The following is a 512,439-nucleotide window of genomic DNA, read 5'->3' on the forward strand; positions in this document are numbered from 1 at the left end:
TTCGACAAGAGCTGACGAGGTTATTGAACGTCGATGCAGTCGGAGGATACGTCCAACGGTGCCTACAACCTATCGTATCACTATATGCATCACCAATCTGGTCTTCTGCCCCGACGTCGTACATAAACAGATTCCTGGCTGTCGAATACTGGGCAATGCGATGGATGAACAGGGTCACGGGCATCGCATTCACCATCTCCAGGGCTGTTTTATATACCAACTTAAATATCACTCCCTGGAGAGTTCACATTGCATCCAGGAAATTCACATTGCATCGAGGACTTATTTCTATTCCACGTGCTGGACGCAGTAATGACAACCCCTACCTACCGTTGCATTCTATACTGTGCAACCTGTGCTGTCTGAAGAATTTCTTCCCAAACAACTCAGTCAACCTTTTAAATTCATTGACAAGAGACCCTGTGAAATACTTCGAAAGCAAGCAGTACAGAATGAAGAGCCTCTCTGAAGCATAAAGCTTACTTCAACTATAATCTTGTCAATAATTGAATTTTGTAAACAATATTGTAAATATACGCACTTCTGTAAATATTGTAAATAACTGTAGTCGTGCATTTTTGTACACCATTATACCCTACTGGGTATAAGGGCTTTCACCCCTTATGCCCAGTCGGCTGTGTATAAGGGGTGAAAGCAAACACTTGCTACTTTAATAAACGGATTTAATAATAATAATAACAATAATAATAATAATAATAAAACCACGTTTAGAAATAAACTTAACTTGGAACCAGACCTTCGGGTGGCTGTGTCTAAAAATATGAAACCAAGATATACAGCAATAATGAAAATTATTCAAGCCCATTGTTCCCACTAAAAAGTGCTGTTCATTTAATTTTTATCACTTTGTACTTTAATTTCAATTTCGTTTTGTATTTTTGCATCGAATTAGATTGTGATCTTTTCAAATTCTTTGTGAGTTTAGATATAATGCCTTCCATGTAAATGATTTATAAATAAAATATATATATTAAACTTATATATTTAATTTTTTATTCCGGGGTGAGCGCTATTCCTTTTAAGAAAAATAAGGGTGCGCGACCAAAACAGTTTGGAGACCACTGGTCTAGATTATCCCATAAAAGCTCTATTCGGTTTAAGTCAGACGATTCCGGCGGCCATACCATAGTTTCCAATACCCCTCCCGTTATTTAATTTTGCTGGAAAGTTCCTGCACAACTTACAGCAGTGCTTTGGGTCATTGTCTTGTAATATAAAATTTCTTCTACAAAGTCGAAGTCCAGAGAATATTGCATTACGTTCAAGAAAGTTTTTACAGCATTCTCTTCTAATAATTCCTTCAATTCTGACGATGTTACTCACTCCAGAAAAACAGAAGTAACCGCAAATCATGATGGAACCATGAACGTAATTGATGTAGGCACAAAACGATGTGGCACCATTTTTATTTCAGTTGAATGTCTCACATAAACTGTACGCTTGGATCCAAAAACTTCAAATTTGAAATTCATCCGTACACAGTACGTTTCTCAACTCTTTGGTTGTCCAATTTTGATGGCTCTTAGCCCAAGTCAACCGTTTATTTCGATTTTCCGTTTCAATAAGGATTTTCGGACCGATACACGACCATGAAGTCCTGCTTGCTTAAGACGAAGCTTTACAGTGGATTTAGACATGGTAGTTTCTCTGTTCCTATTGAACTCAGCTCAGATTGCAAGTGCAGTATGACGTCGATTGCGTTTAAAAATCAGTTCTAAAGAAGTGTGATCATAACTCAGCATAAGGAAAATTATCCCATGCAATGTGATAATTTTCCTAGAAATTTTCCTTATGCAGAGTTATAATAACACTTCTTTTTCAGCACTCAGTTCCTTATTTCTTGCCATCTTTCTCAAGAAATGCACAAAATTCCAGTCAATATCTGGGAAATTAAAATCCCCCATTATAAGACTCTCTGATTTACTGGCCCACTCTATTTCCCTGTACAGTTTCTTATTATACTCATCAGAGTCATTAGGCCTATAGCATATTCCTACTCTCAATTTTGATCACCCAATGCTTATGTCACACCAAACTGATTCGACACTGCACTGTCCAGCGATGTTGACTGGCTTCATTTCCTTGGATTTTATGTGTTTCTTAATAGCATAACCCCTCCTCCCTTCCTATCCTTTCTGTAGACGTTGTACTCCTCAAATTCCAGTTCTGCATTCCTTATTTGTGTGTGACACCACGTCTCTGATATCCCAACAATATCTGCCTTTGATGTTTTGAGCAATACCTCAAATTCATCAAATTTATTTACTAAACTCCTAGCATTGGTTTACACGCAAGTATACATGCACCTGTTTCTATTCTTAGCTACCCTAACATAACCCATGTGTTTACTTGTACCGCAATGACTCCAGGCAGTCTCTGAAATATCCTGCATCTTCAGGCTTCTGCTCATTCCAATAGAAGCAGTGCAAGAATCACTCTCACCTCCGCCAGTGGCTATTGTTAATCTATTAGTCTTTGTCTCCCCCCAAGCTAGCAGTTTTCCGACCCATCTAACACTGCCGAAAGTGTTAGATCACTAAGAAAACGTAAGATCACTCATCGGTGAAGACAGGATATTAGAGCTGGAAAAAGAATTAGAAAATGTGAATTGGAATATCATCGGTTTGGTTGAAACAAGAAGAAATTAATCACTAATAAGTCTATCAAGTGGAAATCTGCTGTATACTAATGGAAACAGTGAAAAGAGTGAAGGTAGAGTTGAGTTTCTGGTCCATAAAGATTTAAAAAACAACATTTTGGAATTCAAAAGTATATCACCCAGGGTGTCAAGACTAATACTCAAGATTTCTAAGGCGTACAAGCTAAAGGTTATAATAATTTATGCACCAACATTGAGCCATGATGATGAAGAGGTTGAAGAAATGTACACCGAAATTCAGAGTCTTCTAGATGAGCAGAAAACCCACTACACTATTATTATGGGGGACTTCAATGCTAAGTTTGGAAAAAGACAAAACAGCGCAGAAAGGGGATCTATAGGATATTTTGGAATTGGTGAAAGAAATGAAAGAGGCGAAAGACTTGTGGAATTTGCAGAATCTCAAGGACTGTCAGTAATGAACACTTTTTTCAAGAAAAGGGTGAACAGAAAGTGGACATGGAAGAGTCCAAATGGATTAACAACTAATGAAATCGACCTCATCCTCACTAACAGAAGATATATTGTGAATGATGTTACCGTCCTGAATAAGGTAAATGTTGAAAGTGATCACAGAATGGTAAGATGTACACTTGATATAGATGTAGGAAAGGAAAAAACTGACTCGAGTAAATAATACAAAGGTCTTTGAGATAACAGAAGAAGAGAAAAAGCAGTATGTACTGGAACTTAAGAACAAGTTTGAGCTTCTGCAGACTGCTCAGGACCAAGATATCGACGAGGAATATTACAACTTTCTGAAAGTTATAAAGCCCAAGAACCCTATAAGGAAAAAGAAATCCAAAGAAGAAAAATTAGTCAAGAAATATTTGTTATGATGAACCGAAGGCGAAAAATGAAGAGCAAGATAAACACTGACAAGGAGAAAATTGAGTATACTGAGTTATGCAACGCTATTAGAAAGAGACTCAGAGAGGACATAAGATTTAACACAAGAAAAGTAGAACAAGCATTAAGGGAAAACAAAGGATTTAAATCAGCAGCCATAGCAGTAATACGGAAAGACAAATGATACTGAAACTGAAAAATAGCGATGGTGTACTTATAAACAGCAGAGAAGGCATAATTCAAATAGCAGAAGACTACTATAGAGAATTACACAAGGAGCGAGGGAATGATGCCAGCAGTGGGGAAGATGGATTGCAAATTAGCAACACATACGACATACCCGATATTCTTCCTGATGAGGTAGACCATGCATTGAAGAAAATGAAGAATTAGAAAACCCTGGGAGAAGATGAAGTTACTGTAGAGTTGTTAAAATTGGGAGAAAAGACATAACACAAAAACTGGCAAGGCTCTTCACAAAGTGCATTAGAAAAGGTGTGACACCCAAGCAGTGGAATAAAGCAATCATAGTTTTGCTGCATAAGAAAGGAGATAAATCAGAAATTGGAAATTATAAAAATAAAATTAGCTTGTTATCCCACATCTACAAGTTGCTCACAAGGGTCATTACTAACGGATTAGAAAGAATACTTGATGAGAATCAACCGAAAGAGCAAGCTGGCTTTAAGACAGGATTCTCAACTATGGATCACCTTCCATAATATCACAGCTAGTGGAGAAAGCAAATGAATATAAAACACCATTATGCCTGGCATTTGTCGATTATGAAAAGGCATTTGACTCCATACAGCATAAGGCAATGTTTCGGGCACTGGAAAGACAAGGCATAGATACCCCATATATTATGATTTTTAAGAAAATATATGAGAATGCTACCTCCTTTTATTAGACTAGACAAAGACAGTAGGAAATTTAAAATCGAGAAAGGAGTTCGACAAGGAGACAATATCTCCGAAGCTGTTTACTGCTGCACTTGAGGAAGCTTTCAGAAGATTAGACTGGTCGCAGAAAGGAGTCAATGTGAGCACAGAGTACCTAAACCATTTACGATTTGCAGATGACATTGTGGTCATAAGCCACGATCCCAAAGAATTAGAGGAAAATCTTAATCAGTTATGCACAGTTAGTAAGGATTTTGGACTAAAGATGAATATGGCTAAAACAAAAGTAATGATGAACAAGTATGCCACAGAAAGGGACACAATGTTTGAAGGAGCAGTAATTGAAAAGGTGGAGCCATACACTTATCTGGGACAAGTTATTAGCTGTAATAATAATAATAAATGGCTGGAAGTCAAGAGAAGAATAAATTTTGGATGGATAGCATTCAGGAAATATAGTCACATACTGAAGAGCAATATCCCAGTTTGTCTGAAACGTAAAATAATGAACCAATGTATACTCCCCACCATGACTTATGGAAGTAAAACTTGGGCACTCACCAAAATAATGGAAGAGAAGCTGAGAACTACACAGCGAAGAATGGAAAGAATTGTATTGGGAATCAGACTGTTAGATAAGAAGAGAAACATGTGGATTAGGCAGCAAATTCAAGTAAAGGACATTCTTATCAAAACTAAAGAACTAAAATTGTCTTGGGCAGGACACATAGCTCGAAGACATGACAGATGGACTAAAAAAAAAATAACAGAATGGTACCGAAGAGGAGCTAGAAGAAAACCTGGAAGACAAAGGCGGAGATGGATAGATGAAATTCATGAGTTTGTGGGTAGTAAATGGATGGCCAGTGCTCAAAACAGAAGGAACTGGAAAGTTGCTGGAGAAGCCTTCATCCTGCAGTGGATTGAAAATGGCTGATGATGATCCTTTTTTTAAAAAGGAGAATCATGGTTAATAGTAAATAATGGTTAAGAACGACTAACCGGATGTAAAGTGTCCAGTTAGAAATTAACCTTATTCCAACATAAAAAGAAAAGGTGATTAGCAGGGTGGGGTGAGTAGGTAGGCAGGCAGGCTGGGTAGCTAAGAATCATGAAAAGCCAAATGAGGAAAAGTTGGTGCTAATGCAGATTTTTCTGTTTATAGCATACCGACTGATGTGGATGATTGTAAGGTCTCATGGTAGTATCCTTTTTATATCATAAATTTATGCAAGTCGCAATAAGGCAGCAACTGCAGAGTAAGAGATTTCCCAGAAAGAACCCTATTTGCATTTGTGTTGTGCATTATAGTCACTTAAGATCTCAAATAGCTGCTGAGGATTACCCATGACCATACATGCAGAATTTAGAGATTCGGTTGAAGAACATTTTCATCGTCGTATTTATCCTTCAATCTTTTATAAAGTCAGGAAGTATAACAATGCCTATTTCTGAACTGTTTGCAGTTGCATGAGATGCAATTCAAACTGCCCAATTCAGAAGTCATTAACTCGGGTTGAATATTTTTTAAAAGAGATATGTCAACGCACAAATTCAGACATGTAAGACAATTGGAGATATTGGCATAATGAATTTAACGACGTGGTTTCAGTTTCCAGTTAATAGTTGTTTTGAAAGAAATGGTGATGATTGCATAATAATTGGGGGGGTTCAACGTATTTTAGCACCAAATAGCCAAGTTGTTGGCATTTCTCCAATTCAAAGGAATCGCTCCAAGTCCAAAGGTGCCCTCATAATTAACCTCAATGTTAATACACTGTCTGGCCACCTCCCTAAAAATTATTGGGTATATGCTATCAACTCCAGGAGCCATATTTGCCTTTAGGTTTGTGTTTTCTTCTGGATTAACCAAGTCAAAAAGAGGGCAAAAAGCCAACTACACCTGGTATTAGGTGGTCACCCTCCCAAGTACTAACCAGGTCTAGCAGTCATCTGTAGTTTCAAAATCACTAATTTCATATGGCTCCGTTTCTCCTTACATAAAAGCATCTTGGCAGTCAGAAACAGATGCCAAGTACATATTCAATTTGTCAGTTGGCTTATGTAACTCTCCCCATGCCCAGTACACAACGGTTCGATCCCATTCGTTTTATTCTAGTTTGTATTCATATGCACAAAAATTTCCTTGCCCCATTCTTCGGTCTCTTAGCCAGTACTCTCTCAGGTAGCCTTGGCTTCCCTAACCTTATCGATGGTATTATTACAGATAAACTTGCTGTTGTAAGCGTCGGTACTTTTCATTGCCCTGTAACTTTATCATGCTATCTTTTTTGTCTGTTCTTTTAGAGTGGCCAGCACCATATTCATCCATTTCGACATCCACCTCATGCAATATTTTCTTTAAGATCTTTCTTCTCGATGAAGGGCGGGCACGCTTTTATCGAGCAAGACAGAAGACATTCCGTCCATTGTTCTTAAAAACAGGCAAGTGAAACTGCACAAATAGTGAACATGAGTAAGTCGACTGTTCACAATGTCCTTGGCTTTCAAAAGGTGTGCTGCCACTTGGTGCAGCGTTAATTGTCAGAGGACAAAGCAAAAAGCATGGGGATGTCTGAAGAACCAGTTGCGATACAGCAATGGAGCTGATTTTCTCACTCACACAGTCACAGGAGGGAAAACGAGGGTTCATCACTTTACCCGGGAGAGCAAACAAGACTCCCTGACTTGGAAACAGACACAATCTCCTGTGCATAAAAAATTCAAAACTATTCCCAGTGTCTGAAAAGTCATGCCCAGTGTTCCAGGATTGCCAAGGCATTCTGTTGGATTTTTTGCTGAAGGGAGGAACAATCAATGCACAGCTTTACTGTGCAACATTGAAAAAACTGAAAGCCAACATTCGACACAAACGTCTAGGACTCCTGACAGGCGTCATGCTTTTGTTGCATGACAACTCCATACACTGCCCACACCACTCTTGAGTGGTTCACCATATTCGTTGGGAAACTGTCACATCTCTCCCCCTATAGCCCAAACTTAGCACCTTCAGACTTCATTTGTTTAGCCCTCTGAAAAAACACCTTTCAGGAAAGCATTTCACGACTGATGAGGAAGTTCATCAAGCAGTGCAATGTTTGTTACTGCATGTGGGCACGGACTTCTTCAGTACTAGTATTGATAAACTGATCCATCGTTGGGACACGTGCATCAAAAAAAAAAAACTGGAGACTTTGGGGAGTAGTGCATGTTCACTTATTTCTTGGTGTGTAATTTCAATTTCACATTATTAAACATCAAGAGTGGAAAAAAAAAAAAGTTACCTTACTTTTCAGAAAACCCTCCTATCTTTACTTTTATAGCCTGTGGATAATATACCTATTTTTGCTTATTAAAATCTTCGTTAATAGAATTAAAATTCAATTCATGTGACCGGCATTTACATATCATATAGCGAATAGTATTTTATTATTGAGTGTCCATCATACAGTGAACCAATAGTAAAGTGGGAGTCCATTGTAGTGAGCGTTTTAAGGCATACAGTGCAAAAACTCTCCCACCATCATTGTACCAGGCACGAGCGACACATGACTCAATCAGTACCATTACTGATTGTATCATACTATTTCTTTCTTCTGCACCTTATTTAATAATTTGATAGAAAACTATAACTCATGTGGAAGACGGATAATAAGCATCGTAGGGAATATAGAGCAGATATACATGCAATGCAACCACCATTGAGTACAAAGCAGAGATCTAAGCTATTTCTAGAGCAGAAAAAAATTACAGCGTGCAATGGAGTTGAATGAAGAATCCGAAAAGGTCCAATCGTCTCCAGAGCCTTACATCTCCGCAGAAATGTTAGACGTGATTTGGAAGGAGTCATGGAAGTTCATACTGCAAATGAAGAAGTCCTCTAAGCCCAGTCCTAAACGGAAAGCAAAGAAGCCAAAACTGACTTCCAGAAGTACTCCAAATCTTTCAACACGTAATAACACAGCAGTAACAGGATTTTAAGAAACACCGAAACATTCACGAACAGTTTAAATGTACATTCCTGAATTCGCGTGTGATCGTATTTGGTTCAAGAATGAGGTGAAGATTGCAGCAGCTTGAGAACCCTTTTCTTCAAATAGCATTTCCAAATGAGGATGCTATTCAAATGTCTGCCCACAAAAGCTGTCATGGCTCTCTCAAGAACGGCAATTCCAGCTCTATCAAAGTCAAATGGTTTTAAATATCATCTGATGCCACAGGACTTGCCGATACTAGATTTGGTAATGGAACATTTCATATCTCCGATGCTCTCATTCATGCAGATTCGTTGCCTGTGGCATTCATACGGTCAATACGGGATCCTCGATCAAGTGATAAATGCTCACCTAAAGTTTTACTTAACTTCCACTATGCGCACTCAGCACAATGTTTTTAGCAGTTTCCTGCTGGACCGGCTATTGAAAATCCAACACTTTTGTAGTGAGCCATTCAAGCAATGCTTCCTCAGCATTTGTAACCTTGCACTTTATTTTTTTTTTCGGTTGTTCTTTTCCAGTGCCAATATAAATATTCTGTTTATACTCTGGGACGACCAAACAGTCAGAGAAGTTGTAAACACGTTTATTCTTCCAGTGTTATTACTGTTGATTGATGAGAACAAAAACTTTTCACACTTCAACATTTTTGCACCACTTTCTAACTCACGAATAATTCGAGTTTTTTGCAATTCGAGACTTGTTAGTAGACATGTTTCTGAAGGAAGGGTTCGTTTCTGATTTTATTTAAAATGACAGTAAAGTGATCTGCATACCAAGTTCTTAGAAGTCCCAAAATGCATACAAAGTTCTTAGACATTCCACTTGACAAAATTCTTACAAGTCCCAAAAAAAGAAAAAAATGAATACAAGACAATCTGTAAATAGAAATGCAACAGCAGAACACCAATGCATTATTGTATAGACCCAGTCTCCAAAACAAGGTCATAAACCAACTGCTAAATCCAATGCAATGTGGGTGGTCATAAAAGCTAAGCCACTGTTTTTATTTTTGTCTATTCCAAGAATTGGGTTTTTCAGACCCTGAGCAATTAAGAATTGTCTGCATAGTTACCAAAATTTGTTCAGTATAGTACACTCGTTATAACAGTGAGCATTTGTATGAGAATACACATAAGTTAAAATCATTATGGCTTTTTGCTCGTTACAGCCGTATCTCATTTCCATGCTCGTTATAACCAAGTTCAACTGTATGTAGTATATTTAATATTAGTAAAATAATAAGAGGGGTTTACCTCAATATAGTGCGTAGAACACTTCCGTATGATACCCTCCAGAAATTAACGGAAAAAACTAAAAAACCGACAACTTACCGGTACATTAGAGTAAAATATAAATAATTTAAATAATCAATTTAACACAAAATCAATTTAAAACAATTAAAAATCAAATTAACACAATTAAACGAATCTAACGAAAATATTCAAAACGATTTTGAATAGAACTCTGTAGTGTATTTAAAAATTTAGTTCCCATGGACAGTTTCCCCTCCCACCAATTCCAATCAATTAGGGGCAGATTGAAGGCACCCATAAGACATCACAATTGCCAGCCCATTCCAACAAGGTGTAGAGACTCATACTCTTCACAATCATCTGCTCTGTAGATTATTCCATCATATCTTTGCTTCCAACTCACACCAGACTCAGCTGGCAGAAGAAACTTATCTTCCCTAAATACATTAGGTATACCATATTGGAACTCTCCCCAACATTTCTGTTACCCCTATTATGTCAGCATTAGTTATCTTGAGTTCAAACTCAACCATTTTATTGATAACACTCTAGATACAGTTAAGGTCAAGTTTCTTCTATAGTTTACTACACAGACATCCCTTAAAGTTATTCAGGCATTTTCCCAGCTTTATCTTCATGCTCATTTGAAATGAGACTACCCTCACTTCTTGTCAATGTTGGCAGTTGCCTCAACATAATTCTTGATGCAAGTGCAAGCATTACATTTTGACCCATATCAGATAAACTTTTATCTTATCACCTTTCTGTCCAGTGGCATGTCCATCTGAGTCATGATATGCTTGGACTTTGTATTGTAAGCAGATCTGGTAACAATCACCATTTTTGTAAAACTGAACTTGCGAAACATGCACTGAGCCTTGGGGAACTGTCTTATACATATGTCAAGTGAGCAAAGAATGGAAGATGTAAAAGGATGTTACTCAGAAATGACCTTAAGGGAATGAAGAATCCCATTATCACCAAGTTATATTAAATGCTTTTTTTATGTCAATATATCATGACTAAGTAATTTGTGATAACTGTTCCTAATATTTGCTGTTGCTTTGATAATGAAATCAAACATCAATCTGCTTCTCCATAAACCACAAATACTCAGTCTTGAATCTTAAATAGGAATCGCACCAGTCTGCCATTAACTTTTTTTTTTCTCCAAGACAATTGGATAGAGGAATATGGTGGTAATTTGTTGGATTGGTGTAGTCTTTTCCTGGTTTCAGGAAGGCTAGCACATAAGAAATGTCACCAACTAGCAGGTTAATATCCCTCTGAGAAAATTCTGTTATGCAGTTGTAAAAAAAGTAGTTGGCAATTCCCCACTTAAACATTGTATAATAAATCCCATTAGATCCAGGAGCACTGGTCTTCAGTTGCGAAAGCACACTGCACAAGTCATAGTCCGTGGTAGATTATATGAATGTTGGAGAGCAGTATTGAAATACCATTTGTACTTTTCTATTCAGGTTTTTAGCAATCAAAAGGCTGGTTTCTATGCAAGTGCTTGTGGTCACTAAACACAAAAAGTGGTACCTGATAGGTGCCCCCTCCACCTTATTTTTTGAAGTACCAATGCTTGATATCTTACTAATGGATTGCAATACATTAGTAAATGGAACTTTTTTTTTTAAAGAAAAACTTAATTTTTCAAATTTAATATTATCTTCAACCAAAAATACTTATTAACTTTACAAAAAATGAAAAGCATTACAATCAAATTATAAACATGAAACTTAGTAATTTCTGTTTTCCAGTTTTAAAATTGCTATGTATGCAAAAATTTAAAGATGTGCCCATATTAATGCTTTGTGAATTAAGGAATAAACATTAATTTTGGACAAAACATTTTACATCAATTATTAGAAACAACGACACCACACATTTTGTACAATAATTAAACTTAAAAAAAGTATTTCTGTAGAAGGATCATAGACCAACAGGTGAGAAACTTTTTTTACAATAAGCTGAAACAAAGTAGTACAAATAAAAGCAAATTTAGTAACAAAAATTGCCACAATGTTTACATTCAAAACTTTTTACAACTGCATAACCTTCCTAAATAAATGTAAATAAAACAATGGTCTATATTTAGGAAAGTACCAACTGTTTCATCATTAACCTTGAAAAAAAAAGTTGTTTTGTAAAAACCTTTTAGATCCTACATGACCACTGCTGGCTTAAGAATGGTATAAGAAATGCTGGCTGCCACATCTGATAACTAGTAATTGTAAAGTTATAGTTATGGATAATCACAGGCCTGGAACAAGATTAAATTTTCTTGTACCAGCTTATCTGTAACTATTCAGAAGTTTTCTTCTGATTTATGGTAGGTCATTCCTTCTGATATTACTAACAATAGTCACCACAGTTCAGCAACAGTGAATTTCTCCATAAAAAAAAAAATATATATATATAAAATCCATGCAGTTTTTGAAACAGATTTTTTGTTTAGTGAAATGGACACATTAGTGAACTACAGTAGACTTTCAGAATAACAGCACCTCTGGGGATTCAAGATGCCATTTTGATTTCTGTCATCTAGAAAGTTTTATTTTTAATATAATTAATGAGAAATGAGACTAAATAAGAAATAGATTAAGAATGCAATTTTATTAACTGCACATAAATAAAATAAACATGTTGACAATCCAATGTTATATTCCTTTAATACTCCTACTTATACCCATTCTATTTTCTATTATTAGATCAAGTTTGTCACTAAGCTTTAACATTTTTTTTTTTTTTTTTAAATTAAAAGAACAAACAGCAGTATAATTCACGATATCAGTACAGAGTTTACCTTCAAAATGCCGAACTTAAAGAAATATGGTAATCACATGACTTCTTTTTTTCAGTACTGCAAGACATCTATGCTTATGTTTTTTTTGGGTAGTCGTTGGTGCATCAGCTTCTGTGGCCATAATGCACCTCCCAAGGTTTTTGCAGTACTTTGATTAAAGCCCGAGGCAGGATTCGAACCCGTGACCTTTGGGTTGCCAGGCAGGCATTTTATCCACCTGGCTAGCCCGGTTGGCTCTATGCTTATGTAATCATCCGTTAGTTTGAATATTCTGTTACCTGGGGTGTTTGTTATTTCAACAGTCTACTGTATAAATGTTCAGTTTCAGAATGATTCTGGTGTAAACTCATTTGTATGCACTCAGGTTGATTTTGAAGTGTTACTACATCCTGCTCATAAAGCAAACTCAATTTTATATTTCATTTATAGATGTATATTTACTTTGACAAGCAATAATACTAATGACATTCACACAAGTTGTACATATGAATTTGTTTATTGGACAAATCACAAGGAAAAATAAATCAATACAGTGAATCCAAAATCCCAAACATTCTTAAAATATCTTAAAAGTTATTCAAAAAACATCTATAACAGCATTTAAGCTGAGATTGTGTTAACATTTAATGAGCTATCTGGATGAAGTGGTGAAAGGCAAATACACAAATACTCATACAATCTAGCTAAAAAATACTACAATTAGGAATGACTTGAACATGTCTAGCCACAAACACAGAGTACCTATCTCCAGAGGACAGAGGCTTTTTATATTGACACATTTAGACAGGAAATGTTTGTCCTGAATAAACACATTTGGTCCCTGTAAGAAATTGTGTACAGACAAAAAGATCAAAGTTCTATTTTTTTTTTTGTGTGTGTGATGGAACAACATCAGACTGATAAAAGATTGATGATTTTACTTTTTATTAACTCAAACAGCATCCGCCAACATGTCAGATTAAGCCAAAGTACTTTGGAGAAATATGCAGTGCGGAGAAACCACGTCCAACAGTTCAGGCAAGCAGTCAACTGACCTTGAAGTTTCATATGCAGGTATAGCAATCAATTTTAATATGGAGAGAACAGGCAATTGTTCAAAAGCTGTATGCCATGTAGATGAAATCTTCATTTGCATTACTGGGAGCAAGTTGATGTCCTGGTATCAGGCTGACAAAACCCAAGAACATGAATGTGCGAATCAGTGCAGCTGTTAATAAAAGCAAAAAACAGTTGTATGTAGAGCAAAATCTAAACTATTTCAATCTCATAACTGAATATACTTATTCATGGATAACAATTATTTTAAAGACTAAGAAGATTCATGCTTTGAATTTATTACACATTATTAAAAACCATTTTTGTACTTTTTTGGTGCAAGGGCTGCTTAGGCCACATTGCACTGTAGAGATCTCCATGATTTTGCCAATATATGTTTTGCATCTGAGAAGGTGGATTATACTATTTGAATTGCCTTAAGATATTCATTTCTAGGTGATGCACATGTGTTAAGTGGTCTCTAATCCACACGCTCTTTGAGTAGACCGGGGTTCAAGCCCCTGACTGCTGAATACGGTCGATCTGCCAACCCGCACTGGACCAGCGTGGCAGATTATGGTCCATTTCCCTCAGCATGAATTGTTGAGGAGGCTTCCACCCTGCAGTGGGTTGATAATGGCTGCACTTTACTTTTTTTTTTTACTTTAATCCATGTGGATGAAAAACTGACTTTAAGAATCACTCTTCCAATTTCTGGAAGAAAAACAAATTCTTTTTGCCAAGCAACATTCATCAGTGGCTAATTCTGCCAAAGTGAGAAGAAAACCCACAAAAATGTCTGTCACCCCAATCCAGATTAATTCAAACCAGTGATTCTGAATTCAGTTCACTAAGGTTACAGGTCAAGCTGGCAGCAAATGTGTTAAGAAGAACAAGGGTAAGATTTTAACCAGAACTAACGACTAATCTTTAATTATGAGATTAAGTAATTGAATAATCACTTTCTTGCCAAACTGTACAATTTAAGATCCACTGTCATGGCTGCATATTTAAGCCAGTGTGCTTTGAGCTCTTGAGCAACCAGTACTTGAGTATGACAATGTCAGGTGTAGTAGAGGGAAATTCCATAGACAGTTTAAGGTTATTCATTAGCCACCTACTCTCTCATTCCACATTGTTATTTGGTTTTTAGGAGCATTAGCAACTAAGGCCATATTGCTCCGGGGATATGCGGTGGTCATTTCCTGGCCTTTCCGCATTTGGTGGTCACAGGCTCGACCCTGGTCTGATCAAGCAACATGTGATACACACTGTTGCTCCTGCCCACCTGGCTACGGAGGTGCCCATTCCACATACCTTTCATTTATATAAATTTGTGGTACCAAATGCTTCCATAAGCAGGTTTCAAAATTTGTTGAAGGAAGGAAGGAGAGAAATTGTAGCAGGAATGATCTGTTGAATAACTAGGGAACAACCTTGTCATGCCTATAGATTTTCTACCAAATCCAGATCAGACTTGACTGAACAGCAGTCTCATAAGGATCAAGTCCTACAGCAGAAATTTGTTGATAATGAAATCTCAGAGCTGATATCAAAGCAATTTCATTCAGTGAAACTGAACATACCTTAGTATAAAATCTATTCCACCTATGGAATTAATGATCCATTTAATTTTCCTAATATACAATTTTTTTTCTCTCCATTTGAAATTCATTAATTCTTACACTTCATTTCATAACATATCTGCACAATTGTTTGACTTGGCATACAAATTGAATCAGCAGAATACAGTACAGTAGCCAATTATCAGCATACAGCAGAATCAATCTTCTGGGATTAATTATGGTGCTATTAACATTTATGTGGCTGCATTTATTTATGCAGCCACACTCACTATTCTACCCAATCACATGCTTATATACAAGACAGAGTCCAGACAGCATTGTTAGTACCAGCTCCAAATTTACCCCTTATGAGCAGCAATTTGGGATTTCAGTAACAGGAAGAGTTCATAAATGGGTCATCCAAGCTAACACAATACACTAGTTTCTTATAGCAGAGGCTGTCGAGAAGAAACTCACTGGCACATGGAGAGGTGCATGTTGAAAATTGTACATAATGTTCAGAAGTGCATGAATGGACAAGTTTATTGTGAAGGAAGGAAAATTCTGGTGGCAACCCTGCCCAGTCACCAAATAAAATATCTTGGCAGATAACAGGTTGGTTTAGTGTACAATAGATGTGACCAGAGAGCTGGATATCAGTGATGAGTCTGTTAACATCATTACTCACAAAAGATTGTAGAAAGGTCTAACATTAAGTGAGTTCTGTCTCACTGTATAACAAATAAAAAAACTGTCTGCAGCACCTGATGAATTTTATAAAGAGGAAGGGAAAACTTCTTGGTTCACAGCAATTGTAGATGAGACATGCAGACATTTTGAACCAGAAACAAGTGATGAAGGATGCAGCAGAAAGTCATTATACCCAAAGAAAGATTCAAAAGTCATTGGGAAGGTAAAGCTCATTCTGTTCTTAAACCCCATGGGGAGATCTTTGGCCAATTTTCAGTACAGGAATACCTTGCATAGCGTGGTTTTGAACAGCACGGGTTTTGCTATAGCGTGGTTTACAAATAAAAAAAATTAACTGCATTACGCACCAATACATTTGATATGTATGTATTTATTATAATGCCAGCACGTAGGCCAATGTGTTGTGGATTCAAGGCCACGCTGGCTGTTGTCGCAACTATTATATATGGACTCTGCTAGCTTTGATAGATCATTAAACAGTCTAGACTCCGAGCAGCGAGGTTGTTGATTGTGCGTAAGCTGTACAAATATTTTTTTGCTGTGTATTTTTATTAAAGATTTTTTTAAAAAATGTTACACCTTTATACGCAAATATGAGTAGAAAGAAGAAATGTAATGCCACTGAGTATTCTTCTAGATCCAAACATCAAACGAGGGATGAAAGTAAGGCAGCTGCTGCAAAACATTCTATGTTATAAAGAGATGTATGCAGATAAAAAGAATAAAAAAACTGCAAACTAAGCTGATCAGTTATTTTTCAAAATAAAAAATACAGTACATATTTCGCTTATATTCTTTTGGTATGTACATACTTCAATAAAAATCATTTGTACTGTACTTACTAGTATTTCTCATTTTTATCATTGTAGTTTTATTTTTGCAAGAATCATGTGCTGTGGGGTTTCAATGTTTCCATGTATCAATTGAGTTGATTGTGGTGCCACGTTCAAAGAAGTCCACAAGCAGGTCCCGTCTCCTTCACTCTCTTAGCACTGGAAAGTGCTGTATAGATGACTTTGAGCTTCTTCGTGCTCTTGTGTCAGCAATTTTGGGGTCTGCCAGGTGCAAACTTTGTAGCCTAGTTCCTTTATGATAGTTATCACAGCAGGTTTCCCTATACCTACTGCTTCTCACAATTTGCATGTTGTGATGCAGCAGTCCTCTTTGATCAGACCCTTGTCTGTTGTTGCTGACTGGCCACTTCAAGGCTTGTCAACAATGTCACTTTCAATGCATCTTACCCAACATCTAACTGAACTCACATCTACAGTATTGTCACCATAAACATTTTTGAGATGCATATGGATTTCAATAGGAGCCTCTTCCTTGGTAAGAAATTCAAATCACCATTCTTTGCTTGCTATGTATATCTATAACATCCATTTTGAACCATCTGTGTGCTGCACTCAAGACCGATCACATTGCCACTCAGTACGGTGAAACTAGACCACTAGTGGCAACTCAGTGACATGATCTAAGGCACCACATTTGAAAGAAAAAATTAGGAGGCATTAATTTTGTACTGGTCCTTGTATGTTCATAGTCCACAGAATAAATGTGCACACTCAATCAATTTTTGGCAGCAGGATCTTTCTTATTAAGTTAAAATGATTTGTTGTCTAGCCCTCTGTTGTACCCGGACTGAAATTAGTTGTTACAATTATATTAATTTACTGCTTGGGTTTTACAATTTCTAAATTTATCCTAATCAACTGATTTCCCCCCCCCCCTTCTATTAGGAAAGTTATATTCCAAATTCTGCTTAGCCTAAAAACTTCAGCATACTTTGGAAGCAAGATGTAAAAAGATTTCAGCTGCAAAAAAAGTAACAAATTTGTACAAATTGCTTAATTTTTTGCATGTGTGCTGCCATATCTTCTATTACCAACTAACAGCATATTTTGTTTTAATAGGTGGCAGTATGAAAGTACCTCTGAAAGTCAGACAATGACACCACTGTCAGCCATGATGTTAAAAATCTAAGTTTTTCCACATTATATACACTAGGCAAAAAACATTGATTCAATCCTCATGTAGATAAGTGCCTATTTTAATTTCCCAAAGCTGTCAGCCTCAAGTACCAATGGCAAAAACTTATTTCAGTAATCAACAATTTGTTGGCTAAAAGAAATTAGCATGCCTGCTTGCTCTGTAATTTGATTTTTTAGCCCCTAGTTCTGAAATTGTTTATAACAGTTAATTTCATCATCTTCATTCATATTACTCCCTCCTTTCAGACCTCACATAGGCTCTGTTTAAGATTAAGTTTCTAGGCCATATAAAGCCCACATATTTAAGTCTTTCCTCATGTGAATGCATCTTTGCTATTTGCATCATTTGCCCATTTTGAGAGGCCTTTCAATAAGCTTAATGCTTTCTTAAGGTTGTGTTCATTACCTTATACAGTCAGATTATGATTTTATCACTACAATCAAATGTTGTATAAATCATTGATAAGACACCATGGGTCCTTGCTGCCTGTTTGCACTGTACAAATTCTGTCCACCCACCTCTTAAACCCCTCCATATACTTGAAATCCAGTCCACTGAGATAAATTACTTTGGGATTGCTATTCCCAAGTAGCAGACTTAACAGCAATTTGATGGATTAAAACACAGCCACTTCTGACCAACACTGAAGCCTATCAATCTCCTGAAGCAGCACTGCTTGGTATTGATCATTAACTGCACTCCTGACCTTGACAGGTTCTGGATCCCTTCAAATCCCATCTAAGAAAATTAAAAACAGTCCCATTAACAGTCCTTGGAAAACCTTACTTGAAGAGTAACCATTAATTGAGCCTCAGCCTACCTACAATCCAGGTTGTCCATGAGATCTAAGGATGTTCCCTGTAATCCCATGTTTTCCAACTTATACAGTAATAATGTGCAGTACCAAGTCAAATGCTTTGTTAAAATCCAAATAATGTGGAAAATTATTTTCCACATCCAGTCTGTTGCAAAAGACTTTTAGGAACAGTGAATTAAGTCATCTGACATAATACAGTGACCATGTCTGTTTATAGGCTGAGAAAAAAAAAAAAAAAAAATATATATATGAATAACCTATTGGGAGAAAACTACTTTCCCCAGTAGAGTGGCTAATTACATCTTTGATTAAAGAAGGCATTTTAGAAATTCCTAAAGACAGATGGGAACGGAACCCAGACTTGGAAGTGAGAGGGTAGCAACAAAATCACTACACTGTCAACAGGAAACCAACTCACGAGTTTCAGGATATTTTAAAAGTAGCTAGCCAAGTTGATTAAACAATTTTTCTTCACAAACTGTCCCTCTTTTTACATGAATTCCATTTCTATCTAGATGGACTTTTACTGCACTCAATTGTTGTTTTAGTGATTTTCTCTACTGCTGAGGTCAGATTGAGTGGATGGTAATTACTCACTTAGTTCTTTTACATATTGAAAAAAAAATGTTGGCAATCCTCCAGCACACAGGACTCTCCCAGTTCAATGCATTCTTATTACACCCTAAAAATTACTCTGTATATGCCATCAATAAAATTGATAACATACTACAAGAGCCTTAACTTGTCTTAAAGGGCTCAACTTCATTAGGAAGTCACTTCACAGACCCACTAATATTGACACACATACACATGATCTGGTGAAATGGCTATCTGAATCTGCACTGGGAAGTAACTTAATATTCTATACAGTCTGTACTTATTGCTTTGCAATTTATTTTTGCAAGATAAGAAATTTAAGATAAAGTCTGGTGCCCATGAAGAGTTAACAGTAATCAACTGTGGGTAAAATCATGTACCAGTTATTGGAAAAAATAACCAATTTAATTCTCCCCTTTAATATTGGGAGGAAGAAGCCAAGTAAGCTACAAGGATCCTAACCATTTGTTGATTGATTTATTAAAAATATCTGGCAGGCCACCATAAGTAAATTGTGAGAAAGGTTATTACTGAAAATTTGATGCAAAAGAACTTTTCATGCAATTAAAACATTCAAATTTTAAGTTACATAAAAAAAAAAACCTCACTGAATTGCTACCAAAGTAATCCTATTACATTAAACCAGTGTTTCTCAACCTTTAGTTGAGTATAGAGCACAACAGAATACTCCCTAATTTATGCAGAATGTCAGAAAACACATTTAAAATTTATTCCTCAATACAGAATCCAAGTGATGAGTTACTCATGGAGTACCAGCTCAGAAATAGTGCCCATTTTTAAGTGCAATTTTCTAGTAAAAGCTAGAAGTTTTCTTCTTCCTGTTTACAGAAAAGCTTTTAGGGGTGTTTCTACTGAAATGAATGGTAGATGAAAGGAGAATCAGCAGTGGAGATAAAATCCACTGCTGTTGCCCTTCTTTCAACATTCAAGAAGACTCATGTATATAATTAATTTTTTTTGGGAGTAGAGAATGCAGGTTAAATGAACCTTCTTGCCACATGATGCACATTTCCAGCATTCTGTTCCAATGCTATTTCAGTATTAAACTATGTTATAAATTAAATGACCAATTCCTTTTTATTGAACAGAAAAGAATATTGTAATCTGTAACACTGATTAATCCCACGAATAATTATGGATTTATCCAAGGGATAAATTCACACATCTGGGATTGTCAAAAGCCTATACCCAACAAAATATGAGAGAGGAATTAATACAAGGCTGGTATCCTGTTTTTTTTAAAAAACACAGGAAAAAATTCATACCAGCTTTATATTCTATATACTGGAAACGACATTCACTTAAAAAAATACAAACAACACAATACAGATGATATACACTGAATAAAACCTTAAAAAATTGAAGGCTTTATTCAGTGTTTATTAAGGGAATCACTTATAAAAGAAGTATCAGCTAATCTGACATGTCAGGCAACTAACCATGGACAATCTTATTAATGAGGATTGACAACTTACCTCTATCTGAACGGCTCTTGCTGAAGCACACTACAACATTAGTGCACTGAAGTTCTTCCTCTGAAAATTCCAGTAGGGTGACAAACCTAAAAAAACAAAAATGTCAAAACACAATATAATATCTTCTCATACACACCCCTCCAAATAATGAGGAAGTCTTGGAAGAGACTAAATATATTTGAGAAGAATATTTAGTCTTAAAATATATAATACATTATCAAGTTAATGAATTGACTGAAACTGACAAAATGCAACTGAATTAAATATCTCAAGCTGAGACTTATTACTCTCATCTATAAGAATCAGCATGTTTAATATCATCTCTCAGTATTTTAGATATCTTAAATACATGATCTTGAATTATTATATAATTCATATTATGTTAAACATGGCAGAATTTTCTTTCCACAATCTGTTTTAACTGTTCCACTTGTATGCCTAGTAATAAACTAATTTCCTTTTCATTCTTAATAAAATAGGAGGTCACATGGAACTAGCACAAGGAATGTGCTGAGAATGTAAAGCATATGGTGCTGCAAACAGACACCATGGGACAGTAATATTGCTAACTGATTTTTAATACTTGGATGGCAGGAATGAGTATGCAAACAAGACTTTCTACATGAAGTTGGCCAAAACATTGCCTAAAACAATTGATTCCTTTTAGTTTATCAATCTTTAGGGTGGTGGCTTATAATCCTTGTCTTTAGCATATGCCCAAACTAAGAAGCCACAAAGATTCTTAACAAAGAAATCAATTGGCATGTACCACCTTAATTTCTTACCACAGAAGTATTAAGATAGGCAGAGATAGTGAAGGATGCAAAAGGGTTGTTCATACAATAGAATCTTATTGTAGTCATTGTTCATTTGGTTTGGCATACACCAAACCTACAGACTAAACCTGAACTGCATTGTCATACTTTGTAACTGATTACAACATTTATATACTTATAGATGTCTGAGTGGTTAGTCTATCTGAGAGGTGATTGGGGGAAGCAACATTAAGAAGCTTGAAATTAGTGCATATAACCCTTGTTTCAGCAGTAATAAAGATAAAAATAGGGAGTTATCTATCAGATACAACACAGGGTATATGGTATTTGAGAAACCCAAGCTGTTACCAGTTGGTGGTTTTAACTACTATGTTTTCAGGCAATACTTGAAATTGTTTTTAATACCAAGTGAAGGAAACTGACCATGCAAGGGTTGAGATTGTCTTATGAATAGATGTTAACAAACTTGATGGAGATTTGCATACAGTAAGTTGCAAATATGCTACACTATAGCAGTTATTTTAGTACATGGTTGACAGGTATTTTTTTTAATTACATTTGTCAATTTGGGTTTATCATTAGTAAATGCAACATACTGCATATGGGCAGCAGTAATACCAGAATAACATACCAATTAGGTCATATAATACTCAAAGGTGTGGAAGAATGAGACCTGGAGTAATTGTAAAATCCCACACAGTTTGAGCAGCACAGACAAGATGCTAGAACAGCTATTTGTTATTTGGTTTTTAGGAGCATTAGCAACTAAGGCCATATTGCTCCAGGGATATGCAGTGGTCATTCACTGACCTTTCCACATCCTCCATATTTGGTGGTCACGGGCTCTAACCTCTGCCTAATCAAGAAGTGTGTGCTACGCACTGCTGCTCCTGCCCATCTGACTACAGAGGCGCCACTAGAACAGCTCATGGGGTTCTGTCAATTACATGCAGGAACTTTGCTAGCAGGGACAAGGTGATTAAACTACTGTATAATGCAGTGGTTAACCCACATCTTGAGTACTACATATGGTACTGGAAACCATTAAGAAATATAGATCTCTGAACAAGTACACAGAAGAGCTACTAGATCAAAAGGTAGTATTCTTATTATAAAAGACTGCCATTCTGCAAACAGCACTGCTTGCAAACTAGGCACTTATAAGGAGACCACCAGGTTTAAGGGTTTAAATGGATTGAGTAAACTTGGTGGTATTCTTACTTTTTATGAGAGCACACATACAAGGGGATAAATTCAAGAAGGATGGCTGCAAGATAGATATACAAAAGCTGCTTTCAGCCAGCAAATAGCCTACCATCTGGTGTAGTGGAAATGGGTAGCTTTTTTTTTTGGCAGATGCTGGCTGTATATGCTTGCATCATTTGCCACTAGTATTGCTAATAATAGTATAGCTGTGAACATATTCAAGATATTCCTGGCTGGAGCAATAAAGTTTAGAACAAAAACTGCTGAATTGAGTTCAAGCTTTACAGCACAGTCTTTCCAAACTAAATATAATATAACATTGCATTTATAAAATGGCTTACAAAAAAAAAGCAAAGGATTGCAACTGAATCCACTTAATTTTGTGGACAGAGGCAATTGTGACTATTATTCAATTTTTAATTAAGTGTTGAAGTAGCACATTACTATTTAATGAAATTCACAAGCAAATTATTCAATTACTTTTCTAATGGTTGCAAATTTTTATCCCCGTTTATTAAACTGCAAAAGAATTGAGACTCCAATGAGATTATGCAAATTTTATAAAGAATTGCCATAATTTTTTTGTTCCCTCCATCAAAAATGAGCTACTTGAAATGCAGAAAAAGAAAAACTTACGCTTCTTTGGACCCATCTGGCAAAATTCCATCTGGCACCTGCACATAGAGCATATTCTGCCACAGTACTGTATCCCACTTCACATTAATGTTTTCTGTCAGGTGGAAGGTGAAAGTCAAGAGAACGGCATCCTGGTTGGACTGCTTGGTAAGCTCACCCCACTAAATCAAGATAAAGAAAAAATAATTCAAAACTTATGAGTATATCTATAGTAAAGACTTGAAATCATATGCATAAAACTACTAAGAAAGAAGCTTACAAGAGGTGAAATACTGCACAAACAACCAAATACCATCCAAGTATTGTTTCCATAAGGCTAGCAATTTGCTTAATGCAAGACATTTTTCTATGAGTAGAGTTTAGATTCCAATTCTCCCCCTTTCCAACTACCCTAAATTGTGGTGATTTTCATTATATTCAAATACAGCCATATGACAAATTTATAGTTCTGAGTTTGACATGTTTATTGTACCTGCAGATACAAAAGAATATCTGGGTGAAAATTTCCTGAAGCCTCTCAGGACAAAGGTTTTGCAAGACACTGGTCAAAACTAATTTTATAAAGCCCTCTTAAAAACAGCTTGAGAGGCTATTTTAAACACCTTCATGGCAGAAAAACTGTTAATTAGGTAACCATTTATAACTTTCAAATGTCAGAATACTGTGGATACAAACAATGTTGATGTCATATCATAATTGGCACCTCCGTAGCCAGGTGGGCAGGAGCAGCAGTGCGTAGCACACGCTTCTTGATTAGACTGGGGTTCGAGCCCGTGACCACCAAATACGGAGGATGCCGGAAGGTCAGGGAATGACCACCGCATATCCCAGGAGCAATATGGCCTTAGTCGCTAATGCTCCTAAAAACCAAATAACAAACATATCATACTCTAGACTAAATTATCTTTCATAGTTTAATATATTATAGCTATTTAATTATATTGATGTGTAGAAGCCAATACACTTCAGTATATTAATAGTACTATGTTGACATGATTTGAGGAACTTGATTTTATTAGAAATGAGAAGGGGAATTGAAGCTTAAAAAAAAAAAAAGGGGGCACACAGGGGCTAATAGGATTAATTTTCCTGTTTCGTTTAACATAGCTAAAAGATGGATTAGTTATCTTAAAGATAATTTAGCTATATTTGGCCCTTGGACAAATGAGAGAATCTGGATTCAGGGGAGCTTCCTATAGATCAGAGGTATACAATTGTCTCAATCACTAAGAGGTCAAAGGGCAACACGAGTAGTTAGACCTATAAGCTTGACTTCTATTGTAAAAAAGCATGGTAGGGGTTCTCATAAGAATCTAATTATATGGAAATCAGAGCACAAGTTTGTTGTGGGGTACAATACTGACTAGTCTGAAGCAGTTGCTGTTGTATTTAAGGGTTTTTGGTACAAAGGGCCTCCTAGTCACATTGTGGCTGTTCATGACTTAGAAAATTTTCCATATTATGATTATCAGAGACTAAGATAAATTTATGCATTTCAAATATTGAAAGAGTTCTTCAAAAGTTATCATTGTCAAGAATGTGTAATAAAGTTAAATGGTTCCTGCAAGTTGGAAAGAGCTAAAGCTAGATTTCTAGATTCTTGGCTGTTCAGGACATTTGATAAGGATATGCTTGATTGTTAGCTGGATAGGAATGACCAGAGCAAAGTCTAGCCAGAATTGCTTCTCTGAAAGTAGATGTCCACAGCTGCAGTTATTTTATTTATTTATTATTATTTTTTTTTTTATCTGTAGGAGATTTGAGTTTTCCACAGTTGAAGGCAGTGATTCATATATTCTATTATTTTATATTTTTTTTTATAATGGATGTGAAGACAGTGTAAGGCACTTTCAGGTGACAGGAAGATTCTGTATCAGGATGTTCAGCAGCATGATCCACATGTTCACTACCTGGGATGCCAAAATGTCCATGGATCCAGCAGAAAGTGGCCATCTGGTTGGATCTTTGATAGTGCAACAATCTAGATTATTTCAGGATCAGATGAAAATGTGGAAAGTATGGCAGTGATAGAATGTAAGGAGTTTGTATATATCAGAACTTACTTGAAATGGCGATTCTTTATGTTATCTATGGCTAATTTTATTGCACACAATTCTGTAGCATATATATATATACACACACACACACACACACACACTACATTCCATAAGCAAAACAGCTAGTGAGAAAGCGAAAAACTGCTGCAGAATCTACAACTGTTTTGGAGTAAACAAGTATAGATATGTAGCTTGAGATGTGCTTCACATAACTGCTATTTGCTAGGGAGCATTTTCCCAATTGTAGAAATAAATTGTCACACAGGTAAGGAAGATCCAAGGAGGTTCAGGAGTAGCAAGGTCTTGGATGATGTCCCAACTGAGCAAGAGCTCTTCCAATCAATCTCACAGGAAAGTTTATTTTATTGTTGAACAGCATCACATATTGAGAATCAAACAGGTATTCCCAGCTGGAGTGAGATGGAATACTTTTAATTTTTGCCACAGTTAAACAGCAAAAATTTGCTCCTTAAGTGCCAAAGGGGGCTCATGTGCCTCAATAGAAGCTGTGGATCAGATGTTCTGAAAGCTCACTGTTATCCTAAGGGCAATATGCTAGGTGGTATTCAAATATAGAGAACTAGTCCTTGCAGAGTCAGACTGCTGATCCATAATCCAAGCAAGACCAAATTAACATTCTATAGAGAGATAAGGGGGTGCTTCTATCAGCACCCCAAGAGTGGAGACTGCTCTTAGGATGTTCAATTTTTTTTTTTAGATAAGCCATCCAAAGGTAAGCTATGAATAGCAAAATTAAGTTTATTCTTTAAGAGTAAGCCCAATAAACAAGTCAGATGCTGTAACAAAGGACACAAACTGACACCATATTTAGATTTCAGTAAAATACTTTTACTGAAATCTAAATATGGTGTCAGTTTGTAAAAAAGGGATGGTTAAGTGACAGAAGACAGAGGGTGGTTATAAATGGGCACTACTCTCCTTGAACTCATGTTATTAGTAGAGTCCCTCAGGATTCAGTGCCAGGCCCATTACTGTTAAAAAATGGTTTATTTTACAGTAGAACTTCTGGCTAGCAAAAATACAAAACCAATGTTGCTGTGTCATTGACTGCTTTACATAAAACAGACTTAATTTGCATTTTCAACAAAGTAATGATATAAAGTAACTGGCAATAGTACACAATTGTGCTTATGAATGGTAAATGCACAAAATTTCTAACAGCAAATATTTGAACAATTTAAACAAGTTTTTTCCCTAACAGTTCCTGTATACTTTCTGTATACATACATTTTACAGTGCACATTTCTGTAGTTTTGTTTGCCTTGCATCACCTAATTTGGTACTGATGCCTTTAAAGGTTTGACAAGGCCACTATTGTTACTGGTTTCAGTTGCCGCAAATCTATATATTCTTTTCTCGAGTTCTTCAGCTAGATTCAATGTAAAATCTCTTCTCTTCATAACTTTCCCTGTCACTTCTTTATAAATAACCCAAGCATCAATTACCACAAAATCTAATATATTATAAAAGATGAGAACTGGGCATTTACATAAAGCCTAATTTTGTTGAACATTTTTTTAGCCATTTGGTCTAAAATATCAATCCAGTACTTTTGTTTCATTGTAATATAATACCATATCAGGCTTCTTTGTACCATTACTTATCAATACTTGCATGAAGTGTACTCTAGATTATGACATTTTTATTTACCTTGGCCTGATAATTCTGAGTACAATCATCAAGTTTGAAAACTGAAGTGGAATATAATTCTGCTTTTTTTTTATGGATATTGTAACTTCTTTACAAGCACTGTTCAGTTCCCACTATAGTAGTATTTTTTGGACTAATTTCTTTGCTAATTCAAGACCAGTAAGGAAGTCAGTGATTACATATATTTCTATCTTGATTCAAATATGGTTCCATTAGTTTTAGGACATTCAGAAAGTGATTGAGTAGCTGGGTGCATTATTTTCCCAAATAAGGAAAGCCATTCAATGGATATTTAAGTTGTCAGCTGCTAACCAAAACTTTATACCAATTTTTTTTTTTTTTTGGTCACATAATGGGGTTAATTAGCATCTAGCTTTAGTTGAAAATAGCTGCTCATTTATTGTAATGTTTACTCTAGGTATATAGCTAGCCTTACAGTCAGAAATAAGTTTGCACTATATTTCTGAAGCTAAGCAAAATGTATTTATTTCCCAGATGCTCCTTCCTTGAAGGATGTACATCAAATCTTATGAACCAAAATTTCCCAAAAGTTGTTACATGACATTGTATTATGAAAAATAAAAACTGAGGCCACATACAACTGACCACAAGTTATCCAGTTCTAAATTTCTAGCCGCATATGCTCCATGAGCTTAAAGTATAGTGATAAAAGCATCATGTTCTTCAATGGATGAAGACCAATTATTATCCTTCAACTGTCTTTGCACTTTGATTTCAGTGCAGTTCTGCATGTATTTGATCATTATTTGTACACAAACAAAGTGCACATACCACAGAATCCATACACACATTTGTCTTGCATAAGGAGTTGGTCCAGGGTTATCATGAATTACATAAATTTGTAGTGCACACCCAGCTGAAAGACCACCAGCTTTTATAACTCCCCATATGTACCCAGATTTAAGTACATTTGCTGTCCAACAGTTTTTACAATTATGATGGCATGTATTATCATCTATGGTATCACTTGATGTACAAGGATACAGAGTATTATTTTCACTATTACTAGATTCCTTGCCTTTTTCATTAGACATCTATGTCACTTTTTTCTTCTCTAAATTCATTTCCACTCTGCTCTCTAGACTCTTTAAGTCTTTTCTAATTCCTGTAGATATTTTTGAATTTGTTCTTGGGCAAGACCACAAGATCACCACATTTTAGTAACAATCAAACTAGCACTAAAAATTGCTGAAATATCTATCCATGTACAAAGTTTCACCCAGACAAAACTAGAACTGCATGGCACAGCAATACATAGTAGTAACACCAAAACACTAAGCCCTGAACGTGTCATGCCAGAAGTGCAGACATACACATCCAGGCATATACTTGCACAAACCATAGGGTGATTCAAATTGCAAATGTTTGCCACAAGGTAAATAAATATGAAAACTTGATTAACTGAATAAAAATTAGCTTATTTATTGAAATTTGCAAATAGTCAAATCTGTTAATTTGCCAATTTTAGGTACAGAGCTAAAATTTAAAAGAAAAGAAAAATGTGTGCAGAAGTATTTGCAATTGTGCATGATACAAGCATCATTTAAAGTAGGCAAACTGTCAAATTGGCCATTGCAGTCATTCTAAATGTTAACGCTACTGATGAAGGCATATCACAAACTTATTGTCTAAGCTTGCAGATACAAAAGTTGGCAGGGTGGTTAATGACAGGAATCAAACATGCTACTGCAGCAAGACCTAGAAATGTTAGGCAGATGGGCTGAGAAGTGGAACTAGGGGTGTAGCATTGGTAAATGCAAGTACTGCATATGGACAGCAGTAATTCCAGAATAACATACCAACCAGGTGGTAACAAAGTAAAGGTGTGGCAGAAAAAATAAAAAAAATCCTAGGGATAATTTTAGTCTTACATGACTTCTCCGGGAAGCAGACAGGCTACTAGAACAGTTCACAGGTTTTGTCAATGACATAGAAACTATACCAGCAGGGACAAGGTGATTATCTCATCATAAAGCAATGGTTAAGCCTAGGGTTCATACAAAACTCTTGAAAAACTGGCTTTCAAATTTTTACAAAAAAAAATAAAATATATAATTAAAACAGTAAAAAATATTTATACTTATTTTAAAATTTCAGTTTAATATTTATGGAACTACAAAAATAACAAAAAATAAAACAAACAAAACCAAATAAAAAAAAAAAAACTGAAATAACTCAAATCTGTACAAAATATAAAAATTTATTTCATTTAGTATTTTTCTTCAGGAAATAAGATTTCAAAAAACAAAAATTCCACTGAACAATTACTTAATCTTGTTCTTATTCTAGATACAAAAATTGTATGAAATAGAAAATACTCTCACTGGCTACTGAACTTAATTTGATCATTTTCAGGGCATCAAATAATAAATCTAAATTTTGTTCTTTTATTGGTTGCCTCAAATACCGAAAATTCAGCCTTCAGTGTCTTCGGATTTGATATTTCTTTAGGTTCTTCAAGAAACCTATGAATTGATTTTTCCATGGCTTCTTTTAGAGCATTGCCCTGATTAATAGTTTCTCCATCTCCAATATATTCATCATTGGAATCGGTTTCCATACAAGAATTTGAATATATTCTAGACAATATTTTTCCAGATAACTTAATAATATCAAGTTTTGGAACTAGTGGAAATTCACTAATTTCTTTGTTGAAATGTTTTGTGAATTTTGCAAATATAGCAAAAGGGTTACCAATCCAACTTTTGTACTTCTAAAGCATTTAATAATTTGGAAATAATTTCAGTCTAATTTTTTTTTAGTTCATTTAACAGAAATTCAAATATACCTTCACTTGTTAATAAATTGGCATCTTGCCACCCTAAGGTCTCAGCTGCTAGAAGCAATGGTTCCAACACTAAGAAACTCCATGATTTTAGGATATTAAGCTTCATTCCACATATGAGAAGTACCAATATCATTCAAAGCTAAAACATTCTTTTAATGTCATATATCTTTCAACCATGGCCTCTAAATTATTCCAACTCATTTGGCAGTCAAGAATCAGACTTAATTCCTTTCCTTTTTCTTGTTTTACATAATTCTGAAGGATGCTATCTCTTACGGGAGATTTTCTAAAATATTTGCAAATTTCTAATTTGGGAAATTCATTTTCTGTAATTGTCAGACAACATAGGGAATCCACAGTCGTTATCTAGATCAAGAGAATTTTAAAAATCCTCACCACAGTCATCTTCACACTCTATCATCTTCTGATTCCTCACTTGTAACATACATCGGTTTCAGCAATTTCTTTATTTTTATATAAAACATCAGTAACTGCTAAGTGTATGGTGAGTGAATAGCATAGTTGATTTCTAATTATAGGTGATGATTGGCCAAATTTTCATAACAGCGGCACCATCATTTGTTGCTGCAACTATGTCAGTTGCTAGATCCAAGTTAAAAATTTGTAGCCTCTCAAACTAATTCTAATGTTTTCTTAGCATTGCAGGAACTAGCTATTGGAACTAAGCCCAAATTAAAATCTTCCACAAAATGGTGTACGTTGATATTCAAATATCTGCAATTTCTTTTGCTAGTCCACTCATCTAAAGTTTTAGAAAACTTTTCCATTCTTAATACAATCCAATTCATTTATAGTTTCACGTTTGCCATTGTCAAAATGTATGAATGAGATCCATTACTCAAGTGTTGTTTTTTGGTAATGAATATCCCCTGTTGTTGCAAAGACTCCTATGAACAAGTTTGTTGTAATGTTATTGATGGACAATCCATCCACTGCAAGTTTTGCTATAATTTCTTCTAAACTGCTCCTTTTTATGAAATTAAAAATACTGGCTTGTTTGTGGGCAGAAGGAAGGTCCAGGTGTTTCTTGCTTGTTGATTTGTTTCTGTTTTCTTGTCAATTATTTTATGAACTGCTTTCAGATGATTATGGAGATTGCTCGTAGATGATTCTTTGCAGCTCAACATTTTATTACAATGATTGCAGCATGCCTTGTCTTTTCCAACCTTTCTGAAATTATCCCAAACCTCTGACTTATTTGCAACATTCATTTTGGTCTAAAACTCAAATGAAACATTTTAAATATTTTTATCCATGACATTAATATTTAATAATGAAAGAATGTTATATTATTAGAACAGACATTAATTTTTAATTCTGTTGTTTTTACCAACTAAAACAAGAATCATCATCATCAGCCATTTTCAATCCACTGCAGGATGAAGGCCTCTCCAGCAACTTTCCAGTTCCTTCTGTTTTGAGCACTGGCCATCCATTTACTACTCAAAAACTCATGAATTTCATCTATCCATCTCCGCCTTTGTCTTCCAGGTTTTCTTCTAGTTCCTCTTGGGTACCATTCTGTTATTTTCTTAGTCCATCTGTCATCATGTCTTCGAGCTATGTGTCCTGCCCAAGACCATTTTAGTTCTTTAGTTTTGATAAGAATGTCCTTTACTTGAGTTTGCTGCCTAATCCATGTGTTTCTCTTCTTATCTAACAGTCTGATTCCCAATATAATTCGTTCCATTCTTCGCTGTGTAGTTCTTAGCTTCTCTTCCATTCTTTTGGTGAGTGCCCAAGTTTCACTTCCATAAGTCATGGTGGGGAGTATACATTGATTCATTATTTTACGTTTCAGACAAACTGGGATATTGCTCTTCAGTATGTGACTATATTTCCTGAATGCTATCCATCCAAAATTTATTCTTCTCTTGACTTCCAGCCATTTATTATTACAGCTAATAACTTGTCCCAGATAAGTATGACTCCACCTTTTCAATTACTGCTCCTTCAATCATTATTTCCCTTTCCGTGGCATACTTGTTCATCATTACTTTTGTTTTAGCCATATTCATCTTTAGTCCAAAATCCTTACTAACTGTGCATAACTGATTAAGATTTTCCTCTAATTCTTTGGGATCGTGGCTTATGACCACAATGTCATCTGCAAATCGTAAATGGTTTAGGTATTCTCCGTTCACATTGACTCCTTTCTGCGACCAGTCTAATCTTCTGAAAGCTTCCTCAAGGGCAGCAGTAAACAGCTTCGGAGATATTGTGTCTCCTTGTCGAATTCCTTTCTCGATTTTAAATTTGCTACCGTCTTTGTCTAGTCTAATAAAGGATGTAGCACTCTCATATATTTTCTTCAAAATCATAATATATGGAGTATCTATGCCTTGTCTTTCCAGTGCCCGAAACATTGCCTTATGCTGTATGGAGTCAAATGCCTTTTCATAATCCACAAATGCCAGGCATAATGGTGTTTTATATTCATTTGCTTTCTCCATTAGCTGTGATATTACGTGAAGGTGATCCATAGTTGACAATCCTGTCCTAAAGCCAGCTTGCTCTTTCGGTTGATTCTCATCAAGTATTCTTTCTAATCTGTTAGTATGACCCTTGTGAACAACTTGTAGATATGGGATAACAAGCTAATTGGTCTATAATTTCCAATTTCTGATTTATCTCCTTTCTTATGCAGCAAAACTATGATTGCATTATTCCACTGCTTAGGCATCACACCTTTACTAATGCACTTTGTGAAGAGCCTTGCCAGTTTTTGTGTTATGTCTCTTCCTCCCAATTTTAACAACTCTACAGTAACTTCATCTTCCCCCGGGGCTTTCCGATTCTTCATTTTCTTCAATGCATGTTCTACCTCATCAGGAAGAATATCGGGTATGTTGTATGTGTTGCTACTTTGCAATCCATGTTCCCCACTGCTGGTATCATTCCCTCGCTCCTTGTATAATTCTCTATAGTAGTCTTCTGCTATTTGAATTATGCCTTCTCTGCTGTTTATAAGTACACCATCGCTATTCTTCAGTTTCAGTATCATTTGTCTTTCTGTATTACTGCTCATGGCTGCTGATTTAAATCCTTTGTTTTCCCTTAATGCTTGTTCTACTTTTCTTGTGTTAAATCTTCTTATGTCCTCTCTGAGTCTCTTTCTAATGGCTTTGCATAACTCAGTATACTCAATTTTCTCCCTGTCAGTGTTTTTCTTGCTCTTCATTTGTCGTCTTTGGTTCATCATGAGAAGTGTTTCTTGACTAATTTTTTCTTCTTTGGATTTTTGTTTCCCTATAGGTTTCTTGGGCTTTATCACTTTCAGAAAGTTGTAATATTCCTCGTCGATATCTTGGTCCTGAGCAGTCTGTAGAAGCTCAAACTTGTTCTTAAGTTCCAGTACATACTGCTTTTTCTCCTCCTCTGTTATTTCAAAGACCTTTGTATTATTTACTCGAGTCAGTTTTTTCCTTTCCTTTCCTACATCTATATCAAGTGTACATCTTACCATTCTGTGATCACTTCCAACATTTACCTTATTCAGTACGGTAACATCATTCACAATATATCTTCTGTTAGTGAGAATGAAGTCTATTTCATTAGTTGTTATTCCATTTGGACTCTTCCATGTCCACTTTCTGTTCACCCTTTTCTTGAAAAAAGTGTTCATTACTGACAGTCCTTGAGATTCTGCAAATTCCACAAGTCTTTCACCTCTTTTATTTCTTTCACCAATTCCAAAATTTCCTATAGTTCCTCTTTCTGCACTGTTTTGCCTTTTTCCAACCTTAGCATTGAAGTCCCCCATAATAATAGTGTAGTGGGTTTTCTGCTCATCTGGAAGACTCAATTTCGATGTACATTTCTTCAACCTCTTCATCATCATGGCTCGATGTTGGTGCATAAATCATTATAATCTTTAGCTTGTACCTCTTATAAATCTTGAATATTAGTCTTGACACCCTTGGTGATGTACTTTTGCAATATAACAAGCAATAACAAAATAATAACAAGCAATAACAAAATTCCTATTCCTGCTTGTAATCAAACTCAAGTGAACAGAGCTGTCGCAGTGCATTGTGTACTGCATAGTACACAGGACTAAACTGGTCTGGTGCACGTGAGCAACACAGCTGATGTCATTGATCAGTCTGTGTGTGATGCCACATAGAATAGCATAATAGAATGAATTTGCAGGTCAAACATTTGCCTGACTCATGAAGATTAGTTTTACTACAATATGCCTGTGCCCAAGGCAATTAAGTCAAAATGTTAATGTTTTTTATTAATTAATTTACATTAATTCTAGTATCTAAAACTAGTTTTTTGAATTTAGAAACTGGCTTTCGAATTTTACAAATTTATCCAAAAAAAAAACCGGCAAACTAGTTAAGCCAGATGAAGTACCATATACAGGTACAGAATCCTCATTTTAAGAGGTGAATTTTAGGATGAATAAGGAGAAGAGCAACCAGATCATTCCAAAACACCAAGGAATCCTCTTACTGAAAAAAAAAAAAAAAAACTAGCTCTGCTAATTGCAGTGCTTGAAAACTAGGCACTTATAAGGAGATCTAACTGAAGTGTTTAAGGCTTCAAATAGATTGAGTAAACTTAATGATGGTATTTAACTCTTTTGGACAAGACACAAAAGGGAAAATATATATATATACACACACACACACACACACACACACACACACACACACACACACACACACACTTATTGAAAGGGATGTCTGTAGGAGAGATGCACAAAAATTCTTTCAGCTAGAATAACTGATTGCTGGAACAAACTACCACTCTTGTCGTGGAAGTGAGTAGTATAAATAAATTTATGGAAAATTACATATTGGAGGGGAGAGAGTTTTTTACATTATATAAGCTTTCTTCTTTGCACCATTTGACACTACTAGTTATAATAATATAACTGACATTTTAAATGTATTCAGACTATGAAAATAGTTTCAGTTTAATAGTTAAGGTGAAAACTAGAGTTGAAACTGCATTATCTTTATGATACATTGACAATCCTCTGCATGGGTTCCAAGGTATAAATAAATAAAAAAAAAAAAAAATTTTCCAGGTCATGCTATTAAGACTATACTTCACTCACCATGCACCTGGTGACTCTTGAAAGGCTTTGAGAAGGAAAAAATTGGAAAGTATTCAACAAGAATGCTCTTGCTTATCATGCAACATTTTCTAAATATCCTCCTAAACATTGTTTTATGACATCCTCATTGATGTGACCTTGCAAGTTTTTTTTTTTTTGGGGGGGGGGGGAATTCAATTATGGCATAGTTGCCATAATTTGGAGAAACTTTCATAATTGCTATCAATCAAGGAATTTAAATTAAGATTTTCAAAAACTTAGTGAAAGTCACCAGCAAAAATCAATTCCAAAATCACTATAGATATTCCTGTTTATATTAGAGAAAGAAAAAAAAAAATTCTCAAGAAGGCATTTCATTTTTTATTTAAAATTAGTATATAAAAAAATAACTTAATATGAATGAATACAACTTACTTTTATAGTAACATTCTCTGCAACAGGGGGCACTTTCAGTTTCCCCACACCGCTGCCCTCTGCTATAAGTAGCGACACGTTGGCGGCATGGGGCACATCAGGAACACCACCGAGGCCCTGTGCCCAGGGATATAGAATAGTGGAGCAAGGTACTGATAAATAAGTAAAAAGAATAAGTCTCACCATGTAAAGGTTACAGACAATAAGAACTTCACTCAAATGCTTTAATAATATTAAGTGCAACAGATCATCCTATTTAATACTTGATTTAATGCATTTAGTAGGGGTGCCAGAAACAAACGTGAACATGTATTTTCTGGGAGGGATGGGGGAACAGAACTTCATTTTTTACTAAAGATCTATGGAGGAAGAAGTTTTCCAACTCAGTACAATAGTACTACCCAACTTTTTCATTCTGGAATGAGGGATTACACACACTGGCCAAAATGATACTTAATATTAAGTATTTTATATTAATATATTCATCATCATCAGCCCTTTGATCCCCACAAAGGGGGATCAAAGGCTGACACAAGTAATTATAGACCTGTGAGTTTAACTTCTGTTCCCGGAAAATTAATGGAGGCACTGGTGAAAGAAGCACTGCAGGATCATCTAGACAAGACTTCAGTTATAGCTAGGACACAGCATGGTTTTGTTAAGGGGAAGTCTTGCCTGACCAATTTGATTGGATACTATGATGCAGTCACAAAAGAACTGGATGCAGGGAATAACTTTGATATTATATACTTGGATCTTAGAAAGGCTTTTGATACTGTTGCACATGGAAGACTGCTGCACAAATTGGAGCAGTGTGGCATTGGAGGCAAGTTGCTGCTATGGATAAAGGGGTGGTTGAGGGGGAGAAGACAGAGAGTGGTAATCAATGGACACTGCTCATCGTGGACTAATGTTATTAGTGGAGTCCCTCAGGGTTCAGTATTGGGGCCTTTATTGTTTTCTGTATTTATAAATGATATTGATGATGGTATATCAGGCTTAATGTCCAAGTTTGCAGACGATACGAAGGTTGGCAGGGTTGTCAAGGACACTACTGACACTATGCTGCTGCAACAGGATTTGGAAAGGTTGAGCAGATGGGCTTCGAGGTGGCAAATGAAGTTTAACATTGACAAATGTAAAGTACTACATATGGGAAACAGCAACCCCAGAGCAGCATATCAACTCTGTGGTACTACACTGACAGTGGTAGAGAATGAAAGGGACCTGGGGGTGGTGGTGCAGGCAGATATGAAGTTCTCTGAGCAGTGCAGACGAGCTGCAAGAGTAGCTCATGGTGTATTGTCAATGATATATAGGAATTTTTCTAGGAGGGATAAGGAGGTGATTATTCCCTTGTATAAGGCAATGGTCAGGCCACACCTAGAGTACTGTATACAGGCCTGGAGGCCTCATTTCAGGAAGGATGTAGAGCTGCTGGAAAGAGTACAGAGAAGGGCAACTAGATTGGTGAATGGGACAAAGGGGTTCTCTTACGAAGAAAGGCTTAAGTTTTGCAAATTACAGTGTCTGGAAACTAGGCACCAGCGGGGTGATCTGATAGAGGTGTACAAAGCCTTGAATGGTTTGAGCATGCTCAATGCTGATGGGATTCTTCCTCTAGCTCAGAAAAATCACCTGAGAGGGCATAAATTCAAATTGAGGAAAGACAGATGTAGGATAGATGTGCGGAAATTTGCCTTTAGCCAGCGGGTGGTTGGTGGGTGGAACAGACTTCCATCCCTTGTCGTGGAAGTTGATAGCCTAAATAAGTTTAAGGCTCAGCTGGACAGGTATTTCGAACGAACAGAGGGGTGAAGTGGAAGTGGTTATTTTTATTTATTTATGTTACTTTTTTTTTTTTTTTTTGGCTGATGCTGCATAAGCTTGCTTTCTTGCATCAAATGCCTCTACTAATGCTAATGCTAATTTTCAATCCACTGCAGGATGAAGGCCTCTCCAGCAACTTTCCAGTTCCTTCTGTTTTCAGCACTGGCCATCCATTTACTACTCAAACTCATGAACTTCATCTATCCATCTCCACCTTTGTCTTCCAGGTTTTCTTCTAGCTCCTCTTGGGTACCATTCTGTTATTTTCTTAGTCCATCTGTCATCATGTCTTCGAGCTATGTGTCCTGCCCAAGACCATTTTAGTTCTTTAGTTTTGATAAGAATGTCCTTTACTTGAGTTTGCTGCCTAATCCATGTGTTTCTCTTCTTATCTAACAGTCTGATTCCCAATATAATTCGTTCCATTCTTCACTGTGTAGTTCTTAGCTTCTCTTCCATTCTTTTGGTGAGTGCCCAAGTTTCACTTCCATAAATCATGGTGGGGAGTATACATTGGTTCGTTATTTTACGTTTCAGACAAACTGGGATATTGCTCTTCAGTATGTGACTATATTTCCTGAATGCTATCCATCCAAAATTTATTCTTCTCTTGACTTCCAGCCATTTATTATTATTATTACAGCTAATAACTTGTCCCAGATAAGTATATGACTCCACCTTTTCAATTACTGCTCCTTCAATCATTATTTCCCTTTCCGTGGCATACTTGTTCATCATTACTTTTGTTTTAGCCATATTCATCTTTAGTCCAAAATCCTTACTAACTGTGCATAACTGATTAAGATTTTCCTCTAATTCTTTGGGATCGTGGCTTATGACCACAATGTCATCTGCAAATCGTAAATGGTTTAGGTACTCTCCGTTAACACTGACTCCTTTCTGCGACCAGTCTAATCTTCTGAAAGCTTCCTCAAGGGCAGCAGTAAACAGCTTCGGAGATATTGTGTCTCCTTGTCGAACTCCTTTCTTGATTTTAAATTTGCTACCGTCTTTGTCTAGTCTAATAAAGGATGTAGCACTCATATATATTTTCTTCAAAATCATAATATATGGAGTATCTATGCCTTGTCTTTCCAGTGCCCGAAACATTGCCTTATGCTGTATGGAGTCAAATGCCTTTTCATAATCCACAAATGCCAGGCATAATGGTGTTTTATATTCATTTGCTTTCTCCATTAGCTGTGATATTACGTGAAGGTGATCCATAGTTGAGAATCCTGTCCTAAAGCCAGCTTGCTCTTTGGGTTGATTCTCATCAAGTATTCTTTCTAATCTGTTAGTAATGACCCTTGTGAACAACTTGTAGATATGGGATAACAAGCTAATTGGTCTATAATTTCCAATTTCTGATTTATCTCCTTTCTTATGCAGCAAAACTATGATTGCATTATTCCACTGCTTATTAATATATTAAGTATATATTAATAATACTTTATATTAAGAGGCAGAAAAAAATTCAAATAGATGCAAAGGAAACTGATGTGGGGTGATGTCTTGCCTTGTGAGTATAAAGACTATACAGGCTGTTCAATTGTAGTAATCTAAAGCCAGAACATGGAAAATGAGTGAGCTAACAGACTTTGAAAGAGGCCTGATCGTGGGTGCACATTTAGCAGGAGCCACAGTTCAAGAAATGAACTGGTTTCTCAAAAGCATCCACCTCAAAAGGTTTTTAATGACTAGAAAGCAGTTTATGGACATCTCTAAGGTATAAATGTAAGTGAATCTGTCACGCTCTAAGTATGGAAAAATAGGGCATCAGTGTGCAGCAAATAACATGCTGAATTCAACCAAGCCCAGAACTGCCTTAGTTCAACCTTCACAATGCCCAAGGAATTGAAGAAATTAGTATTGGCAGTCTCCTGTCTATTCAAAAGACAGCTTGTTTCAGAGAAAAACCCACTTGTAATGGTGCCAAGAATGTCTTGATTGGACAGTAACAATAGAAAGTCATGTGGTCAGACAAATCAAGACTGTTTTGCACTGATGATATGCAGAGTGGTGAGAACCTCACAAAGTAATGGACCCAGATTGCCTTCTTAAGACAACCCAAGCATCTGGAGGTGATATCATGGTATGGGGAATGTTTTGTTAGCACAATCTGGGTCCACTGATACTGGTGGAAGATCAGATGTCATCCAGGGAGCACCTAAATTTTGTATCAGGTCTACTGCACCCTGCAATGTTACACTTTGATCCCAAAGTGTGATGGCTACTTTATGGATGCCAATGCAAGTGTATCAAGTAAGAATGGTTCTGAGAACATGACATGCATTTCCACCATTTCAGAGAGAGATTCTGCAAAGAAGTCCTTTTTTTTCAACTGTCAACAGCAATGCAATATTTTGCTGGAAGAATGGTTACAATTAGACCAAACCCTTAAAGAATCCAGGCCATGCTGCACACTTATTTGAAACAAAGGCAACCCAAGTCAATATTAAATAAATTGTTTGCTTTTTTGGCCTGTGTGTAATATCATGATATGTTACTATGATAAAAAGGTATTTACTAAGGGTTGTAACTGAAAGTAATGAGAACATTTTGAACAAAGGAAGATACTAAAGTTGCAGAAATACTTGAATATACATCTACCACAGTCACCAGAAATGAGACTATGGTAGATGTAAGTATATATAGCTTCTTTAACTGTCATCATTCTCATAGCACCTGCTCCTTTTTTTCTTTAGCAAGACTAAAGAAAGTAGGGAATTCTTCCCAACTAAATTTTGCAATTGTCGGCATTATTTGATGGATTACATATGGCCATGGTATATGATTGTCTTGATGCCTGTCATGAAATAAATTACAAAATTCAATGAAAGTGAGGTGCAGGGATTTGTTTTGTGGCAGAAAGTCAATAAATATTCCCTCTGCATCCAAGAAGGCCATCCCTCAAATTTTATTACTGACAGTGCTGTTCTCAGATCACTTGCACTAACTGGCCTTTAAAAGAGGGCACTGCATTTAACATAACTGATAATGGAGTTGAGAAACCACTGGTGCCACTTTGTCTTAGGTGTTGTAGTACTGTTTTCTGTTTTTTTTAGGAATGTGGTATAATGCTTTTTCACACTTTCTTTTCTGGATTGAAGGGAAAGCTTATTCCTAGTGATTATGCTTAAGAGGAGGCCAGGGCTTTCAGCAGCATAACATTGAAGAAACAGCTGTGCCATTTCTGCCATCTAAATCTGAACTCCAAACTAATATAGCCACCTAGTAGACAATTCTAAAATATTTTTCTCCAACTTAATTTCTATACATCACAACAGAAAAGAAATCATGCATTATGAAACTTGAAATTAACCATTGTGGTTAATTTCAAAATTAAATATTTAAGCATTAATTGGAAACATTTAATTACAATTTACAGATAAAAACTAAAAAATATTTTAATAGCATTTCTTAGAATTTAAAGGTTGTTCATCCCAAATTAAAGACACTCAGATGGCACAACTGTTTGAATTTTGTTTCTGCAGAGCTGGAGAAACAGTGAGTTAAGTACAAGAAACATTGAATTGCTTATGTGGCATTATTTAAATACCAGACAACTATTTGTGGTTTTAAATGAAAGCAGAAAATAGATAACTGTCATGCAAACTGGAATCAGTCCACTTAAACACATGTGAATTACCATACCCTTGCACTGACCATTTTAATGCATGTTTTGATATATCCTTTGTATACCACTGTTGTACTGAGCTGCCGAATGACTGACTTTTTTTTTGTCCTATTACAAAAAAAGGTATCACACTAGTCATTGAACTAGCCACTGGCTTAATATTTTTTGTGGGACCATTTTTAGTGCACTCTGGCCATTGATACAAATACACACAAGTTGGGCTGTGGTTCCAATTCGTGTCTGGCAAATTATTATACTGTGCCTTAAGTTATTTAAGCCATGCTTAAACAATTTAGTTGAGCCATTTCTTGATGAACTGCACAGGATGCTCCTGATATTCTTTCCATTGGATTTGAAGATCAAGGCATTTAAAAAAGGTTCAGAGACTAAAAAACCTTAAAACAGAAAGTTAACTGAATAATCTTCGAAAGCAAAGTTCTTGGTGTTGATCTATTTGAATAAACTTCTAGCAGTACCATGGTTTCACTCATGATTTGTATAGTGAATACTGATTCAATCATGGGTTATTTCAATTTTTTGTTGGTAAACAGTGAGCTGATTTTAATAGTTCAAACTAAATAGGTGAGGTGTGGAGAGGGATTATCATTTCGGGTGTATTACAATTGCTTTAATGAGCATTTCTGTTTAGTTAAGTAACAGGTGACTCAACTAGCTACCTGGTTTCCAATAATTTCTAAAAATAGTGGGATTTGCAAAACAAATTTTGCTGCAAAAAGAACCGAATTCTTGTAATAGTTGGTTTCAATTTGCAATGGCTGCAAAAAATTTCATTTGGGATGCAATACAAATCAACAGTATTTAGATAATGCGTAATGAGTATTGAAAAATAGGTAGCTCTTATGTGAATACTGGCTACCTAATGTGATGTCAAGGTAATTCTTGGCTATACCACTGCAGCTTCTGAAGATACAAGTCCCTATTGTTCAGCTGTTACTCACCACCCTCACTTTTCTCCCAGCTCTTCACTATTCCCACAGCACTCCTTTCCAATGGCTGGGTGTGTATGTCCCTGAGAAGCTCAGGCAACCCAGGGATGGCCTAACAGAGTAACAATTTTGGACTCCTTGGCCCAATTCTATGCAATCAATAGAAACTAGGAGTCCATGGGCTCCCTAGGCTAAGAGGCCATAAAAATGAAAGAACCCTACATTACATGAAATAAACAAAACATCACTTGCACTTTCTGGCCTTTACAGGAAATCATCTCAACACAACAGAACTGAGAGAAGAGTTGAGAAACCACTTGACCCTCAACACTATGTCCACCAATATCTCAACTACATAACCATCCTCTTATCTGGCCCAAGATTTCAGATGTTTCTCATTTTTTTTTTTATTGAAAATAAAAATGCAAACTGATAATACAAGATGGTTCAGGTCTGATCGTTTTTAAAAATGAAGTAAAAAAAGTGGAACACTGCAGAAAAAGTTTGTGCACACACATTATTTGTAATGTAGACTTTCTTATTTATCAATTACAGTAAACAAGTTGGCATTTAAAAGCATTGTGTGCCATGTTGGTCTATAACTAAGAGTAAGAAAGATGTTGACCCATGAAAAATGTTAAAAGAGGTGGCATAAACCTCAGTGAATATGGGATTTCAGGGAATACAAAGTAACATAAAATGAACAGTATTATGTCTTGCACCACAAGGCTAATACACTGTTTTAACAAATTCTATAACCAAGAGTGAGTAGAGGAATCTGATAAACATTTGAGGCTAACTGGGAAAATTTCTGATAATCATCTTCTAAATTTTGCATGGAACAGATCTTATACTAATTACACAATGTTTTTATAGTATAGACTTGTGGAAATGGTAAGATCAAAGTGACACTTCCAAACAGTACACAATATAATAGAAACATTCTCACTTTATAAGGAAAGAGTGTTGCTGGAACTATATATGCTGGTCCACTTTAGTATTAGCCTTATAGTGGAAGAAAGCCCTAGCCTTTTACTGTACAAGTAAAAAATAATGATATAAAAAAAATGGAATAACTTTTTTTCACTTAAAAACCGAGTTCCATTAGATTATGTACATATATAAAAAAATTTATTTTGTCATCATTTAATTTTTAAAAATTCAGGAAACTAATGCTGGAATGAGTACAGAGAAGGACAACGAGATTGGTGAGTGGAACAAAGGGTTGATGTTACCAAGAAGAGCGTAAGTTCTGCAAATTGCAGCTTCTCGAGACTAGGCACCTGCGAAGTGATCTAATAGAGATGTAAGGCCTTGAATGGTTTGAGCAAGCTCAATGCTGGCGGGATTCTTCCTCTTGCTCAGATTACTCACCTGAGGGGACAAATTCAAATTGAGGAAAGACATCTGTAGATTTTCAAAACACAAAATGCCAAAAGAAGACATTCCTTGAGGAGTGATTGTCCACGTTCATGACAAAGGTTGGATGGATCAGGATGGGATGAAGATCTGGTTTGAGAAAGTTTGGAGCAGGAGACCAGGTGGACTCTTATGCAAACCTGCCCTATTGTTGCTTGATCAGTTCAGGGCACACATAACAAAAAATACAAAGATTGCTGCAGAGCAAAAAACAAAACTTGCCGTCATACCTTGACATCCCAGCTCCAACCACTTGATGTCAGCATTAAATCCTTCAAAGCTGACATGAGACGAATGGAACCAATGGATGAAGTCTCCTGGGGACAATTTGACACCAGCAGGAAGAGTGAAGAAACCAACTATAGGAGAAGCTTGTACCTGGGTGAAAGGATCCTATCAAGATTGAGATAGTTGTCAAGTCATTTAAGAAGTGTGGCATTTTAAATGCCATAGATGGAACTGAGGATGAGGCAATATATGAAGACAGTGATTCGCCAGACACAGATGAGGACAAGCTAATGATGGGAGTTTTGACAGTGATGAGTTGTATGAATTTCATGATGAATAAAACTAAAGTTCAATAACTTTATGTAATAAATTTTTTTTCAAATTTCAGGCTCCAAAATTAAGGTGCATCTTATACATGGGGAAATACGGTATATAAAAAAAAAAAAAAAAAACACTTGTCAGAAATAAAGAAATAGGCTGCCAAGCCTATTTCTATGCATCATGGTTGAAGAACACTGCTGCTGGGTTAAAAATTGATTATAAACCAACATTCAAATTGAAAGTTTTGAATGTTTGAAAATTCAAAAAAATTACTTTGAATACATGCTTTCATTAAAAATGCTATTTTTAAGTCATCTGCAATAAAATAAATCTATTGTATGAATGTTAATTTTTTTCTTGGTTGCAATTGTTATTAACTATTGCAATAGTAGTTGATAGGCTGGCTTTCCCAAGGTCAGATTTAGTAAACAATAACCAATATCTGTAAGAAAGTGATTCCTCCCCCCCCCCCCAATCCAGTCCAGGAACTTAACGAGTGCACCAATTTGTTGCAGTTTTAAAAAACTTTATAAAAGAAAAAGTAAAAACAATTTCCAACTATATTTAAATTATGGGCCCAATGAATGGACTTCCTCAAAGTACTAAGAAAGTGACTGGCCACAAAACTATTTGCAAATATGTGTGCACATTTATGTATGAATTGTCTAGAAATCATTAAATAAGATATTACAACAAATGATACAAGATATGGCATCAGCCAAAAAAAAAAAAAAAAAAAAACCAAATTTATTTTCCCTCATGCATGTTGCCTGAGCAAGAGTAAGGATGCTCAATGTTTAGCTTATTCAAGTCATTCACTCAAAGTTAAAAAACACCTCAGATCTCAGACGAAATTTGCAGAATTGAAGTCTTTCTTAGTATGGGTACCCTTTTTCTCCCCTCACTAACCTTGTTGCTCTTCTCTGCACTCATTCCAACATATCCACATTCTTCTTAAAATTAAGCTTCCAGATCTATATGTAGTTTGGTTTTTAGGAGCATTAGCAACTGAGGCCATATGCTCCGGGATATGCGGTGGTCATTCCCTGACCTTTCCGCATTCTGTATTTGGTGGTGACGGGCTCGAACCCCGGTCTAATCAAGAAGCGTGTGCTACGCACTGCTGGTCCTGCCCACAGAGGCGCCTCTATATGTAGTACTTCAAGATGTGGACTTGCCCATTGTCTTATACAATAGTTTTTTCCTGCTGGCAAAATTTCTGTATATCACTGTTCAGAGACGTTCACATATGACTGCACAATTATTCGCAGGTCTTTTTTTTTGTTCTCTACTATCTTGAGTGTGGTACCACAGAGTAATGTTACTCGGGGATTACTGTTACCCAAACAGTACACATTTGTCAATGTTAAACATGAATTTCCAATTTAGTCCATAAGCCTAATTTTTCTGAATCTTGTTGCAGGAGCATACACCAATTACTGCAATTAATCATTCCTGCATTTTAGTAATCTACTTACTTTATAATATATGACAGTAAAAAGATGTGCGTTAAAAATCTGAACGTAAGAGTAGTCTATATATAGTGTTGTCTGATTTTGGCACATAAAATGCAAAACAGTACATTCCCTGCAATTGAGATCTATAATATGATGACACAGAATCACATGATATATACATAGATGAAGAGGATATTATCTACATAAAAAAAATGAAGTAGCAAGCTTATTTTTTACTATATTTTTTTAATAGCTCTGATTTGAGTTTTGACGAAAAATTAACATATAGATCTCCAATATTTCAGGGATTCATGCTCATCACCTACTCCATCCAAATAACCGAAACTGCATTAGTGGCTGATTTTGAAAATTCTCTCCACTGAAAATTCCTGAAGTCTAATTATTGCATAAATAGGAAAAAACTCAGGAATTAGGTTTCTAATCATATGCACTTGGCAGTCTAATTTTATAACAATCCAATTATATGCAGTGGCATCTGTTAATGTATAATTGATAGCAAACTGGCTTTACTAACACCCTCTTTCCCACAATCAGTAACTGGAGGAAATTAAAGAGTTATAATAAAAATTAATAAAAACATTGAACTATATTTTAATATAAAAAACTGATGTGTTCAGATGATCGAAAAGAAAAGTGGCATAAATAAAGGGCTTCATTCCAATTTTTCAAATGCATGCACATGGGCTGAAGTGACCTCAGCACTTGGCAAAGTAATTTCTTGCACTACCAATGACAGGTTAATATTTAGAAAGTTTCAGTCTTCATTCTTACAAAAACTTAAAATTCCACAAAATTCACTGCCATTGAAACTTCCTACCTATATAGCTCAGTTGCATTTGGAAAAAATTCACTGCTGCAGGCCCACACATTCCACAAACTCATAAAAGAAAAAGTAAGGTTTCTTCATTTTATGGTGTCAAATGCTGGAAATTATAATCTTACGTTAGCCTAATGACAAAATTACAAAACCCAAAGTACACGGGGAGAACTAATTTCAGTAAGGGTAGGTAAAAAAAAAAAAAACCTTTGTGTGACCACTGTTGGTCACAGAGCAAATAATGTTCACAATATCTTCACTGATATTTAATATTTGAAGTCCTTTCCTGCTTCTAATTAATATTTAGATGAAGAGAAAAGTCAGCAACTGAACTGCACAGTTCAGTTGCTGACTAATATTGTGATTATGTGATGCACTCAACTAGAATTAAAGGGGTTTGCCAACCATAGCACTTTGACACATGTTCTGATATTATACAGTTACTTTTATAAAACATCTGTCTTAGTGTCACATGTTTAGTATTAGTAAAGGCTGCTGGGAAGACCCTTTTGCAACATCACCCTCTCACAAAAACTGCTTATATGTACACTATTCCACCAAAAGTTGATTTGTCTCTGGGCATTATTTAAATTAACTGGAAAAAAGTAGTCAAATTCTTTACGATTGTTACAATTTATGAAGTGCACTTTGCACCTGCCCCTCTCCAATAGTTTTGGTCCCCCTTTAATTTTGCATGCTTCATGACCCAAACATTTTTCCTCAAGGTTCTCCACAGCAGTATAATGGTTTTACTACATGTCTGGAGAAATCTGGGTTTGATTCTCATCTATGACTGGGTGGTTGGAGGTTATGGCACATCAGCATCCAAGGCTAAAATGCACAAAGTTAAAAAAAAGTACAAACAATTAATATTATGAAAGAACTGTTGTTGGAAGTTATGGCACAATGGCAGCTAAAGGCCATTATGCATGAAACTATGGTAGGAGACATCAGATGTTATTAACTGAGGTCTATATCTGTATTATGTGGGATTTAAGCATTATATTCTGTCATAGCAATTTCTTTTTTAGGAAAGATAACTGCATTAATTTCAGATCTGCTGTCTAAAATTTGTTGCAAAGTAGTTGTTGTTAGGTTTGTTGGTGCATCAGCAACTGTGGCTATAATGCACTGAATTCTAACTAGTATATCTTTGTTGCTGAGGCTGGTTCTGATAAAAATTTAAACAAGGTGATATTTATCAATCAATTTTAGGAAAATAAAAACGTCATCCATATCTTGACGATCTTCTAGAACATTACGTAGTGTTAATTGATTGCAATTTTTGAAAAGTAAGGAGAAAGCAGTTTTTCGTTCTCTTATATATAGTGGGCATTCAATAACGATATGCTTTACAGTGAGCGGACATGAACAGTTACTGCATTGTGGGGCATCTTCCTTTCTCAATAAATAACTGTGAGTGAGGTATGTGTGACCAATGCGCAGTCGCGCTAGTACAGTTTCTTCTTTTCTATTTTGCCTTGGACTGGATCGCCACTGTTTGGGTTCTTTCTTTATTTCAAAAAGTTTATTATTTATTTCTTTTTCCCATATATGTTTCCACTGTTCTTTAGAGGTCTGGTGTATAATGGATTTGAAGTCAACATAAGGTGTCCTGAAATTGGAAGAAATAGGATTGGAAGCATTTTTGGCAGCTAAATCTGCCTGTTCATTTCCTGGGATTCCAGAGTGTCCAGGAATCCAACAAAAAATTATGCGGTGACCACGTGCATGAATTGCCATTAACTGAGTCCAGATTTGTTGTACCAGAGGATGACTGTTGGGGCGTTTACATTGCATACAATTCACGGCACTTAATGAATCGGTATATATTATGGATTGAGTATATGAGGCTTCTTTTATTTTCTCCAGGGCTAGTAAAATACCATACAACTCAGCAGTATAATTACTACATTCTGAGGGGAGCTGTTTGGCGATGATAGCATCTGGCAGGACTACAGCTGTACCAACTTTACTAGCAGTCTTGGATCCATCTGTATATAGCTGCACGTAACTGCTATACTGAATTGAGTGGGCCAGATGTAATTGTCTGATGTTAATATCTGGAAGATTATTCTTTCCCCATTTCTGATAGTATTTTTCAATATCTATCGTTGGTATTTGCCATGGCTGGATTTGCATGCTAGTATCCTGCATTATGTTATTCATGTTGAGTCCCCAGCTAGTGTTTAGAGCTTGAAGCCTAATGCCAGATGGTTTGTTGAGACGTGATTTAGTACGATAGAGGTTTTCCCATTTTGGTCTGAAGAGATATTGCCATATAGGGTGATGTGGAAAGCTGCTGATTTTTGCGGCATAATTTAGGAGAAGAATTTGTCGGCGAAGGTCTAGCGGTGGTTCATTGGCTTCCGTATATAGACTTAAAATGGGAGATGTACGAAAGGCACCCAGTGCTATTCGAAGTGCACTATGATGAATGGGATCGAGCCATTTCAGTACACTTGGCCTGGCTGAGGCGTATGCAGGAGATGCATAGTCTAAGCGGGATCTAATTAATGAGCGGTATAAATGTAGTAACATGTACCGATCTGCACCCCGTGACATAGAGGAGATTACTCTAAGAATATTTAGTTTCTTAAGACAGCTGGTACAAATATATTTTATATGTTCAAGGAAGTTTAATTTTTTATCAAGTATTATACCAAGAAAACGAGTGCTTGGTTGAAATGTAATACAATGGGAGTCTAACTGAAGGTTTGGATCAGGATGCAATGTACGTTTACGACAGAAGTGTACTGCAGTTGTTTTCGGTTTAGAAATTCTGTAGCCATTGTTTTTGGCCCAAGAGACTATTCTATTAATGGTGACTTGTAGTTGTCTCTCAATAAGTCGCATATTTTGAGAATGACATGAGATGGCAAGGTCATCAGCATACAGGTATGCATCAACGGTGTTAGGTATACTATTAGTTATAGAATCGATCCTGATAGCAAAGTGTTGCACTCAGCACTGAGCCCTGGGGAACTCCCTCTTCTTGAACATACGTGCTAGAAAGTGACGAGTGGTAGAGGACTTGGAAGGATCTGTTAGATAGGAAGTTCTGAATGAATTTCGGGAGATGACCCCGAAGACCAGATTTATGTAAGTCCCGAAGAATCCCATAACGCCAAGTTGTATCAAATGCTTTCTCGATGTCAATGCATATCATAACAAAGTGCTCATTTCTTAGAAAGGCGTTCCGAATATTTGCTTCTGCTTTGATAATGAGATCGAGCGTCGATCTACTTCTCCGAAAACCATACTGGCTTGGACTCAGAATGTTTTGAGTCTCCAAATACCACGTTAGTCGGGTGTTAAGTATTTTTTCCATTGTTTTTCCCAAGCAACTTGTTAAGGAGATAGGTCGATAGTTTGTTGGGTCTGTGTGGTCTTTTCCTGGTTTCGGGAAGGCTAGCACATAAGAATGGCACCAGCTGGTGGGGTAATATTCCTCTAAGAAAATTCTATTATAGAGTAAGAGAGCACTTAATGATCTTTCACTTAAATGGGAAATCATTGAGTAATAAATTCCATCAGGGCCTGGAGCACTGTTTTTCACTTTTGTGAGCGCATTAAGCAATTCAGTCATGGTCAACGGCAGATTGTATGAATGTTGGAGAGCGGTATTAAAATTCAGTTTATACTTTTCTGTATCACGTTTTAGCAACTGAAAGGCTGGTTCATAGGCGGAGACAGCTGAGAGTGATTCAAAAGACGAGCCAAATGCATTAGCAAGTTCTTCAGGTTCAGAAATTTCCTTTCAGAAATAGAATTGGAGAAGTAACAAGTGGGTATTTGCCACTGATACGTTTGATTTTTTTCCAGACTGTAGCAGTATCTGTGAATCTGTTTATTGTGGCAGCATAGCGTGCCCATGCTTCTTTTTTACTTATCTGTCTTATATAACGAGCCTTAGCCTTTGCTCTTTTAAACTGTAGGAGGTTGGCTGTGGTTGGATGTTTTCTAAACTGATTCCAGGATTTATTTCTTTCTCTTTTAGCAATGCTACATGCTTCGTTCCACCACATTTTTGGATGGAGTCTGATTTTAAATGATGATTTCGGGATAGCGGATTCAGCTGCTGTCATTATTCGTTCTGTGATATAGCTTACTGCAGAATCGATCTTGTCAGTAGCAATGGTAGTGGAATCTAAATGAGCTATTTCTTGATATTTAGCCCAGTTGGCCTTGTCAAATTTCCAGATTGTTCTAATTCTGTTGATCGGAGGAGAACTTGTACAGAAATTACAGATGATCGGAAAGTGATCACTACCAAGAGGGTTGTTAGTAACTGTCCAGTCTATGAGAGGAAATATTGTTGGAGAACATACTGTTAAGTCAATGGCAGAGCTTGAGCCAGATGGTACATGAACATATGTGTAATCACCTGTGTTTAAAATAGTTAGATTGTGTTTATCCAAGAATTTCTCAATTATTTTCCCTCTGCAGTCAAGTTGTTGAGTACCCCATAGAGGGTTATGGCCATTCCAGTCACCCAGAATACAGAAAGGAGCGGGTATTTGTCCTACTAGGTCATCTAAATCAGCAAGGGTGAAAGCATGGTTTGGTGACAGATACAATGAGACTAATGTAATCGTTATGCCAATGGTGATACGGGCTGCAACTGCCTCCAACGGTGTTTGCAAGGGAACAGGTCTGAAGGGAACTGAAGAGTTTACTAACAGCGCTACTCCTCCGTGTGATGCATTAGAGCAGTTTCTATCTTTTCTATACATGGTGAAGCGTTTAACTGTTATAGATACTGCATTCGTCAGGTTTGTTTCTTGTAAGCATGCTGCGACGGGCTTATATTGACTTAGCAGATCGTAGATGTCATCTAAATTAGCACGAAATCCGCGACAATTCCATTGAATCACTGTCTGCATTGTTTGGTTTAAAAGGAGGGTTTGGTTTCTTACAGCGGATTTTTTGTTTGCGCTTGTCTACTTTTGCTTTTTCTGGGAAGACTGGCCTACCCGTGTCAATGTCATCCTCTGGATGAATCTCAAGAATTGAGTCATCTTCATCTATCTTTTCATCAATATCCATGGTATCAGATTTAAATTTAGTAGTGTTGCTTCTTTCAGGGGTCTTGGCTCGTTCATTTGGTTTCTCATTAGGCTTCTTGTCCGGAGGTATTGTTACAGGAGTATTTGCTTCTCGAGTAGCATATTTAGGAGTAGGTTTTTCCTTTGAGGAGGAGAGGAGCGATTTAGCCCAACCAGATATTGAGATATTTGGAGGGACTGAGCAGTCTGTCTGAGTTTCTACTGAGCGTAGCCGTTGGGTAACTGAAGCATATGTATGTGACTTAGCAGGTACTGCAAAATGTTTTTTAGCTTCTTGATAGGATACTTTCTGCTCTATCTTATATTTTTGAATATTCTTTTCTCTTTTCCATTGAGGGCATTCCTTAGAGAAGGCAGAGTGGTTACCATGGCAGTTAGGACAAATTTGCACTTCAGTGTTACAGTTATGCTCTTTTGATCCGCAGTTAGCACAAGTGGCTACACTTCTGCAGCCAGCTTGGGAATGACCAAATTTTTGGCACTTAAAGCACCGGACTGGATTTGGAATGTATGGTCTTACTTGGCATCTAAGATAACCAGCTTTAATATAAGTAGGTAGATTTGGTGTTTCGAATGTTAGAATCACCGTCCGTGTGGGAGCAGGTTCTCCATCTCTTTTAATAACAATTCTTTTGGCTTGTACCACGTTTTGATCTCTTAGTTCATGCACAAGTTCATCCTCTGATACGTTTAATAGATCCCACTCTGATATTACCCCTTTAGAGGAGTTTAAGGTGGCATGTGGGGTAACCTTCGTGGGAATTCCACCGAAAGTAGATATTTTCAATAGCCTCTCAGCATGTCTATGTTCCGTCATTTCGATCAATAAATCTCCGGATCTTAATCGCCGAACCATTTTTGGAGGGCCAGCCACATTTTCGAGAGATTTCTGTATCAAAAATGGGGACAGCTTACTCAATGGTTGGTCTGTGGAGGAGTGTAGTATAAGAAAGAGTGGAGTGGTCTTCTCCATTCCTTCTTTTTTTTGTCTCTTCGCATGGGATACATTTGTGTCGTCATGATCTGGATTATGTTTGTCCAGTTCTGAATCATAAGATCCACACGTGGACTGTTTATTTTTGTCCATCGTTGCTCCTTTTAGCCCTGGGAGAGTGGATTTCTTCTCCCAGACTTCCAGCCCCGCCACGTGGAGGCAGGAGCGGTGCCATCTAGTGGCCAAGCGGTTGGAGAGGTTAGTTTGTTAGTGCGAAAATTAATAAATATACTAGGAAAAGAAAGGTAATTTTCCTTTCTGGGTTTTTACTTAGGATCTGTTAAGTACAAAACCACTTATAAAGAAATAAGGATGAGAAAAGCACTGGAAAGAAAATATAACGAAATCACTTAGAAAGGGCACTATATATCACTTAGGAAAATCGCTTGGACACTATCGCTTGGCACTCGGGGCTGTTGCAAAGTAGTAGTTTTGGCTGCATGCTTTGATAAGTGGTTTGTTGTACTCCATTATATAAAGGGTAGTCAACTACAATATGCTGGACAGTGACTTGAGCATGGCAGTTTGGACAGAAAGGCAGATCTGATGTATGAAAGAATATAAGGGTTATAATATATTAAACAGTAACACTAAAATCATAAATTAATAAGATGTAAAAAAAACTAATAACTGACATTGAGCTTTATGCAATGATTTTATCAGGCAGACAGATGAGTAAAACACAGTACCAATTTTAAACACACACACACCAACCGTTTATGACTGATTGAATAATGAAATAAAATAAAATGATAGAAAAGACTAAAATAATATTTACAAAAACTAAACTATAACAAAAATAAAATAAGTAAATAAGTTAAAATGCATTAAAATATAAATATAAAGCAGGAGGGGACACCATCAGTTAATGTGGCTTAGGGGCACCATATACCCTTGGGTCTGCCCTGCAGTTGAGATGATGAAACGATAGAACTATTGCTACACCAAAGCTATCAGGGTCTTGGAACCCTGTGTATACCTGAACAAAATTGCTACACTGGACTATACATAATTGACTAATGTTGATATCTAGGACATTCCTTCTCCATTGCTGAAAAGGACTATCAATATTTAGTGGAGGCATCCACTATTGCAGAAGTTTTATTCTGTTTGTCAGAAACTTTTGTATACGATCATTGATATCAAATGATCCTATGTGCCTCATTCCTTTCTTATGTTAAGATAATCAGAGCATTCTCTATTACTGTCCTCTTAGCCAAATACATCTCAATTTGTCTCATCATGCCTAAATCCCTGAGTAACTGAATTTGGTCTAAATTTTAAAAAATTTTAATTATTTAAAAAAAATAACCCAGTATCCATTATTATTTACCATTTGGGAAATAATGGATACTAGGTTATTTTTTAGAATTTCAGACATCCTGTAGTACAGAATGTACTGCAGGATGTCCAAAAAGTCTGGAACCAATGGCAAAAGAGTTTTTCTTATAGGTGAAAAATGGCATTAACACTGGATGAAAGAGTGGAGAGTCCTTAGTGGTCATCAGGGATGAATCCAGAGGGAAGTGGCAGATGAGTTTAATGATAGACATCCTGAAAGGAATCCAACAATGTACAGCACAGTTGGGAAACTGGTGCAGAAATTTAGAGACCGTATCTGTTGCCGATAAGCCTCGATGTGGTTGCCCTTCTGCGAGTGAAGCCACTTGAATTGGAGTGACTGCCAAATTTCATGCCAGCCCACATAAATCTGAGTGCATGACATTCTAAAAAAAAAAAAAAAAAGTTTTATCCATACAAACTTCAAATTCTGCATCATCTGACTGAGGATGATCCTGATTGACAACTAAATGTGCGAGGTATTTTTGGACCAAATTGAAGAAGACAAGAGTTTCTTGGAAGGCATTATGTTTGCTGATGAGGTGAACTTATGTAAATAGAGAACTGAATAAGCAGAATTTCAGATACAGGTCAACTGAAAACCCTCTAATTCAAGGAACAAGGGGCAGACAGATTAATGATATGATGTATGGGACACACTTCATCTGCCCATTCTTCGAAAAAACATTGAATGGCAAAAAATACCCGAAAATGTTGTGTGATGAAATGGTACCAAACTTGATTTAATTGGGAAATGACCCAAATGATTCATGTAAGACTGAGCTTCTTCACATTACACAATTGGAGTGCATCTTTGGCTCTATGACATTTCCTCATCAATGGATTGGGAGGAGAGGACCAGTGGAGTGGGCACCACGATCACCTGACCTTAACTAGTTAGACTTCGCATTTTGGGGATTCCTGAAGGCACAGGTGAATGCTGTAAAAATCTGAGATCTGAGTTATCATAGGAGAGAATTACCAAGGATTGTGCTGCTGTCAATCCCAATATGCTGAGAAGAATCCAAAACAAACATGACACACCAGCTGAGAAAAGGCATGAAGAGACAGGGTGGACACATTGAATACATATTGTAAATGAGTAAGCAGATGAAGATCCCATTGGTTCCAGACTCTTCTGACACCTTTACTTCAAATAATTTAAGTTTAAGATCATTACAATCGCCTTTCTGATAACAAAATCCCTTCTCTTTACTCTTGACAGTAATTATATCAAGAATCATTGTTGATAATCAGATCAAATTCTCTTGTTATGGGAGTTTGATGGCACATAAGCTACTTTGGTTTTATACTGCATCTCTTGTTGTCTCTAATGTGTTAGTGCAGAAGACAGTCAAACAAATCCAAGAAGCTTCCCACTGAGTGAACTGCCAATCTGCAGGTTCTAATCAGAATCTGTAAAGTTAGAAGTCTCAATACATTTGATTTTCTATTCTACTATATAGCTGTTCATTACACTCCTCACTGTCATTTGTCCTATAACATCTCCTTGCATTTGTTTTCTCAACATTTATATATACCAAACTGACTTAATACATTGGCAATTAGCATTACTGGTTATTGCCATTTTAAAATTGGCACTTTTTGACCAAATATAACTATCCTCTCCTTATGTTGTCTTTTCTGTACACATTGTACTTACAATATTCAAATACTGCAACCCCTATACAGTTCAAAAATGCTATTGACACAGTTAGGTGGATTGGAAAACTGCTAGCTTGGAGGGGCAGGATTCAGACAAAGATTAACAGTAACTGCAGGCAGAGGCAAAAGTGATTCTGTACTGCTTCTATTGTAATGAGCAGCAGCCTAGAGAGCAAGTTGCTAGGGACTTCAAGAGCTGCTGGGAGTCATCATGGAACAAGTAAATACATGGGCTATGTTAGGGTTAGATTAGATTTGATTTTATTGGTGCATTAGCAACTAAGGCTATTGTGCACTGCTGTGTTAGGGTAACTAAGTAAGAACAGGTGCATGTATACCAATGCTAGCATCACAGTAAATAAATTTTTCTTGCATCACTGTAAATAAATTTGAAGTGGTGATAAAGACAAAGGTAGATATTGTTGGGATATCAGAGATGTGGTATCACACAGATATAAGCAGTGCAGAATTGGAATTTGGGGAGTACAATGTGTACAGAAAGGATACACAGGGTAGGATGGGAGGAGGGGGTTATGCTGTTAGTTAAGAAAGTAAATCTAAGGAAGTGCATCCAGTTGACATGGGTAGACAGTGCAATGTTAAGAGTTTTGTGTGACAAACACTGGGAAAGGGAAAATGAGATTAGGAGTGCGTTATAGGCCAAATTACTCTGACGAGTACAACGAACAATTGTACAGAGAAATAGTTGGTAAGTAAATTAGAATGTCTTGTAATAGGGGATTTAACTTTCCAGATATTGACTGGAACTTTTGGGTTGGTCACTCAGTTATAGGATAGATTTGCAGAAGTTGGCCTTTAGCCAGCGGGTAGCTGATTGCTAGAGCAGACTTATCTGTTGTGGAAGTTGATAGCTTAAATAAATTTAAGGCTGAACTAGACAAACATTTGGAGTGGCCAGATGGGTGAAATGGGAAGTTTTTTTTTGGCTGATGCTATATATTCTTGCTTTCTTGCATCATATGCCTTAACTAATGCTAATATTCAAATACTGCAAACCCTATACAGTACCAAAACTACCATGTAACCAAGTCAGCCACTCACTGTGGTGTGTGTGAGTGAGCAAAGTCAGGGGACCCAGATGTTTAGTCCATACAGTTGAACAAGAGCCCCTATTCATAGGAGGACCACCCTCTGGTCCTCCTATGAATAGGAGGACCTGGTGGTCCTAAATTCTGGACCACCCTCCTATGTATATCACATAGGAGGGTGGTCCAGAATTTAGTTTTTCTGCTCCTAATCAGAATGACAGCATGTTTGACATTCCTATAATTTCAAATTTTAACAAGTAAAAATTTTGCTCCCAGCATGCATGCAAGCACCCACATGTACACACACACAAACTTAATTTCATGTGAGATTATCCACAAGCAAGCCTTACATTTCAAGAGAAAGCAATACAAGAATCAATTCCACTTTTGCTTACAGCTACAGATAAGCTATTAGTCTGCAGAAACAAGACAGCTACAGATAAGCTATTAGTCTGCAGTCAGCCTAATAACTTTAAACACAGTAATACTTCGTAAATTAAAAAAAAAAAAAAAAAAAAAAAACAGTAAACCATGTGTACAAACTGGTCATAGTAAATATTTTCAATAACTACATCAGCATAATCAGGGACAAATCTTCCATCAAGATTTTATTAAAGAATGTTCAACCCCTGGGAACACCCTACAAAGACTAAAATCCACTGACTAAAAACAAATCATTGCAAGCTACCCTGATGAAACTCGAGTCAAATTAGTTAACCAGTTAAACAACATCAACTGAAAGTGCTTCCAAATCTATCTGCCATCTCCCAGAACTAACAGGTTAAGCAGTGAAGCTAAATATACCTTCACTGCTAAACAAAGACTAATGTAATTGTCAGAAGATAAGAAACCAAGCTGACTACCAGAATTACACAAAAAGATTTTCCCATGCATCTGGAAGAAATCACAGAATGACTATCTTCCACAGAATGAAGAACTGAAAAAACCTACACTAACAAGAATCAACTCCTTCCCAGTACAACTAGCATCTTCCTGGAGTGAACTAAGTCACTCAAAGACTGGCCTTTCCCTATTCCTCTTCCCACCATAATTATAGGTTAAGCCACTAGCAAACCAAATATGTACTATAAAAATAGCACATTGAGGGAACACCTTATTAAAGTCATCAACAGGCTGCTAATAAGACCACCACTGGCATAATGAGTTTCCCATCTTTATAAACTAAGGGTTATATTATGTACATCACTGATATTATTCTAAGCCTTAAACTCCATCCTCTAAACTGGATCATACATAACCATCTTCAACATATTACATATCTCCCCTTCTCACAAAACAGTAACTATAATCACACAGCAATTATAGACCAATGCTGTAAGCAGTACATTTCTAAAAAATAATGGAAAAACAATATTCTATTCTTTCTCATATGTTCAGCCATAATCCACATACCTCCCCATATAGTGTATTAACAATGTCACCAACCTTAGGAAGTGCTATTCAGAATAGCAAGTGCCTTCAGCAACAATACATTGTGTTCCTCTACCTAAAAGCAGCTTTTTCTCATCTGTCCATTCCTGCCCTCAGCTCCATACTATGTGATTACTTCAGAATCTCTAAACACCTAGTCTTCTTAAGTAGACTGTAGTCAAGAACCTTGTCACTAAAAAATTAGTATCACTATCATTGAATTATCTACTAGACAGGTAAAGAGAATACTGAGGGGGAGTTCTCTTCACCACCCTTCTTTGCTGATAATTTAAAATCACTGTTGTGATGAAAGGCTGCAATCACTTTGGTCAACCACACAGATGTGCAACCAACAGTTATAACTATCTCCATAGTTTTGGGCTCTCCATAAACAATCAGAAAACTGCTCAACTTATCTTTACAAAAAGAAAAAAGCATCAATGATGTGACCATCATTGATGGGAACTCTCCAATAAAAAGTCACCTAGCATAATGATCTAGCCTTCACCTAGGACAAACATTTAAACATTTGCCCATTTTACAGCTCATATTACAGATTACATAAACAGCAGCTATAAGCACCCTCAAGCATGATGGCTCTAACTTCCATAATCCACATCTTATCAGCTATATTCTCCACTGCATAGTCCCAATATGCCTCAGTATTGTAGTTTTCTGCACCATCAGCTTATCAATCCAGATTCTCATCCTTTGAATACTGGCTCTAAAATGGAAGAACAGGACCATCAGCCTAACAATTTACTTTCTTGAAATCCATCCTGCTTACTAATTTAAGTATGCTACCACGTAAAATTTCCAACAATTTACAAATTTCCAGGAACCTTTTCATACTTGCTCAGCTTCTGCCCAGGAGTACTGACTCACCAAACATCTGGAATATCATTTACAGACCTCTACCATGCAGCAAAAGCCATACCATCTTACTCCCCATCACAACAAAACTAGCATGACCTCCCTGGATCACACTTCCATTAAATTATTCAACAGAATCACCATTACCCTTTAAAGCTGAGTAAAGTACCGATCAAGTCAAATGCCATCATTATAGGGATAATTGGAGATGTGGTGCCACTCATAAGGGTTTGAACATGGGAGTAAGTGTACAGAAAGGACAGGAGGTTATGAGAGAGAGCGAGTGCAAGCAAGGAAGCAGTATTCTTGATCTGATTATCAGCAGCAATTCTTCATTCATTAAGAATCAAAAGATAAAAGGTTCACTGGGTTGTAGTGATCACAGTGAACTGAAGTGCGATTTACTTAAAGATAAATACTATCAGGATAAAGGAAAGGACTTTCTCAAGGATGAATATAGTGGTCTCAGACAGTTTAAAATTCTATGCAGTTGGATCAACTGATGTTACCAATAGCAAATTCTAAATGGGAAGTAACTGTAGAAGCTACTAGGCTTTTTTACACCAACTAAGAAATATTGTTCAAGGCTTAGATCTAAATGTGTATCAGATGAATCGAAGAGACTTGCAGCAGAGAAAAAAATACGTGGAATGCATTTAAAGTGTCAGGTGATTCAGAAGCTTATGATAAACATAAATCAGTTTGCAATAAAGTCACAAACATACACAATCCTTTGTAACAGCAAAAAATGAAGTTTTGCTTTAAACTGGGAAAAGTCTGCAAAAATTTATAAATTTGCAAAAATTTCCAGATATTAGCATTAGTAGAGGCATTTGATGTAAGAAAGCAAGCTTATGCAGCATCAGCCAAAAAAAAAAAAAAAAAAACCACTTCCACTTCACCCCTCTGTTCATTCAAAATACCTGTCCAGCTGAGCCTTCAACTTATTTAGGCTATCAACTTCCACAACAAGGGATGGAAGTCTGTTCCACCAACCAACCACCCGCTGGCTAAAGGCAAATTTCCACACGTCTATCCTACATCTGTCTTTCCTCAATTTGAATTTACGCCCTCAGGTGATTATTCTGTGCAAGAGGAAGAATCCCGTCAGCGCTGAGCATGCTCAAACCATTCAAGGCTTTATACACCTCTATCAGATCACCTCGCTGGTGCCTAGTCTCCAGACACTGTAATTTGCAAAACTTAAGCCTTTCGCCGCAAGAGCACCCCTTTGTTCCATTCACTAATCTTGTTGCCCTTCTCTGTACACGTTCCAGCAGCTCTACATCCTTCTTGAAATGAGGCCTCCAGACCTGTATACAGTACTCTAGGTGTGGCCTGACCATTGCCTTATACAAGGGAATAATCACCTCCATATCTCTGCTAGAAAAATTCCTATATATCATTGACAATACACCATGAGCAACTCTTGCAGCCCATCTGCACTGCTCAGAGAACTTCATACCTGCCTGCCCAACCACCCCCAGGTCCCTTTCATTCTCTACCACTGTCAGTGTAGTACCACAGAGTTGATACGTTGCTCTGGGATTGCTGTTTCCCATCTGTAGTACTTTACATTTGTCAATGTTAAACTTCATTTGCCACCTCTCAGCCCATCTGCTCAACCTTTCCAGATCCTGTTGCAGCAGCATAGTGTCAGTAGTGTCCTTGACAACCCTGCCTGCCTTTGTATTGTCTGCAAACTTAGACATTAAGCTTGATATACCATCATCAATATCATTTATGAACACAGAAAACAATGATCCCAACACTGAGCCCTGAGGGACTCCACTAATAACATTAGTGGAGTCCCTCAGGGCTCCCCCTCAGCCACCCCTTTATCCACAGCAGCAATTTGCCTCCAATGTCACACTGCTCCAATTTGTGCAGCAGTCTTCCATGTGCAACAGTATCAAAAGCCTTTCTAAGATCCAAGTATATAATATCAAAGTTATTCCCTGCATCCAGTTCTTTTGTGGCTGCATCATAGTATCCAATCAAATTGGTCAGGCAAGACTTCCCCTTAACAAAACCATGCTGTGTCCGAGCTATAACTGAAGTCTTGTTTAAATGATCCTGCAGTGCTTCTTTAACTAGTGCCTCCATTAATTTTCCTGGAACAGAAGTTAAACTCACAGGTCTATAATTACTTGTCAGCCTTTGATCCTCCTTTGTGAATTGAGGTCACATTTGCACATCTCCAGTCTGTGGGTACCTTCCCTGAGTCCAAGGAAGCTCTCATAATTATGGCTAAGGATTTGCTTACTTCCTCTGCTGCCTCCTTTAATATAACTGGATAAATCCCATCCACCCCAGGTGCCTTTCTTGTGTTTATCTTCAACAATTTATCCTCCACTTTACTCAGTTATTAGAAGATTCTCTAGCTTACTGCCAGAGTTGAATACACCTCTGGCTTTCCCCTTGCTAAATAACTCCTCATGTGTGAATGTCGATGCAAAATATTCATTTAGTTTGTTAGCTACCTGAGCAGGATCATCGACAGTTGACTCATCAATATCAAGTGGACCAATCTGATTCATCCCCTTCCTTCTACAGTTTACATAAGTAAAGAATTCTTTGCTGTTTTTCTTTGCATCCCTTGCCAAAGATCTCTTGTAATCTGCCTTCGCCTGCCTAACCTCCTTTGTAACTTGGTTACAGATCAAGTTGTATCTATCATAGGCTTCTGTGTCATGTGTTAATTTGTATGTATCCCATGCATGTTTCTTCTCTGCCATATGCCTCATCAGTTCATCCAACATCCATTTAGGCCTAAACCCTGAACAATATTTCTTAGTTGGTATGTAAAGCCTAGTAGCTTCCAAGATAAGTTCTTTGAATGCTTCCCATTTTGCATTTGCTGTTGGTAACATCAGTTGGTCCCACTGTATAGAATTTAAATACAGTCTCAGTCCATCGTAGTTGCCTTTACGAAAGCAATAACCCTTCCCTTTACCCCTAATGGTAGTTACCTCTTTGAGTAAATCCCACTTCAGCACACTGATCACTGCCACCTAGTGGTTCATTTATCTGCAGATTCTTAATGCATGAAGAATCACTGCTGATAATCAAATCAAGAGTATTCCTCCCTCTAGTTGCCTCCCAAACATGCTGATGTAGAAAACAATCATCCAATAAATCCACAAAAGCCTTGCTAGTGTGTGAGTGACCAGCCCCCAAATTCCAGTCAATATCTGGGAAATTAAAATCTCCCATTATAAGACTCTCTGATTTACTGGCCCACTATTTCCCTGTACAGTTTCTTATTATACTCAGAGTCATTAGGCCTATAGCACACTCCTACTCTCAATTTTGATCTCCCAATGCTTATGTCACACCAAACTGACTTGACACTGCACTGTCCAGTGATGTCCACTGGCTTCACTTCCTTGGATTTTATGTATTTCTTAACTAATAGCATAACCCCTCCTCCCTTCCTATCCAGTCTATCCTTTCTGTAGACATTGTACTCCCCAAATTCCAGTTCTGCATTCCTTATCTGTGTGACACCACATCTCTGATATCCCAACAATATCTGCCTTTGATGTTTTGAGCAATACCTCAAATTCAAATTTATTTACTAAACTCCTAGCATTGGTGTACACGCAAGTATATATGCACCTATTTCTATTCTTAGCTACCCTAACACAACCCATGTGTTTACTTGTACCGCAATGACTCCCAGCAGTCTGAAATATCCTGCATCTTGTTTTTCAGGCTTCTGCTCATTCCAATAGAAGCAGTGCAAGAATCTTTCACCTCTGCCAGTGGCTACTGGCAATCTATTCGTCTTTGTCTCCCCCCAAGCTAGCAGTTTTCCGACCCACCTAACACTGCCTCAATAGCATCAGCAAATATTCTTGCACCCTTTCTATTTAAGTGTATCCCATCCCTGTAGAAGCAATCTCTCCTGTTAACAAGTACAGTCCAGGCTGAAAAAAAATTCTACCCCTTGAGCCTTGTACAATCTTTCCAGGGCCAAATTGATCGACAAGGCTCTCATCATATACTCCCTCCTATCGTGTCTGGGCAGAATTGCAGACACTTTCAAATTCAATCCTATTTCACGGCTTTTTTTCAACAGTGACCTGTACTTGTTAAGCAATTCTGCCGGTCTCCTACTCTTGATATCATTAGTGCCAACGTGTACAACTATATCACCTTTTGTGCCCTTAAAAGATGATATTAAGTTATACCAGTGTGTTTTAATGGTATAAGCAGTTCAAAGACAGATGCAAAGATGTTTACAATGACCAAGAAGTGGGTGTCCAGCACCTCTCAAAATAAAGGAATTACAAAAGTTTGGGACATTGTGATCTCTTGCTACAATAGCAAGAGATTTTTTTACCATCTGAACAATTGCTGAAGATTTGGATATAAATGAGGACAATGACAAATTCTACATGAAGGTTTGTGCAAAATTTGTCACAGAGCCCCACAGAAGCAAGGAAGACTGTCATTGTGCACACTTCATAAGCCTCCTTCAATATTATTATTTATTATTAATATCCATATGATGCAAGGAAGCCTGGGGCTTATGCTGCACCAGGAAAAGAAAAAAATAAAAAGTTCAAGTAACCCTGAGAGAGAGAGAGAGAGAGAGAGAGAGAGAGAGAGAGAGAGAGAGAGAGAGAGAGAGAGAGAGAGAGAGAGAGAGAGAGACAAAAGTAGAAGGGAATCACCAAGAAAGAGAAGAATGATGATATCCAGCTCAGGACCCTGGGTGTGCCAAGCCCATACTCACCAGATGTGAGCCCCCGGGATTAAATATAACTGGAGAGATTCCATCTGTCCCAGGTGCCTTTTTTATGTTTAATTTCAACAACTTCTCCTCCAATTTGATCTCCATTATTACAAAATCATTTAGCTCCCTGTTAGTTTAACAAACTTCTATCCTCCTGTTCCTTACAGAATTCCTCATGTGTGAATGTAGATGCAAATTATTTATTCAGTTTATCAGCTATCTGAGCAGGATCATCAAAAGTCAAACCACCAACATCAAGTGGACCAATCTGATTCATCCCCTTTCTTCTAGAGTTTACATAAGTTTTTGTTGATTTTTCTTTACATCCTTTGCCAAGGATTTCTCACAATCAGCCTTTGCTTGCCTAACCTCCTTTGTGACTTCATTACAGGCTAGCTTATATCTGCCATAGGCTTCTGTGTCAACTGAATTTATAAGCATTCTACACATTTTTCTTCTCTGCCACAAGCCTCATTAGTTCAAATTCTAAAGGCTTCCCCTTTAGAATTTGCTGTTTTGAACATCAACAGTTGATCCCACTGTATAGAATTTAAAAACTGTCTGAGACCACTAGTCACCTTTACAAAAACCCTTCCCTTTACCATTGATGGTAGTTACAACTTGTTACAAGTAAATCCTGCATCAGTAGACTGATCACTGACACCAGTGGTTCCTTTATCTACAAATTCCTAATGCACAAATCATCACTGCTGATAATCAGTTCAAGTGTATTGCTCCCTCTGGTTGCCCCTCTAACATGCTGCTGTAGAAAACAATCCTCCAATAATCCACAAAACAATCCACAAAAGTCTTTCTAGGGTGTGACTGACCAACCCACAAGTTCCAGTCAATATCTGGAAAGTTAAAATCCTCATTACAAGACATTCTGATTTACTGACCCACTATTTCTCTGCACAATTGTTTGTTGTACTCAGTCATTATGCCTATAACACTCCTATTGTCATTCCCTTTCTAGTGTTTATGTCACACCAAACTGACTCAACATTGCACTGTCCACAGATGTCAACTTTTTTTTTTTTTTTTTATGAAAACCCCAAACGAGGTATTAGAACCTATAGTACTGTACTCGGGTTGGAAGACTAAAGAAGATATTTGTTGACATTAGACTAACTGCTGTAGTATTTTCAGGAAATATGTATGAAGAAAGGTTGTTCCAGAAAATGGCAGTTGAATGAATAAACAAAGGTGAAAAGTTGGTTCTGCGAGTTAAGTTGGACATTACGTGGATGTTGGCAGCACGTGTTCGGACTGTTTTGAAAGAGAGAAGGAATTATAAAAGCCAATTCAGAAGAATTGTGCGCATGGAAGTATCTGTAGAAAAGGCATGCAGCAGAAACAATATCTATGAGACAGTGAGTGGAGAGACTGTTAGAGATGAGTCATAAATTAACCTAACTGCCCTCTTCTGAATGGAATCTAGAAGCCTGAGAGAGGTTTTTGGGACACCACCCCAGATGTAGGAGCAATATTCCATGGTAGGGCAGATTTGTACAGAGTGAACAGCTGTTTGGAAGAAAGGTAATGCCAAGAGCAAAAGAGAAAACCAAGTTTTTTAGATGCAGAGGAAGCAATATTTGTAATATGCTTGTGCCAAGAGATTAGAAATCAGGGTAATTCCCAAAAGAGATAACATATTGCCTAGAAATCAGAGTGTCACCAAAGATAAGCATAGGAGCAGACAAATCCTTTCTGTAAGATATTAGACAAGACTGAGTTTTAGAAGGATTGAAATCAACTAAGTTGTCTTTGCCACACTGGAGATTGGCATTTAAGGAATTGGTAGCAGATATTAGAGAAGTTGAAGCTGATTGAGGAGGGCAAGGTTTCTCAAAATGGAAAGCAATGTGCTATCATTGGCAAAACTATGGATAGGATTTCTAGTCAATAGAAGAAGGTCATTGATATACAAGAGGAAAAGAACTGAACCTTGGGGGACACCAGCATTAGTGGAGAAGTTAGAAGACAGAGCCATCTACCATCATCCTCAGTGAGCGATCAGAGAGAAAACTGGATAACCAATTGCAAAAAACATTTGGCAAGCCATAAGATGGAAGCTTGTTTAGATATTTATGCCAAACACGATTAAAAGCCTTTGAGATGTCAAGTACTTGTGTTTCACCGAACTTTTCCATTGAATTTGACCATAAATGGGTAACATAAGCCAGAATATCACCAGTGGATAGATACTGACAGAATTCATAGAGGTGATTGTTGATCAGACAGAAGGTTTCTAGGTAGTTTAAGAGTTGGTGGTTAATTATTTCTGCATTACTTTGGAAAGAGTAGAAGTAATTGCAATGGGATGATAACTGGATGGGAGGCATTTGTCACCCTTTTTAGAAACTGGCTGGATATGAGCAAATTTCCAAGCAGAAGGAAAAAACACTTTTGGAATAAGAAAATGAAAAAAAAAGGCAGCAAAGAACAGGAGTAAGTTCAGGAGCACAGGTTTTGAGAACAAGTGGAGAAATATCATCAGGACAAGAAGCTTTCTTAGCATCAAGATTCGTCAAAATTCTTCTGACATACTTTTGATGGAAAGCCACATGTGGCATTGAATGGAGTGTGTTGGGAATGGTGGGAGGTGTTTTACCAAGATCATTATAATACATGAGTTAGAAGAAAAATGGGATGCTAGCAGGTCAGCTTTATCCTTGGCTGAAGTGACAACAGAACCATCTGGTTTTGACAGAGGTGGGAGCAGAGATGGACAAAACTTGCAGCCAATAGCTTTGGCAAGAGACAAGAATGCTCAGCTAACATTAGGGCAAGAAGCAAGTTTTCTACCCTTAGCCTGTTCAAAATCTAGTTTGGACTGATTAATAACTGCTTTACAATTGTTGCAAGCTTTGGTGTTTTTTTTTGGTAGTTGTTGGCACATAGGCTTCTGTGACCATAATGCACCTCCCAAGGTTTTTGCAGTACTTTGATCCAAGCCCGAGGTGGGAATCTAACCTGCAACCTTTAGGTTGCCAGGTAGGCACTTTATCCACCTGGCAAGCTTTGGTGTTGGCAGAAAATGAAACTGAAGAATTTGAATCAAGCCAATAATGATACGCAACATTCTCTTGAACAGCCTTAGCACATTTATTGAAAACCAAGGTTTAGATAAAGGATGAGATTTTAAAGTGGAGTGTAGGATAACAGATTCTGCATTCCTACAAGAATAATTTCACTAACACAATCTGAACAAACGTTGACATCAGGAGTTTTGAAACAGTAATCCAACCAAGGAAAAGAAATCTCTCAGGTCATCCCGTTTTACATTCTTGTAATGCCAAACAAGAAGAGGCTGGGAATAGCCATGAGTTAAAGGCTCCATTGGAGAAGAGAATCACCAAGTTGTGATCTGAGGTGCCTAAAGGACCACTTAACTTTGACCGTATACTTGGGTTGTTTGTGAGAAAAAAACGTATTGACTGAATGGTTAGGAGTGTCCGGTATTCTTGTAGGTAAATGAACAATCTGTGCAAGGTCATTAGTAATTGCAAAAGCCTCAGCATCTTGACCATCTGGGTTGATGCGACTAGAAAATGGAAGCCAGCTGGATTTACTGAGTTGTGAACATTAAAATCATCAAGGAAAATTACCTCACTGTTAGGAAAGTTGGACAGCAGAAAATCAAGCTGCAAAGAGAGGAAGTCAAAGAGCTCCAAGTGATTAGTAGAGACATAAATTTGACAGAATGAGGTAGAGAGTTTAAGACAGAGAAGATTCCAAATTACCAAATTTCTGACATGGAATATTGGAACAGACATATGCACAAGTACCCCCTTTGAGGCGAAAGGAATCATACAGCGAATAATTCGGGCAACCTAGATGAGCAGTAGTCGAATCAACCGATAACTGAGATTCTGTCAGAAAAAGTATATGGGGTTTGGCAGACTGAAAGTGAAAATGGACATTGTTGAGATTAGAATTGAGACCACATTTGTGAAATGAACTAGGATTGTACTTCCTTAATTTCATGTTTACTTAGAGCATAACCCCTCCTCCCTTCCTGTATACACTGTACTCTCCAAAATCCCAATTCTGCACTGCTTATATCTGTGTGACACCATGTTTCTGATATCCCAACAATATCTGCCTTGATACCTTGATCAGCACTTCAAATTCAATTACTATACTTCTAGCATTGGTGTATATGCACTTGTTCTTACTCTTAGTTACCCTAACACAGCCCATGTATTTACTTGTTCCATGATGACTCCCAGCAGCTCTTGAAGTCCCCAGCAACTTTCTCTCTAGGCAGCTGCTCATTACAGTAGAAGCAGTGCAAGAATCTTTCACCTCTGCCTGCAGCTACTGTTAATCTTTTAAGTCTGAATCGCCGAAGCTCACAGTTTTCTGACCCAACTAACACTGCCTCGACAGCATCAGCAAATATTTTTGCACCCTTTTTATTTAAGAGGGTCCCATCCCTGTAGAAGCAGTCTCTCCTGTTAGCAAGCACAGACCATGCTGAAAAAAAAAAAAAAAAAAAAAAAATTCTACCCCATAAGCTTTGCACAACCTCTCCAGGGCTGAATTAGTTCACAAAGCTCTTATCATATACTCCTTCCTGTCATGTCTGGGGAGAATTGCAGACACTCAAATTCAACCCTAGCTTGCAACTTTGACCTGTGCTTGTTAATTAAATCTGCAAATTTTATTCTTAAGGTCATTAGTGCAACATATACAATATCACTTTTTGTGTCCTTAAAAGATATCTGCTCTACAATATCATCTTTTGCCCCTGGAAGATATACCCTGGTCCTGTTCCACCTATTCCTTCTTTTCAGCAACAAATCAAGTCACTTCCAGAAACTGTCAATCTTTCACTATGATGTAACTCATGAGTTATAATGATAAAGTAATAACACAAACCAGAGTTTGTGTTAAAATTCAGTTATGTAGTAATGATACAATTGTTCTAAATGGCATCTTAGTTTGAATTTCACAGTGTAAGACTTAAAATCTGTCCAAAAATTTTTTATAAGACTTAAGTGCTTAGGAGTGAGTGCTTTAGCACACTTTGAATGGACTGTGGTTCAAGCCCATGACTGCCAAGTATGATTAATGATTGTATTCATGATTTATTGTAAGCTCCTGACCTTGTGGTTGTGCCAGAGTATAAACTAGATTTTTTTTTTTCTATAAATATAATTGATATAAATAGTATAAGTATACATAACTGGAATTGAAATCTGGCTTGCTCTTTTTTCAGCCCTATTGTATCTATCATGGAAAAGTGGTTAAAAACACTATTTTTAAAAGGGTGAACATTGTGATGGAAATGCAAGTACTAGTGATGATTTTGGGAAAAAAAAAAAACACAAATTAGTACTCAAATAGGTACAAGCAAAATTAATGAATCACCTGCACAGAAATATCAGATAAAATGAAAATTAGTTAAAATTTGGATTTTCATGGACTGGTGATGAAGCGTGATGTTGTTGGTATTAGGTTTAACGACACAAGGACTTGCATGCAGCATATCATTAGAAATATTAAGTTTATGCTCTTATACAGCCAATGTTTCAAATATATTAAAAGTTCTATATTTGCTTCATTTCCTAATGAAGTGAGATAAATTATATTAGATGTAAAACATAGTGAATGAAGTATTTGACTGGATGGCTGAATATAAGGGACAATCAACCAGAAAATGACAGACCACAAGTTGTCTGTGACAAGATGAGCACTGAGGTGGGTTTTCTCCCAATAACAGGAAGAGATGAGCATGTCCAATTTTTTTGTTTAGCCAATACCATTTCCTGTCTTCTGAAAGGAGAGCCACAGCTCTGGACCTTGTTTTATCTAGTAAAGTTTATTGCAGGTATTACTTTTCCAGATTTGACTAGCTGTCATAGCATGCTTTACAAAAGATTAACTGCAAGCCTATGTAAGGAACCCAGGGATGTTGTGTCAGAGCAGGTTGAGGAAAAGGGTGGCACTTTCATTTCCCAGAAAGACTAGGGATCCAGCAAAAACTGATTGAACACACTGCAGGAGAATAGCTGAGAATTAATGTATTTCAAGATAGGATGAGAAATTGTTCCTTATGGCAGAGACAGTGCTGGGGGAGTTTGTCAATTATGACAGGTGAGATGGAAAGCTCAATAATCTTACTAAGTGTTAACTTGATGGCATAAGTCAGCAGTAAAGACTTTGCAGGCTAACGGTAATGAAAAACCACATACCATACTAGAGTTTGATCCATCGGTATAGATTTTACAGGCATGGGAGTTCAGAATAGTGCAAGCCAAATGCAACTACCTGGTATTGCAGGGAAGTATGATATTCTTCCCTCACTGAAGAAAATGTAAATTGTAAGAGGCAGAAATATACATCAAGGTAGAACAGGCATACTTGTATCCTGAAAAATCACTTAAATCAATATTCCAACTCAGAACAAGCTTTTTAATCCTGAGTGAGGCAGGTAGATTTTCATTTGGCTTATACTCATAGAAGGAATCCCACTGAGTATTATAAAGATATATCCCAACTGGGGTGCAATAAAATACTTTGGATCTTATCAGCATAGCAGAACAGTAATATTTTTCTACAAATGTGTAATGGGATTTATGCACTGATGAAGTGTGACTATTCCATAAGCATATTTGGATACACTATGTTCTGGTACAAAACCATCATTCTGAAATAATGATTCAATTTTTCAGATTAAAGTGTCTTGGAATACCAATGTGCAGTGGTAAGGGGTATCCAACTGCAAAGCTGTGGGAGCCTTGTTTATGATGTCATAACTGCAAAAGTAAGAACTGCTGAAGTAAGACAATTATCAAACCTTCTGCCAAAGAAGTGGCGAGTGTGATGATCAGGGATAATACAAGCAAAATAACTGAAGTGCCTCTATCAAATAACATAGCATATCACAGACACTAAGTGCACAGAAATCATGGAATACCTACCTAGTAACAGGCAGGTACCACCTTTTGCTGAGATAGGGGCAGTCATACAGCAAGGCATTGAGTCCACTAGTTCACAAAAGCATTCCACAGGCATTTCCACCCATGCTTGCTGCACTGCTGTCCATAATTCCATTGTTCCTAGGTGGAGTATCCAAAGCTTGAACAGACCTTTCCACAGCATCCCAAAGATGCTCCACAGGGTTCATGTCTGGTGAACAGGGAGGCCATTCCACGGTAGTAAAATCTGTAGAATGCTCTTCAAGCCATTTTAGTCACCACTGCTCTGTGGGGAGGTGCATTGTCCTGCTGGAAGAGTCCATTGCCCTGTGGGTGCAAGATGACCATGAAGGGATGCAGATAGCCTGCAAGGATGGACATGTAACCTGGACCGTTCAGAGATGCGTCCAGACGTACCAGAGGACCCAACATACAACAGTTGAACATGCCACAGATCAATACCGGCCATCCACCTCCCTAAACAGTTCCTCGTTGACATGACAGGTGCAGTTTCTGCCAGATACACACCCTCCCATCAGCTCAAAATAACTGGAAACTAAACTCAGACCATGAGACAAGTCTCCAATCATCCAAGGTCCAGTGCAGATGTTCTTTCAGCTAGCTGAGTCAGTGTGTCGTGGTGTTAGCAATGGGACTCTAGTGGCTCCCATAACCTGCTGTGGCTAATGATCACCCGATGGTCTTGGTGGAGACTTTCTGGCCCTTCCCTCATTAATGTCTGCAATGATTTGTGCAACTGTCACTCTCCAGTTGACTGAAACAATGCAAGACATGTTGATGGCCATGATCATCCACCACTTTTCTCCACCCATAGCACTGTCCGTGATGAGATGTTATTCTGGAAATGGCATATTCCCGATACTCTTGATACTGTTGAACAGGGATAGTGCAATTTCTGTACGACTCCGTGATAGTGACCCATGCATCGGACACCCACTATCATCCTTCTTTCAGTCTGTTAACTGACAACTTCTAGCCATACTGACATTGAATTACCATCTACATGAATGCAGTGAAGATATACCTGCCAAGCTGTGGGTTTGTCCACTAGTGAGAGGAGTGACAGTGTCACGTTGCCAAGGAACCAGGTATCCCACGAATTCTGTCCTTTCAGTATGTCTGAAAACAAAGCAGTAATTATTATCCGAAGTTTTGGTCACTACTATTCATGGCACACTGATGAATCCACCAATATCGTGAACTCTGCTGAATATTTGGCGTTTGTCAGATATGAGCTGAATAAAGAAGTCCAAAGACATTTTTTTCTATCAACCTTTGCAAACTGATACAACTGCAGAAGAGATTAACTTATTGACAACTTCATGACAAACAGTAGACTAGAAGCAACATGCTGGAACAGGCACAGATGGTACTAAAGCCATGGTTGTTCCAATAAGATAATTGGTTCCACATATTCAAGCTGTTGATCAGGAAGTAAAGTTACTCACTGTTATATACACAGGGAAACCCTCACTACCCAAGATAGGCACTAGGATTTAAGTACTTATAGTGAAACTTACAATCAATCAAGCCTTCACCTTCAGAAAAATAAATATGATAAATTACCACCAGCCTCAGTGAATGGAATTAAAAATATGGTTCTGAATATTATAAAACTAAGAAAGAACTCATTCAGCATTTCAAAAATTCATTAGTTTTGGGTGCACAGTATTCATTGACTCTAGACAAATATACATCTATACAAAATAAAAGGTATATGAATATAAATGTGCATTCAAAAGACAATCATTGGTCGTTAGGTCTTATTGAGATTAATGGTTCACTTGATAGCAGAACTGAGCAAATTGTAAATGGGCACTTGAAGGAATTTGGTTTGAACTTGGATGAGGATATTGTTGCCTGCACCACCAATGGAGCAGCAATGATGATTAAGTTTGGCAAGCAAATTACGCCTAATCATCAACAATGTATAGCCCATTGTATACATCTGTCAGTTATAGATGTACTTTATGAAAAAGCAATCAATTATGGTGCCACAGTCTGAGTCTCCCAAAGACAATGAAGAAAATGAAAATAATGAAGAAAGTTGTGATGATGAAGTTTAAGACAGCAAGGCATGCTTTATCAAACCGACTTTACTGATGAGCTCATTTATTTCTTCAATCTAATGGCCAATATTGCAAACTATTAACAAAGTCTGAAAAATTTGCAAGCTTTTTCGAAAATCGCCTACCAAAAATGACATATTACAAAATTTTGTTAAAGCAAAATTTAATGGGAAAGAATAAACTTCGATTGCAAGACTAGATGGGATAGCACATTCTATATGATTGAGAGATTTTTGAAATTGAAAAATTGCATTCCAAATGCTCTATGTGCAGTACTGTCAACTGAAGCTGTATCTGACGATGACTGGAAAACACTTGAATTGCTAAGTGAAACTATGCAACCAGTTGAAATGATTCTGAAGGCTATAACCTCAGAAGATACAGACTTACTTAAAGCAATCTTCAATATAATTTCTGCTTGCTAAGCTTGATACAGCAGAAAACCCATTTGCTTTAAGGTTTCACCAAAGCCTTTTGCAGCATTACAATGCAAGACAAAATTGCCAAACTGTGGCTTTGCTGAGCTATCTACACAACCCCAAAAAGTTTAAGAAAGAAGATTCACGTTCAAGAACTTTTGATTTTCCAAGTAAGCAAGTTTGGAAAAAAGCATACTGAAGAGATTTATCGATTTGCAAAACATTCCAAAGGAGTCTTAGCGTTGAATGAAGAAACTGAAAATATACGAACTGTTCTTTTAGAAGAAAACAAAGACTTGTCTAGTTCCAATGTTGGAGATACACTCATGCGAGAGTATGGTAGTATAATAAAGAGATTAACTGAAGAGCCTTCAAAATATCCGAGTGAATTGGAAATCAGCAAAGAATTTAAAATTTTGGAGGCAACTAGCAGTAGAAGTGAAAAGCTGGAGAAAGTTTATAGAGCACTGCTGACCATTAAACCAACAAGTGTCCAATCTGAGAGTGTTTTCGATCACTGGTCTCTTTAACACAAAAAAAAGGTCAAGTCTATCAGGAAAAATGCTTAATATACTGTGTTTTTTAAAGGATCGTTTTCAGAAAAAAGCTGAGCAATAAATAGTAAAGTAATTTCCCCAAGCTGTTTTTTTTTTTTCACATTATTATAGGGCTTATTATTTTTTTGTTTACTATACAAGATAGTTTTTATTCAAAGGATTTGAATACAATTTGTAATTTTGTATAATATCAAGCTGGTTACTTTTTTGGAGCATTAATTTTTATTTTTTTCACTATAAGAGGTGATAGATTTTGTTTAAACGATTTGATTACGATTTGTACAACCTACCCAAGATAAAACAAATACCTGTGTTATAAGCTTTTAATTATTTTCCCTATGTATGAGAAAATCTGTTTTAAAACCAGTTTTAAGAGTAAACTTTGGTTAAACTCAGTTTTATGCAAGGCCTACTTTAAACTGAAATCACAACTTCAAAAGTACAGAAAGCAAACATGTTACTTTTTCCAGATTTCATAATATAATGAAAATCTTATTTCTTTTTAAGCACTATATAGTATTCAACATTACAGTTTAATGTTATGATACATCTAACAGTGATTCCTGTCCAGTGATGTAACACAGAACATCTGTACACACATTTTATACAATATAAGAGTAGACTAGCAATTTTTTTATAGCCAATTTTTTTTTTTTTAACTAAAAAAGGAAATGAATATATATTTTCTTAAATTCAGAATTTAAATGGAAAATCTATAATTTATCTATTTTTTTATTCTTAGGGAAAACAAACCATTAAGATAGTAAGCATAAGGAATCAAGCAGTCTCCTATGTCAGGAGCACTGAAAACTATCGATAATGCATTGTCTGAGGAGTAACTAGCATCCTGCTTTTGAGTCATCAGTGGAAACAGCAACTGTTATTAGAAGTTTAGTCAGGGAAGTTTTTTTTTTTGCTCCATGCTTAGTTCTTTACAGGCTTTATCATAAAAGGGCAAAAAGGCCATAATGCACCTATGGTAAAGTTAAATGCGCAGGTTCATCAATATGAACTGTAGCTGGAGTTTGGACTGCATCACAGATTTGTATCTATTTGAGGATTATAAAAATTTTTGCCATGTGGTACATCATGCTAGGGGTAGCAACAGATTTATTCTCCATGGAAAATGAAGCAAAGATAGTTTGTTGGTCACTATGATATGTAGCAATCAACAAGCACACACTGGACAGAAAGCAGGATATTGCAGTTTGTGTATACTGTGGTGACCATACAGATAAAGATGAGTTGTTCCAGGGCCTAATCTTAGGCCCAGGAAAGTGCCTAGGGCCCATACTTGGAGTGCACCTGTAAATGGCAATGGACACAGCCAAAAATAAGCAATATCCAGTGGAGTAATAACAAGCATGATTGCTAATCTCCTTATAAAATTTGCAAATATAATTTCAAATTGTAATGTAGCTTCTAGTCAAAATGCACATGCTGCTGATATGTTCATGCAGACTTTACATTTTTATATTGATTGTGTAATCCTAATTTTCAAAGGCTCCTATGCCCTATTTTTTTTACTATTAAAACATGGTGTAGGGTCCCCCAAAACTATTTTGCCCAAGGACCAAATATTCCAAACAGCTTTTTTGGGGGCCCTGTATGTTTATTATGAAACAGGGATTACCTTTATTTTAGATATGGGAAGCTTCTTTTCCAACCAACTCTCCTAGTCCAACGCACTAATAATTCTTTGGGAAGGCAATATCAATTTTACAAAACATGTGGGATATCTTCCCCACTGTCACAATTGTAGTGTTTAGATCCCTCGGTCTCAACATTGAGTGCTCAAGACTGTCTTCAAACACCATACCTCTGGCAGCAAGGAAACCATTACGTGGATTGACATAAAATTAAATTTTAAAGGGCTAAACCACTTAATAAATATGGACCAATTTTCTTTGGTCCTGTAGCTTGACATGAGTTTAATTTAGGGGTCTAGTAAAGGATAGTGAATGCTTAGAAATTTAGGGGTCTAAAAAGTTTAATGGATATGGAGGGGGGGATTACTTTCCACATTCCTACAGAGGAATGTAGAGAATTGTAAGACTTCAAGGGATCAAACTGACCAAAGCATGACATAATGGAAGTACCAGATGACAGGATGCCCTGACCCCATCATGATATTGAGAAGACATGAGGAAGGCCTGACATAACAGAGTGGTCAGGAGTAAGAGTGCAGTAGCACACTCACTTTGAGTGGACCGGGGTTCAAGCCCGTGACTGCTAAATATGATTAATGTTTGTATTGATTGATTTATCGTAAACTCCAGTGACCTGGTGGTCAGTTGTTCTTAACTGTTTGTTCAGGAAAAGTTGTTTTTTTTTGTAAATTAAAATTAAGCTTTAACTACATGCTTTGTTAATAAAGGCAATTATCATGGCATATTTTCAATAGTAGTTAACTTTAAACATCTGGGGAAGGCACTTGAATGATAACAACTAGTTTAGTTCGGGGTTCAGATTTTTCCAATTCGACAAAAAAAACCTTTAATTTTAGAAAAGCATATTCTAGTTATACATTATAAACTTCATTTACACAGAATCAATTACAAAATTATTAATTGTACATGGCTATAGCCTATTTTCATTCATACAATTCTAAGCTGTACTGATGCAAACCTTTAATGCTCATATGCTCCAATTTTTTTTGTTTGGTAAAAATTCCTCATGGCTAGTTCAATGATTTAGCTTTGACTGTAATGATACAACCAGCAACAAAACTAAGGGAAATATTGTAATTTCTCTATAATATTCAAAACATTTGTCCCCACCCTTTCAGTAGCTAGAGCAATTTGTTAACGTCCACATCAAATTATGATTTATATCCAAAAGCACATTCTCCAGTATCCTAATTTACTGCCAATTAACACGATGCATATTCCTGCAATTCAATCATTACCAACTGCCAATTTACTGCATTAATTTGCTGAAGTTATACTGGTTATTACCAATTTTATTATTTAATACCATCTCGGCTCTGACTATACATGCTAAAGCTTACATCATTCTAAATTATCTGCTGCTGCACTTAGCAGCTTTGAGAATGGGCATTATCTATAACTTTAGTATATTCTACTTATTTTTATTTATTAAAGTAGAACCTAGAAAATCCAGCATCTTCGGGACCACCACACCCCAGTTTTTTTGCAAGTTATACACATTGCACGAATATTCGGGTTTAATTCGTTATTTTTAGGTAAACAGTAGCTCTGATCCCTCACTACATTCCTCACAGAACGACGGCCGTCAGCATTAAGCCAAAATGTTAACCCATTCTGCCGGATCGGTCAAGTGGGCAACATACTTGCCTAAGAAATAAAGGTCATGGTTCGAATGGGGCAAACTGTATGGTGTGGTGCGATTGTCCAATATTTTCTAACGCTGGTTATAAACAGTGATGTGATTTCGGCAATCGAATCGCCTTAAACTAAATGGTTACTAAGTACTATATTGCAAACTAATATTGAATGTCCCAAAAAATTAATGCCTTTAAACGTTTTTTTTTTTTTTTTTTTTTATTAGAAGTCCGGCCTGCCTATTTCAAACTTTTCCGTTATAGCCAACTACTCTCAGAGAAATATTCAAAAAGAGGAGAATTTTAAGTTCTACTGTTCTTTAGTATTTCATTTTATGCATTTAATTTTTGACGCTAGACATAACTACGTGTAACAGGTCCTACACGAATTTGACATATGAAATAATATTTATTCACTTCGTTTTGTCTTATACGCAACCTTTCTTTAATATATATATATAGCGTGTATACACTCACAAATTAATTTATGTTACAAGACAAGATAAAAAATGCTTGACTAATCTGTCCGTCTTTGAATTACTCATAAAAAAAATTAATAGCCTAAGGAAAAAGGGGAAAGAAAAAAGTAAAAAAATTCGGTCAACGTACGTACGCGTACATGGACACTAAGGCGTCATTTCTTTTCCACCAATAGGGTCTCTCGATATTCACTTAACTGTGAAACACATTAACAGTAACATCAACTTCCTTACAGGCGACCTCTTCAGCATCATTGTAGGTAGCCATTTTTCTATATGTTGAAAGATGTTTAATATTTTGATCTAGTTATTCGCCATTTTATATTAAGCAATTTCACAACCACTGCCTGCACTATCAGTAACATGCCGAAATTACAACCACAATATGTTTGGGGAAGGCAATAATCATGAGTAAATAGCATGAAACTGATGTTGCACCACGTTATTTTGTCTTTGTAGTATACATGCACTGCATTATTATTAAACTGATATACTTACGTTGAAGGAAAAAAAAAAAAAACATTTTGTGGTATACTCACAACATCCCAAACCTGCTTCAAAAATAACAGTTAATACCAACGTTTGAGTAACCAAGTAATGGCTGGTGGGTATTTAAATCAGAACCCAAGGGTTTACAAAACAAACAAATAAAGACCATCGAGTACCAACGCGCATGTGATAACACTATTAGAACTGCACTTGATAAAACATATTACCTCATGCTACTACTTGGAGTACTACTTATGGCTGGCATACTGTTTAAAAGTTCAGTTAAATTTTCAGGACTACGTAAACTCAAATCGGGTTCTTGCAATATCATACTCATTACGCCCGAAACGATCGGACGATACTCACTATAAATGATAGGACAATTCACATACGAGCGAGTATATATCAACAAATTAGGTCAGCTATGACGTCAAATAATGATGCGCCATCTATCGTGTAAAAACATTATTAGTCACTAAGTGGCGTCGTTTATGAGAAAACTTTAACTTCCCATTGCTGGCGCAACAAATAAATTAGTTCCCCCTTCCAGAGGCTCATTATAGAACAAATTCTTTATTCTATAATGAGCCTCTGGAAGGGGGAAAACGAAATATTCAAGCAATTTTGAATGTGTCATGGTAAACAGCTTCCGATGCGCCGATATGAATATGTTGAACACTGTAATCCTGCTGGGTTTTCATGTAGGACTGTGTCGGAGGTCTTTGGTATGATAACGGAAAAATATCCAGCCTAAAGTGATCCTGTGATCGTAAATAGCTCGTTGATGTGGGATAACAGAAAGGATACACCAGTCCATTCTTACCATTGTTTTACTAGACCTAGTACAACACGTCGTATCTTGTCACAGACATCACTTGGTTCAACTGCTGTCAGCAAAAACAGTAAGTTGTGTTTATAGTGGACTCAGAAACACGACTACTGAACAGTGGAGGAGGAAAAACGTTGATTGCTCTGAAAAATTCTGGTTGTTGTTGTTGTTTCACACCGACAGGAAGGTCAGTGCCGGTGGAGCAATATTTGGATGCCACAGGATATCTGAATATTGTTTCCACAGCACATCCCTTCATGACTACAGTTTATCCATCTGTGAGTGGATTTTTCCAACTATATAATGTCACACTTAATATTTATTTATTTAGTTTGAACAGTACACAGTCTGCGCGTGTAGCACAGTGGTATTGCCACCGTCCTCTCCACACCAAGTGGAAAAGGCCCTGGTTCGAATCCTGTCGATGAAGCGAGGAACTTTAGTGGGCTTTTTTCACTCCGTGGCTGAGTTAGTCGGTCTAAGGCGTAGATAGCAAGTTTCCCCCCCTCCAGAGACCGGGGAGTTTTCGTCCAGCAAACAGGGGCTCCTCCGTAGCCAGGTGGGAAGGAGCAGCAGTGTGTAGCACATGCTTCTTGATTAGACCGGGGTTCGAGCCCGTCACCACCAAATACGGAGGATGCGGAAAGGTCAGGGAATGACCACCGCATATTCCCCCGGAGCAATATGGCCTTAGTTGCTAATGCTCCTAAAAACCAAATAACAACAACAACAATCCAGCAAACAGGCAAATCGACCAGAGAACACACGCAATTTACAGACAAAATAAATATATGGGTAGATGTAATCATTTACGGGGTACCCTAATATCATGATTTCTTTCTTTTTTAATTTGAACAGTACACACATTACAATGCTTAACAACTACTTCACCACGTATGCAGAAATACAAAATAAGAATTAATATGAACATACAGTAATAATATGCAATAATTTACAGCTTTGAACAACATATAATGACATGTGAATAATAACGCAAAGACTGAGAGGTTAAATACTCTTAGACTCAATAGTTCTCATGACAGTAAGATTGACAGTTGTCTCGTATAGGTATTTAATCATGATGTAATGAATCTGGTCTGGCTGAAATGTTTGGTGATCTGTTCAGAGGTTCTTTGAGTTCAACCAAAGTTTAGTTAAACTTTGAAGAAGGAACTAAAGGAGAAGGGGTACGAGGTTATTACGACATTCACCAAACTTTTTGCAGCTCTGGCGAACGCTAAGTTTTCATTTATATTTAGTCGTTTTATTGACTTAATCGTTACACTAATTATTTTCTATAAGTAGCTTTATAGTTCTAGCCAAGCTTCGTCGTTTATTTTTGAATTTATATAGCGATTTTTAAAGTTAATACTTAGTGTCCGTAGATTCTACGTTCGTAACTTGCCGTGATTATTATACGATACGGAATAGCCTAAGGTTTAACGTAAAACTAGATAGCGAAAAACGTAGCACTGTATTAGAAATATGTTAGATTAGTATAGTATTATCAATTAATCAGTAAAATTTATTAATCTTATTAAAGTTCATTGTTAATTAAATTATACTTAACGGAATCATGACCCAGACTAGAGCAGCAATGCAGCGTTCACAGAATAGCCAGAGTGCTGTGGCTCGCTGAAGAACCGAAGGAGGCGATTCCCAAACGCATCACAGTCTATAACAATGCGCGAAATGTGAAGTGTTTGCAGATCGGTCTAGAATAGCACATGATCTAGCCAAGGAGGATGTCTTTGTGTGTGCTAGGTGCAGAGACTGAGAAGAAATTAGGCGCCAACTCAGCGTTCTGATGGGCGTCTATGCGAGATTGAGGTGTAGGGTAAATGCCCTCGAAGAAATTAATATGAGGGGCCCATCAAGCTCTCAGCTGCCCAACTCAACGCCAAAGCTCACTACTGTGCATCAGACAACACAGCGGCAATCTCCAAGGCAGAATGCTATGGTCCCACAGGAACTAGTTATTGTCAAGGAGACGGGGAATATATTATGCAAAAAAGGATAGGTGGAAAAGGACCAGGGGCAATAGTTGATGACGTTGGCGCTAATGACCCAAAGAGAGAGAGATCCACAGATTTACTTAAACAGTAAATGTGAATGCTGGAAAAAAGTCGCGAGTTAGGTTGAAATTTGAAACTGTCTGCAATCCAGCCCAGACACAATCGGACGAAGTATATGATGAGAGCCTTGTCAAGCAATTCGGCCCTGGAGAGATTGCGCAAGGCTCAAGGGGTAGAATATTTTTCAGCGTGGTCTGTGCTTGCTAACAGGAGAGGCTGCTTCTACACGGATGGGATACGCTTAAAGGGAAAGGGTGCAAGAATATTTGCTGATTCTATCGAGGCAGTGTTAGTTGGGTTGGAAAACTGCTAGATTACGGGATTCACAGACTAAAAGATTAACGGCAGCCGCAGGCAGGCGAAAGTGATTCTTGCACTGTTTTTCTATTGTAATGAGCAGCAACCTAGAGAGCAATTTGCTGGGACTTCGAGAGCTGCTGGGAGTCATCATAGAACAAGTAAATACATGGGCTGTGTTAGGGTAACTAAGAGTAAGAACAAGTGTATGCATACTGGCATGTACACCAATGTTAGGAGTATAGTTAATAAATTTGATCAGCTTGAAGTTAGTCAAGACATCCAAGGCAGATATGTTGGGATATCAGAGACGTGGTGCCAATCAGGTATAAGGGATGCTGAATTGGAATTTGGGGAGTACAATGTGTACAGAAAGGATAGACAGGATAGGAAGGGAGTAAGGGTTATTATGTTAGTTAAGAAACATTTAAAATCCAAGGAAGTGCATCCAGTTGACACGGGTGAACAATATAATGTTGAAGCTGTTTGGTGTGGCCTAAACACTGGGAAAGGAAAAATGAGAGTAGGAGTATGTTATAGGCCTAATGACTCTGATGAATACAATGAACGGTTGTGCAGAGAAATAGAATGGGCCAGTAAATCAGAATGTCTTGTAATGGGGAATTTTAACTTTCCATATATTGACTGGAACTTGTGGTTTGGTCACTCGCACGCTAGCAATACTTTTGTGGATTTATTGAGGGATTGTTTTCTACAGCCACATGTTTGAGGGAGTAATACCTTTGATTTGATGATCAGTAGTGATTATGCATGCATTAAGAATTTGCAGATAAAGGAATCACTAGGTGACAGTGATCACAGTGTACTGATGTGGGATTTACTTAAAGATGTAACTACCATTAAGAGTAAAGGGAAGAGTTTTTGTTTTCACAAAGGTGACTACAGTGGTCTCAGACCATTATAAATTCTATAAAGTGGGATCAACTGATTATGTTACCAACGGTGAATTCTAAATGGTAGGTTTTGAGCAACTTAATCTTGGAGGCTACTAGGCTTTTCATACCAACTAAGAAATACTGTTCAAGGTTCAAGCCTAAATGGTCGTCGGTGAATTAATGAGGCTCGTGGCAGAGAAGAAAAATGCAGAATGCATAAAAATTATCAGGCGACACAGAAGCCTGTGGCATTATCAGGCGACACAGAAGCCTATGGCAGATATAAGATAGTCTGTAATAAAGTCACCAAGGAGGTTAGGCAGGCGATAAATTATCCATATAATTGAAATACATTATCCGTATAACTGAAAGAAAGGTTTCAACTAGGAACAATATACACTTGTTGAAAAGAGGTTCAAACGAAAGCAATATTATAGTTATTTACATGTAGAGAGAAAATACATATGTATAAACACTTAGAATAACATTAACTCTAATCAGAGTCCATCTTAAAAATGCAATCCTGCATTTGGGTTTCTTTCCTGGAGCGAATGATCGACTTGCACTATACATAGTTCTGTTATTCATCCTTGATATTAGAAATAACAGTTTTATATTCGCCCTCTAAAAAGTTGTACTCACTTAGTTAGGCAGCTTTCTAACGTCATGTGTGCAGCGTTTTCGTAAACTTGTATCCTGCAAGTGATTTCTTGCCTTCTGTCTTATTTTAAAGACTTTGGTCAAGAAATCCTGGAGCAAAGCAAAGATGTCCTGGTTCTGAACAGATAGGTAAATTTTTCTCAGTTATGTTTGGTAACTTATTTAGTAATTCCTGCATGTCTAAGTCACACAGTCTGCAGTCAAAAATGACGTTTCCAAGATTCAACCTCATTGCAGGAACAATAGGAATCGGATTCTAGTCCTCTTTCAAATAGTTTGGCCCTTAAACATTGTCCAGTGATTAAGTAACTCGTGGTCATAGTGAGAGAAAACCAAGAAGTCATCCTCTTGTTCATTGCAAAGCCTACAGCTGGAATGAACCCTCTTGTAACAGTTCCACTCTCACTCACATCCCAACATTGCTGCCAGAAATTCACTAGCTCACAACAAATTCTTCGTTTTTCCTCCTAAATGTTGCTGTTTGGATTAGAGGTGATATTCGGTATATGTGAAGATCCCCTCTTTAAGTTATATACAATACCTCGGAAAAGAACGTATAAATCCAAGGGGATGGTACCTGCAACAATCTGCAGGGCGTTGTGGACACTATTGTAGGAGCATGTATAATTGTAAGCAACATTGTACGTTGCAGGGGCAGAATCTTAGCTTTAGTTGCAACCTTGGTAGCAGCCGCAGACCAAATACCAGCACCATAAACAACAGTTGGAAGAAATATCGTCTTGTACTATAATACCAGAATTTTTTTGGATGAACCCCATTCCTTCCGGGAAATTCTAACTATTGCAGCTACAAACCTTTTGATTTTTTCATTGATTTTTGTGACATGTACATGAACACTGAGACGACCATCCAAAGTTAAGCCCAAATACTTGCTGTTGTGTACATATGGAATTTGAGTACCATATAGTTTTACTTTTGGTGGCCTTCCATAATCGAAGTGAATAGCAGTAGTAGCAGGTGGCGATTTAAACCGGCAGTGAGTCATGGAGAAAAATTTCTAGCCCGTGCTGTTGCTGGGCGCCATTTTGTTTTTATTTTTTTCTCCCTAGATGGCGTTAGTTGTATTTCCTTAATTTTATTTTCAACTTAATTTTTATGTTTACCTTGAGCTGGTCTTGAACTTGGATCGGGACGCATGGTGGTGTATCCTCGAGGCTGACGGGTCTCCCGTTAGTGGAAGGTTAGAGGTAGCCTTTGAATGTATCAGTTTTGACGTCAAAAGTGAGACTTGTAATTTTTTGAAAGTTAATTTTGTGTGCAACGCATTCTTAATTAGGAAGATGCGTTTTGGGAAACTTATTTTTGGAAGGGGAGCATTGTATTCTTGGATGGAAGGTTCGTTGCTATGTTTGTGGTTAGAGGAAGGGTCGCCACTGCCATGCCTCTGCTTTGCAGATGCAACCCCATCATCTTGTTTGTAGACATTGGGCAGGATTAAAAGCTGAAAAAAAATCTGACTTGTGATCCTTAAACTTAGAATTTATGTCCAAACAATTTACATGTTAGTAGCTGACATGAACAAAATCCTCAAGTGACCTGCAAATAAAGTGTTTTTTCCTTAAAGTTTGAAAATTAGGCTGTTTATTTTTGTCAATCTCTTTAAAACCTGTTAAGATTATTTTAGATTTGCCAAGCAGTTAAGCTCTTTAGTAGTTAATTTTAAAAGTTTTATGCGGGATGAAAAGCTGACTTGTACAAAATACTTCTTAAGTGACCAGTAAATAAGTCTTTTCTCAACAACTTAAAAATTACCAATGTAAATGTAATCTAACTTGTGCAAATCATAACCAAGAATAAGGGATATATCAACAAATAAGTGTGTGTTTTTTTAAGTTCCAAAGTTTTAAAATTAGGCTTAGTTTGTTTTTGTCAACCTCTTTAAACCAGTTAAGTTTTGTTGGCATTAATTTCAGTTAATTTTAAAGTTTGCTGATGTGTGTATTTTTTCCAAAACAAATAAAAGTGTTCTCCGATACTGAAAAAATTACAATGTTTGAAAATCAGACTAAGTTTATTTGTAAACCTCATTAAAAATAGTCAAGTTTATTTTTAGTTTTCATCAGCATTAATCTCAGTAAATTTTTAAATTAATTTCTCAATAGTACTTAGCCAAAGTAACCACAGACAGATGAAAATGAACAAAAAACAATTTATTGTTGGCAACCAGCATGCAAAATTATTTACAAGCTAGCAGTAAGCATACAAAAATTATTTTCTAAGCTAGCAAACAGAATGTAAATTTCATGTCACAATAGTTACTCATAGTGATTCTGAGAAGAACACACACACCCTGTCCTTTTCACTTTTGGAAAAATACAATCGATTTTCCATGCTTTCAATCCTAACATCACAGCGCGATTATTCCCCTACGTGTCGAGATTTTGTCCTTTTCAGTTTAATGAATGAAAATGAGCTTATTTACATGTTAACAGCAGAATGTAAATTCAAATTGTCACAGGGAAAACACCAAAACGAGTCGAACCCTGAATCTTCACCGGTTATATTACACTTTGCTTAAAAATTCATGACCACATTAAACGGAATACCAATGGGCACATGATAACACCAAGAGAAATGCATATTCATATTGTCACAAAGAGTCACTCACCTAGTAAGAAAAAGCACATATGTCCTTCTGCACTCATTTCAAGGGAAGCGGTTTAAGCCGGAGATCACATGTGGTGCAACTAACATTCAAAGGGGTAGAATTTTTTCAGCCTGGACTGTACTTGTTAACAGGAGAGATTGCTTCTACAGGGATGGGATACACTTAAATAGAAAGGGTGCAAGAATATTTGCTGATGCTATCGAGGCAGTGTTAGGTGGGTCGGAAAACTGCTAGCTTGGGGGGCAGACAAAGACCAATAGATTGACAGTAGCCACTGGCAGAGGTGAAAGAGATTCTTGCACTGCTTCTATTAGAATGAGCAGAAGCCTGAAAAACAAGATGCATGGTATTTCAGAAACTGCTGGGAGCCATTGCGGTACAAGTAAACACATGGGTTGTGTTAGGGTAGCTAAGAATAGAAACAGGTGCAGGTATACTTGCGTGTACACCAATGCTAGGAGTTTAGTAAATAAATTTGATGAATTTGAGGTATTGCTCAAAACATCGAAGGCAGATATTGTTGGGATATCAGAGACGTGGTGTCACACAGATATAAGGGATGCAGAACTGCAATTTGGGGAGTACAACGTCTACAGAAAGGATAGACAGGATAGGAAGGGGGGGAGGGGTTATGCTATTAGTTAAGAAACACATAAAAACCAAGGAAGTGAAGCCAGTCGACATCGCTGGACAGTGCAGTGTTGAGTCAGTTTGGTGTGACATAAGCATTGGGAGATCAAAATTGAGAGTAGGAGTGTGCTATAGGCCTAATGACTCTGATGAGTATAATAAGGAACTGTACAGGGAAATAGAGTGGGCCAGTAAATCAGAGAGTCTTATAATGGGAGATTTTAATTTCCCAGATATTGACTGGAATTTGGGGGCTGGTTACTCACACACTAGCAGGGCTTTTGTGGATTTATTGGATGATTGTTTTCTACATCAGCATGTTCGGGAGGCAACTAGAGGGAGTAATACTCTTGATTTGATTATCAGCAGTGATTCTTCATGCATTAAGAATCTGCAGATAAATGAACCACTAGGTGGCAGTGATCACAGTGTGCTGAAGTGGGATTTACTCAAAGAGGTAACTACCATTAGGGGTAAAGGGAAGGGTTATTGCTTCCGTAAAGGCGACTACGATGGACTGAGACAGTATTTAAATTCTATACAGTGGGACCAACTGATGATGTTACCAACAGCAAATTCAAAATGGGCAGCATTCAAAGAACTTATCTTGGAAGCTACTAGGCTTTACATACCAACTAAGAAATATTGTTCAAGGTTTAGGCCTAAATGGATGTCAGATGAACTGATGAGGCATATGGCAGAGAAGAAAAATGCATGGGATACATACAAATTAACACATGACACAGAAGCCTATGATAGATACAAGTTGATATGCAACCAAGTTACAAAGGAGGTTAGGCAGGCGAAGGCAGATTACGAGAAATCCTTGGCAAGGGATGCAAAGAAAAACAGCAAAGAGTTCTTTACTTATGTAAACTCTAGAAGGAAGGGGATGAATCAGTTTGGTCCACTTGATATTGATGGGTGAACTGTTGATGATCCTGCTCAGGTAGCTAACAAACTAAATGAATATTTTGCATCGACATTCACACATGAGGAGTTATTCAGCGAGGGGAATGCCAGAGGTGTATTCAACTCTAGCAGTAAGCTACAGAATCTTGAAATAACTGGGAGTAAAGTGGAGGAGAAACTGTTGAAGATAAACACAAGAAAGGCACCCGGGGTGGATGGGATCTATCCAGTTATATTAAAGGAGGCAGCAAAGGAAGTAAGCAAATCCTTAGCCATAATTATGAGAGCTTCCTTGGACTCAGGGGAGGTACCCATAGATTGGAAATGTGCAAATGTGACCCCAATTCACAAAGGAGGATCAAAGGCTGACACAAGTAATTATAGACCTGTGAGCTTAACTTCTGTTCCAGGAAAATTAATGGAGGCACTGGTTAAAGAAGCACTGCAGGATCATTTAGACAAGACTTCAGTTATAGCTCAGACACAGCATGGTTTTGTTAAGGGGAAGTCTTGCCTGACCAACTTGATTGGATACTATGATGCAGTCACAAAAGAACTGGATGCAGGGAATAACTTTGATATTATATACTTGGATCTTAGAAAGGCTTTTGATACTGTTGCACATGGAAGACTGCTACACAAATTGGAGCAGTGTGACATTGGAGGCAAATTGCTGCTATGGATAAAGGGGTGGTTGAGGGGGAGAAGACAGAGAGTGGTAATCAATGGACACTGCTCATCGTGGACTGATGCTATTAGTGGAGTCCCTCAGGGTGTATTCAACACCTCAGGGTGTTGGGTCCATTATTGTTTTCTGTATTTATAAATGATATTGATGATGGTATATCGGGCTTAATGTCCAAGTTTGCAGACGATACAAAGGTTGGCAGGGTTGTCAAGGACACTATGCTGCTGCAACAGGATTTGGAAAGGTTGAGCAGATGGGCTTCGAGGTGGCAAATGAAGTTTAACATTGACAAATGTAAAGTACTACATATGGGAAACAGCAACCCCAGAGCAGCGTATCAACTCTGTGGTACTACACTGACAGTGGTAGAGAATGAAAGGGACCTGGGGGTGGTGGTGCAGGCAGATATGAAGTTCTCTGAGCAGTGCAGACGGGCTGTTAGAGTAGCTCATGAAGTATTGTCAATGATATATAGGAATTTTTCCAGCAGGGATAAAAAGGTGATTATTCCATTGTATAAGGCGATGGTCAGGCCACACCTAGAGTACTGTATACAGGTCTGGAGGCCTCATTTCAAGAAGGATGTAGAGCTGCTGGAACGAGTACAGAGAAGGGCAACAAGATTAGTGAATGGAACAAAGGGGTGCTCTTACGAAGAAAGGCTTAAGTTTTGCAAATTACAGTGTCTGGAGACTAGGCACCAGCGAGGTGATCTGATAGAGGTGTATAAAGCCTTGAATGGTTTAAGCATGCTCAATGCTGATAGGATTCTTCCTCTAGCTCAGAAAAATCACCTGAGAGGGCATAAATTCAAATTGAGGAAAGACAGATGTAGGATAGACGTGCGGAAATTTGCCTTTAGCCAGCGGGGGGTTGGTTGGTGGAACAGACTGCCATCCCTTGTGGTGGAGGTTGATAGCCTAAATAAGTTTAAGGCTCAGCTGGACAGGTATTTTGAACGAACAGAGGGGTGAAGTGGAAGTGGGTTTTTTTTTTTTTTTTGGCTGATGCTGCATAAGCTTGCTTTCTTGCATCAAATGCCTCTACTAATGCTAATGCTAATGCTAATGCTAATACCACCATCACAGATATTGTCTGTGATGGTATTATTGTTCAAATCTGTAACCGGAAGTCACAGCTGAAATTTCACTAAGACTTAAAATGATATTGACGTTTAGCTGGGCGGTAGATAACTGCACGTTGTTGACAGCTCTGAATTCACAATGTATCTTAGGTGGGGTTACGGGCAGTGGCGTAGCTAGGGGCGTAGTCCGCCCGGGCGTCGTCCGCCCGGGCGTCACTTTTGCGGGGGCGGCACTTTTCACGTGATACACAATTTTATTTTTCGACGATTCTTTTATTTATGTTAACTTAGTAATTTTTATTACTTAACTTTTTTTTTAATTTTTAAAAAAAATTTATTACTTAGTTGTGAGAGGAGATTTTCTAAATTAAAATTGATTAAGAATTACCTAAGATCTACAATGAGTACTTTGCGTTTAAGAAATCTTGCCATACTGTCTATAGAACAGCAAGTGAGTGATGAAATAGGCTTCGACAATGTCATCGACGATTTTGTTAACAGAAAAGCAAGAAAAATAACATTTTAGAATGTTGGAATTAAAGTTTTACTTCAAAAATAAACATAGTGTTTTAATTTATTTCCCTATACGTCGTTTTGACTTTTTGTAGTATTTTTGGTGTGTATTGAGAGGGGTGGAAAACTCAGGGATCGCCCCGGCCGAGAAAAGCTCTAGTTACAGTACAGTGATGGGCCACGACAGAATGATGTCAGTTTGTGATTAAATGATAATTTTATAGTTAATTTTAGCACATTGAGATAATTTTTCCCATATTCAATGGAATTTTTCTTGTTTCAATTGCAACCAACGATATTGATTCGAATTTAGATTTTAAATTTACTTGGCGTGGCCATGAGTATTTTGTTCAATATAGCGATTAAAAGCGGTTCAGTTTATCGATTACAAGCACATTGGGGGTGGTATGTGTTTTCGTTAGCTGCTAAAACTAATATTAACATCAAGAATTGTATGAACTTATTTTCATGCGCACAAGGCTATGCACACAGTTAAGCCGAGAAGAACACACATTTCTCCAGTCAGTTGAAGTAGAAACAACGAGGTAAGAGCGCAATTGAAAACACAGCCAAATTCAATCCATTTTTAAAGCTTAACGGCTGTTTTAAATGACCGGGGTCCCCGGCCAATGAGAAGGCTAGAATTGTCTGTTCAAACTGACCAATCACGTTGCGTTTTTTCAAAACACAAACTTTGCTGACCGCAAAGCTGTATCTTATGCGCGGTGAGATAGTTTCTCTCATTGGCCGGGGACCCTGGTCATTTCAATCAGCCGTTAAGGCTAAGGATTGAATTTGGCTGTATGTTTTCAATTGCGCTCTTACCTCGTTGTCTCTACTTATGATCACCCGGCCTTGGAAATTTGCCGTTTTCGAATCGGAATTTCTTTGACTTTTTTTGTGCGTATTTCCTGAAAGTACGATTCTAAGTCTGTTGAAAAGTACGATTCTAACGACGGGGAAAGGAATTTCGTTTCGATCGGAGCTTCCGTTTAATACAGAATACGAAGATTATACGTCCGAGTCCCTCAATACCATAAGGAGGACATTTCTTTGTTTGATACTAAAAACGCTTCTTTTGCCATTAGATTTGAACGTAAATTTACCGATTTCACAAGTTCCAAGGCGTTGATCGATTTGTACTTCTTACTATGAGAGAGAAATTCATTGTGACAATACGAATATGCATTTCTGCTGGGGTTATCACGTGAACAGTGGTATTCCTTTTAATGTGGTCATAAATTTTTAAGCAGAGTGTAAGATGACCGGTGAAGATCCAATGTTAAACTCGTTGTTTATTGTTATTATTATTATTATTATTAAAATCAGTTTATTTCCCAAGAAACCTTGGGTCACCCCGGGACGGCTCTATGCCAGAAGAGTGTGAATATTTACAGACTAATGTGCGAGGAACACATGTACAATAAACAAGAGTACATGCGTGCTCGACCCGAGACATTTACAGGATTAAATATACAAAATATACAATCGCATGAAGACAAAACAAAGTCTTTGTCAGATACAAATAGGCAAGTTAAAAAAAAAAAACAGTCAGTCATGTCCAGGAGCAGATGAATATCATAGATTATCTGGTAGCAGTTCTTGAGGATTTCCTTCCTGTAGAGCTTGTCTTTACAGAACCTAACAGGGTGGATCCTAAATTTATTGAAGGTCTGAAGACAATTGGCTGGGCACGAGATTAATGTGGATACCGATGAAGCATCAATTCGCCCCGTTAGAAGCCGTGCAAGCGTGAGGACATTTTTTGCATGATGATATATCTCCAGGGAGTGATGCCCAGATTTGCTTGTAGGATCGATTTGGTGATTGTTAGGGGGTGGCCTACCACCCTGTTCATCCATTTAAGCAACCAGTACTCTAAACTGAGGTACTTAATATACGTAATATACTACTTAATATACGTAAAACCTTTGTTTCGTTCGAATCTTGCAGCCATTGTTTTTGTATAGAGAGTAGTAGGGAATTCAATTTAATTGTGGTAACTAGGTAGCTCTAACGTAAAAATATATAGCGTAATACGCATCACTGCATTTAGGATTCTATTAGAAAGTGCAGTACTGACAATTAATTAATTAAATTAATTAATCAAAGCAACGAGCACAAAGTGGCAGGTGTGCTGTGTGCTGTGACTCGGGACAGAACTGAGTAGGGCGATTCTCCAACGCATCACAGCCTCAAAAAATGTGCAACTTGTGAAATGTTTGCCGAACTCTCTGGAACAGAACATGATCTAGTCAAGGAGGATGTCTTTGTGTGTGCCAGGTGCAGAGAGTGTCTAGAAATTAGGCGTCAATTCAGCGTTCTAATGGGGGTCTATGAGAGCTTGAGGTGTAGGGTGGATGCCCTCGAATAAATTAATAGGAGGGCCCCGTCAAGCTCTCGGCTGCCCAACTCAACGCCAGAGCTCACTCCTGGACATCAGACAACACAGCGGCAATCTCCAAGGCAGAATGCGCTGGTCTCAACGGAACTAGTTATTGTTGGTGACTCTATTGTCAGGAAGACGGGGAATATATTGTGTAAAAAGGATAGATGGAATAGGATCAGGGTATGTCTGCCAGGAGCACAAGTGGATGACGTTGTGAAGCATATATCATCTTTTAAGGGCACAAAAGGTGATGTTGTTGTACACGTTGGAACTAATGACATTAAGAGTAGGAGATCTGTAGATTTACTTAACAAGTACAGGTTAATGTTGCAAAAACGTCGTGAGTTAGGGTTAAATTTGAAAGTGTCTGCAATTCTGCCGAGACATGATAGGAGGGAGTACAAGATGAGAGCCTCGTCAATCAATTCGGCCCTTTTTTTTTTTTTTTTTTTTATGAAAACCCCAAACACAAAAGGTATCAAAACCTATAATACTTAGTACCGTGCATGGGTTGAAGGAGAAGTATGGGGGGATGGGGGGGGCGTGCCGGAAACTTTGCTCTAGAGACAAAACATGGGTTTCACCATTTCAAGCCTCCAATAGGCAAAGTGGTGGTATTTCACCGGTTGATGAAAGTCATCTACCACCTACAGGGAATGTGCAAGGCACAAGGGGTAGAATTTTTTCAGCGTGGTCTGTGCTTGTGTTAACAGGAGAGACTGCTTCTACAGGGATGGGATACACTTAAATAGAAAGGGTGCAAGAATATTTGATGATGCTATTTAGGTGGGTCGGAAAACTGCTAGCTTGGGGGGCTTCACAGACTAAAAAGCTAAAAGTAACTGCAGGCAGAGGTGAAGGTGATTCTTACACTACTTCTATTAGAATAAACAGCGGCCTGGAGCGAGGGGTGCTGGGGGTTTCAGGGACTGATGGCAGTCATCGTGAAACAGGTGGGTATATGGAATGTGTTAGGGTAATTAAGAATAAGAATAGGTGCATGTATACTTATTTGTATACCAATGCTAGAAGTATAGAAAATAAATTTGATGAATTTGAAGTGTTGGTCAAGATATCAAAGGCGGATATTGTCGAGATATCAGAGACGTGGTGTCACACAGATATTAGGAATGCAGAATTGGAATTTGGTGAGTACAATATGTACAGAAAGGATGGACAGGATAGGAAGGGAGGAGGTGTCATGCTGTTAATTAAGAAAAACATAAAATCAAAAGAAGTGCACCCAGTTGATATAGATGAACAGTGCACTGTTCAATCAGTTTGGTGTGACATAAGCACTGCGAAAGTAAAAATAAGAGTAGGAGTGTGTTATAGGCCTAATGACTCGAATGAGTACAATGGACAATTCTACAGAGAAATAGAATGGGCTAGTAAATCAGAATGTCTTATAATGGCGGATTTTAACTTCCCAGATATTGACTGGAACTTGTGTGTTGGTCACTTGCATACTAGTAATACTTTTGTGGATTTACTGGATGATTGTTTTCTGCAGCAGCATGTTCGAGAAGCAACCAGAGAGAGTAATACTCTTGATTTGGTTATCAGCAATGATCATTCGTGTATTAAGAATTTGCAGATAAAGGAACCACTAGGTGGCAATGATCACAGTGTACATATGTGGGATTTACTTAAAGATTTAATTACCATCAGGGGTTAAGGAAAGGGTTTTTTGCTTCCGTAAAGGTGAGTACAGTGATCTCAGACAATTTTTAAATTCTGTACAGTGGGATCGACTGATGATGTTACCAACAGCAAATTCTAAGTGGAAAGCATTCAAGGAATTAATCGTGGAACCTCTAAAAGTTTCATACCTATATTAAGAAATATTGTTTAAGGTTTAGGCCTAAATGGTTATCAAATGAACTAATGAGACTCGTGACAGAGAAGAAAAATGCATGAGATGCATATCAATTATCAGGCGACACAGAAGCCTATGGCAGATATAAGCTGGTCTGTAATCAAGTCATAAAGGAGGTTAGGCAGGCAAAGGCAGATTACGAGAAATGTTTGGCAAAAGATGCTAAGAAAAACAGCAAGGATTTCTTTACTTATATAAACTCTAAAAGGAAGGGGATGAATCTGATTGCCCACTTGATATCGATAGTTCGACTGTTGATGATCCTCCTCAGATAGCAAACAAACTGAATGAGTATTTTGCATCTACATTCACACATGAGGAGTTATTAAGGAAGGAAAATGCCAGAAGGTTATCAAATTGTAGCAGGGTGCTTAATGATTTTGTAATAACTGAGAGCAAAGTGGAGGAGAAATTGTTGAAGTTAAACATTAGAAAGGCCCCTGAGGTGGATGGGATCTATCCAGTTATATTAAAGGAGGCGGCAAAGGAAGTAAGCAAACCCTTAGCTATAATTATGAGGGCATCCTTGGACTCAGGGGAGGTCCCCACGGACTGCAGATGTGCAAATGTATCCCCAATTCACAAAGGGGATCGAAGGGCGACAAAGGTAATTACAGACCAGTTAGTTTAACTTCTGTTACGGGTAAAATAATGGAGTCATTGGTTAAAGATGCATTGCAGGATTATCTAAACACGATTGCAGCAATAATTGAGACACAGCATGGGTTTGTTAAGGGAAAGTCTTGTCTAGCAAATTTGATTGGTTATTATGATGTTTTGACAAAGGAACTGGATGCAAAAAATAATTTTGATATCATATACTTGGATTTCAGGAAAGCTTTTGACACTGTTGCGCATGGAAGACTACTGTACAAATTGGAGCAGAATGGTATTAAGGGTAAGTTGCTACAATGGATAAAAGGATGGTTAAGTGGGAGAAGACAGAGGGTGGTAATCAATGGGTGTTGCTCTTCGTGGACTAATGTTATTAGTGAAGTCCCACAGGGTTCGGTGTTGGGTTCACTGTTGTTTTGTATATTTATCAATGATATTGATGAAGGTATATCAGGCTTAGTGTCGAAGTTTTCAGATGATACAAAGGTTGGCAAGGTTGTTAATGACAGTAATGGCAGTGTGCTACTGCAACAGAATCTAGAAAATTTGGGCAGATGAGCTGAGAAGTGGCAACTAACGTTTAACGTTGACAAATGCAAAGTACTGCATATGGGTAGAAGTAATCCTAGAGAAACGTACCGACTGTGTGGTACTACGCTTAAGGTGGTAGAAAATGAAAAAGACCTGGGAGTAATTGTGCAATCAGATATGAAATTTTCTGAGCAATGCAGACAGGCTGCCAGGGCAGGTCATGGGGTTTTTGTCAATGATATACAGGAATTTTGCTAGCAGGGAAAAGGAGGTGATTGTCCCTCTGTATAAGGCAATGGTCAAGCCACGTCTTGAGTACTGCGTCCAGGTCTGGAGGTCTCATTTTAAGAAGGATGTAGATTTGCTTGAACGAGTACAGAGGAGGGCAACAAGATTGGTGAGGGGAATGAAAGGATCTTCTTACGAAGAGAGGCTTAAGTTCTGCAAATTGCAGCTGTTGGAGACTAGGCACCTGCGAGGTGATCTGATTGAGGTGTATAAGGTCTTGAATGGGTTGAGTACGCTGAATTCTGATTGGATTCTTCCACTTGTTCAGATTACGAACCTAAGGGGGCATAAATTCAAATTGAGGAAAGACAGATGTAGAATAGATGTGCGGAAATTTTCCTTTAGCCAGCGGGTGGTTAATTGCTGGAACAAACTTCTATCTGTCGTTGTGGAAGTCGATAGGGTAAATAAATTTAAGGCGGAACTGGACAAACATTTAAAGGGAATTGTTGTGTAATTTTCTTTTAATTTTTATTTTATTATTATTATTTTTTTTTAATTTTTTTTTTTTCGGCTGATTTTGCATAATTTCATAGACTTGCTTTCTTGAATCACATGCCACTACTACTACTACTACTACTACTACTTCTACTTGTGGTGGTATGAGGCAGCGGCAGATGACCAAATTTCTGATGCATAGAGAGGGATCGGCGTAATACACCTCAGGATGTGTCGAACAAGCAGCGCTGGCTGATGCACACCAACGAGTTCCTGACGCACTGCCTAAAGAGCCGCGTACGTCTTCTACCTCATCCTGACAAAGTTTTGTTTTTAAAGTGCCAATTTGAATTTGCGTTCTGTAGTTAACATGTAAACAAGTTCATTCCCATTCAACAAAATGAAAAGAACAAACACAAGATGGAGCGTGCATACGATGACAAACACAATTCATTTCCATTCAACTGGCAGGAAAAATTAGTATTTTTCTCAGCTTCATTATGCGCGTAGCCTTGTGTCGATATGAATCCCTATTCTGTTGCTAAACTGAAGGGCAAAATGCGCGTTTTTCTGCTTACTGTTAGTATCTTTTGTGACAATGTGAATTTTTGCATTCTACTAACTTTCGTAAATGACATGTAAAATTGTTGCTTTGAAGATAAATTGCGTTTTTAGGCCTTCGCATCACTTCAAAGGACAAAAATGTAAATTTTCTGCTAAATATGAGTACCCATATTTTCCATTCTGCTTACATTCAGTTTTTCTGCAAGGAACAGTTGATGTCTTATGATCAACTAATGTTTAACTCCGAGAACATGTTTAGAAAATTTTATATATATGCAGTGACAATAATATAATATAATATAATATAATATAATATAATAAATACTTACTAGTACTAATACTAACACTAGGTGTTAGATGACTCTTATCAACCGGTTCAATACCACCACCATTCTTATTGGAGGCTTGAAGTGGTGAAACCCATGTTTAGTTTCTAGTGCAAAGTTTCCTGCATCCCCCTCACTTCTCCCTCAACTTATGCACGGTACTACTAGTACTAATACTAATATGAAATAGCATTAATAATACAATACTATAATATAATGCTAATATGTTCTAATACCAACGCTAGGTGGTAGATGACTCTCAACAACCAGTGCAATACCACCACTTTGCTTATTGGGGGCTTAAAGTGGTGAAACTCATGTTTAGTCACCAGTGCAAAGTTTACGGCATCTCCTCCATCCCCCATCTCCTTCTAATCATGTACGGTACTGAGTACTGCAGGTTTTGATACCTTTCGTGTTTGGGGTTTTCATAAAAAAAAAAAAAAAAATCGTACTTAATGACTTGAATACGCAAACTGTGCCAAATTTGTGCAATCTGTTTTCTTCCTTTTGTTTACACTTCTCTAGCCAGTTGTTTGTGGGGGTGCAGAGAATATCTATAAAAATTGAAAATAAATATAATATAATTATTAACGAAAATGGATGTCACTCATCGATATATTATACTGTATAATTGTCTTTTTCAAGGTATTCTCCCTTTAAAGGCAGCTTCAGTGGAGGTTTCGAAGTAATGACGTAAAGCGCCATTTTACATGAGGGGTTTGGGGGAAGTACTCGACATCTGTCCCACTCAGTTTTCTTCTTCTAGAATTTCTTAGTTTCCTAAGTAAGGAGAAACAGATGTTTTCTTTGTGTGTGGGTCTTTTTTTTTTTTCATAACTAATTGGTAAGTCAGTTTTCAAATGGGACCCACACTTTCGCTGTCACCACTTCCAAAGTTTCAGTTGCGTGTTACTTCATTAAAACTGCTAGGGACCCCCAACGTGATTTTCTCTTGAAAAGAGTGAACAACAGCAGTTACACAGCATACTTGGATATCATAAATTTTTATAAAGTTGGTTCAAGGCTTCTATAAAGACCTTAATAGAGCTGAGTCAAAAGAAAACCAGTATAGTGTATGGTGTTTGCCACCGTTTGCGGCCATAATGGCATTGAGACGATTTGACAGAGAATCCACAAGAATCTGTAATTGTTTTACAGGGATCTGACCCATTCGTCTACAAAAAAAAAAAAAAGTCTACGCTGTATGGTGCTGAAAATCTATGTTGTTGGCGACCTTCAGAAAGTCCTGCCTGTGAATGTTCTGTGGAATTGATATCGGTTTAGTGGAGGACATGAAGAATCAGCAGCTTCATTCACGTGATCTTCCATTCGCTGTTCTACTGTACAGGGTCCAAGAGGTGAATGCCTAGGAGACTGTCATAGTCTGGCATAGGATATCAAGGTAGCCATAATCTTCGCAAGACATAAATACACTTTTTTTTTTCAAGACTTGATAACGAACTCCAAACCTGAGTTCAAAACATCGTTATTTATTTTTAGAGCAAGACGGAAAGGTTGAGTGTAGAGCCTACGTCATTTACTCATATAAGGAGAATGGATAGCTGTGTATTGCATTGTTTCATTAGTGTAAGCAATGTAAAAGTTGCTTCGTTCAACGGCGAACTGTAAGTGCGAGCTGCAGGTGCTATGAGCTATGTGAACGAAACACGATTAGCGCTTTAAATAGATCGAACTTTCACGGATGCGAAAAAATATTTCCACGTTTTAAAGAAAGTATGTGGGCACGATGCATTGCCCTACTGTACCGTAGGCAGGTGGGTAAAGTCGTTTCGACTTTGACAGGAAAGCATGGAAGACAAACTACACGTTCATCTTCCATGCTTTGCAAACTGCAGTGGTAGCAATGATGCTCGGCCATGTGCTAGACATCACTCTTGCGACTTTCATTTTATCCACGAGATGAAGGAGCCGCTTTGAAGTCAACGCTTTCAGGCTATGGAAAGTATACTGGGAGCCATATATCGTTACTCTTCAACGATAACAGGCTGATGCTAACAGATGTATTTCCCATGTTGCTAATCGAGAGACCGCAAGTTTCTTTGAGGTGTATTACACGCAGAAGCAACTAAAGCAATGTGCAGCTAGTCTACTTTTCTGTAATTGGGTGTAGCATTCTGTCGCTTTGTGTTTGCTGGACGAAAAACTGGACTTTCGAGTTTTTCGTCCGAGGGAAAAAAAATTACGCAGTCCTCGTCTGAGATCGACTAATTCAGCTACTTGCGAAAGAAAGCCCATAAAAATTCATCATGTAAAATCCTTTCGCTGCTACTTTTTAAGCAAGTACTTCTAGATAATCGCAGAATTTTTTAAGTCTAACAATACATGACAAGCTGGGCACATTTATGAATATTTTGCAAAGGGACCAACAAGCACAATAAAGTAGCTGACATAAAAGAAATGGAAGGAATTTGCAAATACCAAACTTCATCAACCCTATATTAAAAGTGTGTCAGAATAACGTTGAAGCATTGTGTGATGGCAACTTTTAGCTCTAAAATCTACATCTTAAAAAAAACGGCCGTGGCGTATTTTTTTCATACACCCACACAAATACATTTATCATCGGATAGGCAATCTTGTACTACGTTAATCCGAAATTGAACCACCTCTAAATAGGAGGAATGAGTGAGCGAGATTAAGTAAAGGTCCTATTTTGATGATAATTTTTAAAAATTAATACTAAAAATGAAGTCCTATGGAAAAATATGGTTTTCACATACAATCTTTGTCGAGTAATAATCTTTTGAGGATTTCTTTAAGCGAAAAAAGGAGTTACAAATCTCTCTACCAAGGTGGTTTTTATTTATCAAATTCAGCACACGTATTGGAATTTTAAAAGGTTTAATGTGTGTCTATCATTTTAGTCTGCAAGTGTAAGAAGAGAGTACATGACATTGACTAGTAATGTACCAATGTTTTTTTTTTTTTCCTTTGAGGAGGGCAAAGGCCAGAGCCGCTGCTTTGAGCTGGAAAATATTACCGAATTTTTCTTTTTCTGGTAAAGTACTTTTCGGTGAGGATGGGGGACCTGAAGCCCGGTAGCAACCTGCGTAGATAAGCTCCTGTCATTGAAACTTGCTAGCGGACATGTTAAAAGATACGGCATCAACATTTCGTTGAACGGAGACTTCAGGGAATGCAAAGAAACATGGTTATCTCCATAAATGTACCCTTAAGTCTGCAAAACAGTCATGTCAGGTGAACGCAGGAACTGGGAAAATTCCTGGTGATTTTCTTTGCTTCTGTGAATGTTCCACAGAAGAACTGGACACGAATGACACTATGATTGTTTTCATATTAGAGACGATTTAGCAATGCGCTGTCCTTTGGGAACATATAAACATTATTATGCGGAAAATAACGAGATTGCAACTATATATATTTTTTTCACTATAAAAAAAATCATTACAGAGACATTAAACACATTACAGATTACATTGGTATGGGCTTCATTTCCCATTTTTAACTAACCGTATCTTAGAGATGTGCACGTTTCCTGTTCAGCTCAATACAACGCAATTCTGGTCTTTCTGGATAAAAAGAAACTACAGTATTTAGAAATGAGCCGCAAAACATCATTACTCAGTGTTGTAATATTATGTAGCTTAAAAAAGCGATTCTAAAAATAAATGTACGCTCTTCAATTTTTCAATCATTCTGTTACATTTTTGAGGATCCGATATTTTCTCCTTACCTTGAAAAATAAAATACATTTTATTTACAAACACATTTGTAAATACACGATACGCTTTATTTTTACACGTGCACCATGGAGACAGACCGACAGATACACACACATACATAGAGAGAGAGAGAGAGAGAGAGAGAGAGAGAGAGAGAGAGAGAGAGAGAGAAAATAATGCAGGCGAAGTGAGAGGTACGAAGTCAAAACATTTTAGATCTCTAATCTAACAGCAGAAGAGACTTTATTAAGAATTACAGATTGCACTAACGTATCTGATATTTTTAGTCCCCTTTGGCTGACTGTTAAGCAAAATGCTAAGAATAAAACTAGATGATGTGCCAAAAGCAGGACAACAGCAAAACAATTAATCCTGTTTGTGTGTAGGTTTGGCTGCACGCATCTTTTAACTTTACCCGTGGAGTATTAGCATTCTCTAATGAAGAGCTTTGTCTCCGTACAGACTAGTTAAATACGTGTCTGTAATGAGTGATGTAATCCTTCGTCTATCTATTCCGGATCTTGTGTTATTCTTAACACAAGAACCGGGAGAGATGACAAAAATACATATGACGCTTTCTTTTAATGGATTCGTGATCGAAAATGGTCTTTCTATTTTTGCGATTTTTGCAGGTGTTTCGAATATGGTTAAGTCCATTATGCCGAGTACAACTTATAAATACTATTTCTTATTTTATCGTAAATTTAAGATTATAAAATGCTTGAGAAATTCTACGTTAAAAACAATTGAACCATCCGAAACTTTTCTCTAACGAGTGCATTAAAGCACCAAAGTATTGTACTTACTGTACTGCAAAAATTTAACTAAAAATCTCATTTTTAGTTAAATTAAATGCTCTGTTTATATTCAGGAACTACCAAATAAGTCAGAAAAGTTAACAACTAATTATTTTTGATGAATAAAATTATTAACCGCATTTAGCGAACACATGGGCTCGAACCACAGTCAACTCAAACGTGACGTGTTTATCAACGTCTTAGATTATAGGCACACATGAGTATTACGTCATTACATTAACTAGAAATTACAGGTTTATATCAAACTCCTGGTCTGTGTCAGTATTTTATATTAAGATGTGCTATCATGAATTAAATTTGATGAAATTATTATTTGTTTTCATATTTATATAGACGTAGAACAGCTATAAACAAGGCATACATAAGACACCAATTTTATTTAGGGGACATAATTGATATAGAACTTGATCAGAAAAATTAGGGCAAGGGGGAGAACAGATCTGCTAGGAATATTACATTATAATGGACATATATTTTAGAGTGATTTGTCTAATCGATGCCAACAGGGAAAAAATCATACGTAAAACCCGGAAAGAGTGTCAACTCACTGTAAGTTGGCGCATCTAAGCAATTTCCAGTTATATCACACCCTTATCCCCATCGACACTCCTATAAAAAAGCCAACGTTGAAGCGCATCTTACCCCCTCGCGACAATCCTGTTCCTTGAGTATTCCCAATTTGGTTCTGGATTACTTGGGACAGTGAAAATATAAGAATGGTTGTTGTTGTATGGTCTTAAGAGCATCAGCGACTTATACTCCCTGCTCCAAAATCCCTCTGGAGGGTCTGTAAGGACCCAGCCTTACAATAATTTAATAAAGTTTGTTAAATATTGGAAGAATTAATTGTGGCGTATATAGTTAGTTTCAGACAAGTATCATTTGTTAAGAAACACTGAAATTCGAAGGTTAGTCCAAACACACCCAGTTAGTTAAATCTCGGTTGTAAAGAATTCCTTAAGCGAGTCAGTAAAAGTAATTATAATGAACCGAAACAAATCTCACTTAAGACAGGAGCATATACACTATAGAAAGGGTGCTGAGTGCGGAAGTGGCCCTATTAATAAATTTCACGGTTCGACCTCTAGCAGGTGTGGGCGACGTAGTAATGGGGGTGAGGTCACAAAGAAAGCCTGAAACTCTCTTAGCTGACCGGAACTTACGTTTAATTTCGAGAAATTACCAGTATTTTCCAGATTATCGGAAGTTCGGTCACACTAGGAAAAAGAAAGCACGCCCACGGAAATGAAGGGAGACGAATAGGAGCACGAATGAAAGGATGTGGAAGTCAACGATTGGCCAGTAAGAAAGCGGTGGGAAATTTGAGAGAAAGGAGAGAAGGGAAGAAAAAATTGATACTGATCATTCGGAGAGGAGTTTTTGTGGTGGATGCAGTCCTGGGGAGATGGAAGCTGTAGTGGGAGAATTTGTTATAAGAATTGTGAAAGTCTAGAGTCGGAAGGAATGTTCCCTTGAAGAAGTTAATGCAGTCTATGGAGGAAGAATGGTGAAACGCCCTAGAAGCAAATTTCTCGTTTGAGCAGTTGAGTGACTAGTCGACCCGAAAGGTATCCCAGTCCTCGGACGCAACGCAGATGGAAGAAGAAAGGAGATAAGATCCGGTATTATCTTCAGCCGTGCAGTACCCGGTAGAGAAACCCAGGATAGATTACTGTGTTCCCCGGATGAGCAACCTTTCGCTTTCCAGTCCTCACCCCGAGCAGATAGGAAGAGAGACCGAGCAGGGAGGAATACCAGACCATTGCGTAAGTTCTAGAATAAGTACTGAGAATACAAGAAAAAAGGGGAACTAATTTAATAATGAAAAGGACTCTAGGAGGACGCTATAAGTTTTAAGAGAGAATGTCAAAGTACTAACTATATATATATATATTTGTACGAGTGTAATACTTAAGGAGTGATAATTTAAATTAGTATAGAGATCAGAGTAAGGCAATTTAAGAGTAAGTTAATCTGTAGTAGGAAGTAAAAATTTTGTCCTTGAATTATTGTGAATGTTAAATTGCTGTGAGTATGACTTATTTGGGGTAGAAAATGATTAAACAAGTAAACAATTAAATGAGCATCTAGCCCTAATTATGAAATAGTGGATTAATTGAACGGAAAGGTAACTAAGTAAATTGGTTGGATATTGTTAACTATTGACATGTTCGAAGGAAGGATTCTTGAATGAATATATATGTATTTCCTAATAAGTTGGGAAACGAGCACTTATGAAATTATAATTTTGTCTGTTCATTGGCTGATGGTGGTTTATTGACTTACATGGACTGTTAAGGAGCAAAGAGACAGATTGTGCGTTGTGAGGGGTAATAAATGCCCGGACCTACTGAAATCTTTGTAGAGCAACATGAAGAGACACAGTGATATATATATATATATATATATATGTAGATATATATAAGTATTAGGATTTAGTAGTTCTTTTGATAACAAGGTTGACTGTAAATTACAAGATATATACACATTTAAAAATTAGTAAAATAATAAGTGTCAAACTAAATACTGTATTCTGTTAAAGGTTATTGTAATTTTCTTATATATAATATGACAATAAAAAACAAATTTGTATATTCTACATTCTTGTGTGTGTGTCTGTCATTTCTAAACTCAGCCAGTCCAGTGGAAGAATACCTAAATATATTAGGGGTCCCCGTGAGTCTGGGAATTTTCTGAAATCAATCAAGTCAGGTGTTAAAGTGGGAGGGGTTAAAATAAGGGGATATAAAAAAAATATAACATAAAATAATATAATTGTAGGCCTCTTTGAGGAATAGGATTTTCAGAATAAATAAAAAATAAATCCCCCCCCCCCACAATTGGCGAGCCAGCCAGGATAATTCTGCACAACGGAAGGCTGAGTTCAGAACGACAGAAAAAAATATATATATATATGTATATATATATGTAATCCAGTTGCTGAAACTGATAGAAAAAAATTCAGCTGGCGAGCCAGAAAGTGAAAAGTGAAAAAAAGTAAGTAGTTAAAGTGGGTACTGAATTAGAATTTGTGTTTTAGAATTAGATGAAATAAGTTATAGAATAAGAAAGGTATTGATAGAAAATAGCTAGTTAATTAGAATAAACCCCACCTCGAAAGATAAGTCATGGCTACAAGGAGAGCGAACAGCATTAGGGATAGAGAAAGGGAGGAAAATATCAACGGGCAGGAGACATCAGGAAAAACAATTGTTAGTATAGGGAATGATAATAGGGGCCCAATTAAGTTAAGCAAATTTTTAAAAGTATTTAAAGGGGAACCATCAGAAAATGTGGAACATTTTCTGAGAAAACTAAAAATGATTAAGGAAAAGGAGGAATTAACGGAACTAGAAATAGTCATGATGGCGGAATTCAAACTGGAAGGCAGGGCCCAGACTAGGTATTTAGAGGAAACCCAAGGGATGGAAATAGAAACATTAGATAAATTTGAAAAGATATTAAGGAAGTTATTTTCCCCAAAGATCACGTTCCTAGAAGGAATCGGGATATTAAATAATTATAGTCAAAATAATCGCGAAAGCATAGAGGAATATTACAAGAGATTTTTAACGGTAAAATTAAATACAGAAGTATCGGAAAAAGAAAATAGTGCCTTTGACAAAATCCTGATGGGACAGTTTTTGATGGGGGTCAGGGATAAATATAAGAGAGAGATTCTAAGGCGAAAACCCAATTCATTAGCAGAGGCCATGAAACTAGCCACTGATGAGGAAAAGCTAGACCTTCAAGGTCGGGGGGGCTATAAGGGGGGACATAAATGTATTAGCCACAGGAGAAGGGACAAAACCGAAAGGTAATGAAGAAAGGGAAGGCGAAATTAAGTTTGAAGGGCTAGAGAAACAGATAGCGGGAATGGAAATAAAGTTAAATAAATTATTAGAGCAATTAAACACAAAAAAGAATGCACTAGATGAAAATAATAGGCAGGGGGGCGAAAGACCGCAAATAGGGCAGAGCACAAGAGGCAAGTATAACGACACAGAGGGGTGGAAAGGGGAAGTCAGAGAAGATAGGCGAAATGGACAGAGGAGGTGTTACATATGTGGGGGCAAGGAACATCTCGCAAGATATTGCCCACACAGGAATAGCCAAAGGGGATACCGGGGAGGTAGTAACTACAGCCAGGAGCAAAACCCTGGGAGGCGTGAACAAGCATTACACATAAACACAGCCAAAAGAAAAAACATATCTTTAGGCGCTGTAAGTGATAACAGAAGGGGGAACGACCTGTTATATGTAAAGGGGAGCTTAGGAGGGGTACCAGGTAAATTTCTTGTAGACACAGGAGCCTCGAGGTCAATATTAATGTGGGATTACCTCATCAGATACTGCAAAGGGTCAAATAAGGGAGATGTGAGATGTTGCCGCGAATTTCTTGTGAAAGGGGTAGGTGCTGAAGAAATTCACACCAACTATATAGTCAGAGACAAGATAAGATTACAGGGATGTGAAAACATGGTGCCCCATTCATATTTAGTGGCAAATAGAGTAAACAGTCGTCGACATGACGCAATACTAGGCACGGACCTACTAAAGAAATTAAGAGCCAAGGTAGATGTGGGAAATGGCAGCATTAACTTCGGTAGTGATACCCAGGTGAGGCCTAAAGTAGACAGAAGGCAAAATGCTGGCAGCAGAGCCCAGTACGAGCCAGAGCGAGGGGAACCTTCAAAGGGAACGAGTGTGAAAGAATTAGAAGGGTATAAGGCAAACACTGTTAATAAAGTTCTGGTTGCACAAGAAGAATTTAGGGAATTGAAGAAGAACAACAAAACTAATAAGAATAATGAGAGAAAGTGTCGAGAAAGCGGAAGGATGTTACACGTGGGAGTTTTGGAAATGAGAGAAAGAGTCAATAGAAAGTCTGGAAAGAAAACTTCTCGAAGGGAAGAGAAACATGAAGTTAGCGAACTGTTAAATAAAGTGGAAGAAAGTGGAGGTGAAAAGAATGACAACTTGGTAAATGAATCAACAGAGCCGAAAAGAATCGAATGGCCATGGAACCACAGAGCTGAAACTTCCTATGGGGAAAGGGCCCTCAAGTTGAAGGAGATAAACAGGATACAGCAGATGTATTTAGGAGCAGTATTCGATGAAAATATAGGATGGGAGTAGTTTAATGAAGCTTAATATACGTTAAGTAATGTCATGTATATAATTGTATATAGAAAATTTAGGAGGGATAGATTGTAGTTAATAAGAAGGCACATCCGCCTGAGGACCTGTATAAAATTTATATATATGGGATATAAATTTTTAGGGGGAGAGAGATGCAATGTAAGGACCCAGCCTTACAATAATTTAATAAAGTTTGTTAAATATTGGAAGAATTAATTGTGGCGTATATAGTTAGTTTCAGACAAGTATCATTTGTTAAGAAACACTGAAATTCGAAGGTTAGTCCAAACACACCCAGTTAGTTAAATCTCGGTTGTAAAGAATTCCTTAAGCGAGTCAGTAAAAGTAATTATAATGAACCGAAACAAATCTCACTTAAGACAGGAGCATATACACTATAGAAAGGGCGCTGAGTGCGGAAGTGGCCCTATTAATAAATTTCACGGTTCGACCTCTAGCAGGTGTGGGCGACGTAGTAATGGGGGTGAGGTCACAAAGAAAGCCTGAAACTCTCTTAGCTGACCGGAACTTACGTTTAATTTCGAGAAATTACCAGTATTTTCCAGATTATCGGAAGTTCGGTCACACTAGGAAAAAGAAAGCACGCCCACGGAAATGAAGGGAGACGAATAGGAGCACGAATGAAAGGATGTGGAAGTCAACGATTGGCCAGTAAGAAAGCGGTGGGAAATTTGAGAGAAAGGAGAGAAGGGAAGAAAAAATTGATACTGATCATTCGGAGAGGAGTTTTTGTGGTGGATGCAGTCCTGGGGAGATGGAAGCTGTAGTGGGAGAATTTGTTATAAGAATTGTGAAAGTCTAGAGTCGGAAGGAATGTTCCCTTGAAGAAGTTAATGCAGTCTATGGAGGAAGAATGGTGAAACGCCCTAGAAGCAAATTTCTCGTTTGAGCAGTTGAGTGACTAGTCGACCCGAAAGGTATCCCAGTCCTCGGACGCAACGCAGATGGAAGAAGAAAGGAGATAAGATCCGGTATTATCTTCAGCCGTGCAGTACCCGGTAGAGAAACCCAGGATAGATTACTGTGTTCCCCGGATGAGCAACCTTTCGCTTTCCAGTCCTCACCCCGAGCAGATAGGAAGAGAGACCGAGCAGGGAGGAATACCAGACCATTGCGTAAGTTCTAGAATAAGTACTGAGAATACAAGAAAAAAGGGGAACTAATTTAATAATGAAAAGGACTCTAGGAGGACGCTATAAGTTTTAAGAGAGAATGTCAAAGTACTAACTATATATATATATATTTGTACGAGTGTAATACTTAAGGAGTGATAATTTAAATTAGTATAGAGATCAGAGTAAGGCAATTTAAGAGTAAGTTAATCTGTAGTAGGAAGTAAAAATTTTGTCCTTGAATTATTGTGAATGTTAAATTGCTGTGAGTATGACTTATTTGGGGTAGAAAATGATTAAACAAGTAAACAATTAAATGAGCATCTAGCCCTAATTATGAAATAGTGGATTAATTGAACGGAAAGGTAACTAAGTAAATTGGTTGGATATTGTTAACTATTGACATGTTCGAAGGAAGGATTCTTGAATGAATATATATGTATTTCCTAATAAGTTGGGAAACGAGCACTTATGAAATTATAATTTTGTCTGTTCATTGGCTGATGGTGGTTTATTGACTTACATGGACTGTTAAGGAGCAAAGAGACAGATTGTGCGTTGTGAGGGGTAATAAATGCCCGGACCTACTGAAATCTTTGTAGAGCAACATGAAGAGACACAGTGATATATATATATATATATATATATATATGTAGATATATATAAGTATTAGGATTTAGTAGTTCTTTTGATAACAAGGTTGACTGTAAATTACAAGATATATACACATTTAAAAATTAGTAAAATAATAAGTGTCAAACTAAATACTGTATTCTGTTAAAGGTTATTGTAATTTTCTTATATATAATATGACAATAAAAAACAAATTTGTATATTCTACATTCTTGTGTGTGTGTCTGTCATTTCTAAACTCAGCCAGTCCAGTGGAAGAATACCTAAATATATTAGGGGTCCCCGTGAGTCTGGGAATTTTCTGAAATCAATCAAGTCAGGTGTTAAAGTGGGAGGGGTTAAAATAAGGGGATATAAAAAAAATATAACATAAAATAATATAATTGTAGGCCTCTTTGAGGAATAGGATTTTCAGAATAAATAAAAAATAAATCCCCCCCCCCACAGGTCTAAGTCGCTGATGCGCCGTTGTATATTATGTCTGTACAAATGAGTGTGTTCATGGATTGATTTGCATGTTGTGCGTGAGGAACAACCCGGAATAACTTACGGGAAAACACCCTATCTGAGATCGGCTAAATATATAGCCTCGATTGAAGAGGACTTCAGCAATTCCTTCACTTACATATAGGAATTTAACCCAGACCTCTCAAGACCCAAAGAACGTCTATAAATAAAAAGCATGTACCATAAACAAAATCTTGTAGTAGCGACATTTCACTCCGGCTAATAGCTGGAACGAACTGCCACTAATATTGGTGATATTTAACTGTTTAAAAATGATTTTTAATCCTTTCCGTTTTATGTCGTATGCTTTTATTCCACTATCCTTCGTCCTTCTGCATTCCTATTATGTAATCACACAGTCTTGTAAATTCATTATTACCAGTTAACTTGTTATTCATCATATATAATTCTTGTTTTATAATCCTGTAAAATCCCTACCGTCTCGATGTCATGGTAATTAGACTTTACTTGCACAGTAATGTACACGAAAAGTACAATAACCCATTGTACGAGTTTAATTTTTATTTTGCCTTTTGTACAAAAAAAAAAAGAAGAAGAGATATATTGAACTCGTGTATCTTTGAAGTTTTATTTATATTACACTCTGACTTTTGCAAAGGAATTCAGTTTTAAATCTTGCTCCACGATAAAGCATCTCTGCTATATTATTAACCCCATGGCTTACTAAAGAAATGACTTCCTTCTTGCTTATCGTGTGCATGCGAGTAACTTTACAAGCACACGATTGCCTGAAGCTTTTACCACTTCCCCGCAAAGACAGTCAAGCAGACTGGTCGGCTGCCTACAAACTAAAAGACAGTGAGAGAAAGAATAGTCGAAGCGGGCTATGAACTGTCTGAAATCTTCGCACAATGCGTTCCATGAGTTCCAAGGACTGTTTATAGCAGACTCCCCCACCCGAAGAGCTGGAAACACTACATGACTGTTTTCTAATCTTGAACCTTCAGCATCATTGTGTAGCGTGAGGATGTCAGCTATAGATGGAATATCCTCGATCACCTAATGGTTCCTGGCAAGGAGCCAACTGCTTTTGGCTACATCTCCCAATAAACAGCTAACCGGTATTAACTACCCCCTTTAACATCACGTGGAAAGCTGTCACCTTCATTCATAATGCCGGCTGACGTCAGAAGTTGTGTCATCCAAGTGCCAACAATCAAAAACACCGCGTGTGGTCGTCCTTAATCGGATCCGGATAACCTGCTAGAATGGCACGTGCTTGCTGGGAGATACTGGCAGCTGAGCGGGCTTTGCTGGATTGTGTCTAATTTTAGCTGGCACAAGGAAAGCAAGAATATAGTTACACAACGTCTGTCACTGGTTAAACCCGCTCGAAAAGTTAAAGAATAACTTTATTCAATAATCAAATGGGAGATAAATGCCATTCAGCCAAAATAGAGGGATCGTACTGAGGTGGAGAAGGTCTCTTTATTCGAAGAGATAAAGTGAAGATCAACAGTTACCATCTCACTTTGTTTAGTGGAACAAAAGTGGCAGTATAATATAAATATGCTAAATCTTCTTAAAAGAAGGATAATGACGGTGATGACATAGCAGGGGTTTGTAATACTAAATAAGAACAGAACGATGTTATTCTCAGTGCCAGTATTAAGACAATATCAAAATCGTAATTCGAATATTAAAATGAGTTCGGAGGAATCAGCATTCAATTTGAACCGTTCTTCTTGAACGTCTTAGTTCATAATTCCATTCCCATTCTTAAGAATTATGTAGTACTAGCTGTACCCGTTGCGAAAATTTCGCAATTGGTAGCAGAGTTTTTCTCTAGCTGTCCTAAAGAAATATAGTCCGTGTTTTGTCGTGAGCAGGTAAGCCAGTACGCGTCGAATCCTTTCTCATTTCTTGTATATGGGGAAACCAATAAATTTTCTTTCGTTTCACCATTTTCCGATTATTCAAAATGTGCACGTTGCGTAACAATTTCACACGTATAAAATATAGTACAGTCTCTATAATACTTCTTTGAAAACGACATTTTTGATACTCTTGTGCCCTTCTGGTAATCTTATCTTAACATGCTGGAATGATCTGATCCAAGACATTGCTACACACAATTGGCCATGACTAAATACAGGATTAGTAAGCGAAAATCCGACTCTATCAAACGTTTGCCCTTAATTTTTTTTTTTTTTTTTTTTTAATGGTCATCGCAAAAGCCAGCCGAATAGGAAACTGCCGTCTCTTACATGAGAATGGCAAAGTCGATTCGGATGGAGTCAAATCTACACGCGGTAAGAGTACCTGTTTTCCTTTAGCTTCTCCTGTTATTATTTCTAGATCCAAACAGTTCTGATGCATAACTTTGACTATAAGTCTCGCACCATTGATCAATCCTTCTGAAATTGCCATATTCCGCAGTAAAATAAAATGTACAATTCTCTATTTTTTTACACTTAAAATGTAAGGCTTGACAATGAACACACCTTTCAGTAAGTAAGGCAATACTGTGACATATTAAATCTTTCGGATCCTTAAATGTACATTTTAGACCGATCCTGGATGCATTTGCAGGAGCACGAAAACGCGTGTTTCTTCTTTGCCGCAAAGTGCGTACATGACTAGTCAGAGTAGTACGGCGGCATAGCGGGGCTATGGTAGGCAGCGCTAGTAAACAAAAATGGCCCGTTCCGTAAAATAAAACTATTCGGAATTTTTATATTTTCTTATTTTTCTGCACACCTAGGAAGAGATATCTTCAATTTGAGACCACTTTCAGAACGATTGGTTAAGCCTATCGTTTACAATGGTCGTCTCAAGAAAATGGCTTCCGTATTAATATATTGTATAGATAATTGGCCGTAAGCCGGGGTTTCATGTTGCCTTGGAAATAAGGAACCGAAAACCCAAAATGACCAGACAGTAGTTTCACATTTGCTCCGAAAGAAACAAAAGAGAAAAGCATCATTGTATCGCCTGATATTTTCACGAAAATTTTGGACAGTTCATTGCCATCTGTATATTTTTTTTTTTTTTATGAAAACCCCAACACGAAAGGTATCAAAACCTATAGTACTTAGTACCGTGCATGGGTTGAAGGAGAAGTATGGGGGGAGGGGGGTACCGGAAACTTTGCTCTAGAGACTAAACATGGGTTTCACCACTTCAAGCCTCCAATAAGCAAAGTGGTGGTATTTCACCGGTTGATGAAAGTCATCTACCACCTACTAAATCTGTATATAAAGGATTTGGATCTGATTTAGGTTTTATTGGCGCATCAGCAACTGAGGCTATAATGCGCCGTATATAAAGGACTTATGTAAGCAAGCATTCCGGTTGCTGGCAATGAAACTTTACCGTTTTGACAACATGTAGAATAATGATCCCCTTTGATGCTTTTCACACTTAAAATGTAAGGCTTGACAATGAACACATCTTTCACTAAGAAAGCCAATACTGACATATTAAATCTTTCCTTAAATGCACATTTCAAACCGATCCTGAATACATTTGTAAAACACGAAAACGCGTGGTTCTTCTTTGCCGCAAGGTACATTCAACACGACTAGTCAAAGTAATGGCGGTGGACACGTTTTGCGCGTTCTAACTGTGACATACTTCTAAATCCTTAAATTACTTACCTTAAATAACCTCAAAACAAAAAACAAATAACTCGAAGCTGATAACGATAAAATGATAAGTTCTAAACGTACACTGGTGTGCAAAACTTAAGGACCAACACTATTTCTAAAGATTACAAGAGGTTGGCACACGGTATCACTCAGTAAATATCGCTGAAAGGGATCGATATGGCTGTCGAGGTGTTCTCGTCTGGAGAGGCATTATCTTGGATGGCCGTACACAACTCCAGATACTGGAAGGCGGTGCTGTAACCGGTGCACGCTACTGTACTGAGGTAATTCTTCCCCATGTGCGTCTGTTCCGAGGTGCCATTGACTCCGAGTTCGTGTTTATGGATGATAACGCCACACCCTATCGCACTGCAGCTGTTGATATACTTTTGGAAAGTGAGGACATTGTTCGTATGGATTGGCCTGCCCGTTCCACCGATCTAAATCCCATCGAATACATATGGGACGCTCTGGGGGAGAACATATAAATGATGAGATAGTTCAACGGGTGGTCTTTATGAAAAGTACAAATAAACAATGTGTAACGGGAACATACATGCGAAAATCGGGTGAAACGCATAAACCTGCAGATGGGTCAATATCGTTTAGGCCCTAAAAATGACAGTGGCAAAAAGGTGATTAAACTCTGAAAAAACAAAACAAAAAAAAACCTAATTATTACAAATACGAATGTGACGAAAATGTTCTCAGATCATATTTGTATATATGAAAAAATGTTGTCAGTTACTTCCAGGCTATTCCAAAGGTTTCTCCAGATGTATACAGCGATTCCAGAGATTCTGATCCTTTCGAAGCATTTCCATAACTCCTGCGCTTTTACCTGGATCTCAGAAATGCCATAAAATGTCCGCTCTTTGAGTACAAAAGTTTAATTTCGAGAACAAGAAAAGCTTGAATACCTGAAGGTTGAAGGACGGTGGAGAGGGGAACTTCCAGCCATACTGGATATTAATATGCTATTGACGTGTTATTACTAATTAGGAAGCACAGTTACAATTGCTGTCCGTCCATACCATGTTGATCTAGTCTCAATTCCGTATCTTTTGATCTAGCAAACAGGCAAGCTGGGACGAAAGTGTTGTTGTTGTGAAGTAGAGCTTAAATGGTGCAAGCTTTAAGCTACGTTTACAAGGTGTCTGTTTTGATGCAACGACACATTAAGGCAGAGGAAACACATGCACTTCTCATGTTACTCGTCTGGTTTAATCCAGAAAAATGATCGCATATTTTTCATCTTATTTTTAACTGTTTTTAATGAATTACAAGCTTCTTCAACACCTGGGTCATTTTTCCATTTTTGGCCTGTTCTGTAATGCACAGGCTGTGGGTCCACGAAATGAGAGGTATTTTTAATATCCTGTTGTTTCTTCGTATCAGTCGTGACAGTCATATCTTCAGTCGTCCGAAAAATGACATATAAAATTATAAGAGTTCCTAATGCAAGTTTTATACATAATAAACACTAATATTTTCAGGGGTGTTTTTTTTTTTTTTTTTTTTTTAAGCTCTCACGTGTGGGGAAACATGGCTTCAAATTGCCTAAGATTTCAATGACAAATGGAATTTTCCTCATCGTCTGGAGGCGCTGACGAGAAACATGTCGTACCACAGTGCCCGAAAAACAGTGGGGCTCCTTTTATAACTTTAAAGGAACATATAGTATTATTTTGCTAGCTGTTATAGTTGCGAATTACTTTATTCCAATATACCTCACTTTTCAATGCACTTGGCAATAGGAAATTGCATTTACCAGAGCCGATTGAGCTTCCAGGGACTGATTTTTTAACTCATTACCGATTAACGAATAGGTGCCAGTGGCCAACGACTCACATCATGAAAACATTTTCATTATCGGTTGTCAAGAGCACGCCGTATTGCGGAAAATGCATTTGGTCTGTTGGCGTCAGTGTTCAGAATATATTATTATTATTATCTTTATTTTCTCCTAAGAGACACCCGCTTACAGCTATTAACCAGGGGGTTAGTTTCTACAGCCGAAGATATTGTGCTTAATTGCGTATACCTACACAACTTTTTAAGAATAAACTCCGTTTCAAGACAACCGTACAGTCCACTGGGAACATTAGACCAGGAAAACACCGACGAGGGCTCACCAATAAAAGGTGCTTGAAAAAAAATTATTGAGAATGACACCGGGATGAAAAATCTACAGAGAACACCGAGAAATCATGCTAAAATGATTCGAAATAATTTCATGAATTATTTTATTTTAAGTCAATGAAGGGCGTGCTTTACCACACTGTCATCATGTGCTGCTTTTTTCTGGTCTTTAGCTCATCTCTCTTTAGTATAAACGGAAGACATTTATAAGTGAACCAGTTGGATTTGTAAGTATCGTCTGCAGAAGACCCACTTTTTTTTCTTAATCACTTTGGTATGTTCTCGATGAAAACAAGACCTTATGCTTTTAATTTATTTAGAACCAATTTTAAATCCATAGAGCACTTAGACCCTAACTGCTGGAGAGCATCTCGTTTCATTTCCCTGTTTTTATAATTTTTTAAGCAGAAAGATAGAGTATGGAATTTTCTGTAGTCTTCCACAAAATTTACAATTTGTTCTGCACGCCCTCCCTCCATCATATCGGAACTCCTGAATAGATACAACAAAGACTAGCGTCGTACAACTTGCAAGAAGATTCCCATCCGCGCTGGAAAGCACGTGCGCATGGCTAAGCGCAAGCCTAACCATGCGCACAGGATTTTATGCATGTGACGTTGCAGGCATAACCGTGCCTCTAGTTGCATGTCCAATGTTGTATGCAACGAGGCACTGTCTAAATGAGCCATTACTATGAGCAAATTGCACCTGCCACTTTGAAATGGTAAAGAAAAGAATTTTTACGTAGTTATATAGACTGACCAGAAATACTTTTAGATAGGTGAATAGCTCGTTTAAATTGGGGAAATAAAGTGTTAATCACAAATTAGTTTGAGCGTGTATGGCTAACTTGAGTAACACTTCCCATGTAGAAACGTCTGTTGTTATTTATTCTCTGATCCCCAGACGGCACTGTTTCAGGGACAATTGTCCTTCCATCAGTGAATGCTTTCTTGGAACGCATGCTCAATCACAACTGATTGAGTCCCGACATTCAGGTGCAGGGTTGTTAATGACAGTGTGCTACTGCAACAGGATCTGAAAAATTTGGGCAGATGGGCTGAAAAGTGGCAACTGAAATTTAACATTGACAAATGCAAAGTACTGCATATGGGTAGAAGTAACCCTAGAGAAACGTACCGACTGTGTGGTACTATGCTTAAGGTGGTAGAAAATGAAAAAGACCTGGGAGTAATTGTGCAGTCAGATATGAAGTTTTCTGAGCAATGCAGACAGGCTGCAAGAGCAAGTCATGGGGTTTTGTCAATGATATACAGGAATTTTGCTAGCAGAGAAAAGGAGGTGATTATCTCTTTGTATAAGGCAATGGTCAGGCCGCACCTTGAGTATTGCGTACAGTTCTGGAGGCCCCATTTTAAGAAGGATGTAGATTTGTTTGAGCGTGTACAGAGAAGGTCAACAAGATTGGTGAGGGGAATGAAGGGGTCTTCTTACCAAGACAGGCTTAAGTTCTGCAAACTGCAGCGGCTGGAGACTAGGCACCTGCGAGGTGATCTGATTGAGGCCTATAAAGGCCTTGAATGGGTTCAGCACGCTGAATTCTGATGTGATTCTTCCACTCGCTCAGGGGTATAAATTCAAATTTAGGAAAGACTGTTGTAGAATAGATGTGCGGAAATTTGCCTTTAGCCAGCGGGTGGTTATTAATTGTTGGATCAAACTTCCATCTGTAGTTGTGGAAGTTGATAGTTTAAATAAATTCAAGCTCATACGCTTGCTTTCTTGCATCACATGCCTCTATTATTATTACTACTATTATTACTGAGAGAAAATATATAGATACGTATAATTATAACCCAGTTTAATGTAATAATAAAATATACTAATAAGTAACAGGCATTAGCTTTAAAGACTAATGAGTCTCTTTTTCAACTGAATTCAAATACAAATACAACGGATAAGTGCAATAAGCTGAGTGAGGCACGTTATTCATTTGCTATTGTTGTTGCACGGACGTGCGCTGTTTTACTCCACTGATCATGCTAGATGATTTTAATGCTAGATCATTAAAACGGTTGTCTCTAGGATGGGGTGTAGACGTATGCCTTTGTGGCGGTTTTTTGCCTTTGGAATGTTTAATATTCCAAATGTTACGTGACTCTAGCCATAGGCGGTGGCGAAAGTGTCGTGAGTGGTCTACTATTTCAAAGTCACGTTTGGGATCAAGATTATTCGTATCTATATTTTTTCTCTCAACCATGGCCCCCAGTACACCAGGCCCATTCGTTACTATTATTATTACTATGAATATCGTAAACTTCAATAAACATTTCTGAAGAAACAACTGAGTAATAACGGTGTTGTTAAGAGAAAGCAAAAACACAAGTGAAATAATTTTTGAAAAGGCTTTGGTTGCAAACTAACACATTTTTAGAATCTAACTACCAGTCAGCGCAGTGAACTTGTCCGTTACTACCTGCATGCAAACTGAGTTGATTCAGTCGATTTTTTTTTTTTTATTGTTTTTTTTTAAATAAAAAGAAGCTTTCCTCCACCTTTCATGATGGTCCTGAAGTCTTACATCAGCATAGGTACGCCATTAGTTGTGGATAAATGATCGTGAATCGCATTTACAGCCGAGCGCTATGCTATCACTAGAAAGCGGTTTGATATCAGATCTTGTGTCGATAGTAAAGTCTAAAACAAAAACTGATTTGTGGGCGTGTTATAATTAGAAAATTATGGCTTGTTTATTGATATATTCCTTTACAGCCCATAATATCTTAATGCTGCAATGGTTATTATTCTTAAAACCATCGTGATTCCAACTTTCCTGAAAGTTGATAATGGTAATGCAATGGTAACCGATAACAAATCTGTTTTGTCTTTCCGTGAATGCAATTCTCAGATACGTCCTTGAGCAATTCTACTTATTAAGTTAACACGAAACACCCATTTTAAGAAGCGCAGTTAAATATCTGTATGTCTTCACCCTGTAATTACATGGGTCGGGACAGTTTTCCGCCACGTGTCAATTCATGTAGTTTCAGTCCTAGCACTTATCGGTTCTTGTTCCTGGAATTGCAATAAATCATCCACGTGCAGATAGCGAAGACTATTTTACCTTCACTCACTGTTATATCCAGTGGCGTATCGCCGTGTGCTATCTTAAGGTAGACAGAAGATGTCGAGTCATGCACGTAAACTCCAGAACACGCACACACAGAAGTGGGTGCGGGGGGGGGGTTTCTTTAATTACGGTATCTTTGCAGGTAAATATGTGTTGTGCAGATTAATTTCATTGCCTACTATAAGCTGGCTGCAGAAAGCAATACGAAAGGGGAGGAATTTCCGTGACCGAATCAAACATTAGTTTTTAAATTGATATTTACAAACTTATTAATAAAATTTTGATATATGAAGGTCTTGGAACAGAGACTTGAGAATGACTAGATAGGATTAAGTTTCAACGACCAAAAATATTAAATTTCGAAATGCAATTGAGACAAATGCCTAACACCGCGGTTCGCGTGATTCGTGAGATCACGGAAAATCGTTTCAGGTCTCATTTCGTTAACAACTCGGTACGGCCCTTCGCTGAACGTTCTGGTAGGCTAAATTATAAGTAGAGCTCGGCCATACAAAAAATTTGCAGGAAATAATTCTCAGAGTTCAGTACCCTTTTCGAATGAATCATACCTAAAAAACGTAGTTTAAATATGTACGCAATCGCCCGTTATTGCATTAATCATCATTGCTTATTATTTCAAACCGTTTCCTTGCGTTATCTATACCTAGTATACTGGCAATACAAAAACATTTCTTTGAAAAATTTTTCTGCCTATTTTCGATACATACTACCCACGCAGTACAACACGAAATGAAGTCTAGGTTGGCACACAGTGATGTAAGATCAGAAGAACAAGTTGATTTTTATCCTACGCACGTAAATCGTTGGGCCCTGTTATTGAGATGGGAATTAAAATCACACTGTACCCAAGTAAAATTGTTTTTACTATTTACTTCATCGTGCAGTAATTATTTTCTGATTTTTGCTGGCTTCACTTTTCGAGCTATTAAAGCCCTGGAGAGTAAGAAAAACATTCATTCCCTCCTGACCTCTGTTATCTTTCGCCTCAGCTTGGGAATGCAATTAACCTAATAATCAAACTTCCCTCCCCTCGAGACATCCCCATTTCAATATAATTTAATATTTTGTGCAAACGTTTTTGAGGAAAACATTTAAAAACCATATAAAACATGTTCCGTTTGTTTTTCATACATTTTTTACCTGCGATTTTCGAGATTTCTACTGTTCAGAAAACATTTATCATTTTTGCGTTTTTTTATGATTTCTTATCGTATTTTAATTGATATGCAGGATGTTATTACTGAATTACTGCATAACTTGTGAAGATTGGAAGGCAATTTTGAAGCGAAATTCCTCGGCCGATTGTTATAGAAAACTTGCTTTTAGGGACAATAGCACTTATGTTTTTTGACATTACTGTAGTGCAGGAGTCCCCAACCTGCGGCCCACGAGCCGGATCCGGCTCGCCAGATGTTTTCACCCGATTCGAAAGACTATTTCATCCGCCTCGTCGAAATTTATTTTATAGAAATCTCTTTTGGTTGCTACATATCGTATATAAGGATATTTATAATCAAAATATAATGTAAATGCGTCTAAATATAATTTTGCAATATTGTTGCAACTCTGTGCGCTTCCACTTGGCAGCAGAGTTTCTTGCGATGTCGGAAATCCCAACAGTGCGAGTGCCCAAGACTATAAGTTTACAGCCTCGAGTATTTCCGGTGAACACGAGCGTTGTGTCAAAAAGTGAAATAGTAAAGTTAAAATAAGCGCCTGTTAAAACAGTTGCTAAACACTAATCTAAATATTAATCAAGTAAGTATTAGTGAAAGAATTGTATGCAATGCGTTCTTTGCAGTTTGCAATGTAAAGACGAGTACGCGTATTAATCTTTCTCCTGGTCAGCTGTTCTCATTCAGACCGTAGTCCTCGGGCCGCTGCACCGATTATCATGCGCAACAATTTATTAGTGCTATTTGTATAAATGCATATTATTTTTAATTTTATTTAACTTTGAATTTTTAATTTTAGCGAATCAAGATGTCGAGAAAAAAAATTTATTCCGAATGTCGTGTCTTCAATGAACTTGGGTCGATTAATTATTTTTTATAAGGGACAATAACCGATGTACTTGCCTTATATGTAAGGAAGCAGTTTCTGTGTTGAAAGAATATAATTTGAAACGGCATTATACGACAAAACATGCCTCAACTTACGATAAACTTCAAGGAGAGTTGCGAAACAAGAAATTACAAGAGCTGAGCTTTGATTTCAAGAGGCAACAACAGATGACACGTTTCATTAATCAGAATTTAAATTTAATTAGAGCTAGTTTGCGAGCATCTCGAATCATTGCTGAAGAAGGGAGGGCTTTTACTGATGGCGAGTTTGTGAAACGAGTGTGCCTATCAATTGCAGAAGAAATATGCCCTGATCAAGTTAAGCACTTTGCTGCTATAAGTTTATCAGCGTCAATTTTAGCAAGAAGAATCGAAGACTTGTCTGTTAATGTTAAAAATCAGCTGAAACAAAAGGTTCCAGATTTTATAAATTTTTCGATTGCAATTGATGAAAGTGAAGATATTACCAACACAGCACAGTTACTCATTTACGTACGCGGTATAAATCAAAATATTGAAGTAACAGAAGAACTGGCTGCACTTGAAAGCTTGAAGAATAGAACTTCTGGTGAAAAGATATTTTATAACGTATCAAAAGTGTTTGAAGATCTGCAGCTTGATTGAGAATTGTTGACAGCAATTACGACCGATGGTGCAAAGAATATAGTTGGAAAAAATAGTAGTTTCATCGGCCATGTTAATAAATATTTTGATTCCAAAAACATCGAAAAACCTATGCAATTTCGTTGTGTTATTCACCAGCAATCGTTGTGCGGTAAATTTTTGTCTTCGAATTCAATCATGTCGACTATAATTAATATTGCGAATTTTATACGCAAAAATGGCCTGAGCCATCGTCAGTTTAAAATTTTCTTGGAGGAAAGCGAATATGGTGATTTGTTGAATCACACGGAGGTACGATGGTTGAGTCGCGGCAATGTGTTAAAAAGATTTTTTTCGACTTAGAACCGAAATAGACATATTCATGAACGAAAAATTAAGACCAGTCCCAGAATTAACAGACTCTAAATGGTTATGGGAACTTGCATTTTTAACGGATATTTGTGAACATTTGAATACATTTAATAAAAAACTCCAAAGTAAATGACTTGTTCTACAATATTAAAGCATTTCAGACAAAATTAGAATTATTTAAAAATCAAATTGAACAAAATATTTTTTCCCATTTGTTGTGTTGTTAAGGTTTATATAATAATATGCTCAATTGTGATTTTTCTACCGACAATTTTGTCCAAAATCTTGAATTATTGATGGAAGCATTTGTTGATCGATTTGTTGATTTCGAAAACAATAGAAAATTATTTACATTATTTCAGAATCCATTTGATATAAATGTTTCACAAATAGATAAAGATCTACAATTAGAAATCATAGATCTTCAAAGTAACGATTAGCTGAAAACATTATTGAAAAATGACACATTAACTTTTATAAAACTTTGACAGAAAATGAATTTCCAGAATTAAAAAAATTAGCAAGAAGAATAATTTCTGATATATAATAATTCCTTTGTGGTAGCACCGCTGGTAGAATCGCTGCCCTTTCCACACCGCGTGGAAAAGACCTGAGTTCGAGTCCCGTCGATGACCTAAGGAATTATTATAAGCCTTTTTCACAACTTAGCTGAGTTAGACCGTCTTAGGTGAGGGTAGCACGTTTTTTTTTGTTACTAAAACTCCGTTCTTTCATCCAGCAAACAGAAAATCGACCACAGAACACACGCAATTTATAGATAGTATACACGGAGCAATATGGCCTTAGTCGCTGATGCTGCTAAAATCCTACTCCAACAACAACAGTATCATCGCAAAGTGCCTTTAATCTATAACCTCTTCAACCAATCTCTAACTTTTTTCGTGTGATGAAGAAAATGAACAAATTGTTGAGTTTTAAAACGGTTAACAACAATGTCTATTCTGTAAAAATATGTATGTAAAGAAACTGTAAATATATTGGTAATACTTCATGTCTTTCTAACTCTAAGCCGTGCCTTTAATTCAAGTTTAGAATTTTACACTCTGCGTAGTCAACCTTAAACTTTGACAAAAATTTTAAAGTGGAATAAAACAATACAATGGTAAATTTACAATGATCTAAAAATGGCAATTATACTTTATTACCAGTATAAAAAGTATATAATTTTAATATAAATATATCAATTTTTATATTTTAGTTTACTATAATTTTAGAAAAAAGTTCGACTTATACTCCGAAATATACTGTAAGTTAGTTCAGAGGTTATAAGGTTCTTTCAACTTCGTGCTCTGAGTTCTCTGGGACTAATCTAACTAATCAAGGAAGCCCAAGGGCCGTTGACAATGTTCGTTATCTGAGGAAGGGTAATCAATAGCTGAAAAGATGGCGAAACGAGCTTAAACAACGTGAGAATTTTTAGACTTTATAATGTTACAAATAAAGATAAATATCTTACATATGCTACTTATTTTACTGCCAATCAGTATGACGACTGTTCCGTCTAAAGATATATTTAATTGTATTATGGTGGGGGAAAACCCTTGTTATTGACCTCGATATACTATTCTCAGTTATCGCATTTAAAGAAACATCCGCAGAGATATGGCTGACATTTTAAGTAGAGGTCACGGCGCAATATATGCACTCATGAATGTCTCGATAAATGTTGCCAGAAAAGTGTCGGTACACAACCCATACAACAACTCTTATCATAAACAAACCATTGCTTGAAATGTTAAGGGGATTCAATTCAGAGACTGACATAAATAAGACTGATTCAAGAGGTGCATTTTTCATACCATAATCTAATCAACTATGTCTATAAACTTTCTGTTTCTTCACAAAATTTAACCATAAATTTGTGAAGAATCTGACTTAGGTCACAAATTTAAATGTGATGTACCTTCGGGGATTAATGTTCCCTTCCCTCCCCTCCTCATTAAACCATCCTTGTCTGCCACACAGAGAAGTTGTATTTGATAGCTTTTTATTTTATTTTATTTTTATTATTTTTTATTTTTTTTTGTTTTCATTTCGATGTTTTTTTTTTAACCTTCTCTCCTGCGTCATTCACAAAGAAATCGTTTCTTGTTGATTTTCAGATGTGAACGAAAACTGCCAGTCTTTGCGGATGACTCTATGAAAATGTAAATGATGCACCGATTCCTTGTTACTTACGCTTCAGCAGACAATGCTTTCTAGCATTGTAAATGTGATTTGCAACGATTAGGGACAATAATTAGCTGATTTAATTTGAAATGTTAAGAGTTCAATTAAATAAAATTAAATAGGACAGAGTTATTAACAATAAGATCCAGGGGATGTTGCTGCATCAAACCCCAGGTAAATAATGGTCTAAAAATGGCAATTATACTTTATTGCTAGTAAATCCAAGGTTCTTCATCTATACCACAGTAATCCTTAGGAAAATTGTCCAGTAGGTCAGAGTTTCGGATTTATGATTTTATTGATACAATAGCGACCAAGGAAATTGTGCGCCAAGACTTATTTTAAATACGATATACGTCATACGATAAAATGTTAAAAATAAGTAATGGTAACCTTTGAAACAGGTTACCTCGTCAAAAAGTTATAAATGCATGCATATATATATATATTTAAATGAATAAGTGACTGAGTGTCTTTCAAATAGTTAAAAGCGGGTTTAAAAAGTGTATCACTGAAATGTGTACAATCGATTAAAATACAGTATGTGTAACAGATATTTTTCAATGATAGGCTTTATCAAAGTAATTTATTTTAATTTTAATTAATTTAATTTAATTAATTTTTTTTTGTTCATTCCATAAACCCTGCTATTGGGAGTATATCTTATTGTTTATTAATTTGACTGTGGTCTGAACAAGGATCTGAGTGGCCAAGGTTATTCGTAGAGATTGCTGATTTGGCTGCGGTAACAGCAAACCATTTTCTCATAATCCCAACGTGGTTAGGCGATCCGACAGAAAAGAACATCAAATTTATGTTTACAAAGAGCGTCACCTGCTGAATCCGAGACAGGACTGGATGAGTAGTGTGATATAGGCTGTAATACGTTCAAAGAATAGGCATAATAAACCGTTGGTATTGGCGAGTTCTTGTGATCCAAGACTAACTGTACAGTGTGCAGTCTGCAGTATATGTGGTGCATTCAGGGAGAATCTGCTCGGATATAGTAGTGCCGGTAAGACAGCAGTAGATCCCACACGTGATTCCGACTTTGAGCCATCTAAGAAAACTGGCAAGAAGTCAGAATGTTCAGCTCAGTGTGCTGAATATACTGCAGGTACACAGCAGAAGGTGTATCGGACCACCCAGTACTTAAGGGAGAAGTTACATGGTGGAACAAGTGTATGCCAAGGTGGAAGGGTTCCCTTGGTGATTGGGCACCCTTGTCTACTGTAATATGTAAACATCAGAGTAGCTCTTGGGCACATATTTCTAAGGGACATATTCAAAAAAGGGTGACCACATTAGTGATGAGTGCAAATCGATGCACATATGCAAAACGACTTAGAACATGTGGACTGTAAAGTTTAACAACTACACATCTAAAGGGGAGATCTGATTGAGTTTATAAGGCGCTGAAGGGGTTTAGTAAAATGAATAAGGTCTATTCTCAAGACAAGGACCAGGAGGCACCAATACAGAATCTTAGAGAAAAACAAAAGACAAGATCTCATGAAGTTCACCTAGGAGCAACAGGTTGTTGAACACTGAGAATTTGTATTTGACAAGTACACATTTGCACTTGCGAAATTGGGAACAGTATGACTATTTTCATTTATTATTTTTTATTTTATTATTATTTTTTTACTGATGCAAAAAAAGCTGCTTCCTTGCAGGATTCGACCTATACCAACTAAAATATAAACATTGGGAGACACTATTTTTTAATTATTTAAATAGTTTTTAACTGAATATTCTACATAAGCTTTACTCTCTTGCATCGTTTTGCAATTTAACCATATTCCCGTAATAATACTAAAATCACTCGGAAATACCGCTTAGCATTAAGTGAAAGCAAATTTTGTTGTAATTAGTTTTATCACTGACGATTTACACTGTTATAAGAGTGTAGGAATTTCTCATTCAGTGTGGTAATAATAAAAGCTTCTTACTTTTCACTGAATGTACGATACGGAATCAGCCCTGGCAAAGATAAGATTGCTGTAATCACGAATAATTTATTTCTGGGTTAAAGGGTAGGTAGTCTACTCACAATAACAGAAATTTACTACGCTTCCTCTTTTCGGAATTTTAAAGTAAAAGATATTTGAAAGTTGACCATTTGAAAGTTGTGCAACTTTAATTTACAAAATGCAATTAGAAAATATAGTTCTCGACAACGAACGAGAAGTATATCTTCGAATTGTTGGTCTTTGTGTTGTTTTGCTTCAGCTTGAAGATGGTTGGTTACATTACAGTACAGGAGTGCCGACCGGGCTAGCCAGGTGGGTAAAGTGCCGGCCTGGTAACCCAAAGGTCGCCGATTCGAATCTCGCCTTGGGCTTGGATCAGGCTGTGGCCATAATGCACCTCCCAAAAACTTTGGGAGGTGCATTATTGCCACAGAAGCTGATGCGCCAACAACTAAAAAAAGTACAGGCATTACTTAGCAAACTCGTTAAGTAACATCTAGACTTTCTAGTGAACTCAGGTCATATGATTTAGGTAGCTGCAACCCTTTGAAGTAAGGCATCTTAAAAAAACTGTTTTTTTTTTTTTTTTTTTTATAAAATTTGTTTGTGTGAACTGATCTGTGCGATGTACCGCTAAATGCATACATACAAACTAATGTATTATCATTATTCTTACATAATGATATAAATATATATGCGCATTAACTCATATATATTCTCAGCTGACTTTGCATTAGAACACCCCCCTCTTGTGTAAGAATGGACTGATTCTCACGCTGATGAAGGCTCAAAGTCGAAATTGTAGTAGTAGTAGTAATGGCATGTGATGCAAGAAAGCAAGTGTATAAGCTTATGCAGAGCATCAGCCAAAAAAAAAAAAAAAAAAAAAAAAAATCACACCATTCCCTCCAAAACCTTGTCTTATATATCAGACTGTAGTTCGCACACGCACATGACGATCAGTTTTTGAGTGTCTGTTTTTGAGGAAGAATGGGTCAGCGTCGAGACCTTTCCGACTTCGAACGTGGAATGATTGTGGGGAAAAGGCAGGGGGGAGCCAGTATCTCGACAACAGCCAACATGGTTAAGTGCTCCTGTTGTGTGGTGTCACGATTCTACTGTAACTGGTTGTTCAACAACAGTCGAATAACCAGCCAAAAGTCATACGTGGTAGCTACGTGTAGTCGATGTCCGTGGTGAGCATTGGGTTCGATTTACGGTTTTTTTTTTGACGCACTAGTGACAAAAGCTATTATGCGCCAAGACAAAGTTATAAAATGTTACTAAAACGTTCTGGTAAACGTACATAAGTATAAGGGTAAAAAGGCGGTATATGGGTTAAAAATATATGCAGCATTTTACATATGCATATGAATTAATAATTGTAAAAACAGCTGACACGTTGTTATTGTTGGATAAAATCTGACTGAGTATATAAGGCTCAGTTACATAGTTAAAAGCAGTAAAACGTGCGTCATTAAAATCTTTACACTGAATTAAAATATGTCTGAGAGATAAAAAGGTGTCAGGGGCTTCACACGTAGGAGAGTCATCAGCCCTCAGCAAAAAGGATTGTGTCGGATTACTGTTCTATGCGGAGCCGAGCAAGAACAACTTCCTCTTTACAATTCCTGCGCAGACTAGATACTGCCATGGTTCAATTAACACCTTTATCTGATGTAATGAATTTTGCCATTGAGAATATATTTTGTCGTGTATTATTTGCCTGTAGCCATATAGGGAACTGTGGGGCAATAATTATAATTAGCGGGAATAGCTGATTTGGCTGCGGTATCAGTCAACTCATTTCCTCTAATCTCGATAGGGTTGGGTGAGGGTATACCTTACCAATAATAAAGTCTGTAGTACGCTAAAAAGAACCGAAATATATAATAAACCGTTGGTTCCGACAAGTGTTGATGTGATTCAAGGCTAAGTCTATAGTGCGCAGCTCTGAAGTGTATATGCTGCATTCAGGGAGAATCTGCTCTGAGATAGTGGTGTCTGGAACGGCAGCAGCAGATCCTACACAATTCCGACTTCGAGCCGTCTATGTAAACTGACAACGTTGTTATTGGGTTTTAGGAGCATCAGCGACCAAGGCCACTTTGTTCCGTATATACTGTCTTTAAATTGTCTGTGTTCTTTAGTCGATTTTCTGTTTGCTGGACAAAAAACTCGAGCTTCCGGGAAAAAAACCATGCTACCCTCACCTGAGACCGACTAACTCAGCAGTTGTGATAAAGGCCCATAAAAATTCATCACGTTATCGACGGGACACGAACTCAGGTCTTTTCCACCCGGTGTGGGGGAGGAAAGCGATTCTACCAACTGTGCTGCCGGAGAGGGCGTAAACTGCCAAGAATATTCAGCTCGGTGTGCTGCTGACCAGAGCTGAAAGTAGACATATGATGGAGTATCAGATTTTATCCAATTCTTAAAGGAAAAGTCGCATGTGGAACTTAACAAACACCAAAGGTTTGCTTTGGTGTTTGTGCAACCTTGTGTAATATGATATGCAAATATTGAAGTAGCCCAGGGTATGAATATTAAAAGCCCGATTGGCAGTTAGACGGGATTGTGCAAATTTAGAGACAACTGTTATGTCGAAGCGATACATGTGTCCATTTTCTTCAACGTATAGGCTCTGGATAGGAGGCTCCAGTAGCAATACAAGCCCGTTACTGCTAAATACGATTAACGTTTGTATTGATGATTTATTGTAAACTCCACTGAGTTGGTGGTCGTGCCGGAATATAAACAAGAACGTTAACAATACGGATAGTCTGATGGTGGATGGAGTCCAGCCATCGAAGTACGCCGTTTTTGCCAATGCGTATACCAGGGACGATAATACACTGGTGTGCAAAACTTAAGGACCAACACTATTTCTAAAGGTTACAACCACAAAATCTTTACTTAAGATACTCTTTAGTGATGACAGCAGATTCAGTCTCCGCAGCGATTCTAGACGTCAGCTAATCTGGCGAGAGGTTGGCACACGGTATCACCCCGCAAACATCACTGAAAGGGATCGATATGGCGGTCGAGTTTTCTCGTCTGGGGAGGCGTTACCTTGGATGGACGTACACAACTCCAGATACTGGAAGGCGGTACTGTAACCGGTGCACGTTGCTGTACTGAGGTAATCATTCCCCAAGTGCGCCTGTTCCGAGGTGCCATTGGCCCAGAGTTCGTGTTTGTTGATGATAACGCAAGACCCCATCGCACTGCAGCTATTGATATGCTTTTGGAAAGTGAAGACATTGTTCGTATGAATCCCATCGAACGCATATGGAACGCTCTGGGGAGATGCCTAGCGGCACGTCCACACCCACCAGAAAATGTTCACCAGCTGAAGATGGCGCTGACAGAGGAATGGACGATGTTACCACAAGAACTTATCAACAACGTTGTTCTAAGTATGGCCAGACGGTGCAAAGCCTGCATCGACATTAGGGGTGGCCATATCTCCTACTGAGGACCACCTCTTCCCTTTGTTCCATCTTTGGCAGTGATGCATCTGTATCATGGCAGCCAGTGCTATGTTGCCATTTTTGAATAAAATCCCTCTGTACCGTTTTGTTTCCTTCATCATTACCTGTACCTCACAAGGTTTCTTTGGTATGTTTTCCCCATATCCAGGCCACTCCTATGAGAAGCTACAGATGAAAACCTGACTGGTCCTTAAATTTTGCACACCAGTGTACAGTGAGATCGCACAAGTGCCCGGCAGATGCGTAGTAAAGTGCGAAAAAAGCAAATGCGAACAAAGAAAATATTCAGTCCTCTCGTGCACTTTATACGGAGTTGATAGTTGTGATCGAGAAAAGGCAACTTTTTATCAAAGACGAGTTCTAAGATTTTGTGTCTAACACTACTGAAACAGCACTTTGTCCAAGCACCAGTTCAGGTTCAGAATGAAGATTACTCTTATGGCAAAAATGTACGCAAATATAGGCTTGTAGCGAAAACCTGAATCCAATAGCCAGTGGCCAGGAGTTAAGGTGATCAATGGCTTCTTTCGTTGTCTTTCAATAACCCTCATGTTGCATGACTGATGATGCAATTTCCAGGCATTCGGAAACTGCTCTTCTATAAAGATTCTGTTATATGGAAAGCGCAGGTGATGTACAGATTTTTGAGAAAGGTGCTTAATCATTTCATAATGAATGCCATCTGGTCCAACAGCATTTGTTTTAGAAAGGTTTAGAGCTCTTTTTAGCTCCTGAATGGCGAACGGCCCGTGGTAAGGATAAAGGCCCTTTGATATGAAATTAAGTGCTTGTTTTTCATTTTTATGTTTCAAGACCAGAAACTCTGTGGAATAGGATGATGTAGAGATGTTGGAAAAAAATTCCCCAAGAGCATTAGCTATTGCAGTTACTCTGTAATGAAGGGTGAGATGTATATTTTTCCTTCGTTTTCTGGATTTAATCCCACACCACCTGAGTGCTGCTGGACTAATTAATAGATGATGTGAAACGGATCTATGAGTGCGTTTGATTCTGACAGCGAATATGGCGTGTTTGGATCGTGCACATTTAAAGGATATTAGATTGGCCATGGTAGGACATCGACCAAGCTTTATTTGAGCCTTTTTTGCTGCTGTGTAATCTGCATTCCACCATGGTTTGGGAAACGGTGGAAAGCGGGTATATGTTTTTGGAAAAGCAGTTGCAGATGCATGAACAATATTTTCTGTGATGTGTGTCACTACATCATTCATAGGCTCCCGACTCACTGTAATGTTGTCAAACTCTGCTAGCTGTTATTATTACTAGCCATATGGTGCAAGAAAGTCTTAGGCTTATGGTGAACAAGCCAAAAAAAAAATTTTCTGAATTATACCGAGAGAGAGAAGTAGAAGGGAATCACCAAGAAAAAGAAGATTTTGAAAGACATTACAATAAGCCAGATCAACTTTCCATTGTGGTAACCTAAAAGGAAGACACGGTCTTCCGTTAATTAGGGTGGTCATTACAGGGAAGTAATCACTTCCATACGGGTTCTCCAACTCCCAAATAAGTGAAGAGAAGAGGGAAGCGGAGAGATTGAAAGATGAATGGCAGAAAACTTACTGGTAATGAAGAAAAAGCTTGCCATTATAATACTAATACAAGCCAGGATGAATTAAGCTGCTTGCACAGATATTCTGGTTGATCAGGTTTTTGCCTTTTGCTAGACATTTGAGGGGCACTCATGATCTCCATAACCCTATATTCCAGGATGATAACTGTTTAGTTCATAGGATCCCTACTGTGTTAAACTGGCACGAGGGAATGATAGGGAATTTAAAATGGCCAGTGAAATCACAGATTTATATCCTGTAGATAACGTATGGGACTATCTCGAAAGGAATGTGCAAATGCAAACCACAACTTCCATAAACCTGAATGAATTACGACCTTAAATGTATTCACAATGGGTAATATTTTAAAAACAGCTGAATTCCAACCAACCAAAATTCGTGACGTGAGTCGCACTAAAGGAGGGCTTACACAATACTAACTGAAAAATTATAGAACTGACTAATTTTTTGTCTGGTATCTATATGTCACTCCTCAGAAGCGCCATCTCTTGACTTTGTTCAGCATACTAATTTTATTTAACATATTCTACATTATATTATTAGAGCCTTTAATGAATATGTTTGTCCCATATCTTATCCTCGAGTTCTGAAACTATAAACACGTATTGTACAACGTACCACTCTTATGATTAGTGCCGTGGTTATGGCCAGTGTTTTTCTGTCCTACTTGATATGACTTTAGTTGTAATCCTATTGAAACAGGAGGGATTTTTATAGGCTATATTTTCCGATGGTGCTTCAGTTAGCGGGATGATAGTTGTACAATTTTTTTTTTTACTCGGGAAATCTCAGGTTTTTCATCCTGCTAACTAGCTATAGTATTTTCGCAATTTACAAACACGGTACACTGACATCTCATTAATGCCTGGGCGAAATTACTAAACAAATGAACAAATAGTATCACGTATAATTCAAAAGGATGGCTGGTTATTTAAGAATTAGCAGTAAGGCATTTTAGGCGTCGATATAATCTGCGCGTGTAGCACAGTTGTATCGTCACCGTCCTCCCCACACCGGGTGGAAAAAGCTTGGGTTAGAATCCCGTCGATGACGCGACGAACTTTAATGGGCTTTTTTCATTCCGTGGCTGAGTTAGTCGGTCTCAGGCGCAGATAGTAAGGTTTCCCCCTAGAAACTGGGTGTTTTCAGCCCAGACAAATCGACCACAGAACATACGCAATTAACAGATATAAGACACACAGCACGGCAGATGAATTTAAATATTCGGGTGGCCTAAAAAATAATAGTTTTGTTTTAGGCGTCGATATATTGCTCGTGTTTTGTGGCCGATTTGCTTGTTTTATTTGATGACCAATAGTTGAACCCAATAAGGTTAATTAAAAGCAGTTAAATAACAATCTCGTTATTTACCACAGGGTAAATGAGGTAAATGTTTGGTCCACTGTTGTTTTGTATATTTATCATTGATATTGATGAAGGTATATCAGGCTTAGTGTAGAAATTTGCAGATGATACAAAGGTTGGCAGGGTTGTTAATGACAATAATGGCAGTGTGTTACTGCAACAGAATCTATAAAATTTGGGAAGATGAGCTGAGAAGTGGCAACTGAAGTTTAACTTTGACAAATGCAAAGTACTGCATATGGGTAGAAGCAACCCCAGAGGAATGAACCAACTGCGTAGTACTACACTTAGGGTTGTAGAAAATGAAAAAGACTTGGGAGTAATTGTGCAGTCAGATATGAAGTTTTCTGAGCAATGCAGACAGGCTGCAAGAACAGGTCATGGGGTTTTGTCAATGATATACAGGAATTTTGCTAGCAGGGAAAAGGAGGTGATTGTCCCTCTGTATAAGGCAATGGTCAGGCCACACGTTGAGTACTGCATACAGGACTGGAGGCCTCATTTTAGGAAGGATGTAGATTTGCTTGAGCGTGTACAAAGAAGTGAAAAAAGATTCGTGTAGGGATCCTCTAACCAAGAGAGGCTTAAGTTCTGCAAATTGCAGCGACTGGAAACTAGGCACCTGCGATGTGATCTGATTGGGGTGCATAAGGCCTTTAATGGGTTGAGCACGCTGAATTCTGATGGGATTCTTCCACTTGTTCAGATTACGAACCTAAGGGGGCTAAATTCAAATTAAGGAAAGAGATATAGAATAGATGTGCGGAAATTTGCCTTTAGCCAGCGGGTGGTTAATTGATGGAACAAACTTCCATCTGTCGTTGTGGAAGTTGATAGGTTAAATAAATTTAAGGAGGAACTGGACAAACATTTAGAGGGAATGCTTGTGTGAATTTTTTTTTTTTTTTTTTTGGCTGATGCTACATAAGCTCATACGCTTGCTTTCTTGCATCACATGTCACTATTACTGGTGAGGAGGAAAGCCGATTTATAAAGCTGCTACTGTGACCTACAAAAAAATACTAGTTTTCTTTGTTTATTCCTCTTGATCGGTCTCTTTAGGGGAAAGTTAGTTGATTCCCGATAGCTCCCTGTCCCCGGGTAAGCTCCTGATGAAATATAACTGTAGGTTTTTCATGAAGTAATTCTTCTGTTTAAAAAAAAAAGCCATATATGAGAAAACTGTGCACCAGCAACAGAGTTCACAGATTAAATAAAACAATCTGAACATTAAACATTCCTTGCAGTCTTGTGTTATGCTGAATTATTTCGGATGTGGCTCCTAGGATACGTTTATAAAAAATAACGGCGTAAGTGCAATGGTAGTGAAGCTACATCACTATTGGGAGGACTCGACATACTTAAGACCAGATAATAGTTTCTTTTGTTGTATATGTGATTGGAACTAGAAATTCAGAAAGTATTATCCTATGAGATACTTTCTGAATTTCCGTTCAAATGATCCATATCGTCACTTGAACTATCTAAATTTTGGACTAAGATAAGTGCTGCTTACGAGTTAACCAAAAGCATGATTTGGTGCAGTTTTCTAAATCGAATTTAAGTTTTAGGAAATAAATTCATGCAGAGTCTAAATTTGATTAGCGAAGCACTGTACAGCTGTGTCGGTTGTATTTATCGGCTACGCTTATAAACATACTTGTTCCCAATAGGACTTACATCGAAAATGTGATTTATGTCAGGAAATAATTTAGACTCAAGCGTTTAGGGCATAAGCCTCAAGCTATGAAGGAGTCTAGACTATGTATAAATATAGTGCAAATGCATCAGGAATACATAGCTATATCTAAATAAATCAGATTATTAATAAAACGGCATCGTTTTAAGTTATATCTCATATTGTGAATACCTTCACAACGAGTTGCCATGATATTGCACTACTTCGAATAAGTAACGCTTCACCTAAGGAGAAGACTAATGTTACTTATTCTCAGATGGATACCACCACCCAGGAGGGCCAAATAGGCCAAATAGCCCTGAAACGGTGCCGTCTGGGTGGTGGTATCCATCTGAGAATAAGTAACATTAGTCTTCTCCTTAGGTGAAGCGTTACTTATTCGAAGTAGTGCAATATCATGGCAACTCGTTGTGAAGGTATTCACAATATGAGATATAACTTAAAACGATGCCGTTTTATTAATAATCTGATTTATTTAGATATAGCTATGTATTCCTGATGCATTTGCACTATATTTATACATAGTCAGGAAATAATATAATTAAAATACTTTAGCCGATTTGTTCGATTGTATATCTGTACAATCACCAAGTTCTAATTAACTATAAATGGAATGGGGCTTTAAAATTATATAATTAAAACTATTTTTAAAAAAAAGACCTTTATTTAAAGGATAATAATGACTGAAACACTTTAAGGGCTTAAGCCTCAGGCTGTGAGAGAATTAGTCTGTAGTTTCTTTTCTTGCAAGTACAAGTTAGTGCAAATGCATCATATTAGTACGCAGCAAACTGAATTAGCAAAAACGGCATCGGTTTAGTTAAATCTCATATTGTGAATACCTTCACAACGAGTTGCCATGATATTGCACTCCTTCGAATAAGTAACGCTTCACCAAAGCCACAGACAGTCCTTTGGTGAAGAGATTATTGTTACTTATTGTTACAAACAGATTATTGTTACTTATTCTCAGCGGGTAAAACCACGACCACTTAGACAGACCGTTTCGAGGATATTTGACCCTTCTTCGGTGGGTGGGTAGGTACCCTGGTGATGCAATGAGGACAAAACAGTTGTGAAGTATAACTCCACAATATGAGAGATGCGTTAAAGTGTTTCAGTCTAAATTCACTTTATACACCATCAGGCATGTGGAGTTATACTTCACAACTATTTTGTCATCATTGCATCACCAGGGAACTTACCCACCCACCGAAGAAGGGCCAAATAGACCCGACACGGTCACCAGGGGGAGCCTGATACTGCTCGGAGTTTCCAAGAATTGGTAACAACAGTCTTCTCTACTGGGGAAGCGTTGCTTATTCGAGGAGTTTATTGGGTAGTGTGAGTTGAAAGAGCTACTGTCCCTTTCATTTTTCTACACCGTTTCTTTCCCTCTTCCACTCCTACTATTACTTTCCCTCTACTTTTTTTGCTTTTCTAAGTCTAATAGGGACAAGCGGATAGTAGAGTTATTATCCGACACATATACAAATAGCCGCGAAACGATGCAGTCTAGGTGGTGGTATCCGCTGAGAATAAGTAACAATACTCTTCTCCTTTGGTGAAGCGTTACTTATTCGAGGTAGTGCAATACATGGCAACTCGTTGTGAAGTTATTCACAATATGAGATTTAACTAAAACGGTACCGTTTTTTCTAATTCAGAGTTTGCTGTGTACTAATATGATGCGTTTGCACTAAAAATAATAAAGATTATTGTATTTTGTATTCTTGCTGTTGATAAACATGGAAAGAAAGACGAAGAAAAAAATAATTAATCCAACTCTTGGAAGTTTTTAAAACATTATCGTAGCTAATTTAGCTAATCGTAGTTATTTTGGATGAAGTAAGTCGCATACGGATAATACAATTTCTCTTGGATTTCAGTTTCAGTCGGATAACGATTCAACCCACTTCATTTAATTTTTATACTGGCCGATTTATTCTTTTTGTGCAATAGTGGAATAGAAGGGGAAGGAGGAAGTTTCCTATCGAAGAACGACCTTGACCTCTAACAGATATATTGGTAGAAATAGGTAGAAACGTGGGGGACTGACGTCAGAAGAATCGATTTATTGACGACTTCCATCAGTTAGCTCTTCAATTTCCTATCAAGACACAAGAAAAGAAACCAAGTTTCTGTTAAAAGGTAACAGAACTCAGCAGTGTAATGTGGGGCGAATATTTCCTGTTGATCGATCTATTTTCTCACAGTACCTTCGAAGCAAGGTTTACAAGATTCATTATTAATGCAGAGTTTCAAAGTTTCTCAAGAACAACTGAGAAATAACCGATATTGTTATTCATTTTATTTTATTTCTTAAATTAATTATATTTAAAGTTTAATTTTGTCTTTTATTTCTGTTTAAAATTAATTTATTGATTTTACGTAATTTATTGAAATATACCGTAATTAGAACGACAATAACTGTCGTTCTAATTACGGTATATTTCAGTTGTTGCTCATTTTACATATTCAGTTTGCTAGTTCCTCCTTGAATTTATTTAGGCTATCAATTTCCACAACGACCGATGGTAGTTTGTTCCAGCAACCAACCGCCCGCTGGTTAAAGGCAACTTCCGCACATTTATTTTGCAACCATCAATTCCTCAATTTGAATTTGTGCCCTCGTGTGTGTTCTGGGCAAGAGGAAGACTCCCATCAGCATTGAGCTTGCTCAAACCATTAAAATCCTTAAATATCTCAATCAGATCATTTCGCAGGTCGCTGCAATTTGCAGAACTGAAGCCTTTCCAATTTTGGTGCCCTTCTCCGTATCCATTCCAACAACTATACATCCGTCCTAAAATGAGGACTCCAGACTTGTATGCAGTATTGAACATGTGGCCTGACCATTGTTTCATACAATGAACTCCTTATCCCTGCTAGCAAAATTCCTGTATACCATTCAAAAACCCCACTAGCTATCCTGGCAGCCTCTCTGTGCTGGTCAGAGAGTACACCGATGAGCCAAAACATTACGACCCGCGAGTCGTTATGCAAATCGAAGCAACTGCGGGTGAACTACGACGCGTTCGCGGATCGGGACACGGTATAAAAAACACCTGATACTGCACTCCGTTAATCAGTGTCACTTTGTTCGCGAGTTTGACAAAGGCCAAATTTTAATGGCCAGACGACTGGGTCAGAGCATATCCAAAAAAAAAAAAAAAAACCAAGGTGTATCTTATGTCTGTTAATTGCGTGTGTTCTATGGTCGATTTGTCTGTTTTGCTGGATTAAAAACCCCAGTTTCTGGGGGAAAAACCTTGCCATCTACGCCTGAGACCGATTAACGCAGCCACGGAGTGAAAAGAGCCCATTAAAGTTCCTCGCGTCATCGACGGGATTAGAACCCGGGTCTCTTCCACCCGGTGTGGGGAGGACAGTGACGATACCACTGTGCTACACACACACGCATCCCCCCATACTTCTCCTTCAACTCATGTACGGTAGGTTGAAAGGTATCGAAACACTATAGGTTTCGATACCTTTCATGTTTGGTGTTTTCATAAAAAAAAAAAAAAAAAAAAAAAAAGACTAGAGCATATCCAAATCGGCATGGCTAATGGGCTGCTCACTGTCAGCCGTGGTACCTACCGAAAGTGGTCTGAGGAGAAGAACCCACGAATCGTCGGCGAGAAGTTGGACAACCATGGCTCATCGATGCTGGAGGTCAGCGAAGGTTCTCCCGGATGGTATGTGGCAACAGAAGGACGACTGTGGCGCAACTCGATGGTAATTGGAATGTTGGTGGCAAGAGTAATGTGCCACAACATACGGTACATCGAACCCTGCTGAAAATGGGGCTGCGTAGCTGCAGGCCGCTCCGAGTGCCCATGTTACCCACAGTTCACCGGCAACAGCACCTACAATGGGCACGAGATTTGAAACTGGACCTTGAGTGATTGGAAGAAGGTGAATCACGTTTCCTTTTGCACAATGTGGACAGCCGGGTACGTGTGCATCGTTTATCTGTGGAAGTGATGGCAACCACCTGGATGCACCGTGGGACGAAAACAAGCTGGTGGTGGCAGTGTCATGCTTTGAGCAATGTTCTGCTGGGATACCCTGGGTCCAGTCATCCATGTACTGGCCACTCTGACGTCTACTACCTATGGCTTAAACCTCTTTGCGAGAAGAGGAACCCGATACGCGCTGACAAACTAGCAAGTGACTGGAACCAGTTGCACTCTCCACGCCACTGGTCCTCTAATAGAAAATGACTATTAACCAGAATGGGACATTCTTCAAAGAATGATTGCAGCTCTGGACAATGCCTACAACCCAGACTTGAACCCAAAACCAAAGAAAATCAGACCTAACTCTTGTAAGGAGTTCTCTCCTTTTTATTAAAATATGTTTTCATTTGTATAATTACCTTCTTTTTGTAAATAATTGTTCGATTATCATGGAAGTATTGGGAGGCTGTAAACCTCTGGCTTTATGGCCATGAAGGGCAATAAAGATTATCTCTCTCTCTCTCTAAAACCAAACTTAACCCAATCACCAACCTGTATGGGAGATTCTCCGAAAAGAAAGACGGAATCCCTTGACAAGACTACAACTCGGAATTGACCCTGAACTCCTAAAAAGAAAAGCTTTACCCAACTACTGGATTCCTACAACAGACTCTGACTCAGATAGCAGCTCTGCTGCACATGCCACATTGGAGATCCATCATAGCGACCACTATCTGGGACTTATCTGTGGAAAGGGAACAGACTGGCCTTCTGGACAGAACATTGTCCTACCGTTGGCCAGACCATGATACTGATGTCACCTGACTTAAAGGAAACGCATCGGATTCGACCAACTGCAGCCTTGCTGCCTATGCGCTTTTTGGTGATCAGTACCCTGCTCCCTTGCTCGGTACCTTTATACCCCTTTTCTGGTAGGGGGGAGAGCCACACTCCTGCCCCCTTCCCTCTTGCCGCCCTCTTTTCTTTCTGGTGGAGCATGGGCATGCTCCACTGTCACTAACTGGAAGCATCTTCTCTATCGCACTCATTCTTCTGACTTTCCTCCCCCCAGCCTTCAGTCTCCCTCCCCCCACTCTGCCTATACACTAGCGTACACCCTACACGTTAAAATTTAACCGTGCAAATTGAACCTCGCCCATTGACATTTGGCCTCCAACCTAGCGGCCTTTTTTTTTTTTTTTTTTCTTTTTATAGGTCCTAGCCCACTGAAATCTCAGGAAATTAAGTGCCAGGACCTGCTAGAGCATATATAAGCTATTGGATTCCTGGTCTGCTTCCACGGGGCGTAAGTGAGGAAACGTTGGGACCCAACAGGGGTCCAGCGGCTAAATGACCAGAAGAACAACGGTACATGACACTAAATGATCCAAGACCCACACACTTTTAAATCTCTGGCATTTACAGCATACTGTAATACGCCACAACGTAAACAACGCGGAGATGGGGGGAACCCCTGGTGCCACTTGACCCTATATACACTTACACTTACAGCTAGGGTGCCCTCTTAAGGCTGCCGTAAGGCTTTGGCAGCTAGGCTGCGGTTTGTTGTCTCTATTCCTGTCCACTTGATTCAGGTTGGCACACTCAAGGGGTAAGCCCCATCTTTTTTTTTCCTTCTTCTTTTCTTTATCTCTTTTTCCCTTTCTTTTCCGTTCATTTTCTTTTCTTCCACAGTTTTCTTTTCCAGGAGTTGTCTCTGTCTTATGCGATTTGTTTATGATATTGTACTATCAGTCTCGATGTACGGCAATAAACACATTTCTCCTCGTGAAGAGGTCCTTGTGCGTACTGCGAAAGCGCTCGGTACTCCTCTTCCGCGTCAATGAAGTGATGTTCACTTTACTGGAAGAGGAGTACCGAGCGCTTTACCAGTACGCATCTTCCAATGAAGTGAACGTCATTTCTTCGACCAAACCAACCAAGTCTGACATACGACATGACTTCATTTCTTGGATAGGACTGAACCGACCATGACTCTGCACAGCTCTGCTGCCAATGCCATATTGGCGATATTGAACCTGTGCTCCCTTTTGTACTACTTCCCTGGGGGAACAAACTTTTTTTTTGTCCTCGCCTTTATTCGGGTGAGGACAAAACCCTCACCCTTTATTCGGGCTGAGGATATGCGGTGGTCATTTCCTGACCTTCCGCATCCACCGTATTTGGTGGTCATAGGCGCGAACCCTGGTCTAATTGAGAAGCATGTGCTATGCACTACTGCTCCTGCCCACCTGGCTATGGAGGCGCATTCTGGGGGAACAAACTATTAAAACTATTATTTTTAGGCCACCCGAATAATTAAATTCATCTGCTGTGCTGTGTGTTTCATGTTTGTTAATTGTGTATTCTACGGTCGATTTCTCTGTTTTGCTGGATGAAATCCCCCATTTTCTGGGGGGGGGTTTGGTTTTTGTTTTTTTTTAGGAGCACTAGCAGCTAAGGCCATATTGCTCCGGGATATGCGGTGGTCATTTCCTGACCTTTCCGCATCCTCCGTATTTGGTGGTGACGGGCTCGAACCCCGGTCTGGGGGGGGGGAGATGAAACCTTGGTGTCTATGACTGAGACTGACTAACTCAGCCAGGAAGTGAAAAAAGCCCATTAAACTTCCTCGCGTCATTGACGGAATTCAAACCTGGGCCTTTTCTACCCCGTGTGGGGAGGACGGTGACGATATTATTATTTTTAGGTCACCCGGATACTTAAATTTATCTGCCGTGCCGTTTTATGTCTGTTAATTGCGCATTCTACTGTAGATATGTCTGTTTTGCTGGTTGAAACCCCATTTTTTGGGGGAGGGGAAGAGATGGCCTTCTGGCTTCTCCCCTCCCCTGCGCCCTTTCTTCGCCTGGTGGGACATGGGCTTGCCTCACTGACTTTTAAGATCGACTTACCTATCGTCCCCTTATTTCTGCCTTTTACACCCGAGTTTTCAGGCTTGCTCACACTCTACCTGTATCATCAGCGAAAAGTGCCACAACGGAAAATTTAAAATGTCTAAATTTATACATATTTGTAGACCTCTTTCGGCCTAACTAGATTCTAGCGTTTTCACTTTTTTTATAGGCCCTAGCCACTCAAATTTCAAGAAATTAGCTGGCAGGGCCTGGCAGATTAAAAATATAAATACTGGGTACCTTGTCTGCCTTCACAGGTCTAAGTGTGGGTCCCAAGGACTAAACGGCCAGAAGAATAATGATACACAGCATTACACCTATACACTGGTATGTAAAATTTAAGGACCAGTCAGGTTTTCACCAGTAGCTTCTCATAGGAGTGGCCTGGATATGGAAAAAGCACACCAAAGGAATCTCGTGAGGTACAGAAATGATGAAGGAAACAAAACGGTACAGAGGGACTTTATTCAAAAATGTCAACATAGCACTGGCTGCCATGATACAGATGCATCACTGCCAAAGATGGAACAAAGGGAAGAGGTGGTGCTCGGTAGGAGATATGGCCATCCCTAATGTCGTTGCAGGCTTTGCACCGCCTGTCCATACTTAGAACAACATTGTTGATAAGTTCTTGCGGTAATGTCGTCCATTCCTCTGTCAGCGCCATCTTCGACTGGTGAACATTTTCTGGTGGGTGTGGCCGTGCAACTAGGTATCTCCCCAGAGCGTCCAATATGTGTTCGATGGGATTTCGATCAGTGGAAAGGGCAGGCCAATCCATACGAACAATGCCCTCACTTTCCAAAAGCATATCAATAGCTGCAGTGTGATGGGGTGTGGCGTTATCATCAACAAACACGAACTCGGGGTCAATGGCACCTCGGAACAGACGCACATGGGGAAAGGATTACCTCAGTACAGTAGCCTGCACCAGTTACAATACCACCTTCCAGTATCTGGAGTTGTGTACGTCCATTCAAGATAATGCCTCCCCAAATGAGAACAGCTGGACCGCCATATCGTTCCCTTTCAGTGATATTTGCAAGGTGATACCGTGTGCCAACCTCTCGCCAGATTAGCTGACGTACAGAATTGCTGCTGAGACTGAATCTGCTGTCATCACTAAAGAGTATCTTAAGTAAAGATTTTGTGGTTGTAACCTGTAGAAATAGTGTTGGTCCTTAAATTTTGTACACCAGGGTACAATATTCATACACTTTTAAATCTCGCCTCAACTGTGTTCAGTTCTGTTTCCCACAACATTGTATACTACACAGAGATCGGGAAATCCCTGGTGCCATTAGGCACACTAAATACAGTCTACACTGTAGACATAGTAAAAATCATGCAGACTGCAATAACACACACACACACACACACACACACACACTGTAAAGACAGCTAAAAAGGATAAACAAACAAGCAATTACATTAGGGTAACCCAGAAATTACATGTTTTTGCTGGGTGAAAAACCCGTTTCTGGGAAAAAAACCTTGCTACTTACTCCTGAGAACAACTAATTCAGCCACGAAGACAAAAAAGGCCATCAAAGTTGCTCACGTCACCGATGGGATTCGAACCTGGGCCTAAAACGCTAAAATGGACAGCTACTGTAAAAACAGCTGTCAAGTTAATCCTAAAGAATCGGATCATGCCACCAGAACTGCCGGACTTCCATAGGCAGATAGCCCTCCAATCAGTTCTGACGGAGGATCCTTGAATGCTTGCTGTACAATATAATTCAACATCAGTATTCAAATGTCAACCTTCCTTCATCGAAGTAATATGGTTTCAAGTTGGGGGCTCCACAGTTGATGCTCTCCAAAACCTCCTTATGGATGCCGAAGCAACGAATAAATCCTTTCTGGTTATGTCTGTTGACTTCGCCAGGGCGTTCGACTCACTCTGATTGCCGAGCGTGGAAAGCAAACCTACAAACAAACCTCTATAGCATAATTAAAACCTATCTCTCCAACAGATCTGTCTCTATCAATGCATCATTCCAGAAACATACAATGCAGGTTTACAGTGGCTGCTCCCAGGGTTCTCTACTGGGACCGCTCCTGTAGAATATTGTTCTTGGATGATTTTCTCCACGTTGATGTGGGTGAGGTTGGTTTGCAAGCTTTTGTGGATGACCTCACACTCACTGTCGCTGCCAACACTAGAGCACAGCTTGAGAACCTGGTACAGTACTCTCTAAAACTTATTCAACACTGGGCAAGATTGCACATTCCTATCTCCGCAATAAAAACAAGCTCTATCCCTCTAAATGTCCGACGGCCGCCACAAATAAAAATTGAAGGTAAAACAGTTAAACTAACAACACAGCTAAAATATCTCGGAAACATCCTTGATCAAACCTGTTATTTCAAACAAATATCTGAGAGAAAAGATCAGAAATTATGTCGCAGTGGTAGTCTCGCGACTGGGGGACTGAAACGATGCACTCTGTCATTGTTTTTCAAGGCCATATTTATCCCAGCTATTACCTATGCTTCTGACATCTGATTCACGAAGGCCACAACTGCAACAAACAGGAAGACTGTCGAAACCATTCAGCGTTCAATCCTCTTAACAGTCTCCTGGGCCTGCTGCACAGCTAGCATGGATGCACTACAGACCCTGGTGGGTGCCTTTCCACTTGATTTGGAGATCATCCACTCTGGGCTTCTGCACCAACTATCCAAAGGGATATCTTATACTTTCCTAGGTTTCTCAGTGGACTCTGCAAACAGCCACAGAGCAGAAAAGAAATGCCTCGTTACCCACCTGCAGTAGGTATGGCAAGAAAGATGGACAAACTCACCTAAAGGGAAAATCACGTGAAAATGTATCCCTGACACTGGCAGAGTGTACTCGAGATCTTCCCCTGCTTTAAAAAGAGTACCCAACTTTTCTCTTGACCGGACACGGCTCTATTAAAGTCAAACTCTCCTTGCTGGGCACTGCAGAGGACCCGACATGTTCCAGTGGGGGGCTGGAGAGCTGGCAACACGTTATGTATGGCTGTCCATTATACGAAGACCTAGGATGCATCTTCATTACTAGGACAACATACCTACAAAGAAACCGAGAGAACCGTTTGTTAGACTCTGAAGAGAATTACAAAGCCTTCACATGCTTCGTGCAGGACCTCTTCACACGAGGAAAACCCAGCAAGCGGCCAACAGAAGAAATAACATCAACAATCAATTGTGACAAAGTATCTAAATTACTCTTGTGCACATCTGACTGGACCAAACAACCCAACCTTGGTGAACCTATACAGCATTTGTCCAACTTGGAGATTGCCTTGGCGATCTGTACTGAGTTCCCATGCTCAGTATGCTTTGATTCCTGATCCCTTGCAAACTCTTCAACCCTCATTTTTTTAACTTGGCCTCCGTCCAAGAAGCTCAGGCGACCCTGGCGGAGACCAGCCAGAGAAGCAATCTCTAATGCTTGGCTAACCTCCTAGTGATGTATATGGGCAACGTGAGGTCTCATCAGGGACCCCGCAGCCAGATGATCAATAGAACGTGACATAAATCTACTTAAACCCACACTACACACAATTCTGGCATTTACAAATTACTGTTTTCCTCACAAGAGTACTAAAGGCACAGTTGTAGGAAACAAGTGGCACTCCCCCCAAACACTGTGTGCAATGTAAAGATAATTGATTACGACGAAACGATAACGATGGTTCATCAGCTTCAACATAGACACTCTGTACAGATGTTCTAAATGCTCCAGTGGCAATATGAATTGCTTGATGGTGTGATTTTCAAATAAATTTTTAGACGTATATTTATTCTTTTTACATAAAACAAAAGTATTTGTAATGTGCTAGAGATGTTATTATAATTTTCAATGTTTTCTTTTCAGACCCATAATTCCTGATGAATGTTCAAGAGCGAATTTTTGTTGTAATATCCCGCATCAAAGGAATGAAGTTTTGTGAAATTGGGGATTTTCAATATGTCATAGTCCCGTTTCTACAGACAATGCGATTCGTGCAGTGGTGAATAAGTTTGAAAGAAGTGGGTCTGTGCGTGACAAGGAGAAATGTGGACGCCCAGGGACAGCTGGCTTTAGGAAGTCCAGATACAATTGGGGCGATTGATTCTACTACAAAGGTGAAGTCGCCTCATCACTGAACAAGATGTGGTCCATTAAGCTGCTAGCTTGGGGGGTTTCACAAACTAAAAGATTAACAGGTGCAGCAGGCAGATACGAAAGTGATTCTTGCACTGCTTCTATTAGAATGAGCAGCAGCCTGGAAAACAAGATGCTGGAGATTTCCAGGACTGTTGGGAGTCATCGAGGAACAAATAAATAAATGGGCTGTGTTAGGGTAACTAAGGGTAGGAACAGGTGCATGTATCCTTGCATGAACACCTATGCTAGAAGTATAGTTAATAAATTTTATGAATCTGAAGTGCTCGTCAAGACATCAAAGGTAGATATTGTTGGGATATCAAAGACGTGATGTCACACAGATATAAGCAGTGCAGAATTGGAATTTGTGGAGTATAATGTATACAGAGGGGATAGGCAGGACAGGAAGGGAAGAGGGATTATGCTGTTAGTTAAAAAACACAAAAAATCTATGGAAGTGCATCCGGTTGATATTGGTGGACAATGCAATGTTGAGTTAATGTGGTGCAACATATGCACTGGGAAAGTGAAAATGAGAGTAGGTATGTGTTATAGGCCTATTGACTCTGATGAGTATAATGAACAATTGTGAAGAGAAATAGGTTGGGCCAGTAAATCAGAATGTCTTATAATGGGGGATTTTAACTTTCCAGATACTGACTGGAATTTTATGCTTTGGTCACTCGCACACTATCAAGTTTTGTGGATTTATTGGATGATTGTTTTCTACAGCAACATGTTCGAGAGCAAACAGAGGGAGTAATGTTCTTGATCTAATTATCAGCAGTGATTATTTATGCATTACGAATTTGCGATAAAGGAACAACTGGGTGAGAGTGATCACAGTGTTGTGATGTGGGATTCACTTAAAGATGTAACTACCATCAAGGGTAAACGGAAGGGTTTTTGCTTTCGTAAAGGTGACTACAGTGGGATCAAATTATTATGTTACCAACGGTGATTTCTATATGGGAAGCATTCAGGGACTTAATCTTGGAGCATACTAGGCTTTTCATACCAACTAAGAAATACTGTTCAAGCCTAAATGGATGTCAGATGAATTAATGAGGCTTGTGACAGAGGAGAAAAATGCAGCTATTATCAACCCACTGAAGGATTCATGCTAAGGGAAATGGACCATAATCTGCCACACTGGTCCAGTGCGGGTTGGCAGATCGACTGTATTTAGCAGTCAGGGGCTTGAACCCCGGTCTACTCAAGGAGCATGTGCTACTTAACTCCCACTCCTGACTACTCGGCTACGGTACAGAAAAATACATGGGATGCATAAATATTTTCAGGCAACACAAAAGAGTATGGCAGATATAAGCTAGTCTGTAATCAAGTCACAAAGCAGGTTAGGTAAGCGAAGGCAGATTATGAGAAATATTTAGCAAAAGATGCAAAGAAAGACAGCAAAGTTCTTTACTTACGTAAACTCCAGAGCAAAGGGATGAATCAGATTGGTCCACTTAACATAGATGGTTTGAGTATTGATGATCCTGCTCAGGTAGCTAATAAACTGAATGAGTATTCTGCATCTACATTCACACATGGAGGTATTCAAGGAGGGGAATGCCAGAAGTCTATCACACTCGAACAGGGAGCTAAGTGATTTTGTAACAACTGAGAGAAAAGTAGAGGAGAAACTGTTGACGTTAAACATAAGGAAAGCACCTGGGGTGGATGGGTTCTTTCCAGTTATATTAAAGGAGGCAGCAAAGGAAGTAAGCAAACTCTTAGCCATAATTATGAGAGCTTCCTTGGACTCAGGGGAGGTCCCCATGGACTGGAGGTGTGCAAATGTATTCCCAATTCACAAAGGGATTTAAAAGGGTGACACAAGTAACTATAGAACTGTTAGTTTAACTTGTGTTCTGGGGAAAATAATGGAGTCACTGGTTAAAGAAGCATTGCAGGATTATCTAGAGAAGACTGCAATAATAGATAAGACAGCGCGGTTTTGTTAAAGGGAAGTCTTGTCTGACCAATTAGGTTGGATATTATGATGTGGCCACAAAGGAACTGAATGCAAAAAATAGTTTTGATTTCATATACTTGGATTTCAAGAAAGCTTTTGATACTTTGCACATGGAAGAGTGCTGTACAAATTGGAGTCGTATGGCATTAAGGGCAAGTTGCTACAATGGATAAAGGGATGGTTGAATGGGAGACGACAGAGTGGTAATCAATGGACACTGCTTTTCGTGGAATAACATTATTAGTGGAGTTCCGTACGGTTCGGTGGTGGGCTTATTATTGTTTTGTGTATTCATCAATGATATTGATGAAGGTATATCAGGCTTAATGACCAAGTTTGCAGATGATACAAAGGTTGGCAGGGTTGTTAATGACAGTAAAGACAGTATACTACCACAACAAGATCTAGACAGTTTGGAAAAATGGGCTGAGAAATGGCAACTGAAGTTTAATATTGACAAATGCAAAGTACTGTGTATGGGTAGCAGTAACCAAAGAGAAACGTACCAACTGTGTGGTACTATACACAGGGAAGTGGAAAATGAAAAAGACATGGGGGTAATCGTGCAGTCAGATATAAAATTTTTTGAGAAGTGCAGATAGGTTGCCAGAGTAGGGCAAGGAGTCTTGTCAGTGGTATATAGGAATTCTGTGAGCAGGGAACAAAGGGGTGCTCTTACCAAAGCTTGGTATTTGCAGCGTCTGGAGACTAGGCACCTGCGAGGTGACGTTATTGAGGTGTATAAGGCCTTGAATGGGTTGAGCAAGCTCAATGCTGATGGTATTCTTCCTCTTACTCAGATTACTAACCTGAGTGGGCACAGATTCAAAATGAGGAAAGACAGTTGTAGAACAGATGCGCGGAAATTTGCCTTTAACCAGCAGTTAGTTGATTGCTGGAACAGACTTCCTTCTCTTGTTGTGGAAGTTGATAGTTTAAAGAAATTAATGGCTGAGCTGGACAGGCATTTTGAGTGAATGGATGGGTGAAATGGCAAGTTTTTTTTTGGCTGATGCTGCATAAGCTTGCTTTCTTGCATCGTATGCTTCAACTAATGCTAAAAGCTGTTATTTTGGATTTGATCAATGCTTTCTCTTGCTGTCCTTCAGCATCCACATCTTTCCTCGTCACGCACAGACCCAGGACTACGACATCCCCTTTGAAATCTTTTCATAATTTTACAAAACTTTATTCCTTTGATGTAGGGTGTTACAACAAAAATTTTCTCTTAAACATTCATCATGAATAATGGGTCTGAAAAGAAAACACTAAAAAATTAATAAAAATTATAACATCTCTAACACATTAAAAATATTTGTTTTATGTAAAAAAGAGTAAATATACTTGTCGTAATGAAATTAATTTTAAAATTGCAGTTTCACCAAAATATGCAGTGACTTTTGGGAAACCCTGTGTATCATCTAAATTTGCTAGGAGTCCAGGACAGTTCCACTGAGTTCACATTATTGGAAATATCAGGCATGTCTGATTGCTTATGGGATGTTGGTCATTTGCACCTGTCTTATTCTTGCTTTTATTCTTTTTGGGAAAAGGGGTCTGCCAATGTCCATGTCTGCATGAATTTCGAGAACTGGTTCATCTTTGTGTGATTTTCCATCTATACCAATCTCTTTCAGAGTGTTTTTATCTGGCAGTATATTGTCAATGCTGTATCTAATGAATGAATTGCATGCTGTTTGATAGGCTGTTCATTCAGTATATGTAGAGAGAAGTAATCAGATATTGAGATTTTCACAGAACTAAACAGTCAGTTGTACTGTTATAGAGCATTGCTTTTGTACAGCTGAAGAATAACGGGGCAATTTATTAGAAACTAAAAACTGTCTGTTTTGCTCTTTTCATATTCTTTTCTCTCTGCCACTGTATGCACTCCTTTGAATATGCTGCTGAATGATTTCCCTTATAGTTTGGGCAACATTGCATTTCAGTAATAATGCAGTCCGTGCGACATGTTCTTTTGAACCACTGGTGATTACACCCCTGTAGACTGCTTGCGAGGGTTCAAATTTTTGTTCCTTAAAACACTAGCCTGTTTCAAGAATGTAAGGTCGAATTTTGCACCTTAAATATCCAGCTTTAACAGTTAATAGCAGTTTTAAATATAAGAATTACTGTCCGAGTAGGAGTAAATATTCCATCTTTATTAATGACTATCCTTCTAGCATTTATTACATTTTGTTCGCTTAATTCCTGAACGATCTCTTCTTCGCATACACTAAGATTCCACCCTGCTATACATCTTTGGAGGAGTTTAGGATGGCATGTGGGGTAACCATTGTGGAATTCCACCAAAATGTGATGTTTTTAAGTCTTTCTGAGTGTTATACTCACTCACTCATCTGCACTACATCTTCAGATTTTAACATTCAAACCATTTTGGAAGGGCCCGCCACATGTTCTAGGCACCCTTAATTAAGAATGGAGAGAGTTTACTCAAAGGAAGGTCAGTCAAAGAAAAAAAAAAGAGGAGCAGACAGATGATATGTCTATTTATGTCCATCTTTGGTCCATTTGGCCCAGGGAGAGTGATTTTATTCTTCCAAGTTACTGACCCCACCATATTTGCTTTGAGCTTTACTGGGGCATTAGCAACTGATTTGATGTGCCAAAACCAGGTCATAAAAGTACCTAATTAATTAGGTCACTATGTCAAAATAGTGCAATGATAAAGGCATAAAAATGCATAAAATAACAAGAAAAGCTACAACTATAAAAAGGTAAATTTTAGATACGAGTAAAAACGTTAATCGATTTCAAATAACTAAAAATAGGAGACATGGCCATTATCAGATAAAATCTGACTGAGTGTATAAAACTCAGCCAGATGGATGTTTTATATTTTACCATGTTTGTGGCAATATATAAAACATGTTCGTATCTATGAAGTGGACACTTAAGTTAAAATTTGAAAAGTAAAAACGGTGCCACAATTTTCACATAGGAGAGTCATCTGCCCTCAGCAAAAATGCATGTGTAAGATAACTGTCCTATGCAAAGGTGAGCTAGAACTTCCTCTCTGCGGTTCCTGCGCAGACTAGACTGCCAGTGTCGGATTACAGGCTTTATACGATACATGCCAAGATTCTTGCCATTGGGAGAGTAATGTAAGGTGTACAGACTACAAGTACTTGCCTGGAGTCTGTACAGAGGCAATGAGGTGGGGGATTCTGATTGGGCCACAGTATCTGCCAGTTCATTCCCCCTTGATCTCAATGTGTCTTGGAATCCATCAGAAATGAATGTCAAATGAACACTCAGAAAGAGAATGTAGCGTCTGCTGGATCTGAGTCAAGAATGGATGACGTTGCCTGGGGATGTTGTTTCCAGCTGACAAATAGATGGAACAAACAGTTAAGAGGAACCCTACTGTAAATTGAACTGCTGTAGCCTCTAAGTTCGTGTAGTTGGAAAAGGGTTGTGGTTGCCCCCAAGGATGACGACTCCTCCATGGGCAGGTACATCCCCAGCTGTCTTTTCAAATAACTGAAGGTTAATGCAAGTAAGGATTGCCTTTAAATGTTTCATATAAGCAAAAGTATGGTGGGCCTTGATGTTGTCACTATTTCAACAGAATCCACGACAGTTCCAACGTAGAAATTTCAATGCACCCATTATTTAGATTTGTTCGGTCAATTTGGTGGCTTCCAAAGGGCTTGGTTTTCACTCCTGGCTTTATCTTTCTTTGGAAAGAAAGGGCGTTTATCTGTGTCCATATCTTCTTCTGAAAAGAGTTCCAAGATTGAGTCACACAGTACCTCCTTATGCTCTACACCCATTGTTTCCTGTATTGCAGGTGGCTATTCTGATCGTTGTAGCTTTTCTTTACCACTTGGTTTTAGTAGTGGTGGAGCACTAGAAGGTACAGATATAGGAATGGTAGCTGTTTTTTTGGCGGGCTGTTATGATCACAATAAATAGCGGGCAATCGGTGTGAATGACTTCTGTTGGTGGTAGTCATGTTTGTGTACCAATAGTTCGCTTTGAAGAAACCTAGGTGTATGAAGGCTATGGCCTATTTATTGGTTGGAAGCGTTTTCTGGCCTCTTGGTAGGTCTTAAGCTGTTTTTAGTTTTTGGATTTTTTTTCATCCTTCCATTGCTGGCATGTAATAGTATATGTAGGTTGCTCTCCTTGGCAATTCATAGAGATAGGTTTGGAAGATGAACATTCCTTGTTCTCATGGCCTGTTGCACTGCATTGAGCACAGACAAGGTTACCACAAGTTTTTGAGTGGCCGTATTTTTGACATCTAAAACATTTATGGGGTTTGGAATGTAAATCCTCACTGGGCAGTGAGGCTGACGTGATGGAACTTGGAGGCCATGGGGTGTTGAATGTTAGGATGAGAACTTGGATAAGAATGAGATTCTCACTTTTTTGCATCAATAACCCCAGGGGCTCACATCTGGTGAGTATGGGCTTGGCACACCCAGGGTCCTGAGCTGGATACATCATAATTCTTCTCTTTCTTGGCGATTCCTTTCTACTTCTGACTCTCTCTCAGTGTAACTCGGGAATTTTTTCTTTTGGCTGGTGCAGCATAAGTCTTAGGCTTCCTTGCACTATATGGCTAATAATAATAATATGCTCTTGACAGCTCACTCCTTGGTCTCAATTCAGAGCAGATCTCTTATTCAGAAACATCAAGATCCCACTCTGATATGACACCTCATGAAGTTGTTTTGTGGGGGATTACAGCGATAGGCATTCTCATTTCTATGTGGTTTTCAGGATTTTTTTCAGCTTGTTTTGTGCTTTGAGGCTTCAATCAAAATGCCGCCAAAACACACCCATTTTACGGATTTGTGGAGAGGGATTCAAATTACTCATAGGAGTAAAATAAAAATTTCAGAGGCCCAAAGTACCTCACCCACCACAGAGCTCTACAAGGGGATGCTCACTCAGGAAATAGCAGGTACTGTGTGCACGAACCCACGAGCATCATACCCACATTTCCAATGTCTTCACCCTATCCCAGGAATAAGACATCGGTCCTGGGACAATGCATATGACCCTAGCAGTAAGAATCACCCACAGACTAATCCCATTTGTTCTGGTCCTGGGCTTCTTGCCTCGTCAAAGCAGTGGCCCAAGTGGTGTATTAGGGTTGGGTCCCTCACCTACCAAGATTCCCCCCCCCCTTTATGAGTTTCCACGTGTAACTGCACATGGCTGGGCACACTGGATTCCAATGATATATAATCCTGGAACCAAGGCATGGATGTTGGATCCCAGTGATGCTAATCTGGATGGCGAGCAGGGCCACTCGGAGGTCCCCTCACCACACAGTTGCCCATAGGGATGCCACCAATGACCAAGCAGTTGAGAAAGTTAGTTGGGTTAGTAAGGTTTATGTAAATATAAATACAAGGAAAGGTGAATTTGTTTTCTGGATTCCTACTTGAAACCTTTTAAGTAAAGAATCTCGAGAAAAATCAGGAAAAAAAGATATAACTAATCTGCTGAGAGAAAGAGAGAGAGAGAGAGAGAGAGAGAGAGAGAGAGAGAGAGAGAGAGAGAAAGCACTCTATATATTGCACAAAAGATCGTTTAGCACTCGTGGCCTTGCATGGAAATAGGGTGGTGTTTTGAGAGTACAGATTGTGCTCATTCTGCAATGGGTGTACCAGGCAGGATTGACAGATCTCTGTGAGCTACAACAGGTTGGCAATTTTCGGTAGTAGAAGCATAGGCGGGCTCTGGCAAAGCTGACTTGCATCTTTGTATTTTTCTTTCGATTTTCCACAGATTTCATGATTTCGAACATCTTGGATGACGTTAGACCGAGAATTTTCACATCTCCCCATAAACGGGCAGTACTAATTAATGGTTAAATGTTAATACGGATATTTAGGATATTTGGGATATTTAGGAGGAACTACAAAACCATATTCATTGGGAACCTACGGGATTAATTAATGAAGCGAAGAAAATCTTATTTTTCAGGGAGAAAGTGTGGGTGTACGGGATATTACACAACTTCTCGCTCTAATGCAATCCCGCATGCCTCTCAACAGCGTAGTTGGAAGGAGAGCAAGGGTTCATGAGTTCACGCCCATGGAGGCACTGAAAGGGTTTTTATTGCCACAGTGGAGACGGGATGGAAAGATGTTTCGGGGGACGATTATCAAAAAAGGTAACGTTTGGAGCAAATGTGCATTCTTGGGTGACTATCTGTGACGTGGAACAAGAGAACAAGCGTATTTAAAGGGTTCAGAAAGCCCTCAAGGAGAGGAAGGAGAAGGGAGAAATGTTTTTGCGATGTGTAGGGCAGCAGCTCGAGGTTGGTATCGTTCCAGTGGGTTCCAGTAGCTGAAGCCACAAGAAAGATTGCGAAGCTGAAATGGTCTGGTCCATCTGTTAGCCTTGAGGCTAACAGATGGACCAGACCCAGTTTCCACCAGAGAGGAGGTGGTTTGATAATCTGCTCTGGAGAAAGTGGTCTAACCGGTAAGCAAACTATTCTATTTGTGTGAATGAAAATGTTGGAAATAACATTAATACAACTCATTGCTCCATTCCTATTTATTTGAACTTCTTGTTAATTTGATTATGTGTGGAATGGCTATAATGCTCTTAAGTACCTAAGAATCTTACCTAATAAATCATCCAAAGGAGCTAAAAAAATCAAACGTGAACCAATGTTAGTCCTTTAATTATGATGAGAACAGGTTGTGAGAGATGACAGGCCACCTAATAATATGACCACCCTATATTTTCCTTTTTAACGAATAGATGCAAAGGTGCTTATGAAGATTATGGTTTCAGCCTAGAGTGATATAGTAAAAGTAATAAAGTTAATGAATGAATGGTATCAGAACTCTATGAAGAGTTAACTTATGATTTTATAACTTTAATTCATAATCAAAATACTATTATTTTGAGCTCTGATAGGATTTAAACCAGATAGGATGCAGGGTCAGTATACATGTTTTCTTTTGTTTTAATAAATGTTATGTGTTATTACATGGCTCGTTCTCACTGCCAATATTCTAATACACCGGAAGAAACAAGTACGAACCAGTAAAGAGTTACAGCGGGAGGTTGTGCGACATCCAGTGATCGCCCAATCTCAAAATTCACATTGCGACCCAATTGCTGCAGCAGCCAGGTGTTACAACCCTTGGTTGCCAAGGGCACGAGTTTTTTTTTTTTTTTTGTCCTAGCCTGACGATCAATACAATTATCATAGGAAAACTCACACGGCCAAAAGTAAAGGGGGAATAACCAAGAGACACCACAAGGACCCCTGACTATGATCACTTACAATTTTGATCAATCTGGAGATTTTGTAATTTGCAAAACTTAAGTCTTTCTTCCTAAGAGCAACCCTCTGTTCTATTCACTAATCTTGTTGCCCTTCTTTTGTGTTGCCACAAATACGAATGTGTCAAATGACTATGTCCTATGCAGGTCCGGGCAAGGACAACTTTCTCCTTACGATTCCTGCACAGACTAGACTGCCACGGTTCAATTACAGACTTTATATGATATAATTTGTTCGTAGTCTGTCTATTCCACGAATCGTGCCATTGAGAGTATATCTTTTGGTGTATTATTTGCCTGTAGTCTGTATAGGGGACTGACAGGCGGTGATTATTATTGGGAATTGCTGATTTGGCTGCAGTGTCAGCCAAATCATTTCCCCTAATTCCAATGTGGCTGGTGTTGCAGGACTACTCCCAGCAGTCCTTGAAATCCCTAACACCTCGCTTTCCAGGCTTCTGCTTATTCCAATAGAAGCAGTGCAAGAATCACTTTCATCTCTGCTCCCAGCAGTCCTTGAAATCCCTAACACCTCGCTTTCCACGCTTCTGCTTATTCCAATAGAAGCAGTGCAAGAATCACTTTCATCTCTGCTTGGGGGTAGTGTTAATCTATTAATCCCCTACAAGCTTGCAGTTTTCCGACCTACCTAACACTGCCTCAATAGCATCAGCAAATATTCTTGCACCCTTTCTATTTAAGCGTATCCCTTCTCTGTAGAAACAATCTCTCCTGTTAACAAACACTGACCATACTGAGAAAAATTCTACCCCATGAGCCTTGCACAATCTCTCCAGGGCTGAAATGATTGACAAGGCTCTCGACACATACTCCCTCCTATCGTGTCTGGGCAGAATTGCAGACACTTTCAAATTTAACCCTAACTCACAACTTTTTTTCAACATTTTCCTGTACTTGTTAAGTAAGTCCGCCGATCTCCTACTCTTAATGTCATTAGTGTCAACGTGTACAACAACACCCTTTGTGCCCTTAAACGATGATATCTGCTTTTGCCCCTGGCAGACATATCCTTTTCCTACTGTACCTATCCTTTTTTTCACAATATAATTCCCGTTTCCCCTGACAATACAGTCACCAACAAGAACTAGCTCCTGTGAGAGCAGCGCATTCTGCCCTGAAGGTTGCCGTTGTGTTGCCTGGTGCATAAGAGCGTAATCTGGCGTTGAGTTGGGCAGCTGAGAACTTGATGCCCCCCCATTTTAATTCCTTCGAAGGCATCCACCCGACTCTAAGTTCTCATAGATGCCCATCAAAACACTGAGTTGTCACCTAATTCCTTTACATTCTGTGCACCTGGCACACACAAAGACATCCTCCATGGCTAGAGCATGTCCTGTTCAAGAGAAATTCACAAACATGTTGCATTTTGCACATTTTTTTTAGGCTGTGATGCGTTGGAGAATCGTCCCCTATGGTTCTCACACGAAGCACAGCACTTTCGCTAATTTTCACAAGTTGCTTTGCTGCTCTAGTCTGGGGCATGATTTCCATTTAAATACAATTTAGTTAACAATAAAAATTAAAAGGATTTATAAATTTAATTGATTAAATATCAATCCTATACTAAGCTAACAGATTCCTACTACAGCGCTACATATTGCGCTATCTAGTTTTACATTATGCCTTACGCCATAAAGTTCAAGATATAAATAATGCTATTCCATATCGATACTACACAATGGCAACAAAATTGAACGGTACAAGTTTTACCGATACTAAGTAATAACCCACAAAATCTCTATCTAAGTTCAAAATAAATTAAGTATTGTAACTAGGAACTACTTCTAGAAAATAAATTAATATGGCAATTTAATCAATAAAATGGTAAAAATTTAAGAAAAACTTCTGTATTTGCTGGAGCTGTAAAAAGTTCACCCGTACTGCTGACCTTTCGAACCATTATTCATCTTGTTACTTTTTTTTTTTCTTGCGATTCCACGACTATTTCTTCTTCAGTGATGTTCAATCGACTGCAATCACTTATAACTCCTTTTGAAGAGTTCAGTGTGTTATGTTGTGCGATTGTAATTGGGATTCTGTTTATGAAGCACAATTTCAATAACAGTTCAGAACGTCTTGCTTGCATGGGTTCAATCAACAAATCTGACTGACTGGAGTAGTTTTACTAATTTCGGTGAACCTGCTGCATTTTTGAGACATCCCTGGACGATGAAAGGAGAAAGTTTACTTACTGGCTATGTTGACAATGAAAGTAAAATCAGAAATGCTGCTCTTCTAGTTTGTTCAAGTCCATTTTCAGTCTTCTGGGAAAAGAGGTCATGTTCTCTTTTGGAGGTTTCACTATGCTGAGAATATGTTAGCTCTAGTGGTGGACATGTATTGCAATCCATTGTTGCTCTTTTTAGCACTGGGAGAGGGACTCTCTTCTACCAGGATTCCGGTCCAACCATGTGGAATTAGGATCGGTGCCACAAAATGGTTGATAAAGTTAGTTGTTCTAGTACAATTAATACATATATAATAAGAAAACAAAGGTGTATTTCCTTTCTGGATTCCTACTTGAAATCTTTTAAGTAAAGAATCACTTGAAACAATATAGGGGAGAAAAGCAAATGAAATGAAATATAATTAATTCGCTTAGAAAAGGAATTCTATAAATTGCCCAAGAAAATCGCATAGAATTAATCGACAAAACAGTTGGATGGGCAGATGTGGACCAACAGAGAGGCAAATAGGTGTCTCAGTTTCAATCCTAATGACTTCTTTGGGGCTGGGAAAAGAAATACATTAACAGCTGAAAATGGTCACTGGTTGATGAACTGGAGAACAATTATTTGGAAAGTGATTTTCCCTATTTCTACAACTTTTCACTCTAGAGAATGAAGCCATCATACAATAATCATATCACTTTTTGAAAACTGCTAAGCAGAATTTTTTTATTATTTAAAAATTATTGGTCTATCTGTTGTTTAGAATTAGTAGTACAGATATTACTTGTTTATTTGATAGGATTCGTGAATTTATTCTTTATTGGCCTTCAAAATACTTAAAAACAAAAGTCGAATTCTGCTGCCATTATTATTTCAACATGAGAATAATATAAAATTACTGTATTTTTTTTATGTAATTCTGTTGTTGTTGTTGTTGTTTGTTTGTTTGGTTTTTAGGAGCATTAGCAACTAAGGCCATATTGCTCCGGGAATATGCGGTGGTCATTCCCTTGACCTTTCGGCATCCTCCGTATTTGGTGGTGACGGGCTCGAACCCCGGTCTAATCAAGAAGCGTGTGCTACGCACTGCTGCTCCTTCCCACCTGGCTACGGAGACTCCATGTAATTCTGTGGGAGTATATTAATATTAGAAGCGTGTTTGTTAACCCTGCAGCAATAGTGGTAGACCTGTGAAGTGTAACTCGGAAATAACAAGCTCGTGTTAACTATTGATTAAAGATAAAAATCTGATTTTCTGCACCTTCCTAAATATAAGCGAGTTTTTACTTTGTATGGTTTTGAATTTTTTAATGTATTTGCATTTGTTTCAGTTCTGTTTAGATGGCTGGAAATATCCAGCCATAAAAAATAATACAAAAGATATATTATTTTTGAATGATCTCTTCAATCACAATGTAAGAATACATATTAGTAAAGATAAAGGAAATATATCATAATGGAAGAAGTTAGATAATAAATCAGTTATACACATACTCTACGTATAACTATTTCAAATAAACAGTGAAAAAAATTATTCTTTGCAATATCCGGTGTTGCAAAAATTTTAATTTTATTTTTTTCCAAGCACTACGATAACACATAGGGTGATATTCACTTGGGCTGAAGAGTTAGCCCGATTTTTTTTTTTTTTTAAAACAAGTATGTTAATGTATGCAGTGCATTACATTTCAGGCAATTTAGCAAATAGTATTAATCCAATCTAAGAAAAGATGAATCCTTTGTATACTCTAAAAACCCATAACCTCTTTCAGAAATTGAAAAGAAAATTTAGACCTGTCAGGATATGTACTACCATTTTTTATTACAACCAGGGGTGCTGCTAATGTAGGGTTAAGTCATAACATATAAACTGATAACAATACAAACGTTATTTTACATTGACACTGTATCACACAGGATGTAATGTAACTTAAAATAGAGTAACTCATGCTACTGTCAAATAAACTAGAATTTGTGCAGTATTAGTTGTATCTCTTAAGCTTTGTGTGTTATTTTTAAATTAAATATTAACAAAAATCATGCTTGTGATCAGAACTGTTGTTAATAAAGTTTAATGGCACAAGGACTGCAGCTGTCATATTGCTCCTGTTCCTTATATCCTGGTAGGACCTGATATATCGAGTTAATTAAAACAACCAATCATTGGTCCTTGAGGCTGTTGCAGACATTTTCTCGGATATACAAAACTATGCTTGCTATAAGGGAGTCTAAAACACTGATGGAACCGATATTTGGATGACAAGTCAAGTGGCCCTAATTTCGGCAAAGTCTGGTCAGTCTATGAAGGTAAAATCCACTGCTTGAACCTTCATGATGGTGGCACTGTAGTAACCCTAGGTATAACCCCCATATTTAAGTCCTGAAATATGGCACCTAACACACTGTAGATTACCACCTATGTGCAAACCAACACAAGCAGGGATCAAGGTGTGTGCCCACGCCACACAGAGGAATACCGCCCCTCTGCATCACCAGCCTATATATAGTAGGTGGGTACACAACTCTCATCAACTGGTCCAATATCGGCACTTTGCTTATTGTAGGCTTTAGTGGTAGAGCCCATTTAGTCTCCAGAGTAAAGCTGTGGAAAACCCTCTCTCACCTCTTCCATTATGCAGTATAATTGTTGTTGTCTGAGGTTATAATGGGCATCATGGCAAGATCCAACCATCCTTACATTTCGAGGGTACAAGCTCTAAAACTGTGTTCGCAGGCCAACTGCTAGATAGTCCACTGGACCGAAGCTATTCGTAACTCTCTAGGAGGCTTCCAGATCAGCTAGTGTAGTAGTAGTGGCATGTGATGCAAGAAAGCAAGCGTATGAGATTATGTAGCATCAGCCAAAAAAAAAAAAAAAAAAAATTCACACAAGCATTCCCTCTAAATGTTTGTCCAGTTCCTCCTTAAATTTATTTAACCTGTCAACTTCCACAATGACAGATGGAAGTTTGTTCCAGCAATTAACCACCCACTGGCTAAAGGCAAATTTCCGCACATCTATTTTACATCTGTCTTTTCTTAATTTGAATTTATGCCTCCTTAGGTTCGTAATCTGAACAAGTGGAAGGATCCCATCAGAATTCAGCGTGCTCAACCCATTCAAGGCCTTATACACCTCAATCAGATCACCGTGCAGGTGCCTAGTCTCCAGCCACTGCAATTTGCAGAACTTAAGCCTCTCTTGGTAAGAGGATCCCTTCATCATTCCCCTCACCAATCTTGTTGTCCTTCTCTGTACACGCTCAAGTAAATATACATCCTTCCTAAAATGAGGCCTCCAGACCTGTACGTAGTACTCAAGGCGTGGCCTGACAATTGCCTTATACAGAGGGACAATCACCTCCTTCTCCCTGCTAGCAAAATTCTTATATATCATCGACAAAACCCCATGACCTGCCCTGGCAGCCTATCTGCATTGCTCAGAAAACTTCATATCTGACTGCACAATTACTCCCAGGTCTTTTTCATTTTCTACCACCTTACGTGTTGTACCACACAGTTGGTACGTTTCTCTGGGGTTACTTCTACCCATATGCAGTACTTTGCATTTGTCAAGGTTAAACTTCAGTTGCCATTTCTTAGCCCATCTGCCCAAATTATCTAGATCCTGTTTCAGTAGCACACTGTCATTACTGTCATTAACAACCCTGCCAACCTTTGTATCATCTGCAAACTTTGACATTAAGCCTGATATACCTTCATCAATATCACTGATAAATATACAAAACAACAGTGGACCTAACACCAAACCCTGTGGGACTCCACTAATAACATTAGTCCACGAAGAGCAGCATCCATTGATTACCACCCTCTGTCTTCTCCCACTTAACCATCCTTTTATCCATTGTAGCAACTTGCCCTTAATTCCATTCTGCTCCAATTTGTACAATAGTCTTCCATGCGCAACAGTGTCAAAAGCTTTCCTGAAATCCAAATATATGATATCAAAATTATTTTTTGCATCCAGTTCCTTTGCAACCACATCATAATATCCTATCAAATTTGTCAGACAAGACTTTCCCTTAACAAACATATGCTGTGTCTGAATTATTGCTGCAGCCTTGTCGAGATGATCCTGCAATGCATCTTTAACCAGTGACTCCATTATTTTACCCGGAACAGAAGTTAAACTAACTGGTCTGTAATTACTCGTGTCACCCTTCGATCCCCCTTTGTGAATTGGGGATACATTTGCACATCTCCAGTCCGTGGGAACCTCCCCTGAGTCCAAGGATGATCTCGTAATTATGGCTAAGGGTTTGCTTAGTTGCTTTGCCGCTTCATTTAATATAACTGGAAAGATCCCATCCACCCCAGGTGCTTTTCTTATGTTTAACTTCAACAATTTCTCCTCCACTTTGCTTTCAGTTATTACAAAATCATTAAGTATCCTGCTACAATTTGATAACCTTCTGCCATTTTCAAACCTTAATAATTCCTCATGTGTGAATGTAGATGCAAAATACTCATTCAGTTTGTTTACTATCTGAGCAGGATCATCAACAGTCGTACCATCGATGTCAAGTGGACCAATCAGATTCATCCCCTTCCTTTTAGAGTTTATATAAGTAAAGAAATCCTTGCTGTTTTTCTTAGCACCTTTTGCCAAGGATTTCTCGTAATCTGCCTTCGCCTGCCTAACCTCCTTTGTGACCTGATTACAGACTAGCTTATATCTGTCATAGGCTTCTGAGTCGCTTGATAATTTATATGCATCCCATGCATTTTTCTTCTCCGTTACGAGCCTCATTTGTTCTTTAGATAACTATTTAGGCCTAAACCTTGAACGATATTTCTTAATAGGTATGAAACTTTTAGTAGCATCCACGATTAATTCCTTGAATGCTTCCCACTTAGAATTTACTGTTGGTAACATCATCAGTTGATCCCACTGTACAGAATTTAAAAACTGTCAGAGACCACTGTACTCACCTTTACGGAAGCAAAAACCCTTCCCTTTACCCCTGATGGTAATTAAATCTTTAAGTAAATCCCACATCAGTACACTGTGATCACTGCCATCTAGTGGTTCCTTTATCTGCAAATTCTTAATACACGAATGATCACTGCTGATAACCAGATCAAGAGTATTACTTTCTCTGGTTGCCTCTCAAACATGCTGCTGCAGAAAACAATCATCCAATAAATCCACAAATGTCTGACTAGTGTGTGAGTGACCAACCCACAAGTTCCAGTCAATATCTGGGAAGTTAAAATCCCCCATTATAAGACATTCCGATTTACTAGCCCACTCTATTTCTCCGTACAATTGTTCATTGTACTCATTCAAGTCATCAGGCCTATAACACGCTCCTACTCTTATTTTTCTTTCACAGCGCTTATGTCACACCAAACTGACTCAACAGTGCACTGTTCATCTATATCAACTGGGTGAACTTCTTTTGATTTTATGTTTTTCTTAATTAACAGCATAACACCTCCTCCCTTTCTATCCTGTCTATCCTTTCTGTACACATTGTACTCCCCAAATTCCAGTTCAGCATTCCTTATATCTGTGTGACACCACGTCTCTGCTATCCCAACAATATCTGCCTTTGATGTCTTGACCAACACTTCAAATTCATCAAATTTATTTACTATACTTCTAGCATTGGTATACATGCAAGCATACATGCTCCTACTCCTATTCCTAGTTACCCTAACACATCCCATATACCCACCTATTTCAGGATGACTGCCATCCGTCCCTGAAACCCCCAATACCCCACGCTCCAGGTCGCTACTTATTCTAATAGAAGTTGTGCAAGAATCACCTTCACCTCTGCCTACGGCTACTGTTAAACTATTAGTCCTTGTATCCCCCCACGCTATCAGTTTTCCAACCCACCTAACACTGCCTCGATAGCATCAGCAAATATTTTTGCACCCTTTCTATTTAAGTGTATCCCATTCCTATAGAAGCAGTCTCTCCTGTTAACAAGTAGAGTCCAGGCTGAAAAAAATTCTACCCCTTGAGCCTTGCACATTCTTTCTAGGGCCGAATTGATCGACAAGGCTCTCATCATATACTCCCTTCTGTCGTGTCTGGGCAGAATTGCAGACACTTTCAAATTCAACCCTAATTCTTGGCCTTTGTTCAACAGTGACCTGTACTTGTTAAGTAATTCTGCCGGTCTCCTGCTCCTAACATCATTAGTGCCAACGTGTACAACTATATCACCTTTTGTACCCTTAAAAGATGATATTCGCTCTACAATGTCATGAACCTTTGCCCCTGGCAGACATACTCTGGTCCTGTTCCACCTATCCTTTTTACAAAGCGATATTATACACATTTAAAAATGTGTATAATACTGCTGACTCAACTGTGCTAGATAGTGACTGGAGGGAGTCCAAGTAGCATGTGTGCAGGGGGCATTGTCAAGGCCACATTATGTTAAGGAGAGCTGGGTATATTTTTACAATGTGTACATCATATCCAAAAATTTCATTACTTCATATAGCATGCCACCCCACCCTTTCTTACTACTGAATAAGGGGCGTATACTACATATAAGGGACCCGGCGATGACATTAAATAAATTTAATTAATAAACATAAGCCATTCACAACTCGGTAGTGAGATATTTGAGTGTGTAGTTCACGTGGAAACTATATACTTAGCACATATGTAGTTTAGACATGAATATTTCCATTGGCTTTGGGAAAATACAGTGCTCACTGATGGCTTAATGGAATAGTTTACAAATGTCAAAAAAAGCACACCTTAATAAAACTTGCAAAATAATGTAAATGTCTATTCTGTGCATATCAATTTTAATAAACAAATCATACAAAGAACAAGTTTGATTTATTTTTTTGATAATCTTTGACTATCACTGGAATGATCAAAATTTCAGTTACATACACCACCTAATGTCTTGTAAATTTAAAAGGGTAAATAAAAGTTACAAAAACATACACAAGACTGGCAAAAAAAAAAAAAACAATGTATATGTATTTATAGAAAATAATATTGTAAACAGTAATTTATACCTGTCCTCTAATTAACAGGTGAGTGGATTAATACAAAGTTCATACATCACCATACATCCACATGTAGTGAGATGCCACATCAGCATAACCTATTAGCAATTTAAATATATCACTATTCAAGAAATAAATACTGTTTTGCTTAAAACGCATATTAACACAATGCTCTATATTAAAGTTGAAATTTTGTTCTGTTAAAGATATATAGGACAATGAAATAAAAATGAATCAAAATTTATTGAGTAAGCAATATTTTGGAAAATAGATACTTTTTATAAATTTTAGCCCTATCTGGAATTATCACAGGATCGATTTTATACAAATTCTATTCAATAAGATGTTTGTAAGCTATAATTTAGTTATATATATAGTTATTGGAATTATAAAAACAAAGCTCAAAAAATTCATTGTTTGTTATATATGATAATGCAAATGATGTCACAATAAATGAAACAGTGAACATAATTTAAAGTAAACTCAGTAATAATGAGGTAAATGCTTGACTGGTTCAAATATACCCAAATGTTCTTTGTAATAAAAAGATAAGTGGTGGCCTTATTGAATGGTATGCTTTGCAAAAAAAAAAAAAAACTTCTTATCACACTAGATTTAAACCAAAACACTAATCAGTAACTACTCTAATAACTGGTCATCTTGTAAAACCAATTATTATCCTTTCAATATAAATTGAAAACCATTAATAAATGCAATGAGAGAATTATTTCATTCATAAATACAACTGACCATTTCAGAACTCAATCTACCTGCAAAAAAAAAAAAAACAAAAAAAAATTCAAATGAATTTTGAAATATATAAATACTATTTTCAATAAATTTGTATTTAGTTAGTTAAGTTTTTTTTTTTTTTTTTTTGCAGTTTACACAAAAAATATGAGATACAATTAAATCAATGCCATTCATACTACTTTCGTAGTTTTATTATAGATAAATTATGGCGATTTCACTGCTATTTTTATAGTGTATTATCAATCCGTAACATATTATGGCTTACAGAGTTTAGTTAATCAGTATTACTACTATATACACCAACTGGCATCTCTCATATGTGGAATTGTACTTCACAACTAGGATGGCATGATTGCAAAACTGGGGTACCTGCCTCCCCACCGATGATAGGCCAACTAGCCTTGAAACAGTGACATTTGGGTGGTGATATCCCCTGAGAATAAGTAAAAATAGTCTTCTCCATTGGTGAAGCATTACTTATTCAAAGTAGTGTAATACATGGTAACGCGTCGTGAAGTCACAATATAAGATACAATTAAATTGGTGCCATTTATATTATTTTCAGTTTTATTACGGATAAATTATGATTTCACTGTATTTTTACAGCGTATTACCAATCTGTAACATATGCCCTGTAGCGTTTAGTTTATCAGTATTACAAAAAAAAAAAAAAAAAAATATATATATATATATATATATGTTAACCTCAGGGTCTCACATCTGGTGAGTATGGGCTTGGCACACCCAGGGTCCTGAGCTGGATATCATCATTCTTCTTTTTATTGGTAACCCCCCCCCCCCACATCTCTCTCTACGGGGTAATTTAGGATTTTTTTTTTTTTTTTTTTTTTTGCTGGTGCAGCATAAGCCTCAGGCTTTCTTGCACCATATGGCTAATAATAATAATAATAATAATAATACATATATATGTTTATGTGTGTAAATAAATAAAATAAAATAATGAAACTAAAATTACTTCTAAAACTACTTTTTAAAATAAGTTCAAAAACTTAAGGAAATTAAAAGAAAATTCTCTTTGCAATGAGAAAAATTTTTATACTTGCAAGAGAAGAACATGCAAGATCTTAATAAATTTCCACACAGAAATGATACAATTTAAAGGCATCATTATCTCTTTATATTGATAGTGGTACATATCAATATTAAAACATTTGGTTTTATGAAATATATTAATTACTGCATATATCAATATCTATAATTTGACTAAGTAAATAGAAACTTATTAAATGCAAATTTAATAAAATTATCTTACAGAAAAATATTCAAAAATACAGCACATCACTATATACACAGTAATATACAACAACAAACCTATCTTAACATATAATGCAAATGTGCCCTCACATACCAAAATGTCAATATATTTGTTATGAAATATATGCCAAGCTTATGTATTAATTGCATTAATGCAAGACTAATAATAATATAGCGGACTCCTGATTACCTGGGATTGCTGAGAGATAAACTCAGCAATCAAGGGAAGCAACAGGCATAATACTTCTCAAAAAAGGAAGTAACACATCATAATGGTAATGAGATTATATTTTAATGCAGTGACTGAAATAATCTTAAAACTGTATACCCTGCATTCAATTTCATTTTTGGAGATACTTTGGTCCTCTCCTCCCCCAATGATGGCAGACATCTTTTGCTTTTTAAGGCTTGGTTTATATGCCATCTCTAATACATACACAGTACTGCCATAAATACTGTCACAAAAGTAAGACTCGCATAAAAATAGAAAATGATATCACAGGTTTTGCATCATATGTAGTACTAATGTATGGTTTTCTTTAACAGGTATCATCAACTAATAAAGGAAGCCAGTGAAAATGGAATGGGGAGATAAAGAAAACAGGACTTAAGACTGTCATTGGTCTTCATAAGGCAGGACATGATGCACCTACAATTTTCAAACTTCTGAAACCGCTTGGAATAAGCTGAAGATTTGTTTACAGGGCAATTGATAGGTACAATGAACAACAGAGAATTGATGACAGGCCCCTGTCTGGCCGCCCAAGAACTGTGAGTATCCCTGCAGCTATCAAGGTGGTGGAGAACAGAATTCGCAGGAATCCCCTAAAAAAACAGAATATTATGTCCAGAGAAATGGGAATATCACAAAGCTCAATGTCACCCATAATCAAAAGTGATCTAGGAAACTGCCTACTGAAGAAGAATAGGACAGTTCCTAACTCCAGCTCTGAAGGAACAAAGGTGCAAAAGATCAGAGGCACTGTAGCATCAGTATGTGAATGGTAAGCATCGACAGATACTCTTCATAGATGAAAAGACTTTTACTACTGAGGAGAGTTACAATGGTCAAAATGACAAGGTGTATGCCCATAGCTCTGCAGAGGCATGTCAAGCCTTTAAAAGGGGTCATCATCCAGCATTAGTGAAGATTTTGTGGGAAGATTCCCCCTACAAATATGTAACAAAGATGCATTTTATGTTCAGGGGGTGAAAACCAGCACAAGGGTGGTACCTGAATGATATTGTGGAGCCACATGTGAGACCCCCCCCCCTCAATCAGACTCTTTCACGATCAGCAATGGATCTTCCAACAGGACTCAGTGCCTGCCTACAAGGCAAAGATCATCCAAACATGGCTGACTGAGAACGTGCCAGAGTTCATCAATCATGACAAATGACCTCCAGCCAGCCCAGATCTTAATCCACTTGATTATAGTTAGTGGGCTATTTTGGAAGGGATGGTCTGTGGTAAAAGGCATGTCACATTGGAGAGCCTGAAGGGATCACTGGAGCATGCTGTGGCTAATTTCCTGTTGGATGTTGTGTGTACTTCTATTTATGAATGGCAGGAACGTTTGAGGTCTTGTGTAAAATGCAAAGGAGGGAGGGGGCATTTTGAATGAGTGTTATGTTGCTTCATTTGTTGGGTGTTCAAGAACAAACCCACAGAGTTTTGAGTTCCTATGTCTTTTTACTATGTGGCTACATGCAGTAACACATAACCGTATTTATGGCAGTACTGTGTATATTGGTGCCATCTCTAATATAGGCTTATAGTAGAGATGGCAGCTTTATTTACAGGTCAACCTAAATTTCTAATATTATTTTATACAAATGGCTTCAATAAAAGTATGTCTGCTAGATACAAGATTGATAGATTAGCATATGTTAATATTAGTAATATTAATTATTAATAGTTGCAGATAATGCAAGAAAGCAAGCTTAATACATCATCCGAATCACTAGTGGGAGAATGATCAAAATGTCATAAAATGGTTAGTATTCAAAGAAATTTCAGTGGTCAGATGAAAAGATCAGGGCTTTAATTACACAAAGGACTACAGTGGATGCATGTGTTGCTTGAGTTCTATGGCTCTAATGAGTACAACAAACAATTGTACAGAGAAACAGAGTGGGTCAGTAAATCAGAATATCTAATAATGGAGGATTTTAACTTCCCAGATATTGACTGGAACTTGTGGATTGGTCACTTGTACACTAGCAAGACTTTTTAAAATATAAGCGAGATTATCATACCTATTTGTAGGAAATTTCTTCACCCAGCGTTCACATCAAACTGATCTGGTTAATATAATATAATATAAACAATCTAAGTTTATAACACGGAAATATCTTTATTAAAAGATTGTAAAATTATGCGGTTTTCTTTGAAACTAATCTTGTCATCAATTCCCATTGTCTACTTACTGCTACCAAGGAAGAGCAAAACATAGCTGATGTACATCAATCAACCCCAAACTAAACCCAACAGCAATGATAGACTAGAAACGGAAGACAATTGTCAAACTATATTAAAATATTTTTGACTAGACTTCTTTATACATGACAAGGTATTTCGGTTATGAACCGTGCTCACAAGAAGTAAAGTGATAATTTAAACAATATCCACTCTCTTATACTCTAAAATTAGTGCAGCGCTACAAGATTATTTTTGTTAACCAATGTGAATCGTGCTATTCACACATGCGCATAAAGATCCACGAGTCTGAAATAGTGTATGGTCTCTGCACATTTATAGAATTACAGTTTAGTTTCATTTCAAGTGTTTCAGCTATTAACAGTTTTATTATTCATTTTGTGTATTAATTACTTTAGCCTCATTAAAAAGAAAAGCATGGTTCTCCTGGATGGTGTGAAAGGAAAGTTCAGATGCACCTGTCCTTTTCACCCTCACAGATGTCTGGTGTTGTTGTAAACACATCGAAAGATAATTCTGGGTAGAAGCGATGTAAAAGGAGTTGCATTCCCCACAAGCAATGTTACAGACTATATTGGTTTGCTCCATGTTAGAGACTGAGATTGGTTTGCTCCATGTTAGAGACTGAGATTGGTTTCCTCACCCTAAATATTGTCTGGAGTTTACTTGTCGGTTGTGCAACTATTTTAAATTCTGTATTTTTAAAAATGTTAATGAACTGTTCATACTATTGTTGTACATAAGGAACTTTAATAAAATATTTATGTGTAGTCATAAAAATCTTGTTCTAAGTTCCCCGAGTTCATCATTGAGAGTTTCTTGTGTAGAACTATATCTGTACACATTATAAAATTGGTTAAAAATGATACTTCTTTTATAAAAGGGTGGTTTTTGTCTGTTATTTGGTTTCTAGGAGCATTAGCAACTAAGGCCATATTGCTCCGGGGATATGCGGTGGTCATTCCCTGACCTTTCCATGTCCTCCGTATTTGGTGGTCACGGGCTCGAACCCCGATCTAATCAAGAAGCGTATGCTACGTACTGCTGCTCCTGCCCACCTGGCTACGGAGGCACAAAAGGGTGGTAGCTCGAATAATGCAAAAATTTCCCTGTATTAGTAGGTTTACGGTATATTTTAAAGTGTATGTCATCATTGACCCTTGTTAATGTAAAGTTAAGAAAATTTATAGAGTTCTCACCGGAACTCTATAAATTTATAGAGTTCTCACTCTTCATTTATAGAGTTTTTTCCCTTTTCCAAAGTGAATTTAAGTCTTGTGTGTATATTATTAAAAGAACACGTAAGATTATTTACGTTATCTTCATGTGAAATAACAAGGATATTATCTAAGTACCTACCATAAAATGTTAACCTGGGAATACACGGATTTAAGTGTAATTGCTCAATAGAGTTAAGATAAATTTCGGCTACTAAACCACTCAAGCTAAGTCCCATCGGAAGGCCAAAAATTTGTCTATAAATATCCGATTGAAAATCAATGTAATTAGCCTCTATAAGAAATCTGATTAAATGAAATATTTCAGCAATAGGTAGCTTGGTTTTATTTAGCATTATGACATTACTGTTAATCAAATCCATTGAAGTGTCGAGTGAATATTTAACATCTACATTAGTATACAACGAGACATCAAGGGAAAACAATTTATCATCATCTAACTCTTTATCTTGAAATATATTAAAAAGTGAATTGGAATTTTTTATACTGAATTTTAATGCAAGATTAACGGTTTTATGACTTCATATAAATAAGACGCTGGAGATGCAAAAGCCGAATTTTTGTAGGAGACAATCGGTCTAATCGGATACCTCATTTTATGTCAACTTTACTTTTCCAAACAAGTTTTGTATATTGTTAGTTCTTGCTTTAAGATTCTTTAGTGTTGCCATTGTAATATAATCTTTTCTTCTATATTCCTTTAAAACATTATTGAACTGTTTTATCATATAATAAAAGTTTTTAGTATAGTTTGACTGTTTCATCTGTTTCTAGTCTATCATTGCTGTTGGGTTTAGTTTGGTGTAGATTGATATACGTCGGCTATGCTTTGCTCTACCTTGGTAGCAGTAAGTAGACAATGGGGATTGAAGACAAGATTAGTTTTATAAAAAAACAGCATAATTTTCCAATCTTTTATTTTATATTATATTAACTGGATCAGTTTGATGTGGGTGTCGGGTGAAGAAATTTCAGACAAAGAGGTATGATAATCTATCTTATATTTTAACAATATTACTTAAAGTAGGAAGAATTGGGCATCATCGCTCTTATATTTTGAAAACTAGCAAGACTTTTGATTTATTGGATGATTGTTTTCTGCATCAGCAGCAGCATGTTCGAGAGGCAACTAGAGAGGGTCATACTCTTGATCTGGTTATCAGCAGTGTACTGATGTGGGATTTACTTAAAGATATAACTACCATCAGGGCACTTAGAAGTTATAGTATGTCTTAAATCTTAAAGATATAAGTATGTCTTAAAGATATATGTACCATCAGGGATAAAGGGAAGGTTTTTGATTTTGGAAGAGGTGACTACAGTGGTCACAGACAGTTTGTAAATTCTATATAGTGGGACCAACTGATGATATTACAAACAGCAAATTTTAAATGGAAAGCATTCAAGGAATTAATCTTGGAAGCTGCCAGGCTTTTCATACTGATTAAGAAATATTCTTCAAGGTTAGGCCTAAATGGATGTCAGATGAACTAATGAGACTCGAGTCAGAGAATAAAAATGCATGGGTTGCATATAAATTATCAGGTAACACAGAAGCCTATAGCAGACATAAGCTAGTCTGTAATCAAGTCACAAAGAAGGTTAGACAAGCAAAGGCAGATTACAAGAAATCTGCCTAAGAAAAACAGCAAGGCCTTCTTTACTTACATAAACTCTAGAAGGAAGGGGATGAATCAGATTGGTACAATTGATATCAATGGTTCGACTATTGATGATCCTGCTCAGATAGCTGAAAAATTGAATGAGTATTTTGCACCTACATTCACACATGAGGAATTCTGTAGGGAATTGGAGGACAGAAGTTTATTAAACTCTAACAGGGAGTTAAATTATTTTGTAATAACTGAGAGCAAAGTGGAGGAGAAATTGTTGAAGTAAAACATAAGATAGGCACCTGGGGTGGATGGGATCTATCCAGTTATATTAAAGGAGGTGGCAAATCAAGTATGCAAACCTTCAGCCATAATTATGAGAGCATCCTGGGACTCAGAAGTCCCAACATATGGCTTACGCCCGGCACCTTCCATGCACGCCGCTGCGACCCTCCTACTCACTGCCGCATAAGAGTCAGGCTTATCTGCGGCAGCGGCCAGGTATGGGCTCGACGCTGGAGCACCATCCATTTTCAGGGCTAGTTGCTTCGGCAGGTGAGTTGTTACACACTCCTTAGAGGATTCCGACTTCCATGGCCACCGTCCTGCTGTCTATAGCAACCAACACCTTTCATGGGGTCTCATGAGCGTCTCACATCGGGCGCCGTAACCTGGCTTTCGGTTCATCCCACAGCGCCAGTTTTGCTCACCAAAAGTGGCCCACTGGGCACTCACATCCTTTCGTCCGGGCTTCGAGTCAAGCAAGCCGGACTTCTCACCCATTAAAAGTTTGAGAATAGGTTGAGATCGTTTCGGGTCCCAAGGCCTCTAATCATTCGCTTTACCGGATGAGACCGATTCCCTCAAGCGCCAGTTATCCTGAGGGAAACTTCGGAGGGAACCAGCTACTAGATGGCGTGCAAATGTATCTCCAATTCACAAAGGAGGATCAAAGGGTGACACACAAGTAATTAAGACCTGTTTAGTTTAACTTCTGTTCCGGGGAAAATAAGGGAGTCACTGGTTATAGAAGTATTGCATGATCATCTAGACAAGACTGGAGTAATAATTCAGACACAGCTTGGGTTTGTTAAAGGAAAGTCTTGTCTGACAAATTTGATTGGATACTATGATATGGTAACAAAGGAACTGGATGCAAAAAATAATTTTGATATCATATACAGTCAGTCCTTGTATAGCACAATAGTTGTGTTCCAAGAAACCCTCATGCAATGCAAAATTGTGCAATATAAATAACAGGCTCTATGGGAAAAATAGGGTTAGGTGCTGACCACCCAAGATTGAACACACATTTGTAACCAAAACATTATCAAACACAAATAATCGTAATAAAATACTTACGTATTTTATTACGACTATTACGCAATAAAATATTGCTAATGCTTTTTCTTCTATCTTAAGCAAACTTGTTCTTTGTTTGATTTCTATCCAAACAGATGACAGCCATTCCATCTCTTCCAATTCTTTGTGTCTAGATCTGTTGTTTAAGGACTTTACAACACAAGGACAGCAAGGCCATAATGCGCCTAACTATGGTGAGTGTCTTGATCTAATGGATTTTGTTACACTTTGAGTTGTTACTGCTATGAAAGCGTTTTTATTTTCTCTGCATTCTTTCTTATTCTCGGCGTTGTCTCATTTAGGCCTGTAGCATGTGCAATATCACATGTTCTTTCATTTCACTCAGTGGATCACAATTTCATATTTTTTCTCTATCGACAGAGATGGACTGGCCATAAGCCTTCCCGGGGAACCCCAGTGGGGCAGAGGCCAGAAGACGATGGAGGCCGAAGTGATTTTGGCCATAAACGCTAGTGTGAGGGCCGATACAAATTTTCCTGGGTAAGAATTTTTGATCCAGTCTACCTCTGTCTATCGATATTGCTTTTCTTTTTCTCTCTGAATCTGTAGTGTCTTCACCAGGACACTTCCTTTTCACACCTTTTATGTATTTTACTCATTTTTAGGAAATAAAGCATAATTTCAAAATGAAGAGGCACACTTGATACAAAAACAAAGTGCGCATGTGTAGCAACTGAATAAACAACACCGTAAAGGTAGAGACACACTATTAACACCTCACTAGCTCACATTTTACTAAATCACATTTCTGGAGGTCACTACCGCAAAACAATAAAAACAATTTCCAGTTGCATTTCTTCTAGTGGAATCTGTTATAAACTGGTAGTAAACACGATCTAATGGCATTTGCAATAATACTGATAGCGGAAACTGTGTGGGTTTTTGTGTTATTATGATGAAATGTGTTTCTCCTTCACTGATATAAAAAACAAATACATTTTCAGAATCTTCTCTTCATTCCTATCATGTTAAGTTCAGTTGGGGTGATTCTGCATTCGACTGCCATTTCGTGTAAACACAAAGGCGAATCATGCATAAGCAAATTCGGTTCATGTTATATACAATATCGTTCCCCTATTTATGAATCATGTAGTGTAAACACGTGTTATACGAGGACTGGCTGTACTTGGATTTTGGGAAAGCATTTGATACTGTTACACATGGAAGGCTACTGTAAAAATTGGAGCAGTATGGTATTAAGGGCAAATTGCAACAATGGGCACTGCTCTTAGTGGACTAATGTTATTAGTGGAGTCGACCAGGGTTCAGTGTTGGGTCCACTGTTGTTTTGTATATTTATTAATGATATTGATGAAGGTATATCAGGCTTAATGTCCAAGTTTGCAGATGACACAAAGGTTAGCAGAGTTGTTAACGACAATAATGGCAGTGTGCTACTGCAACAGGATCTAGAAAAGTTCGGCAGATGGGCTGAGAAGTAGCAACTGAAGTTTAACATTGGCAAATGCAAAATACTGCATATGGGTAGAAGTAACCCCAGAGAAATGTACCAACTGTGTGGTACTACACTTATGGTGGTAGAGAATAAAAAAGATCTGGGAGTAATTGTGCAGTCAGATATAAAGTTTTCTGAACAGTGCAGACAGGCTGCCAGAGCAGGTCATGCGGTATTGTAAATGATATACAGGAATTTTTCTAGTGGGGAAAAGGAGGTGATTGTATAAGGCAATGGTCAGGCCATGCCTTGAGTACTGCATACAGGTCTGGAGGCCTCATTTTAGTAAGTACAGAGAAGAGCAACAAGATTGGTGAGGGGAACGAAAAGGCGCTTTTACCAAGAAAGGCTTAAGTTCTGCAAATTGCAGTGTGTGGAGACTAGGCACTTACGAGGAGGTATATAAGGTCTTGAATGGTTTGAGCAGGCTCAATTCTGATGGGATTCTTCCTTTTGTTCAGATTACAAACCTGAGGGGTCATAAATTCAAATTGAGGAAAGACAGTTGTACAATAGATGTGCAGAAATTTGCCTTTAGCCAGCAGGTAGATGATTGCTGGAACAAACTTCCATCTGTCGTTGAGGAAATTGACAGCTTAAATAAATTCAAGGGAGATGTGTACAAACGTTTGGAGCAAATGGATGGGTGAAATGGGAAGGATTTTTTTTTTTTTTTTGGCTGATGCTGTTTAAGCCTGCTTTTTTGCATCATATGCCTCTGCTAATGCTAATATATATACACTGTGCTTGAAGTGAGGCAGGATGCGATCCCACCACCTCTTTTAAGAATTTTAAAACCATTCCACTAATTCATATTAACCTTAAAACCATAGTGGAACTTTACAATCCAGATAAGACTTCTGAACAAAGAACAGAATGAGCAATTTCTGTTAAAAATTATTTTCATTTTCACAATGCTAAGTCCATTTTGTGAAAAAAAAAAAAAATATTCAGATGCGAGTCATGAGATGTTGCCATATTTAAAAAGAATGACATAATATTTTTATAATTATACAAAAGAAAGTCATAAAAAAAATGCTGAACAAATCATCAGCCTGTCCCTTTAAATTTATATACTGGGCTATTTGCCACTTGAGTTTGCTGCTTTTTAAGATTATTGTGTGGTTTTGATTATAAAAAATTTGGCAATCCCTTCACCCTGCATTATCCAGTGAAGTTGGCCAGCACGCAACAGTTGTTTTGATTTTCTGAGTGGCAGAGCACTGTGAGAGTGGTATTCCGAATATCAGTGTTTTATCTGAGATATTAATTTTTATTTAAAAAAAAACTAAATTACCTTTTATAAATATGGATAAGTGGCTTATGAAAACAGCAAAAAGAAAACTGATTCTGATGTGGAAAAAAAAAAAGTGAGCAGTGGAGACAGTGTAGGAGATGTATGTTTAGTTATAAGTTCTTGATAAGTAAAATGTCTTCCAATGGAAACTGAAAGTGATATTAGTGAAATGGAAATGCTGAAGAACATTTTCCTAGTTACTGGACCAAAAAATCAATGGTATGAAAAATTAAAAATGTATGATTGGTTGGAAATTACAAAAAATAGCCTAGTATGTACTGTATGCAAGTGTAGGAAACTTAGGCACAATGACAGCACAAGGCCTAACATTATCGTGAGAGTGGGTTAATGGTACAATTAAAGAGTATGGTGATACAATGGAGAAGAAACAACAATCAACAAGGAAAAACTTTCAAACCATAAACTATCAACTACTCATTTAAAAGCTTGTGAAATAAACTCCTTAGCAAAAAAGAAATCTATAGAAAATTTGAATGCTACATTGCAGTCAAAACAGAATGAAAAATGAAATAACATGCAAAGTTTTGAGAACAATCTATTACACTGCTAAGGAGAATTGCCCTTTTTGCGATTTTTCAAACATTAATTGATCTCCAAGTTGCAAATGGCTTACACGTGGGAAAAATACTACAATCTGATCATTCTTGTACAGATATTATACATCACACTGCAAGTGAAATGCACAAGAAACTGGTGAAACATATTCTGGACAATGCCTAAGAATAGGTTTTTTTTTAAATTTTTTTTTTTTTTTTTTTTCATTGTTGAATCTACCAACGTAAGCAAAAAGATTGTTTTAGTTGTATGCTTACATGTAAAATTTCCTGAATCAACAAATGCAAGTAACTATTCAGACATAGTACACTTGCAGACGATTAACGCTGCCATTATATTATTTTGGAGACATTTCTGAATATTCTTCATACACATGGGTTTGAAAATAATTTTTTGATAAAAATTTTTTATCATTTGCCACAATGGATCTTCAAATATGCTTGGTAAACATGCTGGCATAGCTAATAAACTTTGAGACCAATTCCCTGACATTATACTTTGGCATTGCAGCAAGCATCGATTGGAATTATCTGTTAATGATGTGGTGTGTGAAATTTCAGTTGTCATATGAGAATGCTTTTTGACAAACTTGACACCATATATAGTGCATCTCCAAAAAATAGGGACGAACTTAAATCTATTGCACATGAATTAGGTTTTACACTAAGCTCAATAGGACACATTCTTGGAACAACATGGGTATCTTCAGGTCCAAAGTCTATAAAATTGTTTGTAATAACTATAAAGCTCTGAACCAACACTTTCAAAAAGCCTCTCTTGATAACGAGCATACAAAAAGAGATCAATGTCAATATGCAGGACTTAAGAAAAAATTAAATGATACAAATTTTGTCTTAATATGGAACTAATGTTTGATGCATTAATGGAACTTGAACATCTTTCAAAAAATTACAAGACAGACAAGTTACATTATCGGAAACACATTATGTTATCAACTTAAAGTCCCATGTTTTTAAGTCAATGGCATATACTTCAGGTGAATTTTATTAACTAGCACAAAATGCATGTAGAAAATTTGGAATTCTATGAAATCAAGTTAGAGCAAGGTACCTTAAATTAATCAAGAGCAATTTTTTCTGAAATTGAGTGATAAAATAAATAACCAAATGGTTACAACAAGAGCTTCATGCATTTCATCTTTAAATGAAATGGATTAACGATTAACAAGTGAATAGAAATAAATATAATGAATTAATCAACAGTTTCGAAATTTTCAATAATTCGAAATAGCCCAACAAAGACTCTGATCCCTGTTTTGGGGACAAGCAAGTTCGGGAGCTTTCTAAGGTATTCAAATCTGTGAAAGTAATTTAGTACAGGGGTTTAAGGAAATTTTAACATTGACAAATGTGAAGTACTGCATATGGGTGACAGTAACCCCAGTGAAACATACCATCTGTGTGGTACTACACTCAGGATAAAGGAGAATGAAAAGGAAAAAAAAAAAAAAAAAAAGACCTGGGGATAATTGTGCCATCAAATATGAAGTTTTCTGAGCAGTGCAGAGAGGCTTCAAGAGTAGCTCATGGTGTTTTGTCAATAATATACAGGAATTTTTGTTAGCAGGGATAAGAAGGTGATTATCCCCTTGTATAAGGCAATGGTTAGGCCACAACTGAGTACTGCATTACAGGTCTGGAGGCTTCATTTTAGGAAGGATCTAGAGCTGCTGGAACGAGTACAAAGAAGTGCAACGAGATTGGTGAATGGAATAAAGAGCTGCTGTTACCAAGAAAGGCTTAAGTTCTGCAAATTGCAGCATCTGGAGACTAGGCACCTGCGAGATGATCTGATTGAGGTGTATAAGGCCTCGAATGGTTTGAACAAGTTCAATATTGATGGGATTCTTCCTCTTGCTCAGATTACTCACCTGAGGGGACATAAATTCAAATTGAGGAAAGACAGTTTTAAAATAGATGTGTGGAACACATCTATTTTACAGTAAAATTAGTATCCACTAATAAATAGGTTGCCTATTTTTTCACCAAAAGTTTTGTTTATTACTTGTGTGTCAAAAATGTGTGTAAAAATGTGTCAAAATAGGCATAACAAATTAATGATATCAAGTAAATCCTTCAAATATTAGAAGGGCTATATAAAATTATAAATAAAGATTATGTGAAGTAAGCAAAAAAAAGGTTTCTGCTCACCTTTTTCTTTAAAATATGTTCACGTTCCATAACAATAAAGAACATACAGATATTTAATGAACTAAATTTTAAACATACTTCTTGTAGAATTTAATAATAAATCATGATACAAACAAATAGAAAATTGAAAAGTGTTGAATTTAATAAAAAGCATCCTATAATACAAAATCTTTTAAAATACATCTCTTTTCTGGACATGTTATTAATCAATATACATATCTATGGGTGGGGGTATGAAGTCAGTTTCGAACTCAAGAACAAATGGACAGACACACTTCAACTGACTCCCTCCAGTTGTGAAATTTTGTAAATATACATGGTTTTTTTGTTCCAGGAAAATCTCTTAATATACTGTATGTGGATGGTTCTGAGTCTTACTGACTTATTTCTAGACAGTGTGATTGCCAAAGTGAAAGCATGTCTACATTATTATTAGCATGTTGAGCTTGGTGTAAACAAAACTAATGAAGCTATACAGTTTCATTGAGTATATATGTTGCAGTTGTTAACAGTTGGCACTTCCTTATGTTTAGGTTGCAAAAAGTTTTTAGTCTGGTTTGTGATGCTGTATCTATCCTTTTTTCTAATAAAAAAAAAATTACATAAGTATAAAAGTAAGTAAATAAAATAAAGTCTGAGAGCCTAATCCACAATGTAACTCTAATCTATTACACTATTTTTTATGGAAAATGATTCTGCAGACGTTAGTTTTTGCCTATGCAACAATTTACAGGAATATTTTAATTGTGTAACTCAAGGGTATCTGTTAGGGTAAAAAGAAGCTTTTTTTTTTCTTTCTGCAATGGCATGGGAAGGTGCACTTCTTTCTTCCAAAGTTAAACCTTACATTGTGATTGCTAAATTTTACATTATTCTACATTCCTGAGTTTTGAAAGGGATTTCAGAGGGCACAACTGCTCAACTCTGCTTAGTGTTAATCTATGCATACACGTTTATGCCATGCAATGTGCTTGTTGAAAGAAGTTTAAAATAATAATCTTTGGAAAAGAACTGGAGAATAGAATGTTGCTATATTTTATTCTAATTAAACTATTAAACATAAACAACTAATTGCAGCATAAAGTTAGAACGTCACTCTTCGTAAAAGAGTAGCACATGTAATGAAGCTCATGAAACCCAAAGCTCACAGGTTGTACATGACATTGCTCTAATGATGTTGAACATGCAGGTGTAAAGTTACAATTATGTTCCGCCGACCGGGCTAGCCAGGTAGGTAAAGTGCATGCCTGGCAACCCAAAGGTTGCGGGTTCAATTCCCGCCTTGGGCTTGGATCACAGTAAAATGCAAAAACTTTGGGAGGTGCATTATGGCCATAGAAGCGGATGCACTAACAACTAACAAGAAAAAAAAAAAAAAAAAAATTATGTTCCTTATTATATTATTATGTTCCTTGAATCATTCCATTTTTCTCATTTATATGCTATGCTGTAAATTGTAAACCTTGCAAACATGCCTTGTTTGGAAGTGGTGTCATTAAAAGAAATTGACAATATTGAAATTTTATTTTTTAATTGAATATGAAGTATTTTTGCTGTTTAGTATTTTTATTTTAAAGTGTAGCACTATTAAAAAAAAAAGGAAAAAAAAAAAAAAACAGTAATAGTGCATTTAGTATAGTATTTAAAATTTTTAAACCATTTTGTCCACTATGGCAAAATAGTAAAACTGAAAAAAAAAAAAAAAAGAAAAAAAAAAAAAAAGTGAATTTAAATTTTCTTATTTGGTGTTCATATTTGAAAAGGTTCAAATAGCCATCTCTTAATATTTAGATATTATTCAGCTGCATGAATTGAGGGATTATTATTAATGATCTGATTTTTAATGCCACATGCACCTTGGGGCATAATGCACCAAGTCTGTTAGTGATGTGTGATAATCTCTCAGCTAACACTGATCTGTGTGATTTCTCAAAAATAATCAGTCTACCCAAACACTGGATAAACTGATTATCATTTTTGATCCAGCATCCCTCATTACTTATTTGAATTTTTTCCAAATTAATACAAGAAATGGATGCTCAAGATAAATTAAATTAAGCATTAAAGAATTCTGGGAAAATTTGAACATCACAATATAGTTAACACCATTAGCAAGCAATGGGCAAAAATTGCTGAATTACTGGTGGATGGCGTGTGGAAGAAAACTTGGCCTTGACTTTCATGCAGAAGAAATGCAAACCCAAAACTGCAATGAGTGTCCAGATAAGTTGGATTTGAAGAGGTTAAGTAGCAAGATATAGAAGAATTGGTTGAATTTTGCAAGGGGAAGAATCATCCAATGAGAAGTTGATGCATTTGGTTGAACAAAGGCAATCCAATTCAAGAGAGAGAGAAAAAAGAGAGACTTGAAACTTCACAAAGAGATAATGAATACCAAGAATCAGCCATGTTTAAATGTCATTTCTTTAAATGTTTTCACTTTTAAATGACCAAAAAAACATCACAATCATCAAGTTCACTGAAAAATATTTGCAGAGGAATGCAACTCCTATTTTTAACACTGCATCACATTTTTGCAGTATGTGATTTACCAGGTGCTACCATGTAAATTAGGATATACTTGCTCTTTTTCCAATATATGTGTATGCATGAGTACACAGAGTTCCAATATTCAACAGATAGGATAAAAAAAGTAAAAGTTGTGACTATTTGATTTCTAAAGATTCAGTATAATAAAAAATCTAGAGTATTTATCACAGCTTATTATAACAAAGGTATTGAAAAACACATAAATTAAATATTCAAATAAGCTTTTAGCTATATCACAATTGCAGACATACATTTGTATATAATATATATCCAAAAATATATAAATGCTTTCTGATTGAATATGAAACATTTATTTCAATTTTTCAGCTATGCTTTTTAAGGTGGAATGTATTTCACAAAAGTGAGGTCTTTTTTCTGGACTGTATTCCCAACACCTCATCATTAGTTCAAAAACAGGAAGTGGAGTATTATCTGGTGAAGGCAATCGGTAACCTGAAATAAGAGCTGAATTTAAGTTTACACTTAATTTTCGAGTTATTTTGTATTTTAATCTCTTCAAGAAACTTTAATATTTGCCTATTTTTTTACTATTAATAAAGAATAAAATGTTTTTTAATTAAATATTATCTATTAAAAGAAAATTTCTACAAGCAGAATAGTTACCTTACTTCACCATGATGAATAGGGGCTAACCAATTAATCTACATATGAGTGCATGTATATACAAGTAAACAAACCTTGCAGATTTACCACTTGATTTGAGGATTAAGCTTCTCAGAACAAAGTTTTGGACATCACAGGTAGCTGTTTTGACTATTTGTAGTTTTCAATTGATTGTTTAACAAAACTAAGTTGTAAAATAAATTTTTGGAACTGCTGCATAGAATGCTAAAGGAATAAATGCATGAAAATTGGATTTATTAACAATCAACCTGCATAATGCTGAACTCTGATGACTACTGTCAATCAAATTAAATGTCATGGAAAAGGATGGTTGAAAGATAGATGTGTGGAAAAGATTCTAAACTTTACACATACAACAGCTTTAATTTAAATTATTTAAAAAATGACCTGTGCAAAATGCCATTCATGAAGCCACCACAATATTATATTATTGTGGTGGCTTCATCATAATAAGCACTGAAAAACTTTGACATCATTCAGAGGCAGAGCAGCTTTGGAAGAAGTGTACTACGAACATTTGTCATTCATACAGGAAGAAGGAGCAGATATAAATGGTCAATGGGTTTTAGGTGAAGGTGCAAACATGCTAATACTTCTTGTCTGTTTCGGCAGGAGCTAGAACTCCATTTTTGTGGTTCAACTTTAATTTGACAGAGTTTTTTTAAAAGTGTGTTCTTTCCAAATCTGTGCCCAATCAAGATTGCATGCTTTATGGATTATGCTCTTAAAATCCACATAGGGAACTAGAGAAAAAGACTAAGGTGAATGGTCAGTTCATTCAGCAGCATACCTGCTGCTTCATTTCCCAGAATATCAGAGTGTCCTGGTATCCAGCATTATTTTTTTATTGTGTTCTTGAAAGGGATTAAAGTGACTTGTGATGTCTACAAAACCAGAATGAGAAGAGGGCACATTATTTTGAATATCTGATAATGCACTGGGGGAATCTATTTGAATGATGGCAGGCCATGAGGAAAGACAGAATTTTTCTCAAGATTAGCTGAATTGCACACAGCTTAGCCATTGCATAGTACATTCAGAGGTAATGAAATACTACATGTGAAGGAAAGAAAAATGGTTGCTGCATTGAGAGATTTTGTGCTGTCCATGTATACTGAAAATTTAGATGAATTTTCTGAAGTATGGGGGTGTGCAAATGTTGAGAACTAAGGACTGGAAAGCTGTTCTTACCCCATTGTGTGAAGAAGTCATTGCAGTTAGGAGTAAGAGTCCTCTAGGATGGATCAGACATGTTAGTATCCTGATGGATGCTACTTAAATCCAAATTATAGTTACACAGTTGTTCTTTCAAGTTGTTGTTATTTAAAAGCTATTGGCGCAAGGGCAGCTTAGGCTATAATGCACCTAGCCTAGGTAGGAGAGTTTCATATATCAGCATTTTTAGAGCCAAGGTTCTGCTTTATATTCGTGTAGCTTCTCTATAAATGGTATACTATTAATTTTATGTTTTGAAAGTATCCAGTTAACTTAAGGAAGAAGACAACTTCGGTAATATTTGGCCAGTCATCTAAAATTGTTTTAAGCATTAGGTTGTTTTGTGTATTCATTATTGTGGGAAAGGCTCTTTGACATTCTCTATGAAATTATGGACAGTTCACTATGAAGTGATGGAATTTGACAATTTTGGCATTGAGGGAGGGGGGGGGTCTTCACCTCTGAGTAGGTAAGAGTGAGTCATATGTGTATGCCTGATTCGCAATTGAGCGAGGATCACTTCTTCCTGTCTATTTGATTGTAAGCTAGTAGTCCACGGTCGAAGTGTTTCTTTAATTAGATGAAGTTTGTTGTTAGTCTGATGTAGCCAGTGTTGTTGCCATTGTTTTACACTGCTTTGGTGGATCAAGGACTTGTAATCTGTATTGGTATTGTGTGAAAGGCATAATCAGAGGTGGAAGCTTCCTTTGCTGCTTTGTCTGCTTTTTTGCTTCCAGTCATTCCTGTGTGGCCTCGGATCCAACAGAATCTGATATTGCGATTTCTTTGTAATAGCTTTGACACTGAATATTGGATATGTTGTAGGATTGGGTGTCTTGTGGTATTTGCATTCTGCAAAGCAATAACAGAGCTAAGCAAGTCCGTGAAAATTATGCTGTTTGCTATCTGTTTGTGTTTGATTTCATTTACGGCCATCGAAATGGCTTGTAATTTGGCAGTAAAAATACTGCATTCTTTTGGGAGTTGTTGGATGAGGGTACTATCCACTATCCTCAAAATGAATCACAGCTCCTACACAAGTCTGTTTTAGACCAATCTGTATATACGAAAGTGTGATGTGGATATTGTTCTTTGTATGCTGCATGTAACTGTTATTGCTTTCCTAGTTTATTCTTGATAGAGTAATTTTCCTCCAGCTTTGAAAATACATGTCATATATGGGTAGAACTACACAACATGGTGGAATTGTCTGTGCAATCGTAGTATCTACGGTGTCATAATTAAGCTCTCGGCTTAGTAGTAAATCTTTCAGATGGATGTTGGCAGATCGATTAATTCATGGATGGGCTTGGTATATGTTTTCCCAGTTATATGAAAACAGAACCTCTCTATTTGGATGATCGGTGATGGATTTTATCTTGATGGCATAGTGTAATAACAAGTTCTGTCGTCTATGTTGTAGTGAAGGTTCACGAGCTTCTGCATAAAGGCTTTGTATAGGTGAAGTTCGAAAAGCTCCAAGTGCTATACGGAGAGCAGTGTGGTGTATGAGGTCTAACCATCTCGGTGCACTTGGCTTCGCTGAGTCGTAAACAGCTGCTGCATAATCTAGTTTGGAACGAATTATTGCTCGATAAAGACTGAGAAGTGTATATGGATCTGCTCCCCATGTTGTTGTGGAAAGAACTTTGAGTATGTTTAATTTCTTGAGGCACAAAAGTCTGAGTTGTTTAATGTGTTCAAGGAATGTTAGTTTCTTATCTAAGAGATGTCCTAAGAATCTTATACTTGGTACCACTGGAATCATATGTCCTTCAAATTTCAATTCAGGATCAGGGTGTAGGTTTCATTTTCTACAGAAGTGTACACATGCTGTTTTTTGTGTGGAAATCCAGAAGCCATTTGTTTGAGCCCATTTGCTTATTTTGTTTATTGTTCCTTGTAGCTGCCATTCTATACTTCACATATTCTGAGAGTGATAGGAAATACTGAAATCATCAACATGCAAAGCTGAATCAACGGTTCTTGGAATATGCTCTGTTATGGTATTTATTCTAATAGCAAAAAGGGTAGTGCTAAACGCCGACCCTTGAGGCACCCCTTCTTCTTGGATGAAAACCTTTGAAAGGGTAGTCTGCAGTCTAACTTGAAATGTCCTGTGTTGCAAGAAATTTTGGATTAGGAAGATGCCCACGTAATCCAAGGAGGTATAGGTTTTGAAGGATTCCATAACGCCATGCCATATCGTAAGCCTTTTCTATATCAAAGCAGATCATGACGTGATGTTCCTTTCGGATGAAGGCATTCTGTATACTGTTTTCTAATTTTATAAGTAGGTCTAGTGTTGAGCGATTTTTCCTAAAACCATGTTGTGCCAGGTTGAGAAGATTATTCCTGTTTTGATGATTTTTTCCATAACTTTACCTAGGCAACTTGTTAAAGTAATTGGACGGTAGTTGCGTGGATTAGAAAGATCCTTTCCCAGTTTTGGGAAAGCCAAAATTATTGCACGATGCTAACTATCTGGAAATTGGTTTTTAGGAAGACTTTGTTATACAAATCAAGTAATGCCATTTGTGATTGGTCGTAAAGTTCCTTTAACCTCGTGTAGTGAATTTTGTCAGATCCTACAGCTTTGTCAGGGATAAGGCAGTTTTCAATTCATGGAAAGATAATGGAAGGTTGTACTGTTCATCTTTTCTTGTGGAAAAATTCAGTTTGTGTCTTTCTATTCTTGCCTTGTATGTTTGAAAACTGGGAGTATATGAGATGATTGCCGATGTTTTGGCAAAGGTTTCGCCCTGTGCATCGGCTATTTCTGAAGGCTGTGCAGTGACTTGTCCGTTGCATTTTAGGATTGGAGGTGGATTAATCTGGTTTCTGCCATTCATTTTCCTTATTTTTTCCAGACATTTTGAGATGGTGTGGAACTTGTTAAAGTGGATGCAAATTTTATCCAAGATGCTTTCCTACTGGCCCTTCTAACATATCTAGCTCTGGCTCGTGACTTTTTGAATGATATGAGGTTTTGAAGATGCCCCACAACGGTTCTCCGTTGTGGGACATCTTCAAAAAATATTACAGGTTTTATTTCTTTCTCTTTTAGCTTGTAAACATTCATCATTCCATCATGATTTTGTGTGTTGGGAGGTGCGATGATGTTTTTGGAATACTTTGTTCAGCAGCTTTGATTAGTTTATTTGTTACATATTGTACTAATGCCTCTAATGGATTTTTCTTGATAATATCTGCATCCAGTTTTGCAAAATATTTATACATTTTCCAATCCCCTTCATTTATTTTCTATCCGGGATTTTCATCAGGAACCACATTGACATGTGGTTCAAAGTTATTCCCTGCATCCAGTTCTTTTGTGACTGCATCATAGTATCCAATCAAATTGTTCAGGCAAGACTTTCCCTTAACAAAACCATGCTGTGTCCGAGCTATAACTGAAGTCTTGTCTAGATGATCCTGCAGTGTTTCTTTAACCAGTGCCTCCATTAATTTTCCTGGAACAGAAGTTAAACTCACAGGTCTATAATTACGTGTCAGCCTTTGATCCTCCTTTGTGAATTGTGGTCACATTTGCATATCTCCAGTCTATGGGTACCTCTCCTGAGTCCAAGGAAGCTCTCATAATTATGGCTAAGGGTTTGCTTACTTCCCTTGCTGCCTCCTTTAATATAACTGGATAGATTCTGGTAAATTTGCACATTCCTTTCCAGTTTCTTCCGATAAACACAACCCTCGAAGCAGTTGCAAATTCTTATAATAGTTATGAGAGTTTTAATGGCTATGCGTACTGCATAGCCATTAAAACCATTAGCCATAATTATGAGAGCTTCCTTGGACTCAGGGGAGGTACCCATAGACTGGAGATATGCAAATGTGACCCCAATTCACAAAGGAGCATCAAAGGCTGACACGTAATTATAGACCTGTGAGTTTAACTTCTGTTCCAGGAAAATTAATGGAGGCACTGGTTAAAGAAGCACTGCAGGATCATCTAGACAAGACTTCAGTTATAGCTCGGACACAGCATGGTTTTGTTAAGGGAAAGTCTTGCCTGACCAATCTGATTGGATATTATGATGCAGTCACAAAAGAACTGGATGCAGGGAATATCTTTGATATTATATACTTGGATCTTAGAAAGGCTTTTGATACTGTTGCACATGGAAGACTGCTGCACAAATCGGAGCAGTGTGGCATTGGAGGCAAACTGCTGCTATGGATAAAGGGGTGGTTGAGGGGAGAAGACAGAGAGTGGTAATCAATGGACACTGCTCATCGTGGACTAATGTTATTAATGGAGTCCCTCAGGGTTCAGTGTTGGATCCATTATTGCTTTCTGTATTTATAAATAATATTGATGATGGTATATCAAGCTTAATGTCCAAGTTTGCAGACGATACAAAGGTTGGCAGGGTTGTTAAGGACACTACTGATGCTATGCTGCTGCAACAGGATCTGGAAAGGTTGAGCAGATGGGCTGAGAGGTGGCAAATGAAGTTTAACATTGACAAATGTAAAGTACTACATATGGGAAACAGCAACCCCAGAGCAACGTATCAACTTTGTGGTACTACACTGACAGTGGTAGAGAATGAAAAGGACCTGGGGGTAATTGTGCAGGCAGATATAAAGTTCTCTGAGCAGTGCAGACGGGCTGCAAGAGTAGCTCATGGTGTCTTGTCAATGATATACAGGAATTTTTCTAGCAGGGATAAGGAGGTGATTATTCCCTTGTATAACGCAATGGTCAGGCCACACCTAGAGTACTGTATACAGGTCTAGAGGCCTCATTTCAAGAAGGATGTAGAGCTGCTGGAACGAGTACAGAGAAGGGCAACAAGATTAGTGAATGGAACAAAGGGTTGCTCTTACGAAGAAAGGCTTAAGTTTTGCAAATTACAGTGTCTGGAGACTAGGCACCAGTAAGCAGTAAGGTGATCTGATAGAGGTGTATAAAGCCTTGAATGGTTTGAGCATGCTCAATGCTGGTGGGATCCTTCCTCTTGCTCAGAATAATCACCTGAGAGGGCATAAATTCAGATTGAGGAAAGACAGATGTAGGATAGATGTGCGGAAATTTGCCTTTAGCCAGCGGGTAGTTGGTTGTCGGAACAGACTTCCATCCCTTGTTGTGGAAGTTGATAGCCTAAATAAATTTGAATGTATGGTCTGATGTTACAATTTACAGGTTGATATCCTGTGCAGTTCCATTGGATTATAGTTCCCATTATTTGGTTTTGGAGAATGTGTCAGACTGTTTTCTAGATGCTGCTTTAAGGTTTTATAACTTAAATTTTTCCTTTTGAAAATATGGTATACCGGTATCCCTATCTTCTTCCGCAAAGATCTCTAGTATTGATTCGTCTGCTTGATTGGTCGCTTCTGTGTCCATTTTTTCCGTTGACTTTTGGTTTATAGCATTTTGTTTTTCTTGAAGGGCTTTCATTTCTGAATGTTTTGCATCGGGCGGTACAGATAGTGGTGTGTTTGTGAGTTTCTCTTTTTGTTTTGGCTGCTATGTTATAAGTAGTGCTCGTGCCCAGTCTGAAATGGACTTCTGTGGAGGAATCGTGAAATCTGTTTGAGTCTCTATTGTATGGTGATTTTTTATTACATGTGCATAGGAAGGTCTGTTTATGGTAGTCGGGAGTACGGTGCTCTTGGCTTCTTGGCATGCCACACAGTGTTTTACTTTATATTTTTCTATCTGTTTTTCTCTTTTCCAATATTCACAGTTTCTCGAATAGGCGGAATGGTCCCCGCCTTAAAATTTGGACACTTTGGTTGCTCAACTAGACAGTTCTGATTGGTGTGATCCTGAGATCCACAGTTTGAAAAGATAGCACTCCATGGCATGCCATTTGTGAATGACCATACTTTTGGCATTTAAAGCAGCAGAGAGGATTCGGAATGTATGGTCTGATGTTACAATTTAGATATCCGGCCTTCACCGATGTAGGTGGTTTGGGAGTGTTAAAGGTCAGTATCAGATTTCTGGTTGGAGCAAGTATACCATCTCTAGTAACTTTAATCCTTCTCACAGCTATGACACCTTGATCTTCCAGCTCATTTTTAATTTCTTCTTCTGAGTTGCTAATAATTCCCATTCAGAAATTACTCCTTTTCATGTATTTAGGCTATTATGGGGAGAGACCGCTACTGGGATCCCACCAAAAGTTCTCATCTGAATCAGTCTTTCTGCATGTTTTGCATTGGCTGTCTCGACTAAAATGTTGCCAGATTTCAGTTGCTTGACATTTTTTGGTGTTCCAGCCATACTTTCTAGACATTTTTGGATGATAAATGGCAAAAGTTTTCCCAGTGGCTGTTCTGATGTTGAATGAAGGACTAGAAAAGTAGGTGCATGAAGTGATGTCATGTCCTTTTTTTGTCTTTTGGTTACATTTGTCTCATTATCCTCATTTTTCTGACTCAAAGGATTTGGATCTTTGGGATCTGTATTGTGATATTTAGATCATTCATGTTTGCTCCTTTTAGTCCTGGGAGTGAGAGCTTTTCCTCCCAGGTTTCCGGCTCCGCCACAAGGAGGCAGGAGCGATGCCACCTAGTGACCAAGCAGAAGTTGATTAGTAGTTAGTGGAACTAGAAAATAAATAAAAGAAAGGTGTCTTTCCTTTCTTAGGATCCTTTGTGCTGATACCTTTCAGCAACTGTATATATACAATACAGAATTTGCTTTGAACTCTATAAATGTGTTATCACTATCACTTTAGAAATCGCTTTATAACCGCAGAGAAATTGCCTGATCACTAGAAATGCTTGGCACTCAGGGCCGTTCTTTCAAGTGAAGTTCCACAGGTTGAGGCTCTCTAGGCTTTGCCTCACAAAAAAAAAACAAAACAAAAAACACTGCTGTTATTTGGTTTTTAGGCCATATTGCTCCGGGGACATGCGGCGGCCATTCCTTGACCTTTCCGCATCCTCCGTATTTGGTGGTCATTGGCTCGAACCCCAGTCTACCCAAGAAGCGTGTGCTACGCACTGCTGCTCACACCTGGCTACGAAGGCGCCAAAAAAAAAAAAAAAAACCACTAGAGAGTTTTAATTTGGATGAGTAGAAAAGCTTTGTATATTAGCAGCATATAGACATAGGAGGGCTTGTCTTCTAAGAGATAATGGGGTTAATTAGGTTCACTATACAAACTTTGCACTGGCAAAGTTCAAAAGGCTTCGAGATCTATTGTTGTTGTTACTTTGTTTTTAGGAGCATTAGCAACTAAGGCCATATTGCTCCAGGGATATGCGGTGGTCGTTCCCTGACCTTTCCGCATCCTCCATATTTGGTGGTCACGGGCTCGAACCCCAGCCTAATCAAGAAGCATGTGCTACGCACTGCTGCTCCTGCCCACCTGGCTATGGAGGCGCCATGACCAAAGGAAAGGAGACTAACTGGAATGCAGTTGTCCCCAACACTAAGGACCACCAGCCAATTGTTCCCAGTCAGTGTGGTCTGGGGCCTCCCATCTTATCAAAGCAGGGTAGAAAGGGGGATATTAGGGCTAGGCCCTCACCCACAAGGTTCCCCCTTTCTGACTTTCTGTGGGTCGCAGTGCATGGCTGCACACACACCAGATTCCAAGGATGTAACCCTGGAACCAAGATATGGGCATTGGATCCCCGTGATGCTAATCTGGAATCCCAACAGCATCATTGGGGGTCCTCTCAACACAAAAGAGTTCCCATGTTGAGGGATCAATGAGACAAATTATCTTCACTGGCATTCTGGGGTTTTCACTTCTGAAAATTTTTCTTCTATGCAATCTAGTTTTGGTGCTTTTTTCCTTTTCCTGATATTCTCTCTTTCTTAGGCAGGCTATTTTATTATTTTACTTTTTAAAATTTTTTCTGCTATGTTTCCTGTCTGGTTTTTATCAACAAAAATATTTATTGTATGCTCTGCTGAATTATCTATTTTTGTTTGAGGAACTACTAAATTCCTCAAACAAAATTTTCCCTTCAGTGGTAGGAGAAAATCATGCAATCAATGATCAAAAATGTAGTACACAATTACAGGGATAGAAATGGAATTCTGAATAAAATATAGCATACAAGAAAAAATGTATTTAACCAGAGTCACTCATGAGCTGGATGTAGGAAATAATTTTGACATTATTTACTTGGATTTCTGCAAAACATTTTTTATTCAGTCCTGCATGAGAGGTTACAGTATAAGCTTGAACATGTTGGAATCACTGAAAAATGTTTAGATGGATCATAGGGTGGCTGCTGTGTAGGAGGTACAGGGTTGTGATTAACTGTTACTCTTCAGACTGGCTAACATAAGAAGTGGGATTCCCAAGGGATTGGTACTGATACCACTGTTTTTGATTTTTTAACACAACAGTTGTGCTGGTGGTAATTTTTCACCAAAAAAATTGTAAACATAAAAAGTAAAACGCATAGAATGATGTCAATGAAAATTTTTGCAATCCTTCATTATGGATTTGACTTTTGATTTGTATCACTGATTATGTTAGAAATGAAGAAGTGTAGCAGTAATAATAATCAATCTTTTCATACTGGTGAACAGAATTCACCAAGAACTGCTCCTGAATCAGAATTTTTAAGGAAAAGCTATGTGACAAAGCTACCCATCACAAGCAAAGCATGCAATGGGTAGCTTTGTCACATTGGTATTTATTTATATCAAATCACCTTTTCAGAGATTATTTGATATAAATAAATGTACAGATGCACAAGTGGATATAAACATCCAGCAGGGGGCTAGAAAAAGATTTTATGCAACTAAATGTAAACAAAATTAATGTAACTAAAACAGTCTTTATGTAACTAAAAACACTTATAAAAATTTTTGTAATAAAGTTTGTGCAAAAAGTTTTCTGTAGGTGTTACATAAAACTTCTTTAAAAGTTGAAGTTGTAAAATAATTTTTGAAAAGGAATTTTTTGTGAAAGTTATGAAAACATATATACCATATTTCATATGAAAATATGTTTAAACTTGTTTTGAAAGTAAATATATTTTTTTAAAAATGCATTTTGTGTTATTATAATACTAAATGAAGACTGACATCAAAAAATATACATTTATAAACAATTTTTTTTCCCCCAAAAAATACACGACTGGTAATTTGAAAGTTTTGCATGACTAATCAGGGGTTAAATGGCACTGACAAAGCAATACAGGGTGTGATGTTGAAATTTACAGATGATGTCAAGATCAATAGAGTAGTTATTAAACAGTGTCAAGCAGATAGATTTCAGAGAATGTCAGAAAAGTAGCAGTTACATCTTAATGCAGAAAATGCAACATCTTACACTTACAGAATAGCAACTCCAAATAATTTATATACTTGGTGAGGTTGAATTCGAAAATAGTAAAGGAAGTAGTAAAAGTCAGACAAGAAGTTCTCTGAGCAGTATACACAGGCAGCAAAGAAGGCCCATGGTGTTCTTCTATTGATGAATTAATGAATATTTGATCGTAGAGATGGGATGTCATAATCTTATTGTGACAATTATAACCAATTGCACTTGGAATACTTTGCCAATTCAGTTATTCCAATTGCACCTGGAATACTTTCAACAAAAAAGAAAGATGAAGTAATTTTTTTTTTATTACCTATGAATCCATTTGTTTTGTTACTTACGAATAAAAATATGTAAGTACTGTATTACATATTAATGTTTGTTTAAATGATATAACATTTATAATAATCCATTTTTAATAAACAAAAAAAGTTCACAATGAGAATTATAGCATATGCAGTTAATCAAAGTGCATATAACATGCACTTATTTCATTTTTTAAGCACCATGTAATAAATCCTGAGAGATCTGAAAAATTAAGTATTCATGAAGTTCTAAAAAATTTCATGGACCATATTTCAAAGCAATTTCATTTGGCCAGCCACACAAAGGTTGACCACACCTGGTCCAGGCACTTATATTGCAATCTCATATATATATCATTTCTGGGTGATTCATGACACTTGGCACCTATAGGCAATCAAAGCAAATACACTAACTTATCCATACTATCATCTATGCTGATCAGGCATCTATGCTGATCAGGCACTTTCTTTTACAATCTCCTTGACTGAAAGATTCTGTTTCTATGAAGCATAAATAATGACTCCATCCATCAAAGGGAAGTCTGTTATCAAAAGGTGGTTCTCTATAGTTTATGTAGTATACAATTTATACAGTGCTCCTTCAACTAGCTCCAGGTTGCTCAATGAGAGCAAGTGACACAACCTTACCCAAATCAAACCCAAGTTTAGGTGTACATCTGTCTCATTCAGAATATCCGGGTCTGAAATTGTAGCCTTTTTCCTCCAAACTGACAGTTATTCTGTAGAGCTTCCTGGAATGGCAGCATGTTCCAATCATGTAAACACAAATTATATCAGTACTGCAGAAATACCTGCCTATTGTGGTAAATGGGCACTTGTCTCGTAAATGGATTTGTTTATGACTGCAACAGCAGGGAAAAATTCATGCAGCCTCAGAAGGAAACAGCTCGGTCAACATAAACAAGAGGAAAACACAAATTTATACTCAACTTTCTAAGTCCTCCCCCCTCTCCCTTCCCAGATAATACTGGCTTACTGTTAGTGTGCAGAAAGAAATCTGATGTCTAAATAAGATGTTGAGTTACTTTTTGCATTAATTTAATGTACAGACCTTATCTAGTCCCGAGCTGTAGGAGCACTGCAACAAACAAAGACATAGTATGAAAATACAAAGTGGGCCATATGCCAGTTTACTGAGGAAAAGTTGTAATTTACACAATTTAAATCTTGAAATCAATTTAATGCCCATATAACTTTATTATTATTATATTTACATGATGTTATATAACATTTAAAGGAATTGTTCAAATTTTTTAAGGTAACACACCATCCTATATATTAACTCTAAGACATAATACATGCATGATATACTATATTCATGCAAGTTATTTATGAAGCCTATAGGAAGCACATGCCTATTCTAAATGATAATTACTGAAACAAATAATAGGACAATTCCACTTACCGTTATCAATTAATTCTCTGGCTCTGTTATTGGTCAAACCACAATAAGGTGTACTACCCAATGAAAATATCTCCCACATAAGGATACCAAAGCTCCATACATCACAGAGAGAGTTGTACTTCCCTAAATCCATGACACACACACACATATATGTAGGCAAAAAACTTATAATTTTTGGATACTAAGTTAATACTAAATTATTATACTTTGACATTCACTATGGGAGAATTGATTTCACAAAAGCTACACAAGAATGCTCATTCTTGTGAGTTCTACTTTGTAACTGTTGAATAACTCTGATCAAAAAATACTGATTAAAGAATTATAGTGAAATATGAATAGCTAATTATTTTTACCATGTAAATTATTATCAAGTGAATTTTAATGTCTATGAAGTGTTAAAATTTATAGTAAGCAAGTTAAAATCCTACACAATGCAAAGTGCTTAAGATTTGGTGACATTTTTGGATTCCCTGCTGAATTCCATAATCATGCCTTAAGTATACATTGTGAAGTTAGGTTAGGTGTGTGTAGTAAGTGCCAAAGCAACTAAGGCTATGATGCATTGGTACATTGTACCAGTAATTAAATGTATTTTTCAGTCAGTTTGCTCTTTTGCTGGATGTAAAAAATCCAAGTTTCTGCAGAAGAGGGGGGGGGAATGCAAACCTCTCTCAAGACTGATTATGATTAACTCAGCCATGAAAAACCCCATAAATATTCCTAACATCACTGACAAGATCAAACTAAGGCCTTTTCAACCTTGTGTTGGAGGACAGGGCATATACATGAAGCATCCAGAGATTGTTTTGCAATTTTTGAAGAAGATGAAATGGAAAATTGTAACTGCATTTCCACATGCAAACATTAGGAATGGAATCAAACAGTAACTGAACACAGGAACTCCATTTTTGCCAAGGGATGGCTCCTTTTTTCATAGACAAAATGTATATGTAATGAAATATACAAAAAAATAAATAAAAAATAAATAAATACTATGTGAATCTGTCTACATACACATACAAACCCACACATGCATTTAACTAATATATTAGGCAGCTGTTAATTCCGCTGTTAAACAAATTAGCATGGAATGGACTAGCTCATTCTCTCATTTTCTTGAGAACCACTCAATCTTCAATTGCTGACCATATAGGAACTTGCTAGCTATTAGAAAACTTGAAGATGTATTTGTATCAGATAAATTGCTGGATGTATCAGATAAATTTAATCTCTAAATTAAACATTAATATTCACCATTTCTAATCCTTTTATTGTTGCTATGTTAAAACTATGCACTTACTTTTGTTCACATTTTACCATTAAAAATTGAGAAATATAATAAATTGCACAGTTTTAGGCCGATATTATTCTTACCGAATCTGGAGCTAAACTAATCTGAAATTCGCTCGTGGTTTCCGAGAAAACCCAGATCTGTGTGATATTTTTCTAAAGCACATTTCTGAAGGTCACAACCATAAACCAATAAAAACAATTTGCAGTTTTTGGTTTATTGGGCTTTTTGTTTGTACAATCTGTTATAAACAGGTAGTAAACTCGATCTTTCTCTTATTATAAACAAAATTCAATTTTCAAACGTTACCACTATAACCGGAGCTTACTGTACTACCGTAAAAAAAAGATCAGCCTTTCAAATTATTCCGGATAACCGACGTTCTACTGTACTTCTAAAAGGTAATTTGGGCATAAGAAGACATCCACAAATCAAAATTAACACAACCACTATAAAAATAATAACAGAACTAAAATATCTTGCAGTAGTCATCGATTCAAAATTAACTTTTTATTCCCATTTGACCTACTTGGCAAAGAAAGTGAGAAATTATGCAGGTATGATTGCCAGGATCACTTGGATAGGCTGGGGGGCTCAAAAGAAAGACCCCGGCAATCATATACTGTGCAATGTTCCTACCTGTTATCATCTACGGAGTCAGTGTGTGGTTCACCTGCTCGGTTATAGTAAGAAACAGGAATAAATTAGAATCGATTAATTGTATCTCATATTGTGAGATACAATTAAACGATGCCTTCTATACTACTTACGTAATTCAAATTTATGGGTTAACTATGGTGTATTTACACTGATACTATATTGTTAATTACCAAAACCCATAAGAATTATGTCTTGTGCATTTCATTTTCAAATTACATTTTTACCAACACCCTTTGGCATCTCTCATATTTTGAATATAACTTCGCAACTGTGATGGAATGTTGCATTACCAGGGTACCTGCCCGCCACTGATGATGAAGCCCAATAGCTTCGAAACGATCGTCTAGAGGCTAGTTTGTGAATTGTTTCGTTCAGATATGTTCTACTCGTTCTGAAGGGTGAGGAAAGTGTCCGATCGTATCAAGAGATTAGCAGCGGCCCTTTCAGCTGAGGTTACCCCTTTGTGGGGAACCTCCTTTAGGAGGGTAGTAAGTGATAGATTTTCTTTTGTTTTACATTTCTTTGAAATTTATTTCTGCCAAGTTAAGTATTTTCTTTTTTCGTTTTTGCTGTTGTCAGGCAGAACATGGGATTTTTATCTATTCATTTTCCTTAAGGAACCGAGATTAATTATGGCACAGTTCTTTTTTAGAGAAAGAACAGTGGAGTTTCGAGACTACAGAGGTTTGTCCAATTAGAGAGGTAATGCGGGGAGTGACTCAGGTTGTTTCGGTTCACGAGATAAAAGAATTAACTCCATTACCGAGGCAAAATATCAGTTGGTCTTGAAAACAGTAGAGGCAAGAGAAAAGGTTTTGGAAGGGTTTTCTATTAGAAATGTAATGATCAAACCTGTGCAAATTGGTAACATACGCAAAGTGGTTACTACTGACAGGTTTCCGGTAGAAATGTCTAATAGTCCTGTCGAGAGCTTTTTCAACAAGTTTGGTAAGGTTGTTAAGATTCACAGGAAAGAATATGAGGAATGGACAGGCATAGAAACAGGTACGGTGCAAATTCATATTGACATGAAAACACCCGTGCCAAACATCGTTGATTTGATGGGTCATAGGTTATTAATAAATTACCCAGGAGTTCAGAAAGTTTGTTTGAGGTGTGGAGGTAAAGACCATTTGGGAGCAGAATGCCAAAAATCACGTTGTTTTAATTGTAATGGCACATGTCATATTACGGCCAACTGCCTTAATAATTGTAAAAAACGCGGAGCTTCCACGCATAAATTCATTCAATGCCTGGAACACATGTTTGCTGAAAGAGTTGCTGGTGGGGGAGGCCAGCAGAAAGCGAGCGAGCTGCCAAAAGATATGCCTAACGCTGAGAGCGTGGAATTAATTGAGGTTTGTACTAAATGGGACTTGGAAAAAAATCCAGGGAAACGAGCAGCCACCAGAATAGCCAATAATATAGGAACTAGGATAGATCGCACTTATGCAACGAGTCAGTTGAAGGATAAGATGACAATGATACGGCATGTGAAATTTGCGGGAGGTCGACAAGTTTCAGATCACATGGCAGTAATGTGGAAGGGAGATTTATTTATGAATGTTAGTCTGGGAAAAGGCTATTCGAAGCTCAACCCAACAGTTCCAGAGAGAGGGGATTGGGACTTTACAACAGTTTTTAAAAAGATAGTAGAGCAAGGTGGAAATGAGTGGGAAATGTGGACGAAAATTAAAGAAAAAGTGCTAAATCAATTTATTACTCAAAAATAAAGGAATGAAACGAACAATGCAGAAATAGACTGAAAGATCTCTTACAAGAAAAAAGAATTTACCAACGGTGCGGGGATGAAAGGGAAACAGCAGAAGTACAAGCGATTATTGACGGTATAATATTGGAAGAAGAGAAAGAAAAGGCGTGAAAAATACAGCTGAAATTTAGGGAGGCTGATAGTCCTTCAGCTGCATTTTACCAAAGAAGACTAAGGCTAAATAATTTAGCCAAAACGGTTCAGGAAATTAAAGACTATGACAACACACATTCAACAACGCTAACTATTATGAATAGATTTGTAAATTACTATGAAAAAGAGCTTGCTTTGCAGAAAAAAGAGAGAGACAACTCCATTTGGACAATTGGACAATTCACACCCGAGCAAAAAGCATTACAGGACAGGGAAATAATTATGGGAGATCTAACTGTGGCTCTAAAATCATGTAAATTACGATGCGTGCCAGGACTGGATGGTTTGGAGGTTGAATTTTACAAGAATTTTGGAACTTGTTAGTGCCTATTCTTCTGGCCGTCTTTAACAAATTTTTTCAGGAAGGGGTTGTGCCTGAAGGCTTTTTAAATGCCTATACTACTTTCATTCCGAAGCATGGACGGGATTTAACGAAAATTGGTAACTGGAGACCTATAACGTTGGCTAATTGTGACTACAAAATATTTGCAAAGATTTTGACAGCTAAGTTAAAACGCAACGTAACCCAGGTAATTTAGAAGCACACAGTGCTACGGTATACCGGGGAGGCGGATAGAATATAACCTTTGGCTATTAAAAGATATATTAGAATATCGGAAACGAAAGAGTTACAATTTAGCGTTAGTGGCAATCGACCTAGTAAAGGCTTTCAATAGAATTGACCATGACTACCTTTTCTCTATAATTAAAGATACGAACATAGGAGCTCAGTTGTTTACAGTCCTGAGAAATCTATGTACACGTAGTAGCACACGACTTTTGATAAATGGAGAAATTTCGAAAAACATTAAAATTGATAGGGGAGTAAAACAAGGATGTCCGCTTAGTCCTTTGTTATTTACGTTAACACTAGAACCACTACTGGGAAGAATAGACAGAACTGATGCCATTCAGGGGATACCGTTGCCAAAGCCGACAGAGCAGTGTAAATGTATAGTGTATGTGGATGATGTTACCGCCACTCTCACTACGAGTTATGCGGTGGAAGAATTTATGTCACTCGTCACTTCTTTTGGTAAAAAGTCGGGATTAAACATAAACGAAGATAAAACTAGGATCAAATTGTTAGGGGAATGGGTACATCGGCCTTTACCACAACGAGAAGTGGAGTCGGATAAATCGATTCAAATATTGGGAGTTCCGTTTAGAGAGAGTCCCATGCTACCTGTAGGAGGGCTCACCACTAAAATATGGGAAAGTTTAAAAGAGTGGGAAGTGGGACAATTTTCTTTTGAGAACAAATCCATTATTGTTAGAACCGTAATTCTTCCTAAAATCTTATACACGGTGTTTATAATGGGAATCAGAGCTAGGACAATGAGACGATTTTACGTTCCAACATTTCAGTTTCTATGGGGAGGAAAACGGCAAGAGATAGCGCAGAAATTTTTATTTTTACCATGGGAAGATGGGGAAATAAGTATTCCAAAAATTAATTGGACGTGGCTAATATGGTGCAATATAACCATTTAGTAGCGATACTGATAAAATATTTTATGGGATTTAATACAGCCTTAATTAAAGGCAGCAATTATCTAGGGCCAAAAGCAGAGACAATTCCTATATATTACAAAAAAATTCGGGATATAGTAGTAGTAGTAGTAGTGGCACATGATGCAAGAAAGCAAGTGTAGGAGCTTATGCAGCATCAGCCAAAAAAAAAAAAAAAAAAAAAAAAAATCACACCATTCCCTCCAAATGCATGTCCAGTTCCTCCTTAAATTTATTTAACCTATCAACTTCCACAACAACAGATGGAAGTTTGTTCCAGCAATTAACCACCCACTGGCTAAAGGAAAATTTCCGCACATCTATTCTACATCTGTCCTTTCTTAATTTGAACTTATGTCCCCGTAGGTTCGTAATCTGAACAAGTGAAAGGATCCCATCAGAATTCAGCGTGCTCAACCCATTCAAGGCCTTATACACCTCAATCAGATCACCGCGCAGGTGCCTAGTCTCCAGCCACTGCAATTTGCAGAACTTAAGCCTCTCTTGGTAAGAGAATCCCTTCATTCCCCTCACCAATCGTGTTGCTCTTCTCTGTACACGCTCAAGCAAATCTACATCCTTCCTAAAATGAGGCCTCCAGACCTGTACGCAGTACTCAAGGCGTGGCCTGACCATTGCCTTATACAGAGGGACAATCACCTCCTTTTCCCTGCTAGCAAAATTCCTATATATCATTGACAAAACCCCATGACCTCCCCTAGCAGCCTGTCTGCTTTGCTCAGAAAACTTCATATCTGACTGCACAATTACTCCCAGGTCTTTTTCATTTTCTACCACCTTAAGTGTAGTACCACACAGTTGGTACGTTTCTCTGGGGTTACTTCTACCCATATGCAGTACTTTGCATTTGTCAAGGTTGAACTTCAGTTGCCACTTCTTAGCCCATCTGCCCAAATTATCTAGATCCTGTTGCAGTAGCACACTGCCATTACTGTCATTAACAACCCTGCCAACCTTTGTGTCATCTGCAAACTTCGACATTAAGCCTGATATACCTTCATCAATATCATTGATAAATACACAAAACAACAGTGGACCCAACACCGAACCCCGTGGGACTCCACTAATAACATTAGTCCACGAAGAGCAGCACCCATTGATTACCACCCTCTGTCTTCTCCCACTTAACCATCCTTTTATCCATTGTAGCAACTTACCCTTAATACCATTCTGCTCCAATTTGTACAGTAGTCTTCCATGCGCAACAGTGTCAAAAGCTTTCCTGAAATCCAAGTATATGATATCAAAATTATTTTTTGCATCCAGTTCCTTTGTGACCACATCATAATAACCAATCAAATTTGTCAGACAAGACTTTCCCTTAACAAACCCATGCTGTGTTTGAATTATTGCTGCAGTCTTGTCTAGATGATCCTGTAATGCATCTTTAACCAGTGACTCCATTATTTTACCCGGAACAGAAGTTAAACTAACTGGTCTGTGCATGAAGTTAAGGGAGAAAGATATAGATCCTTTTAAGGGTGGTTTAAAACGACTCTACTGGGCACTGTTTAACTCAGAAAATCCAGGAAAGCCAAATTTAGGAACCATAATGCGCAGTTGTTTTTTAAAAATCTAAAAATTGGTGGAAACTACCCATCGCGTATTGATTTTTTGTGGAGGGTTGGTTACTGAAACATACCAGTGAACGATATCACATATAGATTTAGTCAGACAGGCAACAGATTATGCGAATTTTGTACCGAAATTGAAACAGTGTACCATTTATTTTATTACTGTTGATTCACGCAGGAAGTTTGGAAGAGAATTTGTAGATTTTTGAGGATAAGACAGTTCACACTGGAGGAGGCAATTTACTTGCAATTCGATCATCCCTTGGGCAAGAAAAAAATGTTCACGATATTTTTAATTACAGAGGCAAAATATCGTGTGTGGAAGCTTCGAAAACGGAAAAGGTTTGGGACCTTTAGGGGATCTCTTTGGGACTTTAAACAAACAATGTCTGCATCTATGCAAAGGTTTTTACAGTTGGAAAAATGGCATTTAAAAATGGCACCTACTCTGAAAAGGTGCGGAGAGCCACCTCTTCTGTGCAGTTTGGTTGGAGATGAGGTTCATCTTAAGTCCTGGTTTTAGTTATTTGGAGGGGGAAAAAAAAGCACCTGGGTTTTTTTTTTCGTTTATTACAAAATTCAGTTTTCTTGATAAAAATCTAGATCTCTTAGGCTCCCATCAAAACAGTTCCATGATATAGGTTTAAATTTTATAACTCATTTGTTTGGTTTAATAGATCTGGTCCAATGGGTTATTTTTCACATTAAATTCACAAATAGCTTTGAAATGATCATCTGAATTAAGATTTTTCATGATTTAGGTTTGGATTTTATAATTCATTTGTTTGGTTTAATAGATATGGTCCAATGGGTTTTTTTTCACATTAAATTCACAATAGCCTCGTGAAACGATCATCTGGGTGGTGGTGGTGCCCTCTGAAAATAAATAACAGTAGTCTTCTCTACTAGAGAAGCATTATTTATTTGAAGTAGGGCAATACTGCTATCTCGTTGTTGTTGTTATTTGGTTTTTAGGAGCATTAGCAACTAAGGCCATATTGCTCCGGGGATATGCGGTGGTCATTCCCTGACCATTCCGCATCCTCCGTATCTGGTGGTCAAGGGCTCGAACCCCGGTCTAATCAAGAAGCGTGTGCTATCCGCATCCTCCGTATCTGGTGGTCAAGGGCTCGAACCCCGGTCTAATCAAGAAGCGTGTGCTATGCACTACTGTTCCTGTCCACCTTATCTCATTGTGAAGGCAACCACAATATGAGATGCAATTAAAACGATGCCTTCTACACTACTTACGTAGTTCAAATTTATGGGTTAACTATGGTGTATTTACACCGATACTATATAGTTAATTACCAAAACCCATAAGAATTATGCCTTGTGCATTTCGTTTTCAAATTCTATATGAATGTATAATTTATGGCATCCCCAGAACACAGCTAATAGCACAGAGTGGCCCCCTTCCAAGGAGAGAAGAACATCCATTCATTATAGAAGAAGAAAATTATAAAGCCTTTACAACTTTCAAACAGAAAGTATTCGAAATGCACAGACCTATCCAAAGAATGACAATTCAGCCCCCCAACAATTAAACAATAATCAATAGTTAAAATTGCCCACGTCTCCCACCACGCCCAGACAATGACCTAATAACTGTGAGGACAGCAGTATTCTGCATCCTGACATGACAAAACCAGATTGACCTGGGTACCCCCCAAGAACTACCCTGCCATGTGTAGGAATCTGGGACCCCACACCAAATAAGTAACCATGTGGGGGAAGGAGATGTACAGGCAGCCGGTAGCAAAGGGATGCAATGTAGAATGAAAGAAGAAAGAAAGAATAGGCTGGTCATCGAGTGAAAGAGTGAATTAGGAATTATGGTAAGAGGGAATAATTGTCAGTTTTAGTGAAAGAAAGAGTGACCCAGCACGAGGGAAAGAGAGTCAATGAGTGGAAGAGCAAATGTAATTGGCTGAAAGAATACAAAGTTAATAATAACTTACACTACTTTATATATACTAACAAACATCTACTAACAACACAAACACTATCACTGCATTCTTCCCTGGCCTGCACCCCAACTGAAGAATAACGAATAACAGTAAGTTGAGATGCCCAGAGAGTGCAGTGCAGAAAGCAAGAGTCGAACAAATGAAATGAAAGCCAGAAGAATGAATGAGAGTGTGTGCGAGAAAAAGAATACAAACTATAAATGTTACAGTTAAGTAAACACTAACCCTAGTTTTAATCTTTTATATTCTTTCTTATTTAGCTTAATTATTAAAGCATTAGTATTTAAATTACATTACACACCACTGCATCACCCCCTTCATCAATATCATTGAAAATATACAAAACAACAGTGGACCTAACTCCGAATCCTGTGGGACTCCACTAATAACATTAGTCCACGATGAGCAGCACCCATTGATTACCACCCTCTGTCTTCTCCCACTCAACCATCCTTTTATCCAATGGTTCATCCCACAGCGCCAGTTCTGCTTACCAAAAGTGGCTCACTGGGCACTCACATCCTTTCGTCCGGGCTTCGAGTCAAGCAAGCCAGACTTCTCACCCATTTAAAGTTTGAGAATAGGTTGAGGTCGTTTTGGCCCCAAGGCCTCAAGGTGGTGTCAGCGAGAGAGAAGAAAACACACACACACACACACACACACACACACACACACACACACACACACACACACACACACACACACACATAGTGATCACTGAATTATGACCACCCCTAAGAAAACTGAATGCAACCCGCTGACCACGTGAGGTATAAGAGTGCGAAGTTAGTCGACCTACGTAGCACAGATAAGGTGTCAGTGGTTCAGTAGGTAGGAAAATTCTGAGTGTGATAGTAAAAAGGAAGGATTTATCGGACTTTGATAAAGGACAGATTGTGGGAGCTCAATGAGCTGGTGCCTCGATTTCCCAAACGGTTGAACTGGTGGGGTGTTCGAGAGCCGCCGCAGTTAAAGTGTACCAGGACTGATGTCAAAATGGTCAAACAATAGCAAAACTGCAAAGGTAAGTGAAAAGTTGATGTTAGAGGTGAGCGCCAGGTCCGACAACTCGTACAGGTGCAGTACTGTTGAAGAGTTGAATACCCAATACAAATGGGCCAATCTGGAACAATATCTGGCATGACCATGTGTTACACGCTCACACGTACGGGCTATAACAGCAGACGGCCCCCATGGCATCATCTCCTAACCAAGGTTCATTGGCGTAAAAATGCGCCTGGTGCAGAGCATGCAAGTTGGATGTTAGAAGACTGGAAGGTGTGCTGGTCTGATGAGTTATGCTATATACTCCACACAGTGGATCAACAATGTTGGCATCAACAACACGAGGCTTTTGATCCATCATGTATAGTATCAAAAGTGCAGGCCGGTGAAGGCGGTTGTATGGTGTCCATACGTCCTGGTTTTCCGGGATTCGTCCAGGTGTCCCGAAATTTTTTTCGGAACGGTTAAATGTCCCTGTTTCTTATCACGAACAATTTTGCACAAATTGATTTGTGCACAATAAAAAATTAGTAGCAGATTTCGGAGCATTGCGGCCACCTCACTATAAACTTTATAACGGTCAAAAAACTTAATCCATATAATTGAGGAGGTGGTGTCTCGCCTTGATTGGTAGGCCTTCATTTCTCGTGTATGCACGTGCGATGTTACGTGTTCAGTTTCACTTCATGCAACTTTTAATTTAAGTTCAGTGATTTGGATGTTCAGACGTGTCTTTTCTTCCTTTATTTTCAGTGCACGTGGCTCGCTCGATCAGTTTATAGATAAAGATAAGCAAGTTTTTGTGTAAGTTTTTTAAATTAGTTTAAGCTGCATAATAAAAAAATATGCCTAAACGTAAACGTATTTTCAAAGAGGACTTCCAGAAAGAATGGAGTTTTATAAAAAAGGGAAGACACGAAAATGAGGCTGAATGTGCTCATGTCTTATCAACATAAGTCACGGTGGGAGATGTGATATCAAAGATCATGTTAATTCGAAAAAACATGCAATGAAATTTCAAGCAACTGCATCATCATCTTAAATTGGAACACTTTTTTGTCAAAGAAAATTCAAATGAACATGACAAGGTTGCCATCGCTGAACTTACAATGGTGTATCATTTAATTAAACATAACCAGTCGTTTAGAAGTGCTGACTGCTTCTAAAGCCTTTTTGGTCAACTTTTTGATGACTCAAAAATAAATCGCAAAAATTTTTTTCTAGTGCACGAATGAAAAAAAAATTGCACTAATAAAGAATATACTGGCTCCTTATTCACTTAATGAAGTTTTAAAAGATGTCAGTAGTACTGAATTCTTTGGAATTTCCATCAATGCAAGCAACCATAAATCGGAGAAAGTATTTCCATTGTTATTGCATTATTTCAACGAGAAAAATGGTATCGAGTTAAGCTTCTTAAAATGAATTGTTTATCCGATGAGACATCAGAAACTATCGCCAACTACATCCTTACTTCTCTGAAGGAAAATAATATCCCCAAAGAAAAGTGTATTGCGTTCGGAGCTGGCAATATGAATGTTAATTTTGGAGGGATCAACAGAAGAGGCCAAGGCAATGTATTTTCTCGACTCCAAAATTTAGTTAATTCCAATATCAAAGATGTTGGATGTATAGCGCACATATTTCATAATTCTGATTAATCGGGAGCAGGAAGACTAGCCGTTGACATGGAATTGGTAGTTATAAAAATATTTTCTTACTTTCATACTTATACTCCCCCCCCCCCATAACAACGCCATAAGATAAGTGTCCCAGTTTCGTGTTCTTCCAAAATGGATACCCTAGGTGGGTGTGGGGCATGTTTCACTGGCAGGAACTTGGACCCCTGGTGTATGTGGAACAACATATCAGTGGTCTCCGCTATTGTCAACTGCTTGTTGACTGTGTATACCCTGCCATGTTACACTTTTTCCTGAATGGAGTTGGTGTCTTCCAAGATGACAATGTGCTGCGCCATCGGGCACTTGTTGTGCAGGAATGGTTTGAGGAACACAGTTGACTTCCAGCATATCGATTGGCCTCCAAACTCCTTTGATATCAATCCCATAGAGCACTTGTGAGACACTATGGAGAGGCATATTAGGCACCTGGATACACCAATCACCTCCATACCTGCATTACTAGCCACATTACACACAGCTTGGTTGGCCATACCTCCCGAACGTTTCCGACATCCTGTTGAATCAATACCACGTCGGATAGCTGCTGTACTGAGGGCAAAAGGAGGACCTACGAAGTATTAAGTAGGTGGTCATAATTCAGTGATCACTCAGTGTGTATATATGTAACCTAAAAGGAAAAAAATATATAATAAACTATAAGAAAAAAATATAAAAATAGAATGCAAGTAGAGTAAGAATGTGGATCATGAATGAAGTAAATGTCTCTCCCACACCCCCCCTTGCCTGGTGGGTTATTATTATTATTATTATTATTATTATTATTATTATTATTAGCCATAAGGTGCAAGGAAGCCTGAGGCTTATGCTGCACCAGCCAAAAAAAAAAAAAAAAAATTCTGAATTACCCAAATAGAGAGAGAAGTAGAAGGGAATCACCAAGAAAGAGAAGAATGATGATATCCAGCTTGGGACCCTGGGTGTGCCAAGCCCATACTCACCAGATGTGAGCCCCTGGGGTTCCCCACTGCCAGCTAACATATCCCACCCCTGGAGTGGAATGGGCAGTTTGACCTTTCTACCGGATTCGACAAGACATGGACCTGACAACCACCACTGACGAAGACACTGCAGCTTTGCTGCCAACATGCCATTTGGTGATCTGAACTGGGTACTCTAACCTGGATCCCTTTAAAACTCCATCCCCAAGCAGGGGTGGGAGGAGACGTCTCTGCCCCCTCCCCCCATACTTTGCCTGGTGGGGCTTGTCCCCACTGACCTCTTGGGGTGCCTACTCCATCGTCCCCATCCTTCTACCTGTTCCTCCAGTCTCCACCCCCCCCCTACTCTGACTAAACCAGCGGAATATGCCCCTAACAATATTGTCAAATTCTAATCAATGTCTAAAAATTCAACCGCTTTCTCTTAAACCTCTTTGGGCTTTTCCAAATTCTAGTGTTCATCCCCCCCCCTTTTATATAGGTCCTACCACCGAAAACAGAATATAGATGGCAAGGCCTGCCAGAGTACTTAAATAATCTACTGGGTGCCTGACCTGCCTTCTCATGGCAAAGTATGGACAACAGTGGGTGCCAATAGGGCCCCAATGGCTAAATGGTCAGAGAAACAACAGAACATAACACTACACAACAACCCACTCCCCACACTTTTTAAATCTTTGGCCTCCACACAGAAATAATCATAGTAATCAAAGCTATGGGGAATCTCCTTGAATTAAATCTTACATCTGAATATATGGAAATATTCTGCGACTGCTTTCAATTATCTTTGATGGATTTACAGACAAAAATATCATTGTTAAAAGCCACTAATCATCTAAACTGCAAAAATCTTTTAACCTGGAGCAAGTGGCTTAATGATGCCGATCGATATAAATTATATCCAAATTTCACAAAAGTGACACACATCAGGTTTTAGGTGTTACAAGTTGCACTCCTGAACGAACTTTTTCCATAATGAATCATATAAAAACAAAATTAAGAAGCATCACATCGCAAGAACTGTTGAACTACTTATTGCTTTCATAAGTGAAACAGGATTGGTGCAGTCACTGTAGAAGTAATCGACGAATTCGTCGCCTTTGTTCCTTTTGAACATAGAATATTATTATAATAAATAAATAAATAGACCCAAAAGCATTGTAAACCTAGCATTGTAAACCTAAAAAGTTTGAATATTTATTGGTTACGAACTATTATAATGTGTTTTAATGTATATGCTTTTTAAATAAATTATTATATAAATTTATTTTTTAAATAAATAGAAGTTTTAATACATATACAAAATTGTATTTATAAAAATATATTTATTTAAAAATAAAATATTTTATTTATAATGGGGGGCCAAAATGTGGTTGGCCTCCCTTCTTGTTTTAGGCTGCGCACACCTATGACAGCAAGGATTGTAATCAGCACAGGGCAAACAATCACAATTCATAACAAAAGTATTGTTTTTCCTCTCTCTCTCATAACTGGAGAAATAACTGGGTGTCTGACACCAATTCCAAAAGCTTATGGCTGTTACTAATATTATTCCTTCATTTTTTTTAAAATCCTGGCTAATAATATTACAGTGATATTCATAAATAAGTTTTACATCTTTTTATATCTGTAATTTCAGAAGTGATTCTTAAAATATTACACTATAACCTAAATGGTTAGAGGGGCTGATTTTTGCACCTTAACCTTTAGAACTTTATAAGGTGGCCACACTGCATATCAAAAATGAATTTATTTTTATCAGTAGACTCTTGTGTACCATAAATATAAATTATAATCCCCCCAAAAAATCTTTCAAAATACCCATTTCTTCTTAGGTTTGTTTTGCAAACTGTGCATAAATGCTCTCATTAATATACATATATTTTATAGTTAATGAATTAATTAGCATTAGCATTAGTAGAGGCATTTAATGCAAGAAAGCAAGCTTATGCAGCATCAGCCAAAAAAAAAAAAAAACCCACTTCCACTTCACCCCTCTGTTCGTTCAAAATACCTGTCCAGCTGAGCCTTAAACTTATTTAGGCTATCAACTTCTACCACAAGGGATGGAAGTCTGTTCCACCAACCAACCACCCGCTGGCTAAAGGCAAATTTCCGCACGTCTATCCTACATCTGTCCTTCCTCAATTTGAATTTATGCCCTCTCAGGTGATTTTTCTGAGCTAGAGGAAGAATCCCATCAGCATTGAGCATGCTCAAACCATTCAAGGCTTTATACACCTCTATCAGATCACCTCGCCGGTGCCAAATCTCCAGACACTGTAATTTGCAAAACTTAAGCCTTTCTTCGTAAGAGCACCCCTTTGTTCCATTCACTAATCTTGTTGCCCTTCTCTGTACTCGTTCCAGCAGCTCTACATCCCTCTTGAAATGAGGCCTCCAGACCTGTATACAGTACTCTAGGTGTGGTCTGACCATCGCCTTATACAATGGAATAATCACCTCCTTATCCCTGCTGGAAAAATTCCTGTATATCATTGACAATACTCCATGAGCTACTCTTGCAGCCCGTCTGCACTGCTCAGAGAACTTCATATCTGCCTGCACAACCACCCCCAAGTCCCTTTCATTCTCTACCACTGTCAGTGTAGTACCACAGAGTTGATACATTGCCCTGGGGTTGCTGTTTCCCATGTGTAGTACTTTACATTTGTCAATGTTAAACTTCATTTGCCACCTCTCAGCCCATCTGCTCAACCTTTCCAGATCCTGTTGCAGCAGCATAGTGTCAGTAGTGTCCTTGACAACCCTGCCAACCTTTGTATCGTCTGCAAACTTGGACATTAAGCCCGATATACCATCATCAATATCATTTATAAATACAGAAAACAATAATGGACTGAGCCCTGAGGGACTCCACTAATAACATCAGTCCATGATGAGCAGTGTCCATTGATTACCACTCTCTGTCTTCTCCCCCTCAACCACCCCTTTATCCATAGCAGCAATTTGCCTCCAATGTCACACTGCTCCAATTTGTGTAGCAGTCTTCCATGTGCAACAGTATCAAAAGCCTTTCTAAGATCCAAGTATATAATATCAAAGTTATTCCCTGCATCCAGTTCTTTTGTGACTGCATCATAGTATCCAATCAAGTTGGTCAGGCAAGACTTCCCCTTAACAAAACCATGCTGTGTCTGAGCTATAACTGAAGTCTTGTCTAAATGATCCTGCAGTGCTTCTATAACCAGTGCCTCCATTAATTTTCCTGGAACAGAAGTTAAGCTCACAGGTCTATAATTACTTGTGTCAGCCTTTGATCCTCATTTGTGAATTGGGGTCACATTTGCACATTTCCAGTCTATGGGTACCTCCCCTGAGTCCAAGGAAGCTCTCATAATTATGGCTAAGGGTTTGCTTACTTCCTTTGCTGCCTCCTTTAATATAACTGGATAGATCCCATCCACCCCGGGTGCCTTTCTTGTGTTTATCTTCAACAGTTTCTCCTCCACTTTACTCCCAGTTATTTCCAGGTTCTGTAGCTTACTGCTAGAGTTGAATACACCTCTGGCATTCTCCTCGCTGAATAACTCCTCATGTGTGAATGTCGATGCAAAATATTCATTTAGTTTGTTAGCTACCTGAGCAGGATCATCAACAGTTGACCCATCAATATCAAGTGGACCAATCTGATTCATCCCCTTCCTTCTAGAGTTTACATAAGTAAAGAACTGTTTGCTGTTTTTCTTTGCATCCCTTGCCAAGGATTTCTCGTAATCTGCCTTCACCTGCCTAACCTCCTTTGTAACTTGGTTGCATATCAACTTGTATCTATCATAGGCTTCTGTGTCATGTGTTAATTTGTATGTATCCCATGCATTTTTCTTTTCTGCCATATGCCTCATTAGTTCATCTGACATCCATTTTGGCCTAAACCCTGAACAATATTTCTTAGTTGGTATGTAAAGCCTAGTAGCTTCCAAGATAAGTTCTTGAAATTAATACATATTTATAATATTTCTTAATGCCAGTAAATTCAAAAAGTTTGGCTTATTAACCTAAGAATCTTCAAAGTACCTTTCTTCTGCACACACCCACTTGCTCCATCGGTTTTCCAAAGCTTTAAAATATTCTTTAAAATAGTGTTTTTTTAGCACACATAGGACCACTTTGGCATTTTCTTTCATGTCATCTACTGTAACCATATGATGATCCTGAAGCCCCATTTTCAGTTAAGGAAACAGCCAGAAGTAAGACAGTGCAGGGTCATGAGAGTAGGGAGGCTTCTGCATTACGGTGATTTTTTTTTGCAGCCAAGAACAGCTGAACTGCTTACAGTCTATTTGATCTTCCAACAGCAATCATGGAACAAATCCTTTCACAAAAACATGATGCATCCCTAAAACTTGCATCAGGATTATGTGTACTAAGTCTAAAGACAGTCCAATTTTGCAAGCAATCTCAATAAGCCATTCAGTTATCATTTCACATGAGTTCCTCCACTTTCATTATGCTGAAGGGCATCCACTATGATGCTCATCTTCTGGTCTTTCGTGTCTTTTAAACCAATTTAATCCCCTTGTAAATTGTTGTTTTCTTCAAAGCATTATCTCTGCAGCAGCACGTTTCCCAAGTTTAAAGAACTTGATGCGAACACTGTTCAAAATGCAACATTCTGCAATCAGTCAGATGTGATACAAGTGAATTGTTGTTGCGCTTGGATTTTTCTGGTGCAAAGGCTACTTAGGCCATATTGCACCTATCATAGTAGTTAATACTAATTTTATTGGCTTCTATGGAAACAGTTAGAAACTGTTATATAAACCTATTCGTTTCAGAAAGAAGAAAAATTCTGTAAGGTTTGAATTTTTGCCTATGATATGGCTGAGTGACAATTCCTGTAAGTTTGAGAGAGAAGTGAATGAAATTAGATGGGAATTGTTATACAAGGTGCTTCCAGGAGTATGTGTTTTATTGTGAGTGGCCTGTGGCAATGCGAACACTGTGGAGGGTCATTACTTGATAACAGGAATAGATGGGTTAAATGAGTGTGGCCTATTCAGGCTCTGGCCAGGACAACCTCGTCTTGTCTGTTTGTGTGGAAATTGGAGGCCCATAATTGCAGTACAGGTTTAATTTCAAGGAGTTTGTTATGAATATGCATTTGCCACTGTAGTGTCCATCGTTCCTTACATATATTTCGTATATGTATTTGGTAATCACTGAACAGGACCAGAAAATTCATTGGGGCTGTGCTGGATGGATGCTTGGCAGCATCATCTGCAATTTCATTTCCTGGTATTCCAGTATGGCCTAGGATCTAGCAGAAGACAACCTTTTGCCGATGATCTCAGAGACAAATCAACTTTGATCTGATGAGCTGCAGTAATGGATGAGTAGGTGGGGAAATCTTTTGCATTGCTAATAGGGCACTTTGCGAGTCTGTGTAGATTATGCTCTTTTTGATTAAGAGATGGAAAATGTTTTCCAGAGCAAGCTTTATGGCATATAATTCAGTGGTGTAACTACTGCATTCTGTCGGAATTGATACAGAAATGATAGTGTCATGGAATACCACTACTGCACCTGATCCACTCTCGGACTTCAATCCATCACTATATAGAGAATTCAGGATAACATTGTAAATGTGCAATGTGCAGCTGTTGGATATTAATACCCATTAAAGAGTGTTTTCCCCATTGTGGAAATAACTGTCACAACATGGCATGATGACAGACCATGGAGGAACATGATCTATAGGTTCTTGGCGGACTTTGAGTTGTATATTCCAGTTTTCTGCTAGTTCCATTAACCTAATACCTGCAGGCCTAGTTGCTTGTGGTTTGTTTCTATAAATGGTCGTAAGTTGCGGATCATTAAATATTGACCAATTAGGATGGGTCGACTGGCTTTGGATCTTGGTTGCATAGTTCAGTAATAACATCTTTTTTCTGATGTTTAGAGGAGCGTCATAGGCTTCTACATAGACTTTTCACTGGACATGTTCTAAATGCACCTAGAGCTATTCTTAGAGCTGAATGTTGAATAGGGTTGATGCGAGATAAAGCATTTTCCCTAGCAGAATCGAAAACAGGCGCGCTATAATCCAGACAAGATCTAATTATGGATCTATATAAGTGAAGCAAGGTGTAACGATCTGCTCCCCAGGTTGTTGCTGATAAGACTCTGAGTATGTTCATTTTTTTTTAACAAGCTGTCCAGAGATGTTCAATGTATTTTTGATAGTTTAACTTACAGTCAAAAATTAAGCCAAGCAGACGAATACTATTTGTTATTGGAATAAGATGGTTATCTAATTGGAGTTCAGGATCAGGATGCATTTTACGTATGGTACAGAAGTGAATGGCAGTAGATTTCTGGCTGGATAGTCTGTAACCATTTTGTGTCATCCAAATCTGGATCTGATTTACTGATATCTGCAATTGTCTCTCAATATAGTTCATCTTTTGGGAGTGGCAGGAGATTGTGAGATCATCGGCATAAAGATATGAGTCCACTGTTTTCGGAATGAGTTCAGTCAAGTGATTAATTCTAATTGCGAATAGAGTGGCGCTGAGAATGGACCCTTGAGGATTCCTTCTTCCTGGACAAAGTTTTTAGAGAGAATTTCCCGATAACGAACTTGAAAGGATCTTTATTGTAGGAAATTTTGGATGAAATATGGAATTTCCTCTCAGGCCAAGAGAATGTAGATCCTTTAAAATTCCGAAACAGCATGTGGTGTCAAAGACTTTCTCAATATCCGGACAGACCATAATGAGATGCTCCTTTTGGATGAATGCATTTCTGATATTTCCTTTGGCTTTAATCATAAGGTCCAATGATGATCAAATTTTTCTGAATCCAAATTGATTGTTATTGATTAAATTTTGAAACTCAAGATACCAAGTCAGACAGCAATGAATCATTTTTTCAAGGGTTTTGCTCAGACAGCTGGTAAGTGAAATTGGTCTGGAGTTAAGAGAAACAGAATAGCCTGTACCAGGAGCTTGGGAATATATGTTCAGTGAAGATTCGATTGAAGAAGATCAGAAGTGATGAGTGTGACTTTGGATCTAAATTTTTGAGCATTACATAAAATATCTCATCAGAGCCAGCAGAACTGTTTCTTTTGTTGGTAAGAGCATGCTGCAGTTCAACCATGGTGAATGGTTGAACTGCAGCATGCTCTTACCATGGTGAATGGTTGAACATACAAGAAATTGTGGAAGAATCTAGAGGACAATGATATACTAGCACCGAACATTTCTTTAAAGAAAATTGCATTCATTTGGAATATTATATCAATTTACTTCGAGCTGGTATTACACGGCCAAAAGTCTTTTTGAAACAAGAACCTCATCAAAAATGGCATAACCCCTTCAATCCTTTTGTGTTTGGCATTTTAAAGTCTAACATGGACATTCAATTCATCACAGAAGTATATTCTTGTGCTGCTTATTTCGTCGAATATGTAAATAAGACCAATTGCTGGATTAGCAATTTACAATGCAAAATTATTGAAATTATGAACGAGTATACTGAATTTGACATCACTGAAATTACAAGAAAATTAAGCATCAACAAGTTCAACTATGTAGAAATTACTAGTCAAGAGGCTGCTTGGTATTTGCTTTGTCAACCAATGTCTAAGAGTTCAGTTGTTGTAGTAGTAGTAGTGGCATGTGATGCAAGAAAGCAAGTGCATGAGCTTATGCAGAATCAACCAATAAAAAAAAAAAAAAAAAAAAAATCACACCATTCCCTCCAAATGCCTGTCCAGTTCCTCCTTAAATTTATTTAACCTATCAACTTCCACAACGACAGATGGAAGTTTGTTCCAGCAATTAACCACCCGCTGGCTAAAGGCAAATTCCCGCATATCTATTCTACATCTGTCCTTCCTCAATTTCAATTTATGCCCCTTAGGTTCGTAATCTGAACAAGTGGAAGGATCCCATCAGAATTCAGCGTGCTCAACCCATTCAAGGCCTTATACACCTCAATCAGATTACCGTGCAGGTGCCTAGTGTTCAGCCACTGCAATTTGCAGAACTTAAGCCTCTCTTGGTAAGAGGATCGCTTCATTTCCCTCACCGATCTTGTTGCCCTTCTCTGTACACGCTCAAGCAAATTCACATCATTCCTAAAATGAGGCCTCCAGAACTGTACGCAGTACTCAAGGCGTGGCCTGACCATTGCCTTATACAGAGGGACAATCACCTCCTTTTCGCTGTTCATTGACAAAACCCCATGACTTGCCATGGCAGCCTGTCTGCACTGCTCAGAAAACTTCATATCTGACTGCACAATTACTCCCAGGTCTTTTTCATTTTCTACCACCTTAAGTATGGTACCACACAGTTGGTACGTTTCTCTGAGGTTACTTCTACCCATATGCAGTACTTTGCATTTGTTAAGGTTAAACTTCAGTTGCCACTTCTTAGCCCATCTGCCCAAATTTTCTAGATCCTGTTGCAGTAGCACACTGCCATTACTGTCATTAACAACCCTGCCAACCTTTGTATCATCTGCAAACTTAGACACTAAGCCTGATATACTTTCATCAATATCATTGATAAATATACAAAACAACAGTGGACCCAACACCGAACCCTGTGGGACTCCACTAATAACATTAGTCCACGAAGAGCAGCACCCATTGATTACCACCCTCTGTCTTCTCCCACTCAACCATCCTTTTATCCATTGTAGCAACTTACCCTTAATACCATTCTGCTCCAATTTGTATAATAGCCTTCCATGTGCAACAGTGTCCAAAGCTTTCCTGAAATCCAAATATATGATTTTTTGCATCCAGTTCCTTTGTAACCACATCATAACATCCTATAAAATTTGTCAGACAAGACTTTCCCTTAACAAACCCATGCTGTGTCTGAATTATTGCTGCAGTCTGGTCTAGATGATCCTGCAATGCATCTTTAACCAGTGACTCCATTATTTTACCCGGAACAGAAGTTAAACTAACTGGTCTGTAATTACTCGTGTCACCCTTTGATCCCCCTTTGTGAATTGGGGATACATTTGCACATCTCCAGTCCATGGGGACCTCCCTTGAGTTCAAGGATGCTCTCATAATTATGGCTAAGGGTTTGCTTAGTTCCTTTGCCGCCTCCTTTAACAGAACTGGATAGATCCCATCCACTCCAGGTGCCTTTCTTATGTTTAAATTCAACAATTTTTCCTCCACTTTGCTCTCAGTTATTACAAAATCATTAAGCACCTTGCTACAATTTGATAACATTCTGCCATTTTCAAAGCTTAATAACCCCTCATGTGTGAATGTAGATTCAAAATAATTCTAATAATAATAAGAATGTAGAGGAAAAATGGTCAAGACATCAAAGGCGGATATTGTTGGGATATCAGAGACGTGGTGTCACACTGATATTAGGAATGCAGAATTGGAATTTGGGGAGTACAATGTGTTAAAAAAAATGATAGAGAGGATAGGAAGGGAGCAGGTGTCATACTGTTAATTAAGAAAAACATAAAATCAAAAAAAGTGCATCCATGTAGATTTAATAATAAGAAGAATGTAGATGCAAAAATCATTCAGTTTGTTTGCTATCTGAGCAGGATCATCAACAGTCAAACCATCAATATCAAGTGGACCAATCAGATTCATCCCCTTCCTTTTAGAGTTTATATAAGTAAAGAAATCCTTGCTGTTTTTCTTAGCATCATTTGCCAAAGATTTCTCGTAATCTGCCTTCGCCTGCCTAACCTCCTTTGTGACCTGATTACAGACTAGCTTATATCTGCCATAGGTTTCTGAGTTGCTTGATAATTTATATGCATCCCATGCATTTTTCTTCTCTGTCACGAGTCGCATTAGTTCATTTGATAACCATTTAGGCCTAAACCTTGAACAATATTTCTTAATAGGTATGAAACTTTTAGTAGCTTCCACGATTAATTCCTTGAATGCTTCCCACAGAATTTACTGTTGGTAACATCGTCAGTTGATCCCACTGTACAGAATTTAAAAACTGTCTGAGACCACTGTACTCATCTTCACGGAAGCAAAAACCCTTTCCTTTACCCCTGATGGTAATTATATCTTTAAGTAGATCCCACATCAGTATACTGTGATCACTGCCACCTAGTGGTTCCTTTGTCTGCAAATTCTTAATACACGAATGATCACTGCTGATAACCAGATCAAGAGTATTACCCTCTCTGCCTCTCGAACATGCTGCTGCTGCAGAAAACAATCATCCAATAAATTCACAAAAGTCTTACTAGTGTGTGAGTGACCAACCCACAAGGTCCAGTCAATATCTGGAAAGTTAAATCACCCATTATAAGACATTCTGATTTACTAGCCCACTCTATTTCTCTGTACAATTGCTCATTGTACTCATTCGAGTCATTAGGCCTATAACACACTCCTACTCTTATTTTTGCTTTCGCAGTGCTTATGTCACACCAAACTGACTCAACAGTGCACTGTTCATCTATATCAACTGGGTGCACTTCTTTTGATTTTATGTTTTTCTTAATTAACAGCATAACACCTCCTCCCTTTCTATCCTGTCTATCCTTTCTGTACACATTGTACTCCCCAAATTCCAATTCTGCATTCCTAATATCAGTGTGACACCATGTCTCTGATATCCCAACAATATCTGCCTTTGATGTCTTGACCATCATTTCGAATTCAAATTTATTTACTATACTTCTAGCATTGGTATACATGCAAGCATATACCAATGCTTGAATATATGTTACAATGTTGTAACATATACCTACCATGTGGCCAATCGAGAGACAGCGTAATAGAAAATGTAACAAAGAAATGGAATGAGAAAACATGGGCGAAGATTCTACTGCTGACATTTGGAAAGAGAATTGGTTTAATAAGTATGACAAAAGACCTCCAGAACTAGAAAATGTTACTTTAGCTGACTTTGTTGCCAATTATACTTACACCTCGGGAGATCAATATCGTCTTCGTCAATATCCAAAAATACTTCGATATTGAAACTATGATATGGCCAACAACCTGAATGAATATAAAAGAGAGATGGTTACTTTTCATTTACCTTTTCAAAGTGAAGAAGAGGAAATATTTTCATCTTTTTTAATCATTATGCGCTTCACACTGATTACCTTCTGATTACTAATTTCATGGACTAATTCCTCCTCAGACACTGAAAACAGGTCCCACTCTGTGATGACGCCTTTCGATGAATTTAAAGTACTGTGGGGAGTAACGGATACTGGCAACCAGCCAAATGTTTTTGTCTTTAGTAGCCACTCGGAATGTTTGGTGGTGGCTGATTCAACCAGGTCTCCTGATTGTAGTCTCTTCACCATTTTTGGTGATCCTGTAATTGATTCTAAATATTTTTGGATCATAAATGGTGATAGCTTGTCCACAGGCTGAGTAGACAGAGAGAGTGTACCATCAGAAAGTTTGGGAGGTTATGACACTCTACTTCTCTTCAAAGTCTTTTAGGTTGGTTTCAGCCATTTTCATTGGACATTTCTGACCTTGAGCTTGATGGCTCTAAAGAAGGAAAATTATTAAAGTCCATCTTTGCTCCTTTCAGCCCCGGGAGAGTAACTTTCTTCTCCCAGGTTACCAGCCCAACTACGTGGAGGCAGCAGCTGTTTAGGAAGTTAGTTGGGTTAGTATAGATTAACAAACATATATGTATAAGGAAAGAAAGGTGAATTTCTTTTCTGGATTCTTACTTGAAAGCTTTTAAGTAAAGAATCACTTGAGTAAAACAGGAAGGAAAGACACTAAAATAAATATAACTTATTCAGTGAGTAAGAGCACTCTATATATATGGCACAAAAAATTGCCAGGTCACTATCGCTTGGCACTCGGTGCCATATCAAATAGACAGACATTTAAAAAAAATGTCAAAAGAGGTGTTGCTGGAAGAAGCTGTATTAATTAAGTAGTATTCACAGCAACGATCAAATGGCATTGGTGTGCACCGCCAGTGCCACCTGATAAATGTATAGACTCCACAGTGATATTTTTTAAATTTATTTTCATCAGCACTAGCGATATCATTAAATTTTCCATTTATTTGTATTCTAAATTTTTTTGTCTTTTAGGGCTATCTTTTGCTTCACTAATCCAGATTATTGCTTAATCAGGATGACCTCTCCTCCCAATTACTCCGGATTAGCGAGGGTTTACTGTATATTATTATGACACTTAAACTGAATGTTGGGTGTTAAGATAATAATCTGCCAACAAAAGATTTGATAGAATTTCATCAAATACAGATTTTTCATGATATATCAGATTTTTTTTTGTAACTTAATCACCAGTCTTTGATAAAACAGAAAGGTAGAATTTTTCAAAAGAAAGCTTTAATTTATTTTTTTTTAAATTTAAGGCTTACCAAAATTTAGAGCTTCTGGAGCTGTCCATTTAATTGGTATTTGTTTCATACCATCTGAAACAATATATTCTTCCTCTTCTCTTGACATTCCAAAATCTGATATTTTAACAGTATTATTATATCCCACAAGACAGTTTCTAGCAGCAAGATCTCTGGAAAATAAATAATGAATATGGATAAGGGCACACACACACACACACACACACAATACATATATACATTAAACTTTATCTGGCTGCTACGGTACTTTTAGGGTAGATTTTTGGGTTTTATCTGATTTGACCTAATTCTAATAAAAGATTAACACATTCACTGCCACTTATATTTAAGAGGGCCTATTCGCTTGACCAACATAAGGTTGGTTGGTTATTAGGAGTTTTATGGCGCATCAGCATCTAAGGCTATTGTGTGCCAAGTCTAAAGGTATAAAATATAAATATGTAAAAATATACAATAAAATAACATATGGCATAAATGCAGTTATAGTGAATTAAATATTGAAGAAATCTAAATAAAACTATATAGATTAATTGGTTGCAAAAACTTGAGTACATCTGACACATTGTCGGCATCCAATAAAATCTTCCTGGTGTATTAGGCTCAGACAAATGGGTAAAACATAAACAGCGTTCATTATTAAAATATGTACATTCTACTAAAATATGATGAATAGTTAAAAATACGCTACAATATCTACACACAGGATTATCATCAGACCTCAGCAAATACAAATGTATCAGGGGGGAATGTCCTATGCGTAGCCGAACAAGAACTACTTCCTCCCGGCGAACCCTGCGCTGACTAGAATGCCAATGCATTATTACAGGCTTAATTTCATTTAGCTTGTTGGTAGGGCACCCATTCCAAGCTTCTTGCCAATGTGCGCATAACTTTTTGTGGATTAATTGCTTGCAGTCTGTATAGGGGACTGACAAGCGGATACTACTTTGTGACATTGCTGATTTGGCTGCTGCCTCTGCCAAATCATTGCATTTAATACCAACATACCTAGGGATCCAGCAAAAGTGAACATTGAAGTTTAACTTTAAAAGGGAATGTAATACGGTGGATTCCGATTATTTGGGCCACCTGTTAATCGGGGCAGCTGTTTATTTGGGGCAAATCTTAAAAAACAGAACAAAATCAAGAAAATACTCAAGGTTTACTTCACTTAATTGGGACAACTTGCCGTTTCATTGGGGCAGGAGACCGCAGCACTGGAGATTACCCTACGATTGTCTTCAACCGTACCATCTGGTTTGGTCAGATTTCTGGAGGTCACAACCAAATAAACAATAAGCAGTCACCTGTTTATTGGGCTTTTCTGTTAGTGCAATCTATCATAAACGGATAGTAAACCCGATCTTATTGAATTTGTGATAATACCGACAGCTGGAATTCTGTGGGTTATTATGGTGAAATGTGTTTACACTTCCATGAAATCTTCAATCACATAAAAAAAAAATTTTTTTTTCAGAATCTTCTCTTCATTCCTATTTTTAAAGCTTTGTAATTTGTTACTCCGTTCTCACTTGCACATATCGTGTTACTTGCAATTTGTGTATCGTGTTCTTTGTTATTGATTGCTTGTCTTTTTACTTTTTTTAATTTTAACTCCTACCCACAAATGTCGGTAAACAGAAATGTCAACTAGTTAGTATGTACATATTACAGTACGTATTAATTATTCCGATTATCACGTATATTCTTCTGATTTTCACATATCATTTAATTTTTTTAATTGGTAAGGTAATAAAGGGTAAATTTGTGCTTAATATATCTTTATTTATATAGCCTGTGGATAATATTTCTCCTATAAATGTTTTTGCTAATTACAATCGCTGTTTAATAGAATTAAAATTCAATTCAAAAACATGATCACAATGACCAGCGCTTACTACACATCGTATAGTGAATGGTACTTGACTATGGTGAGTCCATCATAACGTGATTTGATTGTACAGTGAACCAATTGTAAAGTGGGGGTCCATTGTATTTTTAACTATTTACATGAAACTTCGGATAATTGGGCCAGCTGCTTAATCGGGCCAAAATGCACTAGTCCCGATATGTCCCAAATAACCGGAATTGACTGTATTTGCTGCACCCGACACAATACTGGGTGAGTGCTTCTCACATTGGATAAGGACTGTAACATGCTTAGGGAGCTAGTATATAACATGCACCTTTGGTACTGGTGGGATTTTATATGATCCAAGGCTAGTTCTATTGCGTGTAGCTCTGCAGTGTATATGCTACATTCATACGGAATACGATTGCAGATTGTTTTGGTTGGGAAAACACAAGCAGATCCAGCAAACTCTTTGGACTTCGAGCCATGTGTATATACCGGCAAGAACTCTGGATATTTGGTGTGGCGTGCTGCAAAGAGTTGCCGATATATACATAGCAATGTATCAACTTTCAACCAGCTCCTAAGACTGAAATCACAAGATGGAAATTGCATAGGTAGGAACTGATTGCCTGGCTGACATGGATATATTATCCAATGTAAAGTTAATATCATGAACCAGCTCTTGAATCCTGATACCAAAGGGCCTACTGACAGTTTTATGTGTATTATATAGATTTTCCCACCGTGGCATATAAATGTAGGATGATCAGGCAGGGATTTTATTTTTGTGGCATATTGTAATGACAACTGCTGATGTCGAAGCAGTAATGGTGGTTCATTCGCTTCCACGTACAAACTTTGAACCAGTGAAATACGAAATGCCCATGTGGCAATCCAGATGGCTTTATGGTGTACAGTAATACCCCGAAGTTACGCGATAGGTGGGTCCGACGAAAATCGCGTAAGTCGAATTCGCGTAAGTCGGGGTACAACTTTGCATATAAATACATATAAATTTTGCTTAATTGGGACCAAGGACTAACAAAAACACTAGTTTAGAAGAAAAATATTAATAAAATTGCAGTTCTTTATACATATTAATACAAAATATGTATTAAAAAAACAAATGACTTACGTAAAAAAGTTATTTCGATGTCGATGGCTTCATAAAATCTAACAAATTCGTCTGACGACACAGCGCCTTCTTTTTTTCACGCAGAATTTCTTCGTAGCAAGCTAATAATTTTTTTATTCCTTGCTTTGTAGCTATAACGCGTTCTTCGTTGGAGTCTATGTTTTCTAAAATTTTTAAGCCCTTTTCAATTGAGCTAAGTTTGCAATTCAATAACTTTTCAATTCAAGTTTGCAATTGTCATATGCTTTTCGCCGTTGCCTCATTTACGCCTGTAGCACGTGCAATATCACATGGTCTTTCATTTCGCTCAAAGCGTTTCACAATTTCATATTTTTTTCTCTATCGACAGAGGCGGACTGGCCATAAGCCTTACCGGGGAAACCCCGGTGCGCCGGTGTGATTTTGGCCATAAACCATAGTATGAGGCCACTATAAATTTTCCCGGGTAAGAATTTTTGATCCAGTCCGCCTCTGTTTATCGATAATTGCTTTTCTTTTTCTCTCTGAATCTGCAGTGTCTTCACCAGGACGCTTATTTTTCACACCTTTTAATTAAGTATTTTACTCATTTGTAGGGAATAAAGCACAATTACAAAACGAGGAGGCACGCTTGATACGCATAAACAAAGCTGCGCGCATGTAGCAACTGAATAAACAACACCATAAAAGCAGAGATACACTATTAACACCTCACATTTCTAGGGGTTACTACCATAAAACAATAAAAATCCAGTTGCGTTTCTGCTAGTGAAATCTGTTATAAACTGGTAGTAAACTCGATCTAATTGCATTTGCGATTATACCCATAGCTGGAATTGTGTTGGTTTTTACGTTATTATGGTGAAATGTGTTTCCCCTTCACTGATATAAAAAACATAAAAGCAGCAAGTTGAATTTTGTTCATCTTTCGCTCTCATTCTCCGCCGTCGCACCGTATATCGATAACATATGAAAAACGACCTTGAAGATAGTGGGCGGCAGCGTTGCCAAACGAAAAAATCAAGAACCGCGTAACTCCGAGTTCGCGTAAGTCGGGGTATTACTGTATTGGATTGAGCCATCGAAGTGCAGAAGTTCTAGCTGAAGAATAGGCCTGGGAACCATAATCAAGTTTAGAGTAGACAAGTGCTCGATACAGATGTAATAATGTGTTTATATCTGCTCCCCAAAAGTTGGAGATAGCACTGAGCATCTTCAAATCTCTCGTACATTTTGTTCTGAGCTGAAGGATATGGTGGAGGAATGTTAGCTTTTGATCAAAGATGAGTCCCAAAAATTTTGTTTCTGCAACCACAGGAATTGGATTCTGTCCAAGTTTGAGTTCCAGGTCAGGATGTAGATTCCGTTTGCAGCAGAAATGCACACAAACGGCCATCTGAGCAGAAAATCTAACCCCAATGGCTAATGTCCAGGAACTAAGATGGTTGATTGCTTGTTGCAATTGTTGTTCAATTACTCTCATGCTGCAGGAGTGACAAAAAATACTAAAATCATCTACATACAAGGCAATATTTACTGAAGGAGGAAGCTGTTTTGTAATGGAATTAATTTTGACTGCAAACAGTGTAACACTGAGGACAGGCTTAGGGGACTCCTTCCTCTTGACAAAAAAAGCGGGACACACTGGATCTAAGCCTGGAAGTGTCTTTTTGATAAAAAATTCTTAACGAAAATAGGAAGGTGACCTTTAAGACCAAATAAATAGAGGTCTTTTAAAACACCATACCTCCAGGTTGTGTCATACGCTTTCTCCATGTCAAAGAAAACTGATACCAAGTGCTCACACTTTACAAATGCATCGCTAATTGCTGTTTCCAATCAGATTAAATGGTCCAAAGTGGACCGATTTCTTCAGAAGCCATACTGAATCTTATTCAAATAGTCATTTGCCTCAAGGTAATATATAAGGCGGGCATTCACCATTTTTTCCAAAACTTCATAAGCAACTGGTCAGAGCAATAGGACGATAGTTATTAGAAATTTTGAGGTCCTTTCCTGGCTTTGGAATGCGAGAACGATTGCCCTATGCCAAGAATTAAGAAACTGATCCTCCAAATAAATTCGGTTGTAAAGATATAGCAACAGCTCTAGAGAGTGAGATGGAAGGTGTTTTATCATCTCATACTGAATATCATCTGGTCCTGCAATGCTGACCTTTGAAGTAGCAAGTGCAATGGTTAATTCAACTTGACTGAAAGGCAGGTTATAAGGCTGGACTTTGCTTGAAGAAAAGTTGAGTTTTTGCTTCTCCAATTTCTTCTTTAAAACTAGGAACTCTGCAGTGTATGAGGTCTCAACAGATATGCTGGAGAATACCTCTCCTAGAGCGTTGGCAATATCAGTTGGCTCTGCTAATGTACACCCATTGTGTTCCAACATTAATAAGGGAAGTGATGTATATTTATCCTTCATTTTCCTAATTTTGTCCCAGATGACTTTAGCACTGGTCTTATGGTTAATTGAGGATGTAAAATTGACCCAGAATTCCTTTTGGCTCTGTCGGCGTATAAATTGTGCTTTGGCACGGGCATGTTTAAAGGTTATAAGATGTTCTGTGGTGGAGTAACATTGAAATTTTCCCCCCATGCCCAATTTTGTGACTTCCTTGCTTCTTTAGTCTTGGTTCCACCATGGTTTTGGAAAACGTGGAAATTGGGAGGATGTTTTTGGAATTGCAATTTCCGCTGCATGGATAATATATTCTGTGATGTACTTTACTGCTTCATCAATTGATTCCTGTTGAATTTGCACAGGATAAAATTTTGTAAGCTGCGAGAAAATACTCCAGTCTGCTTGATCATACTTCCACTGTGGGATTCTAAATGGATGGCAGTGTTGTCCATCCACTATGGTAGATATTAAGGGAAAGTGATCGCTTCCATAAGGATTCTGTTTCACTTCCCAGAAAAGCATAGTAGGGAAAGTGAGCAGATGGAGAGATCAATGGCAGAGAAAGTACGGGTAGGCATTTGAAATTAGGTGTTGATTCCCATATTCAGTAACAAAAGACCGTTATTGTTGAGCACACGTTCAATAGTACGACCTCATTCATTAGTTTCTGCACTACCCCAGAGGGTACTATGTCCATTAAAGTCTCCAAGCAGTAATAAAGGAGAGGGCAATTGCGTAATAAGATTGTCAAGATCTGCCTTGGAGATGTGTCCCCCAGGAGGCAAATATATAGAACATTACGGGAAGTCTGCTGTGGCAGAACATTTTTGGGAGGAGCACGATCAAATCTCCCCAGACGAAGCTGTTATCGTCGACCGGGCACATAGATTTTGGGACTGCAAATGGCTTGAGAGCTTGCGGATTTGTTCCACTGAGAGAAATACCATTAACAGAGACAGGGGAATCCGCATCCATCCCCTCTTCGAGGCAGTGGTTCTTGGACGGGAAGAGCGGTACCACCTGGCATGCTCCTGAGACATTTCTGGTTCCAATCCATATGAGGAGAATACTGCCCATGCTCCTGTAGAAACGCATGCTGATATTTAAGGATGTGCCGTACGATAAACCTCACTGTTGAAAAAGGAGGCGGATGCCTCTGAAAGCTATGGTGTTTTAGTGCTTTTATCATCCTGTGTTTTATCTACATTGTTTTATTGTAAATAATTCTTTGCAGTTTAAAATTTCATATTTTATTGTACAGACAGTTACCTTTTTATCAGTTTTATCCGGGGGAATTATATCATTCTATTTATTTCATTTATCTACATCATTATTTTAATATAACATAACACTATTTACATTTTTAATAACAGTTGGTGTATGATTGTGCAGTTATTATGAATAATTCCCAACCCCAGAGGCCTATTTGAAGATATAGAACATATTGTGAGAAAAGAGCCTATTGCTAAGCGAATGGCTTTTATTTTGTTTTTATGTGAAAACCACAAACACGAGAGGTATTAGAACCTATAGTACTTAGCACCGTGCTTGGGTGGGAGGTTGAGAAGACGAAAGAAGATATCTGTTGACATTGGACTTGAACTTCTGTAGACTGTAATTTTCAGGAAATACGTATGAAGGAAGGTTGTTCCAGAATGAAACAATGAGGAAGATGAAAAGTTGGTTCTGTGAGTTTGAAGTTGGACAGTAAATGGATGTTGGCTGGTGGTGGCGTGCATTATAGCCTTAGTTGCTAATGCCCCAATAAAACCCAAGCAAAAAAAAAAAAAAAAAAAAAAAAAAAAAAAGCTGGCGACGGCACGTGTTGGGACTGTTTTGAAAGAAAGAGCAGGAATTATAGAAACCAATTCAGAAGAAAAGTGCCCATGGAAGTATCTGTAGAAGAGGCATGCAGCAGAAACAGTATGACTATGAGACAGCGAGTGGAGAGACTCTGTTAGAGGTAAATCATAAATTAACCTAACTGCCGTCTTCTGAATGGAATCAAGAAGCCTGAGAGAGGTTTTGGGGCACCACCCCAGATGTGGGAACAATATTCCATGGCAGGGCGGATTTGCAATTTATACAGAGTGAGCAGCTGTTTGGAAGAAAAGTAACGCTGAGAGCGAAAGAGAAAACCAAGTTTTTTAGATGCAGAGGAAGCAATATTTGTAATGTGCTTGTGCCTAGAAAGATTAGAAGTCAGAGTAATCCCCTAAAGAGATATATCATTTTGACTAGAAATTGGAGTGTCACTCCGATTTCTAGAGTGATCGGAACGTTCAGAGAGAAAACTGGATAACCAAATAAGCATAGGAGCAGAAGAATCCGTTTTGCGAGATATAAGACAAGACTGAGTTTTAGAAGGGTTGAAATCAACTAAGTTGTCTTTGCCCCACTGGAGAATTACCTGAAGATCGGCATTTAAGGAATTGGTAGTGGATATTTGAGAAGTTGAAGGTGATTGAGCAGGGCAAGGTTTCTCAAAATGGAAAGTAGAATGCAATGTGCTATCATCAGCAAAACTATGGATAGGATTTCCAGTCAATGGAAGAAGGTCATTAATATACAAGAAGAAATGAGTGAGGGAAAGAACTGAACCTTGGGGGACACCGGCATTAGTGGAGAAGTTAGAAGACAGAGAGCCATCTACCATTTATTTTCCAGTTTTCCAGTTTTCTCTCTGATCGCTCTCAGTGAGCGATCAGAGAGAAAACTGGATAATCAATTACTAAACACAGTTGGCAAACCATAAGATGGAAGCTTGTCTGGAAGACCTTTATGCTAAACACGATTGAAAGCCTTTGAGATGTCAAGAGCAACTACTTGTGTTTCACCGAACCTTTCCATTGAATTAGTCCACAAATGGGTAACATAAGCCAGAATATCACCAGTGGATCGACACTGACGGAATCCATACTGGCGATCGTTGATCAGATGGAAGGTTTCTAGGTAGTTTAAGAGTTGGCGGTTAATTGATTTCTCCACTACTTTTTAGAAAGAGTAGAAGTAATTGCAATGGGACGATAATTGGATGGGAGGGATTTGTCACTCTTTTTAGGAACTGGCTGGATATGAGCAAATTTCCAAGCAGAAGGAAAACACCTTTGGAATAAGAAAGTGAAAAAAAAAAGGCGGCAAAGAATATGAGTAAATTCAGGAGCACAGGTTTTGAGAACAAGTGGAGAAATACCATCGGGACCTGGAGCTTTCTTAGCATCAAGATTCGTCAAAATCCTTCTGAGATCCTTTTGACGGAAGACCACAGGAGGCATTGAATGGAACATGTTGGGAATGGTGGAGGTGTTTTACCAAGATCATTAATAATGAGTTGGAAGAAAAATGGGATAGGCAAAAGTTGGGGCCAATAGCTTTGGCAAGAGACTAGAATGCTCGGCTACCATTAGGGAAAGAAGCAAGTTTTCTACTCTTAGCCTGTTCAAAATCTAGTTTGGACTGATTAATAACTGCTTTACAATTGCTGCGAGCTTTGGTGTAGGCAGAAAATGAAACTGAAGAATTAGAAACAAGCCAGTTACGATATGCAACATTCTTCTCTTGAACACCCTTAGCACATTTATTGGAAAACCAAGATTTAGATAAAGGACAAGATTTAAAAGTGGAGTGTGGGATAAAGGATTCCATTCCTGCAAGAATAATTTCACTGACACGATCTGAGCAAACGTTGACATCAGAAGTTTTGAAACAGTAATCCGACCAAGGAAAAGAAGAAAAGAAGTCTCGCAGGTCATCCCATTTTGCATTCTTGTAATTTCAAACAACACAAGGTTGGGAATAGCCATGAGATAAAGGTTCCATTGGAGAAGAGACAATCACCAAGTTGTGATATGAAGTGCCCAAAGGACCTCTCACTTCGACCGTGTACTTAGAAAGGTTGTTTGTGAGAAAAAGATCAAGCGTATTGGCTGTATGATTAGGATTGTCAGGTATTCTTGTAGGTAAATGAACAATCTGTGCTACGTCATTAGTAATTGCAAAAGCTTCAGCATCTCAACCTGCTGGGTCGGTGTGACTAGAAAACGGAAGCCAGCTAGAATTGTGAATATTAAAATCACCAAGGAAAATTACCTTGCTGTTGGGAAAGTTGGACTGGAGAAAGTCAAGTTGCAAAGAGAGGAAGTCAAAGAGCTCCAAGTGATTAGTGGAGTTGGGAGAACGGTAGAGACAACAGATGAATTTGACACAATGAGGTAGAGAGATTTTAAGCCAGAGAAGATCAAAGAGAGGAGATTCCAAATTGCCACGTCTCTCACAGGGAATATCAGAATGGACATATGCACAAGTAACACCTTTAAGGCGAAAGGAATCATACAGCAAATAATTTAGGCATCTGAGATGAGCAGTAGTTGAATCAATCGATAACTGAGATTCTGTCAGAAAAAGTACATGGGGTTTGGCAGACTGCAAGTGGAAATGGACATTGTTGAGATTAGAATTGAGACCACGTATATTTGTGAAATGAATTAGGAAGTGCTTGGTAGGTTTAGATCTTTTCGCAGATAAGCTTGCTCTATTAGTTTGACAATTCATGGTGTATTCAATAGTAAGAAAAAGTGAGTGGGACATGCTGTACATGAAGTAATGAAATTTTTGGATATGGCATCACAAGGTAAGAATATGCCCAGATCCTTGACATAACGTGGCCTCGACAATGCTCCCCGCATACACACTACTCGGACTCCCTCCATCTGGCAGAGTAGAGGTAGCAAGATTATACACTAGCTGATCCGGAAGCCTCGTAGAGAGTTACCAATAGGTTCGGTCTGGTGTACTAACTAGCAGCTGGTCTGCGAACACCGAATGGCTGCTGCTTCTAAGTTAGTGTTTAATTGAACTTGTGAGAAAGGGGTATGGTTGTCCACGAGGATTGCGACTCCTCCATGGGCTGGGCCCTCTCCATTTCTGTCTTTACAGATAGCAGTAAAATTTCGAAAGATGGAGTCATCACTTGCCTTTAGGTACGTTTCTTGCAGACAAAAGCAAACAGGTTCGTATTTGCACATTAGCAGTTTGACATCCTCCATATTTCGTCAGAATCCACAACAATTCCATTGCAATAATTTTGCCAATTACTTGGAGTTAGTGGAACCATTGGCTAGCTTCCGAAGTGATGTGGGTTTCGATTGGCCCGCTTTAGATTTTACTCTGATTTTGGAAAATTGTGGACGTCCAGTATCCATTTCTTCTTCAGGGTGAAGTTTCAGAAATGATTCTTCCACACTTTCCTCTTCTTCATTTACCTCCATTTCCTCCTGTTACCTCACTAATAACAGGCTGGGATTTAGTTGGAGGAGGTTTTCCTTTAGGTGCAATTTCCTTGGTTGGTATAGAGATGGGAGTAGTGACTGTTTTATCTTGCTGTGCTTGTGTCAACAAGTATCGGGCTTGTGGTGTAAAAGAGTCATATGGTGAGACTGAAATATCAGTTTGTATTGAAATAGAAATCTTCATCAGAACTGCTTGTTCATAATATTTTCCACTATTTACTGATGTTATCTGTTGCCTTGCTTCTGCATATGGAACGTTTTGTTCCGTCTTGGTTGTTTGAATTTGTTTTTCCTAATTCCATTTTTGGCATGCTCTTGAATATGCAGGGTGTTCACCGGCCCAGTTCAAGCATGCTGGTTTCGAGGTAGAACATTCCTTAGTGTCATGTTCCTTGTCTCCACAGCGGGCACAAGCAGGCGATCCAACACATGCCATCTGAGAGTGGCCATATTTTTGGCATCTGAAACTTCGCAACGGGTTCGGAATGTACAGCCTTACAGGACAGTTCAGAAAACCAGTCTTGTGTGGAAGTAGGCGGTTTAGGAGTGTTAAATGTAAGGATAAGAACCCTAGTTGGAACTAGTTTTCCCTCCTTACGCATAAATATTCTCTTAAAGGCTGTCACACCTTGATCTCTCAGTTTGGTGCATATCTCCTTGGATCGGACCCCGCCAGCCTTCAAGACTCTTCTGAATGAAGAAGGGCAACATTTTACCTATTTCCATTTTACCAATAGAATGTACGATAAGGAATCGAGGTACAGGAGGTGGTGCAGCTTCTGTTCGGTGTTTCTTTTTTGATGTTACGTTATCTTCATCACTTTCAGGTAGGGACCTTGTGGAGGCCCCAGAGGTGTTCGAAAGATTTAAATTACTCACAGGAGTAAAGAGAAAATTTCTGATGCCCTAAGTTCCTCACCCACTACAGAGCCCAATGAGGGGACGCCCACTCGTGAACTAGCAGGTACTGCGTACACGAATGGGATGCCAAGTTCACTTGGGAGTACCATACCCACATTACCAATAAGTCTTGATCCCATCCCAGGACCAAAGGGAGGGAGACTTATTGGATGCAGTTTACCCTAGCAGTAAAACCCACCAGCCGATTGATCCAAGTTGGGCTGGTCCGGGACCACCCGTCTTGTTGAAGCAGGGGCCAAAGTGGTATTTAGGGCTGGGCCCCTCACTCGCCAGGATCCCCCTTTTCGAGTTTCCACAGGTCGCGGCACACAACCGCACATGCCTGATTCCAACGATGTAACCCTGGAACCAGGGTATGGGCGTTAGATCCCAGTAATGCTAATCTGGAAGACCAGCAGTATCATTGGGTGGTCCCCTCACCACGTACAGGTGCCCACATCGAGGAGGACCAATATAACACTTGGCACTTAGGACAAATCCTATTTGTGGGATGTAAGACAGGACTGAATTGTAGATGGTTTGAAATCAACTGAGTTATCTTTGTCCCACTGGAGAATTACACGGATACAAGCATTTAGGGAATATTAGAAGTTGAAGCTAATTGTGCAGGGCATGGTTTGCACAAACCACTGTAAGTGGAATGTAATATGCTCTCATCAGCTAACTGGAAGTGGAATGTAATGTGCTATCACCAGCAAAAGTATGCATAGGATTACTTGTCAATGGAAGAAGGTCATTAATATACAAGAGGAAAAGTATGGAAGAAAGAACTGAATATTGGTGAACACCTGCATTAATGAAGAAATTAGAAGACAGAGAGCTGTCTACCATCACATGTAGTGAGAGGTAAGAAGACTGGATCTCCCTGAGATTTCCATCATAACCTCAAAAGACATTAATCATACTGCATGATGGAAGAGATAGGGAGGGTTGCTGGAGCCCTGCTCTGGTGACTAAACATGGTTCCACCACTTCAAGCCTCCAATAAGCAGGGTGGTGCTACTGCAGTGGTTAATGAGAGTCATTTACCACCTAGAAATGCAGTCACTACCTGTTTTTTCAAGATATCAAAAATTAATCAATTTATTAACAAATCTTTCTGCACACAATTAACAAATAAAAATTACATCTCTTCCAATGGAACAAACTTGTTTCAGTAATAATAATAATTGGGTATAATCAGAACTTACCTATGAATACAGTTCTTGCTCTCTAGGTATTCCATTCCAAAGGCAGCATCAACAGACATTGATAATAACTCATTCACTGTTAGAATATTACATTTTGTTCTCAAGAAATTTAACAATGATCCACCTACAAAGGAAAAAAAGGCTTTAATACATTTAATAATGTTTAAACATTATGACTTTTAAATGAAACACACAGTGACATGATTATCAAAACACAAAACCAATGCAAGCATGGGCTGATGGTGATGACTTTTGAAGTTATGATGGGCTTCATGGTGAGATCTGATATTCTTTACATTTTGAGGGTACAGCTTAAAATGATGTTCACAGACCAGCCAATAAATATTTCAATGAAACAAATCTATTATAACTATTTAGGAGGCTGGTTTCTGAATTAGCTGGTATATAACACTGAACAACAAATTTTGGATCATATCTTGTGACCAAAGCTTGGTCATATCTTTGGGTCATATCGTGTTTTGGGGTGCTATACACAGAAATAGTGGTTAAAATGGCAGATTGGCTCTTGTTTTCGAAAAAAGTAGTTTTTTTTATATTTATACAAAGTATTTTTTATTTATATGGCAGTAAGATGTAGCTACAAAAATACCTGTATCAAACATGGGACCTTTTTTGCCTTTTGCTTGTATTCAGCTTTGGTAGCATCCCTTTTCACCATCAAATAATAATCAGCTAACATGGCAGCACTCCATTTGCTTCTGTATCTTTGTTGCATCGCTGTGGTGTCTAGATGGAACCACTCACCATGTTTGTTGGTGACAGCACCACAGTTTGGTGGGAATAAATACAGGTGTGAGTGCAAGAAATGCATCTTCAATGACATGTTACATCCCAGTCTTTCATAAAATGTAAGGTGTAAGGTGTATTTAGTGTCAGACGGCACCAGGGGTTTCCCCCATCTCCGTGTTGCTTTCATTGTGGGTGTACCAGTTCACTGGGAAATGCCAGAGATTTAAAAGTGTGTGGGCTTTGTATCTGTGTGATGTCGTGTACCGTTGTTCATCTGGTCGTTTAGCCGCTGGAACCCTGCTGAGGCCCAACGTTGCCCCACCTTCGCCCCGTGGAGGCAGACCAGGAACCCAGTAGTTTTAGTTTCACTCTGGCAGGTCCTGCCACCTAATTTCCTGAGATTTCAGAGGCTAGGACCTAAAAAAAAAAAAAAAAAAAACGCGCGCGCTCTTTTATATGCACGTATGTACAGACAGAGACATATATCCATCATCGTCGGTTTGATGATCGTTAGGTGAGGGGGATAATGCTTGCATAATAAAGGCCGAAAGAATGGGCGAACGGGAATTTTGACATAATTACGTTTTTGTGTGTGGGACATTCACTAGCATAAAGATAGTGGGTGGGAGACTGAAGGCTGGGGGGGTTAAGGCAGAAATATGGGGATGATAGAGTAGGCAACCCCAGAAGTCAGTGAGGCATGCCCATGCCTCACCAGGAGAAAGTAGGGGGCGCCGGGGGGACCGTCCCACCACCGGCGCAGGGGAGGGGGTGGAAAGGCACCAGGCAAGGGAGCCCGGTGAGCTGAAGAACAGATGTTCTTTGGTTATAATGGTAGTGGGTTGTGGGCTGCGGCCATTTGGTTTCTCCTCGTCGTCCTCCTCGTGAACAGTGCCTGTGCATAATCCGAAAAGGCTTGATACTCCTCCTTCGTGTCTAGGAGGTGATGTTCTTGTCCCTGTGGTAAGTAGTGGATTCTGGTGAGGAAAACACCACGTAGGTCTTCATAGAGCCTGCAGTCATACATTAGGTGCTGCCAGCTCTCCAGCCCCCCGCAAGTGCAAGTTGGATCAACCTGAATCCCAAGTAGAGACAGTTTGGCATTTATAGCTCCGTGTCCAGTTAAGAGGTACGTTGCTTGTAGACCTGGGGAGAACCAGTTGGGTGAGGTTGGGTAGTTTTGTTCAATATTGGGTAGAAATTTCTTTGTGATCTCTCCCTTTTGAGAGTTGCTCCACCTTTCCTGCCATGCCTGCTGCAGGTGAGTTTGTATCCTCTTCTTTTCCACATTTCTGTTGCTGGCTAGGTCAATAGTGAACCCCAGAAAAGTCTGTGGGGTGCCTTTGTCTAGGTAGTATAGTAGGCCGCATTGTATGATTTCTAGGTCCAGCGGGAGAGTGCCTGCGAGCACTTGCAGGGCGTGGGTGCTCACCGTGCGGCAAGCGCGAGTGATGGTTAGGAGGATGGATCTGTGAATTTGGTCCGTGATACGTCTGTTTACTGCTGTTGTAGTTTTTTGAAACCATGCACCGGATGCGTAGGTGACGATCGGAGTGAAGATAGCTTTGTAGAACAGTTTGAGGACTCGCTTTTTCAAGCCCCATTCTTTACGCGTGACCCTGGCAACCATGGCTGCGTAGCGTCTTATTTTTTTACGGAGATATTTCAGATGGTCCTGAAATGACAGGTTTTGGTCCAATATCACGCCTAGGTATTTCAGTTGGTTAGAGAATTTGATTGTTTCCTGCCCAATTTTTATTTGCGGAGGCCGCCTAAGATCAAGGCGTCCCTTTAGTAGGATGGAGTTTGTTTTTGTGGAGGATATTTTGAGTTGATTTCGGTTTGCCCATTCTTGGAGAGTGGTCAGGGCCCGATTTGCGAGGACCTCTAACGCAGCTCTTGAGTTTGCCTGTATCGTGAGAATGAGGTCGTCCGCAAATGCCTGAGATTGTACTTCATTGAGATCGATGTTAAGAAAGGTGTCCAAGACAATATTCCACAGTAGTGGGCCAAGGACCGAACCTTGAGGACAGCCCCGATGGACATGCCTGGAGAGTGTGCCATAGGGGGCGGTGACTTTGATGGTTCTGTTGCTTAGGTAACTTTTGATGGTGTTATAGAGGTTTTCCGGCATGTTGGCTTCGCGCAACCTCGCCAGGACGCTCGGCCACCAAAGTGAGTCGAACGCCCCAGCGAAGTCGACGGCTATCACTAGGAAGTACTTTGTATTACATCTGTTTACCTTGGTCAGGAGGTGAGTTAAGGCATCCAAGGCGGAGGTTCCCCGTCTGAAGCCGAATTGGTTTGCTGAGGCCAGGCCTGCCTCATCATAGTAATGTTGGATCCGTGTGTAAAGTAGTCGTTCAAATAGCTTACTGATAACTGTCAAAAGTGCAATGGGCCGATAGGAGTCTGGAAGGTGTGGTGGCTTTGTTGGATTCTTTAGGATGAGTTTAACGTTTGCCATCTTCCAGGAATTCGGGAAGATACCTTCTCTGAGACAGAGGTTATATAGGTTTAGTATTAAGTTCGGAGCGTACTCTACCGTTTTTTTGATAATTTCGGGTTCCAGAAGGTCCGGTCCAGGGCATCTATTTCCCTTTATTAGGTCTGCTGCATTGCTGATCTCTTCCATGGTGAAAGGGTGCTCTTTTGTTGCCGTTTGATGAGTCTCGTTGGCTTGGCAAACTCGGCTCTGTTCTGTTGTCATTGTTTGTATCTCTGGATGAAAGGCAGCGTCAAGGATATTGTTGATGGTGTGTTCCCAAGTGATAGTCAAGTTTCCTTCAGGTGTTTTAGTGGCTTCAACTACTTCCCCTCTGGGAAGTTTGTTGGTGACGATCTTGTATACAAGTCCCCAAGGGTCCTTGTTTCCAGTGGTGGAGACCAGGCGCTCCCAGGATTGGTTTTTGCTTTCTCTAATTTGTGCTGTATAGGCGTTTCTTGCCTCTTTGTAGCTCTGTTGTAGGGTTTCAATTTCCGCCATCGGCCAGGAGCGTCTGGCTCGCTGGAAGGCCTTTCTTCTTTCCTGTGCCTCCTTCCTGAGTCGCTGGAGGTTTTGATTCCACCAGGGCACTTTCCCTGGTGTTGGATTTTTCTTCCTGATGGCTGTGTCGCTGGCTTGTTTTATGATTTCAGTTGTTTTAGTTTGGAGGATTCTTGGGTCCTCGATACGTTGGAGTTCTCTCTGTCGTTGTTGTATGCTATTCCGTAGGGTGGTCTGGAAGAGTTCCCAGTCTGCCTTTGCTATGGCATATCTATGGGCAGTTTGTCTGTTCACAGGTACTGTGGCCAGTGATTTGTTTAGACTGAACGTAATGGCGCGATGATCAGACGTTGTCCAAGCCTCACGGACGGTCCATTTGGAAATGTTGTTGGCAGCATTCCTCGTTGCCATGGTAACGTCTATAGTGGCCTCCCATAATGTGTTGCAGAATGTAGGCAGATTGTTGGGTAAGTTTAGTACAGTTAGTGTTGAGGTTGCCAGGAACTCTTCCAACTTGGTCCCGTTTCTGGTACCCTGTCTATCTGGAGTATGGCTGTGCCACATTGGCGACCGGCAGTTAACGTCTGCTCCCACGATGATTTTTGCATTTGGGAGCATCTTTTACAAGCTGCCTGTAGTTGGCGGTTTTAACATTTCCTAGAAAACCAGTCAAAATATTTCAAAAAACTCTCCACGCTGATTTCTCACTATCACTAAGGGCATATTCGAACTGATTATCTTTGAAAAGTTCTTTATTTATGGACCAATGAAAATGCCTGCCTTAAATCTTCTCTGTATTAAGTCCTGGGAATTTCTCTTGCAAGAATGTGAATGTAGGACTGTTCACTTCCAAAGCCTTCACAAAATTTTTCATGGGCCCCAGTTTGATGTGGAGTGGTGGAAGTCAAATTTTATTTTAAACCAGAGGTTCAAATGCTGCGTTCTTCATTCTAGGTGTTAATGATTTTCATCGAGGCCAACTCCTCTTCTCATAGTGCATATCCTTCACACAACCATTCCGCTCGCAGAGATAGCAACAATATTTAGTGTAACCATTTTGTAGTCTTAATAAAATGGCGATTACCTTTAAATTGCCACATATCTGCCACTCATAATTCTGATAGTATACACCTAAGAGGATGATGTCCATGTTTGCGTATGTTTCTTTTTTGTGGATGGCATATGGTATTGAAGAGGTACAGAGTATTTTTGGGTCTAACGGCACCAGGGGAGAGTTGTTGGGTTTTTAGGAGCATTAGCAACTAAGGCCATATTGCTCCGGGAATATGCGGTGGTCATTCCATTGACCTTTCCGCATCCTCCGTATTTGGTGGTGACGGGCTCGAACCCCGGTCTAATCAAGAAGCGAACGGCACCAGGGATTTACCCCATCTCCGCATATGTTATTTGTATCGAGGACAGTACGCTGTCAAGGATTAAAAGTGTGTGGGTCATGTGTTGTGCCCCTTGTTCCTCTGGCTTGTTAGCCGCCAGGCCCCAGATGGGAACTGTCGTTTACGTACTCCGCCACGTGGAGGCCAGCCAGGTGTTCCCTTAATGTTTGCTCTGGCAGGTCCTACCACCTATTTTCCTGAGATTTCAGTGGCTAGGACCTAAAAAAAATATAATAAAATAAAAAAATAAATAAATAAAAAAATAATAAAAAAATAAAAATAAATAAATAAAAAAAAAATAAAAATAAATAAAAAATAATTAAAATAAAAATTCTTCTTTTCTTTTGGGCACAGATGGTACATTATACGCTGCTTAGAGGGGCTATAAGGGATAACCACTGGAGGTGATAAGATTTCCTAATAGGTCGGGCATGAATTTTGGTGTTTTAAATTTGTACATGTGGGGCAGGCGCTGTTGTAAGGGGAAAGAGATGGGAGGGGAGGTGGAAGACTGGGAGGGTTGGAAATTTGAAGTAAAGGATCTATAGGGAAGATGACCTCTGTTGAAATAGTGGGGCATGCCCATGCCCCACCAGAGGAGAAAGAGGGGTGGCAGGAGGAGGAGAAGACAGCAGGCCGTCCCCTCCCCCACTGCTAGGGAAAGAGGAGTAAAAAGCAGGCTAGACAGAGCCGGGGTGCTATATGGCTGTATGGCATCATAAGATGCAATCTTCGAGGTCCGAGTCCAAATTGCAATCTTCGTCTTTGCATTGGTCTGGTGGAGGTCCAAGTCCAGAAGTCAGGTCCAGTTTGTTACGTTCATGTGTTGTATCTGCTTCAGGTGGTCACTAGTTCAGAGTGTTGCAGTCATCTCAGGTAGTTACGTCTGTGTTTTCATAGGTTAGTGATGATGTGGCAGGGATCTTTGTCTTTCAAAGAGTTTGCAGGCAAAGACAGTGAAAGCCCGGTAATTATCTTCTTCTTGCAACATTATTTCTTCTTGGTTTCTTAGCAAGGAGTTGATGCGTGTATATAGCTGACATCTGAGGTCCTCATAGTTGTCACAGTCATGGATAAGATGTTCCCAGGTTTCCTCCTGACCGCAGTTACAGCTCGGGTTGTCCGAGATTCCCAGCTCGTGGAGTTTCCCTCTGAAGGAGATGTGTCCTGTAAGAAGGAAGGTGGTGTGCAAGCCAGGGGAAAACCAGGATGGGGAAATAGGATATACCCTGCTGACATCTGGTATAAATTTTTTGGTGACTTGGCCTTTTGTGGTAAGATTCCATCTATTTTGCCAGATAGATTGCAGGTGTTCCGTTAACCTCTTATTTTCTGAGGATTTGCTTTTCTGTGGATCTGTTGTGTAGCCTTGATAAGTTGTGGTTCTTCCTTTCGAATGTTGGTGTAGCAGCCCACAATCTCCAGGTCCAGGGGAAGGAAGCCCGCCAGGACCTGAAGCGCATGGGTGCTCACCGTGCAGCAGGCTCTAGTTGTATTGGCAAGAGGTATTGAAGGCAGCACACTTCCATTGTGTAATAACACAGCCTTAAGGCTAACATTAGAAGAATCTATAAATAGTTGCCATTCTTCGGGAATGTGCCTCATGTTCATTGCTGCCATTAGATCATCATCTTTACAAACAGTGGGTTCACATTCTATTTGATAGAATTTATCTTACTCTTTATTTCGAGTACGAAATGTTGTCGCTTTCACAGAACGATCTAGAACAGGAATGGCCAACTTAATTTGTGATGCGATCTACTTTTTTCCTTCAAAATGTGCCCTGATCTACCATCTCAAAAATTTCATTGCACAAGGTGCACAAATCTAACGATGACTGTATATTTAAAATTTGTTGTGATCGACCGAAATTAAATCCGCGATTGACTGGTAGATCGCGATTGACTCGTTGGCCACTCCTGATCTAGAAGATTCCTGATGGAGCCTTGAAGCTAAAAGCTCTGCCTCATTCTTCAAAAATTTGAGATCCCTGATGAGGTCATTAAGCTCACTTTTTGTGATTTTATGTGGTTCAGAAGAACAAAGGTTTGAGAAGAAGGGCGGATCCCTTGACATAGACGGCTGTTGTACCTCTTTGTGTATATCAAGTTGATGTTCATTAGTGTAATCATCTTCATCAGCGTGTACAGAAAAATGGTTGGATGGTTCAGGAACAGGTAGCACTTCACCGTGAGGCACAGAACAAATTGCAGATGGTATATTTGGGTATGTCACTGTTCACTTTTTCTTCATTATCATCCTTTTTCTAATAGGAGGCACCATACAGAAGTAACACTCTGTGACGTGATTTGGCACTGCGAGAGGCATAAAACATCACTTTCGATTCACCCACATGTTGGGTTTTGATGAACAGGCAATGCAGCATATGTGTGGAGCTCAGTTCTTGTCTGGTAGCCTACTTTACACCCAAAAGTTCAAGAAGTAGGCCTTTTTATGGCTTGAGTTAAGAGACGCTTTCTTGAAGCTAACGTGACTTCTCCAAATATGTAGCAGAAGTTATCTGGACTATTCACACAATTATGAGGCATATTAATCTTACATGACACAAATACTGCACAAAAAGTAGGAATCTCATAGAGAACAACCATTAACTGAGAACAAATCAACCAGTACCTAGATGCGTTTGAGGTGACAACAACTTATCACGTGATGCAGAGAAAGGTGATAAATGCCGATCACGTGATAAGAGCGTGGGAGTAATGAAACTATAGTGTTGCCATGCATTTTGCCGAGAGCCGCAGTTGATAATACAGGGTAACTCACTAATATGGGGAGGTGCCTCTGTAGCCAGGTGGGCAGGAGCAGCAGTGCATAGCACATGTTTCTTAATTAGACCGGGGTTCGAGCCCATGACCACCAAATATGGAGGATGCGGAAAGGTCAGGGAATGACCACCGCATATACCCAGAGCAATATGGTCTTAGTTGCTAATGCTCCTAAAAACCAAATAACAACAACACTAATATGAAATCCCAACTGTAATTCGAAAACAAGAGGCAATCGACAAATTTTAATGTGATTTTCATGTTCAGCAGCATAAAATGAGTCAAGATTGAGTATTTTCATTTTCGTAACATTTTACGTGTTAACCAGTGTAATCTTATTGCATCTACTCTGCCAGTTGGCAAGTAGTAGTAGTAGTAGTAGTAGTAGTGGCATGTGAGAGTATAGGAAGTCTAAGCTGTATGTGTGAGCAGGGGTGTGTGTGTGTGTGTGTGTAGGGGGGGTATTGTATAAGCCACATGATGTCAAGGAGCTGGGTTTGGCCCAATATATACCAAATCCTTTGGTATATATTGGGCAATTAAGATAACTAGCTTTGATGCAATTAGGAAACACTGGTCAATTAATGGTAATGATTAGGTTTCTAGTGGATACTAGATTCCCATCCCCACATTTTTATATTCATATTGCAGTTAGTCCTAGTTCAGAACAGGTTGCCTCCTGGGACACTGCTAGAAGATCCCATTCTGAGATTACACCTCAGGATGATTTCAGCACCTTGTGTGTCACTACAGTTGTATTTCCTCAATGGATGTAGTTCAGAGGAACTGTTCTTTGTGTTTTTCATTTCTGGTATCAAGAAGGATTTGAGAGAATGAAGCCATTTCACTGATTTTGGGGAACTTGCCAACACTTCCATATGAAGGGAGACATTATCAACGGGCTTCTCACCAGTGGAATGTAATATTAGGTATCAAGGCACTGGATTGATATTATGTCTTTGGTTCTGGGCCTCTTTACTCAGTTGATATTATCAGCATCACTGACATAATTTTCTGGTAGGGACCTTTCTGAAGAGTCAGAAAGAATTATTTACATTATCTTGATTGATGCAAGCTTTTATCTGCTTCAGTGCCTTGGCCTCTCATCCACCATGGATACAGAAAGGGATGACCATTACCCAACAAGCAATAAATGCATATGGGAGTGGGATGCCAGTGCTACCCAAACAGCATACTCACAGATCTATCAGTCCAATCTGTCTCATGGATCATAAGGGTAGGGACTTAGTTTCACCACAGCTGACACATCTCAGGACCTCTAGTCTTGTTGAACCAGGGGCCCCTTCAGCCACCATGATTGCCCTTTACAAATTTCCATGGGTGGCAGTGCAAGGCAAGGATCCTGGATCCCTGTTGTTAGCGTGGTACATTGGTTGTGGGTATTGGATCCCAGTGATGACAGTCTAGAGCAGTAGTTCCCAATCTGTGCTGCGACCCTTTTCAAGTGTGCTGTGAGATTAGGATAAACATCATCAAGTTCAGTGCCAATTACTATTTAGGTGTGCTGTGAATATGCACCTTTTAATTTCAGGTGACTCGAGTGTCAAAATATAGGGAACCACTGGTCTAAAGCAGCGATTCCCAACCAGTAGTTCGCAAACCCCTGGGGATTCGCAAAAGTGTTCCAGGAGGTTCGCACTAAAAATTCTGTAGTGGCGTCTGCTTAGATTTACATAGGTATATTACTGTAAACTACAAAATATAATCAATAATAAACAATAAAGTAAAATAAAATTAAATAAAAGTAAAGAATTGCCAAAGAAAGAAACTACATCTCCCACAATTCCTTATAATTAGTTTACTATCTTACAGTATATCATGTTAAATAAATCTGTTTTCCATACTAGATTTTTTTTCATTCTCAAGGATCATTGTTATGTATAGGTACTTTTTTTTTTTTTTTTTTTTTTAGAACCTGTAGTACTTAGTACCGTGCATGGGTTTAAGGTTGAAAAGATGAAAGAAGATACTTGTTGACATTAGACTTGAACTTCTGTAGATTGTAATTTTCAGGAAATACTTATGAAGGAAGGTTGTTCCAGAAAACTGAAGATAAATGAGGAAGAAGAAAAATTGGTTCTGTGAGTTTGAACTTGGACAGTAAAAGGACGTTGACTGGTTGCAGCACATGTTCGGACTGCTTTGAAAGAAAGAGTGGGAATTGTAGAAGCCAATTCAGAAGAACAGTGTCCATGCAAGTATCAATAGAAAATGCATGCAACAAAAACAGAAAGTCTATGGAGACAGAGAGTGGAGAGACTCTGTTAGAGATGAGTCATTAATTTACCTAACTACCCTCTTCTGAATGGAATCTAGAAGCCTGAGAGAGGTTTTGGGGAGCACCATCCCAGGTGTGGGAACAATATTCCATGGTAGGGCTGATTTGCGATTTGTACACAGTGAGCAGCTGTTTGGAAGAAAAGTAATGCCGAGAGTGAAAGAGAAAACCCAGTTTATTAGATGCAGAGGAATCAATATTTGTAATGTGCTTTATGCCAAGAGAGATTAGAAGTCAGAGTAATCCCCAAGATCTTGCCTAGAAATCAGAGCATCGTCGAAGATAAGCATAAGAGCAGAAGAATCCTTTTTGCAAGATATAAAACATGACTGAGTTTTAGAAGGATTGAAATTAAGTTATCTTTGCCCCATTGCAGAATTACCTGAAGATCAGCATTTAAGGATTTGGCAGTGGATACTTGAGAAGCTGAAGCTGTTTGAGCAAGGCAAGGTTTCGCAAACTGTGCTATCATTAGCAAATCCTCTGCTTGCACCTTCACAATGGTGGGACTGTTAGTAATCTTGGGTGTAACCCCCATACACAAGCACACTATGGGTGACCACCCAGGCGTGAACCAACGTAAGCATGGGTCAAGGTGTGGCGCCCACACCACATGGAGAAATGCCATCCCCTCTATGTTACCAGGCCATACTAGGCGGTAGATGACTCATCAACCAGTGCGATACCACCGCTTTGCTTATTAGTGGCTTGAAGTGGTGGGACCCATGTTTAGTCTCCAGAGCTAAGTTCCGGTCAACCCTTCCCCACCTCTTCCATCATGCAGTATGACTGATGGCTTTTGAGGTTATGATGGGCATCATGGCGAGATCCAATCTTCCTTACATTTCGAGAGTACAGCTCTAAAAACGGTGTTCGCAGGATGGCCGCTAGTTAGCACACTGAACAGAACCTGTTGGTAACTCTTTAGGAGGCTTCTGGATCAGCTAGTGTATAATCTTGCTAACTCTACTCTGCCAGTTAGTGACTGGAGGGAGTCCGAGTAGTATGTATGGGGGGTGCATTGTCGGGGCCACATTATGTCAAGGATGAAGGCTCTTCCATAGCCAGGTGGGAAGCAGCAGCAGTGCGTGGCATGCTTCTTGATTAGAACGGGGTTCGAGCCCGTGACCACCAAATACGGAGGATGCGGAAAGGTCAGGGAATGACCACCGCATATCCTGGAGCAATATGGCCTTAGTTGCTAATGCTCCTAAAAACCAAATAACAACATGTCAAGGATCTGGGTATATCTTTACCATGTGAGGTATTGCTCAAAACATCAAAGGCAGATATTGTTGGGATATCAGAGACGTGGTGTCACACAGATATAAGGGATGCAGAACTGCAATTTGGGGAGTACAACGTCTACAGAAAGGATAGACAGGATAGGAAGGGGGGAGGGGTTATGCTATTAGTTAAGAAACACATAAAAACCAAGGAAGTGAAGCCAGTCGACATCGCTGGACAGTGCAGTGTTGAGTCAGTTTGGTGTGACATAAGCATTGGGAGATCAAAATTGAGAGTAGGAGTGTGCTATAGGCCTAATGACTCTGATGAGTATAATAAGGAACTGTACAGGGAAATAGAGTGGGCCAGTAAATCAGAGAGTCTTATAATGGGAGATTTTAATTTCCCAGATATTGACTGGAATTTGGGGGCTGGTTACTCACGCACTAGCAGGGCTTTTGTGGATTTATTGGATGATTGTTTTCTACATCAGCATGTTCGGGAGGCAACTAGAGGGAGTAATACTCTTAATTTGATTATCAGCAGTGATTCTTCATGCATTAAGAATCTGCAGATAAATGAACCACTAGGTGGCAGTGATCACAGTGTGCTGAAGTGGGATTTACTCAAAGAGGTAACTACCATTAGGGATAAAGGGAAGGGTTATTGCTTCCGTAAAGGCGACTACGATGGACTGAGACAGTATTTAAATTCTATACAGTGGGACCAACTGATGATGTTACCAACAGCAAATTCAAAATGGGAAGCATTCAAAGAACTTATCTTGGAAGCTACCAGGCTTTACATACCAACTAAGAAATATTGTTCAAGGTTTAGGCCAAAATGGATGGCAGATGAACTAATGAGGCATATGGCAGAGAAGAAAAATGCACGGGATACTTACAAATTAACACATGACACAGAAGCCTATGATAGATACAAGTTGATATGCAACCAAGTTACAAACGAGGTTAGGCAGGCGAAGGCAGATTACGAGAAATCCTTGGCAAGGGATGCAAAGAAAAACAGCAAACAGTTCTTTACTTATGTAAACTCTAGAAGGAAGGGGATGAATCAGATTGGTCCACTTGATATTGATGGGTCAACTGTTGATGATCCTGCTCAGGTAGCTAACAAACTAAATGAATATTTTGCATCGACATTCACACATGAGGAGTTATTCAGCAAGGGGAATGCCAGATGTGTATTCAACTCTAGCAGTACGTTACAGAATCTTGAAATAACTGTGAGTAAAGTGGAGGAGAAACTATTGAAGATAAACACAAGAAAGGCACCCGGGGTGGATGGGATCTATCCAGTTATATTAAAGGAGGCAGCAAAGGAAGTAAGCAAACCCCTAGCCATAATTATGAGAGCTTCCTTGGACTCAAGGGAAGTACCCATAGACTGGAGATGTGCAGATGTGACCTCAATTCACAAAGGAGGATCAAAGGCTGACACAAGTAATTATAGACCTGTGAGCTTAACTTCTGTTCCAGGAAAATTAATGGAGGCACTGGTTAAAGAAGCACTGCAGCATCATTTAGACAAGACTTCAGTTATAGCTCAGACACAGCATGGTTTTGTTAAGGGGAAGTCTTGCCTGACCAACTTGATTGGATACTATGATGCAGTCACAAAAGAACTGGATGCAGGGAATAACTTTGATATTATATACTTGGATCTTAGAAAGGCTTTTGATACTGTTGCACATGGAAGACTGCTACACAAATTGGAGCAGTGTGACATTGGAGGCAAATTGCTGCTATGGATAAAGGAGTGGTTGAGGGGGAGAAGACAGAGAGTGGTAATCAATGGACACTGCTCATCGTGGACTAATGTTATTAGTTGAGTCCCTCAGGGCTCAGTGTTGGGTCCATTATTGTTTTCTGTATTTATAAATGATATTGATGATGGTATATCAAGCTTAATGTCCAAGTTTGCAGACGATACAAAGGTTGGCAGGGTTGTCAAGGACACTACTGACACTATGCTGCTGCAACAGGATCTGGAAAGGTTGAGCAGATGGGCTGAGAGGTGGCAAATAAAGTTTAACATTGACAAATGTAAAGCACCACACATGGGAAACAGCAACCCTAGTGCAACGTATCCACTCTGTGGTACTACACTGACAGTGGTAGAGAATGAAAGGGACTTGGGGGTGGTTGTGCAGGCAGATATGAAGTTCTCTGAGCAGTGCAGACGGGCTGCAAGAGTAGCTCATGGGGTATTGTCAATGATATACAGGAATTTTTCCAGCAGGGATAAGGAGGTGATTATTCCATTGTATAAGGCAATGGTCAGGCCACACTTAGAGTACTGTATACAGGTCTGGAGGCCTCATTTCAAGAAGGATGTAGAGCTGCTGGAACGAGTACAGAGAAGGGCAACAAGATTAGTGAATGGAAAAAAGGGGTGCTCTTATGAAGAAAGGCTTAAGTTTTGCAAATTACAGTGTCTGGAGACTAGGCACCAGCGAGGTGATCTGATAGAGGTGTATAAAGCCTTGAATGGTTTAAGCATGCTCAATGCTGATGGGATTCTTCCTCTAGCTCAGAAAAATCACCTGAGAGGGCATAAATTCAAATTGAGGAAAGACAGATGTAGGATAGACGTGCGGAAATTTGCCTTTAGCCAGCGGGTGGTTGGTTGGTGGAACAGAATTCCATCCCTTGTGGTGGAAGTTGATAGCCTAAATAAGTTTAAGGCTCAGCTGGACAGGTATTTTGAACGAACAGAGGGGTGAAGTGGAAGTGGGTTTTTTTTTTTTTTTTTTTTTTTGGCTGATGCTGCATAAGCTTGCTTTCTTGCATCAAATGCCTCTACTAATGCTAATGCTAAAACTATGTATAGAATTTCCAGTCAATAGAAGAAGGTCATTAATATACAAGAGGAAAAGAGTGGGAGAAAGAACTGAACCTTGCGGAACACGAGAATTAGTGGAGAAGTTAGAAGACAGAGTGCTGTCTACCAACACCCGCAGTGAGCGGTCAGAGAGAAAACTGCATATCCAGTTACAAAGAACAGCTAGCAAACCATAGGATGGAAGCTTATTTAGAAGGCTTTTATGCCAAGCATGATCAAGCCTTTGAAATGATAAGAGCAATGCCTTGAGTTTCATTAAACTTTTCCATTGAATTTGTCCATAGATGGGTAACATAAGCCAGAATATCTGCAGTGGAACGGCACTGATGGAATCTATACTGGCAATCGTTGATCAGATGAAAGATTTCCAGATAGCTTAAGAGTTGGCTGTTAATTGATTTCTCCATTACTTTGGAAAGAGTAGAAGTAATTGCAATGGGATGATAATTGGATGGAAGGGATTAGTCACCCTTTTTAGGAACTAGCTGGATATGAGCAAATTTCCAAGCAGAAGGAAAAACACCTTTGGAATAAGAAAATGAAAAAAGACAACACAAAACAGGAGTAAGTTCAGGGGCACAGGTTTTGAGAACAAGTGGAGAAATACCACTGGGACCTGCAGCTTTCTTAGCATCATATTCATCAAAATGCTGCTGACAGCCTTTTGACCGAAGACCAAGGGAGGTATTGAATGGAGAATGTTGGAAATGGTGGGAGGTGATTTACCAAGATGATCAATTTATGAGTTGGAAGAAATATAGGATGCTAGCAGGTCAGCTTTATCTTTGGCTGATGGCAACAGAACCGTCTGGTTTTGTCAGAGGTGGGAACAGAGATGGGCAAAAATTACGGCCAATAACTTTGGCAAGAGACCAGAATGCTCAGCTACCATTTGGACAAGAAGCAAGTTTTCTACTCTTAGCCTGTTCGAAACCTGTGGACTGATTAATAACTACATTACAAAGTACAGTATAAATAATACTTTATACTTAAAAATTAATAATAATTTTTATTATTATGCAATGTCGCTTATAAAAATGTAGTGCTGGAAATATTTTATGATAAAAATTCAGAAATATTATATGATTTCTGAGCATATAGGCTTAGTGGTTCGCAATAAAAAATATTACGTTGAAAAGGGTTCATGAGTCAAAATGGTTGGGAACCGCTAGAGGATTAGCAGCAACAATGGAAGGCCCTCTTATCATATATAGATGCCCACATAGAGGGGTGAATACGTTTTGCAAATGTGGCCAACTACCAGTGGAATCTAGACACACAAAATTAACGACAACAAATGAACGAAAAACGCTAACCTAAATATAATGCATTAGCACCCTCTATAGCAAAAACAAACAAAGTTAAATAAAAAATTACATGTCTATGTATATGCTAAATCTTTTTAGTGTAAGTTTTAGTTTTAGTTTAAGTTTTAGTGTAATTTCTATCTTTTGTTTTTCTGTTATTATTGATTTTATTTACATTATTCATGTTCCTTCTTGTTATTATAATTTCTTCAACATTAATTTTCTTATCATTTTGGCTGAGCCAATTCATCACGTAAGCTGTATGAGTAATTTTAGTTTGTTTATTTTTGCTATAAAGGGTGCTAACCATGTTATATTTAGTTGAGCATTTTTCCCTTCATTTCAGTTCATTTTGTGTCTAGGTTGCATTACTAGTTACAGATAACATACAACACTGTGCTATCATGCAGGTGATGCTTCCCAGTGATATGATCTTTGCATACTCCCATTTATCCTTTGTCTTTTGGTTACTTTTGCTTATTTTCTATATTTGCGGTGAGTGTTTAACCCTTCTATTTTATAGCCCATTAATTATATATAAATTATACTTCTCTGTCATTTTCTCAAATAAAACATACCTGGCACAAGTTCCATAACTATCATTATTGGCTGTTTCTGAACGCATATACCTATAAACTTTACAATGTTTGGATGATCATATTGTTTGAGGATCCTGCCTTCTTGAAGAAATTTCTTTTTCTGATCATCAGGAAGTGTAATCCGACAAGTTTTAACAGCTACTTCTAATTTTTTAGGATGCAGAATGGCTTGATATACATCTCCGAAGTTACCCTTCATGAAGAAATAAAACAGAGTTAAAATACTAAAAATACAACTATCAAAATTTCACAATGAAAGAATTCTTATAATTATTTTTTCTTTATTTATTTTTACTTCTTTCAAATTGATACAGCCCAAAAGAGCCATGCAGCCAGAATAACGACTAAATATCGTAAAATCAACAGACAAACTGCTCAATTACGTATAATGTTTCAACAATTAGCATTGGTATTAGCACAATAATGCAAGGAAGCAAGGCTTATACAGCACTAGCCGAAAAGTACAATTGATTTCCCAATTCCTTCCAAAAATTTGTCCAACTCTTCCTTAAATTTATTCAATCTACCCAGCTCCACAAAACTTGGTGAAAGTTAATTCCAACAACTGAATTTAGCTGAATGCAAATTTCCACACATCTATTATTATTATTATTATTAGTCATATGGTGCAAAAAAGCCTGAGGCTTATGCTGCACCAGCCAAAAAATTTTTCTGAATTACCCCGAGAGAGAGAGAGAGAGAGAGAGAGAGAGAGAGAGAGAGAAGTAGAAGGGAATCACCAAGAAAAAGGAAGATTCTACAACAATCTTTTTACAATTAAAATTTATAAATTTTATGTGATTAAGAGAAAAGATGACACCAGCATTTAGTTTACTTAACCCCTTTTAAAGCCTTCTACACTTCAATTAGGTCACTACAGAGATGTCTAGTTGGCAGCATAGCTGACTGACCATTGCCACAGTATCAATAATGAGAAATGACCCTGTTACAAAAAGGTGATAAACTCCTACAATCTAGGACTATTTGTTGTTTTGTTATTTGGTTTTTAGGAGCATTAGCAACTAAGCCATATTGCTCCGGGATATGCGGTGGTCATTCACTGACCTTTCCGCATCCTCCGTATTTGGTGGTGACAGGCTCAAACCCCGGTCTAATCAAGAAGCGTGTGCTACGCACTGCTGCTCCTTCCCACCTGGCTACGGAGGCGCCATCTAGGACTAATTATGGGCCAGATTGAAAATATGTGACTAGGGCTCTAAACGCTGTCCAACTGAATGCTCAATGAGCAAAAACAGTTGTTGATCAGATCAGACTCAAACGGGTGACTCCTTGCAGGTTAGCCGATTGATCCTAGCTGGGTCTTCCAGAACCACCTGTCTTTTTTTTTTTTTTTTTTTGGCTAGCAAAGCAGATTGATATCAATGGCAGAGAACATACAGATAGAAAGATAGAGAACATACATGTGTAAAAAGGTATTAGTTCCCACATTTAGAAGGGAAAGGTGTGGGATTGTCATCGAGCATGTGTCACTGACACATGCTCGATGACACATCCCCCTTTCATTAACATCACCACTACCCCCACAGGATGTTATATCCACTGAAGTTACCCAGGAGTAAACAGGTGAACAATGAGAGCATCAAGGGCTTTCTGGGATATGTCACCCCTAGTTATTAAATAAACCAAAGAGACTGTTAACATGAAACCTACCTTAAAGCAAAACCTACCGGTTCTATGTTGGTGGAGAGTGGAATGGGCTGAAATGGGGTATGGTTGCCCAGAAGAATAGCAGCACCCCCATTAGCAGGTCCAGCTTATGAACAATAGTAGCATTACAAAAGGAAGGGTTTTCATTTACCTTCAAGTATGTCGTCTGTAAGCAAAAGCAAACTGGATTACGCTTTTGCAGGAGGGCCTTGATGTCATCATTGTTTTGCTAGAATCCACAAGAGTTCTATTGTAGGAATTTAGTCATTATTTTGGCTTGGTGGGTCCGTCAAGCAGCTTCCGAGGTGCTGAGGGCTTACTTTTCTCAGTCTTGGATTCATCTCTTTTGGGGAAGTATGGATGCTGTCCTGTGCCCATTTCCTCCTCAGCAAAGAGTTTCCGACTGAATCATCTTGTACCTCCTTTTCCTTGACATCCATATTTTCTTGGGTACTAGGTGGTACTTCAACTTGCTTTTGCTACCTGTGGAGCATTAGAAGGTACCGGTATGGGAGTGGCAACCAATTGATCTTTCTGTGAAGGTTTTTGTGAGCTTAAGGATTTCTGGTTATTTCTGTCTGAAGTTCCAATGGAACGTCTCCATGCTACCTTCTGGGTTTAGGTGGATTTAGTGATATTTATAGGTTTCACCACTTTTTTTGCCTCCTGATATGATAAGATAAGATCAGCTCTGCCTTAAGTCTGACTCTTTTTCTTTTTTCCACCTCTGGCAAGCTTGTGAGTAGGGTGGGCAATTAATATAGGTGAGTTTTGTAGCTGAACATGATGTTGTTTCATGGTCATTTGCACCATATCGAACACATGCAAGGACTCCATGGCAAGCCATTTGCGAATACATATTTCTGGCACCTAAAGCATCGTAAAGGATTTGGCACATATGGATGCACTGGAAAGTTAATGTAGCAGAAATTTAATTTCATTAGAAGACGTTGGTGAACACATGAATGATATTTCTAGTGTCCCATCCCTACGTGCAGAAACTCTTAACTGCAATCACTACAAAATTATCCACGCTGTTTTTCCCAGTTAGGGGTCAGCGACATGGATGGAACGCTTGTTGTTCCTCATGCGCATGCCAATTGCACTCTCGCTCCCAACCACTCGGCTACATCATAGTCTTTTTAACTGCAATCACTCCCTGTGGTTTTTTCAGAGCAGATTTTCCCCTCAGTAACCTCGAAAAAGTCCCACTCTGAAATGACACCTCTCAATAAATCAGTGTTCCATGTGGTGTCACGGTTATCAGTATTCCTCTGAATGCTACTCCTGCAAAGTCACCCTGAACAACATCCTCTGATGTTACTCGGGGTACCTGCTCAGAATGCCCGTCATTTTTTGTTTCATGGTCATTTGCACCACATCAAACACATGCAAAGATTCCAGAATGGAACCTCTTAACTGATTTAGGGGAACCTGCTAACCCCCTGTAAATCTTTCTGTATAAAAAAGAGCAACATTTTTTCAATAGGCTTTTCTCTGTTGGAATGGATGATTAAAAATCTCTTTGGAGCAATACAGCTGTCTGTTTCTTCAATTATATTTAGAGGTAAGGACCATGTTGGGGGCCCCTGAAGAAATATGTTTATCAGGATTCACGGGGTTTTAATTTTGGTTCAGTTCCTGAACTCCGCACCTACAACAGAGCCCAAATAGGACACTCACTACCTGGCAAACAATAAATGCGCTTGGGAGTGCATTTATTGTTTGCACCACTAAGACACCATATCTGCATCATCACCAGCCTGAATCTTGTCCTTCAGATCACGAGGGTAGGGGCACGTTGTTGTTGTTGTTATTTGGTTTTTAAGAGCATTGGCAACTAAGGCCATATTGCTCCGGAGATATGCGGTGGTCATTCCCTGACCTTTTCGCATCCTCCGTATTTGGTGGTCACGGGCTCGAACCCGGTCTAATCAAGAAGCATGTACTACGCACTGCCACTCCTGCCCACCTGGCTACGGAGGCACCTTAGGGGAGTGACAATGACACGGGTGACCCCTTGCAGGTTAGCCGATTGATCTTAGCTGGGCCTTCCAGGACCACCTGGCTTTTTTTTTTTTTTGGCTAGCAAAGCAGAAAAATCTTATTTTGGATTCTGACATTTACAGTATGCCTTTTTGAACTGAAGCATATTATATACTTTTATATTATTATATTGAAAGTATATACATATTATATACTTTCATTCACTTTTATAGTGAACTTCTTTCTTCTGTAAAATAAATAATTATACATTCCTTTAACAGCAAAAAATTTTAACATTGCAATCATTAGTTGGAAGGTAAGTAATCGTGAATCCCATTACAAAAGTACATGGAATAGAGAGAAGAGTATCTTTACCGAAGGTTTTCTGCAATGTTCTGTTACAAGAAATAATGTCTCAAACATTAAGTTCTTTTTATATTTATTAACTGAAGTTTAAAAACACTAAATTTAAATCTATTCTATTTTCTTATTTGGATAAACACAAAATCTAATTAATTTTGGACATCCCTGTTGGAAAAAACTGATTAATAAGAAAATATTGTTTAGTTCTAGCATACGTATCCTGTGTCAGTCCCTTATAAACTTAGAATGAGTTTTCTTGCCACTATGCCACATCAAATGGGGATTAATGAAAAATTTTAAAGCTATAAATGCAATGGATTTTTTTACCTAAGAAAAAAATTTTTGAGAATGTGATGCAAAAGAGCAAAAGGAATTTTTTTGAGCCACAAAGTCATGGAGGATAGTCACTTCAAAGTGAAACCATCTTAACAAAGAAGCACGATGAGATTTTAAAGCAGTGACTGCCAATTTCCAAAGGCAGCATTAATGCCAACCCCCCCCCCCCCATCTTATTGAAAGAGATGCTGAAAGCTTACAATGCATGTAAGCTTATAGGATAAGAAATAAGTCATTAAAACTATATTTTTATTCACTTTCACCTAAACTTTTTCATATCAAACATGGGTGCCATTAGAAAAGAACAAGAGGAAAGGTTCTAAGTATATCAGATATGGAAAAGCATTACCAGATAAAAAATCCAAGAATCCAAATCCAAGGTCTGGCTGAGAACTGGTGACTCTTATATAGAAAGGTCCATAATTAGATATTGGCTATAAATGCAAATCATCAGCAAAATAATTTTTTCAATGAATTCAAATGGAAATTTTGCACTTTAGGATAGTGAACAAAACTTGATAAAACGAATAAGTTTTGTTTGCTTGTTTCCAACAAAATTGTGGTAATACAGAATTTAACTGTATTTTAAATTAAATTCGTTGCATTAAAATACAGTAGAATCATATATTCTCATTTAAAGGAGTGAAAGAATTTTTTTTTTTTTTTTTTTTGCCCTGAAAAGTGCCAGAAGCGATAAATTAATGCCTATAACATAATGTGTAATTATTTTATTATTTAAACATTTTCAATTCACAAATAAATTAAGAACAGCATGCACATTCATTTCTGTGTCAAAGACCAAGAAGCTTTAACCTGGGAGGCAAATAGAAATGGGTAAAAACTATTTTAAACACCCCTGTAATATTTTCTGTCCCAAACAGGAACAGAAAAGTTCTAGTGTAAATGTAATTCTGCCAAGGTTAAAGAAGCCTACAAGTTCAAGGATAGCATTGAGAAAGGCCAATTTCAAGGCTCCTTTGGTTGCTAACTCTAAGTTTGTTTTCAAACTACTAAAAAAGAACCACTACAATAAAAGCTATGCAAGGAAGAGAAGAGAATAAAAAAAAAGTATTATATTATATTCTATTCTTAGCTGTTGGCAGCATTATGACAACAGAACTATTTGCCAGGAATTCTTAACTGCAATTTAATTAACGGCAGGTGGGCATTCCTGAAAATTTTCTATATATTTTAGTTGGCATTTATCCAGAATAGTTGCTATAGAACACAGAGAAGGCTTGATTGTTACCAAAAATATGAATTTGTTCATTTTAAGGTTGGAAGTATTTCAGATTTATACCTTACTGTGTGTTCAATTAAATCTAAAACTAAACATGTAGATTACAATGCTGAAAAGACAACAGAAATAAAAGGTGCCTTCCTTCCTTTAAATCAGTAAATTAACTTTCTTTAATGTACTGCAAATAAATTTTTATAATATACTGCAAGTATATATGGATATACACACTTAAAAATTCAAACAGAACAAAAGAACATACACAAGATATAATATCACTGATTTATTGCTTTTAGAATGCTTGTATCAGTAACTGCTGGGCACTTAGGGGTGGTGAATGGCATCTCAGAGCAAATATGAATTGAGTGATTTTGAACTTCCTGTAAAGATAATGTTTGCAGATGAGGAGCAAGAATAGAAATATATGGAAATAGTACTTCATGTGGATACTACAAAGAAATTGAGCGTGTTTGAAAAATCTCTAGTAGGGTTAGAAAAGTACTAGGTTTGGCAGAGTCATATGAGCCTATATCCGATCATGGCTGGATTATGGAACACAGGTGCTCCATAACTGAGCTGTGACTGGATACTCACCTGGTATAATCAGAGTTGAGTCTAAATGTAGTCTCTAATAGCTTGACAAATTTCATGAGTAATGTTTTAAAATGATTTTAAAGCCTACTTTTATTAAATTTCAGAAAGTGCATCCATTTATCTAAGTCTCTAATGCTCTCATTGCTGGAATAGCATGAAAATTTATTTATTTATTTAAATACTAAAATCATCTACATAAAGCATATTAGGTAGTTGTTCTATAATTGCATTTATTTATATTAAGAATAATTCATTTGTGAACACCTTGTTGATGGAAAATTTGGGACTGGTAGATCTCACACTAATGGATAAGAAGTTCCTTTAATGATCCTTTATGATTCCATATCTCCATTTTGTGTCATAAGCCTTTCTGTTAGAATGTTGTTATTGTTTGGAATTTAATAGCACAAGGGCCTCTTGCACCAAATTATGCCTTTTTAATACAGAATAGCTTATCAAAATTAGCATTATTTCCAGAATATGTAACAGATTTAATTGTTCCTGCAAGTTAGATAGCAAAATGAGTGTAGTTTTTCGAATAATGAAATAATCTGGTAAGTCAACAAAGATCTGCTTAATTGTTAGTTAGGGCTGACAGTAGCACTGAGGAGGACTTCTCCCAAAAGTAAGAAAAGATGTATTAGGTATGAATGATTTCTTAGCACTATTTCTTACCTTCTTCCATAGTTGTGACCAATGATCTCTGCTTTCAGTTTGTATATATATTTTTTGATATGTGACTGTATGTTCTATTTTGTATTTTCTTTCCTGTTTTCCACATTTCACATGATTTAAAAAAGGTAGAGTGGCTTCCTTTGCAATTGGGGCAAACAGGAGTTGTGTGGCTGAACAATTTGCTTATGCATGTGCCTTGGAACCATAAATATGACAAATGGCATCACCTCTGTGAATGGGATTCAGGATGTAAGGCCAAATTTGGCAGTTTAAATAGTTAGCTTTTACTGAGGAGGACAAATCTGGAGTTAAAATAAAATAAAAGAAAGTTAAAAATAAATGTGGAAAGTTATTTGAATCCATAGTTGCTCCTTTTTGGCCTTGGGAGAGGGACTTTCTTCTCCTAGGTTACTGGCCCTGCCATGTAACCCATGACAGGAGTGGTGCCAACCAGTGACCAAGCAAAATCAGAAGAGTAGTGAAGCAGTATGCTGTTAGCGGGTGTAGCAGCGATGTTGCAAGCAAAGGAGGGTTTATGAAAGAAGCTAGTACTCACTGTAGGATAAAAAAAAAAAAAAAAAAAAAAAAAACATTAGATAATCGCACTAGAAACTGCTTGGCACTCGGGGCCTCAGGCATATGTGGCCTATCCGTAGTTGGGTTAGTGAAACTTCTTTGTGTCTGTTCTAATGTACACTGGATTTCCACGGTTTGACATCTTTCTTTACATGGAGTAGCTTTTTACCAACTTGACTCTGCCATGTGCCTTAATGTTGCCATTAAGGATCCAAAAAACTAAAGGATTGGTCATATAGACCAGTCCTTTGGTCCACACTTGTAGTCTGATACCAGTGTACTAAAGGATTGGTATGATCTGTTGCAGTTTTGGTAGCTAGGTCGGCACGTTCGTTTCAAGCAATTCCAGCATGACCAGAGATCCAACAAAAGAGAACTTGTTTCTTCTGATTTAACTTAGCCAGATCTGTCTAAGTAAGGGTATTCTACTGTATAGCTTGGATAGTGCTAAAGGAGTCTATGTATATAACACTGTACTGTATGTTTGTTAAGAGCGTGTAATTCAAGGCTATGTGGAGAGCACAAAGTTCCACAGTATAGCTGCTAGATTAGTAGGGAGTCCTTGGCTATGGTAATGTTGGGAAATAATGCTGCTACACCAACATGACTGTCAGTTTAGATCCATCCGTGTAGATTGGTGTGTACTCGGCATGCTGAGTTCTTAATGCGACATGAATTTGCAGTACACTCTGTTCTGATAAGGTGTGTTTTCCACAAGCAGTGAATATAAGGTTGCACGCCAGTACGACAAGGGACACTGTTATGTACAGGATCAAGCCAATGAAAAGTGCTTGGTTTAGCTGAGCTACAGAACAGTAGTCCAGACATGAATGTATTAATGCATGGTACAAATATGTAGTGTGTAGCTGTCATCTCCCCATGTTATGCCTGATAGCACTCTTAAGATGTTTAGCTTCTTAAGAAAAGTAATCTGGAGCACTTTTATGTGTAAAAGGAAGGTAAGTTTTTGGTCAAATACCATACCAAGAAAGTGGACAATAAGAACAAGGGTTGATTTGATTTTCTGTCAAAGTCTGGATGTGGATGAAGATTATGCTTCCTACAGAAGTGTATCCCAATCGTCTTTAGGTGTGAAAACCATTTAACTATTTTGTTGATGGCACCTTGGAATTGTCTTTCTACCATTCCCATATTAGGGGAATGGTAGGAGATAATAAGGTCTCACCAGTGTACAGTGTAGTGGATACTGTTTGTGATAGGTCCTGAGTTACTGAATTCATTATTATGTTAAATAGAGTGGCACTTAGCACTGAACCTTGTGGGACCCCACTTTCATAGATAAAATGAGAAGATAAGTGGTTGAGGACTATAACTTGAAATGAGCAGTGGTGTAGGAAGTTTCTCATAAACTGCGGCACGTGTCCACGTAATCCAAATCGTATAGGTTTCTCCTTATGATATCTGTTCTAAAACATTAACTTTTGTCCTGGCACATGTACTCTGGTCCTATTTGTATTACCTTTTTTGCAGGATATATTTCTCACTTCCTTTGACAGAATTATCTCCCACAATAGCTACAATCTGCGATTCTAGTTATTTCTGCCTTTGGGACTGTCACTGTGCTGTAGGATGCATGGGTGTAAGCTCCAGTGTTGTTGTGAGCAGTCGAGAGCTTGATGGATCCCCATTCTAATAATTCCTTTGAAGCTGTTCTTCAAGCTTTCATGTGTCCATCAGAACACCAAATTCATGCTTAATTTCCTTACATTCTTTGCATGCACATGTGTTTGTGAATGCGCACTTGCACCTCACCCCCTTTTGGCTGTATCATATCCAGTTATAGATAAATCTGAAAACATTGAATAAGTAGCATATTTTATAAAGCTGTGATTTTAAGAGAACTGCCCGCTTCATTTCTCCCAAGCCACAGCACTCCTGTTATTTTGAGCTCTTTGCTACTCTAGTATGAGTCATTATTTTCTTTTAAATTAAATTTAATTTGAAAATATCTCCTAAACTAAGGGATATTTAAGTACAATAATAACACTACACTATATTCATAGGGTATGTTATATATTATGCTATACAGTTACTGGTTTATAGCCTAAGTAAAAACATTTCTAATATTAATTGTGATCCTATAAAATTACAAAAAGTAACATGAAATATCAATGTAATTAACTGATTAGTGCTGGACATACTCGTATAGAAACGCTAATTCAAAATTTCATTATTCTGAAACTGTTGCAATTCCATGAAATATATCTCTATATTGTTTATCTATAAATATCAAAAAATGATTCATATACTGCCGCCAGGGGTCTTCAGTACTGCTCTTGTAACCATTGCAAGAGGCCGATTTATTTTTCTAGTGACTCATGAAAGTTATCAATTTTTTTTTTTTTAAATACAGGGTGTTTTTTAACTGTCTTTGTTTTGTGTATTTTAGTGCAATTGCATCATTTATACACAGCTAATTATAGATTAGCAAATTTGCAATAGAGGCATCGTTTAAGTTACATCTCATATTGTGAATACCTTCACGATGAGTTGCCATGAAATTGCACTACTTCGAATAAGTAACGCTTCACCCGAAGGAGAAGACTGTTTTTACTTATTCTCAGTGGATACCACCACCCAGACGGCACCGTTTCAGGGCTATTTGCCCCTTCTTCGGTGGGTGGGTAGGTACCCAAGTGATGTAATGTTTACAAAACAGTTGTGAAGTATATTTACTTACAACTGAATGTGAGGGTCCCCTGATGATGTCCGGAGTTTGCACTAAAATACACATAGTCTAATCTCTTTCGCAGCTTGAGGCTTAAGCCCGTAATGCATTAGAGTCTTAACTTATATCATACACCATCAGGCATCTCTCATATTGTGGAAATATACTTCACAACTGTTTTGTCGTCATTACATCACTTGGGTACCCTACCCACCCACCGAAGAAGGGCCAAATAGCCCTGAAACGGCACCAGGGGGACCCTGATGATGTCCGGGGTTTCCAAAAATAGGTAACAACAGCCTTCTCCACTGGGGAAGCGTTGCCTATTCGAGGAGTTTATGAGTTTTTGAGTGGTGTGAGTTGAAGGAGTTACTGTCCCTTTCATTCTTCTACACCGTTTCTTTTCCTCTTCCACTCCCACTATTACTTTCCCTGTACCTTTTTGCTTTTCTAAGTCTAACAGGGACAAGTGGATAGTCGAGTTATTATCCCACACAAAATAGCCCTGAAACAATGATGTCTGGGTGGTGGTATCCACTGAGAATAAGTAAAAACAGTCTTCTCCTTTGGGTGAAGCGTTACTTATTTGAAGTAGTGCAATGTCATGGCAACTTGTCGTGAAGGTATTCACAATATGAGATGTAACTTAAACGATGCTGCTATTGCAAATTTGCTAATCTATAATTAGCTGTGTATAAATGATGCAATTGCACTAAAATACACAGTCTAATCTCTTTCGCAGCTTGAGGCTTAAGCACTTAATGCATTAGAGTCTGTCTTTGTTTTACAATCAAATTTAGAGACACAATATATGCTGTAAGTATGAACAAAATTTCATGTACAGGTGACCCCCGCTTAACGTTGATAATGCGTTCAGGAAAAACAGAGCGCTAAGTGAATCTGCGCTAAGGGAGCGCCGCATTCCCATAAAGTAACATATGTATTTGTGAGTTGCGGTCGGTGCCATAGGATATTTCCTAATCAATAATAAACGGTAGTGAAAAGATGCGCAAATGTCGGTCAAAATATTTAATATTCAAATATTTGTACATATAAAATATTCCGCATTACATACGTATATAATTATGTGGTAACTACTTATGTATCAAAATTAAACTTAAAATTCCAATTAAAATCATGAATTTAATTGATCTAAATTGATTTAATTTAATTGATGAATTTAATTATGAAAAATGTGTTGATTTTGGGTTGAACTTTGGCCCTCTTCCAAATAAACTAAAAGGGGTATTAATTTTAAATCCCCCACAGTTTAATTACCATCCAACAATAAAGTCAACCGATCCTTCGCCGCTTTGAAACCTGGCATGTTTTTTTCTTCTTTCAATATGAAACTTCTTTTAGGCATTCGTTTCCACAAAAGTCCTGCTTCATCTATGTTATAAACTTGTTGAGAAGTATAACACACAATACCCGTCTTCAATAATTTTAACAAGTTCTTTTTTGAAAGTTTCGGCTCTTTGATCTGCACTTGCGGCTTCTCCCTGTATTTTAAATCTATTCAACCAGCCCTTACTAGTTTTAAATGGTTCCAATTTTTTTTTTTAGGTGAGTTTTCTTCAGATCATCATATAGGCTAATCTCTCTCTCTTTTTTATTATTTATAATATTTAACTTAACTGAATTCTGCATTGGATATTATCTTCAATAAAATTAGTTAGTCTTTCCATTTCAATCCTAATAGCCGGCCTAGCCCTAGTTGCTTGCAGTGGAACAGCTATCTTTCCCGCTGCTAAAATTAATTCTTTATTTTTTTTTTTTATAATTGTTCTTACAGTTAAACTTGCAAGTCCTAAATTTTGGCACACATCCGCTTGTTTTTGACCGGATCGATTCACTTCAAAACGTCTAATTTGATTTTCAAATTCAGTCTTTTTCCTTACATTTATAGTCTTCGTATTGCGCTCAGATGTTGTTGCTTTTTCATTCTTATCGGCCATTATTAACTCTTTGAAAATGTAACTGTGTTGGTTGCATTAATTATGATACAATGTTCAAGTAAACTGTCCGTTTCGCACGATGTCTAATACGGTACTGAGTGATCACTAGACTTCGGATAAATGCATATAACACAAATATTACAAGCAATATACATGATCATTTATTAAAATGTTGATCTCCGAACTACATAACAAGTCACTGTACTGCAATTAAATTAGCGCGCGAGAGAATTTCACTGAGCGTGGGAATATTTCTCAGGTCGGCGTGGGAAACGTTTTAACCGTATTTTTATATTCATTTTCAAGCTATCAACTCCATCAAATGAAATGAATTTTGTTTATATCTTACTTTCCTCATTAAATATGCCAAAAATGCAATCTGTAAAAGAGCGTTATAGTGATCTATAACAACGTTATAGTCAGATACGGGTTATAATATAAGAACAGCATTATAGCGAATCAGCGTAAAGCGAACAGCGTTACAACGGGGGCCTGCTGTATTACATTTTTCTAGTTTTTTTTGTTTATATCTTACTGTCCTCAAACGGGGAAGTTAGATGTTACTGTATATAAGTTTTATTTTTGTTTATAATGAATCATAAACCGGATGATAATGGAACTGAAGATTTTTTATGGAAAGAAGAAATACACCACACTTGAGGAAGCTATCGAAGACATTGCAAATCAAGAATCTAATGATAATGAGGTTTTTGAAATTTGCATATTACCTCCAAATTTTTTATGAAGATGTTTTACAGGACCTTAATTCATTTCCAAAAGAAATTCCTGGTTCTATGGAAATTTCATTTGAAAATACCATTGAAAGAAGATGATGTTCCAGAAGATAAAAGTGGTAGTGATTCAACAGTATATCTTGATTTTGAAAAAGCAAAATGGCTGAAGAGACATCCAGAATATGCACCTTTCGGAACAAATGTACATTGTTTTACAATGTGAGTTAGATGCTGTGAAAAATGACTTAAAAGATTTGTCCCCACCCAAAATATTTGAAAAACTTTAGTGATGAAATTGTAGACTATATATGCGAACAAACAATATATGCTCGACAAAAAAACAATCATGAATTTACTATCGCCAACAAAGAAATGCGAAGTTTTATTGCAATATTGCTTTTGACAGGATATCACAACCTTCCTCAAGAAAATGTATTGGTTATTGGGCGAGGACTTGGGTGTCTCATGCATTTATAATGCCATGTCAAGAGATCAATATCTAGAAATAGAGATTTGTACATCTGGCCAATAATGATGAAACTGGAAATTGTCAAGGTCGAATGTACAAAATTAGGCCAATAATGAATATGCTCATAAAACAATTTTGCCTGTGGTTTTTTTTTCACAGGGATCTGTCAATAGATGAGTCAATGGCGAAGTATTTTGGACATAATACAGCCAAACAATTTATCAAGAGGAAACCAGCCAGGTTCAGTTACAAAATTTTGACGGTAAGTAGTTCTTATGGGTATTGCTACTCTTTTGACATCTGTTGTGGAAAAACCAACTAAAGAAAACAAAAACGTGAAGAGTATAGCTGTAGATCAAGCGTGGTTATTGATTTATTGGAACACGTGCCAGATCCATTAAACCATGTAGTTTTCTTCGACAATTATTTTACACTGTACTTATTGATGATATTTTTGAAAAAGGAGAAAAGAGTTGCAGGAACTGTAATGAATCATGTTCAACACTGTCCTATTATGGCATCTAAAGAAATGAAAAAAAAAAAAAAAAAAATGGAAAGAGGTACTTATGACTATAGGTTTGATGTCATCAATGGCATGTTATGTATAAAATGGAAATAACGTATGTTCTATTCTGCCAATTTTGATTTTGCTGAACCATTACAATACGTAAAACATTGGCCAAAAACTGCAAAAGCTAAAGTCAATGCATTACTTGCATCGTACAATAATGGAATGGGTGGTGTAGATACCCATGACCAATGTATATATAAGCCGACCGGGTAAAGTATCTGCCTAGCAACCCAAAAGGTCGTGGGTTCGAATCCCGCCTCGGGCTTGGATCAAAGTACTGCAAAAACCTTGGGAGGTGCATTATGGCCACAGAAGCCGATGCGCCAACAACTACCAAAAAAAAAAAAAAAAAAAAAAAAGACCAATGTATATCTTTGTCCAGGATAGCGATAAGAGGAAAGAAATGGTGGTGGGTCCTGTTTACATACATGTTAGATATGACGACCACTAATGCATGGAGGTTGCACAAATGACAGCAGAGGTAAAAATGAATCAATTAGATTTTTGTCGAAACATTGTACGAAGTTATTTGAAAGATGCTGCATCAACAAGAAGCAAAAAGCTGGAAGTTCCAAGAAAATTAGTGAAGGCCATCACTTTCCAGAAAAACTTGATAGACAATTAAAATTTTGTGTTTATCATATGAAAGCTAGAAATTCATGTAAGAATTTTTAGAAAACAATGTGTATTGAAAAAGGCTGTTTCAAAAAATACCACTTATCTGACTAAAGTCCCGATTTGAGGATGCCTGTTTTTCTAGAAAAATAAATATATTTTCTTTTAAATTTTGGTATTGTTTGTTTCCTTGACTTATAATCTCACCATAATATTGAGCGAAATGAGTTTTGATAGGTAGATTTTTTCATAGGCATTAATGGGTTAACTGGTAAGAGTAGCCAGAATTCCCTCTTATTCTGACTTATTTTTAAAACACAAATAAAAAACCCACAAATAATAACGACACTGCCATTTTAAACAAAAATAAAATTTTTACATAATAAAACATCTATTTAGTGGAGTTCATTAAATGTTTACTCTCACCCAGGGGTGCTGCAACCCTATGTGCCGCCAGTAAACAAAATCAAATTTGCCGTCGCAAAATATTTAGATTAAAAAATAAAATAAGGAGTAAATAAAATAGTATTTATTTATTGAAAAAGAAAAGAATTACAACATATCTCACACATAATATAATGAAACAACAAACAAAAATAACAAAATTATTCTGAAATTCTGGAAATAAACTTTGGTCGAGATTCAGTATCGGGTACCCCTTCCAAACTGCTAGCGATATGGCCGTGATTGATAGGTGCTGACTCCGCACAGTGTCATGTGATCTCCTGAACACAGGGAAGCATCTGGCATGGGTGCCAGATGTTACCACGCGGTGCCTGACTGGAAACACAAGGCACGGTGATCTCCAGGCCAAGCCAGAACCACGTGGTGAGTTATGAACTTCGCTGTTCGATATGTCACATGGTGTTAATATTTGATTAGCCGATTATTTAATTTTTTGGATGCGTAATTAAAAACACAAAAAGAAAATACTGGAAGTGTGGGGGCAGGAGGCCCCACAGGATCGGGGTCTTGGGGCAGCAGCGCCTAGAAAAAAAAAATTCTCCCATTTGCGTATTCGATTGCTTGTGATTTACTTTTTGGTTTCCCTTGGTTGAGTGCAGGTGTCTGTTGTACTGGATGATTTATTCCTGCGAAATATTAGTGCGAAAATGTTGGATTGTTTAGAAAACATAATTCGATTGATTAGGTAGTGGTTTCTGTCTTTTTAGCAATTCTGTTGATGTGTATCGGAAATTTTCAGTGTTCATGCACGTGAAATCATCTGGTAACCAGTGGTTGCACATGATGCTAAGTTTTTATAAATCATGTGGTAATTACTTGTTTTTTAATGTTCAGGCAGAAAATCAGGGAATAGGGTTTGGCAGTCCTATCCCCCATCTAGTAATGTACAGGCGAGAAGAATCAGTGGTTGCACGAGGGTGTGAATTTTTTTTTCTTGTTTTTAAAAAAAAATTGCCATATCGCCTTTTCTTCATTTCAGCTCCAATTTTGTGGAAAAAAAACAGCGGGGTTAGGGGGTGACAACCGCCACCAAAAAAATTTGTGTTCACTCGCATCAGCAATTCTCGTGAAATAGTCTAGTCATGTACGGGAGAGAAGAATCAGAGGTTGCATTTCGTGTAAATTTTTGTTATTCTGTTTACATAATAACGTGCATTTTTGTTACTTTCTTTTTAAAAAATTTGCCATTTCCCACTCTATTTTTCTTTATTTTCAGCTCTACCGTAACTGCATGTTACATCTGCCTGTAACATGTGGTCGAGGAGAAGAGGGGGAATTTTTGTTTGTTTTATTTTTAAAAATTGTTGATCTGCTGTTCCATTTCTTTCACGAAATTTCCTTTTAAATTACTTTTTCTCCTTTTCAGCTTTATCTGACTTATTAAAATGTCACATGACATTTTGCAATCCCTGAAAAAGTGCATTTTTGTAACTTGAATTTTTAAATTTATTGGATTTATCCTTTGTTTTCAGCTGGCATATTTGTTGCTGTGCCACGTGCCATCTGTGTGTCACTTGACATCTACCGGGCAAGGAAAGGAGGGGGAACACAGTGAGTGGGCAGAGTCATAAACCCATCATTCATTGCTTTCCCCCTTCTCTCCTTGCCACCATTTTGAAAGGGATACTCATTTCTGAATCTCTACCTAAACTTTAAATTCTAAATCACAGTAATTGTACTCCATCACAATAATAAAATAAAAGGAAAAGTATAATGTTAAAAAAATTATACAAATTTGTTTCCTTGCTTTAAGAGATGCAAATTTATTAATTATTTCATTTATATTTATTTGTTCCAAATGATCATTTTCCATTGAAATTACTGCCAAATTAGAGATTCGTTGTTGAGACACCGTCGATCATAAATAATTTTTGATTAATTTTAATTTTGGAAAACTCTGTTCAAAGTTAGAAAAATTCTTAGTGCAACTGCTACATTTGGAAAAGTATCTGTAAAATCATTTTTAAAAATATATTGTGACACTTAAAATGGAGTAATATCTTCTTTAATATAAACTTGAAGTACTCTGAGTTCTTCAAATAATGCTGAACCATCAATATCAAACTCGTTACATTCAATGTCACTTAATTTAATATGCAAATCATTGCAATGATTTAATAAATCATCATCTGACAATTTTTTTAAATTCAGAAATATAAAAGATTTTAAATATTTCTAGGTGTTCTTTCATATTTGTAAACCTTTCAGTTAACGAGAAAATTATTGTGTCCATAATTTGAAAGAAAAAATTAATTTTGAAATTTTGTTGCGGATCCTGAATAGCTTCATCTCTACTTTCCTAATCGAAATGATGTTTTTGCAATCTTTTCCTTACAGTGCTTACTTTTGGAAACGAAGCTTCAATGCCAATGATAGTAGCCATATTATTAGCTGAATTGAGAATTTTTTTGGAATGTTTCCTCTGTTCTATTTAATTTAAAATATTCTGTGATATTTTGTAGACATTCAAGAGCTTCATGTACATCAGAATTCATTTTTTGGAGCATTTTACTTACCGGATTAATTGTATTTAAAATATCATGCCAAATTATAATTAAACAAAGAAATTTATAAGATGTTATTTTTAAGGCTATTGATTTAGCATGATTCCCTAATGCATTGGTAGTATTATCGCCAAATTTGGATCCACTAAAACTGAAAATAACAGAGCTTATATTACCAAACCAGCCTTCATGCTACTTATTCAGCCACAGAACTCAGTCAACATTTGCATTCACAAATTTATAACACTCAAACAGATTCTGCAATAATATTAACAAAACTGAATTCCAGTTATAAACTATTATTAATACATGAAACTTTAGCCATTGAATGATTTTCTGACTGAACCTCGCAGGATAACATCCTTAAAACAGGTAAAATTTTCGGCACACGCACACTAACCATGCACCACGGGAGCTACAGTTAACCTTTATAACACTCAGAATTTCTTTCCTAATTAAATGAACCAACTGATGATGGAACTGCTAAAGTCCAACGTTAGGACTCTTGGTTCTTCTATTTCTTCCACTCAGGGAATTTAATTTCCCATTTTAATTTCTTCATTATATTTTAACCATACAGATTAGGAGGTAAGTTTTATGATATTTATAAGCAATGCAAAAAAATTGAAATCGTATAAAGAATAGAAGCTATAAGCATATGCTAACAAATAAGTTGCACATGGTAACACAAAGAATACTTACCCTGAGAAAAAATTAAAATACAGTATACAGTACAGTCAGTCCCTGTATATCACGTGTTTACACTACACGAATTCGATCATGCACAATTTATAAATAGGAGAACAATGTTGTATATAACATGAACCGAATTCGCTTATGCACGATTCGCCTTGTGTTTACAAGAAATGGCAGGCGAACTCGGGAATCACCCGAACTGAATGAACAAAAGTTTCTGAAAATGTATATTTATGTTTTTCATATGATTGAAGATTTCAGTGAAGGAGAAACACATTTCACCATAATAACATAAACACCCACAATTGCAGCTATCGATATTATCGCAAATGCAATTAGATCAAGTTTACAACCTGTTTGTAACAGATTCCACTAGCAGGAATGCAACTGAAAATTGTTTTTTTTGTTTTATGATAGTGACCTCCAGAAATGTGTTTTAGTAAAATGTGAGCTAGCATGAGGAGATAACAGTGTGTTTCTGTCTTTACTGCTTTATTTATTCAGTTGCTATATGCGGGCAGCTTTGTTTATGTATCAAGCGTGCCTCCTCATTTTTTTGTCCTTTTTATACTGTAATTGTGTTTTATTCCCTAAAAATGAGTAAAATACTAGAGAAATGTGTGAAAAGGAGGTGTGCTGGTGAAGATACTACAGATTCAGAGAGAAAAAGAAAAGCAATATCAACAGACTGTCAAAAATTCTTACCGGGGAAAACATGTAGCGGCCTCATACTAGTGTTAATGGCCATAATCGCACCAGCCTTTGGCCCACCAGGATTTCTCCAGTAAGGCTTATGGCCAGTCCGCCTCTGTCAATAGAGGAAAAAAACTAAACTGTGAAACGCTTTGAGCGAACTGAAAGAACATGTGATATTGCATGTATCGCTAAATAGAAAATTTCACTATAAAGAAGTTCGTTAATTAAACATAAGTCCAGCTTGTATATGTCAAAAGTTTTTTTGGCGCCCTTTTGAACTGTCGCCCGTAAGTGACGCTTATCTCACCTACCCACTTGCGGTGGCTCTGCTCTTACCTGAGTAAACACTTGTAAATCAGATGCATGCGGGTCATTTATTTTATAGTTATCTACACATCATTACATTTTATAAAACAAGAAGAGCAACTTGATTTGTCATTTTTTTTAATGCTTAACAGAAAAACAATTTAAAAAATGAAGAGTAACCTATTCACTTACCCTTCCAATTTTTTCTACCAATTCAATATCATCATTATTCAGTTCCCATCTCTCTCTCAAAATGGAAGTTTTAAGAACAGCTCCAGATTTATTTGTTACAGGTAGACCAGACTGATACTGGTAGAGAATTAGTTCTCTGACACTGGAGAATGCAGGTCCTTCAAATCGAAACTTATTCTAATAGAGTACATAAAATAACAGTATTTATTGTTCAACCATTTTTCTTTTTTTTAAAAAGCCACATAATATAATAACAAATAAAGAAACTGTCTTAAATAAATCAATGTTAAATCACTGAATGACTGAGATTCATGCCCACTGCTACTCAATTCAGGAAAGCCACCCCTAACGGATACCAATCCTAAGAGTTGCACAGAATAGTCTTTGAAGGCGTGAGAGACAAATGATCTGCAAATTGATGTGCAACTTTTATTAATTACAATGTACACAATAAAAATTAACTTTTCACATAGTCATTTCAAAATCAAGACTAAAAACGGAGTTTGAATTTTTATAGTAATTTTCATACCTCAGGGTCTGTAGATGGTATTGGTGGTTAAACTACACAAGAGTTTCCCAAGAGTGAAATGGTATATGAATAAAGGCACAATAATTTTTTTTGGGAATTTCTGATATTTTTTTTATAAGACAAGCTCAGGGATGCACTTGTGGGAAGAGCAGGAAAAAAAAAAAAAAGAATTCCATAGTAAAACCCACACATACACATACTAATTAATCAAAATATGAAGTACACTGTTTGAAAAAACCAAGCATGCACCTCCATATACCCTTCACACAGTGCTAGTAAAGACAGAGATGTCTATATATTTATCTTCGAATAAAATGTAGTACAAACAGTATGAGAATTTCTTGAAAAATGGCAAACAGTATTAAAATCCTCAGATATTTAGCTCTTACTTGCAAGTTTCTTATTCTTTTTTTAAAATTTCATGAAATGAATGTCTCCCAACATTCATTTCTCCAGAGGCTACAGTTCAAGTGTCAAATGGCTACTGTTTGGCCACATCTGTATATCAGTTGCAACTCTAATTTATATTTTGGACTGAACTTATATCTTAAAATTAAGCAATGGATCACTCTTCTGTTAAGTATGGTTACATTTACACCAAATACAATCCCCATAGTGAAACCTTGGGATCATGGAATGAAAGGTTTTCAAAATATTGTACAGGAATGCAATGCAATGAAAAATTATTTCAGAAATTGAAGAAAACAAGGTAAGGACATAGCCGAAGGTAAGGACATAGCAAAAAGAATTAACTTATTGGATGTAGTACCATATGACGGCTAGTGCTTGGGATTTAATTTTCAACAAACAATCAAAAACTGTTTTTATAAATCAGATTTATTCAGCCATATGCTGTGATAAATAAATGAAGAAAGTAACACAGTGCCAACAGAATATACAAACAGTAATTCATTTAATATTACACAAAATTTTGGTGTGGGTAAAAATTCATGAAAATCTTTCGATAGCAAGTGATCTGTCAGTAAAGGATATAGTCACTGGATTATACCAGATAAACCTGACAGTGAGTAAAATGAAAATTCTGATAATAAAGATATCAAGGTTCAGAGTCATTCCAACAACCAGAGAAATGAGGATATCCTTTGAAGTGTTACTGAGTGCATTAGAACTTAAGGGAGCGAAAAGTGAAGACTACAAATTGCTGTAGAGCAGCGATTCCCAACCTTTTTGACCCGCAGAGCCCTTTTTAGAATCAATTTCTATGGAGGAGCCCCTTAGGCTTACCCTATGTTTTCAAGCTAATGGTATTTAAGAGTAGCGTTACGGGGGGGGGAAGAGGGGATAGATAATAAGGGAGTGTAAAGTAAAGAGATATCTAAACAATTGTACAATGTCCATGCAATAAAATTATATTTTAACAGTAAGCCTAAATTAAGACATAACATAAAATAACATATAAATATTTAATGAGACACCTGTGGTTGTATTTTTTTGCACAGTTTTCTTATTTCAGGTTCAATTGATGATAATTGCAGGCGAATTTCTGGTTCTGCATTTAAGCGACTTCTGTATTTTGTTTTGGTACGCATATAGGCAGAAAATCCCACCTTCACAGAGATATGTAGTTGAGAAAGGCAGCAATACTAATTTTGCTTTCTCAGGCAAGATTTTGAATTCATCTTGCAAATGCAACCAAAACTCTGGTAGACTTCGATTCTGAAATGCATCTCATACTACAATAATTTTGAAGCTAATGGCAGCAAAATGACCGAATGTAGTCTGCTAGAGAATTCGTAAAATTCAACTTGGCAAATTTTTATTCAGAATGTGATTTCTAGTTTTCTAATTTATGTTTCTAATTCTTTAATTTCATTCAATTTTTAGCTATTTTATTTTCCTGGAGCGGCCACAGAGCCCCTGGGAAGTGTACGCAGAGCCCTTAGGGTTCCATTGAGCACAGCTTGGGAACTACTGCTAAAGAGGTTACAAGAACATACTGAAAATTTAATTGCTAAGGATTTAAAACAACAAACATGGAAATAATTTTTTAAATAGGTCAGAATGGTTATAATGTGTTTTTGAATTTTTTTTTTTTTTAATTTATATTTTATTTATTATTTATTTTGACAATGACATCAGTTGATATGTGTTCATATTGTGGCTATGTATGTAGAGTACTGGGGCTTAGAGGGGAACAGGTATTCTGTGTGTTATCAGACACTCGGTCTAAAACACTGATAGATCCAATATCTTTCTATTACATGAGATTTAGGAGAAGTCCGGTTGGCCTGCCTCCATAAAATCCACTCATGAACACCTTCTCGATGGTAAGCCCTGTTACGTCACTTAGGTGGTAACGAACATGTAGAGTGGTTCTCTTCAAGATGCCTGGTCAGCGTGAAGAGGAAAAGACCAAACCCTCCAGGATATGACAGCACGACGAAACAAATGGCCCTCAGTCCCCAGCGGCTTTCACTCCCCCTCTTACGGCAGCGAGAGAATCAGACTGGAAGGAGAGGGTGCTAAGAATCTCTGGGTACAACCAGACTGCCATGCACGGAAATTGAACTTGGCCTGTTACAACGTAAGATCGCTCATCGGTGAAGACAGGATATTACAGCTGGAAAAGGAATTAGAAATTGTGAATTGGAATATAATCAGTTTGGGTGAAATAAGAAGAAGAAATTAATCATAAGTTTATCAAGAGGAAATCTGCTGTACATCAATGGAAACGGTGAAAGGAGTGAAGGTGGAATTGGGTTTCTGGTCCATAAATATTTAAAAAACAACATCGCCACAGGTGTTAAGAATAATACTCAAGATTTCTAAGAGGTACAAGCTAAAGGTTATAATGATTTATGCACCAACATCGAGCCATGATGATGAAAAGGTTGAAGAAATATACACAAAAATTCAGAGTCTTCTAGATGAGCAGAAAACCCACTACACTATTATTATGGGGGACTTCAATGCTAAGGTTGGAAAATGACAAAATAGTGCAGAAAGGGGAACTATAGGAAATTTTGGAATTGGTGAAAGAAATGAAAGAGGTGAAAGACTTGTGGAATTTGCAGAATCTCAAGGACTGTCAGTAATGAACACTTTTTTCAAGGAAAGGGTGAACAGAAAGTGGACATGGAAGAGTCCAAATGGATTAACAACTAATGAAATTGACTTCATCCTCACTAACAGAAGATATATTGTGAATGATGTTACCGTCCTGAATAAGGCAAATGTTGGAAGTGATCACAGAATGGTAAGATGTACAATTGATATAAATGTAGGAAAGGTTATTTTGTTATTTGGTTTTTAGGAGCATTAGCAACTAAGGCCATATTGCTCTGGGATATGCGGTGGTCATTCCTTGACCTTTCCGCATCCTCCGGTATTTGGTGGTGACGGGCTCGAACCCCAGTCTAATCAAGAAGCGTGTGCTACGCACTGCTGCTCCTTCCCACCTGGCTACGGAGGCGCCCTGTAGGAAAGGAAAGAAAAAAACTGACTCAAGTAAATAATACAAAGGTCTTTGAGATAACAGACAAGGAGAAAAAGCAGTATGTACTGGAACTTAAGAACAAGTTTGAGCTTCTGCAGATTGCCCAGGACCAAAATATCGACAAGGAATATTACAACTTCCTGAAAGTGATAAAGCCAAAGAAACCTATACGGAAAAATAAATCCAAAAAAGAAAAAAATTAGTCAAGAAACACTTATGATGAACTGAAGGCAACAAATGAAGAGCAAGATAAACACTGACAAGGAGAAAATTGAGTATACTGAGTTATGCAAAGCCATTAGAAAGAGACTCAGAGAGGACATAAGAAGATTTAACACAAGAAAAGTAGAACAAGCATTAAGGGAAAACAAAGGACTTAAATCAACAGCCATGAGCAGTAATACAGAAAGACAAATGATACTGAAACTGAAGAATAGTGATGGTGTAGTTATAAATAGCAGAGAAGGCCTAGCCAGGTGGGTAAAGCGCCTGCCTGGCAACCCAAAGGTCGCGGGATCAAATCCCGCCTTGGGCTTGGATCAAAGTACTGCAAAAACCTTTGGAGGTGCATTATGGCCACAGAAGTCGATGTGCCAATAACTACCAAAGAAAAAAAAAAAAAAAAAAAAAGGAGACGGGGCAATTCAAATACTACAAGACTACTATAGAGATTTATACAAGGAGCAAGGGAATGATGCCAGCAGTGGGGGAGATGGATCGCAAATTAGCAACACATAAGACATACCCAATATTCTTCCTGATGAGGTAGAACATGCATTGAAGAAAATGAAGAATTAGAAAGCCCCGGGGGAAGATGAAGTTACTGTAAAAGTTGTAAAAATTGGGAGGAAGAGACATAACACAAAAACTTGCAAGGCTCTTCACAAAGCACATTAGAAAAGGTGTGATGCCTAACCAGTGGAATAATTCAATCATAGTTTTGCTGCATAAGAAAGGAGATAAATCAAAAATTATAGACCAATTAGCTTGTTATCCCACATCCAAGTTGTTCACAAGGGTTATTACTAACAGATTAGAAAGAATACTTGATGAGAATCAACTGAAAGAGCAAGCTGGCCTTAGGACAGGATTCTCAACTATGGATCACCTTCATGTAATATCACAGCTAATGGAGAAAGCAAATGAATATAAAACACCATTATGCCTGGCATTTGTGGATTATGAAAAGGCATTTGACTCCATACAGCATAAGGCTATGTTTCGGGCACTGGAAAGACAAGGCATAGATACCCCATATACAGTCAGTCCTCGTATAGCACGATAGTTGTGTTCCTAGAAACCCTCGTGCAATGCAAAATCGCGCAATATAAACTACAGGCCCTATGGGAAAAATAGGGTTAGGTGCGAACCACCCAATATTGAAGACACATTTTTAACCAAAACATTACCAAACACAATAAATAATCGTAATAAAATAATTAAGTATTTTATTACGACTATTACGTAATAAAATATTGCTAATTCTTTTACTTCTATTGTAAGCAAACTTGTTTTTTGTTTGATTTTCTATCCAAATAGTTGACAGCCGTTGCATCTCTTCCAATTCTTTGTGTCTTAATCTAATGGATTTTAATTACACTTTGAGCTGTTCCTGCTATGAAAGTTGTTTTTATTTTCTCTGCATTCTTTATAATTCTCAGCATTGCCTCATTTTGGTCTGTAGCACGTGCAATATCACATGGTCTTTCATTTTGCTCAAAGCGTTTCACAGTTTCATATTTTTTCGCTATCGACAGTGGCGGACTGGCCATAAGCCTTACTGGGGGAAACCCCGGTGGGCGGAGGCCGGTGTGATTTTGGCCATAAACCATAGTATGAGGCCACTACAAATTTTCCCAGGTAAGAATTTTTGACCCAGTCCGCCTCTGTTTATCGATATTGCTTTTCTTTTTCTCTCTGAATCTGCAGTGTCTTCACCAGGACGCTTTCTTTTCACACCTTTTAAGTATTTTACTCATTTTTAGGGAATAAAACACAATTACCAAACGAGGAGGCACGCTTGATACACAAACAAAGCTGCGTGCATGTAGCAACTGAATAAACAACACCGTAAAGGCAGAGATACACTATTAACACTTCACATTTTAGTAAAGCACATTTCTAGGGGGTTACTACCATAAAACAATAAAAACAATTTCCAGTTGCGTTTCTGCTAGTGGAATCTGTTATAAACTGGTAGTAAACTCGATCTAATTGTATTTGCGATTATACCGATAGCTGGAATTGTGTTGGTTTTTACGTTATTATGGTGAAATGTGTTTCCCCTTCACTGATAAAAAAAAAAAAAAACACTGATAAATTTTCAGAATCTTCTCTTCATTCCTATCGTGTTGCGTTTGGTTGGGGTGATTCTGCGTTCAACTGCCATTTCTTGTAAACACAACGGTGAATCGTGCATAAGTGAATTCGGTTCTATAAGATATCGTTCCCCTATTTATAAATCATGTATGCTCGAATTTGTGTAATGTAAACACGTGTTATACGAGGACTGACTGTACTATGATTTTGAAGAAAATATATGAGAATGCTACCTCCTTTATTAGACTAGACAAACACAGTAGCAAATTTAAAATCGAGAAAGAAGTTCGACAAGGAGATGCAATATCTCCGAAGCTGTTCACTGCTGCCCTTGAGGAAGCTTTCAGAAGATTAGACTGGTCGCAGAAAGGAGTCAATGTGAATGGAGAGTGCCTAAACCACTTAAGATTTGCAGATGACACTGTGGTCATAAGCCACGATCCCAAAGAATTAGAGGAAAATCTCAATCAGTTATGCACAGTTAGTAAGGATTTTGGACTAAAGATGAATATGGCTAAAACAAAAGTAATGATGAAGAAGTATGCCACAGAAAGGGACATAATGATCGATGGAGCAGTAATTGAAAAGGTGGAGTCATATACTTATCTGGGACAAGTTATTAGCTGTAATAATGATAAATGGCTGGAAGTCGAGAGAAGAATAAATTTTGGATGGATAGCATTCAGGAAATAGTCACATACTGAAGAGCAATATCCCAGTTTGTCTGAAACGTAAAATAATGAACCAATGTATACTCCCCACCATGGCTTACAGAAGTGAAACTTGGGCACTCACCAAAAGAATGGAAGAGAAGCTGAGAACTACACAGCGAAGAATGGAATCAGACAATTAGATAAAAGGAGAAACACATGGATTAGGCTGCAAACTCAAGAAATGGACGTTCTTATCAAAACTTAAAAACTAAAATGGTCTTGGGCAGGACACATAGCTCGAAGACATGATAACTGATGGACTAAGAAAATAATAGAATGGTACCCAAGAGGAGCTAGAAAAAAACCTGGAAGACCACGGCGGAGATGGATAGATGAAACTCATGAGTTTGTGGGTAGAAAATGGATGCCCATTGCACAAAACAGAAGGAACTGGAAAGTTGCTGGAGAGGCCTTCATCCTGCAGTGGATTGAAAATGGCTGATGATGATGTAGAGTACTATACACTGGTGTTCAAAGAAAGTGCATCACCGAGGAATTTCACATTTTTAATTCTTTTTTGCGATGGTATGTTACATTAATGACTAGCATCACAAATAGAAATATAAACAAAAGATATTTATTAATAGTTAAGGCACAGCTAAGTAATATTTGACAGGTGCTCTCAAAATATTCCAAAATGAGCATTTACAACCTTTATACCACAGTTTTGGTAAACACGACAATTATGGCTGAAATGTTATCAGAAGCTCTCAGTTTGCTTCGGTTTATCATTTTAAATGGAAAAGAAATGAAAAGTTCGCCAGGTACAAACTAATATTTAGTTGAACTGCCTCTGGCCCTGATGACAGCATCACACCATCGAGGCATTGACAAGATCAATTTCTGAAGATAATTAACTAATAGTTTGTGGTTCAAAACACGAATTATGCCTTCCTAAAGTTCACGAAGGGTCTTTGGTCTCTTTCTGGCAACTGCAGATTCCACACGATGCCGACAGGACAGTTCTATATAGTATTCAGGTTCGAGCTGTTTCCTAGTCAGCTAACAGTTGTAATGGACTGTTAGCTGACCAGGTTAAACAGTTAAACACATTACTGTCTAATCTCTAATGCAGAAATGAAGCTAAACTAACTATAGAAGTGCCTACTTACACTTTTCGCCTGATGACAAGGAGCAGAGTCATCCTGAAAGATGCAGTTACTTGGCAGGCTGAAATAGTCTCTAATGGTTGGCAGCAATTTGCCTTCCAATATAGCCAGGTATCCATTGGCATTTATGGAACTTTTTATAAACTGCAGGTGACCTACTCTGCAATAGGAAATGCACCCCCATATCATTTGGCTGGTAGAGAATTTCACTGTACACACCATACAGTCTGGATGGTATTCTTACCAAGTCTACGGCAAATCGTTTGTGTCCCATCAGAGCCATGCAAATTAGCATTAGCATTAGTAGAGGCATTTTTTTTTTTTTTTGGTAGTTGTTGGCGCATAGGCTTCTGTGGCCATAATGCATCTCCCAAGGTTTTTGCAGTACTTTGATCCAAGCCCGAGGCGGGAATCGAACCCGCGACCTGTGGGTTGCCAGGCAAGCACTTTACCTATCCGGCTGGCCCGGTCGGCTTAGTAGAGGCATATGATGCAAAAAAGCAAGCTTATGCAACATCAGCCAAAAAAAAAAAAAAAAAAAAAAACCCACTTCCACTTCACCCCTCCGTTCGTTCGAAATACCTGTCCAGCTGAGCCTTAAATTTATTTAGGCTATCAACTTCCACGACAAGGGATGGAAGTCTGTTCCACCAACCAACTACCCGCTGGCTAAAGGCAAATTTCTGCACGTCTATCCTACATCTGTCTTTCTTCAATTTGAATTTATGGCCTCTCAGGTGATTATTCTGAGCAAGAGGAAGAATCCCATCAGCACTGAGCATGCTCAAACCATTCAAGGTTTTATACACCTCTATCAGATCACATCGCTGGTGCCTAGTCTCCAGACGCTGTAATTTGCAAAACTTAAGCCTTTCTTCGTAAGAGCAACCCTTTGTTCCATTCACTAATCTTGTTGCCCTTCTCTGTACTCATTCCAGCAGCTCTACATCCTTCTTCAAATGAGGCCTCCACACTTGTATACAGTACTCAAGGTATGGCCTGACCATTGCCTTATACAAGGGAATAATCACCTCCTTATCCCTACTAGAAAAATTCGTGTATATCATTGACAAGACACCATGAGCTACTCTTGCTGCCCATCTGCACTGCTCAGAGAACTTCATATCTGCCTGCACATTACCCCCAGGTCCTTTTCATTCTCTACCACTGTCAGTGTAGTACCACAGATTGATACGTTGCTCTGGGGTTGCTGTTTCCCATATGCAGTACTTTACATTTGTCAATGTAAAGTACTCCTCTCAGCCACCTCACAGATCATCTGCTCAACCTTTCCAGATTCTCTTTCAGCAGCATAGTGTCAGTAGTGTCCTTGACAACCCTGCCAACCTTTGTATCGTCTGCAAACTTGGACATTACGCTTGATATACCATCATCAACATCATTTATAAATACAGAAAACAATAATGAACCCAACACTTAACCCTGATGGACTCCACTAATAACATTAGTCCTCGATGAGCAGTGTCCATTGATTACCACTCTGTCTTCTCCCCCTCAACCACCCCTTTATCCATAGCAGCAATTTGCCTCCAATGCCACACTGCTCCAATTTGTGCAGCAGTCTTCCATGTGCAACAGTATCAAAAGCTTTTCTAAGATCCAAGTATATAATATCAAAGTTATTACCTGCATCCAGTTCTTTTGTGACTGCATCATAGTATCCAATCAAATTTGTCAGGCAAGACTTCCCCTTAACAAAACCATGCTGTGTCCGAGCTATAACTGAAGTCTTGTCTAGATGATCCTGCAGTGCTTCTTTAACCAGTGCCTCCATTAATTTTCTTGGAACAGAAGTTAAACTCATAGGTCTATAATTACTTGTGTCGGCCTTTGATCCTCCTTTGTGAATTGGGGTCACATTTGCACATCTCCAGTCTGTGGGTACCTCCCCTGAGTCCAAGGAAGCACTCATAATTATGGCTAAGGGTTTGCTTACTTCCTTTGCTGCCTCCTTTAATATAACTGGATAGATCCCATCCACCCCAGGTGCCTTTCTTGTGTTTATCTTCAACAATTTCTCCTCCACTTTACTCTCAGTTATTACAAGATTCTCTAGCTTACTGCCAGAGTTGAATACACCTCTGGAATTGAATTTATTCCATGAAGATTCAATTTATTCTCATCCGAGAAAATAACTGACTTCCACCAAATTAATCGGACCTTTTTCATTTTTTGTGAGAGGAGGCGCTTCTTCTTAGGACGATGGGCTACAAGTTCATTTTTGAAGAGGCATCTTCTGACTGTTACTGCACTTGCTACCACTCCTGTATGTTCTTCCTATTCTCTTTTCGGCTCAGATCAAGAAGCTTTAAGGTTTTTAAGGCATAAGCACTTCAAAATCTGGTCCTGTTTTGGCGACTCGTTTGCATCCGGTTCCTTTTTTTTTTTTTATGAGCAGAACCAGTATTTTTGAGTTTGAAAAGAAATCTACTCACTGTCGACTGATTGCAAGACACTCTTATAAGCAATATGATGGGAAGAACATCCTTCCTCACGTAAAGCAACAATAGCACTCTTTCTTCGTGGCGTCAACTGCACATTACTTGCCATCCTGACACAAGCAAGGAATGACCAGAAATCTTGCAGGGCTTGCTTATGCAGCTGAAAGTAACAGCTGATGCATTATTATGTCATCACATATGCATGCCAATCTTATCTGATGCAATCCATAAGAAATATTGTCATATATTTGCGTTATTCTGACAACAATCGCAAATTTAAGGGGTGATGTACTTTCTTTGAACACCAGTGTATATACTGTATTGGATAATAAAAGATTTGTACTGTAAACAACTTTTTATTTCATCAAAAATAAAAAAAATATTCCATCTAATATTATCAGCTGCTTATTGTTATCAATTTTCATACACCAAACATGATCAAAAAAAAGTGGCACCAACTGTATAAAATGGGGTAATTTTCACAGCATCCAATGGCATGAAAGTCTTCAAGCATGCGAAATCCACAGTGTCAAAAGTTTTTTTCACATCAAGATATGCCATTACTAGATGTTCCTTGCAAATGAATGCATTATGGCTATCTGACTCAGTTTCGATCATTACATTAAGTGTATATTTGTTTTAGATGAAAGAATTTTTAGAATTTCTAATTTCAAGAAATTGAGCTGCTTATGTATAAATTTTTCTAATACTTTGCCTGGGCATCTTGAGAGAGAGAGAGAGAGAGATCAGTCTATAATTATGTACAGCTGATTGATCTTTTCCAGGCAGGCTTCGGGAAAGCTAAAACAATTGACAGCTGCCAAGATTGTGGATATGAGATTTCCTGACACTATTCGATTATAAAAAAAAAAAAAAACAACAAACAATTCAGTGCTTGTTTCATTCAACTGTTTTAGCACAAGATTCTAAATTTCATCATGAAATTATTAAGGCTAATGAAAGGCTAATTGCACAAAAAGTAAACATTGGTTTATTACATTTCATTCTGCTAAGGTTTTGGTGTTTTGAAAAGATAGTTCATATGCCTTCTCTGCTTAAACTTTATAGGTTCCTGTAATGACATTTGCTATACCTACTGTGGATATGTTGGAATGGGCCGATATGTCCAGCCCATTCCAACTGAAAATTGGAGAGGATGTCTGTGGCTATTTACCATTTAATTTCTGGATTGTTTTCCATATTAATCTGGTATCTGTATCCTTAGTAATACTTAGGATACAGATACCAGATAGCATACCCATGAGTCCTGTTTTTCACTATTTCATCTTATTTGTCTTGCTTTAGCCTTAAGTTTTTGTAATTAATTAGGTTTTGGGCTGTCAGATACTTCATTCATTTCTTGTTCTGCTTTATTACACAAATCATTCCACCAATAGTAATAGTTAGTTTGAGTGCATTTTTGATTAGACAAATGCAGTATTACCATTGGCAGCTGCTGTTAGTATTTGCTTGGTAATATGTTCAGTGTGACACTAGTGGAGAAAGTTCTCCAATCTGCTTCAGGGAACTTCCACCTTTTCCTTTGTTCTGTATGTGCTGATACTGTCATTGGAATTTACAAATGATTAGTCATACAAGTATGTTATCCCATGTTTAATAAGTTCAGGTTGTGTCGACCTAGAGATTAATGCACAGAATTCATTATGGTAAATCCTCATAATGAATGGGGTGCAATTAAAGTCACCTAATAAACAGAAAGGAGCTGCAATTTGTGCTATAAAATACCAAAAACTTGGTCACAAAATACTTCAAATTTGAAAATAATGTAATGCCAATTGATGAAATTTTTCTATCTTGGCATTTATTAGAATATCATTTTTCAATGGGAATCAAGCACCATGCAGTCACACTCTACCATAAAGAACTTCCTCACTGAGCAAAAGAACAAAATCCCTTTTTTAGACTCTCCTGACCTTGGCAGCAGAAATGCCTATGATTAAGTCAACAAACTTACAAAAATGGAAGTGGAAAATTTAAAAACTTTTGGTATAATAAATTTGAACATAACATTCTTAAAATCACCCAGCAGTAACGACCTAATAAACAGATCTAAGGTTTGGTCTATAGAGCTATTTTTGGATTTTGAAACATTGGCATAACATTTAAAAGAAACAAGAAAATTGATTTATTCAAACCAAAAGAGAGAAATGTGAACAGGACTTCTGCACAAGTGAGGAAAACGTGCACAGTATTAGCAGCATGATCAACTTGTTTAGGACTACTTTTGCCAGACATCTGCAATTTAGAAGTTCTTTCTGTTGAGGAGTTCATCAGTTTGTCTTAAAAATTTTGGATCATGAACTGGAGTCAGTGACTTTCACTAGTGATCACTTGTTATACTTTTCAATTTGATAGCTTTGAAAAGTGCTCTTACTGTTTTTCTCACCACTTCTAACCTCTTCTTTAAACAGACTGGTGAGAGGTTGTCATTACTCTGCCAGTCTAGTTACACATTTAACCAAAGACAGAAAACATGTACACATAATTCAAAATCCTTTTTACTTTATTGGCATGGCATCAGTTGAACCTGTTTAAATTTATCTTCCCTTTTATCACTTTCTAGACAATAATACATTTTTACCAATTATTCATCCACTTTCACAGGAAGGCATGCAGCATCCTTTTCAGTATACAGATTAATACAGCTTATTACCATTAAGTGCTGAATTGGCTTTTTTAATACCCTTGCCATTCCAGTTTTCTGGCGCATAACAAGCTTATTAATCAACACTAATATACAGATAGTTTTTTGAAGGAATTCTACATCTTAATTTGTTGAGAAGATGTCCAACGTTGTGAGTCACTTTAATTACTGTCATCTGCAGCGATTGAAATTGAAATGACCCATTTTTCAGAACCATCCCTACCTCTTCTTTCCCTATCCATGCAGTTTTACTAACAATACCTTTTGTTTCTGTTGTTCCATAATTTTATTTTATTTTTTGTTATTTTGTTATTGGGAAACATATTTCTGAACAATGCATCTGCATGATCAGCACACTTCAGAAGGATTATGTTCTATGAAGATAAGAAGATCATGTTCCGTGACAAAAGATGCAGATAAACATTCTGCACAAATGACATCATTACAGTGAAATGCAACATCCATTTTAGTATTTCTTTCCATACGTTGCACACTGTTGTTTTACTCATCTGTTTGAAAATGTCTGCCATTAATAGTAGAAGGTGAAAATGTTATCTTTCCCAGATTTTAAAATACATATAAAATCTTGCATCCATTTCTTTTGAAATTTGTCATATATTTTTTGGCATTTCACTGAAAGATAATATTAATTAGCTTCATGCTACATAAGTACTATGAATTTATTTCACATTTCTATTTTCCAATGTAGATTATCATAGCAATGGTTTTTTTTTTTTAATTTGCAAAATTATATATATAAAAAAAAAATCCAATTTTAATGTAGCTTTACTTTTTGTGAAAAGAGTCTGAGAAAAGCTGAGTTCTTTCAACAATAATGGAGAAACTCTTTTTCACCAACCATATTACAACAGTGAGATGGATGGAGAAAGGTCAAACTGAGTAAAAGAGACTCGGTCAAAAATCTGGAGAATTGGCACCTATGCATCCTCTCTTGTAGTTATAGGAGTAGCAGTATTTACCTATTGATCCAAGTGGAATTTTTAAAACAAAGTTTACTTCTTTTGAACAAACCAAAATATGTTACTTTTCTATTTGTTTTGAAGTCACTGTTTCTCTCACCTACTGCATTAAAAGAGAAGACTTAAGTATTTTTTTCCCTTATCCATGATTCAAACAACCAAAAAGGATAAAATATTTCATCAAAATATTCAATGTTTCAAACAAACAGCAGTTTTTGTTTCACTTTCTTCAAAAAAATGAAATCAGATCATTGCCAATCATAGATATCAAAATGATATCTGTATGATCGACACAATTCAAATGAGACCTGTCTCTCCAGTAGATGATTTGTGAACAATTTATTCCTCTCCTCCATAGGAAAGGTTTTGAAATATATGCAGTGCTGCATTTCTGTTTACACTTTCAAAATCAAAATTACACTTTTATAAACAAAACACGTATTGCACATACATTCAAACCACATGTTCAATGCATATTTTAAACACTCTCATATATAAATAATTACTACTTACATCATATGTTGTTTGCACAATAAAATGTTTATATCCTTGCCAACAAACTGAAAGAACTAGTTGTTTTTCCTCATTTCTAAGTGTCTCTCTAACCAGAAAATCTCCCTCATTTACCAGTAGGCGGACAACTTCTTCACGAGGAAGGACACCATGAAACCATTCTTCTTCTTGTATACTTTTGTTGGTATTGATGAATACCTAAATTGAATATTTGCATGTTATAATATATACATATATAAACACACACACACACCACTAGAAGTGAGGCTCCTTTTTAGAGGATATTTTTCATCAATACTTTGGTATATAATATAGATTTTTTTTTTTTAGCTATTCTGCAGTGTTTAATAAAGTAATGCTTTATATGTAAGTTGAAAACTTGTACACAATGTACTATGCTTGCTTTTTTTGGCACATTTAATCTTACTTTGCATGCTGTTAAAAAGAATAAAAATTTTTTAACAATTTTATTAAATTAAATTAAATATATCTTGAGTATTGTTGTATAAATGCAATAAAAGTAGTACAAACATTAAAATAATAATGCTGTCTTTAATGAAATTTATTAATGCTATGTTAAATATACAAATATAAAGGATGCTAATTACTATACCAGTGATGGAAAGCAAACAATCAATTTGAATTAATAAAAAATAAAATAAAACAGAGTGCATGCACTGATAAATGGGAAGGCACTCAGTTGTAAAGTGCTGACTTCCTACCTTCAAAGCTTTGGGTCTAATATGAAATAAGAGAATGTCACTGTTAGAAACCATTCATATGAATACTTGATAGTGACCTTTTAGAAACCATTTATATGAATGGTTTCTAACAGTTGAATACTTGATAGGTTGCTATCATCCATTTCCCAAAACTGAAGAGGAAGGAGGTCTATATCCAGATTCATTCCTTCTTGAAACCTTAAAGAAAAGTGGCATAAGCAGGAAAGCATTTTAAATGGGACCAGAGGATAAGAGCACTAAAGGCAGGATAGCACTATAAGCAGGAGTATTATAATAGGAGTTTACTGTGTGCATGTGTGTGTATTTATTTTTTTAACTAACAAACATAAGACTATTAAAGACATAGCTGCTAACTTTTGACTCTCAAACAGCTGGAAATCAGATAACTGTTAAATAGGAGGAAAAAATTTTTGGCCAAAACAGTTGGGAAAAAAAAGAAAAGAAAAAAAAGGAAAATAGGATGATTTTTTTTTTTTTTTGGAAACAGGCAGAGATTTCTTAAAGTCCTGTTAGCCTGAGAGTTTTTACCTTCCCTGCAATTCCAACCAATCCAAACTAATACTTAGTTATCAATATTGTAACAGAACAACATCATGACTGAGTTGCATAACTATTGGGAACCTATTGCCAGTTGAAAGAATAGAGAATTTTCCCAAAGTAGCCAGAAGAAGTTTGTATTCCAGGGATCGTGAAAACCTTTCGCTCTAACTAGGCTATACGAATTTCTCTCCATATCTAATAAGAAGCAAGGCAAAGTCTCCCTATTTCCCTACCAGATCTAGAAATGAATTAATTAATGTGCAAAGGGAAAGGAATGCAGGAGCCTGGCTTCTCACGATACATAAGGGATTTTATGGCCAGGGTAACAGAACGGAAGGCGTGGGAAGTTGGCAGAAAGGTAAGGCAGCCATGGGAGAGTAGGTGGGCATTTTTATTAATGTCTCCGACACCATGACGCCAAATAAAACAACCAGAGATGAGGGGACCTATTTGGGGGCATGAGTCGTTCCTGGACCGTCTTGGACAGGAAACTTGTGACTTCAGTGGCCAATGAGAGAGTTTTGATCTAGAAGACAAAGGAGAGCACAGAATATAAAAAGGGCCCAAAATGAGACCAAAGGTTCGTCACCGCCAGAGGCTCTGCTAGTTTTGGTCGCCATCGTTCCTATGGTTGCTGAAAGATCATCATCTTAGTTGCTGTAGATTCCGGCAAACCTACAGCAACTAATAGTGGATCCCTGCAGTCACTGATGTTGGTCACCATCACTGCCTAAGTCACCATCGGTGTCTCACCCAAGCCTCTTCAGTAGCTGTCCACACCATCCGTTCTGGCTGAAGAGATGGAATTGTGATGGCCAGAGAAGACCACAGTCCACTCCACTATAGAAGGAAGCCTTGTAACAGACTCCAGGACAAACCAACTTAAACTGGTAAGCAGACCGTTCTTATGCGTGAATGAAAATGTGTGAAACAGCCAAATTTACATTGAACTAAATGCTTTCTTTCTTATTCTTTCTTTTATGCAGAAATTAGTATTAATTCAATAAGGTATATCACAGTTTATATTCTAGGGCTATTTAGAGGATGCCAAAAGTCAAAGACCGGACTTGTTTTAAAAAGATAGTGTAGAACTGTGTGAAATCACTAGACCATTGTATTTTATAACTCTATGTCCTGTTGTTAGCATATGGTTGTACTTGGAAGCAATGCATACTTTACTTATTGTATTATTATTGTATGAAAGTATATTCCTATGGTTGCTGAAAGATCATCACCTTAGTTGCTGTAGATTCCAGCGAATCTACAGCAACTAATAGTGGATCCCTGCAGTCACTGATGTTGGTCGCCGTCACTGCCTAAGTCACCATCGGTGTCTCATTATACATGACCCTTTCATTTATAATAAATGTTATGTGTTATTAGAATGTCGCATTTTCTCTGTCAGCATCTTGAAACATGCCAGGTAAATAAATAAAGAAAATGGATTCTTGTGGGTGGAATGACACTAAGTGATTTTTCATTACAAAACGCAATGCGATCCGTTGCTGCAGAGATCAGGGGTCATTAAAATCCTTGATTTCCGAGGGCTCGGATTTTTGTCATAACCGATTGAACAGTTGAAGCAGGATAGACATCACAGGCACACCCAGAAGGAAGGGGATGAACAGTCCACACTACACTACAAATTAAATATCACTGACAACACAATGATAAGATGCAGCCGTTGGATTATTCTCCTTTGATGCCAAACATCAAATGATTAAGATTGTTTCAAGAAAGATACTGTTGTAGACCTTACAATTTTCAGAAATGTTCAGTTAAACTTTTGTTCATAACAGTGACCCTGCTGTCTAGACTTGGCTGTCAACAGCATTTTCTAAGTTTCACCAGAAAGTGCGGATCTGCACTAAGTTTTTCTTTTCTCACCTAACTGAATATCCCTTCACCCTTAGCACTGGTATGAGAAATTAGTAAAATGCCATGGCCCAGGATCAAAGACCACTGTACATCCTTTTCTTCCATAAATGAAACTGACAGAACTAATACTGCAAACATTTATTGCTATATATATTTGTTTATCTTTAACAACACCAAGATGTATTGGAAACTTGCCCAAAAAAAATTAACTTGAAAATTATGCACTGCCAATTAGTGAAATTTCTGCTACCTCAACACTTACAATAACATTGTTTTTCAATGGATTTGTGTACCACATAGTCACATGAAACCAAGCAGTATTGCCTCACTGAACAGAATATTCACCTTTTGTTTTTCTCTTTACAATCTTGACTTTGGAAATGCCTGTGACTAAGACAGAATCATATATTTGGCTTAGTCTATGGCAATCAACTTCCAAAATAGAAAAATGGTTAGTATAAAAAATTTGCATATAACAATTTTCGACACATCTAGGAGTAATGACCTCAATACAAGGATGTCATGTATACTCGTTGAAATGTTATGTTTGAATTTTTAAATTCTTGCATAACATTCAAAAAAACCCAGCAAATTATTTTATTCAAGCCAGAAGAGAGGAACATGAAAAGACTTTCTGCACAAGTGAGGATAACATGCCCAGAATTATAGCCAAGTTATCTGCTTATTCTTTTAGCAGAGGTTTGCAATTCAGAAGTTCTTTTTCCTGAGAAGTTCATTAATTTGTCTTCTTTGAAACCTTTAGGATCATGAACTGGATTTAGAGATGAATCAGTGGCATTCACTGATCACTGCTTGTTGTACTTTTCAATTTGGTAACTCTGGAAAGTGCTCATACAGTTTTTCCTCACCACTTTTAACCTCTTCTTTAAATAGACTTGTCAGAAGTCACCAGTGTTCTACCAATCTAGTAGAGAAAGGTTGCCACTTTTCTACTGTTTTTTCTAGAGTTTTTTTAAGAAAAATTGCCAGTATTCTACCAGTTACATTTAAGAAAAGATGCCCATTGTGCAAACACATGCTTCAAAATATTTTTTTAGACCTATTTTTCCTTTTAGTCTTTCTTTCTAGATAGAAGTAAATGTCCACAAGATATTCATCCATTTTCACAGGAGGTATACAGTTCCCACTTCAGCATACAAATTAATGAGATTACAAGGTCAACCTATTACCAACAAGTGCTTATTCAATTCTTTAAATCTAATCCACTGCCATTTCAATATAATTTGGAAATGACACTCTTTTATGCACATGGTAAAAGAGCAGCTCATTTCAAAATTAATCCATTGCTAATCCAGATTTCAGGCATATCATAACAGGGACATTATTTTATTATTAGCCATATGGTACAATAACGCCTGAGGCTTATGCGCTCTCTCTCTCTCTCAGAGGCAAAAGAGAGAGAGAAAGAGAGAGAGAGAGAGAAGTAAAAGGAAATCACCAAGAAAGAGAAGAATGATGATATCCAGCTGAAAACTAAGCGCAAGACAAGTTTTTTAAAGGAATCCTACATGATTTTAGGTTTTCAGTTCATGCCCAATATCATATCCTGTAGTCATATTTCAATGTTGAGGTGAGAAAAAACTCTTTTCAATTTGACATTTTTTTTTTTTTTTTTTTTTTTTTAACAAAAGGTTGCCCCAAGAGCATATAGCTTGGAATCACCTTGATTATTATATGTAGCAATCAAAAATCACTCAATTTTCAAACCCATCATTACTGCTTCTATCCGTATATATGCAATTCCACTAACAATGTATGCTGTTTTTGTTGTTCCAGAACTGCTTTTTTTTTTTTTTTTTTTTTTTGCTATGTTTACTATCAGAAAACCTTTCTGAACAGCATACCTACACAATTTTCACAACTCAGAGGAAGATTATGTTCTACAATAAACAATCATTCGACACATAAGTTAACATCATCATCGCTATGAAATGCCATATTTTTGCATTTCTTTCTTTGTGCAAGATGTTTTCCTAATGCTTATTTAATATTAGTAGTCACAAATGATGCAAGAAAACAAGCTTACACAAGCATCACCCAAAAAAAATTCTGTTTCACCTATCCATCCCTCCAAAAGTGTGTCTAGTTCTTCCATGAATTTATTCAAACTACCCACTTCCACAACAACAGATGGAAGTTTTTTCGAAGACCAACAACCTCCTGGCTGAAGGCAAACTTCTGCACATCTATCCTGCAATCAACCTTCCTCAATTTGCATTTATCCCCAAGTGTGTCATCTGAGCAAGAGGAAGAATGACATCAGCACTGAGCTTGCTCAATCCATTCTAAGCATTAAAATACCTCTAACAGATCAACACGCAGTTGCCTAGTCTCCAGATGCCGCAATTTGCAGAACTGAAGCCTTTCATGGTAAGAACACCCTTTGGTTCCCCTCCCCAATCTCAATGCCCTTCTCTGCACCCATTCCAGCAGATCCACATTCTTCCTAAAATGAAGCCTCAGATCTGAATGTAGCACTCAAGGTGTGGCTTTACCATTGTTTTTTACAATGGCATAATCATCTTATCCCTGCTAGCAAACTTCTTGTATACCACTGACAAAACCCTGTGAACTATCTTGACAGCTTGTCTACACTGATCGGAGAACATTAATTGGTGCATTAATCTGGGATTACTACTACCCATATGCAGTACCTTGAATATGTCAAGTTTAAACTTCAACTGCCATTTCTCAGATCATCTACCTAACATTTCTAGATCATGGTACAGTAGCATATAGTCATTACTGTCATTAACCACCATTGTCAACCTTTGTATCATCTGCAAACTTGAACTTTAAGTCTGACATGCCTTCATCAATATCATTGATAAATATAGAAAATAACAACAGACTCAACACTGAATCCCGGGGAACTCCACTAATAACATTAGTCCACGAAGAGCAGAGTCCACTGATTACCACTCTGTCTTCTCCCACTCGATCATTCATTTATCCAATGCAGCAATGTGCCCTTAATGCCACACTGCTCCAATCTGTACTGCAGTCTTATGTGCAATAGTATCAAAAGCTTTCCAAAATCCAAGTAAAGTCACTCCTCATATAACACGTGTTTACATTACACAAATTCGATCATAGACGATTTATAAATAAGGAAACAATATCATATATAACACGACCGAATTCGCTTATGCACGATTTGCCTTTGTGTTTACAAGAAATGGCAGTCGAATACGGAATCACCCCAACTGAATGCAACACAATAGGGATGAAGAGAAGGTTCTGAAAATGTATTTATGTTTTTTGTATCGGTGAAGGGGAAACACATTTTGCCATAATAACGTAAAAACCCACACAATTCCAGCTATCGGTATTATTGCAAATGCAATTAGATCAAGTTTATTACCAGTAATAAACAGATTCCACAAGCAGAAATGCAACTGGAAATTGTTTTTATTGTTTTATGGTAGTAACCTCCAGAAATGTGCTTTAGTAAAATGTGAGTTAGTGATGTGTTAATAGTGTGTCTCTGCCTTTATGGTGTTGTTTATTCAGTTGCTACACGTGTGTAGCTTTGTTTATGTTTTTGTAATTGTGCTTTATTCCCTAAAAATGAGTAAAATACTTAAAAGGTATGAAAAGGAAGCGTCCTGATGAAGAAACTACAGATTCAGAGAGAAAAAGAAAAGCAATATGGATAGAAAGAGGCAGACTGGGTCAAAAATTCTTACCTGGGAAAATTTGTAGCTGCCTGATACTAGCGTTTATGGCCATACCGACTTCCATCCTCTTCTGGCCTCTGGCCCACCGGGGTTTCCCCGGTAAGGCATATCGCCAGTCCACCTCTATCAATAGAGAAAAAAATATGAAATTGTGAAACACTGAGCGAAATGAAAGACCATGTGAGATTGCATGTGCTACAGGCCTAAATGAGGCAATGCCGAGGAATTAGAAAGAATACAGAGAAAATAAAAACAACTTTCATAGCAGGAACAACTCAAAGTGTAACAAAATCCATTAGATCAAGACACAAAGAATTGGAAGAGATATAACGTCTGTTTGGATAGAAGATCAAACAAAGAACAAGTTTGCTTACAATAGAAGCAAAAGCATTAGCAATATTTTATTATGTAATAGTAGTAACTCTTGATTTTTAAGGAGTCCTTATGTGCTGTAATGTAATAACTAGATCGTATGTATAGCTTAGCTTAATTTTTCAGCACTCACCTCATAGTAATCCGCTTAGTTGGTGGAAAGTTTTACCACATACATAGTGGTTATAGGATTCTAATAACTTACGGGGATTATGGATTTAAGAACTAAGTTATGGGTTTTAAAAATTTTGCTAAGAAAGGAAAGTGCACCTTCCATTCTATGGTTGCCTAATTAAATTAAATTAAATGAAGAAAGATAAAAGCTAATAGCCGCGCATGAGCGACTTTCGAAATCGTCTTCAGTTAGTTATAGTGAAGCTGAAGCTAACTGAAGACGATTTCGAAAGTCGCTCATGCGCGGCTATTAGCTTTTATCTTTCTTCATTTAATTTAATTAGGCAACCATAGAATGGAAGGTACACTTTCCTTTCTTAGCAAAATTTTTAAAACCCATAACTTAGTTCTTAAATCCATAATCCCCGTAATTATTAGAATCCTATAACCACTATGTATGTGGTAAAACTTTCCACCAACTAAGCAGATTACTATGAGGTGAGTGCTGAAAAATTAAGCTAAGCTATACATACGATCTAGTAATAGTAGTAATAAAATATGTAAGATTTTATTACGATTATTTATTGTGTTTGGTAATGTTTTGGTTACAAATGTGTGTTCAATCTTGGGGGGTGGTCGGTACCTAACCCTACTTTTCCCATAGGGCCTGTTATTTATATTGCACGATTTTGCACTGCATGAGGGTTTCTAGGAACACAACTATCGTGCTATACGAGGACCGACTGTATATGATATCAATATTATTTTTTGCATTGTTCCTTTGTGCCCGCATCACAGTATCCGATCAAACTGGACAGACAAAGTTTCCAGTTAACAAATCCATGCTGTGTCTGAAGTATAACTGCAGTCTTGCATAGATGGTCCTGCATTACTTCTTTAACCAGTGACTCCATTATCTGACCTAGAACAGAAGTTAAACTAATAAGCCTTTAACCACTTGTGTCACACTGTGATCCCCTTATGCGCATTGAGGATACATTCGCACTGCTCCAGTCCACCGGAATAGAAATTTGATAAACTTCCGGCATCCCTTCCGTAAAAAATTCCTCATGTGTGAATGTAGATACAAAATACTCATTCAGTTTGTCAACAGCAAGAGAAGAATCAACAGCCCAATAAACTGGACAAATTTGATCTACCTTTGGATCAAAGTAATCAAGTAATCTACCTTTACTTGTCTTTTGTTGTTATGTTTCTGGCACGAAGGCTACCCAGCGTTAGGTGGGTCAGAAAACTGCCAGCTTGGGAGGTTTTTTTTTTTTTTTTTTTTTAACGAAAACCCCAAACAAGAGAGGTATTAGAACCTATAGTACTTAGTAATGTGCTTGGGTTGGAGATTGAGAAGACGAATGAAGATATTTGTTGACATTAGACTTGAACTTCTGTAGACAAATTTTTAAGAAATACATATGGCTTGTTATTTGTTTGTTTGTTATTTGGTTTTTAGGAGCATTAGCAACTAAGGCCATATTGGTCCTGGATATGCGGTGGTCATTTCCTGACATTTCTGCATCCTCCGTATTTGGTGGTGACGGGCTCGAACCCCGGTCTAATCAAGAAGCGTGTGCTACGCACTGCTGCTCCTTCCCACCTGGCTACTGAGGCGCCTACATATGGCAGTTGAATGAATAAACGAAGAAGATGATAAGTTGGTTCTGTGAGTTTGAACTTGGACAGTAAATGGATTTTGGCTGGTGGCAGCAAGTGTTCGGACTGTTTTGAGAGAGAGAGAGCAGGAATTATAGAAGCCAATTCAGAAGAATTGTGCCCATGGAAGCATCTGTAGAAAAGGCATGCAGTAGAAAAAGTACGTCTATGAGACAGCGAGTGGAGAGACTCTGTTAGAGAGGAGTCATTAAATTAACCCAACTGCCCTCTTCTAAATGGAATCTAGAAGCCAGAGAGAGGTTCTGGGGGCACCGCCCCAGATGTGGGAACACTATTCCATGATAGGGCAATTTGTACAGAGTGAACAGCTGTTTGGAAGAAAAGTAATGCCGAGAGCGAAAGAGAAAACCAAGTTTTTTAGATGCAGAGGAAGAAATATTTTTAATGTGCTTGTGCCAAGAGAGATTAATAGTCAGTTTAATCCCCAAAAGAGATATATCATTTTGCCTCGAAATTGGAGTGTCACCAAAGATAAGCATAGGAGTAGAAGAATCCTTTTTGCGAGATATAAGACAAGACTGAGTTTCAGAAAGATTGAAATCAACTAAGTTATCTTTGCCCCACGTGGAATTACCTGGAGATCGGCATTTAAGGAATTGGTAGCGGGTATTTGAGAAGTGGAAGCTGATTGAGCAGAACAAGGTTTCTGAAAATGGAAAGTGGAATGCAATGTGCTATCGTCGGCAAAACTGTGGATAGGATTTCCTGTCAATGGAAGAAGGTCATTAATGTACAAGAGGAAAAGAACTGAACCTTGGGGGACACCAGCATTAGTGGAGAAGTTAAAAGACAGAGAGCCATCTACCATCACCCTCAGTGAGCGATCAGAGAGAAAACTGGATAACAAAAAAAAAAAAAAAAACAGTTGGCAAACCATAAGATGGAAGCTTGCTAGGAGACCTTTATGCCAAACACGATCGAAAGCCTTTTTCGATGTCAAGAGCAACTGCTTGTGTTTCACCAAACTTTTCCATTGAATTTGTCCATAAATGAATAACATAAGCCAGAATATCACCAGTGTATCCACACTGGTGGAATCCATACTGGCAATCGTTGATCAGATGGAAGGTTTCTAGGTAGTTTAAGAGTTGGTCGTTAATTGATTTCTCTATTACTTTAGAGAGAGTAAAAGTAATTGCAATGGAACGATAATTGGATGGGAGGGGTTTGTTACCATTTTTAGGAACTGGCTGGATATGAGCAAATTTCCAAGCAGAAGGAAAAACACCTTTGGAATAAGAAAGTGAAAAAAGGCAGCAAAAGACAGGAGTAAGTTAAGGAGCACAGGTTTTGAGAACAAGGAGAATAGCATCAGGACTTGGAGCTTTCTTAGCATCAAGATTCATCAAAATCCTTCTGACATCCTTTTGACGGAAGACCACAGGAGGCATTGAATGGAGCATGTTCGGAATGGTGGAAGGTGTTTTACCAAGATCATTAATACATGAGTTGAAAGAAAAATGGGATGCCAACAGGTCAGCTTTATCCTTGGCCAAAGTGATAACAGAACCATCTGGTTTTGACAGAGATGGAAGCAGAGATGGGCAAAAGTTGCAGCCAATAGCTTTGGCAAGAGACCAGAATATTTGGCTACCATTAGAGCAAGAAGCAAGTTTTCTACCCTTAGCCTGTTCAAATTCTAGTTTGGACTGATTAATAACTGCTTTACAATTGTTGCAAGCTTCGGCGTAGGCAGAAAATGAAACTGAAGAATTGGAAACAGGCCAATTACAATAGGCAACATTCTTTTCCTGAACGGCCTTAGCACATTTATTGGAAAACCAAGGTTTAGTTAAAGGACGAAATTTTAAAGTGGAGTGTGGGATAAAGGATTCCATTCCTACAAGAATAATTTCACTGACACGATCTGAGCAAAAGTTGACATCAAAAGTTTTGAAACAGTAGTCCGACCAAGGAAAAGAAGAAAAGAAATATCGCAGGTCATCCCGTTTTGCATTCTTGTAATGCCAAACAACATAAGGTTGGGAATAGCCATGAGATAAAGGTTCCATTGGAGAAGAAACAATCACCAAGTTGTGATCTGAGGTGCCTAAAGGGCACCTCAATTCGACCGTGTACTTAGGTTTGTTTTTGAGAAAAAGATCAAGCGTGTTGACTGTATGGTTAGGATTGTCCGGTATTCTTGTAGGTAAATGAACAATTTGTGCAAGGTCTTTAGTAATTGCAAAAGAATCAGCATCTCGACCAGTTGGGTTGGTGTGACGGAACCCGGTGGAGTTGTGAACATTAAAATCACCAATTATTCTTATTCACCTTATTCTTATGTGCAAACACATAAGAATAAGGACAGCATGTAATTGAAATGAAATTGAAAAATCACACACCAATAATGAAACAACAGTATTGCCAGGTCTGCCACCTGGGGGGGGGGGAGTTCAGAATTTTTAGTTTTGCATGCAGATATGTTACCTTTTCCAGATTTTATAATACATGGATTTTCTTGTAATATGTGTTATAAAATTATGTTGTACTTCTTTGGCATCTTACTGGTTCTTCTTTGGCATCTTACATCTTACTGACATTGTTTCTTAGCTTTGTGCCACACAAGGAAATATGCAATCATTTCATAGCTCAGACAAAAACGCTATTATACTGCATTTCTATTTTGCAATGTACGCTAGCACACCTGTGCTAGCGTACATTGCCAAATAGTAGTAAACTGTAGTAATTAGCATAATAATTTAATATAGTAAAACTAATATGTTTAACATAAAGAAATAATAAAATATTTTTTGCAAAAAGAAAATGTCAGAGGAAAAACTCAGTTTTTTTTTCAAAAAAGATAGAGAAACTCTTTGTGACCAACTATTAAAACAGTTAGATGAAAGAAGGGGACAAAAATTGAGTAAAAAGACCAATTGTTGTTGTTGTTGGTGGATTAACAGCACAACAGCAGCTAAAGGCCTTTATGTTTTTTTTTTTTTTTTTTTTTTTATGAAAACCCCAAACACGAAAGGTATCAAAACCTATAGTACTTAGTACCGTGCATGGGTTGAAGGAGAAGTATTGAGGGGGGATGCCGGAAACTTTGCTCTAGAGACTAAACATGGGTTTCACCACTTCAAAATGTGCCAAACAATGGTACGAGATTCAGGTGTTATTAAATGTGAGGTATATGTAATATGTGGGATTTAAACATTATATTCTATCATAGCATTTTATCCTTTTTAGGAAAGTATAAACTGCATTAATGTCAGATCTGTTGTCTAGCATTTGTTGCAAAGTAGGTATGATTTGGGCTGCATGGTTTGATAAGAAGGTGGTTTGCCATACTCCATTATAGAGAGGGCAGTCAATTATGACATGCTGGACTGCGATTTGTGCTTGGCAGTTCGGACAGAAAGGTGGATCTGAAGAAGAAAGAAGATAAAAATGAGTAAGGTGTATGTCCTATTTGTAGTCTTACAAGTGTGACTTCTTCCTTTTGGTTCAAAGCGGAAACTAGATGAGCAAGACTGGAGCACCTGTTTAATCCATAGAAGTTTGTTGCCTTCTTGGGTTTGCCAATGATTCATACTTTACCTTATTATAACACTTTTATAGTCGGTGAAAGGGTTTTTAAAAGAAGCATCAACTGGTTCCACAGTAGATTTGGCTGCACGGTCGGTACTCTCATTGCCAGGTACACTAACATGGCTAGTGACCCAACAAAATTTTACTACTTTTGTGTTCTTAGCTAGATGAGTCAGCAAGTTTTGAATATTACCAAGTAGGTAGTTGTGATGCTTTCTTGGTTGCTGTAAAGCGAGAAGGGCACTGAGAGAGTCATTAAAAATATTACTACAGGTAAACTAGTGCAATTTTATAGTTTCTAAGACCATTTGTATGGCATATAGTTCAGCAGTAAAGATACTGCATTCTAATGGTAACTGTTTAGAGATTATGGATGATGGAAGAATGACAGCAGCACCAACATGATGGTCAGTTTTGGAGCCGTCAGTGTAAAAGATTCATATTTTTCAATTAGAGATTTGTTAAGCTGTTTTATATTCTGTGGAGAAAGTTTGCTTTTCCCCCATTTTTCAGGGACAGATCACATGCTGCAGGACAGAGAGCCCATGGAGGAGCACTGGAACTAGTGGTGGCTATTTTAGAAAGGTCCAGCTGTCAATTATCAAGTAATGAGTGAAGACATATGCCAGCAGGTCAATTTATTGATCGATAAATGGCATACCAGTTCTCCCAATTTGGAGTAAATAGATGTTTCCACACTGGATGCAGGGGTTGGCTCTTGAGTTTGACAGCATAATTAAGCAGTAAAATTTGTCTTTGTAGAGAGAGAGTGGAGGATCATGAGCTTCAGCATACAGGTTTTGCACAGGAGATGTGCGGTAGGCTCCAAGAGCAATGCATAGGCCACTGTGATGAATAGGGTCCAAAAACCTCCAGGTGCTGGATCTAGCAGAGTTGTAAACTGGTGATCCATAGTCTAACCTTGATCTTATGACTGCATGATATAAATGAAAGAGTGTATGACGGTCAGCACTACATGATGTAGCTGATAATACCATCAAAATGTTTAATTTCTTGAAACGGGTGGTTCTAAGTTGTTCGATATGGTCAAGAAAGGTCAATTTTTTATCTAAAGTTAACACAGATATCAGATAGTAGGCACAACAGGCATGTCGTAGTTGCCTAGCTTTAGAATTGGGTCGGGATGGAGATTACGTCTTTTACAGAAATGAAATGTGACAGTTATTTTTCAGATGATATGCAAAAACCGTTATCTGCAGCCCAAGTTGTAATCCTATTAATAGCACCTTGAAGCTGTCTCTCAATCATTCTCATGCTCTGGCAGCGACAAAATAAACTAAAATCATCTGCACATAAAGTAGTAAAGTTGTATCAACATGTCAGGGAAAGTACTAGAGAAAAGAATATCCTAGACCTCATCATCACACATGAATCAGATGACATAACAGGGCTGACAAGTAGAGGAACCAGTAGCAGGAAGTGATCACGGAGTTCTACGGTGGATGATGACGAGAGAGGTAGCATAAGTAAAAGGCAAAGGAATGGGTTTTAATTTCAGAAAAGGAAATTACGATGCCTTAAGGTACTACATGGCCTCTATTAACTGGGTAGATATCGCGCTGAGAATGAATACAATTGAACTGTGGTACGCTTTTAAAACATTAATCACAGATGCCTTGAATGCGTATATACCATTTAAAAAATACTTCACGAGAAGGGTTCCAAGTTGGATGAATAGTGAAGTTGCCACATTACTTGAGCAGAAAAAGGTGGCATGGAAAGGTTACAGAGCAATAAAAAGTACTGAAGCCTATAACAGCTACAAGGTGATCTGTAATAGAGCCACAGAAAAGGTTCGACAGGCAAAGGCAGTTTATGAGAAATCACTAGCAAACAGAACAAAGAGGGTGATAAAAAATTCTTCACATATATAAATGCCAAGAAGAGCAGGACAAACCAGATCGGACCTTTACGTAAGGGAAAGGGGATAGTAATAAATACACCAGCTGCCGTTGTAGATGAACTCAACGGTTATTTTGCATCGATATTTACAAATGAAAAGCCTTTTGTGGCAATGGGAAATTGTGGGAGTGAAGTTAAAAAATATGTAATTAATGATATTGAAATTTCGCAAGATTATTTAATGAAAAAACTTTCGAGCCTACAGACCAGTAAGGCTCCTGGAGTTGATGGAATATACCCTATAATCTTAAGAGAGGCGGCAAACGAGTGCATTGAACCATTGAGGCTAATTATGCGAGCATCACTAGACTCTGGGGAGATTCCCTTGGATTGGAAAAGTGCAAATGTATCTCCCATACATAAGGGTGGCTCTAAAAGTGAAGTTGGAAATTATCGACCTGTCAGTCTGACTTCAGTAGTAGGGAAAATCATGGAGGCAATGATCAAGGGTGGAATTCAGGATCATTTGGATCGAATTGAAATTCTCAAGGATACTCAGCATGGTTTTGTAAAGGGAAAATCATGTTTAACAAATCTGGTTCGCTATTTTGAAAGGGTCACTCACGAGCTGGATTTAGGGAATAATTTCGACATTGTTTATTTAGATTTCAGCAAAGCTTTTGACTCAGTCCCACATGAGCGGTTGCTTTATAAGCTGGAACAGGTTGGAATCACTGGGAAAATCCTTAGATGGATAGAAGGATGGCTTCAGGGCAGGAGGCAGAGGGTTGTGATAAATGGCTATTCCTCAGATTGGGTTGATGTAAGAAGTGGGGTTCCCCAAGGATCAGTATTAGGACCACTGTTGTTTTTAATTTTCATAAACGACATTGATGAAGGGATAGAGGGCGTGATGTCTAAATTTGCAGATGATGTTAAAATTGGTAGAGTAGTTAATGATCACTGTCAAGCTGAGCTTCTTCAGAGAGACCTAGATAGACTTCAAGAATGGTCAGAAAAATGGCAGCTGTGCTTTAATCCAACAAAGTGTAAGGTATTACACCTGGGAAACAGTAATCCCAAAAAAACTTATTCACTTGGTGGAGTTCAACTAAAGCCAGTACTGGAGGAAAGGGACTTGGGTGTTACGATACGGTCAGACATGAAATTCTCTGAGCATTGTAAACAGGTTGCAAGGAATGCCCATGGTGTCCTATCGATGATCTATCGAACTTTTGCAAGTAGAGATAGGGACATGATAATCCCATTATATAAGGCTTATGTTAGACCACACTTGGAATACTGTGTTCAAGTATGGAGACCGCACCTAAAGAAAGACATAGAGCTTCTTGAAAGGGTGCAAAGAAGGGTAACTCGCCTGGTGAGATCGGCAAAAGGGCGTCCTTATGAAGAAAGACTTCGAATATGTGGGTTGCAGAGTTTGGAAACTAGACACCTTAGAGGAGATTTGATTGAGGTGTTTAAGGCTCTGAGAGGCATCAGTAAAATGAATGAGGACAAAATTTTCAAGATTATAAATGATGCTAGAACTAGGGGACATAAATTCAAGTTACGGGGGGGGGGGGGGGGAAATGTTTAGATTGGACTGCAGGAAGTTTTATTTTAGCCAGCGAGTTATAAATTACTGGAATAAGTTGCCTTCATGGGTGGTAGAGGCCGACAGTTTGGGGAAATTCAAAGGTCATCTGGATAGTACTTTCAGGTAAGGGAAGCGCATAGGATGATAGGTTTAATTTCCTTTTTATTTATATTTTATTTTATTTTTATTTATTAATTATTATTATTTAGTTATTTATTTTATTTATTTATTTATTTTTTGTTTTTATCATTGTTTTGTTCGGATTTTTTTTTTTTTTTTTTGGCTGGTGCAGCATAAGCCATAGGCTTTCTTGCACCATGCGGCCGTTACTAATACTAATACTAAAATACAGTGGCTGGAATGAACTTAGTTACTGAGTTTATTTTTATAATGAATAATGTGGCACTTAAAACTGTGCTGTGGAACACTTTCTTCTTAGAAGAAGTTATGGGAGAGAGTGGATTGAATGCGGACCTGGAAAGACTGCTGCTTTAGAAAGTTCTGTATAAAGTTCAGCATATTACCCCTGAAGCCAAATGAATATAGATCGCGGAGAATTCCGTATTGCCAAGCTGTAAAATATTCCTTCCTTACGAAAGCATTTTGAATCTGGTTTTCCATTTGTATCAAGAGGTCTAAAGTTGATCTACCTGTATGAAATCCACATTGCGATGAATTGATAAGGTTGTAGTTGCTCAGCAACCAGATAAGACGAGAGTTTACCATTTTTTCCATTATTTTGCCCATACAGCTGGCTGATAGTGACGTGGATTCGTCGAGTCCTTGCCAGGTTTTAATAATACTATGACATGAGTGTTGCCAGGTATCAGGGAAAGCATTTTTTGTAAAAATCCGGTTATATAGCAGGAGTAAGACATGAAGCAACCCCTCGCTCAGCTCTTTTAACATGGAATAGTGAATTCCATCGGGTCCAGCAGCACTAGGTCTTGAGCTGTTAAGAGCAAGCCGTAGTTCAATTATGGCGAAGGGACAGTTGCATGATTCATAGTGGTGTGCCAAAATTTAACGTGTTTTTCAGCAACGGACTTTGATTTCTGGAATTCTGGTGAGTATGAGGATATGGCAGAGGGTTGAGTAAAAGACTCTCCAAGAGTGTTGGCTATGTCCTGAGGCAGTGAAACGTCATTACCATTTATATTCAGTATTGATAGATGTGAAGGAGGATATTTGTTATACATTTTTCTAATATTTTTCCAGATGGTTTGTGTTTTGGTGGTCCTTGTAATCATGGAAGCGAAACATTTCCTTGATTCTCTTTTGCTTGACCACTGAATGCACTTAGCATTGGCTCTGGCTTTTTTAAGCAGGACTAGATTAGCAGTGGTAGGATCCTTGCAAAAGTTATTCCATGCTTTATTTTTCTCTTGTTTGGCTTGGTTGCATTCATTCTTTCACCAGGATTTTGGTCTTATTCGCTAACTTATGGAAACTCTTGGTATTGCTGCTTCTGTGGCCTGCAATAGCTGGTTTGTTTTATAATCAACAGCGTCATTTTTTGACACACTTGAAACAACTGTTTTTTCTAGGATTGCTAGCTGCCTATATTTTTCACGATCAGCTTTTGCAAAGTTCCATATGGCTGTGATTATGGCAGGGTGGTAAATTTGCTTCTATATGACAGACTATCGGGTAGTGGTTATACCCAGTAAATTATCATGAACAGACCAGTCAAACAGTGGAAAAAGGGCTGGTGAGCCATAGGGAGAGGTCAATTGCTGAGCATGACTCAGAAGGCAGGTGAAAATAAGTGGGTGGTCCAGTATTCAGTAGTGTCAGATTTAATTTATCAAGAAACTTTTCTAACATTTTTCCCCGTTTATCATGTATCAGGATAAACGGGGAAAAATTGGCTCATGGAGGAGTTGCAATGGTAAGAGCAAAATGAAAGGATATTTGAGCGGCTACTGCTTCAAGATTTGTTTGTAGCATTAATGGTCGGGAAGGGATATTGGAGCTGACTACAATTGCAACTCCTCCATGAGCCAAATTGGTTATATGAGAAACTCGATCTTTTCTGTAGGTAACATGATGTTTAAATGAGATAGTAACAGAAGCAGTTAAGTTAGTTTCTTGAAGGCAAAAGGCAACTAGGTTATACTGAAGGAGATCCCGACTGTCATCAAGGTTGCTGTGGTATCCTCTACAATTCCATTGAAGGAAACTGGGCATTATTTGGATGAAGTGGGGGTCCTCAGTTTCTGTCCGAGGAGCTTAACATTAGCATGGGCACATGATGCAAAAAAGCAAGCCTATATAGTATCAGCCAAAAAAAAAAAAAAACACACCCCCTTCTCTCATTTCACCCATCCACTCGTCCCAAATGTTTGTCTAGTTCCGCCTTGAATCTATTTAAGCTATCAACTACAACAACAGATGGAAGTTTGTTCCAGCAATCAACCACCTGCTGGCTAAAAGCAAACTTCCACACATCTATCCTACAACTGTCTTTCCTCAATTTGAATTTATGCCCTCTCAGGCGGTTATTCTAAGCAAGAGGAAGAATCCCATCGCATTGAGCATGCTCAAACCATTCAAGCCTTTATACACCTCAATCAGATCACCTCGCAGGTGCCTAGTCTCCAGACACTGCAATTTGCAAAACTTAAGCTTTTCTTCGTAAGAGCAACCCTTTGTTCCATTCACTAATCTTGTTGCCCTTCTCTGTACTTGTTCCAACAGCTCTACATCCTTTTTAAAATGAGGCCTCCAGACCAGTATACAGTACAGAGCTGTTGGCTTATGGTGAACAGATTTTCTTTTCAGAAAGTATGGTCTTCCTGTTTCCATCTCTTCCTCTTGAAAGAGGTCGAGAACTGGTTCTTCATGGTCAGTGTTCCTTCCATTTCTGTTGAGTCAGTTTTAGTAGAATCATCAATTGTGGGTTATTATTAGTATGTGGAAAAGTGATTGGTGTATTAATAGCCCTGCTTGTCTTAGATGGTTTTATTTTATTTTTAACATATAATATACACAACAGGCATGTGCCCAGTTAAAGTGTATAACAGAGCCGAAAAAAAGATAACAGAAAAAAGAAGGTACAAAACATAAAAATAAATAGTAAAAAACAAAAACACACTTTGTACAATGAAAGTTCATTCAAATGGGAAAAGTCCAATTCACAGAAATAAAAAAGGTATTCATGATGTCAAGTCCAGTTCCATGAAAAATCACAGAGAGCAGGAGATAACACGCATGCACACACGAATTAATGAGGACAACTTTGGCCCAGAACTTGTTCATCAATCAGTCAACCTACCCCAAAAAGTTCTGTGAAACTTTCTTGTTCACAGCCATATCCAAGTCAAACTTGTTCATGAGTGCCAATATTCTTTTGAAGGAGTTTTTGGATATCTCTAATCTAGAGTTACCGATGTGGAATGTAGTCTTCTGTCTAGTAGCCACCGCTGGAGCATGAAGGATAAATATGGCATAGAAGATCCGGCAGGTAGGTTGAACCAGCAAAGATATGGTACAACAGTTTAAAATCAAGAACAGTTTGCAGAGTTTCCAGAGATTGAAGCTTGAAGTAGGAACAGAGATTCTGGTAGAAGATTCTGTGGTAAAACATGGGGTTACATCTGGAAAGATAGTGGATAAATTTCCTCTGGAGCGATTCTATTTGCTGTATCAAGTATGCATAGTGTAGGTTCCATAATGTTTGCTAGATAAGGGCACAGCTGCCAAAACTAACCGAGCCCAGTCTGACACTGATGTGTTTGGGGCAAATGTAACTTCTGTTTGAGTACCAATCGTCGATACTCCTTGCACAGTACTGGTTTCTGCAGTTGGCTTTTGAACTAGTTGGGCAAAAGTGGGTCGCATGTTAAATTGAGCCTATACCGATTTTTTGCTTCTTGGTATGTGATGCTTTGTTTGGCTTTGACCTGTTGATTGTTTTCTTTTTTCCAAAGAGGACAATCTCTGGAATAAGCAGTATGTGGGCCATTACAATTTGAGCACTTGTGCTGTTCTGATTTACATTCTGAGTGAATGTGCTCGCGTGAACTGCAATTAGCACAAGTGGCTAAACCTCTGCACACGTTTTGGGAATGCCCAAATTTTTGTTAACCCAGAATATTGGGTTAGGAATGTACATTTTATTTGAAAATTGACATACCCTGCTTTGATGGATGTTGGAGGTTTGGTGCTATCAAATCTTAATATTATGTTCTGAGTCAGAACTAGAGAATTGTCTCGTTTGGTATATATGAGCTTTGCATGCACAATTCCTTGGTCTTGTAATTCATTTTTCAGCTCTTCTTCTGAGAGATTTACGAGGTCCCATCAGCTGTCACACCCCTAGAGATGTTTAGAGTAGCATGAGGGGAAACAGTGATGGATAATCCTCCAAAGGATGTTAGTTTTTGGAGCCATTGTGATTGCTGTTCGTCTGAGACCTCAATAAGCAGGTCGCCAGATCTAAGACGCCGGATTATTTTTGGTGATCCTATTAGATTTTCTAAGTGTTTCTGTATTTTAAAAGGCAAGAAACTACTTAGAGACTGTTCTTGAATAGAGTGCAATACAAGATGCATTGGAGCTCTTCTCTTAACAGTGTCAGATATTTGTCTTTTGGCACTGCATGAGTAGAGTCTTCTATTTCACGAGTACCCATGTTAGGATCCTTAGGTCCTGTAGGGGAGATCATTTTGCTCCTTTTAGCCCTGGAAAGATAACTTTTCTTTCCAGGTTACTGGCCCCGACACGAGGAAGGAGCAGTGCCACAAGGGTAACGAAGCGGCTGAGTTAGTTTGGTTAGTACTATAAAAGAAACAGAAAGGCAAGTTTCCTTTCTGGAACTCTGCCTAGTTCTTGTAGTGCAAGTTACACAATACAACTAAATAATGTAAAAACTATTTAAAACCAAAAGAAAACTATTTGCTTTGCACACGCAATATAGAGCTCACTTGGTTTGGTTTTTTTTTTTTTTTTTTTTTTTTTAGGAGCATTAGCAACCAAGGCCATATTGCTCCGGGGATATGCGGTGGTCATTCACTGACCTTTCCGCATTCTCCGTATTTGGTGGTGACGGGCTCGAACCCCGGTCTAATCAAGAAACGTGTGCTACGCACTGCTGTTCCTTCCCACCTGGCTACGGAGGCGCCAAAGCTCACTTGGAATCGCTTGGTTACACTAATAATCACTAATTTGGCACCCGGTGCCAAAAGACCAATTCTCCATAGTAAATCTGGAGAGTCCCCCCCCATGTGCAGCTATGCACATAAGAAAATAAAAAAAAAAAAAAAAAAAACGTTCCCAAATGCAGATATTTAATGCGTTTATTTCAATTATATTATCTTGCAACGATTATCTTGCATTTGAAAATTATAGGAAAAACAGGACATTATATACATTGATATTTATTAGTTAAAGCAGTCCCAGCCATCCAATGGCAACCCCACTGTCAGTTACATATAATTTAGCAGTACTCTTATATATTCCCTCTCCTGTTTGCCCAAGTACAGGATTGGTTGGTTGATTTGGGATTTTTTTGGCACATCAGCATCTATGGCCATAGTGCACCAGCCCAAGTACAGGGAGGGAAAAAAAACCTGCCATGACCAAATAAAAAAGATTGATATGAACAAACTGAAAAATCAATGACTGAACAAACTGGATCAATTTTGGGTCCCTTGATTTGGAACCTAGTTCTCGATGATTGGCTGCTTAGGACAACTGAATTTCAAAATGTGCAACAACCTGCGTATGCAGATGACATTATCATTCTAGTGAATGGAAACTCAAGATCTGAATTAGAACTCTATGCCAATAAAGTACTCTTTGAACTATCGTCCTGGTCCTCTAAGAACAAATTAAATTATCCCCAACCAAATCGAAGATCATGATTTTTAAACACAAATTAGACTATCGCAGACTACCAGTTGTAAAACTTGACAAGAAATCACTTCCACTCGTCCGAAGCACCAAATTTTTAGGAGTCATCATCAACGACCGCTTTTCCTTTACTGAGCATATTCAACATCTGTCCATCAAAGTTAAGAGTTTTACCGCAATGCTGCTCCAAATTACCAGACAAGACTGGGGATTGAACACTAAAATTTCTCCTTAGCCTACTTCACGTTCGCCGAACAGTATCAACTCCAGCTTTACAGACTCTTGCAGGCACTATACCACTTGACCTGCATGTTGTGTTTAGAGGGCTTTGCTTTTACATCCGCAAAGGCATTTCTACGGAATTTCAGGGAATCATTGTTAACCCTCAGGCTGATCCCAAAACTGAGCGAACCAGATGCTGGAATTTGTTAGTGAACACCTGGCAGAATAGATGGAATTCTACCAAAAAAGGAGCTATCAGCAAAAACTTCGTTCCCGACATAACTGCACTGCTCTCATCATCCACCAGAAAATGGTTTTCACCCTCACTGTTTACCTCCTACATACTAACTGGGCACGGTTCGCTTAACGCAAAACTCTACCAATTCAGACTTTCCAATACAGTCTCCTGTCAATGTGGGCTACCGGAAGACTCTCCTCACGTACTTTTTGAATGCTCCATTTACGAGGACCTAAGATTGGCTCTTAAGACAAAAGTACCAAACTTGTGTCCCGGAGGTGAGAAGATACTCATTTTTGTCAACAATTTCCAGGCCCTTCAAACCTTTTGCAATGCTGCTTTTAATCGCAGAAGGCTCTCAACCTCAATGTTAATTCAAGAAATCAAACTGAAAACACATCATAAATCATAATACAACTGTGCACTGCCTCGTCATCCTGATGACTTCATATACAAAATTGTTGTGGTTTTCAAGAACACGCAAAGATTTTAACAGATGCTGCACTTTTCTGACTCATCCTTTATCAAGACTCTCTTCAACTAAACCTCTGCTCAGTGATACCGTCATCGACCAGAGACTTCTGACACCACTCCAGATTAACAGAATTCAGAATTATATCTAGAACTTGTTCCTGCCGATCATGATTGAATGACATTACTACTTCTGTTTGACAATACACCTTTTTCTCTTTGTGGACCACTTTTGGCAGCACTGCATAAAGATGTAGGCAAGAAACGGATAAAGATTTTTTTTATTATATATATTTTTTTATTTTTTCTTCTTATTTTTTCTTTTTATTATTATTATTATTTTTTTACTTTATGCTATTCTCATCCTTATTTCTTCATCTTCTGCTGTCCTGTCTCCTGGGAATGAGTGTGTGTGCGCGCATGTGCGCTCTGTTGCCGGCTTGCTGGCATGGGGTTCTTTTGAATGGCTCCAAACCCTCTTTGGACATTCAGTACATGACTGTTGAGGTTGGCCATGGTTCTTGCGCAGTTATGGCCTACCTCCCCGCGGTGTAGACGGACACTGGGCAGGCTTTCCAGGTGATCACCTGCCTGGTGACAAAATGGCCAGAAACAACACACACACGCACTGCACGAACATAACGTTACACACATTTCTGGCCTGTTACAGTGCTCTGTAACCATCACAGTGTACAAAGACGGAGTTGAACTTTCGTTCAGGTGCCGTCCTACATAAGATACTATACATACATACATGAACAAACTGAAAATAATCAAATTACATAAAAAATAAATATACATATAATTAAATTTCAGACAAAGTCCAGTCCAAACTTCATTGGAAAGAGCTACATCTGTTCACAGTCTGTTGGAAAGCCAGGAGCTGCCAAGAATAGAAATGCCAGCACAAGGAGCTGCCGAGAACAGAAATGCCAGCACAAGGAGCTGGAGTTGCAGTGGATGTCACTCAAGCCTCCACGATTTCACAGAACTTTAGGTAATTCGGCACTACACCATACCACATTACAAATCCAAGGCTTCCAGAAGCAGAAGGGTCTTCTGCCTAAGAAATATTGCAGTTGCAAAAGCTTGGAAAGCTAAGAAGTTCTTCTGTTTATCAACTAGAATTGTCTCACAGCCTTCTGCCATAAGATTTAGATTACTAACCCGCGATACCAATTCAATTTGTAGATCGCTGTATTCCTCACAGTTGTACATAATGTTTCCATGATTCTCTTTTGCCACAATGGCAACTAAATCTTTCAGTAATTCCTAATCGTGCAACTTTCCATTAATCAAACCATGACCAGTCAATAAGAACACAGCTTGTAAGTTTGGGGCAAACCATTTGAATTTTATTGAGGCTGCATTTCTTAAATCTGGGAAAAATTTGTGTAATCTGCCCTTTATCACAAACACTCCAACGCTCTTGCCAGACTTTTACTAAAGCATCCCAGATTCTTGCCCTTTCCTTCCTTGGATCTGCCAACATGTCTACCTCTATATTCAGAAAAGAACAGGGAATTCCACAGCAGATGAAGTAAGCCAATGCACGATACACCAAATGCAGATCAATAGGCAATTTTCCAGTTGCAACCTGCAAAGCTGGGGTCGACACAGCTCTGCATACCATGCACATCCTAAGGAGCATTACTCTTTGAATGGAACTGAGCTTTTTAGTAAATACCTTTCCACTTACATGCTCAAACCAAATTGGTGCACCATACGTTACCATGGGGATAAATACACATTCGTATAGCAAGTTCAGCGCCTTACCTTTTATTCCCCAGCCAACTCTAGTGATTCGAGTAATCATCCCAATAAAATTTCTCACCTTTTCTGATAAATAACATGCGAGTTGAAAGTCAAAGATCCGTCAAACATAATGCCTAGATATCTTAATTGCCTTGCCAATTTTAGGCTTGACTCATTCATTCTCACAACTGGGGGGGGGGGGTCTTCTACTCGAAAAATGACCCTTGAAGACCATTATCCTTGTTTTGGTTCCTGATACAGTCAGTTTATGTAACCTACACCAGTTATTAAGTTCAAGCAAAACCTGCTGTGACCTGGTTTCTAGTTGCATCCGTGAATTTCCTTCAATAAGCAGCACAATATCATCGGCATATGCCACCATCTCTGTATGCGCAAAGTCCCTACGCAACCAGTCCTCCAAAAGTAGGTTCCACATTAGTGATCCAAATACTGATCCTTGTGGGCATCCCCTTATCACTGCTCATACAATTGAACTAACTGATGACTTAACAGTCACTGTACGGTGCATGAAGTAGTCCCTTACCACCCTAAAGATCTTAGGTGAACAGCCTGCAAGTCTCAACATCATAAGAATGCTGCCCCATTAAATGGAGTCAAAAGCTCCCTCAAAGTCAATAAAGATTCCAAGGACATACTTACTGTTTGAGCCTAATACAGTAAAAGTCTAAAAATCTGGACCACCTGGGAAATAGGACTTTTTGAAAACTCAGGCTTTTTAAATTTAGCGGACTTTTGTGTGCATGCACCCATGCATGAGTGCCACGGATAACCAGCAACAACAAGTGAGCTCGCAGTCGCCATTTTTAAACGAGTAATCAAATCGTGGCAACGCTATAATTTTTGTCCTACTCTTTCCATTTACCATATACAGCATACGTATTTACAAGCCCATAATAATGGCTCCCAAAATAGATAAACTTCATGGTGTGAAGAGAAAGAAGAACACGTTTAAATTGAGTGGCAAACTTGAAATAATTAAGAAACTAGAAAGTGGTGTGAACAATGCTGTTCTAATAGAAACATACAACATTGGAAAGTCTACAATTTACAATATTAAAAAGGCAAAAAATAAAATTCTCGAATTCACAGCCTTGTCTGAGCCTTACAATAAAATTGCTGAGAGAAAAATTTACATCACCCAAAATTAGAGAATCTTGATAAAGTGTTGTACGAATTGTTTTTGCTAAAACGATCGGAAGGTATGGCAATTTCTGGACTGATGCTTATTGCCAAAGCAAGGTCTTTTAAGGAGCAAATGAACATTGAATCAGAGTGCACATTTAGTGATGAATGGCTTAGGAATTTCAAGACTCGTCATAGTACAGTCGGTCCTCGTATAACACATGTTTACATTACACGAATTCGATCATACACAATTTATAAATAGGGGAACGTTATCTTATATAACACAAACCGAATTCGCTTATGCACGATTCGCCTTTGTGTTTACAAGAAATGGCAGTCGAACGCGGAATCACCCCAACAGAACGCAACACGATAGGAATGAAGAAGATTCTGAAAATGTATTTATGTGTTTTATATCAGTGAAGGGGAAACACATTTCACCATAATAACGTAAAAACCAACACAATTCCAGCTATCGGTATAATCGCAAATGCAATTAGATGGAGTTTACTACCAGTTTATAACAGATTCCACTAGCAGAAACAAAACTGGAAATTGTTTTTATTGTTTTATGGTAGTAACCCCCAGAAATGTGCTTTAGTAAAATGTGGGGTGTTAATAGTGTATCTCGGCCTTTACGGTGTTGTTTATTCAGTTGCTACCCGCGCGCAGCTTTGTTTATGTGTATCAAGCGTGCCTCCTCATTTTGTAATTGTGCTTTATTCCCTAAAAATTAGTAAAATACTTAAAAGGTGTGAAAAGGAAGCGTCCTGGTGAAGACACTGCAGATTCAGAGAAAAAAAAAAAAAAAAAAGCAATATCGATAAACAAAGGCGGACTGGATCAAAAATTCTTACCCGGGAAAATTTATAGTGTTGCACGTGCTGCAGACCTAAATGAGGCAACGCTGAGAATTACAAAGAATGCGGAGAAAATAAAAACAACTTTCATAGCGGGAACAACTCAAAGTGTAATTAAAATCCATTAGATTAAGACACAAGAATTGGAAGGGATGGAACGGCTGTCATCTGTTTGGATAGAAAATCAAACAAAAAACAAGTTTTCTTACGATAGAAGCAAAAGCATTAGCAATATTTTATTACGTAATAGTCGTAATAAAATACGTAAGTATTTTATTACGACTTTACGTATTTTATTACGAATAAAATACGTATTTTATTCGTAAAAAATACTTTTTTAGTATTAAAAAATACTAAAAATACTTTATTATAATATAATAAAAAATATTTATTTTTTTATTATTTATTATATTATAATAAAAAATATATTATATTTTTTATTACGTATTTTAATACGAATAAAATACGTATTTTATTCGTAAAAAATACTTTTTAGTATTAAAAAATACTAAAAATACTTTATTATAATATAATAAAAAATATTTATTTTTTTATTATTTATTATATTATAATAAAAAATATATTATATTTTTTATTACGTATTTTAATCGTTATAAAATACGTAAGTATTTTATAACGATTAAAATTACCCGATTATTTATTGTGTTTGGTAATGTTTTGGTTCCAAATGTGTGTTCAATCTTGGGTGGTCGGCACCTAACCTAATCACACCATAGGGCCTGTTGTTTATATTGCACGATTTTGCATTGCACAAGAGTTTCTAGGAACACAACTATCGTGCTATACGAGGACAGACTGTATTAGACAGTTAGATATTGATGGAGAAAGACAGTTGGCTGATACACAAGCAGCAGAATATAGTGCAACATTTGAAGAAACTGTATCTGACTATGACCTTACAGCCGATCAAATTTATAATGCTGATAAAACAGCGGTTTACTGAAAGTGTTTGGACAAAAACTTTGGCTGGAAACCAAGAATGAAATGCAACAGGGTTTAAGCTTAATAAGAAAAGAGTAACTGTTTTTATGTGTGCTAATGCTTCCGGTCAGCATAAAATTAAGCTTTTGGTGATTAGTAAATTTCGGTGGCCACGGGCCTTTAAAGGAATTGTGCACTTACCTATGACCTATAAAGCCCAAAAGAATGCTTGGATGGACAAAGATACATTTCGTGATTGGTTTGTTCACGATTTTGTTCCATCAGTTTGTCAGAACTTGAGAAAATTGGGGAAGCCTACAAATACAAAGTGCCTGCTACTTCTCGACTACTATAGGGCCCACCCACACAAATCAGAATTAGTGTCTGCTTGCAGAAATACTTGCCACCAAATGTAACACCATTAATTCAACCCATGGATCAAGGAGTCATTAGGAACTTTAAATGCCACTATAAAAATGATGCATAAGAATGTCGACCCTTCAGAATTTCAATGCAGTTTTACAATCAAAGATGCAACATTTTCACTCGCAACTGCATGGAATGCAGTCAAGCCTGTAACTCTTTTAAGAGCATGGTGACTACAATTTACAATATAAAAAAGGCAAAACATCACGTTCTGCAGATTGTAGATCTGCAGAACGTGATGTTTGCAGATCTACAATCTAATCGAAGCAAAGATTTTGAGGGATTTCACATAAAGTTTAAGGCATCTGAAGTGAAAGAACTGATGGAAACTGATCAAGAAATTATTCAAAGCATTATAACTCCTGATAAGACAGAAGAGAGTTATTCAGAAGAATCTGGTGAAGAAAACGACAGGATGAAAAGATATCTTGGGCTACTGCAGAAAAGTCCATTGAAACAGTTATTAAATTTATGGAACAGAACCATAGCTTCAGTCTTCAGGACGTCATGCATGCGCACATGGTGCATAATAATTTTATCACAAAGAAATTAAAGTCATAAACAAGATGATATACAAAAAGTATTTAAAGAAAACAATAGAAGTGTCAAGCAGTGCAGCAAATAGAGTAGAAGCTGCAAGTGTTCCATCCACAAGCAGTGCAACAGACGCAGCAGTAATTACAGAAAAGAACGAATAAATATTTGTTTGTTTTTCGAACTTTGTATTTTACATGAAAATGTTTTGTTAATAAACTGAAACAAATAATTAATTGATATAAAATATGTATCTTCTGCTTTCATTTATATATGGGGTCTTTCCATGGTGATGGAAAGGTCCATCCCTGGGCATTTATTGTTCCTTATGCGCTGTACTGCATCAGAGTTCAATCAGGCTAAACAGATCCTCGTCATGTACCCCAGAGTAAGCATGATAAAGTCTTTTCATCAATATCTGTTCCTCATCATCTTGCTCAGAGATAGTATCTCCAATCAGATGATCCAAAATCAGAGACATACTTTCTCTCCAACTCGTACTGTCCTCGTCAACACCTCCAATAGAGTATGTATCTCCATTATATATTTTAGTCTTACCAGTACATAGCTTATACAGGGTGTCTCAAAAATATTGGTACAAACGTTTAGGGAAAGTAGGTAACATCTAAAGGAATGTGAATCGCATAGGAACCCCACAACCGGAAACGTCACGGGAAAGTAGTAGCAGAGGCACAAGAAGCAGAAATGACACAAGACAGTAATTAGTGGGAAACATTTATTTGACATAATATTAACAATGGAGTACGAGATGGATGGATGCATTTCATGATGTTACAACAGATGCTCGAAGGTTCCACCATGAGACGCGATGCATGCATGACCGATGCAGCATGGATTGGCAAACATGGTCGAACACACCTGGAGTTTCTTTGACAGTAGCAGCAGCGCAGATGAGTCTTGCCACAAGATCCATTTCAGTCTCTGCAGGTGATTCATACACGATAGATTTGAGGGCACCCACAGAAAGAAATCAAGGCTCAATAAATCAGGTGAACGTGGGGGCCAGGCAATGAGTCCACCACGGCCAATCCATTGACGCCCAAAACGCCTGTTCAAATGGTCACGACACACCTTCCATAATGGGCAGATGCCCCGTCATGTTGAAACCAAATGTTGCGTCTCACATTTGCTGGAACATCGTCAAGTAACCCTGGTAGAACTTGTGCAAGAAAGATCCAATATTTAGCGGAGTTCATGCGGGATGGTAACAGGTACGGGCTGACTAAGCAGTCACCGACCATACCTGCCCACACATTTATTGCGAAGCGATGTTGTGCCGCATGGGGACGCACACCATGTGGGTTGTCGTGAGCCCACACATGAGCATTGTGCTGATTGAATAAGCCTTCCCAAGTGAAATTAGCCTCATCCGTGAACAAAACATAGGCTGGAAAATTCAAGTCTTGTTGAATACTTTCTTGGAGAAACCACTGCGCAAAAGCCACATGTGCAGGATGATCTTGGGGGAGCAGTAACTGAACACTTTGGAGATGAAAGGGGTGTAAGGAATCGTCGTGCCAGACACGCTGTACACTGCAACGAGACACTCCTAAGGCAGAGGCAACAGCACGTGTGCTGGTAGTAGGATTATTCTGGACGGCATTCAACACACTTTCTTCCATGGTGTGAGTTTGCATTGAACGTGGTCTGCCCGCACTACTCCTGTTACCTCTAAATGACCCATAATCGCACAAATTTTGATGCACACGTGCAAACAAACAGTGGTCCGGTACATGTCTGTCTGGGAAGCATTCTCTATAAATTCGTTGAGTGGCTCGTCTATTGCCCTCTGCTAATCCATACACTAGGTGCATGTCTACCAGCTCATAGTTTGTATATCGATGCATGCTCTTCGTGCAGCAACTACTGCTTGAATGAATAAACCAGAAATTTTCCCTCTCACGAACTGATGAACAGCGCCGTCTACCGACTTATGGTGATGTTTCCGGTTATGGGTTCCTATGCGATTCACATTCCTTTAGATGTTACCTACCTCCCCTAAATGTTTGTACCAATATTTTTGAGACACCCTGTATACAATTCCCCATGGGTTCTTATTGTCCACTGTTCTCCAGGCAGTTAATTTTGATTTAGATATCATACGCACGTATGTACTCCATATCCTCAGATACTCTACTTTAAGTACATTAACTTTCTCCTCCCCATTGTTACTCCGACTTCTTTGGTTGAAAGAACTGCTTCCGAAATTGGCTTAACTCACCAGACCACCACTGAACTGGAATCCTATTACAGTTCTTTTGCTTCAAAGATGTGCTGGAAGCCCCAAAGAGAGAGTGCTGAAGTAACTCCACTGCATTCTCTCCAGACATCTGACTGAATGCCCAAATACCCAGATTCCCAAGTCGGACATGAATATGTTTATCAGACCTATTCCACTTTGCATTTTTGATAGCATATCTTCGTAACTGTTCCTGAGATGTAGCTAGTTTTGTTGTGTCCCTGACAGAAAATACAATGGCCCGATGATCAGAGCAGATCCAATCTGCTCTTAATCGCCAATCGTTCACGATACCAGCTGTCCTTACGTTACAGATTGTCAAGTCAATATTTGATTCTCCATTAACAGTGAAGAAAGTACTATCTGAACTTGGTAAATTTTGTATAAGCAATCCACAACAGGCCAAGAATTCATCTAGTTGATGAACGTGATCATTTGTAAATCTATCAAACCACGATGCTGATTTTGCACTAGAATCCATCGCAAATATTACTCAATTACTACCCAAGTGATTTTGAACCAGTTCCATGTACCTGATGTAGATATTAATGTCTGTTGAATGATGACAATACAGTAAACCCCGCTATTCGTGGTATCTGTATTCATGGTTTCGCGTATTCGCATTCGCTGATTTAATATAAAACGAAACCTAAAAAAATGTGAATTTTAAAGCGCCATGAACATTTTCCGCCATAAAAAAACATGGGAGTGGCTAAAATTATCTTTCCCGGTCAAAACAGTGCTCAGTGGGTGGGCGGAGAGGGGTGGCAAAATCCCAGCATGCATGTTTTCTCGCTAATCCTTGTTCAGCGTGTGTTATGCGCTTGCCATGGAAGGTTTCGTCGTTTGCTTTTAATTTATATGCTTCTAAATTGAATAAATTTATCAATTTATAAATTGATATGCTTACAAAAGTGATAAATTTACCATTTTGCAGTGTAAAACAGACTTTTTCGAGCATGTTAACGGAAGAAAATGACTTTATTGTGGACAAGTTCTTTCTAACCCGTACAAAAATATGGCTACGAATAACAAGGGAAATGTGAAAAGATCAAAGAAGGTGATGACATTAGCGAATAAAATTGAGTTATTAGACAAAATTTGTAATGGTGGAAGTGTCTCCTCAGTGGCAAAACATTATAAAATCAATGAAACGATCAATCAAGAAATCGGAAGAAAAAATCCGCCGTAATGTCCGTGAAAACGTGCTAATTGCTTCAAAAATTTGCCCTGTAACTCGTGATGTTAAATTAGAAAAAATGGAAAAAACTTTAAATCTGTGGATAGAAGACCGAACTCAAAATAAAATTCCGTTAAGTTCACTCACCATTCGTGAAAAGGCAAAACTCCTTTTCAACACTTTAGCGAAACTGGTGATAGCACTGGCGGGATAAGGTTTATAGCTAGCAAAGGCTCTGGTTTGAAAGATTTGTTTGAAATTTCTAATAAATATTACATTTAATATTAAATTGTTTCTTATTTTCATTTCGATGCCATATGCTTGCATTTCACTATGTACTGTCTATGTACATAGTCATATTATGAAGGTACATATAATACATACATAGACAAAATTTTAGACTAGTTTTTCTTATATATTTCCCACTTTGGAATGGAAGCCCTTTATTACTATGGGAGCCATAACTCAGTATTCACATTTTCGGTATTCGCGGCATTTCTCAGGAATGTAATCCCCGCGAATAGTGGGGGTTTACTATACATACAACATAGATAGAATGATGCAAAATCTGACTCCACCCCCATGCACACCATCTGTGAAGAGCACAACGAATTTATAACAGTAATAACTATGTCCTTATTAAACAGTACAATTGCAGCTCTTAAGTCTTGTTCATCTGCACAGAGTGCACGTGATGAAGGTGGATTTTTTTTTTTTTGTTGTCGGTATTTGGCTTAACGACACAAGGGCTACTGAGGCCAAATTGTGTCTGCTCATAGTTTATTCAGTCAAAATATACTGTTGTAGATGTTAAATTAAATACTCCAGTAGAGGCCAATACATTTAAAAAAGATTATAAGTTTTTCTATGTTTGCATAATTTCCAAACATATGAGTTAAATCATGCGAGACATTCAGGCTAGAGAGCGACTGAAAAGTGTTTGAACATACAGTTGAATAAAGGGGGCAATCAAACAGAAAATGCCTAACAGTAAGTTGACTGCCACAGGATGGGTGGACCTTCTCCCAGTAGTAGGAACAGATGGATATGATGAGTGTGTCCAATTCTGAGTCTTGCCAGTACTACTTCCTCTCATCTGTTTCATCGAAAGCCTGAGAGCCACAGCTTTGGTTTTTGCTTTATCTGGTAAAGTTTATTGTTGGTGTTAATTTTCCAGATCTGTGACCAGTTGTAACTTGCTTTGCAAATAACGGGCTTATAATAAGTGTAAGGAACCTGAGGATGTTCTGGGACAGCTGGTTGAGGATATTTAGCTGCGAGGTCCACACTTTCATTTCCCAGAATGGCCAGGGATCCAGCAAAAACTGATTGGACATGCTGCAGGAAAATAGCTGAGAATGAATGTGTTTCAAGGTAGGATGAGAAGATAAGAAATTCTTCCTTATGCCAGACACAACACTGAGGGAGTCAGTGTAAATTATGGCAGGTGAGACAAAAAGTTCGATAATTTCACTAAGTGATAATTTGGCTGTGAAAACACTGCAGGCTAAATGGTATGAGGCTGTAACCTTATGAGAAGGTAAAACCGCAGCAGCACAAACCGTACTGGCTGTTTTTGATCAGTCAGTATAGATTTTACAGCCACGGGAGTTCAGAGTAGTGTGAGCTAAGTGCAATTGCCTGATATTAAAGGAAGGTATAGTATTCTTCCCCCACTCCAGAAAATGTGTATCATGTGAGGCAGAAACAAATGTCCAAGGTGGAACAGGTGCAGTTGTGTCCTGAAAAATATCACTTAAATTGATATTCCAACTCTGAGAAAGCTCTTTAATCCTGAGTGAAGCAGGTCTGTTTTCATTTGGCTTGCTGTCATATAACAAATCCCACCGAGTATTATAAAGATACTCCCAATTGGGATGCGATGGAAGACTGGATCTTAGCAGCATAGTGGAGCAGTAATGATTTCCTACGAAGATGTAATGGAGGATCATGTGCTTCGATATAGACTCTGGATTGGAGAAGTCTTAAAAGCACCCAACGCAGTCCTGAGAGCACTGTGCTGGATAACATTTAGACATTGTAAAGTAGTGCTCCTGGCAGAGTCATAGACTGGACAACAATAATCTAGCCATGGATGGATTAAAGTTTTATAAAGATGCAGTAGAATATACAGATAAGCACCCCATGACATAGCCGAGACTGATCGCAGTATATTCAGATGCTTTTAGATATGTATTTCTTAAATGAGAGATGCGAGCTTGGAAGTTCAGCTTGCTGTCTAATATCAGTCCAAGAAATTTAACGGTACTTACAAGCGGGATTGGAATATAATTTATTTGTAGTTCTGGATCGGGATGGATAGCCTGCTTCTATGAAAAGTGAGTGACAGTGCATTTCTTTTCTGACAGTCGGTAGCTATTCTGTGAAGTCCAGGATTGTATTTTGGTAATGGCAAGTTGGAGCTGTCGTTCAATGGCATTTATACTTTGAGACTGACAGGAAATGGTAAGGTCATCTGCATGCACGTATGTTTCAACAGTTTTTGGGATATCTCGTGTTATGCTGCTAACTCGGATTGAAAATAGTGTTGGACTAAGTATCGATCCCTGAGGGGCTCCTTCTTCCTGAATGCGAGATGCAGAGAGTACATTTTTATATCGGACCTGAAAAGAACACAATTGCAGAAAATTTTGAATTATTTTTGGCAAATGGCCCGAGTCCCAGATGGTAAAGGTCCATAATAATCCCATGATGACATGTTGTATTAAATGCCTTTTCAAGATCTAGGTTGACCATGACTAGATGTTGTTTCATGACAGAGGCATTGTGAATATGAGATGTGGCTTTGATAAGCAAGTCCAGCATTGATCTATTCTTCCGAAAGCCGTACTGATGATCTGGAAGGAGATTCTGTGACTCCAGGAATGTAAATGAGCTTAGTATGAATCATCCTTTCGAAAGTTTTTCCCATGCAGCTTGTAAGAGATAATGGCCTATAATTTTCAGCACAAGAATGATCTTTTCTTGGTTTTGGTAAGGCAATAATGAAAGAATGATGCCAGGAAAAAGGATAGGTATTTTCGGAGAATATTCAGTTAGCAAAGATTAACATGGTAGTAGTAGTAGTGGCATGTGATGCAAGAAAGCAAGTGTATGAGCTTATGCAGCATCAGCAAAAAAAAAAAAAAAAAAAAAAAACACGCACCATTCCCTCCAAATGCCTGTCCAGTTCCTCCTTAAATTTATTCAACCTATCAACTTCCACAACAACAGATGGAAGTTTGTTCCAGCAATTAACCACCTGCTGTCTAAAGGCAAATTTCCACACATCTATTCTACATCTGTCTTTTCTTAATTTGAATTTATGCCCCCTTAGGTTCATAATCTGAACAAGTGGAAGGATCCCACCAGAATTCAGCGTGCTCAATCCATTCAAGGCCTTATATACCTCAATCAGATCACTGCGCAAATTGCAGTTTGCAAATTGCAGGTGCCTAGTCTCCAGCCACTGCAATTTGCAGAACTTAAGCCTCTCTTGGTAAGAGGATCCCTTCATTCCCCTCACCAATCTTGTTGCCCTTCTCTGTACACGCTCAAGTAAATCTACATCCTTCCTAAAATGAGGCCTCCAGACCTGTACGCAGTACTCAAGGTGTGGCCTGACCATTGCCTTATACAGAGGTATAAGGTAATGCCTTATACAGAGGTACTCAAATCCTCTTCAAGTAAATGCTTCAGCATAATGTAATGAACCCCATCTGGGCCTGTGGCACTATTTGAAGATCTGTTTAACAATTCTTGAAGTTCTATGAGTGTAAAGGGTTGGTTGTACAGGAAAGAGCAGTGAGTGAAAAAGTTGATTTTATGTCGTTCTGCATCAGCTTTGATGTTCTGAAAAGTGGACGCATAGAAGGCAAAAGCAGAGATTGTAGCAAATGATTCTGTAAGTGCATCAGCAACTTCTTCAGCTGCAGATAGGTCTTTCCTTTCCAATGAAGTATTGGAGAGGGCAGATGAGCGAATTTCCCATTTAGTGCCTGTATTCTTTTCCAGATTAGGCATGTGTCAGTGTCTTTTGTGATTGTTGAGGCAAAAGCAATCCACGAGTCTCGTTTCACTTCCCTTCTAATTTGCCTTGCTTTTGCTTTAAGCCTTTTATAAGCAATAAGGTTATTAGTGGTGGGATTCTTATGGAAATTTTTCCAAGCTCGGTTTTCTCCGTTTGGTAATGAAGCAATCTACATTCCACCAGTGATTTCGGTGATTGCGATACGTCTTGGATTTTGGAATGTAGGTATTAGCTGCAGTCAGAATCTGATTGGTGATGTAGGTATTTACATCATCAATAGATCAATAGATTCTATTTGAACATAAAGTCTGTCTAGAAATATTTGAGCAGAATAGCCATCCCAGTTCGCCTTTTTAAACTTCCAAATGGACCTTTGATTAGGATCTGGAGTTACCCCTGTTTGTAAGGAGCAAATAATTGGAAAGTGATCACTGTTAAAAGGATCTGTTAATACAGACCATGTCATGTCACGTTTGGAAAATTGGATGGTGAGCAGATTGACAAGTAAATTTCAGAAGTAGATCCTGTAGGTAGGAGATCCAGAGTTTAATAAATTCATATCATTATTATTTATAAATTCCTCAATCAACTAGCCTCTTCTGTCCATTGTAGGTGTTCCCCACAACGGATGGTGTCCATTAAAGTCACCGAAAACACACATTGGAGTTGGGAGTTGTGTAATGAGGTTGTCAAGTTCTGAATGGGGAAGTGGTAGAGATGGTGGAATATAAATGGAAACAATGGTAACTGAAATACCAACTGCAATCCGAGCTGCCACAGCTTATAGGGTGGTTCTTAATTGGATCGGTCTGGATGGTGTTAGAATTTACAAGAATGGCTACTCCACCACGGGCAGGAGACTCTAGGCTCCTATCTTGTCTATATACCATATAATTTGAAAATTTCGGTGAAACTTGGGGTGACAAGAATATTTCCTGTAGGCATATAACTATAGGACTGAATTGAGAGATTAAATCCCTTAAGTCATCAGAATGGGTGCTTAGTCCACTACAGTTCCACTGTATGATATTAGGCATTATTTTGGTTTGGCTGAGGATGATTCATCTGACTGTTTTTGTATGCAGGGAATTTTTTTTCCTTTTTTTTCGGAATAAGGGGCGTCCAGTATCCATAGTGTCATTGGCATGGAGTTCTAGGATAGGTTCTTCATAATTTGAGTGTATATCCACTTCCATAGTGTTGGTGGGTGGATCGGTTTCCTTACAGTCTTTAGTAGGTTTAAATTTTTCTGTGTCATTCAAGACTGTCAGAGTATCAGTTTGGATACTAATTAGGGTGTTGCTGGCATTGCTAGTTTTAGTTTTATCTTTTCCAGTGGTTGATAAAGTTGCTTTTACCCAATTAGATAGCAAGACGTTGGGCAGACACATCTGTTTGAATTGCAGTTGTATGAAAACTTCAGGTGCGAGAGGCGTAAGATGGACTAGGCATGTTCAACATTATTTGTCTGCATGCCTCAGGATATGTGACTATGTCCTACTTTGTATTTTTGGATTTTCCTACCTGTTTTCCACATTTCACATATTTTAAAAAAGGCAGGGCGACTGTCTTTGCAGTTGGGGTAATTGAGAACTGCTGCTGGGCTCCTATCTTGTCCGTATATCACATAATTTGAAAATTTCGGTGAAACTTGGGGTGACAAGAATGTTTCCTGTAGGCATATAACTATAGGATTGAATTGGGAGATTAAATCCCTTAAGTCATCAGAATGGCTGCTTAGTTCTCTACAGTTCCGCTGTATGATGTTAGGCACAATCTGCTTGTGTATGATCTTTTGATCCACAAATAGGACAGATGGAGTCATCTCTGCATGCTTGCTGTGAATGGCGACAGCGAAGAGGATTCGGGATGTATGGGCAAATTCGGCAGTTTAAACATCCAGCTTTTACCGAGGATGGCAAATCAGGAGTGCTAAAAGTTAAAATGATGAAACGAGTTGGAATGTGATTTCCATCTTTTTTTTGTCAGAATTCTTTTAGCACTGATTACCCTTTGATGGCTAAGTTCTTGAACTAATTCCTCCTCAGGCACTGTAATTAAGTCCCATTCTGTGATGACTCCTTTAGATGAATTTAATGTATTGTGGGGTGTAACAGACACTGGCAATCCACCAAATGTCATTGTCTTTAATAGCCACTCAGAATGTTTGGATGTGGTTGTTCAACCAGGAGATCTCCTGATTGTAGTCGCTTCACCATTTTTGGTGATCCTGCAATAGATTCTAGATGTCATTGAATCATAAATGGTGATAACTTGCCCACGGGCTGGGTTGTTTGGGGATTTATTAGGCACGTCGGCAACTAATAAATCATGTAATAATCATGTAAATTGGGATAGCCTATGGCCATAGTGCGCCACACGGGATGGGCAGACAGAGAGTGTATCACCAGAAAATTAGGGATGTCTGTACACTGTGCTTCTGTTCGAAGCCTTTTTGGTTGACTAGTATTTTCATGACAGGATTCTTGTCTTGAGCTTGAAGGCTCTAAGGGTGGAAAATTGTTATAATCCATGACAGCTCCTTTTGGCTCTTGGGGTTTATCTTTACCACCCAGGTTACCGGCTCCGACACAGGGAGGCAGGACTTTGTAAGTTGGTACTAATTGAAAAAGAAACAGAAAGATGGTTTTTCTTTCAGGGCTTCTGCCTACTTCTTGTAGTGCCAGAGAGCTACTATGCTATAGAAATTAAGAAAACGGCATTTGAAACTAAAAATAGAAACTGTTCGCTTATATGCTCTTTGTAGAAAATGCTTTGAAAAATGCACTAGAATCGCTTGGCACCCGGGCCCTGAAGGTGGATATCCTGTAGGCTAACCTTTCACTAAGTATGGTTCCTGTATGCAGGCTATATCAATATTCTCTCTGCTGCACACTAGTTTAACTTCATCGGCCACCAACCTTGGATCTCTGAGCATTAATCTGTAGTATACATAGGTTACCGTTGAATTTTGCATTGTACTGATTAAGAATTAAGTGATTATCAATATCTGCCATTAATGCTATCAAATTGCCGTGCTCTTTCTTTGACCAACTTAACTGCATTCAAGTATTCTGGACACTGTTTACTCTTTACAGAATGATTTGCGGCTCAATTTTTTTGCCCTACAATTAAAATAGATCGGTTGTTCTCGCTGATGAGTACAGAATGTGTAGGAGTGTCCTATAACTGCACAGTGACTGCAAACAGAGTCTGTATGGTAACATGTTCTAGCTGTATGACCAAATCCATGACAACTGTAGCACAAGGTAACTAAACGAAAGTCACTGAACTTACACGACATGAAGCCAATGAAAATCCTACCATGCAGTAACAAATGACTTCTAATATGCCTTGACACCTGGAGGACCAAATTGTTTTCTGCTTTTGCTTTATTAATACTACAAAAACAGACAAATATCTTCGTCTCCACTTCCTCCCTGGAAATGTTCATATTTAGAAAATTTTTGTTGTATAAGTCTTCTAACAAGTCTTCCTTGTTGATTGTTTTTTTCCACATCATACAATATTATTTTTTGCCCTGGCTCTTTTGGAGTTGAGAGAATCATGCCTAATCATTTAATGCTCTCGCATTCCTTTACCTCTAGTTAATGTTCCATCGGTTTTATTCTTAACGTTCTTCGGCCTACCCATTCCAGAACTTCTTTGCATTGTTCCAGCGGATATTGCATCTATTATTTTCTTATGACTCCCCACAGACATGTAGATTTCACTATATTCATCCTCTCCATTATCAACTTCCTCATTCCCAAATCCAGTCATATCTCTTACCCTATTTACAACTCCACAAATTGTGGAGGCGACGTTATGTCAAGGATCTGGGTTTATTCTTACCATATGCACACCATATCCAAAAATTTCATTACGTCATACAGCATGTCCCACCCCCTTTTTCCTACTATTGAATACACCACGAATTGTCAAACTAATAGAGCAAGTTTATCTGCGAAAAGATCTAAACCTCCCAAGCACTTCCTAATTCATTTCACAAATATACGTGGTCTCAATTTTAATCTCAACGATGTCCATTTCCACTTGCAGTCTGCCAAACCCCATGTACTTTTTCTGACAGAATCTCAGTTATCAGTTGATTGAACTACTGCTCATCTCAGATGCCCAAATTATTCGCTGTATGATTCCTTTCGCCTCAAAGGTGGTACTTGTGCATATGTCTGTTCTGATATTCCCTGTCACAGACTTGGCAATTTGGAATCTCCTCTTTGATCTTCTTTGGCTTAAAATCTCTCTACCTCATTGTATCAAATTCATCTGTTGTCTCTACCGTTCTCTCAATTCCACTAATCACTTGGAGCTCTTTGACTTCCTCTCTTTGAAACTTGACTTTCTCCAGTCAAACTTACCTAACAGTGAGGTAATTTTCCTTGGTGATTTTGTTGTTCACAACTCCAGCTGCCTTCCGTTTTCTAGTCACACCGACCCAGCTGGTCGAGATGCTGAGGCTTCTGCAATTACTAATGACCTTGCACATATTGTTCATTTACCTACAAGGATACTGGACAATCCTAATCATACAGCCAATACGCTTGATCTTTTTCTCACAAACAACCCTTCTAAGTACATGGTCGAAGTGAGAGGTCCTTTAGGCACTTCAGATCACAATTTGATGATTGTCTCTTCTCCAATGAACGACCTGCGAGACTTCCTTTCTTCTTTTCCTTGTTCGGATTACTGTTTCAAAACTTATGATGTCAACGTTTGCTCAGATGTGAAATTATTCTTGCAGGAATGGAATCCTTTATCCCACACTCCACTTTAAAATCACATCCTTTATCTAAACCTTGGTTTTCCAATAAATGTGCTAAGGCTGTTAAAGAGAAGAATGTTGCATATCGTAATTGGCTTGTTTCTAATTCTCCAGTTTCATTTTCTGCCTACACCAAAGCTCGCAACAATTGTAAAGCAGTTATTATTCAGTCCAAACTAGAGTTTGAACAGGCTAAGAGTAGAAAACTTGCTTCTTGCCCTAATGGTAGCCGAGCATTCTGGTCTCTTTCCAAAGCTATTGGCCGCAACTTTTGCCCATCTCTCCTCCCACCTCTGTCCAGACCAGATGGTTCTGTTATCACTTCAGCCAAGGATAAAGCAGACCTGCTAGCATCCCATTTTTCTTCCAACTCATGTATTAATGATCTTGGTAAAACACCTCCCACCATTCCCAAAACGTTCCATTCAATGCCTCCTGTGGTCTTCCGTCAAAAGGATGTCAGAAGGATTTTGACGAATCTTGATGCTAAGAAAGCTCCAGGTCCCGATGGTATTTCTCCACTTGTTCTCAAAACCTGTGTTCCTGAACTTACTCCTATTCTTTGCCACTTTTTTTATTTTCTTATTCCAAAGGTGTTTTTCCTTCTGCTTGGAAATTTTCTCATATCCAGCCAGTTCCTAAAAAGGGTGACAAATCCCTCCCATCCAATTATCGTCCCATTGCAATTACTTCTACTCTTTCTAAAGTAATGGAGAAATCAATTAACTGCCAACTCTTAAACTACCTAGAAACCTTCCATCTGATCAACGATCGCCAGTATGGATTCCACCAGTGTCGATCCACTGGTGATATTCTGGCTTATGTTACCCATTTATGGACCAATTCAATGAAAAGGTTCGGTGAAACACAAGTTGCTCTTGACATCTCAAAGGCTTTAGATCGTGTTTAGCATAAAGGTCTTCTAAACAAGCTTCCGTCTTATGGTTTGCCAACTGTTTTTAGTAATTGGTTATCCAGTTTTCTCACTGATTGCTCACTGAAGGTGATGGTAGATGGCTCTCTGTCTTCTAACTTCTCCACTAATGCCGTTGTCCCCCAAGGTTCAGTTCTTTCCTCCACTCTTTCCTCTTGTATATTGATGACCTTCTTCCATTGACTGGAAATCCTATCCATAGTTTTGCCAATGATAGCACATTGCATTCCACTTTCCATTTTGATAAACCTTGTTCTGCTCAATCAGCTTCAATTTCTCGAAATTCTGCTACCAATTCCTTTAACACCGATCTTCAGGTAATTCTCCAGTGGGGCAAAGACAACTTAGTTGATTTCAACCCTTCTAAAACTGAGTCTTGTCTTATATCTCGCAAAAAGGATCTTCTGCTCCTATGCTTATCTTTAGTGACACTCCGATTTCTAGGAAAAATGATATATCTGTTTTGGGGATTACCCTGACTTCTAATCTCTCTTGGCACAAGCACATTACAAATATTGCTTCCTCTGCATCTAAAAAACTTGGTTTTCTCTTTCGCTCTCGGCGTTACTTTTCTTCCAAACAGCTGCTCACTCTGTATAAATCGCAAATCCGCCCTGCCATGGGATATTGTTCCCACATCTGGGGTGGTGCCCCCAAAACCTCCCTCAAGCTTCTTGATTCCATTCAGAAGAGTTAGGTTAATTAATGGTTTATCTCTAACAGAGTCTCTCCACTCGCTCTCTCATAGACGTACTGTTTCTGCTGCATGCCTCTTCTACAGATACTTCCATGGGCACTTTTCTTCTGAATTGGCTTCTATAATTCCCTCTCTCTCTTTCAAAACAGTCCGAATACGTGCCACCACCAGCCAACATCTATTTACTGTCCAAATTCAAACTCACAGAACCACATTTTCATCTTCCTCGTTTATTCATTCAACTGCCGTTTTCTGGAACAACCTTCCTTCATACGTATTTCCTGAAAATTAGTCTACAGAAGTTCAAGTCCAATGTCAACAAATATCTTCTTTCGTCTTCACAACCTCCAACCCAACCTCCTTCGTCTTCTCAACCTCCATTAGAACCTATAGTACTAAGTACTATAAGTTCTAATACTTCTCGTGTTTGGGGGTTTACATAAAAAAAAAAAAAAAAAAATTTTCTCCAAGATTATTCAATTTGTCTGAACAGACTGTATCTAGAGCAACCTTGTTATTCGAGTGTCCTTCACACAAGCAATTGTTACTTCCCTTCATTATGTTTTGATTATTTCCTGCTGTGAGAAAGCAAAACTCATTCACTTATGTTCCATTGTCATCAAAATCACACTTTTCCACCCAACAATATTTTATTGTCCTTTGTTTCCATAACTACTGTATTTTCCTGTGTTTCCATATCTTCAACTAAACCCATACATCTACCTCTGTCCCCTAAGTTATCACCCAATTGTCTTTCCCTAATCTTACCTTTGTCCTTTGCTCCTTCTTTACCCTTAGCCATTATCCTTTCGTCCATGGTAGGAATCCGCAAATGTAAACTTTATGAGTAAAGTAAACGGTAGTACAGCTTATGCTACCTAAAGCTTATTGAATCCTCCTTTACAGTTTACATTTATGACCAATTTAAGAGATGGCACAACAGTTCTTCTTTCACGACTAATGTAGATTATTGTTAACAGCTACCTGACTTAAAATCGTTGGGCCTAGAATACTATCAATAATTCAAATACTAGCCACCTCTACAAATCTTTTTACCTCAACAAATGTAATCCTGAGCTAGAGGTTTGAATGCCATGACCTAAGATAAGACTGTCAGTAAGAAACAGTCCCAGAATTTTGAATCATATTAGTTCTCTTTTCAAAACTTGAAAACCCTGTAAAGCAGGGGTGGGCAACAGCCTGCCCGCGGGCCACATCCGGCCCGCGACGATGTTGAATCCGGCCCCCTCGGTAAATGCATAAATATAGAAAATCCATACCTGACTACACTCGCCATAAACGTCCAGCTTTTACCGAGGATGGCAAATCAGGAGTGTTAAAAGTTAAAATGATGAAACGGCTTAATTCGGTTCAATCGGGAATCACGGCCAGTACAACAGTAACCAAGTGATTCTACGCAGCGTCAAAGAGTTATTTCCTAATTATTATTGTAGCATCGATCGAACGAAGTTCCTTTGGGTTTGACTTCTTATTGAAATAAATAATATTGGTGCGAGATATTTTATGTTTTATGCCTTTTCTAATTATTACAATTTTTAATTTAATATAATTTATAGCCCATAAAATGAGCCAATTAAAAAAAAAAGAAAAATTGATGCCGAATGCCGCATTTTCAATGATAATTGGACATTCAGATATTTTTTTTAAAAATACATTAATAATTTGGTAATTCAAGTAATATAACATTTTTTAGGTTCTGATTTTTTTTATTAAATCGTTCAATCTATTCCGGCCCGCATCATGATGCGAAAATTTCATTCGGCCCGCTGACGAAAAAAGTTGCCCACCCCTGCTGTAAAGCATAGGAAGCCATTAAAAGGCAGTTATGTTCTGGGAACATTCAACTGCAGCAACCTAAATTTGTATCTATATTCTATATATTTACCAATTCTTGACTAAAAATATTCAAACCAGAAAGCCAACAGCTTCCTCTACCAAATTCATGTATTTCTTTAACCTAGACTTGCTAATATTACTGTTTATTAAAGAAAATATTAGAGCAGTAAAAAACCAGAAGTGTACAATGATACACCAGTGCCACAGGAAATATAGTAAAAATAGGAGAGTAAAACAAAACTGTGTAACCTCACAATAAACAATGTTGCCCATTTCAGAGAGATGTGTAAAAAAAAAAAAAAAAAATAATAATAAATCAAAATATTAATTACATTAATTTTGAAAAACATACTACCTATTACAAAATGTCTAATGCCAATAAACTGTTATAAAACAGTAACAGAGTAGATATTTTAAAAGGATAAAACATAAGCATTATTTTAATTGAACCATCTTTTTTCCAAATATTACTTCTAAATGTATTTGAATTCCTGAAGTTAATATGGTAAAGTTCTTGTTTATACTCCAGCATAACCATCAGGTCAGTGGAGTTTACAATAAATCAATCATTTAAAATAACTAAATGCACAAGGCATAATACATTAAGAGTTTAATATCTATATAATATCGGTGTGTAGATACACCATAGACAACTCTTAAGAAACTACAAAGTAGTTGTTGTAGGCATCATTTGCTCTTTCTCATATTGTGCTCTGCCTTCATGACGAGTTGCCATGATATTGCACTACCTCGAATAAGTAACGCTTCACTAATAGAGAAGACTATTGTTACTAATTCTCAGTGAGTACCATCACCCAGCATATTTAAAGGCTGTTGTGAATTTAATGTGAAAAAAAAAAACCCATTGGACCAGATCTATCAAACAAGTGTGGAAGAGGAAAAGAAACATGTCGAAGAATGAAAGGGACAGTAACTCTTCAACTCACACCACTCAAAACTCAAATTCCTCCAATAGGTAACGCTTCCCCAGTAGAGAAGACTGTTGTTACCGATTCTCGGAAACTCCGTGAATATCAGGCACCCCAGACATGTTTCAAGGCTATTGGCCTATCATCAGTGGGTGGGCAGGTATCCTGGTATTGCAGACATGACAACCCAGTTGTGAAGATAATCACACAATATGAGAGATGCCAAAAGGTGTATATGACAATATTTAAAATAACTAAATGCACAAGGCATAATACATTAAGAGTTTAATATCTACATAATATCGGTGTGTAGACACACCATAGACAACTCTTAAGAAACTACAATATTGTGTAGTTTCTTAATCTCTCATATTGTGTGATTATCTTCACAACTGGGTCGTCATGTCTGCAATACCAGGATACCTGCCCACCCATTGATGATAGGCCAACAACCTTGAAACATGTCTGGGTGGTGGTACTCACTGAGAATAAGTAACAATAGTCTCTATTAGTGAAGTGTTACTTATTCGAGGTAGTGCAATATCATGGCAACTCGTCGTGAAGGCAGAGCACAATATGAGAAAGAGCAAATGATGCCTGCAACAACTACTTTGCAGTTTCTTAAGAGTTGTCTATGGTGTATCTATACACCGATATTATATAGATATTAAACTCTTAATGTATTATGCCTTGTGCATTTAGTTATTTTAAATATTGTCATATACACCTTTTGGCATCTCTCATATTGTGTGATTATCTTCACAACTGGGTCATCATGTCTGCAATACTAGGATACCTGCCCACCCACTGATGATAAGCCAACAGCCTTGAAACATGTCTGGGTGGTGGTACTCACTGAGAATAAGTAACAATAGTCTTCTCTATTAGTGAAGCGTTACTTATTCGAGGTAGTGCAATATCATGGCAACTCATCGTGAAGGCAGAGCACAATATGAGAAAGAGCAAATGATGCCTACAACAACTACTTTGTAGTTTCTTAAGAGTTGTCTATGGTGTATCTACACACCGATATTATATAAATAAATCAATCAATACGTTAATCGTATTTAGCAGTGACGGGCTCGAATCCCAGTCCACTCAAAGAGTATGTGCTACTGCACTAGTGCTCCTGACCACTCGGCTACATCAGGCCTGTCTATAAGGCAAGTCTATAATCTAGTAAACATGTTCTCAATTATTTAATAACCAGAAGTTTATAACAAGTCCTTGCAGAAAGTATGTGTTACAGATTATATATGCTGCAGTTTGCATAACTCAAAATAGTAGTTAACCTTTAACTCAGTGATAATTTAGTCTCGCAAATAGCAGTATGTCATTCAGTTCAAACCTATCCCCTCCTGCACTCCCAAACATTATATTGTTCAAATAAAATAATGAACAGAAATGTAAAGAAATAAAAACAGCAGAAAATGAGATGGGAACGTAACTTCCTAGAAAATGAAGTCAATACTAAATATAAAAGCAAGATTGAAATTGTAAAAGAATTTGGATCCATAACAGGCATGTACTGCTAGGCTCCTACAGGCAGTTTGTGATTGGCAATATTTTTGGCATCTGAAAAATCTTACAGGATTTAGAATTACATTTGTACTGGGCAGTTTAGATATTCTGCTTTAAGATTTGATGGCAGTTGAAGAGCAGTAAAATATCAGAATTAGATTTCTAGTTGGAACTACATCTCCCACTCTTCTAACTGAAATATGCTTTACTGCAATTACTCCTTTCTGTTTCACTTCTGAACAAATTTCCACCATGGAAACATGCAATAGATCTCACTCAGATATAATTCCTCATGATGTATTGTTACATGTAACGTTACTGTTACAGATATTCTGCCAAACTTCTTAGTCCTTAAAAGTTTGGCTGAGGCTGTTTCTAAAAGAACATCTCCAGATCTCTTTACTGATAATGGGGATCCTATCAACCTTTCTAATTATTTCTGGAAAAAGAAGGGTACATTTTCCCAAGACAGTGTTTCTCCGTTGACTGGATGATCAGAAATAAGGGACTTTTGTATGAACCATTTCTGTGTTTTGCATTTTCACTGAGTTAAATTTTGTGGTACCAATTTTTCAGTTAGGTTTAAGAAGACCCAGAAGGAGCAAGGCTTGCCTTATGCATTTGTGCTCTTTTTAGCCCAGGTGGAGACAACAGCAGTGCTACTTGGTGAACAGAGATATATATAAGTGAGTTAATACAAACAAAAAAGAAAATAAAGGAAAACAAACAATATTAGTCCTTTAGAAGTTATTTTTGTATTTTTAGTATCTTTTTACACAGAAAAAGATATGAAAACAAAAAACAATTATATGCAGGAATAATAGCAAATCACTCAAAGTAACTGTGATCACAATTATAATGCTTGGCACTTGGGCCACATACAGATCCACACACACAAAGTAATACTGTATTATAAAAAGAGCCTCACTTCATCTGATGAACATGGACTGTTTACAGAATTTTCAGGTGAAGAATATTCTTCTCCTTCTTGAAAAGGCATTGACACTGAGTCTGGAGTTACCTGTTGAGAAAGAAAAAAAAACAAAAAACATTGCAAGTTTTCATCCCCTCCCCCTTTTTTTTTACTTGTTTCATAGTTTTATTAAAATTACACTAAATATAAGTTAATGCATTATCATAATTTCTATACATAGCAAAAATAAAATTGTTTGCAGGAAATGAAGTATGCATAAACCATCATTTCAATAAATCTCATTGTGAATTTCCACACAAGTTGCACACTTATTCTTATGCTTCAAATAAGTAATACTTCTCAAAAAGAAAATACATTGTTATATCATTGTTACTTATTCTCAGTTGAGAAAATTTCTTGCAAACAGAAATTATGATAATACACAAATTTATAATTACTTTAAATTTTAGTAGTTTGAGGCATTATATAAAACCCTACAATTCTGAGTTTAAAAGATGTATAAATGATCAAATATCAAATCTATTTCATTAAAAAATTTAAAATATTGAAAAGCAATCTGTTTAATATTCCTTCCTATTTTTTTTCCTAAAAATCTGAAAGGCATCATGCAGGAATCAATTAAAAGTAAATCAAAACACTACTTTGAAATTAAAATAGTATTTAATAACTTTAAAACACATAGTATATGCAATGTATGTCGCACATACATTACATGTACTAAGCCATACACATTGTGCATATTTCAGTTCTCATTGAGGGAGTATGGAGTGATATCCATATGAAATGGGAGGCAATCAAATTGTTGAAAGTCAAACCTATGAAATCAAAATGTCAACACTCAAAACACTGAAAGGATAAAAACTGCCAACAAATTAAACAGCAGACAGTTCATAACAGATTAATCCATTTGTGAGTGAGTTTCCTGATGGCATGTAGATCATCTGGAGCAAGTTTCTGAGGAATTTGTCAGTTTTTTTGTAAAAATTGAAAAACTACATAAATAAATATTTTTTCTGTTCTGGGTCCTTTAGCAGTGCTGAAATTATCTGATCCCAAGTATTTAAGGTTGATTTAGTGCAGGGTTTCTCCATCCACCACAGTTCCCCAGACACTCACTACTCAGTAAACAATAAATGTTCTGAACCAGAGAGCAAGAATACCCAATCGCTATATCTACACCTGAATCAGTCTGAATCCCGTTCTTTAAACCAAAGAGAGTAGGGGCAAGCTGTCAGCACTGCCAACCCTTGTAGGTTGACAGCTGAATGGTCCTGAGCAAGTCATCCCATATTTTCCTGATTTCTTGAAGGGCCAGAGTTGCAAATTGGAGCTGGCTCCCTCAACCACCAGGATCTGCCCTTATGAGATTACATGGGTTGCTGCATATTTAGGGATTTAATTGTACAAAAGCAGCTGGGGCTACATGGTATATACTCATAGTTTAAGTACTGATGCCTGTTATGGTTCAAGTATTATTCACGACAGTATGCTTATTATTTATATAGCAAAGACTTATAGTATCATTGCTTTCATCATTATGTTTTAGCTAGAGATTATGCTGTTTATGGTACTCACCTCTTAATCCGTATAGTTTGAAGACATTGGAATTTAAAGTGAAAGTGAAATTAAATTTAAAAAATGCCCCAAGGAATTTCAGAGGAAGGCTATTAGCCACTCTCTTGTAAAATATGGACAGTCTCAAGCAGCATGTGATGTATGTAGAGTGACACTTGGCAAATGGTGTACAGTGGTGAATCTTCTGATTTCATCATATAGGATGAAGTCAAGCATAACTCACAAATTTTTTTTTTTTTGGCTGGTGCAGCATAAGCCTCAGGCTTCCTTGCACCATATAGCTAATAATATGTGATTCACAGTTGGGCAAGAGTTACTTTTTTGTACCTATCTGATTGAATAAATACTTGATATCCAGGGTTGGAGGAGTTGTTTAATTTGAAATAATTTGTTGAGGGTTTAACACTGTCATATACACTGTTCTTTGCAACTGTTTTCTATAATGAGCTGGTAATCAGCACATAACTCTGAAAGTTGAAAGAATATTAGCTGCATCCTTTGCTGCATGATCAGCTGGCTCATTCCCCATGATTCCTACATGCTGAGGAATACAGTATAATCTAACAATTTGGTTTCTCTTGACTACGAACTTTTTGTTATAGAGCATGGATCAGCGTGAGTGCATATTAAACTTATTGGTACAGATCCAAGCTGTATTTGGCTTATGGCCATTTGTACTGCGTGGAGTTCTGCAGTATAGATACTGCATTCTATTGGAAGTTAATGAGAAAACTGCTGATTTTCTGATATCAGTTATATAGACACCTATACATATACACAGTATGGCAACTGGAAAATGACACAAGTGCTGGTGCTGCCATGTACTAGAAATAAACATGAAATGAAAGAGTGATTGTTCCTCAAACACTGCAGTCAAAGTCAGCGAAAAATGCTGCCATTTCAGAACACAGTGTGAGCTGAAACTGCCCATCTCTCCTGTGTCGTGGAGGGACAATGGAACGAAGATCAAAAATCAAGTTTTGTGTTTAACCGGCCAAAAGTGCTATGGAAATGTTTCAAATGATGAAGCACGTATATGGAGAGAATTGTTTGTCTCATGCTCAAGTGGCATAGCTGTTTCACCCATGGAAGAGAATCACTGGAAAACGATGAACATTCGGGCCCAGCAAAAACGGTTCAAACGTCAGACTTGATTGAAAAGGTGCAGGAAATTATTACCAATGTGAAATGCTCCAAATGATTTCAGAAATTCTGTGTATTAATAAGGAAACTGTTTGACAAATAATAATCCAGGATTTGAAGAAAATGAAGGTCTGTGTGCAGTTTGTTCCACATTATTAACAGACAGTCAACAACAGGCACAAGTTGAATACTGCAAAGAACTTATTGAAGCTGCTGAAAACAAACCCAACTTCCTGAATTCAATCATTCCGGGTGACGAGACATGGTGATTTTAGTATCATCGCACAACAAAGCGAAAAAGTGCAAAGTGGAAGTCAGCAAATTCTCTCAAAGCCAAAAAAGTTCATCAAAAATTAAAACCATGCTCATCACTTTCTATGATAGCAAGGGAATTGTGCACAAAGAGTTCATGCCCAATGGTCAAAGTATTAGTGCTACCTACTATCTGGACATTTTGAAATGTTTGTTGCACAGAATCCATCATGTGTGACCTTAGTGTGGAGAGGATGGCAGTTGATTCCTCTTGCACGATAATACACCATGTCACAAGGCTCTCAATGTTTGGGAGTTTTTGGATAGCAAAAAGTCTGCATACTGTTACACCCACCATATTCACCAGACTTAGCCCCCATGCAACTTCTTTTTATTCCAGAAACTCAAGGCACTATTGAAAGGCTGTTATAAAGACCTGTGATGAGAACACTGGAGAGTATACCAGTCACGGTCTTCCACCAGTCACTTTGTAATTGTTGCATGCAGTGTGTGTGTGTGCATGTGGGAGGAAGTCTTCCCACCCTAAACCAGATTTGAAACTTTAGGTTACAAGATGGAAAAGTTTGTGCTCCAAAGCAGCCACATGGTGGTAGGAGAAAGAGCTGAGATAGCTTGGTAAAATCCAAGTAGCAAAGAGGGAGAAGTTCTTGAAGGTGTATACCTATTGGCTGATCAATTGGTGAGCAATTTCCACACAGATTTTTTCATTTTTGTACATAAAATGCTTCCCATATCGTATGGCTGGGAATACATTTAAGTTTGGTAACATAACTCAGTAATAATGACTGTCCAAAGGTGCGATGGAGATTCATGCACCTCTGCATAAAAATTCAGCACCGCTGAAGTGCAAATGCTAATGAGTCAATACATAGCAGATGTATCAGATTAAGCCATTTCAGCGCACTCTGTCTTGCAGAGTTTAAACAGGTGTTCAATAACTGAGTCGAGGTCTTACCAGGCCTCTATACAAAAGTAGCATCGTGTATCAATCAACTCTCCATGTAGAGTAAGAGATGACCCTTAATATGATTAGCTTTTGAAGGTGTGTTTGTTTATGCACTCAAGAAAGGAAATTCATATCCACATCCAACTGTAGCTAAGCTATTACCCGCACAGCAATTTGCTCCATATTTTGCTGGCATTTTACCTTTATTTATTTCAAAGACGAAAAAATCTTGTTCCGTGTCAGACAAATCTTTCTCAATTGGTATGCTAACAGAAGTAATTCTTGCCCAAGATCCTGGAGGGTCACTGCCATTTGTCAACATTTATTACCAGTATTTCTAGGAGGAATGAAAGATGAGGATGAAGAAGTGAGGAGCAATTCTGTGTATGGACTAGGTTTACTGGTCCAGAATGCTGGAGAAGTGTTATTTCCACAATATCCCATGTTTCTTCAGGCTCTTTCTACAATGCTTTCCCATGAAGATAATCCTCGAGCTAAAGACAATATATGTGCTGAAATAGCTAGGCTTATAATGACAAATGCCTCTGGTATTCCTTTAAAACAGGTCTTTCCGGTGTATATAGAATGTTTACCATTGCAGGAGGACTTTCAAGAAAATGAAACTGTGTATAAATGCATTTATAGATATAAGTTTCTCTTTTCATAAAGATTAATACCAACAGTTTTGGATGTAGAGATCCAGAGGCCATTATTTTGGGGCTATGCAACAATCTTACAGATTGCACTTTGTAACTAACACACTATGATATGAATGTTCCAGGAGGGGCAAGAGATACTGATTATTTCTTTATTTGCAGATTTTTTTTAGAGCATCAGTATCTGTGGTCACAGTGCAGCATATGATAAGTAGTAGGTTATTTGTTTATGGATAGAAATAAAAGTGCAAAGCTATTGTCAGAAACAGTTCTTTTTTTACCAGCTTAAGTTTGATTCTCATGCTTAAGTTCAGTTAAGGTATTCAAGAAGGTGATATACAGTGATCATTTTCAGAAAAGTGAAAATATTTAGCATTAGCATTAGTAGAGGCATTTGATGCAAGAAAGCAAGCTTATGCAGAATCAGCCAAAAAAATAAAAAAATAAAAATAAATAAATAAATAAAAGATAACCACTTCCACTTCACCGCTCTGTTCGTTCAAATACCTGTCCAGCTGAGCCTTAAACTTATTTAGGCTATCAACTTCCACGACAAGGGATGGAAGTCTATTCCACCAACCAACCACCATTGCAGGAGGCTAAAGGCAAATTTACTCAAGTCTATCCTACATCTGTCTTTTCTCAATTTGAATTTATGCCCTCTCAGGTGATTATTCTGAGCAAGAGGAAGAATCCCATCAGCATTGAGCATGCTCAAACCATTCAAGGCTTTATACACCTCTATCAGATCACCTCGCCGGTGCCAAATCTCCAGACACTGTAATTTGCAAAACTTAAGCCTTTCTTCGTAAGAGCACCCCTTTGTTCCATTCATTAATCTTGTTGCCCTTCTCTGTACTCGTTCCAGCATCTCTACATCCTTCTTGAAATGAGGCCTCCAGACCTGTATACAGTATTCTAGGTGTGGTCTGACCATTGCCTTATACAAGGGAATAATCACCTCCTTATCCCTGCTAGAAAAATTTCTATATATCATCGACAATACACCATGATCTACTCTTGCAATTAGAACTGCACTGCTCAGAAAACTTCATATCTGCCTGCACAACCACCCCAGGTCCCTTTCATTCTCTACCACTGTCAGTGTAGTACCACATAGTTGATACGTTGCTCTGTGGTTGCTGTTTCCCATATGTAGTACTTTACATTTGTCAATGTTAAACTTCATTTGCCACCTCTCAAGCCCATCTGCTCAACCTCTCCAGATCCTGTTGCAGTAGCATAGTGTCAGTAGTGTCCTTGACAACCCTGCCAACCTTCGTATCATCTGCAAACTTGGACTAAGCTTGATATACCATCATCAATATCATTTATAAATACAGAAAACAATAATGGACCCAATACCGAACCCTGAGGGACTCCACTAATAACATTAGTCCACGACGAGCAGTGTCCATTGATTACCACTTTCTGTCTTCTCCCACTTTTTTGTTATTTTTTTTTTAGGAGCATTAGCAACGAAGGCCATATTGCTCTGGGATATGCGGTGGTCATTCCCTGACCTTTCCGCATCCTCCGTATTTGGTGGTGACGGGCTCGAACCCCAGTCTAATCAAGAAGCGTGTGCTACGCACTGCTGCTCCTTCCCACCTGGTTACGGAGGCGCCTTTCTCCCCCTCAACCATCCCTTTATCCATAGCAGCAATTTGCCTCCAATGCCACACTGCTCCAATTTGTGCAGCAGTCTTCCATGTGCAACAGTATCCAAGTATATAATATCAAAGTTATTCCCTGCATCCAGTTCTTTTGTGACTGCATCATAGTATCCAATCAAATTGGTCAGGCAAGACTTCCCTTTAACAAAACCATGCTGTGTCTGAGCTATAACTGAAGTCTTGTCTAGATGATCCTGCAGTACTTCTTTAACCAGTGCCTCCATTAATTTTCCAGGAACAGAAGTTAAACTAACAGGTCTATAATTACTTGTGTCGCCCTTTGATCCTCCTTTGTGAATTGGGGTCACATTTGCACTTCTCCAGTCCATGGGTACTTCCCCTGAGTCCAAGGAAGCTCTCATAATTATGGCTAAGGGTTTGCTTACTTCCTTTGCTGTCTCCTTTAATATAACTGGAGAGATCCCATCCACCCCAGGTGCCTTTCTTATATTTATCTTCAACAATTTCTCCTCCACTTTACTCTCAGTTATTACAAGATTCTCTAGCTTACTGCCAGAGTTGAATACACCTCTGGCATTCCCCTCGCTGAATAACTCCTCATGTGTGAATGTCGATGCAAAATATTCATTCAATTTGTTAGCTACCTGAGCAGGATCATCAACAGTTGATCCATCGATATCAAGTGGACCAATCTGACTCATCCCCTTCCTTCTAGAGTTTACATAAGAAAAGAACTCTTTGCTGTTTTTCTTTGCATCCCTTGCCAAAGATTTCTCGTAATCTGCCTTCGCCTGCCTAACCTCCTTTGTAACTTGGTTACAGATCAACTTGTATCTATCATAGGCTTCTGTGTCACGTGTTAATTTGTATGTATCCCATGCATTTTTCTTCTCTGCCATATGTCTCATTAGTTCATCTGACATCCACTTAGGCCTAAACCTTGAACAATATTTCTTAGTTGTTATGTAAAGCCTAGTAGCTTCCAAGATAAGTTCTTTGAATGCTTCCCATTTTGAATTTGCTGATGGTAACATCATCAGTTGGTCCCACTGTACAGAATTTAAATACTGTCTCAGTCCATCGTAGTCACCTTTACGAAAGCAATAACCCTTCCCTTTACCCATAATGGTAGTTACCTCTTTGAGTAAATCCCACTTCAGCACACTGTGATCACTGCCACCTAGTGGTTCATTTACCTGCAGATTCTTAATGCATGAAGAATCATTACTGATAATCAAATCAAGAGAATTATTATTCCCTCTAGTTGCCTCCTGAACATGCTGATGTAGAAAACAATCATCCAATAAATCTACAAAAGACATGCTAGTGTGTGAGTGACCAGCTCCCAAATTCCAGTCAAAATCTGGGAAATTAAAATCCCCCATTATAAGACTCTCTGATTTACTGGCCCACTCTATTTCCCCATAAAGTTTCTTATTATACTCATCAGAGTCATTAGGCCTATAGCACACTCCTACTCTCAATTTTGATCTCCCAATGCTCATGTCACACCAAACTGACTCGACACTGCACTGTCCAGCAATGTCGACTGGCTTCACTTCCTTGGATTTTATGTATTTCTTAACTAATAGCATAACCCCTCCTCCCTTCCTATCCTGTCTATCCTTTCTGTAGACGTTGTACTCCCCAAATTGCAGTTCTGCATCCCTTATATCTGTGTGACACCACGTCTCTGATATCCCAACAATATCTGCCTTTGATGTTTTGAGCAATACCTCAAATTCATCAAATTTATTTACTAAACTCCTAGCATTGGTGTACACGCAAGTATACATGCACCTGTTCTTTTTCAAGACACCATGAGCTACTCTTGCAGCTCGTCTGCAATGCTCAGAGAACTTCATATCTGCCTGCACAATTACCCCCAGGTCCTTTTCATTCTCCACCACTGTCAGTGTAGTACCGCAGAGTTGATACATTGCTCTGGGGTTACTGTTACCCATATGTAGTACTTTACATTTGTCAATGTTAAACTTCATTTGCCACCTCTCAGCCCATCTGTTCAACCTTTCCAGATCCTGTTGCAGCAGCATAGCGTCAGTAGTGTCCTGAACGACCCTACCAACCTTTGTATCATCTGCAAACTTAGACATTAAACTTGATATCCCATCATCAATATCATTCATAAACACCGAAAACAACAATGGACCCAACACTGAACCTTGAGGAACTCCACTAATAACATTAGTCCACGTTGAGCAGTGTCCATTGATTACCACTCTCTGTCTTCTGCCACTCAACCATCCCCTTATCCATAGCAGCAATTTGCCTCCAATGCCACACTGCTCCAATTTGTGCAGCAGTCTACCATGTGCAACAGTATCAAAAGCCTTTCTAAGATCCAAATATATAATATCAAAGTTATTCCCTGCATCCAGTTCTTTTGTGACTACATCATAGTATCCAATCAAATTGGTCAGGCAAGACCTGCCCTTAACAAAACCATGCTGCGTCTGAGCTATAACTGAATTCTTGTCTAGATGATCCTGCAGTGCTTCTTTAACCAGTGCCTCCATTAATTTACCTGGAACAGAAGTTAAACTAACAGGTCTATAATTACTTGTGTCAGCCTTTGATCCTCCTTTGTGAATTGGGGTTACATTTGCACATCTCCAGTCTATGGGTACCTCCCCTGAGTCCAAAGAAGCTCTCATAATTATGGCTAGGGGTTTGCATACTTCCTTTGCTGCCTCCTTTAATATAACTGGATAGATCCCATCCACCCCAGGTGCCTTTTTTATGTTTATCCTCAACAATCTCTCCTGCACTTTCCTCTCAGTTATTACAAAATCATCCAGCTCACTGCCAATGTTTACTTTACCTACATCATTCTCCTTCCTGAATAACTCCTCATGCGTGAATGTAGATGCAAAATACTCGTTTAGATTGTTAGCCACCTGAGCAGGATCCTCAACTGTTGAACCATCAATATCCAGTGGACCAATCTGATTTATCCCTTTCCTTCTCGAGTTCAAGTATGTAAAGAACTCCTTTCTGTTTTTCTTTGCATCCTTTGCCAAGGATTTTTCGTAGTCTGCCTTTGCCTGCCTAATCTCCTTTGTGACTTGGTTACAGACCAACTTATATCTATCATAGGCTTCCATGTCACCCATTAATTTGTATGTATCCCATGCATTTTTCTTCTCTGCCACATGTCTCATTAGTCCATCTGACAACCATTTAGGCCTAAACCTTGAACAATATTTCTTAGTTGGTATGAAAAGCCTGGTAGCCACCAAGATTAGTTCCTTGAATGCTTCCCATTTTGAGTTTGCTGTTGGTAACATCATAAGTTGGTCCCACTGTATAGAATTTAAATACTGTCTCAGACCATCATAGTCGCCTTTACGAAAACAAAAACCCTTCCCTTTACCTCTGATGGTAGTTACCTCCTTGAGTAAATCCCACTTCAACACACTGTGATCACTGCCACCTAGTGGTTCATTTATCTGCAGGTTCTTAATGCATGAAGAATCACTACTGATAATCAGATCAAGAGTATTGCTCCCTCTTGTTGCCTCACGAACATGCTGATGTAGAAAACAATCATCCAATAAATCCACAAAAGCCTAGCTAGTGTGCGAGTGACCAACCCACAAATTCCAGTCAATATCTGGGAAATTAAAATCCCCCATTATAAGACTCTCTGATTTACTGGCCCACTCTATTTCCCTGTACAATATATTATTATACTCATCAGAGTCATTAGGCCTATAGCACACTCCTACTCTCAATTTTGATTTCCCTATGCTTATGTCACACCAAACTGACTCGACACTGCCCTGTCCATCGATGTCAACTGGCTTCACTTCCTTTGACTTTATGTGTTTCTTAATTAATAGCATAACCCCTCCTCCCCTCCTGTCCTGTCTATCCTTTCTATATACATTGTATTCCCCAAATTCCAGTTCCGCATTACTTATATCTGTGTGACACCACGTCTCTGATATCCCAACAATATCTGCCTTTGATGTTTTGAGCAATACCTCAAATTCATCAAATTTATTTACCAAACTCCTAGCATTGGTGTACACGCAGGTATACATGCACCTGTTTCTATTCTTAGCTACCCTAACACAACCCATGTGTTTACTTGTAACGCAATGACTACCAGCAGTCTCTGAAATATCCTGCATCTTGTTTTTCAGACTTCTGCTCATTTGAATAGAAGCAGTGCAAGAATCACTTCCACCTCTGCCAGTGGCTACTGTTAATCTATTAGTCCTTGTATCCCCCCCCCCAACTAGCAGTTTTCCGACCCACCTAACACTGCCTCGACAGCATCAGCAAAAATTCTTGCACCCTTTCTATTTAAGTGTATCCCATCCCTGTAGAAGCAATCTCTCCTGTTAACAAGTACAGTCCAGGCTGAAAAAAATTCTACCCCTTGAGCCTTGCACAATCCCTCCAGGGCCGAATTGATCGACAAGGCTCTCATCATATACTCCCTCCTATCGTGTCTGGGCAGAATTGCAGACACTTTCAAGTTCAACCCTAATTCACGGCTTTTTTTCAACAGTGACCGGTACTTGCTAAGTAATTCCGCCGGTCTCCTACTCTTAATATCATTAGTGCCAACGTGTACAACTATATCACCTTTTGTGCCCTTAAAAGATGATATCCGCTCTACAACGTCATCAACCTTTGCCCCTGGCAGAAATACCCTGGTCCTATTCCACCTATCCTTTTTACAAAGCATGTTCCCCGTTTCCCTGACAATAGAGTCACCAACAACTACTAGTTCCTGTGGGACCAGCGCATTCTGCCTAGGGGGCTGCCCCTGTGTTGCCTGATGACCAAGTGCAAGCTCTGGCGTTGATGTGGGCAGCTGAGAGCTTGATGGGCCCCTCAATTTATTTCCTTCGAGGGCATCCACCCTGTCCTTCAAGGTCTCATAAAGGCCCATAACAACGCTGAGTTGTCGCCTGATTTCCTTACATCGTGCACACACAAAGACACTCCTTACATCGTGCACACACAAAGACATCCCCCTTGGCAGTATCATGTCCCGTACCCGACTGCTCCGCAAACATCAAGCAAACAGTGCATTTTAATAGACTGTGATTCAGAGGGCAACTGCCCCCCTCAGTTCTCCCCTGAACCACAGCACTCCCATTAGCTTGAGCCTTTTGCTTTGCTGCTCTGGTCAGAGTCATGATTCCAATTTAATTCAATAAAATTTAAAACAAAAATTAAATCCTTAAGTTATATCCCAAAACAGTTATGTTATATATATATATATATATATATTTTTTTTTTTTTTTTGGTATCTAGTGTTCCCTTTATACAACTTCCGTATCACGTGTACCACTATAGTTATGTATTAATTATTTGTTACGATTAAGTCGTTATATATATTTATAGAGTTAAAAATACAATTTAATTGACAATAAAGTTTATCAAGATTAATAGATTTACTGATTAATTGACAATATTATATTATGCAGTATACTACACTAAGCTTATGCTATCGTGTAAAAATGGCGGGAATTCACGAACAGTATTTCTACGGACTCGTAAGTATTGATTAGCTTCGAAATCTCGCTATCTCAATTTAGAATAAACTAAGGATCCTGACTAGGTCTATAATCTACTTATAGAAGATAATTTGATATAACAATTGGTTAATAAATCGACTAAATTTGGTTAAAAGACCTCTCGTTCAATTTGTGACACGTGGATTTGATACCGTTACCGATACTAAGTAATATCTACGAAATCTCTGTCTAAGTTAAACTTTAAACTAAGTATCGTAACTAGGAATATAAAGCTACTCTAGAAAATAAGTTAATATGACAATTTAAACTAATAAAGCAGAAAATAAATCAGGAAAAACTTCTCTGTTTGAAGAGCTTTAAGGAGCAATGTCTGCACAGGCTAATCTCGCACCCAAATGATTACTTTGGTGGATGATGGATTTGTAATCTGTGTATGGTATTGAAAGAAAGGCATAGTCAGAGGGAGCAGCTTCTCTTGCTGCTTTGTCTGCTTTTTCGTTTTCAGTCATTTCTTGGGATCCAGCAGAATCTTATACTGTGATTTCTTTCCAATAGCTTCATCAAGTACCAAGCTGTTTCTAAAAAAAAAGGACTGCCACTGGCTAGATGTTATTTGATCAATCTCAGTACACCCGAAATACAAACATGAAAATCCCAGCAGAGTTACAATTCTAAGATACTTACACTGGTGTGTTTTGCATCGACCACTGGGACACATTCAAAGTTGCATATCTTTTGCCTTGCCCATTCTCAAACTGAATTGCACAGATACAGATCCCTACATATCTGCCCACCTGCTTTATATTACAGGGTATGAATATCTGATACTATTATTGAAAGAATATTCCAATTCACAAAAATGGTAGGTGTACACTCCCACCTAAAAGTCTGGAATCAGTATATGACAACAGTTTTCGTTAATTATTTTGAAAATTGCCATCATAATGTAAGGTTTAATATAAAAAAAAAAACATGCCACAAAGTATTATACATTTTATTATGTATTGAAAAATTTACAACAGAAAAAAAAAAAAAAAAAAAAAAAAATGTTGAAATGATTAATATTAACAACTATACTGAAAGAGTTTACTTATGCATGGGTAATGCACACACATCATTTTAATTATATCTCATATGAATACCTTCACAATGAGTTGCCATGATATTACACTTTCTCAAATAACTAATTCTTTACCTATGGAGAAGACTAATATCCCATCAGAATTCAGCGTGCTCAACCCATTCAAGGCCTTATATACCTCAATCAGATCACCGCGCAGGTACCTAGTCTCCAGCCACTGCAATTTGCAGAACTTAAGCCTCTCTTGGTAAGAGGATCCCTTCATTCCCCTCACCAATCTTGTTGCCCTTCTCTGTACACGCTCAAGTAAATCTACATCCTTCCTAAAATGAGGCCTCCAGAATTGTACGCAGTACTCAAGCCGTGGCCTGACCATTGCCTCATACAGAGGGATAATCACCTCCTTTTCCCTGCTAGCAAAATTCCTATATATCATTGACAAAACCCCATGACCTGCCCTGGCAGCCTGTCTGCATTGCTCAGAAAACTTCATATCTGCCTGCACAATTACTCCCAGGTCTTTTTCATTTTCTACCACCTTAAGTGTAGTACCACACAGTTGGTACGTTTCTCTGGGGTTACTTCTACCCATATGTAGTACTTTGCATTTGTCAAGGTTAAACTTCAGTTGCCACTTCTTAGCCCATCTGCCCAAATTATCTAGATCCTGTTGCAGTAGCACACTGCCATTACTGTCATTAACAACCGTGCCAACCTTTGTATCATCTGCAAACTTCGACATTAAGCCTGATATACCTTCATCAATATCATTGATAAATATACAAAACAACAGTGGACCTAACACCGAACCCTGTGGGACTCCACTAATAACATTAGTTCAAGAGGAGCAGCACCCATTGATTACCACCCTCTGTCTTCTCCCACTTAACCATCCTTTTATCCATTGTAGCAACTTACCCTTAATACCATTCTGCTCCAATTTGTACAATAGTCTTCCATGCGCAACAGTGTCAAAAGCTTTCCTGAAATCCAAATATATGATATCAAAATTATTTTTCGCATCCAGTTCCTTTGTAACCACATCATAATAACCAATCAAATTTGTCAGACAAGACTTTCCCTTAACAAACCCATGCTGTGTCTGAATTATTGCTTCAGTCTTGTCTAGATGATCCTGCAATGCATCCTTAACCAGCGACTCCATTATTTTACCCGGAACAGAAGTTAAACTAACTGGTCTGTCACCCTTCGATCCCCCTTTGTGAATTGGGGATACATTTGCACATCTCCAGTCCGTGGGAACCTCCCCTGAGTCCAAGGATGCTCTCATAATTATGGCTAAGGGTTTGCTTAGTTGCTTTGCCGTCTCCTTTAATATAACTGGATAGATCCCATCCACCCCAGGTGCTTTTCTTACGTTTAACTTCAACAATTTCTCTTCCACTTTGCTCTCGGTTATTACAAAATCATTAAGTATCTTGCTACAATTTGATAACCTTCTGCCATTTTCAAACCTTAATAATTCCTCACGTGTGAATGTAGATGCAAAATACTCATTCAGTTTGTTTGCTATCTGAGCAGGATCATCAACAGTCGAACCATCGATGTCAAGTGGACCGATCAGATTCATCCCCTTCCTTTTAGAGTTTATATAAGTAAAGAAATCCTTGCTGTTTTTCTTAGCATCTTTTGCCAAGGATTTCTCGTAATCTGCCTTCGCCTGCCAAACCTTCTTTGTGACCTGATTACAGATTAACTTATATCTGCCATAGGCTTCTGAGTCGCTTGATAATTTATATGCATCCCATGCATTTTTCTTCTCTGTTACGAGTCTCATTAGTTCATTTGACAACCATGCCTTTCCTGTTCTTTAGTTGCTAGAAAGTCTCTGCATGGCTTATAGCTGTGCCTGAGGTCACTGTCTTGTTACAATATAAATTTTTTTCCACAAAGTTTAAGTTCAGAGTCATTATAATCAAGAATATTTTTATAGCATTCTTTTCTTAAAATTCGATGAATTCTGATATTATCACCCACTCCAGAAAACAAAAGCATCTGCAGACTGTGATGGAACTGCAAACCTGCTTGACTAGGCAATAAAAATGGGGCACCATTTTTTCTTCAGTTGATTTGTCTCAAACTCTATGCTTGGATTCGTCCATCCACAGTACATTTTTTTAAAATTTTCAATTGTCCAATGTTGATGGCTCATAACCCAAACCAACTGTTTCTTTTGATTTTCAAGTTTTAATAAGGGTTTTCAGCCAGCTACAGGACTATGAACTCCTGATTAATTAGGACAAAGTTTTACAGAGGACATAGATATGGGAGTTTCTCTGTTCCTGTTGAACTCGGCTCGGATGTCAGGTGCAGCAAGTCATTGATTGCATTTAGAAATCAATGTTATGGTCTCATTTTATGTTTACATTATAATGTGTAGCCATCCTGATCACAGTTTGTTCTTTAAACTGCCAGTTTCCTTAAATCGTCAAATGGTACTTTGTACTCCTTTAAATGAAACATCTAGTTTTTTACCAATACTTCTCATAGAATAACTTCCTTTACTTATAGTTACAATAGTATTTCTTTTTTAATATTCACTTCATGAATTCTTGCCATGTTTATCATGAAACACACAAAACTTAAGCAAACACTCTTTCTGAATGATGGTAGTTTGATTTTATGTTACAGCTCTTACTCCTCAATTTATATTATTGCAAAACACTCTAGCATAATCTACAATCTTCTATAATATTGAAACAATACTCCCAATTTATAGAAATTTCTTAAATATTATTTAAATTTTTTAATTTTTATACAGAATGGAAAATATTTTAATAAAAATTGGTAAACAAGTTAGTCCTATTTTAATAAAAACTTTGAAAATTAAGTAAAATGAAACATGATTACAAACTTTTAGGTGAGAATATACCTAATAAAGTGATTAATCAATGTATTTGCACAATGTATAACACTTGTTATAACAAGTCAATTACCTGTTTCTTTTGAAAAGGCTGTCTTAACTTTTCCATTAGTAGTTTTGCTGATTTCCGACTAACTAAGTTCCGATTAAGTGTGTCCACATCTTTCTGGAAGCAAACAAAAGTCATGTGAAGTTGTACAAGCAGTTTATCAAAAACTAATAGAGCCAGATGTTTTTTTTTTTTTTTTGTGTGTGTGTGGGGATGGGGGGGGTTAGATATAACCTGCAATTTCATACCAACAGAAATTTCCATTCTCTCTCTCTCTCTCTCTCTCTCTCTCTCTCTCTCTCATAATGAAGTACTACTCATCAGTAAAAAATTTTAAATGATTACAAATAATCGATTTCCATAATTTTTTAATCCATTTTTTTTTTTTTTATCTCATACCAATATCTTTGAGAGGAATAATGATGAAATACTGCTCACTTACCCATGAATAAATTAACAATCTTATATAAAACCCTAAACAGAGGCAACATGTTCTCAAGAATTTTGTTGGAGAGAAAGTCTCCTGTTCCTGTTCCGGTAATGTCTGTTGGTTGATGAGCTTGACTACTGGAATTTGTTCTGTATATCAAGGCATATGTGTGCTGAACAAAGAAGGGATGTGAATTCTTTTTAAGGAATTTCTTTAATTATTTTGCATTTTAACTTTATCAGCCATCCTCTTCCAAAAGAAAAACTGCTGATGATGCTTCTGACTACAGCACATGAATGTCATCACTATCACCTGACAATTTATTTGATAAACTATCAGGTGATAGTGATGACAGAAATTTATAGCTAGTACATTAATAATAAATAATTAAAGAGGAATATTAATTAAAGAAATTAGCAAAAGCATATGCAGTTCAATAATCATATCCTTGATCCATGTTCTTTAGTGAAGAATTAAAGTTATGGTGATTAGGATCAGTTGAAAAAAATAGTGGTGCAATATAAATTAAAATCATAATGCACTGAATGCTTGTTATATTTTAGATAAAAATTGTCACATTGCAATTTACCCCTTTCCCAGAGAAGGCAGTTCCATATTAACACCTATCCAAACTATCACTGTAGGCTAAAAATAACACATCCACAGTATTTGATAAAAACAGGACATTCCACTAGCATTTGTTTGACCATTATATCAGATACAAATTTTATATCAAGGTCAGGATTCCACTTTAGGATAACACATACTAAAGATTAACTGATAATTTTAATAAAGATACTTAGCATTAGCAAAGGCACATGATGCAAGAAAGCAAGCTTACATAGCATCAGCCAAAAAAAAAAAAAAAAAAAACCAACCTTATATCACCCATCCACTCACTCCAAATGTTTGTCAAGTTCTGCCTTGAATCTATTTAAGCTATCAACTTCTACAATGACAGATAGAAATCTGTTCCAGCAATCAACCACCTACTGGCTAAAGGCAAACTTCCGCACATCTATCCTACGACCGTCTTTGCTCAATTTGAATTTATGCCCTTTCAGGCGATTATTCTGAGCAAGAGGAAGAATCCCATCAGCATCGAGCATGCTCAAACCATTCAAGGCTTTATACACCTCAATCAGATAACATCGCACATGCCTAGTCTCCAAACACTAATTTGCAAAACTTAAAGCCTTTCTTCATAAAGCAACCCTTTGTTCCATTCATTAATCTCGTTGCATTTATCTGTACTCGTTCCAACAGCTCTACATCCATCTTAAAATCAGGCCTCCAGACCTGTACACAGTACTCAAGGTATGGCCTGACCATTGCCTTTTACAAGGGGATAATCACCTCCTTAGTGACAAGACACCATGAGCTACTCTTGCAGACCATCTGCACTGCTCAGAAAACTTCATATGTGCCTGACAATTACCCCCCCCCCCCCAGGTCCTTTTCATTCTCTACCACTGTCAGTGCAGTACCACAGAGTTGATACGTTAATCTGGGTTACTGCTTCCCACACATAGTACTTTACATTTGTTAATGTTAAACTTCATTTGCCACCTCTCAGCCTATTTGTCCAACTTTTCTATATCCTGTTGCAGCAGAGTACTGTACTGTACTGTGCTCATTAGTGTCATTAACACCCCTGCCAACCTTCATATCATCTGCAAACTTGGACATTAAGCTTGATATACCATCATCAATATCATTTATAAATACAGAAAACAACAATGGACTCAATACTGAACCCTGAGGGACTCCACTAATAACATTTGTCCACAAAGAGCAGTGTCCATTGATTACCACTCTGTCTTCTCCCACGCAACCATCCCTTTATCCATAGCAGCAATTTGCCTCCAATGCCACACTGCTCCAATTTGTGCAGCAGTCTTCCATGTGCAACAGTATCAAAGGCCTTTTTAAGATCCAAATATATGATATCAAAGTTATTCTTTGGATCCAGTTCCTTTGTGACTACATTATAATATCCAATCAAATTGGTCAGACAAGACTTCCCCTTAACAAAACCATGCTGCGTCCGAGCTATAACTGAAGTCTTGTCTAGATGATCCTGCAATACTTCTTCAACCAGTGCCTCCATTAATTTCAATGGAACATAAGTTAAAATAACAGGTCTGTAATTACCTGTCTCCCTTTGATCCTCCTTTGTGGATTGGGGGTCACATTTGCACATCTCCAGTCCATGGGTACCTTCCCTGAGTCCAGGGAAGCTCTCATAATTATGGTTACGGATTTCCTTACTTCCTTTGCCACCTCCTTTAATATAACTGGATTCCATCCACATAAGAAAGACACCTGAGGTGGATTCCATCCACCTGAGGTGCCTTTCACCAATCATCCAATAAATCCATGAAAGCTTTGCTAATGTGTGAGTGACCAACCCACACATTCCAGTTAATCTGTGGGAAATTAAAATCCCCCATTATAAGACACTCTGATTTACTGGCCCTCTCTATTTCTCTGCACAATTGCTCATTATGCTCATCAGATTCATTAGGCCTATAACACACACCTACTCTCATTTTCCCTTTCCCAGTGCTTATGTCACCAAACAGACTCAACACTGCATTGTTCACCAACATCACTTGGATGCACTTCCTTAGATTTTATGTGTTTCTTAACTAACAGCACAACCCCTGCTCCCTTCCTGTCCTGTCTATCCTTTCTGTACACATTGTACTCCTCAAATTCAAATTCTGCACTGCTTATGTCTGTGTGACACCATGTCTCTGATATCCCAACAATATCTGCCTTTGATGTCTTGACTAGCACTTCAAGCTCATCGAATTTATTAACTATACTCCTAGCATTGGTGTACATGCAAATATACATGCACCTGTTTCTACTCTTAATTACCCTAACACAGCCCATGTATTTACTTGTTCCACTATGACTCCCAGCAGCCCTTGAAATCCCCATTGCCTTGCTTTCCAGGCTACTGCTCAACTGCATTTCAATAGAAGCAGTGCAAGGATTACTTTCACCCTTGCCAGTGGCTACTGTTAATCTGTTAGTGCGTGTATCCCCCCCCAAGCTAGCAGTTTTCCGACCTACCTAACTCTGCCTCAATAGCATCAGCAAATATTCTTGCACCTTTTCTATTTAAGTGTATCCCATCACTGTAGAAGCAGTCTCTCCTGTTAACAAGCACAGACCAGGCTGAGAAAAATTCTACCCCTTTTGAGCCTTGCACAATCTCTCCAGGGTCAAATTGAACGACAAGGTTCTCATCATATACTCCCTCCTATCATGTCTGGGCATAATTTCAGACACTTTCAAATTCAACACTAACTCATGGCTTTTTTTCAGCTCTGACTTGTTTGTTTGTTTGTTGGTTATTTGGTTTTTAGGAGCATTAGCAACTAAGGCCATATTGCTCTGGCAATATGCGGTGGTCATTCTCTGGCCTTTCCACATCCTCCGTATTTGGTGGTCATGGGCTCGAACCCTGGTCTAATCAAGAAGCGTGTGCTACGCACTGCTGCTCCTGTCCACCTGGCTATGGAGGCGCCACATTGACTTGTACTTGTTAAGTAATTCCGCCGATGTCCTACTCTTAATATCATTAGTGCCAAAGCACACAACAATATCACCCTTTGTGCCCTTAAAAGATAGTATCTGATTCTACAACATCATCAACCTTTGCCCCTGGCAGACATACCCTGGTCCTGTTCCATCTATCCTTTTTGCACATTATGTTCCCCATTTCCATGACAATAAAGTCACCTACAACAACTAGTTCCTTTGGGACCAGTGCATTCTGCCTTTGGGGGTTGTCGCTGTGTTGCATGATGTTCAAGTGCAAGCTCTGGCGTTGATGTGGGTAGCTGAGAGCATCCACCCTGTCCTTGAAGCTCTCATATAAGCCCATAACAATGCTTATTTGTCTCCTGATTTCCTCACACTCCTTACATCGTGCACACACACAAAGACATTCCCCTTGGCAATATCATGTCCTGTTCCTGATTGCTGCACAAACATTAAACAAGCAGTGCATTTCAACAGACTGATTCAGAGGACAACTAACCCCCCTCAGTTCTCCCCTGAGCCACAGCACTTCCATTAGTTTGAGCCTTTTGCTTTGCTGCTCTGGTCTGAGTCATGATTTCTATTCAAGTTCAATAAAATTCCAATACAAAATATAACCCTAAACTTATATCCCAATGCAGTTATAACACTACATACAGTGGATTCCGGTTATTTGGGCCACCGGTTAATCGGGGCAGCCGTTTATTTGGGGCAAATCCTAAAAAACAGAACCCAATCGAGAAAATAGCCAGGGTTTACTTCGCTTAATTGGGACAAAATGCCGTTTAATCAGGGCAGGAGACTGCAGCACTGAAGATTACGCTACGATTGTCTCCGACCGTACTACGTAGTTTGGTCGGATTTCTGGAGGTCACAACCATAAAACGATAAAAACAATTAGCAGTCACCTGTTTATTGGGCTTTTCTGTTAGTGAAATCTATCATAAACTGATAGTAAACTTGATCTTATTGAATTTGCGATAATACCGACAGCTGGAATTCTGTGGGTTATTATGGTACAATGTGTTTACACTTCTATGGAATCTTAAATCACATAAAAAAAAAATAATTTTCAGAGTTTGCACAAACACCAAAGTTTACTTTGGTGTTTGTGCAATCTTGTCTAACGTGATGTCAAACTCTCTGAGTAGCCCTTGGACACAAATACCAAAAGGTCGGTTGGTAGTCTGATGGGCATTGCACAAATTTTCCCAACGTGGCTCAAAAATGGATGTCCACGTAGGATGGTCTGGCAGGGATTCCAGTTTAAAAGTATACTTTAAATACAACTGCTTACATTGAAGGGAGAGTGGCGGTTCATTTGTTTTGACGAAAAGTTCCAGTAGCGATACAGATAGCCTGATGGTGGACAGGGTCTAGCTATCAAAGGACTATCTCTGGCTGAAGCATATATCTGGGACCCGTAATCTAATTTGGATCATACAAGTGCACGATAGATACGTAGTAAGGTGTACTGGTCTGCTCCTGTACGTGTAGAGGAGAGAGAACAAAGAATATTTAGTCCTCTTGTGCACTTCATATGGAGTTGACGAATATATTTAGTCATTCACTTTGTACAGAGTTGATGAATATGTTCTAGAGAGGTCAACTTCTTATCAAACACGAGTCCCAAGAATTTTGTGCGAGCCTTAATTCAGGTTCAGAATGAAGGTTGCAATTCTGACAAAAGTGTACATTCTTCTGCGGCAAGAACCTGAATCCATTAGCAAGTGCCCAAGAATTAAGGCGAACAATGGCTTGTTGCAGTTGTCTTTCAATAACTCTCATGTTGCATGACTGAGAAAATATGCTAAAGTCATCAACATAGAGGGGTCTGTTTACAGTTGGAGAAAGTTGTTCTGTGATGGAATTTACTTTGATGGCAAAAAGCGTGACACTTAATACTGATTCTTGTGGTACTCCCACCCATTGGCAAAAGGAACAAGAGAGTGAGGATCCCACACGAACTTGGAAACACCGGTTGGCTAAAAAGTTTTTAATAAAAATAGGGAAATGTCCCCTAAGATCAAGGCTATGCAAATCTTTTGCAAAAGTTGACAGTACATGACTTGAACCCAATTATATAGTTAATAGAGCTTTAAATTAGAGTTTAAAATTAAATACTGGGTTATCCTTAATCATTTAACATACCTATTAGACAGGATGTACAGGGCTTAATGAAATATAATATGTGCTAGTTGTAATTTTTTCTACTGCAAGGTATACTTAGGCCATCTTGTGCCTATCAACAATGTATATGCTACATGGTGACTTTTATGAGAACAGACAGAAATTATCATATAATTGTATACATTTTATAAAACAGAGGAACTCCAAGAAATTTGCACTGTTGCTATATCATCTGCAATATGGCAAAGCATCAAAAGTTCTTTAAGATTTGGTAGAAACTGAATGAGACTTTTTGGGCATGAGTGTATAAGGTCCATTAAGCAAGAACACACTGCAACTCTCCACTCACATCTATGTGAGTGGAGAGTTGCAGTGTGTTGCAGTTGCAGCTGCAGCTCTCCACTCACATCTATGTGAGTGGAGAGCTGCAGTGTGTAAATGGCAGATGATAATTTCGTGTGGGAAGAAAAAGGTGAGTAAGCTGACTAATTTGTACTCTTGCTAGATTCTTATGGGAATCTTTTCCTTTCGGTTTACATACAAGCTAGGGGTCCATAATTGTGGTTCAGGCTTCATTTGGAGGAGCTTATTTAGCGACTGAACCTGCCACATAAGAGTCCACTGTTCCTTACATATTCTTTGCATATTAGATTTGTAGTCAAGATAGGGTACCCAATGATGCTGTGCTGGATGGATGTTTGGCAGCATAGTCTGCACATTCATTTCCTGGTATCCCAATGCAGTCTGGGATCCAGCAAAATATGATTATTTGGTGGTGTAGGTAGATATGCATCAGTTTGTTCTCATGTGCTTCAGTAAGAGATGGGGAAGTGAGAAGATTTTTTTGTAAGGATAATAGTGCACTCTGTGAGTGCACTGTTATCCTTACAAAATATATCCTTATATATTACGCTTTTTAGATAGATAGATGGAGGACATTTTCAAAGGAAATGTCTGATTCCACATAATTTATATGTATAATTGCTGAGTAGTGTTACAGAGACAGTGCTATAAGGGAAGGCAGATGTGACACCCAGACTCTGAACCATTAGCATAAATCATCAGTACAAGATAAAGATAATTTTGTGTGTTGGCAATGGAGTTTTATGGTTTGCATTTGCAAAGAACATCCCTTCCCCCCAGCTAAGGAAATAACTGTTACAGGAAGGCGCAATACACGACCAGAGATCTGAACTGTCAGAATCTGGAAGGGCTTTAATAAGGCGTATATTCCAGGTTTCTATTAGTGAAGTTTGACACCAATAGGCTGAGTTTCCTAGGTTTATTTCTATAGTACATTGTAAATTGTACATAGTTAAATATCGGCCAAAGGGGAATAGGGTATGCAGGTTTTGAATTTTAGCTGCATATTTCATAAGTAACACCTTTCTCCTGATACTCAATGTAAGTACACTGGTGTTCAAAGAAAGTGCATCACCCCTTAAAATTGTAATTGTCATCCAAATAATGTAAGTATATGGCAATATTTCTTAAAGATTGCATCAGATAAGATTGACACGCATAGGTGATGATGTAATATTGCATCAGCTGTTACTTTCAGCTACATAAGCAAGCCCTGCAAGAGTTCCAGTCATTCCTTGCTTGTGGCAAGATGCCGAGTTACGTGCAGTTGACGCCATGATCAAAGAGTACTATTGTTGCTTTACGTGAAGAAGGATGTTCTTCCCAACATATTGCTTATAGAGTGTCTTATAATCTGTCAACAGTGAGTAGATTTCTTTCCAAACTGGTTCTGCTGATAGGAAAAAAGGAACCGGATGCAAATGAGTCTCTACACCAAAACAGGACCACGTTTTGAAGCGCTTATGCCTTAAAAACCGTAAAGCTTCTTCGTCTGAGCTGAAAAGAGAATGGAAAGAGCATAAAGGAGTGGTAGCAAGTGCAGTAACAGTCAGAAGACGCCTCTTTAAAAATGGACTTGTAACCCATCGTCCTAAGAAGAAGTGAATCCTCACACAAAAAATTAAAAAGGACTGATTAATTTGGTGTAAGGAGAGTGTCACAAGGACCCCCGAGCAGTGGAAGTCAGTTATTTTCTCGGATGAGAAGAAATTCAACCTGCATGGCTCTGATGGGAGAAAATCAATTTGCCGTAGACTTGGTGAAGAATACCATCCAGACAGTATGGTGTCTACAGTGAAAATCCCTACCAGCCAAAAGATATGGGTGTGCATTTCGTATCACGGAATAGGTCACCTGCAGTTTATAAAAGGTTCCGTAAATGCCGATGGATACTTGGCTATATTGGAATTGCTGTCAGCCATTAGAGACCATTTCAACCCGCCACGTAACTGCATCTTTCACAGGACGACTCTGCTCCTTGTCATCGGTCGAAAAGAGTAAGTAGGCACATCTGTAGTTACTTTAGCTTCATTTCTGCATTAGAAGTTAGACAGTAATGTGTTTACATTTGTCACAGGTGAGAAAATGGTTGGAAGAATGGTCCATTAAAACTTTTAGCTGGCCAGGAAACAGCCCGGACCTGAATTCTATAGAGAACTCTCGGCACTGTGTGGAATCTGCAGTTGCCAGAAAGAAACCAAAGACCCTTCGTGAACTTCAGGAAGCCATAATTCGTGTTTGGAACCACGAACAATAGGTTGATTATCTTCAGAAATTGATCTTGTCAATGGCTCGACGGTGTGCTGCTGTCATCAAGGCCAGAGGCAGTTCAACTAAATATTAGTTTGTACCTGGTGAACTTTTCATTTCTTTTCCATTTAAAATGATAAACCGAAGCAAACTGAGAGCTTCTGATAACATTTCAGCCATAATTGTCGGGTTTACCAAAACTGTTGTATAAAGGTTGCAAATTGCTCAGTTTGGAATATTTTGAGAGCACCTGTCAAATATTACTTAGCTCTGCCTTAAGTATTAATAAATATGTTTTGTTTATATTTCTACTTGTGATGCTAGTCATTAATGTAACACACCATCGCGAAAAAGGGTTAGAAATGTGAAATTGCTAGGTGATGCACTTTCTTTGAACACCAGTGTATACAGGGTGATTCACTACCAGTGCGACAAACTTGCAGGAGGTGTAGGAGGCACAAAGACGAAACGGAATCACATAGCATTGCAGGGTCTGAAATGCCTTCATCATGCGGGAGGTCGCGTGAGCAAAGAAAAAGAACAGAAACAGAAACTCGTTAGTGTAACAGAAATCATTTTAATGACAAGTTTTACATTGGCAAAAAACCATGCTACAGAAGGTGTTCGAAAGTTCGACCAGAAAAGTTTACAGTCACACAAGCTTCACAGTGCCACCGCATGGAATTCCTAACGTTCTGGAAAATTCTCGTGGCATGTCTCGAATCTCCCTGGCAGCTACAGAGATGCGAGCGATGAGGGCTTCAACTGAATCAACGGGGGTCTCGTACACCAATGTCTTCATCTGGCCCCAGCAGAAGACGTCCAGGCATGATAGGTCCGGCGATCTAGCAGGCCAATAAACCGGACCACCACGACCTATCCAATGCTGTCCAAATGTAACATTTAGGTGTTGGCAGACGTCATTGGTGTAATGTGTGGTAGCCCCATCATGCTGGAACCACATTGAGCGGCGCAACGACTGAGGAGCATATGCTTCTTCAATAAGTTTAGGCAGGACTTGCTGTAGAAAGATCAAGTATGCCCTACCGTCCAGACAAGGGGGCAGAAGGTACGGTCCAATGAGGTGGTCTCAAACAATGCCAGCCCAAACATTGACAGAGAAACAGCGTTGAGTTGCACGTGTTTGCGTACCATGGGGGTTCTCCAAAGCCCACAAATGGGCATTATGTAGATCGAAGGTTCCCTCTCTTGTGAAACTTGCCTCATCCATGAACAATACAGACACAGCAAATGCGCTGTCTGCCGCACTGTGTTGAAGAAACGAAGTAGCAAAAGTCCTCCGGAGTGGATAATCTGCAGGCTCCAATGATTGGACGCATTGCAGATGGTATGAACTCATTTGGTTTGTTGACAGTATCCTCCATACAGTGGATTGGGAAATACCCAATCGTTGGCCTATCGCTTGAGTACTCGTACTCGGATTGCCTTCTGCAAGATGTAGGACATTCTCCTCATTGTCTGGCATCCACGTCGTTCGCTCTCGATTCATGGTACCTCTCGTGAAACAACCAGTCTCACATAATCTTCTGTGCACACATGCAAAAATCATATGATGAGGAGCACGCCTGTGCGGGAAATGTTCCTGGTACAAGCGCAGAGCGGCACGCACATTACAGTCCGCAGCTCCATACGTGAGGTGCATGTCAGCCAGTTCAACGTTTGAATACTCGTCCATCCTACTGCCTCGGGAACCGGTTCACAAATGCTGACTTCCAGCGGGATCGCTGTTCGCGCGACCTCCCGTTCAACGTCCTCTACCACATGACTAAGGCATTTCGGACCCTGCAATGCTATGTGATTCCGATTCGTCTTTGTGCCCCCTACACCTCCTGCAAGTTTGTCGCACTGGTAGTGAATCACCCTGTATGTATGTATATATATGTATGTATGTATGTATGTATATATGTATATATATATATATATATATATATATATATAGGGCCTGGGGCTGAATTTTGACATTTTATTAATTGGCCAATAATAGGCTGCCAGGTTAATTATCTTGGAGCACAGTGCTTCTTGTTGTTCAAGTGTGCCTCATTTTTTTTTTTCCAAAATGGTTAGCTAAGCCTCACTCAAATCCTAGGTTGTAGTTATGCCAGTCTTGGATCTATGGAGGGGTGGGGGGTAAGGGCTAGCTCTCTTTCTTGTCTGGAGCTTTCTTTTTTAAGGTCTTCTTCTATTGTCCCTTTACAGATATTGGAATATTGCTGATTGAATTCTATATCTTGTTTTTCTATTTAGAGAGTAGACTCCCCGAACATTTTTATACAGAATGGTTCTTTAAATTTCCTTCTATTCTACCGTTGGTTGGTTGAAAGAACAGTAGGGTTGCTAAATTGCCAAATATTTCTGCACTGGAATATATGGAAGGTCTGTTTATTCTCACATAGTGGATGTCTTTTCTATGTTCTTTTAGTCTGGAACTGAGGCATCCATAACTATATAGAAGATCACACTCGGATATTACATCTTTTGAGGAATTCATTGTATTATGAGGAATAACCTTAACTGGGATTTTACTTATTATTTTAGAATAAGATCTGAGAGTCTTTGTATGGTCAACCAGGTTCTGAGTGTGTTGATTTGTCTCTATTATTGGTTTCCTGATTGAAGGTGTTTGATGACCATTTTTGGAGATCCAGCTGCACATTACAAGCATCTCTGTATTACAAATGGCATCTCTGCATTACAAATAATCAAAAATGTAGACTGTTCTTTGATAATTACGTTGTTTTTCAGTCATTTTTGAAGTAGATTTTTCACGATCAGTATTCTTCTGCATCCATTTTTACTCCTTTTAGCCCTGGAAAATAACTTTTTCTCCAGGTTAACAATCCCACCACATGGAGGTAGAACAGTGCCACCAGCGACCAAGCAAGAGGTTAGTGGTTAGTATTAACAAAGTTAGGTATATATGCAATAAAAAAGGTGCATTTCCTTTCTTTTAATAGGCTTACTTTTTTCTTTTGAAGAGAAAAATTAAAGAAGTGTATGGAACTTAGAAGATTTTAATACTCTCTGTAATCAGCTAATTTGTTAGAGGAGGTTCATTTGTAATCACTTGAGAAATCACTAGTCACTCGCTTGGCACTCAGGGCCAGTTGCAAACAGTGTTTATAGGGGAAACAAGCAAATTCCCACAGATAAATCAGAGACTTTGAGCCATCTATATATATACTGGCAATAAGTTGGAATATTCAGCTCTGTGGTCTGTGACAACCAAATCCTCTACTTGCACCTTCATTATGGTGGGACTGTTAGTAATCTAATACTAAACAGGACGATTAGTAGTTCTGCATGTGTTATACAGATTTTCTCATCATGGCATAAAAACAAATGTCCACATAGGATGGTCTGGCAGAGATTTTATGGTATACTGCAATGACAACTGCTGATGTCGAGATCTCAATGGTGGTTCATTACTTCTATGTAAAGACTTTGGGTTGACAAAATTCAAAAAGCTCTAGTGACAATCCATATGGCTCTTTGATGGATTGGATCGAGGCAATGACAAACAGAATTTTTAGTAGATGAATAGACTTCAGAACCATACTCAAGTTCAGACAAGCATTCAGCAAAGGCATAATAATGTGCTTCTATCTGCTCCCCAAAAATTGGAGGGAATAGTAGAGAGCATATTTTAACCTCTCATGCAGTTTGTCCTGAGGTGACAGATACACTGGAGAAAAGTCAGCTTTTGATCAAAAATGAGTTACAGAAATTGTGTATCTGTTACCACAGAATTAGAATTCACCCATGCCTGAATTCAGAATCAGGGTGAAGATTCCATTTGAGCAAAAATGAAATGCAATGGTGTTTTAATTATAAAACTTAAATGCATTTGTCAATGACCAGGAGGTGAGGTGGACAATAGCTTATTGCAGTTGTTCAATAATTCTCATATTGCAAGAATGATGAAAAATGCAGAAATTTTCCACATAGAGTGTAATATTTATTGATGAAGGAATTGTTCTTTGAGTTCACTTTGGCCTGAAAAAAGAGTAACACTAAGTACAGAGCTTTATGGAACTTCCTACTTTTGGAAAAAAATACTAAGAGTGGTTAGATCTAATATGAACCTTGAAGAGTCATTTCGATAAAAAAAAAATTATCGATAAAAATATGACGATGACCTCGGAAACCAGATAAACAGCTGTCCTTTAAAAGCCACCATATCTCCAAGTTTTGTCATAAGCTTTTTCTATATAAAAGAGGGTTAAAGAAAACTGATGCCAAGTTTGGTCCTTCAGGATGTCACAGATATTCTCTCAGATTTGCCATACAAGCTGTACTGGCTACCGGGAGTCTAAAACACTGATGGAACTGATATTTGGGTGACATTCAAGTCAAGTAGACCCAATTTCGGTGAAGTCCGGATGGTCTGTGACAACCAAATCCTCTACTTGCACCTTCATTATGGTGGGACTGTTAGTAATCCTGGGAATAACCTCCATACACATGCACACTGTGGGTGACAACCCAGGTATGAAACAAAATAAGCAGGAGTAGAGGTGTGGTGCCCACACCACAGGGAGGAATGCCGACCCTCTGTGTTACCAGGTGGTAGATGATTCTCATCAACCGGTGCAATACCACCACTTTGCTTATTGGAGGCTTGAAGTGGTGGCTTGTTTGTTTGTTATTTGGTTTTTAGGAGCATTAGCAACTAAGGCCATATTGCTCCAGGGATATGCAGTGGCCATTCCCTGACCTTTCTGCATCATCCGTATTTGGTGGTCACGGGCTCGAAACCTGGTCTAATCAAGAAGCGTGTGCTACTGCTGCTGCTCCTGCCCACCTGGCTACGGAGGCCCCCTTTAGGAGGCTTCCGGATCAGCTAGTGTATAATCTTGCTACCACTACTCTGCCAGATAGTGACTGGAGGTAGTCTGAGTAGTGTGTATGTGTGTGTGTGTGGGGGGGAGGGGGCATTGTCGAAGCCACATTAGGTCAATGATCTGGGAATATTCTTACCATGTGTATGCCATATCCAAAAATTTCATTACTTCATACAGATTGTCTCCGTCCCCCCCCCACTTTTTCTTCTATTGAACACACCGTGAATTGTCAAACTAATACAGTAAGCTTATCTGCAAAAAGATTTAAACCTCCCAAACATTTCCTAATTCATTTCACAAATAGGCGTCTCTGTAGTCAGGTGGGCAGGAGCAGCAGTGCGTAGCACACGCTTCTTGATTAGACCGGGGTTCGAATCTGGGACCACCAAATATGGAGGATGCAGATAGGTCAGGGAATGACCTCCGCATATCCCTGGAGCAATATGGCCTTAGTTGCTAATGCTCCTAAAAAAAGCAAATAACAATAACAAAATTTCACAAATATACGTGATCTCAATTCTAATCCCAATAATGTCCATTTCCACTTGGAGTCTACCAAACCCCTTGTACTTTTTCTAACAGAATCTCAGTTATCGGTTGATTCAACTACAGCTCATCTCAGTTGCCCCAATTATTCACTGTATGATTCCTTTCACCTCAAAGGTGGTACTTGTGCACGTGTCCGTTCCAATATTCCCTGTCAGAGAATTGGTAATTTGAAATCTCCTCGTTTTGATCTTCTCTGGCTTAAAATCTCTCTACCTCACTGTGTCAAATTCATCTGTTGTCTTTACCATTCACCCAACTCTACTAATCTCTTGGAGCTCTTTGACTTCCTCTCTTTGTAGCTTGACTTTCTCCAGTCTAACTTTATTAACAGTGAGGTAATTTTCCTTGGTGATTTTAACGTTCACTGCTGTGACTAGAAAACTCCAGCTGGCTTCCGTTTTCTAGTCACACCAACCCAGCTGGTCGAGATGCTGAGGTTTTTGCAATTTCTAATGATCTCGCACAGATTGTTCATTTACGTGCAAGAATACCAAACAATCCTAACCATACAGCCAAAATGCTCGATCTTTTTCTCACAAACAACCCTTCTAAGTACATGGTCAAAGTGAGTGGTCCTTTAGGTAGCTCAGATCACGACTTGGTGATTGTCTCTTCTCCAATGGAGGCTTTATCTCGTGGCTATTCACAACCTCGTGTTGTTTGGCATTACAAGAATGCAAAATAGGATGACCTGCGAAATTTCTTTTCTTCTTTTGCTTGGTTGGACTACTGTTTCAAACCTTCTGATTTCAGCATTTACTCAGATCGTGTCAGCGAAATTATTCTTGTAGGAATGGAATCTTTATTCCACACTCCACTTTAAAATCTCGTCCTTTATCTAAACCTTGGTTTTCCAATAAATGTGCTAAGGCTGTTCAAGAGAAGAATGTTGCATATCGTAATTGGCTTGTTTCCAATTCTTCAGTTTCATTTTCTGCCTACACCACAGCTCGCAACATTTGTAAAGCAGTCATTAATCAGTCCAAACTAGATTTTGAACAGGCCAAGAGTAGAAAACTTGCTTCTTCCCTTAATGGTAGCCAAACATTCTGGTCTCTTGGCTGAAACGTTTGCCCATCTCTGCTCCCACCTCTGTCAAAAGCAGATGGTTCTGCTGTCACTTCAGCCAAGAATAAAGCTGACCTGCTAGCATCCCATTTTTCTTCCAACTCATGTATTAATGATCTTGGTAAATCACCTCCAACCATTCCCAACATGCTCCATTCAATGCCTCCTGTAGCCTTCTGTCAAAATCTCGATGCTAAGAAAGCTCCTGGTCCTGATGGTATTTCTCCACATGTTCTCAAAACCTGTGCTCCTGAACTTACACCTGTTCTTTGCTGCCTTTTTTCACTTGCTTATTCCAAAGGTGTTTTTCCTTCTGCTTGGAAATTTGTTCATATCCAGCCAGTTCCTAAAAAGGGCGACAATACCCTCCCATTCAATTATCATCCCATTGCAATTACTTCTACTCTTTCTAAAGTAATGGAGAAATCAATTATCCACCAACTCAAACTAGCTAGAAACCTTCCGTCTGATCAACGATTGCCAGTATGGATTCCGTCAGTGTCGATCCACTGGAGATATTCAGGCTTATGTTACCCATTTGTGGACAAATTCAATGGAAAAGTTTGGTGAAACGCAAGCAGTTGCTCTTGACATCGAAAAAGGCTTTCGATCGTGTTTGGCATAAAGATCTTCTAAACAAGCTTCCATCTTATGGTTTGCTAATTGTTTTTTGTAATTGGTTATCCAGTTTTCTCTCTGATTGCTCACTGAGGGTGATAGTAGATGGCTGTCTATCTTGTAACTACTCCACTAATGCTCGTGTCCCCCAAGGTTCAGTTCTTTCCCCCTTGTATATTAATGACCTTCAATTGACTGGAAATCCTATCCATAGTTTTGCCGATGATAGCACATTGTATTCCACTATCCATTTTGAAAAACTTGCCCTGCTCAATCAGCTTCAAGTACTCGAACATTCGCTACCAATTCCTCAAATGCCAATCTCCAGGTAATTCCGCAGTGTGGCAAAGACAACTTAGTTGATTTCAATCTTTCTAAAACTCAGTCTTGTCTTATATTTCACAAAAAGGATTCTTCTGCTCCTATGATTATCTTTGGTGACACTCCAATTTCTAAGCAAAATGATACATCTCTTTTGGTGATTACCCTGACTTCTAATCTCTCTTGGCACAAGTACATTACAAATATTGCTTCCTCTGCATCTAAAACACTGTTTTCTCTTTCGCACTCGGTGTTACTTTTCTTCCACACAGCTGTTCACTCTGTACAAATTGCAAATCCATCCTACCATGGAATATTGTTCCCACATCTGGGGCGGTGCCCCCAAAACCTCTCTCAGGCTTCTAGATTCCATTCAGAAGAGGGCAGTTATGTTAATTAATGATTCCTCTCTAACAGAGTCTCTCCATACTCTGTCTCATAGACGTACTGTTTCTGCTGCATGCCTTTTCTACAGATACTTCCATGGGATCTGTTCTTCTGAATTGACTTCTTTAATTCCCGCTCTCTTTCAAAACATTGTGAACACGTGCTGCCACCAGCCAACATCCATCTTATTCATTTATTCATTCAACTGCCGTTTTCTGGTACAACCTTCCTTCATACGTATTTACTGAAAATTACAGTCTACAGAAGTTCAAGTCTAATGTCAACAAATATCTTCTTTCAGCCTCCAACCCAAGCACAGTACTAAGTACTATAGGATCTAATACCTCCCGTGTTTGGAGTTTTCATAAAAAAAAAAAAAAAAAAAGTTCTCGTGCAACAGTTAGCTATTAGCATTAGTAGCGGCATATGATGCAAGAAAAAAAGCTTATGCAGCATTAGTAGCGGCATATGATGCAAGAAAAAAAGCTTATGCAGCATTAGTAGCGGCATATGATGCAAGAAAAAAAGCTTATGCAGCATTGGACAAAAAAAAAACCCGCTCCCATTTCAACCCTCCGGTCATTCCAAATACCTGTCCAGCTCAGCCTTAAATTTATTTAGGCTATCAACTTCCACAACAAAGAATGGAAGTCAGTTCCACCAACTAAATACCCGCTGGCTAAAGGCAAACTTCCGCACATCTATACTACAACTGTCTTTCCTCAATTTGAATTTTTGCCCTCTCAGGTGATTATTCTGAGCAAGAGGAACAATCCCATAAGCATTGAGCATGCTCAAACCATTCAAGGCTTTATACACCTCGATCAGATCACCTCACAGGTGCCTAGTCTCCAGACACTGTAATTTGCAAAACTTTAGCCTTTCTTCGTAAGAGCAACTCTTTGTTCCATTCACTAATCTTGGTACCCTTCTCTGTACTCGTTCCAGAGAAGTACATCCTTCTTAAAATGAGGCCTCCAGACCTGTATACAGTACTCAAGGTGTGCTTGATCATTGCCTTATACAAGGGGATAATCACCTCCTTAACCCTTCTAGAAAAATTCCTGTATATCTTAGTTTTCTGAACTAGTCGTGTCAGTGAAATTATTCTTGCAGGAATGGAATCCTTTATCCCACACTCCGCTTTAAAATCTCGTCTTTTATCTAAACCTTGGTTTTCCCATAAATGTGCTAAAGCTGTTCAAGAGAAGAATGTTGCATATTGTAATTGGCTTGTTTCTAATTCTTCAGTTTTATTTTCTGCCTACAACAAAGCTCACAACAATTGTAAAGCAGTTATTAATCAATCCAAACTAGAGTTTGAACAGGATACGAGTAGAAAACTTTCTTCTTGCCATAATGGTACCAGAGCATTCTGGTCTCTTGCCAAAGCTATTGGCCGCAACTTTTGCCCATCTCTGCTGCAACCTCTGTCCAAACCAGATGGTTCTCTTGTCTCTTCAGCCAAGGATAAAGCTGACCTGCTAGCATCCCATTTTTCTTCCAACGCATGTATTAATGATCTTGGTAAAACACCTCCCACCATTCCCAAAACGCTGAATTCAATGCTTCCTGTGGTCTTCCGTCAAAAGGATGTCAGAAGGATTTTGACGAATCTTGATGCTAAGAAAGCTCCAGGTCCCGATGATATTTCTCCACTTGTTCTCAAAACCTGTGCCCCTGAAATTACTCCTATTTTTTGCCGCATTTTTTCACTTTCTTATTCCAAAGGTGTTTTTCCTTCTGCTTGGAAATTTGCTCATATCCAACCAGTTCCTAAAAAGGGTGACAAATCCCTCCCATCCAATTATCGTCCCATTGCAATTACTTCTACTCTTTCTAAAGTAATGGAGAAATCAATTAACCGCCAACTCTTAAACTACCTAGAAACCTTCCATCTGATCAACGATCGCCAATATGGATTCCATCAGTGTCGATCCACTGGTGATATTCTGGCTTATGTTACCTATTTATGGACTAATTCAATGGAAAGGTTCGGTGAAACACAAGTAGTTGCTCTTGACATCTCAAAGGCTTTCGATCATGTTTGGCATAAAGGTCTTCTAAACAAGCTGCCATCTTATGGTTTGCCAACTGTTTTTAGTAATTGGTTATCCAGTTTTCTCTCTGATCGCTCACTGAAGGTGATGGTAGATGGCTCTCTGTCTTCTAACTTCTCCACTAATGCCGGTGTCCTCCAAGGTTCAGTTCTTTCCCCCACTCTTTTCCTCTTGTATATTAATGACCTTCTTCCATTGACTGGAAATCCTATCCATAGTTTTGCCGATGATAATACATTGCATTCCACTTTCCATTTTGAGAAACCCTGTCCTGCTCAATCAGCTTCCACTTCTCGAAAATCTGCTACCAATTCCTTAAATACCGATCTTAAGGTAATTCTCCAGTGGGGCAAAGACAACTTAGTTGATTTCAACCCTTCTAAAACTGAGTCTTGTCTTATATCTCACAAAAAGGATTCTTCTGCTCCTATGCTTATCTTTAGTGACACTCTGATTTCTAGGCAAAATAATATATCTCTTTTGGGGATTACCCTGACTTCTAATCTCTCTTGGCACAAGCACATTACAAATATTGCTTCCTCTGCATCTAAAAAACTTGGTTTTTTCTTTCGCTCTCGGCGTTACTTTTCTTCCAAACAGCTGCTCACTCTGTATAAATCGCAAATCCGCCCTGCCATGGAATATTGTTCCCACATCTGGGGTGGTGCCCCCAAAACCTCTCTCAGGCTTCTTGATTCCATTGAGAAGAAGGCAGTTAGGTTAATTAATGATTCATCTCTAACAGAGTCTCTCCACTCGCTCTCTCATTGACGTACTGTTTCTGCTGCATGCCTCTTCTACAGATACTTCCATGGGCACTGTTCTTCTGAATTGGCTTCTATAATTCCCGCTCTCTCTCTTTCAAAACAGTCCGAACACGTGCTGCCACCAGCCAACATCCATTTACTGTCCAACTTCACAGAACCAACTTTTCATCTTCCTCATTTATTCATTCAACTGCCGTTTTCTGGAACAACCTTCCTTCATACGTATTTCCTGAAAATTAGTCTACAGAAGTTCAAGTCCAATGTCAACAAATATCTTCTTTCGTCTTCTCAACCTCCAAACCAAGCACAGTACTAAGTACTATAGGTTCTAATACCTCTCGTGTTTGGGGTTAAAATAAAAAAAAAAGAAATCATCATGAACTGATGTTTCCAATTGGACCGGAAAGTGCACAGGGTCCTTCAGAAGCCACAATGGGTTTTGATAAAAAAAAAATCATTTACCTCAAGGTAACATACAGGGTTGTTCAAAAAATCGCATCACTTGCAAAATTCACTAAATTTCTGTGAAATTTAGCAATATATCGTATATGTTTTTGTAACGGCATTACCCTATCACTTCATTCATCTTTAGATGAATTATTTGTGACACATACCTGTTTGGCAATGATGTTTAAATAGGTGGTAAACATCAGAGTGCCTGACTGGACACAGGGTATCCCAGCAGAACATCACCAAAAGCATGACACTGCCACCACTGGCTTGTTTTCGTCCCATGGTGAATCCAGGCGCCATCATTTCCCCAGATAAACGACACACATGTACCCGGCCATCCACGTGGTGCAACAGAAAACATGATTCATTGGATCAGACGACCTTCTTCCAATTACTCAAGGTCCAGTTTCGATGCTCATGTGCCACTGTAGGTGCTGTCGCCAGTGAACCGTGGTTAGCATGGGCACTCGGAGCGGCCTGTGGCTATGCAGCCCCATATTTGTGACACATTGCTCCCATCACCAGCATTCCAATTACCGGTGAGTTGTGCCACAGTCACCCTTATGTTGCCACATACCATCCGGGAGAGCCTTCGCTCACCTTCAGCATCGATGAGCAAGATCGTCCAATACCTTGCCAGCAGTTCGTGGCTTTTCCTTTCTCAGACCACTTTTGGTAGGTACTGACCGTGAGCACCCCACCAGCCATCTAGCAATTACAATTTCGCCTTTGCCAAACTCGTTTAAGTACACTGCTTTTCCCATCTGAAGAACATGAGTAACACTGATTTACGGAGCTCAGTATCATGTGTTTTTTATACCGTGTCCTAACCCACGCACATGCCCTAGTTCACCTGCAGTTGCTTCCTTTTGCATAACGACTTGCTGGTCATAATGTTTTGGCTCATCGGTGTATATGCCACAAGACCAGTATCTTGTGCTATTGAAACTGGCAGTCTAAACAGATCTTAGATTTCTGGTTGACCTGTTATGTCTGACACAGAAGATCCTCATCAACAGCAACTGCAACCCTTGCATCTAACATCCAGATAACAGCAATCTTGAGGTCAGAAAACTGCTTGTTAATGCAAGAGGCAAAAGTGGGCAGACAAGTCTTGTAAGGGTAACAGAATAGCTACACTGAATCAGATATCAACTCACTGCAACACTGATAGCCAAAGAGACATTTCATGTTTTTTGATGACATGAGCGGAACTCAAACCAGGTTCCATTCTTGTCATTAAAAAACATGAAGATCACAGTAAGCTCAGGAACACCAACACTAAATAGCAGATAACTGGGAAAACATTGCCTGGTATGATGAATCCCACATTCTGCTGTTTCACACTGTCCATGCTATTTCCAACATATTTTACCCAGTCTGCATGGTTGACAATGTGCTAGCTGTCAACAGTGCAGGCTGCTGATGGCAGTAGTGGTGTAATGGTGTGGACATTGTTTTCATGTTCACACTGTGCCCATCAATACTAGCCAGGCAAAATTTGGATGCCACAAGTTACGTGGAAATTGTTTCCAATCAGGTTGGTTGGTTGGTGTGGGTTTTAGTGATGCATAAAAAATACAGGTTATAATGTGCCAAACCAGTCAATATAAAGGACAAAAATAAGAAAGCAATTTCACTGACCTACGGAATTGGGTCACTATGTTAAAATGTACAACTAAAAATGCATGACACATAGTCACCGTTGGATAAAATCTGACTGATTATATTTTGCTCAATCAGGTAATCAAAAGAGATTTTTTTTTTTTTTTTTTATGTAAACCCTAAACACTAGAGGTATTAGAACCTATAGTACTTAGTACTGTGCTTGGGTTGGAGGTTGAGAAGATGAAAGAAGATATTTGTTGACATTGGACTTCAACTTTTGTAGACTGTAATTTTCAGGAAATACGTATGAAGGAAGGTTGTTCCAGAAAACGGCAGTTGAATGAATTAACGAGGAAGATGAAAAGTTGGTTCTGTGAGTTTGAAGTTGGACAGTGAATGGATGTTGGCTGTTGGCGGCACGTGTCCAGACTGTTTTGAAAGAGAGAGCAGGAATTATAGAAGCCAATTCAGAAGAACAGTGCCCATGGAAGTATCTGTAGAAGAGGAATGCAGCAGAAACAGTACGTCTATGAGACAGAGTATGGAGAGACTCTGTTAGAGATGAATCATTAATTAACCTAACTGCCCTCTTCTGAATGGAATCAAGCAGCCTGAGAGAGGTTTTGGGGGCACCATACTGCATGATGGAAGAGCTAGGGAAGGGTTGACCGGAACTTAGCTCTAGAGACTAAACATGGGTTCCACCACTTCAAGCCTCCAATAAGCAAAGTGGTGGTATTGCACCGGTTGACGAGAGTCATCTACCACCTAGTACTGCCTGGTAACATAGAGGGGCGGCATTCCTGCATGTGGTATGGGCGCCACACCTCGACCCCTGCTTAAGTTGGTTCACACCCGGGTGGTCACCCACCATGTACTTGTGCATGGAGGTTATACCCAGGATTAATAACAGTCCCACCACCGTGAAGATGCAAGCAGAGGATTTGGCTGTCACAGACCGTCCGGACTTCACCGAAATTGGGTCCACTTGACTTGAGTGTCACCCGAATATCAGTTCCATCAGCGTTTTAGACTCCCAGGTAGCAAGTACAGCTTGTCTGGCATATCTGAGAGAATGTCTGTGACAACGTCAAGGACCATATAAACAGGTAAAATATAAACATCATTCATTGATAAAACAAGAACACCAGAACAAAATACAATACATAGTTAGAATGGTGTCAAGATCCTCACAAATAAGAGGGTCATCAGACCTCAGCAAAAAGGAATGCATGAGATGATGTGTTCTATAGAGAAGTGAGCAAGAAAAACATCCTTCCTACAGTGCCTTGCACAGACTGGAAACCCAAAGTTTGATTATAGGCATAATTTGATAGAGCTTTTTATGACCTGTGCCACGATTATTGCCATTGGGATTCTAAACGAGTACATATTATCTGCATTTAGTCTGCATAAGGGATAGAGGGCTGGGGTTGTCCAGATTGGCAGGTGCTGCTGCCAAACTGGCAGCAGCATCTGCAAGGTCATTACCCTTAATTCCAATGTATTTGATGTTGTATCTGACATCTGCTTCTGCTTGGGATTTATCAGAAACAGATGTCAAATACAACACCCAGAAAGTGAATGGAGTATCTGCTGAACAGGACAGGATAGGACAGAACTGAATGAGAATTATATCATTGCTAATAAGGCCTATAATGCACTTAAATAGACCATAATCTTTGATAATTGTGAGTTTTACTGTAGTCCATGGCTAACTTTATAGCTTAAAACTCTGCTGTGTAAATGCTGTGGTAGTGAGGAATCTTCTCAGATATAAGTGCTATCTGGGAAGACAGCAGCAGATTCCACAAAAGATTGACTTCCAGCCACTGGTGAAGATAGGCAAGAAATCAGAATGGTCAGCTTGATGTGCAGCATAAAGTTGCAGGCAGACAGAAGATGGTAAAAGCTGGCCTTTGCCCCATTGTTAATGGAAAAACTGCATGGTGGTAAAGGAGAATGCTGGTGTGGAAAAGGTCTTTGTGACTGAACAACATTTTCTACTGAGATGTTCAGATTCCAACCAGATGCATCCTTTCATGGATGCGGTGTGTCCATAGAATAGGTTCTTTCAATTGGATAACATGCTGCAAGGCCAGAGTCATACAAAACTGGTTAGGAACATGACAGTGAATTCAGTGAATGACAGAGGCCTTCCCAGTCACTAGATCTTCAATTAAGAAACAGTGGGATGAGATGGAATGGACTCTTTGGAGTAGAGATGTCCAACAACTATGAGAAACAGTTGTGTCAACATGGAGCAGCTTTTCCGTAGAATACGTCCAATACATCATTGAATACATGAATGTTGTTGTAGTTCGGTTTAACGACACAAGGGCTACTACGGCCAAATTGTGTCTCTTAATCGTTAATTGACAAAAAGCTGTTGTCATTTGGCTTAATGACACAAGGGCTACTGAGGCCAAATTGTGTCTGCTCATTGTTTATTTAGTCGAAATATACCACTGTAGATGTTAAATTAAATACTCCTATATAGGCCAATACGTTTTAAATATATTACATTTTTATGTTTGCTTCATTTCCCAGGATATGAGTTAAATCATGTGAGAGGTTCAACCTAGAGACCGACTGAAAAGTGTTTGACCGCATGGTTGAATATAGGGGACAATCAAAGAGGAAATGCCTAACAGTAAGTTGACTGTCACAGGATGAACACTGGGGTGGATCTTCTCCCAGTAGCAGGAACAGATGAGTATGATGAGTGTGTCCAATTCTGAGTCTTGCCAGTACTACTTCCTCTCATCTGTTTTGTAGAAAGCCTGAGAGCCACAGCTTTGGTTCTTGCTTTATCTGGTAAAGTTTATTGTTGGTGTTACTTTACCAGATCTGTGACCAGTTTTCGTAACTTGCTTTGCGAATAACAGGCTTATAATCAGTGTAAGGAACCTGAGGATGTTCTGGGACAGTTGGTTGAGGATTTTTAGCTGCAAGATCCGCACTTTCATTTCCCGGAATACCAGAATGGCCAGGGATCCAGCAAAAACTGATTGATTGATTAGACACACTGCAGGAAAATAGCTGAGAATAAATGTGTTTCAAGGTAGGATAAGAAGATGAAAAATTCTTCCTTATGGCAGAAACAGCACAGAGCGAGTCAGTGTAAATTATGGCAGGTGAGATGTTTATTTAGTCGAAATATACCACTGTAGATGTTCAATAATTTTACTGAGTGCTAATTTGATGGCATATAATTTGGCTGTGAAGACGCTGCAAACTAATGGTAGTGAGGCAGTAACCGTTAGAGAAGGAAAAACTGCGGCTGCACCAACCGCACTAGCTGTTTTGAATCCGTCAGTATAGACTTTACAGGCATGGGAGTTCAGAGTAGTGTGAGCTAAGTGCAACTGCCTGATATTAAAGGAAGGTACAGTATTCTTTCCCCACTCCAATAAATGTGTATCGTGGGAGGAAGAAACGTATGTCCAAGGTGGAATGGATGCAGTTGTGTCCTGAAAAATATCGCTTAAATTGATATTCCAACTCTGAGAAAGCTCTTTAATCCTGAGTGAAGCAGGTCTGTTTTCATTTGGCTTGCTGTCATATAACAAATCCCACCGATATTATAAAGATACTCCCAACTGGGGTGAGATGGAAGACTCTGGATCTTAGCAGCATAGTGGAGCAGTAATGATTTCCTACGAAGATGTAATGGAGGATCATGTGCTTCGATATATGAGACTCTGGATTGGAAAAGTCCTAAAAGCGCCCAACACAGTCCTGAGAGCACTGTGCTGGACAATATTTAGACGTTGTAAAGTAGTGCTCCTGGCAGAGTCATACACCGGACAACAATAATCTAGCCGTGACCGGATTAAAGTTCTATAAAGATGCAATAGTGTATACCGATCAGTGCCCCATGACATAGCCAAAACTGATCGCAGTATATTCAGATACTTTAGACATGTATTTCTTAAATGAGAGATGTGAGCTTGGAAATTCAGCTTGCTATCTAATATCACTTCAAGGAATTTAACGGTACTTACAAGCGGGATTGGAATATTGTTTATTTGTACTTCCGGATCGGGATGGAGAGCTCGTTTCTTGCAAAAGTGGGTGAGAGTGCATTTCTTTTCTGATAGTCTGTAGCCATTCCGTGAAGTCCACGATTGTATTTTGGTAAGGGCAAGTTGGAGCTACCATTCGATGGTGTTCATAGTTTGAGATTGACAAGAAATTGTAAGGTCATCTACGTACATGTAAGTTTCAACAGTTTTTGGGATGTCTCGTGTTATGCTGCTAACTCGGATTGAAAATAGTGTTTGACTTAGTATCGATCCCTGCGGGACTCCTTCTTCCTGAATGTGAGATGCAGAGAGTACATTTTTATATCGGACCTGAAAAGAACACAATTGCAGAAAATTTTGAATTATTTTCGGCAAATGGCCCCTAAACCACAAGTGGTAAAGGTCCATAATAATCCCATGACGCCATTTAGTGTCAAATGCCTTTTCAAGATCTAGGTTGACCATGACTAGATGTTGTTTCATGACAAAGGCATTGCGGATATGAGATTCGGCTTTGATAAGCACGTCCAGCGTTGATCTATTCTTCCGAAAGCCATACTGATGATCTGGAAGGAGATTTTGTGACTCCAGGATGTAAGTAAGCCTAGTGTGAACCATCCTTTCAAAAATTTTACCCAGGCAGCTCGTAAGAGATATTGGCCTATAGTTTTCAACACAGGAATGATCTTTTCCTGGTTTTGGTAAGGCAATAATGAAAGAATGACGCCAGGAAGAAGGATAGGCATTTTCGGAAAATATCCAATTATAAAAGATTAACATGGTACTCAAATCTTCTTGAATTAAATGCTTCAGCATAACATAATGGGCCTGCAGCACTGTTTGAAGATCTGTTTAACGATTCTTGAAGTTCTATGAATGTAAAGGGTTGGTTGTACGGGAAAGAGCGGTGCGTGAAAAAATTGATTTTATATCGTTCTGCACCAGCTTTGATGTTCTGAAATGTGGACCCATAGGAGGCAGAAGCAGAGATTGTAGCAAATGATTCAGCAAGTGCATTAGCAACTTCTTCAGCTGTAGACAGGTCTTTCCCTTTCCAATGAAGTATTGGAGAGGGCATACGAGCGAATTTCCCATTTAGTGCCTGTATTTTTTTTCCAGATGCGTGTGTCGGTGTCTTTTGTGATTGTCGAGGCAAAAGCAATCCACGAGTCTCGTTTCGCTTTCCGTCTAATTTGCCTTGCTTTTGCTTTAAACCTTTTATAAGCAATGAGGTTATTAGTAGTGGGATTCTTACGGAAATTATTCCAAGCTCGGTTTTTTTCTTGTTTGGCAGTGAAGCAATCTGCATTCCACCAGTGATTTTGGTGATTGTGATATGTCTTGGATTTTGGAATGTAGGTATTTGCTGCAGTCAGAATCTGATTGGTGATGTAAGTATTTACATCATCAATAGGTTCTTTTTTAACGTAACGTCTGTCTAGAAGTATTTGAGCAGAATAGCCATCCCAGTTCGCCTTTTTAAACTTCCAAGAGGATCGTTGATCAGGATTCGGTGTTACTCCTGTTTGTAAGGAGCAAATGATTAGAAAGTGATCACTGTTAAAAGGATCGGTTAATACAGACCATGTCATGATTGGAAAGATGGAAGGTGAGCAAACTGACAAGTCAATTTGAGAAGTAGATCCTGTAGGTAGGTGGATCTAGGTAGGAGATCCAGAGTTTAATAAATTTAGGTCATTATTATTTATAAATTCCTCAATCAACTTGCCTCTTCTGTCCATTGTAGCTGATCCCCACAATGGATGGTGTCCATTAAAGTCACCGAAAAGACAAATTGGAGTTGGAAGTTGTGCAATGAGGTTGTCAAGTTCTGATGCAGCAAGTGATAGAGATGGTGTGGAATATAAATCGAAACAATGGTAACTGAAATACCAACTGCAATCCGAGCTGCCACAGCTTCTAGGGTGGTTCTTAATTGGATCGGTCTGGATGGTATGTTAGTATTTACAAGAATGGCTACTCCTCCACGGGCAGGAGACTCTGGGCTACTGTCTCATCTGTATATCATAAAATTTGAGAATTTCGGCGAAACTTGGGGTGACAAGAATGTTTCCTGTAGGCATATACCTATGGGATTAAACTGAGAGATTAACTCCCTTATGTCATCAGAATAGCTGCTTAGTCCTCTACAATTCCACTGTATGACGTTAGGCATTATTTTGGTTTGGCTGAAGGTGATTCATCTGACTGTTTTTTATATGCAGGGCATTTTTTTCGGTCTTTTTTTGGGAATAAGGGGCGTCCAGTATCCATAATGTCATTGGCATGGAGTTCTAGGATAGGGTCTTCATAATTTTGGTGTATATCCACTTCCATAGTGTTGGTTGGTGGATCAGTTTCCTTAGTCTTTATTAGGTTTCAATCTTTCTGCGTCATTTGAGACTGTCACAGTATCAGTTGGGATACTAATTGGGGTGTTGGTGGCATTGCTGGTTTTAGTTTTAGAATTTTCTGTTCCAGTGGTTGATAAGGTTGCTTTAACCAAATTAGCTAGCGAGACGTTGGGCGGTATTGACACATCTGTTTGAATTGCAGTTGTATGAAAACTTCGGGTTCGAGAAGCATATAATGGACTTGGCATGGTCAACATTATTTGTCTGCGTGCCTCAGGATATGTGACTTTATGTTCTACTTTGTATTTTTGGATTGTCCTACCTGTTTTCCACATCTCACATGATTTAGAAAAGGCGGGGTGATTGCCTTTGCAGTTGGGGCAAATGGGAATTGCGGCTGGACAATCTGCTTGTGTATGATCTTTTGCTCCACAAATAGGACAGATGGCGTCACCTCTGCATGCCTGCTGTGAATGGCCATATTTCTGGCATTTAAAACAGCGAAGAGGATTCGGGATGTATGGACGAATTCGACAATTTAAATATCCAGCTTTTACTGAGGATGGCAAATCAGGAGTACTAAAAGTTAGAACGATGGAACGAGTTGGAATGAGATTTCCATCTTTTTTTGTCATAATTCTTTTAGCAGCGATTACCTTTTGATGGCTAAGTTCTTGGACTAATTCCTCCTCAGACACTGTAATTAAGTCCCATTCTGTGATGACTCCTTTAGATGAATTTAAGGTATTGTGAGGAGTAACAGACACTGGCAATCCACCAAATGTAGTTGTCTTTAATAGCTACTCAGAATGTTTGGATGTGGCTGTTTCAACCAGGAGATCTCCTGATTGTAGTCACTTCACCATTTTTGGTGATCCTGCAATAGATTCTAGATGTCTTTGATTCATAAATGGTGATAACTTGCCCACGGGCTGCGTGGACAGAGAGTGTATCACAAGAAAATTAGGGATATCTGGACACTGTGCTTCAGTTCGAAGCCTTTTTGGTTGATTTGTATTATCATGACAGGATTCTTGTCTTGAGCTTGGAGGCTCTAAGGGTGGAAAATTGTTTGAATCCATGATAGCTCCTTTTGGCCCTGGGGGTTTATCTTTACCGGCCCCGCCACGGGGAGGCAGGAGCAGTGCCACGAGGTGACCAAGCGGCTGGGTTAGTAAGTTAGTACTAATAGAAAAAAACAGAAAGGTGGTTTTCCTTTCTAGGTTTCTGCCTACTTCTTGTAGTTCGAGAGAGCTACTATGCTATAGAAATCAAGAAAACGGTGTTTGAAACTAAAAATATAAACTGTTCGCTCAAATGTTCTCTGTAGAAAAATGCTTTGGAAAACGCACTAGAATCGCTTGGCCACGGAACGCTTGGCACCCGGAGCCGAATACATGAAACAATGAATCCAGGCTGCTCTGAGAGCTAAAAGAAGCCTTACTTGCTCTTAGGCAGGTGTACTTAATAAAGTGATAAAAAAATATCACTTTATTAAGTGATATTTTACAGCATTATAAGTGGTTGAAGCCTCATAACAAAGTAAGTAAGAAGAATCTGAATCTGCTGATGAAGTCAAAACTTTGTCAGCATATAAAAAGAAAAATGGTAAACCAGTGAAATGCAAACAAATTAAAAATAAGTACATTACTATTTATATTCAACAGTTATATTCTCTGCTTAAATTATAAAAATTTTGAATACTGTTCACTGAACCTAAGCTTTATAAACTGTTACTCCAATCATTCACTCACTGACCCACACTTATAGGCAATACCTGATCTTCAGTTCCGCTATCCAGCTGAAGGCCTGGTGGTGGTCCCTCCTGGCCAATGTTACATAGTGCTGCATTTACCAATTCCCACTGATGCAGCATTCTTTTTTCTAGTGATCTCAAGTGACCAATCTCTTTCTTTGTAATATCTGCTGCACGTTTCTTTACTTTGATCCTATAGGATAGAAAATTTTGCTATTTATATACTAGTTGTCATAACAGAATTGTAGACAATTATTAGAGAGTTTCTGCACACACCCAAAATTGCATACTTTAAAAAAGACAATAATACTAATCAGTTCATTCCTATCATAATGTGCAGCTTGGAATTCTCCACCCATGCACAAATTCTAAAAAGGAAGTCACTCGAAGATGAGTAATAACATAAAATAAAGCTTGGGGTGGAAGCACAGTAAAAACTTCGTTGGTAGTGAACAGCCACTGTCAATTCCTAGTCATATTTCTGTTGTGGCTTACACAAAAAAAGTGAACCAGTTATGGATATCACTGAGAAAGAAATAAAGATGAAACTAAAAATACATGTTTAAATAAGGCAGACAACCTCTGTCATCTAAAACTACTCAAAACAATTAAAATTCAAAACATAAATTGCATTTTAAATGAGAACCAAGTGATAAGCCAAAACATAATGCAAATATTAGCAATAGTATAGGCATATGATGCAAGAAAGCCAGCTATAGCATCAGCCAAAAAAAATAAATAAATAATTAAATAAAATATTTCCTGTTTCACCCATCCATTCACTCCAAATGTTTGTCTACTCCAGCCTTGAATTTATTTAAGCTGTCAACTTCCCCAACAACAGATAGAAGTTTGTTCTAGCAATCAATCACCTGCTGGCTAAAGGCAAATTTCCACACATCTATTCTACAACTGTCTTTCCTCAATTTGAATTTATGTCCCCTCAGGTGCAGAATCTGAGCAAGAGAAAGAATTCCATCAGCATTGAGCTTGCTCAAACCATTCAAGGCCTTATACACCTCAATCACATCACCTCGCAGGTGCCTAGTCTCAAGATGCTGAAATTTTCAGAACTTAAGCCTATCATGGTAACAGCAACCCTTTGTTCCACTCACTAATCTCATTGCATACTACTCATTCTAGTAACTCAACATCTTTCCTAAAATGAGGCATCCAGACCTGCAAGTACTCAAGGTATGGCCTGACCATTGCTTTATACAAGGGGATAATCACCTCCTTATCCCTACTAGCAAAATTCCTATATATCATTGATAAGACCTCATGACTTTCAGCCTGACTACTCTTGCAGCCTGTCTACACTGCTCAGAAAACTTCATATCTGACAGCACAATTACCCCCAGGTCTTTTTCATTCTCCACTACCTTGAGTGTAGTACTGCACAGTTGGTATGTTCGCCTTACTGCTTCCCACATACAGTACTTTGCATTTGTTAATGTTAAACTTCAGTTTCCACTTCTCAGCCCATCTGCTAAACTTTTCTAGATCCTGTTGCAGTAGTGCACCGTCCTTACTGTCATTAACAACCCTACCAATGTCTGCAAACTTGAACATTAAGCCTGATATACCTTCATCAATATCATTGATAAATACAGAAAACAACAATAAGCTCAACACAGATCTCTGGGACACTCCACTAATAACATTAGGCCATGAAAAGCAGTGTCCATTGAATACCACTCTGTCTTCTCCCACTCAACCATCCATTTATTCATTGTAGCAACTGGCCCTTAATGTCATATTGCTCCAACTTGTACAGTAGTCTTCGAAGTGCAACTGTATCAAGAGCATTCCTAAAATCCAAGTATATATCATCAAAATTATTTTTTGCATTCAGTTCCTTTGTTACCGCACCATAGTATCCAATCAAATTGGTCAGACAAGACTTCCCCTTAAGAAACCCATGCTGTGTCTGAACTATAACTGCAGTCTTGTCTAGATGATCCTGCAGTTCTTTAACCGGTGACTATTATTTTCCCTGGAACAGAAGTTAAACTAACAGGTCTGTAATTACTGGAGACATCTTTCAATCTCCCTTTGCGAATTGGGGATACATTTGTACATCTCCAGTCAGTCGGGACCTACCCTGAGTCCATGGAAGCCCTCATAATTATGGCTAAGGGCTTGCTTACTTACTTCCTTCCTTCCTTTGCTGCCTCCTTTAATATAACTGGATAGACCCCATCTACACCAGATGCCTTCCTTATGTTTAACTTTACCAATTTCTCCTGCACTTTGTTCTTAGTTATTACAAAATCATTTAACTCCCTGTTAGAATTTGATTAGCTTCTGGCCCCCACTTTCCTACAGAATTCCTCCTGTGTGAATATAGATGCAAAATATTCATTCTGTTTGTCAGCACCCTGAGCATTCTTCTCAACAATTGAACCATCAATATCAAGTGGACCAATCTGATTCATCCGCTACCTTCTAGAGCTTACATAATTAAAGTCTTTACTGTTTTCCTTTGCCAAAGATTTCTCGTACTCTACCTTTGCTTGCCTAACCTACTTTGTGACTTGATTACAGACTATCTTATATCTACCATAGGCATCTGTGTTTCCTGATAATTTATATGCGTCCCATGCAGTTTTCTTCTTTGCCAAAGTCTCCTTAGTTCATCTGACATCCATTTAGGCCAAAACATGGAACAGTATTTCTTAGTTGATATGAAAAGCCTAGTAGCTTCCAAGATTAATACCTTGAATGCTTCCCCATTTAGAATTTGCTGTTCATAACGTAATCAGTTGGTCCCACTGTACAGAATTTATAAAATCTGAGACCACTGTAGTCACCTTTATGAAAACAAAACCCTTCCCTTTACCCCTGATGATAGTTACATCTTTGAGTAAATGCAAATCACTGCCACCCAGTGGATCCTTTATCTGCAGATTCTTAATGCATGAATAATCACTGCCGATAATCAGATCAAGAGTATAACTCCATGTGGTTTCTTTTCAAACATGCTGATGTAGAAAACAATCATCCAATAAATCCACAAAAGACTTGCTAATGTGCAAGTGACCAACCCATAAGTTCCAGTCTATATCTGGGAAATTAAAATCCCCCATTATAAGACAATCTGATTTACTGGCCCACTCTGTTTCTCTGTACAGTTGTTCATTGTACTCATCAGAGTCATTAGGCCTATAACACACTCCTACTCTCAATTTTGCTTTCCCAGTGCTTATGTCACACCAAACTGACACAACACCTCACTGCCCACCCATGCCAACTGGATGCTCTTCCTTAGATTTTATGTGTTTCTATCCTTTCTGTACACATTGTACTCCCCAAATTTCAATTCTGAATTCATTATCTCTGTGTAACACCACATCTCTGATATCCCAACAATATCCACCTTTGATGTCTTCATCAGCACCTCAAATTTATCAAATTTATTTACTATACTCCTAGAATTGGTGTATGTATACATGCAAGTATGCATGCACCTGTTTTGACTCTTAGTTATCCTAACACAACCCATGTATTTACTTGTTTCACGACTACTCCCAGCAGTCATTGAAATCCCTAACACCTTGCTTTCCAGGCTTCTGCTTATTTCAATAGAAGCAGTGCAAGAACCACTTTCACCTCTGCTTGGGGCTAGCGTTAATCTACTAAACTGTAAATCCCCTGCAAGCTTGAAGTTTTCCGACCCACCTAACACTGCCCCAATAGCATCAGCAAATATTCTTGCACCCTTTCTATTTAAGTGTATCCCTTTCTTGTAGAAACAATCTCTCCTGTTAACAAACACTGACCATGCCGAGAAAAATCATACCCCATGAGCCCTGCACAGTCTCTCCAGGGCTGAGCTGATTGACAAGGCTCTCGACACCAACTCCCTCCTGTCGTGTCTGGGCAGAATTACAGACACTTTCAAATTTAACTCACGACTTTTTTTCAATATTGTCCTGTACTTGTTAAATATGTCCACCGATCTCCTGCTCTTAATGTCATTAGTGTCAAAGTGTACAACAATATCACACTTTGTGCCCTGAAAAGATGATATCTGCTCTATGTCATCAACTTTTGCCCCTGGCAGACATACCCCTTTCCTATTCTACCTATCCTTTTTGCACAATATATTTCCCATCTCCCTGACAATAGTCACCAACAATAACTAGCTCCTGTGGGACCAGCACATTGTGCCCTGAAGATTGCGGCTGCATTGCCTGATGCACAAGAGTGAGATCTGGCATTGAGTTGGGCAGATGAGGGCTTGATGGGTTCCCATTTTAATTCCTTTCGAGGACATCTATCGTACTCTTCAAACTCTCATAGACACCCATCAGAATGCTGAGTTGGCACCTAATTTATTCAAATACTGCACCTAGCAAACACAAACAAAGACATTCTCCTTGGGTAGATCATATCCTGTTCCATAAAGGTATGCAAACATTTCACATTTTTTTTTAGGCTGTGATGCATTGGAGAATCGTTCCCTTCGGTTCTCCACTGAGTCACAGCATTCCTGCTACTTTGTGCATGTTGCTTTGCTGTTCTAGTCTGGGGTGTGGTTTCCATTTAAATACAATTTAAGAATAAACAAGGAGTTACCTTTTATTCCATCGGAAGAAATTCTACTTGATCAACTTTCCTTTTTGTCAATTATAAAATAATAAAACAAATTTTCATTAAAATAATCTAAAAATAATTTAAAACTCATAACGTGTTCCATACTATCAGTCCACGAGTAATCCAACGCCCACAGGATCGGTGTGGCACATCCCAACCTGACCTCAAGAACATCAAACCCCCATGTAACCTCTAGTACTGGAAAACATTGTCAAAATAATGAATCTAAATAGAAGCAAAATATCCTTAAGAGCGATAAAATTTACGATTAAAATCCACTGCAATTTCCTCTCCTTACTTAGTTTAAATACAATGTAATTAATTATCAGTGAAAATTAATAAGGTTAATAAATTTAATTGATTAATTGACTATATAATACTATACTAACCAAATGCAGTGATACATATTCCACTATATGGTTTTATGTTACATCTTAGCTATCAAGTTTAGGATATAAGGTATCAAGTTACGCTAAACCGCAATGATTACAACGTTAAATTAGTTATATCCTTAGCTAAATACAAAAGACATATGTCCAAAAAGTGATTAAAACCTTCAAAATACTTATTTACAGGTAACCTTCATATAACACTGTAGTTTGGTTCGTACAAAATCTCATGTAATGCAAAACCATGTTATACGGGACTAATAACCAGTACAAAAAGGTGGGTTATGTTCCAAAAGCTAACAAAAATACACTATTTTTTTTTTTTATAACTATCGGAAAATTAATTTTTATATAGTAATAACTTGATATTTTAACTTTATTTTTATAATAGTAGTCATCATCATCATCATCAGCCATTTTCAATCCACTGCAGGATGAAGGCCTCTCCAGCAACTTTCCAGTTCCTTCTGTTTTGAGCACTGGACATCCATTTACTACCCACAAACTCATGAATTTCATCTATCCATCTCCGCCTTTGTCTTCCAGGTTTTCTTCTAGCTCCTCTTGGATACCATTCTGTTATTTTTTTTTAGTCCATCTGTCATCATGTCTTCGAGCTATGTGTCCTGCCCAAGACCATTTTAGTTCTTTAGTTTTGATAAGAATGTCCTTTACTTGAGTTTGTTGCCTAATCCATGTGTTTCTCTTCTTATCTACCAGTCTGATTCCCAATATGATTCGTTCCATTCTTCGCTGTGTAGTTCTCAGCTTCTCTTCCATTCTTTTGGTGAGTGCCCAAGTTTCACTTCCATAAGTCACGGTGGGGAGTATACATTGGTTCATTATTTTACGTTTAAGACAAACTGGGATATTGCTCTTCAGTATGTGACTATATTTCCTGAATGCTATCCATCCAAAATTTATTCTTCTCTTGACTTCCAGCCATTTATCATTATTACAGCTAATAACATGTCCCAGATAAGTATATGACTCCACCTTTTCAATTACTGCTCCTTCAATCATTATTTCCCTTTCTGTGGCATACTTGTTCATCATTACTTTTGTTTTAGCCATATTCATCTTTAGTCCAAAATCCTTACTAACTGTGCATAACTGATTAAGATTTTCCTCTAATTCTTTGGGATCGTGGCTTATGACCACAATGTCATCTGCAAATCGTAAATGGTTTAGGTACTCTCCGTTCACATTGACTCCTTTCTGCAACCAGTCTAATCTTCTGAAAGCTTCCTCAAGGGCAGCAGTAAACAGCTTCGGAGATATTGTGTCTCCTTGTCGAACTCCTTTCTCAATTTTAAATTTCCTACTGTCTTTGTCTAGTCTAATAAAGGAGGTAGCACTCTCGTATATTTTCTTCAAAATCATAATATATGGGGTATCAATGCCTTGTCTTTCCAGTGCCCGAAACATTGCCTTATGCTGTATGGAGTCAAATGCCTTTTCATAATCCACAAATGCCAGGCATAATGGTGTTTTATATTCATTTGCTTTCTCCATTAGCTGTGATATTACATGAAGGTGATCCATAGTTGAGAATCCTGTCCTAAAGCCAGCTTGCTCTTTCGGTTGATTCTCATCAAGTATTCTTTCTAATCTGTTAGTAATGACCCTTGTGAACAACTTGTAGATGTGGGATAACAAGCTAATTGGTCTATAATTTCCAATTTCTGATTTATCTCCTTTCTTATGCAGCAAAACTATGATTGCATTATTCCACTGCTTAGGCGTCACACCTTTTCTAATGCACTTTGTGAAGAGCCTTGCCAGTTTTTGTGTTATGTCTCTTCCTCCCAATTTTAACAACTCTACAGTAACTTCATCTTTGCCCGGGGCTTTCTGATTCTTCATTTTCTTCAATGCATGCTCTACCTCATCAGGAAGAATATTGGGTATGTCGTATGTGTTGCTACTTTGCAATCCATCTTCCCCACTGCTCGCATCATTCCCTTGCTCCTTGTATAATTCTCTATAGTAGTCTTCTGCTATTTGAATTATGCCTTCTCTGCTGTTTATAAGTACACCATCGCTATTCTTCAGTTTCAGTATCATTTGTCTTTCTGTATTACTGCTCATGGCTGCTAATTTAAATCCTTTGTTTTCCCTTAATGCTTGTTCTACTTTTTGTGTGTTAAATCTTCTTATGTCCTCTCTGAGTCTCTTTCTAATGGCTTTGCATAACTCAGTATACTCAATTTTCTCCCTGTCAGTGTTTTTCTTGCTCTTCATTTGTCGTCTTCGGTTCATCATGACAAGTGTTTCTTGACTAATTTTTTCTTCTTTGGATTTCTTTTTCCCTATAGGTTTCTTGGGCTTTATCACTTTCAAAAAGTTGTAATATTCCTCGTCGATATCTTGGTCCTCAGCAGTCTGCAGAAGCTCATACTTGTTCTTAAGTTCCAGTACATACTGCTTTTTCTCCTCTTCTGTTATCTCAAAGACCTTTGTATTATTTACTCGAGTCAGTTTTTTCCTTTCCTTTCCTACATCTATATCAAGTGTACATCTTACCATTCTGTGATCACTTCCAACATTTACCTTATTCAGGACGGTAACATCATTCACAATATATCTTCTGTTAGTGAGGATGAAGTCGATTTCATTAGTAGTTAATCCATTTGGACTCTTCCATGTCCACTTTCTGTTCACCCTTTTCTTGAAAAAAGTGTTCATTACTGACAGTCCTTGAGATTCTGCAAATTCCACAAGTCTTTCACCTCTTATTTTTTTCACCAATTCCAAAATTTCCTATAGTTCCTCTTTCTGCACTGTTTTGTCTTTTTCCAACCTTAGCATTGAAGTCTCCCATAATAATAGTGTAGTGGGTTTTCTGCTCATCTAGAAGACTCTCAATTTCGGTGTACATTTCTTCAACCTCTTCATCATCATGGCTCGATGTTGGTGCATAAATCATTATAATCTTTAGCTTGTATCTCTTAGAAATCTTGAGTATTAGTCTTGACACTCTTGGTGATGTACTTTTGAGTTCCAAAATGTTGTTTTTAAAATCTTTATGGACCAGAAACCCAACTCCACCTTCACTCCTTCCATTGGTGTACAGCAGATTTCCACTTGATAAACTTATAAGTGATTCATTTCTTCTTCTTGTTTCAGCCATAGTAGTAAAGTAACTTAAATAGTAATAACTGAACAAACGTCTTAACTTACAAACTGTGATACTTATATGTCGGCGCCTCCGTAGCCAGGTGGGCAGGAGCAGCAGTGCGTAGCACACGCTTCTTGATTAGACCGGTGTTCGAGCCTGTGACCACCAAATACGGAGGAAGCAGAAAGGTCAGGGAATGACCACGGCATATCTCTGGAGCAATATGGCCTTAGTTGCTAATGCTCCTTAAAAAAAAAAAAAAAAAAAAAAACTTATGTCAGATAATGTACGTTCATTTAATTTTATTCCTCTTCATCACTGCTAAGCACAATTTCTTCTGCAGCATCTAGGTTTTGTGTACCTTCTGTTCTCTTTAAAAGTCACGAACTGCATGCTTCAGTCACAATATTTTATGGTCTCAAACAAGTACAGAACCTAACCCAAGGTTCTCCCAATAAAATACAGTGGACCCCCACTTAGATATAAAGCACAAATTTCATTTTATTAACTTAACAATTAACAAAGTTAAATGATAGGTGAAAATCGGAAGAATATATTATCCAGTTAGCAAAATAAAAATAAATTTACGCTTATGTACAGAGCTTAATTAATACGTACTATAATATGTACATACTAACTAATTGATATTTCTGTTTACTGACTTTTTTTGTTATTGTTGTAAAATTTAAAACAGTAAAAACGATAATAACAATGCATACGGCATGCACAAGTGAGATACGGAGTAATGAGTTTCTGAAAATTTATTTGTTTTTATATGATCCTGGAAGGGGAAACACATTTCACCATAATAATGTGAAAACCCACAGAATTCCAGCTATCGGTACTATCGCAAATGCAAGAAGATAGAGTTTGCTACCCTTTTATAATTGATTACACTAACAGAAAAGACAAATAAAGCGGGAAACTACAAACTGTTTTTATTGTTTTATGGTAGTGACCTCCCGAAATGTGCTTTAGAAAGATATCACAAAGGTGATAATGACTAGTGAGTCAAAAGCGGAGATTCACAAAAAGGAATGGAAACTTTGAAAATTACATCTAACATAATAGCAGGTTTTTCCCAGCACAAAAGCTCAAAAATACAGTGTTATGATCACAGAGTTGCAATTCTCAAACCGTGTTTAAGAATTGCAGGAATTGCAAACAAAAAGGACATTGTTTTATTAGGAGACTCCATTATCAGGGAAACGGGGAATATTTTTTGTAATAAGGATAGGTGGAGTAGAACCAGGGTATGTCTGCCAGGAGCAACAATGATATCACCAACAGATTGTCAGATTTTAAGGGGGGGGTAAAGAGAATATTATTATTCATGTGGGGAGTAATGACATTAAACGTACACGATCTGACGATTTGTTGGAAAAATACAGGACCATGCTGAGGAAATGCCGTGAGCTAGGCCACAATGTCTGTGTGTCTGCAATTCTGCCCAGACAAGATAGGAGGGATTATATGTTAAAAGCCTTGTGGATTAACTCAAGATTTGAAGGACTCTGCAAGGCTTTAGAGGGGAAATTTCTATCAGCAAGGCCAACACTTGTAGGTAGAAGGAATTTGTTTTGCAGAGACGGGATACACTTAAACAAAGGTGGTGCAAAAGTTTTTGCCAGTATCATTGATGATACCTTAAAGGGTCAGGGAAACTGCTAGTTAGGGGGGGATGTGGGTAATACTGACACACATTTATCTGATAATATTGGTCAAAGTAACTCTTGCACATACCCCAATGGTTCTTATCTGTTACCCCCAAGTGGACATATTATTATTAATTATTATTAATAATAGCCATATGATGCAAGGAAGCCTGAGGCTTATGCTGCACCAGGAAAAAAAAAGCTCCCGAGTTACCCTGAGAGAGAGAGAGAGAGAGAGAGAGAGGGAATCACCAAGAAAGAGAAGAATGATGATATCCAGCTCAGGACCCTGGGTGTGCCAAGCCCATACTCATCAGATGTGAGCCCCCCCGGCGTTGTCTAGATGTTCCGGTGACAGTAACATTTCAAGTGAGCGGGTAGCTAATGCCAGGGAAGCGAGCCTAAAAAACTTCAAGGGTTGTTAAATATACAAGAACAGTAAGTCTTAATTGTTTATATAGTAATGTTAGAAGTGTCATCAATAAAATGAGCGAATTCAAACTGCTGGTTAAAACAAGTAACGAGGACATAATAGGGCTTACGGAGACGTGGCACCACACGGAAATTGGGGATGTTGAGTTTCAGTACGGCTTGTATAATGTATTTAGAAAGGATAGGGCAGACAGAAGGGGTGGTGGGGTAATGCTTCTTATCAGAAGCAGCCTGAGTGCGACAATAGCTTTCCTGGATTCAGACGTTTCACGTGCTAGTATAGAATCTGTATGGTGTGAGATAGTTGGAAACAAAGGTATAATGCAAGTAGGAGTAATCTACAGACCAGATGATTGTGAAGATTATGACAAAAGCCTCTACATGCAAATGAAATGGGCAAGTAAGCGTCAATGTCTTATTATGGGTGATTTCAATTTGCCTCTAATTGATTAGAGTATATGGGAAGGAAACTCGACATGGGGAACAAAATTTTTAAATCAACTAGATGACTGTTATTTGTATCAACATATCAGGGAAAGTACTAGAGAAAAGAATATCCTAGACCTCATCATCACCCATGAATCAGATGACATAACAGGGCTGACAGTAGAGGAACCAGGATGTGATCACGGAGTTCTACGGTGGATGATGATGAGAGAGATGGCAGCAGTAAAAGGCAAAGGAATAGGTTTTAATTTCAGAAAAGGAAATTACGATGTCTTAAGGTACTACATGGCCTCTATTAACTAGGTAGATATCGCACAGAGAATGAATACAATTGAACTGTGGTATGCTTTTAAAACATTAATCACAGATGCCTTGATTGCGCATTTACCATTAAAAAAAAAAAAATAATACTCCACGAGGAGGGTTCCAAGTTGGATGAATAGTGAAGTTGCCACATTACTTAGCAGAAAAAGGTGGCATGGAAAGGATACAGAGCAATAAAAAGTACTGAAGCCTATAACAGCTACAAGGTGATGTGTAATAGAGCCACAGAAAAGGTTCGACAGGAAAAGGCAGTTTATGAAAAATCACTAGCAAACAGAGCAAGGAGAGGGGATAAGGAATTCTTCACATATATAAATGCCAAGAAGAGCAGGACAAACCAAATCGGACCTTTATGTAATGGAAAGGGGATAGTATGAAATACACGAGCTGCCATTGCAGATGAACTCAACAGTTATTTTGCATCGATATTTACAAATGAAAAACCTTTTGTGGCAATGGGAAATTGTGGGAGCGAAGTTGAAAAATATGTAATTAATGATATTGAAATTTCACAAGATTATTTAATGAAAAAAACTTTCGAACCTACAGGCCAGTAAGGCTCCTGGAGTTGATGGAATATACCCTATAATCTTAAGGGAGGCGGCAAGTGAGTGCATTGAACCACTGAGGCTAATTACACAAGCATCACTAGATTCTGGGGAGATTCCCTTGGATTAGAAAAGTACCAATGTATCTCCCATGCATAAGGGTGGCTCTAAGAGTGAAGTGCTCAACCCATTCAAGGTCTTATACACCTCAATCAGATCACCTCGCAGGTGCCTACTCTCCAGGTACTGCAATTTGCAGAACTTAAGCCTTTCTTGGAAAGAGCACCCCCTTTGTTCCCCTCACCAATCTTGTTGCCCTTCTTTGTAATCATTCTAGCAACTCTACATCTTTCCTAAAATGAAGCCTCCACACCTGTACACAGTACTATAGGTGTGGCCTGACCATTTCCTTGTATAAGAGGATAATCACCTCCCTGTCCCTGCTAGCAAAATTCCTATATATCATTGACAAGACCCCATTACCTGCTCTGGCAGCCCTTCTGCACTGCTCAGCAAACTTCGTATTTGACTGCACAATTACCCCCAGGTCTTTTTCACTTTCCACTTCCCTGAGTGTAGTACCACACAGTTGGTACGTTTCTTATGGGTTACTGCTACCCAAATGCAGTACTTTACATTTGTCAATGTTATGCTTCAGTTGCCACTTCTCAGCCCATCTACCTAAATTTTCTAGATCCTGTTGCAAGTAGTATACTGTCTTTACTGTCATTAACAACCATGCTAACCTTTGTATCATCTGCAAACTTGGACATTGAGCCTGACATACCTTCATCAACATCATTGATAAATACACAAAACAACAATGGGCCCAACAACGAACCCTGGGGAACTCCACTAATAACATTTGTCTACGAAGAGCAGTGCCCATTGATTACCACTCTGTCATCTCCCACTCAACCATCCCTTTATCCATTGTAGCAACTTACCCTTAATGTCATACCTCTCCAATTTGTACAGCAGTCTTTCATGTGCAACAGTATCAGAACCGTTCCTGAAATCCAAGTATATGATATAAAAGTTATTTTTGGCATTTAGTTCCTTTGTGATCACATCATAGTATCCAATCAAATTGGTCAGACAAGACCACCCCTTTAACAAACCCATGTTGTGTCTTAACTATTACTGCAGTCTTGTCTAGATTATCCTGCAATACTTCATTAACCAGTGATTCCATTATTTCCCCTCAGAACACAAGTTAAACTAACAGGACTATAGTTACTTGTGTCACCTTTTGAACCCCCCCTTGTGTATTGGTGATACATTTGCACACCTCCAGTTCATGGGGCCTCCCCTGAGTCCAACGTAGCTCCCATAATTATGGCTAAGGGTTTGCTTACTTCCTTTGCTGCCTCCTTTAATATAACTGGATAGATCCCTTCCACCCCAGGTGCCTTTTTTATGTTTAACTTCAACAATTTCTCCTTCACTTTGCTCTCAGTTAGTACAAAATAACTTAGCTCCCTGTTAGAGTTTGATAAACTTCTGGCATTCCCCTCATTGAATAACTCCTCACGTGTGAATGTAGATGCAAAATACTCATTCAGTTTATCAGCTGCCTGAGCATGATCATCAATGGTCAACCCCATCTATGTTAAGTGGTCCAATCCGATTCATCCCTTTGCTTCTAGAGTTTACATACACTGGTGTTCATAGAAAGTGCATCACCTAGGAATTTCACATTTCTAACCCTTTTCGCGATAGTATATTACATTAATGACTAGCATCACAAATAGAAATATAAACAAAAGATATTTATTAATAGTTAAGGCAAAGCTAAATAATATTTGGCAGGTGTGCTCAAAATAATCCAAAATGAGAATTTGCAACCTTTATACAACAGTTTTGGTAAACACGACAATTAGAGCTGAAATGTTATCAGAAGCCCTCAATTTGCTTCAGTTTATCATTCTAAATGGAAAACAAAATGAAAATAAAGTTCACCAGATGTAAACTAATATTTAGTTGAACCGCCTCTGGCCCTGATGACAACAACACACCGTCGACTCATTGACAAGATCGATTTCTTAAGATAATCAACTGATAGTGCGTGGTTCAAAACACGAATTATGACTTCCTGAAGATCACAAAGGGTCTTTGGTTTCTTTTTGGCAACTGCAGATTCCACACAATGCCAAGAGTTCCCTATAGAATTCAGGTCCGGGCTGTTTCCTGGCCAGTGAACAGTTGTAATGGACCATTCTTCCAACCATTTTTCACATATAATAAATGTAAACATTACTATCGAACCTCTAATGCAGAAATGAAGCTAAAGTAACTACAGAAGTGCCTACTTACACTTTTTGGCCAATGACAAGGAGCAGAGTCGTTCCAAAGGATGCAGTTACTTGGCAGGTTGAAATGGTCTCTAATGGTTGGCAGCAATTTGCCTTCCAATATAGCCAGGTATCCACTGGCATTTACAGAACCTTTTATAAACTGCCGGTGATCTACTCCACATTAAGAAATGCACCCCCACATCATATGGCTGGTAAGGAATTTCACTGTAGACACCATGCAGTCTGGATGGTATTCTTTCCCACATCTACAGCAAATCTTTTGTCTCCCATCAGAGCCATGCAGGTTGAATTTCTTCTCATCCGAAAAAATAACTGACTTCCACTGCTCGGGGGGATCCATTTGACATGCTCCTTACACCAAATTAATCAGGCCTATTTCATAATTTGTGTGAGAAGGGGCTTTTTAGAATGATGGGCTACAAGTAAATTTGAAGAAGCATCTTCTGACTGTTACTGCACTTGCTACCACTCCTGTATGTTTTTCTCATTCTCTCTTCAGCTCAGATGAAGCTGTGCTGTTTATAAGGCATAAGCGCTTCAAAACACGGTCCTGTTTTGGCCTTGAGACTCATTTGCATCTGATTCCTTTTTTCCTATCAGCAGAACCAGTATTCTTGAGTTTGGAAAGAAATCTACTCACTGTTGATGGATTACAAGACACTATAAGCAATATGATGAGAATAACATCCTTACTCACATAAAGCAACAATAGCACTCTTTCTTCGTGGCGTTAACTGCGTGTAACTCGTCATCGTGACACAAGCAAGGAATAACTGCAACTCTTGCAGAGCATGCTTATATTGCGTCATCACCTGCGCATGTCAATCTTATGTGATGCAATCTGTAAGAAATATTGCCATATACTTACGTTATTCGGACAACAATTACAATTTTCAGGGGTGATGTACTTTCTTTGAACACCAGTGTAAGTAAAGAACTCTTTGCTGTTTTTCTTTGCATCCTTTGCCAAAGATTTCTTGTAATCTGCCTTTGCCTACCTAACCTCCTTTGCGACTTGATTATAGACTAGTTTATGTCTGCCATAGGCTTCTGTGTCACCTGATACATTATATGTATCCCATACATTTTTCTTCTCTGCCACATGCCTCATTAATTCATCCGACATCCATTTAGGCCTAAACCTTGAACAGTATTTCTTAGTTGGAATGAAAAGCCTAGTAGCCTCCAAAATTAAGTCCCTGAAGGTTTCCCATTTAGAATTCAATATTGGTAACATCATCAGTTGATCCTACTGTACAGAATTTAAAAACTGTCTGAGACCTCTGTAATCACCTTTACGAAAGCAAAAGCCCTTCCCTTTAGCCTTGATGGTAGTTACATTTTAAGTAATTCCCACATCAGTATATTCTGATCACTCACCCAGTGGTTCCTTTATCTACAAAATCTTAATGCACAAATAATCCCTGTTGATAATCAGATCAAGAGTATTACTCCCTATGGTTGCCTCTCGAATATGTTGCTGTAGAAAACAGTCATCCAATAAATCCACAAAAGTCCTGCTAGTGTGGGAGTGAATAACCCACAAGTTCTAGTCAATATCTGAAAAGTTGAAATTGCCCCTTAAGACATTCTGAATTACTGCCCCATTATTTCTCTGCACAATTGCTCATTATACTCATCAGATTCATTAGGCCTGTAACACACACCTACTCTCATTTTTCCTTTCCCAGTGCTTATGTCACACCAAACTGACTCAACATTGCATTGTCCACCATCAACTGGATGCACTTCCTTAGATTTTATGTATTTCTTAACTAACAGCATATCCCCTCCTCCATTTCTGTCCTGTCTATCCTTTCTGTACACATTGTATTCCCCAAATTCCAAATCTGCACTGCTTATATCTGTGTGACACCACATCTCTGATATCCCAACAATATCTGCCTTTGATGTCTTGATTAGCACTTCAAGCTCATCAAATTTATTAACAATACTCCTAGGATTGGTGTACATGCAAATATACATGCACCTGTTCCTACTCTTAGTTACCCTAACACAGCCCATGTATTTACTTGTTCCACTATGACTCCAAGCACTCCTCAAAATCTCCATTATCTTGCTTTCCAGGCTGGTGCTCGTTCTAATAGAAACAGTTCAAGAATCACTTTTGCCTATGCCTGTGGCCACTGTTAAACTTTTACTCTGTGTATCCTCCCAGGCTAGCAGTTTTCCGACCCACCTAACACTCCTCAATAGCATCAGCAAATATTCTTGCACCCTTTCTATTTAAGTGTACCCCATCCCTGAAGAAGCAGTCTCTTCTGTCAACAAGCACAGACCAGGCTGAAAAAAATTCTACCCCTTGAGCCTTGCACAATCTCTCCAGACCCGAATTGATCAACAAGGCTCCCATCATATATTACATCCTATTGTGTCTGGTCAGAATTGCAGGCACTTTGACACGTTGAGTAAATCTGCAGATCTCTTAATCTAAATGTTATTAGTTCCAACGTGTATGACAATATCACCTTTTGTGCCCTTAAAAGATGATATATGCTCTACAAAGTCAACTTTTGCCCCTGGCAGACATACCCTGGTCCTGTTCCACCTATCATTCTTGCATAGTATATTCCCCATCTCCCTGACAATAGTCACCAACAATAACTAGTTCCTTTGGGACCAGGGCATTTTGCCTTGGAGATTGCCTCTGTATTGCCTGATGCCTAGGAGTGAGCTCTGCCGTTGAGCTGGAGAGCTTGATGGGCTCTTCATATTAATTTCTTCAAGGGCATTTACCCTACACCTCAAGCTCTCATAGATGCCCATCAGAATGCTGAGTTGGCACCTAATTTCTCGACACTCTATCCTTGGCTGGATCACGTCCTGTTTTAGAAAGGTCAGCAAACATTTCACATTTTGCACATTTTTTTGAGACTGATGTGTTGGAGAATCGCCATCTTCGTTTCTCCCGAGTTACAGCACTCTCACTAGTCTGTGAACTTTGCTTCGCAGCTAGTCTGGTTCATGATTTCCGTTTAAATACAATTTATTTAACAGTGAAATTTAATAAGATTAATAATATCTTTGATTAATTCATAATACTATAATAAGCTAACAGATTCCTAATACAGTGCTTTGTATTACGCAATATAGTTTTACTTTGTACCTTACTCTACCAGTTTGAGATATACATACGTTACGCTATTACTTATCGACTACAATATGGCGGCTAGTTCAACAATATTGGCACCAACCCTGGGAGTCATAACTTCCAAAAATCGCTGGTAAAATTCAAAATAAGAAGCTAACGAATGCTACTAAATCTATTTAATATCTCCGTAAAACACAATGTACTATGTTAATTAACGAAGAATATGGTAAAAATTAAAAATACTTATCCCCTATAGCAGCTAAAAATCCATCGACTTCTCTTTCACGACCAGAGCGCCCTCTCATATGATACGTAAATAAGTTGATCTGTAACCAAGTTATAAAGGAGGTTAGGCAGGCGAAGGTAGATTACGAGAAATCTTTGGCAAGGGATGCAAAGAAAAACAGCAAGGAGTTCTTTACTTATGTAAACTCTAGAAGGAAGGGGATGAATCAGATTGGTCCACTTGATATCGATGGTTCAACTGTTCATGATCCTGCTCATGTAGCTAACAAACTAAATCAATATTTTGCATCTACATTCACAGATGAGGAGTTATTCAGGAAGGGGAATGCCATAGATGAAGTAAACACTGGCAGTGAGCTATATGATCTTGTAATAATTGAGAGTAAAGTGGAGGAGAAATTGTTGAAGATAAATACAAGAAAGGCACCTGGGGTGGATGGGATCTATCCAGTTATATTAAAGGAGGCAGCAAAGGAAGTAAGCAATCCGTTAGCCATAATTATGAGAGCTTCCTTGGACTCAGGGGAGGTACCCACAGACTGGAGATGGGAAAATGTAACCCCAATTCACAAAGGAGGATCAAAGGCTGACACAAGTAATTATAGACCTGTGAGTTTAACTTCTGTTCCAGGAAAATTAATGGAAGCACTGGTTAAAGAAGCACTGCAGGATCATCGACAAGAATTCAGTTATAGCTCAGACACAGCATGGTTTTGTTAAGGGAAGATCTTGCCTGCCCAATTTGATTGGATACTATGATGTAGTCACAAAAGAATTGGATGCAGGGAATAACTTTGATATTATATACTTGGACCTTAGAAAGGCTTTTGATACTGTTGCACATGGAAGACTGCTGCACAAATTGGAGCAGTGTGGCATTGGTGGCAAATTGTTGCTATGGATAAAGGTATGGTTGAGTGGCAGAAGACAGAGTGGTAATTAATGGACACTGCTCATCGTGGATTAATGTTATTAGTGGAGTCCCTCAGGGTTCAGTGTTGGGTCCATTATTGTTTTCTGTATTTATAAATAATATTGATGATGGTATATCAAGCTTAATGTCCAAGTTTGCAGATGATACAAAGGTTGGTAGGGTTGTTAAGGACGCTACTGATGCTATGCTGCTGCAACAGGATCTGGAAAGGTTGAGCAGATGGGCTGAGAGGTGGCAAATGAAGTTTAACATTGACAAATGTAAAGTACTATATATGGGAAACAGCAACCCCAGAGCAACGTATCAACTCTGTGGTACTACACTGACAGTGGTAGAGAATGAAAAGGACCTGGAGGTAATTGTGCAGGCAGATATGAAGTTCTCTGAACAGTGCAGATGGGCTGCAAGAGTAGCTCATGATGTCTTATCAATGATATACAGGAATTTTTCTAGCAGGGATAGGGAAGTGATTATTCCCTTGTATAAGGCAATGGTCAGGCCGCACCTTGAGTACTGTATACATGTCTGGAGGCCTCATTTCAAGAAGGATGTAGAGCTGCTGGAACGAGTACAGAGAAGGGCAACAAGGTTAGTGAACGGAACGAAGGGTTGCTCTTACGAAGAAAGGCTTAAGTTTTGCAAATTACGGTGTCTGGAGACTAGGCACCGGCGAGGTTATCTGATAGAGGTGTACAAAGCCTTGAATGGTTTGAGCATGCTCAATGCTGATGGGATACTGCCTCTTGCTCAGAATAATCACCTGAGAGGGCATAAATTCAAATTGAGGAAAGACAGATGTAGAATACATGTGCGGAAATTTGCGTTTAGCCAGCAGGTAGTTGGTTGGTGGAACAGACTTCCATCCCTTGTTGTGGAAGTTGATAACTTAAATAAATTTAAGGCTCAGCTGGACAGGTATTTCGAATGAACGGAGGGGTGAAGTGGAAGGGGTGTTTTTTTTTTTTTTTTTTTGGCTGATGCTGCATAAGCTTGCTTTCTTGCATCATATGCCTCTACTAATGCTAATGCTAAAGTTGAATTTACAACCCTTTATATGTGTAATCTGAGTAAGAGGAAGAACTCTATCAGTACTCAACTTGCTCAATCCATTCAAAGCCTTAAACACCTCAATCAGATAACCTCACAGATGCCTACTCTCCATATGCTGCTATTTGAGTATGCAGCCTAACCATTGTCAAGTACAATCACCTCCTTATCCTCATTAGCAAAGGCTACTGTACATCAATGTCAAAACATCATGAGCTGTCTGCATTGTTCCGAGAACTGTGTACCTGACTGCACAATCACACCCAGGTCTTTTTCATTTTCCAATATCCTGATTAACCAAACAGATATGTTAATCTGGGAATGATGCTACCCGTACACAGCCCTTGTATTTGTCAATGTTAAACTTCAACTGCCATTTCTCAGCCCATCTGCCTAATTTTTTTATTCTATTTCATTTAGCATGACAATATTTTCTAAGGTATCATACCCCCCCACTGCACCATGCACGTAATTTCAATGTATAAATAATTTTTCAAGGTCATTTTAGGAATATCATTTATTATAAATTTTTATAGGTTTATGTTCTGCATACAATGAATTATATTATCCCAATTCAAAATGAATACGAAAGAAAGAAATTTTAAGAAAACTTATTGAAGCTTAAAAAGATGCAGCAATATATGAAGAAAACGACCAGCTGAGTGGCTCAACTGCAAATGATGTTCGAGTATGCCCTGATGTAATTGGTACAGAACAAAACTCTAAAGCTGATTAAACAGACTCACAAAGAATGTTTAAAGTCATACATAAATAACTGTTTGTTTATTAAAACTCATTTAATGAAAATAATAAGTTGCATTTAATACATCTCACTAACTACTGGCATAATTATTTCATTTAAGACTATCATTTCATTTCATTTAAATCACCCAATCAGATGGAAGAAATGAAGACAAAAATTCCTAACCTTTAACCATGGCACCAGTATGGTGCCATGGTTAAAGGTTAGGAATTCTGCTTTTATAAAGGTGAATACAATTGTCTTAGTTTTCAAATTCTTTTCAATGGAACCAACTGCAAGTGAGAAGTATTAACAGTGGAAAATGATGCAAGAAAACAAGCTTATAAAGCATCAGCCAAAAAAAACCTATTCATTTCACCCATCCCTACCCTCCAAGAATTTCTCTAGTTCTTCCTTCAATTTTTTCAACCCGTCCACTTACACAACAATAGCTGCAAGTCTGTTCCAACTATCAACCATCCATTGGCTGAAGACAAACTTCTACATATCTGCCATGTAAACATTCTTCTTAAATTTGAATTTATGCTTCCTCATACATGTAAGGCCATGATATGCCAAGTCCAAACCACCTATGGAATCCCAGTACTAATGTCATCTTTTGGGATCATAGAGTGGATTAACAGAGTTTGGGGAGATCAGGAGAAGGATCAGGACAACAATGACTAAGAGCCAACAACACCATCCAAAGACAGCCATTGAGAGACTGACCATAGTCCAGAAAGGAGGAGAAAAGGGTTTGGCAGACGTCATCAAACAACAGAATAAAGAAATCGAGGACCTGAAGGTTCACTTCAAGAAAATCACGGTGCCAGTTTACCGGGCCATAAAGAAGACAGATAAGTGTCATAACCCATTCAACCTGAATGAGGAGATTGCACCCAATCAGATGGAAGAAATGAAGACAAAAATGGGTGAAGAAGGCACTCCATGGCAGGCACTACAATGACCTCTATCAAGAACTCATTGATAAGAGGTCTTCAAACACATGGCTCACTGGCAGGATGCTCTTCTCTGAGACCGAAACAGTCCTGCTTGCCATTCAAGACCATGTAATTAACATGAGGAACTATAGCAAATACATTGTCAAGGACCCTGGAGTGACAGACAAAACGTTGATGATGCTACCATGCCCCAGAAACAAGAAATACCAGCTGATCAAAGAAAGAGCCCCCTCTATTCACAAACTTTATTGGTACTACACCATATGAACAAACCAGATGATCCCACATGACAGATTAGATATAAGCATTATTGACAAGAAGGAAAAGACAACTTACCTCATTGCCATAGCAGTGCCCAACACCAGCAACCTCCAGAAAACCTACAAGGAAAAGAATTAGGAAGTACACAGACCTTAGATAGAAAGTCAAAGAGACATGGAACAAGTAAAGACCATCCTGATCACTGTGTCGTCCACCAGTATGGTACCAAAGAGTCTACACAAGAACATTCCTTGTAAATGTTCTCCCAGAGAAATTTACAAGGAATTGAGAAAGCTGCAATTTCGAACACTTCTAGGATAGAGAGTTCCTCAAACAATAATAATAATATAATAGTCGAGCATAACAACCACCCATGTACTTGGTTCCAGTACCTGTCTTGAGATAGAAACAAACCCATAAAAAGAAAGAAAGTAGATAATAATAAATATTAACTGATTTCTGAGCTCGCTCGCTCTCTAAAATATATATGTATATATATACATACGCCGAACACATATCATCCATGTTTTGAAGACTGGCAATATCGTTCTGAAACAGATGTAGTTGAGTTTCTTTTCCCTGTAGTTCCACTTGACAATTACTTAACTTCTGCCTCAATCCTTCTAATCTGCAAAGTTAACATATGGAAATTATTACAAATCTGTTACTTGAACTGTTGACAATATTTTCATCACTTAGATATTCATCACATGCCATTAGCCATAAATAATTCTCACTTTCCAGAATTATAAAATCAAACATTCTCATTAAATATATTTTTATTTATTTCATTTTAGGTATATTTGTCCAATGCTTTAAACTTACAAAAGTGCTCCAGCACCTCAAGATATGGAAGTACCTACCACTGGACAACCACTTTTTGACTAAAAGAAAATTTTCTTATAATATGCAATTATCCTTTTAGTTTAAATTAGTGAATGAATAAATGATTGATTTTATTGGCACATTAGCACCTCACACTATTATCCGCCAAGATATTGTTATACAGGTTTAAAAACAGTTATGTAAATAAATTCTAGTAACCTTTGAAAAAAGGCTACCTCGTCCCAAGTCATATAATGGTAAACAGCAGTATATGTATTAAAAAAATATATATTCAGAATTTTATATATGTTTATATAAGTTAATAAGGTGTAAAAATTTAAAAACAGCTCACAGATAAAATCTGACTGAGTGTATAAGGCTCAGTTGGATGATTAAAAGCAGTAAAATGAGTGTTGCTAAAATCTGGACAGTAAATTATATGTCTAATAGATAAAACTGTCACAGGACTCACACAAAGGCACGTCATTGCCCTCAAGCAAAAATAAATGTGTCATATGACTGTGTCCTATGCAGAGCCAAGCAAGAATAACTTCCTCTTTACAATCCCTGTGCAGATTAGACCACCACAGTTTACAAGCTTAATCTGATAGACTTCGTTTGTTAACTGTCCATGCCACGAACCTTGCCACTGCAAATAAATCATGTTACAGATTATTTGCCTGTAGTCTGTATAGGGGACTGACAGGCGACGATTATTATTTGTTGGGACTGCTGATTTGGCTGCATTATCAGCCAGATCATTTCCGGTAATGCTGATGTGGCATGGGATCCAGCAGAAGCTGGATGTCAAATCCATCTTCACAGAGAGAGCTTATCATCTGATCAATCTGGGACAGGGTTAGATGATTGTTGTGTCTCATCACTGACAGATGTAGTGCACTCAACGAATCTGTATATATAATAACCCGATGATGTTGGCAGGTTGTTATGTGGTCCAAGGCTAACTCTATAGCATGCAGCTCTGCTGCATTCAGGGGGAATCTGCTGAGATATACTAAAGTATATCTTAATGAGTTCAGTGTTGGCATTCAAGGTGAGCGGACGCGCTTAGTCAGGGCTCCTCAGTTAGTATTAGTATTAGTAACGGCCGTATGGTGCAAGAAAGCCTATGGCTTATGCTGCACCAGCCAAAAAAAAAAAAAAAAATCCGAACAAAACAATGATAAAAACAAAAATTAAATAAATAAATAATAATAATTAATAAATAAATAAAAATAATAAAATGAAATTAAAAATTATTAAATAAAAAGGAAATTAATCCTATCATCCTATGCGCTTCCCTTACCCGAAAGTACTATCCAGATGACCTTTGAATTTCCCCAAACTGTCGGCCTCTACCACCCATGAAGGCAACTTATTCCAGTAATTTATAACTCGCTGGCTAAAATAAAACTTCCTGCAGTCCAATCTAAACATTTCCCCGCGTAACTTGAATTTATGTCCCCTAGTTCTAGCATCATTTATAATCTTGAAAATTTTGTCCTCATTCATTTTACTGATGCCTCTCAGAGCCTTAAACACCTCAATCAAATCTCCTCTAAGGTGTCTAGTTTCCAAACTCTGCAACCCACATATTCGAAGTCTTTCTTCATAAGGACGCCCTTTTGCCGATCTCACCAGGCGAGTTACCCTTCTTTGCACCCTTTCAAGAAGCTCGATGTCTTTCTTTAGGTGCGGTCTCCATACTTGAACACAGTATTCCAAGTGTGGTCTAACATAGGCCTTATATAATGGGATTATCACGTCCCTATCTCTACTTGCAAAAGTTCGATAGATCATCGATAGGACACCATGGGCCTTCCTTGCAACCTGTTTACAATGCTCAGAGAATTTCATGTCTGACCGTATCGTAACACCCAAGTCCCTTTCCTCCAGTACTGGGTTTAGTTGAACTCCACCAAGTGAATAAGTTATTTTGGGATTACTGTTTCCCAGGTGTAATACCTTACACTTTGTTGGATTAAAGCACAGCTGCCATTTTTCTGACCATTCTTGAAGTCTATCTAGGTCTCTCTGAAGAAGCTCAGCTTGACAGTGATCATTAACTACTCTACCAATTTTAACATCATCTGCAAATTTAGACATCACGCCCTCTATCCCTTCATCAATGTCGTTTATGAAAATTAAAAACAACAGTGGTCCTAATACTGATCCTTGGGGAACCCCACTTCTTACATCAACCCAATCTGAGGAATAGCCATTTATCACAACCCTCTGCCTCCTGCCCTGAAGCCATCCTTCTATCCATCTAAGGATTTTCCCAGTGATTCCAACCTGTTCCAGCTTATAAAGCAACCGCTCATGTGGGACTGAGTCAAAAGCTTTGCTGAAATCTAAATAAACAATGTCGAAATTATTCCCTAAATCCAGCTCGTGAGTGACCCTTTCGAAATAGCGAACCAGATTTGTTAAACATGATTTTCCCTTTACAAAACCATGCTGAGTATCCTTGAAAATTTCAATTCTATCCAAATGATCCTGAATTCCACCCTTGATCAATGCCTCCATGATTTTCCCTACTACTGAAGTCAGACTGACAGGTCGATAATTTCCCACTTCACTTTTAGAGCCACCCTTATGTATGGGAGATACATTTGCACTTTTCCAATCCAAGGGAATCTCCCCAGAGTCTAGTGATGCTCGCATAACCAGCCTCAGTGGTTCAATGCACTCGCTTGCCGCCTCTCTCAAGATTATAGGGTATATTCCATCAACTCCAGGAGCCTTACTAGTCTGTAGGCTTGAAAGTTTTTTCATTAAATAATCTTGCGAAATTTCAATATCATTAATTACATATTTTTTAACTTCGCTCCCACAATTTCCCATTGCCACAAAAGGCTTTTCATTTGTAAATATCGATGCAAAATAACTGTTGAGTTAAGTGGTTTACTTTTGGATAGTGCTTTAAAATATATTTGATTTATTTAGATATTGTTGGATTATTTTGTTATAGGTTTTCCTGTAACAGTTTGATTTTAATAATATTATAGATATAATTTTTTAAGTTAACTTTCATTGATATTTATTTAATTTTATAATGGTAGTTACGAGATCTGCCTTAAACACGTCACAGGGTATCGTGACTCACACGGAAATAGCCGATGGAGATTTACAGGTGAGTAATGATTTAATCCGTTGTGGAACCTGCGGAATGTTTTCCAAGGTCGACCTAGTGACTAATCCTACCTTACCTGGGGATTCTTTTCTTTGTGATCGATGTAAGGAGTGCACTGATCTTAAATTACAATTTGGTGCACTGATGGAACAATTTGCGTCCCTGAAAAAACGGGTGCTTGCCCTCGAGAATAATGCACCTGGGAGCTTGTCAGGGACTCAAGACTCCAGCAATCTACCAAGTGATGCACACCTGATTCGAGCCTCAAAACAGAAAAACCAGGTGCAAACTACTCTGGTTAAAAAGGACATTGTTTTATTAGGAGACTCCATTTGTCAGGTAAACGGGGAATATTTTTTGTAATAAGGTGGAGTAGAACTAGGGTATGTCTGCCGGGAGCAACTATTGATGATGTCACCAACAGATTGTCAGAATTTAAAGGGGATAAAGAGAATATTATTATTCATATGGGGACTAATGATATTAAACGTACACGATCTGACGATTTGTTCGAAAAATACAGGACCATGCTGAAGAAATGTCGCGAGCTAGGCCATAATGTCTATGTGTCTGCAATTCTGCCCAGACACGATAGGAGGGATTATATGTTAAGAGCCTTGTGGATTAACTCAAGACTTGAAGGAATCTGCAAGGCTTTAGGAGGGAAATTTCTATCAGCATGGCCCACACTTGTAGGTAGAAGGAATTTGTTTTGTAGAGACGGGATACACTTAAACAAAGGTGGTGCAAACGTTTTTGCCAGTATTATTGAGGATACCTTAAAGGATCAGGGAAACTGCTAGTTAGGGGGGATGTGGGTAATACTGACATGCGTTTATCTGATAATATTGGTCAAAGTAACTCTTGCACATACCTTAAGAGTTCTTATCTGTTACCCCAACTGGACGTATTATCTAGATGTTCTGGGGGTAGAAACGTTTCACGTGAGGGGGTAGCTAATATCAGGGAAGCGAGCCTAAAAAACTTCAAGGGTTGCATTAGGGTTGTTAAATATACAAGAACAGTAAATCTTAATTGTTTATACAGTAACGTTAGAAGTGTCGTCAATAAAATGAGCGAATTCGAACTGCTGGTTAAAACAAGTAACGTGGATATAATAGGGCTTACGGAGACGTGGCACCACACGGAAATTGGGGATGTTGAGTTTCAGTACGGCTTGTATAATGTATTTAGAAAGGATAGGGTAGATAGAAGGGGTGGTGGGGTAATGCTTCTTATCAGAAGCAGCCTGAGTGTGACGATAGCTTTCCCGGATTCAGACATTTCACGTGCTAGTATAGAATCTGTATGGTATGAGATAGTTGGAAACAAAGGTATAATGCAAGTAGGAGTAATCTACAGACCAGGTGATTGTGAAGATTATGACAAAAGCCTGTACATGCAAATGAAATGGGCAAGTAAGCGTCAATGTCTTATTATGGGTGATTTCAATTTGCCTCTAATTGATTGGAGTAAATGTGAAGGAAACTCAACATGGGGAACAAAATTTTTAAATCAACTAGATGACTGTTATTTGTATCAACATGTCATGGAAAGTACTAGAGAAAAGAATATCCTAGACCTCATCATCACACATGAATCAGATGACAACAGGGCTGACAGTAGAGGAACCAGTAGCAGGAAGTGATCACGGAGTTCTATGGCGGATGATAACGAGAGAGGTAGCAGAAGTAAAAGGCAAAGGAATAGGTTTTAATTTCAGAAAAGGAAATTACGATGCGTTAAGGTACTACATGGCCTCTATTAACTGGGTTGATATCGTGCAGAAAATGAATACATTTGAACTGTGGTACGCTTTTAAAACATTAATCACAGATGCCTTGAATGCATATATACGATTAAAAAAAATACTCCACGAGGAGGGTTCCAAGTTGGATGAATAGTGAAGTAGCCACATTACTTCAGCAGAAAAAGGTGGCATGGAAAGGTTACAGAGCAATAAAAAGTACTGAAGCCTATAACAGCTACAAGGTGATGTGTAATAGAGCCACAGAAAAGGTTCGACAGGAAAAGGCAGTTTATGAGAAATCACTAGCAAACAGAGCAAAGAGGGGGGGATAAAGAATTCTTCACATATATAAATGCCAAGAAGAGCAGGACAAACCAGATCGGACCTTTACATAAGGGAAAAGGGATAGTATTAAATACACCAGCTACCGTTGCAGATGAACTCAACAGTTATTTTTCATCGATATTTACAATTTTTTTTTTTTTTTGGTTGTTATTGGCGCATCGGCTTCTGTGGCCGTAGTGCACCTCCCAAGGTTTTTTGCAGTACTCTGATCCAAGCCCGAGGCGGGATTCGAACCCGCGACCTGTGGGTTGCCAGGCAGGCGCTTTACCCATGCGGCTAGCCCGGTTGGCTATTTACAAATGAAAAGCCTTTTGTGGCAATGGGAAATTGTGGGAGCGAAGTTAAAAAAATATGTAATTAATGATATTGAAATTTCGCAAGATTATTTAATGAAAAAACTTTCGAGCCTACAGACCAGTAAGGCTCCTGGAGTTGATGGAATATACCCTATAATCTTAAGGGAGGTGGCAAGAATCACTAGACTCTGGGGAGATTCCCTTGGATTGGAAAAGTGCAAATGTATCTCCCATATACATAAGGGTGGCTCTAAAAGTGAAGTTAGAAATTATCGACCTGTCAGTCTGACTTCAGTAGTAGGGAAAATCATGGAGGTAATGATCAAGGGTGGAATTTAGGATCATTTGGATCGAATTGAAATTCTCAAGGATACTCAGCATGGTTTTGTAAAGGGAAAATCATGTTTAACAAATCTGGTTCTCTACTTCAAAAGAGTCACTCACGAGCTGGATTTAGGGAATAATTTCAACATTGTTTATTTAGATTTCAGCAAAGCTTTTGACTCAGTCCCACATGAGCGGTTGCTTTATAAGCTGGAACAGGTTGGAATCACTGGGAAAATCCTTAGATGGATAGAAGGATGGCTTCAGGGCAGGAGGCAGAGGGTTGTGATAAATGGCTATTCCTCAGATTGGGTTGATGTAAGAAGTGGGGTTCCCCAAGGATCACTATTAGGACCACTGTTGTTTTTAATTTTCATAAACGACATTGATGAAGGGATAGAGGGCGTGATGTCTAAATTTGCAGATGATGTTAAAATTGGAAGAGTAGTTAATGATCACTGTCAAGCTGAGCTTCTTCAGAGAGACCTAGATAGACTTCAGGAATGGTCAGAAAAATGGCAGCTATGCTTTAATTCAACAAAGTGTAAGGTATTACACCTGGGAAACAGTAATCCCAAAATAACTTATTCACTTGGTAGAGTTCAGCTAAACACAGTACTGGAGGAAAGGGACTTGGGTGTTACGATACAGTCAATCATGAAATTCTCTGAGCATTGTAAACAGGCTGCAAGGAAGGCCCATGGTGTCCTATCGATGATCTATCGAACTTTTGCAAGTAGAGATAGGGACATGATAATCCCATTATATAAGGCTTATGTTAGACCACACTTGGAATACTGTGTTCAAGTATGGAGACCGCACCTAAAGAAAGACATCAAGATTCTTGAAAGGGTGCAAAGACGGGTAACTCGCCTGGTGAGATTGGCAAAAGGGCATCCTTATGAAGAAAGACTTCGAATATGTGGGTTGCAGAGTTTGGAAACTAGACACCTTAGAGGAGATTTGATTGAGGTGTTTAAGGCTCTGAGAGGCATCAGTAAAATGGATGAGGACAAAATTTTCAAGATTATAAATGATGCTAGAACTAGGGGACATAAATTCAAGTTACAGGGGGGAATGTTTAGATTGGACTGCAGGAAGTTTTATTTTAGCCAGAGAGTTATAAATTACTGGAATAAGTTGCCTTCGTGTGTGGTAGAGGCCGACAGTTTGGGGAAATTCAAAGGTCATCTGGATAGTACTTTCGAGTAAGGGAAGCACATAGGATGATAGGTTTAATTTCCTTTTTTTTTTTATTAATTATTATTATTATTATTTTTTTTTTTTTTTTGGCTGATGCAGCATAAGCCAGAGATTTTCTTGCACCATGCGGCCATTACTAATACTAATCTATTCAGGAAAGACAGCTGCAGATCCAACACGATTCTGACTTCGAGCTGTCTATACACAGGCAAGAAGTCAGAATGTTTGGCTCAGTTTTGTGAGTAGAGCTGGAGGTAGACAGCAGGCAGTGCATACAGTTTTTAAAGGAGAAGTCTTATGGTGGAGTTAGAGCATGCCAGAGTGGAAGGGGCTGCTTTTGTGATTGAGAAATCTTGTCTACCATTGTGTTAAGCTCTCTTGAGTAGCTCTTGGACATAAATACTGAATGGATGGTTGGCAGTTCAACATGTGTTATAAAGATTTTCCCACCGTGATTCAAAAACAGATGTCCACGTGGGGTAATCTGGTAGGGAGTTCAGTTTAAAGGCATACTGTAGGGACAACTGTTTTCATCGAAGCAACAAAGATAGTTCATTTGCTTCGACATTGTGTATATGTAAAGGGCAGCACCTAGAACATCTGTTCAACTCTGCCTCAGAAAATAATGCAAGAAAACAAGCTTATAAAGCATCAGCCAAAAAAAAAACAAAAAAACCTATTCATTTCAACCATCCCTACCCTCTAACAATTTCTTTAGTTCTTACTTCAATTTATTCAACCCACCCACTTACACAACAATAGCTGCAAGTCTGTTCCAACTATCAGCCATCCATTGGCTGAAGACAAACTTCTATGTATCTGCCATTATTCTTAAATTTGAATTTATTCCTCCTCATACATGTAAGGCCATGATGTGCCGTCCAAACCACCTATGGAATCCGAGTGCTAATGTCATCTTTTGGGATCATAGAGTGGATTAACAGAGTTTGGGGAGATCAGGAGAAGGATCAGGACAACAACACCATCCAAAGACAGCCATTGAGAGACTAACCATAGTCCAGAAAGGAGGAGAAAAGGGTTTGACAGACGTCATCAAACAACAGAATACAGAAGTATCATACCCCACTCAACCTGAATGAGGAGATTCCACCCAATCAGATGAAGAAATGAAGACAAAAATGGGTGAAGGCACTCCATTGCGGGCACTACAATGACCTCTATCAAGAATTGTCCAAGACTTTTGGAGAACAAAATAAACTGTAAAATGCCCAGAAATGTGACTGGTGTAGGTTTGTGTTAGTGGTGTGCATGTTCTGCTGTTGTGTTCTGGCCGCTTGGCTACCCAGAGATGATTCTGGGTACTCGTTCACACCACGGGATGGTGGGCCAGTCCCAGAAAAACACGTGTCTGAAAAGAGACTCTGACCCAAATGGTGTTGCCAGCAGGTGGGCCAGGATTCCTTTGGGTGCCCATTCCAGAGGAAAGGGAAAAATAAAATTTTTAAAATTTACCCGTGTTGCAGGTTGTGAGGGAAAAAAACAAAAACTAATGGTGCTGGTAAAAAAAAAAAATAATAAATAAATTAATTAAAATAACCTTCAGGTATTTAGCCTTTCTTTACCAGTGAGAACTAGGCTGTAGAGTTGCTTCTCTGGTTTAGGTTAACACACTGGCATGGAAGGTCTTCCACCAGCAAAAGTTCCAGATGCAAAGGCCTGCAGGGAAGAAAGATTGTTTGGAGTCTGGATTAGTTGATCCAGCTGGTTTGGGAATTGCACTTTGAAGTTGATCTCTGAGATCCTTATACAAGTTACAGTCAAAAAGGAGATGGTGCTAGTTTTCCTTGGCTCCACAAAAGCATAGGTCAGTAGCTAGAAGCCCCAGTTGGTGAAGCTTTTCATTCAGGGACCCGTGAATGGTAACCAAGAAGGATGTCTCAAGATGGAGAGAGAAACAGGATCTTGTGGTTTTGATCATTGCAAACATTATCTTGGGGAGGAATCTTTTGGTTACTGTGCTGCGTGTGATGCATCCCACCTTGTTTGTCAGATGTTGATTAGTTCATTGTAACATCGGGTTTTTTCTTGCTTAACAACTGCAGTGAGGTTAAGCTCAATAACCAGAATACAGGTTGATATTTTCTTTTTGATTCTGAAGCACAGCCTGTGGAAAACTATACAGACCAAGTGGGAGAGTTCCCGCAATTACTTGAACAGCGCAGTGGAGACAGTACTGTAGATTTGGTAGGTGGCCAGGATCAATCCTCTTTGAATGGAGTTGAGTTTGTCTCTCATTTTTGAAATAACTGCATGATGGAACCATGCACCAGCAGCATAAGTAACAATGGGTAGGAATACGACTTTGTAGTATAGTGATAGTGTTCTCCTGGACAAGCCCCAATCGTTTTAAGAGATTCTGAGAATGGAGGCAGAGAAACCTTTAACTTTGGTGATAAGATGTACGTGTGGGGAAAAAGCAAAGTTTGTGGTCTATTATGATCCCTAAGACCCTTGCCTGCATAACTAAGAGCAGTTGCACACCTGAGATCTTGAACTGAGGGGGTCTCCGAAGGTAAGTTTGTTCTTGAAGATCATCATTCTGGATTTGGCTGGATTTATGTGAATCTTGTTTAATCTGATCCAGTTGGAGAGATTAGACAAAACATGCTGTTACCACAGCAGAGTAGAGCAGAGCAAGAATTCCCAGACATGATGATGGTGAGACACTCTGCAAATGTTACAATTTTTGTGTTGTCAAAGGAGTTAGCAAGGCAATTTTGGAGAACCATGTTCCAGACTATGGGTCCTGCAGACAACCCTGGTAAATAGCTGATGAATGTGTTGGAGGAATGTCAGCTATTTTTGTCAAATAGGCCTGATGATCTGAAAAAAAATTTTAATTTTACTACTATGGAATGCTCTGAAAAGTAGTTCTGGAACAGTTTGTACAAATTGGAAGGGCATCTGGTGGCACACAGACTTTGGACAAGTGATGTTCTGAATGCACTGGTAGCAATACAAATGCCCTGACAGTGAATGGGGTCAAGCCATCGAAGTGCGCTATACTTGGCGAAAGAATATACCCGACACCCATAATCTATTTTGGAAGTACAAGTGCATGGTACAGATGGAGTAAAGTTCATTCGTCTGCCTCAATAAGTAAAAGAGAGAACACAGAGAATGTTAAGCCCTCTCATGCACTTTGTGCATAGCTGATGAATGTGTTGGAGGAATGTCAGCTATTTTTGTCAAATATGAGTCCCAAGAATTGTCTCCAGTCTACTGGAATGGTTCTTTGTCCAAGACTTAATTCAGGTTCAGAGTGAAGGTTATACTTGCAACAAAAATGGGCACAAATGGTCTTCTCTGGTGGGAACCTGAAACAATTGGCTGCAGCCAAAGAGTTAAGATAGTCAATGGCTTGTTGCAGTTGTCTCTCAATAACCCTCATATTGCATGATTGAGAAAATTTGCTGAAGTCATCATTATAGAGTACACTGTTTACATTTGGAGGAGGTTGTTCAGTAATGGAGTTTGCTTTATTGGCAAAAAGCGTAACACTTAGGACAAATCCTTGCAGTACCCCCTATTCTTGGCAAAAGGGCCGAGAAAGTGTGGATCCTACTTGAACATGGAAAACACAGCAGAAAACACATTTGATAAAAACAGGAAAGTGACCTCTTAGACCAAGGTTTACCGAACTGATATTTCCTGAAATTATTAAACAAGTCACTACTGGCAATAAATGGGGCACTTTTTAAGGCTTTTCAGCTTTAGATCCGAGGTCTTCAAATATTGCTAATGCTTTTATTTTTATTCTAAGCAAACTTGTTCCTGATCTCTTCTTTGTTTGATCTTCTATCTAAACAGATAACAGACGTTCCATCTCTTCCAATTCTTTGTCTTGATCTAATGGATTTTGTTACACTTTGAGTGCTATGAAAGTTGCTTTTATTTTCTCTGCATTCTTTCTAATTGTTCTCAGCGTTGCCTCAGTTAGACCTGTAGCATGCACAATATCATGTTCTTTCATTCCACTCAAAGCATTTCACAAATTCGTATTTTTCCTCTATCGATATTGCTGTTATTTTTCTCTCTGAACCTGTAGTATCCTCACAAGGATGCTTCCTTTTCACGCTTTTTTTTCAAGTATTTTACTCATTTTAGGGAATAGATCACAAGTATAAAAAGAACAAAAATGAGGCGGCAAGCTTGATACACATAAACAGCACAGTGTGCATGTAGCAACTGAATAAACAATTCAGTAAAGGCAGAAACACACTATCACCTCATATCTTACTAAAGCACATTTCTGGAGGTCACTACCATAAAACAATAAAAACAATTTGCAGTTTCTGGTTTATTGGGGGATTCCTGCTAGTAGAATAGAAAATGTGATAATACTGATAGCTGGAATTCTGTGGGTTTTTATGTTATTATGGTGAAATGTGTTTTCCCTTCCATGAAATCTTCAATCACATAAAAAAACGAATAACGTTCAATGGGGCTGATTCCACTGTGTTAGACTGCCATTTCTTGTAAACACAAAGGTGAATCGCATAAGCAAATTCAGTTCATGTTATATGCAACATTGTTTCGTATTTATAAATTGTGTATGATCGAATTCATGTAGTGTAAATACAAGTTATACGAGGACTGACTGTATTGGGAAATGATGCTGTATGGATAAGTGAAGAATAAGGATCCCTCCTATTCTTTCTCACCTCTAATTACCCTTCTTATTTCGTCATATAGGTAATATTATTCCTCCCTAACCCTCCTCTTTGCTTATTCATATGACATATTTTCCCATTATTAACATCCTGTAGATCTCACAATTTTTCAGCTTCCTTTCCTTAGAACAAAAAAGTTGAAATAGCTCATAATTGGAACTGTGAAATGGAACTAATTTGCTACTTTTAGGAAATTTCAATCCACTGGCTATAGTAAGAAAACTTAAGTTAATAATAATGAAACCATATATTACAATGAAAATAATATTGTCAGTTGCTCAAAAGAATGACAAAGAAAGCATGCTAAAAAATAAAGGAATATTTATAGCATTCAGCCATAAAGTGTCCATAGGTAATATTAATAGCATCTCGCATAAGGCGTCCACAAAGTCCTTGTGCACTTTAAAACTGCAACAAGGTTCTATATAAGATAAAAACAATCCATAAAATTCATTGGAAAGGTACGTTATTATAGATTTTGGGGTGCATAATCATAAGAATGTTAACATTCAACATAACTTCCATCATTAATGAAACAAAGTATAGTATGATTTTTCAATTCAATAAACAGATTCTCCAGTTGTGTTTCAGTTATGTCATTAATTGCATTTCAGATCTTGGTATGAAAATCATTTAAAGAGAAGGATTTTAAGGGGTAAGCCACATTTTACAATTCCCTATAGAAAAAAGTACAATTGCCAGAAATCAAGCAAGCTGCCCAAGCATTTGGGCAGCTTGCTTGATTTCTCCCAGTTGTACACCTCTTACAAACCATCTGTTTGAGAAAATTTTGTTTAAAAATTGTGAAAGATTCTGAGAGGAGTGGCAAGGTGCTCGATCCTGCTGAAAAACCATATTGGCTTCGATTCTTAATTGTCTCAATTCAAAAATAAAAAAATCCTGAAGCCCTGTAAGATAATCATCACCATTAACCACTGTTGTTTTTTCAAAAAAGAGAAAGTACCAATTAGCATTAGTAGAGGCATTTGATGCAAGAAAGCAAGCTTATGCAGCATCAGCCAAAAAAACAAAAAAAAAAAAAAAAAAACAAATAAATAAATAAAAAATAACCACTTCCACTTCACCCCTCTGTTCGTTCGAAATACCTGCCCAGCTGAGCTTTAAACTTATTTAGGCTATCAACTTCCACAACAAGGGATGGAAGTCTATTCAAGCAACCAACCACCAGCTGGCTAAAGGCAAATTTCCTCACGTCTATCCTACATCTGTCTTTCCTCAATTTGAATTTATGCCCTCTCAGGTGATTATTCTGAGCAAGAGGAAGAATCCCATCAGCATTGAGCATGCTCAAACCATTCAAGGCTTTATACACCTCTATCAGATCACCTCGCTGGTGCCTAGTCTCCAGACACTGTAATTTGCAAAATGTAAGCCTTTCTTCGTAAGAGCACCCCTTTGTTCCATTCACTAATCTTGTTACCCTTCTCTGTACTCGTTCCAGCATCTCTACATCCTTGTTGAAATGAGGCCTCCAGACCTGTATACAGTACTCTAGGTGCGGTCTGACCATTGCCTTATACAAGGGAATAATCACCTCCTTATCCCTGCTAGAAAAATTCCTATATATTTTTTCTATAATTCCTATATATATTTTCCTATAATCATCGACAATACACCATGAGCTACTCTTGCAGCCCGTCTGCACTGCTCAGAAAACTTCATATCTGCCTCCACAACCACCCCAGGTCCCTTTCATTCTCTACCACTGTCAGTGTAGTACCACACCGTTGATACGTTGCTCTGGGGTTGCTGTTTCCCATATGTAGTACTTTACATTTGTCAATGTTAAACTTCATTTGCCACCTCTCAGCCCATCTGCTCAACCTTTCCAGATCCTGTTGCAGTAGCATAGTGTCAGTAGTGTCCTTGACAACCCTGCCAACCTTCGTGTCGTCTGCAAACTTGGACATTAAGCCTGATATACCATCATCAATATCATTTATAAATACAGAAAACAATAATGGACCCAATACTGAACCCTGAGGGACTCCACTAATAACATTAGTCCATGATGAGCAGTGTCCATTGATTACCACTCTCTGTCTTCTCCCCCTCAACCACCCCTTTATCCATAGCAGCAATTTGCTTCCAATGCCACACTGCTCCAATTTGTGCAGCAGTCTTCCATGTGCAACAGTATCAAAAGCCTTTCTAAGGTCCAAGTATATAATATCAAAGTTATTCCCTGCATCCAGTTCTTTTGTGATTGCATCATAGTATCCAATCAAATTGGTCAGGCAAGACTTCCCCTTAACAAAACCATGCTGTGTCTGAGCTATAACTGAAGTCTTGTCTAGATGATCCTGCAGCGCTTCTTTAACCAGTGCCTCCATTAATTTTCCAGGAACAGAAGTTAAACTAACAGGTCTATAATTACTTGTGTCGCCCTTTGATCCTCCTTTGTGAATTGGGGTCACATTTGCACATCTCCAGTCCATGGGTACTTCCCCTGAGTCCAAGGAAGCTCTCATAATTATGGCTAAGGGTTTGCTTACTTCCTTTAATATAACTGGATAGATCCCATCCACCCCAGGTGCCTTTCTTGTATTTTTCTTCAACAATTTCTCCTCCACTTTACTCTCAGTTATTACAAGATTCTCTAGCTTACAGCCAGAGTTGAATACACCTCTGTCATTCCCCTCGCTGAATAAATCCTCTTGTGTGAATGTCGATGCAAAATATTCATTCAGTTTGTTAGCTACCTGAGCAGGATCATCAACAGTTGACCCATCGATATCAAGGGGACCAATCTGATTCATCCCCTTCCTTCTAGAGTTTACATAAGTAAAGAACTCTTTGCTGTTTTTCTTTGCATCCCTTGCCAAAGATTTCTCGTAATCTTCCTTCGCCTGCCTAACCTCCTTTGTAACTTGGTTACAGATCAACTTGTATCTATCATAGGCTTCTGTGTCACGTGTTAATTTGTATGTATCCCATGCATTTTTCTTCTCTGCCATATGTCTCATTAGTTCATCTGACATCCACTTAGGCCTAAACCTTGAACAATATTTCTTAGTTGGTATGTAAAGCCTAGTAGCTTCCAAGATAAGTCCTTTGAATGCTTCCCATTTTGAATTTGCTGTTGGTAACATCATCAGTTGGTCCCACTGTATAGAATTTAAATACTGTCTCAGTCCATCGTAGTCGCCTTTACGAAAGCAATAACCCTTCCCTTTACCCCTAATGGTAGTTACCTCTTTGAGTAAATCCCACTTCAGCACACTGTGATCACTGCCACCTAGTGGTTCATTTACCTGCAGATTCTTAATGCATGAAGAATCACTACTGATAATCAAATGAAGAGTATTACTCCCTCTAGTTGCCTCCTAAACATGCTGATGTAGAAAACAATCATCCAATAAATCCACAAAAGCCTTGCTAGTGTGTGAGTGACCAGCCCCCAAATTCCAGTCAATATCTGGGAAATTAAAATCCCCCATTATAAGACTCTCTGATTTACTGGCCCACTCTATTTCCCCGTACAGTTTCTTATTATACTCATCAGAGTCATTAGGCCTATAGCACACTCCTTTTTTTTTTTTTTTTTTTTGATTTGGTAGTTGTTGGCGCATCGGCTTCTGTGGCCATATTGCACCTCCCAAGGTTTTTGCAGTACTTTGATCCAAGCCCGAGGCGGGAATCGAACCCCTGAGCCACAGCACTCCCATTAGCTTGAGTCTTTTGGTTTGCTGCTCTGGTCAGAGTCATGATTTCGATTTAATTTCAATAAAATTTCAATTTCAGTACAAAATGCATGGCAGAAAAGAAAAATGCATGGGATACATACAAATTAACACATGACACAGAAGCCTATGATAGAAAAAAGTTGATATGCAACCAAGTTACAAAGGAGGTTAGGCAGGCGAAGGCAGATTACGAGAAATCCTTGGCAAGGGATGCAAAGAAAAACAGCAAAGAGTTCTTTACTTATGTAAACTCTAGAAGGAAGGGGATGAATCAGATTGGTCCACTTAGCATTAGCATTAGTAGAGGCATTTGATGCAAGAAAGCAAGCTTATGCAGCATCAGCCAAAAAAAAAAAAAAAAAAAAAAACCCACTTCCACTTCACCTCTCTGTTCGTTCAAAATACCTGTCCAGCTGAGCCTTAAACTTATTTAGGCTATCAACCTCCACCACAAGGGATGGAAGTCTGTTCCACCAACCAACCACCCGCTGGCTAAAGGCAAATTTCCGCACGTCTATCCTAACATCTGTCTTTCCTCAATTTGAATTTATGCCCTCTCAGGTGATTTTTCTGAGCTAGAGGAAGAATCCCATCAGCATTGAGCATGCTTAAACCATTCAAGGCTTTATACACCTCTATCAGATCACCTCGCTGGTGCCTAGTCTCCAGACACTGTAATTTGCAAAACTTAAGCCTTTCTTCGTAAGAGCACCCCTTTGTTCCATTCACTAATCTTGTTGCCCTTCTCTGTACTCGTTCCAGCAGCTCTACATCCTTCTTGAAATGAGGCCTCCAGACCTGTATACAGTACTCTAGGTGTGGCCTGACCATCGCCTTATACAATGGAATAATCACCTCCTTATCCCTGCTGGAAAAATTCCTGTATATCATTGACAATACTCCATGAGCTACTCTTGCAGCCCGTCTGCACTGCTCAGAGAACTTCATATCTGCTTGCACAACCACCCCCAAGTCCCTTTCATTCTCTACCACTGTCAGTGTAGTACCACAGAGTTGATACGTTGCTCTGGGGTTGCTGTTTAACATGTGTAGTACTTTACATTTGTCAATGTTAAACTTCATTTGCCACCTCTCAGCCCATCTGCTCAACCTTTCCTGATCCTGTTGCAGCAGCATAGTGTCAGTAGTGTCCTTGACAACCCTGCCAACCTTTGTATCGTCTGCAAACTTGGACATGAAGCCAGATATACCATCATCAATATCATTTATAAATACAGAAAACAATAATGGACCCAACACTGAGCCCTGAGGGACTCCACTAATAACATCAGTCCACGATGAGCAGTGTCCATTGATTACCACTCTCTGTCTTCTCCCCCTCAACCACCCCTTTATCCATAGCAGCAATTTGCCTCCAATGTCACACTGCTTTGTGTAGCAGTCTTCCATGTGCAACAGTATCAAAAGCCTTTCTAAGATCCAAGTATATAATATCAAAGTTATTCCCTGCATCCAGTTCTTTTGTGACTGCATCATAGTATCCAATCAAGTTGGTCAGGCAAGACTTCCCCTTAACAAAACCATGCTGTGTCTGAGCTATAACTGAAGTCTTGTCTAAATGATCCTGCAGTGCTTCTTTAACCAGTGCCTCCATTAATTTTCCTGGAAGAGAAGTTAAGCTCACAGGTCTATAATTACTTGTGTCAGCCTTTGATCCTCCTTTGTGAATTGGGGTCACATTTGCACATTTCCAGTCTATGGGTACCTCCCCTGAGTCCAAGGAAGCTCTCATAATTATGGCTAAGGGTTTGCTTACTTCCTTAGCTGCCTCCTTTAATATAACTGGATAGATCCCATCCACCCCGGGTGCCTTTCTTGTGTTTATCTTCAACAGTTTCTCCTCCACTTTACTCCCAGTTATTTCAAGATTCTGTAGCTTACTGCTAGAGTTGAATACACCTCTGGCATTCCCCTCGCTGAATAACTCCTCATGTGTGAATGTCGATGCAAAATATTCATTTAGTTTGTTAGCTACCTGAGCAGGATCATCAACAGTTGACCCATCAATATCAAGTGGACCAATCTGATTCATCCCCTTCCTTCTAGAGTTTACATAAGTAAAGAACTCTTTGCTGTTTTTCTTTGCATCCCTTGCCAAGGATTTCTCGTAATCTGCCTTCGCCTGCCTATCCTCCTTTGTAACTTGGTTGCATATCAACTTGTATCTATCATAGGCTTCTGTGTCATGTGTTAATTTGTATGTATCCCATGCATTTTTCTTCTCTGTCATATGCCTCATTAGTTCATCTGACATCCATTTTGGCCTAAAACTTGAACAATATTTCTTAGTTGGTATGTAAAGCCTAGTAGCTTCCAAGATAAGTTCTTTGAATGCTTCCCATTTTGAATTTGCTGTTGGTAACATCATCAGTTGGTCCCACTGTATAGAATTTAAATACTGTCTCAGTTCATCGTAGTCGCCTTTAAGGAAGCAATAACCCTTCCCTTTACCCCTAATGGTAGTTACCTCTTTGAGTAAATCCCACTTCAGCACACTGTGATCACTGCCACCTAGTGGTTCATTTATCTGCAGATTCTTAATGCATGAAGAATCACTGCTGATAATCAAATCAAGAGTATTACTCCCTCTAGTTGCCTCCCGTACATGCTGATGTAGAAAACAATCATCCAATAAATCCACAAAAGCCCTGCTAGTGTGTGAATAACCAGTCCCCAAATTCCAGTCAATATCTGGGAAATTAAAATCTCCCATTATAAGACTCTCTGATTTACTGGCCCACTCTATTTCCCTGTACAGTTTCTTATTATACTTATCAGAGTCATTAGGCCTATAGCACACTCCTACTCTCAATTTTGATCTAGTAGTAGTAGTAGTAGTGGCACATGATGCAAGAAAGCAAGTGTACGAGCTTATGCAGCATCAGCCAAAAAAAAAAAAATAAAAAAAAAATAATAATAAATAAATAAATAAAAAAAAATAAAAAAAATCACACCATTCCCTCCAAATGCCTGTCCAGTTCCTCCTTAAATTTATTTAACCTATCAACTTCTACAACGACAGATGGAAGTTTGTTCCAGCAATTAACCACCCGCTGGCTAAAGGCAAATTTCCGCACATCTATTCTACATCTGTCCTTTCTTAATTTGAACTTATGTCCCCGTAGGTTGGTAATCTGAACAAGTGGAAGGATCCCATCAGAATTCAGCCCCCATTCAAGGCCTTATAGACCTCAATCAGATCACCGCGCAGGTGCCTAGTCTCCAGCCACTGCAATTTGCAGAACTTAAGCCTCTCTTGGTAAGAGAATCCCTTCATTCCCCTCACCAATCGTGTTGCTCTTCTCTGTACACGCTCAAGCAAATCTACATCCTTCCTAAAATGAGGCCTCCAGACCTGTACGCAGTACTTAAGGCGTGGCCTGACCATTGCCTTATACAGAGGGACAATCACCTCCTTTTCCCTGCTAGCAAAATTCCTATATATCATTGACAAAACCCCATGACCCGCCCTAGCAGCCTGTCTGCACTGCTCAGAAAACTTCATATCTGACTGCACACCAAACTGACTCAACACTGCACTGTCCAGCGATGTCGACTGGCTTCACTTCCTTGGTTTTTATGTGTTTCTTAACTAATAGCATAACCCCTCCCCCCTTCCTATCCTGTCTATCCTTTCTGTAGACGTTGTACTCCCCAAATTGCAGTTCTGCATCCCTTATATCTGTGTGACACCACGTCTCTGATATCCCAACAATATCTGCCTTCAATGTTTTGAGCAATACCTCAAATTCATCAAATTTATTTACTAAACTCCTAGCATTGGTGTACAAGCAAGTATACCTGCACCTGTTTCTATTCTTAGCTACCCTAACACAACCCATGTGTTTACTTGTACCGCAATGGCTCCCAGCAGTCTCTGAAATACCATGCATCTTGTTTTTCAGGCTTCTGCACATTCTAATAGAAGCAGTGCAAGAATCTCTTTCACCTCTGCCAGTAGCTACTGTCAATCTATTGGTCTTTGTCTCCCCCCAAGCTAGCAGTTTTCCGACCCACCTAACACTGCCTCGATAGCACTTGATATTGATGGGTCAACTGTTGATGATCCTGCTCAGGTAGCTAACAAACTAAATGAATATTTTGCATCGACATTCACACATGAGGAGTTATTCAGCGAGGGGAATGCCAGAGGTGTATTCAACTCTAGCAGTAAGCTACAGAATCTTGAAATAACTGGGAATAAAGTGGAGGAGAAATTGTTGAAGATAAACACAAGAAAGGCACCCGGGGTGGATGGGATCTATCCAGTTATATTAAAGGAGGCAGCAAAGGAAGTAAGCAAACCCTTAGCCATAATTATGAGAGCTTCCTTGGACTCAGGGGAGGTACCCATAGACTGGAAATGTGCAAATGTGACCCCAATTCACAAAGGAGGATCAAAGGCTGACACAAGTAATTATAGACCTGTGAGCTTAACTTCCATTCCAGGAAAATTAATGGAGGCACTGGTTAAAGAAGCACTGCAGGATCATTTAGACAAGACTTCAGTTATAGCTCAGACACAGCATGGTTTTGTTAAGGGGAAGTCTTGCCTGACCAACTTGATTGGATACTATGATGCAGTCACAAAAGAACTGGATGCAGGGAATAACTTTGATATTATATACTTGGATCTTAGAAAGGCTTTTGATACTGTTGCACATGGAAGACTGCTACACAAAGCAGTGTGACATTGGAGGCAAATTGCTGCTATGGATAAAGGGGTGGTTGAGGGGGAGAAGACAGAGAGTGGTAATCAATGGACACTGCTCATCGTGGACTGATGTTATTAGTGGAGTCCCTCAGGGCTCAGTGTTGGGTCCATTATTGTTTTCTGTATTTATAAATGATATTGATGATGGTATATCGGTCTTAATGTCCAAGTTTGCAGACGATACAAAGGTTGGCAGGGTTGTCAAGGACACTACTGACACTATGCTGCTGCAACAGGATCTGGAAAGGTTGAGCAGATGGGCTGAGAGGTGGCAAATGAAGTTTAACATTGACAAATGTAAAGTACTACACATGGGAAACAGCAACCCCAGAGCAACGTATCAACTCTGTGGTACTACACTGACAGTGGTAGAGAATGAAAGGGACTTGGGAGTGGTTGTGCAGGCAGATATGAAGTTCTCTGAGCAGTGCAGACGGGCTGCAAGAGTAGCTCATGGAGTATTGTCAATGATATACAGGAATTTTTCCAGCAGGGATAAGGAGGTGATTATTCCATTGTATAAGGCGATGGTCAGGCCACACCTAGAGTACTGTATACAGGTCTGGAGGCCTCATTTCAAGAAGGATGTAGAGCTGCTGGAACGAGTACAGAGAAGGGCAACAAGATTAGTGAATGGAACAAAGGGGTGCTCTTACGAAGAAAGGCTTAAGTTTTGCAAATTACAGTGTCTGGAGACTAGGCACCAGCGAGGTGATCTGATAGAGGTGTATAAAGCCTTGAATGGTTTAAGCATGCTCAATGCTGATGGGATTCTTCCTCTAGCTCAGAAAAATCACCTGAGAGGGCATAAATTCAAATTGAGGAAAGACAGATGTAGGATAGACGTGCGGAAATTTGCCTTTAGCCAGCGGGTGGTTGGTTGGTGGAACAGACTTCCATCCCTTGTGGTGGAGGTTGATAGCCTAAATAAGTTTAAGGCTCAGCTGGACAGGTATTTTGAATGAACAGAGGGGTGAAGTGGAAGTGGGTTTTTTTTTTTTTTTTTTTTTGGCTGATGCTGCATAAGCTTGCTTTCTTGCATCAAATGCCTCTACTAATGCTAATGCTAAAATTAAAACCCTAAACTTATATCTCGACACAGTTATAACGCTATATTTATGTTTCAGTATCAAGTGTTATCTATGAAATCCCTTTATATAACTTCCGTATCAAGTTAAGTGTTATTTATTTTTTCTAATTATTTATGTTATGTAACCCAAGTCGGTATATGTATAGTTAAAAGTACAATTTAATTGACAATGAAGTTCAACAAGATTAATTTTCTGATTAATTGACAATATTATGTACTATACTATCTATATTAAGCTTATGCTATCTATTTCGAGATATTTTGTATCGCGTAACAATGGCGGCTATTTATGAACGGTAAACACATGGATTTGATACCCTTTCCGATACTAAGTAATACCTACAAAATCTCTATCTAAGTTACTTTAATCTAAGTATCGTAAATAAGAATATAAAACTACTCTAGAAAATAAGTTAATATGCCAATTTAAGCTAATAAAACAGAAAATAAATCAGAAAAAACTTCTCTGTTCCAGGAGCGGAAAAAATGTACGTCCGCACAGGATACTCTCGTACACAATTATGTGTGTTTTTCCTAGACACATCAGGCATTGACTTTAGGGGAAATCCTTTCATGTTCTCAGACTTCTTTTAGTTTCTTGTCCCCCAAACATGGTAATTATGGCAGTTAACTTTGCCACTAATGTGAAACATTTTTTCATCACTAAAAATTATATTGTCAAGAGATAAGATGCATTTTCATTAACATGTTCACTGCCTCAATGCATATATACATAAAACAGCAACAGGAGTGTTATTTCATAACACTCACATACACGTTCAAAATGCACCCAAGAAGCATGATGCAATGCATACGACCAGCCATTCTTAAGCAGTCAACCAACAAGTACCATAAATGTAAAGAGACATGAATACTTGGCATTTGCTTATAGACTTGTCACACAGTTTTATTTATTTTTTGCTTGTGTGGATGTTAGTTTATATATATATGAATAAACACTTCATAAAATTTTAAGATTTGTACTGGTTTACAGCTGAGCACAAAATTTAGTGCTCAGCTTTCACTTTTAGCAATGAATTTCAAACTTTTAATTTTCAACCATTACACAGGAATTTTTGAAATGCTGGGGGATGTCGGAATGTTGATTTTTTCAACATTCCGAAAATTATGGTACATTGAACAAGTTCTCCCACATTGTCAGTAAAAGTATTACACCCATGACAGAAAATTGATCTCACATGGTAGTCTTTTTCCAGCAACATCTGATGTAATTGAATCTTGTAAGGTCATGGGTAATTCCACTCTAAGGATGTTGTGCACTCTTACTTTAGGAATACCAAGTTCCAGAGATGGTTGTCATAGTGATTTTTGGGGACTTTGCTGAAAAGCTTCCCCGACAGATTTCAGAGTCTTTACATTTAATCCAGACTTTCCAGTTGGAAGCTTATCACTAATGAAACCATCCTCTTTAAGCTTCTTCATCCAGTTTGAAATTGAATTTCTGTGCAATGCTTCCTTTGCATAAACTTTCTATACATTAAAATAATTTTCCTCCTAATGATATTTATTCAGCCAATGGAAGAAGAAAGATGTGGGTTACGTGGTAATACGTTACAAATACAAAAATATGTAACAAAAGATTGTTTTACTGTGGTAAAACCAACTTCTGTTTAATCGTGGTCACCGCTACGTTTATCCAACATGACCACACGGTAGCATTCTTGATTTCCATATGTAACTTATTTATTTAAATAAACTAAGTGCAACAAGGCACTCACCGATGAAAAGCCAACTAGCTTTGAAATGGTGCCATCTGGGTGGTGGAGGTGCCCACCGAGAATAAGTGACAATAGTCTTCTCTATTAGTGAAGCATTACTTATTTTAGCGCAATACATGGGAAATTCGTTGTGAAGGATAAGCACAATATCAGATACATATGAAATGATGCCTTTCACACTACGATCGTAGTTTTTCTTGAAGAGTTGTCAATGGTGTATCTACACCGATATTATACAGATATAGTAACGTATTTATGTGTTCATAGTTGAGGAAGAGACACACACAGAGTCGAAAGCTTCTGTAAGTATTTCATTTCATTTTATCAAAAGAAGCGAGCGTAGCGAGCAGAGGGCAAAGCCCCCTAATGTGTCATTGATTTTCTTCTAACCATCAATATGGCCTTAAGCTCTGCTAGTCAGACGACACAGTTCACTTACCCCTCTATTAAGCCACTTTTGGTAAGGTAGATTATCTTAAAAAATTAAAAAAAAAAAAAAAAAAAAACAGAATTAGAGTAAATTATGCAATTATTTTTATATAGAAAAACTAGAATTGCCTTTCTAGAGAATTTTACAGATTGTTCTTATCCCACTTTTATTGCAGTCTTAAAATACACAAGGACCTTATTCACACCCTGTACGATTCTCTCTCTATATATATATATATATATATATATATATATATATATATACACACAAATATATTGTTATCAGTGTATTATGTGGACATGCTGAACTGTCAGGCGTAATTACAATGGAAAAATTGAGAACACGTGCAAGGGAAAAACAGAATACCTGAAATAAAATAAAATTAAGGTTTAACATAAAAATAAATGATAGTACCCAAAGCCTAGAACTTCATCTAGAACTACTTCATCAAAAGGTTTAGCAGCAAAAATCATAGGAGCCACCACAGTAAGCCGGGTTTCTGTTATGTTATGTTATGTTATTTGGTTTTTAAGAGCATTAGCAACTATGGCCATATTGCTCCAGGGATATGTGGTTGTCATTCACTGACCTTTCCGCATCCTCCGTATTTGGTGGGCACGGGCTCGAACCCCGGTCTAATCAAGCGTGTGCTACGCACTGCTGCTCCTGCCCACCTGGCTACGGAGGAGCCATTTCTGTTATGATGTTCACGTTGAAAAGAATGCATACATATACATCATAGCCAACCGACAGAGACCAAAAGGAAGGATTAAAATTAAAGAATATATAAAATAATAAATATAAATAAATAAATAAAGTAAAGCTAAAAAGCTAAAATAATGCTGATAGATTCCTGTAAAAAGAAAAAAATGAATGAAATCCAAAAGAAGGCAAAAAAAGAAAACTTATTGCATGCATGGACAGGTAAATGTTGAATAAGCTGAACAATCGGAGACCAAAGAAGAAAACAGAAAGTTCACTGTATGGTGTATTTATGTCAGTTGAAGTAAACCTGAGTGGAGGGGTGAAGTCGTCAAAGTGAACCGTACCCGTGTGATGGGGAAGTAAGCAATTAAACATATGAGGCAAAGTGCCAGCATAGGGAGAAACAAAAATTAGCAAAGCAGTGTAGAAAAGACACTAAACTTTGTTAAAGAAGAAAAAAGTAGCGATAGTACAAGAATAGCATCTTGATATTGCTTTCAGCCAGCCTAATTGTGCACGAGAAATATTGAAGAAATGTAACAAGAAGGAAAAAATAATAAAGTAGACAAAACTAAACAAAAAAACACAATACCCCATCAGTAGACAATCCATAGGTACAAGCTTTCTACATAGTGAGACATGACAGAGTCTTGGGGATATAAAACTATACATTATGTACAGGCTTGAAAGTAAAATGTCAGATTGTAAATATGTTGTTTAAATCAAAGTTGTAGTATATAAGCTTTTTAAATTTTATAATGTTTAATGCTTTATTGAAATGATGGTAGAGGAAACAACTACTTATTGCAAAGCAATTTATTATGGAGTGTTTGATGTTGTCAGAAAAGAGACTATTGCTATTGCATATTGTTGCAATTCTGATGCATTGGGAGAGAATTGTTTACATAAACTTTTTTAGAAATGTGCCAATGGGTAAGACTGACTACATTGAAGCTGAATGCATCTCTTTTATTATATATGTTGATTGTGGTATGAGGGCTGTTGATTTTTATATCTAAGTCTAAGTAATTGGCTGAAAGGTCATTATTATTAGTTTCCTCCAGAGTAAGTTCTGAAGGGTAAATACCAGAGAAGTCCTGTTTAAACATAGGGTAGCTGAATACTAACAAGTCATCAATATATCTGTAAAGCTTTATGTCTGAGGGTAGAGCGGTCTCAGACCAGTAACGATATAGGTTAGCTAAGACACAGCTAGCAGGGTTACCCATGGGGGTACCTTTGGTTTGGAAGTATATAGATTTGCCATCAAAAATATAATTGTTGGAAATGCAAAGATTAATGAGGTTGTTCCAATAAACTGGATTACAACCAAGAATATGTTTGTAGTTGTTGAAAAAATCTCGTTTAGTACCATTTTTAAGTTGGTTAGGTCTATGATAGTACCCACGGCTTTAGGTACTATCATTTATTTTTATGTTAAACCTTAATTTTATTTTATTTCAGGTATTCTGTTTTTACCTTGCATGTGTTCTCAATTTTTCCATGGTAATTACACCTGACAGTTCAGCACCTCCACCTAATACACTGATAACAATATATTCGTCTATATTTCATTATGTTTGCCGTTTTTTTCTGATATAACTAGTAGTACCCGGGATCCATAACCCAGTTTAATATTTTTAACACCTTTTCTTGTTTGCTTACACTTTCAGAAATTTCATTACATCTTATTTTTATCAATATTATATATATATATATATATATTTTTTTTTTACCTCTCTTTGAGAATATCATATGTAAAATCATCTACAGTTAACTGATCTACTTTCAGTGAGCCTGTATGATCCTCTAACATCAGTCTATCAAAATGGAATAGTGTTCTTGAAAAAGGAGGAGATCTGAAAAGAAAAAACAAAAAATTATGATATTTTCTAAAGCTTCTTAAAAGGGCAATGTGTGCTGTTTCGATTTGTGTCAAGGTTACTTGGGCTGCAAGGCATGATTATCAGAGGGGATGGATTCCTACAGGTGATGTGTGATTTTTTTTTTTTTTTTGGCCAATGCTATAAAGTTTGCTTCTTTGCATCATCTGTCATTATTAATACTAACTTTCTTCATCCACTTCCCATCCCCAGTTTCATCAGATCTATTCCTAACACTATCGTTCCCCACCTCTCTCATCCTCACCCCCCAACAACACCATTGCTAGCTAGTTCCAGAACTAGTAATAACAGGAATAACAAGTTGGCTATACTACATTACATTTGAGAAAGCCAATCAAACATACTTCCCAGGTTGTAGCCCACTTGCATTTAACACACAACTTTATCGCATAAGATGCTGTTGTTAATAGAATTTAATGGTTCAAGGGTTGCAATGACCATATTGCTGCTGTTCACTATCTTACTGGTAGAAACCAATATAAGAAGATAATTAAAAGTGATTATATAAGTGAATTTGTTTTAAAAACTGTAGAATTCTGTCAAATTAGCAGTTTCCTATGATATGATGCAACATTAACAGTTCAAATAATGTCAATAAAGATTCAATGGCTGCAATCCTGTCAAGGAGTAATGAGGGCAGTCTATAAGGATGTGTTTTACAGTTAACAAGGCATGGCAGTGTACACACTGTGGATCTTCCTCATAAGCAGAAAAATATGCCTAGATGGGTCTGTTCTGGACAATCCATGTTCTAGCAAGAACAACTCATGTTTTTTTTTTTTTTTTGTAGTAGTTATTGGCGCATCGGCTTCTGTGGCCATAATGCACCTCCCAACGTTTTTTTTTTTTTTTTTTTTTTTTTTTTTGCAGTACTTTGATCCAAGCCCGAGGCGGGATTCGAACCCGCGACCTTTGGGTTGCTAGGTAGGCACTTTACCCACCCGGCTAGCCCGGTCGGCTCACAACTTCATGTAAATTTTTCCAAAAACTGGAGTTTCACAGTTGTGATTCATATTTAAGCTGTAACAGCTTATTGTTTGTCCGAAGACTGCCATAGCTTCTTCCATTGATTGTGGCATGCTTGTTGGATAAGAGGTTTATAATCTTTATACAGAACTTGTGCTTGCATAGTACATGCAAGCAGAGGTCCTGGCTGATGGAGTGTTCGGCAGCTTCACCTGCATTTTCATTTCCTAGAATTCCAGTGTGTCTCAGAACCAAGATGATTTTACTGAGTGGGAAATGCTGCATCATGCTGAATCAACCAGGGTCAGATTTGTTCCATAACAGGATGGGAAGGATTTGCATTGTAATGCAGTCAATGCGCTCAAGAAGTCTGTATAAATTATGATCTGTAGAGTAAAAGAAGCATTAATATGATCAATGGGCTAATTTAATTGTGTACAGTTCAACAGTGTACATGCTGCATTGTACTGGGAGTGATGTAGATATGGTGAAAGTAGGAAAGACCGCTGATTCACCTATAGTCATTCCTGTTTAAATCAATCCATATATATATATATATATATATATATATATATATATATCTGCATGCAATGGGAGTTTGATATTACATGCAGCATGTGAAGTTGTTTGATATTCATATATGCTATGGATCACTTTACCCATTTACAAAAACAGTCATCTCACAAGATGGCGAGCTTACAGCTCATGGAGGGTCTGATTCAGAAGTTTTTTGGAATATTTTATATAGCTGAATATTCCACTGTTCTATTAGCTGTTGCACCTTACTCCTGCAGGCTTATTTTCTCTAGGCTTATTACTATAGTTCATTTTAACTTCGGGAAACAGAGTTTGTTTTGTTTGTTTGTTATTTGGTTTTTAGGAGCATTAGCAACTAAGGCCATATTGCTCTGGGATATGCGGTGGAATGATCAACGCATATCCCAGAGAACATCCTCCGTATTTGGTGGTGATGGGCTTGAACCCCGGTCTAATCAAGAAGCGTGTGCTACGCACTGCTGCTCCTTCCCACCTGGCTACAGGGGGTGTCTGGGTCACAGAGATATGGCCATATGGGATGAGCTAGTTGGCTCTGTATTTTTCCACATAAATTAAGGGCAGTAATTTTCTCCAAAGATGATTTGGTTCATCTCTTTCTATGTATAAACTCTGAACAAGAGATGTCTGGAACTCTCCAAGAACTATCTGGTAAAGCACAATGACGAATTAGGTTAAGTCAATCAAGGGCGCTCTTTCTAGCAGAACCAGATACAAGAGATAAGTCGAGTAGTTCAGTTGAGATCAAATATGGTAGCAAGTGGAAGTAGGAGTAGCTATCAGTGAGACACCCATGGCCAATATTACTTTTAAGGTATATTTATCTTTTTCTGGCAGATAGTTTAGATCTTTATTTTGTGTTCCACAGAGTCAGGCTTACCATCTAGGTTAGGCCTATGAAAGAGACGATGTCAGAGCATTATAGGATGCATACTCAGTCATAATTCAGGTTCGGGATATAACCTGCATTTTTTTACAAAAATATGCTGCAATAGTTTTCTTTCTAAGAGAGGTGAAAGCCATTCTGTGACATCTATTGCTATATTTTATTGATTACACATTGCAACTGTCATGTTTTGGAACTGGCATGAGATAGGTCATCAGCATACAAGTATTGTTCTACAGTAAAGCAGGAATGTTCTTTGTCATTTTGTTTATTCTGATGGCAAGAACTGTAGCACTGAGAACAGTGCTACAAACTACAGTGAACAGTTGCAAATCATTTTGTCTAATGTTTTTTTGAGACTGCTAGTTAGAGAAATTGGTCAGTAATTCTATGAATGTGTCTAGCCTTTTTCTGGCATGGAAAAAAGCCAGTACACCTCAGTGGCAAGAAGTACTCAAGTAGTAATTTTCTGAGAGGATTCGGCTAAAGAAAAAACAGAAAAACGATTGAAAACTAAGGGTGTTTTCTTTTAACTTTTGCAATGTGAGATAACATATGCCATCAGGATGGCGTGCATTGTTAACTGAGCTAATTAAGAAGTTTTAACACCAACATAGTAAATGGTTGATTATATAGTAGTGAATGATTAGTGTTAAAGTTTATTTTACATTTCTCACCTATTGCTTTAGTATTTTTAAAGGCTTTATCATATGCACCCACTGCAAATACTTGGGAAAACAAATTCTGCAAAGGCATTTCCAATTTTTTTTGGGAGATGATATATTCTGTCCATTACAACCAAGAATCACAAGAGAAACTGGTAGTGATTCCTGGTTGATTTTTTTAGCTTATTTTCCAAATCAGTCAGGTATCAGCATATTTGGTGATAGCGGATGCAAACTTAATCCAAGAATCTTTTCTTGTGTAAAATTTACATCTTTCTCCTTTGTTAGCGTTCCTAACTTGGGAGCATTATCTTGTTGTGGCTTGGATGGCTTTGTATTATTAGAATGTGATGTACTTTTGGCCTTTGTTGCTGTCAGTGTCTCACCATCTGTGAGGATTGATCTTGCCCATTGGGCAAGAGATAATTTAGGAGGAATTGTAATATGTCTGTGCTGAAAATTCTTTAATGTTTTTAACCGCATTAGAATATGATTTGGAAGGCATCGAGTTTAATATCTGTTTTCATGCTTCTTGGTATGGGACATTTTTCTCTACCTTGTACTTCAGTATTTTCATACCATCTTCCATGATGGTTGGAAGATGGGTAAGAAAAGTGTCCCAACTTCCCTGGCAGTTGGGACACTTTGGTGTTACTGCTGTGCATTCAGTTTAGGAGTGGTTCGGAGAGACACTCGAGGGACAAATGGGCTTGCCTTGACATGCTGTTTGAGAATGACCATACTTCTGGCATTTAAAGCATCTAAATGGATTTGGAATGTATGATCGGATCTTAGATGAAGGGTAGCCAGCTTTAACTGATGCAGGGAGATTTGGAGTGTTAAAGGTAAGGATAACATTTCTTGTGGGTGTAAGGACACTATCCTATTTGGTCATTATTTTTTTTTTAGTACTGATCACACGTTCTGCCTTACGTTCTTCAGCAATTTCATCCTCTGGAACATTAAGGAGGTATCATTCCGAAATGGCCCCTTTTGAGGTGTTTAAAGTTCTGTGTGGGATTACAAAAATGAGAAGGTCGCCAAAGGTCATTTGCTTCAGGTTCAATGTTTCTACAAGGAGATCTCCTGAGCAAAGTCGTTTGACCATTTTAGAAGTAGAAATGGAGATATAGGCCTAATGACCCTGATGAGCATAATAAGGCACTGTACAGGGAAATAGAGTGGGCCAGTAAATCAATGAGTCTTATAATGGGGGATTTTAATTTCCCAGATATTGACTGGAACTACTGGGTTGGTCACTCACACACTAGCAAGGCTTTTGTGGATGTAATGGATGATTGTTTTCTACATCAGCATGTTCGGGAAGCAACTAGAGGGAGTAATACTCTTGATCTGATTATCAGTAGTGATTCTTCATGCATTAAGAATCTGCAGATAAAGGAACCACTAAGTGGCAGTGATCACAGTGTGCTGATAGAGGTAAATAAATTTGATGAATTTGAGGTATTGCTCAAAACATCAAAGGCAAATATTGTTGGGATATCAGAGACGTGGTGTCACACAGATATAAGCAATGCAAAACTGGAATTTGGGGAGTACAATGCGTACAGAAAGGATAGACAGGATAGGAAGGTAGGAGGGGTTATGCTATTAGTTAAGAAACACAAAATCCAAGGAAATGAAGCCAGTCGACATCGCTGGACAGTGCAGTGTCGAGTCAGTTTGGTGTGACATAAGCATTGGGAGCTCAAAATTGAAAGTAGGGGTGTGATATAGGCCTAATGACTCTGATGAGTATAATAAGAAACTGTACAGGGAAATAGAGTGGGCCAGTAAATCAGACAGTCTTATAATGTGGGATTTTAATTTCCCAGATATTGACTGGAATTTGTGGATTGGTCACTCACACACTAGCAAGGCTTTTGTGGATTTATTGGATGATTGTTTTCTACATCAGCATGTTCGGGAGGCAACTAGAGGGAGTAATACTCTTGATCTGATTATCAGTAGTGATTCTTCATGCATTAAGAATCTGCAGGTAAAGGAACCACTAGGTGGCAGTGATCACAGTGTGCTGAAGTGGGATTTACTCAAAGAGGTAACTACCATCAGGGGTAAAGGGAAGGGTTTTTGCTTTCGTAAAGATGACTATGATGGTCTGAGACAGTATTTAAATTCTATACAGTGGGACCAACTGATGTTGTTACCAACAGCAAATTCAAAATGGGAAGCATTCAAAGAACTTATCTTGGAAGCTACTAAGCTTTACATACCAACTAAGAAATATTGTTCAAGATTTAGGCCTAAATAGATGTCAGATGAACTAATGAGACACATGGCAGAGAAGAAAAATGCATGGGATACATATAAATTAATGGGTGACATGGAAGCCTATGATAGATATAAGCTGGTCTGTAACCAAGTCACAAAGGAGATTAGGCAGGCAAAGGCAGATTATGAGAAATCCTTGGCCAAGGATGCAAAGAAAAACAGAAAAAGAGTTCTTTACCTATGTAAACTCTAGAAGGAAAAGGATGAATCAGATTGGTCCACTGGATATTGATGGTTCAACAGTTGAGGATCTTGCTCAGGTGGCTAACAAACTAAACAAGTATTTTGCATCTACATTCACACATTAGGAGTTATTCAGGATGGGGAATACCAGAGGTGAAGTAAACTCTGGCAGTGAGCTAGATGATTTTGTAATAACTGAGAGGAAAGTGGAGGACAAATTGTTGAGGATAAACATAAAAAAGACACCTGGGGTGGATGAGATCTATCCAGTTATATTAAAGGAAGCAGCAAAGGAAGTAAGCAAACCCTTAGCCATAATTATGAGAGCTTCTTTGGACTCAGAGTAGGTACCCATAGACTGGAGATGTGCAAATGTGACCCCAATTCACAAAGGAGGATCGAAGTAATTAAAGACTGACACGATTAATAATAGACCTGTGAGTTTAACTTCTGTTCCAGGAAAATTAATGGAGGCACTGGTTAAAGAAGCACTGCAGGATCATCTAGACAAGACTTCAGTTATAGCTCGGACACAGCATGGTTTTGTTAAGGGAAAGTCTTGCCTGACCAATTTGATTGGATACTATGACGCAGTCACAAAAGAACTGGATGCAGGGAATAATTTTGATATTATATATTTGGATCTTAGAAAGGCTTTTGATACTGTGGCACATGGAAGACTGCTGCACAAATTGGAGCAGTGTGGCATTGGAGGCAAACTGCTGCTATGGATAAAGGGATGGTTGAGGACGAGAAGACAGAGTGGTAATCAATGGACTCTGCTCATCGTGGACTAATTTTATTAGTGGAGTCCCTCAAGGTTCAGTGTTGGGTGCATTATTGTTTTCTGTATTTATAAATGATATTGATGATGGTATATCAAGCTTAATGTCCAAGTTTGCAAACAATACAAAGGTTGGCAGGGTTGTTAAGGACACTACTGACGCTATGCTGCTGCAACAGGATCTGGAAAGGTTGAGCAGATGGGCTGAGAGTTGGTAAATGAAGTTTAACATTGACAAATGTAAAGTACTACATATGGGAAACAGCAACCCCAGAGCAACGTATCAACGGTGTGGTACTACACTGACAGTGGTAGAGAATGAAAGGGACCTGGGTGTAATTGTGCAGGCAGATATGAAGTTCTCTGAGCAGTGCAGACAGGCTGCAAGAGTAGCTCATGGTGTCTTGTCAATGATATATAGGAATATTTCTAGCAGCAATGGTCAGGCCACACCTTGAGTACTGTATACAGGTCTGGAGGCCTCATTTCAAGAAGGATGTAGAGCTGCTGGAATGAGTACAGAGAAGGGCAACAAGATTAGTGAATGGAACAAAGGGTTGCTCTTATGAAGAAAGGCTTAAGTTTTGCATATTACAGTGTCTGGAGACTAGGCACCAGCGAGGTGATCTGACTGAGGTGCAAATGAATGCTTTGAATCGATTGAGCAAGCTCAATGCTGATGAGATTCTTCCTCTTGTTCAGAACACACAGAAGGGAGCACAAATTCAAACTGAGGAAGGATGGTTGCAGAATAGATGTGCAGAAGTTTGCCTTTAACCAGCAGGTGATTGATTGCTGGAACAAATTTCCATCTGTTGTTGTGGAAGCTGATATCTTAAATAAATTCAAGGAAGAACTAGACAAACTATTGGAGGGGAATGAATAGGTGAAATGGGAGGTGTCTTTTTTTTTTGGCTGATGCTGTATAAGCTTGCATCATTTGCCATTGCTAATAAGTGAGCAGAACAAACAATTCACATTGATGCTTTATTACAACATCCTCACATTATTAGATACAAGAGGCACACGTTGCAATTTATTACAATAATTTTAATTGCCATGCTACATGAAAAGATTATATATTATCAATTTTAACTGCATATATTTAGTTCAGAAAAATAGCTCCGAATGAAAATCAGGCGGAAACAGCATCCCTTAAACTTTTTTTTTTTTTTTTGGGTACAACAGAACATTATACCCAAAATGAGGACAATGCCAAAAAAATAGGGTGTCTGGTCACCTTACATACTTTGCAAATCTCTATGCTAATTAGAGAATGAGATATGTAGATTTGAAACTTAGTGAAGTATCAAAACAAAAAAATAAATAAATATCCCCCCCACCAAATTTAAGTCATAACTTTCAGCCTGTTTCACTTACAGAGCTATAATTTGGCATATATAAGTAACTCCTGATCCCTAGCAATCGTAAAGTTCTACAAAACTTAAAGCAGTCAGGTTGTCAGCCTTCAGTGTGAACTGACATGGAATTACTCTAAATTATCTCCAATTCAACTTATAAAAGTATTTATTCACACAGAAAGAAATAAAAAAAGAAGGCATTTATAATTTGATACTTACTTATGCTTATAAACAAACTCCTTATATTCATCCTCTCCCTCTATAGCTTCAATTATTTTCCGAATTCTAGTCTGCATGGCTTGAAAACTGTCAATGGTTAAGTCTGTATGATAGCAGAAGTCCTTCAAGATAATTTTCCTAAAAACAAAATATGCATATAGCTCACTAAACTGTACGTGGTTTACGGTACGATGCCTACAAAACTACTTTGTAGTTTCTTAAGAGTTGTCTATGGTGTATCTACACACCGATATTATATAGATATTAAACTCTTAATGTATTATGCCTTGTGCATATAATTATTTTAAATATTGTCATATACACCTTTTGGCATCTCTCATATTGTGTGATTATCTTCACAACTGGGTCATCAATGTCTGCAATACCAGGGTATCTGCCCACCCACTGATGATAGGCCAATAGCCTTGAAACATGTCTAGAGGCTAGTTTGTGAATTGTTTCGTTCATTGGTGTTCTACTCGTTCAGAAGTTTGAGGAAAGTGTCCGATCGTATCAAGAGGTTAGCGGCGGTCCTTTCAGCTGAGGTTACCCCGTTGTGGGGAACCTCCTTTAGGAGGGTAGTAAGTGATTGATTTTCTTTTGTTTTACATTTCTTTGAAATTTATTTCTGCAAAGTTAGCTATTTTCTTTTTTCGTTTTGCTGGTGTCAGGCAGGACACGGGATTTTTTAACTATTCATTTTCCTTAAGGAACCGAGATTAATTATGGCACAGTTCTTTTTTAGAGAAAGAACAGTGGAGTTTCAGACTACAAAGGTTTGTCCAATTAGAGAGGTAATGCGGGGAGTGAATCAGGTTGTTTCGGTTCACGAGATAAAAGGATTAACTCCATTACCGAGGCAGAAATATCAGTTGGTCTTGAAAACAATAGAGGCAAGAGAAAAGGTTTTGAAAGAGTTTTCTATTAGAAACGTAATGATCAAACCTGTGCAAATTGGTAACATACGCAAAGTGGTTACTATTGACAGGTTTCTGGTAGAAATGTCTAATAATCCTGTCGAGAATTTTTTTAACAAGTTTGGTAAGGTTGTAAAGATTCACAGGAAAGAATATGAGGAATGGCCAGGCATAGAAACAGGTACGGTGCAAATTCATATTGACATGAAAACGCCCGTGACAAACATCATCGATTTGATGGGTCATAGGTTATTAATAAATTACCCAGGAGTTCAGAAAGTTTGCTTGAGGTGTGGAGGTAAAGACCATTTGGAAGCAGAATACAAAAATCACGTTGTTTTAATTGTAATGGCACCGGTCATATTACGGCCAACTGCCTTAATAATTGTAAAAAATGCGGAGCTTCCACGCATAAATTCATTCAATGCCCGGAACGCACGTTTGCCGAAAGAGTTGGTGGTGGGGGAGGACAGCAGAAAGCGAGCAAGCCGCCAAAAGATATGCCTAACGCTGAGAGCGCGGAAACTATAGTAGTGCAGAGGGGTGAGATGCAGATTAAGGAAATCACACCAACGTTTACAATAGCGTACGATATGTCGGTAACACAATTGGAACGCGCAGAACTAACCGAGGATATGGAAGCGGAAAATACAGTACAAAATGTACATAAGCGGGGGGAGAAGGAAGAAATAAGCGGTAAAACTAAAAGAGCAAAAGGGGGAACAGAGGAAATTCAAGAAGAGACCGAAACAAAACAAATAGAGGGGGAAGAGGTATCAATTTTATCAGGCGGTAAAGATTGCAAAACACTTTCGGGGTCTGATTTGGATTCAGATGGCATGCAAATGAGGGAATACAAAGGAATAGAGTGGTTAAATGTAGTAGGAAACACAAAAGAATTGGCAGAAATTGTTAAAACTCGAAGAGAACCGAATTTTCTTTGGAATGAAAACGAGGAGGGTCAAGTAGTTAATATTCAGTTCAATTGGGGCGATTTCGTTATTTCCAATATTAAAAACAAAAATGTTGGAGATCTCACTGTGTTGCTCACCAGTAACAAGTTAAAGTTAATGCCGAACATAGGAATATCTTAGCAGAAGTTCTAGTAAAGTTCTGCTCATAATGTCCGGAATAACATTTATGTCGTTAAATGTACAGGGTCTGAGAGCGATTAACAAACAAAGGATGATATGGCAAATTATGATGAACATGGGGGTAAAGATTTGGTTTCTACAAGAAACCCACTTCGCAAGTTTAGCAGACATCCAGCAGTTTCAAAACAGATACCGGTTGTTAGGATTTTGGAGTTTTGGGACAAATCAATTCACAGGGGTGAGAATAGTAGTGGTTCCTCCAATTTTAGGGACTGTACGACTGGCGGGTAGGGATACAGAAGGTCGGGTTGTGACAGTGGATTGGAGTTATGGGAGACGCACAATTAGACTAATCTGTGTCTATAGTCCAAATTCCACTTTAGGAAGGAAAACTCTGTTTCAGGGGCTGGGCAACTATATGAGGGGGGTGCAGTGGGTTATAATGGCAGGGGACTGGAACTGCATTCCTCACCCCATTATGGACAAAATTCTGGGGGGGTACCCCGCATCATGGTACAGGAGGGGGTTCGTGAATTAATCGAGGTTTGTACTAAATTGGACTTGGTAGACGTCTGGAGGGAAAAAAATCCGGGGAAACGAGCGGCCACGAGAATAGCCAATAATATAGGAACTAGGCTAGATCGCATTTATGCAACAAGTCAGTTGAAGGATAAGATAACAATGATACGGCATGTGAAATTTGCGGGAGGTCGACAAGTTTCAGATCACATGGCAGTAATGTGGAAGGGAGATTTATTTATGAACGTTAGTCTGGGTAAAGGCTATTGGAAGCTCAACCCAGCAGTTCTGGAGAGAGAGGACTGGGACTTTACAACAGTTATTAAAGAGATAGTAGAGCAAGGTGGAAATGAGTGGAAAATGTTGGCGAAAATTAAAGAAAGTGCTAAATCATTTTATTACTCCAAAATTAAGGAAAGAAACGAACAACGCAGAAATAGACTGAAAGATCTCTTACAAGAAAAAAGAATTTACCAACGGTGCGGGGATGGAAGGGCAACAGCGGAAGTACAAGCGATTATTGACGGTATAATATTGGAAGAAGAGAAAGAAAAGGCGCGAAAAATACAGCTGAAATTTAGGGAGGCTGATAGTTCTTCAGCTGCGTTTTACCAAAGAAGACTAAGGCTAAATAATTTAGCCAAAACGGTTCAGGAAATTAAAGACGATGACAACACACATTCAACAACGCTAACTATTATGAATAGTTTTGTAAATTACTATGAAAAAGAGCTTGCTTTGCAGAAAAAAGAGAGAGACAACTCCATTTGGACGATTGGACAATTCACACCCGAGCAAAAAGCATTACAGGACAGGGAAATAATTATGGGGGATCTAACTGTGGCTCTAAAATCATGTAAATTACGACGGGTGCCAGGACCGGATGGTTTGGGGGTTGAATTTTATAAGAAATTTTGGAACTTGTTAGCGCCTATTCTTCTGGCCGTCTTTAACAAATTTTTTCAGGAAGGGGTTGTACCCGAAGGCTTTTTAAATGCCTATACTACTTTCATTCCGAAGCATGGATGGGATTTAACGAAAATTGGTAAGTGGACACCTATAACGTTGGCTAATTGTGACTACAAAATATTTGCAAAGATTTTGACAACTAAGCTAAAACGCGACGTAACCCAGGTAGTTAGAAGCACACAGTGCTACAGTATACCGGGGAGGCGGATAGAATATAACCTTTGGCTATTAAAAGATATATTAGAATATTGGAAAAGAAAGAGTTACAATTTAGCGTTAGTGGCAATCGACCTAGAAAAGGCTTTCGATAGAATCGACCACGACTACCTTTTCTCTATAATTAAAGATACGAACATAGGATCTAAGTTGTTTACAGTCCTGAGAAATCTATATACACGTAGTAGCACACGACTTTTGATAAATGGAGAAATTTCAAAAAACATTAAAATTGATAGGGGAGTAAAACAAGGATGTCCACTTAGTCCTTTGTTATTTACGTTAGCACTAGAACCACTACTGGGAAGAATAGACAGAACTGAGGCCATTCAGGGGATACCGTTGCCAAAGCCGACAGAGCAGTGTAAATGTATAGTGTATGCGGATGATGTTACCGCCACTCTCACTACGAGTTATGCTGTGGAAGAATTTATGTCACTGGTTACTTCTTTTGGTAAGAAGTTGGAGTTAAACATAAACGAAGACAAGACTAGGATCAAATTGCTAGGGGAATGGGTACATCGATTCAAATATTGGGAGTTCCGTTTAGAGAGAGTCCCATGCTACCCGTAGGAGGGATCACCACTAAAATACGGGAAAGTTTAAAAGAGTGGGAAGTGGGACAATTTTTTTTTGAGAACAAATCCATTATTGTCAGAACCGTAATTCTTCCTATGATCTTATACACGGTGTTTATAACAGGAATCACAGCTAGGACAATGAGACGATTTTACGTTCCAACATTTCAGTTTCTATGGGGAGGAAAACGGCAAGAGATAGCGCAAAAATTTTTGCGCTTTCTCTTGCCGTTTGCGCTATTGCTCTTGCCTCTTGTGCTATCTCTACACCCCAAAAATTAATTTGAGGTGTAGCTGTAAGAGACTGCTGGATGTGGCTAATATGGTGCAATCTAACCATTTAGTAGCAGTACTGATAAAATATTTTATGGGATTTAATATAGCCTTAATTAAAAAAGGTGGTAGATTACTTTCATCAAACGGTGAAATACCACCACTTTGCTTATTGGAGGCTTGAAGTGGTGAAACCCATGTTTAGTCTCTAGAGCAAAGTTTCCGGCATCCGGAAACTTTGAGCAAAGTTTCCGGAGACTGAAGGGGAAACAGGTAGAAGGATGGGAACGATAGAGTAAGCAACCCCAAAGAGGTCAGTGGAGACGAGCCCACCAGGTGAGTTACGAGGGCGGCAGGGAGGAGAGGAGACAGAGACCCGTCTCTCCCCACCCCTTGCCTGGGGATGGGGTTTTAAAGAGTACCAGGTTTGAGTACCCGGTTCAGATCGCCAAATGACATGTCGGCAACGGAGCTGCAGTATGTCTCCATTGATCATCGTTGTCAGGTCTGTGTAAGTGTCGAATCTGGTAGGGTCAAACTGACCATCCTGCTCTGGGGGTGGGATATGTTATTGGTCATGGGGAACCCACCAGGCAAAAGGGGGAGACTCTCCCCCTTTGCCCAGTAAGGGAGTGGGAGAGAGACATTTACTTCATTCATAATTTGCATTTTCACTCTACTTGCATTCTATTTTTATACTTTTTTCTTATATTTTATATACAGTAAACCCCCGCTATTCGCGGGGGTTACATTCCTGAGAAATTCCGCGAATACTGAGTTGTGGCTCCCATAGTAATAAAGGGGTTCCGTTCCAAAGTATGAAATATATAAGAAAAACTAGTCTAAAATTTTGTCTATGTATGTATTATAGGTACCTTCATAATATGACTACGTACAGTACATAGTGAAATGCAAGCATATGGCATCAAAATGAAAATAAGAAACAGTTTAATATTAAATGTAATATCTATTAGAAATTTCAAACAAATCTTTCAAACATAGCGGGATATGTTTTTTAGCTATAGCTAAAAAACATATCCCGCCAGTGCTATCACCAGTTTCGCTAAAGTGTTGATAAAGGAGTTTTGCCTTTTCACTAATAATGAGTGAACTTAACGGAATTTTATTTTGAGTTTGGTCTTCTATCCACAGATTTAAAGCTTTTCCATTTTTTCTCATTTAACATCATGAGTTACAGAGCAAATTTTTGAAGGAATTAGCATGTTTTCACGGACACTATGGCAGATTTTTTCTTCCGATTTCTTGATTGATCGTACTGTTGACATTGATTTTATAATGTTTTGCCACTGAGAAGACACTTTCACCATTAGAAATTGTTAATAACTCAATTTTATTCGCCAACGTCATCACCTTCTTTGATAATTTCACATTTCCCTTGTTATTCGTAGCCATATTTTTCTACGGGTTAGAAAGAACTTGTCCAAATAAAGTCACTTTCTTCCGTTAACACACTCAAAAAAGTCTGTTTTACACTGCAAAATGGTAGATTTATCAATTTTGTAAGCATATCAATTTATAAATTGATAAATTTATTCAATTTTATTCATATAAATTAAAAACAAACGACGAAACCTTCCATGGCACACGCATAACACATACCGAATAAGGATCAGCGAGAAACATCCACGCTCACGATTTTGTCACTCCTCTTCCCCCACCCACTGAGCGCTGTTTTGACCCCACTCACTCATTTCTTTTCTCACACACTGGGGGGGATGCAATAGTGTGTAATGTAAATTTAAATACTAATGCATAATAATTATGCTAAATAAGCAAGAATATAAAAGATTAAAACTATTGTTAGTGTATACTTAACTGTAACATTTATATTTTGTGTTCCTTTTCTCACACACTTGCATTCATTCATTCATCTGGCTTCCATTTCATTTGTTCAATCCTTGCTTTCTACACTGCACTCTCTGGACACCTATCTTACTGTTATTTTTCAGTTGTGGTGCAGGCATAGTTGCAGGAGAGGGGAAAATACAGTGATAGTGTTTGTGTTGTTAGTATATATAAAGTAATGTAAGTTATTATTAACTTTGTATTCTTTCGGCCAATTACATTTGCTCTTCCACTCATTCCCAATCACCATAACACTGATTCACTTTCTTTCCATCATGCTGGGTCACTTTCTTTCACCAAAACTAACATTTATTCCCTTTTTCCATAATTCCTAATGCACTCTTTCACTCAGTGCCCAGCCTATTCATTCATTCTTTCATTCTACATTGCATTCCCTTGCTTACTGATATTTTTCAGCTAATCTGCTTCCCTGGCTGCTTGTACATCTCTCTCCCCAACATGGTAACTTATTTGGTGTGAGACCCAGGTTCCTACACATGACAGGGTAGTCTTGGGAGGTACCCAGGTCAATCTGGTTTTGTCATGTCACGTTTCTGTCAGGATGCAGAATACTGCTATCCTGACAGTTTTTAAGTCATCGTCTTGCAGTGGTGGGAAACATGTGCAATTTTAACTATTGATTATAGTTTAATTGCTGGGAATTTGATGTGTGAAGGTTGTAAAGGCTTTATAATTTTCCTCTTCTATGATGAATAATAGTGAGAAGTATTGTCCTTTGTATTGATTCTAATTTATTCCTATTTCTTACTATGGCCAAGGGGATGATTCTAATTTATTCCTATTTCTTACTATGGCCAAGGGGTGTGAACCATGCACCAGCTCCATAGGTGATATAACTGGTGGGAACATTGCATGGTATGTGATTGCCAGGGTCTTTCTTTTGAGTCCCCAGTCTGCTCGACTGATCCTGGCAATGATACCTGCATAATTTCTCACTTTATTTGCCAAGTAGGTCAAATGGGAATAAAAAGTTAATTTTGAATCAAAAACCACACCAAGATATTTTAGTTCTGTTACTATTTTTATAGTAGTTGTGTTAATTTTGATTTGTGGACATCTTATGTCCAAATTACCTTTTAGAAATATTTGTTAGGTTTTTTCAGGCGATATTTTGAGCATGTGCATTTTCAGGGTGTGTCAATCCTGAGACACTTCTGTCTGTAAGTAGCTGTTTATTACCTTATAGAGGTTTTATGGAGCATTTGCCAGGAGGAGTCTCCTAAAGACACTAGGCCACCAGAGTGAGTCAAATGCCCCAGAAAAGTCAATAGAGATTGCCAGCATATATTTCTCCTCTGAGTTTTTAACTGTTGTCAGTAGGTGGTGCATGACATTCTCCGTAGAGTTGCCCTGCTTAAAACCATAATGATTACTGGAATGTAAACCTGCTTCTGTGTAGTACTGAGCTAATCTGTTATATATTAGTCTTTCATATATTTTCCTTAGTACAGGGAGTAGGGCTATTGGTCTATATGATTTGGGATCAGTAGGGGATTTTCTCAGGGTTTTTGAGAATTAATCTTAACACAGGTTTTTTTCCATATTTTTGGGAATATACCTTCTGTCATACAGTTATTATATAGTGTTATTAATTTGTCTGGTGCTATTTCCACTAGTTTTTTGATAATCTCAACCTCTAAGAGGTCAAAACCCAGGCATTCATTGTTTTTAGTTTCAATATTGGCATTGTCATGATGAGACACTGATAGATATATCATAAAGGATATCAATATGAAGGAGCTGAAGATGAGGAGTAGTTTATGATTGATGAATTGGAGTTGTTAGCCTGGCCAAGATGAAGGGTTGTAAAGCACTTGGTAAGGATGGAGTATTACCAGTATTTAAAAAAAAAAAAAAAAAAAAGTTCAGCAAGAATAACGGGCAAGTTTTATTGGAAATGTTTAATTGTTGCCTTAGAGAGGATATTTTTCTCTCGCAATGGAAATATGCAAAAGTTAGAACCTTTCTAAAGAGTCCTAATAAGGCTGCTACAGATCCAGCTTCTTATAGGCCAGTAGCTTTATTGCCTATTATTGGTAAAGTGCTAATACAGCTTTTGTTAAATATATTAGAGAAGAAATATGAGAGAAAGGGCATGTGTAGCTCTAGACAGTTCAACTTCCGCAGGAGGGTAGAACAACTGGGGGTGCAATACAGTATATGGTGCAAACCATACAGGACACTTTGGAGAACTTGGTATCTTTATAGTCTTTAAGGGGCATTTGATCTGTTGTGGTGGCATAGTGTTTTGCCAGACAAAGAAGGATGAATTGCTCTAAACAGCAATGTGCAATCTTAAGGAATTATTTTAGAGATCAAAAAGGATGGTTGAAACAAAGTATACTAAAGTAGTTTTTAAAGTGGTAACTAGAGATGCACCTCAAGGCTCTATATTAAGTCCATTCAGTCGGAACATAGTGTTGGATGGATTATTGTGAATTAAGCAGTTGACACCAACTGTGTTAAAGCATATTGAATTAAAATAAAATAAACACAAAAAACAATAACTTTACAATTTATAATAAATTATACAGTAATAAAAGCATTAAAACCAATAAAATACAATAAAATATACAGAGATAAAAGCGTTGAAACTTTTTATCTCTGTATATTTTATTGCAAATTGTAAAGTTATCGTAAATAGTATTTATTGTAATTAGTATTTTTACATTTTATCCGAGTAATATTAAATTATTTATTTGGTTTTTTGTGTTTATTTTATTTTATTTTAATTCAACATGCTTTAACACGGTTGGTGTCAACTGCTTAATTCACAATATGAATATTCTTCCAACCCCGTAGGCCTATCTGAAGAGTTGGATGGATTGTTGGAATAGGAAAGGACTGGCTGCAACCTGATCACTTATGCTGATAATTGTTAGTGTTTGAGCGATTGCAGAAGCAGCATGAGGAAAGATCAAAAAGAGCCTTAGAAAATATTGAGGAATGGGCCATTTTAAATATAATGGAAATATTGATGAACATGCACATGATTTTGTTAAACGGCAAGCTTAGTGAAGGTGAGCATTTGACCTTCCTACCCATGTGCCCTTGTAAAGTATTTAAGAGGACAAGTAAGATTGGTATATGCAAAGGTAAAGAGAATTGCACGAGTACAATGGGGAGTCGGGGTAGTTCCCTTGATCTCATATACAAATGCCCATTTTTACCAATCATAACTTATGCTTGTGGGGTGGGTATGCGATCACTGAGTTTGTAATGCACATATTCAAAGAAGTCTATTGTCTGAATAGCAATTTGCTCTTCTGGATGCAACTCAAGCCTGCAGAACTGTCTCCAGTCATGCTTTACAGGTCTTTTCAGGTAAAAAGTCAATAGACCTAGCGGTTACACAACAAACTTTAGAGTATGTCACAAAGAATAATTTTAGCATGGAGATTATTGTAAAATCATGCCAAGATTTTATAATTTAAAGGTGGAGCTGAGATAGTTTCAGCATGAGATTGGAAATTTGTGGCAATAATGTTAGGACAGTTCAGAGATGGGGATTGGTGTCAGAGATGTCTTTCTGCCTGGTGTCTACACAATGCATTGTAATAGGAGCTTGCCAACTCTTGGCTTATTTGTAACAATATTGATAACAGTCATGGCTTGAAAAGGAGATTAGTGGAATTTAATGTTGAGAGAGATTTATTGTGTCAATGTGGCCAGGCAGCAGTGGCATAGCCAGGATAGGGTCAGCAGGTACCCTTTACATCAAAATCTGGTATTGTGGCACTTTTTAGCATTAAGCAATTGGTGCCTTTTTTTGTGAATGTACCTGCTGACAAAAAATCCTGGCTACACTACTGCCAGGCAGAGAACACACAGCGTGATCTCAGATATTATTGCATTATGAGGATTTATGAAGTATTTTATTGCAAAAACTGGGCACTGACTCATATGAGTGCTATAAGCTTTTTATGGATATAGAGAAGTAACAGTAGTACTTGCAAATGATGCAAGAAATCAAGCTTAAATAGAAACAGCCAAAAAAAAAGCTACACAGTTCACCCATACATGCCCTCCAAGAATTTGTCTAGTTCTTCCTCGAATTTATTCAACCCATCCACTTCCACAACAACAGATGGAAGCCTGTTTCAATAATCAAGAAAGTCCTGGCAGAAGGCAAACATCTGCACATCTATCCAGCAACCATCCTTTCTCAACTTGAATTTATGTCCCGTATATGTGTAATCTCAACAAGTGGAAGAATTACATTAACATTCAACGTATCTAATCCATTCAAGGCTTTAAACACCTAAATCAGATCTCCCCACAGGTGCCCAGTCTCTAGATGCTGAAATTTGCAGAACTGAATACTTTCTATGTAAGAGCATCAGTTTGTTCCCCTCACAAGTCTGGTTGCCCTTCTCTGCAGCCGTTCCAGCAGACCTATATCCCTCCTAAAGTGAGGCCTCCAGACCTGCATATAGTACTCAAGATGTGGCCTATCCGTGGCCTTATACAAAAGATAATCACCTCCATATCCTTGCTAGCAAAGCTTCTGTATATCATTGGCAAAACACTGTGAACTGTCCTGGCAGCATACACTGACCATAGCACTAACTTGCCCTTAATGCCATACTGCTCCAGATTACCACACAGTTGATAAGTTACTCTGGGATTACTGCTACCCATATGCAGTACCTTGCATTTCTCTGGCAGTGCATTGCTAGCGTGTACTAAGAAGATGAAGAACAGTATTAGTGGTATATGATGCAAAAAAGTAAGCTTATAAAGCGTCAGCCAAAAACAAAAAAAAAAAAAAAAAAAAAAACCCAATTTCACCTGTCCATCCCCTCCAATAATTTGTCTTGTTCTTCCTTGAATTTATTCAAACTACCCGCTTCCACAAAGAAAGATGGAGGTTTGTTCCAACAATCAACCACCCAATGGCTGAAGGCAAACCTCTGCACAACAGCAGTGGAAGAAGCGCTTTTGCCTCTGCTAGCAGCTGCAGTTAATCTATTAGTCTGAGTATCCCCAAGTTTTTATTTTATTATTTTTATTTTTTTATTATTTTATATTTTTTTCCATTTTATTAACTTATTTTCACTGAATTTTATTTTATTTACTTATTTTTATCTTTAATTTTTCTGATTTTTATTAATTTACTGTTAAATTTAATTTTATTTGCTCATATTTTTAATGATTTCGACATTCAGTACGTGACACTCGAGGTTTGCTGTGGTTCGCGCTCAGTTGTGGCCCACCTCCTTGCGGCATAGACGAATATCAGGACGCACCACCCTGATGCTTGTTGCTTCCTGATAGCAAAGTGGCCAGAAACAACTAAACAACATAACAAACACATACACGGCACAAACATAGCATTACACACATTTCTGGCCTTTCTGCAGAGTTTTTGTAACATCACAGTGTAACATTCATTTTGCAGAGTTTTTGTAACATCACATAACATTCAGCGGAGTTGAACAAGCGTTTGGGAGCCGCCTTACATAAGATACTATACATGTCTACATACATCCCCAAGCTAGCAGTTTTCCCCACCCATCTAACACTGCCTATTATTTTTTTTTTATTTATATATATATATATATATATATATATATATATATATATATATATACAAAAATACATAAACAGAAACACACTCTATTTACAATCATTCGAATCTGTGTAAGAAACTCCAGTAGAAAATGGAGCTTCTCTTACAAAATTGTAAAATGCAGCAAAAACTCAGACTAAAAAGTAAAAGAAATACATGTATGCACACTAAATGGCATTTATGTATGTGTGTGCGTATGTGGCATGTTTTTAGCAGCTCCAGGGCCTATGTCCATCTCCACAAATTGTCTGAGTCGGGCCCTGTATACAGAATCTCTGTATACAGGGCCCGAAATGTGAGCAGCCAACACCTGAGCAACTGCTGCCCGTCCCAAGCCAAGTGGAGCTGAGCATATTCTATCTGCGTCTCAATAGTGCGCTAAAATCCCGTATCCACTGGATGGTAGTGTTATGCCAGTGGTGCCAGTAATCCCGCACTCAGGATGCCCAGTCCTGAATACCAGCAGGAAAAAAAAAAAATAATAAAAATAATAATAATAATATATATATATATATATATATATATATATATAATAAATAAAAATAAATAAATAAATAAAAAAAAACACCAATGGTTGACATCTGTGAACAACCTCAGAGATCAAGAGGATTCAAGTCCAGGATGGCTGGTAGGTGACACAGGGAACAGCTCAGCAGGGGTTATTGAATTATCCAGTGTGGTGAAGCATCTGCATTCTTCTGCTGAGGTGTCATTGGCGAAGATTTGAAGGGCTTGAAAGTTAGCCTCATTTGCAATTAAAGCTTTAAGATTGACTTTTGAGATGTTCTGAACTTTATTTTTAAGTATTGTTCGTTGTTCTTCGTAGTTGTGGCAGGACAATAAGATGTGGTTTCAGGATTCCTCTTCCGCACAGGAGCAATGAGGGTTTGTCGCCAGTTCGAATTGGAACAGTTTTGCTTTAAGAGCACCATGTCCTGTTAGGATGTAGGATGTGCTCATGGATGGGTAAAACCAATTACAATGCTGCTTATTCATGGCAAAGGTGACGTCCGGGATGAAAACTCTGGTGACCTCTCCAGTGGGACTTTCATCCCATCTAGCCAGCAAAAAGGGAGAGGAGTTTATTCCATAGGTTTATTTTTCCTGTTTGATATTTGTAGCAGGATTGCAATTTATTCCAAGGAGTGAGGTTGGTAGTCCTTTGTGTTTGTAGATGCAGCCTCTATAAGCTATGTCTAGGTCCAGGGGAAGGGTCCCTGATACAACCTGCAGAGCTGTTATTTGTTATTTGGTTTTTAGGAGCATTAGCAACTAAGGCCATATTGCTCCGGGGATATGCGGTGGTCATTCCCTGACCTTTTTGCATCCTCCATATTTGGTGGCTCATGGGCTCGAACCCCGGTCTAATCAAAAAGCGTGTGATACGCACTGCTGCTCCTGCCCACGGAAGCGCCACCTGCAAAGCATTAGTTGAATTTGTTCTTGGTACTCGATGTGTCACAAGCAGCATGGTTCTTTGCATGGAAAGGAGTTTGGTCCTGATTTTACTGTTAGTGACCCTATGGAACTAGACCCCAGCAGCATAGGAGGCAATTGGCAAGAACACAACTTCATAGTAAAGAGAAGTTCTTTTGGTGAGTCCCCAGTCTGAACGGGTGATCCTGATGATGGCTGCGGTGAAGGCTTTTGTTTTGTTTGCTAAACTGTTCATGTGTGGTTGGAAACTGAGCCTGTCATCCAGTATGATGAAAAGGTGTTTAGTTTGTGCCACAGTGGAATTTTCTTCCTATGAATGAGCACTTTACAGGGTCTACGGTAATTCAACTTGTTTTTGAAGATCATTAACTTTGTTTTTGTGTTTGATATTTTTAATTTATTTGTGAGGGTCCAGCTTACAAGGTCATCCCGGAAAATCTTTGCTCGGTCCTCAAAAAGGTCCTCCCTAGATCTTCCTGCAATGCATATTACCAAGCTGTCTGCATTGGCAAAATTGATGCAGATGTCAAAGCTTTTGGTGAGCCCCTGGTCAAGTACGGAGTTCCAAAGGAGTGGTCCTAGCATTGACCCCTGTGGGCAACCTCTGTTTATAAATTTTGAATATGACAGGTGTTGGGCAGTGACCTGAACTGATTTTCCCTGAATTAAGTTTTCCCGGTTTTTAAATAATTTAGAGCAGTGCCTGCTTCCAAAAAATGGGGAATATGCCTTCCAAGAGGCACTTGTAAATATTTAACAAAATATTAGGGTAGAGCTCATGAGATCTGGTGATGACTGAATTTTCTACCAAGTCAAGGCTGGGACACTTTTTAGAATTCAACTTGCCACTGCAGCACCAAGTTCAACAGCAATGAAAAGATTAATGTCCAGGGTACCTTCATAAGTGGCATTGTCTGCTCGAATTTGAATTTGATGCAAATTGTCAAAATTGGGATCATCTTTGGTAAAGATGCGTTCAATGATTTTCTCAACTGTTGAGTCCCAGTCATATGTTTCACTGTTTTGATATTGCACTATATTGTATTTTTTTTTTTTTTTTTTTTGGTAGTTGTTGGCGCATCGGCTTCTGTGGCCATAATGCACCTCCCAAGGTTTTTGCAGTACTATGATCCAAGCCCGAGGCGGGATTCGAATCCGCGACCTTTGGGTTGCCAGGCAAACACTTTACCCACCTGGCTAGCCCGGTCAGCCCTATATTGTATATATTTGCAGAAAATTTTGTTCCTGTAGATCTTGTATATGAGCCCCCAGGGGTCAGTGTTCCCTGCTTGGGAAACCAATTGTTTCCAAGACCTTAATTTGTTCTCCGCGATGGCTTTATGGTAGATTTTTTGCTTGTTCTCGTACTCTTGCTTGAGAGCATTAACATCAAGATCGGGCCAGTGTCTGTACAGATGAAAGGCTCTCCATGCCACATGCGTTAACACTGCCTAGACAGAATCACCAAATACTCTTCATTCCTTCTATTTAAGTGAATCCCATCCCTATAAAAACAGTCTCTCCTATTAACAAGAACAAACCATGCTGAGAAAAATTCTACCTGATGAGCCTTGCACAGTCTCCCCAGGGTCATGTATTCCCATCTATCGTGTCTATGCAGGAATGCAGACACTTTCAATTTCAATCCTAACTCAAGACTCTTTCTGAACAATGCCTGTACTTATTAACAAAATCCTCAGATCTCCCACTCTTGATAACACTAGTACTAACATTACAATAACAACATCACCTTTTGTGCCCTTAAAAGATGACAGCTGCTCTATGTCATCTACTTTAGCCCCTGGCAGACATACCCTGGTCCTATTACACATGTCCTTTTTACATAATACATTTCCCAATTTCTCTGACAATTGAGTCACCAACAATAGATACTTCCTGTGGAACAAAGTAGCTCTACTGCTGAAAATGTCTTTGGATGCTGGAATATGGGCTCAAGTATTGGGGTGGGCAGCTGAATGTTTGATAGATCCCTTTCTTTTAATTCTTCAAGTCCTCAACCCTGTTCTTCAAGTCTTCATATAATCCCATCAGAACACAGTTTGTGCTTAACCTCTTCAAACTCTTTGCAACAAACACACAAAAAGGTATCACCTATGGCCATATTATGTCCTGCTAGAGGTAGCTTCACAAAAATAATACAAGTAAAACACAACATAATCCTGATTCATTGGTGAACTGTCTTCGGTAGTTTCCCCTGAACCAAAGAAATCCTGCCATTTTGATCCCTTTGCTTTGCTGCTCTAGTCTGGGGCATGTTTTAGTTTAAATTTAATTTAAAAACAATACATTAAACTAAGAGATTGTAAAGGATATGCTACTTTAATCTTGCTTATTTAATGGCAGTAGAAACAAATCTTTTAGATTATGGTACTTACTACGTAAAAAATTTGAATAATTAACAAAAGTTTGTATTGGTATAAATTTATAGTTTCTGGGCCTCTTCTGATAATGATTATATTGCTACAAAGTGAAACAGAAAAATCTCCAAGTAGCACCAATATTAACACTATAACAATGGTGACAGAAGTTGCCTGTGGTTTCTAAAGAAATTACAAAAATCAAGTAATGAACAAATTCACCAACTTAATCGGAGAAACACAAATGGTACTACTAATTTAAAATCAAAAGTTCAAAAAAAAAAAAAGAAAAAAAAAAAAACAATTTTTAAGCAATAAATAAAGTTCCACTCCGTGGCTCCTGAAAAAGCTGTGCATCTAGATAGCTTTGTCAACAAAAACAAGTGCACCAGTCTTTTCAACTTGTTTGTTGTTGACGCATTGGCTTCTGTGGCCATAATGCACCTGCCAAAGTTTTTGCTTTTTTTACAATGATCCAAGCCCGAGGCGGGATTCGAACCCGCGACCTTTGGGTTGCCAGGCAGGCAACAAGTGCACCAGTCAACAGGCCATGCATTTTTTTGTGACAGTAAAGGGGCATGATCTCAAAATGGCTGGCTGTGATTGTATCCACATACAACCACAGCCAGCCCAAATTTCTTCAGTGTATTCATGTTATATCCTCACACAAAAAGTATTTGGTAGAAAATTTCAAAAATGAAAATTTGACTGATCAAATTAATATTATTACCATGTTTCAACAGACTCCTCCATGACAATTTGTTGATACTGTAACAGTCCTGGTAAGAGCGTTTTTCTGAAGTATTCTTCATAGTCTGATGAATCACAGAGCAAAAGAATGTAATCATTATGCAAGTTATGCAACTTCCTTGCAACCTTTTGATATCTTTCTTTTGCCTCATCCAGTTTCTTGTTTCCTTTTCCTGAAACATGCAAAAATAGAATGTTGTAGGAATTAAAAGCAATCATTAACCATCTTATCAAAAGTTTTCCAAACAACATATTTAATACAAATTAAAGTAATGTATCTTAAAATAACCTCTCTTTTCTTTACTAAATCCTGAAAGTAAAATGAAGCAATATTATAATTTTATAATATAATTACTTATATAATTACTTATATCTGTTGTTGCATTTGGAGTTTTTTAGCAGAAGGGCCTCATGGGCCATATTGTACCAGTTCATGATTTACTTATCAGTAATTTCACATGTTATTATGGCCTGAGACTATTACATAAATTTATGCATTTCAAATAGTTAAACGATTCCTAAAAATCTGCTTCACTGCAAAGAATATGTGATATGGTAAAGGGTTCCTGCAAGTTGGATAAGAAACTAAAGCTGGATTTTCAGATAGTTGAATGGTGGGGGCATGCGAGGAGAATATGCTTTATTGTTAGCTGTGACTGGCAAAAGAAACACTGAGGAGAGTTCTCTCCCATAAGCAAATACAGATGAGTTGAATGCGAATGACTGATGTGGAGCCTTTCCAGAATCACTTCTTGTTGCCTGCTTCTCCTGAAACCAGATGCTCACAGTTGTGGCTCTTTTTTTTTCTTTTTTTTTTTTTTTATCTGCAACAGTTTATTATTGATTTGAGTTTGCCAGAGGGGAGACCATTATTTCCTAAATGTTTTAATAATGGATTTTTAGTCAGTGTAGAGCACTTTCAGCTGACTGGAAGATCCAGAGTTGGTGTTTTTAGCAGCATCATCTGCACATTCATTACCTGGGATGCCGACATGACTAGGGATCCAGCAGAAGGTAACCTTCTGGTTGGCTGTTTCATATTAAAATAATTTAGATCAAATCTCTTTAAGAATGGGAGGAGAGAGAAGAAACAGATTGAATGGCAGTGATTGTACTTAAGGAGTCTGTATATATCAGAGATTGTTGATACGGCAGTTGTTTATGTTATCAAGGGCCAGTTTTATTGTGTACAATTTGATATAGATACTGAATCAGTAGGGAGAGGCACAGCTGAGAAGGTGAAAGAAATTGCTACAGCATCTGTTTTGGAGCTATCAGTATAGATATGAACTTTCTCTGAGTTTTCAAGGAGCTGTTGAAAGTTGACATCTGCCAGGGCGAATTTTTCCCATCTTAAAAAGAATTTTTTTTTTTTTTATGAAAACCCCAAGCACGAGAGGTATTAGAACCTATAGTACTTAGTACAGTGCTTGGGTTGGAGGTTGAGAAGACGAAAGAAGATATTTGTTGACATAAGACTTGAACTTCTGTAGACTGTAATTTTCAGGAAATATGTGTGAAGGAAGGTTGCTCCAGAAAACGGCAGTTGAATGAATAAACGAGGAAGATGAAAAGTTGGTTCTGTGAGTTTGAATTTGGACAGTAAATGGATGTTGGCAGGTGTTCGGACTGTTTTGAAAGAGAGAGAGAGAGAGAGAGCGGGAATTATAGAAGCCAATTCAGAAGAACAGCGCCCATGGAAATATCTGTAGAAAAGGCATGCAGCAGAAACAGTACATCTATGAGACAGAGAGTGGAAAGACTGTTAGAGAGGAGTCATTAATTAACCTAACTGCCCTCTTCTGAATGGAATATAGAAGCCTGAGAGAGGTTTTGGGAGCACTGCCCCAGATGTGGGAACAATATTCCATGATAGGGCAAATTTGTGATTTGTACAGAGTAAACAGCTGTTTGGAAGAAAAGTAGAAAACCAAGCGAAAGAGAAAACCAAGTTTTTTAGATGCAGAGGAAACAATATTTGTAATGTGCTTGTGCCAAGAGAGATTAGAAGTCAGGGTAATCCCCAAAAGAGATATATATCATTTTGCCTAAAAATTGGAGTCACCAAAGATAAGCATAGGAGCAGAAGAATCCTTTTTGCGAGATATAAGACAAGACTGAGTTTTAGAAGGATTGAAATCAACTAAGTTGTCTTTGTCCCACTGGAGAATTACCTGGAGATTGGCATTTAAGGAATTGTAGCGGATATTCGAGAAGTTGAAGCTGATTGAACAGGGCAAGGTTTTTCAAAATGGAAAGTGGAATTGTCGCAGAGAGGTGAGAATTCAGTCCAGGAAAGTTCAGGAATAGAAAGGTCTTGAAATATATTCTGGAAGTTAATGACCCAACTGATCATGAGCTTTTGCAGTCGAAGCCCTGAGGAGTAGTTTTCATTAGGTTTAATGTGATATAGCATGCCTTATTGATTATCAAACAGCTACTGCCAGCTGGGGTGGGATGGAATACTTTTAATCTCATCATCATCATGAACTTGGTCGGGCTAAGGTCTTTTAAAACCTGTTCCGTTGCAACTCTTGGAGGTGGTCTTGATCTTGCCATCGTTGTCTTGGTCGACCAACATCTCTCTTGCCTGTAGGTTTGTAGTTAAAGGCTAATTTTGGGATCCAGTCTGGGTTCATTCTTTCTATGTGGCTGATCCATTTTTCCTGATACCATTTTATGTCATTTACTATGTTATCTACTTTTAATTTCTCACGGATATCAAAATTTCATTGGTGGTCTAGTCTTGTAAAGCCTAATAATGGTCTTAAAAATCTCATTCGTGGTGCTTCTAGTTTTGTGTGCATCTTTCTTATTTATGACCCAAGTCTCACAACTGTAGAAGATCGCTGGTTTTGAAGTGATGTTGTGCAATTGTAATTTTGTTTCAGTTGTCATTTGTTTTTCGAGTTGGCATTTAATCGTTCCATTCATTTTATTGGTTTAGTATGGATGTCTTTCCCTTCATTTGATATTAAATTTCACAAATAGGTGAAGTCAGATATTTGTTCTATTATTTTATTAATCAATAACAATTTTGACTTTTAGTCTTTGCTGCATAATTATACAATAAGGATTCTTTTCCTGAGATGCAGAGGGGGTTCATTTGACTCAACATACAGATGGACTGGAGATGTTCTGAAGGTTCCCACAGCTATCCTAAAGGCACAATGCCAAATAGTGTTAACACATAATAGAGAACTTTTTCTAACGAAGTCAGACAGGTGATCCATAATCAAAGCATGATCAAATTAAGGTTCTGTAGAGAGGTAAGAGGGAACCTCTACTGGCATTCCAGGACATAGTGGAGATGGCTCTCAGTATTTTAAGACAAGTATGGAATGAAGTGATGATGGGAGACAGCATTCTCCCATCATGACTATTGTGATTGTTTGCAAAGGGACTCAATTGATGAGCACACGAGTTTCCAAAAAAGCATTGAGCTAATATGGGAAGCAAAATTAAGGTTCTGTAGGACTTTTTTTTTTTCATCTGTTGGACTTATATCTACATATAAGTCCAAAAGATGAAAATTGTTGGTGACAGGAATCAGGCTATTTTTTTAAATATATTTCTGGATTCTGACCAATTGGATTGGATACTACGACGTGGTCACAAAGGAACTTGATGTAAAAAATAATTCTGATATCATATACTTTGATTTCAGGAAAGCTTTTGATACTGTTGCACATAAAAGATTGCTGTACAAATTAGAGCAGTGTTCCATTAACGGCAAGTTTCAGCTATGGATAAAAGGATGGTTGAGTGGGAGAAGACAGAGAGTGGTAATCAATGGACACTGTTCTTTGTGGACTAATTTTATTAGTGGATTCCCCCAAGGTTCGGTGTTAGGCCCATTGTTGTTTTGTATATTTATTAATTTCGATGAAGGCATATCAAGCTTAATGTCCAAGTTTTCAGATGATACAAAGGTTGGCAGAGTGATTAATGGCAGGAATGACAGTATGCTACTGAAACAGGATCTAGAAAAGTTAAGCATATTGGCTGAGAATTGGCAATTGAAGTTTAACATTGACAAATTCAAAGTACTGAATATGGGTAGCAGTAACAATGTGACAGAAAGGAGTCAATGTGAATCGAGAGTACCTAAAACATTTACGATAACAGATGACATTGTGATAATAAGCTGCGATCCTGGAGAATTATAGGGAAAAAAAAACCTTAATCAGTTATGCAGAATTAGTAAGGATTTGAGACTAAAGATGAATATGACTAAAACAAAAGTAATGATGAAAAGTATGCCACAGAAACGGATATAACACAGAGGACCAACATCATATTAGGTAGGTGGTCATAATGTTTTGGCTCATCGGTGTATAAGGCACTGTTCAGGCCATATCTTGAGTACTGCATACAAGTCTGGAGTACTGATTTTAGGAAGGATGTAGAGCTGCTAGAACGAGTGCAGAGAATGGCAACAAGATTGGTGAGGGGAACAACGGAGTTCTCTTACCAAGAAAGGCTTCAGTTCTGCAAACTGCAGTGTTTGGAGACGAGACACCTGCGAGGTGATCTGATCGAGTTGTTTAAGGCTGTGAATGGATCGAGCAAGCTCATTGCTGATGGAAACCTTCCACTTGCTTGGATACATGAGGGGGTAAAAATTCAAATTGAGCAAAGATGGTTGCAGAATAGATGTGCCAAATTTTGCCTTTAACCAGCAGGTGGTTGATTGCGGGAGCAAACTTCCATTTGTTGTTGTGGAAGTTGATAGGTTAAATAAATTCAAACAAGAACTAGACAAAATAATGGGAGAATGAATAGGTGAAATGGAAAGTGTTCTTTTTTTTTTTTTTTTGCTGATGCTGCATAAACTTGTTTTCTTGCTTCATTTGCCACTACTAATGCTAATACTAACTATGAACTTGCTCTATTTCGGGAGTTATTTTTAGATTGAAGAGTAGTGTAAGCAAATTCTTCAAGAATGCTTTTTACATTACTTTTCAATAATAATAATACTAATAATGTAGAATTACAATACAATAGATCATAGAATCTGGCATTTTACTAGAGAGCGGAGGGAGGAAGGGTTATATTACACAAATGCTGCATGCTTTGTTGCATACTTGCAACCAATGAAAAATTTTGCATTGTGTTTGTTATTTCATTAGTCTGAAACTAAGTTTCATTAAGTCCTCAAATCAAGTGCATAACCGCTTCCTTTGAAACATTTAAGCAAGTGATAAATGGCTTGAAGGGATTATTTTTTGATTTTGGAGGGAATAGGCATATAACTTATAAGAAATTATGGATTTTGAATTATAAGAGATTATGGATTTTGAAAACGATGATTTTTCTTATGAGCTTAGAATAACAAATATCTAACTACTAAATAATTCAAAACAAATAATTTTTAGGGAAACAGAAACAAAAGGGAACAAACGAATTTCTTTGCTAACTGGCTTTGATTTTTCATTCATCAGCAATGACCGACAAATATGTTTCATGCCTAAATATATTGCAAAAAAGGAAAATCCTTTAAAATGTAGTACCTTTCATGTACTGTTCTTCATACTTTGTTTTGGCATCTTTCCACAGTTCTAAACACTTTTCATATTCATTTTTCATGATGATAACTGAATTCTGCAACTGAAATATAAACAATAACACAATTCTTGCTGTTAAAAAAAAGCAATTCACTTTAAATAAATTAAGAAACTTTTATTAACTACTCACATAAAACTGCTGTGTGTCTAAATAGAAAGAAATAATTTTTTTGTAGAATCATGTAAGTACACATAGCTTTCTGGGACAACCTTGTATCCTTCCAAGTTTTTGATTTGTAAACTAATATGCCACAAAAGAAATGACCAAATACAATAAATACATACGATAGGAGAAAATACAGAGATCTCATCTGTCATGTGCATATCTCATCAGGAAATACAGGTTACTGGCACCTGAAACTACTGTGGTCTTATACTATGTAAATCACTAACAAAGCATGTCATGGTCATTTTGTCTCTCTGGCCGAGAGCTTGTTGGTTTTAAAAGCGGAAACACATTGTGATCCATTTTTGTTCCTTTTGGCCTTTGGCAGATTAATTTTCTTGCCATGTTTCTGGCCCTGCCATGGGAAAGCAGGAGCAGTGCCTGGTGTGACTGTGTGGAGCTTAGTAAGGATTAACAGTTAATAAAGAAAAATATAAAGAAAGGTAGCTTTCCTTTCTTGCTCCCTGTAAAAATATTTTGGTAGAAGAGCTTCTATCAAATGAAGACTTTTAGTAAATGTAGAAACTTAAGAAGGCCTACTGGTCACCCTAGAAAGATCGCTCAGTGAACACACAGATCACCCAGTCATATTTCACTTGGCACCCTGTGCCACCAGGTGATATCAAAGTACCATATTGAGATTAACCATGACCAAGTGTTGTCTTCTGAAAGAATTTTTTACATTTGTTTCTGCTTTCATCATCACATCTAATGCGTACTGATTCTTCTTAAACCTGTACTAATTACTTTTTAGAAAATTGTTAGTTTCCAGGAACTATGATAGTCACCTGTGAAATCAGTTTGTAATTATGTGGAAATATACAATCCTTTCCTGGCTTTGGGAAGGCAAGGACAATTGAGTCACCCCAGGAATTTGGGTAAGCATTTTCTATATGATCTAGAATTTTAATAATGAGCTTTTTGCTTTGTTGGTTATTTGTTTTAACATTATGTAGTTCACTCAATCTGGATCAGCAAAACATCAAACATTTATTAATGTTTGATGTTTTGCATCTATTGGATGTTTTATTAAGAGATTCTAGAAGTTCTGTCGATGCGAATGGCTAGTTGTATGGATCTAAAACCATAGTAGAGAAATTGATTTTGTTTTTCTGCAATGCCTTAATTTATTGAAAGATTGGATTGTAAGATACTGCTAACAGACTAGCAAATGATTCGGCTAAGGAATTCACTATTTCTGGCAGTGAGGACAACTCCTGCCCTTTCCAGTCAAATATGGACAAATATGGCAATCACTAGCCTCTATGTTAATAGAGGCTGGTGATTGCCATATTTGTCATTAAGTTTTTGAATTTCCCTTCAGAAGTCTGGTGTTTGTGTCCTTGTTGACAGTTTAAGCAAAACTAATCCAGGCATGTTTCATTGTTTTTCTTTGTATTTGACAGAGATTTGCTTTGAGCCTTTTAAAGTTAATCAGGTTACTAGTTGCAGTGAATCTGTAACTAGTAACCTGATTAATTTTAAAAGACTCAAAGCGAATTTCTGCCAAATACAAAGAAAATCAAAAAAAATCAAAAGACTATCGTCTTTTTGAATCATGATTCTCCTTGTCTGGATGACTATTTGTTCACATATCACTTGGATAATTTCCTCCTCTAATACAGTTCATTAATCCCATTCTGTTATTACTCCCATAGTAATAACAGTAATAGAGGCATGTGATGCAAGCAAGCAAGCATATGAGCTAATGTAACCATCAGGCAAAAAATATATGTAATAATAAAAAATAAATTAATTAATTAAAAAAAAAATTCACACAACCATTCCCTCTAAACGTTTGTCCAATTCCTCGTTGAATTTATTTAAGCTATCAACATCCACAATAACAGATGGAAGTTTGTTCCAGCAATTAACCATCCGTTGGCTAAAGGCAAATTTCCGCACATCTATTCAACAACTGTCTTTCCTCAATTTCAATTTATGCACCCTTAGATTCCTGATCTGAGCAAGTAGAAAAATCCCATCAGAATTCAGAGTGCTCAATCCATTCAAGACCGTATACAGTGAAACTTCCCTTTAACGGACAGCCATGGGGAACGAAAATGTGTCCGTTAGAGAGAAGTGTCCGCTAACAAGAAGTCTGAGGAAGAAAAAAAAAAGAAAGAAAGAAAAATCGTTAAATGTTTAATGTAAAATTAAATTAAAATATATACAGATTTTGCACAATATTTTTGTAAATAATATACATACAATTGTGCTATGCATATTATGACTTTATCTTAAGAAAAATGCATACAGTAATCACTTATTTTCTTCTGCACCTTCTTCCGGCTGATAATTTTGTTTTCAACATTTGTTTGGAGTGAAGAAACCATCGAAAGTCCTTCAGTATCTTCTTCAGCGGCGAAAAACATTTTTAAACGATTGATTTGTATGAGCGCTTCTATTTTCATCGGTGGTTCGTCGTTAATATGTTCTTCGACAGAATGACCTCCTTCCATTTCTTCATCCTCACGAGGAACTTCTTGAAAAATATCGATGATAATGTCGTTGATATCTAGAGCACCATCTTCTGTAGTGAGGTTTGAGTCTATATCTTTGTAGCCAGGGTCACTTGTAGCGGAAGTATCGTACATTATCAATAGATGTTGAAGTTCTTGCTCTTCTTGGTGCTCCACATTGCTGTTCACAACTTCAATTTTTGCGTTTGAGAAGCCAGACTTTACAAAACAGTTCACGACAGTTTGTTTTCTAATTGCGTTTACTGAAGAGGAAATCCATTGAATCGCATCTAGGTTGCTGATTTTCTTTGCAAGGTCACTCGCACATGTTACATCGTTCATGTTTGGAATGAGATGTCTTTAAACACGTTTTCTGTAGTGAAGTTTAAATTTTTTTATTATCCCTTGATCCAAGGGCTGATACACTGCAGATGTGTTTGGTGGCAGAAAACGATTTGAATTTTGGACAATTCAATGTGCGGGTGAGATGCAGCATTATCCATGAAAAGAATAATTTTTCTGTTTTGATGAATCATGTTTCGGTTAAAGTGACTTATCCATTCGCTCATGATATCTCTTGTCTTCCACGCTTTTTTATTAGACTTCCAGTCAACATTATGCCCTTGAAACAACGAGGATTGTGGTTTTCCTATAACAAGAGGTTGTTCAAAGTCTCCCAGCATATTTGTACACAATAGTACAGTCAAGTACTATTGTGTACACAATACTAAGTCAAGCGTTCCTTAGAAATTTTTCCGCACTGGCACTTTTCGTTTTTTAGACTCATTGTTTTTTCAGGAAGAGCTTTAAAAAACAACCCTGTTTCGTCGCAGTTGTAAATATCCTTAGCTTCAATATCATGACAAATCTTCAAATTTAACTCTCCACCCTGTTACAACTCCAGTATCAACAGATCCACCTTCACCACTTATGGTTTTCCAAGAAATTTTATGCTGAGTTTTGAACTTGTCTAGCCATCCCACAGAAGCTTTGAACTCATTTACTCCCATAGATTTCGCAACCTCTAAAGCCTTTTCCCTAATAATAGGCCCATTAATGGGAATTTTTTTAGCACGTGCACGACAAAACCATTCATACGTAACATTGTCAATTTGAAGTCCAACAGTTTTCGGGAATGATTTTTTAACCTGATCATTTACGTGTTGCCAAAATTGTTTGAGCAGTTCATTTTTTTTTTTTTTTTTTAAGATGTCGCTTACCTGCGTCTTCCCGATTTTGAATTTTGCAGCGAGATTGCGAACACTATTTTTTTGCCTATCATACGCATTAATGAGTTCGACTTTATCTTTTAAAGTTAAATGTTTACGAGAAGACATTGTGCACTTCACACGACACTGAACAAAACTGAAACTGAAAAGACGAAAGGCCGACCATATTCTACCCCCCCTGCACACACCGAATTCATCAGAAGTTTTACACGTGCCTTAAAATTCTTGAAAAAGGGTTTAGAACCGCGACGTAAACCTTGATAAAATTCAGAATCGGAAATAGAAAATAAACACACGATTGAGGCAATATGTGGAAGAAAAGTTCCTAGAAAAAGGGCCGTGAGCTCTCCTGCAGTCCGTTATGGGGAGATCAAATTAAATGCTAATCTAAACGAAACAGTGCAGATTGCCTGTCCGCGTCCGTTACAGAGAATGTCCGCTAGACAGAAGCTGCAAACACATTAAAACCAATGGAGGTGAGTTGGGGAATTTGAAAATATCCGTTGTAGAGAGATGTCCGTTAACGAGAGGTGTCCGTTAGGAGAAGTTTCACTGTACACCATAATGAGATGATCTCGCCGGTGCCTAGTTTCCAGCCGCTGCAATTTGCAGAACTTAAGCCTCTCTTGGTAAGAGGATCCCTTCATTCCCCTCACCAATCTTGTTGCCCTTCTCCGTACACGCTCAAGCAAATCTACATCCTTCCTAAAATGAGGTCTCCAGACCTGTACACAGTACTCAAAGCGTGGCCTGACCATTACATTATACAAAGGGATAAACACCACCTTTTCCCTGCTAGCAAAATTCCTTTATATCATTGACAAAACCCCATGACCTGCTCTTGTAGCCTGTCTGCATTGCTCAGAAACTTCATATCAGACTGCACAATTACTCCCAGGTCTTTTTCATTTTCTACCACCCTAAGTGTAGTAACACACAGTTGGTATGTTCCTCTGGGATTACTTCTACCCATATGCAGTACTTTGCATTTGTCAATGTTAAAATTCAGTTGCCACTTTTCAGCCCAGCTGCCCAAATTTTCTAGATCCTGTTGCAGTAGCACACTGCCATTAATGTCATTAAAAGTACTGCCGACCTTTGTATCATCTGCGAACTTCAACACTAAGCCTGATATACCTTCATCAATATTATCCACAAATATACAAAACAAGTCGGCCCAATACCAAACTCTGTGGGACTCCACTAATAACATTAGTCCACGAAGAGCAGCGTCAACTGATTACCACCCTCTGTCTTCTCCCACTCAACCACCCTTTTATCCATTGTAGCAACTTACCCTTAATACCATTCTGCTCCAATTTGTACAGTAGTCTTCCATGTGCAACAGTGTCAAAAGCTTTCCTGAAATCCAAGTATATGATATACAAATTATTATTTTTGCATCCATTTCCTTTGTAACCACATCATAGTATCCAATCAAATTTGCCCGACAAGACTTTCCCTTAACAAACCCATGCCGTGTCTCAATAATTGCTGCAGTCTTGTCTAGATGATCTGCAATACATCTTTAACCAGTGACTCAATTATTTTAACCTGGCTATTATAACCATTGTTTTAACTCCATTACTCCTAACCAGTCTATAATTACTCGTGTAACCCTTCAATCCTCCTTTGTGAATTGGGGATACATTTGCACATCTCCAGTCTGTGGGGACTTCCCCCGTGTCCAAGGATGCTCTCATAATTATGGCTAAGCATTTGCTTAGTTCCTTTTCCACTTCCTTTAATATAACTGGATAGATCCCATCCACCCCAGGTGCCTTTCTTATGTTTAACTTCAACAATTTCTCCTCTACGTTGCTCTCAGTTATTACAAAATCATTAGGCACCATATTACAATTTGATAAACGTCTGGCATTTTCCTTCCTTAATAACTTCTGATGTGTGAATGTAAATGCAAAATACTCATTCCGTTTGTTTGCTATCTCAGCAGGTCATCGACAGTCAAACCATTGATATCAAGGGAACCAATCTGATTCATCCTCTTCCTTTTAGAGTTTATATAAGTAAAGAAATCCTTGCTGTTTTTCTTAACATCCTTTGCCAAAGATTTCTTGTAATCTGCCTTCGCTTGTCTAATCTCCTTTGTGACTTGATTACAGACTACCTTATATCTGCATTTATATCCATCCTATGCATTTTTATTCTCTACCACGAGTCTCATTAGTTCATTTGACAGCCATTTAGGCCTAAACCTTGAACAATATTTCTTAATAGGCATGAAAAATCTAGTACTTTCCATGATTTATTCCCTGAATGCTTCCCACTTAGAATTTGCTTTTGGTAACATCATAAGTTGGTCTCACTGTACTGAATTTAAAAACTGTCTGAGACCACTGTAGTCACCTTTACGGAAGCAAAATTCCTTTCCTTGACCCTTGATGTTAACTATATCTTTAAGTAAATCCCACATCAGTATACTGTGATCACTGCCACCTAGTGGTTCCTTTAACTGCAAATTCTTAATACACGAATGATCACTGCTGATAACCAGATCAAGAATATTACCCTCTCTGGTTGCCTCTCGAACATGCTGCTGCAGAAAACAATCATCCAATAAATCCACAAAGGTCTTTCCAGTGTGCAAATGACCAACCCACAAGTTCCGGTCAATATCTGGGAAGTTAAAATCCCGCATTATAAGACATTCTTATTTACTAGACCACTATTTCTCTGTACAACTGTTCGTTGTACTCATTTGAGTCATTAGGCCTATAACACACTCTTACACTTATATTTGCTTTCCCAGTGTTTATGTCACACCAAACTAACTCAACATTGCACTGCCAATCTATGTCACAACTGGATGCACTTCCTTTGATTTTATGTTTTTCTTAATTAACAGCATAACCCCTCCTCCCTTCCTATCCTTTCTGTTCACATTGTACTCCCTAAATTCCAATTCTGCATTCCTAATATCTGTGTGACACCATATCTCTGATATCCGAACAATATCTGCCTTTGATGTCTTAACCAGCACTTCTAATTTATGAAATTTATTCGCTATACTTCTAGCATTGGTGAACATATATGCACCTATTCAGCTTCTTAGTTACCCTAACACAGCCCATATATTTATTTGTTTCATGATGACTCCTGCCGGTCCCTAAACCCCCAGCTCCCCACCCTCAAGGCCTCTGCTTATTCTAATAAAAGAAGTGCAAGAATCACTTTCACCTCTACCTGCGGTTACTATTAACCTTTTAGTCTGTGAATCCTCCCAAGCTAGCAGTTTTCCAATGCTGCCTTGATAGCATCAGCAAACACTCTTGCACCCTTTCTATTTAAGTGTATACCATCCCTGTAGAAGCAGTCTCTCCTGTTAACAAGCACAGACCACACTGAAAAAATATTCCACCCCATGAGCCTTGCACAATTCCTGCAGGGCCGAATTGATTGACAACGCACTTATCATATACTCTCACCTATCATGTCTGGGCAGATTTGCAGACACTTTCAAATTTAATCCTAACTCACAACTTTTTTTTTTTAACATTGACTGTACTTGTTAAGTAAATCTGCAGATCTACTACTCTTAATGTCATTGGTGCCAATGTACACAACAATATCACCCTTTGTGCCCTTAAAAGATGATATCTGCTCTACATCATCATCAACTTTTGACCCTGGCAGACATACCTTGGTCCTATTCCATCTATCCTTTTTACACAATATATTACCCGTCTCCCTGACAAGAGTCACCAACAATAACTAACACCTGTGGGACCAGCACATTCTGCCTTGGAGATTGCCACTGTGTTGCCTTATGCACAAATGTGAGCTCTGGCATTGAGTTGGGCAGTTGAGAGCTTGACTGGCCCCTCATATTAATTTCTTCAAGGGGCATCTACCCTACACCTCAAGCTCTCATAGATGCCCATCAGAATGCCAAGTTGATGCCTAATTTCTAGATGCTCTCTGCACCTGGCACACACAAAAACATCCTCCTTGGTTAGATCAAGTTCTGTTCCAGAGAGTTCGGAAAACATTTCACAAGTTGCACATTTTTTTAGGCTGTGATGCGTTGGAGAAATGTCCCCCCCTTAGTTCTCCCGCGAGTCATAGCACTCCTGCCACTTTGTGCCCGTTACTTTGTTGCTCTAGTCTGGGGCATGATATTTAAAATTAATAAATTTAAAATTAATAACAATTATCTCCCAGAAATGTATTGTCTGCTTCAGGTTCACAGTAAGGCAAATCCAATGTGGTGGAGACTAAATAGTCTTCTCAATAAAAGACTACTCTGCCAAAGATTGTCAGCTACAATAGCTATGCAGAATGTTGGGGTTCAACATTCTGTAAAGCTCTTAAGCCAACAACCTTTGGCAGAGTAGTCTTATCAGAAGACGATTTGGAGTCTCCACCACACTGGAATTGCCTTACTGAACCTGGAGCAGACAATACATTTCTGGGAGATAATTTACTCAAGAAGTTGATCTTATCGAGAGTGCAAAATGAGGAATTCTTGAGAGGGTTGTGTTTAACCTCACCTGTTAAGAAAAGTCATCTTTGGTGTCATTTATCTCAGGCCTTGAGCTCAATGGTTCTAAAGGTGGAAATGTATTATTATCCATCTTTGCTCCTTTCAGCCAGGGAAGAGTAGATTTCTCCCAGGTTTCTGGCACTTCTCCTGCCATGGGAGGCAGGAGCAGTGCCAGTGTGACCAAGCAGTATAAAAGTTAGTGTGTTAATTTAAAGGAGAAAAGAGAAATGCAGTTTTCCTTTCTGAAACTTATTTACATAAGGCTTAGTCTTACAGATAAGACTAAGTTTACTATTAATTAGGAAAGTAAGAAAAACGTTTAAAATTGAACGAGAACCGTAACTTTGAGATGCTCTATAAATCGTTCCCATAATTGTTTGATCACTATAACGCTTGGCACCAGGGGCCTTCACAGTATTAAACGATGCTAGAACCAGGTTGCATTATACAAATTCACCCCCCCACTTCTTACTCTACAGTTTTATGAGCAGCACTGAGCAACACTCTATGATGCTGGTCATAAACCACTCTCTCAATCAGAGAAAAAGCAGGCTTCTCTATTTTACAGCTTCTAGCTGACTAAAAACCATAAAATATGGCTGAAGGTTATAGTTATTCATTTTTTTTTTAAATAATGACTAAGCTTTATTTTTTTTAAATTATGGAAGCGATTTCCAGTGGAGTGGGGGGAATAATTCACCTCTAAGGCCAATTTTGATATTGACTGCATTCACGGTACTGATCTTAATTAGATTTTATTGTAACAAAAACTCCCTCCTTCTTCCCACTATTTTAAATTAATTTTAATATAGCATAATTTTGCTGCCACAATGATTAAAGATGAATTAAAGATATACCACAAATATGATTTAATTTATGTAACTTGGAGCTGTTTATTAATGATCACTCTTATTTTACACACCTACCATTAAAATATTTATTTGAAATGATTCAAAACACCTTCATAAATATATTTAATATTAACCCACCTGGCAAAGTTCCCTATTAATCTGTTGGTGTTCATCTGAGTAAGTCTTTTTGAGTGCACGCTTTTCAGATATTAGGCTATTTAAAGACTCAATCGTATGTGATGCTAGGTGGTCTGCATTTTGCTTAATCAACTTGCCAAAAATTGCAGTTTCTTCAGCAATTACATGCCATGCCTGAAATAGAGAAAACCACAAAACTTAAATTCCAATTAATAATTTCATTCAGCATAATATTAATACTATTAAGTCAAAGCTTTTTATAGTGACCCTTTCTAACATCCTAGCATGTTATAATGACCTATGTCCCAACTGATTTCTCCTAAACCTAAAGCCATTTTACATATAACACCATTGAGAGACTAACAAATTCTCCATGATGAGACAAAAATTTCCACTACTCTACCTTGTTTTTCGCTTTTTCGTTACAATATTCACATGCTTACTGGAGGCTCGAAGTCATGAAACACATTTGGCCCCCCAGAGGAAAGTTTCTGACACCCCCCCCCCCCCATCAATCTGTGCATGGCACTAAATACTATAGGTTTTTATACCTTTCGTATTTGGGGCTTTCATTAAAAAAAAATTAAAGAATACTGAAACTAATGACGAGCTTGCAGGATGACTGTGAAAAATCACTTGTTGGCAATTTCTCATGCTCATTGGCAATTTTTCATGATGTTCACTGTCATAATGAAATTAACTTCAACAGAAGTTCATTAAACTTATTACAGCTCTGGTCCATACTATTAAACTTATTAAGAAATCTGCTACACCAGGTAGGATCAGTGCACAAAAATGAAAGTATCTGCATCTTGAAAACATACCCATGGAATAAATGATGATGATGCATACAAAAAAAAAAACATTCCCATAGACAGAAAACTTTTAAAATCTAAGGCTGAATCATTTGTGCATTGGATGAATACTTTTTTTTTTCCCAAGACTTCCATGGATGACTCAGAAATTTAAGTCTTTTCACAGGCTTTCAAAAAAGTATAAGCAAAATTGTAGCCATCGACAGTGAAGCTACAAAGGAATGGAAGGAGAATCATTTTGAAAATGTTTTGTTAACAAATGACCAGAACAACTTCTTCACTCCTGGTGAAACTTTTTTTTCCTTTAAGTTTCTACCTGATAGCATGCCTACATTTAAAGGTGAGAAATGTACTGGCACAAAAAAGGCAAAACAACAGGTTATTATTCTCCAAACAGCTTGTTTGTTTGAGAATATTTTCTTTTTCGCACTATGGCCATGGTACACCATACATAAGATAGTATGTATGCTATTTCTTTATGGATCGAGAGTCAGAAAACTGGTTTTTGACTAGCTAAAGGAGGTGGTATACATTGATCGCTTTGAGAAAGGTAAAAATTGAGACATTTGTTTTATTGCCCAAAAGTGAAGTAAGCATTAGTGGATCTTCTATTGTGACTGGAGTGAAGAGATTCTGGCATTCTATTGCAAATTTTGTGCATTCCACAAGGATATGCTTCACTGAAAGCACTGTTTTACAGTGATCACACTGGGGGTGAATCTCCCCTCTTAAAAGATAACCATGAGTAATATTAATGTGACTTATTTGCAGACAAGCTAGTATTACCTCCTGTTGTCGAATTTGACTGAAGCTGGAAGGTCATTACTCAAGATCTGGCTTGATACTTTGAAGCTTATTTTTAAGTTGGTTTTACCATGTTAATTTCCACTGGTACATGCATTTTTCCTGTATTATTTGTCTATAATCTTGATGTGGAACTCTCCACTGCTCATTGGGTGGTAAGTCAGCCGCTTTTGCGGCATTGTCTGCTAATTCATTTCCTGGAATTGCCACATGTCCTGGGACCCAACATAAGTGTATGGTTCTACCAAACTCAGATAAGGTATATAAAGAGTTTGTTATTTTTTTCATGACTGGGTGGGTGATGTTCATGGTGTTTTCCAGAGCTTGAAGTGCACTTAGAGCATCAGAGAAAATTATACTGTTTTCAATATTGGAGGACTTGATATGCTTCAATGCAACCTGAACTGCCATTAGTTCAGCAGAAAATATACTGAACTCATGTGGCAGTTGGTAAGCAAATGTTATGTTCAGAAAAACTGCGCTGATTCCAATGTGGGCGTCATTCTTTGTTCCATCTATATGAACTACAATGAAGCTTGGAAACTGTTCCACTACTGCATGGTACAGTTGCAAGAAATTTTCTTTGTGTAGTGCAGATTTATCCCATTTATGAAGGTATATGACGAGAAAGGTAGCAGAAGTAAAAGGCAAAGGAATGAGTTTTAATTTCAGAAAAGGAAATTAATGCCTTAAGGTACTACATGGCCTCTATTAACTGGGTAGATATCGCACAGAGAATGAATACAATTGAACTGTGGTACGCTTTTAAAACATTAATCACAGATGCCTTGAATGTGTATATACCATTAAAAAAATACTCCACGAGAAGGGTTCCAAGTTGGATGAATAGTGAAGTTGCCACATTACTTGAGCAGAAAAAGGTGGCATGGAAAGGTTACAGAGCAATAAAAAGTACTGAAGCCTATAACAGCTACAAGGTGATGTGTAATAGAGCCACAGAAAAGGTTCGACAGGCAAAGGCAGTTTATGAGAAATCACTAGCAAACAGAGCAAAGAAGGGGGATAAAGAATTCTTCACATATATAAATGCCAAGAAGAGCAGGACAAACCAGATCAGACCTTTACATAAGGGAAAGGGGATAGTAATAAATACACCAGCTGCCATTGCAGATGAACTCAACAGTTATTTTGCATCGACATTTACAAATGAAAAGCCTTTTGTGGCAATGGGAAATTGTGGGAGCGAAGTTAAAAAATATGTAATTAATGATATTGAAATTTCGCAAGATTATTTAATGAAAAAACTTTCAAGCCTACAGACCAGTAAGGCTCCTGGAGTTGATGGAATATACCCTATAATCTTAAGAGAGGCGGCAAGCGAGTGCATTGAACCATTGAGGCTAATTATGCGAGCATCACTAGACTCTGGGGAGATTCCCTTGGATTGGAAAAGTGCAAATGTATCTCCCATACATAAGGGTGACTCTAAAAGTGAAGTTGGAAATTATTGACCTGTCAGTCTGACTTCAGTAGTAGGGAAAATCATGGAGGCAATGATCAAGGGTGGAATTCAGGATCATTTGGATCAAATTGAAATTCTCAAGGATACTCAGCATGGTTTTGTAAAGGGAAAATCATGTTTAACAAATCTGGTTCGCTATTTCGAAAGGGTCACTCACGAGCTGGATTTAGGGAATAATTTCGACATTGTTTATTTAGATTTCAGCAAAGCTTTTGACTCAGTCCCACATGAGCGGTTGCTTTATAAGCTGGAACAGGTTGGAATCACTGGGAAAATCCTTAGATGGATAGAAGGATGGCTTCAGGGCAGGAGGCAGAGGGTTGTGATAAATGGCTATTCCTCAGATTGGGTTGATGTAAGAAGTGGGGTTCCCCAAGGATCAGTATTAGGACCACTGTTGTTTTTAATTTTCATAATCGACATTGATGAAGGGATAGAGGGCATGATGTCTAAATTTGCAGATGATGTTAAAATTGGTAGAGTAGTTAATGATCACTGTCAAGCTGAGCTTCTTCAGAGAGACCTAGACAGACTTCAGGAATGGTCAGAAAAATGGCAGCTATGCTTTAATTCAACAAAGTGTAAGGTATTACACCTGGGAAACAGTAATCCCAAAAAAACTTATTCACTTGGTGGCGTTCAACTAAACCCAGTACTGGAGGAAAGGGACTTGGGTGTTACGATACGGTCAGACATGAAATTCTCTGAGCATTGTAAACAGGTTGCAAGGAAGGCCCATGGTGTCCTATCGATGATCTATCGAACTTTTGCAAGTAGAGATAGGGACGTGATAATCCCATTATATAAGGCTTATGTTAGACCATACTTGGAATACTGTGTTCAAGTATGGAGACCGCACCTAAAGAAAGACATTGAGCTTCTTGAAAGGGTGCAAAGAAGGGTAACTCTCCTGGTGAGATCGGCAAAAGGGCGTCCTTATGAAGAAAGACTTCGAATATGTGGGTTGCACAGTTTGGAAACTAGACACCTTAGAGGAGATTTGATTGAGGTGTTTAAGGCTCTGAGAGGCATCAGTAAAATGAATGAGGACAAAATTTTCAAGATTATAAATGATGCTAGAACTAGGGGACATAAATTCAAGTTACGGGGGGGGAAATGTTTAGATTGGACTGCAGGAAGTTTTTGGTTTTGGTTGTTTTTAGGAGCATTAGCAACTAAGGCCATATTGCTCCGGGGATATGCGGTGGTCATTCCCTGACCTTTCTGCATCCTCTGTATTTGGTGGTCACGGGCTCGAACCCCGGTCTAGCAGGAAGTTTTATTTTAGCCAGCGAGTTATAAATTATTGGAATAAGTTGCCGTCATGGGTGGTAGGGGCCGACAGTTTGGGGAAATTCAAAGGTCATCTGGATAGTACTTTCGGGTAAGGGAAGCGCATAGGATGATAGGTTTAATTTCCTTTTTTTTTTTTTTTTTTTTTTATTAATTATTATTACTTAGTTATTTATTTTATTATATATATATTTTTTTTTGTTTTTATCATTGTTTTGTTCAGATTTTTTTTTTTTTTTTTTTTTTTATTTTGGCTGGTGCAGCATAAGCCATAGGCTTTCTTGCACCATGCGGCCGTTACTAATACTCCACGGAGCAAGGAGTAGTGGAGGGGTATTTGCAATATTATCGAAATTCAGATTAAGTTCTTCTAGAAGTTGTCTTATTCTTATATCTAATGGTCGGTTAACAGTAGGGCGGTTATGGTATAACCTGCTGCGTTGGGGGGGTGAAAAGTAATTCCCAATTGGGTATTATTAGCCTCAATAGGGTAAGGCGATCAGCTCCCCACTTTGTTGCTGAGAGAAAGGTAAACTGCAGCCATTATCAACCCACTGCAAGATGGAAGCCTCCTCAACAATTCATGTCGAGGGAAATGGACTATAATCTGCCATGCTGGTCCAGTGCGGGTTGGCAGATTGACCATATTTAGCAGTCAGGGGCTTGAACCCCGGTCTACTCAAAGAATGTGTGCTACTGCACTCCCACTCCTGACCACTCGGCTATGGAGAGAACCTGGATGATATTTAGTTTATTTTGGCAGGATGTTCTTAGTCTTTTAATATGTTCCAGGAAGGTAAATTTATGATCTAAGGTGATTCCTAAGAATTGTACGCTGGGTTGAACTGCTATTGGTTGTCCATTCAGTTGTAGTTCCAGCTGTGGGTGCAGTTTACGTTGTCGGCAAAAATGGATGCACAACGTTTTTTGAGGACAAAGTTGAAAACCACTGGTTTGTGCCCATGTACTGATCTTATTTATTGCCCCTTGTAACTGTCTCTCAATAGTATTCATGTTTTTCTCATGACAAGAAATACTAAAGTCATCTACGAACAGTGCCTTATCAATAGTGTTTGGAAGTTGTTCAGCAACGGTGTTTATTGCAATTATAAAGAGTGCAGCACGGAGTACAGAGCCCTGGGAAATTCCTTCTTGAAAAAATAGTTCGGACAGCGAAGCTTTACATTGAACCTGGAATGTTCGCTTGTATAGGAAGTTCTGTATGAAAATCGATAGATGGCCTCGAAGTCCATGGCAATGTAATTCGCAGAGTATTCCATACTTCCACGTGGAATCATAGGCCTTATTGATATCAGAGCAAACCATTACACGGTGTTCCGATCTGAGGAATGCATTCCGAATGGAATTCTCTAGTCTTACTAGTATATCTAGTGTTGATCTGTTTTGTCGAATGCCAAATTATCCAGAATGTAAGAGATTGAAATTTTCAAGGTGCCATATCAGTCGACGGTTCACCATCTTTTCGAGAATTTTGCATAGGCAACTGGTCAAGGCGATAGGTCTATAGTAAGTGGAATTTGTTGGGTCTTTACTTGGTTTAAGGAAGGCAAGGACTGTAGCATGATGCCATTGTTTAGGGAATGTACCTTCCAGGTAGAGTCTATTGAACAGATCAAGAAGTGACTGCAGTGATTCAGCTCTCAGTTCCTGTACCATCGAATAATGGATATTATCTGGTCCTACAGCGCTACGCCTAAATGTTGACAAGGCTCTATGTAGTTCGTGGATAGTGAATGGTAAGTTATATTGTTCTGCTTTTGAAGAAAAGTTTAACTTTTGTTTTTCTGAATTTGCTTGGAATCTTCTGAAGGCTGGTATGTAACTTTCTGTTGCTGATGTTTTGGCAAAAGTTTCCAATAGTATATTGGCAATTTGGGTAGGGTCAGCAATGTTCTGCTCTCTGCATTCCATGATAGGCAGAGGTGTCATTTGATATTTACCACTCATTTTCCTGATTGTTTTCCAAATTTTATGTGTGGGAGTTGCTTGATTGATGGTTGAAGTGAAGTGAATCCAAGCAGCCTTTTTATTATTGCATCTAATATAACTCGATCTTGCTCTAGCACGTTTAAACTGAATGAGATTAGCTGTGGTTGAATTGTGCCAAAAAGTATTCCAAGCTTTATTTTGGTCTTTTTTTGCTGCACGGCATTCGTCACTCCACCAGATTTTTGGGTGTTCAGGTAATTTTGAGGAGGATTTTGGTATAGCTTTTCCTGCTGCATGTAATATAGTTTTTGTGACATATTCAACCGCTTTCCTGGTTGAGGATTTTTGGATAATTTCAGGATCCAGTTTAGCTAATTTTTTATACATCTGTCTGCTTTATCAATAAGCCACTGTGGAATTCTAGTAAGATGATAAAGAGGGCTTATTCAGTAATTCAATTGTAATGGGAAAATGATCACTATGCAGTGGATCATTGTTTATTGTCCACTTTCGAGTAGGATACAAAGTTCCTGAACAGATAGACAAGTCTATTAAAGTATATATTCCGGAAGGAAGGTGAACATAAGTAGGTGACCCATCATTTAGAAGATTGTTATAGTCTAAACATTTTTCAATTAGTTTTCCTCTTTGAATAATATTGTTGTTACCCCATAGTGTGTGATGACCATTTAAGTCTCCCAGAATGAGGAAAGGTGTGGGGAGTTGAGCTATGAGGTTGTTTAGATCATTTTGTTGGATGGAAAAGCTTGGTTGAATATATAAGTAGCGATTGTAACATATCTAAATGTCTAGAAAATAGTGTCGATAGAAGTACCGACCTTGAAGTTGAAACAACATACGCAGCTGTTTGGGGTACCTAACAATGGAATGTTACAAAAATGCAAGAGGAAAAAATAAATTGTTGACAAATATTTGTATTGTTGCAGTCATACTTACTTCAGAAAGTATGATTGTGATGTTATACTATTAAAAAATTTTAAAAAGTTAGAACTCGAGATACTATCGTATTCAGGTATCATCGTAAAGAGGGGGGGGCATGATGATAAGGCTGACTCGAGATATCATACCGTCACAAAAAATGCGTCACGCATTCTAATCACACTACTAGTGAGTGCTTGGTGCAGACTAGTAGTGTGAACGTGGAAAGTGCCTCTGGTGGAAGCCTGTCGCAAGATGACATCACTTCCGTGACGTCATCCACGGCAGGAATACCCAAGGATGTTTCACATCAAAAAGTCGGCAAAACTACAAGCCCATTGTTAAAATATTCACAGCTCACCACTGGTTCCTTCCAATATGCATTTTTGTGTTGCAATACATATGTATATTATGATATATTGAGTAAAACTTAATTCCTTGCTTTTTTGGTAAGTCACTTGTTCTATTTTATACTTTTGTATTTTCTTTCCTGTTTTCCAGACCTTTGAGTAAGCTGGATGGTTACTCTTACATTTTGGACATACTGGTGTTTGTGCTGTGGTTTGTCTGTACGTATTCCTTGGATCCACAATTGGCAGACCCTGAATCCCCTCTACACATTACTTGGGCAGGACCAAATTTTTGGCACTTCTAGCACCTGAGAGAATTAGGGATAAATGGTCAGATATGGCCGTTCAGATATCCAGCCTTAACTGTAGCTGGAAGAATTGGCGTTGAAAAGGTCAGTATAACACTGTGTGTTGGAACCAGTTCGTCGTCTTTCTTGGTTTTAATTCTCTTTGCCCATATAACTTTTTGTTCTTGTAGCTCTTGGACTAATTCCTTTTCAGAAACATTTATTAAGTCCCATTCAGACAGCATGCCTTTAGAGGTATTTAGGATGGCATGTGGAGTTGCTGTGACAGGAATACATGCAAAATTTGATATTGTGAGTAAGGCTTCAGATTGTCTACAATTCATAGTCTCTATAAGTAAATCTAAAGAGCAGATTGTTTTCACCATTTTAGGTGATCCAGCGGCATTCTCAAGACATTTTTGAATAAGAAATGGAACAAGTGTACCTATTGGTGACTTGTTTGGGAATGTATTATACAGTGGATTCCGGTTATTTGAGCCACCGGTTAATCGGGGTAGCCGTTTATTTGGGGCAAATCTTAAAAAACAGAAACCAATCGAGAAAATAGCCAGGGTTTACTTCGCTTAATTGGGACAGCATGCCGTTTAATCGGGGCAGGAGACCGCAGCACTGGAGATTACCCTATGATTGTCTCCGACCGAACCATGTGGTTCAGTCGAAATTCTGGAGGTCACAACCATAAAACAATAAAAACAATTAGCAGTCACCTGTTTATTGGGCTTTTCTGTTAGTGAAATCTATCATAAACTGACAGTAAACTCGTTCTTACTGAATTTGTGATAATACCAACAGCTGGAATTCTGTGGGTTATTATGGTGAAATGTGTTTACACTTCCATGAAATCTTCAATCATATAAAAAAATTAATTTTCAGATCTTCTCTTCATTCCTATTTTTAAAGCTTTGTAACTCGTTACTCTGTTTTCACTTGCACATATTGTGTTACTTGCAATTTGTGTGTGCCGTGTTCTTTGTTATTGGTTGCTTATCTTTTTACTGTTTTAAATTTTAACCCCTACCCACAAATGTCAGTGAACAGAAATGTCAACTAGTTCGTATGTACATATTACAGTATGTATTAATTATTCCGATTATCACATATATTTTTCTGATTTTCATGTATCATATAATTTTAATTGGTAAGGTAATAAAGGGTAAATTTGTGCTTAATATATCTTTGCTTTTATAGCCTGGGTAATATTCCTCCTATTTTTGCTAATTAGAATCGCTGTTTAATAGAATTAAAATTCAATTCACAAACGTGATCACAATGACCGGCGCGTACTGCACATCGTATAGTGAACGGTACTTCACTATGTTGAGTTCGTCGTAACATGATTTGATTGTACAGTGAACCAATTGTAAAGGGGGGGGGATACATTGTATTTTTAACTATTTACATGAAACTTCGGATAATTGGGGTAGCCGCTTAATCGGGCCAAAATGCAAACAGTGGCGATTCCTTTTTGCATCCTTCTGTTCTTTGTCTCTTGGATGGAATGTGTCAAAGTCAGTTTGGTCTGGATTTGAACACGTTGAGTGTGACGCTCAACAGAGAGCTAATGTTCTTTGTGATAGTTCCTTCATGTCAGCTCTTTTCAGCACTTGGCAGATTAACTTTCTGCCAAGGTTACCGGCCCTCACAGTTGCCAGCAGCATGGTGCAAGGTGGTACAAGTGAACCAGCTTTGGATTTCAATGTGATACACAATTTTTAATATTTTCATTAATTTATTGAAACATTAAAACAACACAAATTCTACGTGAATTATATTACATGTAAATCAGTCAATCTTGACTTAAGATATTGCACTTATATGAAAATTTGGTGAACAAAAAATTTATTCCCACATGCATCATCTTGCAAGATATCCTGCTGGCATCCATGCCGGCCCTGCCATGGGGTGGCAGGAGCAGCACCTGGTGTGACCAAGTGAAGATTAGCAAGAGTTAGTATAAAACTATGATAAATAAAGAAAGGTTACTTTCCTTTCTTTCTGTCTACCAGTACTTTTGATAGAAGAGTTGCTGGTAAATAAAAGGATTTCTAAAGGGGAAGAACGTAAAAGAAAACTGGAAATCACTTTGTAGAATATCACAGTGAAAGTCTGGAGAAATCACTGTCACAAATCACTTGGCATGCAGGGCCTCATTAGGAGAAAACTGAATGCTGTGATCATCAAGAGACTTGATTGGTGTATTTTGTCCAGTCTGCTTTGGAAAATTTCCATTTCGTTTTGAATTTCTGTTGTTTTGGAATGGGTAGTTTCAAATTCAAACCACCCATTCCAAAGCCAATCAAGGAAATGAAAATGGATGTCCGTGAGCCAGTATTCAGTAGTGTTAAATTCTCTCTGTCAAATAGCATTTGAATGAGTTCTCCGCATCCATCTGAGATGGGAGAATCCAATAAAGGATGTGGGAGCCAGATGTGTTCAAAGCCGCTAAGTTGACTTTATTTATTTTAAATTATTGTTTTTGTATAACTTTTGATTTAAATTTAGTAATATAGTTTTTTTTGTGATTTTCTGGTTAATTTGGTGCACTTATTCTTTACTCTGCCTTGTAATTGCATAGAAAACCACAGTTGATTTCTCCCGGCATTGAATCGAAAGTAGCATTCGAATCTGCCACCACTGTTTTCGAATTGATATAGCTGTTGTTGTTGTTATTTGGTTTTTAGGAGCATTAGCAACTAAGGCCATATTGCTCTGGGGATATGCGGTGGTCATTTCCTGAACTTTCCGTATCGTCCATATTTGGTGGTCACGGGCTCAAACCCCAGTCTAATCAAGAAGAGTGTGCTATGCAGTACTGCTCCTGCCCACCTGGCTACGGGGGCACCAATTGATATAGCAGATACTGGAAGTTTCTACATAACTGGCAGCAGTGTAATCAGTAATAACACTATATACAATATATAGTGTTATTACTGAATTGAGATATGAGTTATGTTACATTTTTATATTTTTAATTGTATTGTAATTGAATCGAAATCATGCCTCAGACCAAAGCAGCAAAGCAAAAGGCTGAAGGTAGTGGGAGTGCTGTGGCTCAGAGAACTGAGGGGAGTGCTTGTCCTCAGAATCACAGCCTTTTGAAATGTACTGCTTGTTTGCTGTTTCTGGAGCTATCAGGAATGGGCCATGATATTGCCAAGGGGAATGTCTTTGTGTGTGTGTGTGCTTGATGTAAGGCATGTGAGGAAATCAGGCGCCAACTCAGTGTTGTTGTGGGCCTTTATGAGAGCTTGAAGAACAGGACAGATATCCTTGAAGGATTTAAATTGATGAACCCATCAAGCTCTCAGCTGCCCACATCAATGCCAGAACTTGCACTTGAACATTAGGCAATACAGCAGCAATCCCCAAGGCACATGCACTGGTCTCACAGGAACTAGTTGTTGTCGGTGACTCTTTGTCATGTAAACAGGGAATATATTGTTTAAAAAGAATAGGTGGAACAGGACAAGGGTATGTCCATTTGGGGCAAGAGTTTGATGTTGTAGAGCAGATATCATCTTTTAAAGGCACAAAAGATGATACTGTTGTACACATTGGGACCAATATTAAGAATAGGAAACCGGCAGAACTACTTAACAAGTAAAGTCAATGTTGAAAAAAAAAAGTTACGAGCTAGGGTTGAATTTCAAAGTGTCTGCAATTCTGCCCAGATACAATAGGAGGGAGTATATGATGAAAGCCTTGTCATGCAATCCGGCCCTGGAGAGAGCGTACAAGGCTCAGGGGTAGAATTTTTCTCAGCGAGGTCTGTGCTTGTTAACATGTGAGACTGCTTCTACAGAGGCGCCTCCGTAGCCAGGTGGGCAGGAGCAGCAGTGTGTAACACACTGCTTCTTGATTAGACTGGGGTTCAAGCCCTTGACCACCAAATACGGAGGATATGGAAAGGTCACAGAATGACCACCACATATCCCAAGAGCAATATGGCCTTAGTTGCTAATGCTCCTAAAAACCAAATAACAATAACAACAACTGCTTCTAACAACTGCATCAGAATATTTTCTGATGCTATCAAGGAACTGTTAGGTGGGTCAGAAAACTGCTAACTTGGGGGATACAAGGACTAATTGATCAACAGTAGTCACTGGCAGAGGTGAAAGTGATTCTTGCACTGCTTCTATTGGAAAGAGCAGCAGCTCATTCCAATAAAAGCAGGGGGGATTTCAGAGACTGCTGGAAGTCTCAGGACAAGTAAATACATGGGCTGTTATAGGGTAGCAAAGAATAAGAACAGGTGAATGTATACTTGCATGTATACCAATTTTAGGAGTTTAATAAATAAATTTGATGAATTTGGGGTGTTGGTCAAAACATCAAAGGCAGATTTGTTGAGATATCAGAGACGTGGTGTCACACAGATATAAAGAATGCAGAATTGGAATTTGGGGAGTGCAATGTGTACAGAAAGGATAGACAGATTGGAAGGTAAGAGGAGTTATGCAATTAGTTAAGGGAAACATAAAATCTAAGGAAGTGCAGCCAGTTGACATTAGCATTAGTTGAGGCATATGATGAAAGAGGGCACCTCCGTAGCCGTGTGGGCAGGAGCAGCAGTGCATAGCACATGCTTCTTGATTAGACTGGGGTTCGAGCCCGTGACCACCAAATACGGAGGATGCGGAAAGGTCAAGGAATGACCACCGAATATCACAGAGCAATATGGCCTTAGTTGCTAATGCTCCTAAAAACCAAATAACAAAATGATGCAAGAAAGCAAGCTTATAGAGCATCATCAAAAAACAAAAACCTGCCCATTTCACCCATATGGTCACTCCAAATGTTTGTCTAGTTCAGCCTTAAATTTATTTAAGCTATCAACTTCCACAACAATAGATGGAAGTCTGTTCCAGCAATCAACTATCCGCTGGCTAAAAGTAAACTTCTGCACATCTATTCTACAACTGTCAGATCACCTTGCAGGTGCCTAGTCTCCAGGTGCTGCAACTTACAGAGGTTTAAGCCTCTCCTGGTAAGAGAACCCCTTTGTTCCTCTCACCAACCTTGTTGCCCTTCTCTGTACTTGTTCTAGCAACTCTACATCCTTTCTAAAATTAGGCCTGCAGACCTGTATGGAATACTCAAGGTGCGGTCTGACCATTGCCTTATACAAAGGTATAATCACCTCCTTGTCTCTGCTAACAAAATTCCTATATATCATGGACAAAACTCCATGACCCGCTCTGGCAGCCAGTCTGCACTGCTCAGAGAACTTCATATCCGACTGCACAATTACAACCAGAGGTCATTTTCATTCTCCACCTCCTTGAGTGTAGTACAGCACAGTTGGAACGTTCATCTTGGGTTAATGCTACCCATATGCAGTACTTTGCATCTGTCAATATTAAACTTGAGTTGCCACTTCTCAGCCCATCTACCTAACTTTTCTGTTGCAGTAGCATACTGTCTTTACTATCATTAACAACTCCACCAACCCTTGTAACATCTGCAAACTGAGACATTAAGCTTGATATACATTCATCAATATCATTAATAAATACAAAAAACAACAATGCACCCAGCATCAAACCCTGGGGAACTACACTAATAACATTAGTCCACATAGAGCAGTGTCCATTGATTACCACCCTCTGTCTTCGCCCACTGAACCATCCTTTTATCCACTGTAGCAACTCACCCTTAATATTATTCTGCTCCAATTTTTACCATAGTCTTCCATATGCAACAGTGTCAAAAGCTTTCCTGAAATCCAAGTATAGGATATCAAAATTATTTTTTTGCATCCAATTCTTTTGTAACCACATCATAATTTCCAATCAAATTTGTCAGACAAGACTTTCCCTTAAAAAACCCATGCTGTTTCTGAATTATTGCTGCAGACTTGTCTAGATGATCCTGCAATGCATCTTTAACCAGTGACTCCATTATTTTACTCGGAACAGATTCCCTTCATTGATGCTAGCACTACCCCCAGGGAGTGTTATATCCATTAAAATCCACAAGTATTAGCAAAGGCACATGATGCAAGTAAAGCAAAATTATATAGCATCATTCAAAAAAAAAAAAAAAACCTTCTCATTTCACCCATCCACTTGCTCCAATTGTTTGTCTAGTTCTGCCTTGAATCTATTTAAGCTATCAACTTCTACAATGACAGATGGAAGTTTGTTCCAGCAATCAACCACCCGCTGGCTAAAGGAAAACTTCCACACATCTATCCTACAACTGTCTTTTCTCAATTTCAATTTATACACTCTCAGGTGATTATTCTGAGCAAGAGGAAGAATCCCATCAGCATTGGGCATGCTCAAACCAATCAAGGCTTTATACACCTCAATCAGATCACCTTGCAGGTGCCTGGTCTCCAGACACTAATTTGCAAAACTTAAGTGTTTCTTTGTAAGAGCAACTCTTTGTTCCATTCACTAATCTTGTTGCCCTTATCTATACTCATTCCAGAAGCTCTACATCTTAAAATGAGGCTTCCAGACCTCATTTTAAGAAGGATACAGTACTCAATGGTCAGGCCACACCTTGAGTACTGTATACAGTACTCAATGTGTGGCCTGACCATTACCTTATACAAGGGGATAATCACCTCCATATCCCTGCTTGAAAAATTCCTGTATATCATTGACAAGACACCATGAGCTACTCTTGCAGACTGTCTGCACTGCTCAGAAAACTTCATATCTGCCTGCACAATTACCCCCAGGTCCTTTTCATTCTCTACCACTGTCAGTGTGGTACCACACAGTTGATAAGTTACCCTGGGGTTACTGCTTCCCATATGCAGTACTTTAATTTGTCAATGTTAAACTTCAGTTGATACCTCTCAGCCCATCTCAACTCTTCTAGATCCTGTTGCAGCAGCATACTGTCATTAGTATCATTAACAACCCTGCCAACTTTCATATTGTCTGCAAACTTCAACATTAAGCCTAATATACCATCATCAATATCATTAATAAATACAGAAAACAACGATGGACCCAACACTGAACCCTGGGGATCCACTAATAATGAAGAGCAGTGTCCATTGATTACCACTCTCTATCTTCTCCCACTCAACCATCCCTTAAGTAGTAAGAAAGCTGGAAGCAACTGCATTTCAAGATCATCAAGGTCTTTCTGGGAGATGTCAGTCCCAGGTGGCAAATAGATAGAGCAGATGATTAATAAAAATTCTACTGTAAGGTAAATTGCAACAGCCTCTATGCCGGTTGTAAGTAGCAAGGGCTGGGACGGGGTCTGATTCCCTACTAGGATAGCCATATCTCCATGGTAGTGCCATCCGCAATTCTATCCTTAAGAAAATTTGTGATGTTACGCATGGTGGGGAGGGTCATCATTTGCCTTTAAGTAAGTCTCCTGCAAGCAAACTGGCTTATGCTTTTGCAGGAGTTTCTTGATGTCATCATTATTTTGCCGGAATCCATGGCAATTCCATTGTAGAAATTTAGCCATTATTTTGGCTTAGTGGGTCCATCGGGCAGCTTCCGAGGTGCCGAGGGCTTACTTTTCTCAGTCCTGGATTTATCTCCTTTGGGGAATGCTATCCTGTGTCCAATTTCCACCTCCACAAAGAGTTCCAAGACTGATTCATCTGGTTCCTTCTCCTCAATCTCCATATTTTCTTGAGCACTAGGGGATATGTCAGGCTTCTTATTCTCTAATTTTTTACTGGTGGAGCATTAGGGTCTCCAGGATCTCTGTCGATATGTGAGTGGCATTTGATTGATCTTTCTTTGCAAGTTTTTGTGAAATTAATAGGTAGTGTGCGATATGAGTGAATGGCTCTTTTGGTGGTATTGTCATTCTGTTTGAGTTCCAATGGAATATCTCCCTGCTACCTTCTGAGAGCGTAGGTAGGTTTGTTTATGTTCAAGGGTTTCACCGTTTTTCTCACCTCCTGATATGATATGTTCAGTTTTGCCTTAAGTTCTTGAATTTCTTTTTCTTCTTTCCACCTCTGGCATGCTTGTGAATAAGCAGGATGCTTTCCTTGGCAGTTAATGCATGATGGTTTTGATGCTGAACATGATGAGGTTTCGTGGTCCTTTGCACCACATTGAGCACATGCAAGGGCTCCATGACAAGCCATCTGTGAGTGTCCAATTTCTGGCACTTAAAAGCACCGTAAAGGATTTGGTACATACGGACACACTGGACAGTTAATATGGTGCAATTAGCCATATGGTGCAAGGATGCCCAAGGCTTATTCTGCACCAGCCAAAAAACAATTCCCTGAGTTACCCAGAGAGAGAGAGAGAGAGAGAGAGAGATAAAGGAATCACCAAGAAAGAGAAGTATGATGATATCCAGATGAGGACCCTAGGTGTACCAAACCCATACTCACCAGATGTGAGCCCCTGGGGTTATATAGACAGCTTTGACCTCATTAGGAGACATGGGCGAGTTAAATGTCAAGATTATATTTCTAGCAGGAACAAGTTTCCCATCCCTACTTGCAGAAATTCTTTTAACTGCAATAACTCCCTGTGGTTTCAATTCAGAGCAGATTTTCTCTCAGAAACCTTGAGAAGTTCTCACTGAAATAACACTTCTCAATAAATTGAGTGTTCTATGCGGTGTCACAGTTATCGGTATTCCTCCCAATAATGAAGCTGCTCAGAATGTCGGTCATTTTTTTTTTTTTTTTTTCAATTAAGAGGCCCCCCCAGAACAGAACCTCTTAACTGATTTAAGGGAACCTGCTAACCCCTCTAAACCCTTCTGTATGAAGAAGGGTGACATTTTCCCAACAGGCTTTTCACTGGTGGAGTGAATAATCAGGAATCTTGGGACAGGTACTAATGTTTCTGTTTATTGTCTCTTTGACACAATAGTGCTTTCTGTTTTTTCACTTATACTTGCAGATAGGGACCGTGTTGGGGCCCCTAAAGAAATATCTATATCAGGATTCCTAAGGTTTTAATTTTGGTTCAGTGCCCGGGCTCCCCACACACTATGGAGCCCAAAGGGTTGCCCACTACCTGGCAAGCAAGCAATAAATGCACTTGGGAGTGGGATGCCAGGACTACCCAGACACCATACCCGCACCGCCACCAGCCTGAATCCTATCCCTCAGACCATGAGGGTAGGGGCATGGCAATGACACGGTTGACCCTTGCAGGCACTAGATGATTGATCCTAGCCCGGCCATCCAGAACCACCCATCTTGTTGAAGCTGGGCCCCTCAACCACCAGGATCTCCTTTTAAGAATTTCCACAGGTCACAGCAAGCACACCAGATTCCATCGATGTTAGCCTAGGCTGTGGGCATTAAATCCCAGTGGTGCTAATCTGGCAAACCAGCAGTGGAGGTCCCCTCACCACATACAGATGCCCACGTTGAGAGGGAGCTGAATGCAGCAGTTTAAATAACCTGCCTTGACTGAAGCTGGTTAGATGACAGATAAAGTTTAGCATAGTTTAGAAATGTACATTAGATGACAGCAGCAGTTCAATATCTGAATCTCACTTAACAGGTTAAATACTAGTGTTAAATAACAGGTTAATTACCTGTTATTTAACACTAAATAAACCTGTTAAATAACAGGTTAATTACTAGTGTATAAAACTGAAAACAATAATTTTATGTGAGATATCTGAATCTCACTTAGACAAGCCATTACAATATCTACAAATATAGTCTGCAAGCTTATAATGATAATATTAAATTACATACATGTGTTACTGAACTTCCTTCAAGGTCTGGGTGATCAAACTTCAAAGCAAAAGAACTCATGGAATTTAAAGAAGCAGCATATTCTCTATCATATTTAATCCTCAAATTTATACATTTTTTCATATTATCAAGCAAGTGCAATTCAGCATCTTGAAGAGAAATCAAAGACTCATGTGATGATGGTCCCTGGAGATCACAAGCAAAACCCATTTGAAGTGCTATAAATAAATAATGTAACAATATGATTTAGAAGAAAGGCAAAATAAATTATTTTATTATCTCTAAAATATGAGTTTACATCAAAACAGCAAAATCTTATGGTACTACCTAAAAATACAAAGTAAATTTGTTGCTATAATTACTAGTGTATAAAACTGAAAACCATAATTTTATGTGAGAGTAAGTCTATAAAATAAGGCAATTTTCAATACGGCTCCAAAACAATTAATTCCAGAAACATAAATCAATGCCATTTTTTTAATCAATCTATTTCTTTAATCATTACTTCCTACCTATGTCCAACTTGGTACTCATGCAGGGACTAGAGCTTTTCCCCATGAGTTACTCTGGAGCTTTCAGGCTGCACAACATACAAACTGTCCTTCCTGTGAATACACAATAGTATAAACCCACAATACAAGTACACAAAATAGATCATATGCAGATCCATGTAAATGTAGCACATCTTGACCAGAGTAGTCTGTACACCAAGAAAGCAAACTCAGCATTAAGGATATTAGTGAAACTCAGAGGAGCATATTAGTTCAAAACAGTACTTCATACAACATGCACAGCATTTTTAAGGAAGTTAAAAGTTTATAGTCAGACAACTAAAAAGACTTAATTCTACCAGAAAAAGGATTTTGAAGAAAAGTTGTTCCAAGAATAAACAAGTGTCATGTGTTAATTTCTGACTTATAGCTGCAATAGTTTTTGGGTGTTTAGTGGAATGAGGTGGAGACTGCTGCCAAACTGTACTTTTCACTGTCTTTTGTGCCATGGTCATATGGGGAGAACTATATGTCTGCAATAATGTCAATTATGCAAGTGGATTCTTTTTAAAAAGAAAACCTATATCGACATGATTCCCTAGTATTAAGTGTTGTTATTCTATAGAGTAATTTGATACTGTTATAGATTTAAAAGCTGCATTTCTGATAGATTGATATAAATACATTCAAAAAAAATATGTTTTATTGTGACATATTCTGACTGACAAAATAAACAGACAGGTGGGTTTTCTCCTGTAAGTAGGAAGATGCACTTTTGAAATGGTTATGTCCAATGTGGCAAGGAAGAGGTCATCCAGTCTTTTCAGATGCTGGAGTTCCACACCTCTTGTCTATGCATCATTTTGAAATTATTTGAGTTCAATGCTTAGCATTAGCAAATGATGCAAGAAAGCAAGCATATACAGCACATTAGCCAAAAAAAAAAAAAAAGGAACTTCCCAAATCACCTACCCACCCCTTCAAGAGTTTTCCTAGTTTGTCCTTTATTCAAACTACCTGTTCCACAACAGCGAAAGTTTCTTCTAACAATCAACTACCCACTGACTGAAGGCAAACTTCCACACACCTATCCTGCAACCAAACTATCTCAATTTGAATTTATGCTTTCGCATGTGTGTAGTCTGAGAAAGAGGAAGAATGCTATTGGTACTGAACATGTTCAATCCATTCAAAGCCTTAAACATATCAAAAGACTAAGAAACCTCATAGTTTCCTAGTCTCCAGATGATACAATTTGCAAAACTAAAGCTTTCTTGATAAAAGCACTCATTTATTCCCCTCACCAATCTCACTTTTTCTGTACCTGTTCCAGCAGATCCTGCATCCTTTCTAAAATGAGGCCTCCAGACCTGTAAGCAGTACTCAAGATGTGACATAACCATTGCCTTATACAATGGGATAATCACCTTCTTATCCCTACTGGCAAAATTCCTGTATATCATTGACAATATCCCATGAATCATCCTGGCAGCCTGTCTGCACTGTTTAGAGAACTTCATATATGATAGCACAATTATCCCAGGTCATTTTCATTTTCCATTACCCTGATTGTGGCACCACACATACAATACAATCTGTCCCTAACATACATAAGCAATACATTCCAGGACTTCTTACGTAAGTCGAGTTTTATGTAACTCGTGAACGACTAATAAAATATTGTTACTATATCCACAATATAACAAAATTGCAAAAACCACAAAATCCTCAGAAGAATGAAGAAAAATAGTTATATACCATAATAATTAAAAACTTTAACTGGGTACAGCAATGAAGTAGTTCCGCTTTCACTTATTCGCTTAGGCAGCACCATGATAATGTTAAAAATTAAATTTTCAGTAAAAAACTTGACATGGTTAAGTTACAAGAGATGCTCTCACACTTTACGACATGAGAATGAAGCACACACACTACACAATGATAGTTTGATGCAAAGTCACTGAAAATTGTTGGACAACATGAATTTCAACTTCGCAACAACAACAACCCGATTTGTAACAAATATTATATCAAAATGTAAACAAAAGCTCCCAGTTTGCTCTCTAACAAAACTGAACTGACTTTACAATCCAGAAAGAAAGGAAGTAAAGGATGTAGAGACGAAGGGCTAGACTCTAGAGTGCAATTTTCCAAAGAAATAGCTGATGGGACAGTCCACGTGGCTTGAATGTTGTGAGGGTTTCTCTGAAGTGCTTTGACATAGTTCATCTGTCTCAAACACTTTGTTGAATATTTCTTCAGAATTTTTAAAGCAGAAAATTAAATGTTAACTCTAGTTATTTACCTAGATTCTAGTTACGCCACAGGTTATTATCCAACATAGTTTGTATGGGAACGAAAATGAAAACTTATTGTTCCTTCATGCAACTTCACTCTTAACAATTATACAGAAAGTATCTTTACAATTTTACCAAAAAATTAAAGTCCAAAGTTACAGAACTCGGGCTTACATAAGTCAGGGACTGACTGTACCTTGCTGCTTCTCAGCCAATTTGCCTAATTTTTCTAGATCTTGTTGCAGTAGCATACTTCATTACTGTCATTTACTACTACCCTGGAATACAGGAATGAAAATTCATTCCTGCGATCACGACAGTCGGTCGAAAAGCATTGTCAGCTTCAGGAAGGAAAATCGTTTTGAATATTTTCGTTAGATTCTTTTAATTGCGTTAATTTGAATTTTAATTGTTTTGAATTGATTTTGAATTGTGTTAAATTGATTATTTAATTATTTATATTTTACTTTAATTATTTAATTATTTATATTTTACTTTAATGTACCGGTAAGTTGTCGATTTTTTCGTTTTTTCCGTTCTAATTTCTGGAGGGTATCATACGGAAGTGTTCCACGTACTATATTGAGGTAAACTCCTCTTATTAATTTACTAGTAATTAGGTACACGTAGCACTAGACATTTTACTTCCTCGTGTTGGTTGAGGCGCCCCACTCTGCCCTATAGAAAGCAACATATAATCCTTGTGCATGTCATAACATCAATTTATTGCTTGGGGATATAGCAAACTAATTAGTAATAGCTGTTACCTTTGTTGGCATTTTGCAAAAAAAATTACACTATATTGCTGAATTAATATCATGCTGGCATGTATTACAAAAACATGTAAGGGATTTAACACCAAAACCTTTGTCTGATACAAGATGGGAGTGTAGAGTACACAGCATGAAAGCAAATACACTTACAAATACCATATTTTATAGAAGCACTAGAGGAAATTGTTGAAACAGTTTCCAATACTAAAGTTAAGTCTGAAATAAATTCCATACATGTTTACCATTGAATGTGTACTAACTAAGAAAAGGAGGAATTACCTCTATGATGTCTTATAGAATACTTCTGTGCCAATACTCTACGTTGTTGAAACAACTATACAAATAGTCAATCCAAAGAATCAGAGGCCTGCAGAACCCAAGTCCAACCCCAAAATTCATTGAATCACCAACCCTAATCTTTGAGTGAAAGAAGACAATAAGACCATACTTTAAAAACAATTTAAATGCTTTGAAACAAATTTAAATAATGAACCCATTCTTTTAACACTTTAAAAGCAAATATTAAAACATAAAACACATTAAGAATTCTCTGATATACAGTGAAACTTCCCTTTAACGGACAGCCATGGGGAACGAAAATGTGTCCGTTAGAGAGAAGTGTCCGCTAACAAGAAGTCTGAGGGAGAAAAAAAAAAAAAAGAAAAATCTTAAACGTTTAATGTAAAATTAAATTAAAATATATACAGATTTTGAACAATCTTTTTGTAAATAATATACAATTACATATACAAGAGATAAAGAAAAATCGTTAAACGTTTAAGGTAAAATTAAATTAAATTATATACAGATTTTGCACAATATTTTTGTAAATAATATACATACAATTGTGCTATGCGTACTATGACTTTATCTTAAGAAAAATACATACAGTAATCACTTATTTTCTTCTGCACCTTCTTCCGGCTGATAATTTTGTTTTCAACATTTGTTTGGAGTGAAGAAACCATCGAAAATCCTTCAGTATCTTCTTCAGCAGTGAAAAACATTTTTAAACGATTGATTTGTATGAGTGCTTCTTCTATTTTCATAGGTGGTTCGTCGTTAATATGTTCTTCTACAGAATGATCTCTTTCCATTTCTTCATCCTCATGAGGAACTTCTTGAAAAATATCGATGATAATGTCATTGATATCTAGAGCACCATCTTCTGTAGTGAGGTTTGAGTCTATATCTTTGTAGCCAGGGTCACTTGTAGCGGAAGTATCGTACATTATCAAAATAAATGTTGAAGTTCTTGTTCTTCTTGGTGCTCCACATTGCTGTTCACAACTTCAATTTTTGCGTTTGAGAAGCCAGACTTTACAAAACAGTTCACGACAGTTTGTTTTCTAATTGCGTTTACTGAAGAGGAAATCCATTGAATCGCATCTAGGATGCTGATTTTCTTTGCAAGGTCACTCGCACATGTTACATCGTTCATGTTTGCATTGAGATGTCTTAAAACACGTTTTCTGTAGTGAAGTTTAAAATTTTTTATTATCGCTTGATCCAAGGGCTGACACTCTGCAGATGTGTTTGGTGGCAGAAAAATGATTTGAATGTTGGACAATTCAATGTGCGGGTGAGATGCAGCATTATCCATGAAAAGAATAATTTTTCTGTTTTGACGAATCATGTTTTGGTTAAAGTGACTTATCCATTCGCTCATGATATCTCGTGTCATCCACGCTTTTTTATTAGACTTCCAGTCAACATTCAAAAGATTCAACTTTATGCCCTTGAAACAACGAGGATTTTGTGGTTTTCCTATAACAAGAGGTTGTTCAAAGTCTCCCAGCATATTTGTACACAATAGTACAGTCAAGCGTTCCTTAAAAATTTTTCTGCCCTGGCACTTTTCGTTTTTTAGACTCATTGTTTTTTCAGGAAGAGCTTTAAAAAACAACCCTGTTTCGTCACAGTTGTAAATATCCTTAGCTTCAAAATCACGACATAAATCTTCCAATTTGACGGTCCACTCTGTTACAACCCCAGTATCAACAGATCCACCTTCACCACTTACGGTTTTCCAAGAAATTTTATGCTGAGTTTTGAACTTGTCTAGCCATCCCACAGAAGCTTTGAACTCATTTACTCCCATAGATTTTGCAACCTCCAAAGCCTTTTCCCTAATAATAGGCCCATTAATGGGAATTTTTTTAGCACGTGCGCGACAAATTTGAAGTCCAACAATTTTCGGGAATGATTTTTGAACCTGATCATTTCCGTGTTGCCAAAATTGTTTGAGCAGTTCATTTTTTTTTTCTTTAGGATGTTGCTTACCTGCGTCTTCCCGATTTTGAATTTTGCAGCGAGATTGCAAACACTATTTTTTTGCCGATCATACACATTAATGAGTTCGACTTTATCTTTTAAAGTTAAATGTTTACGAGAAGACATTGTGCACTTCACACGACACTGAACAAAACTGAAAACTGAAACTGAAAAGACGAAAGGCCGACCAAATTCCCCTCCCCCTGCACACACCGAATTCATCAGAAGTTTTACACGTGCCTTAAAATTCTTGAAAAAGGGTTTAGAACCGCGATGTAAACCTTGATAAAATTCAGAGAATTGGAAATACAAAATAAACATACGATTGAGGCAATACGTGGAAGAAACGTTCCTAGAAAAAGGGCCGTGAGCTCTCCCGCAGTCCGTTATGGGGAGATCAAATTAAGTGCTAATCTAAACGAAACAGTGCAGATTGCCTGTCCGCGTCCATTACAGAGAATGTCCGCTAGACAGAAGCTGCAAACATGTTAAAACCAATGGAGGTGAGTTGGGGAATTTGAAAATGTCCGTTGTAGAGAGATGTCCGTTAACGAGAGGTGTCCGTTAGGAGAAGTCTCACTGTATTAAGAAACCTAAAGAATTTTGTTACTTCCCTGAAGCGGACGGTGCTTTTCGACTAGGATCAGGATCACAGGAAAGTGAAACCGCAGGTATTGCGAGGGAATTTATAGCATGGAGATTAGTTGCAATCTTGGTGCATGCTCATAAAGGACCATGAATCTGAGATGAAGTAGTGGCAAGGTACACTGACTGAATTTTGATGTAATTTAATTTCAAGCGTCTCCACAATTAATAGCTTGGTGTAATCATGTTGGATGCTAAGTATTTTTGCTTTGTTGAATGGAAAGGTGTGGCCTTCACTGATCACATGGAATGCAAGTTCCAAAGCAGAGGAGTGGGATGAAAGGACGGACGTTCAATATTGCTTCATTCTTGTATTGAGTGTACAGAAAGTAGATCCCTGGTATGAAGAGTTTCAATCCTTGCAAGATACATTGTATACTAAATCATTTAATTGGAATGTGGGAGGGGATTGGACTTCATGATTTTTTAAGGGCTACATGTAGTTTCATTGTGGGCTTGGCTATGATTTTGAATTCTCTCTGAAATACCATTTAGTTGTTTGAACCATTGTTCAATATACGGTAAAGCAATAAAAAAAATTGTTATTATTATTGATGACTGGTGTGGTATTATGTAATCTATTTTTTGCTTGTAACCTTATTTCATTTATAATACGTAGGGGATAACTTCTATTTTGAAATCTGTTTTTTTAATGTTTGAATTTCTGTGTTTAGGGCTGTTTCAGATGTTGAGTATCTGTAAGCATTGAGAAATTGATTTAAGATAATTAGCAAAGGCACATGATGCAAGAAAGCAAGCTTATACAGCATCAGCCAAAAAAAAAAAAAAAAAAAAAACACAACACACACCCTCTCATTTCACCCATCCACTTGCTCCAAACGTTTGTCTAGTTCTGCCTTGAATCTATTTAAGCTATCAACTACAACGACAGATGGAAGTTTGTTCCAGCAATCAACAACCAGCTGGCTGAAGGCAAACTTCCACACATCTATCCTAGAACTGTCTTTCCTCAATTTCAATTTATGCTCTCTCTCAGGCAATTATTCTGAGCAACAGGAAGAATCCCATCAGCATTGAGCATGCTCAAACCATTTTATTGTTGTTGTTGTTGGTTTAGGAATTTATTAGGTGCATCAGCAACTATGGCCATAGTGCGCCATACATATGGTAAGTATTAATTTTATTTCCTGTCAGATAGAGATAATTGCAAAAAATAGTACCAGCAAATTAGTTTTTAACTAGTTAAAAGAAGTGGTATACATTAATCATTTTTAGAAAGGTAAAAAGGCTTGAGACATTTGCTTTGTCTAAAAGTGAAATAAGTGTAAGAGGGTCTTCTGTTATGGCTGGAGTAAAAAGATTCTGGCATTTTCTTGTATATTTTAGACATTCAACAAGGATATGTTTTACTGAAAGTACTGTGTTGCAGTGATGACACTCAGGAGGGATCTCCCCCTTAATAGATAACTATGAGTGATATTTGTGTGACCTATTTGTAGGCATGCTAATATTACCTCCTGTTGTCGAATTGAGTTGAAGCTTGAAAACCATCACTCAAGTTTTGGCTTGATACTCCAAAGTTTATTGCTATATTGATTTTTCCATGATAATTGCCACTGGTACATGCATTTTCTCTGGATTATTGATTTGTAGTCTTGATATGGTACTTTCCAATTGTCATTGAGTGGTAAGACAGCTGATTTTGCAGCATTGTCAGCTAAATCATTTCCTGGAATTCCCATATGTCCAGGGACCCAGCACAGGTGTATGTTTTTCCCAAGTTCGAATAAAGTATGCCAAGAAGAGGTTACTTCCTTTAAGACTGAATGGGTGATATTCATGGAGTTTTTCAGGGCTTGAAGTGCACTTCAAGCCCTGAATAATTTTAAGTGCACTTAAAATTATACTGTTTTCGATATCAGAGGACTCTATATGCTTCAGTGCAATCTGAATAGCCATTAGTTCGGCAGAAAATATACCGAACTCATATGGCAATTCATAGGCCAATGTGATGTTTGGAAAAACTGTGGCAATTCCAACGTGGGTCTCATTCTTTGACCCATCCGTATGTACTATGACGAAGTTGGGGAACTGATCCACTACTGAATGATACAGTTGTAAGAAATTTTCTTTATGCAATGTAGATTTATTCCATTGATGTAGGGATAAAACGCATGAAGGTGAAATAAAGTCCCAAGGAGCACAGGAAATTGGAAGTGTATTTGCAACATTATTAAAAGACAGATTAAGTTCATCTGAAAGGTATTTTATGCGCATACCTAATGATCAGTTAGCAGAAGGGTGGTTTTGGTATAACATGCTGCGCTGGTGGGTGAAAAGTATCTCCCAGTTTGGGTATTCAGGCATAGATCTAATTTTATATGCATAGTGTAATATAAGTTGTCTTCTGATTGAGAGAGAGGATCATGTGCTTCACCATACAGGCTGTATATTGGAGACGTGCGATATGCTCCTATGGCAATGCGTATTGCACTATGATGGATAGGGTCAAGCCAGCGAAGGACACTAGGCCTTGCTGAGCTATACACTGGTGCTCCATAGTCAAGCTTTGATCTTATTAAGGCTCTGTATAATTACAACATGGTAACTCTATCAGCTCCTCACTTAGTTGCTGAGAGAACCCAGATGATATTTAGCTTTTGTTGATCGAATGTTCTTAGTTTTTTAATATGCTCTAAAAAGGTAAGTTTATGATCTAATGTGATTCCTAAGAATCGTATGCTGGAATGAACTGCTATTGGTTGGCCATTCAGTTGTAGTTCCGAATGTGGGTGAAGTTTACCTTAGTGGCAAAAATGGATGCACAACGTTTTATGTTGACACGGTTGAAATCCATTAGTTTTGTGTCCATTAACTCATCTTATTTATTGCCACTTTTAATTGTCTCTCAACAGTATTCATGTTTTTCGCAAGACACAAAATGCTAAGGTCATCTACAAACAGTGCTGTATCAATAGTGTTTGGAATCTGTTCGGCAATGGTGTTTATTGCAATCATGAAAAGTGTAGCACTGAGTATAGACCCTTGCGGGACTCCTTCTTGTAAGAACATCTGGGATAATGAAGTTTCAAAATGAACCTGAAATGTGCGTTTGTACAGGAAGTTCTGAATGAAAATCGGGAGATGACCCCGAAGTCCATGGTGGTATAATTCACGGAGTATTCCATACTTCCACGTGGAATAGTAAGCTTTACTTATATCAAAACACACCATGACATGATGTTCCGATCCAAGGAATGCGTTTCGGATGGAGTTCTCAAGTCTTACTAGTATATCTAGTATTTATCTGTTTTTTCGGATACCATATTTTGCAGAATGTAGGAGATTAAAGTTTTCTAGGTACCATATCAGTAGACGGTTTATCATCTTTTCAAGAATTTTGCAGCGGCAACTGGTCAAGGCAATGGGTCTATAGTTAGCAGGGTTTGCGGGGTCTTTTCCTAGTTTAAGGACGGCAAGGACTGTAGCATGGTGCCATTGTTTAGGGAATGTATCTTCTAGGTAAAGTCTATTGAACAGATCAACAAGTGACAGCAATGATTCAGTACTTAGTTCCTGTATCATCGAGTAGTGAATATTTTCTGGTCCTACAGCACTGCGTCTAAATGTTGATAGAACTCTATGCAGTTCGTGGAGAGCAAATGGTACATTGTATCGTTCATTTGCTTTAGACGAAAAGTTTAATTTTTGTTTTTCTGTATTTGTTTTAAATCTTCTGAAGGCTGGTGTGTAACTTTCTGTTGATGATGCTTTGGCAAAAGTTTCCCCTAAGATGTTGGCAATTTGGGCAGGGTCAGAAATATTCTGCCCCCCCCAATTCCATGATAGGAACGAGAATCGTCTGGTGTTTACTACTCATTTTTCTGATTATTTTCCAAATTTTATTTGTGGGGGTGTCTTGGTTGATGTAAAGCGGATCCAAGTTGCTTTTTTATTACAGCATCTAACGTATCTTGCTCTGGCACGTTTATACTGTTTAAGATTTTCTGTAGTTGGACTGCGACGAAAGGAATTCCACGCTTTATTTAGTCCTTTTTTTTAGCTGCCCGGCATTCATTACTCCACCAGATTTTTGGGTGTATTGGCAATTTTGAAGAGGATTTTGGTATTGTTTTTTCTGCTGCATGTAATATTGTTTTTGTGACATATTCAACTGCTTCATCAAGTGGGGACTGATTATTTTCGTGTCAAATTTAGCTAGTTTTCTATACATCTGTCAATTTCCTTTATCAGTGAGCCACTGTGGAATTTTAGTAGGATAATAAGAGGGCTTATTCAGTAATTCAATTAGTATGGGAAAATGATCACTATGAAGTGGATCATTATTCATTTACCACTTTAGAGAAGGATATAGAGCTGCTGAACAGATAGACAAATCTATTGCAGTATTAGTTCCAGAAGGAAGATGAACATATGTAGGTGACCCATCATTTAGAGGGAGAAGGTTGTTATTGTTTAAACATTTCTCAATTTGTTTTCCTCTTTAGTCAATGTTGTTGTTGCCCCACAGTGTGTGATGACCATTTAAATCTCCCAGAATGAGGAAAGATGTGGGGAGTTGAGCTACGAGATTATCTAGATCATTTTGATGAAAGTTATAGCTAGGTGGAACGTACAAAGAGCAAATTGTAATGTGGATAACAGTAGCTACACGGACTGCTGCTGCTGCCTCAAGGGGAGAGTTTAGTAAAATATGCTTGGCAGGAACGTGTGGGTTGACTAAAACAGCTACACCACCATGTGCAGTATTTTGATGGGTTCTGTCTTTTCTAAAGATATTATACTGAGACAGTTTTGGTGGATCTTGAGGTTTTAAATATGTCTCTTGAAGGCACAGACATATTGGCGTATATTTAGAGGAAAGATCACAAACATCATCAATATTGGCAAGGAAATCACGACAATTCCACTGGATTATTTTGTTCATTATTTGGTTCTTGTTAGGCTTTCAGAACGTTTTCATGTTGTTGAAGTTCTCTGATTTTCGCTCTTGTTTTTATCTTTTTTTGGAAAGTAAGGCTTGCATGTGTCCATGTCTTCTTCGACAAAAATTTCTAGCACACCTGCAGATTTTTCATTAATATCCATTTCTTCTTGATGTCTGAGAGTTTTGATTGGTTTTTCTTTGCATTCTTGGTCTGGGGAATGTAGTTTTTTACTTGGTATGGATATTGGTGTATTGATTCCTTGAGTTTGGGTTGCACTGTACAGGGTTTTGACATAATTTGAGAAAGACTCTTCCGGAGGTGCTGATAATTCAGTTTGCATTGCTGTTGACTGATATTTTTTTATAACTTGGGTGTACGTAGGTCTGTTTGGATGGGTTGGTGGTGAGATGATCTGCTTTGCCTCTTGATAGGAAACATTATTGTTTGTTTTATATTTCTGAATAAGTTTTTCGTTTTTCCAGCATTTACATGTTTTAGCATAGGCAGGGTGGTCCTTTTTACAGTTTGGGCATATTGGTTGAGGGGCAGTACAGGCTTCGCAGTCATATTCTACTGAACCGCACTTTGCACAAGTAGGGGTTCCCTGGCAAGCTGTCTGGGAATGTCTGTACTTCTGACATCGGAAACACCGTAGCGAGTTTGGAATATATGGTCTGACATTGCATACTAGATATCCGGCCTTAATTGATGTTGGACAATGCGGTGTGTTAAATGTAAATATCAGATTTCGTGTAGGGGTCAGATTGGCATCTTTTCTGGTGGAGATTCTCTTCACCTGAATAACACCTTGTTCTTTAAGTTCCTCTAGCATCTCCTCTTCAGACACATCTAGTAAATCCCAGTCTGTGATCACTCCTTTGGAGGAATTCAGTGATCTGTGGGGTGTCACAGTTACTGGTAGTTCTGCAACGAATTTAATGCTCAAAGGTCGTTCTGAATGTTTAGCGTTAGAGGTCTCTATGAGGATGTCTCCTGATTCAGTCTTTTTACAGACTTGGGAGGTCCAGCTCTACTTTCTAATTCCTTTTGGACTCTAAATGGTGAGAGTTTTCCAATTGCATTTTCACCAGTTGAGTGGATAATTAAGAAAGTAGGAATAGGATAATTCTCTGTCTCAGTTTTTTGGCATTTAACAGTTCCTGCATTGGAACTGTCTTTCACTTTGGATATCTGGGGTGCATCTGGCAGCCCAGATAAGTCAGAGATTGATTTTCTCATCTTGTCCTCTTTTTGGCTCTGGGAGATCATCTTTTTCTCCCAGGTTACCAGCCCTGCCATGTGGAGGCAAGAGTGGTGCCACATAGTGACCCAAGCAAAGAAAAAAGGGTTAGTATAAACTAAAAATAAAAAGGAATTAAAGACAGGTGATTATCCTTTCTAGGTTATAGTATTTGGATAAATGTATTTAAAAATAATACTCAAGAGTTACCGGTCTTACGAAACTCAGGAGAAACACATATACAGTTAAGCGTCCCAGATAATCACTATGAAAGTCGCTGTGGTCACTAATATCGCTTGGCACTCGGGGCCCTCAAACCATTCATGGCTTTACACACCTCAATCAGTTCACCTAGCAGTTGTCTAGTCTCCAGGCACTGTAATTTTCAAAAATTTAAGCCTTTCTTCATAAGAGCAACCCTTTGTTCCATTCACTAATCTTGTTGCCCTTCTCTGTACTCGTTCCAACAACTCTATATTCTTAAAATGAGGCCTTCAGACCTGTATACAGTACTCAAGGTGTGGCCTGACCATTGCCTTATACAAGGGGATAATCACCTCCTTATCACTGCTAGAAAAATCCCTGTATATCACTGATAAGACAACATGAGCTACTCTTGCAGACGGTCTGCACTGCTCAGAAAACTTCATATCTGCCTGAACAATTACCCTCAGGTCCTTTTCACTCTCTACCACTGTCAGTGTAGTACCATACAGTTGATATGTTACTCTGGGGTTACTGCTTCTTATATGCCGTACTTTACATTTGTCAATGTTAGTTGACAAATGTAAAGTACTGCATATGGGAAACAGTTGACAAATGTAAAGTACTGAAAATGAAACTTCAGTTGCCACCTCTCAGCCCACCTGCTCAACTTTTCTAGACCCTGTTGCAGCAGCGTGCTGTCATTAACAACCCTGCCGACCTTCGTATCATCTGCAAACTTGGACATTAAGCCTGATATACCATCATCAATATCATTAATAAATACAGAAAACAACAATGGACCCAACACTGAACCCTGGGGGACTCCACTAATAACATTAGTCCACGAAGAGCAGTGTCCATTGATTACCACTCTCTCTTCTCCCACTCAACTATCCCTTTATCCATAGCAGCAATTTGCCTCCAATGCCACACTGCTCCAATTTGTGCAGCAGTCTTCCATGTGCAACAGTATCAAAAGCCTTTCTAAGATCCAAATATATGATATCAAAATTATTCTTTGCATCCAGTTCCTTTGTGACCACATCAGAGTATCCAATAAAATTAGTCAGACAAGATTTTCCCTTAACAAACCCATGCTGTGTCCTAGCTATAACTGAAGTCTTGTTCAGATGATCCTGCAATGCTTCTTTAACCAGTGCCTCCATTAATTTCCCTGGTGACGTGGAAAGTAGCTAACAAACTGATTAGTTTGTTAGCTACCTGAGCTGGATCATCACTAGTTGAACCATCGATTTCAAGCGGACAATCTGATTCGTCCCCTTCCTTAAGAGTTTACATAAGTAAAGAACTCTTTGCTGTTTTTCTTTGCATCCTTTGCCAAAGATTTCTTGTAATCTGCCTTTGCCTGGCTAACCTCCTTTGTGACTTGGTTACAGACCAGCTTATATCTATCATAGGCTTCCATGTCACCTGTTAATTTATATGTATCCCATGCATTTTTCTTCTCTGCCACATGTCTAATTTAGTTCATCTGACATCCATTTAGGCTTAAATCTTGAACAATATTTTGTAGTTGGTATGAAAAGGCTAGTAGCTTCCAAGCTTAATTCTCTGAATGCTTCCCATTTTGAATTTGCTGTTTGGTAACATCATCAGTTGGTCCCACCGTATAGAATTTAAATATTGTCTCAGACCATCATAACCACCTTTACAAAAGCAAAAACCCTTCCCTTTACCCCTGATGGTAGTTGCCTTTTTGAGTAAATCCCACTTCAGCACACTGTGATCACTGCCACCTAGTGGTTCCTTTATCTGCAGATTCTTAATTCATGAAGAATCACTACTGATAATCAGATCAAGAATATTACTCCCTCTAGTTGCCTCCTGAACATGCTGCTGTAGAAAACAATCATCCAATAAATCCACAAAAGCCTTGCTAGCATGTGAGTGACCAACCCACAAATTCCAGTCAATATCTGGGAAATTAAAATCCCTAATTATAAGACACTGATTTACTGGCCCATTCTATTTCTCAGTTGTTTATTATACTCATCAGAGTCATTAGGCCTATAACACACTCCTGATGTAGTGTATTGCATGATGAGGTCACGTTAGTCATCTCTGTTTGTATGGAAACTATGACAGTTCCACTAAAAAATACATCCATTATTTATTTCTTGGTGTACTTGCAGGCTACTTCTTGAGGCCTAAAGTTTGGTGTTTGCTTCGGTTCTATCCTTTTTCGGAAAAAAACTGTTTACTTAGATCCGGTTCTATCCTTTTTCGGAAAAAACTGTTTACGTAGATCCGGGTCTTCTTCAACAAATAGATCTATTACCTCCTAGTCTTGTGATTTCTTATAAACAGCCATTTCATCATAAGTTTCAGTGTTGCTTTTCTTTCACTGCCTTTATGATTGGAGGGAGGGAGGCTTTTCGATGAGACTGTACAGTAAGTTCCTGACTTATGTAAGCCCAAGTTACATAACTTTGGAGTTACACATATTCTTTTTCACTCAAATTTTTTTTTTTTTTTTTTTTTAGGATTGTAAAATTTAAAACAGTAAAAAAAAAAAAAAAATAAATAAGCCATCAATAATGACGAACACAGCACGCACAAATTGCACGAGTGAGTATGGATTAGCAAGTTTAAAAAATAGGAATGAAGGGAAGATTCTGAAAATTTATTTTTTTATATGACTGAAGATTTCAGTGAAGGGAGGACATCTTTCACCATAATAATGTAAGAATTCACAGAATTCCAGCTATCGGTATTATCTTTAATGCAATAAGGTCGAGTTTACTACCCGTTTAAAATGAATTAACCAGAAACTTCAGAGTGTCTTTGTTTTATGATACAAAGAGTAGTAGGAGAGGCAGGTGATGCAAGAAAGCAGCTTATGCCAAAAAAAACCATATTTCACACATTCATTCCTTCTAAAAGTTTGTCCAGTTCCTCCTTGAGTTTATTTAAGGCTGTCAACTTCCACAACAACAGATGGCAAATTTCCGCAAATCTATTCGACAACTGTCTTTCCTCAATTTGTATTTATGCCCCCTCAGGTTTGTAATCAGAGCAAGAAGAAGAATCTCATCAGAATTGAGCCTGCTCAACCCATTCAAGGCCTTGTACACCTCAATCAGATCACATCGCAGGTGCCTAAACTCCAGACGCTGCAATTTGCAGAACTTAAGCCTTTCTTGGTAAGAGAACCCCCTTCGTTCCTCTCACCAATCTTGTTACCCTTATCTGTACTCACTCAAACAACTCTACATCCTTCCTAAAATGAGGCCTCCAGACCTGTGTGCAGTACTCAAGGCATGGCTTGACCATTGCCTTATACAAAGGGATAATCCCCTCCTTTTCCCTACTAGCAAAATTCCTGTATATTATTGATAATACCCTATGACCTGCTCGCAGCCTGGCTGCACTGCTCAGAAAACTTCATATCTGACTGCACAATTACTCCCAGGTCTTCTTCATTCTACACTACCCTGAGTGTAGTACCACACAATTAGTACGTTTTTCTGGGGTTACTTCTACCCATATGCAGTACTTTTCATTTGTCAATGTTAAACTTCAGTTGCCACTTCTCAGTCCATCTTCCCAACTTTTCTAGATCCTGTTGCAGTAGCACACTGCCATTACTGTCATTAACAACCCTGACAACCTTAGTATGCTCTTAGTGCTACTCTGTGTTATGACAGTGACCTCCAAAAATGTGCTTTAGTAAAATGTGAGCTAGTGTGAGGTGATAATAGTGTGTTTCTGCTTAACCTTGTGAAGTTCTTTACAGAAAATTTCATTTTGACAGTTATCATGGTGCCTACTAAGAGAATAAATGACAGCGGTACTAGTAAATCTACCAAAAATAGCAACTGATTTGGATCAGAAATTAAAATAATAAGGATGCATAAAAATGTTCAAACAGTAACAAGTATCGCACAGAATTTAGATTTGTTAGCGTCAACAGTGAACACAATAATAAAGGACAAAGAGTGAATGCAAGAATTGGTGATGGGATTGGCACCAATGAAGTCAACTATAATAACCAAGGCTACGAAATACATATCAGTTTTTACAGTACAATAACATGCATTTTTTCTTCCTTTTATGTTTTCTTTTCTTATGTGCCACTCCGGCTACTTCACCGCTATCCCCAGATAAAGTTTTTAATTGAACTAATTAAAAATATATAATTATTTTTCTATACAGGCAACTCTCGGTTTACGAATGTTCGATTTCAAACATTTGCTATAACGAACGTCACAATTCATGCAAAATTTCTTAAAGTCACCAACAGATAGAGTTCCTTATAAAACGAAATGTCAAACGAATAGTGAACATAATTGTAATATTTCAATAAACTTTTAAAAAATGTATTTATTACAATAATTATCAGAAAATTATTATGATAATTATACTGAACTGTTCTTGGTTAATAAAACTAATCTAGCTAGTAAAAAAACGTTGGTTTACATGCCACATTGCATAGAATGTTTTCTCTTGTGGGAAAGAAATCAGTGATTCCCCTTATTATAAAGGGAATCACCAATGGGAGCATGAGCAAATCAGCTGTTCCCATTATCTGAAATGGGGAAATAAGTTCAATATATAGGTACATTGTATAAATTCCTTTAGCCAGTAAGTTGTTAATTAATGGAAGAAATTAAGGCAGCAAAAGCCTATGGTCAAATCTAATGCAGCATTGTTTTTTTAGAAATCCATGTTAATTTTTACATAAGAGTGTTTGTATAAGTGTACTTAAATTTAAAGAAAAGAAATAAAACTTTTATGAATCAGAAAATAGATATTACACTTTAAATACAAGTTTTATGAAATATAAACCTAATTTTATAATAAGAAGTGTTTTAAAAATACATTACTTGCTTTAAGCTATAACGCTTTAAGCTATTACTTTAAAATATTTAAAAAAATATTGCTCATAAAATATCATTTTCATTCAGCGTATGTTCCCAGTAGACACTATTTACAAATATGAGAAGAAACTAGGAACTTCAGCAGTACTTACCTGCTGAAAACATATTTAAATTTATTAGTAATGAACTTTTTTCAAATAGTCTATTTCATTATCACTTGAACAACTGATAACTGTTTCTTCTGACTACATTTTCTGCGTTTCAAATTACTGTCAATCTAGGTTTTATCAATGTAAACAATAGGTCTTGTTTCATTTCTATAAATACTTTGTTTTTGATGATGTATTTTCTTTCTATAAAAACTTTTCATCTGTTCCGAGATTTCTTCAAACAAAATCCCATCTCATGAAGAATTTTTCTTGAAGATGTTCTTTATCAATTAAAATTTATTTTAATACTGGGATTAATTTAGATACAGTTTGTACTTTTTTAACATAAATATAAATATCCTGAATTGTATGCTTTATAACATCACAATTAAACTGGTCCACACAATAACTTGTATAAATTATTATACTTTTCTAGGGAGACAAGAAACTTAGGGAACATTTACCTTTTACTTTGACATCAAATCAGCAGTAGTGCTGCACTAGTACACTTTGTTACTTGCTGACTTGTATATTCAGGCCATCATTTAATGATTCTTTTTCAAAAATGTTCATATGGGTATATGAACATTTTGAAAAAAAAAAAAAAAAAAAAAAAAGGATGTATATGGTTTTATATATATATATATAAATAACCATATACATCTAGTAATGCATAAAACTAGTTTAAATCTAGTGTTATGATGTGATTCCTGGCACATTGCCAAAAAGAGGTCTAAGTTACATGGATGAACCATAGATGTCATCTTTTCACCATTTCAGATACTTCAGAAACATTTATATATATATATATATATATATATATCTTTCAACTATAAGTGGTGAATTAAATCACAGGATGATTAGTTAGTGAATTTATGATTAGGAAGGCATGTTATTTAAGTTGATGAGTGTCCTTTTTCAGGCATTTAGGCTGAGTAATATTTTGCTCATTTTCATACAAATCTATGGTTTTTGAGCCCACAAGTCCTAATCATGGATAACTTCAATATCCATTTTGGCTGCTTTTGGCCATGGGATATTTACCATTTTCACACAGGTTAACTCTACAACTTGGTGGCCAAGTTGGCATACAGTTAGAACTAATTAAAATGAAAGGAAAAGTGGTTTCCTTTCCTTTTCCTGGGTTCATTAATTTGTTAGTAGTTTTATGAGAGTGGAGCTACTTAACAGAAAGATTTATAACTGACAAGGTAAAATTATTTATAACCAACCAGGGATTATCTCAGTCACAATAGTAATCAAGTCATAGTGATTATGTGGCACCCAGGATCACTGGACTTGGTCTGCATTGCAATCAATAATATCATGAATAGGGATATCCACTGTGACATGGGCAATTCTTTCTTTCTTGCACAGTGGCAATCGTTTTCAGAATGAAAGCAATTGTATCAGCATGTCAATGCAATATGCCACAGATAACAATTAGTTCAAATGAAAAATAATGTGGAGGACCTATCACATTTCCAATTCTTTGGGAAGTGTTGAAACAATTGAGAGCCTGGCCAAGACGTCCTGTTTCAAGTAAGAAAACTAGTAAGAGCCCTACATGATTGGAACAAGATTTCAGTCTTTAAAAACAACTATAAAAAATGCCCACCATTCGGTTACCGATGTCGTTAAAACCATGAGTCGTCGTTATTAAATTTTTACTCCATCGGATGTTTTTATTCATTTAGTGTCCCAACACATTTCAGGTATTTTATGTATTATGTATAGATGATATATCTCTAAACCGAGGAAGGTAAGGGGAGAAAGCACAGTGTCAAAACAGTCAATTTAAATTACTTGCAAAACCGCAATAACTTTATCTTTTACTACACATCTATATATATCTTTTGACAAAGTAATAGTATCATGATTATTCATACATAATGTGGATACTAACCGGTACTCACGAACGGCGAAACTACAACCAAAGAAATTAGATGGCATGATTAACTACAGCAACATTCAAAATGTTTCCACAAGTCATACAATCATAATTGTATGTATCAATAGACCTTACGTCCAGGGAAAAAATCTGTAATGTATATTTAATATAAAATAAATCACCCCCCACCCTGTCACTTTGTCAACCTGCAAGACCACATTCATCACTCTATTAGGTCACTTCCTGTGTAAACAAAGAATGCGCCCTCCGACGAGTAAAAATAAGAAGAAAGAGAAAACAATTAAAAGTCAAAGCCTAAGTTTTTTTGGTTGTTTTTCCACATTGCAGTTTTATGGTCGTAAGCAGATATAAAATGAAATTTGATTAGACCATATGCACCTCAGTTTTACAGCAATGATTCGCATCTCTCTCTTTTTTTTTTTTTTTTTTCTATCTCACTACAGCGAACAGCACACCGAAGAAATTCACTTTCAAAATAAATTAAGCTAATTATATTTCAAAATGCACTCTCAACGGTTGATTGTTGTATAGCTTTAGGCGCATCAGCACTGTATATAATAGTCTGTAAATTGGATGTGTTCTGCGGTTGATGAACGAAAAACCCTAATTTCAGGGAGAAAAAACCATGCTTCTCTCGCCTGAGATCAATTAATTCAGCCACATCCGGAAAAACACCCATAAAAATACCTCCTGTCATTAATGGGATTCGAACACAGGTCTTTCCCACCCAGTGTGCAGACGACGCTATTATACTAACTGTATTACCCACGAAGATTTTAACCTCAATGAATTTGTCTTCCACGCTGATTGTATACTTCACGTACGAGGTATAAACAGGGGCTTCAGGATCTAGCATAGGCGGCAGTGAATACAACAATGACACTAATAGTGAAAGTATTTATACTATTTATATAAGTGTTCGAAAACTTGCATCGTCTAATTTTTTAGGTTGCACGCCCAGATTCATGAGCTGGATATCATCATTCTTCTCTTTCTTAGTGATAACCTTCTCTCTCTCTCTCTCTCTCTCTCTCTCTCTCTCTCTCAGGGTAATTCAGAATTTTTTTTTGGCTGGAATCATAAGCTCAGGCTTCCATGCACCATTTAGCTATTAATAATTAATAATAATAATAATAATAATAATAATAATAACACATACACGACCTACATCGATTACCGCAAGGCCTTTGACTCCATGCCTCATAGCTGGCTAATAGATACCCTGAAGATCTACAAGGGCAATCCGATAGTGACAAACTTCCTAGGAGCAACAATGGCGAAATGGAGTACCGCCATTAAAGTCGAGAACATCACAACCAGTCCAATCCCCATTAGGAAAGGAATCTTTCAGGGAGATGTTCTGAGTCCAGTGTGGTTTTGTCTAGCATTCAACCAGCTATCCACCATGCTTAACGGCAGCAAGTATGGATATAATCTTAAAGAAGGAAGAAAGAACCTGTACATCCTCACCCACTTGATGTACATGGATGACATCAAGCTCTATGCGGCAACCGTGAAGCAACTCCAGCAATTACTCAGGGTCACCGAAGAATTCAGCAAGCAAATCCGGATGGAATAACGGATAAGACCATCCCGCACAACAGATTGGACATAACCCTTGTGGACAAGATGGAAATGGCTACCTACCTGATTGACATAGCGGTGCCCAACACTAGCAATGTCCAGAAACCCCATGAGGATAAACTTACGAAGTACACAAACCTGAGACATGAAGTCAAGGAGATGTGGCATACGCAAGAAGTATCGACCATCCCGATCATCGTGTCAACCACCGGTATGGTGCCAAAGACTCTACATAGCAGCCTAGCAGCAATAGTTCTCCCAGAGAACACCTATAAGGAACTCCAGAAAGTCGCAATCCTGACCACAAGCATCAGAGATTTCTTCGACCAACAGTAACACCAGACATTACAACCACCCTGTGTACTTGGTAGCAGTACCGGTCACGGAGTGAAATCCCCCAATCAGGGAGAAATAATAATAATAATAATAATAATGGATGATGTCGCAGAGAAATATTAATCATACTGCATCAAGTGTGGCGCAGGATAAAGTCACTCGCGTTCAGGCCTTAGGCAGAGGGGTCGGTTCGAAAAATCAGAGACGGTCTCCCGAGGAAGACAGTGGAGCGAGTGGCGCTGTCCTGCTGTAAGCCTGCCACAAGAGAAGAGCAAGACCATCCAGCCCCACCAACTGGAAGTGCTTCCAGTGCAACTGCGCTAGTGACCACCCAAGAAGGGAGAAAACGCCCACGCATGCAGTGCAGCATCGGAATGAATACGTACATCATGCAAGCATAATACGAAACAACGAAGCTGGAGACCGATATGACAACGTACAGGGTGAGAATACATACCAAATGGCGGGAACGATTCCCGGATATTCAGGTCACATATCAGCGAATAGCGGACCAGAGAAGGATCATCGTCATGAAGAACCTAATAGCTCCTGCAATCTTGGAATAAATCAAGCAGGATGTGAGCGACCAACCACAGAGGATAAAAAAATATAGAACCAGAGGAGGAAGAACATACCACCGCTGAACCAGAGGAAGAAGAGCAAGAGGAAATACAACCCACAGAAGCTGAAGTGGAAACAGGCGAGGTCATGATATCCAGAAGATAGGACGAGTGAAAGAAGGCCCTAACAGAATTCGAAGGAATGTACCCCACAAAGATTCACGTGATACCGAACAGAGGCTGAATAGAACCATGTGGAGAGTCACAGACCACCTGAATCGGCACATAATACCGCGTTACCTCGACAGCAATGGTGCAACACTGATGGCCATCCACATAGCCGTGTATTGTGCTGCGGTAGCAGCCACGAGGATTAATGGAAGAGAAGCGAGCGACCAGCAGCAGAAGAACCGAAAACAGAAGGGACCACCAGCTTGGGAAAGAAGACTTCAGCAGAAGATAGAAGAATTAAGAGTCAAGATAGGCCAATTTACCCAGTACCAATGGGGCAATAGGAGTAAGAAATTAATTGGAAAAGTGAAGAGCATCCTCAAGAGAGACAGCGTCCATAGCAATCATGAGACAAAAAATCAGAGAATAGGAGAGTACGTGGACAAATTGAAGCAGGACACATTGAAGCAGCAAGAGACTAGGCCGATACAAAGAGAGCTCCAAGAGAAAAATAAACAACCGAATCTTCGATGAGGACCAAAGAGACTTCTACAGGAATCTCGAAGAAGATGGGAAACAAGGGAACGGACAACCTGAGAAGAATACGATTGAGAATTTCTCGGGAAACATATGGAGCAGGGAAGTAAAACATAACAGCCGAGCAACCTGGATAGAAATAGAACGCAAGAAAACCAAGGACATAAAAGAAATGAGAGGATGGGATATTCGGGAAGAAGAAGTAAAACAGACAATCAAGAACTCTCCCAACTGGCGAACTCCAGGAATAGATAACGTCCACAACTAGTGGTAAAAGAAGCTCACTTGAACACATAAGCACCTGGCAGAACAGTTCACCCAAATGATAAGGCACCCAGAGACAGTCCCGAAGTTTCTCACAGAAGGAATCACATATCTGAAGCCTAAAGACGAAGATACAAGAAACCCGGCGAAATATAGGCCAATCACCTGCCTCCCAACAATGTACAAGATCCTGACCAGCTGCATAACCAGGAAGGTAACAGACCACTTGGAGAGCAGAGCATAATGGCCGAACAGCAGAAAGGATGCAAGTGGCTGAGCAAAGTATGCAAGAGTAATTAACCATAGACGCTCCGGTTATGCAGTAAGCATACAAGAAGCGCCACAACATATACATAGCCTACATCGATTACCGCAAGGCATTTGACTCCGTGCCTCATAGCTAGCTAATAGAGGTGCTGAAAATCTACAAAGTCAATCCGATAGTGACCAACTTCCTAGGAGAAACGATGACGAAATAGAGTACCACTATCAAGGTCGAAAACATCACAACCAGGCCAATCCCCATCAGGAGACGAATCTTTCAGGGAGATGCCCTGAGCCCATTGTGGTTCTGTCTAGCACTTAACCTGCTATCTACCATGCTCAACGATAGCAAGTACGGATATAACCTCAAAGAAGGAAAGAAGAACCTGTACACCCTCACCTGATGTATGTGAATGACATCAAGCTCTACGTGGGAACCGAGAAGCACCTTCAGCAACTACTCCAGATCACAGAAGATTTCAGCAAGGATATTAGGATGGCATTTGGTCTAGACAAATGCAAGACCCATGTATTGCGTCAGGGAAAATTAGTCAACCGAAACTACCAGCTGCAGAGTGGTAAAGAGATCGAAGCTATGGCAGAGTGAGATGCCTACGAATACTTGTGGAAGGTACAGCACAAAGAAATTAAGGCCTGCCTGAACGAAAAATACCATTAGAGACTCAGAAGCATGCTGAAAGCAAAGCCGAACGGAGGGAACACAGTTAAAGCCATTAACACCTATGCAGTCCCAGTGCTAACATACTCCTTCGGGATCATAGATTGGACTAACACCGAGCTGGGGGATATCATGAGAAAGACAAGGGAAATGATGACGAAGAGCCACCAACACCACCCGAGAGCTTCCGTGGAGAGACTGACAATTTTTCCCGGAAAGAAGGAGGAAGGGTCCTGATAGACCTCATTGAGCAACAGAAGACAGCGATAGTTAACCTGAAGGATTACTTCCAGAAATACACAGCAGCACTCCAGAAGGCCATAAGAAGATAGACAAGCGGTATACCCCACTCAACCTAAGCAAGGAGTCTCTCCCCAACCAGGAGGTACAAACGAAACTATAAAGATGGGCAGAGAAGACACTCCATGGCAGACACTACAATGATCTCCATCAGGGTCACATAGATAAAATTGCTTCCAATGCATGGCTCACGAGCGGGACGTGCTTCCCCGAGACTGAAGGATTCATGCTCTCCATCCAAGAACATGTAATCAACACCAGGAACTATAGAAAATACATCGCCATGGAGTCCGGAGTGTTAGATGACACATGTCGACGATGCCACCTGGCCTCAGAAACGATCCAACACATCACCGCCTGCGGGATGCAAGGTGATCACCCAGACAGAGTACACTCATAGAGACGACCAGGTAGCCAGGATAATACATCAGAAGCTAGCAAGGAAATAAGAGTTGATCGAAGAAAGTGTACGGTACTACAAGTACGAACCCCAGACAGTGCTAGAGACTCAAACGCACAAGCCGTACTGGAACTGCACAATAATAACGGATAGGACAATCCCGCACAACATAACTGACATAACCCTTGTGGACAACAAGGAAAAGGCTACCTATCTGATTGACATAGCGGTACCCAACACTGGCAACCTGCAGAAAACCCTTGGGGAAAAAATCAGGAAGTACACGAACCTAAGACAGGAGATCAAAGAGATGTGGCATATGCAACAAGTAACGACCATCCCGATCATCGTGTCAACCACAGGTATGGTGCCAAAGATCCTACATAATAGCCTAGCAGCAATAGGAATCCCTGCGAACACCTATAAAGAATTCCAGAAAGTCGCAATCCTGAACACCTGTAGGATTGTTAGAGAGTTCCTCGACCAACAGTAACATCAGACATAACAACAACCACCCTGTGTACTTGTAGCAATACCCGTCATGAGGTGGAACCCCCAATCAGGGAGAAATAATATAAGAGCAGCAATAGTAATAATTAGTCTGGACGGTAGCACAGTGGTATCGACACCGTCCCCTCCACACCGCTTGGAAAAGGCCCGGGTTCGAATCCCGTCGATGACGGGAGGAACTTTAATGGGCTTTTTTCACTCTGTGGCTGAGTTAGTTGGTCTCAGGCGTAGATAGCATGGTTTTTTCCCACCAGAAACTGGGGTTTTTCGTCCAGCAAACAGATAAATTGACCATGGAACACACGCAATTAACAGACATAAGACACAGCACGGTAGATGAATTTAAATATTCAGGTGCCTAATATAACAGTCTGTTTTTTTTTTTTTTTTTAGGTTGTTGCACATTAAGAAATGTCTTTATACTGGCAGCTAATCTTCTAGAAAGAACGTAAGTAATAACAATGCATGTATGAAACTATTAATTGTAGAAAAAATGATGGGTAAAATATACAATGTAATAAGTACTTCTCTCCAAAATAACAGGATTATATGTTTCATATAATAACAAAAATTCTGTGAAAACTGTGAATTTTTTCATTACTTTGCTCATTCTAGGAAGACAGACTGCTATACAACCAAAAACACAACAAAATGCACACTAATATTTTGTTGGCACACCATGCTTTGATGACTGCTGCACATAGTGAAATCGACTGGATACGATTCTGGATATATTCCTGGGAAATCTTATGGTACTAAACACACCTATTAACGTCTCCTGAAATTTTCTATTTGTTTTTGGTTTCTTATGCATTGCTGAAACATCACTTTTTTTCCTAACAATTTCCAAGTGTTATTGAAAATTGGAATACTGTGTTCAAGTATGGAGACCGCACCTAAAGAAAGACATTGTTCTTCTTGAAAGGGTCCAAAGACGGCTAACTTTACTGGTGAGATCGGCAAAAGGGAGTCCATATGAGGAAAGACTTCGAATATGTGGGTTGGGGAGCTTGGAAACTAGTCACCTTAGAGGAGACTTGATTGAGATGTTTAAGGCTCTGAGAAGCTTAAGCAAAATGAATAAGGACAAACTTTTCACGGTTATAAATGATTCTAGAACAAGGGGCCATAATTTGAAGTTATGGAGAGAGTTGTTTAGACTGGATTGCAGGAAGTTTTATTTTAGTTACAGTAAATTAGTGGAATAAGTTACCTACATGGGTGGTAGAGGCTGACAGTCAGAGGAAATTCAAAGGTCATCTGGATAATTGCCTATGGGAGGAGGAAATGCATAGGTTGTCCAATTCCTTTTCTCTTATTAATTTTTATTATTAATTTTTTAAATTTTCTTCTTATTATTAATTTGTTTTTATTCTTGTTATTTTATTTAATGTATTTTTATTCTTGTTATTTTATTTAATGTATTTTTTATTATTTTATTTTATTATTATTATTTTATCTATTATTTATTTAATTTTTTTTTTTTTTGGCTGGAGCAGCATAAGCCATAGGCTTCCTTGCACCATGTGGCTATTACTAATGTTGTTGTTGTTTTGATTTTTAGGAGCATTAGCAACTAAGGCCATATTGCTCCGGGATATGCGGTGGTCATTCCCTGACCTTTCCGCATCTTCCGTATTTGGTGGTGACGGGCTCGAACCCCGGTCTAATCAAGAAGCGTGTGATACGCACTATTGCTCCTTCCCATCTGGCTACGGAGGCGCCCGCTATTACTAATACTGATCGGATCGAGGTCTGAACTGTTCTCAAGCCATTTTATTTTGCGAATTGATTTAACCTTCGACCATTTTTGCACATTCCGACAGTAAAACCAGCAGCAAAATAAATTAGATTTATTTAAGCAAGAGTGCGACATTTCGTAAATTTAAAACTTTTTTTAACTTTATAAAATAGTACTTAAGGTTTTGGCTCTATGACATGGAGCAGAGTCATCCTACAAAATGAAATTAGCAGCATCCCAATAGTGATCTGTAAATGTGGGAAGTAATTTTGTCTCAAAAATGTCATTTTGCACTTCAGCATTCACTGTACCCTTCACAAATTCAAGATGACCAACTTGTTTATGTGAAATACAGCTCCATGTCATTTGAGGTGCAGAATGTTTCACTGTGGAGACGGTACAGTCAGTATCAAATTCTTCTCCTCTTCTTCGTCTAATAATCTGCTGGTCGTAAATTAACTTTTGACTGATCAGAGAAAATAACACATTTTCATTGATCCTCAGACCAACTAGCATGCTCTTTTACCGATTGACCTTTACCTCTTTTACCGACATGCTACTAATTCCGATGAGAAAAAGCGTCTAAGCACAGATTTGTACTAGTACTTGCCTTTAATCCTGTATCCTCCTCATCCCATGCTGTTTTTATATCTGTCGTTGAGGATAGAGCCTATGATGGGGGGAGGGTCGGAGGGAGTACATCGGCCACGGAGCCGAGTATCAATTGTAATCTATATTACACATTATTGCAACAGTTCATAGCTTATCTATAAAACCTTTGTGGCCTAATGATGATAACTATGATCGCCAGCTTGGCTAAGCCTATTCAAAAGATCAGGCATCACATATTGTACGTTCTGATAAGCCAATGATTTTATGCTACAAAGAAACTTAAGTAGGTATGAAATTTGTACATGAATCATGAAATGGTAAAGTGTATATTAATATACAATATTAAAAATCGGAATAGCTTTTATCGTTGGCTAGTGGATGTTGACATTGCTTGAACTTAGCTGTAGTAGCATGTTCTCTTAAATGACAATGTACGTCATGTTAATTATAGCAGTACTGCTACTACTAGTAACAACACTATTAATATTAGTCTACTACTGTACCACTACTTCTACTACTACTATACTAATGTGCAAAATTTATGGACCAGTCAGGTTTTCACCTGCAGCTTCTCATAGGAGTGGCCTGGAAATGGGAAAAGCATACCAAAGGAACCTCGTGAGGGACAGATATGATGAAGGAAAGAACACCGACACAACAACGGAAACAAAACAGTACAGAGGGACTTTGTCCAAAAATGGTAACATAGCACTAGCTGCCATGATACAGATGCATCACTGCCAAAGATGGAACAAAGGGAAGAGGTGGTCCTCAGTAGGAGATATGACCGCCCCCTAATATCGATGCAGGCTTTGCACCGCCTGTCCATACTTAGAACAATGTTGTTGATAACTTATTGCGGTAACATCGTCCATTCCTCTGTCAGCGCCATCTTCAGCTGATGAACATTTTCTGGTGGGTATGGACGTGCCGCTAAGCGTCTCCCTAGAGCGTCCCATATGTGTTCGATGGAATTTAGATCGTGGAACGGGCAGGCCAATCCATACGAACAATGTCCTCACTTTCCAAAAGCATATCAACAGCTGCAGTGCGATGGGGTATGGCGTTATTATCCATAAACACGAACTCGGGGCCAATGGCACCTAGGAACAGCGCACATGGGGAAGGATTATCTCAGTACAAAAAAAATTACTATATTAGGGTTACCCGTAAATGATTACATTAACCCGTATTCGTGTCGGTAAATTGCGTGTGCCCTCTGGTCGATTTGCCTGTTTTGCTGGACGAAAAAACTCCAGTTTCTGAGGGAAAAAACCTTGTTATCTACGCCTGAGACCGACTAACTCAGCCACGGAGTGAAAAAAGCCCACTAAAATTCCTCGCGTCAACGACGGGGTTCGAACCCGGGCCTTTTCCACCCGGTGTGGGGAGGACGGTGACGATACCACTGTGCTACCCACGCAGACATTATCTCAGTACAGTAGCGAGCAGCGGTTACAGTACCGCCTTCCAGTATCTGGAGTTGTGTACGTCCATCCAAGGTAACGCCTCGCCCAGACGAGAACGCCTCGACCGCCATATTGATCCCTTTGTCTGCGCGGGTAGCACAGTGGTATCGTCACCGTCCTCCCCACACCGGGTGGAAAAGGCCTGGGTTCGAATCCCGTCGATGACGCGAGGAACTTTAATGGCCTTTTTTCACTCCGTGGCTGAGTTAGTTGGTCTCAGGCGTAGATAGCAAGGTTTTTCTCCCCAGTTACTGGGTTTTTTCGTCCAGCAAAACAGGCAAATCAACCATAGAACATACGCAATTAAGAGACACAAATACGGGCTATGCATTTAATTACGGGTAACCCTAAAATAATAATAATAATTTGATTTTTTTTTTATATATCGATTCCTTTCAGTGATGTTTGCGGGGTGATACCTCTCGCCAGATTAGCAGACGACCAGAACCGCTGCTGAGACTGAATCTACTCTCATCAGTAAAGATTTTGTGGTTGTAACCTTTAGAAATAATGTTGGTCCTTAAGTTTTGCACACCAGTATACTATTACTGAATTATTAGTATATAATATTTTTTTTGTCTTATTGTCATTTTTTTTTCTTTCAGATATAAAAGTATAAATTATCTCTCCAAAATATATTCTCACAAATCTGGAACCCATAAAATAAAAGACAAGGAAGAACGAGAGGAAAATGAAAAAAGGACCAACAAACGCTCTTTCAATTTGGATTACGTGCGGCTTCAAAACTTTTTTCATTGAGCTCTCTTGTATTGCAAAATGAGCTACTCTAATTTATAAATAAAGAAAATGGCAGTTGAAATAAAATAGAACCTATTTACTTAAAGGCTCTTTGGAGACATTGCTTTCACGAATGCACAGATATCGTTTGGACAGGGAACCCTTGGCACCCGACCCCATTCTATAAAACCCATGTCTATAAATTATTTTTAGAAAGTTACAGCTGTGTCTTTGTGTGGTATGAATATTCTATGAACGGCGTGATATAGTAAGAGCCACAATCTTAATATAACACACTAAGATAAGATGATCGCATTCGTCAGATAATCATCGAATGTTTTGTGTTATGGTGTTCAGCCTAAGTGAAAAATAAGTAGCGTTATGTATCAATCATGTGGGAGGTCCTTGCTAAGTAAAAAAGATATATATTATATTAAGGCCACCCACAATTTGTTAAATACTGTATATCAGTATATGTATTATGTCCGTAAAATGCGTGCGTTCTCTGGTCGATTTGCTTGTTTTGCTGGACGGTAAAAACCTTGCTATTTACGCCTGAGACCGATTAACTCTGCCATGGAGTGAAAAAGCCCGTTAACGTTCCTCGCGTTATCGGTGGATTCGAACCCCGGCCTTTCCTACCCGATGTGGGTAGGCCCGGGTTCGATGCCGCTGTGACACGCGCAGACCATCTTTCTAAGTAAAAAAAAAAAAAAAACTATTATTTTTAGGCCACCCGCATAATTAAATTCACCTGCCGTGCTGTGTGTCTTATGTCTCTTAATTGCGTGTGTCCTATGGTCGATTTGTCCCTTTTGCTGGATGAAAATCCCCAGTTTGAAAAAAATTTGCTATCTACGCCTGAGACCGACTAACTCAGCCACGGAGTGAAAAAAGCCCAATAAAGTTCCTCGCGTCATCGACGGGATTCGAACACGGGACTTTTCACTCGGTGTGGGGAGGAATGTGGCGATACCACGCGCAGACATCTTCCTGAGTATAAAACAGAAAAAATTATTATTTTTTAATAGTTACTATAAATAGTTACTATATTGAAGCACAATATAAATTGCGGTAAATTCCTTGCCATCCCAATAAATAAAGTTCTCGCAGTATGCCATAGTTTCACATAGCGTCAAAAACCTTTTCAATATCCAACCTTACCATTATAAGATGTTCATTTTTAACATAATAATTGCTGATGTTAATCTCGGCTTTGACCCGAAGATCTCAAGTGGATTTATTTTGTCGGAATACAAATTAATTGTCATTTATCAGTGTTGTAGTTTCCCAAACCGTGCTAAGATGCCTGTGCATCATTCCTTCTAGAATTTTACTTATGCAATTTGTGAGCATTTGGTCGGATAATTTTGTGGGAGTGACTGATCCTTTCCTGGTTTAGGAATGGCTAAAATAACAAAATGTTGTCAGAAGGATGGATATGTACCTTCTAGAAAACTTCCGATATAGAACTTTAACAGTAAATTTAAAACTGTATAGCTTTTTCTGCGTTACACGAAAAATTCTATCTGTTCTCTGAGCTGTTGGGTAATCTATTTAGTGCTGATTGAGTTAAAATATATTAAAAGGCTGATTATATGCAGAAGATTGGATAGTATGGAAATTTATTTTGTACTTTTCTGCTACAGCTTTGATTTCTAGGAAAGAATTGTTATAAGCTGAAGTGGCAGACGTTTAGGGGAAAATCTGTTAGGACGTTAGCTACTTCTTGAGAAGATATTGCTTGCTCAAATTTGATTAAAATGGAGAAGGAATTGGTGGGTAGTGACCATTTAGTTGTCGAATTTTTTAAATGCACGGGAGGAGAACCATGTTTGATTTAACGAGTTTCACTATGTTGAGAGCCTGTCTAGTGGATACGTATTGCAATCCATCGTTGCTCCTTTTAGCCGTGGGAGGGTGACTGTCTTCTCCCAGGTTTCCTGCTCCCGTGGAGACAGAAGAAGCCCTATCAGTGACCGGGCGGTTGATAAAGTTAGTAAGTTAATAGATATATATACTAAGAAAATAAAGCAGATATCAGGTAAAACAAAATTGGAGAAAAGGCACTAAAAATAAAACAGCTATATTCGCTTAGAAATATTACTATATATCGCACAACAAAATAGTTTGGATACTATTGCTTGACGCTCGGGGCCCCCTTAATACTGCCTCTGGAAACAGCTTCGGTGCAGTGACAGCACATCTCAAAAGAGAAGAATCTACTTAAGGAGGTAATGCCATGTTGAGTCTACTCCTTGTACCAGCTTGTTCTAGTATGAAAGTAACAAAGATTATATGAAAAAACCGTCTTTTTTGATTGTTAGGTGTGAATAGTTAATATTAATTTCCATTGACATATTAACATTACTGTATCTTGCTGCTCAAAAAGATGTGGGGGAGGGCTTGATCAAAAAAGACAGTAAAATTCTCACTTGTATTATCAACTCTGTACGTGTAATTAGTTAGCCCTACCGATTTTGGTCCCTGTGTGAGAGTAAATCTGTCTAATATATAAAATAAATACATATACAGAATAAATGTGTCATATTTTTCACATGCAATCGCATTATTTCGTGCTAAATATTTGCAGCTTTCTTTTTCACATTAAAATATGAAATAAGTCAAGTTATGTATCTTATGTAGGACGGCACCTGAACGAAAGTACAACTCCGCCTTTCTACATTGTGATGAATACAGAGCACTGTACAAGCCAGAAGAGAGAGAGAGTGTGTGTGTGTGTGTTATGTTGTTTCTGGCCGTCAATAAGTTAAACACTTTATAGTTTTATGACTTATTTGCGCATTTCACAGTTTATAACTTATATCTTGCGCAAAATATAAGCAGTTTTGTTTCTTCATAACCACCAACGATATGCACTTACTTTCCTTGTAAATACCGCTTCACTCTACAGTTTTTCAGTATTGCAGTGAAGTTAGATTTTGGCAACACTATATGGAAACTCAGCTAAAGCACCACCATTCCAAACGAGAATCAGTTCTTTTCAATATATACAGTATAAGTACACAGTATTTATTATTATTAGGTATATAATTATATATCTCATAAAGAGTTACATTTCCATCGGGTGTCAGGAAAAAGCAGTAGATAGCGCATTTTCGAAGTAGCCTTCGTTTGTATGATATTGAGTCTACACACAAAAGAAATAATTTTTAACAGCTAATAATAAAGATTTTTTTTTTTTTTTTTTAATCATTCGGCTTAAGCGGCTTTAGGGCATAAGCATAACCCTCCACATACGAGAGCTATAAAACATATTACAAGTAAGTAATAGCTTCATTTTGTACATAGCAATGTAGAAACGCACTAAGTAGAAAAACTAGTTTTTCTACTTAGTGATTGGCCTCGGCATTGCAATACTCTAAATAAAAATGACTGCTCTAATAGAGAATTCTATTGCTATATATTTTAAAGTATATGTCATTACCAATACGGAGTTTTCAAATATTTTTGAGGTTTCATTGGTGGGGAAATAAGCAATAGAATTCCCTCTGCTATGAGATCGATGCGCTAAGTAACAAACCTGCTTGGCTCATTGCTACATGTATAGGCTTTGCTCTGTTTATTTGTTAATGCTTATTGATTTAGTACTTTTAATTTAAAATGCATATATAGGATTTTTTACCTTTCGACTAGCAAAGTGGGTGCGATTGCTACTCACTTTGATAGTCTTGACTATGTAATAATCCGCGATTTTTTTATTCACGTAAAAACTGATGAAAGAAACGCGAATATATTTCTTCTTACTCTTTTGCCATTTTAAGCATGCTGCTTGCTGGGTTAGAATGGAGCATTCTCCCATCTTCTTGGCATTCCTCTACCGATGGGTCTTCACTTTTTTACTACTTTTGCCCACCTGTTTTGCCATTCGCATTTTCTATTATATATATATCTATTCATTAACAGCTTGTATTTTACATTGTTTTCTGATTTCCCCATTTTTAACTTTATTTCTTAATGTTTTATTAGTTATTTTCCTTAGTGTTTTCGTTTATTTGTTTTATTTTTACTGATGTACTTTTTGTCACAGCTACATATGTTATTATAGGTCGTACTATTGTTTTATGTATTTTAACTTTATTAACCAAATTATATTACTTAACCCATCGATAGTCTACTCGCTTTTAATGCTTGTTTTTCTCCTTCATTAGTTATTCCTGAACTATTTATCTGTATTCCTAGGCAGTTAAATTTCTTTACTTGTCCTATCATTTTCCTTTCTAATTCAAGTCTGAGTGATTGTTTTGCAATTGTTAAGCCCTTTGTTTTCCATATTATTCTCTTACGTTTTTTTATTAAAATGATATAGCATTCTTTGCAAATTGTTTTTATTTTCTGTCTTTAGTTACTGCATCATCTACATACCAGATTATTATATTTAGTTTTTTAATTTTTATTCAAATTCCGTTATTTACTTCATTAATTAATTCATCCATTATTAAACTGAAGAGAGTTAAACTCAGCGAGTCACCTTATCTTATTCCTTTATTTTTATTTCTTCGGTATTTCCCCATCTGCATACATACAGATACAATATATATACACATTTCTCTAAAGTATTGGAAATTAAGAATAAAAAATATTTTTTCGATCACATTTTATCATGTAGCTTTGTTTGATTTAATATTTACCTGCCTATCAGCTGTGGTGACTATAGTGCGCGAAAGTTATGTTCTCTTTCTCGTTTATATGTTTAATTTTACGTTAGTTTCCATTTTAAGAACTGTAGCTACATACGTTACTCTAGGACTTCTGTACTGCTCACTTTTAGAAAATATTTATTAATTTTATAAAATATAAAACGTCAGCTATACCGAGTCCATTGACTAATATTAGTTGTAGTGAGATGGCATCCTGCGTTCTTAATAATGCTCCAAAAGCTATCTGACATTCTCTAATAAATTTTGAACTGTCCGGTACAATAATAGAGAACTGTTAAGATTTTATGCATTAAGATGGTTCATATGGCATAAATAAGTAATAATGAGTAATGTTTGCATCTAATTCTTGTTATGGCCAGGAGCACTTCCTCCTGTCTACTTGATCTTTCACTAGTACACTGCAGAGTTGTTTCTCTTAATCTGCAGTAAGATATTGCCACGTGTACTGCCACTGTCTCATGTAACTCACACAGATAATTTTTGTAGTTCGTGTTTAGTATTTTAAAATCTGCATTTATTGGACTCAATGTTTTCGCTGGTTCATCCGTTTGCTCATTTCTGATTTGTTCCAAAATGTCCCGAAACTCAGCAGAATCTAAGGTTTGATTTCCTCTTGTCAGGCGTGTTCTGAACTTGCCAGAGGATCAGGTGGTTCAGTTTGGTAGTATATTTTGTAGGGCTTGTATTCTCTGTAAAGATGAATATGTTTTGTACAGATGCGATGTCAGTAATCGGTGCGATAAGATTCTATGAAGAAACTTCTCTGAAGTTCCAAATTTGTTTTCCGCTTCGGGGCTGTCCTTGTATGTAAAAGTGTGAAGTGCAAATTTGATTGTATTGGCAGCT

The 512,439-nt window shown here is 38.1% G+C and overlaps 2 protein-coding genes across 2 annotated transcripts; both read right to left on the reverse strand.

Annotated features, from left to right (window-relative positions):
• Nucleotides 1-12,974: 12,974 nt before the first annotated feature.
• LOC150088334 (ornithine decarboxylase antizyme 1-like) lies at nucleotides 12,975-77,873 on the reverse strand. Its single transcript, XM_090369454.1, has 5 exons — nucleotides 77,712-77,873; nucleotides 35,372-35,523; nucleotides 23,329-23,489; nucleotides 20,711-20,796; nucleotides 12,975-13,704 (listed from the first exon to the last, which is right to left on the reverse strand). Exons 3-5 carry the CDS (start codon nucleotides 23,379-23,381, stop codon nucleotides 13,592-13,594), a joined length of 252 nt encoding a protein of 83 aa, XP_090225580.1. The 5' UTR covers nucleotides 23,382-23,489; nucleotides 35,372-35,523; nucleotides 77,712-77,873; the 3' UTR covers nucleotides 12,975-13,591.
• A 100,573-nt stretch (nucleotides 77,874-178,446) lies between these two features.
• On the reverse strand, nucleotides 178,447-477,217 carry FER (tyrosine-protein kinase Fer). Its single transcript, XM_090370126.1, has 17 exons — nucleotides 477,008-477,217; nucleotides 459,396-459,569; nucleotides 449,992-450,088; nucleotides 444,459-444,651; nucleotides 427,889-428,026; nucleotides 419,810-419,932; nucleotides 393,600-393,722; nucleotides 371,979-372,150; nucleotides 342,420-342,512; nucleotides 326,627-326,719; nucleotides 279,021-279,218; nucleotides 264,274-264,450; nucleotides 244,923-245,136; nucleotides 228,731-228,854; nucleotides 215,951-216,102; nucleotides 190,997-191,119; nucleotides 178,447-178,589 (listed from the first exon to the last, which is right to left on the reverse strand). The coding sequence occupies exons 1-17, from the start codon at nucleotides 477,215-477,217 to the stop codon at nucleotides 178,447-178,449; spliced, it is 2,547 nt and encodes an 848-aa protein (XP_090226252.1).
• Between the last annotated feature and the right edge of the window lie 35,222 nt (nucleotides 477,218-512,439).

Source organism: Mastigoproctus giganteus, chromosome 3 (genome assembly GCF_048544385.1).
Source record: "Mastigoproctus giganteus isolate SK-2022 chromosome 3, ASM4854438v1, whole genome shotgun sequence".
NCBI classification, from domain to species: domain Eukaryota; kingdom Metazoa; phylum Arthropoda; class Arachnida; order Uropygi; family Thelyphonidae; genus Mastigoproctus; species Mastigoproctus giganteus.

Excerpts from the sequence above, each read along its gene's own strand:
- LOC150088334 (XM_090369454.1), bottom strand. The coding sequence starts at position 23,381 with ATGCTCTATGTGCAGGTGCCAGATGGAATTTTGCCAGATGGGTCCAAA. Across the intron at positions 20,797-23,328 it reads CCAGATGGGTCCAAAGAAGC|GTTTGTCACCCTACTGGAAT; the intron begins GTAAGTTTTTCT and ends TTGTTTTTTTAG. Across the intron at positions 13,705-20,710 it reads CAAGAGCCGTTCAGATAGAG|CTGCACTGATTCGCACATTC; the intron begins GTAAGTTGTCAA and ends TTTTATTAACAG.
- FER (XM_090370126.1), bottom strand. The coding sequence starts at position 477,217 with ATGGGTTTTGCTTGTGATCTCCAGGGACCATCATCACATGAGTCTTTG. Across the intron at positions 279,219-326,626 it reads GTCCATGTTCATCAGATGAA|GTATTCATCAATACCAACAA; the intron begins GTGAGGCTCTTT and ends TATTCAATTTAG. Across the intron at positions 245,137-264,273 it reads TGGTAGAAAAAATTGGAAGG|GGTAACTTCGGAGATGTATA; the intron begins GTAAGTGAATAG and ends TTCTTCATGAAG.